The sequence below is a fragment of the Haliotis rufescens genome, unplaced genomic scaffold (genome assembly GCF_023055435.1).
Source record: "Haliotis rufescens isolate VD_foot unplaced genomic scaffold, xgHalRufe1.0.p SCAF_1, whole genome shotgun sequence".
NCBI classification, from domain to species: Eukaryota; Metazoa; Mollusca; class Gastropoda; order Lepetellida; family Haliotidae; genus Haliotis; species Haliotis rufescens.
The window spans coordinates 6912355-7489070 of record NW_025963779.1 but is presented as its reverse complement, the minus strand read 5'-3'; the positions used below and the strand labels follow the sequence as shown (position 1 = coordinate 7489070).

The following is a 576716-nucleotide window of genomic DNA, read 5'->3' as shown; positions in this document are numbered from 1 at the left end:
TTGTTGATAATTATACATATTTAGGTATAAATCTTCACGTAAATAGAACATTTATGTTTTGTATGAAATCACTAACAGCAAACGCGACAAAAGCAATGTACTTCCTTATAAAAAGAGCACGAAATGTTAACCTACCATTAGATTTTCTATTGAAGGCGTTTGATGTTATGGTAGTGCCAAACCTTCTCTACTGTTCCGAAATATGGGGTTTTGAAAATTTTGAAATAATAGAGAAAATGCAATTGAAAATCTTTTTTAAAGTAACTGGTCTTATTCATTTCAACACCCAATTTTATGGTTTATGGGGAACTTAGCAGGGAACCCCTCAGAATTACAGTATTTAAACGGATGATCTCCTTCTGTCATACATTAACGAATTTTAACGGTCCCACAAAGTAATCTGCTATTTTATATAATCATTTGATACAAAATTATGATGTAAATGCAAAATTGTTTCAATTGATAGCAACAGTAAAAAAAATACTAAATGGTGTTGGACTGTCAATTTATCCCTGATTCCGTTGACACTTTGCGTGAAACGTACTATACAATCTGTTGACCGTACAATAAAAGTAAAGTCGTTATCTAAAAGTTTGTATGTTGTGCTGTAAACAGACATTCCAAATCCATTTCCCCAAAGAGTTTAAAGGCGTTAAGGATTTAAACATGCTCATCTGCGAAAATATTACATTGTCGATAACTATTACGCTTCTTATTGTATGTGTATAATATTCTGAATATAAGGCCGGTAGCATAAGGCGAATTTGGATAATTGGACAAAGTGACTTGGCTAGTCACATGTCATCGTGCTATCTGTACTGATATCTCTCATCCCTTCACTCACTCGCCAAACGTTATTTTTTTCAGATCCCGGCACTGAAGCAGTGCTGCAATATATTAATAAACTTAATCAACTCCTGTATGTAGATGTATAATAGTTAATTAGAATAAACGCACCTATGAACAAGTACTTATATCATGGCGAGTCATGGCGTGTCAGCCAATTACTGGTGGCAATATCTAATTGACAAAGTGACGTGTACCACATCAGTGAAACTCACGAGCAGAGGTATCTAATGGACAGTTAAATGATCGTATTCAGGATGAATATTTGGGATACAAATAAGGTAATGATACCTATTGGGTTGGTGCTACACGAATGAATAGCATTTGAGGCGTCCGTTTATTCAGACATGCTGATCCTCAGAGAATTGTGTGACTTTCATCCACCATAGCATTCACTCCCTTACTACGAACAAATCGACAGACTGGATGTGGACCGCTGACAACATATAAAAGTAAATAATGAAAACGATGAAACATGAAAGTGTTTTAATCCAATTGGGGTCTATTGCTTGGGAGTGCAGGGGGCATCTCCAGTTTGGCATTCTCCACTTTCTGCAATAAATAATGCACAGTTCTCACAGTATATATGACCCAGACGTGGCAGATGTATATCCCCGAAGGCGATGTCGCTGATCGGATACTGATGTCAATTACGTGTATGTACCTTTAGCTCCGGTTGTGTAATGGAATTACGCCAGTCAGGTCAAATGACCTACCAGATTGACTTGGGTAATGGTTTAAGCCAATCAAAGCTCGAAGGATCTGTCAATATGTCGTCTGCTTCTGGACAGTCACGAGAAGCTGTCGTCTGCTTCTGAACACAGTCACGAGAACAAGACTTTGTTGTAGACTCTTCAGCTGCGTAGGGTGTCATTTGTGCCTTATCATAACATTAAGATGTTTACACGATACTTTCATCACCCCACCATCATATTATCTGATGTTTATTTCAATTCTGCATGCATTACTTGCACTAACATTGGTCCAGTATGGGAACTGATATAATGACGGGTCTACTACATTTTCCCCCCGCAGTGGATTTGGACCTACATCTTTCAAGCTGACTCGTCATTGACGATTTATCGCATTTCCTCCATGTTGTAACGATAAATGAAGCGATGTCGATGGTAACCAAAGTCTTCACGTCTAGACTCTTAAACAAATGCACTTCCTAGGACGCACTCATTATAATAAAACATGCCACTGTCGCCGGCGAACCACAAGAGGGAAAGGCTCGGAAGATGACTGGCAATTTGGTTGAAACTGACATATACATTAAAAAGTTACACCATTTTGACGATTTGAAAATAACATTAGTACACAAGGAGTTTGAACAGAGTCTTGATTCGGACTCGATGTCTTTCCCGGTAGCAGTTCACACTAATGTAATCGCGTTTCAGTCGCCAGAGACCTCGCTGTGATGTTCTGGCGATGCAATCTTATAATAGGAAACGGTGGTAGAAATATGTCCTAAAAGCACTTTACGTACCTGATCTTTCAGTTGAGTTCAGTGAGTGACATTCGTTTTTAAACGATAAGCTGAAATGTAGAGGCATAACGTGAAACAGTTTTTGATGAAGAAGTGTTTTACGTAATGAGAAATAATGACATGTGTCCTGAAACACTACTGATTGAAACCTTGAAATCCTTCTATTTGGTCAATAATTTTAATCAGATTTTGACAAAACATTGTCGGTGGGGACTCTAGATGAAATAGGGCCATTGCTTGTTGGAATGTGGATTATGTTGGAACACGTGGTCAGGCTCGGCTGCTTGTTTGTTTTAATTGCTATAACTATATTGCCTCTAAACACTATATTGCCCAAACTCCATTATCTACATGCCGCCGTGATATAGCTTCAGTATTTCAAACTGTGGCCTTAAACAACATTCACTCACTCTCTCGCTTCACTCGCTTCACTTACTCCACACATTGACAGTGATTTTGCGTTAAGATCAAAAATGTATCTTCAGATTACACGAGATCCGAACTTTTATCACTCCAACAGTTAATTCATGTCTCCTAAATACAATTGCTTTAGTATCTGAAATGACAGTGTTTTAGTCACTTTGTCGGTTCCTCTGTGGGAGAGGCGTTACTCTAGCGTAGGTGGCGTAATCGTTACCGTCACAGAGTGATAGGTTTAACTATTCAGAGGATAAACTATACTTAACCTATATGCTACTAATTTATAGCAAGAGCACAAGTAGCCAGGGCAGGTGCACATCACACACAAAACAACCGTGTTTAATAGTTTTCATATGTTTCAAAGATTACCCCAACCATAAAATCAAATTCTGGGTGTCGTCTTGAGCCTGTGTCTACTCTGTTATGTAATTATGCATGTGTGCATATTGAGTCTTCATTTTGTACATAAAAGTCGAATAACAGGCCTATTAGTCGGTTAAAACCAGAGGGCCATGACTCGTTGTTATATCTCCAAAGGAATCCCCTACACAATGCTACACAAAAGAAAATCACTTCCTTGTCTTCTAAAATAGTCCTTCTCAATTTACCGATTTAAAATAAGTATGTAATGCATTTTTTAATTCCCACAACAGGGATTAATGTCCCTGAAGTTCTATCCAATACTGCTATCACAATGCGTTTCGTCCATTTGCCAATTTCTTTAGATCTTTGCTGTGACACGGTGTTTCCTCTTGGGTGTAAATATCTCACAAGAGTGTATATCGTGAGTTCATGTTAAAGTTCGTCTTCTCAACTATTGGGGTAAAAGTGTCCACACCACTCCCGGGTTGTCAAGGCTACACTGGGAACTAAGCACATGCCGAGTGTCCGACATATTAGGCAGGTTAAAACCATGTTGCCATTATCAAATTTTTCAATTCTTCTTGTTCCTTTGACCTAAACATTGTATACGTCGTAGAGATTGTATAGAGAACATCTTCTTACGAATTGTAAAGTAACAATGAAAACACATCTGCGTGACAAATGCTCACCTTATTTATGTTCCATTTACAAAATCTAATAAACACTTGGTACATACAAAATGTCAACACCTGAGAATAAGAAGTCTCAACCATTCGCCGAAACGGATTCCTATGAACGTTAACGAAATAAATACAATGAAAACTATATGAATGAATCACTGAAACTCTTTGATACCAAATGTTCGCGATGAGCATGCATGTCCTGCCCTACCGTGTCTTCCTAATCGTGTCCTCCTTGCAATTAAATCATATTCTCAACTCTGTTTTGACAGCACGGTGGGGATTCCTATTCAGAATCCTTGGCATCTCATTCTCATTGTAACAGCCGATTACAATGATGATCAGGTGGGCAGAATCACACACGTGTCTGTTACGGTGCCCCAATAACGTGGGACGTTGCTGATAATATCAATTCCTGGTTTGTCTGGCTCCAACTCGAGTATAGCCGGAATACTGCTCTTGGCCTACATTCAGTCGTTCTGTTGTTGATAAATGGTTAAAAGGCTTGCTGAAACAGATAGAAACATCATGCTACTCCATGTCATGGAGGACTTTAGAATGTAGTCATTTATTATGACAAGGGAAGAAAATCTCAGAAGTTATTATGAAACAATACGAGGGTCATCAATCAGAACCAAGTATTTTGTTTCTATAATGACATCGGTTACAACAACATTATGATTGTGACAAGAAAATAACTGACTATAATAAATTAGACATTGATGGAGGAAGAGATTGATATTTCTCGTAGACGTCTTCCTGGTGATAGGAAATTGAACGAAAAATTAATTATAAGACAATATTGTATTGTTTGAATCGTTTGCAAACACTGGGATAGGGTGGCCAGTATAGGTGACGTGGATGATTATATGTCATCGTGTACAGCCTGTGGCGATTACAGTTCATGCTGCCAAACATTGGTTGGTCTGGTTCAGACGCGACGAAGCACACGCTTGCGCTATCTATCTGTAATATTACGGTGATTACAAAGCCTCACGCACTTACGCAATGGCATATTGGTGCGTTCAGTGTTGAAACTGGCATCAACTCGATACGCAGAGTTACATCCCTTTGCTTACCCATATGTTCAAATTGAAGTAGGACCCAACTTATCCTCATTCAAATCATCCTATTAGATCACACATTCTCACAATGTCAAAACCTATAAACTGATATTTAAAGAAACGGCTTCCACAGAGATCATGACCAATTGGACAAGCGTTTCCTGCACAGACATACCTAGGAAGGGCGACACTTTCTTGTCAACGACACTTCAGCGATGCTCTTCCTATAATTGTCACATTTAGTACTACGTGCTGAGATATTAAATAACGCTGTCACCATCTGCATAAGATTGATTGATAGTAACCCAATGTTCACCTACATCACAATTCACAAACAGATGCCTAAACAATTTGACTTGTGCAGTACATCATACTTTGTTAATTTCAGCATTTACACAGTGCCGTTATTCCAAAATGTGTCAAAAAGGCATTATTTAGAAGATTTTTGTGACTTTTTTGTACTATTTTCATTTGCGAAATTCTTTGACCGATGATGATTTTTCAAGATGCTGGAAAAAACAAAAACATGTGGAGAAAATGCCTTCGTTCCTGAAGTAAAAGAAATAATCTTATAAGTCAAATAATAAATGCCTAAAAAAGCTAGATGTCATATTCACTAATTTTTAGAAAAATATTTGAATGTTTTGGCACAATTCGCTTCAAACTGCTGACTTGTAATTTTATCCTAGATTCCGTTGACACTTTGCGTGAAACGTACTATACAATTTGTTGATCGTACACTAATAGTAAAGTCGTTATCTAAATGTGTGCCTGTTGTGCTGTAAACAGACATTCCAAATTCATTTTCCCAAAGAGTTTTAAGGCGTTAAGGATTTAAACATGCTCATCTGCAAAAATTGTTACATTGTCGATAACTATTACGCTTCACATACCGCTATTTTCGGACATAACTTTAAACTTTGAATTTGATTTTTAACTATCATTTTTTAAATGCTTGTTTGAAATAACATCGGAAGTGTTATGTCCATTGTATGATGTTTGAACCAAAATTGGAAATCCCCGATAACAACTAAACTAAGTAATGTCTGTCGGTAATAGGCAAATGAAACTATAGCATCTCACTGAGAGGCTATTAGGACACACTTTGATTTTCTAGGAAGAAGAAATCTCGAATTTGATGACTGTGACAGTTTTAATCAGTGCGGATGCTACGAAGGAAATGTACAAAATAAATGAATTTCGATTTTTTTTCCTCAAGACTTGTCAGAAATGTTGAAAACTTCATCCCTCTCCAGCTGTAATTGGATTCCTTACTAAAACGGTTCAGAGCTTAAACATTAGAAGTGGCATTTTCAAATTTTCACCTCGTTGCAGACCTAATTTGGATCATTAAACACAATCACATCCCGTTGGTTGGAATGCTAGACTCTGAATAGAAAAATAGGGCCCGCTTGAAGGGTACATGTAGGTGTTGGGATTGTTTCCATGTTGAAAGGGGCTCGTCGTCATTGATTTCCGGAAGGTGGTTTTAAACAACTCCATCAGCTCCTTCTAACTTTCTGGTTTTCAGCTGGGTTTATTTCAATGAAATCTTCATATAGTGTGATGTTTAGTTAATTTCGTGTTATATTTGTGATACAAATTAACATGAATATTCAATTCAATTCATTTTTTATTGTATGAAAGGGGGCCTTAGCACATATACAACGGAGTTAAATAGGTAACAATTCACTTCGTAACAAAAACGCATGATGTATGTACAAAGCCAGTTGATTTTGTGTTAGAAGATCCTTGCAGGACAGTAATGAAAACAATTTTATGGCATTAAAATGAGATAAAGACCACTGCGGTAAGTACTTGTTTCTTAGATTGTCGGATATAGGGCAAATAAACATAAAATAGTATTCATCTTCGACAACAATGTCACAGAATAGGCAAAACCTTAGGGATTTCTCAATAGATAAAAATCTCCCTGTGTTAAGTTTTAGATCATTAAGGCCAAGTCTAAAACGAATAATGATGCTACGAAAATTCCTGTACCGAAAGTTTGATAAATGAGATTCTGGTTCAAGCAATGACTTGAACCGGCGATAAGTGTCATATCTTGAACTTTCATAAATATCTGAATGCCATTTCTGATGAAACATATCAATGGCACGCATGCGAAAGTACTTAATGAAAACATTTGCGTTACCAGTTGTCTGGGACAGCCAAATGAAACCAAAGCCATACGTAAAAAGCAATGTACGTATACAAGAAGCCCATGTGTTCTTTCCAAGACTATCGAGGTGTACAATCATGTTGTAGGCTTTCTTAGGTTAGCGGTGTTCAGGCATTATCATTATTTTACACCAATACTTCAAGCAACGAGTGTAAGATATAAGTACAATGGGAATCTCCCGCATTCTCCATAAACCATATTACTTAGTGTTGACATACCAACATTCAAAAACCTTTCGCAAGCGATGTGATGAACTTTTTCAATTGCGTAGAACTCTTTACAACCCCATATCTCAGACCTATATAGTAAAATAGGTTGAATTTGAGAATCAAATAATTTAAAATACATTTTCGGTGAAATAACTCCAAGCTTAGAGATAACAGAGTGGACTTGTAACAGAGCTTTCTTTGCTCTGTTTGTGAGATTAAGTTCAGACTTGTACCACTTCAGTGAAACTCACGAGCACAGGTATACAACGGACAGTTAAATGATCGTATTCAGCATGAATACTTGGGATACAAAGAAGGTAATGTTACCTATTGGGTTGGTGCTACACGTATGAATAACATTTGAGGCGTCCGTTTATTCTGACAAGCTGATCCTCAGAGAATTGTGTGACTTTCATCCACCATAGCATTCACTCCCTTACTACGAACAAATCGACAGACTGGTGACAACATATAAAAGTAAATAAGGAAAACGATGAAACATGAAAGTGTTTTAATCCAATTGGGGTCTATTGCTTGGGAGTGCAGGGGGCATCTCCAGTTTGGCATTCTCCACTTTCTGCAATAAATAATGCACAGTTCTCACAGTATATATGACCCAGACGTGGCAGATGTATATCCCCGAAGGCGATGTCGCTGATCGGATACTGATGTCAATGACGTGTATGTACCTGTAGCTCAGGTTGTGTAATGGAATTGCGCCAGTCAGGTAAGACGACCTACCGGATTGACTTTGGTAATGGTTTAAGCCAGTCAAAGCCTCGAAGGATCTGTCAAGATGTCGTCTGCTTCTGGACAGTCACGTGAAACTGTCGTCTGCTTCTGAACACAGTCACGAGAACAAGACTTTGTTGTAGACTCTTCAGCTGTGCGGGGTGTCAGTTGTGCCTTATCATATCTTTAAGATGTTCACACGATACCTTCATCACCCCACCATCATATTATCTGATGTTTATTTCAATTCTGCATGCATTACTTGCACTAACATTGGTCCAATATGGGGACTGATATAATGACGGGTCTACTACATTTTTCCTCCACAGTGGATTTGGCCCTACATCTTTCAAGATGACGCGTCATTGACGATTTATCACATTTCCTCCATGTTGTAACGATAAATGAAGCGAAGGCGATGGTAACTAAAGTCTTCATGTCTAGACTCTTAAACAAATGCACTTCCTAGGACGCACTCATTATAATCAAACAGGCCACTGTCGACGGTGAACCACAAGAGGGAAAGGCTCGGAAGATGACAGGCAGCCTGGTTGAAACTGACACATACATTAAAGTAACACCATTTGGACGACTTAAAAATAACAAATACATGGACATTGGTACACAAGGAGTTTGAACAGAGTCTTGATTCGGACGTGATGTCTTTCCGGTAACAGTTCACACTAATGTAATCAAGTTTCAGTCGCCAGAGACATCGCTGTGTTGTTCTGAGGATGCAATCTTATAATAGGAAACGGTGGTAGAAATATGTCCTAAAAGCACTTTCCCCCAGTTTTAGTTACCAGATCTTTCAGTTGATTTAAATGAGTGACATTCGGTTTTAAACGATACGATGAAATGTTGAGGCTTAACGCGAACTATAACAGTTTGGGATGAAGTAGCGTTTTACGATGTTAGAAATATTGACGGAAGACATGTGTCCCGAAACACTACAAATATACCGATTGAAACCTTGAATTCCTTCTATTGGGTCAATTATTTTAATCTGATTTTGACAAAACGTGTCGGTGGGGTCTCTAGATCAAATAAGGCCACTGCTTGTCGGAATGTCGATTATGTAGGATCCGGTGGTCAAACTCCGCTGCTTGTTTGTTATAATTACTTCTTGCCTCTAAACACTCTATTGCCTAGCCCAGCTTCCATTATCTACTTGCCGCCGTGATATAGCTTCAGTATTTCTGACTGTGGCCTTAAACAACATTCACTCACTCTCCCACTTCACTCAAAACACTGACTGGGATTTTGTGTTAAGGTCAATATGTATCTTCAGATTACACGAGATCCAAACTTTATCACTCCATTAGTTAATTCATGTTTCCAAGCATACAATTTATTCATTTCTTGACAACTACATGTCGGTTCCTCTGTTTGAGAGACCTGACTCTAGCGTAGGTGGCGTAATCATTAGTTCAGCACCTTGACAGACTGATAGATTTAATATTAATCAGAGGATAAACTATATACTCAACCTATATGCTTCTTATTTATAGCAATACCACAAGTATCCTGGGTAGATCCACATCACCATAAAAACAACCGCGTTTCTTAGTTTTCATTTGTTTCAAAACGAATCAGTACCATAAAATCTCGGGTGTCTTTTGAGCCTCTGTCTACTCTGTTATGTAATCACGCCTGTGTGCACATTGAGTCTTCATTTTGTACATAAAATCATTGCATCTAAATTCGGTTTGCCATTACATAAGACTGCTTCTAGACGTCAAAGATCCCACAACGCCAGGAGAAACATTGAATAAATCAATTCATGTCGATATTTATGACTTGGGTTAGCCCCATGGAGTCGGGCAGACAAGAGGATAGGTTCTTAATGACTAATGAACTGGTCACATCAGCAAAACTGACTCTGGACAGTGTAAGGACGGATTAGAAGGGACATGCTTGATGCAAGATGACCGACCATAATCATGTACTGACTCTTTTCAACATCAAAGGCAAAAAGATAAGCCTACTTTGGGACTTCAGTTCTAGTCGAATGTCAGGCCTATTAGTCGGTTAAAACCAGAGGGTCATGAATCGTTGTTAAATCTACAAAGGAATCCCTTCCTTATGCAAGACAAAAGAAAATCGCTTCCTTGTCTTCTTATATATTCCTTCTCAATTTACTGATTTAAAAGAGTAAGTAATGCATTTTCCTTTATCCCCACAACAGTGATTAAAGTCCCTGAAGTTCTTTCCAATGTAGCTATCACTACGGGTTTTGTCTGCCAATTTCTTTTGTTCTTTACAGTGACACGGTGTTTGCTGTTGGGTGTAAATATTTCACAAGAGTGTATATCGTGAGTTCATGGTTAAAGTTCGTCTTCTCAACTATTGGGGTATATGAGTCCACACCACTCCCGGGTTCTCAAGGCTACACTAGGAACTAAGCACATGCCGAGTGTCAGACTTATTAGGCAGGTTAAAACTATGTTGCCATTATCCGTTTGTTCAATTCTTCTTGTTCCTTTGAACTAAACATTGTATACGTCGTGGAGATTGTATAGAGAACATCTTCTTACGAATTGTAAAGTAACAATGAAAAGACAACTGCATGACAAATGTTCACCTTGTTTATGTTCCATTTACAAAATCTCATAAACACTTGGTACATACAAAATGTCAAAATGATATTGCCGTGATATTGCTGGAATATTGCTAACAGCGGCGTAAAACCATACTCAGTCAGTCCTTGCAATTAAACCACATTCTCAACTCTGTTTTGAGAACCCTGTTGTCCTGTTCAGAATCCTTGGCATTTCATTCTCATTGTAACAGCCGATTTCAAAGATGATCGTGTGGGCAGAATCACACACGTGTCTGTTACAGTGCCCCGATAACTTTGGGCGTTGCTCATAATATCAATCACTGGTTTGTCTGGCTCCGACTCGTTTATAGCCGGAATACTGCTGTCGTTCAGTTGCTGATATTAAGGTTAAAAGGCTCACTGAAACAGACAGAAACGTCATGCTACTCCATGTCAGGAATGACTTCAGAATGTGGTCAATTATTTTGAGAAAGGAAGAAAATCTCAGAAGTTATTATAAAACAATATGAGGGTCATCAATCAGAACCAAGTATTTTGTTTCTATAATAACACTGGTTACAACAACATTATGATTGTGACAAGAAACTAACTGACTATGGTAAATTAGACATTGATGGAGGAAAGATTGATATTTCTTGTAGACGTCTCCTGAGGATAGGAAGTTGAACGAAAAATTATAAGTGCAGCCGAGAGAATATTGCATTGATTGAATTGTTGATTTAATCGTTGGCAGTTCATGCTGCCAATCATTGGTTGGTCTGGTCAAGACACGATGAAGCACACGCTGTCGTTATCTATCCGTAATACTACGGTGCAAACAAAACCTCACGCACTTACGCAATGGCATATTGGTGGGTTCAGTGTTGAAACTGGCAGAGTTGCATCCCTTTGCTTAAACGATCCACTGGTGCGAGTTCGTAACCCATATGTTCAAATTTATATATATTCAAACTTATCCTCATTCAAATCATCCTATTAGATCACACATTCTCAAATGTCAAATTGTCAAAACCAATAAACTGATATTTAAAGAAACGTCTCTCACAGAGATCATGACCAATTGGACAAGCGTTTCCTGCACAGACATACCTAGGAAGGGTGACACTTTCTTGTCAACGACACTTCATCGATGATCTTCATATAATTGTCACATTTAGTACTACGTGCTGAGATAATAAATAACGTTGTCATCATCTGCATTAGATTGATTGATAGTAACCCGATGTTCACCTACATGTACATCTCAATTAACAAACAGATGCCTAAACAATTTGACTTTGAAATCTCAGACAAGCAGATAGTACAGATTATATGTGTATCAGAAGATATTCATGGTATACGAGTGTCATGCTCCTAATGTGTTAACACTTTATCTTTATAATCAGCGTGTAAATAAAGTGAACGGCACCTGAACGTTTATAATCAATAGTTACTATTCGGAACTATTTACATTAAGTCTAACAATTGGAATACTATCACACTGGAGTAAATTGTGCAGTGCATCATACTAAGACTTTGTTCTCTTCAGCATTTGCACAGCGCCGTAATTCCAAAATAAGTCAAAAAGGCATTTTTTAGAAGATTTGTGTAACGTTTTGGGGTACTATTCTGATTTGAGAAATTCATTGACGAAGATGATTTGGAGAAAATGCCTTCGTTCCTGAAGTAAAAAATCGCATTTGTCCCTCATTTAGCCATACATATGTACGAAATCTGATAAGTCAAATAATAAATGCCTTACGGTGGAAAAAAAGCTAGTTGTCATATTTACTAATTTTCGGAACAATATTTGAATGTTTTGGCACAATATTCAATTTTGATATTTACATACGACAACAAATAGACACAATGACTGATACTATAGGTTTCATGTTTAATTTGAGTTCTTGTATAAAGTATAAAATTAAAGCGTTACCAAATTTAGATGAATGCATCAGGAATGTATGCGAATGACGCTGACAATGTTTCCTAAAACCAACGCGTTTATGGTGTTCAAGTACCATGCATTTACTTTTCTGGCTGACAAGATCCTCTTGATACCTTTTTCGCGATTTTGAAATTCATGTCATGGGCTGCAGCTGACTATTGTGCATTTATCATCAACTATTTTATTTACTCATGAGATCGGATCTGGAACAAGCCTTCCAACGGCTTGGATAACAGTGTCATGATTAATGAATTGTCACCAGGTTTCGAGTTTACATTAAATTAGCAAGGAAAGTGTAGCATTGGGTTTCCCATGTAATGAAGCTCGGTCGGTTCCTTTTTCATTGAGTTGCCTAATTCGTTTCAAACTGCTTTCTGGCAACCAATTTTATCCCTGATTCCGTTGACACTTTGCGTGAAACGTACTATACAATTTGTTGATCGTACAATAATAGTAAAGTCGTTATCTAAATGTGTGTCTGTTGTGCTGTCAACAGACATTCCAAATTCATTTTCCCAAAGAGTTTAAAGGTGTTAAAGATTTAAACATGCTCATCTGCAAAAATTGTTACATTGTCGATAACTATTACGCTTCACATACCGCTATTTTCGGACATAACTTTAAACTTTGAATTTGATTTTAACTATCATCTTTTTAAATGTTTGTTTGAAATAACGTCGGAAGTGTTATGTCCATTGTATGATGTTTGAACCAAAATTGGAAATCCCCGATAACAACTAAACTAAGTAATGTCTGTCGGTAATAGGCAAATGCAACTATAGCATCTCACTGAGAGGCTATTAGGACACACTTTGATTTTCTAGGAAATAGAGATCTCGAATTTGATGACTGTGACAGTTTTAATCAGTGCGGATGCCACGAAGGAAATGTACAAAAAATTGAAATTCGATTTCTACTCAAGACTTGTCAGATATGTTGAAAACTTCACCCCTCTCCAGCTGTAATTGAATTCCTTGCTAAAACAGTTCAGTGCTTAAACATTACAAGTGGCATTTTCAAATTTTCACCTCGTTGCAGACCTAATTTGGATCATTACACACATTCACATCCCGTTGGTTGGAATGCTAGACTCGGGATGGAAAAATAGGGCCCGCTTGAAGGAGAGGTGTCAAGGTGAAAGGGGCTCGTCGTCATTGATTTCCGGAAGGTGGTTTTAAACAACTCCATCAGCTCCTTCTAACTTTCTGGTTTTCAGCAGTGTTTATATCAATAAAATCTTCATACACTGTGATGTTTACCAAATTAATTCTGATTGGACTGAAATGTTATATTTGCGACACAAATTAACATGAATATTCAACACCGCTACAAACTCGGATTCAGAACTTATTGTCCACAAAGTGGGCCCGGTCTCTAGCGCCCAATTGCCGGTCCTGTCCAACTTTACAAAATCATCTTGTGTATATTTCATTAAAAGTGTGTATTATTTTATGTTGATACTATATGATGTATTTCTCTGTATCACCCTTCTTATTGTATGTGAATATTCTGAATCTGAGCCGGTAGCATGAGGCGATTAAATTGGATAAGGTGATAAGACAGAGTGACTTGGCTAATCACATGTCATAGTGCGATCTGTACTGATATCTCTCATTCCTTCACCCACTCGCCAGTTGAATAGCAAAGATTTGTTTTACATCCCAGCACTGAAGTAGGGCATACTGTAAAACCTGGGGTGTTGTAATCTTGATCAAACATTTTTTGAGCAAGAGTTGTATGACGTTCTTTGAAATCTTCGTGGAAACAGCATGCTCAAATGTACTTCAAACACTGTGAAATGTGGACACCGAAGGCTGGAACTGCTAGAATATTGCTCAACATAAAGGGAAACGAAAGGAATATCACTGTTATCTAGCTACAGCCTTCTAGTCAGTATAAACACATGTGCTAATTTGCTATGGTCCAAAATGGAGTTCATGCATTAAACACTACAATAATCCAAACGTCATCAACACATCAGTAAAATATTAACTATGAACTTTTGAAGGGCACATTAAACTTTGCGAGTAAATAAAGGTTTGCTTCACGATTCCGACATTCAAGTAAGAAAATGATATATAGTTGCCGTCAATTGACATACAATTCAACAATCATCATTACTTGTGATCACAACTGCAACGACACAATGAAATGTCGCAAACACATGAACATGAATGGGACTCCCGTCAACCCAATCACTTAATCAGTATGATTTATTATGAATACAACAAATCAGAACCATAACATTATCACTTGCAGGCTAGCATAATAATTTTGTTCAAAACTTTCATTGTATGTGAATGTTATTATCGATCCCTCATCAATGACATATTAAATCTAAATCCAGAAGCAGACCATGCCAAAGTCATAGAAACAATTATACATGACATGTTTAATACAAGAGCAGACTACATGTACATAGATGAATAGTTCCTCTACCTATTCGGTTTGGTATCTACTGAATTATGTGCCTCCTTCTGTAGTGTCTTTGTTTTATCAGTAGTGCTATTAGTTGTAACTTATATATCATCATCAGTATGTGTGTGAACCATTTGTAAGTCAATGTGCATACTAGTTTCTATAAACTTTATTACCATTTTGTTTTTGATTGATATTGTACTCTTGGTACTCTGGGTGCTTTTGTATAATAAATTCTTATTCTGATTAATCTATATTTAAATCATAAAGAATCAGTTAGTTTTCATACATATAAAGCTGAAACTGTTATACGGGTTTTTGTTTTTAAATTCATTCCACTATTTCATTTAGCCATTGAACATTTATTATACATTATATTTCATTTATCAGTAAAAAACCTAGTATTCAACACTTGGCGTATGGTGACAGCTCTGGCAGCATGTGGTAAATATCTAGCTGTATCCTACACAGCCATGTTTATATTTGCGTCACTAAGTCACGACTTCATTCTCAGCTTCAGTAAACATATGGTGTGAACCCAAACAAGTTCAAGACCCCAGCCCATCACCCAAGCCCAAGACCCCAACCCAAGACCCCAGGTTTTACAGTATACCCTGAAGTAGTGTTCAATAGTTTAATAAACTTAATCGACTCCTGTATGTAGATGTATAATAGTTAATTAGAATAAACGCACCTATGAACAAGTACTTATATCACGGCGTGTCAGCCAATTACTGGTGGCAATATCTAATTGACAAAGTGACGTGTACCACATCAGTGAAACTCACGAGCAGAGGTATACAACGGACAGTTAAATGATCGTATTCAGGATGAATACTTTGGATACAAAGAAGGTTCGACAGACTGGCTGTGGACTGCTGACAACATATAAAGGTAAAAAATGAAAACGATGAAACATGAAAGTGTTTTAATCCAATCGGGGTCTGTTGCTTGGGAGTGCAGGGGGCATCTTCAGTTTGGCATTCTCCACTTTCTGCAATAAATAATGCACACTTCTCACAGTATAAATGACCCAGACGTGGCAGATGTATATCCCCGAAGGCGATGTCGCTGATCGGATACTGATGTCAATTACGTGTATGTATCTGTAGCACCGGTTGTGTAATGGAATTATGCAATTCAGGTAAGACGACCTACCGGATTGACTTGGGTAATGGCTTAAGCCTATCAAAGCCTCGAAGGATCTGTCAAGATGTCGTCTGCTTCTGGACAGTCACGAGAAACTGTCGTCTGCTTCTGAACACAATCACGAGAACAAGACCTTGTTGTAGACTCTTCAGCTGCGAGGCGTGTCAGTTGTGTCTTATCATATCATTAAGATTTCTACACGATACTTTCATCACCCCTCCATCATATTATCTGATGTTTATTTCAATTCTGCATGCATTACTTGCAAAAACATCGGTCCATCATGGGGACTGATATAATGACGGGTCTACTAGTTTCTTCCTCCGCAGTGGATTTGGACCTAGATATTTATCATTGACGATTTATCGCATTTCCACCATGTTGTTACGAAGGCAATGGTAACCAAAGTATTCATGTCTAGACTCTTAAACAAATGCACTTCATAGGACGCACTTAACAAACAGGTCACTGTCGAAGGTCCACCAATGGCTCGGAAGATGACAGTCAATCTGGTTTGAACTGACACTTACATTAAGGTTACACCATTTGGACGATTTAAAAATAACAAATATTAGGACATTAGTACACAAGGAGTTTGAAAAGAGTCTTGATTCGGACGTGATGTCTTTCCGGTAACAGTTCACACTAATGTAATCACGTTTCAGTCGCTAGAGACATCGCTGTGATGTTCTGGGGATGCAATCTTATAATAGAAAACGGTGGTAGAAATATGTCCTAAAAGCACTTACCCCTAGTTTTAGGTACCAGATCTTTCAGTTGAGTTTAATGAAAGCATTCGGTTTTAAACGATACATTGAAATGTAGAGGCTTGACGTGAAATATAACAGTTCTGGTTGAAGAAGTGTTTTACGTAATGAGAAATAATGACGGTAGACATTTGTCCCGAAACACTTCAAATATACTGATTGAAACCTTGAATTCCTTCTATTGGGTCAATTATTTCAATCTGATTTTGACAACACATTGTCGGCATTGAAATAGGGCCATTGCTTGTCGGAAGGGCGATTATGTTGGAACACGTGGTCAGGCTCCGCTGTTTGTTTGTTATAATTACCTCTTGCCTGTATTGCCCAGACTCCATTATCTACATGCCGCCGTGATATAGCTTCAGTATGGCCTTAAACAACATTCACTCACTCTCTCTCTCTTCACTCAAACCATTGACAGTGATTTTGCGTTAAAATCAAATATGTATCTTCCGATTACACAAGATCAAAACCTTTATCACTCCAACAGATAACTCATGTACCCTAGCATCCAATTGCATCAGTATCGAAACTGACAGTGTTTTATACACTTTGTATTCATTTTTTGACAGTTACATGTCGGTTCCTCTGTCTGAGAGGCGTAGGTGGCGTAATCGTTAGTTCAGCACCGTGACAGAGAGATAGATTTAACGATACAGAGGAAAAACAATAGTTAACAATAGCAATACCACACGTAGCCAGGGCAGATGCACATCATCCACAAAACAACCGCGTTTCTTAGTTTTCATATGTTTCAAAACGAATCTTGGGTGTCGTTTTGAGCCTGTGTCTACTCTGTTATGTAATCACGCCTGTGTGCACATTGAGTCTTCATTTTGTGCATAAAATCATTGCATCTAAATACGGTTTGCCATCAAATAAGACTGCTTCTAGACGTCAAAGATCCCAGAACGCCAGGAATCACGTTGAACAAATCAATCCATGTCGATATTTATGACTAGGGTTACCCCTATGGAGTCGGGCAGACAAGAGGTTAGGTTCTAAATGGCTAATGAACTGGTCACATCAGCAAAACTGACTCTTGACAGTGTAACGACGGATTACAAGGGGCATGCTTGATGCAAGATTATTGCGGGTCACTGACCGACCGTTAGCATGAACTGACTCTTTTCAACATCAAGGGCAAAAAGATAAGCCTTCCTTAGGACTTCAGTTCTAGTCGAATGCCAAGCCTATTAGTCGGTTAAAACCAGAGGGTCATGAATCGTTCTTATATCTCCAAAGGAATCCCCTACACAATGCTATACAAAAGAAAATAGCTTCCTTATCTTCTTATATATTCCTTCTCAATTTACTGATTTAAAAACTATGTAATGCGTTTTCTTTTATTCCCACAACAGTGATTAAAGCCCCTGAAGTTCTTTCCAATGTAGCTATCACTACGGGTTTTGTCCATTTGCGAATTTATTTAGTTCTTTACAGTGGCACGGTGTTTGCTGTTGGGTGTAAATATCTCACAAGAGTGTATATCGTGAGTTCATGTTAAATTTCGTTTTCTCAAATATTGGAGTCCACACCACTCCCAGGTTGTCAGGGCTACACTGGGAACTAAGCACATACATATTGTATAGGTTTATACGTCGTAGAGATTGTACAGAGAACATTGATATATTTTTTTAATCTTATTACGAATTGTAAAGTAACAATGGAAAGACAACTGCGTGAGAAATGTTCACCTTATTTATGTTCCATTTACAAAATCTAATAATATCTTGGTACATACAAAACTCCTCTCGGTCATCCGCCGAAATGGATTCCAGTGAACGTGAGCTATAAAAATACAAGGAACATTATATAAATGGATCGCTGAAACTCTTTGATGACACCAGGTGTTCGCGAAAAGAGCAAGCATATCCAAACCTGATATTTCCACAAGACTAGTATATTGGTAATACTTGGTTATACCATATTCTAATATTTTGGGGGATGTTATAATTTTACTAGTCGTGTCTTCGTTGCAATTAAACTTAATTCTCAACGTGTCTGTTACCGTGCCCCGATAACGTGGGACGTTGCTCATAATATCAATCCCTGGTTTTTCTGGCGCCGACTCGATTATAGCCGGAATACTGCGGTTAGTCAGTCGTTCAGTTGCTGATATAAAGGTTAAAAGGCTTACTGAAACAGACAGAAATGACATGCTACTCCATGCTACGAAAAGACTTCAGAATGTGGTCATTTATTTTGCGAAAGGAAAAAATCTCAGAAGTTATCATAAAACAATATGAGGGTCATTAATCACAACCACGTTTTTTGTTTCTATGATGACATCGGTTACAACAACATTATGATTGTGACAAGAACACGAACAAGCTATGATAAATTAGTCATGTTTGGAGGAAGAGATTGGTGTTTCTCGTTGTTGTCTTTCTGATGATAGGAATTTGGAATTTGAGCTGCTTGTGAGGCTTTAACGAATCATTAATCATAAGTGCAGCTGAGAGAAAATTGCATTGTTTGAAGCGTTGGCAAACATGGGGATAGTTTTGCCTGTTTGTGTGACCTGGATGATTATGTGTCATCGTATACAGGCTGTGATGATAACAGTTCATACTGCCAATCATTGGTTGGTCTGGTCCAGACGCGATTAATTTCACGCTGGTTTTATCCGTTATATTGCGGTGCAAACAAAACCTCACGCATTTACACAATGGCATATTGGTGCGTTCAGTGTTGAAACTGGCATCTCGATACGCAGAGTTGCATCCCTTTGCTTACGGGATCCACTGGTGTGAGTTCGTAACCAGTCTGTTCAAATTGAAGTTGTACCTAACTTATCCTCATTCAAATCATCCCATTAGATCACACATTCTCACAATGTCAAAACCCATAAACTAATATTTAAAGAAACGGCTCCCACAGATAATGACCAATTGGACAAGAGTTCTCTGTACAGACATACGAGGAAGGGCGACACTTTCTTGTCAACGACACTTCAGCGATGATTTTCCTCCAGTTGTCACAGTCAATACGACGTGCTGAGATATTAAATAACGCTGTCATTAGATTGATTGATAGTAACCCGAATTTCTCCAAATCTCATTTAACAAACAGATGCCTAAACAATTTGACGTTGAACTCTGAGACAAACACATAGTGAGATGCAGACCCGAGACAACACCATCCTTCATGCGGTTGCAGGGTCGCATAAGACGCAATTGAATGATGATTATATGATAGGTGGTCCAACATATTTAATTCCGTCTTGGAGAAGATTAGTTATTCAATAGCCAATCCAACGTCAACGAAATGAAATTCTTTTCCGTTGACTGTCAGGAATATGACAGAAGGAACTACTGGATATCTGATATACGAGGATATCAATGAACACTGCGGATTATATGTTAATCAGAAGATATTCAAGCTATACGAGTGTCATGTTCCTAATGTATTTACACTTTATCCTTATATTCAGCGTGTACCTTAAGTGAACGACACCTGAACGTGTATTATCAATAGTTACTTTTCGGAACTATTTACATTAAGTCTAACAGTTGGAATACTATCACACTGGAGTAAATTGTGCAGTGCATCTTCTGGGAACATATTGTATCTTCATTACACTATCTCGTATTATTTAATGCCGTATATAACCCCCCCGACGCGACTTACACGTTATGGTCATTCGATCAGATTTCAATTTACGTCCCACTTTACGAATAGCTGTGAGTATTGATGGCCTCTACCACCCCACATGGGGATGGAATTTGTCCGCAGATTGGGTCAATACGTTTTTGCAAAACACCATTTATCTAAAGAAACCTCCTCAGACTATTTTCTTATTGGGCAACTGGGTACACAATTCGATTTAAAATGTGTTCCCCACACTGTGTAAAAGGCGACCATCATTTCTCACTGTCAGTAAACAGCAGGTCTGGTAACATGTATTTCTTCATTTAAAAGCACATAACCATACCGGAAACCTCCCGTGTCAACTGTAATTCATGAATAACAGCACATCTACTTCCGTCTTACATTAGGCGAATTCGGGATTCGAAAAACAACCAGCGGATCCTGGCATGACCAAGTGGTACATATCTAGACTCTAGACTAGAGTGAAATCATAATGAAATGTGTGTGTCATTGACTGAGTGTATACGTAGTGACGTATTGGAGAACACAATCCAACGCAACACGACACAACCCTTACCCAACACGACACAACCCTTACCCAACACGACACAACCATAACCCAACACGATGCAACCCTTACCCAACACGACACAACCCTTACCCAACACGACACAACCATAACCCAACACGATGCAACCCTTACCCAACACGACACAACCCTTACCCAACACAACACAACCCTTACCCAACAAGACACAACCCTTACCCAACACGATGCAACCCAACGTAACACGACACAAGCCTTACACAACACGACACAACCCTTATCTATCACAGCACAACCCTTACCCAACACGACACAACCCTTACCCAACACGACACAACCCAACGCAACACGGCACAAGCCTTACCTGACACAACATGACAAAAACCCTTACCCAACACCACAAACCTTACCCAACACGACACAAACTTAACATAACACGACACAGCCATTACAGATCACGAGACAACCCTTACCCATTACGACACAATCCTTACCCAACACCACACAACCTTACACAACACGGCATAAACTTATCCCAATACGACACAATCCTTACCTTACACGGCACAACCCTTACCTAACACGGTATTTTTGTCACACTACGCAACACCATGCCATTTTGTACAGTAACATAAAAGCAGACTAAACTGAAATGGCCTAAAAGATTATGACTTTCTGAAGGGACAGGTATTTCGCTCGCAATCTTAATGATTTTAGATAATTTATTTTGGTTTTTTTGAGAGAAAGATCCTAATCAACTAGGCATACAGACACACAGAATAGTTAGAATCTCTGTCTTTGGGTGGATCGCTGACTTGGCTATATGCATGCCACCGTATCCAAATTGCGTATGTAGATGCTCATTATGTCAATCTCAGGATTGTCAGGGTCAGACTCGATTATTTACAGACCGGCGTCATATAACTGGAATATTGCCGAGTGTGGAGTTTAACAACATACCAACCAACAACATTATCACAACTCAACACGTTCTGAAACTACCGTCTTACAGAACATTGCCTGACACGTACCCCCATACTATTTCATTTTAGAACAAGAAAGAGAAAGAAAAGTGAGACAGGCATCAAGACACATTAACATGGGTAGACAGAGTGTGAGACAACGAGAGACATAAGAAGAAATCCAAAACATGTACAGGGATAAAAGGAAATCTGAGAAGAAAGGAAAAACGTTTAAATTCTTTTATTCCCATTTAATCGTATTATCAAGTAATCACCTTCACCGATCTAAATGTGGCACAAAAAAACAACCAGTATGTAACTCCTAATTTCAGCGCGAGACGCTTAAGATGGACCCTTACAGTGAGAAGAGGAAAGTTGATCTTCCGGTTCTCTGGAACACGGCATTGTGGGGAAATTCCAATTTCGAAGCAAACCCTGCAATGTATCGGTGGTCCTATAACCTTAAAAAGACATATCTAGCGTGTGTCATCGATTTGGTCAAGGGACTTGAATGTTTAATCTACTTTTACGCTGATCTGTCCCCTTTGACGAACCGTTTCCTATTTTCCTTCACCCATAGCAATTAAGAATCTGTGCGCGAGGTTCCTTATCGAGAAAAAAGCTCTTTCATCCGGTATTGATGTAGGTAAATGGGGCCTCAAAGTGCAACATAATCATTGTCGAAAATTGAAAGTGTCAGTTTTGAGGATTTGATCATAAATGGGGTTCTTTTTGTTAAAGATCTCATTAGATCTTTGAGGATGTCGACTCAAACACTCATTTCTGTTTTTCATCACAAACAGAACCCGATAAGAACTTTTTTAAACTTGGAAGGTTCGCTTAAGTATATGTGACCGATTAGCAACGATTATCATGAAAGAAACAGCAGTTATGAGTGCAATGTACTTTACAACTGCTGAAGAGACTAATTTTGGTGGTAAGACGTGATATACTGATGGAAAGAAAAAAGGGAACGTCCCAAATTAAGCATATAAATTAAACGTTGCAATTGACGCAACTCAGCACAGCGAATCGCGACGCCTTAGACGACTGGGCCACCTGTGCCACCTTGATAAGTCACAATCTAGACCTTGAAGTTGTGATAGCTTGCTTTTCGATCCAATCAGCAGGTGTTAAGACTTATCAGCGTTAAGTTTGAGAAGGTTTTGTTGTCATCCAATTCTGGTTGTCTGTACAGCATCGTTGTGTTTTCACCGTGCTAAATTGACTTTGGAACCGGACGCGCACAGCGAGGTTTCAAATGTTAATTTAGCTCGGAAAAATATACAGGTAACCTAGCGCCGTTCTGAAAACACAGAAGGTGAAATTATCTCGTTATCACAAGACAAAATTTAACACGATTTATTTGGCGTCAAAGGTTGAGTAAAATTACTGAGTGCGCTGTCGAGCTGCATTAAGGTAAGGCCGATACTAACCTCGCAAGATTTAGTTTTACACCGCAGATGAAAGACTCCTGTAAGTGTTCAAATGATTTAATTTGCCATACTGACTTCAGAAAATGCGTGATTTCCTAAAGAAACATGAACATGCCAAAATGTCAATTTACAAATTAATAGCGTGTGTGTACACCTCTGGTTGCGAGCAAGCAAGCAATACATCTTCGTATCATGGAATGGACCAGGCGTCGCACAAAGTCCTGTGGGATATCTGTCCATATCTGCTGGAGCATGTTTCGAAGTTCCTGGAGTGTCTGTGGAACACGTGGTTGACGTTGAAGGCGCCGATCCATCTCATCCCACATGGGCTCGATTGGTGAGAGATCAGGGGAGCGAGCCGGCCAGGGGATGACGTTCACGTTGTTTTGTTGAAGAGTATCCTGAACAAGACGAGCAATATGAGGCCGGGCGTTGTCATGTTGAACGGTAATGCCTGGGCCATGACGACGCAAAAACGGTAGAACAACAGGGCCGATGATCTCGTCACGGTAGCGCTGTCCATTGAGATTTCCCGCTACCACTATCAAACGGGTCGTCTGTCTTGCTGTAATCCCACCCCATACCATAACGCTGCCGCCCCCGAACCGATCTTCTTCCATGACACAATGATTGACGTAACGTTCACCTCGACGTCGGTACACTCGAATCCGTCCATCGCGTTGTTAAATATAATGTGTTAAGGTATCTTCTGTAATAATTTTTCTCAGTGGTGAATAAATAACCGGATCCGTACAACAGTGTTGCCAGCTGGAACATCAAACGAGAATACTAGGTCCACCATGCTTGTAATTAAAGCCGAGCGCCAGGTGGTCCAGATGGCAAGAATGTCGTTCTTGCTACTGACCACTGCATGGAGTGTTTGACCCAGACTCGATTTTTCACAGATCGTTTGATATAGCTGGAATAGTGTGACTGCAGCTAAAATTCTTTTCTTTTCTATCAGTTTGTATTGCTGTATAAGCTGGTACACAGTATCACAGTGTGTCGGTATGCCTGAGCACTTTGAAGCTTCGGGTTCTAATGGCCAGTGTTTGCTGTTGTTCTGAAATCAAAAGATTTTGCATCAGTCAAGGCTGAAGCAGTTTTATGTATACACGGAGTTTCTTGCTGATCCAGTACGTAGTGTAACGCCCCCCCCCCCCCCCCCCCCCCCCCCCCCCCACACACACACAGAGAGTGTGTATAGTTCGTGACAGCGCTTAACTTTTCCAAGAACACCAGAAAGTGGTGCCAATTTTGTCTGTATGTGGAAAGTCTATATCATTGGAGAGAGGACAAACGAGGCACGTGCAGCACTAAACGAATATTGACCAAGTTGACATGGTACTGCCTCAAGTCCACCAGTAAAGTTGACTTTGGTTCAAGCACTCATGCTCTCAATCTGATGTCTGAAAAGGTTGGTGTTAAACTTTGCACACTCCCACATTCAGTTTTCCAGAATGCAAAACATGTATGCACAGTTATATTTTGTTGGTTTTATTTCCCTTTTGCTGATATCCATACTGTCTTTATTTCACCACTTACAGATAACTGTTTAAGCAATGAAAACATCGTATGAAATGTTAGCGGAGGGTTCGCATATCTGATCCATCACATCTTTATCTTTACCATCAGCAATGCCAAACGGTTTTGTGGATGCTACAGGCGACCGGCCTAAAATCTATTTACTTTATCTACCTTAATCCCTTATCTCCCCAATATATTTTATTTCAAAAGTGCACTTTGAATACAGTTTCCAGACAGTGAAAGGAAAGATGGCCCTTCAATGCCAAGGCTTACGGTTTCCGTTTCTGAACTTGAGAACTCAATTCAAAGTTAGAAGTAAGGAATTACATTGAAAAGAGGAACCATCGAATATGTATTTTCTGTCACCAATATCCATATACCTTTTGAACTAGGTGAAATACAGTGTCAACGTTCTTTACCCCAATAACCATGATATCAATCTGCAAGTATTTATATTGCTTAATGAGAAAACTCTTTAAGTTTAAATACAGGTAAACAACACTGTTTATGTTATTTAGTCAGCCTATTTTGGTGACAGGTAAAATTCTATCTCCGTCATGCGGTTCGCTAACAGAGAAACCTACGTACATTGAATGTAGGTGGCACTGTATCGCCTGTTTTCTAGCTTTATATCATTATCGTAATGATCAAGTCTGCCTTTGCATTTCAAAACGAGTACCAAATCTGTTACTAATTTACAATAAAGCAAATGCATTACAAAGGTATATATTAGGACAATACTGAAAAAGCCATTCGTAGTGTTTTAATCTCTTGACCCTGTATGTTTAGAAGCTCGTGTGTTCTCCCTGCCTCATAGCATTCATTCACCCGATGAAGGAGTAAGCATATACTCCGAAACGTTATGTTTCCTCATTCGAAAGCAGTTGATATCAATAAATTCTCTTCCTTATGTGTATCACTTCTAAATGCCAGACTCGTCTGTTCTGTCGACATGCGGGGCGGTCGGGTAGCCTAGTCGTTAAAGCGTTCGCTCGTCACACCGAAGACCAGGGTTCGATTCCCGACATGGGTACTATGTGTGAAGCCCATTTCTGGTGTCACCAGCCGTGATATTGCTGGAATATTGCTAAAAGCGGCGTAAAACCAAACTCACTCACTGTCGACATGCTGATTTTTGTACAGTAATGGCGACATGTATTGTCTTGACGTCATTCTAAGTCATTGGAAATTGTGCATTCTAACCTCGAGAAAAAAATAACAAACCAAAGTGACCAAGAAAGAGAGACGTTTGAGCCAATCTGTAACCAGGTGACAATACAAGAATCATGACGAGTGTCCATGGAAGCCAGTATACAACCGAAACAGGTATATGGCATTGCTCACACAATACTTTTCCAGACACACGAATACGTTGTATCAAGTACAGCAAATTCCTCTCTGCACCAGTATGAACAGGCAATGTAATTTTCTAGTCTGGACATCGTTTTTCTTTTTTAGCCACAAAATTAATCTTCAGGATCCTTAAGGTTTTCCAGTGCGTCAAAGAGACTACTGGCGCTTCGGCGATAAAGGGCAACATCCCACGACGATGATTGAGTTATACCATGAAAGATGTATATACTGGCTATTCGCTCAGTGGTCTTAGGTCTTTGACTAACCCAATAACGTTGCCGCCATTCGAATCTCCGATTGACTGCAAAAGGTAATTTATTAAACGTTAACCAACTGATGGCTGAAACTACGTGGTAAAAAAAGAGAAGTAAACTGGTAAGTAATTGTCGCCTTGTGATGTGTCAAATCGGTTTAAGAACTTCATTCGATAAAGAATTTACGATTATTAAATTCTGCATGACCTGGATATCCAAAAGGCTGACAAGGCAATTGGAAACTCATTTGTGTGCTCGGTAATCTGATAATACCAAATGGACTTCACTGCACTGAAGTTGCGCTGTGTAATCTCGAATTACTGGACGTAAACGTACAACTGGTAACCCTCTAGGATGAGGACATCACCTCTACGTCCGAGTTAAGTCGCGTGGGATCCCTATCGTTTTTGTAATAAACTAAATTAATTTCCAAATTCCAACAATTTACGAATGTCACCAAGAACTGTTCAGCAGGAATTGAAAAATTGCAATTATCGAAGAAATACAAAATGATTTCTTTTTGTAACTTCAAGATCAGAAATATTGATTTCTAATTTCCAACAATTCCTAGGATTAGTTATTTCATCAATTAAAGACCAAACAACCTGCCGACTGTGGATTTTCAGTGTGTGCACATTTTATGACACATTTCGCCTCCTATGTGTAGTTAAATTCGTTATCATTACTCGTAAATGCGAAACGTGTTGTTAATCGGTTCGGCTGATTGACTTAATATTGTGTAGATAAGGAGAGCTTCTTAATGGTATCCTCGACGTATTTTGACAATTTCGTGCATGTTCAATAACGACAACTAAATGTGTTGAAAGGTTTCTGATCGGTCGGGGAACCTGGTGGTTAAAGCGTTAGCCCGATAGGCCAAAGCCTCGGATTCAATATCTGAAGCCTATTTCAGGTGTATTATTGTTATATACATATTTCAATAAAAAAGAGGGTTTGGGTGATCCTGGCACAGCCAGGCTCATCATTAGCTCAGGGCCCTTGCCCCCTCTACACACAGCCCAGAGAGCGAATGGGACCTAATGAAAGGATCGGGCCACGCAATCATGTGTTGTGCCACAGATGGGATCCACTGACAATGTGTTGGACAACCTCATTAAATTCATTGCATAATCTTCATTTCCGGTGGGACGTCACTGAGCAGCAAACAAAAAAACCTTCTGTTTCACTTTTCAGGCCAGCCGACCTCACTCAAGGTCTGCAAATGGCTCTGCAAAGCTGCTGATCTTCTCAACACACTGCAGATGAACCCGATGCGGTGGTCGTTCAGATTGCCTCTCCCTGAAAAACTGGTTGACACTCATTTCTGTACCGTCCAGCTGTACAGACTCTTCTACCTTGCCACGTTTCAGATGAAGAGTCATTTGTCGAGTTCAAAGGACATGCCAATATCAATATCAGTGATGACACCATGTGTTCGCCAAAAGGATAAGCATGTCCGTCCTACCGGTTGCCCCGCCATTGACACAGTTTGCGTAAGAAAGTTTATGTGTTTGTTGCCTGGCGCCACACAGCAGTACTCCTGCCATGCGACAGCTGCCTGTAAACAAATCAGACAATCAAGCGACGGAACAGAAATCCAGCCAAACAACAGTGCACTCACCATGTCATGGTTGATCTATAATTGTGAATGATGACCTATAGTTGCGTCAGTTTTACTCAGTTTTACGTTCAACATGGCCAGTGAATTCCTAGCTCAGAATCACGCTGCATCAACAATTGCATGACGTCAACATAATGGTTGAAAGGAAGCGGAATTTGCCAACACTGGTGTTAGTTCTGTTGTATTTTTATTTTTCTGACTTTATTGGTTTTTCTTCTTTTTACCACCTTGTCGCACATGTTTTGTTTTAAAATCGCCAAACATGATAACCCTGTTTTTGTGTGGTATGAAGTCTCTCCTGGGGTTCAGTAACCGGTTGTTTGTGCCTTGACAAAAAAATCAAATTAGCCACCATGTCACGATTTGACGTTTTCACTTAAACCCCGCCCTCAAATTCTTTCAAATTTCTGCCTGAAAATACATGAAGTTTTTTGCAGCTTTGAAGCTGAAGGTGATTGATTTTTAGATGGAACTAGTTTGTTTTGACAACTCCATTGTCTGTTTTGTTGATTTTGATGTTTTATTTTTCTGTAAAGAGAGAGGACAAGGGCGAGAGCTCTTTGATGTGTGGCAAGCATGCAGATCTAACGCAATTATCCATGAGGGAATGAACTTGGTCTTTGGCATGGCACCGTAGGGACAAATTAGGTCCCTTGCATTCTATAACTAGTATGTTGTCGTGCGAGCTGAATAATGAGTAGTGGGTGGTTACGACGTGTCACTTACCTGAAAGTCTGTCATCATGTCTCAATAGCTTGGTTAGCTTCTCATGCAGTCAACCACTGATTTACCTGGTCCAGATTCAGTTATTTAAATGCCTCTGTGATACTTTATCCCGAGGTAAGGGACTTAACTGACAATAGAAGTCCAGTTTCCGCTTTTGTCGAATTAGGTTGGAATTTCGTAGCTCAACGTAGCGCCACGAGTGGCTATTGTGATTAATGTCCAATTTATGTCCGTCCTACTGACTAATTAAATTCCACCTCTCATATCACTTGCATTTGCTGCAAACAAAATGGCGGTGCCCAGTCAAGACGATCAGATCGATAATCAAGATATATATCATGATAAAACGGGTCTTACCTCGCGAAGTGATTCAAATCACTTGAGCAGGTTGGTTATAAACATGAACAGATTTGGAGAATATCTGTCGACGCCAAATTGATGGCGCGCATGTTTTGCAAATCCTGCAATCGAACGAAATCTGCACGGCAGTCGCCATGTTGTTTTCGAAGCGGATGTCGATTTCGTTACGCGATTTTGATTGGACTGTGCAAAGACTCGTTTGTCCAGCCAAAATATTACTCCGAAATTGTAGCCTAGTTCGGCCAGGGTGGAAATTGGACTTCTATGTTCTTTATTCTTGGGCGTTAAACACAAAACTGGCAAAACAAACATTTCAGATACATCGAGTGCACGGCTGAGATCTTCAAATACTGTACACTGACCCGTCAACCTAAAGGAAAAACGAAGTCATATCATCCGCCGAAACTGATTCCTATGGGCCCTATCCCTGTCCTGCCCTATCACTAGCACCCGTCGCTCACACAATTTGCATAAAGTCATGCAATACTTGATTGATGATATTGTCTGGTTTTAATGTATAACGTATTTATCAATTATTTTCCGATACCTCATACATTGATATACATGTATTGACACCTAAAGTGGCTTTTACTTACATATGAATATGTCCTAATCATTATTAATTCAATATGTAATAATTCCGTTGCTGTGACACCATAGTCAAATTGCAGTTTACATGTAAAGCTTTTGCAGTTATTATATTGTTCGCTATCGTCACGTTAGGCGTTTTTTGTTGTGTATGTAGATCTGGAATGGTGTTCAGGTATCGCAGCTGTGAAGCTTGCTGGTGAGCCATAGAAGATTACTTACTTCACTTAACTCACTGAAAACTTTCCCCAAAAGGAAACGAACAGATGATTTTCTTAATGAAACTTCCAATGTTTGATAATTTGTTTTCACAAATGTTACTTTACATTGTTTTCTGATTGGATTACATCGCCTAAACGCACCGTTTGGTAATTTATTGACATTTAGAACGGGTGTTTCGAAATTGTCAAGAAAAATGCGTAGACTTCGTAAAACTACTTATTTGTAACTCTTTTGTATATAAGCCGGAGGCCTTACATGCAATGAACCACGTGTCACTGTGTTTCAATGGCCATTAAGGTCGCCCGATTTATAACCAATGGAACAACTATGGGATGAACTCGATTGCCGTGTCCGACAACATCAACCAGCGCCTCAAACACTTCCGCAACTTCGCCAGGCATTGCAGGATGAATGGGCACGAATACCCAAGGGTCGACTTCAGCGACTCATTCAGTCAATGGGTACGCTTTGCAGAACTGTGAGTCAGGCCAATGGTGGTCATAACAGGTACATATGTTAACGCTGCCATTATCACGCTGTAGTTGGTTTGGTTTGTTGTTTAACGCCGCACTCAGCAATATTCCAGCTATATGACGGTGGTCTGTAAATAATCGAGTGTGGACCAGACAATCCAGTGATTAATATCATGACCATCGATCCACGCAATTGGGATCGATGACATGCATCAACCAAGTCAGCGAGCCTGACCACCCGATCCCGTTAGTCGCCTTTTACGACAAGCATAGTCGCCTTTTACGGCAAGCATGGGTTGCTGAAGATCTATTCTACCCCGGTTATCACGCTGTGTCAACGTCTGTGTGATATTAATGACAGTCAGATTTGACAACTGACACTTTTGCTTTCATCAAGTTAAGAATGACATTTAAAGATATTTGCTTCGGTTCATTTCATTTGAAATACAGACAACGTATGTACATATTGCGTTTTTTTGGTAGAGCATAGTAGAATTGATAAGGCATATGTAGTATTACACATAGTATTAGCCCGCAGTGGACTGTAGTAGTAGTGGTAGTGGTAGTAGTAGTAGTAGTAGTAGTAGTAGTAGTAGTAGTAGTAGTAGCAGCACATTGTTGCAGTCATGGAAGAGCTGCTGAAGCTGAGATTACGAATAAACAAGATATTACGCATATCAGATCCCCGGTATGTGATTAATGATCTGTCAATAATATTGCATGTAAAATGACATGATTCTTCTCACATGTTCATCATAAATAAAATGTCTAATCTATTTCTAAGATTCTCTCCAGATGCCAAGTTTAAGATGTGTTAAAAACTTTTCTGGCTTTTTAATACAACTCCCAATTCCGCTGTGCCCGGAAGTAAGTTAATTTCTCTTGTAGCATGTCTGTAATGAAGGATGAGCGTTGACAACACACTGCATGTATGCAGTAACTGATCGTCCTGTCACCGGATTGGTGTTCGCGTGTCTGTCTCTGTCACACGCTTGTCAAAAATGGATGGAAACGGCTTTGTGAGACCAGGCGACACGTGAATGTTTTGTGAAAATTATCCCCTACAGTCCCCAAGAATCTCTCCTCCTCTCTTATCACTGGGCCTCTTAAGACGTTTCACCAGTTTAAAAACTTGGCTTCCTTAACGCAGTTTGTCCATTAAGGTCCCATTTGTCTCGCTGGTGTATGATAAGTGATCATGCCGTTGTCAAACATTGACGTATGCAACTCCCTCTGGTCACGTGAGCTCATGACTACACTGATGTCACGACTTCAGGCTGGCCAAGTTTGTGTTTGTTATTTTATGATTATCAATGTTCCTTGGTGTTCTTGGTTTTTGTGAGCAAGCATTAGATCAGATGAAGTTTTTAATAATATGCGTTATTCGTTTTCAGTTCTCCTTTCAATGTGAAAATAATAATACAAAAAAAACGGTTCCAAATTAAATGAAACAAGGAAAGACATATCCTGGATAGAACTTTATTTACTTTCCTCAGGACAATCAATTTGGAAAACTTTAAAATCAAAATACAAGACGACAAAAGAGAAAATTCGTAATCAAATTCTTGATTCTCTGAAAGCAAGGTTAAAGGTTTGGACAGAAAGAAAAAGAAAGTGGGACAAGAAAAATAATTTCATAAAACAAAATAAATTGTTCAAAGCTAATGAAAAACAATTTTACAGGCAAGAACATGCAACCAATGGCAGTGATGAGAAAATACCCACCATGGATTCCAGTGAAAGGTTTTTGAAACAGTTGTGGTTTATACCCGGCAACTGTAACCTCGAGGAATATAATGAATTTGTACACGAAATAATTAGATTACCATTGTTGTGTTTCATTACACCTGATTGCCTGAAAAATGTAATTAAAAAATCCAAATCTAACACAGCGCCAGGGCCTGATGGTATTTCAAACTGGTTTTGTAAACAGTTCCCTTGTGTCCAAACACCATTACTTCACAGTTTTAATTCTCTTGTGGATACAGGGGATGGGCTGCCTTGGTTGTGCAAAGGGCGAACAATACTTCTTTTAAAGAAAGGTGACTTGACTGACCCCAAAAACTGCCACCCTACTACTTGTCTGAACACACAATACAAAATATTTACAGGGTGTCTTACAGATCTTGTGTCATCATACTGCGCTTCCAATGACATTAATTACATGGATCATCATTTGCTTGATAACGGTGTTAGAACCTACACCGAAAGGTCGCTCTTAATTGTAATAAAGAAGTTGTTCATCCATAAATTCGTATCCTTACAGATCAGAAAGGAGCCAGAAAAGGATGTTGGGGTTGTAAGGATCAACTGCTAGTTCAGACAATGATCCTTGAAGAGGCTAAACCTTACCACAACAACCTCTCAATGTTTTGGATAGACTACAGAAAAGCTTATGATTCTGTACCTCACTAATGGATTTTATGATCATTGGATTGTATTAACCTCCGCGGGCGACTACTTACTTTACTCAAGTCTTTAATAAATTGCTGGTCAACTCAACTTGAGATGTATTCGCAGGGGCAGGCGGTGACTTCGGAACCCATTTCTATTAGAAGAGGAATATGTCAGGGCGATTCTCTTAGCCCTTCGCTTTTCTGTTTGTCTTTCAATCCTCTAAGCCTTTTGCTCAGCAAAGAGGAAGGGTATCATCCGGGACCTCCTTAGCACAGATCCTCAGCACCTCCTTTACATGGATGACCTTGAACTTACTGCCAATGGAGGATACACACTAAAAAATCTCCTTTTGTAGTCCTTTTCTCATGACATCAGCATCTCATGGAAAGTCAGGCCTATACGTACTTAGGGATGCAGGTAAGGGACAAACTCCAGAAAGCCCATATCAAGGACAAACTTCGTGTAGAGTACACACGTAGACTCCAGAAAATCTGGAGTGCAGAGCTGTACGCTCGCAATAAAGTTGAAGCCACAAATACTTATGCTGTACCCGTCCTTTCGTCACCTTTAAGTGTTGTTGATTTGACGAAACAAGAAACCCTCACACGAAGAATCATGTCAGACAATAGATCCCACCACCCTCGCTCTTCCCTCAATCGCTTATATTTACCAATCATAATGGGAGGAAGTAGTTTGCTAACGCCGAGGCGCTTAATGATAGATTTGTGTTGCTATTTTTGCACACATTCATTTGTCTGATGATCCTCTTTAAACGCATGCCAAGACTCATGATGAAAACAAGGCATTCCATAGTTTTCTGAAACGAGCCAAGAATATGGGACATAATACCAATGTCAATGTTGATTGTCAATCAAAAGAAGTCGCTCGGATGAAGTCGGCTGGCCTGAAAAGTGAAACAGAAGGCTTTCTGTTTGCTGCTCAGGACCAGTCACTTCCCAGTCGAAACCGTCAATGTGTGATTTTGCATCAAATGTAAATATGGAATGTAGATAATGTAACGAATTTAATGAGACTATCCAACACATTTTCATTGGATGACCTGCTTTGGCACAAACACAGTATCTTAAGCAACATGAAAGTGTGGCTCGATCATTTTATTACCGACTTCGCCATGCTTTTGGTTTTGACACAGAAATCCATACATGGTACCACCCATAATATACTGAACCGCAAAAGAAACGTCACACCAAGTCACATTGCATAAAAAATTGTCATTTAAATATCTGGGGAATTTTGGTCAAAGTTTCTAATATTTAACATTACCTTGTCCGGAAAAATTATATTTGATGCTAAAAAATCCAAAGCAGATGACAATAAAACCGATCGCCCAAACGCATCACGGCAACGGCCATGGTAACCCGATGCACGTGTGTTTCGTGCGAATTCAAATGCACATGCGCTCCCCCATTTCTTGCCCAATAAAAATCATCCCAGATCGGATAACATTCATTCGTTATTGAATTGCTACCACATGCCAAGATTGCCAAGAAATCAGCGACACCAAGCCCTTGGACGATTGTAAGCTGGACAAACCGCCCGGCAAGAAGCCAATGCATTTCAAGTCCATGTAAGGACCATATACAGTCTCAAGCAACGGTACCAGACCACCAACACTACAGATGACCGACCACGTAGTGGAAGACCAAGGGTTACCACCTGACGTCAGGAAGTTCAGATTGTGCGCCAGGATCTTCAAGATCGCTGTGTTACCGCTGCGGAAACGTCTTGACAGACCATGGGGACACCAGTTGTTGTGCGTGTTGACGGAACTTGATGAAAGTCCTGATCACTGGACTTCAGAAATCGAGATGGTTTGTGCTGATAAAGTAGACAGGTAAGTTACCCAGGAGCTTTCCATTTCCACATTTGAGGACAAGGACCAATACCCTGTACTGTTTCCGGTATTGCAAAGGCAGCCAGTGAAATTGTTGAAGAACTGAAGTGATGTGGTCATGTGTTCTCGTCCTACGTACAACTCTGTTGGGCTTGTACCCTCTGCAATTTGATCAGCAAATTATTCCGGTTGCTGAAAAGAAGTGAATTGCTATTTTCTATCCGCGATGGAATATAGGCTTGTATCAGCGAGGAAGCTGCATGCATGCTTATCTGAATATAAGTACCTCCTAATATGATAGTATGATCGTCTGCAGATGTCAAGATTCAGACAAGAGTAAAAATGACACCAAGTTTGTAAGCCTGTGAGTTTGTGGGAATGTTGCCAATATAGGACTGTTGCAGTGAACGCGTGGTTCTTGATACGTTTTGGACAAAATGTCGAAAGCTCTGTTCTGTCGACGTATAATTTCAGGTTGTGAGACGTCATTCATCTCAGATTCATCTAAACTGCAGATTCCTCAAATGGTTTGAAGGCAGATAAATCTGAGTGCCATCTGCAAAGAGGTGGAATCCACAGTTAAAATCCGGGGTTAAAATATGTCCCCATGGCCAGCACTCTATTGCTTGTCGTAGCTGGCGAATAAAAGGGATCGGGTAGTCAGACTCGGTTAGTTGGTTGATTGCGTGCCATCGTACCCCAACGGCATAGATCATTGCTCATAATATTAACCACTGGTTTGTCTGGATATTTACAGCTCATCGTGTTATAACTGGAAAATTATTGACTGCGGCGTTAAACAAACAAAATAACTTTTTTCTACAACCTCACAGTTGTGTCTTCAATTATTGTACACTGGCTTTATGTCGTCAGTACGAGTTACGTGACATACACTTAGGAAATACTGTGTAGTCATCAGGATAGATGAGGATAATAGCGATGTGATAGTGACGAAGACTATTTCTGGACTACAGAATAAGTAGGTAATATACCACAATAGTGTTTACGTTTCAGAGTGTTTCGTGTCCTCATCCCAAGTTAATGTATGGGAGTTACAGTAGTTTCAGTGCTGCGATCTCTTTGTGCAATTGAATTCTGGTCCAGTAGTTTGCCAGAAACGAATGCATTCAAACTAAACGATGGAACCTTAAACCACTCGACGGACTGACGTAACCATGTCTCTCGGTTGGGTTCTCTCTATTTTAGCCATCAACAATTATAGCTGAAAAGGCCAGGTCAGTTTATCGCCGTTGTCGGTAGACCTCGCAATGTCAGCACGGGTCACAGTAGCCATTACTAAAAAGCTAACGTGGAGGTATGTGACTGGTGTGTGTCTTGTATATCACTAATTTAAAAGTAAGCTGTCATCCAAAGCCTGGCTGCCCATCATGAAACGTTTGTAGTTTGAGAAGGCCTCAAATAGCATAACTATCATATGTAAGCATCACTACATTAATTGTTTGATCAAAGAACTTTTTATAAATGGCATGTCAAATCAGGCAAATGTGTTAACTGAGGAAGAAAACTGCAAAGATCATGCATCAGTTCAATGAACTTTTGACTTGACTGTAAAACCTGAGACATGTCCCTTGCTCTTTTGTACTGGACTCCAAATCTATTTATATCAAAAGAAACCAGGGTGAGATTTTATTTATCATCCAGCGTCATTCTTCCAACTTTTTCGGTTTGCAGACAGTATTAAGCAGTGTCGTAGGTGTAAAAAAAAGTACTGCTAACAACTTCAGTAGCAGAGCTATTAGTGATGTCTTTTGGTTGTGACGTCATGGTGACAATGCTAAGGCATTTTATGAGTTTTGGCAACTTTGGAGATATAAATTTCGAAACCATTTTGCGAGGGCACTAGGCCTAGACAAGCGGGATCAGTAGCCATATCTCTGCTTGTTGACCTCTGCAGCTTTAAACCTTCTCCACTAATTAAAATAGTTGGATTTGGCCTAAATATGTTTGAATTGTTACCTTGTTTCGTTTTGACGCTGTGTCTACATCTGACTGCACTTCTTAACGTTATAATAGGACAGGCTGACTGTCAACAACGTCAGAACGTCGCCGTGACGTCTCATAGACTGGGGTTAGAGTAGCTTCCCTTTGACAAAGGGCAGTTACTCCAGCGGACAGACCGATGGACTGCCGCGAAAGGCAAGTAAAAACACTTGTTGTTTTGCGTATATGTTGCTTCGCCACTGTATAAGAAACAGATTTCAGTTGGAACTATATTGGCTACTGTCACTGTCCGACTGACACATCACTTACCCTCTGACGTAATAAATATTAATGCGCGCATTCCAGGAAAACTCGAAATGTTTGTGAGAGAGGGAAAGCGATTTTCAAGCACAGAATTAAAGAATGACATTATAAAGTGGTTATCGCGCTTGTGTGTTTGTGGATGGTAAATATCCTGTATAAGGAATAAACATAGCTGACTGCGGCGTTCAACAACATTCAGTCTTGCTATAAGCTCTCTGTATCCTCTCGTTATAGAAGAGTTGATGATCACGGACTCGCCACATCGTGCCTGCCAGTTAAGTCAAAAGTGGTCGATCTACTTGATGGCGCCTCTGCGAAAATTCAGTCTTTTATTGAGGTCTTCTTAGTGAGAGGGAGAAGTGGAAACAAAGTCGACAGAATCCCTTCATTCCATAATTTCGATTTTAGTCTCATGAATGGCAACATTTTCTGAATGCGTTTTCAAATGCTTTCATCTGATTACATGAATGCCTATGAACATTGATATTGACAGATTAATGTCAGCCACCTTTCAATCAATATTATAATCAATCAAATAATACTTTCGGTTTCTCTTTTATATCCTGCTTCTTGGAGTGTGAAAGGTATGATGAGATATTGCCACTTGCGATTGCCGGTGAAGGACGTACTAATAGCAGTTGTCGTAATCAGTGTCAGTGGTATCGCAAGCATCTATGTAATACAAGACATCTACCACTGACATTAGAGAGATAATTCAATGTTCATAAACCAAATATCAAGACAGCTTCACCCCATAGGGTGTGGTACAAACAGACAAGCGTTATACTCAGTATGTCATAAATGTTTCACTCTCACGCAATAAGGCAAGACCCGTGCAATCCTGCCTGAACTGACTCATATATCATACGCACGAATCACTTTCGGTGTCAGAGAATAAGTTAAGTCTTCATAAACACGGTTAATACCGTAAAGGATTCATAAGGAGACGAAACCGTAAATTGTCATACTCGTATCAACATTTGTGATGTGAAATTATCATTCGGCAATCCTTTCTCTAAAAATGTGTGGACGTTTTATATAATATGTGATATATCAACTAGAAAGCATTTAGAATTGTTTTGTGCGTGAGGATATAGTGAAATCATTTTCTTTAAATTCTATATTGAACTCAAGTATCAGCATGCAGCTGGTACTTGAAAATATATAATCTCAGCGCCAGAGAATAACCACTCTCGATAATCTGCCGAAACAGATTCAATTGGGCATGCTAGGCAAAATAGTGGTGAATAATATATGAACGGGTCACTTAAAATTAGTGATGACACAAGGTGTTCGCGAAAGGGTAAGCATGATAGGGTAAGCATGATACCACTGCAGGGACCACAGCATCCCGGACATGATATAGTCTATCTACAGCTGAAGTATATTAAAATGCACGTGGGTAGCAAGCTAGGCTTGTTATTGGTAGTACCCACTGGGTAAGGCGATCACTTTTCTCATAGGTATGAATCCATTAGTTTAATAGTATACGACGTCGCTGTTGGTCTCAAGCTGAAATCACACGATCACTCCTGTCTCTATCTTTCCTTGGAGCATAGAGCAAGAGCCATTGTGTTATGCGGGCTTTGGACTATGACGAATAAGTTGTGTAACTTGGTGCCTGAAACATGGAATATACAGGGTTGGCAAAGTACATCTGAACGTCATGTCGGAAACATTTGCGATTATTCATTTGTGTATTGTTGTAACAAGACAATTAAGGTTCCAATCATGAGGTGAAGTGCTGGCAAGGACAGTCATATATCTTCGTCACTGATTAGGACAGATTCCAGTCCCCAACACTTGTCAAAGTCAAAGTCAAAGTCAAAGATGTTTATTGTATCAAAGGCCATCGGCCCATATACAAGTTCAGATAAATACAGTGGGTGAGAATTTACAGATTGGGAGATACAACAAAAATTATATAAATATAACATTCATTTAACAATCGGTGATAATCATGAGGACTTTCTAGGGTGAGGTAATTAAAATTATGAATTTCCACTCAACATGTTATTTCGTAGTTCCATCCCATGTTTTACAAATAAAGACAGTTTAAACATTACATCGGCATCATTCGATGACAAAATAGAAACAAAAGCTATTCTACTTGTCTTAGATAAGAAACATTCTGGTATATATTTAGTACGTAATTCTGCATAATAAGGACATTCAAAGGTAAAATGTATTTCGTCTTCTATTGCAGAGTTACAGAATGGACAAATTCTTTGTATTCTTTCAAGTGATATATTCCGTCCATAGTTAATCATAAGTTTTGACAAGCCAAGTCTGTATTTAATATATCCATTTCTTAGGTGACTATTTGTTAAAACTGATAGATATTTTTCTGGCTCTAATAGAGTCTTAAATGTTCTGTACAAATCATAACGTGAACTATTTTCCAAGTTGCATTGCCACCCTTGATAGAACATATTTATTGCTATTTTACGAAAATCATTTAGAAATAAATGTTGATCACCAACAGATTGGTTAAGCCATATATACCCATATCCATGTGAGAATAATAGTGTCCTAATATGCGATACCCATGTAACCTTACCGATACTATCTAAATGAAAGAGCATGTTATAAGCTTTTTTCGGAAGCCGATGTTCTGGCATACGGATGATATTAAACCAATATTTTAAACACTTTATTTGTGAATTAATGTAAAGTGGGTATCTTCCACATTCTCCATATATCATATTATTTGGTGTTGCTATTCCAACGCGAAGAAACTTTTTACATGCCAGTAGGTGAATTCTTTCTAAACATTCATATCTTCGGTAACCCCACACTTCAGATCCATACAATAAAATTGGCTGTATTTGAGTATCAAATAATTATTGCTAATATCAGGGTTATTTCTCTCACCTGTTCTAGCGTTCATATCTCCACAGATTAAATTGTATGAATTTGAAAACATTTCATCATTATCTATTAAGAATTCTTCTACTTTTACAATGTTACTATTGGTGTTTACATGATTATAATAAGGAGACCCCATTGGAGGGATATAGGTACATAACAAATTCACATTTTTGTCAATTCTAAATAAATCTTTAGATAACGAGAGACCAATTATGTTGTCTCTATCTGCTTGTATAACATTACAGAAACTACTCAGTGATTGACGTACACACAGACAAATACCACCTGATAAACGTCCATAGTTGGATAACTTAACTGCAGGACAGTAAAAAGTATCATATCCATGTAGCCAATGTTTTCCTGGAATATTTACAACAAATGTCTCAACAAGGCACACAATATCAAATTTACTGATGTAAGTTAAAAAGTCAACATCATTTATTTTGCTGAGAAGACCACCAATATTCCAACATACAAAGGAGAACGCGTCTCTGTTGACATCAGTAACACTGTGAGCGCGAGTATCACCGGTGTGCACATCGGAGGTTCCTTGTGGGAGATGATCCGGGCCATGGCCATTGTGCTATTTCCCAGGGCGCGACTTACTTCTGTTTGGTCGAAGTCTGTCCGACATTCGGTTTTCTGAGTCTTGATTTGTAGATCCACGTTGGTCAGCCGACGTACGAGGCATCGTAACAAGCTTGCCATTCTTGAAGAAGCCGAAATTTCCCGTTCCTTTTAGGGCTTGCAATTGTTCGCGTTGACGCGTGGTTAAATCACTTCCAATTCCAAGTCCATTCGATTTAAATGTCGCTCTGGCTTTCAATGTTCGTACCTTGTCGTCGGAGAGTACCAGTTTTGCAATTATTGGTCGTGGTCTTTCACTACCAGGCTTCTTCACACCGAGGCGATGGGCGCGTGCAACGTCAGTCGGTTGCCAAGTTTTGAATGTTGCGTTTTCATTAAGTACGGCGATCGCTTTTTCTTTACAGGCTATAGATTTTTCGCCTTCATCTTGTCGTGAGAGACGACTAACATGAGGACTGGGTGGATGTGTGACTGAGGTCACTGTGACATTGTGAGATCGTTGCTCTTGCTGTCAACATCCGGATTGCCCGGCATCGCCTCGATTATCCAGAGGGCTATATAACTGAAATATTCCTGACTCCAAAGTAAAACCTCATTCTATCGTTCGTCATTTCACTATCCTTTCGTGGTAATGTGACATGTTTCACCTACATGAATATCTTCATGTGACGCATGTTATTGCGGAAGTAGATTATATTATCAACACTCGTTGTCAACACGGATCGTGTGTTAACATGAATGGAAAGGATATATAGTACCTCTCAAGTTGGTTGGTTGGTTTGTTGTTTAACGCCGCACTCAGCAATAGTCCAGCTATATGACGGCGGTCAGTAAATAATCGAGTCTGGACCAGACAAAACACTGATTAATATCATGAGCATCGATCCACGCAATTGGGATCGATGACATGCATCAACCAAGTCAGCGAGCCTGACCACCCGATCCCGTTAGTCGCCTCTTACGACACAAGTTAGTCGCATAGTCAACGTTATCCCAAGTAATCTCCATTCTAAAATGACGTTTTAAAATATATGTGAAAACGGGCGTGACCTTGGTCAAACTACTTTAACAAAAATCTTTGTGTAATTGGAAAGTCCTTGTGACACATCTCACCCTTGACATTTTCTAAAGCCTGTCATTTCATTGTCAATATCGATGGTTATCCTTCCCCCATATCTGTTATTTACGGTTATAATACAAGTCAGTATCAGTGAAAAAGCAAGTAAGATAATTGGTCACGGTGATCCAGTAATTGCTACTAAGAACTACAAAGGACTTTCAAGACATATTACTTTCTTACTCACAGAAAAGACATTGTGAGTTGAATTCAAGTAGAAAGAACGCCCCTGTAAGAACGTTTAGGAGGAAATCATTGATTGCTCCAAAGTGCTCGTGTTCTTTGAAGTCGCTTGTTCTTATGTCATTGCCGTAACCGTCCCGCGCTTGCAAAAAGTCACCCAGTAATACGGACACTTTAGTGCACGTGTTTTTTTCTTACTTAAACACACTGCGCGCCCTAAACTTTTAAGTGCTGACAATTACTAGTATTAGGGAACTACTATGTCAAAATGTTCATGGTATTAAAAGACTTGTTGTGATGGAATGAAGTTAAGCCCACCCCCGCAGAGTGACCCCGGACCTGCATACACGGACGTTCCGCAGTGAGGGGAAAGGAAGGTGAGTCCAAGAAGATAAGTTCTGGGTATGCCTGGATGGGCTTACATGTGTGAACCTGGGAGCCGACAGACCATACACTTGCAGCCACTTGTAGACACCCGATGAACATAGTCCCTGTTGAATTATCCATGCTTCTCGATGTTGACAGCTTTCTGAACAGGCAGCTTATACTTGATATTGATCCTTAGAGGGCCCTCATGCGATATTGTTAGAAAGGGGGCAAAATTGAAAATGATGGGAAAACAATTTAAATTGATTAATGTTTTTCATTCCTTTTATCGGTTGGTCATAGTGGTGACTTGGTTGACAGCATGACGTGGTATTCCGATGGCGTGGATCAGTGTCTGGTCAAGACTCGAGAATTCATAGGCCGCCCGTTGTATGGCAGAGGTATTGCTGTGTGACGTTCGGCAACAAACATTGATATGAACATCTTGTGAGTGGTGGATGCTTGCTTACCCTTTTCGCGAACACCTGGTGCCATCGTTGATTTTCAGTGATCTCTTCATATGATTATGTCTCCACAAAAAGGGAGTGGAGACATATTGTCTTTGGCTCGATTCCTGCTGGTGTTGGCGTCCCTGCTCCCCCATCCTATTCCGGGCCATAACTTTATAACCGTTCAGCATATTTCAACGACACTTGGCATATGCATTGTTCATCAGCTTAACCAATGCATTTTGCTATGAGATTTTTTTTATTTTCTTATGTTTCCGTGAAAACAATTTGGACATAGTCTCAATCACTTCTAGGCTTCGTTACGAAGCCATAACTCTCAAACTAATGAATATGTTTGCATGAAACTGAACATGTGCAATGGCAATATGCTCACCTATTGCTTTTTCATACTTTTCAGTATTTAACATTGGAAACAGTTTGGACTTCGTCTCAAACAAGTAACGTTTGTTTCCCACCCATATTCTACAGCTAATGAATATTTCTGCATTAACCATGATCTTTCTTGACAATGATTTGCTCTTATGGATTTTCGGATTTGCAAACACAATTATAGTAACAATTTGAACTCATGTATCACAACAAGGAGCGAGGACACATATGTTTTTATGAGTAAAAACACATTCTAGATGTCATCGCTCCTTAGCATCTTACGCTCATCGGAATCTGTTTCGGAAGATAATCTGGACTGATTATTCTATGGCGTTGATGTTTTGAATTTGTATTCAAATTTGCGTGAAAGAAAATCAAATTACATAAGTTTGTATTAACAATGGATCCTGTAGAGTCCTATTGGTTAAATCTCTGTTCTGTAGACAAGATATCAGAGGACAGTAAATTGTCATTTCATTCCATCGACATTTCATGAATGCCACAAGAAGAGTATGGATTGGCGAAGTGCGTTTCGTGGTCCCATTTTGAAGAATGTAAAAGCTGAACATTTTGGACTCTTTGTACTTTCCATTGACTAGTTCATCTCAACAATGTCCAAACGCCAATGATCTAAACTGACCATATCCCTTAGTCAACCATCTCAACAACGCCCCAAAGTAAATCATCAGCCCTACTGAAAGTTTATTCTAAATTGACGATGTCATGCAACATACGACGTTCAGTCATCAAAACACATGTTTGTAACAAAGTTACTGATCCCAAAGAATGAACAAAGTATTTGGTCATTGAATTACCTCAACACTGGTATTACCTAAAACATAAATCTTGTCCCTTACTAGCATTAACACTATGTCGAGCAAAGAATTCCATCTCGACCGGACACGGGTGACCCAGTTATCTAGGCCGGTCTTAATTTCCTGCGCAGAGTTGCATCCCCTTAGGCGTACCCGGATCCTATAATCCTCTTTTGGAATCGATAATTCACTCTGATTATGATTCGTTATTGAGCACCCACTATGCATGTACCTGTAAGTTTGAACGAAGTGCCCTGGACCTGCACCACTTACGCTGACAACCCGTGATAAAATTAAGATACAGTGCAAAGCGGCTTTTAATAAAAGCCACAAACCCACTCAAGTTCTTGACTAACACTCCTCGGTTTGTCAGCATGACCAGACTGCGGACGCCGAGAACGACTAAAAGGATACTGACATGATGTTTGGCGTGAAATTCTACAAACGCAGAATTCTTCTTTCGAATACCATGCTGTGATTACGGCCGCGTATTTCCCCGGACGTTAAAAGGTTAATTATCACGTAAGGCTTTCTCTCAGCATGAATAGTAACAAATGATGCGTTTGCAAATTACATATGTACTTAGGCAATGTTATGACCTCGAAAAACGTGTTTTCTATCAAGAAACCCTATTGCTGCTCATTCGCAAACGTGATATATGGCGTAATTATTTGAACAAGGGATAAATCAGCAGAGCCAGAAGTTCCATTAACACATTCATTCACAATAAGACAACACACTCACCGTGTAATAGGCAAGCCATATGCTTTCTACTGATCGTCGGGTTCCACTTTTGTCGGCAAGCCACTATCACCGACCGTGAAATACAGTAGTCAAAAGTATTAATGTCTTCCCTTTAATTCATCGGTACTGTGCTATTTCAGCGTCGTCAAATAGGTATCCAACGTCTAAGCAAAGGGATGTCCAATCTTGAGGAAATCATAATTTAACCCAGTCGATTTTTCAGTTCATAGGCGCTTGGTTTGATACATTTAAGACTTTTGAACATTTTTTAATAGACAAATGATTTGCATCGGCTCCACGCCTGCATCTTATCATGCGTTTTAAAGTAGCTTTGATGTTTAAAGTCTCTTCAAGGCACTTCTGTAATGAAAAATATAATATACTTTGGGTGTCTGGGTACTCATCGTCTTGGACAGAACAATATCTATCAAGAGTGGCGTCCACAAGAAACTCCTTTAGTATGGTTAATAACAGTATGCTGTCTTCACTAAGACATGTGCTTTTCGATACACGAGCGCTTTGCGTAACGTTAGGTAAGCCTGCCTATTGCCTAAGCTGCTATTTTTCTTGGATATTGTCATTTTTTTAATAGCTACATAAAACTGTACAGAGCCACTAGTGTGACAAGAGCCAATATGTTCATGGTATTTATTGTTGAGACGTCGAGGTATCTGAGTCATTTCATTCTTCTTTTGTCTCCAGAACGTTACGCTCAAGGTTTAAAGTATAGGATATCAAACATGCAATTAGCATTGAAACATTAAAGTAACTGAATATCAACAATATTTCTTAGTCTGCACCAATGAATATACCGTGATAAGTGCATGACATTGTTGCAAGACACAACAGTAACCGTCACTGCATTCGTTTTCATTACTTTAATAAACGATGGTTTGAAAATTGAATTAATTAATGTGCATTCCTTTCACAAAGCTAACCTCATAATTGCGGCAACCATCACACTCTAGTGACCTTATTTTATCCTGTGACCTTGACGTTTGACATTCTTATGACATGTAGCGTGAATCTACTTATCTACTCTTTTTGCTACATGCTTCGTAAATAGAAGTTATACTTTTCATGAATACAAATAGCAAAGTATTATTAACAAATAACTAAGCATACACTTACAACGATCTGAATATATTATTACGTTACGTCATCAGAAGAAAACGTGTGCAAAGGCTAGTAATTCAGAGGAGAGAATGTTCGCAAATTACAGAATGAAGTTTGAGATAATTTAAGGTCGTGGTCAAAGTGAAAAGGTCGCAGCAGTGTAAACGAGTCCGACTGCAAACAATGTAATGATCACAGATGGATGTATTTAGTTTTTCCTCATATTACATAAACCAAGAGACAACATATTTTGTTCGGCATTTCTCATTGTCAGGCAGCACGAAAGCGGGAGTTCCGCACGCAAAGCACAACCTTGTAGTGATGCTATTTTCTACTGTGTACCCTGCAGAGAAACAGGATTCTGGTGGCATTAAACAATTAACATGAACCTAATATATTAATCTTTTCCCCTATTGGAATAAATAAGAAGTAATATAAGCATTGACAGTGCACATCTATCAAAACATCACGTTCGTGGGAAATGTAAGCATAGAATTGACACATTTATTTATACACCTTAAAATTAATCAGAATATAGACTCCAATACTCCAATCTATCTTGACTGAATTGAAAAAACCCAGCAATGAATATCTCAATCATGTCACTCTGTGCAACAGAAAAACAGGTCGAGGTCAATGATATTAATGATGATGCTTGTACTGAATTACGTAAGGGATGGTTATTCGATGGTGATGCTGTTGATGTGGATATCATAGTTGTGTTTTGGACCTCTAGTTTAAGCCTCAAGTGTTTCGGCAACTGTTTTAGCCTAATAACGTTTTGCTAAAGTTTGTCACTTTGACTTGAAAGATCGGTCAGGTCCGCTCATGCAGTTAAGTATTTCAGGAAAGCCATAAGATGAAAACAGTTGCTTAAGAACATATATTCTACTTGGTGTTGTGGTAGGTGTGTTTTGTACACTTCAGGTCATTTCGATCTGGCATCAAAAGCAATCACAACAGATCCAACAAAATAAACAGGAATTCACTGAGCGTGGAGGCCAATTCAAAGGATTTGTGTCTAGTGGTAGCCGGCTTAGGTTGTAACTCGTGCAACATATTCATAATTGACCACAAAACAAGCATCCTTGACACTGGCTCATCCTGGCAATTCCTGGACTAGTTCCATGCATGTTGTCAAGAATTGCCACTCCTTAAGTAAACTGGGCATTTTTCCTTCTGTAGTACCGATGTTCTTCTGATGGCATGTCCCTCTGAAGATAAATGTTTCTCACCAGATACATACTTTGTTGGTTGGTGTAACAGCTGCAATAGCTTGGGCACTTATAATCAGTTTATCAACCCGAATCGTGTGAAGTAAAGTAGCCCCTCCAGTCCAGAAAGAGTCGGAACGAATCTGGAAAGATAGTCAGTGTTCTGTGTTGTGGTCCTATATTTTATAGACAGATACAACGTAGTAGTAATGTCATTTCTGCAGTCGCGAAACTGAAAGAACAGGAATACCCGTCCTCGATCCTAGGATCAATGGCAGATGATCAATAAAGAGGGTAATTCTTCTACCATGTGCATACTTATGTAATTTCAGTAAACCAAACACGATATCAAGAGCCGCTTTCTCAGTCTGAATTCTTCTCAGCAGTTGATAGCGTCCCTGAAGCATACGCTTTAGGTCCATCGCCCTCACTTGTCTCATGAGATGTCACCACACCTAGTCCACAGTTAGATGCATCTGCAGCCAAAATCAATTACTTTCCCGGTTCATAATGCTCAGAGCATCTGAAGTTGTGAACTTTTTACATAACGTCTGGCACGCTTTCGCACATCTATTGTCCCAATGAAGCTTAGGCTCTTATGTGTGAGTTTGTTCAAAGGAGAACACACACTGAATATCGTTCCTGTTACACAGAGCTTATCTGTTAAATCAGATTCGAGCTCTGGTACGACTGACCCATGACATTTTTGGGGTTGCGGGATAGGTCAATGTGTGTGTATGTGCGTGCGTGCGTGCGCGGGTGTGTGTGTTTGAATGTGTGTGGTGCGTGTGTGTGTGTGTGTGTGTGGGGGGGGGGGGGGGGGGGGGGGGAGGGTAATTACATTTTGAGGGGGGATTCATGTTCAAGAAGCAACAGCTGATAAGAATTGATAAATCAATTTATATATTGTGAATTAATGTGAATTAGCTTTGCCAGTCAATACATAGAATTTACATATCCTCACAGCTCCTGTAGTTCGGTAGCTGATAGTTGGGACTGCTAGTCATGCCCATTCACAATATATCAGGGTTGCAACCGTGGTCAGACCGTCTGCCTGTAAAGCGTCAGTCGGTTCGAATCCCTGGTCGCGTCATAAAAAAAGCGTTAACATGGTAATTTTAACCTTGCTTGACGCTCGTCTTTAAGAGGATAATAAAAAGACAGGTCGGGACGGAGTCAGTATAATTTGTGTGCGTGCGTGCGTGCGTGCGTGCGTGCGTGCGTGCGTGCGTGCGTGCGTGCGTGCGTGCGTGCGTGTGTGTTAGGGTTGGTGTCTGTGTGTGGGGGGTAAGGGGTATTTGCTAAAACTGGGGCAAGGTATAACAGTAGGCGAGCACAAACCGGATACGTCAAGCAGCCACACACGTGCAGGCTCATCGCTATTTGAGAAAAATAATCTTGAACGCGATGTTAAATTTCACCACACCTTACCTCAAGGAATGAAACCTTTATATGTCTGTATTTTGGGCCACTGGCCCCTATACTGAATAAATTGTCTTGTCATGTCTTGTCTTGTCCATGTGAACTGTCTTGATACTGCCGATAGAATACCAACACATTAGACGATGTTTACATAATACAACGACGAGGGTGGACGCCCGAACAAGCATTCCCATTATATAAGTGCACTTGAAAAGTGAGCAAACAACGGAAGGATACCTCAGATGTTTAATTCAGCATTTACATTGTCATGTCTTATTGTTAACGGTTATACTCTGCGACTTTAGCTTTCGTAAGATTCACTTTTTGATGACATAAATCCGGATACCTGACCTCGATCAAACCTAGAAACATTGTCATGGCGAGTCTGGGAATCACATCCACGATCATAGAGTTCATGTACGCCTAAGGGACAAAATTCTGCACAGCGAATTCCGGCGCTCAAGACGACCAGGACATCTGTGCCCCCTGACGGATAGTATAACCTGGCATTAGCTTCCTACCAGTACATGATACAAAATGAATGATTAACTTTGTAGAAGTGTTTTTGTGACAATTTCTTCAGGAACAGACTTTACGTATCTGAAGTCACACGTATGACCTTGTTTTGTTCGTTTAGATATAATGCTGTCGCATCTATTCTTATAAATGTCGAGAATTATCGTGACGCCGACTATACAAAATTCTTTATCTAAATAAATTATTAAGTTCTTAATGTCAATTAGGTCCGCGTGAGACTAATGCTTGCACTGTCCTTGTCGAGTGCCCCAATGTAAAGTCATGGCACTCTGTTTCCATTAAGCACAATACATATCAGCTATAACGTTAAACTCTCCTCAAAGGTGGCCCATAATAACGTCATCTTATCTTAGCTTATGGACCTTGGTCTACTGTTGAGTTCACACTAACATAAACAACGTCACATTGTTGAGTGTTGACCACTTTGATATCACTATTATGTTGAAAGTGGCGTTCAACCAGAGGCACTCACTCTCTTAGTCATGTCGTAATGTCTCCTCCCTTCATGCACCATGATGTGATTACAGGCCCATATTTAACCGAAGATTGTAATGTTGATACTCACGTGGGCTTCCTCTCAGCATGAACAGTGCCAAATGATGCCTTTACACATTACTGATATACGTAATTGATCTTGCAATCATGAAAAACGTGCTGCCTGCATACAACATGCAGTGATTACGTTCCGTAAAAGGTTGATTATCACGCGAGGATTCCACTAAGCCTGAATAGTGTAAAATGATCCATTCCACTATCACGTTATATCCAAGCCTTTTCATGATAACTGGGAATTGGTAAAAATCTTTAAAACGACACTAATGGATAGTTTAGAAAAGATCAATCTCAACAAATTAAGATTATGTAATTTGTGACATTATAGCCCACAACGCAACCTTGATTCCAGCTGGAACACACCGCCTTCATATTTTACAACACTGGTAACAACGGCTGGGGGTTGACTCGCGTGGTTGTTGGGTAGATGGGGTGAAATCGGGAATTACTGAACTACGTCGGATCATGTCAGACGTTGACATTTTTTACACTATTTGAATAATCTACACTGACCCATTGTCCAGACAAACTAACCCTTTAGCTGCTACAGAAAGCTGGCCTTTGTCACATGACGCTACAATAACTGCAAACAACAGAAAACTCAATCACCCAATCTGTCATGACCTTCCCTCCAATATCTGATCAAGCCACGAAGAAAGGATTGAAATAATTGGATACGTAACCTTGTACAAGTGTTTACAAGTGACTGACTTTCCTATCAAGGAAGAGACTCTACGTCTCTGACGACACACGTCTGACCTTGTCTGAATTCGGTAATATATGGCATTGTCCTAGCGGTATAAAAATAGGGGAATTACGTGAGGCCGGCAATACACCGTTCCTCGTCTAACTAGCTTATTACGCTCTTATGGCTAGAAAATAAACAGCAAATAACTGTGTCCGCGAAGGTCGTCCCAGTGACACATCCATCGTCGATTTAATTACATTTCATTTGCAACCTGTCACCAGGTATAAATACTTCAAATAGGTAAGCCATTTTCTGATGAGTAGAGCAATTAATCTATTGGCGCCTCGTGACCTACAGACAGGTTTAGTATACAGATGAGTGTGACATCCGAGCGATCCATTTAACCTTGGTTCTAATAATATCGGTAGGGACTGATGAAAAGGGAGGCGGGATTAGGCCTAACTGGATGTCTGCATTGGGCAATGAGGTCCGCGTGTTACTGATGTTTGCACAGATAAACGGCGTTTTATCCTTGAAGACATACCTTTTGTAGCTGGAACAGACTCGATGTATGTAACTTATTTTAGAGCCTATAGTGCTGCAGTAGGTTACGTTATTGGATGTCTGCACAAACCCGACGAGTAGAGACGCAAACGTGAGCATATGATATTCTTTTCGCCCACGCACGAGTAAGGTACACGGAGAAAACATTGATTTTGAGTCTGGAGAGTCTGTTGGATTTCTTTTCTTCGTTACGTATAGACTATAAACAAATGTAGAATCTTAACATATTTCTAAACATGTTTTGACCTCTACGCGGGATTAAATTATGGGACAGGGAAGAATTTTGTTGATGATTTCCACACATCTTTTCAGAGTTTCCCTTCGTCCTTATGTTTAGAGACAAGAGTCCAAGGTGCTGCATGCCGCTATCCTTAAATCACTTATATAGCTGCAGGTTGTGGTTTCTAATCCCACATTCGCCTCCGAGTTCAATTCAAATCAATTCTTTATTCAATTGAATTGAAACATTCGCCTCCTAGTTACGATCCGATCATGATCCTTGCTGTTGACATGGAAGTCGGTCACGTCAATCGTCTTCATGTAGTGTGAAGATTTCTATACACGCAACAGACGTTATCCCATTGTTAATCATCTCAACAGACAAGGACCAAACATCGAACATTTCAATTTGCCCAGAGCGGACGGGATACAAACCTGAAAGTGCCGACTTTTCTGCCTGCTTCCAACTGAGCACTTTCCTCACTCAAGACATTCAACTGTGACAACTTATGGACATCTGTGAGTGCACTGACTGTTGTAATAGGGCCTGTTATTTATTGCTGTTGGTACTTATCTGACCAAGTGTATTGCCATTAATAATCATAAACCTAGTCATGTGTGTTTCAATATAATGTGGTAGTTATGCATTGGTCTTGTGTGGTTATTTAATAATTTCACAGTTTAAGTCTGTACATACGGGGTTAAACTTTGCGTTTCAACATGTAAATCACCTCGTAACAAAAGCGAGTCTCAAGGTGAAATATCCTAGGCCAAATACGATCAACAAATACACGTCAGAAAGCGACCTATTCGAATGTCGTAAATGCGAATTTAGGTCCGTGTCATAATTGTCCCCTAAAACGTCTTCCAAATACCAGCATTCATGTCATGTCAACATGTTTTCACTACATATAAACCCCAATATCAAGGCGGACACAAGAGATGGGCTTCACACATTGTACCCATGATGGGAATCGAACCCGGGTCTTCGGCGTGATGAGCGAACACTTTAACCATTAGGCTACCCCACCGCCTTGCAGGTTACTACAGGTCCCTTAAAACCTATTTTGATCGTAAAAGACGACCTAAAGAATCGGGTGGTCAGACTTGATGACTTGGGTGATAGGGTGTCATCGTACCCCGGTGTTGTTCACCATATCAATCACTTGATTGTTTGATCCAGACATGATTATTCACAGGCCTACATCATATACAATAGCTATAATATTGCTGAGTGCTTCGTTAAACAACAAACGAACAAACAAACATCAGCAACGTGTTCCAAGATGTAATTATTTCAATAAATCAGAAGAAACGGGCGTTCTTTTAACACATTCAGGCACAATAAGACAACACACGACACCTGTAATTGGCAAGCCATATGCTATGCTGCTCTACGAGTTTCACTATTTCATCCGTCTACTGTCACCTGTGAAATACAATAATCAAAAGTAATAATGTCTGTACTGTACAAAATCTGTTTCTAACGCATCGTCAAATAGACGCTGTATGCAAATGCCAAATATAGTACACACCACGTCGCAATGACCTGTCCAGTCTTGAGAACAATTACCAACAATCGATGTGTCAGCTCAAAGGCGCGTCGCTTGAAACAGTTTCGTAATAACCGAATGATTTGCACGTATCTTTTCTTGTGTTTTCAAGCAGCTTTGATGTTTAAAGCCTCTTCAGTACTATTCTGTAACGTAGAACTTAATATACTGTTGTTTCCTCGGTATTTATCATTTTGGAAAGTTAGAGAGAGCAATATCTATCAAGAGTGGCGTCCAAAACACTCCCTCAGCATGGTTTATCATAGCATGATGTCTTCTCAAGGACACGTGCTTTATTATTGATACATGAGTGGTTTGTAAAACGTTGTTGCAATGTTAAATTGTATTGTAAACATAGGCTGTGGTAAGCTTTTCGATTAATTTAAATAACCACTTTTGATTGAAATATTGTTTGTTTTCTTTTTATTCCTATGTCAAAACGTTTCAGTGTCCTTCATCAGGATTGCAAGGGTCCTAATACGTGTGACATTATTGTAAAAACGTCGAGGCATCAGTGCCCTTTGCTTCATGCTTTTGTTTTTATGCCTCTTTTGTCTGCAGATGCATACGCTCAGCTCTTTGATCATTATTTCCCAACAGTTTTAGTGGTAATGTCAATATATTTCATTACGAGCATATCAAAGTCTCATCGCTTTTAATATTTACACTCTGGTGGATCAGTTAAGTCCATTGTTTGTTTCAAAATAGAAATGTGCTGTGATATTTGAAAAAAGACATAAGGAAATGGTTAAAAGCTTTAGTCTGTACATGAGGACACAGTTATTTGAAGAATTTGTTCCTGTTGTCATAAACGAACATGTTTCATTCCATGTTTTTTATTGACCCACTCAAGCTACAACAAATGTAAATATAGGAAGAACGCATTGGTTTTCCATATTTCAATGCTAACCCGCATTTTCAAGAACCAAGAATTAATGCTACAATTTTCACCGTTATACCTTACGCTTTTCCTCATATTTTTGTGATAACGGGGAATTGGTAAAAACCTATAAAACGACACCAATGGATAATCTAGAAAAGATCAATCGTTTCTTTTGCGGTTCAGTATAGTCGAGTGTGTCGTGTGTCAAATTCTTTTTGAATGGGCCCGTTTACAGCATCAGACTTACCCATGTCAACACACCTGTTCTTGTCCCTTTGATAAATCCAATGCAATCGTTTATATCATGGAATTTTCTGTCCCTTTTGACACTAATGTGATTGACAAGATTCAGGAAAACATGGCAAATAAATACATAAATAAATACAGCCCTTCTGACAATCTGGTAATGCAGATGGCTTCAGTTTAAGGGAGTCCTCACATTCAAACATTTATATAGCGCTAAACTTCCAGCAAACACTGCTCAATAGCGCTTTTTGTGTTCGATCTTTCAAAAGTGAGTATTCAAATGAAATTTTCAAGTACGTAATTGTTGCTGTGATGTGATGTGAAGAGGGGGCTTGTTGAATAGGTACATGTAGGGTCCTCCTCATTCGAAAGCGCGATCGACACCAGTTGTGCGTGTTGACGGAACTTGATGAAAGTCCTGATCATGGGACTTCAGCAATCGAGATGGTTGGTGCTGATAAAGTAGACAGGTAAGATACCCGGGAGCTTTCCATTTCCACATTTGAAAACAAGGACCAATACCCTGTACTGTTTCCGGTATTGCAGAGGCAGCCAGTGAAATTGTTGAAGATGTGGTCATGTGTTCTCGTCCTACGTACAACTCTGTTGGGCTTCTACCCTCTGCAATTTCATCAGCAAATTATTACGGTTGCTGAAAAGAAGCGATTGCTATTTTCTATCCGCGATGTAATATAGGCTTGCATCAGCGAGGAAGCTAAATGCATGCTTATCTGAATATAAGTACCTCCTAATATGATAGTATGATCGTCTGCAGATGTCAAGATTCAGACAAGAGTAAAAAATGACACCAAGTTTGTAAGCCTGTGAGTTTGTGGGAATGTTGCCAATATGGGACTGTCGCAGTGAACGCTTGGTTCTCGATACGTTTTGGACAGAATGTCGAAAGCTCTGTTCTGTCGACGTATAGTTTCAGGTTGTGAGACGTCATTCATCTCAGATTCATCTCAACTTCATCTCAACTTCAGATTCCTTAAATGGTTTGAAGGCAGATAAATCTGAGTGCCATCTGCAAAGAGGTTGATGCCACAGTTAAAATCCGGGGTTAAAATATGTCCCCATGGCAAGCACTCTATTGCTTGTCGTACCTGGCGAGTAAATTGGATCGGGTAGTCAGACTCGGTTAGTTGGTTGAATGCGTGCCATCGTACCCCAACGGCGCTCATGATATTAACCAATGGTTTGTCTGGATATTTGCAGCTCATCGTGTTATAGCTGGAAAATTATTGACTGCGGCGAAAATAACAAAATAACTTTTTTCTACAACCTCACAGTTGTGTCTTCAATTATTGTACACTGGCTTTATGCCGTCAGTACGAGTTACGTGACATGCACTTAGGTAATACTGTGTAGTCATCAGGATAGATGAGGATAATAGCGATGTTTTAGTGACGAAGACTATTTCTGGACTACAGAATAAGTAGGTAATATACCACAATAGTGTTTACGTTTCAGAGTGTTTCGTGTCCTGATCCCAAGTTAATGTATGGGAGTTACAGTAGTTTCAGTGCTGCGATCTCTTTGTGCAATTAGGCCCTGATTCTGTGCACCGGAATTGAATTCTGGTCCAGCAGTTTGCCAGAAACGAATGCATTCAAACTAAACGATGGAACCTTAAACCACTCGACGGACTGACGTAACCATGTCTCTCGGTTGGGTTCTCTCTATTTTAGCCGTCAACAATTATAGCTGAAAAGGCCAGGTCAGTTTATCGCCGTTGTCGGTAGACCTCGCAATGTCAGCACGGGTCACAGTAGCCATTACTGAAAAGCTAACGTGGAGGTATGTGACTGGTGTGTGTCTTGTATATCACTAATTTAAAAGTAAGCTGTCATCCAAAGTCTGGCTGCCCTTCATGAAACGTTTGTAGTTTGAGAAGGCCTCAAATAGCATAACCATCATATGTAAGCATCACTACATTAATTGTTTGATCAAAGAACTTTGTATAAATGGCATGTCAAATCAGGCAAATGTGTTAACTGAGGAAGAAAACTGTGAAGATCATGCATCAGTACAATCAACTTTTGACTTGACTTTAAAACCTGGGATATGTCCCTTGCTCTTTTGTACTGGACTCCAAATCTCCATAAAAATCCGTAAAAACTCCCTTTTTTCCATTTTTATCAACGAGTTTTAATATTATTTATATCAAAAGACACCAGGGTGAGATTTTATTTATCATCCAGCGTCATTCTTCCAACTCTTTCGGTTTGCAGACAGTATTAAGCAGTGTCGTAGGTGTAAAAAAAAGTACTGCTAACAACTTCAGTAGCAGTGATGACTTTTGGTTGTGACGTCATGGTGACAATGACGTCACAATCGTCTGCAAAGCATTGTGATGCGATTTCATTGCAGCGACATCTACATTTATCTTATAATTGGTAGGTTTCTCGGCAGGATAAAGTCAACGGGTAAAAACGATATCCGTTGGGGTCATATGCGGACAGAGATGCAAATTTTAAAGGTCAAGTAGGGACTACTTTCAGTGTTTATAAACAAACATGGCGTCGCCTTTGTCATTCGGCGGTCGAGTCAGCATTAACCATCAGGAATCTGGATGAACTACAGGGATAATTGCTATCATTATCAAAAGAACAGTCTAATATACTGAAAATCAGTGTCTAGCTCTGACGGAGCTAAGGCATTTTATGAGTTTTGGCAACTTTGGAGATATAAATTTCGAAACCATTTTGCGAGGGCACTAGGCCTAGACAAGTGGGATCAGTAGCCATATCTCTGCTTGTTGACGTCTGCAGCTTGAAACCTTCTCCACTAATTAAAATAGTTGGATTTGGCCTAAATATGTTTGAATTGTTACCTTGTTTCGTTTTGACGCTGTGTGTACATCTGACTGCACTTCTTAACGTTATGATAGGACAGGCCGACTGTCAACAACGTCAGAACGTCGCCTTGACGTCTCATAGACTAGGGTTAGAGTAGCTTCCCTTTGACAAAGGGCAGTTACTCCATCGGACGGACCGATGGATTGCCGCGAAAGGCAAGTAAAAACACTTGTTGTTTTGCGTATATGTTGCTTCGCCACTGTATAAGAAACAGATTTCAGTTGGAACTATATTGGCTACTGTCACTGTCCGACTGACACATCACTTACCCTCGGACGTAATAAATATTAATGCGCGCATTCCAGCAAAACTCGAAATGTTTGTGAGAGAGGGAAAGCGATTTTCAAGAACAGAATTAAAGAATGACATTATAACGTGGTTATCACGCTTGTGTGTTTGTGGATGGTAAATATCCTGTATAAGGAATAAACAGGATGCAGGATATTTACCAACCCCAGTCACACTCGCGTGATAACCTCTATTGATCTCACCCAAGCGATATCTCCTGTGGGAGCCAGATTTGAAAGCTATAGATGCTTATACGGTTGTCAAGCAAGACTGACACGCTATAAGGATCTACAAGGAAGCGTCGATATGATAGTATATTCAAGAAGTTATTTTCTATAAATTGTGTCCCATTGAGATTGTTCATCCGACCCTACTTCAGTCAAACTGTATGAACAATTCCGTTTCTCTAAAGGTAGTAAAGATCAAAATAATATTTTCACATCATGTTATTGCGATTTATCCTATTATAGATATCATCGATGTAATAAACCGATAACCTCTGTATCACGATTTGATAAATGTGCAAATGAGGTCATACATCGATGCGATGCCTGCTTGCTCGACAAACTATTACCCAGTGTTCCCAAAATGTTCAGATATCCCGATGTTTGAGTGTTTAGGTAAATAAACACTGTCATTATATATGGCATCATATACTAGATGGGACAGTTCACGCAGGATTAGACTCGTATTCTTTCCCGATGTTTCATTCTATTTTAATGGATGACAATAAGTTTGCAGACAGTATTAAGCAGTGTCGTAGGTGTAAAAAAAAGTACTGCTAACAACTTCAGGTTGGATTTGGCCTAAATATGTTTGAATTGTTACCTTGTTTCGTTTTGACGCTGTGTGTACATCTGACTGCACTTCTTAACGTTATGATAGAACAGGCCGACTTTCAACAACGTCAGAACGTCGCAGTGACGTCTCATAGACTAGGGTCAGAGTAGTTTCTCTTTGACAAAGGGCAGTTACTCCATCGGAAAGGCCGATGGATTGCCGCGAAAGGCAAGTAAAAACACTTGTTGTTTTGCGTATATGTTGCTTCGCCACTGTATAAGAAACAGATTTCAGTTGGAACTATATTGGCTACTGTCACTGTCCGACTGACACATCACTTACCCTGTGACGTAATAAATATTAATGCGCGCATTCCAGGAAAACTCGAAATGTTTGTGAGAGAGGGAAAGCGATTTTCAAGCACAGAATTAAAGAATGACATTATAAAGTGGTTATCACGCTTGTGTGTTTGTGGATGGTAAATATCCTGTATTAGGAATAAACACTATGTATTCCTAATGCAGGATATTTACCATCCCCAGTCACACTCGCGTGATAACCCAAGCGATATCTCCTGTGGGAGCCAGTTTTGAAAGATACAGATGCTTATACGGTTGTCAAGCAAGACTGACACGCTTTAAGGATCTACAAGGAAGCGTCGATATGATAGAATATTCAAAAAGTTGTTTCCATAAATTTTGTCCCATTGAGAATGTTCATCCGACCCTACTTCAGTCAAACTGTATGAACAATTCCGTTTCTGTAACAGTAGTAAAGATCAGAATAATAATTTCACATCATGTTATTGCGATTTATCCTATTATAGATATCATCGATGTTATAAACCGATAAACTCTGTATCACGATTTGATAAATGTGCAAATGAGGTCACATTGCAGGAACTAGTTTAAACAAGCTCATACATCGATGCGATGCCTGCTTGCTCGACAAACTATTACCCAGTGTTCCCAAAATGTTCAGATATCCCGATGTTTGAGTGTTTAGGTTAATAAACAGTCATTATATATGGCATCATATACTAGATGGGACAGTTCACGCAGGATAACACTCGTATTCTTTCACGATTTTTAATGCTATTTTAGTGGATGACAATAAGCCTTGAACTTCGATCATTTTCAAAACAACATCATATGATAAAGATGTGATTACCCTCGTTTTTTTTCTAGTATCGCAAATATCATATAATATGAACAGAAAATATGTATTATGATCTCAAATACTTATTCTTAATATATATTTTAATATTTATGATACAATAATGCGCGAGACATAAATACTTGCATTATCGTGCTCTAAAATCCCTTCTTTTGTCATGTTATTTACCCAGAATACAATATCATTCAGTCAGAATTGCTCCAGAGACCCACATGCTTGTCGTGAGAGTCAATGGTGGTCGAGTGGCCAGGCCACCGTGATATACCTGGAACATAGCTGACTGCGGCGTTCAACAACATTCAGTCTTGCTATAAGCTATCTGTATCCTCTCGTTACAGAAGAGTTGATGATCACGGACTCACAACATCGTGCCTGCCAGTTAAGTCAAAAGTGGTCGATCTACTTGATGGCGCCTCTGCGAACTCGTGGGAAAAAAATTCAGTCTTTTATTGAGGTCTTCTAATTGAGAGGGAGAAGTGGAAACAAAGTCGACAGAATCTCTTCATTCCATAATTTCGATTTTAGTCTCATGAATGGCAACATTTTCTGAATGCGTTTTCAAATGCTTTCATCTGATTACATGAATGCCTATGAACATTGATATTGACAGATTAATAATTATTATAATCAATCAAATAATACTTTCGGTTTCTCTTCAATATCCTGCTTCTTGGAGTGGGAAAGGTATGATGAGATATTGCCACTTGCGATTGCCGGTGAAGGACGTACTAATAGCAGTCGTCGTAATCAGTGTCAGTGGTATCGCAAGCATCTATGTAATACAAGACATCTACCACTGTCATTAGAGAGATAATTCAATGTTCATAAACCAAACATCAAGACAGCTTCACGCCATAGGGTGTGGTACAAATAGACAAGCGTTATACTCAGTATGTCATAAATGTTTCACTCTCACGCAATAAGGCAAGACCCGTGCAATCCTGCCTGAACTGACTCATATATCATACGCACGAATCACTTTCGGTGTCAGAGAATAAGTTAAGTCTTCATAAACACGGTTAATACCGTAACGGATTCATAAGGAGACGAAACCGTAAATTGTCATACTCGTATCAACATTTGTGATGTGAAATTATCATTCGGCAATCCTTTCTCTAAAAATGTGTGGACGTTTTATATAATATGTGATATATCAACTAGAAAGCATTTAGAATTGTTTTGTGCGTGAGGATATAGTGAAATCATTTTCTTTAAATTCTATATTTAACTCAAGTTTCAGCATGCAGCTGGTACTTGAACATATATAATCTCAGCGCCAGAGAATAACCACTCTCGATAATCTGCCGAAACAGATTCAATTGGGCATGCTAGGCAAAATAGTGGTGAATAATATATGAACGGGTCACTTAAAATTAGTGATGACACAAGGTGTTCGCGAAAGGGTAAGCATGATAGGGTAAGCATGATACCACTGCAGGGACCACAGCATCCCGGACATGATATAGTCTATCTACAGCTGAAGTATATTAAAATGCACGTGGGTAGCAAGCTAGGCTTGTTATTGGTAGTTTTCCTAAGTACCCACTGGGTAAGGCGATCACTTTTCTCATAGGTGTGAATCCATTAGTTTAATAGTATAGGACGTCGCTGTTGGTCTCAAGCTGAAATCACACGATCACTCCTGTCTCTATCTTTCCTTGGAGCATAGAGCAAGAGCCATTGTGTTATGCGGGCTTTGGACTATGACGAATAAGTTGTGTAACTTGGTGCCTGAAACATGGAATATACAGGGTTGGCAAAGTACATCTGAACGTCATGTCGGAAACATTTGCGATTATTCATTTGTGTATTGTTGTAACAAGACAATTAAGGTTCCAATCATGAGGTGAAGTGCTGGTAAGGACAGTCATATTTCTTCGTCACTGATTAGGACAGATTCCAGTCCCCAACACTTGTCGTCAGAGACGACTGACATGAGGACTGGGTGGATGTGTTACTGAGGTCACTGTGACATTGTGAGATCGTTGCTCTTGCTGTCAACATCCGGATTGCCCGGCATCGCCTCGATTATCCAGATGGCTATATAACTGAAATATTCCTGACTCCAAAGTAAAACCTCATTCTATCGTTCGTCATTTCACTATCCTTTCGTGGTAATGTGACATGTTTCACCCAAATGAATATCTTCATGTGACGCATGTTATTGCGGAAGTAGATTATATTATCAACACTCGTTGTCAACATGGATCGTGTGTTAACATGAATGGAAAGGATATATAGTACCTCTCAAGTTGGTTGGTTGGTTTGTTGTTTAACGCCGCACTCAGCAATAGTCCAGCTATATGACGGCGGTCAGTAAATAATCGAGTCTGGACCAGACAAAACACTGATTAATATCATGAGCATCGATCCACGCAATTGGGATCGATGACATGCATCAACCAAGTCAGCGAGCCTGACCATCCGATCCCGTTAGTCGCCTCTTACGACACAAGTTAGTCGCATAGTCAACGTTATCCCAAGTAATCTCCATTCTAAAATGACGTTTTAAAATATATGTGAAAACGGGCGTGACCTTGGTCAAACTACTTTAACAAAAATCTTTGTGTAATTGGAAAGTCCTTGTGACACATCTCACCCTTGACATTTTCTAAAGCCTGTCATTTCATTGTCAATATCGATGGTTATCCTTCCCCCATATCTGTTATTTACGGTTATAAGACAAGTCAGTATCAGTGAAAAAGCAAGTAAGATAATTGGTCACGGTGATCCAGTAATTGCCACTAAGAACTACAAAGGACTTTCAAGACATATTACTTTCTTACTCACAGAAAAGACCTTATGAGTTGAATTCAAGTAGAAAGAACGCCCCAGTAAGAACGTTTAGGAGGAAACCATTGATTGCTCCAAAGTGCTCGTGTTCTTTGAAGTCGCTTGTTCTTATGTCATTGCCGTAACCGTCCCGCGCTTGCAAAAAGTCATCCAGTAATACGGACACTTTAGTGCACGTGTATTTTTCTTACTTAAACACACTGTGCGCCCTAAACTTTTATGTGCTGACAATTACTAGTATTAGGGAACTACTATGTCAAAATGTTCATGGTATTAAAAGACTTGTTGTGATGGAATGATTTTCGGATTTGCAAACACAATTATAGTAACATTTTGAACTCATGTATCACAACAAGGAGCAAGGACACATATGTTTTTATGAGTAAAAACACATTCTAGTTGTCATCGATCCTCAGCATCTTACGCTCGACGGAATCTGTTTCGGAAGATAATCGGGACTGATTATTCTATGGCGTTGATGTTTTGAATTTGTATTCAAATTTGCGTGAAAGAAAATCAAATTACATAAGTTTGTATTAACAATGGATCCTGTAGAGTCCTATTGGTTAAATCTCTGTTCTGTTGACAGTAAATCAGAGGACAGTAGATTGTCATTTCATTCCATCGACATTTCATGAATGCCACAAGAAGAGCATGGATTAACGAAGTGCGTTTCGTGGTCCCATTTTGAAGAATGTAAAAGCTGAATTTTTTGGACTCTTTGTACTTTCCATTGACTAATTCATCTCAACAATGTCCAAACGCCAATGATCTAAACTGACCATATCCCTTAGCCAACCATCTCAACAACGTCCCAAAGTAAATCATCAGCCCTACTGAAAGTTTATTCTCAATTGACGATGTCATGCAACATACGACGTTCAGTCATCAAAACACATGTTTGTAACAAAGATACTGATCCCAAAGAATGAACAAAGTCATTGAATTACCTCAACACTGGTATTACCTAAAACATAAATTTTTTCACCTACTAGCATTAACACTATGACGAGCAAAGAATTCCATCTCGACGGGCCACGGGTGACCCAGTTATCTAGGGCGTCTTAATTTCCTGCGCAGAGTTGCATCCCCTAAGGCGTACCCGGATCCTATAATCCTCTTTTGGAATCGATAATTCACTCTGATTATGATTCGTTATTGAGCACCCACTATGCATGTACCTGTAGGTTTGAACGAAGTGCCCTAGACCTGCACCACTTACGCTGTCAACCCGTGATAAAATTAAGATACAGTGCAAGCGGCTTTTAATAAAAGCCACAAACCCACTCAAAGTCTTTACTAACACTCCTCGGTTTGTCAGCATGACCAGACTGCGGACGCCGAGAACGACTAAAAAGATACTGACATGATGTTTGGCGTGAAATTCTAAAAACGCAGAATTCTTCTTTCAAATACCATGCTGTGATTACGGCCGCGTAATTCCCCGGAGGTTAAAAGGTTAATTATCACGTAAGGCTTTCTCTCAGCATGAATAGTAACAAATGATGCGTTTGCAAATTACATATGTACTTAGGCAATGTTATGACCGCGAAAAACGTGTTTTCTATCAAGAAACCCTATTGCTGCTCATTCGCAAACGTGATATATGGCGTAATTATTTGAACAAGGGATAAATCAGCAGAGCCAGAAGTTCCATTAACACATCCATTCACAATAAGACAACACACTCACCGTGTAATAGGCAAGCCATATGCTATCTACTGATCGTCGGGTTCCACTTTTGTCGGCAAGCCACTATCACCGACCGTGAAATACAGTAGTCAAAAGTATTAATGTCTTCCCTTTAATTCATCAGTACTGTGCTATTTCAGCATCGTCAAATAGGTATGCAACGTCTAAGCAATAAGATGTCCAATCTTGAGGAAAACATAATTTAACCCAGTCGAGTTTTCAGTTCATAGGCGCTTGGTTATTAATTTAAGACTTTTGAACATTTTTTACTAGACAAATGATTTGCATCGGCTCCACGCCTGCATCTTATCATGCGTTTTAAAGTAGCTTTGATGTTTAAAGTCTCTTCAAGGCACTTCTGTAATGAAAAATAGAAAATACTTTGGGTGTCTGGGTACTCATCGTCTGGGAAACGTAGACAGGTAAACCTGCCTATTGCCTAAGCTGCTATTTTTCTTGGATATTGTCATTTTTTGAAAAGCTACGTAAAACTGTACAGAGCCACAAGTGTGACAAGAGCCATTATGTTCATGGTATTTATTGTGGAGACGTCGAGATATCTGAGTCATTTCATTCTTCTTTTGTCTCCAGAACGTTACGCTCAAGTTTTAAAGTATAGGATATCAAACATGCAATTAGCATTGAAATATTAAAGTAACTGAATATCAACAATATATTTCTTAGTCTGCACCAATGAATATACCGTGATAAGTGCATGACATTGTTGCAAGACACAACGGTAACCGTCACTGCATTCGTTTTCATTACTTAATAAACGATGGATTAAAAATTGAATTAATTAATGTGCATTCCTTTCAAAAAGCTAACCTCATAATTGCGGCAACCATCACACTCTAGTGACCTTATTTTATCCTGTGACCTTGACGTTTGACATTCTTATGACATGTAGCGTGAATCTACTTATCTACTCTTTTTGCTACATGCTTCGTAAATAGAAGTTATACTTTTCATGAAAACAAATAGCAAAGTATTATCAACAAATAACTAAGCATACACTTACAACGATCTGAATATATTATTACGTTACGTCATCAGAAGAAAACATGGGTGCAAAGGCTAGTAATTCAGAGGAGAGAATGTTCGCAAATTACGGAATGAAGTTTGAGATAATTTAAGGTCGTGGTCAAAGTGAAAAGGTCGCAGCAGTGTAAACGAGTCCGAATGCAAACAATGTAATGATCACAGATGGATGTATTTAGTTTTTCCTCATATTACATAAACCAAGAGACAACATATTTTGTTCAGCATTTCTCATTGTCAGGCAGCACGAAAGCGGGAGTTCCGCACGCAAAGCACAACCTTGTAGTGATGCTATTTACTACTGTGTACCCTGTAGAGAAACAGGATTCTGGTGGCATTAAACAATTAACATGAACCTAATATATTAATCTTGTCCCCTATTGGAACAAATAAGAAGTAATATAAGCATTGACAGTGCACATCTATCAAAACATCATGTTCTTGGGAAATGTAAGCATAGAATTGACACATTTATTTATACACATTAAAATTAATCAGAATATAGACTCCAATACTCCAATCTATCTTGACTGAAGTGAAAAAAACCCAGCAATGAATATCTCAATCATGTCACTCTGTGCAACAGAAAAACAGGTCGAGGTCAATGCTATTAATGATGATGCTTGGACTGAATTAGGTAAGAGATGGTTATTCGATGGTGATGCTTTTGATGCGGATATCATTGTTGTGTTTTGGACCTAAAGTTTAAGCCTAAAGTGTTTCGGCAACTGTTCATAACGTTTTGCTAAAGTTTGTCACTTTGACTTGAAAGATCGGCCAGGTCCGCTCATGCAGTTAAGTATTTCAGGAAAGCCATAAGATAAAAAAACAACAGTTGCTTGAGAACATATATTCTACTTGGTGTTGTGGTAGGTGTGTTTTGTACACTTCAGGTCATTTCGATCTGGCATCAAAAGCAATCACAACAGATCCAACAAAATAAACAGGAATTCACTGAGCGTGGAGGCCAATTCAAAGGATTTGTGTCTAGTGGTAGCCGGCTTAGGTTGTAACTCGTGCAACATGTTCATAATTGACCACAAAACAAGCATCCTTGACACTGGCTCATCCTAGCAATTCCTGGACTAGTTCCATGCATGTTGTCAAGAATTGCCACTCCTTAAGTAAACTTGGCTTCTCACATGTCGACGCATCTTTCCTTCTGTAGTACCGATGTTCTTCTGATGGCATGTCCCTCTGAAGATAAATGTTTCACAAACGATACATGTTGTGTTGGTTGGTGTAACAGCTGCAATAGCTTGGGCACTTATAATCAGTTTATCAAGTCGAATCGTGTGAAGTAAAGTAGCCCCTCGAGTCCAGAAAGAGTCGGAACGAATCTGGAAAGATAGTCAGTGTTCTGTGTTGTAGTCCTATATTTTATAGACAGATACAACGTAGTAATGTCATTTCTGCAGTCGCAAAACTGAAAGAACAGGAATACCCGTCCTCGATCCTAGGATCAATGGCAGATGATCAATATAGAGGGTAATTCTTCTACCATGTGCATACTTATGTAATTTCAGTAAACCAAACACAAGATATCAAGAGCCGCTTTCTCAGTCTGAATTCTTTTCAGCAGTTGATAGCGTCCTTGAAGCCAACGCTTTAGGGCCATCGCCCTCACTTGTCTCATGAGATGTCACCACACCTAGTCCACAGTTAGATGCATCTGCAGCAAAAATCAATTACTTTCCCGGTTCATAATGCTCAGAGCATCTGAAGTTGTGAACTTTTTACATAACGTCTGGCACGCTTTCTCACATCTATTGTCCCAATGAAGCTTAGGCTCTTATGTGTGAGTTTGTTCAAAGGAGAACACACACTGAATATCGTTCCTGTTACACAGAGCTTATCTGTTAAATCAGATTCGAGCTCTGGTACGACTGATCCATGACATTTTGGGGTTGCGGGATGGGTCAATGTGTGTGTGTGTGCGTGCGTGCGTGTGTGCGTGCGTGCGCGTGCGGGGGGTTGTGTGTGTTTGAATGTGTGTGGTGCGTGTGTGTGTGTGGGGAAGGGGGGAATTACATTTGGGGGGGATTCATGGTCAAGAAGCAACAGCTGATAAGAATTGATAAATCAATTTATATATTGTGAATTAATGTGAATTAGCTTTGCCAGTCAATACATAGAATTTACATATCCTCACAGCTCCTGTAGTTTGATAGCTGATAGTTGGGACTGCTAGTCATGCCCATTCAGAATATACCAGGGGTGCAACCGTGGTCAGACTGTCTGCCTGTAAAGCGTCAGTCGGTTCGAATCCCTGGTCGCGTCATAAAAAAAGCGTTAAAATGGTACTTTGAACCTTGCTTGGCGCTCGTCTTTAAGAGGATAATAAAAAGACAGGTCGGGACGGAGTCAGTATAATTTGTGTGCGTGTGTGCGTGCGTGCGTGCGTGCGTGCGTGTGTATTAGGGTTGGGGTCTGTGTGTGGGGGGTAAGGGGTATTTGCTAAAACTGGGGCAAGGTATAACAGTAGGCGAGCACAAACCGGATACGTCAAGCAGCCACACACGTGCAGGCTCATCGCTATTTGAGAAAAATAATCTTGAACGCGATGTTAAATTTCACCACACCTTACCTCAAGGAATGAAACCTTTATATGTCTGTATTTTGGGCCACTGGCCTCTATACTGAATAAATTGTCTTGTCATGTCTTGTCTTGTCCATGTGAACTGTCTTGATACTGCCGATAGAATACCAACACATTAGACGATGTTTACATAATACAACGACGAGGGTGGACGCCCGAACAAGCATTCCCATTATATAAGTGCACTTGAAAAGTGAGCAAACAACGGAAGGATACCTCAGATGTTTAATTCAGCATTGACATTGTCATGTCTTATTGTTAACGGTTATACTCTGCGACTTAAGCTTTCGTAAGATTCACTTTTTGATGACATAAATCCGGATACCTGACCTCGATCATTCGCACTGAAAGGAGACTCCCATGGTGAGATTGGTTTAATGTTGGTTTAAGAGTACTTCATGTACATTACGACGTGTCTGCTTGATTAATAAGAAGAGCCCGAAGTGATGCGGGTTCATAATGTTTACCTCTTTGGTGAAGTCCACACAAGCAGGCATGGTCCTGACAAACCTAGAAACATTGTCATGGCGAGTCTGGGAATCACATCCACGATCATAGAGTTCATGTACGACGCCTAAGGGACAAAATTCTGCACAGCAAATTCCGGCGCTCAAGACGACCAGGACATCTGTGCCCCCTGACGGATAGTATAACCTAGCATTAGCTTCCTACCAGTACATGATACAAAATGAATGATTAACTTTGTAGAAGTGTTTTTGTGACAATTTCTTCAGGAACAGACTTTACGTATCTGAAGTCACACGTATGACCTTGTTTTGTTCGTTTAGATATAATGCTGTCGCATCTATTCTTATAAATGTCGAGAATTATCGTGACGCCGACTATACAAAATTCTTTATCTAAATAAATTATTAAGTTCTTAATGTCAATTAGGTCCGCGTGAGACTAATGCTTGCACTGTCCTTGTCGAGTGCCCCAATGTAAAGTCATGGCACTCTGTTTCCATTAAGCACAATACATATCAGCTATAACGTTAAACTCTCCTCAAAGGTGGCCCATAATAACGTCATCTTATCTTAGCTTATGGACCTTGGTCTACTGTTGAGTTCACACTAACATAAACAACGTCACATTGTTGAGTGTTGACCACTTTGATATCACTATTATGTTGAAAGTGGCGTTCAACCAGAGGCACTCACTCTCTTAGTCATGTCGTAATGTCTCCTCCCTTCATGCACCATGATGTGATTACAGGCCCATATTTAACCGAAGATTGTAATGTTGATACTCACGTGGGCTTCCTCTCAGCATGAACAGTGCCAAATGATGCCTTTACACATTACTGATATACGTAATTGATCTTGCAATCATGAAAAACGTGCTGCCTGCATACAACATGCAGTGATTACGTTCCGTAAAAGGTTGATTATCACGCGAGGATTCCACTAAGCCTGAATAGTGTAAAATGATCCATTCCACTATCACGTTATATCCAAGCCTTTTCATGATAACTGGGAATTGGTAAAAATCTTTAAAACGACACTAATGGATAGTTTAGAAAAGATCAATCTCAACAAATTAAGTTTATGTAATTTGTGACATTATAGCCCACAACGCAACCTTGATTCCAGCTGGAACACACCGCCTTCATATTTTACAACACTGGTAACAACGGCTGGGGGTTGACTCGCGTGGTTGTTGGGTAGATGGGGTGAAATCGGGAATTACTGAACTACGTCGGATCATGTCAGACGTTGACATTGTTTACACTATTTGAATAATCTACACTGACCCATTGTCCAGACAAACTAACCCTTTAGCTGCTACAGAAAGCTGGCCTTTGTCACATGACGCTACAATAACTGCAAACAACAGAAAACTCAATCACCCAATCTGTCATGACCTTCCCTCCAATATCTGATCAAGCCACGAAGAAAGGATTGAAATAATTGGATACGTAACCTTGTACAAGTGTTTACAAGTGACTGACTTTCCTATCAAGGAAGAGACTCTACGTCTCTGACGACACACGTCTGACCTTGTCTGAATTCAGTAATATATGGCATTGTCCTAGCGGTATAAACATAGGGGAATTACGTGAGGCCGGCAATACACCGTTCCTCGTCTAACTAGCTTATTACGCTCTTATGGCTAGAAAATAAACAGCAAATAACTGTGTCCGCGAAGGTCGTCCCAGTGACACATCCATCGTCGATTTAATTACATTTCATTTGCAACCTGTCACCAGGTATAAATACTTCAAATAGGTAAGCCATTTTCTGATGAGTAGAGCATTTAATCTATTGGCGCCTCGTGACCTACAGACAGGTTTAGTATACAGATGAGTGTGACATCCGAGCGATCCATTTAACCTTGGTTCTAATAATATCGGTAGGGACTGATGAAAAGGGAGGCGGGATTAGGCCTAACTGGATGTCTGCATTGGGCAATGAGGTCCGCGTGTTACTGATGTTTGCACAGATAAACGGCGTTTTATCCTTGAAGACATACCTTTTGTAGCTGGAACAGACTCGATGTATGTAACTTATTTTAGAGCCTATAGTGCTGCAGTAGGTTACGTTATTGGATGTCTGCACAAACCCGACGAGTAGAGACGCAAACGTGAGCATATGATATTCTTTTCGCCCACGCACGAGTAAGGTACACGGAGAAAACACTGATTTTGAGTCTTTGGAGAGTCTGTTGGATTTCTTTTCTTCGTTACGTATAGACTATAAACAAATGTAGAATCTTAACATATTTCTAAACATGTTTTGACCTCTACGCGGGATTAAATTATGGGACAGGGAAGAATTTTGTTGATGATTTCCACACATCTTTTCAGAGTTTCCCTTCGTCCTTATGTTTAGAGACAAGAGTCCAAGGTGCTGCATGCCGCTATCCTTAAATCACTTATATAGCTGCAGGTTGTGGTTTCTAATCCCACATTCGCCTCCGAGTTCAATTCAAATCAATTCTTTATTCAATTGAATTGAAACATTCGCCTCCTAGTTACGATCCGATCATGATCCTTGCTGTTGACATGGAAGTCGGTCACGTCAATCGTCTTCATGTAGTGTGAAGATTTCTATACACGCAACAGACGTTATCCCATTGTTAATCATCTCAACAGACAAGGACCAAACATCGAACATTTCAATTTGCCCAGAGCGGACGGAATACAAACCTGAAAGTGCCGACTTTTCTGCCTGCTTCCAACTGAGCACTTTCCTCACTCAAGACATTCAACTGTGACAACTTATGGACATCTGTGAGTGCACTGACTGTTGTAATAGGGCCTGTTATTTATTGCTGTTGGTACTTATCTGACCAAGTGTATTGCCATTAATAATCATAAACCTAGTCATGTGTGTTTCAATATAATGTGGTAGTTATGCATTGGTCTCGTGTGGTTATTTAATAATTTCACAGTTTAAGTCTGTACATACGGGGTTAAACTTTGCGTTTCAACATGTAAATCACCTCGTAACAAAAACGAGTCTCAAGGTGAAATATCCTAGGCCAAATACGATCAACAAATACACGTCAGAAAGCGACCTATTCGAATGTCGTAAATGCAAATTTAGGTCCGTGTCATAATTGTCCCCTAAAACGTCTTCCAAATACCAGCATTCATGTCATGTCAACATGTTTTCACTACATATAAACCCCAATATCAAGGCGGACACAAGAGATGGGCTTCACACATTGTACCCATGTTGGGAATCGAACCCGGGTCTTCGGCGTGATGAGCGAACACTTTAACCATTAGGCTACCCCACCGCCTTGCAGGTTACTACAGGTCCCTTAAAACCTATTTTGATCGTAAAAGACGACCTAAAGAATCGGGTGGTCAGACTTGATGACTTGGGTGATAGGGTGTCATCGTACCCCGGTGTTGTTCACCATATCAATCACTTGATTGTTTGATCCAGACATGATTATTCACAGGCCTACATCATATACAATAGCTATAATATTGCTGAGTGCTTCGTTAAACAACAAACGAACAAACAAACATCAGCAACGTGTTCCAAGATGTAATTATTTCAATAAATCAGAAGAAACGGGCGTTCTTTTAACACATTCAGGCACAATAAGACAACACACGACACGTGTAATTGGCAAGCCATATGCCATGCTGCTCTACGAGTTTCACTATTTCATCCGTCTACTGTCACCTGTGAAATACAATAATCAAAAGTAATAATGTCTGTACTGTACAAAATCTGTTTCTAACGCATCGTCAAATAGACGCTGTATGCAAATGCCAAATATAGTACACACCACGTCGCAATGACCTGTCCAGTCTTGAGAACAATTACCAACAATCGATGTGTCAGCTCAAAGGCGCGTCGCTTGAAACAGTTTCGTAATAACCGAATGATTTGCACGTATCTTTTCATGTGTTTTCAAGCAGCTTTGATGTTTAAAGCCTCTTCAGTACTATTCTGTAACGTAGAACTTAATATACTGTTGTTTCCTCGGTATTTATCATTTTGGAAAGTTAGAGAGAGCAATATCTATCAAGAGTGGCGTCCAAAACACTCCCTCAGCATGGTTTATCATAGCATGATGTCTTCTCAAGGACACGTGCTTTATTATTGATACATGAGTGGTTTGTAAAACGTTGTTGCAATGTTAAATTGTATTGTAAACATAGGCTGTGGTAAGCTTTTCGATTAATTTAAATAACCACTTTTGATTGAAATATTGTTTCAGGATTGCAAGGGTCCTAATACGTGTGACATTATTGTAAAAACGTCGAGGCATCAGTGCCCTTTGCTTCATGCTTTTGTTTTTATGCCTCTTTTGTCTGCAGATGCATACGCTCAGCTCTTTGATCATTATTTCCCAACAGTTTTAGTGGTAATGTCAATATATTTCATTACGAGCATATCAAAGTCTCATCGCTTTTAATATTTACACTCTGGTGGATCAGTTAAGTCCATTGTTTGTTTCAAAATAGAAATGTGCTGTGATATTTGAAAAAAGACATAAGGAAATGGTTAAAAGCTTTAGTCTGTACATGAGGACACAGTTATTTGAAGCATTTGTTCCTGTTGTCATAAACGAACAAGTTTCATTCCATGTTTTTTATTGACCCACTCAAGCTACAACAAATGTAAATATGGGAAGAACGCATTGGTTTTCCATATTGCAATGCTAACCCGCATTTTCAAGAACCAAGAATTAATGCTACAATTTTCACCGTTATACCTTACGCTTTTCCTCATATTTTTGTGATAACGGGGAATTGGTAAAAACCTATAAAACGACACCAATGGATAATCTAGAAAAGATCAATCGTTTCTTTTGCGGTTCAGTATAGTCGAGTGTGTCGTGTGTCAAATTCTTTTTGAATGGGCCCGTTTACAGCATCAGACTTACCCATGTCAACACACCTGTTCTTGTCCCTTTGATAAATCCAATGCAATCGTTTATATCATGGAATTTTCTGTCCCTTTTGACACTAATGTGATTGACAAGATTCAGGAAAACATGGCAAATAAATACATAAATAAATACAGCCCTTCTGACAATCTGGTAATGCAGATGGCTTCAGTTTAAGGGAGTCCTCACATTCAAACATTTATATAGCGCTAAACTTCCAGCAAACACTGCTCAATAGCGCTTTTTGTGTTCGATCTTTCAAAAGTGAGTATTCAAATGAAATTTTCAAGTACGTAATTGTTGCTGTGATGTGATGTGAAGAGGGGGCTTGTTGAATAGGTACATGTAGGGTCCTCCTCATTCGAAAGCGCGATCGACACCAGTTGTGCGTGTTGACGGAACTTGATGAAAGTCCTGATCATGGGACTTCAGCAATCGAGATGGTTGGTGCTGATAAAGTAGACAGGTAAGATACCCGGGAGCTTTCCATTTCCACATTTGAAAACAAGGACCAATACCCTGTACTGTTTCCGGTATTGCAGAGGCAGCCAGTGAAATTGTTGAAGATGTGGTCATGTGTTCTCGTCCTACGTACAACTCTGTTGGGCTTCTACCCTCTGCAATTTCATCAGCAAATTATTACGGTTGCTGAAAAGAAGCGATTGCTATTTTCTATCCGCGATGTAATATAGGCTTGCATCAGCGAGGAAGCTAAATGCATGCTTATCTGAATATAAGTACCTCCTAATATGATAGTATGATCGTCTGCAGATGTCAAGATTCAGACAAGAGTAAAAAATGACACCAAGTTTGTAAGCCTGTGAGTTTGTGGGAATGTTGCCAATATGGGACTGTTGCAGTGAACGCTTGGTTCTCGATACGTTTTGGACAGAATGTGGAAAGCTCTGTTCTGTCGACGTATAGTTTCAGGTTGTGAGACGTCATTCATCTCAGATTCATCTCAACTTCATCTCAACTTCAGATTCCTTAAATGGTTTGAAGGCAGATAAATCTGAGTGCCATCTGCAAAGAGGTTGATGCCACAGTTAAAATCCGGGGTTAAAATATGTCCCCATGGCAAGCACTCTATTGCTTGTCGTACCTGGCGAGTAAATTGGATCGGGTAGTCAGACTCGGTTAGTTGGTTGATTGCGTGCCATCGTACCCCAACGGCGCTCATGATATTAACCAATGGTTTGTCTGGATATTTGCAGCTCATCGTGTTATAGCTGGAAAATTATTGACTGCGGCGAAAATAACAAAATAACTTTTTTCTACAACCTCACAGTTGTGTCTTCAATTATTGTACACTGGCTTTATGCCGTCAGTACGAGTTACGTGACATGCACTTAGGTAATACTGTGTAGTCATCAGGATAGATGAGGATAATAGCGATGTTTTAGTGACGAAGACTATTTCTGGACTACAGAATAAGTAGGTAATATACCACAATAGTGTTTACGTTTCAGAGTGTTTCGTGTCCTGATCCCAAGTTAATGTATGGGAGTTACAGTAGTTTCAGTGCTGCGATCTCTTTGTGGAATTAGGCCCTGATTCTGTGCACCGGAATTGAATTCTGGTCCAGTAGTTTGCCAGAAACGAATGCATTCAAACTAAACGATGGAACCTTAAACCACTCGACGGACTGACGTAACCATGTCTCTCGGTTGGGTTCTCTCTATTTTAGCCGTCAACAATTATAGCTGAAAAGGCCAGGTCAGTTTATCGCCGTTGTCGGTAGACCTCGCAATGTCAGCACGGGTTACAGTAGCCATTAATGAAAAGCTAACGTGGAGGTATGTGACTGGTGTATGTCTTGTATATCACTAATTTAAAAGTAAGCTGTCATCCAAAGTCTGGCTCCCCTTCATGAAACGTTTGTAGTTTGAGAAGGCCTCAAATAGCATAACCATCATATGTAAGCATCACTACATTAATTGTTTGATCAAAGAACTTTGTATAAATGGCATGTCAAATCAGGCAAATGTGTTAACTGAGGAAGAAAACTGCGAAGATCATGCATCAGTACAATCAACTTTTGACTTGACTTTAAAACCTGGGACATGTCCCTTGCTCTTTTGTACTGGACTCCAAATCTCCATAAAAATCCGTAAAAACTCCCTTTTTTCCATTTTTATCAACGAGTTTTAATATTATTTATATCAAAAGACACCAGGGTGAGATTTTATTTATCATCCAGCGTCATTCTTCCAACTCTTTCGGTTTGCAGACAGTATTAAGCAGTGTCGTAGGTGTAAAAAAAAGTACTGCTAACAACTTCAGTAGCAGTGATGACTTTTGGTTGTGACGTCATGGTGACAATGACGTCACAATCGTCTGCAAAGCATTGTGATGCGATTTCATTGCAGCGACATCTACATTTATCTTATAATTGGTAGGTTTCTCGGCAGGATAAAGTCAACGGGTAAAAACGATATCCGTTGGGGTCATATGCGGACAGAGATGCAAATTTTAAAGGTCAAGTAGGGACTACTTTCAGTGTTTATAAACAAACATGGCGTCGCCTTTGTCATTCGGCGGTCGAGTCAGCATTAACCATCAGGAATCTGGATAAACTACAGGGATAATTGCTATCATTATCAAAAGAACAGTCTAATATACTGAAAATCAGTGTCTAGCTCTGACGGAGCTAAGGCATTTTATGAGTTTTGGCAACTTTGGAGATATAAATTTCGAAACCATTTTGCGAGGGCACTAGGCCTAGACAAGTGGGATCAGTAGCCATATCTCTGCTTGTTGACGTCTGCAGCTTGAAACCTTCTCCACTAATTAAAATAGTTGGATTTGGCCTAAATATGTTTGAATTGTTACCTTGTTTCGTTTTGACGCTGTGTGTACATCTGACTGCACTTCTTAACGTTATGATAGGACAGGCCGACTGTCAACAACGTCAGAACGTCGCCTTGACGTCTCATAGACTAGGGTTAGAGTAGCTTCCCTTTGACAAAGGGCAGTTACTCCAGCGGACGGACCGATGGATTGCCGCGAAAGGCAAGTAAAAACACTTGTTGTTTTGCGTATATGTTGCTTCGCCACTGTATAAGAAACAGATTTCAGTTGGAACTATATTGGCTACTGTCACTGTCCGACTGACACATCACTTACCCTGTGACGTAATAAATATTAATGCGCGCATTCCAGGAAAACTCGAAATATTTGTGAGAGAGGGAAAGCGATTTTCAAGCACAGAATTAAAGAATGACATTATAAAGTGGTTATCACGCTTGTGTGTCTGTGGATGGTAAATATCCTGTATTAGGAATAAACACTATGTATTCCTAATGCAGGATATTTACCATCCCCAGTCACACTCGCGTGATAACCCAAGCGATATCTCCTGTGGGAGCCAGTTTTGAAAGATACAGATGCTTATACGGTTGTCAAGCAAGACTGACACGCTTTAAGGATCTACAAGGAAGCGTCGATATGATAGAATATTCAAAAAGTTGTTTCCATAAATTTTGTCCCATTGAGAATGTTCATCCGACCCTACTTCAGTCAAACTGTATGAACAATTCCGTTTCTCTAACAGTAGTAAAGATCAGAATAATAATTTCACATCATGTTATTGCGATTTATCCTATTATAGATATCATCGATGTTATAAACTGATAAACTCTGTATCACGATTTGATAAATGTGCAAATGAGGTCACATTGCAGGAACTAGTTTAAACAAGCTCATACATCGATGCGATGCCTGCTTGCTCGACAAACTATTACCCAGTGTTCCCAAAATGTTCAGATATCCCGATGTTTGAGTGTTTAGGTTAATAAACAGTCATTATATATGGCATCATATACTAGATGGGACAGTTCATGCAGGATAACACTCGTATTCTTTAACGATTTTTAATGCTATTTTAGTGGATGACAATAAGCCTTGAACTTCGATCATTTTCAAAACAACATCATATGATAAAGATGTGATTACCCTCGTTTTTTTTCTAGTATCGCAAATATCATATAATATGAACAGAAAATATGTATTATGATCTCAAATACTTATTCTTAATATATATTTTAATATTTATGATACAATAATGCGCGAGACATAAATACTTGCATTATCGTGCTCTAAAATCCCTTCTTTTGTCATGTTATTTACCCAGAATACAATATCATTCAGTCAGAATTGCTCCAGAGACCCACATGCTTGTCGTGAGAGTCAATGGTGGTCGAGTGGCCAGGCCACCGTGATATACCTGGAACATAGCTGACTGCGGCGTTCAACAACATTCAGTCTTGCTATAAGCTATCTGTATCCTCTCGTTACAGAAGAGTTGATGATCACGGACTCGCCACATCGTGCCTGCCAGTTAAGTCAAAAGTGGTCGATCTACTTGATGGCGCCTCTGCGAACTCGTGGGAAAAAAATTCAGTCTTTTATTGAGGTCTTCTAATTGAGAGGGAGAAGTGGAAACAAAGTCGACAGAATCTCTTCATTCCATAATTTCGATTTTAGTCTCATGAATGGCAACATTTTCTGAATGCGTTTTCAAATGCTTTCATCTGATTACATGAATGCCTATGAACATTGATATTGACAGATTAATGTCAGCCACCTTTCAATCAATATTATAATCAATCAAATAATACTTTCGGTTTCTCTTCAATATCCTGCTTCTTGGAGTGGGAAAGGTATGATGAGATATTGCCACTTGCGATTGCCGGTGAAGGACGTACTAATAGCAGTTGTCGTAATCAGTGTCAGTGGTATCGCAAGCATCTATGTAATACAAGACATCTACCACTGTCATTAGAGAGATAATTCAATGTTCATAAACCAAACATCAAGACAGCTTCACGCCATAGGGTGTGGTACAAATAGACAAGCGTTATACTCAGTATGTCATAAATGTTTCACTCTCACGCAATAAGGCAAGACCCGTGCAATCCTGCCTGAACTGACTCATATATCATACGCACGAATCACTTTCGGTGTCAGAGAATAAGTTAAGTCTTCATAAACACGGTTAATACCGTGACGGATTCATAAGGAGACGAAACCGTAAACTGTCATACTCGTATCAACATTTGTGATGTGAAATTATCATTCGGCAATCCTTTCTCTAAAAATGTGTGGACGTTTTATATAATATGTGATATATCAACTAGAAAGCATTTAGAATTGTTTTGTGCGTGAGGATATAGTGAAATCATTTTCTTTAAATTCTATATTTAACTCAAGTATCAGCATGCAGCTGGTACTTGAACATATATAATCTCAGCGCCAGAGAATAACCACTCTCGATAATCTGCCGAAACAGATTCAATTGGGCATGCTAGGCAAAATAGTGGTGAATAATATATGAACGGGTCACTTAAGATTAGTGATGACACAAGGTGTTCGCGAAAGGGTAAGCATGATAGGGTAAGCATGATACCACTGCAGGGACCACAGCATCCCGGACATGATATAGTCTATCTACAGCTGAAGTATATTAAAATGCACGTGGGTAGCAAGCTAGGCTTGTTATTGGTAGTTTTCCTAAGTACCCACTGGGTAAGGCGATCACTTTTCTGATAGGTATGAATCCATTAGTTTAATAGTATACGACGTCGCTGTTGGTCTCAAGCTGAAATCACACGATCACTCCTGTCTCTATCTTTCCTTGGAGCATAGAGCAAGAGCTTTTGTGTTATGCGGGCTTTGGACTATGACGAATAAGTTGTGTAACTTGGTGCCTGAAACATGGAATATACAGGGTTAACAAAGTACATCTGAACGTCATGTCGGAAACATTTGCGATTATTCATGTGTGTATTGTTGTAACAAGACAATTAAGGTTCCAATCATGAGGTGAAGTGCTGGTTAGGAGAGTCATATTTCTTCGTCACTGATTAGGACAGATTCCAGTCCCCAACACTTGTCGTGAGAGACGACTGACATGAGGACTGGGTGGATGTGTTACTGAGGTCACTGTGACATTGTGAGATCGTTGCTCTTGCTGTCAACATCCGGATTGCCCGGCGTTGCCTCGATTATATAACTGAAATATTCCTGACTCCAAAGTAAAACCTCATTCTATCGTTCGTCATTTCACTATCCTTTCGTGGTAATGTGACATGTTTCACCCACATGAATATCTTCATGTGACGCATGTTATTGCGGAAGTAGATTATATTATCAACACTCGTTGTCAACATGGATCGTGTGTTAACATGAATGGAAAGGATATATAGTACCTCTCAGGTTGGTTGGTTGGTTTGTTGTTTTACGCCGCACTCAGCAATAGTCCAGCTATATGACGGCGGTCAGTAAATAATCGAGTCTGGACCAGACAAAACACTGATTAATATCATGAGCATCGATCCACGCAATTGGGATCGATGACATGCATCAACCAAGTAAGCGAGCCTGACCATCCGATCCCGTTAGTCGCCTCTTACGACACAAGTTAGTCGCATAGTCAACGTTATCCCAAGTAATCTCCATTCTAAAATGACGTTTAAAATATATGTGAAAACGGGCGTGACCTTGGTCAAACTACTTTAACAACAATCTTTGTGTTATTGGAAAGTCCTTGTGACACATCTCACACTTGACATTTTCTAAAGCCTGTCGTTTCATTGTCAATATCGATGGTTATCCTTCCCCCATAACTGTTATTTACGGTTATAAGACAAGTCAGTATCAGTGGAAAAAGCAAGTAAGATAATTGGTCACGGTGATCCAGTAATTGCCACTAAGAACTACAAAGGACTTTCAAGACATATTACTTTCTTACTCACAGAAAAGACATTGTGAGTTGAATTCAAGTAGAAAGAACGCCCCAGTAAGAACGTTTAGGAGGAAACCATTGATTGCTCCAAAGTGCTTGTGTTCTTTGAAGTCGCTTGTTCTTATGTCATTGCCGTAACCGTCCTGCGCTTGCAAAAAGTCACCCAGTAATACGGACACTTTAGTGCACGTGTTTTTTTCTTACTTAAACACACTGCGCGCCCTAAACTTTTAAGTGCTGACAATTACTAGTATTAGGGAACTACTATGTCAAAATGTTCATGGTATTAAAAGACTTGTTGTGATGGAATGAAGTTAAGCCCACCCCCGCAGAGTGACCCCGGACCTGCATACACGGACAGGTTCCGCAGTGAGGGGAAAGGAAGGTGAGTCCAAGAAGATAAGTTCTGGGTATGCCTGGATGGGCTTACATGTGTGAACCTGGGAGCCGACAGACCATACACTTGCAGCCACTTGTAGACACCCGATGAACATAGTCCCTGTTTAATTATCCATGCTTCTCTGTGTTGACAGCTTTCTGAACAGGCAGCTTATACTTGATATCGATCCTTAGAGACCCTCATGTGATATTGTTAGGAAGGGGGCAAAATTGAAAATGATGGGAAAACAATTTTAATTGATTTATGTTTTTCATTCCTTTTATCGGGTGGTCATAGTGGTGACTTGGTTGACAGCATGACGTGGAACCCGACGACATGGATCAATGTCTGGTCAAGACTCGATCATTCATATGTCGCCCGTCGTATGGCAGAGGTATTGCTGTGTGACGTTCGGCAACAAACATTGATATGAACATCTTGTGAGTGGTGGATGCTTGCTTACCCTTTTCGCGAACACCTGGTGCCATCGTTGATTTTCAGTGATCTCTTCATATGATTATGTCTCCACAAAAAGGGAGTGAAGTCATATTGTCTTTGGCTCGATTCCTGCTGGTGTTGGCGTCGGTGCTCCCCCATCCTATTCCGGGCCATAACTTTATAACCGTTCAGCATATTTCAACGACACTTGGCATATGCATTGTTCATCAGCTTAACCAATGCATTTTGCTATTTGATTTTTTTTATTTTCTTATGTTTCCATGAAACAATTTGGACTTAGTCTCAATCGCTTCTAGGCTTCGTTACGAAGACATAACTCTCAAACTAATGAATATGTTTGCATGAAACTAAACATGTACAATGGCCATATGCTCACCTATTGCCTTTTCATACTTTTCAGTATTTAATTTTGGAAACAGTTTGGACTTCGTCTCAAACAAGTAACGTTTGTTTCCCACCCAAATTCTACAGCTAATAAATATTCCTGCATTAACCATTATCTTTCTTGACAATGATTTGCTGTTATGGGTTTTCGGATTTGCAAACACAATCATAGTAACAATTTGAACTCATGTATCACAACAAGGAGCGAGGACACATATGTTTTTATGAGTAAAAACCCATTCTAGTTTCATCGATCCTCAGCATCTTACGCTCGACGGAATCTGTTTCGGAAGATAATCGGGACTGATTATTCTATGGCGTTGATGTTTTGAATTTGTATTCAAATTTGCGTGAAAGAAAATCAAATTACATAAGTTTGTATTAACAATGGATCCTGTAGAGTCCTATTGGTTAAATCTCTGTTCTGTTGACAGTAAATCAGAGGACAGTAGATTGTCATTTCATTCCATCGACATTTCATCAATGCCACAAGAAGAGCATGGATTGGCGAAGTGCGTTTCGTGGTCCCATTTTGAAGAATGTAAAAGCTGAACTTTTTGGACTCTTTGTACTTTCCATTTACTAATTCATCTTAACAATGTCCAAACGCCAATGATATAAACTGACCATATCCCTTAGTCAACCATCTCAACAACGTCCCAAAGTAAATCATCAGCCCTACTTAAAGTTTATTCTCAATTGACGATGTCATGCAACATACGACGTTCAGTCATCAAAACACATGTTTGTAACAAAGATACTGATCCCAAAGAATGAACAAAGTATTTGGTCATTGAATTACCTCAACACTGGTATTACCTAAAACATAATTTTTTTCCCCTACTAGCATTAACACTATGTCGAGCCAAGAATTCCATCTCGACGGGCCACGGGTGACCCAGTTATCTAGGGCGTCTTAATTTCCTGCGCAGAGTTGCATCCCCTAAGGCGTACCCGGATCCTTTAATCCTCTTTTGGAATCGATAATTCACTCTGATTATGATTCGTTATTGAGCACCCACTATGCATGTACCTGTAGGTTTGAACGAAGTGCCCTAGACCTGCACCACTTACGCTGACAACCCGTGATAAAATTAAGATACAGTGCAAAGCAGCTTTTAATAAAAGCCACAAACCCACTCAAAGTCTTTACTAACACTCCTCGGTTTGTCAGCATGACCAGACTGCGGACACCGAGAACGACTAAAAAGATACTGACATGATGTTTGGCGTGAAATTCTAAAAACGCAGAATTCTTCTTTCGAATACCATGCTGTGATAACGGCCGCGTATTTCCCCGGAGGTTAAAAGGTTAATTATCACGTAAGGCTTTCTCTCAGCATGAATAGTAACAAATGATGCGTTTGCAAATTACATATGTACTTAGGCAATGTTATGACCTCGAAAAAGGTGTTTTCTATCAAGAAACCCTATTGCTGCTCATTCGCAAACGTGATATATGGCGTAATTATTTGAACAAGGGATAAATCAGCAGAGCCAGAAGTTCCATTAACACATTCATTCACAATAAGACAACACACTCACCGTGTAATAGGCAAGCCATATGCTATCTACTGATCGTCGGGTTCCACTTTTGTCGGCAAGCCACTATCACCGACCGTGAAATACAGTAGTCAAAAGTATTAATGTCTTCCCTTTAATTCATCAGTACTGTGCTATTCAGCTTCGACAAATAGGTATCCAACGTCAAAGCAATAAGATGTCCAATCTTGAGGAAAACATAATTTAACCCAGTCGATTTTTCAGTTCATAGGCGCTTGGTTTGATACATTTAAGACTTTTGAACATTTTTTAATAGACAAATGATTTGCATCGGCTCCACGCCTGCATCTTATCATGCGTTTTAAAGTAGCTTTGATGTTTAAAGTCTCTTCAAGGCACTTCTGTAATGAAAAATATAAAATACTTTGGGTGTCTGGGTACCAATCGTCTGGGAAACTTAGACAGAACAATATCTATCAAGAGTGGCGTCCACAAGAAACTCCTTTAGTATGGTTAGTAGCAGTATGCTGTCTTCACTAAGACATGTGCTTTTCTATACACGAGCGCTTTGCGTAACGTTAGGTAAACCTGCCTATTGCCTAAGCTGCTATTTTTCTTGGATATTGTCATTTTTGAATAGCTACATAAAACTGTACAGAGCCACTAGTGTGACAAGAGCCAAAATGTTCATAGTATTTATTGTTGAGACGTCGAGGTATCTGAGTCATTTCATTCTTCTTTTGTCTCCAGAACGTTACGCTCAAGGTTTAAAATATAGGATATCATACATGCAATCAGCATTGACATATTAAAGTAACTGAATATCAACAATATTTCTTAGTCTGCACCAATGAATATACCGTGATAAGTGCATGACATTGTTGCGAGACACAACGGTAACCGTCACCGCATTCGTTTTCATTACTTTAATAAACGATGGATTGAAAATTGAATTAATTAATGTGCATTCCTTTCACAAAGCTAACCTCATAATTGCGGCAACCATCATACTCCAGTGACCTTATTTTATCCTGTGACCTTGACGTTTGACATTCTTATGACATGTAGCGTGAATCTACTTATCTACTCTTTTTGCTACATGCTTCGTAAATAGAAGTTATACTTTTCATGAATACAAATAGCAAAGTATTATTAACAAATAACTAAGCATACACTTACAACGATCTGGATATATTATTACGTTACGTCATCAGAAGAAAACATGTGTGCAAAGGCTAGTAATTCAGAGGAGAGAATGTTCGCAAATTACAGAATGAAGTTTGAGATAATTGAAGGTCGTGGTCAAAGTGAAAAGGTCGCAGCAGTGTAAACGAGTCCGACTGCAAACAATGTCATGATCACAGATGGATGTATTTAGTTTTTCCTCATATTACATAAACCAAGAGACAACATATTTTGTTCAGCATTTCTCATTGTCAGGCAGAACGAAAGCAGGAGTTCCGCACGCAAAGCACAACCTTGTAGTGATGCTATTTTCTACTGTGTACCCTGTAGAGAAACAGGCTTCTGGTGGCATTAAACAATTAACATGAACCTAATATATTAATCTTTTCCCCTACTGGAATAAATAAGAAGTAATATAAGCATTGACAGTGCACATCTATCAAAACATCACGTTCTTGGGAAATGTAAGCATAGAATTGACACATTTATTTATACACCTTAAAATTAATCAGAATATAGACTCCATTACTCCAATCTATCTTGACTGAATTGAAAAAAAACCAGCAATGGATATCTCAATCATGTCACTCTGTGCAACAGAAAAACAGGTCGAGGTCAATGATATTAATGATGATGCTTGGACTGAATTACGTAAGAGATGGTTATTCGGAGGTGATGCTGTTGATGCGATTATCATAGTTGTGTTTTGGACCTCAAGTTTAAGCTTAAAGTGTTTCGGCAACTGTTTTAGCCTAATAACGTTTTGCTAAAGTTTGTCACTTTGACTTGAAAGATCGGTCAGGTCCGCTCATGCAGTTAAGTATTTCAGGAAAGCCATAAGATGAAAACAGTTGCTTGAGAACATATATTCTACTTTGTGTTGTGGTAGGTGTGTTTTGTACACTTCAGGTCATTTCGATCTGGCATCAAAAGCAATCACAACAGATCCAACAAAATAAACAGGAATTCACTGAGCGGAGGCCAATTCAAAGGATTTGTGTCTAGTGGTAGTCGGCATAGGTTGTACCTCGTGCAACATATTCATAATTGACCACAAAACATGCACCCTTGACACTGGCTTCATCCTAGCAATTCCTGGACTAGTTCCAAGCATGTTGTCAAGAATTGCCACTCCTTGATAAACTGCTTCTCACATGTCGATGCATCTTTCCTTCTGTAGTACCGATGTTCTTCTGATGGCATGTCCCTCTGAAGATAAGTGTTTCACACCAGATACATACTGTGTTGGTTGGTGTAACAGCTGCAATAGCTTGGGCACTTATAATCAGTTTATCAAGCCGAGCCATGTGAAGAAAAGTAGCCCCTCCAGTCCAGAAAGAGTCGGAACGAATCTGGAAAGATAGTCAGTGTTCTGTGTTGTAGTCCAATATTTTATAGACAGATACAACGTAGTATGTCATTTCTGAAGTCGCGAAACTGAAAGAACAGGAATACCCGTCCTCGATCCTAGGATCAATGGCAGATGATCAATAAAGAGGGTAATTCTTCTACCATGTGCATACTTATGTAATTTCAGTAAACCAAACACGATATCAAGAGCCGCTTTCTGAGTCTGAATTCTTCTCAGCCGTTGATAGCGTCCTTGAAGCATACGCTTTAGGGCCATCGCCCTCACTTGTCTCATGAGATGACACCACACCTAGTCCACAGTTAGATGCATCTGCAGCAAAAATCAATTACTTTCCCGGTTCATAATGCTCAGAGCATCTGAAGTTGTGAACTTTTTACATAACGTCTGGCACGCTTTCTCACATCTATTGTCCAAATGAAGCTTAGGCTCTTATGTGTGAGTTTGTTCAAAGGAGAACACACACTGAATATCGTTCCTGTTACACAGAGCTTATCTGTTAAATCAGATTCGAGCTCTGGTACGACTGATCCATGACATTTTTGGTAAAATGGTACTTTTAACCTTGCTTGGCGCTCGTCTTCAAGAGGATAATAAAGAGACAGGTCGGGACGGAGTCAGTATAATTTGTGTGCGTGTGTGCGTGCGTGCGTGCGTGTGTGTTAGGGTAGTGGTCTATGTGTGGGGGGTAAGGGGTATTTGCTAAAACTTGGGCAAGGTATAACAGTAGGCGAGCACAAACCGGATACGTCAAGCAGCCACACACGTGCAGGCTCATCGCTATTTGAGAAAAATAATCTTGAACGCGATGTTAAATTTCACCACACCTTACCTCAAGGAATGAAACCTTTATATGTCTGTATTTTGGGCCACTGGCCTCTATACTGAATAAATTGTCTTGTCATGTCTTGTCTTGTCCATGTGAACTGTCTTGATACTGCCGATAGAATACCAACACATTAGACGATGTTTACATAATACAACGACGAGGGTGGACGCCCGAACAAGCCCAGGATAACGTCATCTTATCTTAGCTTATGGACCTTGGTCTATTGTTGAGTTCCCACCAACATAAACAACGTCACATTGTTGAGTGTTGACCACTTTGATATCACTATTACGTTGAAAGTGGCGTTCAACCAGAGGCACTTACTCTCTTATTCATGTCGTAATGTCTTCTTCCTTCATGCACCGTGATGTGATTACAGGCCCATATTTAGTCGAAGGTTGTAATGTTGATACTCACGTGGGCTTCCTCTCAGCATGAACAGTGCCAAATGATGCCTTTACACATTACTGATATACGTAATTGATCTTGCAATCATGAAAAACGTGCTGCCTGCATACAACATGCAGTGATTACGTTCCGTAAAAGGTTGATTATCACGCGAGGATTCCACTAAGCCTGAATAGTGTAAAATGATCCATTCCATTATCACGTTATATCCAAGCCTTTTCATGATAACGGGGAATTGGTAAAAACCTTTAAAACGACACTAATGGATAGTTTAGAAAAGATCAATCTCAACAAATTAAGTTTATGTAATTTGTGACATTATAGCCCACAACGCAACCTTGATTCCAGCTGGAACACACCGCCTTCATATTTTACAACACTGGTAACAACGGCTGGGGTTGACTCACGTGGTTTTTTGGTAGATGGGGGTGAAATCGGGGGAACTACGTCGATATCATCTCAGACGTTGACATTGTTTACACTATTTGAATAATCTACACTGACCTATTGTCCAGACAAACTAACCCTTTAGCTGCTACAGAAAGCTGGCCTTTGTCACATGACGCTACAATAACTGCAAACAACAGAAAACTCAATCACCCAATCTGTCATGACCTTCCCTCCAATATCTGATCAAGCCATGAAGAAAGGATTGAAATAATTGGATACGTAACCTTGTACAAGTGTTTACAAGTGACTGACTTTCCTATCAAGGAAGAGACTCTACGTCTCTGACGACACACGTCTGACCTTGTCTGAATTCGGTAATATATGGCATTGTCCTAGCGGTATAAACATAGGGGAATTACGTGAGGCTGGCAATGCGCCGTTCCTCGTCTAACTAGCTTATTACGCTCTTATGGCTAGAAAATAAACAGCAAATAACTGTGTCCGCGAAGGCCGTCCCACTGACACATCCATCGTCGATTTAATTACATTTCATTTGCAACCTGTCACCAGGTATAAATACTTCAAATAGGTAAGCCATTTTCTGATGAGTAGAGCGATTAATCTATTGGCGCCTCGTGACCTACAGACAGATTTAGTATACAGATGAGTGTGACATCCGAGCGATCCATTTAACCTTGGTTCTAATAATATCGGTAGGGACTGATGAAAAGGGAGGCGGGATTAGGCCTAACTGGATGTCTGCATTGGGCAATGAGGTCCGCGTGTTACTGATGTTTGCACAGATAAACGGCGTTTTATCCTTGAAGACATACCTTTTGTAGCTGGAACAGACTCGATGTATGTAACTTATCTTAGCGCCTATAGAGCTGCAGTAGGTTACGTTATTGGATGTCTGCACAAACCCGACGAGTAGAGACGCAAACGTGAGCATATGATATTCTTTTCGCCCACGCACGAGTAAGGTACAAGGAGAAAACACTGATTTTGAGTCTTTGGAGAGTCTGTTGGATTTCTCTTCTTCGTTACGCATAGACTATAAACAAACATATTTCTAAACATGTTTTGACCTCTATGCGGGATTAAATTATGGGAAAGGGAAGAATTTTGTTGAGGATTTCCACACATCTTTTCAGTGTTTCTCTTCGTCCTTATTTTTAGAGACGAGAGCGGCCCTGTAGTCCAAGGTGCTGCATGTCGCCATTCACAAATCACTTATATAGCTGCAGGTAGTGGTTTCTAATCCCACATTCGCCTCCGAGTTCAATTCAAATCAATTCTTTATTCAATTGAATTGAAACATTCGCCTCCTAGTAACGATCCGATCATGATCCTTGCTGTTGACATGGAAGTCGGTCACGTCAATCGTCTTCATGTAGTGTGAAGATTTCAATACACGCAACAGACGTTATCCCATTGTTAATCATCTCAACAGACAAGGACCAAACATCGAACATTTCAATTTGCCCAGAGCGGACGGGATACAAACCTGAAAGTGCCGACTTTTCTGCCTGCTTCCAACACTGTTATTTATTGCTGTTGCTACTTATCTGACCAAGTGTATTGCCATTAATTTTCATAAAGCTGGTCATGTGTGTTTCAATATAATGTGGTAATTATGCATTGGTCCTGTGTGGTTATTTAATGATTTCACACTTTAAGTCTGTACACACGGGGTTTACAATTGCGTTTCAACATGTGAATCACCTCGTAACAAAAGCGAGTCTCAAGGTGAAATGTCCTAAGCCAAATAAGGTCAACAAACACACGTTGTCAGAAGGTGACCTCCTGGAATGTCGTAACTTCCAATTTAGGTCCGGGTCATAATTGTCCCCTAAAACGTCTTCCTAATACCAGCATTCATGTCATGTCAACGTGTTTCCACTACATATAATTACCAACTGTAAGGTCACCCACTTCTCAACGATAGTCCCAAATAAAGTCATCTTGACGTCGGCCCTTGAAGATCCGGCATGGAATAGTTCTACAGCAAACCATGCTTTCCGTAAAAGGCGACTATGCTTGTCGTAAGAGGTGACCAACGGGATCGGGTGGTCAGGCTCGCTGACTTGGTTGATGCATGCCGTCGATCCCAATTGCGTGGATCAATGCTCATGTTGTCAATCACTGGATTGTCTGGTCCAGACAAGATTATTTACAGTCGCCGTCATAAAGCTGGAATATTGCTGAGTGCGGCGTTTAACAACAAACAAACAAACTTTTTTGAGTGGCATTTAGAAGTTGGGATGGTAACTAAGACAAAATTGTTATGGATGACCAACTTCTTCATTACAATTAGCTCATCTATAACAATTTTGTCTTAGTAAACAAACAAACATCTTGATGACAAACACAAAACGTCAGCTTATTTCCTCCCTATCCGAGCTTATGAACTTTATTCCACATTTAACTTCCACAACGCTATAAACTACGTCATATCGGCCAGGCTTGACCGCCTTTGATGTCATTTTTATGTTCGAAGTGGCATTGGTTAAGTGGTAAAAATGTCCATTTTCAAGAAAGGCTTTCCTCTCAGCACGAATAGGAACTAAAGAAGCACTTACATATTACTAATATTCGCAATTGACCTTGTAACAGTGATCAGCGTGTTATCTGAAAAGAAACACTTTCGCCGCTCTTTAGCAAGCGTTCCCCGTGAGGATTCAAGGTTACAATAGTGAGTGAGTGAGTATTGTGTTACGCCGCTTTTAGTAATATTCCAGCAATATCACGGCGGACACCAGAGATTGGCTTCACACATTGTACCCATGTCGGGAATCGAAACCGGGTCTTCGGCGTGACGAGAGAACACTTTTACCATTAGGCTACCCCACCGCCCTGCAGGTTAATACAGGTCCCTGCAACCTATGTTGATCGTAAAAGACGACCAAAGGAATCAGGTGGTCAGACTTGATGACTTGGGTGATAGGGTGACATCGTACCCCGGTGTTCTTCACAATATCAATCACTTGATTGTTTGATCCAGACAGGATTATTCACAGGCCTACATCATATACAATAGCTGTAATATTGCTGAGTGCTTCGTTAAACAACAAACGAACAAACAAACATCAGGAACGTGTTCCAAGATGTAATTATTTGAATAAATCAGAAGAAGCGGACGTTCCATTAACACATTCAGGCACAATAAGACAACACACGACACGTGTAATGGGCAAGCCATACGCTATCTGCTGTTCTACGAGTTTCACTATTTCATCCGTCTACTGTCACCAACCGTGAAATTCAACAATCAAAAGTAATTATGTCTGTACTGTACAAAATCTGTTTCTAACGCATCGTCAAATAGACGCTGTATGCAAATGCCAAATATAGTACACACCGCGTCGCAATGACCTGTCCAGTCTTGAGAACAATTACCAACAATCGATGTGTCAGCTCAAAGGCGCGTCGCTTGAAACAGTTTCGTAATAACCGAATGATTTGCCCGTATCTTTTCATGTGTTTTCAAGCAGCTTTGAGGTTTAAAGCCTCTTCAGTACTATTCTGTAATATAGAATTTAATATACTGTTGTTTCCTCGGTATTTATCATTTTGGAAAGTTAGAGAGAGCAATATCTATCAAGAGTGGCGTCCACAACACTCCCTCAGCATGGTTTATCATAGCATGCTGTCTTCTCAAGGACATGTGCTTTATTATCGATACATGAGTGGTTTGTAAAACGTTGTTGCAATGTTAAATTGTATTGTAAACATAGGCTGTGGTAAGCTTTTCGATTAATTTAAATAACCACTTTTGATTGAAATATTGTTTGTTTTCTTTTTATTCCTATGTCAAAACGTTTCAGTGTCCTTCATCAGGATTGCAAGGGTCCTAATACGTGTGACATTATTGTAAAAACGTCGAGGCATCAGTGCCCTTTGCTTCATGCTTTTGTTTTTATGCCTCTTTTGTCTGCAGATGCATACGCTCAGCTCTTTGATCATTATTTCCCAACAGTTTTAGTTGTAATGTCAATATATTTCATTATGAGCATATCAAAGTCTCATCGCTTTTAATATTTACACTCTGGTGGATCAGTTAAGTCCATTGTTTGTTTCAAAATAGAAATGTGCTGTGATATTTGAAAAAAGACATAAGGAAATGGTTAAAAGCTTTAGTCTGTACATGAGGACACAGTTATTTGAAGCATTTGTTCCTGTTGTCATAAACGAACAAGTTTCATTCCATGTTTTTTATTCACCCACTCAAGCTACAACAAATGTAAATATAGGAAGAACGCATTGGTTTTCCATATTGCAATGCTAACCCGCATTTTCAAGAACCAAGAATTAATGCTACAATTTTCACCGTTATACCTTACGCTTTTCCTCATATTTTTGTGATAACGGGGAATTGGTAAAAACCTATAAAACGACACTAATGGATAATCTAGAAAAGATCAATCGTCTCTTTTGCGGTTCAGTATAGTCGAGTATGTCGTGTGTCAAATTCTTTTTGAATGGGCCCGTTTACAGCATCAGACTTACCCATGTCAACACACCTGTTCTTGTCCCTTTGATAAATCCAATGCAATCGTTTATATCATGGAATTTTCTGTCCCTTTTGACACTAATGTGATTGACAAGATTTAGGAAAACATGGCAAATATGCAGACCTCGCTCTCGAAATGTCACGCTTGCATCCCAAGTACCAAGTTGTCCGACTCACCATTGTTCTCAGTGCCTTAGATTTGGTACCTCCCAATCTGTTGACTGGCATTGGGAGGGTACCCGGGTTTGCTGCCAGAAATACAGCCCTTCTGACAATCTGGTAATGCAGATGGCTTCAGTTTAAGGGAGTCCTCACATTCAAACATTTATATAGCGCTAAACTTCCAGCAAACACTGCTCAATAGCGCTTTTTGTGTTCGATCTTTCAAAAGTGAGTATTCAAATGAAATTTTCAAGTACTTAATTGTTGCTGTGATGTGATGTGAAGAGGGGGCTTGTTGAATAGGTACATGTAGGGTCCTCCTCATTCGAAAGCGCGATCGACAACAGTTGTGCGTGTTGACGGAACTTGATGAAAGTCCTGATCATGGGACTTCAGCAATCGAGATGGTTGGTGCTGATAAAGTAGACAGGTAAGATACCCGGGAGCTTTCCATTTCCACATTTGAAAACAAGGACCAATACCCTGTACTGTATCCGGTATTGCAGAGGCAGCCAGTGAAATTGTTGAAGAACTGAAGTGATGTGGTCATGTGTTCTCGTCCTACGTACAACTCTGTTGGGCTTCTACCCTCTGCAATCTCATCAGCAAATTATTCCGGTTGCTGAAAAGAAGTGATTGCTATTTTCTATCCGCGATGTAATATAGGCTTGCATCAGCGAGGAATCGGGTAGTCAGACTCGGTTAGTTGGTTGATTGCGTGCCATCGTACCCCAACGGCATAGATCATTGCTCATGATATTAACCACTGGTTTGTCACTGCAATTAGGCCCTGATTCTGTGCACCGGAATTGAATTCTGGTCCAGCAGTTTGCCAGAAACGAATGCATTCAAACTAAACGATGGAACCTTAAACCACTCGACGGACTGACGTAACAATTTAGCCGTCAACAATTATAGCTGAAAAGGCCAGGTCAGTTTATCGCCGTTGTCGGTAGACCTCGCAATGTCAGTAGCCATTAATGAAAAGCTAACGTGGAGGTATGTGACTGGTGTGTGTCTTGTATATCACCAGCTTAAAAGTAAGCTGTCATCCAAAGTCTGGCTGCCCTTCATGAAACGTTTGTAGTTTGAGAACGCCTCAAATAGCATAACTATCATATTTAAGCATCACTACATTAATTGTTCGATCAAAGAACTTTGTATAAATGGCATGTCAAATCAGGCCAGTGTGTTAACTGAGGAAGAAAACTGCGAAGATCATGCATCAGTACAATCAACTTTTGACTTGACTTTAAAACCTGAAACATGTCCCTTGCTCTTTTGTACTGGACTCCAAATCTCCATAAAAATCCGTACAAACTCCCTTTTTTCCATTTTTATCAACGGTTGTTGATATTATTTATATCAAAAGCCACCCGGGTGAGATTTTATTTATCATCAAGCCTCATTCTTCCAACTTTTTCGGTTTGCAGACAGTATTAAGCAGTGTCGTAGGTGTAAAAAAAAGTACTGCTAACAACTTCAGGTTGGATTTGGCCTAAATATGTTTGAATTGTTACCTTGTTTCGTTTTGACGCTGTGTGTACATCTGACTGCACTTCTTAACGTTATGATAGAACAGGCCGACTTTCAACAACGTCAGAACGTCGCAGTGACGTCTCATAGACTAGGGTCAGAGTAGTTTCTCTTTGACAAAGGGCAGTTACTCCATCGGAAAGGCCGATGGATTGCCGCGAAAGGCAAGTAAAAACACTTGTTGGTTTGCGTATATGTTGCTTCGCCACTGTATAAGAAACAGATTTCAGTTGGAACTATATTGGCTACTGTCACTGTCCGACTGACACATCACTTACCCTCTGACGTAATAAATATTAATGCGCGCATTCCAGCAAAACTCGAAATGTTTGTGAGAGAGGGAAAGCGATTTTCAAGAACAGAATTAAAGAATGACATTATAAAGTGGTTATCACGCTTGTGTGTTTGTGGATGGTAAATATCCTGTATTAGGAATAAACAGGATGCAGGATATTTACCAACCCCAGTCACACTCGCGTGATAACCTCTATTGATCTCACCCAAGCGATATCTCCTGTGGGAGCCAGATTTGAAAGCTAACGATGCTTATACGGTTGTCAAGCAAGACTGACACGCTATAAGGATCTACAAGGAAGCGTCGATATGATAGTATATTCAAGAAGTTATTTTCTATAAATTGTGTCCCATTGAGATTGTTCATCCGACCCTACTTCAGTCAAACTGTATGAAAAATTCCGTTTCTCTAAAGGTAGTAAAGATCAAAATAATATTTTCACATCATGTTATTGCGATTTATCCTATTATAGATATCATCGATGTAATAAACCGATAACCTCTGTATCACGATTTGATAAATGTGCAAATGAGGTCATACATCGATGCGATGCCTGCTTGCTCGACAAACTATAACCCAGTGTTCCCAAAATGTTCAGATATCCCGATGTTTGAGTGTTTAGGTAAATAAACACTGTCATTATATATGGCATCATATACTAGATGGGACAGTTCACGCAGGATTAGACTCGTATTCTTTCCCGATGTTTCATGCTATTTTAATGGATGACAATAAGCCTTGAACTTCGATCAAATTACAATATGATAAAGATGTGATTACCCTCGTTTTTTTCTAGTATCGCAAATATCATATATTATGAAAATATGTATAATGATCTCAAATACTTATTCTTAATATATATTTTAATATTTATGATACAATAATGCGCGAGACATAAATACTTGCATTATCGTGCGTTGAAATGTTTCCTTCTGTTGTCATGTTATTTACCCAGAATACAATATCATTCAGTCAGAATTGCTCCAGAGACCCACATGCTTGTCGTGAGAGTCAATGGTGGTCGAGTGGCCAGGCCACCGTGATATACCTGGAACATAGCTGACTGCGGCGTTCAACAACATTCAGTCTTGCTATAAGCTCTCTGTATTCTCTCGTTATAGAAGAGTTGATAGTCACGGACTCACAACATCGTGCCTGCCAGTTAATTCAAAAGTGGTCGATCTACTTGATGGCGCCTCTGCGAACTCGTGGGAAAAAAATTCAGTCTTTTATTGAGGTCTTCTAATTGAGAGGGAGAAGTGGAAACAAAGTCGACAGAATCCCTCCATTCCATAATTTCGATTTTAGTCTCATGAATGGCAATATTTTCTGAATGCGTTTTCAAATGCTTTCATCTGATTACATGAATGCCTATGAACATTGATATTGACAGATTAATGTCAGCCACCTTTCAATCAATATTATAATCAATCAAATAATACTTTTGGTTTCTCTTCAATATCCTGCTTTTTGGAGTGTGAAAGGTATGATGAGATATTGCCACTTGCGATTGCCGGTGAAGGACGTACTAATAGCAGTTGTCGTAATCATTGTTAGTGGTATCGCAAGCATCTATGTAATACAAGACATCTACCACTGACATTAGAGAGATAATTCAATGTTCATAAACCAAATATCAAGACAGCTTCACGCCATAGGGTGTGGTACAAAACAGACAAGCGTTATACTCAGTATGTCATAAACGTTTCACTCTCACGCAATAAGGCAAGACCCGTGCAATCCTGCCTGAACTGACTCATATATCATACGCACGAATCACTTTCGGTGTCAGAGAATAAGTTAAGTCTTCATAAACACGGTTAATACCGTAACGGATTCATAAGGAGACGAAACCGTAAATTGTCATACTCGTATCAACATTTGTGATGTGAAATTATCATTCGGCAATCCTTTCTCTAAAAATGTGTGGACGTTTTATATAATATGTGATATATCAACTAGAAAGCATTTAGAATTGTTTTGTGCGTGAGGATATAGTGAAATCATTTTCTTTAAATTCTATATTTAACTCAAGTATCAACTGGTACTTGAAAATATATAATCTCAGCGCCAGAGAATAACCACTCTCGATAATCTGCCGAAACAGATTCAATTGGGCATGCTAGGCAAAATAGTGGTGAATAATATATGAACGGGTCACTTGAAATTAGTGATGACACAAGGTGTTCGCGAAAGGGTAAGCATGATAGGGTAAGCATGATACCACTGCAGGGACCACAGCATCCCGGATATAATATAGTCTATCTACAGCTGAAGTATATTAAAATGCACGTGGGTAGCAAGCTAGGCTTGTTATTGGTAGTTTTTCTAAGTACCCACTGGGTAAGGCGATCACTTTTCTGATAGGTATGAATCCATTAGTTTAATAGTATACGACGTCGCTGTTGGTCTCAAGCTGAAATCACACGATCACTCCTGTCTCTATCTTTCCTTGGAGCATAGAGCAAGAGCTATTGTGTTATGCGGGCTTTGGACTATGACGAATAAGTTGTGTAACTTGGTGCCTGAAACATGGAATATACAGGGTTAGCAAAGTACATATGAACGTCATGTCGGAAACATTTGAGATTATTCATTTGTGTATTGTTGTAACAAGACAATTAAGGTTGCCTCGATTATATAACTGAAATATTCCTGACTCCAAAGTAAAACCTCATTCTATCGTTCGTCATTTCACTATCCTTTCGTGGTAATGTGACGTGTTTCACCCACATGAATATCTTCATGTGACGCATGTTATTGCGGAAGTAGATTATATTATCAACACTCGTTATCAACATGGATCGTGTGTTAACATGAATGGAAAGGATATATAGTACCTCTCAGGTTGGTTGGTTGGTTTGTTGTTTAACGCCGCACTCAGCAATAGTCCAGCTATATGACGGCGGTCAGTAAATAATCGAGTCTGGACCAGACAAAACACTGATTAATATCATGAGCATCGATCCACGCAATTGGGATCGATGACATGCATCAACCAAGTCAGCGAGCCTGACCATCCGATCCCGTTAGTCGCCTCTTACGACACAAGTTAGTCGCATAGTCAACGTTATCCCAAGTAATCTCCATTCTAAAATGACGTTTTAAAATATATGTGAAAACGGGCGTGACCTTGGTCAAACTACTTTAACAACAATCTTTGTGTGATTGGAAAGTCCTTGTGACACATCTCACCCTTGACATTTTCTAAAGCCTGTCATTTCATTGTCAATATCGATGGTTATCTTTCCCCCATAACTGTTATTTACGGTTATAAGACAAGTCAGTATCAGTGAAAAAGCAAGTAAGGTAATTGGTCACGGTGATCCAGTAATTGCCACTAAGAACTACAAAGGACTTTCAAGACATCTTACTTTCTTACTCACAGAAAAGACATTGTGAGTTGAATTCAAGTAGAAAGAACGCCCCTGTAAGAACGTTTAGGAGGAAACCATTGATTGCTCCAAAGTGCTCGTGTTCTTTGAAGTCGCTTGTTCTTATGTCATTGCCGTAACCGTCCTGCGCTTGCAAAAAGTCACCCAGTAATACGGACACTTTAGTGCATGTGTTTTTTTCTTACTTAAACACACTGTGCGCCCTAAACTTTTAAGTGCTGACAATTACTAGTATTAGGGAACTACTATGTCAAAATGTTCACGGTATTAAAAGACTTGTTGTGATGGAATGAAGTTAAGCCCACCCCCGCAGAGTGACCCCGGACCTGCATACACGGACGTTCCGCAGTGAGGGGAAAGGAAGGTGAGTCCAAGAAGATAAGTTCTGGGTATGCCTGGATTGTCTTACATGTGTGAACCTGGGAGCCGACAGACCATACACTTGCAGCCACTTGTAGACACCCGATGAACATAGTCCCTGTTGAATTATCCATGCTTCTCGATGTTGACAGCTTTCTGAACAGGCAGCTTATACTTGATATCGATCCTTAGAGGGCCCTCATGTGATATTGTTAGAAAGGGGGCAAATTGAAAATGATGGGAAAACAATTTAAATTGATTAATGTTTTTCATTCCTTTTATCGGGTGGTCATAGTGGTGACTTGGTTGACAGCATGACGTGGAACCCGATGGCGTGGATCAGTGTCTGGTCAAGACTCGAGAATTCATAGGCCGCCCGTCGTATGGCAGAGGTATTGCTGTGTGACGTCCGGCAACAAACATTGATATGAACATCTTGTGAGTGGTGGATGCTTGCTTACCCTTTTCGCGAACACCTGGTGCCATCGTTGCTTTTCAGTGATCTCTTCATATGATTAAGTCTCCACAAAAAGGGAGTGGAGACATATTGTCTTTGGCTCGATTCCTGCTGGTGTTGGCGTCGGTGCTCCCCCATCCTATTCCGGGCCATAACTTTATAACCGTTCAGCATATTTCAACGACACTTGGCATATGCATTGTTCATCAGCTTAACCAATGCATTTTGCTATGAGATTTTTTTTGTTTTCTTATGTTTCCATGAAAACAATTTGGACATAGTCTCAATCACTTCTAGGCTTCGTTACGAAGCCATAACTCTCAAACTAATGAATATGTTTGCATGAAACTAAACATGTGCAATGGCCATATGCTCACCTATTGCTTTTTCATACTTTTCAGTATTTAATATTTGAAACAGTTTGGACTTCGTCTCAAACAATTAACGTTTGTTTCCCACCCAAATTCTACAGCTAATGAATATTCCTGCATTAACCATTATCTTTCTTGACAATTATTTGCTATTATAGATTTTCGGATTTATAAACACAATTATAGTAACAATTGAACTCATGTATCACAACAAAAAGCGAGGACACATATGTTTTTATGAGTAAAAACACATTCTAATTGTCATCGCTCCTCAGCATCTTACGCTCGACGGAATCTGTTTCGGAAGATAATCTGGACTGATTATTCTATGGCGTTGATGTTTTGAATTTGTATTCAAATTTGCGTGAAAGAAAATCAAATTACATAAGTTTGTATTAACAATGGATCCTGTAGAGTCCTATTGGTTAAATCTCTGTTCTGTTGACAGTAAATCAGAGGACAGTAGATTGTCATTTCATTCCATCGACATTTCATGAATGCCACCAAGAAGAGCATGGATTGGCGAAGTGCGTTTCGTGGTCCCATTTTGAAGAATGTAAAAACTGAACATTTTGGACTCTTTGTACTTTCCATTGACTAGTTAATCTCAACAATGTCCAAACGCCAATGATCTAAACTGACCATATCCCTTAGTCAACCATCTCAACAACGTCCCAAAGTAAATCATCAGCCCTACTGAAAGTTTATTCTCCATTGACGATGTCATGCAACATACGACGTTCAGTCATCAAAACACATGTTTGTAACAAAGTTACTGATCCCAAAGAATGAACAAAGTAGTTGGTCATTGAATTACCTCAACACTGGTATTACCTAAAACATAAATCTTGTCCCCTTCTAGCATTAACACTATGTCGAGCCAAAAATTCCATCTCGACGGGACACGGGTGGCCCAGTTATCTAGGGCGTCTTAATTTCCTGCGCAGAGTTGCATCCCCTAAGGCGTACCCGGATCCTTTAATCCTCTTTTGGAATCGATCATTCACTCTGATTATGATTCGTTATTGAGCACCCACTATGCATGTACCTGTAGGTTTGAACGAAGTGCCCTGGACCTGCACCACTTACGCTGACAACCCGTGATAAAATTCAGATGCAGTGCAAAGCGGCTTTTAATAAAAGCCACAAACCCACTCAAGTTCTTGACTAACACTCCTCGGTTTGTCAGCATGACCAGACTGCGGACGCCAAGAACGACTAAAAAGATACTGACATGATGTTTGGCGTGAAATTCTACAAACGCAGAATTCTTCTTTCGAATACCATGCTGTGATTACGGCCGCGTATTTCCCCGGAGGTTAAAAGGTTAATTTTCACGTAAGGCTTTCTCTCAGCATGAATAGTAACAAATGATGCGTTTGCAAATTACATATGTACTTAGGCAATGTTATGACCGCGAAAAACGTGTTTTCTATCAAGAAACCCTATTGCTGCTCATTCGCAAACGTGATATATGGCGTAGTTATTTGAACAAGGGATAAATCAGCAGAGCCAGAAGTTCCATTAACACATTCATTCACAATAAGACAACACACTCACCGTGTAATAGGCAAGCCATATGCTCTCTACTGATCGTCGGGTTCCACTTTTGTCGGCAAGCCACTATCACCGACCGTGAAATACAGTAGTCAAAAGTATTAATGTCTTCCCTTTAATTCATCAGTACTGTGCTATTTCAGCATCGTCAAATAGGTATCCAACGTCTAAGCAATGAGATGTCCAATCTTGAGGAAAACATAATTTAACCCAGTCGATTTTTCAGTTCATAGGCGCTTGGTTTGATACATTTAAGACTTTTGAACATTTTTTAATAGACAAATGATTTGCATCGGCTCCACGCCTGCATCTTATCATGCGTTTTAAAGTAGCTTTGATGTTTAAAGTCTCTTCAAGGCACTTCTGTAATGAAAAATATAATATACTTTGGGTGTCTGGGTACTCGTCGTCTGGGAAACTTAGACAGAACAATATCTATCAAGAGTGGCGTCCACAAGAAACTCCTTTAGTATGGTTAATAACAGTATGCTGTCTTCACTAAGACATGTGCTTTTCGATACACGAGCGCTTTGCGTAACGTTAGGTAAGCCTGCCTATTGCCTAAGCTGCTATTTTTCTTGGATATTGTCATTTTTTTAATAGCTACATAAAACTGTACAGAGCCACTAGTGTGACAAGAGCCATTATGTTCATGGTATTTATTGTTGAGAAGTCGAGGTATCTGAGTCCTTTCATTCTACTTTTGTCTCCAGAACGTTACGCTCAAGGTTTAAAGTATAGGATATCAAACATGCAATTAGCATTGAAACATTAAAGTAACTGAATATCAACAATATTTCTTAGTCTGCACCAATGAATATACCGTGATAAGTGCATGACATTGTTGCAAGACACAACGGTAACCGTCACTGCATTCGTTTTCATTACTTAATAAACGATGGATTAAAAATTGAATTAATTAATGTGCATTCCTTTCACAAAGCTAACCTCATAATGGCGGCAACCATCACACTCTAGTGACCTTATTTTATCCTGTGACCTTGACGTTTGACATTCTTATGACATGTAGCGTGAATCTACTTATCTACTCTTTTTGCTACATGCTTCGTAAATAGAAGTTATACTTTTCATGAAAACAAATAGCAAAGTATTATTAACAAATAACTAAGCATACACTTACAACGATCTAAATATATTATTACGTTACGTCATCAGAAGAAAACGTGTGCAAAGGCTAGTAATTCAGAGGAGAGAATGTTCGCAAATTACAGAATGAAGTTTGAGATAATTTAAGGTCGTGGTCAAAGTGAAAAGGTCGCAGCAGTGTAAACGAGTCCGACTGCAAACAATGTAATGATCACAGATGGATGTATTTAGTTTTTCCTCATATTACATAAACCAAGAGACAACATATTTTGTTCAGCATTTCTCATTGTCAGGCAGCACGAAAGCGGGAGTTCCGCACGCAAAGCACAACCTTGTAGTGATGCTATTTTCTACTGTGTACCCTGCAGAGAAACAGGATTCTGGTGGCATTAAACAATTAACATGAACCTAATATATTAATCTTTTCCCCTATTGGAATAAATAAGAAGTAATATAAGCATTGACAGTGCACATCTATCAAAACATCACGTTCTTGGGAAATGTAAGCATAGAATTGACACATTTATTTATACACCTTAAAATTAAGCAGAATATAGACTCCAATACTCCAATCTATCTTGACTGAATTGAAAAAACCCAGCAATGAATATCTCAATCATGTCACTCTGTGCAACAGAAAAACAGGTCGAGGTCAATGATATTAATGATGATGCTTGTACTGAATTACGTAAGGGATGGTTATTCGATGGTGATGCTGTTGATGTGGATATCATAGTTGTGTTTTGGACCTCTAGTTTAAGCCTAAAGTGTTTCGGCAACTGTTTTAGCCTAATAACGTTTTGCTAAAGTTTGTCACTTTGACTTGAAAGATCGGTCAGGTCCGCTCATGCAGTTAAGTATTTCAGGAAAGCCATAAGATGAAAACAGTTGCTTAAGAACATATATTCTACTTGGTGTTGTGGTAGGTGTGTTTTGTACACTTCAGGTCATTTCGATCTGGCATCAAAAGCAATCACAACAGATCCAACAAAATAAACAGGAATTCACTGAGCGTGGAGGCCAATTCAAAGGATTTGTGTCTAGTGGTAGCCGGCTTAGGTTGTAACTCGTGCAACATATTCATAATTGACCACAAAACAAGCATCCTTGACACTGGCTCATCCTGGCAATTCCTGGACTAGTTCCATGCATGTTGTCAAGAATTGCCACTCCTTAAGTAAACTGGGCATTTTTCCTTCTGTAGTACCGATGTTCTTCTGATGGCATGTCCCTCTGAAGATAAATGTTTCTCACCAGATACATACTTTGTTGGTTGGTGTAACAGCTGCAATAGCTTGGGCACTTATAATCAGTTTATCAAGCCGAATCGTGTGAAGTAAAGTAGCCCCTCGAGTCCAGAAAGAGTCGGAACGAATCTGGAAAGATAGTCAGTGTTCTGTGTTGTAGTCCTATATTTTATAGACAGATACAACGTAGTAATGTCATTTCTGCAGTCGCGAAACTGAAAGAACAGGAATACCCGTTCTCGATCCTAGGATCAATGGCAGATGATCAATAAAGAGGGTAATTCTTCTACCATGTGCATACTTATGTAATTTCAGTAAACCAAACACGATATCAAGAGCCGCTTTCTCAGTCTGAATTCTTCTCAGCAGTTGATAGCGTCCCTGAAGCATACGCTTTAGGTCCATCGCCCTCACTTGTCTCATGAGATGTCACCACACCTAGTCCACAGTTAGATGCATCTGCAGCCAAAATCAATTACTTTCCCGGTTCATAATGCTCAGAGCATCTGAAGTTGTGAACTTTTTACATAACGTCTGGCACGCTTTCGCACATCTATTGTCCCAATGAAGCTTAAGCTCTTATGTGTGAGTTTGTTCAAAGGAGAACACACACTGAATATCGTTCCTGTTACACAGAGCTTATCTGTTAAATCAGATTCGAGCTCTGGCACGACTGACCCATGACATTTTTGGGGTTGCGGGATAGGTCAATGTGTGTGTATGTGCGTGCGTGCGTGCGTGCGCGGGTGTGTGTGTTTGAATGTGTGTGGTGCGTGTGTGTGTGTGTGTGTGGGGGGGGGGGGGGGGGGGGGAAGGGTCATTACATTTTGAGGGGGGATTCATGTTCAAGAAGCAACAGCTGATAAGAATTGATAAATCAATTTATATATTGTGAATTAATGTGAATTAGCTTTGCCAGTCAATACATAGAATTTACATATCCTCACAGCTCCTGTAGTTTGATAGCTGATAGCTGGGACTGCTAGTCATGCCCATTCAGAATATACCAGGGGTGCAACCGTGGTCAGACTGTCTGCCTGTAAAGCGTCAGTCGGTTCGAATCCCTGGTCGCGTCATAAAAAAAGCGTTAAAATGGTACTTTGAACCTTGCTTGGCGCTCGTCTTTAAGAGGATAATAAAAAGACAGGTCGGGACGGAGTCAGTATAATTTGTGTTTGTGTGTGCGTGCGTGCGTGCGTGCGTGTGTGCGTGCGTGCGTGTGTATTAGGGTTGGGGTCTGTGTGTGGGGGGTAAGGGGTATTTGCTAAAACTGGGGCAAGGTATAACAGTAGGCGAGCACAAACCGGATACGTCAAGCAGCCACACACGTGCAGGCTCATCGCTATTTGAGAAAAATAATCTTGAACGCGATGTTAAATTTCACCACACCTTACCTCAAGGAATGAAACCTTTATATGTCTGTATTTTGGGCCACTGGCCTCTATACTGAATAAATTGTCTTGTCATGTCTTGTCTTGTCCATGTGAACTGTCTTGATACTGCCGATAGAATACCAACACATTAGACGATGTTTACATAATACAACGACGAGGGTGGACGCCCGAACAAGCATTCCCATTATATAAGTGCACTTGAAAAGTGAGCAAACAACGGAAGGATACCTCAGATGTTTAATTCAGCATTGACATTGTCATGTCTTATTGTTAACGGTTATACTCTGCGACTTAAGCTTTCGTAAGATTCACTTTTTGATGACATAAATCCGGATACCTGACCTCGATCATTCGCACTGAAAGGAGACTCCCATGGTGAGATTGGTTTAATGTTGGTTTAAGAGTACTTCATGTACATTACGACGTGTCTGCTTGATTAATAAGAAGAGCCCGAAGTGATGCGGGTTTATAATGTTTACCTCTTTGGTGAAGTCCACACAAGCAGGCATGGTCCTGACAAACCTAGAAACATTGTCATGGCGAGTCTGGGAATCACATCCACGATCATAGAGTTCATGTACGCCTAAGGGACAAAATTCTGCACAGCAAATTCCGGCGCTCAAGACGACCAGGACATCTGTGCCCCCTGACGGATAGTATAACCTGGCATTAGCTTCCTACCAATACAATATACAAAATGAATGATTAACTTTGTAGAAGTGTTTTTGTGACAATTTCTTCAGGAACAGACTTTACGTATCTGAAGTCACACGTCTGACCTTGTTTTGTTCGTTTAGATATAATGCTGTCGCATCTATTCTTATAAATGTCGAGAATTATCGTGACGCCGACTATACAAAATTCTTTATCTAAATAAATTATTAAGTTCTTAATGTCAATTAGGTCCGCGTGAGACTAATGCTTGCACTGTCCTTGTCGAGTGCCCCAATGTAAAGTCATGGCACTCTGTTTCCATTAAGCACAATACATATCAGCTATAACGTTAAACTCTCCTCAAAGGTGGCCCATAATAACGTCATCTTATCTTAGCTTATGGACCTTGGTCTACTGTTGAGTTCACACTAACATAAACAACGTCACATTGTTGAGTGTTGACCACTTTGATATCACTATTATGTTGAAAGTGGCGTTCAACCAGAGGCACTGACTCTCTTAGTCATGTCGTAATGTCTCCTCCCTTCATGCACCATGATGTGATTACAGGCCCATATTTAACCGAAGATTGTAATGTTGATACTCACGTGGGCTTCCTCTCAGCATGAACAGTGCCAAATGATGCCTTTACACATTACTGATATACGCAATTGATCTTGCAATCATGAAAAACGTGCTGCCTGCATACAACATGCAGTGATTACGTTCCGTAAAAGGTTGATTATCACGCGAGGATTCCACTAAGCCTGAATAGTGTAAAATGATCCATTCCACTATCACGTTATATCCAAGCCTTTTCATGATAACTGGGAATTGGTAAAAATCTTTAAAACGACACTAATGGATAGTTTAGAAAAGATCAATCTCAACAAATTAAGTTTATGTAATTTGTGACATTATAGCCCACAACGCAACCTTGATTCCAGCTGGAACACACCGCCTTCATATTTTACAACACTGGTAACAACGGCTGGGGTTGACTCGCGTGGTTGTTGGGTAGATGGGGTGAAATCGGGAATTATTGAACTACGTCGGATCATGTCAGACGTTGACATTGTTTACACTATTTGAATAATCTACACTGACCCATTGTCCAGACAAACTAACCCTTTAGCTGCTACAGAAAGCTGGCCTTTGTCACATGACGCTACAATAACTGCAAACAACAGAAAACTCAATCACCCAATCTGTCATGACCTTCCCTCCAATATCTGATCAAGCCACGAAGAAAGGATTGAAATAATTGGATACGTAACCTTGTACAAGTGTTTACAAGTGACTGACTTTCCTATCAAGGAAGAGACTCTACGTCTCTGACGACACACGTCTGACCTTGTCTGAATTCAGTAATATATGGCATTGTCCTAGCGGTATAAACATAGGGGAATTACGTGAGGCCGGCAATACACCGTTCCTCGTCTAACTAGCTTATTACGCTCTTATGGCTAGAAAATAAACAGCAAATAACTGTGTCCGCGAAGGTCGTCCCACTGACATATCCATCGTCGATTTAATTACATTTCATTTGCAACCTGTCACCAGGTATAAATACTTCAAATAGGTAAGCCATTTTCTGATGAGTAGAGCGATTAATCTATTGGCGCTTCGTGACCTACAGACAGGTTTAGTATACAGATGAGTGTGACATCCGAGCGATCCATTTAACCTTGGTTCTAATAATATCGGTAGGGACTGATGAAAAGGGAGGCGGGATAAGGCCTAACTGGATGTCTGCATTGGGCAATGAGGTCCGCGTTTACTGATGTTTGCACAGATAAACGGCGTTTTAACCTTGAAGACATACCTTTTGTAGCTGGAACAGACTCGATGTATGTAACTTATTTTAGAGCCTATAGTTCTGCAGTAGGTTACGTTATTGGATGTCTGCACGGACCCGACGAGTAGAGACGCAAACGTGAGCATATGATATTCTTTTCGCCCACGCACGAGTAAGGTACAAGGAGAAAACACTGATTTTGAGTCTTTGGAGAGTTTGTTGGATTTCTCTTCTTCGTTACGCATAGACTATAAACAAACATATTTCTGTTTTGACCTCTATGCGGGATTAAATTATGGGAAAGGGAAGAATTTTGTTGAGGATTTCCACACATCTTTTCAGTGTTTCTCTTCGTCCTTATGTTTAGAGACAAGAGCGGCCCTGTAGTCCAAGGTGCTGCATGTCGCTATTCTTAAATCACTTATATAGCTGCAGGTAGTGGTTTCTAATCCCACATTCGCCTCCGAGTTCAATTCAAATCAATTCTTTATTCAATTGAATTGAAACATTCGCCTCCTAGTTACGATCCGATCATGATCCTTGCTGTTGACATGGAAGTCGGTTCATGTCAATCGTCTTCATGTAGTGTGAAGATTTCAATACACGCAATAGACGTTATCCCATTGTTAATCATCTCAACAGACAAGGACCAAACATCGAACATTTCAATTTGCCCAGAGCGGACGGGATACAAACCTGAAAGTGCCGACTTTTCAGCCTGCTTCCAACACTGTTTCCTGGATTCAAGAACTGAGCACTTACCTCACTCAAGACATTCAACTGTGACAACTTATGGACATACGTGAGTGCACTGACTATTGTAATAGGGCCTGTTATTTATTGCTGTTGCTACTTATCTGACCAAGTGTATTGCCATTAATTTTCATAAAGCTAGTCATGTGTGTTTCAATATAATGTGGTAATTATGCATTGGTCTTGTGTGGTTAATTATTGATTTCACACTTTAGGTCTGTACATACGGGGTTTACCTTTGCGTTTCAACATGTAAATCACCTCGTAACAAAAGCGAGTCTCAAGGTGAAATGTCCTAAGCCAAATAAGGTCAACAAACACACGTTGTCAGAAAGCGACCTCCTGGAATGTCGTAAATGCCAATTTAGGTCCGGGTCATAATTGACCTCTAAAACTTCTTCCTAATACCAGCATTCATGTCATGTCAACATGTTTCCACTACATATAGTTATCAACTGTAAGGTCACCCTCTTCTCAACGATAGCCCCTAATAAAGACATCTTGACGTCGGCCCGTGAAGATCAGGGATAGAATAGTTCTTCAGCAACCCATGCTTTCCGTAAAAGGCGACTATGCTTGTCGTAAAAGGCGACTAACGGGATCGGGTGGTCAGACTCGCTGACTTGGTTGATCATGCCATCGATCCCAATTGCGTGGATCAATGCTCATGTTGTCAATCACTGGATCGTCTGGTCCAGACCAGATTATTTACAGACCGCCGTCATAAAGCTGGAATATTGCTGATTGCGGCGTTAAACAATAAACAAACAAACAAACAAACATCTTGATGACAAACACAAAACGTCAGCTTATTTCCTCCCTATCTGAGCTTATGAACCTTATTCCACAAAGTTCCACAACGCTATAAACTACGTCATATCGGCCAGTCTTGACGGCCTTTCATGTCATTTTTATGTTGGAAGTGGCATTCAACCCGGTGTCACTCACTCTCTTTAGTCATACTCAATCACGATCCCATATTTAACAGGTTAAAAAGTTCCTTTTCAAGAAAGGCTTTCCTCTCAGCACGAATAGGAACTAAAGAAGCACTTGCATATTACTAATATTCGCAATTGACCTTGTAACAGTGATCAGCGTGTTATCTGCCAAGAAACACTTTCGCCGCTCTTTAGCAAGCGTTCCCCGTGAGGATTCAAGGTTACAATAGTGAGTGAGTGAGTATTGTGTTACGCCGCTTTTAGCAATATTCCAGCAATAGCACGGCGGTCACCAGAGATGGGCTTCACACATTGTACCCATGTCGGGAATCGAACCCGGGTCTTCGGCGTGACGAGAAACACTTCAACCATTAGGCTACCCGACCGCCCTGCAGGTTACTATAGGTCCCTGCAACCTATGTTGATCGTAAAAGACGACCAAAGGAATCGGGTGGTCAGACTCGATGACTTGGGTGATAGGGTGTCATCATACCCCGGTGTTGTTCACAATATCAATCACTTGATTGTTTGATCCAGACAGGATTATTCACAGGCCTACATCATATACAATAGCTGTAATATTGCTGAGTGCTTCGTTAAACAACAAACGAACAAACAAACATCAGCAACGTGTTCCAAGATGTAATTATTTCAATAAATCAGAAGAAGCGGACGTTCCATTAACACATTCAGGCACAATAAGACAACACACGACACGTGTAATGGGAAGCCATATGCTATCTGCTGTTCTACGAGTTTCACTATTTCATCCGTCTACTGTCACCAACCGTGAAATACAACAATCAAAAGTAATAATGTCTGTACTGTACAAAATCTGTTTCTAACGCATCGTCAAATAGACGCTGTATGCAAATGCCAAATATAGTACACACCGCGTCGCAATGACCTGTCCAGTCTTGAGAACAATTACCAACAATCGATGTGTCAGCTCAAAGGCACATCGCTTGAAACAGTTTCGTAATACCCGAATGATTTGCCTGTATCTGTTCATGTGTTTTCAAGCAGCTTTGATGTTTAAAGCCTCTTCAGTACTATTCTGTAACGTAGAACTTAATATACTGTTGTTTCCTCGGTATTTATCATTTTGGAAAGTTAGATAGAGCAATATCTATCAAGAGTGGCGTCCACAACATTCCCTCTCAAGGACACGTGCTTTATTATCGATACATGAGTGGTTTGTAAAACGTTGTTGCAATGTTAAATTGTATTGTATTGTAAACATAGGCTGTGGTAAGCTTATCGATTAATTTAAATAACCACTTTTCATTGAAATATTGTTTGTTTTCTTTTAATTCCTAAGTCAAAACGTTTTAGTGTCCTTATCATCAGGATTGCAAGGATCCTAATGCTTATGACACTATTGTAAAAACGTCGAGGCATCAGTTCCCTTTGTTTCATGCTTTTGTTTTTATGCCTCTTTTGTCTGCAGATGCATACGCTCAGCTCTTGGATCATTATTTCCCAACAGTTTTAGTGATGATGTCAATATATTTCATTACGAGCATATCAAAGTCTCATCGCTTGAAATATTTACACCGTGGTGGATCATTCCAGTTCATTGTTTGTTTCAAAATGAAATGTGCTATGATATTTGACAAAAGACATAAGGAAATGGTTTAAAGCTTTAGTCGGTACACGAGGACACATTTATTTGAAGCATTTGTTCCAGTAGTCATATCTTCATAAACGAACATGTTTCAATCCATGTTTTTTATTCACCCACTCCTGATACAACAAATGTAAATATAGGAAGAACGCATTGGTTTTCCGTATTGCAATGCTAACTTAAATTTTCAAGAACCAAGAATTAATGCTACAATTTTCACAGTTATATCATAAGTTTTTCCTCATCCTTTTGTGATAACGGGGAATTGATAAAAACCTTTAAAACGACACTAATGGGTAATCTAGAAAAGATCAATCTTCGCAAATTAAGATTATGCAATTTGTGACATTATAGCCGACAAAGTAACCTTGATTCCAGTTGGAACACACCGCCTTCATATTTTACTGGTAACAACGGCTGGTGGTCATTCACATGGTGGTTGTTGGGTGGATGGGGAGAAATCGGGAATTATTGACGTTTGACGGATCATGTCAGACGTTGACAAAATAATTTCAAGAATTTCACTCATCATGATTCTTCGTTGACTCATTATCAAGTCAAACTAACCCCTTAACTGCTAAAGAAAGCTGACCTTCGTCACATGACGTTAAAATCACCGAAAACTCAATCACCCAATCTGTCATGACCTTCCCTCCAATATCTGATCAAGCCATGAAGAAAGGATTGAACTAATTGGATACGTAACCTTGTACAAGTGTTTACAAGTGACTGAATTTCCTATCAAGGACGGCAAACGACTGACCTTGTCCGTAGACAGTAATATATAACATTCTCCAAGCGGTATAAACATGGGGGAATTACGTGATGCCGGCAAAACGTCTAATAGGTTATTACGCTCTTGTGGCTAGAAAATAAACGGCAAATAACTGGTCCGCGAAGGTCGTCCCAGTGACACATCCATCGTCGATTTAATTACATTTCATTTGCAACCTGTCACCAGGTATAAATACTTTAAATAGGTAAGCCATTTTCTGATGAGTAGAGCGATTAATCTATTGGCGCCTCGTGACCTACTGACAGGTTTAGTATACAGATGAGTGTGACATCCGAGCGATCCATTTAACCTTGGTTCTAATAATATCGGTAGGGACTGATGAGAAAGGAGGCGGGATTAGGCCTAACTGGATGTCTGCATTGGGCAATGAGGTCCGCGTGTGACTGTTGTTTGTATAGATAAACGGCGTTTTATCATTGCAGACATGTAGCTTGAACAGACTCATCCTCATGTATGTAACTTATTTTAGAGCCTATACTTCTGCAGGAGGTTATGCTGTGTGGATGTCTGCACAAACCCGACGAGTAGAGACGCTAACGTGATATTCCTTCATACACAAGAGTAAACTATATATATTGAAAGTAACGTCATATATGGCCATGTGGACTGTTCGACTCTAAATATTTCTGAGACCTCTTCAAAACAAACTGATTGCAGCTTGATGCAGAGTAAAAGCTCAACTCGGGTCAGAAGAAGCCATCCTTCAAACTTTCTGTACTTCTCTAACCGAGAAGGCAAAAAAACAGACATTGTAAAGAAAGACGAATTCAGTTCCAATGTTCATTTTCCTTTTTTTAAATAGATAAAAAGCCCATACAGTCCTTTATCATTCCAATGAAACATTTTTTACTTTGTCTTGTTGAAGAAAAAGAGGGGGTTTGTGTAATGTGTTACGAAAACATTTTATTAGACGAGAAATCATGATTACTGATTCCTTTCAGATGTACTTTATCATCCCCATTCGGCCAGTGCATGACCCCACCAGGATAATCACACTTCTGTACACAATCGGAACTTCTCAGGGCAAGTCACCCTGGCAAGTCACCAACAAGATCACGATAGTTCCAGCTTGTCCGAGGATCAGTCATCATATCTTGCAGCAAGTCGCCTTCAGTCACATTATACTACCTGTATAACCGATACGTGCCAAGGTAATGTGTGGCAGCGCCTCGCCTTCAATCAAAATATACCACAGAGGCTGGTGTATGGATCAAATGTTCCAGCGAGTCGTCTACATGGACGGTATACTACCCGTACAACAAGCACTTCTCAGGGCCATATATCCCAGCGAGTCGCCTGCATGGGCGGTATACTAGCCGTACAACAGGCACGTCTCAGGGCCATATATCCCAGCGAGTCGCCTGTATGGGCGGTATACTAGCCGTACAACAGGCACGTCTCAGGGCCATATATCCCAGCGAGTCGCTGATGAGGACTGTACATCGCTTACATGCTACACGTACAATCGGATCATTTCTGGGTCATATTCCAACGATTCTTCATGCTCACAATACTACCCATATAACTGATTCGTGCAAGGGTCGTATATGGCAGCGAATCACATTCAAGCACACAATACCACCCATATAACTGATTCGCGCAAGGGTCGTATGTGGCAGCGAATCACATTCAAGCACATAATACCACCCATATAACTGATTCGCGCAAGGGTCGTATGTGGCAGCGAATCACATTCAAGCACACAATACTACCCATATAACTGATTCGTGCAAGGGTAGTATGCGGCAGCGATTCACATTCAAGCACACAATACTACCCATATAACTGATTCGTACAAGGTTCGTATATGGCAGAGAGTCGCCTTCAGTCACGGAAAACTACAGATATTACAGGCTCGTCTCAGGGTCATATGTCACAGCGAGTCAGCCAGTCGCCTTCAAGCACACTATGTCACCCGTATATCTGATTCGTGCCAGGGTCAAATGTTGCAGCGAGTCGCCTTCAAGCACACTATACTACTCGCACAACTAAATCGTCCAAGGGTCGTCTGTGGCAGCCAGTCGCCTTCAAGCACACTAACTACTCGCACAACTGATTCGTCCAAGGGTCGTCTATGGCAGCCAGTCGCTCCAAGCACACTAACTACTCGCACATCTGATTCGTGACAGCGAGTCGCCATCAAGCACACTCTGCTACCCGTATACCCGAACTGTGCCAGGGTCATATTTTGAAGCGAGTCGCCTACAAGCACAGTATACCACCAATTCATAATCGACTCGACTCAGGAACAGTCCTATGTGCTCTGACTACAGGTCTAATATACTTAAGAAAGTAAGTCGCCCATCACAACAGTGAGTACCGCAGTCACGGAAAGCAGATTACCTCTCCTCCATTTACTTGAGGAGGCATGACATTAACTCTGTGCGTGGCGTGCCCATCTCCTTTTATTCTCAATGGCTTCGTTTGATCTGAGGTGTTGTTTGGGAAAGTGTGAGTGCAATATTCCAGCAATATCACGGCGGGGGACACTGGGTTCGATTCCCAAATTGGCACAATGTGTGAATCACATTTCAATGTGCAAAAGCTATTAATTGTGTCCATATTATGAAACAACCAAAGTTCAGAGCTCAAGAACTAATCCAAATTAATGATGCAACACCATCTACCACTATATCATCACTATATGTATCTGGAGTAAGAATTATTATTTTTACTCTCTCTCTCTCTCTCTCAGAAGGATTTCTGATAGTTCAAGCGCCACATTTGTAACTACGTTGCGTGAAGATCGAAACATGCGTCTGTTGCAGGTAATCGGTTCCTGACTGCTTTCATCAGATGTCCTGACTGTTGCAGCCATGGAAAGGACCCAAAGTGCACACGTTACTGAGTGGAGTCGGCACCGTCTGGGTTGAAGGCATGTCATCGTACCCCGCCGGATGTTTACTCGTAACACAATCACTATTTTGTCTGGTCCAGACTCCATAATATACAGTTTGAGTATTGCTGACTGTAGCGTTGAACAACAGACGGCCTCAGTGATGCTAGTGACCCCGAATTCCACGACTGCAACACAGCACATTATATTCCTCAAAGTACTTTCTGGACTGCCATATATTTAAAGTGTGCTGCAATAATGCAACTTGATCTGAACTTCAGGATGCGAGTATATATGGCCAGACTAAACCTGTCACTGCCTTGTTAATATCTTGCCGTGTGTTGTCACAGTTGAAATTACAGCGTGACTGTGGAACCATTGCTTTCTCAAACAATTAATTACAGAGTTAAGGGGTCGATTTCGTTTCGATTGAATCATCACCATGTGCCGTGTAAGCTTCAGTAAATTGGATGTCCAATTCAGTAAGTAATTTGTTTGAAACAAAGAGGCAAAAATGCCATAGTGTTGCAGTATGTATAGTCTGCAAAGGAAGAAACGCAAAAATAGTAAAATCGTAAATATCTGACAAAGTGCTGCCGACATCCATACAAAATTAATACCAAAAATGAAATGGTCATTTCTGCTTGGATTGGGATTGATTTCTGTGGAAAGATTGAAGTACTGGAGAAATATGGTGAAAAGATGGAAAAATCGCAAAAACACAACCACGTAAGAGCCTAGCGCCGAAACACACCAACATGACATGCATGTGCAACATCACTTGTTGGGCTATAAAAACGTTGGGTTTTCATTTGCACCCCGTCACAATCTTACAGGAAGTGAACAGCGAAATCATGCTACGACCGACGGAAGCCCAACGCAACAACGCCTTCGGCCCAGTGCAAACAGGAGATTCATCTTCAGCTGTAGCCAGGTTTTTTTCCAGTAGCACCAAGCGCCATTACAAGACTATTATCAGACACACGAAACAACACGGGACCTTCACAGATCTGGCCGACCACGCATTACTAGTAGAGCATAGGACAGATTCATGTGGCTACGTCACTTATGTGAAAGAACCACCACGGCCACCCAACTCTACAACTACGGCAATACCAGGGGTGCGTAGGACATCAGCCCAGCCAGTGAGGAACCTTTTACGCGCTAAAGGTATTTGCTCCAGACGACTAGTTCGAGATGTCATTTTGACGGACTTGCATCGTCGGCTGCGACGTGAATGGTGTCAAGATCACAGAGTATGACCACAATTGCGATGGAGGCAAGTTTGGTTTAGTGACGAGTCACGTTTTATGCTTCGCCGTGCGGATGATAGACATCGTATTTACAGGCATCGGTGGGAACGTTATGCACGAAACTGCTTAAGGAAAGTGGACAGATATAGTGGTGGCAGTATTTTGATGTGGGCAGCCATCTCCTACACAGGTAGAACAGATTCTTCGGCACACGTCCTTCCCATAATGCAACAAACGAACGTCAATTTCCAACAAGACACCACCTGACCTCACACGGCAAGACTGACGACAGCCTTTTTCAGGAATCACAACATCCAGGTCCTGCCATGGCCTCCAGATTTAAACCCAATCGAACCTATAATGGATACCCTGGATCAACGACTGCGCGCACGTCAGCAACAACCACAGAACCCACGACAGCTGGCACAAGCACTGCAGGCAGAGTTGATGAACATTTGATTGCTTCCATGGGACGATGGTGCCAGTCAGTTTTGGACTCTAATGGTGGCCATACAAGATAACAGATGTCCTTCACCTTAAACATCTACTGTTCCATGTGTGCCATGTGGAACCTGGATCAATGACAATGACGTGTGCCAATTTTGTACAATCGATTATCATCTGTTGATTATTTATAAGATATGTAATATACATCTAAAATCACTTTTGCGTTGTTGTTGGTTTTTTGCAGAGTACACATGATCCAGGGATCGACTTTTTCTGTAGAGTTGCGGCCCTTCTTTTCGTCTGACATCAAGCTGAAATACTGTTCACCCCATCAATGTATATTTGGTTTGTAGACTTTGGTTTGTCAATATCCAACGAAGAATGTTAAAGTGTGTTTGTGTTTCTCTCTCTCTCTCTCTCTCTCTCTCTCTCTCTCTCTCTCTCTCTCTCTCTCTCTCTCTCTGTGCGTGTGCGTGTGCGTGTGCGTGTGCGTGTGTATGTCTGTGCGCTCGCGTGTATGTGTTCAACGATTAATGTGTGCCAGTGACATCAATTGAAAATGAAAATAAAAAATAAATATAAATGGTAAGTAAATGTTAAAACGCCTATAAAATACAATTTCAATGATGGATGTCAGTAGGACTCTTATTCAAAGACATCTGGCTAAATTAATAGTACAGATGACCAGAGTTAATATATTCTTCATATTTCTTGAATTATTACATATAGTATTTTCCAAACTAGTTATGAATAATAAATCTGTAGAGTGCCATTTTGCAAGTCGCAGTGAGAGGTCGAACTCAAGAGTGGTTATCTTACACCATGTCTGATTTCAGTTCGAAGACCGCTTTGATCTGCGATCGAATAATGTCACCGAAGTTGCTGTAAAATATAATCCTAAAAATCGTGCACGTTAATTGAAGGGAAATAACTCATTATAATACGTTTTCTGAATGGCAATGCTTATCAGCTTTGCCTGAAAAAGAACGATCAAGTCCCACTAAACTCATGTTCGACTCGACTATACTGTGAACATAATACTAATTTATTTTTCGTATAATTTGTCATGATACAAGAGCTCACTGAGAGCAAGCGATGCAAGCATTATAATTGAAGAATGAAGAAGTTGAAATTCACGTCAACCCTGTCTTCACTGATACTACAGCTCCTAAGATGTTATGATGTACTTTGTACTCTAATATAAGGGTAACGCTATTTTCAGGGCATTATCATTAGCAGAAGCCCCAGGTCTTCCATTAACTTCCCGACGAAAGAAGTTAAAAATACCGAGGGCTTCTGCAAATTATAATGCCCTGAAAAATAGCGTTACCGTTATTATAGCTAAATTGGATAGAATTTATCAAATAAAAAAACAACATAATATCGGTTTTGAAACATTTACTGCAATCAACACGAATTTCACTCACCCACTTTTACAAATCTGGAAACTTAATTGAACAAACCAGATGACGTTACCTTTACCTATCCCTATGACGTCACCTAACAACGGGCGTGATAATGGCCCGTTGTCAAGCAATATGAGGGCATTTTCAAGTTACAGTGGCCCGCTCATTTCTGATAACATGCGGGCAGTTAATGATAATTCTATCCATTTTAGCTATAATACTTTGTATTTCTATTAAAAGACTGTAAGGAAAGAGTACATGAATGCGTTCCATATTTAGATTCGAGACTACCAGACAAACAGGATGTAGTCTTTGATTGGCACTTAGAAGTTGAGAGAACAGGAATACATGACACTTTATTATGGATATCAACTTCTTTCAGGAGCTACTTCTTGCTCCCTTATCAGGTGAATTCACTTCTTGCATTCTTTGTACGACATTTTAGAGCTACTTTTTGCTCCTTCATCAAGTGAATGCAACGCTCTGAAACTTCGTACAAAGAATATAAGAAGTTGCTATTCCTAAAAAAAGTGTCATGTATTTAAACAGGGTGCAATTTGGATAAAATAGTCATTTTGGCTTTGTTGTTGGAACCGAGAGCCTGACCATGTCATCACTGCTTCTTGTCAAGGTACATGGTTGCTGTATCCATGGCGCGTATAGCCTTTACATAATTACTGCGAGATAGTGATTCGGGTAACGCTGGCTTATTCTCGTCCAAGTAAAATGTCTTTATTTTTCACCAGCCAGACGTCGAGCGCTTGACCGTCAAGGGGCGGTCGGGTAGCCTAGTGGTTAAAGCGTTCGCTCATCACGCCGAAGACCCGGGTTCGATTCCCGACATGGGTACAATGTGTGAAGCCCATTTCTGGTGTCCCCCGCCGTGATATTGCTGGAATATTGCTAAAAGCGGCGTAAAACCATACTCACTCACTCACTCACTCACGACCGTCAAATCTTTGATGCTGAGCGTGGATGAGACGAGTTGCGAGATCTTGCTGCAGCTTTGCTTCCATCACCCATGACACGCACTGGAAAGTGGAGAAAACCTCTTCAAAGACAAACAACAGATCAGTATCCCCGTCGGTGCTGTCGTATCCAATGTCAAAATCAATGAGGCGGAGGTTGGCGAGGTTCGATCCCGTGACAATGGCGTTACCAGGCCACCTGTCGGAAATACTGATACCGTCATCATGGGCTTGCTCAACGTAGCGTTGGTGCAGACAGACAAGACTGTTGATCAGGTCTGGCCGCTTCAGACCGTGTTCAACCATGAACACAACCATGGACTGTCCAGGAGTGAAAGCATACACTTCTTGGTTGTCCTCAGCAAATACTTCCACAGCTGACACTCCAGCTTTACAGAGATCAGAGGATACTTTCTCCTGCTGCTCCGGGGTGAGGATTTTGACCTTCAGTGTTGGTGAAACGAAGGAAAGAAGAGAACCTACATAATCCATCTGATCAGTTACAGGTGCCCGTTTGATAATCTTCCGAATGCCCGGACTCAGTTCATTGTCATTTAAGCTGATATCTTTGAAGTATATCCCTGATTTCTGTATATCAGCCTCTGTTTCGAGCAATATGTGTTCCAGTTTTTTTTCATGTATCTCAATTAGTTCAATGATTAAAGGGGGTTTCAGCATTATATTGTGGTTCTCCTGGTTGTTTCGAAACAAAAGACCCTCTTTAAGACACAGTTCCTGAACCCTGGACACCCACATATTGTTGAATGCCTGCATCTGGCGAGACACGCGAAGAAAGAATCCGATCTGTCGGAAATCCAGGTTTTCAGACTTTGGTGAGATCCTGCTAACTGACCCTGTAAGTACCTGGAGGCTTCGTTCAATAACTCCCTCACGCTCAAGTTCAGCAAACGCTTTGAGCATCCCCATACCAGCAACACAAGCCAGAGGCTGTCCACCATACGTGAACTCGGCCTCGCCTATGGAGGTTATCGCCGGCAGGTGACCTCGACACAGGACGGCAGTAAGAGGCAAACCACAGCCCACAGCCTTCCCCAAACAGATGATGTCCGGAGCGATGTCATAGAAAGATACAGCATATAGGTGTCCTGACACGAACCCTCCAAACGTCTGAATCTCGTCAAAAATGAGCAAAATTCCATGCTCAGTGCATAAGTCCCTAAGTTTCTGTCAATTGCTGTGTACCGTTTCGGGCTGAAATATTCCACATGAAACACCTATTGGGTCCACAAGTACAGCTGCTGCATCCGGATGAGCCTCGACCAGGATGACCATTGACTTCAGGGTAGGGTTCTCGGTGAACACTATCCACGACCCAGCCTCCGTGATTCGAGGATATCTTTTGGTGGAGGACATGGCTAATGTCAGGTAAGTTTCTCCGTGCCACGCATTGCGCATGCATAAGATCTTCCCACGGCGAGTGTGAAGTCGTGCCATTTTTACAGCTGTTTCGACTGCATCGCTTCCGTGACACAATCGGATGTTTGCTGATGTCATACCAAAGGGAGCTAATTCTGTCAAGTGTTTGGCAAAAGCTAACTGCGTTGGATTCATGAAGTGGGAAGCTACAACCCTGAAAAAAGGGAAAACATTGATTATATTGACTGTAACGAAAATATAGCGGCTCCGAGGTCAACAGTTAAATCGTTATAGGAAATGTCCTACCATTTTATTTGTTGATATGAGTGAGTGAGTTGGGTTTTAATACAGCTTTGGTATGGTGCTGACAAACCTAGAAACTTAATCGAGGCGATCCGAACCCCGAACCCAAGGTTCCTGACCTGCCCAAGGGACACAACGACTGGGCCACCCGTGTCTCCGTTTCTTGATATGAAAACAGCAATAAAGTTAGTGAGACGTACTATCAATGAACATATCTGATAGAAAACTCGATGGTTTGAGGAAGTTCGTTGTTTGTATCAACGGATCCTTGAACCCAGTCTGCTACATTGTCCTGTATGAGAGAAATACTAACTGTCTACAGCAACAACGCATTTATGAACCCAAAACATTTAAAATCTCTGCGGGATACGAACTGGGTTGTTTATTAAATAAACCATAACCCCTTAATTGGTGTTATGACTGAGAAAACACACCATCTCCCAAGACAAGGGGATGCTTTGCCCGAGGGATACAGTTAGACGTCGGGTCATCATGTTCCATTGTCTGCAAGTAAAGAGAATGAACAAAACGGTACAGTGAAATTACTTTACCTCGTGAAGTCCAGCTTTACACTTATTGTACACGGATTGAAGAATATGTCCCAATCATTTGTCCTTAAATCCAACAATAATCGTCCACAAAGTAGGTGCATCGGTTTAGCGAGGTTTTGCGGTTTTTTAATATGTTTACTTAAGAAATTAAATATGTCTACGAGACACGAATAAGCCCATTTCCAGGCGTTTCGAATAGTGTTGGTATTAATACACACATTTCCAATTATTCCAAATCATTTGTTATATTCACACGTACACCCAGCTCGTATGCACACTTTTACATCCTTGTTCATACCCGTCCATTATCCTGTCAGGTGTGTTTTGTCATGTTTGCCAGGGGGTAGCACAATACCACATTAATGCATTAACATGCGTGTGCATACCATTTGGAATAATTTGGACCGTTTACAATTTCCAACCATATTTCATGGTTGAAACATTCCCTTTAAATGTCCAAGTACATATATAAATAGGAAAATCACGGTAAAATTTAAGCAGGTTTGACATATTTGAGATAGATTGACACTTATACTTTTGAAATACAGAGAGAAATACAAAGCGAAGCTATGAGTTGTGTGTTATTGTATTTCCTTTCAACACCATCCATACACAGGCATCAGTGCTCAAGCAAACCTTATGAAATACATTGGAAGTATAAGGACAAATAATTAATTTGATCTCTGAGTGCGTTCAGTGTCCCTGCAACCAAAGTCACAGCTCGTTCAGTTGGAAAAAGGATGCTCACTACATTAGCGGTGGTATTTAGTTGCAAGTAGTCATACAGACTACCGGCCTATAAGCCTAAGCTTGATGTAACATTATCACAGTGGACTGTTGGATGAAATGTTTCGAAAGAATTGTTGTGCGTGAAATGCAAGAACATTTTAAGTGCTTACTTTAATTATTGCAACTCAAATATATTCCTAGATAACATTGATGTATACTTTTCGCTTGTACTATCAAGTTAAAAAAAATTAGGCCTCAATTTTAGCTAACCACCATAAATATATATTTAGAGTTCAATTTGTCATTTTGCAATATACAGAAGAGTTACGGAATATAAATATACTATTTTGTATACTGAACTCTTCTGTACAGAAGGTACATTACCCACAACACCCTACACGAATGTACATGCCAGCTTACATTGTACACATCTTGTGTCTATTTTTATAAAAACTTGTTCCTTATGCATCGTGTACTTTGTGCTTATAGTATACAGTAAGGATATGCAGTCTTGTCATATTTTGTCACAAAATATTTGCAAAGCTGCGGTAAAGATTAGTGAACATATAACACAGTCAGTTTCATGATAAAGAAGCCCGCGTATGATCGTATGCAGTTCCGAATGCTGAAATTCATTATAGAAAACAATAGCAGTGTATATCGTCAGTACTAACTGGACAAGGCCAGTTCGCTTACTGGGATAGGTTACAGCATCTGGTGCAACAAACTGTTCTAATCTGTAGTTCTTAGTGTTTATAGCCTCAAAACAGAATCGTGAGGTAAATCGATGTATGTAATGAAAGAAAAGTATCATTAATACTGTTTTGGAGTCAGATATCGATCTATGGTGCAATTTTATTATCTTATTGTAATATGAGTCACCATCGTTTTTCATAACGAAACCATGTTGTCTTGTCGCTATATAAAAAATATCGTTTGAATTTTTAACCCTTTTTTCTTTTTCAAAAATATTTTGTGAACGTAACAATCTTACATCCCTAGGTTGGAACGGTGAGAATAAATAATTGAGGACAGAACTAGCCAAGGAAAACATCTTATAAACAGATAATTATTAAATAGAAAATATCTATTTAGCTTTTTTGCATATTGCCGTAGTATTTGCGCATTACCGTAACACGAGTGGTCTTCTTAATATATAATTTCTATTGTGTGTTTTTACCTTAAAGTTTTTGTGTCTACACAAATGTAATTATGTAACAGGGAGAGGGCCAGTGAGGCCTGTTTTCCCATCCCTTTCAAGTTAAACTATAACTTGGCATTTGCCACATTAACAGCTTTTGGAAGCCCAAATGAATTCTCCTAGATACAGGCTGTAGAATCAAGAATGAAGTCGAAAACAGAGATCGCTCGAAACATTGTCTGACCTAGTTTCATCCACAGAAGTCATGGGCATTAAGTGGAAATAAACATCTGTCACTGACTCTTTTCGTAAAACAACAAATTCAAGTCTCTCAGCTGTTGAAAGTCCTACACGCAATACATGTACATTTGTCACAATTGTTATTCAATTTCCTGCGAAATACATTTAGAAAAGTCATCGTATACACCCCTTGTGTTCTTAATGTACCGCATATGCAATCGTATTGATATGGATTAATAATTCTCAGTGCGTTACTCAGTCTGTATTTTACTTATTGACCTTCTACTTTGGTGAAAAATACCTTATATTTACCATTTAAACAAAACAAATTTATTCGGATAAAAATAATTACATGAAAGGGTTTGTAACCACACAATTAATTATCTATATTAACACCCTTCCTTTGAAATAACGCATATTATAACATACACACATTTTTGTGTCTGTGATAGTCTTTAAAGTCAAAAGAAGGCAATTTGGCCAATATGTTTGATTTATGCTTCAGATATATCGATAATCTGATATCGTTAAATAATTATCACATGGCGAATCCTCTTCCACTGATTTACCCACCTGAACTAGAAATAAAGGAGACCAATGGGATTGCTTCATCTGTTTCATATTTAGATTACGCATAAAGATTCGGAGTGACAAAACACTCACCACAAGACTGTATGACAAGAGGGATGACTTCAACTTTCCAATAGTCAACTAACCCTTTATGTCGAGCAATATTCCTGCAGCTCTAGCCTTTGGTTTTTTTCATTTCACAACTTTTGAGGTATAATCGAGCATGCCCTTTCTACCAAAAAAGGAGCGTCAGGACTCTTCCTCAGAATTTTGATCAAGGCCTTAGTAGTAGAGCTTCAAAAGGTTTTATGGTAGGCATATGGAGGACATTTCCAAATTTGACGCATCAATGACAAAAAGCTATGTCCGATGCAATTCCCTGTTTTGACTTGTACCATATGTTCCCGTGTTTTTTCAAGGCGACTTTACTTGTAAGAGGCGACTAACGGGATCGGAAGGTCAGGCTCGCTGACTTGGTTGATGCATGCCAACGATCCCAATTGCATGGATCAATGGTCATGTTGTCAATCACTGGATTGCTGGTCCAGACCAGATTATTTACCGACCGCCGTCATATAGCTGGAATATTGCTGAGTGCGGCGTTAAACAACAAACAAACAAATCAGGTGAACAATTGACTTGCCTTTACATGTGTTTGTGACGTGTGCCACCGGTGGGGCAGGATACGCTAACCTTTTCGAGAACACCTGGTATCATCACTATTCAAAAGTGATTTTTAACACATGTCTATAATATAGTCGGAATCGTACAATCGACTCTGGTTTTAGCAGAGATTTCTTATAAAAAGAATTTCGTAGCTTTTATTATTATTCAATCATATATCTGTTTGTGTATTATATATATGACATGCGAACTGATAATTTCAATTGATCTCCACGTGAACGTTGACCAACTTAATTGTCCACAAATCCCCTACTGGGACGCCGTGCGAATAGTTATAGTAGTTGTAGCAGATATGGTCGTAGTTCTTGACATTAACTAGTAGCAATTTTGTAGTAGTAGTAGTAGTAGTAGTAGTAGTAGTAGTAGTAGTAGTAGTAGTAGTTCTTGAAGTAGTAGTAGTAGTAGTAGTAGTAGTTCTTGAAGTAGTAGTAGTAGTAGTAGTAGTAGTAGTAGTAGTAGTAGTAGTAGTAGTAGTAGTAGTAGTAGTAGTAGAAAGGCATCATGGTGAAATCTTTAACGTTTTATGGGACATGTTTTCTGAGGTAAAATCTGCTGTACAACTCTCACATCATTCTATTTCTCATGACTTTTACACGGTTGGTGGTGTAAAATATGGTTGTTTTGGCCTAAAGGAATTTATATTCTTGTTCATAAAGCCAAGTTATTCTTTCAATTGTGATAAATAACCTTCAAAATTAAGAAAATAATGTTTATACCGTTACAGGTGACACCTTTAGAAGAACATTTATGTTACAAAACCACTTCTGTGTATTTGTTCCTGACCATTCCCTCGTTACAGGGGGATCTCTTTACTGTCCGACCGATTAAACGTTTTTTGACATATATTAAATGTACGGCTCAATAAATGGCTAGAACACAATAATATATTAAATGAAGTACAGAATGACTTTCGTTCAAAACGAAGTACACATGAACATATTTACAGTTTTTTCGGTAAGTAATAACAGAAAGTATCAAGACTGTCTACTTATGTTTGGTTTACAGATGCTTTGAAACTCATCGCCAATACCTATGGTATAAATTGCTGAAGATTGATATTGGCGGTAAATGTCTTCAAGCAGTCCAGTCTGTATGAGTGCACGTGCAAGGTCTTGTACACCTACGTATGACAGCTGTAGTGATTTATTTGGCGTCAACTCTGGTGTCAAACAGGGTGTATTTGTCACCGAAACTTTTTTCAATTTATGTTAATGACTAACGAAAGGCAATAGACAACTTACAATGTGGTATTCACGTTATATTTTTATACTTTATGCGGGCGATATTGCCCTTGTATCGTCCGACGAACACTCTTTACAGCGTATGCTAGTTTGTGTTAACAGTTTGATTAATATTAAGAGGTGAGGTGAGGTGAAATTGGGTTTAACGTCGCGTCCAAGATTATTGCACTTATATAGCGACGTGCATGCACGTGTATGTGTGTGTGTGGCTGCTTGTACTAGTCCGGACTGATGCCGATTTATAGTGCTAGCTCACTGAGATACCATGCCGCAGTTTAACATGAATACCCCACTCAGACACAGTATACTGACTCCGAGCCGACCAGTCCTTGTTTTAGCCCCTTAATGCCGAGCGCCAGACAGGTTAACAACAAGTACAATCTTTTAACGTCTTTTTGTATGACGCGGCCCGGGGTCGAACCCTGGACCTTCCGCTCTCCGGGCGGACGCTCTACCACAAGACCACGGAGGCGGTCATTAATATTAAGAAGACGAAAGTTGTACGTTACCGCCGTTGTTCTGTAGATCAGATTTTGTATTTACATTTGGCAATAATCATATTGGGTATATTCATGCCTCTAAGTATTTAGGAATATGGATGCATAAAAATCTTGATTTAAACTTTACTGTTAAAATCTTCTAATCGTGCACTGTTTTTTTTCTATTTTGCAAATCTAAGTCATATGTGTGTAAGACGCGCAATACTTCTAGGTCTTGTTACGGGTTAGATAAACATGCATATAGTCATATTTGTTCAGTCCTAGTCAATCCTTACGGTACATACAACATGTCCACTCCGAACAGCGGTACGACGTATGAAATTATATATCGTCTCAACGAGTGAGACCCCAGACCAAACAGAATGTCTGTTACGTATACAAACACACACTACTATTGCAGTGATTGGTGGTACGTGTTGTGGAAAAACCTACCTCACTGTAAAAATATTGCAAAAATACGTATGTGATGTTTTCAAGCGACCTAATCTGATGGTGCATTGTTATACAATATGGCAAAACATGTATACAGACATGGAAGTGGTTCTGCCTCATATTCATGTTGGCCTAAAGGCGAATGTAACATAAGTGAGTCAGTATAGTTTTACACCGCCTTTAGCAACATTCCAGCAATATTACGGCGGGGGACACCAGAAATGTGCTTCACACATAGACTCAATATGGCGAGACGAGCGAAGGCTTTAACCAATAGGCTACCCCACCGCCCCTGTAACAGAATTGTATCTCTGAACACCCATCTGTAAATCTCATTGTCGAAACCTCGTCCAGTGCACGAATATAAAATTCTGGCTTCTCAAATGTTCCCCGGATAAGCTAAATACTTCTCAGAGTCCTTACGAGGTGCAATCGAAAGTAGACGGTACTGTCCTATGATCATAGACGCCAGTCTCCACGGGCGACTACCAACGGGTATGGTGGCCGAGAGGGGACATCGCTTTCTCGCTTTATCGCTTTCTCGCTCTATCGCTTTCTCGCTTTATCGCTCTATCGCTTTCTCGCTTTCTCGCTTTATCGCTCTATCGCTTTCTCGCTTTATCGCTCTATCGCTTTCTCGCTCTATCGCTTTCTCGCTTTATCGCTCTATCGCTTTCTCGCCCTATTGCTTCTTCTAATGACTAACCATAGTCATATGAAGGAATCGGGTGTTCTTTAACTTCTTTTGAATAGTATGTGCTGTAAATCTTGAAATTAACGTTAATTATAAATGCAAAAAAATTAGCGTAGACATAATTACCGTATTCGATGTAATAAGTGCCCAGGGCGCTCTCAAGAATAATATTTTGGCGGGGAAAAAAAGTTGAGTTGAAAGATAAATTTCGTGGTTTATGCTGACAGCCTGAAATGTTTATGTACGACAGATATATTTTTCCCGAATTTAATTGCGCATAATTAAATGTGCATATAACGCACGAGTGCGTATTATACGCGAATAAATAAGTCTGGTGTACATTAATCAATCGCAAGGGGTGCTAATTGGGATTGTTCACTAGCCAATATTTTAGCAAATATCGCCGTGGGCGTTGATTAGAGCGGGGCGCTTATTACTTTCGAATAAGGTAATTATACTTTGCATTTATGTCTCAGAAATGACTGTTGATAAGACGGCCTCACTGAAAACTTTGAATAGCGGAAATACCAACTTGAATATAAAACCAATCAACTATCAATTTCCACATTACGGTTACTGAGAACAATATGTCATCCAAAAACTAGAAATTACATAAAGGACATCCGGTAGTATTAACCATTGCTTGGGTGAGGACTTCCACTTTGATGACATCTACTCCGCAAACAGAATAAACGTTGATATAAGCGTTGTTTTTAGGAAAACACTATTGCTTTTTAGGAAGTACGTACTACTCAGCGCTATTGAGCGGTGTTATTTGCTATTTGTTTTGATAACTTGGCCTGGGGGCGGGGGATCAAATAGCTAAATAGGGTCATAAATCAATCAAATTCTTTTTTACGCAGAAATACGTGGATTGTTATAAAAGCACATATGTCTGTACTGTTAAATTATATTTCAGTAGATAGTGAGAAAATTTCAATATTCCGTCCATATGTATAATTTGAAATGCGACTAGAAAAATTTCAGCTCTCTTTTATGTTTAAAACCCAAAGAGGGAATATTGCTATACCGCGAGAAAGCGATAGAGCGAGAAAGCGAGATAGCGAGAAAGCGATAGAGCGAGAAAGCGAGAAAGCGATAGAGCGAGAAAGCGATAAAGCGATAGAGCGATAAAGCGATAGAGCGAGAAAGCGATAAAGCGAGAAAGCGATAGAGCGAGAAAGCGAGAAAGCGATAGAGCGAGAAAGCGATAGAGCGAGAAAGCGATAGAGCGATAAAGCGAGAAAGCGAGAAAGCGATAGAGCGAGAAAGCGATATTTCCCATAATGCCGTACATTAAAACGGTTTTTGCTGATATTTAGTGATCCTGTAATTCTCACCGCTATTTTGCCTCTTATGATTAGATTTTTTAAACATCTTGTAGTAGATAAATATGTTACAAAATACACACGTAATTTTTTCTCGTTTAGCTTGCATATTTTCTTGTAGTGTAATAAATAAGCAAGATTCAAAGAATACAGATAGTCACTGTTTTCATTTTTCATTTTGTTCATAGTATCCCCCCCCCCCCCCCCCCCCCGATAGATATCCAATTATAGTATAGGCTCAGGCAGGAATATACATATTCATGTAGCAATTCTCTATCAATTTAAACTGTATGGTTAACAATTGTGCGTTCTGATATGAGTTATGTTGTTATCTACTACCTTTTTACACAGACAATGAGTCGGACACACACACACACACACACACACACACACACACACACACACACACACACACACACACACACACACACACACACACACACACACATACATACATACATAATTTTGACAAAACTATACTTAAGATATACATAACATATCACAATGATAGCTGATTTAATATATGTTAAATATATGATAATCATAGTAATGCATTTCATATTGTTATCAACCTTAACTATGTGGCCATACTACTTATGTCTCTCCATATGTGTAGTTTACACAAGTACACATATCAACTGTGGTAACGCCACAGCGATGGGGGCAGTGGGATAGCCTAGTGGTTACAGCGTTCGATCGTCAAGCCGAAGACCCAGTTCGATTCCCTACATGGGTACAATGTGTGAAGCCCATTTCTCGTGTTACCCGTGATATAACTGGATTATTGTTAAAAGCGACGTGAAACCATTCTCACTCACTCACAGCGGTGTTTATCAAATTACTATATGCAAGTACATATATTTGTAGATTTGCACAAGACAAGAAACACAATTCAAGTTAAACATACATCAAATGTCAAAAAGAACATTTACGGACAACCTTATGACACACTGTAAATCATATACTGCCGAAAACAAGTTATAGAACACCCACAATTATAAGATTGTATTTTTGCAAAACAATCAGCCATGACTAATTAACCATAGTCTTCTTAACTTCTTTTGAACAGTATATATTTAGATTTTAACCTGATGTATTTAGAGCGTATTGCCATGATCTGCCACGCGCTTTCGGCGAGATGGTCACATACAACTGAATAGGGCCATAAATAAATCAATTACATTTTACGCAAAAATCGGTGGATTGTTTTAAAATCACCTACGTCTGTACAGTTAAAATATGTTTTAAGTAAATAGTGAGAAAAGTTCAACATTACCTCCCAATTGCAGCAGATATCACATGCGGCCCCTGTAGTGGTCAAGAGGGGATACTGCTTAACCGCGAGAAAGCGATAAAGCGATAGAGCGATAAAGCGATAGAGCGATAAAGCGATAAAGCGATAGAGCGAGAAAGCGATAGAGCGAGAAAGCGATGTCCCCTCTCGGCCACCATAAACGGGCGACTACCAACGGGCGACTGCCAACCGGAACATTTCCAGGCGACATATGTAGTGTATATTTACCAAAAGTGTGAGAGCAGTACAAATAAGCCCCTGTCCACATTGATCTGGTATCCCTTTGTTCACGACTGCGAGGTGAATAAAGTCTATTCCTCATTCAATCCCAATCCGAGGTGAGTTCTACCCATCTGAACAACTAGCAGCAAAACTTTACATACACAACACTAATATCTTCGTTTTAAGGCGTTTAACATTGAAACTAGTATTTTTATCATCGCTTAGACTGAAAGTTGAAAGTGCGTGCGCTAGTCCGGGCTACTAACGTGGTGAGGTGAAATGGGGTAAGCGTCGCGTCACTCCTGACACCTACACGATCCACGGCTTAGTCCAACTGAGTTTAACAGAATAAAACTTCAAACACGTCAAAAGTTGAAACGTATGTATTTAATACCATACAACGGTCCACCTTTAGAATTCACAAAATTATCGTAGGGCTAAGACAACTCACATACTTTAACTTAGACTAACGACTGTCGTTGCGCTACAATACGATCGCCTTGTGGAACGGGCCTCGCACCTCAAAGTTTACAATAACGTCACAATACCCAATGACGTAATTTGTGGAATTTTGTTGCAAGATCCATCGGCGAAACAATGCCATGTGGCGTCAGTCAGCCTAGCAACAAGATTGCTGGGGTCATCGAGTGTGCATAGCCTCCTCTCAGTGATCTATCAACTCCACACGCAATGTCGTTGAATAAGCCAAGGGATGTTGAGAGCTTTCAATATTTGTTCGTGAAACGTGTTCCGAGAGTACATAAGCACGCGTTTTGGTATTACACAGTGTGTAATACAGCTGTATGTTTATTAAACAGGTGATCTCTTCACGGGCAAGTAACAAACCAGTATTGTTAATAACGGGTGGGTAATATGATATGATAATATATACCAATGACATCATCCATCGTTCATGACGTCACACGCTTTTATATGACGTCGTTCAAACAATATTGACTGAACTGATGGGAAACAAACATTTTTCCACACCTAATTAAATGCTGAGGCTCGCTCGGCGGACGGGGCTTAAAAGCAATAATTCACTCATACAGATAATTGGCTTAAATGTAGTTGTTTTTTTCTAAAGGTGTTTATATAATTTTATTAAACGAGCGACGAGTGATGATATTGCGTAAAATCTTAAAGAATGTATCATATTTATAATTATCCAGTGAAACGCACAAGTAATCAAAGGGAAGTAATGCTGAATTCCCACCAAGCTCCTCACAGCGATAGCCCGTTCGCGGAGCTCTCTATACTACCGAGAGTGTAACGAAGGTGTCACGCGCTGGGAAGGAGCTTGAAATCCCACCCATCAAGGGAGACAATCAGCTACTACTGTTTGTAAACACTAGGTCGACATATGATATTGGGCTGGAGAAAAACTGACCTTGATGTCTCAGATAAAACGAGACGCTGAGGAAACATTGGCACAGATAATGTCCAGTTAAATCTTAGCGTGACACTTATCAACGTTTGCACACGAGGCAGCTTTAGTGAAATATAGGTCATCACTCGTTCACGTCGTGTCGTACTCACATCTTACTACCTGTTTCAATTCTGCCAGTTCCAAGCGTATTCGTTCAACCATCTCTACACCCGTCAGTTACTGAAGTGGACACCATGACAGACGTGAATCTTACCGCTATATTGTACAAGAAAGACGACATGAGGCTTGTGGGTATTGAATTGTATTTGTTATGTATAGACCATACAGACCAAGGACATCTATATAAATCTCTTATAATATGTCTTATCAGCCACTTTTGTCATATAACTGGCTATATAGGCATAGAAGAATGCATACATATCTCGAAGTCGTTCAGTGATCAATAGCATATGTCCTACTTTGGTTGTCATATTTTTTATGCATGGATGTCCAGTCAAATTCGATGGACAATTTATATGTGCCTTTTGGAGATTGGGTAGATTTAACCCCACTAAATTTAACATTTGAAACCACACGCTGAGCGTTCGGTTCCAAATTCAATTTAGCATGGTTAAATCTAGCGGTAACCTTGCTCTACATTTAAAACACAGTATGTTTATCTTCTAGCTGTGTGATGAAATGATATTAATGTGAAGTGCATTTGAACATTTTCATTTGGATTGGTATTTTCATTTTGTTTTATCATGCTTTCATATCATTTAAAAAAATATCATAGCCATAATTATTACAGTGACTGACAAATACATGTTCAACCGTTAGTATTATTTTTATGAAATTATTAGCTGACATGAAGCATGACATTGAAGGACAAATCAAGCTTGAGTGACCTAGGGCAGGATGTTAACAAGGGACTAGTCTCTGATATTTCCTGGGACAGCCACTTTGAGTCCATGTGCTCCAACAGCTCATACTAGCAACTATGCACGGGATCAGCTGGGCCCACTTACACAAAGCAATCTTAGCTCTAAGATTACTGTAACTCCCATACTGTAACATAGGCTTGCGATAGTCTTAGCAATAACATTGCTTTGTGAAAGTGGGCCCAGCTGATCCCGTGCATAGTTGCTAGAATGAGCTGTTGGAGCACATGGACTCAAAGTGGCTGTCCCAGGAAATATCAGAGACTAACGTAAGAATGTGGTTCATGCTATCAACCACTGGTTTACATGTGCTAAACGTGATTTATGTAAAGGCTGTTGTGATATAACTGAAATATTTCAGATTGTGTCATTAAACAACATCACTCATCCTGGGGTGAAAACTGTACAAAAAAGTTTATGATACGCTGTATGAGTATAAATGAAATAATTTATTGTTCTGTTACAGGAGGACCTACCAGTCCCAGAGCCCAAACAAGGAGGTATTAGAACTTTCTGCTATTTTACAAATATTTCATCATCTTGAGAACTGAGTAAACAAATGATCTAATTGTCATTTCTCATGCACACAATTATCCCCCATTTATGAAGCCAGAGACCCGTGAAGATCCGGGGTAGAATAGGTCTTCAGCACCCCATGCTTTCCGTAAAAGGCAACTATGCTTGTCGTAAAAGGCGACTAACGGGATCGGGTGGTCAGGCTCGCTGACTTGGTTGATGCATGTCATCGATCCCAATTGCGTGGATCGATGCTCATGATACTAATCACTGGTCTGGTCCAGACTCGATTATTTACAGACCGCCGTCATATAGCTGGAATATTGCTGAGTGCAGCGTTAAACAACAAATCAATCAATTATGAAGCCAGCATAATGCAGAGGAGGCCTACTGTAGGCCTGATTTTACTGTTTTATAGTTTCTTAATGCACTACGGTACCATAACATGTGAATTACTGGACATCTAATAATTTCTTTAAATTGTTCTGACAGAGGTGCAGATATCAATGGCGAATGTTGGTATTTGTGGGTCGGATGTACATTACTGGACACACGGAGAGATTGGGGACTTCATTGTTAAGGCTCCCATGATTCTGGGGCATGAGGCCAGTGGGGTCGTATCCAAGGTTGGACAAGGGGTCACCTCACTCAAAGTCGGTAAGCCAATCTACAGCATGTTCTGAGATACATTTATACGTAGCCTATTTATGTACAGGTAACAGGGACCAAATAGTTGTTTTGTGTAAATGAATTATTAAATAACATCCCTTTGGCTGCATGGCAGGCCCAACAAACAGACGTACTGGTTTTATGTTAGTGTATTCACAGGACATGTTTTATCTCTTTTAGTTGTGTATTGGTAGGCATGCTTGTGTTGATAGCTGTTTGATGTTTATTTAATTTCACACAACAAGAAAATAATTGCAGGTGATCGTGTTGCCATTGAGCCAGGGGTGCCATGTAGAATCTGCAACTACTGCAAGTCTGGACGCTACAACCTGTGCCTTGACATGGCATTTTGTGCCACGCCCCCTTACCACGGAAACCTGGCAAGATTCTACACCCATGCTGCTGATTTCTGCTACAAGTGAGTCACTCCATTTCATTCTTCTGTCAAGGGTTATGTCAGAAGAAGTTTTTCTTCTAGAAGCCTAATCATTTATTGTGCACATTGAGTCATCCTTAAAAACATTCTGAACCAGAACCAAACGTTTAGACCAGGATAAAAGTATTTACTAAGAAGTCTATCAATTGATGAAAGGTGAAGCTGTATATCTGTGTGACCTGCACATCCGTGGACTGATGCTAGGAATACCTGATTTGACCCACCAGGAGGAAAGGGACCTTATGGGTGCGAGGAAACAATTGTGCTGTCACGTCATAGGGAGGGACGTTTGACATCAGCTTACTTCTGCTTGTCGTAAAAGGCGACTAACGGGATCGGGTGGTCAGGCTCGCTGACTTGGTTGATGCATGTCATCGATCCCAATTGCGTGGATCGATGCTCATGATATTAATCACTGGATTGTGTGGTCCAGACTCGATTATTTACAGACCGCTGTCATATAGCTGGAATATTGCTGAGTGTGGCTTTAAACAACAAACCAACCAACCACCCATAAGGTCCCTTATTTCATGGTTGGTCACATATGTAGAAGATATCTGTTGTCAGGTTGCCCGACCATGTGAGCACAGAGGAAGGCGCTCTTCTGGAGCCACTGTCTGTAGGTGTTCATGCCTGCAACAGAGCCAATATTGGCCTCGGGGACAAGGTGTTGATCTGTGGTGCAGGTAGGTGGTCCAGATGGCATGATTAATTTTTCATGCTGTAAGTCAGTGGTTTGCCTGATCGGGACTGAATTATTCACAGGCTGCCATGACATATTGTTGAATACAGCACCAAAGCACCAATCAATCACTCGCTGAAATACTTTATAAAACTCTTGTCAAAACAGTCAGCAGTTTAAAGTTTCACTCCCGTTATCTACTGTCTCCAGGTCCCATTGGCCTTGTCAACCTGCTGACAGCCAAGTCCAGAGGTGCAGCTGACGTCATCATCACAGGTGAGCCACTCATGAAGACTAACTGAAAAATAGTCTCAAACATTAAAGCCAGACACTCCCCCACAGAATAGGAGTTAGCAGTATGTATCGATATCGGCAGTACCTGGCTTGTCTTTTCCAGGCTTGATGTTACTTTGTAGACTGCCATGGTGTAGCTTAAAAAACACTCACATTCTCCATACTTGCCCACAGTCTGAGTGATGCTATCCACAGGCATGTTTCAGCATCCCTTCATTATGAATAAGGGGACACCGGTGGCCCTGTCATCTGAGGCGCTGCCATTCGCTGTGCGGAGTTGCGTCCCTTGGGCACGCCAGACACCTATGATTATGAGTTTGAATCCCGGGGCGCCCTGATATGTTTCTAGGTTTGCCAGCACCATACCTGTGCTTGTGGGTCTCACCAAAGTGGTAAACGTCTGAAACCTGCATCACTTCGGGCTTTCCTCCCATATTAAACTGACATGCCTTGGTATAACTGGAATAATGTTCAAAGCAATGTTAAACCCAAATCGCTCTCTCTTTCATTGTGAATAAGACCAATATTTTCTTTTGCATTTTCAAAGCTTGAAGGACACAGGAATTGGCTTCCTACATTTTAACTTCATGTGTGTATAAGCTCTCAAACATGTTCAACATTTTACAGATATTGACGAAAAGCGACTGGAGTTTGCACGTAAGCTTGGAGCCAATTTCACACTTAAAGTAACAAGCAGGGATCCTCGTGTAACAGCTCAACAGATCGAGGAGACCCTTGGTCAACCTGCAGACAAGACTATTGAGTGTAGTGGAGCACCACCCAGCATCAGGACCGCCATATATGTGAGTAACTATTGTAACAGACAGGTCATACAATATACATGGAGAGAATACCCTTATAAGGGCAATCATGTATGTGATTTACCATGACAACATTTAGTGTGTACATGATAAGAGCTGCCTCATATCTCGGTAACCATGCCACTTTATTCTCCTTGTTGCCAGGCAACAGCATCAGGCGGATGTGTCGTGTTGGTTGGACTGGGTGCAGCTGATGTTGAGTTGCCGATCGTGAACGCGGCTGTGAGAGAGGTGGACATTAGGGGGATCTTCAGATACGTCAACTGGTGAGTCAAGGTTTCGCAGCAATTTCCAGGTGTCCTGATTCGAGAACATGCAAATCAAGGTACCATGTCCCAGAATAGAGGGGCGTTGGGGTATTCTAGTGGTTAAAGCCTACAATATCAAGCTGAATACCACTCACTCACTCACTCACTCACTCACTCACTCACTCACTCACTCACTCACTCACTCACTCACTCACTCACTCACTCACTCACTCACTCACTCACTCACTCACTCACTCACTCACTCACTCACTCACTCACTCACTCACTCACTCACTCACTCACTCACTCACTCACTCACTCACTCACTCACTCACTCACTCACTCACTCACTCACTCACTCACTCACTCACTCACTCACTCACTCACTCACTCACTCACTCACTCACTCACTCACTCACTCACTCACTCACTCACTCACTCACTCACTCACTCACTCACTCACTCACTCACTCACTCACTCACTCACTCACTCACTCACTCACTCACTCACTCACTCACTCACTCACTCACTCACTCACTCACTCACTCACTCACTCACTCACTCACTCACTCACTCACTCACTCACTCACTCACTCACTCACTCACTCACTCACTCACTCACTCACTCACTCACTCACTCACTCACTCACTCACTCACTCACTCACTCCAAGAGTAGCATCATCACATTATTGAAATATTTAACATCTAAGGTTCTACAATGTGACTCTTCTGGTCCACCATATGCAGATGAAGTAGGAACAATAAAGGGCTGATGAAGGCAAACTTGAGGAACAAGTATATCATGGTATATATACATGCCCAGCTGTTGCCAAAATGGTAGGCTTGTAGAGTTACCCCCCTTTGATAACCTGACCCACCACTGGCCACAATGTAGCTACAAAATTAACTAAACATGTGGACTTGCATAAGTCTTTAAGGCAATACTTATTAGTTTAAATCATAGTTTCTAGATTATGTAAATAATAACAACAATTTGTTCCCATAAGAGACTGGAGTCACTGTCCACATATCAAGAGGATAGAATTACTACACATCCGTGGATTTATCTTTCAGTACAGCCTTGGAGCAAGGCTATTAAACATGCAGAATTAAACGTTTTAAGATACAGTCCAGCATCATGCATTAGGCTTCTCAGCGTAATTCCAGGGCAGATGTAATCCACAGTGCTCCATGCCCGTTGTAAGAACAAAATTATTAGCATATGCTCGTTGTGTCATCATGCCAACATGAATGAGTGCTTATATGCTATCAGCCATTGTCATATGTCTCAGAAATAATGTGATGCCGCTCATCGCGCACTCACTCTGTTTTGAATTAACCCACTGCTCTCTCTATGGTGGCATCTGGCCAGGTTGATGTGAAGCCACTCACTCACTCACTCACGCACGCTCACTCACTCACTCACTCACTCACTTACCCCACTGATCTGTCTATGGTGGCATCTGGCCAGGTGGATGTCAAGTCACTCAATCACTCACTCACTCACTCACTCACTCACTCACTCACTCACTCACTCACTCACTCTGTTTCAGTTACCCCACTGCTCTGACTATGACGGCATCTGGCCAGGTGGATGTCAAGTCACTCACTCACTCACTCACTCACTCACTCACTCTGTTTCAGTTACCCCACTGCTCTGTCTATGGTGGCATCTGGCCAGGTTGATGTCAAGCCACTCATCACTCACTCACTCACCTACCCCACTGCTCTGTCTATGGTGGCGTCTGGCCAGGTGGATGTCAAGCCACTCACTCACTCACTCACTCTGTTTCAGTTACCCCTGCTCTGTCTGTGGTGGCGTCTGGCCAGGTGGATGTCAAGCCACTCACTCACTCACTCTGTTTCAGCTACACCACTGCTCTGTCTATCGTGGCGTCTGGCCAGGTGGATGTCAAGCCACTCACTCACTCACTCTGTTTCAGTTACCCCACTGCTCTGTCTATGGTGGCGTCTGGCCAGGTTGATGTCAAGCCACTCGCTCACTCACTTACACCACTGCTCTGTCTGTGGTGGCGTCTGGCCAGGTTGATGTCAAGCCACTCACTCACTCACTCACTCACTCTGTTTCAGTTACACCACTGCTCTGTCTATGGTGCCGTCTAGCCAGGTTGATGTCAAGCCACTCACTCATTCTGTTTCAGTTACCCCACTGCTCTGCCTATGGTGGCGTCTGGACAGGTTGATGTCAAGCCACTCACTCATTCTGTTTCAGTTACCCCACTGCTCTGTCTATGGTGGTGTCTGGCCAGGTGGATGTCAAGCCACTCATCACTCACTCACCCTGTTTCAGTTACCCCACTGCTCTGTCTATGGTGGCGTCTGGCCAGGTTGATGTCAAGCCACTCATCACTCACTCTGTTTCAGTTACCCCACTGCTCTGTCTATGGTGGCATCTGGCCAGGTTGATGTCAAGCCACTCATCACTCACTCACTCACTCTGTTTCAGTTACCCCACTGCTCTGTCTATGGTGGCATCTGGCCAGGTTGATGTCAAGCCACTCATCACTCACCGATACAAGCTGGAACAGAGCCTGGATGCCTTCGAGGCAGCGAAGAGAGGGGAGGGGGTTAAGATTATGATCAACTGTGAGAGGAAGTAGAATCTTGACATGGACAACATGATCTGCCCTCGGTCTTCTCCACCTTCATGTATTGTAATGGATTCAGCAATATATGACAAGACATTAGTTCAGAATATTCAGGAAGCAAATGGAGAGCCAATGCTGGTTATGTACTTCGGAAATTCAGTACAGACCCAACAGCCTGATAGTTCTCCATGACTCCACTGAATATTGATGACAAGGGGTGGGGAGGGTATATATTTTATTAACTCTTTATGAAACTCTTTATGCAATAAGTTCAGAATAAATATGTCCAAAACAATGTAGTACATTGTATTTGTTACATTTGTGAATTATTCTGATTTCTTTCTTTAAAAAAACCCCATTTAATTCTCAAAAAATGGGTTTGAAAGATTGTTTGAATTGTTTTAGTTAAAAAGTGTGATCTCAATCTTGGCGTTAGACTGAAATCTGTCTGACATTAATGGCATCTTGTTCATCAGTACAGCTGTCTAAATGGCAAGCAATTGTTACGGAGGTAACAAGGGACTGCATTCTGTTGATGTAGACATCTGCAGAAGGCTTTTTCATTTTCCAAATGCTCACCCGGGTCCAACACCAATGACAGTTTCTATACATACAGGGGCGGTCGGGTAGCCTAGTGGTTAAAGCGTTCGCTCATCACGCCGAAGACCCGGGTTCGATTCCCGACATGGGTACATTGTGTGAAGCCCATTTCTGGTGTCCCCCGCCGTGATATTGCTGGAATATTGCTAAAAGCGGCGTAAAACCATACTCACTCACTCACTATACATACAGTGTCTCTTTGGGCTTCCACTTTCTCTGTATTAATAAACTCAAAACCACAGGAACACTTCAGTCATCATTACACGAACTGTGCAGCTGTAGTGCAGTGTCAAAATTGCAAGTGTGTTAAAAAAAGGTCCTGGTCATTGAAATTGTATGTACAAGTTTTCAGTATTTAATATTTCCGTGTGAGCTACACAACATGATGACGTATATGTACAGGAACTGTTAGTACATCTATCACAGTATTAGAAATGCTTGCTGAAATATATCAAGAAATGTATCGGCCAAATATTATATGAACAAGAAAATCCAAAAATTTCAAGTTTTATTAACCACATTCCTTGTTTATGGCTATGTTTATATCATCCTGAAATGTTCACCGGAATTTGCATTCATACAAAGATCATCCAACAACTGACTGAATATTGCATTTAATGTCTTATGTTGTATGTTTTAATCCTCTGAGGTTCATGTTGTGCTGGCTACCCTTGATGGGTTTGATCTGGTCACACAGACCAGTGAGCATTGAGCCATGGACTCAGGGGAGGAACACACCCTCCTGGGTGGGACGGTCACAGCTGGGTGACCTTCTAGGGGATTCCCCGTCTGGACATACAATCCTCGCTTGTGTTCTGGTTAGGCAAGCATGCGGCGTGGTGCCCCGGGGGATGGCTGTGAGTGCATGTGGGAGATTTGTGTATCTTGTGCTGACACGGCTGATACCACCTGTTTCTTGTGGATGGTTTGAAGGTAGCACAGGACTGACATCAATGGCAGCTCACAACTACGGGTGTATTTTACAATAGTATTTGCATTTTTCTCGGTAAAATCAATGAATATATTTTGTGGGAATGAATTGATTGGTACCACTGATGGAGCAAGAATTTTGATTGGTTGTTGGAATGTTGAATTTGTGTCACACACGTCTTATATACATCATTTTCATAGCAAGTAGTCAGTATTTTCCAATATATACATGCACGAAATATATATTGTGCACTTGATCACTCTTTCCATGTGATAACTTTGTAAAGATTATCAGTCAACACTAGTTTCAATCTCATTAGAATTAGATCTTAGTTCTCGCTACTGCTAAAGCTTTTTTTAGTGGTAGCGAGAACTAAGATCTGATTTTAATGAGATTGCACTAGTTTATGAATGTGCTGATTGATCATATGTTCTGACTGAAGTGTATATGATTAATAATGCTTGTTGCATATGCCATGATTTATCATAAATTGTAGGATATTAAACAGTGTTATCCACTTGCGTGTGGATAAGCTAATGAAATAGCATGTAGTGGCTATTAAGAATGTTGTTAACAAAGTAGTTAGAGACAAGACAGTATATCTATGATCACTAACAACAGGGTTTGTCGAAAGGGATTGGTGTGATTGGTATGTTGCTGTTTGTATGTGGACATGTATATTTGTTCAGGGTAATGTAACATGATGTGATCATGTTTGTGTTGTTTTGTTATTTTCGGTACCTTTTCATTACCCAGACTCATTTAATAAAAATAACGTCTTAAAAGAATTTTGTGTTGTTTGTTCTGTAGTCAGTATACAGATGGATATATTCTCCTCATGTCATTTAGCATTCTTGTTGCTTCTGATGTAGACAAGCCAGTTGAGGCAGGCGGGTAAATTTGCTGATCGGCCGTCGGCAGATTTGTATATTTATATTCTTAATTATAACATGGGAATTCAGGTCACTATATAAGCCTTTAAGGGTAACATTGTCCTGATAGACGACTTAATGGATCGGGTGGTCAGACTCGGTGACTTTGTTAATTGCGTTTCTTCGTACCTCACGTCGTGGATCGTTGCTTATGATATCAATCACTGGATTGTGTGGTCCAGACGCCGTTGTGTAGCTGGAGTACTACTGCTGTGTGCGCTAGAGTATTCGCGTACTTGCGAATGGAGTCTGTTACATCACTTTGTCGACATTGATTGACTCGCCTTCCCCTTTCTTATAACTTCAATGTTTTAATGATCTTGAACTGTTGTCTAATGACAATCCTGTGATTGGCACCATGAGCATCGATCTACGCAACTGGGATGCGATGACATGCATCAACCAAGTCCGTGAGCTTGACCACCCGAACCCCTTAGTCGCCTTTATGGCAAGCATTGGTTGCTGAAGCCCTTTTCTAACCCGGATCTTCACGGGACGATCTTGAACTGCTCCTAGTACTATCGGGGCGGTCGGGTAGCCTGGTGGTTAAAGCGTTCGCTCGACACGCCGAAGACCAGGGTTCGATTCCCGACATGGGTACAATGTGTGAAGCCCATTTCTGGTGTCCCCCGCCGTGATATTGCTGGAATATTGCTTAAAGCGGCGTAAAACCATACTCACTCACTCACTCCTAGTACTATCAAGGACGTCAGGATGGAGGACGAAGTAGGCGTCCTTGTTGATAACCCCGTACACAAGGCACGCTGAATTGATGGCAGAAACACCCAAGGAGCTGTAGTTCATGAGGATATGTTTGGTGACTATCGCGATAGGTGGCACCTTAAAGTAGAGAACATGTTTCTAAAAAGGAAGTGCCCAGATATCTGAAAACACACTTTTCGGTTTCAAATACAAAATTAACTTCATGTTGTTGGGAAATACGATTACCTTGGATTTTAAAGCACTTGTAAGTTCTGTAAAGGCATAAACACCTGAATGTGAGTGTGGTTTTTCGCAATATTCCAGCAATCCCACGGCGGGGGACACCAGAAATGTACTCATGTCGGGAATCGAACCCGTGTCTTCGGCGTGACGAACGAACGCTTTAACCACTAGGCTACCCGACCGCCCCCATAATATCCTGAATTATCATTGAGAGCAAATGTTGAATTCTTTCAAAAACCTTTCGACAGGCTTTAAAGCTTCTACTCATGAATTTAATTAAGGCATGGGGTATCAAAATGCATATCTGCCAGAGCAGCTGCATCTAATGTTTTGCAAGTGGCAGTGGAAATAATTTCTTTAAAACATCCTTCATCCAAAATTGTTTCAATATGTTTCCAAATTCCAACGAAATTAAATCTTCTTTGTCTATATAATATATACAACATTCAGCATATCCCCTCTTATCTGGACAGCGTTATCTATCAATGTTCTGTCATGTGATTATCAACCCGTAAGTTTTCGACCTCTATGCAACCTTCAACAATAAAACAAGGCGGGTGTCGTCTACCTTCACCCCAGTTCTGTCTTTTTTCCGACTGAGTTACCTCGTGAAAGCAAATCTGTGCTCTGAACCATAGATATAAACTACTCAAAAGAAGTTAAGGATCAGCAGATTCGTTCAAATTACTATTGTTAATCTGTAATGGTATGAAAGATAAACTACACATGTGTAGTAATAGAAAATAATTGGGTGATCCTTAACTTCTTTTGAGTAGTATACTACCTGAGTAATTGTTTTAATGCTGCCCTTAACGCCGAGACAGTACCGCGTCCATTAGGCTAACCTTTAGTCTGTGAAATCTTATATTACAAAATACTCTTCTCGACTCTAAAAATAATGGGAAAAAAATTCCCTATGCTGATTTCATGTGGAATAGAGCTAGCTAGAGCAGGCTAAACTTGCTTTAGCATAGGTTTCTTGATTGTTGTTTTTTCTCCATAAAATAAATATATTCCACAGTGATGGTGCAGGAGTACCCTTGCCTGGCTGTTTAACAACCCTTATGGGTTAGTCCGTTCCAACATGGATACCACCGAAAGAACAGCCATCAAAGGCTTATATTATGATCAGTATGAAACAACACTCTCTTTAGAACCTATTTGGGTCGTAACTAAACTACGTATGTGGCTCACTATAAAATGACAGCAACTCACAGGCTATCTATAGAAACTGGGAGATGGCAAACAATATGAACATGCAACGGGGCTGTCTAAAAGTCGGACTGGCCGGGTCAGCGGGAAATACTAATAATGGATTGCTTCATATTAAAACGAAAAGTGCTTATAGGGGCAAATACTAGTATATATGCAACGCCTCAATTGGCGTGGAGCAATGTCACTAACAGGCAAAAAGAGAAGTGTCTACCACAGCACTTTTGAAATAATCAGCATAGAGATAAGTCCAAATCTTTTAGGTCTTCTATATATAAACGTTCTATATGCTCCACTCTTTGTTTTGTCAATGTAAACAGTATGTATGCTTCTCAATGTCTCTACAGTGATAAACGACAATAAAAATACATCCTCTTGTTCTCCCTGCTGTCATTCAGCCTTCACCTTCACGGCGCCGTACCCCGACTGCAGCGAATGACACACCGAATTATATCATGACGAAGACATTCTCCATTATCAGTTTCATTGTGCTGATAAGAAACAATACCTCGTGTAATGACACCTCTAAAAAAGAACCGTCGATAATACTCTTGGTTACTAGGTCAAGATGCAGATACGCACGGTTTCATTAAAACAGAGAGAAGGTGGAAAGGCATGGCGGATACAAAAAACCACTTTATTTCTGTATAAATTATAAATCTTAATTGTGCACACACACCCCCCCCCCCCCCCCCCCCCCCCCTTTTAAAAAAGCTGTATCCGCCCATGATAGGGGTGGGTGGGGGGGCAACGAGAGGGAGAGGGACGGTGAGGAAGGGAGGGGGGAGAAACGAGGGTGATTACTATAGCTGTTCTACCAATGGCTTTGATATCTTAGATAAAACGATACCCCTAGAACACGTGACACACATTATATCCAGTTAGATGTTACATAACACGTATAAACGTGTGCACACAAGCTGATACTCCAGAGTTAATTTAGGTCGTCCTTCATTCAAATGTAAAGAAGTTGTGTGCTCGTACAACCCGCTCTACACCTGTCAGTGAAACCTGAAGACGTGGACACAATGGCAGACGTGAATCTTTCCGCCATCATGTACAAGAAGGGCGACTTGAGGCTTGTCAGTATTGAATTGTATATTATGTACCTGATGCATTATAATTTGATAATATAGGCCCATAAGCACTGATCAGCTGGGTAAAGCAGTTTACATTTCTAATTTATCAATTCATTGTTCAATAAAACACTTCATGAGTTACTTGAGGAGACTTGAACTAAATGTTATATGAGTTTGGGTGTTCAGTTAGTCCTATACGAGGTGTGGCCAGGTATGAGCCTAAGTATGCAGGATGAATAGTACACCCTTAACAGTTTGTATGTATTAAGTACAATACTTTCCTTGCTTACAGACTGCATTGAAACCAAATACACAACCAGGCAGCATATCTAAAATCCAGGAATCATTCTCTGTTGATAACAATACGTAGTGTTGGCTATCGCGCTGTCGTCCGATAACTCCATCTGAACTGTAATAACCATCCGTGCGCGCGCGCGTGTGTGTGTATGTGTGTGTGTGTGTATGTGTATGTGTGTGCGTGCGTGCTTGTGCTTGTGTGTGTGTGCTTGTGTGTGTGCTGTTGTGTGTGTGTGTGCTTTTGTGTGTGTGTGTGCTTTTGTGTGTGTGTGTGTGTGTGTGTTTTCCACGAGTCACATGGTCACCATCTTTGTCATAAGGTGTTGTCTTGAAGCAGACCCGGCTTAGTTTATGGAGCGATTGGTGACCATGGATCAGTCTCGGGATCACCACTATCAGCCTGAGACTAAACAACAGTGTAGCGTTTTAGTATCATATAACCAGTCACTCGCTTTATCCATACGATGTCTCTTTATAAATGAGTGCGCACGTGTAACAGCGCCGGAAGTGTGTGTGTTGTGCGCTAGCAGACCACATGGCTGCCGACTACACTTGACTGAGTGTATTGACATGTAATGAGAGAATACAACCTTTCCCCGGAAAGCCAAGTGTTTGTTGTAGCTGCCAAAGTCATCACATAAATTGGCGACGAGGTAAAACTGGATGTCTTAGCGTTTTTGTGGACATTTTGTGTGATTAACGTCCGTCGTGTTTCACTCGCTCCATAAACATTGCGTCGTCTACCTCCGGGAAGATCGACGAATTTAATACAGAGACTGACAGCTGGGACATTTATTGTGAGAGGTTAGACTTGTACTTTACGGCTAGAGGTGTTGATGACGAGGATGATGTGATGAAACGGGCTATTCTGCTTAGTGAAATGGGTAAGACAGCCTACACACTTCTCCGGAATTTGTGCGCTCCTACGAAACCTAAGGAAATGAGGTTTGCTGAGATAGTGAAAGTCATGCGCGATCATCAACACCCAACACCGTCAGTGATAGTTGAAAGACTTAAATTTCACAAGAGGGATAGAAAGTCTCAAGAGAGTGTTGCAGCGTATGCTTCCGAGTTGCGCAAACTGGCAAGTACATGTGACTTTGGTACTACTCTTGATGATTCACTTAGAGACAGACTAGTTTGTGGCATTAATAATGATGCAATACAGAGGAGATTATTAGCAGAGAAAGCTCTGGATTACAATAAGGCTTTTACACTAGCACTGTCAATGGAATTGGCAGCAAAGAATGTAGAAGATATTAAAGTTGGTGCTTCAAGTGTTTCAGCAGCTACAGGGGGTAACATGCACAAGATGTCATCATCTCAACATGCTCCTGTCTACCCGCCATGTGACAGATGTGGTTTACGAAATCACAAATCTCCGGACTGTCATTTTCGTACCTCAAAGTGTTACAATTGTGGTAAGATTGGCCACATTGGGAAGGTATGTCGTCAGTCACAGAATAGTAAAGGTTCTCGTTGTGGACGTGGCTCGTATCGATCTAGAGGTCAAGGTCGAAGTCGGGGTCAGCACAAGCGTTCAGCGACAAATCAGGTCACTCCTGATAACTATGATGATGTTGAAAGTGAAATATATGACATTTACAAGATGGAGACTAGCTCTACACCTTTTGTTGGGAGGAGAGAGAAGGAACCACCAATGTTTATTGATTTAGCACTTAATGGTCAGCCATTAAGCATGGAGCTGGATACAGGTGCAACATTTTCAGTGATTAATGAGGACACTTACAGATCGTTAGGGAAAGATCCACCCAAACTAGGACCTCCTCATACCTTGTTACGTACTTACCTAGGTGAGAAGATACCTCTGCTTGGTTCATGCTCAGTGAAAGTGAACTACGGCAAACAGTCAGCAGAACTGCCAGTGATTGTAGTGAAAGGGAGAAGAGTTAATCTCTTTGGTCGCGACTGGCTGCGACATGTTCGTCTAGACTGGGGAACAATCCTCAGAGTAGATTGTGATGATGTGCAAAGTATCCTTAACTCACATTCCGATGTCTTCAAGGAGGAACTTGGTGAGTTGAAAGATACAAAAGTGAAGATTAACATATCTATTCCTTCACAACCACGCTTCTACAAGCACAGGAACATGGCCTATGCCTTGAGGGACAAGGTTGAGAATGAACTTGAACGGTTAGAGCAGCAGGGTGTCATAAAACCAGTGCAGTACTCAGAGTGGGCAGCACCCATCGTACCAGTGTTGAAGTCGGATCAGTCTTCAGTGCGCATATGTGGAGATTACAAACTAACAGTCAACCAGGTTGCTAAACCAGATTGTTACCCAATACCCAGGATTGAGGATTTATTTGCATCACTCTCAGGTGGTCGCAAGTTTACGAAATTGGACATGAGTAATGCCTACCAGCAGATAGTGTTGGACGATGATTCCAAGAAACTCACCACAATTAACACCCATAAAGGTCTATACGAGTACCAACGATTACCTTTTGGGGTGTCGGCAGCTCCTGCTATCTTCCAGCGGACAATTGAATGTCTTCTCAGCGACTTGCCACATGTGTGCGTCTACCTCGATGATATTCTCGTCACAGGTGTTGATGATGCAGAACACAACAAGAATCTGAATGAAGTCCTTGACAGATTGCAGAAAGCAGGTTTGCGTCTAAACGCTTCAAAGTGTCACGTCAAGAAAGACTCAGTCACTTACCTGGGACACCGGATTGACGCACAGGGACTGCATCCATTAGAGGAGAAGGTAAACGCTATTGTGTCTGCACCAGCTCCTCAGAATGTGACAGAGTTAAAGTCATTCCTTGGGATGGTACAATACTACCAGAGATTCCTGCCAAATCTCTCCACGACGTTAGTGCCACTACATGGGTTACTACAAAAGGACGCTCCATGGTCATGGACCAAGAAGCATGATACAGTATTTCTAAAGGTGAAATCTCACTTGTCTTCATGTAAGGTCTTGACTCACTACAATCCAGACCTTCCTCTCAACTTAGCAGCTGATGCTTCTCCATATGGAGTAGGTGCCATCCTGTCACACATCATGCCAGATGGTACTGAGAAGCCTGTGGCGTTTGCGTCACGTTCCTTGTCACCTGCAGAAAAGAACTATTCACAGCTTGATAAAGAAGCACTGGCAATAGTGTTTGGCATAAAGAAATTCCACCAGTATTTGTTCGGACGAAAATTTCAGCTGTTATCAGATCACAAACCCCTCATGGGTCTACTTGATGCAGAGAAAGGCATTCCAGTGATGGCGTCAGCCAGACTCCAGAGATGGGCCTTGATGCTGGCAGCGTATGATTACAGTATTTTGTATAAACCAGGCTCAAAGTTAGCAAACGCAGATTGTTTGAGCAGATTGCCTCTGCAAACCTCTGTGTCTGTGCCGCCTGTTCCAGGAGACACAATAATGCTCCTCGAGAACATGGCAGAATTCCCAGTGAATGTGCGACAAATTCAGTTTTGGACAAGGAAGGATCCCTTGTTAGCTAGAGTGAAGAAGTTAGTGGAATGTGGTTTTCCAGAAAACCTGAAGCCAGATACAGAGCTAAAGCCATATATTCAGAAGAAAACTGAGCTAAGTGTTCAGGATGGTGTGATTCTGTGGGGTAACAGAGTAGTGGTTCCACCTCAGGGTAGGAAACAGTGTGTAGATGTGTTGCATGAAGCTCACCCTGGAATAGCGAGGATGAAAGCTATTGCCAGAGGTCTTGTATGGTGGCCGTGCATTGATTCAGAGCTGGAGAACAAGGTCAGGACTTGTTCCATATGTCAGGAGAGTCGTTCTTCACCCTGCGAAGCAAAGTTACATCCGTGGGACTGGCCGTCCAAACCATGGTCACGTCTGCACATTGATTATGCAGGTCCCTTACAAGGTCAAATGTTCCTCATCATCGTAGACTCTCACTCTAAGTGGATGGATGTTTTCCCTGTCAACAGTGCAACTACGAGTGCCACTCTTGAGTGTCTTCGGAGAACATTTTCCATTCATGGTCTACCTGAGACAATAGTGTCTGATAATGGGACATGTTTCACAAGTGATGAATTTGCTATATTCATCAAGAGAAATGGTATTCAACACATCTGTACATCCCCTTACCATCCAGCGTCCAATGGACTGGCAGAGAGGAGTGTCCAGACGTTCAAACAGGGATTTAAGAAGCTCAGCGGCGGTTCCATCAACACCAGGGTGTCAAGATTCCTGTTCAGGTATCATAACACTCCGCAGACTACGACAGGGTCATCTCCAGCGCAGTTACTATTGGGAAGACGTCCACGTTCCCATCTTGACTTGCTTCACCCTGACATCGGTGTTAAAGTTCAACATAAACAAGAGAAGCAGGCACACTACCACAATAGACATACAAAGTCACGGGAGTTCGCTGTCGGTGATCTTGTTTACGTCAGGAACTTTCTTGGTAAGCCTAAATGGTTACCAGGGGAGATAATCCAGTGTACAGGTCCTATCTCCTTCAAAGTCAGCTTGGAAAATAACAAAATTGCGAGGCGACATGTAGATCACCTCATCAAGCATTATGTGGACCCCGATGCTGTGAAACCAGAATCCCCAGAATTGTTGGAAGAAAGTGAAGTGTCGAAGTCTGTCATCACTTTCTCACCAGAGCTCCCAGAGCCTAGTTCTGTACCAGTATCACCCGCAGACACGCCATTTCCGCGTACCAGGTTACCTACATGTGACACTAGTCCAGAACTGTCCTCATCTGTTGAGTTGAGAAGATCGACTCGTGAGCGTCGAGCTCCAGATAGACTAAATCTGTAAACTACTGTATTTCATTGTTAAGTGTTTTGGGTTTTTTTTCAGATTGAACTTTAAGGTGCTTGCTCAATTCATTTATTTCAGAAACCAAGTGAATGAACATTAAGTTTGTGAATTTCAGTGTTCAAGAATACTTCAGTGAACTTTATGGGAAAATTTCCTTTGAACCTCTGGAGTTGATCACTATTTCTTTCTCAGTGACTGATGAGTTAGTAACATTGTTCACTAATTGCTTAAACAACAAGTTGTTAACTAAAGGGGGAGGAATGTAGCGTTTTAGTATCATATAACCAGTCACTCGCTTTATCCATACGATGTCTCTATATAAATGAGTGCGCACGTGTAACAGCGCCGGAAGTGTGTGTGTTGTGCGCTAGCAGACCACATGGCTGCCGACTACACTTGACTGAGTGTATTGACATGTACTGAGAGAATACAACCTTTCCCCGGAAAGCCAAGTGTTTGTTGTAGCTGCCAAAGTCATCACAAACAGTCAAAACAGTACAGACATCTAACGTCTCCTCGGATGAAGACGGCAAAGTTTGTTCCATCAACTGACAAGATGATGACTTAGGTATTCTGGGATTCCAGCGAAATGCTACTGGTGGACTACCGGCCGAAAGGTCGGACCATTGATGACCAATATTTTGCTGATGTGCTTTTGCAATAGAGTCAGAATATCAAGGCTTAATGTCGTGGAAAATCAGCGTGCCTGATCAATGGTCAATACTCTTACGCTGTGGTGATATATAAGAGTGTGGCATCAAACAACATTCACTTACCCACCGGTTGTACAGGAACACCCTTTTCGCGAACACCTGGTGTCATCACTGATCTTCAATTATCCATTCCCATAATTTTCACCTCTATTTTGCCCAATGGAATCGTCGGATAATCGAAGTACTGAATGAAATAAATTTATGTTCCAGGAGGATCTACCTATGCCAGAGCCCAAACAAGGAGGTATTAGATTTTTTTGATATTCTAAAACATTTCATCATCTTAAATACTGAGAAAAGGAATTATTTGTTTCTAATGCACACATAGGAGTAAGCATGGTGGTTAGCCTCCAATATATGAAGCCTCCAACTTGCAGAGGAGATTCCAATAAGCCTTTTTTTGTTTCATGGTTTTGCTAATGCTCTGTGGAACCTTTTAACTCGCAGAGGTGCAGATATCGATGGCCAATGTTGGTATCTGTGGATCGGATGTACATTTCTGGACGAATGGAGAGATTGGGGACTTCGTTGTTAAGGCTCCCATGGTTCTGGGGCATGAGGCCAGTGGTGTCGTATCCAAGGTTGGACAAGGGGTCACCTCACTCAAAGTCGGTAAGCCAATCGACAGCCTCTGAGGCACTGTTTGTAACGCATGTTTATATTACTACTGTTTGTTTGGTTTACGCCACACTCCAACATTCCAGCTGTATGAATTATAACATACACTGTATATGTATCAACATCAATGATGCTTGTACGAATATGCTGTACATACCTTACCTGCCGAAAACATTATTACAAAGGGCTTTGCGACAAAGATATATCTGTTGTAATAATGTGATAAAGCTATTTCACTCAATATCATCAATATCAAAGCAGAAATGTCTTACAAGGTATTATATGACTGTGAAACTGTCAGTCCTTTACTGAAATGTCTCATACATATACTCTTAGATTTTATGTGATTTTTGGTTGTTCAATGTAAACATCCGTTGGTAAAAATGTGTCAAAGTTGATAAGTAATATAGAAAAGCAACAATCTGTCATGAAGGGATGGTTCAGAATGTTTATCATGCAAGGATTTGTGACAGAGATGGCATTCCGGTCGGCGAAACAATCAGCAGCGTTTCACCAGATAACGCAAGATATTAACCACTGGTGAACACAGAAACGAACAACCTTGACCTGAATACTGACCCTGATGAATATGCATGAATGGCATAGTCCATTACGTTCCAGGGTAGAGGGGTATATATTCGTACATGGTATCTCATGTTATCTGTACGTGTAACGCGCTTTTGTATCACATCAACCAACATGCAAGGCATTCAATACCGTTCTATGTTCAGATTTTGTCGCCCATTCGTATTGATGCACAGGCGCAGATCTGGGTTGTCACGTGATCAAGTAACGTGAATATTCCACCAATCCCGCATTCTTCTGTGAATTCGGCAATGACAGGCCTTACCTCTATGGGTTTAAAACTCGATTCAAGGACGAGTTAAAATCGTCCGTGTTTGTCAGTATATACTGTCATAACACCATTTCTTTAATTCAGTTGGTCCTGAGAAAATGTGATAGACTAGACCAGTCTTAGTGTCAAACACCTTTATTATCATGATTAAATGTTGTCTGAAGTACTATCACAAACCTATATCTAAATAGCTCAGTTTAAAATGAACCCGTGCTTGGTTTTAACACCATCTAGCATTTTGCTTCATTTTACTGTGACGCACACAAACTATACATGAGTACTTAGGCACTAATCATCATATTAACCCGTGTTTATTTTATATTTTCAATTCTATTTATTTAAAGATGTAAACATGTATGTTGTGTTGAGGCCACAACATGCTCATACCAAAACCGTTGTGCCCCTGAACATCCGGGTATAATAGGTCTTCACCAACCCATGATTGTCGTAAGAGTCGACTATGATTGTCGTAAGAGGCGACTATGATTGTCGTAAGAGGCGACCATGATTGTCGTAAGAGTCGACTATGTTTGTCGTAAGAGGCGACTATGATTGTCGTAAGAGGCGACTATGATTGTCGTAAGAGGCGACTATGACTGTCGTAAGAGGCGACTATGATTGTCGTAAGAGGCGACTATGATTGTCGTAAGAGGCGACTATGATTGTCGTAAGAGTCGACTATGATTGTCGTAAGAGGCGACTATGATTGTCGTAAGAGGCTACTATGATTGTCGTAAGAGGCGACTATGAGTGTTGTAAGAGGCGACTATGATTGTCGTAAGAGGCGACTATGACTGTCGTAAGAGGCGACTATGATTGTCGTAAGAGGCGAGTATGATTGTCGTAAGAGGCGACTATGAGTGTCGTAAGAGGCGACTATGAGTGTCGTAAGAGGCGACTATGACTGTCGTAAGAGGCGACTATGATTGTCGTAAGTGGTGACTATGACTGTCGTAAGAGGCGACTATGAGTGTCGTAAGAGGTGACTATGATTGTCGTAAGAGGCGACTATGATTGTCGTAAGAGGCGACTATGATTGTCGTAAGAGGTGACTATGACTGTCGTAAGAGGCGACTATGATTGTCGTAAGAGGCGACTATGATTGTCGTAAGAGGTGACTATGACTGTCGTAAGAGGCGACTATGATTGTCGTAAGAGTCGACTATGATTGTCGTAAGAGGCGACTATGAGTGTCGTAAGAGGCGACTATGACTGTCGTAAGAGGCGACTATGATTGTCGTAAGAGGCGACTATGATTGTCGTAAGAGGTGACTATGACTGTCGTAAGAGGCGACTATGATTGTCGTAAGAGGCGACTATGATTGTCGTAAGAGGCGACTATGATTGTCGTAAGAGTCGACTATGACTGTCGTAAGAGGCGACTATGATTGTCGTAAGAGGCGACTATGATTGTCGTAAGAGGCGACTATGATTGTCGTAAGAGGCGACTATGATTGTCTTAAGAGGTGACTATGAGTGTTGTAAGAGGCGACTATGATTGTCGTAAGAGGCGACTATGATCTCGACTATGATGTCAACCACTGCATTGTCTGGTTCAGACTCGATTATTTACAGAAAGCTCTCATATAACTTGGATATTGCAGAGCGCGGCGTTAAGCAACAAACAAACAGACAAACAAACAATACGGTTGCATGCCAAGCCAATTTATTAACATTTCACAGACATATATCACCTCCGAACTTTGAGTTTGCTAAATCTTGATCTTCTGATAAATAAAAGGAGTGAATTTCATTTCAAATACTAAACAACTTGTAGGTGATCGTGTTGCCGTCGAGCCAGGGGAGCCATGTAGAATCTGCAAGTACTGCAAGTCTGGACGTTACAACCTGTGCCCGGAGATGGTATTTTGTGCAACGCCCCCTACCCACGGAAACCTGTCAAGATTCTACACCCATGCTGCTGATTTCTGCTACAAGTGAGTCACCCTATTTCATTCCCCTATTAACAACGTCAGTCAGTTTTACTGTATGTGATATGTAGGAAAGTAAAACAAAGACTTGATTGATTGATGTTGGCTCTTGTGGCACTTATTTAAGTATTTGACTGCACACATTTCTACATGTGGAATATTAGGCCTGAACCCTTAGCGTCATGAGCCAACTTTTTCAATTAAGCTTGGAAAAGAGCTAGATTACCAAAATGATTAATCAGAATACCATGTTTCAATTGTCCAGGGCACGGTGGCCGGGTAGTCTAAGGCGCCGCAATTTGGTGCTGCATTCCTTGGGCACACCAGAAACCTATGATCATGGGTTCGAATCCCGGTTCGCCACTGTTATGTTTCTAGGTTTGTCAGCACGATACCAGTGCTCGTGGGTTTCACCGAAGTGGTAAACGTCTGATACATGCATCAATTTGGGCTTTCCTCCCACATTAAGCTGACACGTCGTGATATGACTGGAATAATGTTCAAAACGGCGTTAAACCAAACTCACTCACTCACTCACTCAAATTGTCAACGGATACCCTCACTCACTCATCTCCAATAATTGTCTTACCTTAACTGTCTAATACTGTCTACTATCAATTTGGATTGGTGAGAGGTGTGGCTTTCTATTTGTTATTCACATCAAGATAACTGTACTAAATGTCAGGTTACCCGACCATGTGAGCACAGAGGAGGGCGCTCTTCTGGAGCCACTATCTGTCGCTGTGCATGCCTGCAACAGAGCCAATATCGGACTCGGGGACAAGGTGTTGATCTGTGGTGCAGGTAGGTGTATATGCCGATATCAGAGACAAGGTGTTGATCTGTGGTGCAGGTAGATGTACATGCCGATATCAGAGACAAGGTGTGGTGCAGGTGGGTGTACATGCCGATATCAGAGACAAGGTGTGGTGCAGGTAGGTGTATATGCCGATATCAGAGACAAAGTGTTGATCTGTGGTGCAGGTAGGTGTATATGCCGATATCAGAGACAAGGTGTGGTGCAGGTGGGTGTACATGCCGATATCAGAGACAAGGTGTGGTGCAGGTGGGTGTACATGCCGATATCAGAGACAAGGTGTGGTGCAGGTGGGTGTACATGCCGATATCAGAGACAAGGTGTGGTGCAGGTTGGTGTACATGCCGATATCAGAGACAAGGTGTGGTGCAGGTGGGTGTACATGCCGATATCAGAGACAAGGTGTGGTGCAGGTGGGTGTATATGCCCATATCAGAGACAAGGTGTGGTGCAGGTAGGTGTATATGCCGATATCAGAGACAAGGTGTGGTGCAGGTGGGTGTACATGCCGATATCAGAGACAAGGTGTGGTGCAGGTGGGTGTACATGCCGATATCAGAGACAAGGTGTGGTGCAGGTGGGTGTACATGCCGATATCAGAGACAAGGTGTGGTGCAGGTGGGTGTACATGCCGATATCAGAGACAAGGTGTGGTGCCGGTAGGTGTACATGCCGATATCAGAGACAAGGTGTGGTGCAGGTAGGTGTACATGCCGATATCAGAGACAAGGTGTGGTGCAGGTGGGTGTACATGCCGATATCAGAGACAAGGTGTGGTGCAGGTAGGTGTACATGCCGATATCAGAGACAAGGTGTGGTGCAGGTAGGTGTACATGCCGATATCAGAGACAAGGTGTGGTGCAGGTAGGTGTACATGCCGATATCAGAGACAAGGTGTGGTGCAGGTAGGTGTACATGTTGACAAGGGACTGGGGGACGTCTGTGGTGTAGGTGTACGTAGGACGGAATAGGTCACCTGTTCATGCTTGTCGTAAAAAGCCCTCATGTGGTTGTCAGTGTTTGTGATTTGTCAGATTGCATCTCATCAATGACTTCCTGGCTTCCGTGACATATATGGTGAGTGAGTGAGTGAGTTTGGTTTTACGCCGCTTTTAGCAATATTCCAGCAATTTCACGGCGGGGGAGACCAGAAATGGGCTTCACACATTGTACCCATGTCGGGGGGAATCGAACCCGGGTCTTCGGCGTGACGAGCAAACGCTTTAACCACTAGTCTACCCGACCGCCCCTGGTTTTTTTTCTGAATTCAGCATTAAACACCAATTAGTCTCTGAAATAGAGAATGATGTAATGTCAAAACATCCACCAGTTTAACGGTACAGTCTTGATTCCTGCTATGAACTGTTGTCTCCAGGTCCTATTGGTCTCGTCAACATGATGACAGCCCGGTCCAGGGGTGCAGCGGACATCATCTTGACAGGTGAGCCGCTGGATGAACCATCGTCCTATGCCTCAATATACAGATGGAAACAACAACCCGACTAAAAGAGATTAAAGGACGGTACAACTTTGGGCATCACTGGCGGATCCAAAAGAGGGTGGTGTGCGTGCGTGCGTGCGTGCGTGCGTGCGTGCGTGCGTGTGTGTGTTGTTGGGAGAAGGATGGTGGATTGCTCGGCCAAGTCTCTTCGGGGTACTTGGGCATAATTAGCCTCTTTTTTCAAAATCATTGATATCGGGTTCACTGAAGTAATGACCGTTCATGCTTGAATAGTATAACCACCAGGTGAGACTGGAATCAAGTCTAACCTGTTCCCATGTTCAAAGTATCCACAACTGGGTCCGTACACTTCCTAGTGGAACACTGACATGGTGTAGCTTTACCTTTCCTCCCTCACTGCAGTACACTGACATGGTATAGCTTTACCATTCCTCACTCACTGCAGTACACTGACATGGTGTAGCTTTACCATTCCTCACTCACTGCAGTACACTGACATGGTATAGCTTTACCATTCCTCACTCACTGCAGTACACTGACATGGTGTAGCTTTACCATTCCTCACTCACTGCAGTACACTGACATGGTATAGCTTTACCATTCCTCACTCACTGCAGTACACTGACATGGTATAGCTTTACCATTCCTCACTCACTGCAGTACACTGACATGGTGTAGCTTTACCATTCCTCACTCACTGCAGTACACTGACATGGTATAGCTTTACCATTCCTCACTCACTGGAGTACACTGACATGGTGTAGCTTTACCATTCCTCACTCACTGCAGTACACTGACATGGTATAGCTTTACCATTCCTCACTCACTGCAGTACAATGACATGGTGTAGCTTTACCATTCCTCACTCACTGCAGTACACTGACATGGTGTAGCTTTACCATTCCTCACTCACTGCAGGCCTCCTCACAGATTTCATGGGGACATCCACATGTTCGGACTCATTTGTTCACTGTGAATAGGGCCAATATTTCCTTTTGTGTCTTCAAAGCCCAAGGGACACAGGGATTTATTTGATTACTGTTGACCTAATGTTTCAGTTAACAACCAAATCACAAATCAAAACTCAAAACTGTGGAGTTGTTTCCAGGATCGACATCACCCGATGATCGCCGTCGAGAAGTGCTGGAAACTCCTAAATGGCAACTGTGCGAACAATTTTGATTCTCAACGGTTTCGTGTGTGAGGTCACGACGTTTTCGATTTACGTTCGTACATATATTGCAGATATTGACGAGAAGCGACTGGAGTTTGCACGTAAGCTTGGAGCCAAGTTCACACTTAAAGTAACAAGCAGCGATCCTCGTGTAACAGCTCAACAGATCGAGGAGATCCTGGGTGAACCTGCAGACAAGACTATTGAATGTAGCGGAGCAGCACCAAGCATCAGGACCGCCATATACGTGAGTAACTATGGTAACAGAAAGGATCATACAACATGCATACCGGTATTAGGACTGCCTCTGTGGTCTAGTGGATAGATCGTCTGCTCGGAGCGCAGAAGGTTGTGGGTTCGATCCCGGCAGCGATATACCAAATGTCGTTAAAATATGGACTTGTTTGTACCCTTCCTGACTACGGGCCGACAAGTCCTTGATTTAGCCCCTTGATACGGGGGCCATGCAGGGTAAGCTTACACTATAAAATCGGCATTAATTTGGACTAGTACAAGCAGCCGCACAGTTAGATGTTCAGGTATTATTTTTGATGAATAATTCCAATAGGATCATTTATATAAACTGGTATATTATATAACAAATGTTATATAGCAAAGTATATTATAAATATCTATAGGCGATATTATGTTGACATTAATATTGTTTTTGACGACTGATCTGTTTCGTGTTGCCAGGCAACAGCTCCAGGCGGGTGTGTCGTTTTGGTTGGCCTGGGTGCCTACAGTGTTGAGTTGCCGATACTGAACGCGGCCCTGAGGGAGGTGGACATCAGGGGCAACTTGCGATATCTCAACTGGTGAGTCAAGGCAGGATTGTGTAGGTTCTACTGCGTGATTCGTTATTGATGGGTAGAAACTTGGTTAGTTGATTATACATGAGTGACATGTAGTGAAGTGTACGAAGTGAAGTGACTGTTGTTAACTATTTGTTTGTTTGTTTGTTTTTTTGTTGTTTAACGCCGCACTCTAGCTATATGGTAGCGGTCTGTATCGAGTCATGAGCATCAATCCACTCACTCACTCACTCTGCTGTGTCTATGGTGGCGTCTGGCCAGGTGGATGTCAAGCCACTCACTCACTCTGTCTATGGTGGCGTCTGGCCAGGTTGATGTCAAGCCACTCACTCACTCACTCACTCACTCACTCTGTTTCAGTTACCCCACTGCTCTGTCTATGACGTCCTCTGGACAGGTTGATGTCAAGCCACTCACTCACTCACGGTTTCAGTTACACCACTGCTCTGTCTATGGTGCCGTCTGGCCAGCTGGATGTCAGGCCACTCACTCATTCTTTTTCAGTTACCCCACTGCTCTGTCTATGGTGGCGTCTGGCCAGGTTGGTGTCAAGCCACTCACTCACTCTGTTTCAGTTACCCCACTGCTCTGTCTATGGTGGCGTCTGGCCAGCTGGATGTCAAGCCACTCACTCACTCACTCTGTCTATGGTGCCGTCTGGCCAGGTGGATGTCAAGCCACTCATCACTCTGTTTCAGTTACCCCACTGCTCTGTCTATGGTGGCGTCTGGCCAGGTTGATGTCAAGCCACTCATCACTCACTCACTCACTCTGTTTCAGTTACCCCACTGCTCTGTCTATGGTGGCATCTGGCCAGGTGGATGTCAAGCCACTCATCACTCACCGATACAAGCTGGAACAGAGCCTGGAGGCCTTCGAGGCAGCGAGGAGAGGGGAGGGGGTTAAGATTATGATCAACTGTGAGAGGAAGTAGACATGGTTGATATGGATCACATGACTAGCTCTCTAGCTAAGATCCTTTGCCACTTTTCAACCGCAAAGAATGTGGAGTTATCAGTTTGCTCTCGCACCTGCAAGTATGGTTAAGCAGCATCTGCCAATATTGCATGTTATGCAGAAGGAAATCTAAAGTCTAAAGCTGTATTATTGGAATATGTAATAAATGAATGAATAAAAATCAAATTGTTTAAATATTCTTTTAGTGAGTGAGTGAATATGGTTTTATGCCGCTTTTAGCAATATTCCAGCAATATCACGGCGGGGGACACCAGAAATGGGCTTCACACATTGTACCCATGTCGGGAATCGAACGTGACGAGCGAACGCCTTAACCACTAGGCTACCCGACCGCCCCAAATCTTATTTTAAGAATCTGAAACATATGTAGCAACACAATGGGACTCGGATTTGTTCGTGTCAGTAAAATATACTTAATAAATACTCTCTACGAATCCAACCTTTTCCTCCTCCCTCGTCAATGTGTTGGTTCTACATAAACAAGCACAAACAGATGCCATGGTAACATATGTCACTATTAGCCATTAGCATTATGAGAGAAGTGACTGAGATAGGGAGTTCAAGTTTCCATTTTTTTCTATCACTTTGCGGAGCTTTTAACGAACCGTAGGATCAATGTTTAAAATGAAATGAAACCCTAAAAACTTATTTTTGAGTGATTACTTTAAAGAATCGTTGATCGACTGAAATGAAAAAAATGACAATTTACTTGTACTTAGCTCTCTATGTTTACGCAATGAGGGCTGATAACTAAGTTACACCTCTGCAGCACGACTAGCGACCTTTGGGGCGTTCATGGATGTAACAATGTTTTACATACATAAATCTTCAACCTGAATTCAAAGTGTGAATTCTACTTTAACAATGCCACAATAGTATGCAAATTTTGTAAAATCCTTGGAATGAAACTTAATATGTCTGTCTGGAAATGTTGATGATGGTAACAATTTCACTAAAGTACTCACGGAAATGAAAAAGCAACTGTTTTTTCGACCTCAGATCTTAAATAAATGCAGTTAATATACAAAATATGTAAATATTCAAACAACTAAATTAGTACTTATTGGGCCGTGGCACAAATACAGCGTATCAAATGTTTTTATGCCTTTTTACACGTAAAAGTGTGTAAAAATGTGAATAAAACAGACTATTGTGAAACAGGGCATAACCAGGTGTAAGCAGATCAAGGTGATCTATGACACCTTGACGACAGGTGAGAACAGGTGCATAATGCCTATAGTCTGTTTCTGCTATGTCAATTTTGACTTAGTTTTATTTTTGAATGTTGAAAGTGCCGACAAATTACATCCTGTAAAGTACATTTTGTATTGTTCACCGAGATCAAACTAGCAAATCCAGACTAGTACTTTTCGAGTTGTTTTGTTATTTCGTATTTACAGCTACGTAACACTTTGTGTCGATTTTTAAATTGAGAAAAACAGGGTTTTTTTCATTTCCGTGAGTACTTTAGTCACCACTGAATACATCAGATGGACATCTCTGATAGCATTACTGCAAATTGCCTTTCTTTGAGTTTGTGGGGTTAGGCCACATGGAATAGCATTTCAGTAATATAACGGTTTGTCAGCATAAGATCATGATCATGTTATGATGCTAACAAACTGCCATAATCAGGAAGAATATGAGGTGCGAACAGTCAACTAGCACATCCTGGTACAACTACTGGAGGCAACTGTGCACATCACTTAACTGACTGGATCAGCCGTGCCTTCAACTCGCATAACAAAATTCTACTTCCTTACAGGATGCTATATGTTATCCGGATATATTGACTCATATATACTGATGACGTGCTGGAAGGCGACGTCACTGCTGGAAATGGTATGTTTGTAAGAAACGCGTGTCCATTAAGCAAAGTGAAGAAATCTATGTTTGACATTTTACATTTTTCGACTTCAGCATAGTTGGTATGCTGAATAGAGCCAATCATTCAACACTGTGTATGTGACTATGCTTGTGTCCCTCTGACAGAACCAATATACTTGTGACAGGTAACACGATCGGCCATTTGCTGATCTGACATATGCGATAAAGGTCTACGACCAAAATGCAATACACGCCACGCCACGCCACACTGTGTGGAGACGATAGACTCGGACTTACTGCATACATTGCATCCTCACGGATCAGAGACAGGTAAGTGTAGACAACACCATAAGAGTTCATACACGTATGTAGTTTTCGACACATCTTGCCTCACAGGTAGTTTTGGGGAAGAAATGTTTAATGAACATTTACTGAATTAACCAATGAAGCCGGGTTCCCAATGTATTGCGATTGGGAACAAACTGTTCTGTTACTAATAATGGACTTTGTATGATTGATCAGTTTGACAGAGACTGTCCTGGGCCCTGTTCCACAAAGCGATCTTAGCGATACGATTATCGTAATCCTATGTTAAAGTGTTGGGAGTTGCAATCACCGTAGCGCTAAGATCGCTTTGAGGAACGGGCCCCAGATGTACGTCAGGATTGTATGAATGGAATAGGAATTCAAAAAAGGTCGATAATCCGAACTCCGTAAACTCACTAGTCGCTTAAGTAATATGTATGATATATGACCCATGATGTATTTATCCCCTCTCTATCCTCAGTTTTCATCCAAGATGGCGTCCTACAGACTGGTGTATGTCCTGCTAACGATGGCTCTTCTTGGCAGTGCTCTGTGCCGTATGATGAAACTCACAAGGGGCAAGGTCGTGGATGACAAAGACTGCGCGGCCACAGGCAACAGCTACAGCAGCATCGACTGTGCACGTCGGTGCATGTTTCAGAAAACATGTAAGGCTTTTGTACGGTTGTGCAAGAATGACCACATGGTGTGCCCGTGTAAGCTCTGCTACAAAGACGTTACGCTGAAGACTGGGGATGGGTTGTATGGTGTCATGTCACGCCGGTAAGCGCTCATGACTAAACCGGACCCTGAGATTGTATAGGACCTCCCAGGGAGGCTACACTGTAACATTCTCGTCGCCGTGTACGTTCAGCTGGGCATGGCATCCGGGTATCTAAATAAATGGTCACAGCATATCTTTGTTTTCTTTACGTTACACAATTTGCATGGTAATTATCATCCTGTTGGGTTAACGCCTTATCAAAAGGCGGGTCTTCTCTAACGTTTTGTTCAAATCCAATGGTAATCTTGCAGTTGATTTGCTGTTTTGAATGAATACTATTCAAGGCGAGTCATTGCAAATGCTACCGGTCGGGCAGCATGCTTGCCCATTTCGCACCTGTTGTCATTACTCATTTTTAGTGAACCGTTCACATAAACTGCCTGAAAAATTAGTAAAAACTTGGATTTGACCAAAATGTTACAGACGTTGTCAAAGCGTTTCTAGGTTGAAAACAGTCACCGATACACTGCAAACTTGAGGTAAAACACAACCCGTCGGTTTGAGTGAGTGAGTACGGTTTTACGCCGATTTTAGCAATATTACGGCGGGGTTTTAAATATTTGCGTGCACCAGTGGAAAAAAGGCTAAATTCCATATTTCGGATATGGTATAAAATGCAATGGATCACTTCCCAGACATCACATGTAATGAGAAAGCACAAATATATAAAACGTTTTATTGCACAACAGAGACAGGTGAGGTGAGACTATTGCACTTATATAGCGAAGTGCATGCACGTGTGTATGTGTGTGGCTGCTTGGACTAGTCCGGACTAATGTCAAGTTCATAGTCCTTGCCCTCTGAGATATCATGCCACAGTTTAACATGAATCCCCAGACACAGTATACTCTGACTCCGAGCCGATCAGTCCTTGTTTAGCCCCTTAATCTCGAGCGCCAGGCATGGTAACAACAAGAACCATCTTTAAACGTCTTTGGGTATGACGCGGCCGGAGACTGAAGTCCGGATGTTAGCTCTACGGACGGATGCTCTACCACTAGAGGCGATCACAACACAGAGAGAGATGGGGGTGGGGGGGGGGAGGGAGAGAGGATGCCAACCACACCCATGTTCTTACTGTACACTTTCAACCAAACTGTTTGCCGTTACAGACAGACTGGCAGTATATACAGGCAGGACAGGGTACGAGTAGGCAGACCACGCGTGACGACGACAGTGGATGTCCGCTACTTGCGCTGTTTGCATTTGCAGATTCGTCACAGCGACGGAAACGGTAGTAACAGTGGTAGGACGCTACGTGCTACGTCGTTACGTGGTATGGCCTTGATCCATGAACTTCAACGTCGAAGACGGCACTGGTCAAGGACTGTCACTGTGGAGAAGAGTGCATTTTACTGACGAAAGATTCAGCATATTCAGCAACCCACCTTTTTACATTTTGTTTGCACAATGCCTACTATGATAACGTGATGATTTGGTTATTGAAGCAAAATTCATAATGGTTTACATATCGTGTTTGTGATTTTGGGGTAGGCCTTTTAGTGGAATTTTGTAAAAATTATACAATCCACTTTAAATCGGGGTGACTTGACATACCTCCGCTAGCCATACTCTCGACATACACGGAATCCATACCGGGATTATATATACAACACAGGTCTCCCTACAACTGGTGAAACGATCGCGTATATTCTGTACCCGGCTGGTGGTAATACCCAATCAGCTTGCAGGCCTGCCGGTCGTGCCGATTAAGCTACCTCCTCATTACCGCTTTTAAGATTCGTTTGGGTTGAGACAAATGCAGACCTAAGAATACGTACTTTCAATTAAACGCAACATATCTTAGTATACGTTTTCACACGTTTTCTCGGCCATCGTATTGTACATCATACTAGCTGTATAGAAAAACAGTCAAAACATGGACTTTTATCCGAAATAGGCCCTAGTAGAAGCGCGCGTAAAATATTCAAGATCATTACGCTCGGAACTGATTCAGGCGTGTGATGAATGGGGCATCGTAAAAGTATTTTGCAGACTTTGGTTACGTAGTGATAACATCTCGTGCCTGAAATGGTGTTTAACGTCGCGTCCAAGATTATTGCACTTATATAGCGAGATACACGCATGCACGTGTGTGTGTGTGTGTGTGTGTGCGTGCGTGCGTGCGTGCGTGCGTGTGAGTGTGTGTACGCGCTTGTACTAGTCCGGACTTATGCCGATTCATTGTGCTAGCACAGTCACTGAGTTACCATGCCGCAGTTTTACATGAATACCACACTCAGACACAGTATACTGACTCCGAGCCGACCAGTCCTTGTTTTAGCCCCTTAATGAGAAGCGCCAGACAGGGTAACAAGTGCCATCTTTTAACGTCTTTTGGTATGACGCGGCAGGGGATCGAACCCCGGACCTCTCTACCACTAGACCACGGAGGTGATTCGTGCATATCACGTACACATGGGTATAATGTGTTGAAAGAATATACATACTTACATAGGCCCCCTGTACTTTATGTTCCGAAGAGTCGAAAGGCAAGGATAAAGAGAGGTTTGGTGGTTAACATATATATGTCATAAGGATGATCGTCATGTGTTTTACTCCGAGTGGTTTGATCGTGCCTCATGCTATCAACCACTGTTCTGCCTGGCTCTAACTCGGTTAGTTGCAGTGCACAACTGTGTAGCTGGAATTGTGCCGATTGGATGTGAAACAACATTCACATTTTGAATGTATTTATGCATAGGAAGCAAGTCGAAAGGACCACGACGAATGGTCAGCTTTTCAACAGGGTCATACGTCATGTAAACGTGTGAAAGTGAATTCCTTATTATTCCCACGTTTTGGGATAGCATTGATTAATTCTACAATGTCACTGAAAAACGTCGTCCTTGTGAATGGGTTTGGTTTTGGTTTGTTGTTTTACGCCGCACTCAGCACTCTTCCGGCTATAAGACGGCGGTCTGTAAACAATCGAGTCTGGACCAGACAATCCAGTGATCTACATCATGAACATCGATCCACGCAATTGGAATCGATGACATGCATCAACCAAGTCAGCGAGCCTGACCACCCGATCCCGTTAGTCGCCTCTTACGACAAGCATAGTCGCCTTTTACGGCAAGCATGGGTTGCTGAAGACCCCGGATCTTCACGGGTCTCCTTGTGAACGAAACAAGTTCATTAACCATAGGGATACATGTGGCCCAGGACGATATTAAAGGCGTCGTGTTTTGCTCTGCAGATGGTCGTGGGTTTAAATTCCAGATTTGCACCAATAATTATCCTTGGTGAGTCAGCATATTACCGGTGCTTGTGAGTTTCACCGTGTGCTGAACACTTTGTTTTGTTTTTTGTTGTTGTTTGTTATAGCCGCACCCAGCAAAATTCCATCTATATGACGACGGTCTGTAAATAATCGAGTCTGGACCAGACAATCCTGTGATTGACAGCATGAGCATCGATGCACGCAACTGGGATACGATGCCATGCATTAACCAAATCAGCGAGTCTGACCACCCGATCCCTTTTGTCGCCTCTTACGACAAGCTTAGTCGCCTTTTACAGCAAGCATGGGTTGCTGAAGATGCATATATTTTTACCCGGATCTTCACTGGTAGGGTAGATTATCTGAAAACGCAATCATACGAATGGTGTTAACTTTACTCACTCAACCACATCTCGATGCACCCTTACTCATCATATTATTGTGTAAACACCATTTACGTAATTCCAGTGTCTCATTTCGTGCATACACCGGCTCCCATTTGGCCAGAAAAATAAGGCGTTTTGACCAAAATCTCACCTGCATGAGTATCCTTTAGTCATGTGATAACACAAGCCGGCAATCACACGTGCGCGCGCGCGCACGCACGCACTCACACAGACACACACTTTACAAAGCTTTGAGATTGTTCTGTTTAAATTCATTGCATAGAACATGATAGTATTTCTCCATGAATGTGTTTGTGGGCAAATGGCTTCACTCCAGGACAATGTTATAGCAGTGTACGGTGCCCTTAACACATAACGTATGGTACTTTTAAGAGGTCCCAAAAATCAACTTCTGTTATAACAGCTTAAAAACCAAAAGTAGTTTTACATTTGACAGACAATATTATCAACTTGAATTAATACAACACGTTAGAACTATACTGTAACAATACAAAACGCAGTTTTAATCTTCTAATTTATGTAGTATTCCACGACTAATTGAAAGTTGAAAAACGATCGCAACAAGACAATAAATAATATTTTCTTAAAATGTCTAAAAAAATTATTTCATCGACATCGCATTTTCATCGTGTTCCGATAAGGATCGATAATGTTTTCACATTTATTTAAAATATTAGACATTCGCCAACCATAAGATAATATCCGTGGTAAACTTTTGCCCGAATTGTATGAAGACAGTATAGCAACCATATTACAACAGATCCACGAATGTATGATGAAGATGCCTTCTACTACGTGAGTAAATCATGTTAAATTTCAATTCCACACTGCATAATGACATATCATGACGATCCTAAACATAAACTCGAAAAACTGCTTCCCTGATGACTATGTATAGTTATATTTCATGTCACTTTACAGAAATATTCATATAACGCATATTATTGTCACGTCCATATATACGTCACGAGGATGAGATACATTTCACCAATAAAAGGCGCAATATCAAAACCAGTTTGTCATTGAGTCATAAGCAGGGTCGATTTACCTTACAATCAAAATATCGTAAATAACAATCGAACTGTTAAAACCGTTGTCCGCAGCTGTGCACAGATGTTAGTCGGGAAGGCGGCAAACTACATTAAAATCGAACACTTATTTATGCATAGCGGCCGGGATAAGGTTGAAAGCAAGTTAGTTCAGTTGGTTTTCGGGACATACAAGTTACTGTTACCAACAGAAAAGCGCCGTGAGAGAAACTAACCAAATGTGGACCTGGCAGCAATGGTGGACGCACGTGGAATAGTTTGATTGTCACACATTTTCGTGTTACGTGGATATATTCCCATTCTCATTTGGATAGTGTCATGACATGAGTTCGTAGGATTGTGTCTTCCACTTTAGAAGGATTATACTCAGAGAATTGACTAACTGGAGTTGGTCGGATATTCATTGCGCCATTGTGACGTTGCGTAACAGGATTAAGACCTTTTTATACGTGTAATTCCGATGTATCTTTCGGATGTGACTTCGTGTGCAGTTGGAATTCAGTAGAAAGGAGGATAAATTCCATCTGTGTACATTTGTTTTAAGGAATTTAAAGTATCAGGATCCATTATCGACCGTGCGGATATACATAAATTACGTCAGCATTGCCAACGAGACCAACCCATCGTCCAATCATAATCAGCAGGTCATCCCGCTTCGGTAAGCGATATTGGGACACCTGAGTCAACAGGTAACGCCCAGGTATATACTGTACGTGCTACAGTATATTGATTAGTATTGTCATTCAGTAATCGATCTCCACCAACTGGCGGTTTAACTTCACATCTGTTGCGCTTCTTTGCACGATAAGGGAGGGGCGGCGTGCTAGTCATGTGGCTCAGTTCAATAGAAGTTTTATCTTGCATGGGCTTCTCCAGAAATCGGAAGCAGTTTAATCAGCTGATGATATATAACCAATTGTTGACGCGAATGATAACACACTTATTAATGTGTTGGTTTCCCAAATACCTGTTTATTAGCTCAGTACGAAATACACTATAAAAAATATATTGAGGATGGCGAATTGTATTTGTAAATAATACTATCTCTCTATGGATTATATTTCCTTTTATATAATAGTAAAAAAGAGAGTAAAGTGACTCTCTCTGTGTGTGTGTGTGTGTATGTGTGTGTGTGTGTGTGCCTTTAAGAGTAGGTTACATACATTCAGTTTATTTATTCGTGAATTCATCAAGATATTAAAGCGATATTTATTTAATTCATGGAGTGATGCCCGAAATCTACAATCAGATATTAAAATAAAATTGGTTTAAATGTTGTTTTATACACAGATCTATTTTTTATGAATTAGAAAAAAAAACATAATTTAAACAAATACAAGGATCTAGCAAAGAGGAAAGTGTAAATAATATTTAATCAAAGAAATCTGACCTCTGCAAACACACAAAGAAAACAGAGCTTCTCTGACAAGTAAATACATGTAAATGCATTGCTGTATAAATAGTAAACATTGACATCATAAATATGTTAATCTTATCCTCATATACAATGATAGAACATGACTGGTAGAGGTATTTTTTGCAGAGTCAGGATTAATATATTGGGTACATATATATAAACACATTGTTTGTATTTCAATGATATAACAGGTCTTATGTTTTCATATGTGTAAAATAAATTATATATTGATGCAGTATTTGTAAATAATTATTTATGGTATTTACATGATGGGTATCGAAGCATTATTGCATGAAATCTGAATTTACATGATTTTAACATGAAGTTATCTGCCTACACAGAAATATGGCCAGAAAATAATGTCTGTGCCTTTGATCAATAGAATACATCAACCTCACACAGTCGACAATGACCCACTCGGGAGCCAATATGGTTACCATTGTGAAACAGGGCCAACTGTTGCAGCTCCACTGAGTGTGAGGTGGAGTTATTGTATCATTGGGGTTCTTGTCTCTTGGTGAAGCAGTAATGTGCCACTGGACACAATGGTGTCAGATCTAGTACGGTAGTGTCGGTACAGGGGTCACTGTAATCAATTTGTTTATGCAAAGCAGCTGTCTCAATGTTCAGCCTGGTCAGAGTTTAGAGATATGGGTTGGTGTGGAGAAATAGTAAATATCTTTATTACATCTTTTGAAGTGATGAGGTTTGTGTATTTCTCCTTGACAACTGGGTGGTACAACCTAACCTTCCATTGTGTGAGTGCTTGCCTTGCAGTTGCCTCATGGTAGACACTCCATTCCATCCTCTGTCAAGTCTGTTGTGTCCATGTCGACCAGCATCATCCTTAGCTATGTATACATAGTTCATCCACCACACTAGACATAGGAATTGTCTTTTTTAAGACTAGTACAGAGGACAGGTGTAAACCTTGTTCCACTGGTCCCAAGAGTTTCTAACTAGTCCCGCTTGAACAAGACAAAAATGTTTACTATGTTTATACTTTCTGGCAGTTTTAGTCATTTCCAATTTGTAGCTAAATAGAAGCATTGAGAACTGGTTCAGAGTTATAGCCCTCAAAAGTTACTACTAACTAGTCAATGAAGACTACCATTATTCAATGTCCGAAATAATTGCCTGCCCGTCTGCTGCCTGCCCGTGGCTGGTAACTTTTCTGACGGGCTGCATGACATTTTCCTCCACCTGCCCAACTATCTGGCAGATAGTTTACTACTTACGTTTTATTATGACTCCTTGAAGATTCTCCAGTAAATGCTTGCATTATTTCAGCTGAATCAAGACATGATTTGTCTCCTAGATTTTGCAATTTTTTTCAGTATTCATAATGCCCCAAAGCAGGCAGGTAACTTTAAAGGTGGGCAAACAAAACTTATGGATCACTTGCCTGATAGTCTTGTTAGGTTTTAAAATTATTTTGAACACTGCCATCATTTAATTTCACTTGTCCTCATCACAATTTAGTTGTCTCAAACTAGCAGACTAGTGTGAATTTCGAAAGCTGCACACATACATATGCCAAATAATAGGGCATGTTACAAGTGCCATAATGTGCATATGTCTGATTTTCTTAGTCATAATGGCAAAATGTCATTTGGATTTACCATGTAAACTCCAAGTTGATAAATTTTGACTGTTTATAAACTGTTTTTAATTTATATGGTTTACAAATATTTTCCTAAACATTTTAGCTTGAATATTTCGAAATGAGATTAAACATGAACTAGTGCAGTTAAAATTGTAATCTTTTAATTTACAAAATGTTATTTGATTTGGTTGGTTTTGTGGGAAAAAATATGTTATAGCTGTGTAAAGTGCAGAATTTCACAGCACTGTTTATAGATTCATGTATTTACTTCTGTGAGAGGCAGCGTTGGATTATTTGTCATTTGTTTGCAATAGACAGACTATACATAAAATGCAAATGCTGAAAGGTTATTAAAACACTGTAATTACATTTTTCTAGAATAACAAAAAGTAGAACTTTCCATCAAACAACTACATTTTTTTCATTTTGTGGATTGTGGCTTTTGACACCATAAACGAAAAACTTAGGAATGTGTTTACTGAGAACATACAGTGTGCTTTAAGGGTGGTGGGGTAGCCTAGTGGTTAAAGCGTTCGTTCGTCAAGGCCAGGTTCGATTCCCCACATTGGCATAATGTGTGAAGCCCATTTCTGTTGTCCCCCACCGTGATATTGCTGGAATATTGCTAAAAGAGGCATAAAACCATAATCACTAACACAGTCAGTGTGCTTTAGGCAGGTGAGCTACAGTCTATGGTTTTACTTTGTGGAGTGTATGCTTGACATACGGCTTAATGGATGAAGATATTATCTGCTCAATTGTCACACCCGGTGAAGCAATTCCCTTTATCACTGCCCAGTAACCACTGTTGTCCTTACAACCTTTGAGTCACAGTGAATAACTTTAGCTAAATACTACGTACTGGACACACCGAGTATCACAATTAAATATATACCAGATACACCCAGTGTAACACTTACCTGTATACTGGACACAGTGTAACACTTACCTGTATACTGGACACAGTGTAACACTTACCTGTATATTGGACACAGTGTAACAATTACCTGTAAACTGGACACAGTGTAACAATTACCTGTAAACTGGACACAGTGTAACACTTATCTGTATACTGGACACAGTGTAACACTTACCTGTATACTGGACACAGTGTAACACTTACCTGTATACTGGACACAGTGTAACACTTACCTTTATACTGGACACACCCAGTGTAACACTTACCTGTATACTGGACACAGTGTAACACTTACCTGTATACTGGACACAGTGTAACAATTACCTGTATACTGGACCCAGTGTAACACTTACCTATATACTAGACACAGTTTAACACTTACCTGTATACTGGACACAGTATAACACTTACCTGTATACTGGACACAGTGCAACATTTACCTGTATACTGGACACAGTGCAACACTTACCTGTATACTGGACACAGTGCAACACTTACCTGTATACTGGACACAGTGTAACACTTACCTGTATACTGGACACAGTGCAACATTTACCTGTATACTGGACACAGTGCAACATTTATCTGTATACTGGACACAGTGCAACACTTACCTGTATACTGGACACAGTGTAACACTTACCTGTATACTGGACACAGTGCAACACTTACCTGTATACTGGACACAGTGCAACACTTACCTGTATACTGGACACAGTGCAACATTTACCTGTATACTTGACACAGTGCAACACTTACCTGTATACTGGACACAGTGCAACACTTACCTGTATACTGGACACAGTGCAACACTTACCTGTATACTGGACACAGTGCAACACTTACCTGTATACTGGACACAGTGCAACACTTACCTGTATACTGGACACAGTGCAACACTTACCTGTATACTGGACACAGTGCAACACTTACCTGTATACTGGACACAGTGCAACACTTACCTGTATACTGGACACAGTGGAACACTTACCTGTATACTGGACACAGTGCAACACTTACCTGTATACTGGACACAGTGGAACACTTACCTGTATACTGGACACAGTGTAACAATTACCTGTGTACTAGACACAGTGTAACACTTACCTGTATACTGGACACAGTGCAACACTTACCTGTATACTGGACACAGTGCAACACTTACCTGTATACTGGACACAGTGCAACACTTACCTGTATACTGGACACAGTGCAACACTTACCTGTATACTGGACACAGTGCAACACTTACCTGTATACTGGACACAGTGCAACACTTACCTGTATACTGGACACAGTGCAACACTTACCTGTATACTGGACACAGTGCAACACTTACCTGTATACTGGACACAGTGCAACACTTACCTGTATACTGGACACAGTGTAACACTTACCTGTATACTGGACACAGTGTAACAATTACCTGTGTACTAGACACAGTGTAACACTTACCTGTATACTGGACACAGTGCAACACTTACCTGTATACTGGACACAGTGCAACACTTACCTGTATACTGGACACAGTGCAACACTTACCTGTATACTGGACACAGTGCAACACTTACCTGTATACTGGACACAGTGCAACACTTACCTGTATACTGGACACAGTGTAACACTTACCTGTATACTGGACACAGTGTAACAATTACCTGTGTACTAGACACAGTGTAACACTTACCTGTATACTGGACACAGTGTAACACTTACCTGTATACTGGACACATTGTAACACTTACCTGTATACTGAACATAGTGTAACACTTACCTGTATACTGGACACAGTGTAACAATTACCTGTGTATTGGACACAGTGTAACAATTACCTGTAATTAGACACACCCTGTGTCACAATTACATGTATACTGGACACACCCAGTGTAACAATTACCTGTATACTGGACACACCCAGTGTAACAATTACCTGTGTACTGGACACAGTGTAACAAGTACCTGTAATTAGACACACTCTGTGTCACAATTAACTTTATGCTGGACACACCCAGTGTAACATTTACCTGTAATTAGACACACACAGTGTAACAATTTACCTCTAATTACACACACAGTGTAACAATTACCTGTATTTAGACACAGTTACAAATACCTGTGTACTACATACATAAAATGAAACTGTCTGAGACCCATGACACTAACTGAAATTAGACGAAATCACCGAGATTGTTCAAACAATATTGAATATTGAAGGTAATTCTGTGGAAGATCTACCGAGATGCTCTCTACCGCAGTAATCAGCTTGGGTCCTATCAGAGGGTGTCACACTGCTTTATACATTAATGATGCAGCTGCTGCATGCTCGCTAATTACATTCACTCTCAGCCATCACCCCATTACCATTATTGTGAAGTGCTGAGTTTCTGATCAAACATCTGAACTAAATATGTCAGTGCTCGATTATTATGAACTGTTCTCTAGTTCACCTATGATGTCATTGTCTTGGAATTTGGTGTTGTGAATGATGCTTAGCTTAGATATTAAGTCAAACCTTTTTAAGGTGCCTTTCAGTTTGACACAACATTGTCCATACATATATAATATTTGTTTGTTTATTTGTTTGTTGTTTCACTCTGCATAAGTCCAGTTTTATTATGGCAGTCTGCAAATAAAAGTCTGGACCAGATTATCCAGTGAGTGACGTAATGAGCATCGATCCATGCAATTTGGATCGATGACATGCATCAACCAAGTCAGCGAGCCTGACCACCCGATCCCGTTAGTCACCTCTTACGACAAGCATAGTCCACTCTTACAAGCATAGTCACCTTTTATGACAAGCATAGTCGCCTCTTACAACAAGCATAGTCACCTCTTACGACAAGCATGCATAGTCGCCCTTTACGGGAAGCATGGGTTGCTGAAGACCTGCTGTACCAGGTCAGGCTGCATCCTTGATATGAAGGGACTGGTTCACCGGCAGTGATTGATCCTCTATAACGTGTCCAGAATGGACTGTGGATAAAACTAACGAATGTTTCTTTTTAATGTTTAATCATTAAACTATTCATAATCGATCTGTGAAATAGTTATACAACAGTACTAGCCAGCCAAGCTATCTAGATCATTTCAGAAGCTAATTTTAGATCTGAGTAGCCAGATTTACTTTACACTAACAGACAAAAAGATAAATGTTCCATATAGTTCCATATAGTTCCATCTTCACCAAGGTTACAACGTCAATAGTGAATACCTCGCAAGTTTGCAAAGTGATAAGGGCTCATAATAAGCATGACAAACATTATAGTACATAGAAATTAGCCATTTAACATCTAGCTACTGACCATTTCTACTGAAAATTCCTGTTTTGGACAATTCTTTTTGACAGCTGCATAACTATTTTGTAGCTTACTAGGTAGAAAGTTCAGTTACCAGTAGCCCGTCAAGGTTCCTTGATACTATTTTCACTAGCCTGATAGAAAATGAAGCAGCCACAGGCTTCTGGGCCGGTGTATATTTTGAAAACTGTTTCATCGAAGTACAAGTGTCTGGGCAGGCCGAGATAAACCCCCTGCACAATGTAGCTGCAATTAGAGTTGTGCTCTGTCATTATAATGTAAAGGAGGAGGAGACACTTGAAGCTCCAACATTACTCTATTAAATGTGCCCTGGAGTTTTATTACTTTGTCCATCTGACTTAGATTTTAATCAGTGACTAGACCAACTAAAAGACTGAAGCCAGTCATGTTTGTAACAGTCTGTACTTTAGGCCTTTAATCAGTGTCTAGGCCAACTGCAAATGACTGAAGCCGGTCATGTTTGTAACAGTCTGTACTTTAGGCCTTTAATCAGGGATGAACATTTTGAACATTTCAATCATGAGAAAATATCTAATTTCTAAAAAAATATTAAAAAATTAATTACTGATTAATATTGATTCTTTAAATGTTGGAACAAAATCATTTAAACGCCAATGATTGATGCTGAAGTCCTATCACTATCATGGTTGCATGCAAGTAGTAGTAAAATCAGAAGATTTGCCAATATCAAAATAGTACAAATTTGAATTCTGACATTTTTGCATATATTTGTTAAATTATAGTGCAGGCTATGATTGACCTGATCATGTATATTGGTGATGTCTGTTTCAAATGGCGAGACTCATCTATGAACTAGACTGACGGGCAAAAGAAAGCATACACAACATATTACAAGCATTTTGAGAACATTACTAGGCTGAAAACAGACCTAAAAACATTGCAAACTGAAGGTCCGAAACACATCTATGATACCTGTATCAAATACATTACCATCAAATGACCATTCTTGTTTGTGTCATTTTTAGCCACCATCAAACATGGGGGGAATACTTTCTTTTGCCAGGCAGTTTATTTCCTGATCAACCTTCAAAAGTCTGCGTCATGTCTATTGCTAATGACTTGTTTCCAACAGAGACTCATCTATGAGTGAGTGAGTACGGTTTTACGCCGCTTTTAGCAATATTCCAGCAATATCACGGCTGGGGGACACCAGAAATGGGCTTCACACATTGTACCCATGTCGGGATTCGAACCCGGGTCTTCGGCGTGACGAGCGAACGCTTTAACCACTAGGCTACCCGACCGCCCCGACTCATCTATGAACTACACTATGTCAACACTGTGCACCTTGCTCTGTTTTCTCCTGCACAGTAAGTCAGGAATCAACAATGTATGCCGACAAGATCTCCCTGACGCAGACTTTAATCAAGGGATGTCTTCTTTCTCATCTATAATGAAACAGGCAGGGAATCTAATTGCTTGCCTTCTGCTGGCTGGTGTGCAATGCAACTCACCTGTCTAAATAATGTATTGCACCAACTTTTAATTAACACAGGTAGATCAGGGCAGTGGATGCAGCCCTGCCCTTGTGTAGTTGCTATAGTACCTCTGATGGGGAAGCTGCATCAGGTATAGTGATATTTAGTTTTCATCTTTATAAAACCTTGCTTCTGTATCGTAATATTTATCATCATTTAGAAATCCTAGGTTTGCTAAGGTGTTTCATATTTGTAAATCTTGTATTTGGCTGTCCATTATTTACTAATTCTATGTCTAAGTGGTGCAGTGTCTTGAAGAAAATGGTTTTGATTAATTCCCTGCGTCCATTACCTGGATGTGCAATTTTTAAGAAATACTCCTATCTCTGTTTTTATAAGTAGGACTTGAGCAATGCTAACTCATTTTTTATGATTTTTTTCAAAATAACTTAAAGGAATCATGATAAATGTAAGTTTGAAAAAGTGCTTTGTCATTGTTGAATGGCCTAATATGGATGTTGACTTTGAGATTTAGTTGCTCTGTTATTGTCTGTGGTTTTCATTCATTATTGACATGAATACCATTTCTTAGATTACCGTTGACAAACTTTAAAACATCATGTCAGCAATGGTTTTAAGGCCATTTTAAGTAAACTTATTGTTTCTCAGAATATGTTTTAAAGATGTGTAGACATGGTAGAACGGTTCTGATTTCATCATTTCTTTTAATGAACTATTTACTGTAAGATTATTTTATACCAGTAACTTACAAATTGTAAGTCACTGAAATAATACTGTGATATAGAGATTGCTTGTTATTGATCTCCATTTGTAGCCAAGCATACGATGATACAAGATTATAGTTTGACCAGTCAAACAGAATGTGCAGAAAACAAGTATCTGAAGTGATGTAACATTCAGGGCAAGAAGTAAGAGTATCTTTCAGCAGCAGTCAGAATACCTGACCAAGTGCTAGATTCACATGATACAGACTTGCCTTGGTCAAGGGACATTATGCCATGTTCTCCATCATCGTAAGGGATGTAAATATAACCCCTGCAACCACTGCACCATGAATCAAGCTGAACTTCATTTGTTTCATAATGTCCTGTATCAGGCGTGGATATTACTGCTACAATTTATAAATATGAAACGTCAATGCCAGAGAATTGATTATCTGACAAAACAGATACCACTGGGCATTAGAAGCCAAATAATGAAAAGTATGTGAATCGGTGATGACACCAGGTGTTCGTGAAGAGAATAAGTCCTGCTCTACCAGTTGTACCTGCCACTCACACAAGATGTATCATGAAAAAGTAACTGTTTGTTTGTTGTCTAATGTTGAACCCTGCAATGTATTCCCGCCACACGATGGCAGCTCATCATTGAATCTGAATTGCAGGGGAAGATGCCTTGAGTTAGATACTAATCCAGGGCCCACTTGCACAAAGCGATCTTAGCGATCTAAGCCTATGTTAAAGTATGGGTGTTACAATCATCTTAGCGCTATGACTATTGTAAGCCTATGTTAGAGTATGGGTGTTACAATCATCTTAGCGCTATGACTATTGTAAGCCTATGTTAAAGTATGGGTGTTACAATCATCTTAGCACTATGACTATTGTAAGCCCATGTTAAAGTATGGGTGTTGCAATCATCTTAGCGCTATGACTATTGTAAGCCTATGTTAGAGTATGGGTGTTACAATCATCTTAGCGCTATGACTATTGTAAGCCTATGTTAGAGTATGGGTGTTACAATCATCTTAGCCCTATGACTATTGTAAGCCTATGTTAGAGTATGGGTGTTACAATCATCTTAGCCCTATGACTATTGTAAGCCTATGTTAGAGTATGGGTGTTACAATCATCTTAGCGCTATGACTATTGTAAGCCTATGTTAGAGTATGGGTGTTACAATCATCTTAGCCCTATGACTATTGTAAGCCCATGTTAAAGTATGGGTGTTGCAATCATCTTAGCGCTATGACTATTGTAAGCCTATGTTAAAGTATGAGTGTTACAATCATCTTAGCGCTATGACTATTGTAAGCCTATGTTAAAGTATGGGTGTTACAATCATCTTAGCCCTATGACTATTGTAAGCCTATGTTAGAGTATGGGTGTTACAATCATCTTAGCGCTATGACTATTGTAAGCCTATGTTAGAGTATGGGTGTTAAGCGCTAAGATTACTTTGTGCAAGTGGGCCAAGAACTCATTTCTGGCTATTTACTGATGTAGAGTAACTAGATTTCGGAGACAAGAAGTCCCATATGCTTGTGTCATGGCTATACTTGCCCAAACCTGAATTAATGCCCATGTTTATATTCTCAAGGTTTTCCTTGGGAATCAACACGTTGAAATTGGTGAAATGTTGAAAATGTATATACAGACTAAGGTGAAAATGAGTGAGTGAGTGAGTGAGTTGGGTTTAACGCCGCTTTTAAAAGTATTCCAGTAATATCACGGCGTGTCAGCTTAATGTGGGAGGAAAGCCCGAAGTGATGCAGGTCACAGACGTTTACCACTTCGGTGAAACCCACGAGCACGGGTATGGTGCTGACAAACCTAGAAACATAATCGGGGCGAACCGGGATTCGAACCCACAATCATAGGTTTCTGGCATGCCCAAGGGATGCAATTCTGCACAGCGAATCGTGGCGCCATCGACGACTGGGCCATCCGTGCCCCCGTGAAAATGAGTGAAAGTTTTCCAGTGTTTCACTGATATCACAGCATGCCAGCTATGGTAGGAAAGACCGAGGTGATGCAGGTCTTGGATGAACACCTGGTGTCATCACTCTTTGATAGTGATTAATGAACACCTGCTTGTGATAAAATCAACATCGTACAATGGACACTTCTTTTAGTAGTGATATATGGAAAGGGTTTTGTCGCTTTTATTCAGTGATTCCCACAAGTGAGTGAGTTGAGTTTGACATCATTTGAATCATATTTTAGTCATCTCACAGAGCGTGGGCTTAATATTGAAGGAAATTCGAGGTTTGTTGAAAATAGTTGTCACTTTTGTGACACCAAACAATATATGGTTCCAACAAACCAAGACTATTCAACATATTCATACCCAGGACTCCGCTTGTTGACAGTTTGGTTTTCTTCTCAAATGTTTCCATATATCAGTTTCAAAACAGCAGCATGTTTTCGCTGTGACCTATCGGACTGCGCAATACAATGTTTTGTGTGATTTTGGAAAGCTGTCATATATGATGTACACCATAGAACACATCTGTTGATTTACACAGTGTCATGTTTCATGGTATGAAACTGCATATGCCTGCATTAGTGCCGTCCAGGTTCTAAAGCAGTCTAACAAATGGTTGAAGTATATTCACATAGTCAAACATTGTTCCGGTAATCTTTCTAAACTAAAAACAACATCTTAAAGAAAACTACTTCACAACTTTGAAGAAATTGTTTCACAACATGAAAGGAAATATTTCGCAAACATAAAGAATATATTAAACAACATTATCGAGATGTTCTGAGTGAGTGAGTGATTTGTGTTTAATGCCTCTTTGAACCGTTATATCATGGTGTGTCAGCTTGATGTGGGAGGAAAGCCTGAAGAGATGTAGGTCTTAGATATTTACCACTTTGTTGAAACCCACAAGCACAAGAATGATGCTGACAAACATAGAAACATAACCCACAATCACAGGGTTCTGGCGTGCCCAAGGGACACAACTCTGCACAGTAACCTGAGGCGCCTAAGACAACTTTGTCACCCATGACCCTGTAATGTTCTGGAAAATTGATAGAAGAATACTTTTATATAACAGAAGTACACCTGTCTCTATCATTTAATTCTATAAAAATGGCATTTGCAAGTATCTTTTTTACAATTTGAGGCCTCATGAAATAGATATATATTCCGTATATTTAATTTTTAGCCACCTTCAAACATGAGTGTACATTTTCTTTTTCACAGCAGTTTACATATGTTACTTTTTTGTGTAAAATAAGGTGTAGATTCTATGTAGAGTATGAAAACAATGTTTACCCAATGAATACTTTATAATAAGGACCTTACATTTAGAGACATGGGTTTTTCGTAAACCTTCAGGGCCGTCGGGCAAAATATTGTTGTTTATATATTTACCCCATAAGAGACTTGTTGGTCAATGAAATATATAAAAGTATTTGGGGCAACACGTAAATCGGTCGCATTCATTTCCACATTTACTTACCGTATTCGACTTAATAAGCGCCCAGGATGTTCTCAAAATTAGAAATAGGGGGCTCTTATTAGAATATTATGTTGGTGAAAAAAACAGAGTTGAAAGATAAATTTTGTTGTTTATAGTGACAGCCTGAAATGTTTATGTTCGACAGATATATTTTTCCAGAATTTAATTGCCCATAATTGAGGGTGCATATTACATACGAGTGCGTATTATACACGAATAAATAGGTCTTGTGTACATTGATCAATTGGAAGGGGTGCTAATTGGGATTGTTCACTAGCCAATATATCAGCAAATATCGCCGTGGGCGCTTCTTAGAGCGGGACGCTTTTTACATCGAATACGATAGTTTGAGTATTATAACATTCACTGGGCAGGAAGAAAAAAGGTCATGTGCCATTTCTTCAATTCGATCTTTTCAAGGAGGAGAAAAACAAGTTGGGGGTGGGGGTGGGGGGCTTCTAAACAGTTTTATGGGAACCTACAAGACATTTTCCTTTTACCTACGTCACAATTTTTTTGGCCCTACCAGACAATTTTGCAATGTTTTTGAAGAGTGGGGAGGTAAATCTGGGGGTCAAATTATCAAAATATCAAATGGTCAGCCACTAAATATTAAGTCTATTGTGGGTTGTTAAGAAACACCATATAAAGTATTCTGACAGTTCCAAATCTAAATGAAACATACAACACCAGGATGATTTCATTCCTATTCTAACAGAAACTAGTCTTTTGGATTATTTGTTCATATGAAAGATAGATGACGTCTTTATGTAAATTTAAGGCTTCTATACCTTGAATATTGGCAGGGCTGAGTGATAAAGCTTAATACTGAAATGAGCAATGCATGACTTGAATAATTTGAATGATGAATAATCAATATTCAATAATGGTATCACTTTTTCCAGTGAGGAAGGCCAGAAGTCCTGAAGAGTCGTCCATCCAGCTACAGTTTAGGACCAGATGGATTCCCGCAGCTGATACAAGAGCTGAGAGTAAACACAACATGGCATCTAGGTAGGCATCTTTGGGAATTGTGTCCTAGTGTTAAATGTGTCTCTGTCTCTAATCAATTAATATTATGATCAAGCATTTAGAAATAGTTTACACTCATTACCTAAGACAGTGTACATCCACTGTCAATTTTGCTGATATAAGACATTCTAAAAGATTTTTGTTTTCATAATTTGGCCAACAATTTAATGATTCCTTGATAAAGGACTCATTCGTTTTTTCGGTCTGTATGTTTCATTTTAGCTTTTGCATCCTGGATTATCATGTGTGTTATATCGCCATTCTATTTTTATGAAATGGAAAATAACTACCATAGCTTCGTTTCAGAAAAGATTTCACAACCTCCATTGCTCATATAAGTTTGAACTTAGCAGAGACTTTATTTTGCTTATGAGAATATTTTGATTGGATGGCTATTTTTAACATTGTGCCCTCTGACAAGGCTCAAAACAAAACTATAGCAGTGAATGGGTGTAGGGTATTTAATAGAATAGAAATATAACACTCTGGATGATCGAGGTGTTAATAGTGGAACTTAGATATAACAAAGGGCTGATTATTTTTCATCGCACACCAACATAAATTTTATTTTAGGACAATTTGATCTGCTAGATGGCATAGCTGGAATGATACAGCTAATTCAAAGATAGTTAAATATAATGTGCATGCATCTCATTTTTGCATAAAAGATAAAAATCTTATTATTATGTTTTTTTGGACAGTTAGATTAAAACAAAACCTTGACATGACAATTGGCACACTATGAGTATACAGGTGGAAAATTTGTACATTCATAAGGAATACTAATAATGATGAATAATAGCGGTACTCATTATCAATTGTTAATCTTACAGTAACACCTTGTGCCATTCAATTAGACTGGGAGAGGGCATCTACTGATGGCCGACTCCTAAATAGGGCTGCACATGGTAATTTCTCCCATACAAATTGTAATCAATATATATGTCCCATCTGGTAAATTATTCAATTGATTATATTTCAAGGTGCATTATTGTTCAGCTTGTCACGTAGATATTGAATATGACAATGCATGCTCATAACTCACTCCACCCTAGTCTGGCTTGTATGGAATGACTGTCTTTTCAGCAACAGTTTTGGGTTACCTTTTGCATTTCGATGCAGCTTTGAGTGATATTCATAGTTTAGCTACAGTTTTAGGTTATATTCAGCATTAAGCTATAGTTTTAGGTTATATTCATAGTTTAGCTACAGTTTTAGGTTATATTCAGCGTTTAGCTATAGTTTTAGGTTATATTCAGCATTTAGCTACAGTTTTGGTGATATAAATCATTTAGCTACAGTTTTGGTGATATAAATCATTTAGCCACAGTTTTGGTGATATAAATCATTTAGCCACAGTTTTGGTGATATAAATCATTTAGCCACAGTTTTGGGTTATAGTCAGCATTTAGCTACAGTTTTAGATTACATTGAACAATATAGCTACAGTTTTAGGTTATATTCACCATGTAGCTACAGTTTTAGATTATATTCAGCATTTAGCTACAGTTTAGGTTATATTCAATATTTAGCTAAAGTTTGGGTTATATTTAGCATTTAGCTACAGTTTGGGTTATATTCAACATTTGGCTAACTTTTTAGGTTATATTCAGCATTTAGCTACAGTTTGGATTGTATTCAGTATAATATGTGGGTAAATTATGTATTTGTCTTGCTAGGTTTCTGGGTTTGATCCCACACTGGTACATTGTGGTTTAGTGAGACACTTTGTGACAAAACAATACATCTTTAAGTATCAAACTGTCTCACTAAATATATAAACATATGTACATAGTTTGTCGGTTTCAGAATTCATTGGGAACAAATGATTGCATAGTCAACTATTGAGAGTCGTTATAGGCATTGGGAAGCTGCATGTAGTCACGAGATGGAGTATTTTTGGAAAACATCTTCTGTAGGATGTACATACACAAAGTTTCAGGGCCCCAATCCACAAGCCTATCTTAGCGCTACGATAATCGTAAGCCTATGTTAAAGTATGGGAGTTACGATCATCTTAGCGCTAATATCGCTTTGTGGAACGGGGCCCAGGTCTTCTTCCAAGCAAGCACACGATATTGTTCCAGAGTTGAAATTCGGTTGATCTGAGACTTTTAAATTGAAAAACATTGTATCAACATTGTTTCAACATTCAAGCCCTTTCAATATTTGAAGATAATAACATGTTGAAATGTGAGATTTTTCTAATATTGATTCAACATTGTTGTGCCTACTGTGTTCTTGGCCATTCATTCAGATGGCGCTGCAATTTGTGACAACATTCCAATTGCAAGTCTTTGAGAGGCATTTAGAAGTGATACCAGTACACATAAAGAATAGAATCTATGGATGTCAACTTCTTTATTATGAGAAACACAATGTTTTGGAGTACAGTAGAACACGGATATAACGAACTACTAGGGACCAGAGAAATCAGTTCGTTATATCCGTTGTTCGTTATACACGTTTTCGCTCGGAAACGTCCGCCATCTTGGATAAGACAAAACAAAATACACACGTAACTGCAGGATTGATTTGTATTAGCAGTGATCATTCAACTGAATTCAATTTACAACATTCATTTAATAACATTAAATTCATAACATTTTCTGAAGATTGTTATCAAATACATGTACAAAATTTAAACATATTTATCATTTTTCGATTTACATACGAAATGTGTAGTCTGTGATTTTACTTTGGCCTCGTTTCGCTGACTGCATTCTTGAAACGGCATCGTTCAGATCCGCCAAACTGTCAAAAACTGTTTGTTTTACAGACAAGATTACATGTACAGGTAAGATTAACACAATGCAAATTTAACAAGGTTGATCAGTCACCACTGATTGTATTGATTCGCCGCCATTGTTTTGATTCGCCGCTGATTGAGTACAGCCAATTGTCAGTGACACTTGACACTGAGTGAGATTTCTCAGTTCGCTATACACGTCGCTAATAAGTGATAAATGGGCTTGTCGGTGATCAGGTATCAGTTCGCTGTATCCGTTAGTTCGCTATAGAGAGTTCGTTATATACGTAAATTTTATATGATATTATATAGGAGATAAATCGGGGATTTTTTAACAGTTCGTTGTATCCGTTTGTTCGCTATATCCGTGTTCGTTATATCCGTGTTCTACTGTATGTGCATACACCTTCATCAGGTGAATGAATGAGGCAGTCGGCTTCTTCTGCTGTGTTTATGATAAATGTTGACAATGAGCAACTTTGTCCTTTCGCATTTGGCGTCCTTTTGTGTGCGTAGAATTGTACATTATTCTCTCTTATATATGGCATCTACAGAGCTCCAGATAAGCTTTTGGTGTTGTGGGTATTTTACCCATGCATTTTAAAATCATTGGGTATCAGTAATTCTATCTGGGTATTCAAATTTCTGTTACCCACAAGTTTTTACACATGTGGGTATTTAAGTCAAATATTTAAAAACACTATTCATCTAGTCCCTGCATACTGGTGTCGTGTGGGTTCAAGAGCTTTATAGGACTCAAAAATACCACGATACTTCCACAAGAAAGTGTGATGGCAAATGATCATGATGTAACTGTCATTGTGGAGTTTGGCAAGGTTGACGGAATGTCCGTTTATAATTTCAAAATAAGTTGCTGATTTGCTAATCGAATACGCAGGGTTACTTCACAATATTTTGATGATACGCACAAGTTTTATTTTTGTAGCGAATCTGTAATGTTCGTTGCGTATTTGATACGCTTGGATTTTATTTTACTGCATATTTCTGCATTTTTTATGCTTATTTTACGCAGATACGCAGCTTATCTGGAGCTCTGCATCTATTTGATTTGTATTTTGACCTTTACTAGTAACATTTAATACTTTATTTGTAACATTTGACAATTAATGCATACTTTATTTCAACTGATGGGTTTTTTTTACCGAATGGCCTCCCATAGAAGTAGCAAGAAGTCGCCATGAAACATTGAGTATGATGAAGAAGTTGTGTCCATAATATTCTCCTTGTCATGGTCAACTTGTGTGTTATACCTTATTCGACGTAATAAGCGCCCAGGGCACTCTCAAAATTAGTAATAGGGGGCTCTTATTAGAATATTATTTTGGTGAAAAAAACAGAGTTGAAAGATAAATTTTGTGGTTTATGCTGACAGCCTGAAATGTTTATATACGACAGATATATTTTTCCAGAATTTAATTGCCCATAATTGAGGGTGCATATTACACACAAGTGCATATTATACGCAAATAAATAGGTCTTGTGTACATTGATTAATCGAAAGGGGTGCTAATTGGGATTGTTCACTAGCCAATATATCAGCAAATATCGCCATGGGCGCTTATTAGAGCGGGGCGTTTATTACGTCGAATACGGTATGTGTGAAGTGACTCAGCAGAAAGTGTCAACTTATCCAGCCTGAGTGATTGTAATGTTTTCCTTACAAATGCTGTGTCATATGATTGCATAAATACACAGGCGTGAAGTGGACTAAAAGCAACAGGAGTTACTGTGGTTAATTGGACATGCATAATTAACATGTTATTAACACGTTCAATGTTGGTTGATATGATCACTACCAATTAATCACCAAGGTTCCATTCCACAGAGCGATCGTAGCACTACGGCACTGTCGTAAGTGTATGTTAAAGTATGGGAGTTGTGATTGTCTTTGCACTACTGAAAGAAATCTGAAGGAGACAAGAAAATATCTACCGGTAGTTATCTGGGCTTGTGTCATAAGCAGAGTCTAGTTCCCAAGAGTCGAGTGACTTCATGAAAGTCTACATTTGTTTTTACAAGCACTGGCCGCATCAATGTTTCATTATAAGAAAGTTGATGTTCCTTTTTACAGGATGATGTCTTTCATTCGTCAACTGGTCATATTCATGGCCCTGTTTGTGTTCACGGTGACGGGGCAAGCAACAGTCCGGTTCTTGGATACAAACCTCATTGTGAAGGAGGGTGATCAGTTTGACCTGCGGGTGCAAAGAACTGGATCCATAACTTCTGAGTTGGTTGTTATTGTTGCAGTAAGTATCCTTTCATTTTGATCTCATCATCATCATAATGTTAACATCATCATCATCATCATCATCATCATCATCATCATCATCACTATTATCAATAACATTTCGAACAATGAGTTAACAGAGAGTTTGCTCATGATGGAATATTAACAAAAATATCTTAAGCTATTTGCTATTGTGTTTGTTAAAAGAATAATGAAATTGCTTGTTCCTGAAATAATGATACCTTAATTATCATGTTGATCATTGCAAAGAGATATATTAGAAACCAGTTGTTTGTAGAGGGAGACATGGAACTTTATGGATGACAATTTGATTTTATATAGAGCAGATCATACCATACATGCATGTTGATATTTCATACAATCAATTTCCAGATGAAAAATGAAATAAAAAAAAATTAAATTTAGTCTGATTCTGACAGAAATGACAAAAATGGACATTTCCCTTAAAAGACCAGAACTTTAAATGTCAAGGAAGTTTAAGTGTACATATACAATGCAGTTAAAGCATATGCAACATTAGAGAAGTCACAGTTTCAAGATAATAGCCATATAACACAATCCCTTTATCATGTAAATAGCAAACACAGTTTTATGACAAAAGTGTACCGTCAATAATACATTTGATGCTACTAACACAATGTTAATTAGATTCTCCTTTGGTTAAATGAACATACCATGGATGTTTGAAAATAATGCAGGACCTGAAACTTTCATGCCTGCTTTATGATTTCATAGATATGTTCTATTGCTGGGCAGCAGTAATGGAAGAATAATGTTTGATATTAGAAGGTAATGATATTTCAATCTTGAGCTTAACTGTATCGTTAAAATACAGCGACAAAAATAGCCAAAGTTTCCATGCCTCATCGATGATTTCTGCATCATTTTCAGATAATGATAATGTCTGCAAATGGTACTCCAGAAAGACAGCCATTTTGTACAAAGTACCAACTAATGTATATATTAATGGAAAAATCTTGTCGTGATCCTTTGAACAACAATAATTTTCAAACACTGTAGCTCAGTTCATGTCACACATACATGTATGTTATGGTATTTTAATGTGCTTTGTACTATATGCCATTATGGCACAGCAACAGCAAACCGACTGGAGTAATGGACTGTCTTTGACAAAGTTGAATGTATTGTTCTTGTATACAGGAAGGGCGGGAAACTGTGGCATTGCAATATTCATTTCTAGGAACAAGTCAAGGTCGATTCACCGCTTTTCATTTAATGTACAATTCTAAATGATAATGAATAATAAAGTCTCATCAATATGATGATTTTTTTAAACCCCAAAGCATAAAAAGAAACATTATAAAGGGGAGCTCTTCAAATAATATGAATAAATATACTCAGTGTTTGAAAGTAAGCATGCAAGTCCAGGGTTCTGGTCATATGCTATTGTTGAAAGTTAATGGTTCAGATGATCCCATATTATATACTATCAGAGCAAACCTCAAGGACAAAACGTTTCCACTTAATTTTGAACACTGTGTATCTATTCTCATTTCTATTTCAATGTAGCAAATTAATTGTTTTATATTCATTACTTTATATTGCAAGCAAACATTATTCTGAAATATATTGAAGAACTACTCATTGAAACAACCACTTTATTAAGCAAGCTTCCATGTATGTAACTATATATCATTCATAAGTGACATTAGTTTCAGTAACACAAAACCTAGAAATCATCATCTTTAGATGACTTTAGACTTTAGATTCTACTATACAAGTATGAAGTGTTAGATTTTAAGAAAACACTTAGCAAAACAGTTTCATATGTTACATTCTGCCATCACCGTGGTTACTGAATAATTTCTGTACTATACCAGGAAAACCTCTAAGATTGGGTATATTTCATTAAAGATAATTTATATCTTTGATAGACATGTGAAAAACAGTAGGAGAGGAAATGAAATTGAAAAAAAATAAATAAACATGATAAAATATGTCTGGCAAAACAAAGTTGTCATCCAGTAAGGTTTATGTGTTCCTGGAGTGTACCTCGGTTTTAAAACAAGAACCATTGAATACATAATGATATGTGAAATGTTTGTATTTAGTGGTAGGAGTTTTTACTGATGAGTTTAGAATTCTGAGTAATTTTCTTATTCACCTTTCATATTTTAGATTAAGAAACCAGTAAGTTTGTATCTGATATTTGTTTACTCACCAAAGTCCCTTTAAGATTATTTTATCCTATGAATAGTTCGTTTACCCATTTGTTTGCACCAAACCATCCATAATTCATGAAATCTTGACAGAAATGTTGAAACCAATCCAGTGTCAAAGACAAACATTATGGTAACTTGCCATTTATCTATCTGTATCAGCATCTGTTATCAGAATCAGAAACAAGATATGAGCAGTGAATATTTTTATCCGATGTCAAAAGTTGTTTTTTGTAAAAGTCTTCAAGACTGTTAATAAACATGGTTTAAGTTGTCTCCCAGAATTACAAGGCACTGTCTTTCAGGCCATGATGATCTGATTACAATGGATTAGTTGGTTGGAACGGCAAACAAACTAGATCATCTTTGTACGATTTCACAGACTTAAGGTCCATGTGAAGAAATGTTTTGGCATGTTGCCCAGAAGCATCTGGGTAAATAATTACATTTATGAAAACAACTGAAAGTTTTAAATGGATTTGACAACTGTGCAAATATCATATTTACATTGAATTTTGGTGTTTTTCTCCAGTTCAATGCTTCCATATTTGCTTCACGTCCAATAAAACATTCACCCTTACAGTGATGCAGTATGTGAAGTTAACAAGAATATCTATCAGTAGCATTATAGTCAAAACGAAGTTGTAACTAATTTATATAATTAATGGACAAACCCTGTTGTGTAGTTTTTGACAATTTTAAAAATCTCGAACAATGTTTTGTGAACATCCTAAAACCATATGTATTGTTAGCAGGTGAGCTACAGAGCCTTATGGTTCTCACTTCAGCCAGTTGTTGTCATGTGTGTATGTTGCTATGCTGTGTATAATGCCTTGCCCAAATTGTTAAAGTAGTGTGCACCTTATAGCAGTAACATTTTTGTCTGTAATGGATTTCACACCAGTGAATGTTGTTTGCGATTGTTTTAATTTACTGATTTCTGTATGTCTTACTCCAGTGCTTGTAGGATCCGTATTTGATTAGATGTCCAATGAAACATACATTTTTACAGTGATGCTGTACTGGAAATTAACAAGTATCTCTATCTCAAATAAAAGCAATGAAACCATTTCAATAATTATAAGAAATCTCTGCTCAAAGCAGAGTTCATTGTATATCATAAGCATGCTGAAGACACTCTATCAAATAGTGATGACACCAGGTGTTAGTGAAAAGGTGAACATATCCTGACCCCCAGGTGTCACCCATCACAAACACATTCAAAGGCAAGTCAGTTGTTCTCCTAAATAAACATGGGAACATATGGTACACGTCAAAATAGGAATTGCATCTGACATTTTCTTTATCACTGATGCATCAAATTTGGAAATGCCCCCAACATGTCTACCATACAATCTTTTGAAAGCTCTTCTAGGACTCCGATCAACCTTGATCAAACATTTTTTGGGCGAGAGTAATATGATTTCATCTGAAGAGCGTACTCGATTGTTAACCTCAAAAGTTGTGAAATAAGACACCATAGGCTGGAGTTGCTGGAATATTGCTCGACATGAAGGGAAAATTGATTTTTGGAAAGTTGAGGTCATCCCGCTTGTCGTACATAGTTTTTTGTCACGCTGAATTTTAAGCAAAGATCTCAATGTGAAACAGATGAGGCTGTTTCACTGGTGTCTTTTGTTTCTAATTCAATCAGGAAATCAATGGAAGGGAATTAGCTGTTTGACCATTATTAAATGCTATCAGATCATTACTATACCTGAAGTTGAAGTAAAACTTCTTGGCCAAATTCCTTGCTTGTAATGGATGGATAGATGGATGGTTGGATGGATGGATGGTTGGATGGATGGATGGATTGATGGATGGGTGGTTGGATGGATGGTTGGTTGGTTGGTTGGTTGGTTGGTTGGTTGGTTGGATGGATGGATGTTGGATTGATGGATAGATAGATGGTTGGATAGATGGATGGATAGATAGATAGATGGTTTGATGGTTGGATGGATAGATGGATGGATGGATAGATAGATGGTTGGCTGGATAGATGGATGGATGGTTGGATGGATGGATAGATAGATAGATAGTTGGATGGATGGATGGACAAGTTTCTTTGTTCAATTATATTGCTTCCTGATTCTTCACCAACTGACCAAGAAATCCATCAAACAGGAAGTTATACTAAGTTTTATGAATAAAAATTTTCAATTTAATTTATCTTCACTGTTAGAGAACCTCAGTCTTTTTTAATCAGATGTTTTATGATAAGGACATATCCCAGCCCTATGAAACTATTCAACACCTGGCATTGATTCAGAGTGACATGACGTAATCCACTCTTTGTGTATTTGCACTCGCATGATCAACTGTGTTCATGCACCGAACCTTGTGTCACTGTCACTGTGTCCTCATCGCACACTGGCGATATAGATTTATTAAACATAAATCATATAGCTGTGCATAACAATAAAGATTCTGATACATGTATGTTTTTTTAGAGACTAATTCTTTAGCCATAGTTTTCCTTCCCATTTTACCCTTTTCATCATTTTCCTTCACTAGAGATAGTTTTTGCCATTATCGGCTCATTTCATTAATGCAAGTGATGGCACATTGTACATTTGTAGGTTATTGCTAACTTACAATTTGTCCTGGTACATCTCTGTGTATCTTCAAACTTCAATGGCTTAACCTTCATTGTTAGTGGATGTCGGTACCTCCAAGTGGTCATATTTATTTTGTTGTTTCAATATTGTGTGATTGAATTTGTCATGAATTTTGACACATTTACAAGGTGTTAAACAAATAATAAAGTCAATGACACAGAATAGCATTTATCATTCAATCAAAGATGTGTCAGCAATTGTACATTAGCTCTGTCTGTGAAAGTTGTTTTCTATTAATTGTCATTTAATCTGTTGTATTATTTATTTTTGATGGTTTCAACTATAAACACAACAGATGTTATAGAACAAACAAGTATCATAATCTTCACTCTTGATTTAATGTTTCTGAGCTGGAAGAGCTGTTGTTGGATATACATGATTTCAGTTTACTTAAGAACCTATTTACTTAAAATCATTTTGAAAAAAATGTTTATGAATATAGAGAATGTGATAGGCATGTATTACTTAGTTATGAATGAGAAGTGATGTATCTCTGCAAGGTATTAACAATTCCTCATTTGTGTAGATTGAAAGTGATCTCAGCGATGATTTTATCGGAGACACTCAAGTTGCACGGTTCACGCCAACTGGTTCCGACACAGTGGCCGTGACCTTCACAGTTAGAGATGACGATGAGGCAGAGGCTGATGAAGTTAGCATCCTGCAAATCACCATAGTGGGCAGAGCAGCCATTGCTGTCGATCCTTCACAGACGCGGGTCACCATTCTGGCCAATGATGATGCTTATGGTGTCTTTGGCTTCACTGAGGTAATACACTTGTTATTCAAATTCCGTGAAAAGATATGAATTTGATTTTGTAAAATTTTGGCCACTTTCTAAATGGTATTGTGTGTTCATAGCTTTCGGCCATGGTAGCCATGCCAATTTCTACTTGTCAGAGGGGTACACAAAGTACATGAACTATGTCGGACTTTCATTTTGTGGAAGCCTCGGTGGCTGAGTGGGTTAGATCGCTGACTTTGTGTGCTGGCAATTAGGTGCCTCACTCTGACAGTTTGGGTTCGAATCCTGGATGGGACTCAACCAAAAAAGTACAAGAATCTGTACTTTACTAAGAAAGTGGTATCCCAAATATAACATTTTTTACATTTGACCACTTTCTTAATGGCATTGTGTGTTCATAGTTTTAGGCCATTGGAGCCATACCAATTTCTACATGTCAGAGTGGTACACAAAGTGATCTAGACTACCAGTTGTCAAACTTCCATTTTGTGGAAGCCTCGGTGGCTGAGTTGGTTAGATCACCGACTTTGTGTGCTGGCAATTAGGTGTCTCACTCTGAAAGTAGTAGAATCTATACTTTACTAAGAAAGTGGTATCCTAAATAAAAGATTGGTAACATTCTTCAAGAGAGGTGTTTATTTTTGATAGCTGCCTCATAACTCATTCATTAACCTTAAGAAGTATTGATAGTCATGCAAGCGCTCGTTCATGCAGATCTTTAAGTAGTGTTTTATAGGTATGGAGCATATTCCTTGTGTAGGATTTTTTTGAGACATACAGTAATACCCTGTAGTTCCAGGTAGTGTTGTTCACAATGATTTTGTTTTAGTTAGTAAATTTCCTGATTAACAAGAGATAATGCTGTTATCAAATGTTCCCAATTGTAAATTAAAGGGACAAAACCCTTTCCAAGCCAAAATTGGAGTCCATTGTATGATTCCTTCCATTCTATGAGCATGTATTTATGAATCACTATCAAATAGTGATGACACCAGGTGTTTGTGAAAACATGAAAATATTCTGCCCCACCTGTGGCATCTGTCACAAACACATGGAAAGGCAAGTCAATAGTTCTCCTGAAAAGAACACGGGAACATTTGCTACAAGCCAAGATAGGGAATTGCATCACACATTTTTAAAACTGATGCATCCTATTTGGAAATGTCCTCCACATGCCTATCACCATGAATGTTCAGAGATAAAGTTAGAAGTTGGCAAAGAAAGCATAGTAGCACTGTTCAGCAACATAATCCTGGAGAGATTAATATATCACCATTATTTGCATTCACCGATCTCTCAGGCATCACCTCGTCAGGTGATTGAGAAGACATTCACGGAGGTGATCAACATAAAGATTGGCCGACAGAGAGGATCGTTTGGGAGTATCATGGTCAGCTACATGGTGAGTAGAGATACTGACTACACACACTGTAGTACAGGTCAAGGCTTTATTACTTGTTTTATGAATTAATTTTATCAAAAACATGTACTTTGTGAAATAAAATGTTCATTTTTCAACTCATAATTTCTTTACCGCTTTGGTTTGACTTCTAAAATAATATCATTTTGTTAGAAAATAATACACAGATTAAAGCTTTTGATTAACCAAATATTTTTGTTTCTTGAATCATATTAGAGAAGAAAATCTATAAATTCAAAATGTAAATGTCAGAGAATAATCGGTCTTGATTACGGTATCTGCTGAAACAGATTTCATAGGGCATAAAAGGTAAATAGTGATGAAAGCTGGTGATGACATGAGGTGTTTATATACGAAAGGGTAGACATGTCCTGCTCAACTGGTAGCACCAGCCACTCACACATTTAAAAAAAAAAAAGTAAGTGCCATTGGGTAGGGAGATATGAAAACTCCAACATGTTCTATTTTGTAAACTTCCTCTGAATGTCTACTATAAAATGTTTGGAATGACTTTACCATGCTTTTGATGGTGAAACATTGATTGAAAAGCTTTCCTGTTTGCAAAATGTGTCTTTCCATGAAATTTGAATAAATTGTACTTGCTCTATAGCATTAAATCTTGAGAATGTAGACTCCATAGAATGGACCTGAAAGTATATTGAAGAGGAAATTCACAATTTGAAAATCTAAATCATCCCCTTGTCATGAAATATGTTTGGCATAAGGAAGGGGCTTGGTCATTGACAGTTTGTTGTGCAAACCATTAAGATTCGGTTGAATGGTCCAGACTTGGAACAGCCTCCAGAAACTGATGGATGAATGGATGGGGTGTGTGTAGATATGGATAACTACTTAACTCCCTTACAGATCAACGGAAGCAGTTTGGAGGCTGACGTGGAGAGAGACATCGCACCAAGAAGCGGATTTGTTAGGTTTCAGCCAAACGAAAGAGAAAACAACCTTCAGCTTCAGATCAGGGCAGATGATGTGAGTTCCTTAAACCTGAAGAGGGAGAGACATTATTTGATTTAGCAATGAATGAATTGAGATTGCTATGTGTAAGGTTATTCTATTAAGTTTCAGGTGAATTTAGGGCAATTAATCTACTTTTTGTTACCTGAACATACAAGCATGGATTAACAAATTGCATGATGTTCAACAATTGAAGTTGTCGGAAAGTGGTCTCTGAGATCAGATGAAGCTGTATGATCACAAAGATTACCTATTCATGAATGTAAGTCTAGCGACTTTGATCAATTTGCATTGGTTACATATTTACAGTGAATAGCCTCAGATAAAGAAATCTTCCTTTATCCTGCAGATACCTGAAAATGCTGAAACATTTACAGTTTATTTGGTGGATACCTCTCCCATGGCCAGGATTGACCAAACAAGATCCTCATTTACCTTCATCATACAGGCTAATGATGCCCCTCTTGGCTTCCGCAGTGTAAGTACCAAGTTGATACAGGCTGATGTGATATGGTGCAATATTGCTTAGTCACTCACTGACTCACTTGCTGTTATCCGGTTGCTATCACTTTGTTAACAATGAATCATCCATCCTTCTGTTATCCATCCATCAATCCATCTGTTATCATCCATCAATCAATCTGTTATCCATCCATCAATCAGTGCTATCAATCAATTCATATGTTATCAATCCATCAATCTGTTATTAATCCCTCAATCTGCTATTTATCCTCAATCCATCTGTTATCCATCAATCCATCTGTTATCATCCATCAATCCATATGTTATCCATCCATCAATTCATCTGTTATCCATCCATCAATCGATCTGTTACCATCCATCAATCGATCTGTTATCATCCATCAAACCATCTGTTATCATCCACCAATCCATCTGTTATCCATCAATCCATCTCTTATCATCCACCAATCCATCTGTAACCCATCCATCAATCCATCTGTTATCATCCATCAATCAGTGCTATCAATCAATTCATATGTTATCAATCCATCAATCTGTTATTAATCCCTCAATCTGCTATTTATCCTCAATCCATCTGTTATCCATCAATCCATCTGTTATCATCCATCAATCCATCTGTTATCATCCAGCAATTCATCTGTTATCCATCCATCAATCGATCTGTTACCATCCATCAATCGATCTGTTATCATCCATCAAACCATCTGTTATCATCCACCAATCCATCTGTTATCCATCAATCCATCTGTTATCATCCATCAATCCATCTGTTGACATCCATCAATTCATCTGTTATCCATCCATCAATCCACCTGTTATCATCCATCAATTCATCTGTTATCATGCACCAATCCATCTGTTATCAATCCGTCTGTTATCCATCCATCAATCCATCTGTTATCATCCATTTATCCATCCATCAATCCATCTCTATTGGTCCATCAATCCTGTAATCTATCCACCAATCCATTTGTACCCATCCATCAATCCATCTGTTATCATCCATCAATCCATCTGTTATCATCCGCCAATCCATCTGTTATCATCCATCAATCCATCGGTTATCCATCAATCCATTTATTATTAGGTACCGGCAGCCAAATTTTAACTACTTTTTTTTACACAACACACTGACTTTCCTTAAACTGGAAAGCAATACAAGCAAAACAAAAAAAGAATTATGAAGATAGGACATGGGAAAATTTAATTACATTTGGACAAGTTCAGCATTAATTCATAACAAAACAAAGACTAACAAAAGCAAACAAAAAGCATTTCAACATAAAATAGATCACTCTTAACCATTTGTAGAATTACTGTCCACATATGACAACATATAATTAGACACATTGAGCTCTGACAATTGAAAAATGGTGGAAATTAAACTTGAAAAGTTAGTCATGGCTCATATTAGTAGTAATACAAAATATTAATAATACTATTGTCCTTTAAGACTGAAGAACATGATCTTTGCTGAGACGGACGTCTTGTTTTTCTTCGATTGCTTCATTGTCTTGTAGCAAGGACCATGACCAAGTCTGGAAGTCGGGAAAGTTCTTTCTTTGCAAGTTCCAGAGACGATCGGTCGGCTTCCTCTTGCAACTTTGAATAATCAATGTCCTAATTAATAATTGAAATAAAAGTTCAATTAAAATCCAAATCTTCCCTTTGTTTCTCAGAATTAGATATCTTCTCTGTAATAAGGTCATTGAGAGTCTTTGTTTCTTTGTTTTTGGACCCGTTCCTCAAAGTGATCTTAGTCCTAAGGTGATCGTGAATTTCCTTCAAAACTTTTCTGAAGGATTGTTCATTCAACCCAACACCAGATAGATAGCTGGCTGCTTGACATATCCATGACGGAGGAAAATCTTCTTTCTTCTGAAATGACACCAAGTGACTTGTGGCACTTGTTTCATTCAAGCAATTCATTCTGTGACACATTTGCTTGGCGAAGATAATTCCCAACAAATTCTGCTTGCCAGAAAAATTCATGCTAGTGAGTTTTTAGAATTTCTTAAAGCTCAGTGTTATGGAGGCTGAAGTTCAGAAATGTTTGAGGCAAAATCTGTAACATTGTCCTATGTCAATCAGGTAATAAAGTCAGATCAGGTTTGTTTGTACTGATAGTCGTCTGACTCTTCCAGGTGAACTGAAAATAGATTTCCATTTGTTGAAGTTTTCATCATCCGCCAAAAAATATAAACATTCATATTTAAAATAAATAGCTAAAATCATGAGAATAGCATGTAGACAAATGTATTTCAGTTACATAATTAAATAAATAATAAACACTTATTGGATATAAAATTCAAATCATGAGAAAAATATGTAAATACATGTCATTCAGTTCCATTATGAAATAAATAACAAACTCTTATTGGATATTGGATGGGAATTTAACTTACTTGGAAAAAATGACATTGTAAAATGTTTAGTTGAAGCCATGTAATCGCCAAACTATGTGTAAATCTAGGCTTTATCATACAAACATTTGCAAACATCCATTAATAATAATTTACTTTCATCGGATGTAAGCAGATTGACTATTAAATATGAGCATTAAATTAGATTTCATCCTTTTATTATCGATATGTGAATATGTTATTTGGATATTCCAAAAACGGAAGTGGCTTAATTTCGATAAAAATATCATGACAGTAGAGGTAAATCGTCAACAGAAATTACTTTATTGACAATCAAATACATGTTTGTTCTATAACTAAGCTTTACACATAGTGCTTCAACATATGTATGCACATTCAGTGACAAAGCATTTGCATGAAAGCGGACCCTTTACATCCGCCATCTTGTATTTTCACGAGAATTTTCGTGTCTCCATCCTCAAAAAGATCATCGAAGTGGTACGTACCACAAAAATAGCCACTTTTATGTTTGACATCGGCAGCTATAACCATTCCAAAATGTTCACAAAGGTTAAAAGGATTTATAGATGCAAAAACAAAGGGTTCAATATTACCTACTTGAACATGGTCGTGTTGTGAAAGCCTAGTGATATGGAAAAGGTGCTTACCTTACAGCGTAAGCGTGATGATGGGGAGATCGAGATCGTGTTAGCTTCGATGGGTTTCGTCACCAAAACTGCCAACACAAACTACTCTATCTTCTTCATTTTGAACTTTGATCAGCTCTGCTCCTATGGCTTCATCCAAAGCATCTGTATCCAGGATGAAGGGGTCCTCCTTGGTAGGTAATGCCAACACAGGTGTATTGGTTAGAGCTCGTGCTCATCATTCCATTGGAATGCCTTCTTACCCGTAATTTGATACAACGGGACTGCCATAGAAGCATAGTCCCTGATAAACATCCTGTGGTAGTTGGCAAAGCCAAGAAACCTTTCAACATCCTTGGTACAGGTGGGGCGGGGCCAGGTTACTACCACTTTGAGGCCATCGTTGTTGGCATCAAGGCTATCTTGGCTAACTACGCGACCGAGAAACTCAACCCTCTGCTGAAACAGTTCACACTTGCGAGGTTTCAATATGAGTTGATAACTTCTGAATCTCTCGAAGATGGATCGGAGATTAGTCAGATGGTCTTCAACATTGGTACCCATCACCAAAATATCGTCCAAGAATGCCAGTGCAATATCCGAGGTCAATCCTCGCAACAAGAAGTTCATTACCCGTGAATGTGTTGCTGGAGCATTACATGGGTGCCTTGGCGAGATGGCCGGATCCAGGATCCTTAGGGCTACTGGCTTCCAAGTTGGCAAGAACCTCAGAGAAAACCTCCATCTCCCTGCTGAGATCGTGAGTGGCCGCCTGCCACCGGTCATAAAGAGCACTCTGACTTGGTGGAGTAAGTCCTCTACGCCTGGCCTGCAAGTTGGTCTCCGCTTGTTCCAGTTGTTTTAGGTTTGAGTTGATAGCATCCATATCAGAGCTAGGAACGGCTTGATGGAACATTTTAGCTTGCGACAACCTACTCGAGGTACTTTCCGTAGCTGGAGTAAATTGTCCAAATGCTGATTTAGGTGTTTTGGTTTTGGATGGTGCAGCTTGCCTAGAAGCGGGTTGCCCCACCATGCCGGGAGACCAAGAGCCTGCAGTTTGAGTACCAGTGGCAAAGGAGATGGTGCTTAGAGTCTGTTCAGGGTTTCTGATAGAGGGGAGATTACGAAAATCCTCCTCCATAAGTACGCCTAAGGTTTCTCACAGCTGAACAATCTTCCTGGCTAGTTTCATCCCTATTCCCAGAATAAGCCTGAGTTCTTCCTCAGAGCACAGATTAATGTTAACTGGTGCCATGATTGGATTATCTGAAATAATCCAAAAACCCGTCTTAAATAATTAATTAGAAAGAACAAGTCATAAAAACCCCATGTTTGGAACGAATACAATTGGGAAAGGAACAAAAGTGTCTGAGCCTACCCTAAAGTATTCTTGCTCTTGTACTACAACCTAAGGCAAGACGAAGCTGACCTTTCGGTACCTACATGGTAGCTGTATAACATTAAACTAACCTAAGTAAAGAGATGTCAATATTATGGATATGACAAATCATGTACATGTCAAAGGATAGATGAATGGAAGCTGCAACCTGCATGGGGGATTACACCTGGACTAGAGAGACCATGGCGGCAGAGAAAACCCAAGATATATCAACCATACCCCCCACTAGCAGAGAACTGATACCAACCCAAACAACATTAGCTACATGTTGCTAATAGGGTGAGGCAGTGGCAGCCGACTGCGAGGCCTATCGTCTGAAGAAGGATAGAGGGCCAGTTGATTGTGAAGAATGCTCCACGTTGCCGACTGACTGCGGACCAGTAGAATGATGCCGTTCGTATGAAGGACAGAGCATTAAAGTGGACGTATATTGTCATCAACCGGTCTTACGGGCTTCACAAACCAGAACCAAGTGAACCATATCGTCCCCCGGAGGACCGACTACTCAGCTGCTAAGCATTAGCTACCCTTACCTAACACTACCAGACTTACAGATGAACACATAACACTGCAGGCAAGATAACTGAACTGTACCAGCAGTGAACAAAGCAGATGGCATACCCCAAAATAATCTGTACGGTCAGCAGGTGTCGCAAACTGAAATGAAACCCGGCCATACTAGGGTGAAATACTTGCACCATCTAACGTTTGACCTATGCTAATATAACACAATCACATTTCATGCATGGCATAAACATGACCATAAAAATGACAAATAAATAAATATTCTCAACAACTGCAAAGCTACCACACTTATCAAGTGGATATAAATAATAAACAAATGCGATAAACACACCAGGTCTAGGTGACAGTTGACCGCTGTCAGTCAGTCATATCAAGAGTGAGTGAGCGCAGTAGTGTCAACCTAACACCTTGTATAAATAATTGAAAAACCTAATACATGTATACATAAATATAACCCCAGGCTTAGTTGACAGTTGACTGCTGTCAGTCATGCGAATGACTGAGTGCAAAAGTGTCAACCTAAAACCTTATATAAACAATAATGCACAGTGAATACGTACCTGCAAACCCCTGCATTAATGAAAAGACCTGCAGAATACTTACCCACTATTTAATGTGAATACATAATATATATATATACATATAATAATAGTATAAATGGATAAATGAGTGAGTGAGTATGGTTTTCCGGCGTACATATCAAGTAACGTATTCATACGCAATGAAAACTCAAGAAATATTTCCGGGCTTCGAATTCCATTTAACCACATTCTTCAACCAATCAGATTGCAGAATTCTCTCCCATTCATTTTACAAGTATTACTAACAAGCGTGTAATTACAGAAAATATTGTATTGTATCTTGCTGCGAATGTATTCCCTGTAATGTGTGAACATTAATTTGACGCGAGTGAGTGAGTGAGGTTTTACTTTAGCAATATTCCAGCAATATCACGGCGGGGGACACCTGAAATGGGCTTCACACATTGTACCCATGTCGGGAATCGAACCCGGGTCTTCGGCGTTACGAGCGAACGCTTGAACCACTAGGCTACCCAACTGCGCCCAATGGATAAATGATGGTAACACTACACATATATAAATATGCTGACAGCCATGGGAGTTGTTACAGCGTTACCATGCACCCAGTGACAGTGATTGACAGCTAGGTGCATGCAACACTGCAATCAACACCATGAAATTTACACGTAATACGCCATGTGAAAAGCATGCAGCTTCCAGCGGTTGACATGATCAAAACACATGTTTAGTGGATACATCAACACCCTTTGATATTACTGTGCATTTAACATTATGAGTATGTTTTTACGGCCGAAAAGTGATAAAAATATAAACTAAAGAGCATTGGGGTATTACTCTAATAGCCAATGAAAAAGCTCAAACCGCTCCATATTAGGAGTTTTGCTCTATATAAGGACATCAAGTGACCCATTCATCAGTTCTTTCCCATTGTCGTGTGACATATTTACTTTTGTCACAAATATCACAAATAGGCTTAATCATGTTCACAGCGCCATTGTTGTGAAAGCCTAGTGATATGGAATAGGTGCTTACCTGACAGCGTAAGCGTGATGAGGGGGAGATCGAGATCGTGTTAGCTTCGGTGGGTTTCGTCCGTTCGGTTTGCAGTCCAGTCTCAATCTGTCGATTGTCACCTGTCAGATTTGGCGGGTAAGTTGATCACATGCCTTGATCACACCCGGAAACATACGAGTAACATCGGGTGGCCAATCCAATGTAACCCAATGTACCGGTGTGGAAGCACCAATCACTACATTTTGCTTGGCGCACATGCAACAGACAAGCTAGCTTTAGTTTCGTACACTTGTTAGAAAGGAAATTGAATAAAGAATCGATTGATGTCAGAACTTACAATGTTTAAATGAATACTTTTGATACTGTGATGATTTAAAGTCGAGTAATTATTTTAAATATGATTTACTGTTACAAAGTAATACGTTTTAAAAAAAACCTCTGGTGATTATGCTTCTATTTTTAGTTTATTTTTGCGTTGCCTGTGTGAAATGCGCGAGAGCAAGAAAAAGACTGTGTATTTTCCTTTGGTGTAAATGTCTTGAGGCGAGCGTCCCGCGGCACTAATTAATAAGGTTCATTAGTGCAATGCCACTTAATATTATATATACAATTGTTTCTTAATGAACAAATAACACACAACTCATGAAAGGAAAAAGGACAATCTTTATTGTATTATTATTTTTTTTATTAATCCATAAATAAGAAAGTAATGAGCAAGTGAAAACAGACTATATTTGACAATCTCTATAGATTCCACTGAGTTTGCAGGTCTGCTGCCGGTACCTACTATTATAGACCATCAATTCATCGTTATCATCAATCAATCCTGTAATCTATCCTTCAATCCATCTGTTATCATCCATCAATCCTGTAATCTATCCTTCAATCCATCTGTTATCCATCCATCAATCCATCTCTATTGATCCATCAATCCTGTAATTTATCCATCAATCCATCTATTATCATCCATCAATTCATCTGTTATCATCCATCAATCCATCTACTACCATCAATCAATTTATCTGTTATCCCTCTATCAATCCATCTCTATTGATCCATCAATCCTGTAATCTATCCACCAATCCATCTGTTATCATCCATCAATCCATCTATTATCATCCATCAATTTATCAGTTATCATCCATCAATCCATCTGTTATCACCCATCAGTCCATCTGTAGTCCATCCATCCATCCATCTCTATTGATCCATCAATCCTGTAATCTATCCATCAATCCATCTGTGATCATCCATCAATCCATCTATTATCATCCATCAATTTATCAGTTATCATCCATCAATCCATCTGTTATCACCCATCAGTCCATCTGTAGTCCATCCATCCATCCATCTCTATTGATCCATCAATCCTGTAATCTATCCATCAATCCATCTGTGATCATCCATCAATCCATCTATTATTATCCATCAATTTATCAGTTATCATCCATAAATCCATCTATTATCCATCCATCAATCCATCTGTGATCATCCATCAATCCATCTGTTATCCATCCATCAATCCATCTGTGATCATCCATCAATCCATCTGTTATCCATCCATCAATCCATCTGTGATCATCCATCAATCCATCTATTATCACCCACCAATCCATCAGTACATGACGGTTGATAGTTTCATTGTTTGACTTCCAGCCTGTGTACAGATTTGCAGAGGGACCAGGCAGTCAGACATATTCTGTACAAGTAAATCGTGGCCTGACAACAGATGGCTTCACCAAGATCGGCTCACTTTCTGAACAGGCAACAGTTCAATACTCAGTTAGCCCAGGAACTGCACAACAAAATGTTGACTTTACAGCAAGCAATGGCCAGCTTGTATTCGGACCAGAAGAAACTGTCAAGTCCATTTCATTTGTCGTCCTTGATGATAATCAGCCAGAGATGAATGAAACATTTCAGTTCCGTCTTTCAACATTTTCGGGCGATGTTGTGTGGGCCCCTAATGCAGAGACAACCACAGTAGTAATTAGTGCTAATGATAATCAAAATGGAGTCATCAGCTTCAGAACAGAAAACAGCACAACATTAAACCCAGAGGTGAGGGTCAACGAGGATACATACTCTGTGGCCGTATTCCAAGTTGTTCGAAATGCTGGGACTTTTGGTCGTGTGACAGCCACATGGGAAATTAGCCATTATAATGAAACAACCGACCAAGTAACATCCGATGTGGGGCCTCTCTTTGGAGTGGTAGAATTTCAAAATGGTGCCAACACGGCTGAAATCAGGATCACGATTGTGCAGGACACATTCCCCGAGCCAGCTGAGAAGTTTGTGGTGACTCTGCAGGAAGCGACCGGGGGTGCAACCATTGAGGGAGTAACACAAGCCTTTCTGCTCATAGAAGACAGTGATGATATGTACGGCAGAATCGAGTTTGACTCACCCTTCCAGCAACAGATCAAAAACGTAAGTAGTAAAGATGGTGAGGCTCAGTAACTATGATGATGGCATGTCATCATATCCCATGGCTTTGATCATTGCTCATAATATCTTTTACTTGATTGTTAGGTCCAGACTTGATTATTTACAGGCTGCCATCAGATATATATGGAATATCACTGAACAACAAACACCCACTTGCCAAATAACAACTGATGATTAATAAATTACTTTGTACAATCACAGACCATCACTTCACGGTCCCTGAAACTTCAGCTGAAGCGTGAAGGAGGACGCTTCAAAGACCTCACCGCCAACATCTCACTGACCTACTATGACAACGCCAACAGAGACCGCACAGGTAGAGCTCTACATTAACACAGCCAGATTGCTATTCAGTGAAATTAATGTAATGTTGTCACAGATACTTGCAGTATTCCGGTCCAACATTGCAGCACCTCAACTTCCAGTGCCCAGACAGTACTGTCAACTTGTGGACAAAGCACTGAAGTGTGAAGATTGATTTAGACTGGTTTTCCTCTTTTATTCTTACAGATAATATAGTTATCTAGAATTCCAAACAAGAAGCCCTTGGTAGTCAATTTGGAGAAAATGATTGTTATGTTCAAAATAGGGATTTTGAAAAGTTCAAAGGAGTGTAATGTATTCAAGGAAAACTCTTCTACTTCTTCTCCTTCTTCGCATTTCTACTCTCCTTTACTCCTTTTCTACTTCTGTCCTCCTTTTCTTTCCTTCTCGCCTCATTTTCCTCCTCCTGTGTGTGTGTGCCCATATAATTACCCCCGAACAACATACCTACCTCCTCCTCCTTCCCACATATCTACCTACCTGGCCTCCTTCCTGTCAGTGTCTACAGATGTCATCCTATACTTGTATATACCCACTGCTCCCCGTGTCTTTGTGTAGATGAGGTGCTGATGTCATCCTATACTTGTATACACCCACTGCTCCCCGTGTCTTTGTGTAGATGAGGTGCTGATGTCATCCTATAGTTGTATACACCCACTGCTCCCCGTGTCTTTGTGTAGATGAGGTGCTGATGTCATCCTATACTTGTATATACCCACTGCTCCCCATGTCTTTGTGTAGATGAGGTGCTGATGTCATCCTATACTTGTATACACCCACTACTCCCCGTGTCTTTGTGTAGATGAGGTGCTGATGTCATCCTATACTTGTATATACCCACTGCTCCCCGTGTCTTTGTGTAGATGAGGTGCTGATGTCATCCTATACTTGTATACACCCACTACTCCCCGTGTCTTTGTGTAGATGAGGTGCTGATGTCATCCTATACTTGTATATACCCACTGCTCCCTGTGTCTTTGTGTAGATGAGGTGCTGATGTCATCCTATACTTGTATATACCCACTACTCCCCATGTCTTTGTGTAGATGAGGTGCTGATGTCATCCTATACTTGTATACACCCACTGCTCCCCATGTCTTTGTGTAGATGAGGTGCTGATGTCATCCTATACTTGTATATACCCACTGCTCCCCGTGTCTTTGTGTAGATGAGGTACTGATGTCATCCTATACTTGTATATACCCACTGCTCCCCGTGTCTTTGTGTAGATGAGGTGCTGATGTCATCCTATACTTGTATATACCCACTACTCCCCATGTCTTTGTGTAGATGAGGTGCTGATGTCATCCTATACTTGTATATACCCACTGCTCCCCATGTCTTTGTGTAGATGAGGTGCTGATGTCATCCTATACTTGTATATACCCACTGCTCCCCGTGTCTTTGTGTAGATGAGGTACTGATGTCATCCTATACTTGTATATACCCACTGCTCCCCGTGTCTTTGTGTAGATGAGGTGCTGATGTCATCCTATACTTGTATATACCCACTGCTCCCCATGTCTTTGTGTAGATGAGGTGCTGATGTCATCCTATAGTTGTATACACCCACTGCTCCCCGTGTCTTTGTGTAGATGAGGTGCTGATGTCATCCTATACTTGTATATACCCACTGCTCCCCGTGTCTTTGTGTAGATGAGGTGCTGATGTCATCCTATACTTGTATATACCCACTGCTCCCCGTGTCTTTGTGTAGATGAGGTGCTGATGTCATCCTATAGTTGTATATACCCACTACTCCCCGTGTCTTTGTGTAGATGAGGTGCTGATGTCATCCTATACTTGTATATACCCACTGCTCCCCGTGTCTTTGTGTAGATGAGGTGCTGATGTCATCCTATACTTGTATATACCCACTGCTCCCCGTGTCTTTGTGTAGATGAGGTGCTGATATCATCCTATACTTGTATATACCCACTGCTCCCCGTGTCTTTGTGTAGATGAGGTGCTGATGTCATCCTATAGTTGTATACACCCACTACTCCCAATGTCTTTGTGTAGATGAGGTGCTGGCACAGAGGTACTTCGAGATGCCGCTGCTGCAAGGGTTGGATATCATCATGGGGGAAGTGCCTCTGCTACCCAAAGCCTTCCTGCAGACGGGAGGAAGATTTGATGCCTACATTACGGACGTCATTATTGATATAAGTTAGTACCGACACCTATTGACCTTCAAAGCGAAGTGTTAAGGTTAAACATACAACCAGTTTGTGTGTCACTAAACTGTAGCTTACATTACAAAGATTCCATGTGAGCTACATGCAGCTTTTGAATACTTCTCATGGAGCATCTGGTGTTTGCTGTGCTTCTGCAATTGTTTTCAGCTTAGTGACATTTTTATGTTTGTAATTCTATGTCTAATCCAATTTTCAGTGTGTGTGTGAGTGAGTGAGTGAGTGCAGCATCTTGTACTTCTTCAATCTCAGTAAAATCAGATCTTATCAACTTAGTTCTGACAGAGATCAGAGGACATCCTGTTACAGGACATGTCAGAAAGATTTCATTTCACCAATCAGAGTGTTGCTCACCAGATCAGGAAAGTGACAGTGGGAATGTGTTTTCTTATCACGCAAACTTGAAAAGGTTAACACAGGTTATTCCAAACAACGGTTACGAGCTGTACAACTGATTCCATCAAAATCATTGTCTTTCGCTCACTTCAGTTGGATAAACATTTGAACAGAAGAGACTGCAAGAACTGCCATACAATGTAGGCCACTTTTCAAATTTTGAATCAAGAACTTGAATATTTTTCCAAGTGCAGTCTTGAATAAAAGTTCACAGTTTGAAGCTTAAGTGTTGTATAGCTTGAAAAAGGTGCTTTGTAATTTGTTAATGTCAGCTTCTTGTAAGTCAGTTCATTGGTCAGTTAAAGCTCACAAAAGGTCATTCCGACGTGACCTGTAATGAGATGTCTTCAGATATTTGTTAAGCGGTAGTGAGATATGATTTGAATGAGATTGGTAGAGTCTGGACTAAGTGCTTACCCACTGAGATACCATGCCGTCTTTTAACTTGGGTACCCTACTTCGACACAGTATACTGACTCAAGTCCTTGTTTTATCCCCATAATGTTGAGCTGCAGGCAGGGTAACAACAAGTACCATATTTTAATGTCTTTTGGTAGAACGCATCTGGGGATAGGCCCACTGACCATTCACTTATGAACACGGTCTATCCTCTGGACCACAGAGCTGTTTTTGATTAAAGTCAATCAGATATGTAAATGAATGAGTCATAACAATTCCATGTTGCAGCTCCTGAGTTTGGGAACTACAACAGCCCTGTCCTACAGTCCCGGAGGCAGGTCAGTATCCCTGTCACCGCCACCAACGCCAATGGGGAGATAGGATTTGCTGACATCTCGGATGTCCTGGTTGAAGAGCCCACGTCAGGCAGCAGAGTGGTAAGTTAGGACACAAAACTTAAGTTAGGACACAATGTCATCTTCCCAAGGCAAGGGAGTTAACGGACTTTAAAGTTTAGTTTCCATCTTGTATTATGGAGTTATATTTTAGCTGGACTATCACAATATAGATCTTATTTATCGATCAGATCATCTTGACTGGGTGCCGCCATTTTGTTGGAAGCAAAAGCAAGTGATATGAGAGATGAATCTGATTGGTGAATAGGAGGGACATAGAAGGGACATAACTCATGATAGCCACAGGTGGCGCTAGGATCAAGCCAAGGGTGAAAACTTGACTTTTATAGTCAGTTAACTCCCTTGCCTTGAGAAGATGCAACAATGTGGACTGTCATCCAAACTCACTCACTCACCCTACTTGCAGGTTCAACTGAAGGTCAACCGGGAGGGAAGCAGTGGACCTGTCAACATCAGGTGGATTGTGACAGGAGTGGGAGAGTCAGCATCTTCCGTTACATCGGCTGACTTTGACAGCATGACAGGCGTGGTTCTCATGGCATCAGGTACTTTTCGGTCACCCGGATACAGTCAGGATTATAGTCAGTCTCACTGTACCTGATTCATATTACGTTCCCTTCCACCCAGTGTTTACTGTAATGCCATATCACTAAATGAAGCAAGTCTAGAATCTTCCCCTCCCCTCACTGGGGCTCCTTTTCAATTTAAATGGAGTTGTTTGTTTCTATCCAAACTGTTTATTTATATAGTTTTAGAGACTAAGCATTAGTCTATCATGATTATGGTTGTCAAACATTTGAAATAGAGGCTGACATCAAATCTACTGATCTGTTTCAATAAAGATTGATATTTGTATTAGATCTTTGTGTTATGTTAGTAATATATGTATATATTTGGGTAGGCTCTGTTTATTAATATTATGGTTGTCAGGAAAACGAATAGTATCAAATTTAATGTTAAATTAATATATTTGAAAAGCTATTTGTTAATCTGAAAAGGGTTTGTCAAAACATATAGAATGTAGGATGTAAAGTTGAAAGTCCTGTCTCTATGTTATGCAGATTTCAGGATGCACTTAAAGGGGCACTGATCTAACGCAATTCCCCGGGACCGGTTGTTGCCTTTGTTATTGTTTTTTCCCATTGAGTACCCGGATGTATAACAGAAATCTAGACTAGTTCGCGACCTCTGCTGCGCCATTCGTAAGCGCATTAGTCACTTTTATGGGTAGTAATAAGGGCGTATGGTCACATTGATCAACAAAATGAAATACAGTTTTCGAGATAATAAGGAAATGTAGGTATCTCTGTGAGTAGCATCGGTAATGGTGACGAAGTTTTGATAAGTCACTTGCTTGGTAATTTTCGTTTACACTATTTTGACTTGCAACACAAAGTAAATATTTCACCTGAGCATATGCTTTTTTTATAGTGTGTATATCTTTTTACTGTCAAATGTGTAACGAATTTATTAAACGTCTAAATATTCAGTTATTTTACAAAGTGACTAAAAAACATTTCCATCTGTATTATTATGACAACGAATTCCAAACATTTTGATGTTTAATGTCATCACCAAGAGACTGAAAATGTTGCGTTGAAAAGTATATTTCTAAGTTGTTTGGCTTTTAATCCTACATAATAATCTGTTGTGATGTTTGTAGGCCCTTTTGATCGTCTTGATCAATCTGGACAGATTTTTTAGTCAAAATGACTGAAATATTTACACATTTTATAAATTGCCTGAGAGAATCACATTTTACAAATTGACGGTAATATATACACGCTTACAAAGGAAAAGACCTGTGACAACGACGTCTATCGCGCATTGAAGAATTTCCCAAGCAAGACTTAGAGAAACAAGAACGAATCGGTTCAAATGGAGGAAAACAAAATGCAAATATCATAATTACAACCTACCAAATTTATGTGTATAAGTTTTAGGCAGCTTCCTTGTTCGAGGAATGTATCCGTGAATATCCACACAAAGGAACAATATCCCACTCGTGTGCAGCTGTACAAAGAAACTTATTCGATGTCACGTGTCTCAGTAACAATCAAATATTTTAAAAGATATATATCGTTTCGGGATATTATAACCCGTGTTCGTTTCTCAACTGATCGCTTGGATTGTTTCAGGTGTTTTACATAGGTGTCAAGTCTCAATGGTCAGCTGAGAAAGCCCACGTGACAACTATTTTCTTAACGTCCACGGTTTCTAAAAATTCCATTGAGTGATAGATAACAATGATCAATCAATCAACGTATTATCAGTTAACCCTTTGAACAAAGTATGTTGTTTTTACATCGGCACTTCGCGCCATGATATGAGTGTATTCCCTTTGTTTTAGTAAACCTAGACATGTAGACACTCACTCTTGACATATCCACTGTGCAAGATAACAGTGATTAATCAATCAACGTATTTTCTGTTAATCCTTTGATGACTAGGAACGATCCATTGATTTACAAAAAAAAGTAAATCAACTGATCATTCATCTCTTGCTGGGCTGCCACGTGCATATTACATAACACACATTTCACCTCACTTCAAACCTGGATTTAGATTGAATAATTACCCCAGACACAATAAATGCCAAATGGGAACCTTTGTCAGGTAATCTAAGTGGTGCTACCACTAATTGTACCTGTAATAAATTCATTAACTGAGCATCAAGTGAATGACGTCAAATACACAAGTGTAGGGTTATACGAGAAAACGTGGATGAAAACAAGGGAGTAGTAATCGTATTATCGACGCAAGCCGAAATCCAAAAAATGCTTTCACTGCATGGATACTTTTTTTAGTATTAAACTATAACCATCTGGGGTATTTCCAAATGACGACATCCGATGAGCTCCCTTGTTCTTTATGTCTGTTTGTTTAGGCTGAAGAAATTAATTAACAAGCGCCCTTTGTCGAAATCTTTATAGATCACAGTTAACCAATCAGTGTTCAAAAATGCGTAAAACAAATATTGCCTCCAGCCTCCAAGTTTATTTAGCTGTCCTTGCAGACGGTACCCCAGTCTCTGGTCACGCTCAGTTGCGTTGCGTATCATCCGGGTACTCACGGGGGAAAAACAATAACAAAGGCAACAACCTGTCCGTTAGATCAGTGCCCCTTTAAACATTTAGTGTATTATACAATGCTTCATCACAGGCTTTGGTTTGACCTACAGGTGTGTCTGAGATCGACATAACACTCAGTGTCCGGGCAGATGAAACTCCAGAGATCAATGAAACTGTAACCGTGGAGCTGAGGATTGAAGGGTCTTCAGTAGAAAGGTTACGACCTGGGTCAGCAGAGGTCAATGTCACTATATTGGCCAATGATAATCCAGCTGGAGTGTTTGAATTCTCAACATTGATGCAGAACAGTTATAGAATTCAGGTGCGTGTTTTCTGGTTAAAGGACCTGTGAAGATTCAGGTTAGAATCATCTTCCTGAGGCAAGGGAGTTAACTGGTTATAAAAGTCCAATTTACACCCTTGTTGAACTAGGCTGTAATTATAGAGTTACATTTTGGCTGGACTAACGAGTCTATGCATAGTCCAATCAAAATCGCGTAACAAACTAGACATCTCATGTTCTCTCATGTTTTAAATCAAAGTGCTCACATGATTTGATGCACTTCGCGGGGTAAGAACGGTTTTATTACAATATAGGTTATAGACAATATGATTATGGAACAGATGGTCTTGACTGGGCGCTGCCATTTTGTTTGAAGCAAATACAAGTGATATGAGAGATGGAATCTGATTGGTCAATAGGAGGAACATTGAATGGACATAACTCGTAATAACCACTGGTGGAGCTACAATCAAGCCTTGAAATTCCAGCCTAGTCCGGCAAGGGTGGAAACTTTTATAGTCAGTTAACGCCCTTGCCTCAGGAAGATGGGTTAAAATTGATCTTCAGCAACCTGAGAGGCAACTAACAGAATCGAATTGTCAGACTCTCTTACTTCGCTCAGTGCAGAATCAGACAACGAACAAACAAACAATGATAAAAAAGAGGCAGCAGCATGCAGACAGTGGCACCACAGTCTGCTTTCATGAGTTGCCTCCCTTACCCCAATGTCAGGATCCACTGGTCTTGCATTCAAATCCTAGCTGTGTCCCAGTTATGACATAGCTCATGTGGCAACTCCAGACTCAATTATTTACAGACAACAAACAAACTAGATTATGTATTACTGAACATTTTGACAAATGGCACATGTTATGGAAATGTGAATCGTCACATTTGGCCAAAATATCATTCTTGATTATCCAGCGTACCTCCATCTTATTCTGAAGACAACTCTGGACACAGTGTTTTACCATAGCTCTCTAGGGGAAGTGGTGTCACATCTCCTTCTCACTTAGCAGTAATGATAACTTCCCACAGAATTTCTCTCACATGAGTTAAGCATAGTAAGCTTGTGTGGGACAATTTCGTTATGGTGTGGACCAGTGTTCACACTATTGACCTATATTGACTATTGATAATGCTGACTATAACAGTTACTCACTTTGGAGATTCAGAATACATCCTCAGTACTCCATTCTTGTTGTAGAAGCTGACTAAAATGAGCAGGGGTGGTGACCATATGTCACCTGGCTGGTAATACACCATCAGGTGGTCTGGGTTGTTGCTCATGACATTAACCACTGGATTGCTCACTCTGATGTGTGAGGCACTCACTCACTCACTCACTCACTCACTATATGTTCCACAGGAGGGGTCTGAAGCAGTGACAGTGATTGTAGAGCGCAGCGGTGGAGCTCTCACGATGAAGGAAGTAGAGTACCGAGTATCTCCACGAGGAACTGAGGAGTTCTATGGAGGAACTAGTGTCCTGAGGTTTGCTCCTGGTGAGACCAGAGCAACAGGGACTCTAGTAGCGAAGTCAGATGGCATACCAGAGGTAAGGACCCATTCACAGTGTCACACTTGTAGCTAAGACAGATGGCATACCAGAGGTAAGGACTCTTTCACAGTGTCACACTTGTAGCAAAGTCAGATGGCATACCAGAGGTAAGGACTCTTTCATAGTGTCACACTTGTAGCAAAGTCAGATGGCATACCAGAGATAAGGACTCTTTCATATTGTCACACTTATAGCAAAGTCAGATGGCATACCAGAGGTAAGGACTTTTTCATAGTGTCACACTTGTAGCAAAGTCAGATGGCATACCAGAGGTAAGGACTCTTTCATAGTGTCACACTTGTAGCAAAGTCAGATGGCATACCAGAGGTAAGGACTCTTTCACAGTGTCACACTTGTAGCAAAGTCAGATGGCATACCAGAGGTAAGGACCCATTCACAGTGTCAAACTTGTAGCGAAGTCAGATGGCATACCAGAGGTAAGGACCCATTCACAGTGTCACACTTGACAAATTTTAGTCCCTAATTCTTGAGACATCGCATACTCTATAGCCTTTGTTATTCTTATTTTCACATGCACACTTGAAAGTGAACAGCTTTGTTGATGTATTCCAGTTGGACGAGTTGTTCAGCCTCCAGCTCCTGACCTACGGTACACCTGCCGCCCAACTGGGTGCCCGAGTGAGCATCCCCATCACTGTCGCAGCTAATGATGCACCTGGAGGAATCATCCAGTTCTCCATGGATCCCACTATTGTCTACATGGGTAGGTCACTCATGCAGTGAAGTGCAATCGACTCATCATGGATCTGGGCTCTGTTTCACAAGCGATCGTAGTGCTGCCACTATCTTAAATCTAAGTTACAGTATAGGAGTTACGATAGTTATAGCGTGACAGTTGCTGGAGATCTGCTTCCTGTTCTGAATTGACTGTTCTTCCTGTGACAGACAGTTACATTTTGTGTAATTGCAATCAACCCCAACTATGTGTCAGTGTCCTTTCCTTTCCTGGAATGAACATGTTTCTTTGTACTATTTTTTCTGTGGAAATTATTTCCATGCAACACTTTATACTGGGAACGTTTTTCCACAACTGGGGATTTTGTTCCCTCACATTTCTCTTTATGTTTTAGGTCCAGTTTTAATTAACTTGTGAAAACTAACTGTTGCCAGAATGCTAACCCTGACCCTCTAAACACTGACCCTGACCCTCTAAACACTGACCCTGACTCTCTAAACACTGACCCTGACCCTCTAAACACTGACCCTGACCCTCTACTCTGACCCTGACCCTCTAAACACGGACCCTGACCCTCTAAACACTGACCCTGACCCTCTAAACACTGACCCTGACCCTCTAAACATGGACCCTGACCCTCTACTCTGACCCTGACCATGACCCTCTAAACACTGACCCTGACCGTCTAAACATGGACCCTGACCCTCTACTCTGACCCTGACCATGACCCTCTAAACACTGACCCTGAGCCTCTAAACACTGACCCTGTAAACACTGACCCTGAGCCTCTAAACACTGACCCTGACCCTCTAAACACTGACCCTGAGCCTCTAAACACTGACCCTGAGCCTCTAAACACTGACCCTGACCCTCTAAACACTGACCCTGACCCTCTAAACACTGACCCTGACCCTCTAAACATGGACCCTGACCCTCTACTCTGACCCTGACCACGACCCTCTAAACACTGACCCTGAGCCTCTAAACACTGACCCTGTAAACACTGACCCTGAGCCTCTAAACACTGACCCTGACCCTCTAAACACTGACCCTGAGCCTCTAAACACTGACCATGACCCTCTAAACACTGACCATGACCCTCTAAACACTGACCCTCTAAACACTGACCCTGAGCCTCTAAACACTGACCCTGACCCTCTAAACACTGACCCTGACCCTCTAAACATGGACCCTGACCCTCTACTCTGACCCTGACCACGACCCTCTAAACACTGACCCTGAGCCTCTAAACACTGACCCTGTAAACACTGACCCTGAGCCTCTAAACACTGACCCTGACCCTCTAAACACTGACCCTGAGCCTCTAAACACTGACCATGACCCTCTAAACACTGACCATGACCCTCTAATCACTGACCCTCTAAACACTGACCCTGAGCCTCTAAACACTGACCCTGACCCTCTAAACACTGACCCTGACCCTCTAAACACTGACCCTGACCCTGTAAACACTGACCCTGAGCCTCTAAACACTGACCCTGACCCTCTAAACACTGACCCTGACCCTCTAAACACTGACCCTGACCCTCTAAACACTGACCCTGACCCTCTAAACACTGACCCTCTACTCTGACCCTGACCTTGACCCTCTAAACACTGACCCTGAGCCTCTAAACACCGACCCTGTAAACACTGACCCTGACCCTCTAAACACTGACCCTGACCCTCTACTATGACCCTGACCTTGACCCTCTAAACACTGACTCTGACCCAGCTTTAGAAATGTAATCATCTGGATCATAAATATCCAAGCTGATTTCTTCCAATTACTGAAAATTTGTTTCACATGCATGAGCTCAATGTCAATGGGCGAGGTGCATTCGAACTGGCAATATTTGTTCCAATTAAACTAATTTGATGTGGAACTGATCATCAATGACATCTATACAATAGATTTGAATAATGAATCAGAGATACTACAAGCCTGACTGTGTTGCAGGGGAGAGCACCTCCATCAACACTGTGTTCCGGGATCTGAATGTACAGCGGAGCCGGGGGACGTTTGGACAGGTGTCTGTAGCATGGGAGTTACCATCGAGTGCTCAGGCGGACCTCACACCCACCTCCGGAACCATCACCTTCACGGAGGGACAAGCCCAGCAAACAATACGAATATCTTCTGTTGCTGATGATGTAAGATGTACACTGTTCTATCCACCTGGTTTAATGTGATTAGCATTGTTTCGGATTAAAATCTAACAGGCACAAAATTACAACTTACAAATTATAAATTACGACCGATATTTACATATCCTGAACAAAAAAGTTAAGAATCATGAATATTTTGGGGGGATATTTTTTTAAGTGAAGACTGAGCACACGACTTCATAAAAAGTATCCCTACAAATATTCAGGATCCCTAACTTTTTGTGTTCAGTATATTGATCTGTAGTCGTCAGATTCCTTGTCTGACATATTGTCCAGCAGAAAATGTACTGCAGCCAGTGCCTTTATGCTTTCATCATAATTAGAACAGAGCATGATTATGTCTTATAGAATTAACATTTGATAGATAACATATAGACAAAAGGAATACCACAAAACAGTAAAAAGAAATTAATACACTATCAACAGAAATAACCTGCTCAATCGTTACAACAGTCAGAATTCTGTACACATTTTCATGAATATGTTTAGTATGACCATTCATCCAAGCAGAAATTGAATAATTGCTTTTTGGTGTTATTTGTCTATGTTAACAACAGTCCAGTCAATGTAATGTAGGTTTGGTCTTATAATTTATATTTCTCCATCCAGATACCAGAGAGCGATGAGACCTACATTCTGCAGTTATCTCCCCCAACGGGCAATGCCCAACCAGGTGTTCCGATGAGAGCGACCATTGTCATCAGACAAAATGACCACCCATTAGAATTTACAGGTACAAAAAGTTATCCATTGAGTATTATATTGGTCAGGTTTTGACAATTAGCTTCCAGGGTAATTTTGTTTGGTTATTTCATTACCTTTCCTGGATGATAACATAAACATATTTTCATGCACTTCTTATCATCTTCAGCAACCCATGCTTTATTGGTTGGTCAGACTTGCAGACTTGGTCGATACATACAATCATGTCCCATTTGCATGGATCGATGCTCATGCTATCAATCACTGGTCCAGACTTGATTATCTACAGTTCGCTGTCATATAGCTGGAATGCAGCATTAGACAACAAACAGATCAGAGACTTTACTTTCACATGTGTTACCTGAACCTATGTTTTGTGATTATAGCACTAAAGATGTAGGGGCATAGGCATAGTTTGCTTACATGAGTTGCCTCCCTTACTCAAATGTCAGGATCCACTGGTCGGCATTCAAATCCTGGCTATGTCCCAGTTATGATCCTTCATGTGGCAACTCCAGACTCAATTGTTCACAGACAACAAACAAACTTGATTATGTATTGCCCTTCACCATTAACACTGAACATTTTGACAAATGGCACATGTTATGGAAATATGGGCTTTCCTTCGACATAAAACAGATGGGAAGACTGTTCAGTTATGCATTGAGCCCAATTCACTCACACACTCACTCACTCAGTCACTCACAGTGATGAAGATCCCCGGAGTGCTATGAGATTTATTTTCTTCTGCAGAGGTCTGGAAGGATGTAATAGAGCCGTCTCAGGTTCAGTTCACCATTCAGAGAACAGGTCGACTGACAGATACGACAAAAGTACGATACCGAACACTGGACGGGTCGGCATCGAGTGTTTCCAACGACTACACCAGTGTTGACTCGGAGGTTACCTTCAACCCTGGAGAGACTGAGAAGAGCTTCTTCCTGGAAATCTTGGATGACAACTTGCCTGAGGGGAACGAGACATTCCAGGTGCAGCTGTATAACCTGGGAGGTGAGAGCGCTTTGTCTGGTGTCACAAACTGGCAAGGGTCCAGTTATATCTACAGCAATGATGACCCCACTCCAGTGAGGTCATCCTGTTGTTCTCCAGTGGGGTTAAATCTCATAAACAGGGATGTTGTAATGTCTATTAAGAGGTGCATACGAGGATAAGGATCTCGATACGAGCTGTGCGAGTTTGGTACAACTTTGGCTACGAGCTGCTAAATAATTCAGTGGGAATTTGTCACATGATTTAACATGGAGGCTCGTATAGTTTGTATTAGACTCGGTCAACTCAGCAATAAATTTAGAAGACGATCCTCATACGAGTTCTGTACGAGCACCATGAGGTCGCCACGAGGGTACTACAAGTACTACTCCATGGGGCCCTACTAATGTATGTTGTGTACATTAAATTGTGTTGAGAATCTTGTACTCTATCCCTCTGAGAGCACTTCACAAAAAGCTACTTTAAAATACAGTTCCAAGGGATAACATGCATGATCTGTTTGTGAATGAGTGATAGTGTTTCTTTTCAATTGGGGAACGTGATATTACCATAGTAGAAAATAATGTTGATTCAATTATGATAATTATCTATTGACAGGATGGTTAATGAAAGATAGTTAATATGGGTACAGTGAATAAAGATTTCTCCTTGATTTCAGGTGATTTCATCCTGACAAACAGATCCACGGCCACGGTGATGATCCTGGCCAATGATGATGCCTATGGAGTGTTCCGCTTCAAGGAGCCGCTGGCAAAGGAGGCTAGCGAGGGAGAGACCATTTACTTTGAGTATGCTATCCTATAATACCACGCTTGTATAGTGGTTTGATATTGAAAGTACTTATATATGACAGAAGCAGATGAAAACAGATTGAAAAGTGACCATTCCATACCTGAAGAAAAGAAAATGTCCTTCCTCCTCAACAGCAGCACATGAAGTGAGGAGGAAGTCAGGTATGGAAGGTAGCTACCTGTAGAGGACCAGGGTGGCCATTTAGGGGATATATTGCATTAAGCATCAAAGGAAGTGCTGATGCAAGATATAAATAGACTGAGGGAAACTCACAGGTGTGAAAAAAATGTCTAAAGATAGACAGAAGGTTGAAGGGGAAGATCTGGTGAGAGATTCTCAGAGACTGAAAATAAGGGTGTTAAGTACTTTAAAGAGTTATTGACTGACATTCAACTGTAGACAAGACAAACAATGAACATATAGATGATGATGATGTATGAATAATGATGTAAATAGCAATAGTACCCTGCTACATAATGTATGACTCAAAACTTTAATAATCACAAGAAATTAGGAATTTATTTACTTCATTCACATTGAAGTAGTATGCATAGTGTAGATTCCAGTCACTTGTTTGTTTGTTGTTTAACGCCACACTCAGCAACATTACGGGTACCTTATAACGGGCTGTAAATAATCATGTCTGGACCAAATAATCCAGTGATCAATATTGTGAGCAACGATATACGTCATCGGGGTATGCTGACATGCAAACAAACTAGTCTCTGAAGCTGACCACCGGATCCATAGGCTTGTCTCTTACGACCAGCAGAAGTTGCTGGGGACTTATTCTAAACCTGACTCCCCATGGGGAGATCAGAATAGGTTTCAGATAACCCAGCCTAAGGCGGAATCTCTTGCTTGTAGTAAACAGTGAGTAAACGGATAGGGTGGCCAGGCTCAGGGACATGGTTGATTCCATGTCATCGTTCCCAACACTGTGAGATGTTGCCACTGGCTTGGCATTTAATAGTAAGACCAACTGTTTTGTAATAGGCGATGTCCCAGGAATGTATTGGCATATGTAATTTATAGCATTTTGGAAAAAAATGAAAAAACATATACAAACTGTGATGTTCTTGACTTTCAATCCAATTATCTGTAGGTGTGTGCAAAGATGACATAATCTGTTGACTACAAGTCCCGTTTCCACCATTGCCAAACTAGGCTAGAGAGTAGTGCTACTAGTGCGAGTTATGTCCCCTCTATGACAATCCTATTGACCAATCAGATTCTACCTCTCATATCACTTGCATTTGCTTTAAAGTAAATGGTGGCACCCGGTCAAGATAATCAGATCGATAATCAAGATATATATTTTGTAATAAAACGGTACTTACCTTGCATCAAATTATGTGAGCACCTTAATTAAAAACATGAAAAGATTTAGAAAATACCTGTGAACACCTAGTTGACAGTACACATCTTTTGCAAATCCAGCAGTTGACCGAAATATGCAGGTTGAAATCCATGTTCTTTATAAACCAGATGTCAATTTCATTACACAATTTTGATTGGACTGTGCAAAGATTTGTTAGTCCAGCTAAAATATAACTCCATAATTGCAGCCGACTTTCGCAAGGGTGGAAACTGGACTATTATAGTTGGTTAACTCCCTTGCCTCAGGAAGATGTCGACAGTATGTTAATTTGGAAGTTGTGTATTCCAACAATCAAGATTGAATTTTGGGCCAAACATTTTGTTCCCCAACTAATAACAAACAAAATGTGTTAGGGTAAACATGCTGTTCCCTCCTTCAGCATCATGCGAGACCAGGGTTCGTTCGGTGAGGTGGATGTGTCCTGGCAGATCCGCGACATGCTCACCAATCAAGTGGTGACAGACACAAGAGAATTTGAAACAACCAGCGGGGTCATTCAGTTCAAAGAAAGTCAAGGTCAGCTGCCCATTATCATCAAGCCGCTTCCGGATGACATCCCTGAGAACGAGAAGACCTACAATGTCGTCCTCACGGGAGTTAGCGGTCAGTGAACAATTGTTTCATGTTGCCTGGGTATATGTCTGTGTCATTACCTGCTGTTGCTTTTAATGTGGTTGGTGAACAATTGTTTCATGTTGCTTGGGTATATGTCTGTTGTCATTACCTGGTCTGTTGCTTTTTTGTTTGATAATGGTAGGAGTGGTTTCATATCAAGGTTTGCAAAGCTAATATAGTGTAAGTCTTCCACAAAGATCTGGGTAAGAATTGGTCTTGAGCAACCCATGCTTGTCGTAGAGGTATGGGCGAGTGTGCTGACTTGGTTTAATGTCACCGTATCCTAATTGCATAGCTTGAAGGTGGTGTTAAACCCCATTTCACCTCACTTCAACTAATTGCATAGATTGATGCACATGATGTCAATCACTTGATTGTCCTGAATTGATTATTTACAGATTTCCGTCATAAATGAGTTTGGCTTTAAACAAACGTACAATAATAGTGATAGCTGTCATTGTCCCTGAATTAGGGTATTGCCACAGCATCAGTAGAATCCACTATAAGGGCATATTTGATCTGGGAGGTGTTCATTGCTCTGATCATATTACATCCACATCTACAGGGTCAGTTGGGTAGTCTAGTGGTTAAAGCCTTCGCTCGTCATGCCAAAGACCCGGGTTTGATTCTCCGCATGGGTACAATGTGTGAAGCCAATTTGTGGTGTCCCCCCACCGTGATATTGCTGGAATATTACTAAAAGCGACGTTAAACCATACTCACTCACTCCTCATCTACAGGAGTGTGAAATCATCTAACATACCACAATTCCCTGAGCAAAGTTTCCCGAAATCTCTTGTTATGGGCTGAATCCCCGAGTTACACTGATTATGTTTCTAGGTTTGTCAGCACCATACACATGCTTGTGGGTTTCATCAAGCAGGTCTCAGACCCTGCATCACCTTGAGCTATCCCCCAACATCAAACAGACAAGCCATGTTGTAACTGAACCACTGTTACAAGTGGTGTTAAACCAAACTCTGTAGCTCTTAGAGGGCTTAAGGTGTGTTCATGAAAGAGGAATGCCAGATTGTCAATCCTGTTTCTATATGATGCATTGTGTTTCCAGTTGTCTCTGGGAGGACAAACACTGTTTTGGCCAAACTGGACTCTGCAAGGACAGTGGGGACTCTCAAGGTCAGGCAGAGTGATGAGCCATTTGGCAAGTTTGCTTTTCCGGCCATGTCTGATGAGAAGAACATCGATGAGGATGTCACGCCGGGCCAGGGCGGGCAGACTTCAGCTACCTTTACTGTGGAAAGGCAACAGGGTAGCCTTGGAAACACACAGGTAGGTCAAGGCATGGGAAATGTGTGGGTTGGTTTAACCATGGGACACTTCAGTATGACGATGTTTGACAAACATGCATGTGTACAGCCATAGCTAGACACTCATTTGGATACGATGAGATGGAGATATAATTAAAACTACTTTCTTTGCAACTACTAAAAATTAACCTTGGAACTACCACATTACTTGCTAGGGCTGGGACAAGTCCAATTTTACTACCTGGGTACCCACACCCCTATTACCCGACCCTACCCGGGTACCTGCTGTTGGGTGTCAAGAGATAGGTACAAAATGTCCAATTGGGAATAATTTGACAGTAGCCCTGGCAGAATGTATTCAGATACACGTATAAAACGATGTGGTCATGCATACACTAAAGTTGACTGCAGTTTTATTTAGCTTTGTTCAAACATGTATAAGACAGAAGGAACTTGTTCATAGTCATGAAGAAATGCGAACATTAGAGACTTAAAATGGAGACTGTATGGTAGTTATACAGTGAAATTTTGTCATGAAACAATATGTCACGTGACTAACCACGGTTCCGGGCAGTCCTGTGGGTACCCAAGTTACCCGTCCAAGCCCTATTACTTGCACCTTTAAAAATGTACTAACCTGCATGCAACCTGCCTTATGTCTATGTCTAATAACTAATGATTTCTACAAGAGTTTGCAGATGGACAAGTGGCCTAAGGTGTATATATAACTGTTATAAAGTTCCAGGCAACAATGGGCCTGAACTCAATGACTACAGTTAGTAGTTCATCCACCTGCATAGCCTCGCTCCTGCGAGCTCCCTTACTTGGCACGGTTAGACAAAGCGATCTTAGCGCTAAGATGATCATAACTCCTATACTTTAACATAGGTTTACGGCAATCATAGCACTAAGATCGTTTTGTCGAATGGTGCAAAGGTAGTTCTCCATCGTGAGAGCTGTTGCTGATGTTCTTCCTGTGACACTGTTCCCAGGTCCTGTGGGAGGTTTTCTCAGAAAGAATGGGAGGCAATCCTCCTAAACTAGTGGACTTGATCTTTGTCGGTAACCGTCCCTCGACTGTAACTACAGACAACAGCAAGCGGAGACGGGGCACAGGGACGGATGTGTTGCTCTTCTCGGGCGGTACAGGTAAGTGCCATTTTCTCCAATGGTGATTATGCCATTTAGGTAATGTTGGAAAAAATTGTTTGATAGGCATTACTTAGAAGTTGACGGATGACAAAGTGGCCCTGCTTCACAACGGTATAAGGATCTATACCGAAACGCTGCCTATAGAGTATATATAGAAGTTGTTATTCTTAAATTATCTCTACAATGTTGGAATAATTTTTCTGAAAATTTAACAAATTCAAACTTACATTGTAGTATTGATCAAGAATGTTTAATATCGGGTAAATAAGATGGTGTTTTTTATTGAGATATTGATAATACTATTGTAAACTTTAATTTCTGGTTCAATTGCGAATTGACTTGTGCACACTGTGTAAATCAGTTTTAACATTTACACTTCCATAAATGCAGAAATATATTGAAGTCATTTCTTTGAAATACATAAGGCAACAATGGTAACTTCACAGATTGCTGTTTCCAACAAGACACTGTAGACAATGCTAGGAAATCAGTTACATCGTTCAGCACAATATTGTATCACAAGAACCCCCAACTCTATTATAAACCAATCAGGAAACACTTATAAGTCCTCTAGTGGGGGATGACTAATTTTTTGTAGGTTTATGGAACCATAAATGCGAAAAGATTGCTTTGTTAGCCAATGAAAAGCCATGGAATCATGTCTAGCAATGCGGGAGTTTAAATGATCCTCACTTGGCCTGGTTCACATGTGTTTACAGGGAGTTACGTCACAGTCCCTGCGGCGGCCCAACCTCTGCCTGCAGACATCATGAACGGCTTCAGTCTTAGTGCTTGGGTCCAGCCTCAACCTAACACAAATGGTTACATCTTGGCCAAGACATCCGCCGACGGTCTGAAGCACTTCTACAGCCTCAAACTGCTAACATCAACATCATCGTCAACCATCGAGCTGGCACTGGCCAGATCAAACACGGTATGGCTGTCTGCACTTTCATTAGGGGCAAGATATAAAGGATACAAATTTGAGCTGAAATTTGTGATGATCACAATGCATCCATGGCACAGGTCCATCATTATGTAGAATGGAGTTGCTGGTGATGTAGTCAGATAGATAGTGTAGGGAAGTGTTATTATAATTTTAAAATTGGTCATGATTTGAAAAAAACCATTGGTGATCCTTTAATAATCAATCATGAATGAGAAGAGAATTTTCATAAATTTGTAACTTTCTTTCTCGGAAAAACTTCATTTTATTCTTTTTTCATAATTTTGCTATGCTATTCAACACAAACAAATCTACTTGAAAACACTGCAAAAGCCCTTTTAACAGACTAATTGTATGCATAATGTAACCAATGTTATTCAATACAATGATGTTGTATAACTGGAAAATAATCAGTTGCAGATTTCATGATCATCTATGATCATATTTGTTACAACGCTGCTGTAGGATGTAGATATGTTGTGGTTGAACCACAATCCAGGAATAATGGATCATGAGTGAGTGAGTGAGTGATTGAGACTGCTCTGTACAGTATTTCAAGTATCTCACAGTCCAGCGGCCCAAGGTAAGGACTTGGACATTTGCCAGTATGTTGAAACCCACAATAATGGGTAGGGTGCTGACAAACCTACAAACCCAATCAGGATGAATCTGGGACTAGGATCTATGATCACAGGCTTCTGGCACACCTAAGGGATGCAACTCTGTGCAGTAAATTAGATGACTGGGCCAACCGTGACCCTACAATCTCAATATCTTCCTGGTCACTGTTTGATATTCCCCTGTACATGTGATTGTTTCAGGGGGGTAGCCATGTGTACCAGGGTGTGACCAGCGTCAACCTCATGGACGGCAACTGGCATCACATCCTGGCATCTGTTGCTAATGGAAGCGCCAAGATATATATGGATGGGATGCTTATTTCAACAAGGCAAGTTAATGTGAATTCTATTAAACCTAATGTATATTACAATATATATTGAAAAAGAAACACCAAAAGACATGGAAGATTGACACGTAAGAAACTTTCATTACCATCTCATCTTTCAGTTTAAAGATGGGCAAAAATGATATGCTTGTATCCATGGGATTGTCAGATGTTTCATATCATCCAGTTATTTTACTATGTGACCTGACCCGTGACGATCTGGGGTAGAAAAGGTCTTCAGCAACCCATGCTTGCCGTAAAAGGCGACTATGCTTATCGTAAGAGGCGACTAACGGGATTGGGTGGTCAGGCTCGCTGACTTGGTTGATGCATTTCATAGATTCCAATTGCGTGGATCGATGCTCATGATATCAATCACTGGATTGTCTGGTCCAGACTCGATTATTTACAGACCACCGTCATATCGCTTGAATATTGCTGAGTGCGGCGTTAAACGACAAACCAACCAACCAACCATGTGACCTGCACATTGGCAATGTATGATCTAATTCCTTGAAAGCAGTGTTGGAAGTTTGCCCCCTGCCATTAGCCCTGGCAGGTAGGTCTCGTGTCGGACCCGTTTTTTCCAACTTGTATGGGTCCTGCAGTAAGTTTACATGTCAATATGTTTATCAGAATAAGTGCAGTTTCTTAATGAGGGCCTGAAGAGTTTAGTCAGGGCCTGCAGCTTCTAAAGTCTGTGGGTTCTGATGGCCGCCTGGCATTTTTCTTATTTCAAACACTGCTTGAAAAACAGGCATGGATATTTATATGTAGCCTGTTTTCACTGATTACTAAACAGCGAGCAAATGCTCATTTATCCTAGAGTCTGTGTTGTAATTGTGTTCATATGGTAGAGCCTGTATTATGATTGTGTTCATATGGTAGAGCCTGTATTATGTTTGTGTTCATATGGTAGAGCCTGTATTGTGATTGTGTTCATATGGTAGAGCCTGTATTATGTTTGTGTTCATATGGTAGAGCCTGTATTGTTAATGTGTTCATATGGTAGAGCCTGTATTGTGATTGTGTTCATAAGTTCAAGCCTGTATTCAACTTCACAGTGATTGTGTCTCTCTATTGATTTGTAGAGCTCTGCTACAACCCAACATCATTGACGAGGCAGGTGCACTGTTCGTGGGAGCACGTTCCCCAGGAGCTGAATTCTACCTCGGACACATGCAGGATGTCCGAGTCTTCCTCCGGAGCCTGGTTGAGGAGTGAGTGCAATCATTACACACATAGAAGATTCTTACGCCTGAGTCTTCACCTCAGATTAGACCCGTGAAGATCCGGGGAAGAACAGGTCTTCAACAACCCATGCTGACCCATGAAGATCCTGGGTAGAATAGGTCTTCACCAACCCATGCTTGACGTAACATACAACTATGCTTGTCATAAAAGGCGGATAATGGGATCCGGTGGCCAGGCTCACTGACCTGGTTGATGCATGTCATCGTTTCCAAATTACGAAGATCGATGCTAAGGACATCAATCACTGGATTGTTTGATCCAGACTCAATTATTTACAGACTGCCGTCATTTTGCTGGAATATTGCTGAACAAACCTCAGGTTAGGAGTCATATAGGTTTGCAGAAATCTATGTTGGATACATGCAGGTTGTCCAAGTCTTACCTTGTTCAGGAGTGCCTCTGAGGGCTTGAGTTGTCAGCTCATATGGTTTGCCCAGTAAATGTTGCAGTGCATGGTAGATGTTGATATCACAAAGCAAAATAAGTCTCAGTACCCTTCAATGGGGCCCCTGGGATGCCTCCTGCTGATAGGACAGTATACATGACAAGTTAGCCTCTTGGAAATGTGGACAAGGTGTCTGACCTTGGATCAGAAGATCCACAGTAAAGATCCCAGGACAAGACTTTGAATTTTTATTGCTGCTACATTTGGGCCCAACGTGGAGATGAGCATTGTGGCCGACTGTGTGGCCTGACTGTATTTTCGGCTGACAGTAGAGTTTGTACCTTAGCCAGGGTCATCCGACAGATGACATCCTCACCTTGTCACCTTGCTGACTGGTCTTTGGTCATGTAGACATGATATCCAACCTTTATCTGTATTCCCTTGATTTAAATACGAACCTGGAACAGGCAATGTTCTCGCCGGAACATATGAATGAAAGAATCAATTTCTGTACTTTTCACAGAGAGATCCTCGAGATCTATGAGACACCGGCCATTAAGGACATCATGCCGATCTCTGGGACCTTGACCTACACCCCAGGGGTGAGGACGAGTACATTCAACATCCAATCTCTGCAGGACATTGAGGAGGAGAGCAATGAAGTCTTCTCTGTCACCCTGGTGTCTGTGAATGGTGGAGCGGCCATCTCCGACTCCGGCTTCATTGCCACACTTACTGGTACGTCTGCTTATGTGTATTGGGTTGATGGTGTCTTGTTAAGACCATGGGAAATAATCTGGTTGTACCTGTGTACCGATACAGCCAGTATTGATAAAAAGTGTTGATGATTATAGGCTGTGATGAATTAATTTTTAGTTGATCATCGGCAAATGCCTTGCTTCCAAACAACTAGCCTCACATCAGTTTTTTAGCTTCAAGTAATTATGTTGAGTGAGTGAGTGAGTGAGTTGGGTTTAACGCCGCTTTTAACAATATTCCAGTTATATCGCGTCGTGTCAGCTTAATGTGGGAGGAAAGCCCGAAGTGATTACCACTTCGGTGAAACCCAAACCCGAGCACGGGTATGGTGCTGAAAAACCTAGAAACATAATCAGGGTGAACCGGAATTCAAACCAACAATCATAGGTTTCTGCAACTCTGCACAGCGAATCGTGGCGCCTTAGACGACTGGGCCACCCGTGCCCCCTGTTATTATGTTGAAGAAAATTGTGTGTGTGTTCTTCGTTTTTGAATACTTAATGAAGTACACAGTATATAGAGTGCTACCAAACATTCCTGCTTCATGTGAATCCCTTCATTACATGTTGTTGTACATGGATACCTGAATATTTTGGTTTTTAGGTAGAATATTTAAATAAGATGGCTCCTTTTTATAATGTGGATAAAGATTGGGACTGCACAGTACCGGTGATATACCGGTTTACTGCAACATGCTTATCAAACAATACACATTGCAATGGGGTTTTCTGTGTTCTAGTATATTGGGTAAAATATAAATTACAATAAATTTCATTATGATTTGCATCAATGACTACAAAATGGCAGCATTGAAAATGTTGAAAATAGGATCTCCATGTACAATCAATGTCAATCACTGTCAAACACTATAGTCCCACTATACAGAAATACCACTTTTTGCCAATACACAGCCCTACTTGAGATGATATTTTTTACATTTAAAGGTGGGAATATGAAAATTGCTAAATCAAAGTTATATTTTGTCTTCTGAGAGATCTGAAGTGGAACAAAATTCTTTGCATAGTTGCATCCCTTGTACATACAAAGGCAACTGTTGCTTCAAGTCCTGGGTCCTGTTCCTCAAAGCAGTTGTAGCGCTGAGATGTTTGTAACTCCCATTCTTATACATAGGCAGTCATGGCGCTATGATCACTTTGTTGAATGTGGCCATCCTTGGTTGGCTCTATACCGGCTATTGGTTTTCTCCAACAGCTGAATGGTGGACTTTCCTCACGCATAAGCCGACCTACCATGCTGTAACTAAAATAATATTCAAAACTGATTAAATCCCATACACTCACGCTTTTCCAGTTCTGAAGAGTGACAACTCAAATGGCCTGTACGGCTTCACCCAGTCATGTCAGCCATCACGGACAGGCAACGAGAGCGCACTCATCACGTGTGTCATTGGGCGGAGCAGGGGAGATGATGGCGTTGTGACCATCACCTGGGTCGTCCAGCAGGACGTCAACTCTGTGTACATTCCCGCTGTGGACGACTTCGTCCAGGCCAGAGGAGCAGTGACATTCAGCCCCGGAGAGAGGGAGAAGGTGAGAGAGTCAGTCAGTCAGTCAGTCAGTCAGTCAGTCAGTCAGTCAGTCAGTCAGTCAGTCAGTCAGTCAGTCAGTCAGTCAGTCAGTCAGTCAGTCAGTCAGTCAAGTCAGTCAAGTCAGTCAGTCAGTCAGTCAAGTCAGTCAAGTCAGTCAGTCAGTCAAGTCAGTCAAGTCAGTCAGTCAGTCAGTCAAGTCAAGTCAGTCAAGTCAGTCAGTCAGTCAGTCAGTCAGTCAGTCAGTCAAGTCAGTCAGTCAGTCAGTCAGTCAGTCAGTCAGTCAGTCAGACAGTCAGTCAGTCAGTCAGTCAGTCAGTATTGTTTTACCCTGCTTTTAGCAATATTCCAGCAATATCACATGAAACGGGCTTCACACATTGTACCCATGTTGGGAAACAAACCTGTGTCTTCGGCGTGGTCACAAGCGAACATTATAACCACTAGGCTACTCGAATGTCCCCATTTTGAGTTAACTGCATGACCAAGTGTTGGCAACACATATACCATCTTCATAATGAGGGAGTGAGTATGGTTTTTATGTCACTTCCGGCAATATTCCAGCAATATCATGGCCGTGACACCAGAAACAGGCTTCACACATTGTACCCATGTAAGGAATCGAACCTGGGTCTTCTGCATGAATGCGAATGCTTTAACCACTCGGCTACCAATAAGGAATCTGAGAGTTCAATAGATATATAACATAACATCTTTAATATCACTTTTGTCAGGTGTTTAGTTTTGACTGATGTATGAACATTGCTGACCTATGTAACCATGATGGAACCATGAATAAGAGTTACAGTCGCTGGTGGGTTTTTATTCTTTTCAGAGATTACAATTCCAGATCAAAGAAGACAATTTGCCAGAAAAAGCAGAAATATTTCGAGTGTACTTAGAATCTGCCATCTCGGGTGATGGACAAACAGGATCGACCAATCAGAGTGGGGCTAGCATAGACCCTTCAACTCGATCGTCCAACCTCATCATAGATGACACTGACTACCCTCACGGCATGCTCCAGTTCTCAGCCTTGACATCTCCCCCGCAACAAAATGATCCAATGATTATTCCAGCCACTCAGCCGGTTACTGTGAGTATACTGTGTTGATGATGATGATGATGATGATGATGATGATGATGATGATGATGATTAAAAATAAGCTGAAGAGTACTGATAAGCATGAAGGGCATAGTTTCCTCAGCACTTAAATTCTATGGAAACAATTATATAAACAGTGGAACGATTACTGTTACAAGCATCTTCACAAAGGACAATATCAACAATGATTTACTTCACTCAGGGAACGACCCAGATGAATTTTACTGTAGTTACAGACTACATATACTTGTAGTTGGGGCTTCATTTCTTGACCACAGGTAAAAATTATAACCTTTTTCAAGTATCTTCATGAAACTTTGGAGAGAAAACTCTGTGTCTTACACTCCCAGAGTTTAGAACGATACTATTTTGTCCATTTGTTTAATGGCGTTTGTCTGTCAATAAGACCATGCCAAATATACCTAGTACAAGACAGTGGATGGTGTAATGGTTAATCCTAATTGTGCAGGTAATAACATAACTTATATGCTTCCAGAATGCTCCTATATATAAAGCGGGGGAATGACCTCCTATTGAGTTCATTGTATTACATAGTGTTGTGTGCTGCCAGGTTATGGCGAGGGAGGAAGATCGGGTGGCCTCCTTGTTGGTGGTTCGAGCTCAAGGACTGATCGGGGAGGTCTCCGTGGAATGGAGGACCATCGACGGCACTGCCAGGAGTTCAGGGAAGTCCCCGCCAGACTACATTGTGAGTACAAGCTGTAGCCCTCCTTCTGTGTACTACATTGTAAGTACAAGCTGTAGCCATCCTTCTGTGTGCTACATTGTAAGTACAAGTTGTAGCCCTCCTTCTGTGTGCTACATTGTGAGTACAAGCTGTAGCCCTCCTTCTGTGTGCTACATTGTGAGTACAAGCTGTAGCCCTCCTTCTGTGTGCTACATTGTGAGTACAAGCTGTAGCCCTCCTTCTGTGTGCTACATTGTAAGTACAAGCTGTAGCCCGCCTTCTGTGTGCTACATTGTAAGTACAAGCTGTAGCCCGCCTTCTGTGTGCTACATTGTGAGTACAAGCTGTAGCCCTCCTTCTGTGTGCTACATTGTAAGTACAAGCTGTAGCCCGCCTTCTGTGTGCTACATTGTGAGTACAAGCTGTAGCCCTCCTTCTGTGTGCTAACATTGTAAGTACAAGCTGTAGCCCTCCTTCTGTGTGCTACATTGTAAGTACAAGCTGTAGCCCTCCTTCTGTGTGCTACATTGTAAGTACAAGCTGTAGCCCTCCTTCTGTGTGCTAACATCATCCCCATCATTTCCAATACTAAGTCTCCATTCTGTAATGATATATATTCTCTACATTTCAGTGATAGAATTGTTATTGTCCTATAGTCCTTGCCAAGCTGCCCAATAGTTAAGGTATCATACTGACTGGTAGAAATTGGCAATTATTATGGGATTTGCTATATGTCATTATAAGTACTGGTGGACTAAAAGTGTTAGTTTCTACTGCTGTCATTTCTCCATTTTGAGTCAGATTCTAACGATGTGATGTAAGAAATAACTGTCCAATCACATTGCACGAGACAAGTCCTGTGGGGAGATGATGATAAGAGACAATGAAGGGATGATACTGTATTTGAAATGAAGCTCTAATAGCGAACTGCTCCAGTTTTCATCACAATAGAACGGAGATCAAATACCCATGATAACCGGGGATGGCTGACCAATGAATGACAGTATCATGCAAACCATGTATTATCTGTGTGGTTGCATTTTGAAGTTTAGGTTATATGCTTTTGCTAAGAGTGGATAGTTATTCTCCACTACCATATGCACTACCCCTTTTATATACCACTAAGTGATCGTCAACCTTTTTTAGTAGTACATACAGTGCCAGTATTATACTGCATTTATATGTGTAAATCTCATAAAAACCTGAGGGTAAGTGTTTTATCTAACTTATAAACCACCCAAAAAGAAACTTAAAACAACATTTATCAACATGTTTATGTTTCAAACATACTTTCCATGAACCTCAGTTAGTCGGTGTAAAATGTCTGTTGCTAGCTTTTGGGTATTACAAAAAGACATTCTTAAAAGCATTATGATTTATCAGCACTTCTGTAGCCTAGTGGTGCCCTCACTGGTCTACAGATACAAAGGTTGCATTTTCGATGTGCAGGAATATAAATAAAACATTTGTCATTTGATTTTACATTTCATTACATTGTGTTCAAATGCAAAATAAATTTCTAGCGAGAAATATTCATATGTTAAAATAAGAACGGAAGTTGTATTAATAAAATCCCAGGGATTTTATAACATCCCTGTTTATGAGATTTAACCCAACTGGAAACCAATAGCATGATGTCACTGGAGGGTTGTAAGTCTTGATAAATGTGTACCCAGTGTTTGCATCAGGCTGAGTATGCATGGGAAGAAGGATGTACCTGCTGACACGCTACTATGCTGCCAATACAGTTTACGTGCAAGAATTACCTGTTAAGAATCTAGCTGTCTCATTGGCCAGTCAAAGTCTTGTCGCCACCTAATCAAGTTGACTGGTTGGCCAGTTAGGAGTGAAACGATACAGCAAGGTCACGATATGATATATATCATGATACACAGGTCATGATACCATACGATACGTATCCTGATATGCATATTTATGTCAAATCGTGTGGAAGCTTCTTTCTGTAAATATTTCAGAGCAGGTTCAAAATGAAAAGCTAGCTGTAGACACATGTTCGTAGTGGCTATATTTATTAGTGAACTTGAAATGCTAATTACAACACATTTGTGATATTTGACTGACAAAAATGCTGAGGTCATTAAACATGTAGTAATTTATTTCAGCGAGTGTATCGTCTTGTATCCATACAGAAAAAAATCCATATCGTGCATTGTATCGTGTATCGTAAACTTACGATGCAATGGTGCACCGATGTGTCATTTCATCCTTAAGGCCAGTACAGACAGACTGCCACCATGTTTAAGGTGGCATCACCTGTTAGTCATTTCTTTCAGTGGCATTTAGAAGTTGGTGTATACTTCAATTGTTAGTCACTTCACAACTGACTCACTACATAGTTCCAGGTACTATTTTGAAAATGTTGTGGTGGTCACAGGATAGATCGGATTGTCAAACAGAAATATTTCACTCCGATTAGCTCTTTGTAATATGTGGACTTGCCATGTTACCTTTGTTAACAATGAGTGTTGATCAAATGATGTGTCAAAGGCCAATCAGCTTGTAAGGTGTTGTGTAGTTTTATGAAACTCTTTACACTTGTAACGTATGAAGTGAAGACCCAGTGTTGACAGGGGACATTGTCTCACGCTAGCATGATAATGTAAATTGAACAACTGAAAGCCGTCATTACCTATCTAGATTTATTTACAAAACTACATACAATTATATGTACTATTTGGGTCAGATATGACATACAGCAGAATGAACTTAGTGGAATAATAATTGTGGGCAAACATTTTTAAACAGCAAAATACATTTTTCTATTTTTTCTCCCTAAGTTCTTTAAGGTGAATCAGCTCGCCAATACAGCTGATATTGGTACTGAGACTACAGAGAAAACAGGATGGACTGGTAGCAGGGAAATACACACTTTTAATAGGGGTGCCAAAAGTCATGTGACGTCTCTCGTATCCCCAAACCCAGTTATATTGCATACTGTCTATCTCAAAGTTAACCGACTACCGTTAATTACATATTCATATCTGCCGGTATGTCTTGATTGATAATCCATGTTCCAGAGGATCCCCTTGATACCTTCTCTTAACACTAGTCATTGCCAACTCTATGTTGAAAATTGTGTTCTGGTTTTGTATATATTAAAGGTAGTTCTAAATATTCAAAAAGAGTTAGGTGACACTTTTTCTTTCGTTTTTCGGTTGATGGATCAACTAACTGAAGTGTAAGAGGGTAACTTTCAATTAACATGGAAGATTACGAACTAAGAAACTAAGAACTTCTGGCATAAACAGAATCATTTGGGTGGAATTTCTCAAACGTTGACCTGCTTGTGCTAAGATTTTACTCCATCATATCTTAAGATATTTGCCCTGAATTTGTTGATACATGGTTCTCAAGTCTGAGTCAAGTGACACACCACAAGTATGCAAGGCCAATATGTATGGCTCATGGAAGTCCCAATATAAAGACTATGCACTTAGGAAAGGCATATGACCTTGGAGCCACCTTCTCCTCGATATGGAGCCATTGTTTAGTCAGTGTCTGTAGCAACAGTACCAGACAACTGAGTACTCCACCCAGTCTAAAATATGTCAGTCAGGATGCATTATTTACAGTAATGCTGACTGTATGCACACTTTGCTCCATTCAGCATGATGTGATTGGTCATGGCTTTCTGGGAGGTACCACACCGCGGTGCCATGCTCCTTATGTCCCACCATGCATGACCTTGTTAGAGAGGCAGACCTTGAACTTCGCAGATGAAGTTGAAGTGCTCTGTGCAGATGGCGTCGTTCCACTGATGGTTCTCATCCCGGCTCAGCAGCATGCACTGTGACCCGTCTTCGTTGGGTTCCCCATCGGCCCACTTGATGAATGTGAAGGGTTTGGTAAAGAACTGCGACGTCCACATCCACTGCCGCGTGCTGCCAAGGAAGCTGCCACTAGTCCACCAACCCTCAGCCTCACTGATAGCTGCACACAGATTACACAGATTATCACTGATAACTACAGATGATACAGATTATCACTGACAGCTGCACACAGATTACACAGATTATCACTGATAACTACAGATGATACAGATTATCACTGACAGCTGCAAACAGATTATACAGATTATCACTGATAACTACAGGTTATACAGATTATCACTGATAGCTGCAAACAGATTATACAGATTATCACTGATAACTACACAGAATATTCAGATAATCACGGATAACTACACAGATTATACAGATTATCACTGATAACTACAGATTATACAGATTATCACTGACAGCTACAAACAGATTATACAGGTTATCACTGACAGCTGCAAACAGATTATACAGATTTTCACTTATAGCTACACAGATTATACAGATTATCACTGACAGCTACACATAGATTATCACTGATAGCTACATGCAGATTATCACTGACAGCTGCACACAGATTATACAGATTATCACTGATAGCTACACAGATTATTCTGATTATCACTGCAAGCTACACACAGATTATACTGATAGCTATAAAAGATTATAAAGATTATCACTGACAGCTACACACGGACTATACAGATTATCACTGACAGCTGCAAACAGATTATACAGATTATCACATTGCTAAACAAATTATACAGATTATCACTGATAGCTACACAGATTATACAGATTATCACTGATAGCTACACAGATTATCACTGATAGCTACACAGATTATATACAGATTATCATTGACAGCTGCAAACAGATTATACAGATTATCACTGATAACTACAGATTATCACTGATATCTACACACAGATTATACAGATTATCACTGACAGCTGCACAGATTATACAGATTGTCACTTATAGCTGCAAACAGATTATACAGATTATCACTGATAACTACAGATTATCACTGATATCTACACGCAGATTATACAGATTATTACTGATAGCTGCAAAATAGATTATACAGATTATCACTTATAGCTACACAAATTATACAGATTATCACTGATAGGTACACAGATTATACAGATTATCACTGACAGCTACACACATAAACAGTTTATCACTGACAGCTACACACAGATTATACAGATTATCACTAATAGCTACACAAATTATACAGATTATCACTGACAGCTACACACAGATTATACAGATTATCGCTGATAGCTACACATATTATACAGATTATCACTGATAGCTACACAGATTATCACTGATAGCTACACAGATTATTCAGATTATCACTGAAAGCTGCACACAGATTATACAGGTTATCACTGATAGCTACACACAGATTATACAGATTATCACTGACAGCTACACACAGATTTTTCAGATTATCACTAATTCTGACGTGACATTTTGATGGTATTGCCAAGATATGGGATAAAATGCCAGCAGGAAGATATGGATTCTGAGTGTGAAATCTGCTCTATCGATCAGAAGCACTTGTAAAATCACCAACATCATCATCAATATGGATTGACAGATTGGTGTCACTGGGGAAGAAAGTATGTATCTACTGTTTGACAAAGTATTACATAAGTGAACAAGTGGCATAAACTGAACTCCAATAGGCCCACTTTTAGATGGCACCAAGAAGAATGTTATCGATTATAATGATTCAGATGTGCATAGTTAAACTGTAATTAATTAAGGTAGGCAGTGCATCATTAAAATCAAATATGGCATGTGCTTATATATAGGCTGGCTGGTGATTTAACAAGGCAGTTATTTTAACTTTTTCCAAGACGAAGGCCACTATCATAATCATACATTAGCATTTGGAAAAGTGACACATGTAGAGAGAGGATTTAATATCTCTGAATTTACCATAATACATCATTAAATATGAAATATGGATGATAAGAATCGTGTCACTGCAGTGTAATTGATAAAAGTTTCATATCTACAGCATGGTTAATATAAACCATATCATTTCACATTGTTTGATAAAAGTCCTATTAGTAGACCATGGTTGATAACAGCCACATCACCTCATTAAGATATCACATTGTGATAGAATAATGTCATCATAATTATTATTATTGATATGAGGTCACATAAAATTCATTTTGTTTTGACAAGAGTCATATTACTCCAATGATTTTGATCATTCAGTCATTTTACAAGAATGAGGTTCATGAGAGAATTGATTGGTCCATGTGATCTTGATAAAATAGTATGTATCCCGCCTTGGAGGGAAATAAATTTCTCAGCAGGAGACTAAATCCCTTATACCACGCCACAAGCAAGACAGTCTGCACATGGGTTTCTGAGAGGAAAAATAAATCCCTTATACCCTGTTTCTATGCAAAAAGTCGCACACTTTTTCCGAGTTAGTGAAAAGCATGTGACATGGCACATCTGTTTTCTATCAAGTTTTATTTTGTTTTAATTCTTTTACAATATTATCATATTAAGATATGTTGGTAGGATAAGTCATGATAAACCAGTATCACAAGTGGTACATGTGGTTTTATGCTTCCCTCATAAGGTTATATATCACTCGCCACAGCGAATGGGTCAGAATGATATAAGTCATACGGTGTACTTTATGAATTGACACAAACCTTAACCCAATCAGCATAACTATGAGTCATGTATACATGTAGGTATGAATGTGGTGTGGCACTGTGTGGCTTGGCTTGTACCAGTGAAATACCTAGGTTATAAATAGAAAGAACTGCATGCATTCAGTGTTGGTTGTTATTCATACGCTCTATATTATCTGGGGTTGCTACTGAGTTTTAAATGAACTCCTCAGAAGCATTCAGTGATTCAGTGCTCTAACTTCCATCAACACATCCTTGTTTATATTCAGATAATTAAACTAAAACATATGCCACAACAGATATTTAATTTTAAGTTTGATCTCACATACATAAATACATTATTAGACATAATTCTTTATATGTTTCAGTGTATAAAGTTTTTTATACACTTATACATGTAGTATTACTTTATATCACTAGAATGGGGTTGATATGTGTCATATCACAATGATGGGGTTGTTATCACTAGATTGATCAGTCAGATCACTAGAATATTTCCTGCTTTGGTATTGAAAATAGATCTTTGATCCATAATTTCAAAGATACAAGATTATGCCCTATATGATAATTAAGACAGAAAATAATACAAATTACCTGGATTATTCTTTATGACGAAAGACAGTATATAGTGCTCTCGCACTGTTCCCATGGCAACAAGATCACTTTCGAAAGCACCACAATAATCCTTTGCCTCATACCACGAGGTGTTGAAGTGAGATAGGAGGTAGCAGGAAGGCCAATTTTCAATTCCAATGAATCCATCCGGACATCGATTACTGAGATGAACAGACTGGGATCTCAATCTGCCGTTTCTTTTAACTGAAAGTTCATCAACTTTCTGATCCAATTTTCTCCACCATCTGAGGACTCGTGTAGATAATTTATCCAACATACGTGTAACTTTCTTGGAAAGCTGTTTGAGATCCTCTCTGGTAATGGGAGTTACCTGTTGATCTGTTTCAGCCGTTTCCGAGACAGATCGTTTCTGTCGGTAATATGTGACAAAAGGGTTTATGTTAGCGCATGTTTTGCTTTTTGCGGAAATCTTGAGTTCGTATTCACATCCATCAATAGTGACATCACAAGAATGTCCATCAACACTTCGAAGCAATCCCACAACTACCGTCAGTACAAAAGCAATGTACACAGTTTGTAAACATCCGTGAAAAGACATTTTAAGAAATTACTTGAAAAACTTGAATAATCACTCTTTGATGTTTAGCTGACCAAAAGCGACGTTTGTAAATCCTTGCAAAAATGTCCTTCATATGCAAGCACAGGGAAGAATCTCCTTCAAGATTATTCCTTAGCAGTCATGTCGGTGAGCGGCATTTTGAGTGACAGAATATGTTGCCTAGATGTTAACTGGTAGAACTGCCATGAAATCTCCATACAGTAATACTCAAGTCATCATATGAACATGGTCCAAGTTTGAAATAATACAAAATGGAGTCCCCTGTCAACAGCAGTATAGTTTGTCTGGTGTAACGTCAATGAAAGGTAGGTTTGAGTATGGGGCTTATCCCGCCTATTGTCCAACGACTGACTCTGTGCAATTGATACTCCCAGTCTGGTAGATCATTCTATTGAACACATTTCCTATGGATGAAAAGAAAAGTGTTGCGATTTATACCACTCCTATTTTGAGATATAATCCAAATGGGGTTATTGCCAGCTAGCACAGGCCAGGTTATAGGGAGGTGTTTGTGGCATGGGAGGGCCTTTCATAGCAACTGCACCAAACGTTGTTGTTGCATACACGTACAGGATTGAAAAAGGAATTATGCATATCTCATGAGGATAAGGCATTTCAAATGTTCTGAATCAGTCTGAACTTTGATTTCCTAATCCTATGCACGTCCATGTGCTCTGTATTGAAAAAACATTGATCCAGATTACAAGATTACTCCTTTCATATTGTAGCTCAGCACTCTCTGTTGAATGGACAAGATTTAGAAGTTCACAGGACTCGATTTTGAGTTTCTGCCAATAAATGAAGGATAAAAGTTGAAATATTCATTGATGAAGCAGGAATAAAGCTTTTATTTCTCCCTTTCTCGATTCAATGGAGAAATTATTGACTGAATTTGAACCGAGTCAGTTTGATGTGTTTTTGGTAACCTTAGCATTAGGAATCTTGAAAAATCTCTCAAATGCAAGATTAATTTTTATTTTGATGTTTTTTCTTAAATTGAGAGATTAAATCATTTATTCTGGACTTGTTTAAACAGGGTTCTTTGGTAAGTAAACTTTGAGTTTGTTTTTTAACATACCGTATTCAACCTATTAAGGGACTTGTCATTTAGGGGTATAGCCCTGAAAAATGTGACATAAAATGGGTAGGGGTGGGGTTGAGGAGGATCAACAAAATATGATACGACCCTGAGTTAAAGACCGCTGTGTTTGGTGTTTGATATGTTGAATACGGTATATATGGTTATAGAAAGCTTGTGTTTATGGTGAAGGAGTGTTAGGTTTGGTTGGCTTTAAACTTTCTTGGATTAGGTACATTGTTTATTGGAATACATGTATGTTTCTGATAGGAGGACATACAAATTGGTTCTTCTATATTTGGTGATGGTAAATAATTTCAATGAAAGAATTAGAAAACCCCTTGCAATACTGAAGTATAATACGACTTCCGTGTTTATGAATATTTTTGACCTGGGTACCTTACTTTGGCTTAAAAATGTTTAAAAATGTGTTCCATAGTTTGTATATCAGATTTCATCATCTAAAAATATATATCACATGCTTAAGCTTTTTTTAAATTTAAAGAAAATGGATAGGTACAGGTGGCCAAATGGTCTAGGGTGCTGTAACTTGCTGGGTGAGAGGATCAGCTGGTCAGGGTTTGAATCCCAGATTGACCCTCATTATATTCCTTGGTCTGTCAGCGCCATACACCTGGTGATTGGTTTCACTGAAGGGTAAACGTCAGAAACATTAAATTGACATGAAAAAGCTGAGGCATGATTATGAGTTATAGAAAAAGAAAAAAACAGAAGCTTAAATTATAAGTTTTGGGTATGATTAGAATATTGTGTTAATAATGTTCATTTTGAATATTTCCTGATCTATAGTTAAGAATCTTCATACCTCACCAATTACATACCTTAAAATGAAACAGAATTTGGGAAAGAAACTTTTATCACTTAATATAACTCTTCATAGTAGTGATATGTTTTATAAGTATAAAGACTTAAAATCTTTAAAATGCTTTCATTTTAATCCACAAAACGCAAGCATTCCATGTAGTTATAATTGTGGTTCCAGGGTGCAGCCTCTCGGTTTGTCCTGGGCAGTCAACAGAGATATGGATATCTGAACATCACACTGCTGGACAACTCGATTCCAGAGCCGTCCAAGACATTCAGGGTGGAGCTGGTGAACCCAGGGGGTGGCGCCAGTGTGGGACCCGGGTCAACAGTCAATGTCATCATCGGAGCATCCGATGGTGCATTTGGCATCTACCAGTTTGCCAATGACTCTCTTGCTGTACAAGCCCAGGAAACGGGGGACATTGGATTCAACAGCATCAGCCTCAATGTGAGTGTGTCTTGTGTGTAGACAGGTTCTCTGTGTGCTGGCACACATGGCTGTGAAAGGAATAGAGTTTGTGGGGAGAGGGAAACAGGAGGCGCAGGGATGGGTGTGACGTGGGTTGGGGTGCTGGGATGGGGCGAGGTGGGTTGGGGTGCTGGGATGGGGCGAGGTGGGTTGGGGTGCTGGGATGGGGCAAGGTGGGTTGGGGTGCTGGGATGGGGCAAGGTGGGTTGGGGTGGTGGGAAGGGGCAGGGGGTTGAGGTGGTGGGATGGGGCGAGGTGGGTTGGGGTGCTGGGATGGGGCGAGGTGGGTTGGGGTGCTGGGATGGGGCAAGGTGGGTTGGGGTGGCGGGATGGGGCGAGGTGGGTTGGGGTGCTGGGATGGGGCGAGGTGGGTTGGGGTGCTGGGATGGGGCAAGGTGGGTTGGGGTGCTGGGATGGGGCGAGGTGGGTTGGGGTGCTGGGATGGGGCGAGGTGGGTTGGGGTGGCGGGATGGGGCAAGGTGGGTTGGGGTGCTGGGATGGGGCGAGGTGGGTTGGGGTGCTGGGATGGGGCAAGGTGGGTTGGGGTGGCGGGATGGGGCGAGGTGGGTTGGGGTGCTGGGATGGGGCGAGGTGGGTTGGGGTGCTGGGATGGGGCGAGGTGGGTTGGGGTGCTGGGATGGGGCGAGGTGGATTGAGGTGCTGGGATGGGGCGAGGTGTATTGGGGTGCTGGGATGGGGCAAGGTGGGTTGAGGTGCTGGGATGGGGCAAGGTGGGTTGAGGTGGCGGGATGGGGCAAGGTGGGTTGGGGTGGTGGGAAGGGGTGAGGTGGGTTGGGGTGGTGGGATGGGGCAAGGTGGGTTGAGGTGGTGGGATGGGGTGAGGTGGGTTGAGGTGGTGGGATGGGGCTAGGTGGGTTGGGGTGCTGGGATGGGGCTAGGTGGGTTGAGGTGGCGGGATGGGGCGAGGTGGGTTGAGGTGGTGGGATGGGGTGAGGTGGGTTGAGGTGGTGGGATGGGGTGAGGTGGGTTGAGGTGGTGGGATGGGGTGAGGTGGGTTGAGGTGGCGGGATGGGGCAAGGTGGGTTGAGGTGGTGGGATGGGGTGAGGTGGGTTGAGGTGGTGGGATGGGGCTAGGTGGGTTGGGGTGCTGGGATGGGGCTAGGTGGGTTGAGGTGGCGGGATGGGGCGAGGTGGGTTGAGGTGGTGGGATGGGGCTAGGTGGTTGAGGTGGTATTGGGATGGGGCTAGGTGGTTGAGGTGGTGAAGGGATGGGGCTAGGTGGGTTGAGGTGGTGGGATGGGGCGAGGTGGGTTGGGGTGCTGGGATGGGGCAAGGTGGGTTGGGGTGGCGGGATGGGGCGAGGTGGGTTGGGGTGCTGGGATGGGGCGAGGTGGGTTGGGGTGCTGGGATGGGGCGAGGTGGGTTGGGGTGCTGGGATGGGGCGAGGTGGATTGAGGTGCTGGGATGGGGCGAGGTGTATTGGGGTGCTGGGATGGGGCAAGGTGGGTTGAGGTGCTGGGATGGGGCAAGGTGGGTTGAGGTGGCGGGATGGGGCGAGGTGGGTTGGGGTGCTGGGATGGGGCGAGGTGGGTTGGGGTGCTGGGATGGGGTGAGGTGGGTTGGGGTGGTGGGAAGGGGCAGGGGGTTGAGGTGGTGGGATGGGGCAAGGTGGGTTGGGGTGCTGGGATGGGGCAAGGTGGGTTGAGGTGGCGGGATGGGGTGAGGTGGGTTGGGGTGGTGGGAAGGGGCAGGGGGTTGAGGTGGTGGGATGGGGCGAGGTGGGTTGGGGTGGTGGGAAGGGGCAGGGGGTTGAGGTGGCGGGATGGGGTGAGGTGGGTTGGGGTGGTGGGAAGGGGCAGGGGGTTGAGGTGGTGGGATGGGGCAAGGTGGGTTGGGGTGGTGGGAAGGGGTGAGGTGGGTTGGGGTGGTGGGATGGGGCAAGGTGGGTTGAGGTGGTGGGATGGGGTGAGGTGGGTTGAGGTGGTGGGATGGGGCTAGGTGGGTTGGGGTGCTGGGATGGGGCAAGGTGGGTTGAGGTGGCGGGATGGGGCGAGGTGGGTTGAGGTGGTGGGATGGGGCTAGGTGGTTGAGGTGGTATTGGGATGGGGCTAGGTGGTTGAGGTGGTGAAGGGATGGGGCTAGGTGGGTTGAGGTGGTGGGATGGGGCGAGGTGGGTTGGGGTGCTGGGATGGGGCGAGGTGGGTTGAGGTGGCGGGATGGGGTGAGGTGGGTTGAGGTGGTGGGATGGGGCGAGGTGGGTTGGGGTGCTGAGATGGGCTAGGTGGATTGAGGTGGTGGGATGGGGCGAGGTGGGTTGAGGTGGTGGGATGGGGCGAGGTGGGTTGGGGTGCTGGGATGGGGCGAGGTGGGTTGAGGTGGCGGGATGGGGCGAGGTGGGTTGAGGTGGTGGGATGGGGCTAGGTGGTTGAGGTGGTGGGACGGGGCTAGGTGGTTGAGGTGGTGAAGGGATGGGGCTAGGTGGGTTGAGGTGGTGGGATGGGGCGAGGTGGGTTGGGGTGCTGGGATGGGGTGAGGTGGGTTGAGGTGGTGAAGGGATGGGGCTAGGTGGGTTGAGGTGGTGGGATGGGGTGAGGTGGGTTGAGGTGGTGGGATGGGGCTAGGTGGTTGAGGTGGTGAAGGGATGGGGCTAGGTGGGTTGAGGTGGTGGGATGGGGCGAGGTGGGTTGGGGTGCTGGGATGGGGCGAGGTGGGTTGAGGTGGCGGGATGGGGTGAGGTGGGTTGAGGTGGTGGGATGGGGCGAGGTGGGTTGGGGTGCTGGGATGGGGCGAGGTGGGTTGAGGTGGCGGGATGGGGCGAGGTGGGTTGAGGTGGTGGGATGGGGCTAGGTGGCTTGAGGTGGTGGGATTGGGCAAGGTGGGTTGAGGTGGCGGGATGGGGCGAGGTGGATTGAGGTGCTGGGATGGGGCGAGGTGGGTTGAGGTGCTGGGATGGGGCGAGGTGGGTTGAACTGGTGGGATGGGCCTAGGTGGTTGAGGTTGTGGGATGGGGCTAGTTGGGTTGAGGTGGTGGTAGGGGCTAGGTGGGTTGAGGTGGTGGTAGGGGCTAGGTGGTTGAGGTTGTGGGATGGGGCTAGTTGGGTTGAGGTGGGTTGAGGTGGTGGTAGGGGCTAGGTGGGTTGAGGTGGTGGGATGGGGCTAGGTGGTTGAGGTGTGGGATGGGGCTAGGTGGGTTGAGGTGGTGTTGGGATGGGGCTAGGTGGGTAGTAGTAGTATAGATGATGGGGGTTCTGGCTCACTTCCACTAGAGCCACTCGCTTCTTGGGTTGAGGAGGTGGGATGGGGCTAGGTGGGTTGAGGTGGTGGAATGGGGCTAGGTGGTTGAGGTGGTATTGGGATGGGGCTAGGTGGTTGAGGTGGTGAAGGGATGGGGCTAGGTGGGTTGAGGTGGTGGGATGGGGCTAGGTGGTTGAGGTGGTGGGATGGGGCTAGGTGGGTTGGGGTGCTGGGATGGGGCTAGGTGGGTTGAGGTGGTGGAATGGGGCTAGGTGGTTGAGGTGGTATTGGGATGGGGCTAGGTGGTTGAGGTGGTGAAGGGATGGGGCTAGGTGGTTGAGGTGGTGGGATGGGGCTAGGTGGTTGAGGTGGTGGGATGGGGCTAGGTGGGTTGGGGTGCTGGGATGGGGCTAGGTGGGTTGAGGTGGTGGAATGGGGCTAGGTGGTTGAGGTGGTATTGGGATGGGGCTAGGTGGTTGAGGTGGTGAAGGGATGGGGCTAGGTGGGTTGAGGTGGTGGGATGGGGCTAGGTGGTTGAGGTGGTATTGGGATGGGGCTAGGTGGGTTGAGGTGGTGGAATGGGGCTAGGTGGTTGAGGTGGTATTGGGATGGGGCTAGGTGGGTTGAGGTGGTGGGATGGGGCTAGGTGGTTGAGGTGGTGGGATGGGGCTAGGTGGGTTGAGGTGCTGAGATGGGGCTAGGTGGGTTGAGGTGGTGGGACGGGGCTAGGTGGTTGAGGTGGTGGGATGGGGCTAGGTGGTTGAGGTGGTGGGATGGGGCTAGGTGGGTTGAGGTGCTGAGATGGGCTAGGTGGATTGAGGTGGTGGGACGGGGCTAGGTGGTTGAGGTGGTGGGATGGGGCTAGGTGGTTGAGGTGGTGGGACGGGGCTAGGTGGTTGAGGTGGTGGGACGGGGCTAGGTGGTTGAGGTGGTGGGATGGGGCTAGGTGGTTGAGGTGGTGGGATGGGGCTAGGTGGGTTGAGGTGCTGAGATGGGGCTAGGTGGGTTGAGGTGGTGGGACGGGGCTAGGTGGTTGAGGTGGTGGGATGGGGCTAGGTGGTTGAGGTGGTGGGATGGGGCTAGGTGGGTTGAGGTGCTGAGATGGGCTAGGTGGATTGAGGTGGTGGGACGGGGCTAGGTGGTTGAGGTGGTGGGATGGGGTGAGGTGGGTTGAGGTGCTGAGATGGGCAAGGTGGGTTGAGGTGGTGGGACGGGGCTAGGTGGTTGAGGTGGTGGGATGGGGCTAGGTGGTTGAGGTGGTGGGACGGGGCTAGGTGGATTGAGGTGGTGGGACGGGGCTAGGTGGTTGAGGTGGTGGGACGGGGCTAGGTGGTTGAGGTGGTGGGACGGGGCTAGGTGGTTGAGGTGGTGGGATGGGGCTAGGTGGTTGAGGTGGTGGGATGGGGCTAGGTGGATTGAGGTGGTGGGACGGGGCTAGGTGGGTTGAGGTGGTGGGATGGGGCTAGGTGGTTGAGGTGGTGGGACGGGGCTAGGTGGGTTGAGGTGGTGGGATGTAGCTTGGTGGTTTGGGTTGGTGGCATGGGGCTTGGTGGCTCGGGAGGTTGGGTTGGGGCTATGTGGTTGAGGTGGTGGGATGGGGCTAGGTGGGTTGAGGTGGTGAAGGGATGGGGCTAGGTGGGTTGAGGTGGTGAAGGGATGGGGCTAGGTGGGTTGAGGTGGTGAAGGGATGGGGGAGGTGGCTTGGGGTGCTGGGATGGGGCTCGGTGGGTTGAGGTGGTGAAGGGATGGGGCTAGTTGGGTTGAGGTGGTCCTGGGATGGGGCTAGGTGGGTTGTGGTGGTGGGATGGGGCTAGTTGGGATGAGGTGGTGCTAGGATGGGGCTAGTTGGGTTGAGGTGGTGCTGGGATGGGGCTAGTTGGGTTCAGGTGGTGCTGGGATGGGGCTAGTTGGGTTCAGGTGGTGCTGGGATGGGGCTAGTTGGGTTCAGGTGGTGCTGGGATGGGGCTAGTTGGGTTCAGGTGGTGCTGGGATGGGGCTAGAAGGGTTGCGGTGGTGGGATGGGGCTAGGTACGAGGGGTGTTCATTAAAGATTTCCCCTGACCCACTTCCGATGGACCTAGAATGAAGCTTGGCATAGGTATTAGTCTTTCTCCACATAGGAACCACCAAGAGCTACACACTTCTCCCATCGTTTTATGCAACTATGGAGACCTCGCTTGTAAAAGCCCTCATTTTGCGTCTCAAACCAGGACTTGACTTCAGAAATCAGTGTTTCATCATCTGTGAAACGTTTTACCTTAAAAAATGACTTCATGGTTTGAAAGAGGTGGAAGTCAGATGGTGCAAGGTCAGGAGAGTAAGGAGGATGTGGAAGGATTTCATAGCCACAGGATCACGCTTCTGTCTGGGCAACATGAGAGTTGTGTACTGGAGCATTGTCTTGCAGGAGACAGACACCCTTGGTCAGTATGCCGTGCCTCTTAAGCTTGATAGCGTCCCGCAATTTCCGCAGCAGTGAAGCATAATAAGCTCCTGTAATTGTGGTACCCTTTGCCAAGAAATCCATCATCACTACTCCGTGCTGGTCCCAAAACACAGTGAGCATGACCTTGCCTGCAGAGAGTTGGACACGTGCCTTCTTTGGGGGTGGTGACTCCACATGCTTCCATTGCATCGACTGCACTTTAGTCTCAGGGTCATAGTGATGGACCCATGTTTCATCCTGTGTGATAAGTCTGTCAAAAAAGTTTGCCTGTTTTTTTTGGCACATGTCCAAAAGATCCTTTGAGCAATTGACTCGTTCCTGCTTTTGGAAAGGTGTGAGCAACCTGGGAATCCATCGTGCAGACACCTTATGCATGTTCAAATTGTCATGGATGATTTTTTCCACAGACCCTACACTGATCTTGACATCTTGTGCTAAATGGCAAACAGTTATACGTCGGTCTGCCAAAATGGCGGTCTCCACTTGATGGATAGTGTCCTCATCAATGGCTGAATGGGGGTGACCAGGAATGGCAGCTGTTTCCACAGATGTTCAACCGCACTTGAACTGGCGATGCCAGTGTTTAACAACGTCATATGATGGGGCATCTTCCCCATATGTTGCTTTCATTTCATTGAAAGTTTCTTTTGGTGTGCGACCTTTCAAATATAAAAACCTAATCACTGCTCAGTATTCTACTGGCTCCATTGCCACACCCTACTCAATCATAACACCTGTAAAAGTGGTAAGATTAATAGTTCGGTGCTGCAAATTCAGACATAACCCAAAGATACATGTATCATTACACATGTGAAATTTCAACCAAAAATGATAACCCTAAGTGGTTTAGGGGAAATCTTTAATAAACACCCCTCGTAGGTTGAGGTAGTGGGATTGGGCTAGGTAGGTTGAGGTGCTGGGATAGGGGCTAGGTGGGTTGAGGTGGTACTGATGATGATTATGATGTTGATTTTCTGTTCCAATCAGTGTTGTCTCCATCTCTCCCTGACAGGTTGTTCGTCTAGGGGGATCCTATGGCACAGCTCAGGTCACATGGCAGGCAACAAATGACAACGAAAATGACCTTATGATGAATAGTGGACAGATCAACTTTGCAGAAAGTCAGACATCTGCTGCAACAGAGATACAGATCCGTGGCGACTTGGTTCCAGAACTGGACGAGAACATCAATATAGTTCTCACTGCAACAACTGAGGTAAGATTTAAACGCAGCTCGAGATTATAGCTGATTGATAACAAGGAATTGGTGGCATCCCCCAGACATGAATGAATTCTGAGACACCTTACTGTTATTTCCTTATTCCCTAGTAACAACATCATGTACTTGGGGATTAGAATTTAGTCTATGTGGTGGAGGCTGCATCTCATAATAATGATAATAATAATGTGCACACCAAATCCACCAACATCAGCAATAACATTCTGTATTATAGCCTTAATATGCACGACCTTGAACTTCATGTTTGCAATGAGAGTTTTCTCCCCTTGACAAATATAATCCTTTCTGTCCTTGTGTTAATCCTGCAATCTGGTGACTTGAAGCTTTGGCAGGATTGCTTTAACAGGCTGTAGAAGGTGTTTACCATATTATTCCTGCAACCTGGTGCCTTGAAGCTTTGGCAGATTGCTTTAACAGGCTGTAGAAGGTGTTTACCATATTATTCCTGCAACCTGGTGCCTTGAAGCTTTGGCAGGATTGCTTTAACAGGCTGTAGAAGGTGTTTACCATATTATTCCTGCAATCTGGTGCCTTGAAGCTTTGGCAGGATTGCTTTAACAGGCTGTAGATGGTGTTTACCATATTATTCCTGCAACCTGGTGACTTGAAGCTTTGGCCAGATTTCTTTAACAGGCAGTAGAAGTTGTTTACCATATTATTCCTGCAACCTTGTGACTTGAAGCTTTGGCAGAGAGGTGATTATGATAGGGAATGTAGCTTTGGCTTTGACGAAGTTCATGTTCAAACCGTTTGACGGAACCCATGAAAACAACTGACAGAGACGTGACATCCTTATATCCATCATCCCTGTTTGCCAATATGATGTGTTCTGTCAGCTGACCAGTTTTGAAGTGACAAAGCCATGTAACGTATCACACATTTATAGGAACACTTATTCCTTAGATGGTAAGTGTGAGGAAGAATATTGAATCACTAGGTGTTTGTTTCTGTTCCTGTCACCATGCATGTCTTACTGTTGATGTTTCCTATACAGGGCTACCTGATTGTAAGTAACATTTCAAAACGGATCTAACTTGCTTTTGCTCATTAGATGTGTTTTGAAATACAAGCTTTGTATTACAATTGGTATGTGATGAGTACTTGTGTAGATGTCTCTGTCTATCTTTAAATGACTGTCCTTTCAAGACTTTGTGTGTATTAAGTTGTGAACTGTTGTAGAATTACTGCAACCTCTCTTTAGCTTCTTCTGATCAGCTCAAAGGATTTGAGGTCCAAGTGAGTTTAAGGCATGGTGCATTGTCCAGTATCTCTCAACTGACTTTCAAATTCTTCTCTCAATAAGGCTGGGAGGAGACTAAAACAGCCTGAAATCCCAATGGATTTGTTCATGGTACACAGATAAATATTTCAGTTGTGTCTAACCTTTGTCTTAGAATCTACAGCATCTAGGATTCGGAAAAAATATATATGAATGTTTGCAAAACAAATAGATTAAGATATGATAATTATCTTTATATTATATTTTTTTAATTTCTATGAATTTGAACTTTGAATTTTCTTATACAGAACACCCAGAGAGGGATTTAGGAACTGAAAAAAAAATATGAATTTTTGCAAAACAATTAGATTAAGATATGATAATGCCAGTAAATTTATTTTTATATAAAAAAATTTAACTTTGAATCTTCTTCTCAGAATCAGAAGACCCAGAGAGAGATGAAACTCTATGAGAATGTGTAGGATAGTACTAGCCCTTGCCTTTCTTCATGGCTTGGAACTGAGAAATTTGATTTCTTTAGTAAAATGGAAAATATGTTCAAAAAGTGTGGAATTAGTAGGCATAATATTTTCCCAGAAACCTAAAGTCTCAAAAACATAAATTTAGGTAGGATATGAATGATACAATAGGGTTCAGATGTAATCATTTCTGTCACGCATGGTTATCACTTAAATGCTGATGTTGTGAAATTAAACATCCTACTTCTCAGAACCTGCTTACTACATGTGCTGATACTTGAATGTTTGTCACTGTACAGAGGTTTAAAGAAAAATATATTGCAATCATACTGTCCTCTCATGTCAAGCAGACCACTTTACCCAGCTGATCAACCACACTTTCCTTACATGGCTAAAGTTTCTCAATATATAACAGTGAGCTCATGTGGTGAGCAACATTGCCTTGGCACTATTTTCTTATATACTTAATTCAAAGTTTGAAAACTATTCACTTCTGTTGTTAGACTACCTTTCATATAGAATTACGAACAGGACTATGCATATGCATTTGTACTAATAAACAAACCCTCAAATATTCTAATATTCAGGGACATGTTTACTGTGTGTAACAGGGTGACCTTGGTGACACTTCACGGAGGACGGCGGTGGTTACGATCCTGGCCAATGATGGACCTTACGGCGTGTTCACCATCGCGGACAAACAGAGGCCCGTCATTGTGCAGGAAGGAAATTCAGGTATTGCATGATCAGCTCGCAGCTCTTGTATGCATGGCATTACTTAAACTGAAGACATGAATGGCTTAACAAACGTGGACCAATGTCCAGAAATAGACAAGTGTGGCCGAGAAGAGAGTGTTTTATCATCACACCGTGTTATTTGTACTTAGGTATGTTTGTTTGCTCACAGTTATAGTGAAGGTGTCATGATCGCTTGTCCTATCCTGATGGCTGTTCCCACAATATGATGAGTGGTAGTCTTGTAAATGTGATAAATTGACAGAATTTCAAATTTCATACATACCGGTATGTAAGTCTTGGGGAGTGAGTTTAATTTAATGCCGCTGTGAATGGTATTTCAGTTATTTCACAACCAAGTGGAAGAAAAAGTCTGAAATACAGCAAAACCCACAGTCAAGTATACAATCGCCGGGTTCTGACACACCAAGGAAAGTAACGTAATGATGTTATTATACTGTCTATCATATGAAGAACTTTAACTCTCCTTTCAGATGTCAGTATTACCATTCAAAGACAGAATGGGAAGTTTGGGACGGTGGATGTGAGTTACGCATCGCTACTGGCCAATGAGAGCTACAACTATCTACCGGGGCAGGTGAACAGAGCTGGAAGCAGCGACTTCCTGTCAGCTTCTGGGACAGTGAGGTTTCTGCCAAACCAGGAGTATGCCACCTTCAGTGTGACCGTGCTGGACGATGACCTCCCGGAGCTGGATGAGAGCATCTTTGTGGAGCTGAAACAGGCCATTCTTACACAGGGGGCACAGCAGAGGCCAGGTGAGTGGTTGGGTGAGTGAGTGAGTGAGTGAGTGAGTGGATGAGTGAGTGAGTGAGTGGATGAGTTAGTGGGTGGATTGGTGGGTGGGTGAGTGAGTGAGTTAGTGTGGGTGGGTGGGTAGGTGAGTGAGTGGGTGGGTGGATGGTTTGATGGGTGGGTGAGTGAGTGAGTGGATGGGTTGGTGAGTGAGTGAGTGAGTGTGGGTGGGTCGGTGGGTGAGTGAGTGAGTGGGTGGGTGGATGGTTTGGTGGGTGGGTGGGTGGGTGAGTGAGTGAGTGGATGGGTTGGTGAGTGAGTGTGGGTTGGTGGGTGGTAGAGTGAGTGTGTAAGTGAGCGAGTGTTTTTTTGGTGTATGGACATTGGTGGATGGGTGAGTGAGTGAGTGAGTTTGAGGCAGAGGAACAGTCATTTAGGGATGAAGATGGTGCAAAGGGGTGTGTGTGGGTAAGGGAGGGATAGTTGATGAAGGAGAGAGTGAGTTGTAAGCAGCTGAGTGAGTGACTGAGGCATAGATCATGAGAAAGGGGTCAGTGTGGGGAAGAGGAAGGGAAAGACAATCTGAAATTGAACGTTTGAGGAAGAGAGAGGGAGGGAGCACGAGAGGGAGGGAAAGTGAATGTGTGTCGTGGAGAAAATGTGAGAGAGACACTAACAGACCCTGAGTGAGAGGAGACAATGATATGATGAGGGAGAAAGTCAATAATTTAGTGGGGTCGAGTGTGAGTGCATTTGTGATGATCAACTCTTTGTGCAACAGTGCACTGTAGCAAGACTGTTTCTAGGGTGAGACATGGTCCATCATCATCATCATAACAGCAGCCGCCTCAAAGTACAGCTAACAACAGTTCTTGTCTTTGTCAGTCACTGTGAGTGCAACATGTTGTTTCAGTGCAAGACTCTCCACGTCTAGGGCAGAAGTCTCAGAGCTATGCCCAGATCATTATCAGCAGGAACGACGATGCGAGTGGGAGGGTGGAGCTGTCTGCATCATCCCTGGAGGTGACAGAGGAGTCTGGCCCCCTGCAGCTGTTTGTCAACAGAGTTGGGGGAACGTTTGGGGAGGTGAGTGCTGTCAGGTCTCCGTGAACACCACGCTGGTCTCCTTGTAGGGATTTCAGGGAGGAATGTGTTCTAAGCACCCAATGTTTCTTCCACTGTTTTGGTTTCCAGTCATGCTGGGTCCAGTGAACACCACGCTGGTCTCCTTGTGGGGATTTTAGGGAGGAATGTGTTCTAAGCACCCAATGTTTCTTCCACTGTGTTGGTTTCCAGTCATACTGGGTCCAGTGAACATCATGCTTGTTTCCTTGTGGGGATTACATGGCAGAAGAGGTCTGCTGAACACTGTGCTTGTCTCCCTTTGGAGATTGTGGACAGACCATTACCCAAGTAATGCATGCTGGTTCTCCTATGAGAATTGTAGGTTAGAATAGGCCTCTGGAATACCATGCCTGTCACTGTGTGGGTAGATACAGTCCCTTCATTCCTGTATGATATGGGGACCTTTGTCATATTGCCAGTACTCGACAACAGACAATGAATGCTTTTGGAATGTTTATTTATTTCATTCAAATCATCTGCCTGACCAAATTATCCATCCAAATGTAAAAGAAAACTCTCATAACTCTGATTCATTTTACGACTAACATTTCCTGGAATTTATTGTGGACTTTTTCACTCAGATCACTGTGAGGTTCAGCACAATCGACCTGGAAGCGTCGAAACTCCAGGATTATATCATCACAGGCACAGAGCAGGTCATACTAAGTGACGGAGAAGCACAGAAGAGACTCCCCATCCGTATAGAGAATGATTTCATACCGGAGACATCCGAGAGGTTCAGGATTGAACTACTGGATTCAATCACTGGCGGTGCCTCTCTAGGATCAGCCCGTCAAGCCATTGTCACCATTTTGCCTTCCGATGATCCAAACGGAGCCTTTGGTATGATTCCCCTAATATATATCTTAACCCGTTTCTGCTTGATTAAATTGTGTGAAGTTTAAACTTTACAGTACAGTTACTGCTGAGTGTCATAGATTATTATATTAAAAGAGGTACCTTATCACCGTATTAACCACCATGCTTCAATGATATTCTTGAAGAAGGAACGCAATCTGTTTCAGAGTTTTGCTACCACAGTGTGGAGGTGTTCCTGCTGCAGTGTTCTGTTGTCATATTTGAATGATATTCTTGAAGTAAGGAATGCGATCTGTTTCAGGGTTTGCTACCACAGGGTGGAGGTGTTCCTGCTGCAATGTTCTGTTTTCATGTTTGAATGATATTCTTGAAGTAAGGAACGCGATCTGTTTCAGGGTTTGCTACAAATGGGGTGGAGGTGTTCCTGCTGCATTGTCCTGTTGTCATATTTGAATGATATTCTTGAAGTAAGGAACGCGATCTGTTTCAGGGTTTGCTACCACTGGGGTTGAGATGCAAGAGCTAGCCAATGGCCAGAATCCTGTGAGAGTGACAGTTTCAAGGACTGGCGGAGTGCGGGGAGTCATCACTGTGAACTGGGAGGCCAAATTGAATGGTAACTGTAACTTGTAGGACGTCTCCTGATGCATGTATAATGTGCCCAATGCTCTCTCACAAGTCACCAGTTTACAGTTCTGTTGCTTCAGTTTTTAATTAGCCTATCCAAAATTTTATACATGAGGAATAACATGTTTCTTCTTTTTGGTCCACTTTTTTTTTTTGGTACTTATTATATCTGCCATGAATGCTGCAGTTTGGGGAAAGAGATGTGAACCAAATTTTTTATTAAAGGTGCGGAGAGGCTGTAAAGGATCTGTTGCCATTTGAGACAGAATAATTGTTCAGTCAGCACTTCAAAAACACTTTTTCTCCAAAGCAGCCCAAATGATGTTCTCAAAAATCTTAGGACAAATTTATTTTTTGCAATATTTTTCTGTATTCAGAATTGCAGGCCCGCCTCTCCAAATATGAAATGGTCAGAAGCTCCTTAGTCTGAACACTATGAATTGTATTGAGGAATGGTGCCCAGATCAGTGTTAGCTCAAATCACTCACTCACTCACCATGTCTTCCAGGTGTGCTGGCCACGGCTGACATCACTCCTGCTTCAGGACAGTTGTACTTTGTGTCCAACGAGGGCAGCAAGCAGATTGACATCTTCATCTTACCTGACGATATTCCAGAGGGGGAAGAGGTGAGGAGGGTTGATGCAGCAGGGTATAGTTGTGATGTAACACGCATACCTTAATATGCTAGGTTTGGTTGATCTCTGTGCTGTAAATGATTATAGTATACAATATCTTCACATTTTGGAATATTGCTAAAAGCGGCTTAAAACCATTCTCACTCACTCATAGAAGGAAATGTCTGTGTTCACCTACATGCAGTGACGTGTGAAATGTATCATCTGATTATAATTAATTGTTTTGAATATTTCACAGTTGAAATTTATTCCTCATAATCCTTTGGTCTTTTTTAAAGAGATATCAGTTGGGAACTGATATCCGTATTTATATTGAAATTGAAATCAGTTCTGAATTCTTTCTATTTTCTCAAATAGAGAATCAACATAACCTTGACCTCTGCTAACAATGGTGGACGGATTACAGACCAGAACTCATTTATTCTTTCCATTGCTCCAAATGACAACCCCCATGGTGTTGTCCAGTTTCTACAGCCAAGTTACTCCCTCAATGAAATACCAGGGAGCCAGCCCCAATCCCTGGCTCTTCAGAGATAGTAAGTTCAAAGGATAAGATAATAACAGGATTCTACAGATCTATTTTTTTATCTTATGTTCTTATTTTGTATGAACATGGAAGAGAACCAATGTTATATCTGCAGATACATGCATGTAGTTTGGACTGAAGATATCAGTTGTTCTGTGATTGTAGCATGTCATTGATCAAAGAGAAGTTTTCATAAGATTGTACTGCAGCATTTCACACAACAATATCTTATTAATTCATGCTGAGCAGGGGGCACGGGTGGCCCAGTCTAAGGTGCCGCGATTCGCTGTGCAGAGTTTCGGTCCTTAGGCACGCCAGAAACCTATGATTGTGGGTTCGAATCCCTGTTCAACCCAATTATGTTTCTAGGTTTGTCAGCACCATACCCGTGCTCGTGGGTTTCACCGAAGTGGTAAACGTCTAAAACCTGCATCACTTCGGGCTTTCCTCCCACATTAAGCTGACACGCCGTGATATAACTGGAATACTGTTAAAAGCAGCGTTAAACCCAACTCACTCACTCACTCACTCATGCTGAGCAAATGCAATTATTACCTCCACCATGAAATTGAAGGGGGAGATAGGATTTGGTGGTGTCTATCCATCTGTCTGTCCATCACATTTTGTTTCCAGAGCAGAACTAATATCATTAGAGATATCTTAACGGAACTTGGCGCATAGATAGGTCTCGCAGTGAACTGGTGCCTTTTGATAGCTTGGGATTTTAAAAAAAATTATTTTTCGAGTTTTCATAACAACGGCTTTGACTTAAACTGAAAATGGTGGTAGTGCTTGTTTCCGGAGGGCTAATGCCTTGCACACAACCGTACATGTCATATTGGCAGGGGGATACGAGTATTTCATGCTGGTTTTATATCCATGGATATTGTAATATATTGATACATGTATACTATGTGTTGTTATAGAATGGTTATAACATAATTTCACATGAAGTCTTTGTTTTTTCGACTGTAGTGGTGGCGTCTATGGTCGCCTCCGAGTATACTACACAACATCACAGACTCCATTGTCAGATCTGGCAGTTGAGCTTACAAGGCCATTGGTTACTTATTATTACGACCCTCAATCAGGGCGAAGATTTGATGGAATAACTCTTGACGTGTCACAAGAATCAAACCCCTTCATGGTGAGACTACTTACAATGTTCAGTACCTAATTTTGTTATGTGCTACATATAGTAATTAGACTTGTTTATCTTTAATCTCTAATCAAAGTCTCTTTCTCTTGTTTCCTTGTCAAAAGAGGGCTCCGTTTGTTTTTAAATCCTGCATGAAATAGTTTCGGAGTATGATGTCACATACCCAAACCAATTCTTAAACCAAAAGAATAGAGCTCCACACAGTGAAGCCAGCAATGCATGTGCTGTGCAGAGTAAGCTATCTGGCTTCAGTGTTGCTTCTTAATAGAGGTAAATTGAAGATTGTGAGTGAGTGAGTGAGTATGGTTTTACGCCGCTTTTAGCAATATTCCAGCAATATCACGGCGGGGGACACCAGAAATGGGCTTCACACATTGTACCCATGTCGGGAATCGAACCCGGGTCTTCGGCGTGACAAGCTAACTCTTTAACCACTAGGCTACCCAACCGCCCCTGAAGATTGTGTGTTTTTCTTATGGCTGAATGTCCAGTCACAGTCACTGGAGCAAAAACAAAATAAGGTGAGCCGAGCTGAGTAAGCTCGGGGTTATCAGCTATTGTTTACAAACAAACGGTCGACATCCTGTACCTTTAAAACACTGACAGAAAATTGGTATTTGGGATAAAAAGTGGAAACATAGAGGTATGAATTTCAGATTGAATCACACCAGGCTCCTATTTGACAAAGTGATCTTAGTACTTCATCCATCATGTTAACACAGTGACCATCATAACTTTCTCAGAAACTGGCGAGATAACAAAGGTGCTGTGTACATCGTACTCTACACTGTGAGCATGGGTGGGCATGTTAAGTGTCTTAAAGTATAAGAACAGGGGTTCACAGAGCTAAGATGGCCTATGAAATGGAACTTCTGATCTTTTACATTTGAGAAATAAGTGGCTCCAGTTTGAGCTTTAAAGGAGAAGTTCTGGGCAGAAGTTCTGCATGAGACGTTCTCATCACTTTTAGAGGAATTTCCTCATTTCCAAACCACCTTTACAATCAATGTAACCTGGTGTTCATGAATTGTTCAAGTCAGTATATCAGCTATGCTATTCATTAATTGTTCAAGTTGGTACATCAACTGTCTGTTGATCATTAATCGTTCAAGTCAGTACATTAACTATCTGTTGATCATTAATCGTTCAAGTCAGTACATTAACTATCTGTTGATCATTAATCGTTCAAGTCAGTACATTAACTATCTGTTGATCATTAATCGTTCAAGTCGGTACATCAACTATCTGTTGATCATTAATCGTTCAAGTCGGTACATCAACTGTCTGTTGATCACTAATCGTTCAAGTTGGTACATCAACTGTCTGTTGATCATTAATCGTTCAAGTCGGTACATCAGCTGTCTGTTGATTATTAATCGTTCAAGTCGGTACATCAACTGTCTGTTGATCATTAATCATTCAAGTTGGTACATCAACTGTCTGTTGATCATTAATCGTTCAAGTCGGTACATCAACTGTCTGTTGATCATTAATCGTTCAAGTCAGTACATCAATCGTTCAAGTCGGTACATCAACTGTCTGTTGATTATTAATCGTTCAAGTCAGTACCACAACTGTCTGTTGATTATTAATCGTTCAAGTCGGTACCACAACTGTCTGTTGATCATTAATCGTCCAAGGTAGTACATCAGCTGTCTGTTGATCATTAATCATTTGTCTGTTGTTCATGAATTGTTGAAGTTGGTACATCATCTGTGTGTTTGTTTTTAACCTAGGCATGTAGTTCCTTTTGTCTCAACCGTGAAGACTGCCGAGCATATACATATCGCCTTGACAACGTAACCACAGAGTGTTTCTGGCACAATACAGACTTCTCTGGACCTCTATCACCCGATGTCAATGCTCAGTACTATGTGAAGAATGCCACCACGGTCAGTATATATAATTTGTTTGTTTATTTGTTTGTTTGTTGTTTAACGCCGCACTCAGCAATGTGCCACCTAATGTGACGGTGGTCTGTAAATAAACGAGTCTGGACCAGGCAATCCAGTGATTGACATCATGAGCATCGAACCATGCAAATGGGATTCAATGACATGCATCAACCAGATCAGGGAGCCCGACCCACCCGATCCTGTTAGTCGCCTCTTATGACAAGCATAGTTGCCTTTTATGGCAAGCACAGGTTGCTGAAGACCTATTCTAACCTGAATCTTCACCGGTCTAGTATAAACAAATGCAGTCTAACACATCACAAGGCTATAACAAACGTGGTGGTCAGGCTTTTATATATCAGTAACACTCTCACATTAGCAAGAAATTTTTACTGTAGTGAGGATATTGTTGTTTCTTGTTTTATGAGTTTCGTAAAGATTACTATAACAAATATAGTTTTAGGAAATTAACCCTGAGAACAATATATTGTGTGCCCATGCCTCCTTCAACATCTTGACAAATAATGGCAAAGAAAATCCATTTAAAGAATAAAATCAAGTCAAAGTAGAAATTCACTAGTGGTTAGGGTGTATACCTACAGGACCCTCGTGAGGGTTCCAGTTAACACTGTTGGTCCACAGTAACCTGATTGTTGAGCTATTGTATGCTGCATTCCAGCTATTTGTCGACAGTCTGTAAATAATTGAGTCTGGAACAGACAATGCTGTGATTGACATCATGAGCATCGATCTATGCAATTAGGGTAAAATGTCATGCATGAACCAAGTCTTTGAGCCTGACCACCCAATCCTGTTATGACGTTTATGGGGTGTTGAAGACCAATCTTCAAGGGGTTTCTCGAACTGATTGATGTTGTGTACCTTCATGCTAAGTTATGTTCATGATGATGTTTGTTGTGTACCTTCATGCTAAGTTATGTTCATGATGATGTGTTGTTGAGTACCTTCATGCTAAGTTATGTTCATGATGATGTGTTGTTGAGTACCTTCCTGCTAAGTTATGTTCATGATGATGTGTTGTTGAGTACCTTCATGCTAAGTTATGTTCATGATGATGTGTTGTTGTGTACCTTCATGCTAAGTTATGTTCATGATGATGTGTTGTTGAGTACCTTCATGCTAAGTTATGTTCATGATGATGTGTTGTTGAGTACCTTCCTGCTAAGTTATGTTCATGATGATGTGTTGTTGAGTACCTTCCTGCTAAGTTATGTTCATGATGATGTGTTGTTGAGTACCTTCCTGCTAAGTTATGTTCATGATGATGTGTTGTTGTGTACCTTCATGCTAAGTTATGTTCATGATGATGTTTGTTGTGTACCTTCATGCTAAGTTATGTTCATGATGATGTGTTGTTGTGTACCTTCATGCTAAGTTATGTTCATGATGATGTGTTGTTGTGTACCTTCATGCTAAGTTATGTTCATGATGATGTGTTGTTGTGTACCTTCATGCTAAGTTATGTTCATGATGATGTGTTGTTGTGTACCTTCATGCTAAGTTATGTTCATGATGATGTGTTGTTGAGTACCTTCATGCTAAGTTATGTTCATGATGATGTGTTGTTGTGTACCTTCATGCTAAGTTATGTTCATGATGATGTGTTGTTGTGTACCTTCATGCTAAGTTATGTTCATGATGATGTGTTGTTGAGTACCTTCCTGCTAAGTTATGTTCATGATGATGTGTTGTTGAGTACCTTCCTGCTAAGTTATGTTCATGATGATGTGTTGTTGTGTACCTTCATGCTAAGTTATGTTCATGATGATGTTTGTTGTGTACCTTCATGCTAAGTTATGTTCATGATGATGTGTTGTTGTGTACCTTCATGCTAAGTTATGTTCATGATGATGTGTTGTTGTGTACCTTCATGCTAAGTTATGTTCATGATGATGTGTTGTTGTGTACCTTCATGCTAAGTTATGTTCATGATGATGTGTTGTTGTGTACCTTCATGCTAAGTTATGTTCATGATGATGTGTTGTTGAGTACCTTCATGCTAAGTTATGTTCATGATGATGTGTTGTTGTGTACCTTCATGCTAAGTTATGTTCATGATGATGTGTTGTTGTGTACCTTCATGCTAAGTTATGTTCATGATGATGTGTTGTTGTGTACCTTCACGCTAAGTTATGTTCATGATGATGTGTTGTTGTGTACCTTCATGCTAAGTTATGTTCATGATGATGTGTTGTTGTGTACCTTCATGCTAAGTTATGTTCATGATGATGTGTTGTTGTGTACCTTCATGCTAAGTTATGTTCATGATGATGTGTTGTTGTGTACCTTCATGCTAAGTTATGTTCATGATGATGTGTTGTTGTGTACCTTCATGCTAAGTTATGTTCATGATGATGTGTTGTTGTGTACCTTCATGCTAAGTTATGTTCATGATGATGTGTTGTTGTGTACCTTCATGCTAAGTTATGTTCATGATGATGTGTTGTTGTGTACCTTCATGCTAAGTTATGTTCATGATGATGTGTTGTTGTGTACCTTCATGCTAAGTTATGTTCATGATGATGTGTTGTTGTGTACCTTCATGCTAAGTTATGTTCATGATGATGTGTTGTTGTGTACCTTCATGCTAAGTTATGTTCATGATGATGTGTTGTTGAGTACCTTCATGCTAAGTTATGTTCATGATGATGTGTTGTTGTGTACCTTCATGCTAAGTTATGTTCATGATGATGTGTTGTTGTGTACCTTCATGCTAAGTTATGTTCATGATGATGTGTTGTTGTGTACCTTCACGCTAAGTTATGTTCATGATGATGTGTTGTTGTGTACCTTCATGCTAAGTTATGTTCATGATGATGTGTTGTTGTGTACCTTCATGCTAAGTTATGTTCATGATGATGTGTTGTTGTGTACCTTCATGCTAAGTTATGTTCATGATGATGTGTTGTTGTGTACCTTCATGCTAAGTTATGTTCATGATGATGTGTTGTTGTGTACCTTCATGCTAAGTTATGTTCATGATGATGTGTTGTTGTGTACCTTCATGCTAAGTTATGTTCATGATGATGTGTTGTTGTGTACCTTCATGCTAAGTTATGTTCATGATGATGTGTTGTTGTGTACCTTCATGCTAAGTTATGTTCATGATGATGTGTTGTTGAGTACCTTCATGCTAAGTTATGTTCATAATGATGTGTTGTTGAGTACCTTCATGCTAAGTTATGTTCATGATGATGTGTTGTTGAGTACCTTCATGCTAAGTTATGTTCATCATGATGTGTTGTTGTGTAGGTGGCCATGTTGAAGGAGTCCCAGTCCAGACCAGGGGCAGATTATGTAGCTGTCACTGAGGCCTCTGTCATCGTGGACGACCAGGCGTCATCGGCTCAGCTTCCAGTGACCATCATAGATGACAGCCTGCCAGAGCTAGCCGAGAAGTTCCAGGTGACGCTGTTGCGAGTCGTTGTAGATGACCCTGCAGCCAGCACATCACAAAATCCCACTCTTGGGAACATCAAAACAGCAACTGTTATCATCCCTGCCAACGATGAGGCAAATGGCTTGTTCAGCATCTACAGCAGTCAGTCTGCGACGCAGAGTGAGGTGCTTGTACAGGAGAGAGACCGACAGGCAGTCAACCTCATTGTTGAGAGAACAGGTCAGTGACAGTGCTTCGTTATAACTGCCTAGGATTTGTTTTTATGTATCACAATATATATTTTTTGCAAAAAAAGAAACACAAAAATGATTTTAGATGTTCTATATCATCAACAGATAGAAACCGATTGATCAAGATTGGCACACACCATTGTCATTAATCCAGGTTCCATGTGGCAGACATGGAACAGTAGATTTTCAAGGTGAAGGTCATCTGTTCTCTAGATATTGTATAGCCACCACTAGATTCGAGAACCAACTGGCATCGTCATCCCAGGAAGAAATCAGATCCCGAATTGCCTGTGCCAACTGTCGGAGGTTCTGTGATTGTTGCTGACGTGCTCGTAGTCCTTGATCCATTGCATCCCAATGAGGTCGGGCATTGTCTTGTTGGGAAATGACATTCGCTTGTTGCATTATGGGAAGGATGTGTGGCTAAAGAATCTCATCCATGTACTGTTGTGCCGTTAAACTCCCCAGAACTTGTACCAAGTCTGTTCTACCAGTGTAGGAGATGGCTGCCCACATCATCACACTACCACCACCAAATCTGTCCACTTCCTGTATGCAGTTTCGTGCATAAGGTTACCCGCGACGCCTGTAAACAAGACGCCTACCATCCGCACGACGAAGCATTAAACACGACTTGTCACTAAACCAAACTTGTCTCCATTGCAGTTGTGGTCAAACTCTGTGACCTTAACACCATTGACATCACAGTCGATGATGCAGGTCCCTCAAATTACACCTCAAACTGGTTGTCTAGCACGAATACATCCAGCGCGTAAACGGTTCCTCACTGTCTGAGCTGATATCCAGGAACCAATGATTGTGGTTTCAAATCATGGTTCAACATGATTATGTTTCTAGGTTTGTCAGCACCATACCCGTGCTTGTGGATTTAACTAATCCTGGTACTGCTGTAGTTGTAGAGCTGGGCCTTGGTGGTTCTTTCACATAAGTGACATAGCCATATGAATCTGTCCTGCTCTCCAGTAGTGATACATGGTCGACCGGAGTTGAAGATGATTCTCCTGTTTGCAGTCGGCCAATGTCAGTCCTGGCAACTTTTCACTGCTCACTTACTGTATGATTGTGATGGCATACAACTGAAAACCAAACATTTCTATACCCCAACAAGTGATGTTGCATGTGGATATCATGTTGGTGTGTTTCGTCACCAGGCTCTCAGGATTTTTCCATTTTTAGACAATTTTCATGATTTTACTGCTTTTGTGTTTCTTTCTTTGCAGAGTATATGCATATATATATATAATGTGTGTGTGTGTTTTATTTTTTTTGTGGTATAATCATGAAATATACAAGGAAACAACAGATATTTGGGCTTTACGCATACAAGATCTTTTGCTGCTGAATAGAACGAAACCTCTGCAATATTGTCACTAACTGTTATGTCATAGGCATTAAGACTACAGAAATACTGCTGTTGTGCTTCGCCTATGAACCTGAAGAGCCGTTGACCCTTTCTGAGAGAGGTAACCGTATGATTAAGCATGATTGTCTGATTTCAGGAGGAACTATCGGTGAGGTGTCTGTGGAATGGTCAGTGGCACCGGGGGCTTCCGCTACATACCAGGTGGACTTCATTGCTGATGGTGCCACCCTTGTGTTTCAAGAAGGAGTTTCACGTACTGGTGAGCTACTGAACATCACCATCTGACAAACTTGACTATTCTTGCTTAAACCACACCAATTTCATTAAGGGTGAAAATTTAAAATTATTGAAAATTTTGCCACTGTTTTTTTTAGGTTAATTCCTTGAAAGAACCCTCTTGAAATAAATGTTATAAAATAACAAACAGTTGTTCAACAATACATAGTTTCAAAAACTATAGATGAAACTGTCTGAACTCAAGAACTCAAGAACTTCCCACCATTATATGTTTCTGGGGGGCACAGGTGGCCCAGTCCTCTAAGGCACCGCTGTGCATAGTTCGTCCCTTGGGCACGCCAGAAACCTATGGTCGTGGGTTCGAATCCCGGTTCACCCTGATAATGTTTCTAGGTTTGTCAGCACCATACCCGTGCTCGTGGGTTTCACCGAAGTGGTAAACGTCTAAGATCTGCATCACTTCAGGCTTTCCTCCCACATTAAGCTGACATGCGGCGATATAACTGGAATACTGTTAAAAGCGGCAAATCACTGACAAATATGAAATTGAAGGTGTTAAAGCCCCTTCAGTAATACTATTGCTTGTCCTCTGGTTGGTGTTGTTCAACTCCTGTACTATTTCCTCATGTAAACCTGACTCCCTTCAGTTGTGACGGTGACCATCTTGGATGACACGATCCCCGAGGACAGGGAGAACTTCACTATACAGCTGAGTAACCCACGTGGGGGCGCTCAGATTGGTCCAAGATCTAATATGACCGTTGTCATCCTGGAGAATGACAATGTCGCAGGTGTGGTCAGTCTGGACGACACGGCCAAAATAGCCACTGAAGGTAAGCAGCTAGTTACAATGAACTAATTTGAAAAAGATTTTTTTTTTCCGTTTTGCTATGGAAAATATATCATGGTAGCATATATTTTTTTTATGGGAAAGGTTGTGTGAAAAAATCATCTAAACTATATAATTAAGAGTGGCAACTTTCAACTATGTTATGGGGCAGTCGGTTAGCCTAGTGGTTAAAGCGTTCCCTCGTCACGCCTAAGACCCAGATTTGATTCCCAACATGGGTACAATGTGTGAAGCCCTTTTCTGGTGTCCCCCATGATATTGCTGGAATATTGCTAAAAGCGGTGTAAAACCATACTCACTCACTCACTCAAGTATGATAAAGATATAGATGATAAATATGATGATGAAGGTAATCGGTGGAAGAGTTACATCCCTTGTGGTACCAGGAACCAATGATTGTGGCTTCAAAATCATGGATCAACATGATTATGTTTCTAGGTTTGTCAGAACCATACCCGTGCTTGTGGATTTAACCAACATGAAAAATATCTAAGACCTGCATCACTTCAGGCTTTCCTGCCACATCAAGTTAACACGCTGTGACAATAATGAAATACTGATCACTGTGACATCAAACCCAACTCACTCACTCACTGTCCACATAAGTATCACCTGCTTTGGCTCGGCATACCAATGGTTGATAAATGAGCAACAATCAGTGCCATTAGGGTGTCACATGATCACCAACCAATCACCATACTGTAAGTTCTTACAACAAGAATCAGGGGCGGGGACCTATTCATCCTCCAAATACTCACCCCAGAGTGGGTCGGTCGGGTAGCCTAGTGGTTAAAGCATTCGCTCGTCACGCGGAAGACCCAGGTTCGATTCCGAACATGAGTACAATGTGTGAAGCCCATTTCTGGTGTGCCCTGCTGTGATATTGCTGGAATATTGCTAAAAAAGCGGCGTAAAACCATACTCACTCACTCACTCACTCACTCTCTCACTCACTCACTCACTCACTCACTCACTCACTCACTCACTCACTCACTCACACCAGAGTGAGTATGATTTTACGACACTTTTTTCACACATTGCACCCATGTGGGGAATCAAACTTAGGTCAGCGATGTGATGAGAAAACACTTTAACCACTAGGCTACCCCACAACGCCCTTACTCGCACCAGAAAACAAATTATTGTTGGTAGGAAACCCTGGAACTGGACATGTCAATGTCGATAACTTATCATCAGATCGTAGTTGTTTGGAATCATATTTTGTGTCCTCGTCAATTATCAGGTGAAAGTTTCACATGTCGGGTATCGAGGACCTCCCCAGCTTATGGCACGGTGGTTGTCAGCTGGACCATAGATGGCATCAACGGCCTGCTACCACAGAATGGCTTCCGACAGCCCAGTGGGACACTGACATTTGCTCCTGTGAGTAGATCTTGATGCTGTTTAGGAGTGCATGTTATTCACATTATAGAGAGAATCTCGGCCTCATGTCAAATATTTCAACACGAGTCAATAAAAGTTGAAAAACTCGAGGCTTTCTGAATTAGATAGATCAGCATGATAAAATGACAACTTTGTTTACTTTCAGGGAGAGCTGTTCAAGGTGATATCCTTGACAGTGTTGACTGATGACACACCTGAAGTTAACGAGGAGTATCGCCTAAGATTGTATAACCCAATCACACAAGGTAGGTTTGGCTTTTTATTGTTTCTTACACTCTAAAAGACCGACCATTTGATATTCGGGGGTGGGGTATTGTCCCCCAAAATTCTTGAAAAATATAATTGTGATTCAGACTGGGGAAAAAAGTACATTGTTGCGTGGCGTTATTCTTTAAAACAACCATACAGGCTCATAATTTTTAAATAAAAAAATATATCTGGTTATATAGTTGTTGCTGAAAAAATATCAAATCTTGATAGAAATTCCCTGGCCCCAAATGGTTGGTCCCTCAATAACTTAGGCATAAGAGAATTATTTAAGAAGCAAAATTCACCAGAACTGGATTAATGCTCATTCACTTTATATATTATTACAAGGAACCACCAAATGAAAAATTGTTTTTCTTGGTTGGTAAACTAACAAAATCTACAATTGAAATAAATGTTCGGAGAGTTGATTTGTAAGTTAAATTCTTGATAATTCTCCTGAAACTGAAAGGACAAGGACCCTTTTTGGCCCACAGGATCTGTATTAATAACTGAGCAATACTTTAGGAAATTGTTTTAAAAATTATCAGATATGTTTATGTGAATGAGAACTAGACTTTGTTCATTTCAACAAATGCTTTTGACTTATGACAACAGTAAATAAATATATGAGGATTACATGTGTTAAAAAGGCTGACTTTTGAGGTTTCGTGAAGGGATTTTCCAATATTTGAACATGAGCAAGTCTTTGACACAAGCTGCTTTTCATTGGAGACGTACATGTAAAAACATTACAAACATATTCCTCTTGGGTAATGGACTTGCTCATTCTTAGATTTTTAACTTTTTATGCCATAAAGTTGTGGACAAAACAAGAAAGTTATTTAAACATGTCTGATAATTGTTACACAAATATTTTAAAGTCTTTGGCAACTGTAAAGTGTGATATTTCCAGTGGGCCAAACAGAGCACTTATCCTACCTCCTCCTCCTTTCTTGATAAAAAACAAAACAAACAATTTCTAAAAAATAATTTAATCAAAATTAGATATGAGTCTCTTCCATAAAACAAGTAAATAAATGAGACTGGCCTAAGTACATCATTATAGGGTGCTTTAATGTTGTAAATATAAGCTAAAAGTTTCTACTCGTCAGTAACTCTGATTTAATATCTCCCTCCAGGTGTGGGGGTAACCGGGGCTGCTACAATTAACCCTCTCCGAAGTAGTGCCCTCATCACCATCAGAGGCAGTGACAACCCTCATGGCCTCTTCCAGTTCGCGCTGACGTCACAAGCTGTACGTGTCGAAGAAGACGTTGGAAGAGTCAACCTGCAAGTTGACCGAAAGTTTGGAACCATCGGCGCTGTCCAAGTGTCGTATAACATCAGTGCAGGTTCTGTTACACCAACTTCCACGGTTCTAATTTTGGCAACAGCCAATGAGGACTTTGGTGCCATGAATAATGGACAGATCACAATTCCTGATGGCGCAGCCTCTGGCACCATTGTGGTGGACATCAGAAACGATGACACTCCTGAAATTGATGAGGTGTTTATTGTCAGTCTGACAGGTGTGGCGTTGACAGGATCTGATGTTGTGCCGTTTCCCCCTCAGCTTGCTTCTAATGTCACATCGGAAGTGATAATCAGTGCTAATGATGGAACAAAAGGCCTCATCATGTTCGGTGAATCTTCAAGAAGGTAACAATTGGATTCCAACTTTTAAACAATTTTATGCTGTTGTGCCCTATACATTTTAGATAAGCACATCTCCAGTTTCATGATGTTATGACTGCTGGATGTTGCACTTCCTTTCCCTACAGATGTCACTTCATAACTAGTATTAATTTATTAATCTCTGATAACCTTTTAAAATTTGTGAGACTGGAAATTGTTGGAATTTTCTACTGAATTCAAATCCAATGGTAGTTGGTGTGGTCCTACCAATACTTTTTAAAGTTTTTTATGTAATTTCAAAGCTTTCTGCATAAAAATGATCTAAACTTTCTATTTCAACATGTTTCAGTTTCTCTGTTCAAGAGAACAACATGAATGTATCTCTGGCTGTGGTGCGAGATCGAGGCACTTTCGGCCAGGTCTCAGTTTACTTCTACAGCCAGGCCATTACGCCGGGGATCCAGACCGGTGTAGACTACAAGCTCACTCCACAGGTTTGGACAGATCAAATAGGCCATTAACACAAAATGGTGTTTGTCATTGATTTCAAAAACAGAAATTGTTAAGCATCCAGATTTGGCGTGCATTCTTATGTTTGTCAATAACATGAAATGTATTAGCCAGATACTTGTATCATCCAAACAAATTTGAGAAGTGGAGTTGAAGGTTTTGCTTAGGATCCCAGGGGTTCAAAAACTTATATCTACATTTTAAAATCATTTGTTGTTTTTTCAACATATTCTGATATATTGTTAAGTGTATTTCACATGTTTGAAATATCTATCTCTCTTTTGTTAGCAATATTTTTCTTACAACTAATTATTCATTGAAACTCAATATTCCCTGTACTAGATGCCAAGTTATGAATACTCATTACACTCAATTGATACATATTTTTGTCTAGGAAATAACTTTTGCTGCTGGAGAAAACTCAAAGAATATGCTGATTGAAATCATGGATGATAATGCACCTGAGCCCAATGAGGTCTTTGAGGTCATCTTGGCAAACCCACAAGGAGCTGCCCTTGGAAGTTTTGCAACAGGTGAGCTATGTTTCAAAATATAGTCCTCAACACCTAGATCCATGAAGTGATCTTAGTGCCTAGCCTGTCATACCTCCCTACTTAAACATTGCTTATTGCTACACCTGTCATACCACCCTACTAAAACACTGCTTATTGCTACACCTGTCATACCTCCCTACTTAAACTAGAGTATCACAGTTCCATACTAAAACATTGCTTAATGCTAGGCCTGTCATAACTCCCTACTAAAACATGGCTTAATGCTACACCTGTCATACCACCCTACATAAACATTGCTTAATGCTACACCTATCATACCTCCCTACTTAAACATAGCTTATTGCTACACCTGTCATACCACCCTACTTAAACGTTGCTTAATGCTACACCTGTCATACCTCCCTACTTAAACTAGAGTATCACAGTTCCCTACTAAAACATTGCTTAATGCTAGGCCTGTCATAACTCCCTATTTAAACAAAGCTTATTGCTACACCTGTCATACCACCCTACTTAAACATTGCTTAATGCTACACCTATCATACCTCCCTACTTAAACTAGAGTATCACAGTTCCCTACCAAAACATTGTTTAATGCTAGGCCTGTCATAACTCCCTACTTAAACAAAGCTTATTGCTACACCTGTCATACCACCCTACTTAAACATTGCTTAATGCTACACCTGTCATACCTCCCAACTTAAACTAGAGTATCACAGTTCCCTACTAAAACATTGCTTAATGCTAGGCCTGTCATAACTCCCTACTAAAACATTGCTTAATGCTACACCTGTCATACCACCCTACTTAAACAAAGCTTATTGCTACACCTGTCATACCACCCTACTAAAACATTGCTTAATGCTACACCTGTCATACCTCCCTACTTGAACTAGAGTATCACAGTTCCCTACTAAAACATTGCTTAATGCTAGGCCTGTCATAACTCCCTACTTAGACAAAGCTTATTGCTACACCTGTCATACCACCTTACTAAAACATTGCTTAATGCTACACCTGTCATACCACCCTACTAAAACATGGCTTAGTGCTACGCCTGTCATACCACCCTACTTAAACATAGCTTTATGCTATGTCTGTCATAACTCCCTACTTAAACTAGAGTATCACAGTTCCATACTAAAACATTGCTTAATGCTAGGCCTGTCATAACTCCCTACTTAAACAAAGCTTATTGCTACACCTGTCATACCACCCTAATTAAACTAGAGTATCACAGTTCCATACTAAAACATTGCTTAATGCTAGGCCTGTCATAACTCCCTACTTAAACAAAGCTTATTGCTACACCTGTCATACCACCCTACTTAAACATTGCTTAATGCTACACCTGTCATACCTCCCTACTTAAACTAGAGTATCACAGTTCCATACTAAAACATTGCTTAATGCTAGGCCTGTCATAACTCCCTACTTAAACAAAGCTTATTGCTACACCTGTCATACCACCCTACTTAAACATAGCTTATTGCTACACCTGTCATACCACCCTAATTAAAAATTGCTTAATGCTACACCTGTCATACCACCCTACTTAAACATAGCTTAATGCTATGTCTGTCATAACTCCCTACTTAAACTAGAGTATCACAGTTCCATACTAAAACATTGCTTAATGCTAGGCCTGTCATAACTCCCTACTTAAACAAAGCTTATTGCTACACCTGTCATACCACCCTAATTAAACTAGAGTATCACAGTTCCCTACTAAAACATTGCTTATAATGCTAGGCCTGTCATAACTCCCTACTTAAACAAAGCTTATGGCTACACCTGTCATACCACCCTACTTAAACATAGCTTAATGCTACACCTGTCATACCTCCCTACTTAGCTGGAATACTGCTGAGGGCAGCATTAAACAACAAACAAAGAACCAAACTAAAAAATCCTATTGCCCCAGTCCCATGCATCATTTATCATTGTGTTTCATTGTCTTTTATTATTCTTGTTCAACTGAAGGAAACATTTTTCAAGTTAAAACAAAATAGGTATATGAATCAAAGCCACTCTCTGTTTCCAGCTACTGTGACTATCCTTGCTAATGATGACGCCAGTGGCATCATCGACTTAGCAGACAACAGCACAGTGGTGTTACGAGAACCAACAGGAGACAACCTGGTACAGAGCAAGGCGGAATTGCGCTTGTACCGCGGTCCGGGTAACTACGGTATGGTCCGAGTACCATTCACCATCACATCAGCGGACAACACCCCTGTCACAGACATTGTGCCTGCGTCCGGATTCATCATATTTGAGGATTTATCTGTGAGAATTTTATAGTGTGATGATAGTCTTGACTTTTATGCTAAATTTGAATTAATTCAGTTTTAAAGTGTGTGATTCTCAGTTTGATGAACATGACAAGATTGTAAACTTGTTTGACATGGAAGCCACAATTCTTTAAATACTTTTTTAAGGAAATTAGATATATATTACCAAGTGTAGTTTTAATTCTACCTGTGGTCATGTTAATGAAGACAATATGTACTCCAAGGATGTGAGCTGGCGTGGCCTTGAGCTGTAATAACATACAAACTGTCCTTCAGATTCGCAGTGTGTTGGAGATTCGGGCTGTGGATGACAACATCCCAGAGGATCTGGAAAGGTTCACCCTCACACTTCAGTCTCCAGACAACAACGCCAAGCTGGGGTCCATGATACAGAAGGACATCACCATTGAACCTAATGACTCACCTCAGGGACTCTTTGAAATATTTGTGTCCAACACAAGGTGAGCAGAGAACATTCCCCAGGAATGTTGATGTAATATCAAGCGCTATCAAGATTAATTAGGACATTGAATACAGTAAACTACAGTTATAACGAACTCTAAGGGACCACTTATTTTAGTTCGTCATAATCGTAGTTCGTTATAAGCATATATATAGCATATATACAACAATGGCCGAGACTAAAAAATAAGTTCATTATATCAGTCAGTTCGTTATAAGCGTGTTCGTTATAACCTTAGTTTACTGTACTTTTAAATGGAATTTTGATATGTGAGTTCCTTGCAAGTGTTTTTTATTTTGTTTTAGAATATCAATAATCACATGAAACAACTTGATGAACAGATTTATGACTGTTCATTAATAGTTTGATATACCAATGCCAAAGTCTTTTCTATCAGATGTATATATGAGAAATCTTCTTTGTTATAACATGTCTTAGGTATCTACCATGAACGCCCTCTTATCACCTCCAAAAGTCTAATCTATTTATTTTGGGGTTTGGCCTAAAATGACACTGCATCATTTGTGTATTTCTTTTTGGGGGGTGAAGTATATCAATAGAGGTTTACATCATGGCTAATGCACCTAAGGGCACTGTACAAAAACTCCTAAGAACACTATACAAAACCTCCAATGGATGCTATGCAAAAGCTCCTTAGGACACTATGCAAAAGCTCTTTAGGACAGTATGCAAACTATCCTAAGGACACTATACAAGAGCTCCTAAGAACACTATACAAAAGCTCCTTAGGACACTTTGCAAAAGCTCTTTAGGACACTATGCAAACTATCCTAAGGACACTATACCAGAGCTCCTAATGACACTATACAAAAGCTCCTGAGAACACCATGCAAAAGCTCCTAAGAATACTATACAAAAGCTCCTAAGAACACTATACAAAAGCTCCTAAGGACACTATGCAAACTATCCCATGAACACTATACAAAAGCTCCTAAGGACACTATGCAAACTATCCCATGAACACTATACAAAAGCTCCTAAGGACACTGTGCAAAAGCTCCTAAGGACACTATGCAAACTATCCCATGAACACTATACAAAAGCTCCTAAGGACACTATGCAAAAGCTCCTAAGGACACTATGCAAACTATCCTAAGAACACTATACAAAAGCTCCTAAGGACACTGTGCAAAAGCTCCTAAGGACACTATGCAAACTATCCTAAGAACACTATACAAAAGCTCCTAAGGACACTGTGCAAAAGCTCCTAAGGACACTATGCAAACTATCCCATGAACACAATACAAAAGCTCCTAAGGACACTATGCAAACTATCCTAAGGATACTATACAAGACTCCTAATGACAGCTTCTATAGACACTATGAAAAAGCTTCTATGGACACTATGCAAAGTTTACATAAATAAGGACACTATGAAGGTTAAACGGACACACATCTCCCAATTTTGCCAGCCGTGGTCCTTAGCTAAGGCCGATCTCTTGATATTTTGTCTAAATGCTTCAGTGTCATGTGGTTATCAAAGAAGTCTAACATTTGTTACTGACTGTTCATGTTTATCTGCAAATAGAAACAGCCTCTTCAGATTATTTTCCTCATTTTCAGGAACACATCAACTTCTCTCGAAGAAAGCCCTGGACTAGTTAATCTAGACATTATCAGATCAAGAGGATCAGATGGAACCATCACTGTGAATGTCAACACAGTTGCTGAAACAGCCTTGACTGTTTCTTCACAAGGGGAGATAACTGTAGCTCTGTTGCAGAACATACCCAGTGTGCGAGTTAGTGGCTGGCATAGTTTCAGTGTGGGAGGCACCACCTACATCCTGATGCTGACATCTCTGCCAACTGGGACTACTCTGAGATCCCAGGTTCCTGCAGGTCCATACCAAGGTGACGGCCAGTCAGCTCTCTTCAGGTGGCAGGGAGAGGCGGTGTACGTCAGTGTGAGTGCTATAGCTGTACTTTGGAATACAGTGAAACCAAAACTCAACATTACCGTATTTTCTTGAGTATAAAGCGCACTTTTTTTCGAAAAAACACAGCTGTGTAGAAGGGGGTGCGCATTATACACGAATTATGAGTTTGGATGTTTTTTTCCCCCATGGAAAGACATTACCGTGGGCACGAAACACCGGAAATACCATATATCAATAGACATCAGCCAAGAACGTTTCAGTATCGTAAATATATTTTCAGAAATAAGATTATAATCATGATACTCTTTTTGTTCCTAATATATGATAGTTATGATACAGAAACACTCATGAGTAATTATGTCTTTATCATATAACATCATTCTTAAAATATTAGATGTTTAAGATATAATTTCGCTCAGTGTAGTACCGTTAGAAGCAGTGTATGGATACAATGTTTGAGTGAACAGCCCAATAGATCAAATAGTGCCAAATGACTTGTGGACATGTTTGTCTCCATGGTGACACATTGAGAAACCCCTGTATCAAAGCATATTGGGAACTTTACTCAATACAGAAAACAATGTTATAACGAACACACTTTTAAGAAACTGATGGATTTAAAAAACTGGTTTTGGGGTCTTGTCTATTGATGTATCTATGCTGCTAATAACAAAATACGGTTATGACGAACCACAATAAGTGGTCCCTTTGAGTTCATTATGACCGTAGTTTACTGTAGTATATTGAGAAAGAAGGCATTGCATTGATGTATGAAGATTGAAAGTAGTTGTTTATCTGATTGTGAAACCATGTTTATCAGATTGATTTGTAACTTCGATTAATAATCCATTATGTAATAAATTACTTCATCCATGTTAAGTAGTGTTAATTTCAAATTACTGGATGCATGGACATTGAGTGGACAGGGTTTTGCACCATATACTGCAACAGGGTATGAAAGAAGATTTATGTATTGTGTTGATGATACAAGTTTTAATGGAGGAGCAAAGACTATCCTGAAGTAGAAGCTATTCTGTGAAAGAACTTACATGTGTTAGCATGCGAATGTCATGTGATAAAATGTGTCAATATTTTTATCAACAATTACCCAACAGTACTTATCATCTCCCTGTGTAAGGGCAGACATCAGCATGTCGGTTTGTTCATCGGCAATTCTGTAATGTGAGGCAAGAATTAATAAACTTTAAACTGTATATCCTGCTGAAACTTAAAAGGCTTTTTGAAATTTGTAGTTTTTGGGCCATCACAGTAGGAGAGAGAAGTAAAGGGAATTGTTAATGACATGTCTGGTCTTTATGGATAATATATATTGTAATTGTTGTATATGACTTATTGTAAGTGACTTATTACTTCTCCCTGCAGACTGTGGCAAGCGATGGGGCGACGGCCGCTACATCCTTTGTGTTGGATGGAGTGACATATCTGATGCTGGCTAACGGTGGGAGGGAAGGGAGGCGTGAAGTGGACTCGGTCCTCTACACTGTCACAGAGCAGGGAATACTGGCCCCGGTCAGTACATGTGTACCCACTCTAGCCTCCCTGTCCAATGTGCTCTCTCTCAGTCAACCCTTCTAGGAACTCAGTGTCACAGTAGGAGTCATGCCCAGCTCCAAGATACGCAACATGCAACAACTGTAATCTGTGTATGAAACATTGTCCGGCATACAGTACACAAATACCATTAAATTTGTAAATCTTCATGTCCAGTGATGTTTAATCGTAATTGTTTTCACTGACCAAATTTGCAAACGGCAAAACAAGCACTCAAACTCTATTGCTGCCATGACCATAACATGAGATGCACAGTAAAGCAATGCGAATTTAAATCACTTCTGAGATTGTGTGTTCGAGACGAGGAATATTTAAGGATTATTTAAAAAAAAATTGAAATGGAAGTAAAAAAGAAATTTGAGGTGAACTTTATGATCATGTGGGCAGTGCCTGAGAACAAAGACTTTATTTTTTTTACCTTACTTACAAAATACACACAATTTGGTCCTGATATCTGAAAAGCTGAACTTTTGAAAACTAAGAAAACATATTTTACATTACATTTGGCTAAGTTGAGTAAATGTCTAGGTGAAAGCTTGAATTAGTTAAGTATTATGAAGGATATAAACCCATTATATTATTTATTGTTGGTAGGGAAAATGTAAAAGAATTACTTTTTTTTTCCAAAAAACCCATCCCCACCCACAGTGAATATGTCCAGAAATGCATTTTTCATTTTAGAAGGATGCCACAATTTGCTGTGCAGAGTTGCATCACTTAGTTATTCCAGTATCCACAGATCTTCCCTGATTATGATCCTTGGTTTGTCAGCACCATATCCCTGTTTCACCAAAGTGGTAATCATCAATGTCCTGCTTCTCTTAAACATTGCGCTGTGACATCGTAATATAACTTTTATACTGTTTGAAGCAGTGTTAAACATAATCCCCATGTAAAAGTACCATGTTCTTATTCCTGTGGGTGTTTTATAGAGCCAAGTATTCCGAACCTTTGGCGCCAGTGATGTGAAGTTCGTCAGTCACCAGGATCAACACTTCTTGGTGATATCCCACGCCCTTAACAACGCCAGCCAGTCCAACCAGAAGGTCAGCCTCCACATCTACAACACCGTCACCAAACAGTTCGGAGTGTCGCCATGGCAGGAGATCTCCACCCTGTACGCCCATGCCATCTCTCTCTTCAATCTCGATGGCGTCCTCTTCATGGCTGTAGCAAGTTACTACGACTCGACAAAGAGCTCATATGAGACAAAGTAGGTTGACTTTGTACATTAAACCCTATGTTTTAGTGGTTTTACAGATAAAGATGCCCGCTCAGTGAGATGATGTGAATTAGAGGTGCAAGGATGCAAACATCACACTTTTGAAATTAATGCGAGCGTGAATTAAATGCGAAAAATGTGAGTGGTCTTTGCTCGCATTATTAAACATCACAGTTATAGCAACAATAAGACGTTTTGGATATCTGTTGATAACTGCTTCAGACATTATTGCAAACGTGTGTACACAAAATTATATGTATGTTAGGCCTTATTGTTTTATTTTGTTGATGCTCCAGCCCCAAAAAACTCTAAAAATGTCTGGCTTTACCATAAGTGATTTAATTGAACACGAATAATAAACAGCGGAATAGCGCTATTCTGTATTCAGTTAAACATTTCTCCTGAAATACTCCCAGTAGCTCAAATCAGTTCAAAAGTTAATGTTTGTATCTAGATCTTTCTTGAAAACAACTAAGTTATATGTACAGACTAGAAATAAAAATGGCCGCCGCCATGTTGAACCTTTAGAATATATCCTTCAGGGTAAACTAAACTATTTTCTGTTCATCCTGTTCTTGAACACCAATAAATGTTATCAGTAATATGTAAATGTAGGTTGATATGATTTGTGTCTTCCATTGCATTTAGACTTTATTTTCATCTGGCGGTGGTCAAGTGTAAATACCACTATACCTTCGACATTTTGATTCACCTACAGCTCGGCAGTCTACAAGATGGGAGACAGTTTTCGATTTTCTCAGCACCAGACTCTGGCCACGCAAGGTGCCATGGATGTGGAATATGTGAACACAAGCACCATGCAACTCCTAGTATTCGCCAATAACCGCCAGAACGTGGTCCGTAGTCCTCAGCAGTCTGGTGTCTATAGATACGACAGCGCCACAAAGCGCTTCCTCAACCATCAGTTCCTGGAGACAACCAGAACGGAGTCGGTCGCCTCGGTCACGGATGGGGAGAACCGTGAGTTGATAACCATAGAGAACATACCAGACGTAATTATGTTACTAATGTTACTTGTGAAATTGTAAGTAGTCATATGCAGTTCATATGTTTAAGAACTTTTGTGAGTGAGTGACTGAGTATAGTTTTATGCCACTTTTAGCAATATTACAGCAACATTATGGAATCGAACCTGGGTCTTCAGCGTGATGAGCGAATGCTTTAACCACTAGGCTACCCGACTGCCCCTTTGGAGTTGTAACAATAATTTATACAAAGGATGCCCAAAGAAAGTGTTTTAAATCAATCACACCCTAAATTTTATATAATTCAAAATTGAGGTATTGACATATTATAAGCAAAATAACCTGTTCTGGTTTAGTGAGTTTAGTAGGGACCCTTTTCTCAAACAACTATCCTAATTGATTTTCAGTGATCCGTTCATTTAGTTTTCTATATATGTCACTGACTTTATTCCCTTGATCTTGCAGTCTACCTCGCGTTTGCCAATACTCTGAGTTCCTCCATAGTGTATAAGTGGAACAGGTCGAGAAGTGTCTTTGAGTCAGCTTGGATTGGTGCCACACAACGTCGACTAGAACCGGTCGTCATCCAGCAATCCAATGGCCTTCTGCTCTTACTGGCTGGAGCCCCTGTGGATGATGGGCCAGATGGGGCCACCATTTTCCAGATTGCTCAAGTTAACCTGCTTAGTGATTTTGTACCAAGGTACGTCAATGAAAGTTTAGATGGTTGACACAATACAGAGATCCAGAAACCCCATTTTATGGATGATTTCTGCTGTATAACTTAGGTCTATGCACTTAGGACATGTACTTCATAACAATGATTTGTTATCCAAAAATATGTTAATCTGGACAATTCAAGTGAGAACACCACCAATATTGCCGCACTCAGCAATATTCCAGTATATGACGGCGGTCTGTAAATAATCAAGTCTGGACCAGACAATGCAGTGATTAACATCATGAGCATCGATCCACTCAATTAGGATACGATGACATGCAGCAACCAAGTCAGCAAGCCGATCCCGTTAGTCACCTCTTATGACAAGCACAATCGCTTTTTACAGCAAGAATGGGTTGCTGAAGACCTATTCTACCCTGGATCTTCACAGGTCTTACATAGGAAGTACAGCGGGTTGAGCTATACTTCTGGTGGTCATGGTATACTGTGTATATACTACTCAAAAGAAGTTGAGGAACTATCATGACAAATTAACTATCATAATATGAAAAAAAATGTTCTTCAACTTCTTTGAGTAGTATAGATGAGTTCATCAGAGTTTTATCTGGCCTAGCGTATTTGATATAATTAATGCACTTTTTGTTGGATGTAAAATTCTGACGATTTGACTTTCATATGGTATTAATCATTTATTCTTCACTCCAGACTCATTACAATGACCTTCTACCCTGGTGAGACTGTTCGCCACACAACTGCTGTTGTGTTACAAGACAATATTCCTGAGGACACTGAAACATTCCGGGTTTCCCTCATAGACCCTACAGCCGGCGCCGAAATTGGTCAGCCTGGATCCGTCATTGTCAGCATTCTCTCCAATGATAATGCACATGGCATTATTGAATTCTCGGATGTAAGATCAGTCAGGCAACATTGAGCTAGCTATACATTTATGTATTCTTTAATTGAATCCATGAAGATATAAGAGTGATGTTCATGGAGATATTGGTGCAGGATTTGGGGCGGTTTTATATTTGAATATATCGTATACGACGTAATAAGCACCCAGAGCACTCTCAAAATTAGAAAAAGGGGGCTCTTATTAGAATATTATTTTGGTGGAAAAACAGTTGAAAGATATATTTCGTGGTTTATGCTGACAGCCTGAAATGTTATATACGACAAATATATTTTTCCAGAATTAAATTGCCCATAATTAAGGGTGCATATAACACATGAGTGTGTATTATACGTGAATAAATAAGTCTTGTAAACATTGATCAATCGGAAGGGGTGCTAATTTGTGCTTGATCAATAGCCAATATATTAGCAATTATCGCCGTGGGCGCTTATTGCTGCAGGACGCTTATTACATCTAATACCGTATATTAACTTTCCATAAAGTATCTAGGCCAGACAATTCTTGTTTATTGTTATATGGATTAATTAGACTGAAAGTGAAAACAAATTTGATAAATTTACTCTATTTTATTGAAAATTTGCATTTTTTAAGACATCTATTGTTTCTTTATTTTAACACAACTTTGGTTTCAAGAATTATCAAGGAAACAAATCTATAACCAACCTTTACTTTTGCTCTCGCGTCTTTGTATGGACATCTGACAGACAATAGATATAGTTGTCTGGCCTTACTTATGAATGATATTATGAATGAAGATTCTTGAGATGAAGAAATATATTCCTGGTTCTCAGACACTGAATCAAATTGTCACACATGGAATCATTATACAGTGGTCCCTCGCTACAAAGCTACCAATGGGGTCCAAATTATTGGTGGGCGTTATAGACGATGAGCCGTTTAACCGAGGCCGAGGCGGGGGAGCGCGCTCGGCAAATCTCAAATCATCAATATGTGTTTATCTCACGTCACATCAAAATAGTATATATCTTTATGGACCTAGATCTACCTGTAATATCATTCATTTATTAAATGTGTCACATTTCACAATGTCTGAAATACGTATTCCATTTAAATTTATCCTTTTTTATCGATAAATTAAAAAATTATTCACTATTTCCCGCGATGTTATTGAAAATAAAATTCTCAGACACACATTTCGACAACGGGTCCACATCAAAGAGCAAAATAAAGACGTTTTAAACAAATCTTTAAATCAAATATATTATACAAAGTGATAAATAAAATTAACAAAAATATATCTAAAAGTAATCAAACTTACATCTAAGTTATTATTTCCATCGTTTCGTGCAATCGCGTGTAATGTAAGTCAAATGACATCTCTGCTTTCGTCGCCTTGAATTCTCGGCTCGGACAGAACATTTAATGCAAAAATATATGCATGAAAAATCTTTGTCACAGCTCGTAACCTAGCACGATACATTCGCGAAGTTCCATATTTTTAATATATATCGTGATTTCCTGCTTAAAACGTTCAGAATAACACGATTTAACAAAAAATCTTTCGCCAACTTCTGAAATTCATCAAACACGAGCTTGGTATGTGTGACAGTGTCGCCTCAATTTGATTGCCCACTAATTAAGAATATAAACTTCGCTTGTGGTTCTCTTTTATTGCATGCATGCGCTTCTAAGATCAAAGGATGTATAGTGTGAAAAGTTAACTAGTTGAACAATCGTATTTCCGGGACTTGCCGCGGATGTTTTCAAACAGATTATTAGAACTCCATTCAGCAATCAACGGTTGATTATGCAATGAGAAGCGTTATGTGCAAATGAACAACGAACAACAATACAATTATGTCTGTGTAAAACTCTCAGTAATAAAAGTGTACATAAATTTTGGGAGCCATGCGATACCGCGCGTAGTAACCGAGGTAGCGCTTTATCGAAGAGCGCAATAGCGAGGGATCACTGTATACCTGCTTTTAGACCCAATTTGTGAATACCCACATACACCTGACTAGCTTCAAAACCCCACTTGTTTTTGTGTGGCTGAGATCCCGTTGTATTATTTAGTTAAATATTTATTGTATTATTTAGTTATTTCAGTTAAAACATTGTTTTGCTCATGTCCTGGTTGAGGGTTTGGTTTAACAAGATTTCATGAATCGTTTGCATCCTTGATTTGAGGTAGCGTTGGTTTAATTTTGCTTCTATTTTATTTCTATTATAGCAGGAATACAATTCAGACATTTGGGTTTGAATGGTATGTGTTTTCAACATATATGATTTTGTTTTATTTTGATTATTGCATGTAAAAGTATTATCAATTTCAGTTTTATTCATCATTGAATTAATGTTAATTCTGTTTAGTTCAATATGTAATGATATTTTTAATATAATCTTGGTACATAGGCAATTTGCAATTAGTCTTAAAAACTTTTAACTTTTAACATATAGTTGCAGCCTGTCTGTGATTTCATAGAATGACATAGTAATGTATTCGAGTGAGTGTGAGTGAGTGTATGGTTTTACACTGCTTTTAGCAATATTCCAGCAATATCACGGCGGGGGACACCAGAAATGGGCTTCACACATTGTACTCATGTCGGGAATAGAACCCAGGTCTTCGGCGTGACGAGTGAACGCTTTAACCACTAGGCTACCCGACCACCCCAGTAATGTATTCGAAGTCCAGTAGAGGAGACATTATTCGCTGGCTGGTTCAGTACCCCAGAAAACTGTAACTTACTCTTACTGAGTAACTGCTGTTTTTGTACCGATTATCTTCGGGTATTCCATGTTGCTTGTGATGCTAGAGTGGTTGTGATGTCTGCGCAGGACTCCCTCTCTGTGTTGGTGGAGGAGGAGAATGGCAGGGACACCACCATACAGCTGAATGTCAACAGGAAGGCTGGTCACTTCGGCCGGGTGGTCATCAGATGGGCGGCAACGGGGGACCACACTGGGACGTCTGACATCACACCACTGTCCGGGCAGGTAGGCATGGAACTTCATCAACTTTCCCAGGCACCTTTTTGTAAGATATAATTGTCAGGACAAAATAAATAATTTCGGACATGTTGGATGTCTACAAAACAAAATGTCTTTTGAAAAAGAATCAAATTGTTTGTCTCTTTTTCACAGACAAATTGCATCTTTGAAGCAGGGGATGTTGGCTTTAACACAGATCCCAGTCCCTTGAATATTAATTAGTGGGTCCCTCATAATCAATCTCTTTTATTTGATGGTCTGGGAATTGTTACCCCATTTTGGCACTGTACTCCATGTTTATTGTGAGAGCCAACTACACTCAGTGATATCAATGTATCGCCAGGATCATTGATTAAGTCAGTGCTCCTGTGTACGGCTTTAACCACTAGATGCCCATGCCCGAAGCCCAGCTTTTGTTTGGTGTAAACTTAGCCCATATCTTTGCTCTTTTATCAACATTTGGATCTGAAAAAGGTAATAGACTGTGTGTCACGTCAGAACATCTCTTGTAACACAATGATTGCTCCCTTGCTTACGAATGCATGCCAGGAGAAGCGCCGTGCAACAATTCCGCCTTAGTCTGAAACCATGCTGAAACAACTTTCAGTAAACAGGCAGTATAAGGGCTATTCCACCCTCACAATACCACAGAAATAATGCCAAGAGAATGGTGGTTGGCCTGATCAGACACAAGGGAGAGATTGATCTACATCATACAATTTGACTTAGCAAAAAAAAAAAAGGATTTTTACAAACTTGAATCCAACTTACTAGAACACAGATTAGCCTGGGCATATAAAGTTTACCTTTGATGACTGTAGATTATATACAGGCATAGCTATCAAGGACCTGGCTGTATGTCTGCCTTGTGATTTCTTCTTCCCAGGTTGAGTTTGCCAATGGCCAGGTGCTGTCAACAATCACCATGACAGTGCGGGACGACGTGGAGGCGGAGTTTGCTGAGGACACTTATGTCCAGTTGGTGGAGATTCTGGAGAGAGGTACAACCCTGCCCAACAAAGGGGCAATATTAGGTACGTTCACTTCCTAACACTGAGTGAGTGAGTGAGTGAGTTTGTGGGGGAGTGAGTAGGTTTGAGTAAGTGAGTTAGTGAATGAGTGAATGGGTAGGGTTGAATGAGCGAGTTAGTGGGTGGGAGGGGTTGGTTGGGTGGGTGAGTGAGTGGGTTCACCCTTATTCAGGTGCAGGAACACTAAAATGGCCATTGCTTCAGTGTGGAGAACTGGTCCTAAATATCCAGCATGACAAGCTACTGCCATAATCATTCACCATGTCCAGTATACAGTCAAGTCCCGTTAATCCGACATCGATGGTTGCATATGATTATGTTGGACTAACGAGTATGTCGGATACTTATTCATAATACTTTAAAAAGCATAGTCTGGAATAGTTTCAAGAAATTAATTCCCCTGTGTTCAACGGGTTCTCAAGATAAAGTTATTACCTGGTTTTCTCAGGCCAGAAGATTACAAGTAAGGTGACGGTTCAGGCCAACGACTCCCCGCATGGCGTTGTATCATGGGAGACATCATTGACAACAACAATCGAGCCCCAGGGAACAGACTCAACTCTTCAGCTGAAGATCATCCGTGAACAGGGCACTGAAGGATCCATCAGAGTCTTCTTTGTGTGAGTAACATTTCCTGCCAAGTTCCACCCGTGAAGATCCGGGGTAGAATAGGTCTTCAGCAACCCATGCTTGCCGTAAAAGGCGACTATGCTAGTCGCAAGAGGCTACTAACGGGATTGGGTGGTCAGGCTCACTGACTTGGTTGATGCATGTCATCGATCCTAATTGTGTGGATCGCATCTTCCCAAGGCAAGAGAGTTAACTGACTATAAAAGTCCAGTTTCCACCCTTGCCGAACTAGGCTGGTATTATGGAGTTACATTTTGGTTGGACTAACGAGTCCAATCAAAACCGCGCACCGAAATCGAAATCCGGTTCGTAAACTGTCGTGCAGATTTCAGTCGATTGCTGGATTTGCAAAGCATGTGCACCACCAACTCGTTGTCAGCAGAATATTTTCCAAATCTTTTCATGTTTTTAATCAAGGTGCCCGCGTGATTTGATGCATTTCACGATGTAAGACCCGTTTTATCACAATATAGATCTTGATTATCGATCAGATCGTCCTGACTGTGCGCCACCATTTTGTGTGAAGCAAATGCAAGTGATACGAGAGGTGGAATCTGATTAGTCCATAGGAGAGGTTTAGAAGGGACATAGCTGGTAATAGCGCTACGATCGAGCCCAGTAATTCCAGCCTAGTTCCAGCCCAGCAAGTGTGGAAACTGGACTTTTAAAGACAGTTAACTCTCTTGCCTTGGGAAGATGTGTGGATCAATGCTCATGATGTCAATCACTGGATTATCTTGTCCAGACTCGATTATTTACAGACTGCCGTCATATAGCTTGAATATTGCTGAGTGAGGCGTTAAAAAACAAACAAACAAACAAACCAACAAACGAAACCTGCCAAGTTCCCATGGCTAGTTGTAAGAAGCAACTAATTAGGAGCAAGGGGTTATGATGTGTCAGCTGATTGTGTGTCATCATGGAGGCACAGGATCGCTCTAGTGGTTAGAGCGTCCGCCCGGAGAGTGGAAGGTCCGGGGTTCGATCCCCGGCCACGTCATGCCAAAAGATGTTAAAAGATGGTACTTGTTGTTACCCTGTCTGGCGCTCAGCATTAAGGGGCTAAAACAAGGACTGGTCGGCTCGGAGTCAGTATACTGTGTCTGAGTCGGGTATTCATGTTAAACTGCGGCATGGTATCTCAGTGAGCTAGCACTATAAATCGGCATCAGTCCGGACTAGTACAAGCAGCCTCACAAACACACACACGTACATGCACGTGGCTATATAAGTGCAATAATCTTGGATGTGACGTTAAACCCCATTTCACCTCACCTCACCTCATGGAGGGACATGGTCGTCTGTGCAGCGTACAGGCCACAAATCAGCTGAAGTTAAGCAGCGCCGGTTGTGGAGAGTGTCCATGTTTGGTAGCTTGACATCTGAAGATTCCAGGCCTTCCGTCCTGCCCCATACTGAAGCACATATTGACCTTGATGTGTCTCCTTGGGCTTTATTTGAAATAAGCTTCAGTACACCGAGCTGTGAATGGGTACCAGGTAGGATGAGATGGTAATGTAACCGTTAACCTTCTTGCGCCTCACAGGCAGCTTGGGTTGTATACTCCTCAGGGAGCTGGGAATGAAAATTGAACGCAAACTAGTCCTTCGGTGAGGTCATAATAATGTAGTGCTCTGAGTATGACCGTTGGTGTGGAAATGTAGCACAGTATAACTGGTCTTGCTTTTAACATGTGTAGCGGCCATAAAATTTCCTAGTCCCGTGATGGGATTCTAACCACGGACCTTCTGATCAGGTCGGACGCCTTGTCCACATGACCAAAGAGGTTAACCCCGTCAGCAAGCTGACAAGGTAAGGATGTCATCTGTAGGATGACTCCACGCCATGCTACATACTCCCCCGTCAACAAAAGGCACGCCCCGGGACGCATAGTAGGGTACTGAGGCTTATTTTGCTCAAATTTAATATGAACGTGCTCAGCCCCACGTTGGGTGCCAATGTAGTGGCCATCAAATTTCCGAGTCATGTGATGGGATTCGAACTTGGACCTTCTGATCCGAGGTCGGACGCCTTGTCCACATGACCAAAGAGGTTAACCCCGTCAGCAAGCTGACAAGGTAAGGATGTCATCTGTAGGATGACTCCACGCCCTGCTACTCATGCATAGATCGCATGATTCATTGGTCATAACGTCAATCCAGGACACTTGATTATTATCTTACAGACCACCATAAGTATATCTAGAATATTACGAACAGTATTGTAAAATAACTGATTTTCACTCACTCCAGTTCCAGTTGCAAATATGATTACCATTCTTGAGTTGAACATTGATGAAAATAAGGAGACATTTTATCTTTGATCAAACATATAAAAGTCAGAAAGAATGTGTGCATAGTCAGAAAGAAATGCAAACATTGGTGACTTGTAGTGTAACCATGGAGTTATAGATAACTTTTGTCATGAAACAATATATCACGTGACTAACCAGGTAGTCCTGTGGGTACCCGGGTACCCGGGTCCTACTCAGAGTTACCCATCCTAACCCTAATGTTGTGCCTGTATTATTGCTCTGGATCATGTTGAATGTTCATCTCCAGGACGTCTGCTCTATTCCAGGACGTCCACTGCAACTGGACTGGCTCCTGACAACCGGGCAGTCGCCGGTGTAGATTACGTTTCGAGACAGGGCTCTGTTACCATGGCAGGAGGGATCAGAGAAGCTGAGGTCGCAATCACAGTAAAACAGGTGGCCTGCCATTTCAAACAATCTTCCATCTTAAATTAATAAGGATATGATATCAATTGCTTCTGAAATACATGTATGTGCATGCCATTGAAAAAATAAATTCTATTAGACTTCTGAAATTTCAATGTAATTTATATCCGTTGATGCTGATTATATGTAATAATATAACAGAATTATTTCAAGAAATAAATTCATTATCAGGACATGTGTTGATTTTGATTGTATCACTGTGAAAATTTTGAAGTGATCCTGGCATTTATTCATGATTGTCTTCATCTAGGATAACCTCCCTGAGCCAGATGAGAGTTTCTATGTGAACATCACAAGCGTAGAGCTGGTTGGCAGCACAAGCACATCCAGTGCCCAGCCCAGCATCCGTACCCAAGGTGGATACACGCAAGTCAGAATCACACAGAATGACGACCCTGGTGGCATCGTGCAGTTCAACGTCACACTGGTGAGTCATTGCTCGTGAGACTGTGTGGTTCCAGTTCTTTAATGGTTGAGAAGGTGGCTCATATCTGAGTGTTACAGTCAGATTTATTTGCAAACATTTATGTTTTCAGAATGTTGAAGGAAGAGTGGACACATATGAAGAATATGGCAGCCCCAACAAAGTCCTCCTGCCTCTCAGTCGGGTCAGCGGGCTGTTTGGGGAAGTATTGGTCACATGGCAGGCCCAGCCAATCGAGGCCAACACAGATGACTTTTCTCCAGCGGATGGAACTGTCAGGTTTCAGAATGGCCAGAGCAGTGCCCAGATTGAGATTTCCATCATTGATGACACAAGTCAAGAACCCATGGAGGTAGGGACATGAACATGGGAATGGCACTGTCAGGGTACAGAGGGGCCCAGCACCTCATTCTTGTTGCAAAACCAGACTAAAGTGAGGATTGGGTGGTCACAATGAACGGTTGGTTGATCCTATGTAAGCATTTCCTGATGGCATGGATCACTGCTGGTGCTGTCAACCACTAGTTTGAGAAGTCTTTTATTATGCTATTATTATCCCCCTCCACAAAGAGGAAGGGGGATATAGGAATGGATGTTGTCCTTCCCTCTGTCATGTTTTGTTTCCGGAGCAGAACTCAAAACTATGAGAGATGGTTTAACCAAACTTGACACATTGATAGGTCCAGTTGTGAACTTATGCCTTTTGATAGTTTGGGATTGTTTAAAACAAAAAAAATCAAGTATCCATGGCAACGACTTTGACTGAAAATGGCAGTAGTGCTCCACACAACCGGACATGTGATATTAGAGGGGGATATGAGTATTTCATCTGTGTTGGATTTGTTATGATAACATGTTTGTTTTTAATAGCCGATGAACCGATAACAAAGGATAAAAAGCTCATCTGTCATTTTTATTACATTTCAATCATACTGTTGTATGTTTCAGATGTTTGATGTCAGGCTTATCAGCGCCACTGGTGGAGCCAGAATTTCAACTTTCCGTACGGTCCGGGTTGCCATTTTGAAAAATGATTCTCCAACTGGACTCTTCAGATTTCAAACCAGTGAGGTAAGACTGTATAGACTATGTTACTCTTCTATTTTTGCAGTCATTATGTTCACAGCATGATGAAGATAAGCCACATCAATCTTTTACTTTCAGGTGTCCACGAAAGAATCAAGTTCTAGTGTTGACCCGGAAGGTCAAGCCACATTGGTTGTTGAGAGAGTGCAAGGAGCGCAGGGATTAGTGCTTGTGGAATGGAGACTTGCAGCTAATGCAGAAGATGACTTCCTCCCTCCGTTACAGGGAACTCTCACTTTTAATCAGGTCAGAATATAGCATTAGCATACAGCGCTAGTCCTGTAGTCCTTACCAAACTGCCCAATAGTTAAGGTATCCTTAGGACTAGTAGAAATTTTCAAGCCTTTTACTATATGTTATCACAATAAGAACTAGTGGACTAAAACTGTTTGTTCCTATCGCTGGAATATATGCATTCAATTACCTTAATGAGAAACAGTTTGTCTTATTTTGCATATTTTTGTGATTTTGATGTGAACACAACCAGGATAGTTTCTTTGATCTCTATTGCTGGAACATTGCTAAAGCAGCATAAAACCCACTCACTCATTGATATGTTATAGGGTGAAGCTCGGAAGTCCATTGTCCTTCAGACCAAACCGGACACCATTTTGGAAGGAGAGGAGAGATTTGTGGTGTCCTTGACATCGGCAAGTAATAACGCTAACATTGCTGTTAAACAAGCAGATGCCACTGTCATCATTGCAGCAAATGGAGGTTCCAGTGGAACAGTTTCGATAGAAGCCACATCCCGGACAGTGTACATCGGCGAACCCAATGTTGCTCAGGGGTACAATGGGCAGACAGAGATAGTTCTGACTCGAGGAAATGGTATATATGGCGCTATCAGTGTCACATGGTCACTGAGTCCACGGGAGTCGCAACAGTTCCAACAAGTGGAAGGGACGATCAACTTTGTCGACCAGCAGCAGACGGCAACAGTAGTCCTAGAGGTGTGTATGCTGACACACTTACTTAGTCAATGTGTCTGACAGTTGTCTCATAGACATGTAGATCAGGGAAACTAGGTTTCTTAGAGGTGTGTATGCTGAAACACTTTCCTACTCAATGTGTCTGACAGTTGTCTCATAGACATGTAGATCAGGGAAACTAGGTTTCTTAGAGGTGTGTACATCGAAACACTTTCCTAATCAATGTGTCTGACAGTTGTCTCATAGACATGTAGATCAGGGAAACTGGGTTTCTTAGAGGTGTGTACATTGAAACACTTTCCTAATCAATGTGTCTGACAGTTGTCTCATAGACATGTAGATCAGGGCAACTGGGTTTCTTAGAGGTGTGTACATTGAAACACTTTCCTAATCAATGTGTCTGACAGTTGTCTCATAGACATGTAGATCAGGGAAACTGGGTTTCTTAGAGGTGTGTACATTGAAACACTTTCCTAATCAATGTGTCTGACAGTTGTCTCATAGACATGTAGATCAGGGAAACTGGGTTTCTTAGAGGTGTGTACATTGAAACACTTTCCTAATCAATGTGTCTGACAGTTGTCTCATAGACATGTAGATCAGGGAAACTGGGTTTCTTAGAGGTGTGTACATTGAAACACTTTCCTAATCAATGTGTCTGACAGTTGTCTCATAGACATGTAGATCAGGGCAACTGGGTTTCTTAGAGGTGTGTACATCGAAACACTTTCCTAATCAATGTGTCTGACAGTTGTCTCTTAGACATGTAGATCAGGGAAACTAGGTTTCTTAGAGGTGTGTACATCGAAACACTTTCCTAATCAATGTGTCTGACAGTTGTCTCATAGACATGTAGATCAGGGAAACTAGGTTTCTTAGAGGTGTGTACATCGAAACACTTTCCTAATCAATGTGTCTGACAGTTGTCTCATAGACGTGTAGATCAAGGAAACTAGGTTTCTTAGAGGTGTGTACATCGAAACACTTTCCTAATCAATGTGTCTGACAGTTGTCTCATAGACATGTAGATCAGGGCAACTGGGTTTCTTAGAGGTGTGTACATCGAAACACTTTCCTAATCAATGTGTCTGACAGTTGTCTCATAGACATGTAGATCAGGGAAACTAGGTTTCTTAGAGGTGTGTACATCGAAACACTTTCCTAATCAATGTGTCTGACAGTTGTCTCATAGACATGTAGATCAGGGAAACTGGGTTTCTTAGAGGTGTGTACATCGAAACACTTTCCTAATCAATGTGTCTGACAGTTGTCTCATAGACATGTAGATCAGGGCAACTGGGTTTCTTAGAGGTGTGTACATCGAAACACTTTCCTAATCAATGTGTCTGACAGTTGTCTCATAGACATGTAGATTAGGGCAACTGGGTTTCTTAGAGGTGTGTACATCGAAACACTTTCCTAATCAATGTGTCTGACAGTTGTCTCATAGACATGTAGATCAGGGCAACTGGGTTTCTTAGAGGTGTGTACATCGAAACACTTTTTCTAACTAGATGTGATTATCAGGGTGTCTAAAGGTTGAGGTGTCTGATAATGTGTCTAACAGTTGCTCCAGAAGTATATACACATACTGAAACACCTTTTTGATCAGCTAGTTTATCATTACCCCGGTACTTACATATATTACAAATATTTCCTTTTTAGGCGAAGGACGATACAGTGCCAGAGTTGAGGAAAGCATACACATTTGTCATCAGTGCTGCCACAGGGGGCGCCACCGTAACAGCAGATGATAGTGGCAAGTTGGCGCGGGTTGTGTTTGTGGCAAGCGACTACCCTCATGGACGGTTCGAGTTCTCACAGCCTCAGCTCGTCTCAGTGGGAGAAGACGTGGGAACAGTAAGAATTGAGTTTACTAGAAAAGTACTTTATGAATGTAAATTTGTAAGAATTGAGTTTACTTGGAAAATAAATTTATAAATGTAAATTTTTATGACATTTTTTAGAATTAGAAATCAGTGCCACAGCACAGGATTATTTGCGGAAGACTAAAAAAAGAATATTTATACAGACTGACACAGCAGGACCTGATGAAGCATACCATGTTTAAAGGTCACCACTTGGTTCTGAGGTGATCCACCTGTTAACCTCTTAGATGGCGTAGTGATGTTGTGAAACATTTACTCATCACGATAATGAATGTTAAACGACCAGCCATGGGGTCCCCTGCTGCAATATGGTTGGAATAGTGTTAAGAGCTCCATAACCATAGCTCCAGTCACTCACTCACTCACTCACTCCAGGTGCAGATAGAGGTGCGTCGCCAAGACGGGAACGTTGGCCAGGTGCAAGTGTCCTACACATCCACGCCGGACACAGCGGTCAGTGACCAGGATTACTTCCCGGTGGCGGGGACCCTGCGGTTTGAGAGTGGCGTCCAGACAATGCCCATCCAGGTCACCATCAAGCCTGACGACCTCCCCGAGGGTCCCGAACAGTTCTACCTCAACCTGACCTCCGCACAGCTGCTCAGCCCAACGTAAGTTCAACTATTAGCAAGTTTTGGACAACCAATTAATTCCCAAACTGTTTGGATGCATATCTTGATAACAATGATTTAGTGATCTGCTGTTTTGATTTTAGCTCACCTGAAGTGTATATATATTGTCGGACATTTTTAAATGTCTATTCCCGAAGAGTCCAGTAGTTTGTTCCTGTAATTTGCAGACCATTGTGATGTCATTGGTTACCATGATGTCAAAATCAAATGACATCACTAATGGCTCTGCTACTGAAGTTGTTAGCAGTACTTTTTACACTTAGGACACTGCTTATTACTGTCTACAAACTAAAAAAGTTGGAAGATTGACGTTGGATGAAAAATAAAATCTTACCTTTGTGTCTTTTGATATCAAATATGTTTTTCCACTAGTTTCAACTCATGTTGATATATTTGATATCAAAAGACACTCGGGTGAGATTCTCTATATAGCACACATATTGACACTTTGTGACCTTTATCATCCTAATCTTTAGGAAATAGAATGTTACAAATATAAAAAGATAATGTGACTGTTTAAGCAGCTTTAGGATAAAAACTTCTGTCTCATGCTTATACACAGACTATGATACAAGGTGAGGTGAGGTGAAATTGGGTTTAAAGTCGCGTCCAAGATTATTGCACTTATATAGCGACGTGCATGCACCTGTTTGCGTTGCTACTTGTACTAGTCCGGACTGATGCCAAGTTATAGTGCTAGCTGAGATACCATGTCGCAGTTTAACATGAATACTCCACTCAGACACAGTATACTGACTCCGAGCCGACCAGTACTTGTTTTAGCCCCTTTATGCCAAGCGCCAGACAGAGTAACAACAAGTACCATCTTTTAACATCTTTTGGTATGATGCGGCCGGGGATCGAACCCCGGACCTTCCTCTCTCCGGGCGGATGCTTTAACACAAGACCACGGAGGCGGCCCTATGACACAAGGATCTAAGCTTATATTCAGATTGCACTCTCAGCTTCCTGTGGAGTATACATGCAAAGTTATGTTACCTTACATTTATTATACTAGCTTCTGATTATGGAGCAGGCAATTATTTTCCATGTCTGCACACAGGAGGATACAAATTTCATGTAGACCACTGAGGTCACACCATAGGTAATTTGCTTATCTCACAAGAGTTGCTGAAATGCTTATCCAAATGAATTGGGTAAAGGGAAGTAACTCTGTGTCTGCTACCACTTTTACTAACTCAGCGAAACTGCGGACATATATTCCGGCCCTGTTTGAAGGAATGTCGGTGTACTATATACCCCTTGAGATTGGTTGATGACTAATATTTTCTCTACAGTGACAATGACTACAGCAAACAAGGGAACATGCAGCTGGACATGCGTCCTGGTATTGGAGGCGTTGACGTCAAGACGATCCTCATACAGAAAAATGACAATGCAGAGGGAACCATCCAGTTCACTCCGGAGGCTGCCAGTTTAACTGGTAAATCAGAATAGATCTAGATCTATGATACGCATGCATTATATGTATATTGTGGGTCATTTTGTGCGGGATTAATTTTTTCATGGGTCTGGGGTGACATGATGGTTAAAGAAAAGGGATTCAGCTGTTTTTCACAAAATATTTATCAATCGGTGAATAATTAATGGCTAAAGTTGACATATACATACATAGTACCAGTAGCTAGTTTTTCACATTGTACTCCTGATTTAAAATCATGTCATATGGATGACAAAATATATCGTCCACTCTGAGATCAACATAATGAAGAGTTGCTTGTCTTTATTAACAACCGTATATCACTCTTGTATAAGGCACGTTTTTGCTTACCTAGAATTATGGACTCCACAATATTAACAAACTAAAAAGGAAATTCCTTCACTTAAAGATACGGGGTAGAATAGGTCTTCAGCAACCCATGCTTGCCATGACAGACGGCCATGCTTGTTGTAAGAGGCGACTAATGGGATCGGGTGGTCAGGCTCGCTGACTTGGTTGATGCATGTCATCGATCCCAATGGATCGCTGCTCAAGATGTCAATCACTGGATTGTCTGGTCAAGATTGGATTATTAACAGACCGCTGTCATATAGCTGGAATATTGCTGAGTATGGCATAACACAAAACCCTCACTTAAAGATCACTTATAGTCTTTCTTTATTCACACTCAATGATTCCCTACAATCCTAGTTTAACCTTACAGATTCAGCTTTGCATCCTCTCATATTAATGCTTCATGTACAGGTGGATTGGTCATTTCAGTCATGTGATTTGCCATACAGAGTTGCACCCCTTTGCTGTGTCAACATCCCAAGGTCATTGGTTCGAATCATCTGTATTTGCAAAGATTATGATCCTTGATGTGTCCCTCATTGACACTCAATGATATGACTGAGATACTGTTTCATCTCAGTCATATTGATACCCTGGTTGTCCCTGAGTCGAAGCCCATTTCTGGTGTTCCCCGCAGTGATATTGCTGGAATATTGCTAAAAACGACGTAAAACCATACTCACTCACTCACTCACTTATGTCGTTTCACAGTAAAGGAAGAAGATGGAGTGGCCCGGGTACCACTGACCCGACTCGGTGGTAGCTATGGCGACGTCAGTGTTCGGTACGACATACAGTCTGTGAGCGCTATAGAGGGTCAGGACTTCGTTGGAACTGGAGGCGTTGTGCAGTTCAACAGTGGAGTTGATGCTGCCACTGTCAATGTCACTTTGAATGACGACACCGAGATGGAGTTTGAGGAGACATTTACGTTGCGGTTAACTATTACAACAGGTGAAGTCTTAGTGCAAAGTCTAATGTATTATAATAATATATGGTTAATGTCATTAGACCCATGAAGATCCGGGGTAGAATAGGTCTTCAGCAACCCATGTTTGTCGTAAGAAGTGACTTTGCTTGTCGTAAGAGGCAAATAACGGAATCGGGTGGTCGGGCTTGCTGACTTGGTAGATGCATGTCACCGTATCCTAAATGTGTGGATCGATGCTCATGATGTTAATCACAGAATTGTCTTGTCCAGACCCGATTATTTACAGACCGCCATCATATACTGGAATATTGCTGAGTGCAGCAATATTGGTGGTGTTCCCGCTTGAATTGTCCAGATTAACAAATTTTTGGATTGACAAATCATGGTTATGAAGTACATGTCACTTTGCATAGACCTAAGTTATACAGCAGTAATCCTCCCTAAGATGGGGTTTCTGGATCTCTGTATTGTCTCAACCATCTAAACTTTCATTCTAAGTGTAACACAATGTACCATTACAGCGGTAGAAACTAACAGTTTTAGTCCACTAGTCCTTATAATAATAACATATAGCAACACCCTTCAAAATAGCAAATTTCTATTAGTCCTCATGATACCTTAACTATTGGGCAGTTTCGCAAGGACCACAGGACTAGTGACAATTTCTAACACTGCCATTAGTGTTGTATCAACTAGCTTGTGTAAATCACCTCACAGGGATTGCTTTGTGGAATGATTTGTTTGGACGTCTGAACATTTTTTTTTGTTTCCTCGTCCAGGTGGTGCTCAACTGGGTTCACGTACCACATCTACTGTAACTATTGCGAAGTCAGACTTCCCAAATGGAGAGTTCCGCTTCAACGGACAGCTAGACATTACGATGCAAAACCCTTCCACGGAGGCAACTATACCAGTTGAGATTGAAAGGACGGGCGGAATGCTTGGCGGGCAGACTGTAAGTAAATGTCTTGAATCTCCAATCATTACTATAGCTTTAACACAGACCATATTAGATCGGAAATTAAATTTCTGTGATGAAAACTTATAAGTTTAAACAGACTGGCTAAAGACTGTAAGTGATTTCAGTTTGAGTTTAATTGAATCTGAATTCATAGTTGTTTGTCTACTGACTAGGGCTCGGAAATTACAAATTTACTACCCGGGTACCCAGTCCCTAACACCCGACCCTACCCAGGTACCCGCTGTAAGAGACAGGTACAAACTGTTCGATTGGGAGAAGTTTGGCAGAATGTATTTACATACAAATGTAAAACGTTCTGGTCTTGCATGCAATGAAGTTTCCTGAAGTTTTATCTTTATTCAAACATATAAATGTCAGAAAGAATGGATGCACAGTCAAAACGAAATGTGAACATAAGTGACATGTAGTGTAACCACAGAGTTTTAAATAACTTTTGTCATTAAATCACGTGACTAACCATGGGTCCGGGTAGTACATCTTCCTGAGGCAAGGGAGTTAACTGACTATAAAAGTCCAGTTTCCACCCTTGCTGAATTAGGCAGGAATTATGGATTTACATTTGGGCTGGACTAACGAATGCATAGTCCAATCAAAATTGCACAGTGAAATCAAAATCCGTTAAGTAAACCGTTGTGCAGATTTCTTTCGGTTGCAGGATTTGCAAAGCATGTGCACTGCCAATTTATGGACGATCATTTTACAGCTGGAATACTGCTCACTGCAGTGTAATTTAGTTGCGCTCACAGGTATGCCAGAAAACTATGATCGTGGGTTTGAATCTTGGTTTGCCTCGATTATGTTTATGGTTAATCAGCACCATACCGGTGCTCATGGGTTTCACTGTGGTTACCGTCTATGACCTGCATCACTTCGGGCTTTCCTCCCACATCAACCTGACACGGCATGATGTAACTGGAATACTGTTACAAGCGGTGTTAAACCCAACTCACTCACTCACTTTCTACATGTCATCGTCACAGGTATCATGGAGAATCATGGGACCAAATAACCCTGACACCGTCCTTGATGACACCAGTGACATCAGTTACACCAACAACGGACAAGAGGTGACTTCAGGAACGCTAGTGTGGGCCGATGCAGAGGTAGGACCCAAGGGCTTCACACTCAAGGTCAAGCCCTACTCCAGCTGGGAGGTGGAGGAAGTCTTCATTGTCAAGATATTCAGCATCGTTGGGTCTTCTGGAAATGGAAATGGAGAACCCAGCCCAACTGCTGGACAGATCAAGATTACTGTAAGTTGGCCATGTCGTGCAACATGCAATAAGGGATCCACAAAATAACTTCTTTTACTTTGCTTGTTGAGACAACACTTTTATGGGTCTTCAGGGGGCAGTTCAACTGCTGGACAGATCAAGATTACTGTAAGTTGGCCATGTCGTGCAACATGCAATAAGGGATCCACAAAATAACTTCTTTTACTTTGCTTGTTGAGACAACACTTTTATGGGTCTTCAGGGGGCAGTTCAACTGCTGGACAGATCAAGATTACTGTAAGTTGGCCATGTCGTGCAACATGCAATAAGGGATCCACAAAATAACTTCTTTTACTTTGCTTGTTGAGACAACACTTTTATGGGTCTTCAGGGGGCAGTTCAACTGCTGGACAGATCAAGATTACTGTAAGTTGGCCATGTCGTGCAACATGCAATAAGGGATCCACAAAATAACTTCTTTTACTTTGCTTGTTGAGACAACACTTTTATGGGTCTTCAGGGGGCAGCTCAACTGCTGGACAGATCAAGATTACTGTAAGTTTTCCATGTTGTGCAACATGCAATAAAGGATCCACAAAATAACTTCTTTTACTTTGCTTGTTGAGACAACACTTTTATGGGTCTTCAGGGGGCAGTTCAACTGCTGGACAGATCAAGATTACTGTAAGTTGGCCATGTCGTGCAACATGCAATAAGGGATCCACAAAATAACTTCTTTTACTTTGCTTGTTGAGACAACACTTTTATGGGTCTTCAGGGGGCAGTTCAACTGCTGGACAGATCAAGATTACTGTAAGTTGGCCATGTCGTGCAACATGCAATAAGGGATCCACAAAATAACTTCTTTTACTTTGCTTGTTGAGACAACACTTTTATGGGTCTTCAGGGGGCAGTTCAACTGCTGGACAGATCAAGATTACTGTAAGTTGGCCATGTCGTGCAACATGCAATAAGGGATCCACAAAATAACTTCTTTTACTTTGCTTGTTGAGACAACACTTTTATGGGTCTTCAGGGGGCAGTTCAACTGCTGGACAGATCAAGATTACTGTAAGTTGGCCATGTCGTGCAACATGCAATAAGGGATCCACAAAATAACTTCTTTTACTTTGCTTGTTGAGACAACACTTTTATGGGTCTTCAGGGGGCAGTTCAACTGCTGGACAGATCAAGATTACTGTAAGTTGGCCATGTCGTGCAACATGCAATAAGGGATCCACAAAATAACTTCTTTTACTTTGCTTGTTGAGACAACACTTTTATGGGTCTTCAGGGGGCAGCTCAACTGCTGGACAGATCAAGATTACTGTAAGTTTTCCATGTTGTGCAACATGCAATAAAGGATCCACAAAATAACTTCTTTTACTTTGCTTGTTGAGACAACACTTTTATGGGTCTTCAGGGGGCAGTTCAACTGCTGGACAGATCAAGATTACTGTAAGTTGGCCATGTCGTGCAACATGCAATAAGGGATCCACAAAATAACTTCTTTTACTTTGCTTGTTGAGACAACACTTTTATGGGTCTTCAGGGGGCAGCTCAACTGCTGGACAGATCAAGATTACTGTAAGTTTTCCATGTTGTGCAACATGCAATAAAGGATCCACAAAATAACTTCTTTTACTTTGCTTGTTGAGACAACACTTTTATGGGTCTTCAGGGGGCAGTTCAACTGCTGGACAGATCAAGATTACTGGAAGATGGCCATGTTATGCAACATGCAATAAGGGATCCACAAAATAACTTCATTTACTTTGCTTGTTGAGACAACACTTTTATTGTGTGAAGTTGACTCATTTCCTCAATGGAGTTTTATGTTGTCCACATAGTTATGGAGACAAGTGTTGCCAAGAGGTGTAAGGCACTGCAATTCACAGTGCTGAGTTAGGTCCCTTGGCTGTGCCAGGATCTGCTGGTCATAGGGTTCAAGTCCCAGATTTCTCATGACTCTTAGTCTGACAGCCCTATACCCATGCTCTGAGGTTACGAAGTGGAACATATTTAATCCCTTGGTCACTTTAGGCATTTTTCTGACATCATGCTGACATGCTAGATAATTTGTAATGATGTATGGACAGCCTTCGACGTTATAAGTACCTGTTTTCTGTTAATAAATAAACAGATGTTTTGTTTTACTTTATTTTATCAGGTTCAGAAGTTTGGCAGCCCAAATGGTGTCATTGGTTTCGATGGTGCTGCTCGGTCAGAGCGAGAAGTTGACGAGCCTACCGGAAGCGGAACTCTCACCCTCAACTTCCCGCTGAGCCGCAGAGCTGACACAGGCGTTGTGGGAACTCTACAGGTATGCCATGGGTATTGTTAGTACTGAACAGGAAGACCACAGTTATTGTCACAACGCTACAGGTTGATCGCAGGTCAGGTGTTGTGGGAACTCTACAGGTAGGCCATGGGTATTGTTCGTACTGAACAGGTAGACCAAAGTTATTGTCATAACTCTACAGGCTGATCGCAAATCGTGTAGTTCTTAGGGCTGGCTATTGATATAGATCATAGAGATCGACAATTGTTAACAAGATATTGATCAGTTATCGATAAATATTGGAGAAGTAACTTTGAGCATATATACAAAAAAGTTCGAAAGAAATCAACATACTTCACATCACTTGTGAGTGGTGACACATTCATGCATGGACTACTTTATGGACATGTGAGATATATCAAAACAATTGCTCTCCATCTTCGGTAGTTGACATCATTCACAATAACAAGTCTATTTCTGTAAATTTCAACATTGAGTAACAACACTGATATTTAATCCACGTGCTATCCACAGGTGTTTTATCAGTAGCATATTTCAGTCTTACAATGCCCTCTGACCATGTATCAGGTCTCCTAATGCAGCTTTCCTTCCAGATATTCTGGGAAGTCGAAGGCCCTCCAGGAATGGTGACAGACATACAGCCCGTCAACGGCAGCATATATCTGGCTGCAGAAGAACGGGCGAGTGTGATCAGCATTCGTGTTTTGCCGGATGAGGAACCAGAAATGACAGAGACCTTCAAGCTTGTGTTGAAGAGGATAGAAGGAGGCGCAGACATTGACACAAGCTACGGACAGTCCACCTTCAAAATAAAGTACATACGGTTCCACTGACTTAGCATTCTAGAATTCCTTTAAGCATGGAATATTGAATAGAAATAATGCAGTTTGCAGTCATATGTCCAATCTTCTATTTCAGATATAATGACAATCCTCATGGACAGTATGGAATTCTACCTGGAAATCAGAGAATCTCTGTGGATCCATCTGACCTGAAGAGAAGACTACACCTCAACTTCACTCGCCATGATGGCAGCTTCGGACGCACCTCTCTGGAATATAGAGCTACCTATGATGAGGTCAGGAAAAGCAACCACAATGATCTTGGACTTCACTATCACCTTTGGATTCTCAATGGCCATTTACTTCACAAAGACTTTTTACTTCACAATGACCTTTAACTTCACATCGACCTAAATGCTTGAATTCACAATGACCTTAATGCTTGACTTCACAATGACCTTTTACTTCACAATGACCCTTAACTTCACATCGACCTAAATGTTTGAATACACAATGACCTTAATGCTTGACTTCACAATAATCTTTCACTTCACAATGATCTACTTCACTATGACTTTTCACAACTTCACAACGACCTTTAACTTCACAGTGACCTTTAACTTCACATTGACCTTAACACTTGATTTCACATTGACCTTAGTGCTTGACTTCACAATGACCTTAATGTTATGACTTAATTGCCTCATCACTTTTCTTCACAATATCCTTTGACTTTACAATGGCCTCAACACTTCGCAATGGCCTTAACCCCTTGATGCCCCAGGGACATGTATGTCCTTGCTATTCAAAGCCCTAAAGTAATTGAAAGTTGAATAAAGCTGAAACTAGCTCAAACACATAGAAACACTTTCCAGTTTGGAATTCTACTGGCAGTGATCTGTTCTGTGATGTCATCCACAAGTATTTCAGGCAACAAAAATTACTCTAAATGACCTCTGAAAATAAGGTGCATCATAAATATCACTGTTATCACTATATACTGAATCACTATTCACAGCATTATTGTTTTGTATGTTTGAAATCTAACAATCAGATATTTACTCGGTTACAAAATTAGCACATTTCTGATCACAGGTATCATTTAAGAATCAAATTGTCTTTGTCATTATGCTGATGGTTGAGATGAAATCAAGGAAATAAATCAGGTGTGAAAACGAATGCTGAGCTCTGAAAACTGTACATGTTTGACAATGTCTAGTGACAGTGTTTTTTTTATTCCAGCCTCAGATTGGCATCACGGTCAGCGCCAGCACTGATTCTGTGACATTTGAAGAAGGCCAGTCATCAGCAACCAAAGTGTTGGACATTGGCGGCAACGGTTTCCTGGAGATTGGTACCACCTTCACTATTACACTGGACAGTGTCCAGTTTCTGGGACCTGGAGGTCAGTCACATGTGCACATATCCCAATTGAAATTGTGTTTAAAATGGTTGAATTAATTCTTTTTTAGATGTGGTTGTCACACCAATTAGGAATTGCCTACAGACTATATAACAAACGTTATATTTGGGATAACACTTTCTCAGTAAGTACAGATTCTAGTACTTTTTGGAGTTGAGTCCCATTAGTGAGGCACCTTATACCAGATCACAAATTCAGCGATCTGACCCACTAGTCCGCCGAGGCTTCCACAATAATGAAAGTCTGACAACGGGTAGTCTAGATCACATACTTTGTGTTCCCCTTTGACAAGTGTAGATTGGACGGGTCTCAACCAAAAAAAGTTCCAGAATCTTTACTTTACTTAGAAAATGTTATTCTGAATGTAGCATTTCTTACGTTTGACCACTTTCTAAATGGCATTGTGTGTTTATAATTGTATGACATTTTCCTCATCTGCAATTTCGCTCTAACAAGATCTAGCTCCCTCATTGAGGTTCTACTATTTGGATTGCAGACAGAACAGCTGATGTTTTTTATCATATTATGGATAGTGCCATCGATACGATAAGCCAATCCAAGCCTTATATCACGAACCAATAAATATGCAAATGAGGGCGCCTAGCAGGAACTACTTTTAAGCTCCATACATCAATGCAATGTCTGCTTGTTCAAAACACTAATATTCCCAGGAGTTTAGATAGGGTCTTCCCAATTTGTGGATGTATCTGTAGAGAAACATGGCGGAGAAGTGTTTAGCACTGTACAATAAGTAGGGTGGTTCATCGAACATTGTATTCTTGCACTGTTTCTACAGTTACCTCATTGAATGAAAACATGACTTAGACATTGAGAGGTTGAGGTACAATTATACTTGGTATTACATTGGGATTTTATTTATATTTTTTCTTCAATAAAACATGTTCAGCTGAAACTTGTGTAGAGGACAGTAATTCTAAGCTGCTTTGATGCAGCACTATCTACAATCACTGGCCAATGTTGATGATGTTCCAGAAATGTGAATATCTGAAACTGCGTTACAAAATGTGGGGAACTTTATATGAATGTATGTTATCAGATACCTTGCTTTGTTTGTCTTGGGACTACTTTTTTAAATTTTAGTTAAATAGAGGGGATAGATCAGACCAGTTTTTGCTAATGACAATGACAGTCATGAGTGTAGATGGACAATTCATTGTTCATGACATTTAGTGACTGACGCACCGCGACTGAAGGGAGGTCAGACGGAGGCTAAGATTCCAGTCCCGGCCCCAGCTGCCAACAGTAAAGTGAGCTTCAAGGAGACTATCGTCAATGTGAATGAGGGTACGTAGCTGTCTTGGTTTGAGGTTTGTTTGTTTGTTTGTTTGTTTGTTTGTTTGTTTGTTTGTTTGTTGTTTAACGCCGCACACAGCAATATTCCAGCTATATGATGGCAGTCTGTAAATAATCGAGTCTGGACCAGACAATCCAGTGATTGACATCATGAGCATCGATCCACCCAAATGGGATAAGATGACATGCATCAAATAAGTCAGCGAGTCTGACCACCCGATCCCGTTGGTCGCCTCTTACGATAAGCATAGTCGCCTTTTATAGCCAGCATGGGTTTGCTGAAGACCTATACTACCCCGGATCTTCATGGGTCCTTGGTTTGAGGTAAACAGGATGGCAATCTTTCATATATCAAACCATTTGTACCAGTTTAAATTCCCTCATAATCACATGAAGTGATATAACTTTTAGCTCTCCTTTTAGATCAATGTTCTGCATTGTCTGTTGCCTCTCTGGTAATTTGTCCATCTGTTTTTAGTAAACTTTGAAATCTCTTTTGTTGTCTTGTTTTAGATTTTTTGTATGTTTACCGACATGATGCCTATTTTGAGATCACTGAAACCATTAGGAGGTGAGGTTAAAATGCTGTTTAACGTCGCGTCCAAGATTATTGCACTTATATATATAGTGATGTGCATGCACATGTGTGTGTGTGTGGCTGCTTGTACTAGTCCGGACTGATGCCGATTTATAGTGCTAGCTCACTGAGATACCATGCCGCAGTTTAACATGAATACCCCACTCAGACACAGGATACTGACTCCGAGCCCACCAGTCCTTGTTTTAGCCCCTTCATGCCGAGCGCTAGACAGGGTAACAACAAGTACCATCTTTTAAAGTCTTTTGGTATGACACAGCCGGGAATCGCACCCCGGACCTTTCGCTCTCTGGGCGGACACTCTACCACTAGACCACGGAGGCGGTGAAACCATTAGGACAATGTATGAAGTGGGAAATCTGTATGGATGTTTTGAAATTTGGCCTATATCTGTCTACATTTGTGTTTGTCCATTCCAGACACCAAGACAGTTCTGTTGACAGTCAAGCGTGATGGAACATATGGTGTCATCAATGTGGATTGGGTGTCTGGCCTACCCACCGACCAGCTGCCGGCCAATACCCTCAGTGGGGAGGTGACAAGTGCTGCTGGAACTGTCCCAATGACACATGGCATGGAGGCAGCCAACTTCACTGTGCAGGTTGGTGTCACCAGATTTAAAGTAACCCCCCCCCCCCGTGTTTGGGGTTTTCAGACGCTTAAGAAACGATCATAGTTTTCTTTCTAATCACATGTACAACTGTAAAACATCTCATTCGCTCATAAAAGACAACTTTCTCTTAAAAACAAGTCATCATCTGCGTATTTACAATGCCTGTGTGATGCTCCAGACCTGTTATGGAGTGAGCAATTGCGATAAATATGTCCGTCCAAAACGTATGACGTCAGAAAACGTATGATCCCCCGATATATATGATACAGTTAGACTGTGAAATCAGTGACTGTGTCATTTCATGACATGAGTATTTTTTCTAGTGATGAAATGACTGAAGTAAATTATCTGTCACTGATACAACATTGCTGATTTACTTCAAAAAGGTGTTAACTGTAATAAGTCTGACTCATTTACTTTGCCCAATGTACTGCATGGAGAGTGCTGTGCCCCTAATGGTATGTTCTCCCTGCAGTATTTTATTTCATGACAAACAACGACCACGAGTTGTTTATTTCTTATGATATATCAACATTATGTACAGCCTCTTTAGGATGTTGATACAATGTACAAGCTTTAAAAATATTTTCGCAAATATTAATAATGATGACTCCCTACATAGAATACGACCTCGGAAATGTCAAACATGTCCATTTTACGACATTTTCCGCATATTCTCATAATCCTCATGTCGATCATCTGTTCCTTTTCTCCTAATACTGATTGTCATATCTCCCCCACTTTGGATGCAATGGTTTGGCCACTGCCTGTATCTGCGTAATCCAGCAACATCTGTGGGCAACAACTTACTAGACACCTCCCTCTCAAACATAATGATGTCTAATATATGATGTCATCAAGTTGCAAGCGAATATTCGAATCTCCAGAAATGATGTCATGTTAGGACAGTGTTTTATCGTGAAATGAAACAAGCTTTTTGAGTCTAAGTAGAAGTCGTTGCTATGGAAGCTCAAAAATTCATTTTTCTGAAAACTCCAATTTTTTTCAAAAATTCAAAACTATCAAAAGGCACCAGTTTACCACTAGACCTATCTATGTGCCAAGTTTGGTGAAGACATATTGTACGGTTTTGAAGATCCGCTCTGGAAAGTAGCACTACCACCATTTACAGTCAAAGTCATTGCCATGGAAACTTAAAAAAAATTGTTACAAAAATTCCAAACTATCAAAAGGCACCAGTTCACCACTAGACCTATCTATGCACCAATTCCTATATCCCCTTCCACTCTGTGTACTCTGTTGGATCTTGGTATATACATTTATGAACATACTTGACTTGACTGAGGTCATATCACACCAATCATGGTGGCCTCTGAATTGTCATTACAGAATACATGTCATCACATCCTTTTTCTCCAGGTGAATCTCCGTCAAAACCAAGCTGAATTATTTGCAGTCCGTCTTCCGGGCCCACCCAAGACAACTGTGGACGGTGGAGCTAGAATTGTGCTGGACCAATCAGTGGCCAGGATAGAACCATATGGACTCATTCAGTTTGATGTCAACTCGCGTTCACCTCAGGTTACCGAGAGTATGCGACAGGTGTGTTAATCTCCGAAAAATATAAATATCCTAATAAGATCATGAATATCCCTATTCTTTAATATATATCCTCCTTGATTTCTTTCCAATGAAATTGATAAACTTACTAAAATGGTCATCTATTCTTTGTTGTTTAGATTTATGCCCATGGAGAGAAAGGAAATATGAGAAAATGTGAATGTATTTCGTTGTCCAATGGTTTTCTATGCTATACAGGTGACCTTGACTGTTAATCGCTTGTACGGCTCTGTCGGCCGAGTGGAGGTCAGGTACTCTACCCAGAGTGCATCAGCACAAGGCAACATTGACTACCGTTCGATACGGGGTGGTGTCGCAGAGATGAATGAAGGCGTAGTATCTGCAACCTTCAACATTGAAGTGAGTGAAACTTTGAAATTCTTTCATAGGCCACAGAAGAACCAATCCAGTCTTGCCATGTTGTTGAATCTGTATGTTTGAGTTAGATGTTGTCTTGCACTCTTTGTCCTAAATGAATAATTTACAGTAAGTGACACTTCATATATTTATACAGGTTTATCTTCCATCATTTTTAGCTCACCTGGTCCTTATGGACTCGTGAAGATCCGGGGTACAATCGGTCTTCAGCAACCCATGCTTGCCATAAAAGGCGACTATGCTTGTCATAAGAGGCGACTATGCTTGTCATAAGAGGCGACTATGCTTGTCATAAGAGGCGACTAATGGGATCGGGTGGTCTGGCACGCTGACTTGGTTGATGCATGTCAAGGATGCTCATGATGTCAATCACTGGATTGTCTTGTCCAGACTCGATTATTTACAAACTGCTGTCATATAGCTTGAATATTGCTTTGTGCGGTGTTAAACAACAAACAAACAAAACAAAACTTATGATGACGCCATATGTTGTTCAAATCATTGGGATTTTGTATTGTATGGAAATAGAACAGTTCTGGATTTTCATGGAAGGTTTATGAGGTTAATAGAGTTGAACTTTGAAGTGATATTAACTGTTGAATGAAGCAGCAAGAGTACATTAATTCTTGCAGATTTATTAACATTGTGAATAGTTGGTTTTATATTTCCGACTGTCGTCTGCAGTCAGTGTTTATATAATTATAGTTTAACAGTAATGCTGACAGCAACTGTTTTTAAGTGTATGTCTTTGTTGACGTTTGAAACGGTTGTCTACCTATCCAGGTGAGCTACAGTGCCATGGCACTACTCACCAATCTCTTCTGCTGGTTTGTTTCGTGAATAACCTCATGACTTAAGTAAGACGAGTTCTATGGATGAACAACTTCTTTAGTTCTTGAGTCCATAGAACTCGTCTTACTTCACCACTCCAACTTCTAAATGCCACTCAAAGAACTCATGACTTAAGTCTTATTTGCCTACTGTGATAAACAGACGATCTGAACATTAATTGAGAATTTTATTTTTTATGATACTCTTGTGTTGCCAGATTTATACAGACACTCTTCCAGAGGAAACAGAAACATTCCATGTGAACCTAACTGATGTCGTCATGTTTCCCACCCCTCAGAACCCTGGTGAGTAGTCCTTTTTCCACCCCTCAGAACCCTGGTGAGTAGTCATGTGCCCCACCCCTCAGTACCCTGGTGAGTAGTCATGTGCCCCACCCCTCAGAACCCTGGTGAGTAGTCATGTTTCCCTACCCTAAGAACCCTGGTGAAACATCCCTGTTGACATGCAGATTACAATACCACAACATAAATCTTATATCTTGACAAGTTTTCTTGGAAGTAAGAGTCACCAATATATTTTCATTAAACATGTAGATGACTGGCAGATTTAACAGTTGTTAAATTGACATAATATTTTGATAATATCTGAAGTCTGTCTAGTAAAATCAATTATGGTCTTCTAATCATAGCTAATATTAGTCCATATGGTTACACCAATATCTGCTGAAAATAGTATCAGAAGTTTGGGCTAGTAGACGCCAAACTGTTTTTTTTCTCCCTGTAAATGTTGAGATACCTGCTTCTCTGCCGCAGTGCCCTCTCCAAGGCTGAGTGAGCTGTACTCCACGGCCACTGTCTCCATCACGGAGAGCAACGACCCCTACGGGGTCCTGTGTCTGGAGCCCTGGACCTTCACCACACAGGAGAAATTCACGGCCATCGTCCTCACAGTCGTGCGGACAGGTAGGTCATGTTGGAGAAGTCAGTGAGTGAGTTGGGTGCAGTTTATGCAGCTTTGAACAGTATTTCAGTTCTATCACGGCATGTCAGCAGAAGTTCACGGCCATCGTCCTCACAGTCATGAGGACAGGTAGGTCATGTTGGAGAAGTGAGTGAGTGAGTTGGATGCAGCTAATGCAGCTTTGAACAGTATTTCAGTTCTATCACGGCATGTCAGCTTAATGTTGTCTGAAAGTCTGAAGTGATGCAGGTCTCAGACATTTACCACTTCGGTGAAACCCACGAGCATGGGTACGGTGCTAACCGACCTAGAAACATAATCAGGGCGAACCCATGATCCCAGGTTTCTGGTGTGCCCAAGAAAGGTAGCGAGAATTGAGTGAGTGAGTATTGTTTTTTTATGCCGCTTTTAGCAATATTCTGGCAATAACACGGATGGGGGCACCAGAAATCAGCTTCACACATTGTACCCATGTGGGGAATCGAACCCATGTCTTTGGCGTGACGGTTTAAGTATTGGAGAAAACACGCTCACAGGTTTTGGTAGACTGAGCATGCCCTGGGGAGAGGGAAAAACCAAGGGGGCGAAGCCCCCACAGTTTTTCCCAGCCCCCAGCGAATGCTCTGTCTACCAAAACCGAGAGAAAATGTTTTTTCCATACTTATAAACCGAAAAAAGAAACTTAAAACAACATTTATCAACAATTTTATGTTTCGAACATATTTTCCATGAACCTTAGGAAACGCGCATAAAATATCTGTTGCTGGCGTACGGATCTTTTAATGGACATTCTAAAAACAAGTGTGGCTTATCAACACCTTTGTAGCCTTGTGGTACACTCACTGGGCTACAGATATGAAGGTTGCGAGTTCGATCCTCGGGAATAAAAAGAAAACATTTGTCATTTGATTTTACATTTCATTACATGTTACAATCTGAACGGAAGTTACATTAATAAAATCCCTGGGATATTATAGCAAATATGACTTGAATATCCTATAAAATCCAAGGAATATTATATAAAATCCCAGGGACATTACAACGTCCCTGTTTATGAGATTTAACCCGACTGGAAAGTAAAACCTCACAATAGGTTTTAATGCCTATAGAAAGAAGCCTCTTACTTAATAGCAATCCCAATGAATAGGTTTATAATGCTAAATAATAACCTATCTTTATTGGTGTTTCGGAACATTTACACATTGTAATAAGTTTACAATGTTTAGGTTTATTGAGAAAATGAAGGGGGAAAAAAAATCATATTTTTGTATTTAACTTGCAAATTCACAACAATTACGAAATATTTAGGACTGTGGGCAGGTTTGAATAGTGCTTACAGCTAACCTTTTACAGTCATTTGTAATGTGCAAAAGTATCAAGCATCGACCTTCAATTTCTCGCCCCTTGCCAGAGGTAGGTCTTGAGAGAGAGGACATTGTCTTGTTATTCATTATTCTTAACAGTATTCCAGTAACATATTGGCAGAAGGGGCTTGAAACATGGTACCCATGTGGGGAAATGAACCCATGTCTTCAGTATGACGACTGAATGCTTTAAGCTCCAGACTACCCCACCACTCCCAGTCCTACAATACTGAACCTTCAAAAGCTTTTAGTAGTGTCACACTGTAGTAAATAAACAACAATCTGTTTACCAAGGTGGAGTGTTTGGACAAGTATCTGTGAGGGTTAGGACAGTTGGAGGAGATGAATCGTGGACATCGGAAATTTCCACCAACACTGGCAGCACTGGCAACAACACCATCAGCGAGGTACTCCAAAGCAGGGACCCCGCCTCCAAAGCCATTGGAGGCACAGACTATTCAGTGCTGGACACTACAGTGGTCCTACAGGTTGGTTGATGATCATCATGAAGCATGGTGGGGAATCCCACTACATTCGTTGTTAGCTCACCTTGCCTGACAGCCCATGTGGCAGCAAGTTGTCCGTTGTCATCATCATCATCATCATCATCATCATCATCATCATCATCATCATTACCTTTTCACTATGTTTTTTTGTGTAACAAGTGGAAAAACATTATGACATTAGAAAGAATGATTTTATTAAAGGTTTCATTCGTGCCCCTCTTGTGTTGTTCCGGGACAAGCCGAATAGTGACTCCATTTGCGCCCCTCTTGTGTTGTTCCGGGACAAGCTGAACAGCGACTCCATTCGTGCCCTTCTTGTGTTGTTCCGGGACAAGCTGAACAGCGACTCCATTTGTGCCCCTCTTGTGTTGTTCCGGGACAAGCTGAACAGCGACTCCATTCGTGCCCCTCTTGTGTTGTTCCAGGACAAGCTGAACAGCGACTCCATTCGTGCCCCTCTTGTGTTGTTCCGGGACAAGCTGAACAGCGACTCCATTCGTGCCCCTCTTGTGTTATTCCGTGACAAACTGAACAGCGACTCCATTCGTGCCCCTCTTGTGTTATTCCAGGACAAGCTGAATAGCGACTTGTACCCCTCTCGTGGCCATTTTTGCAATTGGGTTCTGTCTAAGCGCAAATGGGCATAGTTAAGAGAATTGTCAACTTGTTGCATAATGATTCACGTATATTTCCCCCATTTCATATATATTCCAGATGCTATTTAAAACACATCGGGTTTTTATACAGCATTATTGAATACATTTAACTGTATCTAGGGTATATGTTTAGTCTATTTTTTAGACATGTGTAAAATCAAAAAATTTTCCCGAGGGATTCTTTGACAGAGGTACTTGAAGTCATACACACATTCTGATTGGTTTGTCGTATTTTCACACACAACATTCATCGATAGGGGGACAAGTCTGCTTGCAGGTTACAGAAAGGGGAGAGTGGTGATGAATGTATAGGTTGGTGAGGCTCAGAGATGAAACTATGTGTAAAGTAACTTTAACTGTATTGTGTTGCAACACTTCTCTACAACTGTACATTAATTAATGCAGATTTCGAAACATCCTGGATAGTTACTTTTGTTCTCGATTTCGATAGTTAGTTACTTTTGGTCTCTATGCAGAAAATGTTTGAATAGAAATGCTGACAGCAACTGTTTTGTAGTGTCTGTCTTTGTTGACATGTGAAACTGTTGCCAACATATCCAGGTGAGCTACAGTACTGTAGCACTACTTTTTTGTTAGCTCAACTGGTCACCCTTCTGTATTAACAAAGCATGATTGATTTTGACTACCTTTGATCAAAGTACACCACCTCATGACACATTGGTCAACTTTAATAAGCAATTCCATGGTAACAAGCATTCATGTGACCTTTATTGGCTTCTAATATGATTCAAATCTTCATTCCTGTCTGTCGGTAATACATGATTTTTCCTTACTGCCATTTGTATGTTTCTTGGCTAGTAGCCTTTGTTGAAGAGCTTGTGCTCGGCCTAGAGATATGTTTGAGTTGTGTCATGCACTGACGGTAACACGCATTGCTCCACCAGGCAGGGGAGGTCAGCAAGCAAGTTAACGTGACGATCCTTGATGACGACACCGCGGAGCCGAAAGAGGTGGTGCTTGTATACCTGACGGATCCTGTAGGTGGCGCCAGGGTAGGCCGCGGAGATCCCGATGGCGGGAAGAGGGTAAGATGCTGCTGGTCAAAAAGTCTCACATACTTGTTCAGACATGAAAGCTGCATTGTTGCCAATAGAAATGTATCATATAGCCCTATTAATGTGTATTTGGTCAGGTGTTTTAAGTCCTATGATTTCTTTCTGTTGAAATGTTTTGATTGTTTACTACTGAAACACTAGATATGACTTTTTGCAGTTGAAGTGCCGTTATTGCATGCCATTGATAATACGTACTGCTCTTGATGGTGCAAGTCCTGATTATAAAAGAACTCATGTCTCTCCTGGTTTATCTGGTAGGACCAATGCAACCAGCTGGTAACTCAATATTTTGATATACCGTATTCGGCGCAATAAGCGCCCAGGGCGCTCTCAAAATTAGAAATAGGGGGCTCTTATTAGAATATAATTTTGGTGAGAAAAAAACAGATCGTAAATTTCGTTGTTTATGCTAACTGCCTGAAATGATACAAAACAAAAGTCTGTGCGTATTATGCACAACAGATATATTTTCCAGAATTTAATTGCCCATAATTAAGGGTGCATATAATGCACGAGTGCGTATTATACATGAATAAATAAGTCTTGTGTACATTGATCAATCGGAAGGGGTGCTAATTGGGATTGTTCTCTAGCCAATATATTAGCAAATATCGCCGTGGGCGCTTATTAGAGCGGGGCACTTATTACGTCGAGTACAGTATATATAAACTATGAGAAATGAACTTACTGTATCTAGTAAATACATAACTTACTTCTGCAGGGCTTTGCAATGATAACAATCCAGGCCAGTGACACATCCAATGGACGGATTGGGTTTGCACAAGCATCCAAGAATGTGAGAGTGAACGAAGACACAGCCAATCCCAACGCAACCCTCACTCTGATTCGGCAGCTGGCGTTCTTCGGGGAAGTCAGGGTGAGATTAAATCTAATGTTCAAACTACTTGTCTTGTAATGATATCTGGGAACAACTGAAATGTTATCTGCACATCAACACTTGTTGATTGCTTTTTTCGTAAAAATAGCCCATAAATGTTTGGGTTGCAATTTCATATAGGACTTGTTACAATGTTTAACTACTTAATTATGGCAACAGCTCACAAATGTTACATACTTCACATACAAATCACATACTTACAGATGCATTAGTGTCTGATAAGTTCAAGGACAATGTTTTGGTTGTTAATGAAGTAAATGCATCTAACCTTTAGACAAATATCTTGATAAGGAAACAATTGTTTTCAAGTATGCTAGATTATTATCTCACAAACAATAAACTTCTACATGAAACCTTGCTATCTCAAAAGCCTGGAAATCTGAAATCATGCTGTGTTGATAAAATTGAATGGACCATAAGTGTAAATTGTCCTAAACAACATATAAAACTGATGTCACGTTAAAATAAATCACTGTACTGGTACGATGAATAACGACCCAGCAGCTGTTGATGCATGTCAGGGCGGTCGGTTAGCCTAGTGGTTAAAGTGTAATCAAGGATTACATCCTACCTAAATATTATCCTGGGGAAAGTTTTACTCAAGAGTATAGTATAGGATAGGATTAAACACACTTAATTTCAACTTAATATCTTGAAATTTCAACTTCTGTATCTTGAAATTTCAACTAAGTACTTGAAATTTCAACTTAATATCTTGAAATTTAAACTTAGTATCTTGAAATTTCAACTTAATATCTTGAAATTTCAACTTCTGTATCTTGAAATTTCAACTTAGTACTTGAAATTTCAACTTATTATCTTGAAATTTCAACTTAGTTTCTTGAAATTTCAACTTAATATCTTGAAATTTCAACTTAATATCTTGAAATTTCAATTTAGTTTCTTGACATTTCAACTTAGGATCTTGAAATTTCAAGATAATATCCAAAAGAAATTAAAAAAACAAATGGCCCTAAAAGGCCGTACATTGGATTATATCTCTGTATTTGTTTCTATACTATCTTGAAATTTCAAATTATTATCTTGAAATTTCAACTTAGTATCTTGAAATTTCAACTTAATATCTTGAAATTTCAACTTCTGTATCTTGAAATTTCAACTAAGTACTTGAAATTTCAACTTAATATCTTGAAATTTAAACTTAGTATCTTGAAATTTCAACTTAATATCTTGAAATTTCAACTTCTGTATCTTGAAATTTCAACTTAGTACTTGAAATTTCAACTTATTATCTTGAAATTTCAACTTAGTTTCTTGAAATTTCAACTTAATATCTTGAAATTTCAACTTAATATCTTGAAATTTCAACTTAATATCTTGAAATTTCAATTTAGTTTCTTGACATTTCAACTTAGGATCTTGAAATTTCAAGATAATTTCAAAAAAATTTTTTAAAAACAAATGGCCCTAAAAGGCATTACATTGGATTATATCTCTCTATTTGTTTCTAAACTATCTTGAAATTTCAACTTAGTATCTTGAAATTTCAAGTTAATATCTTGAAATTTCAACTTCTGTATCTTGAAATTTCAACTTAGTACTTGAAATTTCAACTTAATATCTTGAAATTTCAAGATAGTATCTTGAAATTTCAAGATAGTATCTTGAAATTTCAATTTAGTTTCTTGAAATTTCAACTTAGGATCTTGAAATCTCAAGATAATATCAAAAATAAATTAAAAAAACAAATGGCCCTAAAAGGCCGTACATTGGATCACATCTCTGTATTTGTGTAGGTGTCGTGGAAAGCCAAGAAATCCCAGAGTTCCTCGGACACAGAGGATGCTGCTTTGTCCTCCCAGCTGACAGCTGTCTCAGGGGTCACTGTTTGTCCAGCAGGGCAACAGACATGCTCTCTGGTTGTGGGCCTTATTGATGATAAGGTAAGCACTAGAAGTTACCATATCTGTGCATAGATACAGGCCCAGTACTTCTTCCCTTCTAAATTAATTCAGAGAGGGGCCAATGATCTAAAGTGCTGCAGACTCCAATGTGTTCCCCAGCGTGTGTAGTCCCACAGGAGATATCGCTTGGGTGAGATCAAACAATATCTACACTGTAGATATCGGTGCAATGAAATTGCATCACAATGCTTTGCAGACCATTGTGACATCATTGGTTACCATGACGTCACAATCAAATGACATCACTAATGGCTCTGCTACTGAAGCTGTTTGCAGTACTTTTTACACTTAAGACACTGCTAATTACTGTCTACAAACCAAAAAAGTTGGAAGAATGATGTTGAATGATAAATAAAATCTCACCCAAGTGTCTTTTGATATCAAATATATCAACACTCGTTGATAAAAGTGGAAAAAATCCTCGGTGAGCCTCAGAGTTTTCCCACTTTTATCAACTCGTGTTGATATATTTGATATCAAAAGACAGGAGGGTGAGATTCTCTATATGTATCCAACGTTCTGACAGGACCCTGAGGAGGAGTTCCAGTTCGTGGTCCAGCTCCTGGCAGCAGTGGAGGATGCTGAGCTGGAGGAGGGAAGTCTGTTTGCTACCGTGGTCATCGCCACAAGTGACTTTGTAAGAGGACTGATCGGTTTCAACCAGGCTTCACTGTGAGTACTCGCTGGTTGTCATGTTTTAAAAGACTGCATGCAATGTTGTTGCAGTTATATTTTCTCGCCACTGTAATGCTTTAAAGAGATATTCTGACTCTAGGTCACAGCATGGGATCATTCATGGTTTTCTGCAGTTCATCTTTTAGCTATTTAAAAGTTTTTCAGAAGCTCATCTTTGATATGATAAGCCATCTGTGTGAATGAGTTGGGTTTAATGCCGCTTTTCACAGTATTCCAGTTATATCATGGGGTGTCAGCTTAACCCGAAGTGATTCAGGCCTCAGACATTTACCACTTCGGTGAAACCCACGAGTATGGGTATGGTGCTGACAAACCTAGAAACATGATTGGGGCGAACCGGGATTCGAACCCACATGCCCAAGGGACGCAACTCTGCACAGCGAGTACATCAGAAGTAAAACTCCACTCACTCATTGTGTAGGTTGGCGATTGTTGGCGATGAGGACAAGACCGTGCGTTTGACAGTTGCACGCACCATGGGACAGACCTACGACGTGGAAGTTTCCTATGAGACATTTGAGACTCTGAAGATTGAAGAGTCAGGGGTTGACATCTATCCTGCAGTTGCGTCTCAAGACTTCAAGTCCCAGTCTGGAACTCTGACGTTTGCAGCTGGGTCACAGGTTTGTTATTCACAAACTAACTGCTCATATCTACTCAAGTTGGGATATATTTCTGATATATTACATACTTCTCAGGTATACTTAAAACTGGTTACTTTCACATATCACTATGAAAAAGTGAACTCATCAAATGTTATAAGGGACTTGTCATTTTATTATGGGGGACGGAATGGAAGGGCACAGGAGATTGGTCTTAGGACTGTATATAATTGTTGCCAACCAACTATACGTAAGTATTCAGATTCTGCCACCTCTAAAAAAAGTGGAAAGAGTCTACAAAACAGGTTAAACAAGCCACTGGGTGAAACTGAAAAACACTGGGTGAAACTGAAAGACATGGGTGAAACTGAAAGACAATGGGTGAAACTGAAAGACACTGGTTGAAACTGAAAGACAATGGGTGAAACTGAAAGACAATGGTTGAAACTGAAAGACAATGGGTGAAACTGAAAGACACTGGGTGAAACTAAAAGACTATGAGTGAAACTGAAAGACAATGACAATGGGTGAAACTGAAAGACAATGGGTGAAACTGAAAGACACTGACACTGGGTGAAACTGAAAGACAATGGGTGAAACTGAAAGACAATGGGTGAAACTGAAAGACAATGGGTGAAACTGAAAGACAATGGGTGAAACTGAAAGACACTGACAATGGGTGAAACTGAAAGACAGTGGGTGAAACTGAAAGACACTGGGTGAAACTGAAAGACAATGGGTGAAACTAAAAGACTATGAGTGAAACTGAAAGACAATGACAATGGGTGAAACTAAAAGACAATGGGTGAAACTAAAAGACGATGGGTGAAACTGAAAGACAATGACAATGGGTGAAACTGAAAGACAATGGGTGAAACTGAAAGACAATGGGTGAAACTGAAAGACAATGGGTGAAACTGAAAGACAATGGGTGAAACTGAAAGACAATGGTTGAAACTGAAAGACAATGGGTGAAACTGAAAGACAATGGGTGAAACTAAAAGACAATGAGTGAAACTGAAAGACAATGACAATGGGTGAAACTAAAAGACAATGGGTGAAACTAAAAGACAATGGGTGAAACTGAAAGACAATGACAATTGGTGAAACTTAAAGACAATAGGTTAAGTGCATCACAAAAGGGTAAGTGAAAGACAATAGGATAAGCTGGAAGACAGTAGGTCAAACTGCAAGACAAGCTTGACCAAGTCTGCACAAGCACATTAAAAATCAGAAAGCGTTTTGAAGAACAATAATATGAAATATCTTTCCTTTTAGTTTTGTCACACCTATCAATTACTCCTTTTTCACACAAAAAATCGGTTCACAAACAAAAACTAATGTCGGGCCTTACCAAGTCTTGCAAATGTTTCCTTATTCATTCCAGAACTCCCTGAAGACTATTGATGTCGAACTCTCACCAATCACAAGCTCCAACAACCCTCTACCCAAACAGTTCCGTCTCAGACTCAAACTCCCAACAAACGAAGCTAGGTAGGGCATGCAGTTGTCTATCTAAGGAATCAGCTAACGTTAGTAACTCTTAGTGAGTGAGTCTACACAGAGTTAAAAACATGAAATAATGTTTGTTTTTTATACACAAACAATTGGACGAGGGTAAGTCTTGGGGTCCCAGAAGACCATTCTATAATTTCCCTGCATGATGATAATCCTGGAACTACTAAAAGCTGTTGGTTGGTTTGTTGTTTAACGACGCACTCAGCAATATTCCAGCTATGACGGCGGTCTGTAAATAATCAAGCCTGGACCACACAATCCAGTGATTGACATCATGAGCATCGATCCACGCAATTGAGATCGATGACATGCATCAACCAAGTCAGCGAGCCTGACCACCCAATCCCGTTAGTCGCCTTATACGACAAGCATAGTCACCTTTTACGGCAAGCATGGGTTGCTGAAGACCTATTCGACCCCGGATCTTCATGGGTCCTGAAGGCTGTTAATGCCGTTGTTTTACATTTCTACAGCCTTCATGCCAGCAATGCAGAAGCCACAGTTCGCATCGTGAAACAGAAAGATGTCGGCATCTGGATGACAATTGCTGAAAGACTTAACACACCCCTTACAGATCCAAACATACAGAAGTAAGTACTAATCCACAATGGTTGTACATAATTATTTTTTGAAATTCGACATGTTTGTTCATCATTACATGGTTGAATTTGATGACATGTTTGAACTTTTTGACATGTCTATTCATTGTTACATGTTTGAACATTTTTCATGTTTGTTTATTTTGATTTGTTTGTTCATTGTTATATACCTGTTTATTATTTATGTTTGAACATTATGACATTCTTATGCATGATGACATGTTTTTTAATGATGTTTGTTCATCATTACATTTTTGTTCCTCACTACCTGTCTGTTCATGATGTTTGTTCATCATTACAATTTTGTTCCTCGCTACCTGTCTGTTCATGATGTTTGTTCATCATTACATTTTTGTTCCTCACCACCTGTCTGTTCATGATGTTTGTTCATCATTACATTTTTGTTCATCACTTCCTTTTTGTTCATGATGATGTTTGTTCATCATCACATTTTTGTTCATCACTACCTGTTTGTTCATGATGATGTTTGTTCATCATTACATGTTCCTTCATTATGGCATTATGTTCATTGTTACACGTTTATTATTAATGTTGAACATTATGACCTGTTTGTTCATGATTGCGTTTATTCGTGATGACAGGATTCTGGCTCAACTGGACACTATAGTGAGAGATGACCTGGATGATAATAACATGAAGCTGTTGGAAGACACCCTGGTCAGCATCACAAAGGAAGGGGAAAAGAGGAAGTGAGTCACAATGTATTGAGGGAGTGATTATGGTCTATAGGCAGGGACCATGCATACTGTAGACCTCGGGGAACTGGGTTAGTTGGGGACCATGCATACCGTAGACCTCGGGGAACTGGGTTACTTGGAAATTATGCATGTCATAGACGTCGGGGAACTTGGTTACTTGGAGATCATGCATGTCATAGACCTCGGGGAACTGGGTTAGTTGGGGACCATGCATACCGTAGACCTCGGGGAACTGGATTACTTGGAGATCATGCATACCGTAGACCTCGGGGAACTGGGTTAGTTGAGGGCTGTGCATGTCGTAGACCTCGGGGAACTGGGTTAGTTGGGGACCATGATTGTCGTAGACCTCGGGGGACTGGGTTAGTTGGGGACCATGATTGTCGTAGACCTCGGGGAACTGGGTTAGTTGGGGACCATGATTGTCGTAGACCTCGGGGGACTGGGTTAGTTGAGGGCTGTGCATGTCGTAGACCTTGGGGAACTGGGTTAGTTGGGGACCATGATTGTCGTAGACCTCGGGGGACTGGGTTAGTTGAGGGCTGTGCATGTCGTAGACCTCGGGGAACTGGGTTAGTTGGGGACCATGATTGTCGTAGACCTCGGGGGACTGGGTTAGTTGAGGGCTGTGCATGTCGTAGACCTTGGGGAACTGGGTTAGTTGGGGACCATGATTGTCGTAGACCTCGGGGAACTGGGTTAGTTGGGGACCATGATTGTCGTAGACCTCGGGGGACTGGGTTAGTTGAGGGCTGTGCATGTCGTAGACCTTGGGGAACTGGGTTAGTTGGGGACCATGATTGTCGTAGACCTCGGGGGACTGGGTTAGTTGGGGACCATGCATGTCGTAGACCTCGGGGAACTGGGTTAGTTGAGGGCTGTGCATGTCGTAGACCTTGGGGGACTGGGTTAGTTGGGGACCATGATTGTCGTAGACCTTGGGGGACTGGGTTAGTTGGGGACCATGATTGTCGTAGACCTCGGGGGACTGGGTTAGTTGAGGGCTGTGCATGTCGTAGACCTTGGGGGACTGGGTTAGTTGGGGACCATGATTGTCGTAGACCTTGGGGAACTGGGTTAGTTGGGGACCATGATTGTCGTAGACCTCGGGGGACTGGGTTAGTTGAGGGCTGTGCATGTCGTAGACCTTGGGGGACTGGGTTAGATGGGGACCATGCATGTCGTAGACCTTGGGGGACTGGGTTAGTTGGGGACCATGCATGTCGTAGACCTCAGGGGACAGGGTTAGTTGGGAACCATTATGTGACATTCTGGAATACTTTTTTAAAAAGTATTTAGCCTCAGGAGTTACACAAACAAAAATCTGTAAAATGGTGGTCATGAGAGCTACTCCTGACAAGATGTGTGAAAATGCTTGTATTTCCTGTCCTGATACGACTTCCTCACTCATTCACTCTAAATAGATGCATTGTCACGTTTTGATGGGTCAGCTTATGACAATGGCAATAGCCTGTGTACGGCATAGAGGTGTCACTTCTTGGACAGTCACCTTCCATGTCTGTACTTTGCTAATATCTTTTCAATTTTGATAATGAAAATTATCATAAAACAGTTCTGAAGATTATATTGATACACGTTATCATATTTGACAAATGTGTTGCAATAACGTGGTTGAACAATACATAGAGGCTATTTGGTTTTCCTGTTGAGAACATATTTATCTCATCGTATGACCGGACAGTATTTGATATTTTTATGAAAAAAACTGTTCAGTTTATTTTGTATTTTCTTACATCGTCTTCATGATATTACTCTGAAAACCATAGTGTCATAGAGGGAGACTGAAAGTAGTTCCGGCACAAAGTGCACAAGTTGGGGGCACGGGTGGCCCAGTCGTCTAAGGCGCCGCGATTCGCTGTGCAGAGTTGCGTCCCTTGGGCATGCCAGAAACCTATTATTGTGGGTTCGAATCCCGGTTCGCCCCAGTTATGATTTTGGGTTTGTCAGCACCATACCCATGCTTGTGGGTTTCACCGAAGTGGTAAACGTCTGAGACCTGCATCACTTCGGGCTTTCCTCCCACATTAAGCTGACACACCGCGATATAACTGGAATACTGTTAAAAGCGGCGTTAAACCCAACTCAATCACTCATTAAAGCAGTGTTAAACCCAACTCACTCACTCACTCACTGCTGTCCAGGCTCTCCCCGGAGGTGGTCACAAGCACGCTGAATCTGTACTGTAAGCTGATGGAGCCAGGAGCCACTGATGCCAGGAAGGGGAAATACTCCATGGCCAAGTCCCTGGAGGCGTTTGCGTACACTCTCCTGAAGGATGCACCTTGCCTTGAAGCATCTCATCCCGATGCTGGAAAACTGTGAGTCACATCATCAAACACTGTCTGGAGCTCTGTCATTGCTTCGTGTACCTTTAAGGTTTTCAGGAGGGAATATTTTGGCATGGACTGGTAGGGGTGAAACGATACAGCAAAGTCGCGATACATAGGTCACGACATGATGCGTATCGCGATATGCATATTATGTCAAATCGCATGAAACATCTTGACGATAAATATTTCAGAGCAGGTTCCATAGGAAAAGCTAATTAAAATACATTTTGAAATATTTGAATGGCAAAAACACTGGGGGTTCATTAAAGAAGTTGTAAGTAATATATTTTGGAAAGTGTGTTTTCTTGTATCGATACATAAAAAAACGTATTGTGTATCGTATCGTCTCATGAAAACTCACAATTCACAGGTGCACCGATGAAAGTACAGTGCTACACTCACTCATTCATGAGATATCTTCTATTAATGTTTGGTTGGCGTTAAAAAAGTGGTTAGTTATATGAATATGTAACAGACTCGGAACTGACTTGGTATAAGAGTCCAGTAATTAGTAGTACCAAGGAATTCTGTCCATCTGTTCCTTCATCCATCTGTCCGTTTTCCGAGGACATTTTTTTGTGTGACCCATGACTTGATAATTACTACATAGATTCTTTTCAAACTTGGTGATCACTTTTAATACCTATTGGAGAGGTACACTGCAAAGTTTGATTTCAATATTTGGATTTTCGTGACCTATAACTTAAAAACTACTTCATGGAGTCTTTTAAAATTTAGGGAACAGTTTCCATACTTATAGAAGAGGTGAAAAGTATTTCTGAAAACAATTTTTATCATTTATTGAACTTTTTTTTCTTCAACATTTGTGCGACCAATAACTTAGAAACTACTTCATGGATTCTTTTCCAATTGGGGGTAGGGTTTCTTTACCATTAAGGGAGGAGCGCTGCAAAGTTTGATTTCGATAAGTGGATTTTCTGAGAATATATTGCCTTTTTCATGTTTTGAAATATGTTAGAGTCTAAGTTGGGAGTATTAGTGAGCCCTGCTCACTTCCTGTCTTGTTCATCTAGACCTGCTTAGAGGCCGATATATAAGCCCGTGTCTGCAGCAAATGTCATTTAAAATTCCCAAATTGGACTTATATTTTTGCCAAATCTTATAATTACTAATTCTGTGGCTTTGTAGAAAGGTAACTTGTATTTAAAAAAAGAACTACTGTAAACAGGGAATTTTTTGCAACCGTTTTATTATTGCGAGTTTTGCGAACGAGACTCAATCGCAAAAATTAAAAACGCAAAGATAAGAATAAATTATACATACACACTTTATTCATTGCAACACATCATCAAATGTTGAAATCATCAACCAGAACCACAAGTTACTCAATAAGTTAAAAACACAAATGAATGCAGAATGGTCACACAATACATCACAAATGACAGTGTAAACAGACCAATTAGTGTCTTCTTATATAGTTTGCATTCAAACTCACAGTCATGAAACTGAGTTGAGTCAATTGTCGTATTTGATAATTGGTCGCAATCCCCTCCGGTTTGGAGAGAAGCTGTCTATTGTTTGGTAATCTAGGGGTCATCTCAACGGCAACTCAAAAAAATATCTCGTCTCAGTATTGTCTTTCGTGTGGTATTCGCAATATTTTAACAGCGCAGAAATAAAGCTGTTTACGGTATTTGAAAAATCCAAATATTGAACAAATTGATATTTTCCCAAATTGCATGCCAGGGGCACTTTGTTTAGGATCCTAGATAAAAACTAAAGTCATGCAGAATAATGATGAAGTGAGAACTCCATTTAAACATCAATGATTTTATGAAGTATTGACAAAGCATGTGACAGGATCTCAAGGCCAAGTGCGGCAGCAGGTTGCGGTGATTGATGAATGTGTTGGCTGGTCTCTTCTCTCTTGTACTTTTGAGGTACCATAATCAGTGTGTTTGTGTCTGGCTGCTTATATGTAGAAGGGTACAGATCTGTTCGGGGGACAGCATACATTTGGCATTGCACAGCGGTTGTGACCCGCAGTGGTTGTGACCCGCAGTGGTTGTGACCCACAGCAGTTGTGACCCACAGCGGTTGTGACCCACAGCGGTTGTGAACCACTAAGTATTGTGTATGAAATGGTGCTGTTTAGGCTTAATGTACATCAAGTTCACTGTTGTGTGAGTATGTCCTGTTTTTCCAGCACATAGTTGAAAATATCATGTATATGGAACTTGGTTATGTCATTTAATAATAATATCCTTAAAAACAAATGTGATCACCAGGAGAAAAGGGACGTTACGGGTGCTAGGATACAATTGTGCTCTGACATTTCCTGGTCTGTTTGTTACAGAGTGTCTCATGAGTGCAACAACGTCAAAATATCGGCCGGGAGAATCCCAATAGAGACGCTGAAAGGATTCAGCTTTACAGGGCAGTAAGTAGTGTAGTATTGTCCATGCATAAACCAATGAGAAATACCGATTCTCAAGTAACTGTACCATGTTTCATAATGTATGTTATATGGTGCATGGTACAAAGAAATTTTGAAATTAAGATTTACATTTACAGATATGGTGAACTTTGCCTCGCCATTTATTTGGTCTAAAATTCATTAACAGATGCTGATGACTTATCTTGTATTGGACATGCATAAATATCATTCTGTCATGACATGGAAGAATGCTTCATTCTGATTGGTCAAAAAAGGATTAAAATCAGGTATCAATTCCATTTGATACCTCTAAATTAACCTTTTCACAAAATACATTGTGCATATGATTTCATACTTCTTCAGTAACAGATGGCCTCAGCTTTTGTTATCATAATTATGACATTGTATTTATTTTTTTAGGCGCAGAGATGAATTTAAGTTTCCAAACAAGATACCAAGTGTCCCAACCACAGGAACAGAGGTACATCTTAGAAGCATCTATTGTTTCCAATGTCTGGGGATGAGGAAGCAAAATATAAACTAAAAACTTCCAACCACATTTCCAATGGAACAAAACACAGTTTGTCACGCTGACTGCAACTAAGTCGGTGCGCATGTACTCAGTTTGTTGATTTGTGCATTGGAACTGTGCAGTGTTCTTATCAGTAGGATGCCAACTAATGGGCATATTGTCTTGTGTGTAATTTGTGTGGCTATTGTCCCTTAATGTTGTTGCTATCTGCTGGTTTTCATTGGGGGGGCCTGCATTCTATATTATTAGGGGCAGTCGGGGAGCCAAGCGGTTAAAGCGTTTGCTTGTCACACCGAAGATCCGGGTTCGATTCCCGACATGGGTACAATGTGTGAAGCCCATTTCCGGTGTCCCCCGCCGTGATATTGCTGGAATATTGCTAAAAGCGGCGTTAAACCATACTTACTCACTCACTCACTCACTCACTCACTCACTCACTCACTCACTACTATATTATTATGTTGAATACATATTGATGTTTAACTTCTGGCTGGTTTCATATATGTTTGTTTGTTTATTAACTCAGTAATATTAATGAACATGGCAGAAGAAAATCACTTCTTTGCATAAAAATATAACAATGAAAAAACTAACAAACCCAAGGCATTACCTGTATGTGTCTATTTCCAGTGTAAGGATGTTCACTTCATAGAATATAACAGCGACCTTTGGTACCAAACAGAAAACCCTCAAGCATTACTGAACGGCAAGGTAAGCTGACATAATTTGTCATAATTGTCATAATTGTCATAATTTGTCATACAGTTGAGATCTCCAGAAAACCCTCCACCATCAACCACTGAACAGCAACGTAAGCTGTCACAATTTGTCATACAGTTGAGATCCCTAACTTTATGGAAAAGAGAAGGATTCATCCGGGCATTGCAGTATACTGCAGTAATCATTTTGGGCCACAGGGTCTGCACCATTTAAGAAATTACAAAACTTGGGAAGTTGTTGGAACAGACATGTTCACATGAGTCGACAAGACCTAGTTCAGTTCAACACATGCATGTTTGGGACAAATAACAAATATACTTGTAAGGCTAAAATATGATCAAAAGGTTGATTTTAGAGGTTTTCAGAAAGCATTTCTTGTATATTTGAACATGAGAAAGTCTTTGATACAAGCTGATTTAGTTATGGGGCTGATTATGTAGATAAGAACAGTACAAACATGGCGAAGCAATCATCTTGGATATTGGACTTGCTCATTCTTTGATTTTCTCTCCCCTTTTGCACCTTTTCCCCATTCTTGGGTACTTGAACATGCCAGAAGTACAAAACTTGCAAGTGTAGGAAGGATACTGGCTAGATGTCATTAGAACACGTCTGACCAACTTTATGCCACTATTGCAGAGTTTTCCAAACTGTAAAATTATACATTTCCAGTGGGTTCAAAAAGGGCTGTTATCCTCCCTTCCCCCCCCCCCGAATCTCACAGGGCTTGCCCCTCCCCTATAATAAATGACCACTCCCTTAAAACAAGACCTGGGACTAGATATCAACTATCAGGCACTCAACTTGAGGCAGATCCACAATCTGGCTCATAAAATTAATTTGCTCATTCTTCACAGATCATATCAATTGGCATCAAGGGTCAGTCATCAGGATATTCAGAAGATCCGGTCACATTCAAGATCCACAGTCCCGACCGGCGAGTGTCCACGTCCACAGCAGAGTAAGTCAGTCACAGATCAGTCCACGTACTCTTTTGTTGGACTCTTTTGTTGCACTATTGCTGCAGAATGATCTGGTAGAGTTGCACTATTGCTGCAGAATGATCTGGTAGAGTTGCACTATTGGTGCAGAATTATCTGGTAGAGTTGCACTATTGCTGCAGAATTATCTGGTAGAGTTGCACTATTGCTGCAGAATTATCTGGTAGAGTTGCACTATTGTTGCAGAATTATCTGGTAGAGTTGGGTTATTGCTGCAGAATGATCTGTTAGAGTTGCACTATTGCAGCAGACTGATCTGGTAGAGTTGCACTATTGCTGCAGAATGATCTGGGAGTAACATATAACCGTCACATTGACTTACTGCAGGTGTGTGTATTTTGATGAGAGTGCAACCAAGTGGACAAATCCCACAGATGTATGCAAGGTGACCAATGCTGTCACTCTGGGAGACGAAGACTTTGTGGGGTGTTCGTGTAATCACATGACCAGCTACTCTGTGATCGCCAAGACGATGGACCCTGGACTGGTGTACTATGAGCTGTGGTTCTACATCTGCTGTGCAGTCTGTATGGTAGGTACACCTCCTTCAGGCGGCCGTTAGGTACAGAAATAATCCTGTAACACACTGAAAACAAATCAAGGGACATCCATTAGTTATTATGTGTTTAAAGTCTTGAATTGGCTGTTACAATCATCTTAGCGTTAAGATCACTTTGTGCAAGTGAACCCTGGACTGGCTGAGATACAGTGTACTGTGTAAGACAGTCATATAGGCCTGTCTGGCCTCTCAGTAAGGTGACTCTCGATTTCTGTGTATGTGACTGAATGTCTCTGTCTATCTGTCAATGTCTTCCTTTATGTGACCGCCTCCATAGTCTAGTGGTAGAGCATCCACCCAGAGAGTGGAAGGTCTGGGGTTCGATCCCCTGCCACGTCATACCAAAAGATGTTAAAAGATGGTACTTGTTGTTACCCTGTCTGGCGCTCGGCATTAAGGGGCTAAAACTAGGACTGGTCTGTTCGGAGTCAGTATACTGTGTCTGAGTGGTGTATTAATGTTAAACTCTGGCATGGTATCTCAGTGGGCTAGAACTATAAAATCGGCATCAGTCCGGACTAGTACAAGCAGCCACACACACTCGTGCATGCTTATCGCTAAATAAGTGCAATAATCTTGGACAGAACGTTAACCTCACTTCACCTGACGTCTTCCTTCATGTTGCAGGCTTGTCTTCTGATTGTGATCATCCTCCATCACGTCTGCTTCACACAACCCATGATATCCGCCAGTCTCTTCATGCATCTTCTGTTTGCTGCCTTTGCAACTCAGGTAAGGATGGAAGACAGTATTCCATCAGATAGAACATTCATGATGATGTTCCAGTCCTGGGTTGGATTCCGCACAAAATACCTTTCCCTGTTGTCAAATCCTTGAAATTGGAAACCATATTCCTGTGAGTGGCACAAAGCTCAACTTACTTGTTAAGATTTGTCTGTAACACATCATGGCCCCAGGACTCAGTAGTCTATGGCATCACAGTTCACTGTGCAGAGTTGCATCCCTTGGCCATGTCAGGATATGCTGACTATGGGTTCATATCCCCGTTTGCCCTGATCATGATCATTCAAGACCTGTGCTTGTGGGTTTCACCAGGGTGGTAACGTCCATGATTAGTGTTGCATTGGGCTAACCTGCAATGTAACTGAAGTGCTGTTCAAAACAGCATTGAACCAACTCATTGTATCATTTTCTATTTGGCAAGATTTTAGGGATAATTGTTGAACTAATAGTAAACTGTATAGTAAAATAAATAATAGTAAAACAATCACAAATTGATATACCTGGCATTTTCAAATTGTGCTAGGTGTAAGGTTACACAGGTATAACTGAGGATACAATACTTGCATCCTGTGTTTGGGGAATGTGGGACCCCGAAAAATGAACACCAAAACTGATCAGCCTCCCTAGAGGTCATCACATTGACAAGATGTCAAGACAGGAATGACATCATGAGTATGGTACTTATATCAGACAAGATGTCATGGCAGGAATGACATCATGAGTATGGTACTTATATCAGACAAGATGTCATGGCAGGAATGACATCATGAGTATGGTACTTATATCAGACAAGATGTCATGGCAGGAATGACATCATGAGTATGGTACTTATATCAGACAAGATGTCATGGCAGGAATGACATCATGAGTATGGTACTTATATCAGACAAGATGTCATGGCAGGAATGACATCATGAGTATGGTACTTATATCAGACAAGATGTCATGGCAGGAATGACATCATGAGTATGGTACTTATATCAGACAAGATGTCATGGCAGGAATGACATCATGAGTATGGTACTTATCGTATTCAACGTAATAAGCGCCCAGGGTGCTCTCAAAATTAGAAATAGGGGGAGCTTATTAGAATATTATTTTGAGTTGAAAGATCGTAAATTTCGTGGTTTATGCTAACAGCCTGAAATGTTTACATACAACAAATATATTTTTCAAGAATTTAATTGCCCATAATTAAGGGTGATATAACACACGAGTGCGTATTATACACGAATAAATAAGTCTTGTGTACATTGATCAATCGGAAGGAGTGGTGACTGGGATTGTTCACTAGCCAATATATTAGCAAATATCGCCTTGGGCGCTTATTACGTCGAATACAGTATATCAGACAAGATGTCATGGGACTATAGAATTGTAAATTTCTGTCACAAATTAGAGAACCCACCACAGATTGGAGACCATGGTGCCATTGTACAAAGGGATCTTAGCGCTAAGGTGATCGCAACTCCCCTACTTTAACTGGCCTTACGATCATGGTAGCCTTAAGGTTGTTTTGTACAACGGCACCCTGCTGTGTATGTGAGTCTATTCCATGCCCAGCTTGTGATCCTATTTGTTGTAAAGTCCTGTGTGTACTTTAGCATGTCCTGTTTCCTCCACAGCTGTGCATGGTGCTGTCGGCCTACCTGAGTAAAAGTCAGCTCATCCTTGTGACCTCGACCACGGACAACAACTACAGGTGTATCATCATGGGGCTGTTCTTGCATTACTTCTTTGTGGCACAGTTCACCTGGATCATGACGCTGGTAAGAATCTCGTTAGCTACAGGTGGGGTGTTCTTGCATACTTTCTCAGTTCCCCTGGATCATGACACTGGTAAGAATCTCGTTAGCCACAGGTGGGGTGTTCTTGCATACTTTCTCAGTTCCCCTGGATCATGACACTGGTAAGAATCTTGTTAGCTACAGGTGGGGTGTTCTTGCATACTTTCTCAGTTCACCCGGATCATGTCGCTGGTAAGAATCTTGTTAGCTACAGGTGGGGTGTTCTTGCATACTTTCTCAGTTCCCCTGGATCATGACACTGGTAAGAATCTCGTTAGCTACAGGTGGGGTGTTCTTGCATACTTTCTCAGTTCCCCTGGATCATGATGCTGGTAAGAATCTCGTTAGCTACAGGTGGGGTGTTCTTGCATACTTTCTCAGTTCCCCTGGATCATGACGCTGGTAAGAATCTCGTTAGCTACAGGTGGGGTGTTCTTGCATACTTTCTCAGTTCACCTGGATCATGTTGCTGGTAAGAATCTCGTTAGCTACAGGTGGGGTGTTCTTGCATACTTTCTCAGTTCACCCGGATCATGACACTGGTAAGAATCTCAATAGCTACAGGTGGGGTGTTCTTGCATACTTTCTCAGTTCCCCTGGCTCATGACACTGGTAAGATTCTCAATAGCTACAGGTGGGGTGTTCTTGCATACTTTCTCAGTTCCCCAGATCATGACACTGGTAAGAATCTCGTTAGCTACAGGTGTATCATGATCTGATTAACTGCAATGTCAGAATACACTATAGTGAGTGTATTTGTTTTTGTAGTAAACATCATTTGCCAACTGATTTTATTTCAGGCTGTGAACCTGTGGAAACTTCTTGTAATGAATGACGAGCATACAGAGAGGAAGTATGTGCTCTTCTTCTTCCTCGGATGGGGTAAGTTGTAGACTCCATCAGTGGCTGCACTATCAATAAACAAGAGCTGAAACAGTTTAAACTCTCAGAAAGTGAGCATCATGACAGTTTGTCACCCTGAAGTTAATCTGCTCCAGGACCCATGATTGTCTTAAGATCCAACAAATAGTTGGTATTAAGTGGTGACAGTGTGAGACTGGCTGATAGTGAGTTATCAACAGGATCCTTGCCCCTCTAAAGTGAGTCATCAACGGGGTGGATCCTTGCCCCTCTAGTGATTCATCAACGGGGTGGATCCTTGCCCCTCTATAGTGATTCATCAACGGGGTGGATCCTTGCCCCTCTATAGTGAGTCATCAACGGGGTGGATCCTTGCCCCTCTATAGTGAGTCATCAATGGTGTGGATCCTTGCCCCTCTATAGTGAGTCATCAACAGGGTGGATCCTTGCCCCTCTATAGTGAGTCATCAATGGGGTGGATCCTTGCCCCTCTGTAGTGAGTCATCAACGGGATGGATCCTTGCCCCTCTATAGTGATTCATCAACGGGGTGGATCCTTGCCCCTCTATAGTGAGTCATCAACGGAGTGGATCCTTGCCCCTCTATAGTGATTCATCAACGGGGTGGATCCTTGCCCCTCTATAGTGAGCCATCAATGGGGTGGATCCTTGCCCCTCTAGTGAGTCATCAACGGGGTGGATCCTTGCCCCTCTAGTGAGTCATCAACGGGATGGATCCTTGCCCCTCTATAGTGAGCCTTCACGGGGGTGGATCCTTGCCCCTCTATAGTGAGTCATCAATGGGGTGGATCCTTGCCCCTCTATAGTGAGTCATCAATGGGGTGGATCCTTGCCCCTCTGTAGTGAGTCATCAACGGGATGGATCCTTGCCCCTCTATAGTGAGCCTTCACGGGGGTGGATCCTTGCCCCTCTATAGTGATTCATCAACGGGGTGGATCCTTGCCCCTCTATAGTGAGCCATCAATGGGGTGGATCCTTGCCCCTCTAGTGAGCCATCATTGGGGTGGATCCTTGCCCCTCTAGTGAGTCATCAACGGGATGGATCCTTGCCCCTCTATAGTGAGCCTTCACGGGGGTGGATCCTTGCCCCTCTATAGTGATTCATCAACAGGGTGGATCCTTGCCCCTCTATAGTGAGCCATCAACGGGGTGGATCCTTACCCCTCTGTAGTGAGCCATCAATGGGGTGGATCCTTACCCCTCTATAGTGAGTCATCAGTGGAGTGGATCCTTGCCCCTCTATAGTGATTCATCAACAGGGTGGATCCTTGCCCCTCTATAGTGAGTCATCAATGGGATGGATCCTTGCCCCTCTATAGTGAGTCATCAACAGGGTGGATCCTTGCCCCTCTATAGTGAGTCATCAACAGGGTGGATCCTTGCCCCTCTATAGTGAGTCATCAACGGGATGGATCCTTGCCCCTCTATAGTGAGTCATCAACGGGGTGGATCCTTGCCCCTCTATAGTGAGTCATCAACAGGATGGATCCTTGCCCCTCTATAGTGAGTCATCAATGGGGTGGATCCTTGCCCCTCTGTAATGAGTCATCAACGGGATGGATCCTTGCCCCTCTATAGTGAGTCATCAATGGTGTGGATCCTTGCCCCTCTATAGTGAGTCATCAACAGGGTGGATCCTTGCCCCTCTATAGTGATTCATCAATGGGGTGGATCCTTGCCCCTCTGTAGTGAGTCATCAACGGGATGGATCCTTGCCCCTCTATAGTGAGCCATCAACGGGGTGGATCCTTGCCCCTCTATAGTGAGTCATCAACGGGATGGATCCTTGCCCCTCTATAGTGAGTCATCAATGGTGTGGATCCTTGCCCCTCTATAGTGAGTCATCAACAGGGTGGATCCTTGCCCCTCTAGTGAGTCATCAATGGTGTGGATCCTTGCCCCTCTGTAGTGAGTCATCAACGGGATGGATCCTTGCCCCTCTATAGTGAGCCATCAACGGGGTGGATCCTTGCCCCTCTATAGTGAGTCATCAACGGGATGGATCCTTGCCCCTCTGTAGTGAGCCTTCACGGGGATGGATCCTTGCCCCTCTATAGTGATTCATCAACGGGGTGGATCCTTGCCCCTCTATAGTGAGCCATCAACGGGGTGGATCCTTGCCCCTCTATAGTGATTCATCAACAGGGTGGATCCTTGCCCCTCTATAGTGATTCATCAACGGGGTGGATCCTTGCCCCTCTATAGTGATTCATCAACAGGGTGGATCCTTGCCCCTCTATAGTGAGTCATCAATGGGATGGATCCTTGCCCCTCTGTAGTGAGCCATCAATGGGGTGGATCCTTGCCCCTCTATAGTGAGTCATCAACGGGGGTGGATCCTTGCCCCTCTATAGTGAGTCATCAACGGGGTGGATCCTTGCCCCTCTATAGTGAGTCATCAATGGGATGGATCCTTGCCCCTCTGTAGTGAGTCATCAACAGGGTGGATCCTTGCCCCTCTATAGTGAGTCATCAACGGGGTGGATCCTTGCCCCTCTAAAGTGAGTCATCAACGGGGTGGATCCTTGCCCCTCTAAAGTGAGTCATCAACGGGGTGGATCCTTGCCCCTCTATAGTGAGCCATCAACAGGGTGGATCCTTGCCCCTCTATAGTGAGCCATCAACAGGGTGGATCCTTGCCCCTCTGTAGTGAGTCATCAATGGGGTGGATCCTTGCCCCTCTATAGTGAGTCATCAACGGAGTGGATCCTTGCCCCTCTATAGTGAGTCATCAACGGGGTGGATCCTTGCCCCTCTATAGTGAGTCATCAACGGGGCGGATCCTTACCCCTCTATAGCGAGTCATTGACGGAGTGGATCCTTGCCCCTGTTATCAACCACTTCCCTAGACTTGGATATTAACAGGATAATATGAAATGGTTGGAATATTGCCAATGGCAGCAAAAGCAAACATGAACTCATTCAATCATACTCTTGTAAAGGAAGCCAGTCATTTATTATCAGTACTGAGTCATTCTGACCTGTGAAGATCCAGGTAGAGAATAGGTCTTCAGTAACCCATGCTTTTCATAACTGGCCACTATGCTTGTTGTAAGAAGCGACTAACAGGATTGGGTGGTCAGGCTTGCTGACTTGGTTGATTCATGTAATCTAATTGTGTAGAGTGATGCTCATGATATCAATCACTGGATTATGTGGTCCAGATTCGATTATTTACAGACCGCTGCCATATAGCTAGAATATTGCTAAGTGTGGTGTCAAACAACAAACAACAAACTGGTCATACTGGGATATGTTACAAGACATAATTAACATATGCTGATGATGTGATGGTGGACATATTGAACCTTTGTGACTCATTTTTAAGAACAGTTTGTGCATAAACTCAAAATTTGAAGTCAATCTGAGTTATTGATGACTTGGAGGTGTCATTAATCCAGATTGTTATTATTGATACTTGAACACAGCGTTGATTCAGGCTGTTTTTGTTTCAGGGCTGCCCTTGTTGGTAGTAGGAATTTTCTATGCAGTGGTGTTCAACCTGTATAAGTATGTGTACACATTGCCTGTGGACTTCATATACGGAGATGTTAACAATAACAGTGAAATGTGAGTAACAGTTTGTGTAATACTTTATGGTTCCGTTATTTAATAGTGAGGCTATGTTGAAGTGTATATTAACTAAATAGTGTAGCTCTTTCTGAAGTAAAGTGTTGTATAGTCATGTGTTTTCACAGTAAAGGGCAATATAGGCATAATCGGATGGAATGACTCAACTGTATTGGTGATTTTACAGGTGCTTCATCACCAATCCGTATGCTGCGCTGGGTGGAGTCATTGTGCCAGTACTGATCATCCTTCTCGTGGTGTGCGTGGTCTTCATCAAGGCCTACCAGATGTCTGGGCAGTGGGAGTCCTATGATGACATCTACAGGGGCAGATACAACAGGATGGGTGAGTCCTTGAGGGCGTTACAACAGGCTGGGTCCTGGAGGGCGTTACAACAGGCTGGGTCCTAGAGGGTGTTACAACAGGCTGGGTCCTAGAGGGGTACAGATAAGTGAGTCCTAGAGGGCGTTACAACAGACTGGGTCCTAGAGGGCGTTACAACAGGCTGGGTCCTAGAGGGGTAGGGATGGGTGAGTCCTGGAAGGCGTTACAACAGGCTGGGTCCTAGAGGGTGTTACAACAGGCTGGGTCCTGGAGGGTGTTACAACAGGCTGGGTCCAAGAGGGGTACAGATAGGTGAGTCCTAGAGGGCGTTACAACAGACCGGGTCCTAGAGGGCGTTACAACAGACTGGGTCCTAGAAGGGTACAGATGGGTGAGTCCTGGAAGGCGTTACAACAGGCTGGGTCCTAGAGGGGTACAGATAGGTGAGTCCTAGAGGGCGTTACAACAGGCAGGGTCCTAGAGGGCGTTACAACAGACTGGGTCCTAGAGGGGTACAGATAGGTGAGTCCTGGAGGGCGTTACAACAGACTGGGTCCTAGAGGGTGTTACAACAGACTGGGTCCTATAGGGCGTTACATCAGGCTGGGTGTTGGAGGAGATTACAGAAAGTGATTCTTTAGAAGGGGGTACAGTTGGGTGGGCCCAAGATGGGATTACATACATGCACTAGTGTGTGTGACTAACATTCCTGTGTTTGCTTGCAGAGATCAAGCTGATGCTGCTGGTGTGGGGCTTGCTGGCGTTTGCCTGGTTGTGGGCTGGGCTACACATGGTGTACGGCCAGCTGTGGCTCATTGTCCTGTTCTGTGTGTTTATTGTCATATTGGTGAGGCAATATTTTTTAAATTTCATTTAAAAAAAATAAAACTGAAAAGCAATTGCTTTATCCAGCCAAATACAAACCTAATGTGCATGTAACGTAATCAACGAGATGTGCTTTAAAAACATGGCACTTGTATGACACATGGTTCTTGTAGAAATAGCAAAAGAGTCTAAAATATCTGGCTTATTTCAAGATCAAATAAACTGGATGTATGTTAAAGGAAGTAAATATGAACTAATATTTACGTTAAACTGAAACTAATTTCTGGATTTTCAAGAAACATTTAAATGGGTCAACTTTCATTATTTACTAGAATATTACCTTGTTGTGCTATGACTACAGTCTGTGATTCGGGGACCCATGTGGCCAAGTCATCTAAGGCGCTGCAATGCATCCCTTGGGGATGCTGGAAACCTATGATTGTGTTCGACTCTAGGTTCACCGCAATTATGTTTCTAGGTCTCTCAGCACCAAACCTGTGCTCATGGTTTTCGCCGAAGTGGTAAACTCTGAGACCTACATCACTTTCTTTCTACATTAAATTGACTTGAATACAACTGGAATACTGTTCATGCAGCGTTAAACCCAACTCACTCACTCACTCACTTACTCACTATGATTCATCTGCCTCTAGGGTTTGTTCGCCTTCATCGTCTATGGAATCCTCCGCAACCCCTGCATGCCCTACTACAGCACACACAAGGCCAGCTATGCCGTCAGCATCAATGACTTCGACTCCATCCATCCATCAGCTGTACCACACTACCACTATCAGCCTTCACCAGGGCCAGCCAGCTTCAAGGGCTCAAGGGCCTCCCTTCTACATGAGGTAGGTTGTGTTTGGGTTATCTCCCTTCTACATGAGGTAGGTTGTGGTAGGGTTATCTCCCTTCTACATGAGGTAGGCAAGCTCCTTCCCAGCGCGTGACCCATTCATTTCACTCTCGGTAACATCGCTGCCACCAGTGTGGGCGCGGCCATTACAAGAATCTTGAAATTTGCCCTCTAACCCCAAATGTAGTAACGTTTATACTTTTGCTTATGTCTTTGGGAATGCCATCATATTTCAATTTGAAAAGGTTTACGACTGACCATGTTTTCCAGATGAATTTACTTTGTTGTTTAAATAATCAGATTGGTTCGAGATTGCAGACTAACGGAAAACCAACCAACTTCTCCCTTACATTCTTACTATATCAATAACACGATAGTTTTAATGAAACAGAAATTCAAATTAACAAACGAAGAAAGTAATTTAGCAGCTATAAGTGTATTCGGCGTCACGACAGTCGTCACTTGTTTGTAAACAAAACGGTCATTCGGTTGCGAGTTCAACTCCAAGCATGGTTGTGGCCACCTATTCACAGTGGGGAGTTTTGACTGGTGGCAACGATAGTATAGAGAGCTCCGGGAACGTACTATCGCTGTGAGGAGCTTGTGAGGTAGGTTGTGGTAGGGTTATCTCCCTTCTACATGAGGTAGGTTGTGGTAGGGTTATCTCCCTTCTACATGAGGTAGGTTGTGGTAGGGTTATCTCCCTTCTACATGAGGTAGGTTGTGGTAGGGTTATCTCCCTTCTACATGAGGTAGGTTGTGGTAGGGTTATCTCCCTTCTACATGAGGTAGGTTGTAGTAGGGTTACATGAGGTAGGTTGTGGTAGGGTTATCTCTCTTCTACAGGAGGTAGGTGGCAGTCGGGTTATCTCCCTTTTAAATGTGGTAGGCAAGCTCCTTCCCAGCGCGTGACACCTTCGTTACACTCTCGGTAACATCGCTGCCACCAGTGTGGGCGCGGCCATTACAAGAATCTTGAAATTTGCCCTCTAACCCCATTTTAGTAACGTTTATACTTTTGTTTATGTCTTTGAGAATGCCATCATATTTCATTTTGAAAAGGTTTAAGACTGACCATGTTTTCCAGATGAATTTACTTTGTTGTTTTAATCAGATTGGTTCGAGATTGCAGACTAACAGAAAATCAACCAATTTCTCCCTTACATTCTTACTATATCAATTAAAGATGATAGTTTTAATGAAATAGAAATTCAAATTCACAAACAAAGAAAGTAATTTATCAGCGGTAAGTGTATTAGGTGTCACGACAGTCGTCACTTGTTTGTAAACATAACGGTCATTCGGTTGCAAGTTCAACTCCAAGCATGGTTGTGGCCACCTATTCACAGTGGGGAGTTTTGACTGGTGGCAGCGATAGTATAGAAGGCTCCGCGAACGGGCTATCGCTGTGAGGAGCTTGTGAGGTAGGTGGTGGTAGGGTTATCTCCCTTCTACATGAGGTAGGCAAACTCCCCACAGTGATATCCTGTTCGCGGTGCTCTCTGTACTATCGCTGCCACTATCAAAGCTCCACAATGTGATAGGTGGCTACAGCAATGCTTGGAGTTGAACTCGCAGCTGACTGACTATTATGTTAAGTGATGACTGCCATGACTCTTAATACATGTACTCTTACCCCTGCTTAATTATTTTCTTTCTTTGTCACTTTGAATTTCTGTTTTATTACAACTATAATGTAATTGATATAGTAAGAATGTAAGGGGGAAGTTGGTTGATTTTCCGTTCGTCTACAATCTCGAACCAATTTGATCAAACAAACAAAACGGTAAATTCATCTGGGAAATATGGGCAGTCGTACACCTTTTCAAAATTCACTATGATTGCATTCACATAAACAAAAACATAAACATTACTACAGTTGTCACTTGTTTGTAAACATAATGGTCATTTGGTTGCAAGTTCAACTCCAAGCATGGCTGTGGTCATCTATCACTGTAAGGGAGTTTTGACTGGTGGCAGCGATAATTTCGATAATTGTGTGAGGTAGGTGGGAGTAGGGTCACCTCCCTTCTACATGAGGTAAGCAAGCTCCTCACAGTGATAGCCCATTCATGGGGCCCTCTATACTATCGCTGCCACCAGCCAAAACTCCTCACTGTGATTGGAGGCCACAACCATGCTTGAATTTGCAACCAACTGACCATTATGTTTACAAACAAGTGACAGTGAATACTCTTCCTCCTGCTAAATCATTTTCTGGGATACCTAATAACATGTGGATACAAACTTCCTCTGAATAAGAAACTCCCCTCAGATACAAAACATGTTTTGGGAATGACTTTACAGCAGCCATTTTGGATCCCTTCAGACTGGCAGTTAGTAACGACATGTACAAGTGCATGATGTTTATTATGGGTTTGCTGGTAAATACAAGTGTGTATCAAGAATCTGTCTCTGTCTATTTTAACAACACCAATGCCAGTTTAACATGGATAGGCCACTCAGACAGAGTACACTGACTCCGAGCTGACCAGTTCTTGTTTTGTCCCCCTAATGCTGAGCGCCAGGCAGGGAAACAACAAGTATCACCCCATGCCGTCTTGGTTCTCTGTTTTCCAAACAGTATAAACATAAGACAGCATGTGATTGAATGATGGAGACTACATGTACTTGTAAAACTCAAAATGATTTAGCTGAACTAAGCTCACTTTATACATATTCCATCATGTACCAAACACTATTTCAGGCATGGGAGCGTGATTCCATTGGTCCACGAAGTCAGATGACTGTGAAGAGAGCTCTTCCATCTCAAGTTTACATCAACCCTCCTGTGTCCATCATCAGCGGCCCATCTCACAGCGACATGGAAGATCGCGACTTTGACGAGTTGTTATATGCTTTGAAAGCAGGGGGGAGTTTTGCCCCTAGTGAGGTGTCACATGGTGCAGACAATTTGTCTATTCAATCAGACAGACTTGAGCGGTATGAAACAAAAAGAATAGATATTGCAGACACCCATTTATAAATGTTGTTATTATGCATTTTGTACTTATTCACAAATTAGCATTAACAGAGCTTCATGTTGTGCTTAAAACATGTCCCGGTTTGTATGAACAAGGAACATATCTTGTCACAAGGCATTGATTTTCTTAAATACATAGTTTACAGACGTGCTGAAGAAAAATAATAAAATGAACATTTTGAAAAAATATAACAACTTTCCTGCTGAGAAAAGGGACCTTATGGGTGCTAGGATACAATTGTGCTGTGATGTCATAGAGAGTGAGTGAGTATGGTTTTTACGCCGCTTTTAGCAATATTCCAGCAATATCACGATGGGGGACACCAGAAATGGGCTTCACACATTGTACCCATGTCAGGAATCGAACCAGGGTCTTCGGCGTGACGAGAGAATGCTTTAACCACTAGGTTACCCGACCCCCCGATGTCATAAAGAGGGACGTTTGACTTCAACTTAATTTCGTAAAGAATTGCTATGTGTGCAGACTTACAAAAGCATCTTATTTTTCTCTCATTAGTTTGTAACGTAATAAAAAACATTATTTCAAAACAATGTCAGCATACATGTCTACATTCAATTAATCATAAATAAACTTGCAGTTATTGCATAAACAGTTATAAGTATGATAAGTCTGAAAATGGGATAAAATATTTGATGCCATGTATCTCTGTAATAAATATTAATTAAAGCTTATGAATTGTATTTTTATGGGCCTAAGATGCTGTAGTTTTTAAATATGTTAAGAAGTCAAAATGTGATTTTTTACCAATAAGGTCCCTCAGCTCATGGTTGGTCACTGACTGTTAACTTGATCAAAACATAGTCGGCACAAAACATCCTTTTCCAATTTGCTTTTTCTTCATTCTTATTTTGACGGCTCTATGTTGTTTTTGAATCTGTAAACCAAATTGTCAAGAAAGGCCTCAATATTAAATGTTTGCACATCATGTATATTGTTATTTGGTACATATATTTTTGAAATGTCAGAAGTGTTATTTTTCCAGACTGTAGAAATATTCCCTGTAGTACACGTTTCTTGCACATAAGGGGAGATAAGTCATTTCAGGCCACATTCATGTTGAATTATGTCTCCAAATATTTACTTTGAAATTCCTTAAATTGGTGAAAAGTTAACTTGTAACCTGGTGTCATTGTGAGGTGATGTGAACGAGGGGTTTAATGTCGTGTCCAAGATTATAGCACCAACAGTGACGTGTGTGTGTGGCTGTGTGTGTGGCTGTGTGTGTGGCTACGGATGCTTGTACTAGTCTGGACTAATGCCGATTTTATAGTGCTGGCCCTCTGAGATACCATGCCTTAGTCTGACATGAACACCCCACTGAGACACAGAATACTGACTCATGGTTTTAGCCCCCTAATGCCACACAGGGTAACAAGGAGAAAATCTTTTTTACATCTTTTGGTATGACTAGGCAGGGGATCGGACCCCTGACTTTCCACTCTCCAGGCAGACACTTTACCACAAGAACACTGGTGTAATTGTGATACTTCCTGATTTACTGTTAGGTCATGCTAACCAGTTTATTAATGTATTGTCTTATGTTACCTGGTTTAATCATGTACCGTGTTACCTGGTTTAATGATGTTCCATGTTACCTGGTTAAATGAGTGTGGCGTTATAACAAACAAAATAATGTTACCTAGTTTAATAATGTAACCTCGTTTAATGTTACCCTGTTCAATGATGATTCATGTTACCTGGTTTAATGTTCCATGTTTTAATGTTGTACCATGTTACCTGACTTAACGATGTACCATGTTACCTGGTTTAATGTTACCTGTTTTAATGATGTTCCATGTTACCTGGTTTAATGATGAAAGGTGTCATGTTATCCTTTTTTATGTATTGTCATGTTACTTTGCGTCACTGAAGAGATTGTATCTCACTTCAACATGCATTATATGGTGATGTTTCCTTGTTGCTATAGTTATGGATGTAGCCATCATTTATACTGTACATTAACATTGCATTTGTCACTGCACTGAGGCTACCAAGTCCCTTCATGTCTAGATTCTGTAGTTACAGGACCCAAACTACATGTTGATGGTGTTTCAACTGTGAATTGGTCAGTCAACCTGGCATGGGGGACCATCAGAGAAAACCATCTCTCCGACATATGCTTGCTGTGGGGATACTTCGATAGAGCAGGTCCCCAGTACCCAATGCTTGTCAGAAGAGACAACAAAAACTTGCTGTGGGGATACTTCGATAGAGCAGGTCCCCAGTACCCAATGCTTGTCAGAAGAGACAACAAAAACTTGCTGTGGGGATACTTCGATAGAGAAGGTCCCCAGTACCCAATGCTTGTCAGAAGAGACAACAAAAACTTGCTGTGGGGATACTTCGATAGAGAAGGTCCCCAGTACCCAATGCTTGTCAGAAGAGACAACAAAAGTGTATAATGTGGGCAGTAGCTGATTATGTCTCATCATTCCTCATGCAACCACTGGTCAGTCAGGACTAGACTTCACAGCTCATTGTTGTGTGAAAAAACAACCTTGTTTAATTATTTAACTGTATGTATTGCATTATCATATCTCCATAGAGAGTACTTATTCTTACACATGATCAGCCATTAAGATATAAGCTATAAGATAGCTCACCCATGTAAACTTTGTATATGTTGGCTTGGAGCCGGGGTTGACTTTTCTGGAGTCAGAATGTTTGATTTGGGAGCTCAGCTCAGTTGTACATAGCCATTAACATTGCAAGTCAACTCATGAAATCACTATTGTTCAAGACATCACATGGATTTCACATTTGGAAAACAAATTCATTCCAGTAGCACTGACATTCTCTATTGCATGTCCGTCATTGAAAGACATCAAAGAAAGATATCATGAGATTCTAATTATCACCACTGTCATAGCAATGCAGATACATTGTTTTTATATGGAATCGAAGTCAAAGGCATATCTCTAATAGTCTTTTTCCTTAGTTTAGTCCCTTAACACGCATTACCACACAAATACCTTCAAACATAAATACTTCACCATTAGTCGTACAATTAGTCATGTAAAAAGAACTTGCAGTTTTTGTTTACTTTGCCTGAAAACTTTAGAAGCAAGGTTGACAAAATATATGCTACTCACTGAATAATTTCTTGTACATTAGAATAAGGGACCCTTAAAGGTACCAATGAAACAGACCGTTCACTATGACTATGCAAAATATGTGTACATACTTGTTTCCTTTGAATATTTCATACCTCATTCAAATCACTTCTGCATTTTTCGCAAAAAATAAAGCAGGTTATCTGTACATTGTGAGACTTTCTTCATATGCTGTAGGTGGAAAATCACTGATCTTGGCGCAGGAGTCAAGTAAAATGAGTGGAAATAACGTGTACAATTTGTCCAAACTGCAGCATTGTTCAGGCTATTGACCATGAGTGTGCCGCCCAAGACTGGACTATATGACAAGGCTGGAGACTAAAACAAAGCATAAATCAGCATCCATTCGCTCTTCATCAGCTGCCACCAACATGTACTTGAGACTGACAACAAAACACTGTCTATTTTACCTATGGTTTTATTAACATCTGGTGTAGTTGCACTCCACTTTGAATCATGATGGTTCTATATAGGACTCTAGTATGAAAAGAGGAGAAAGTAAATGCAAATGGTTTGATATGACCTTGATAAATGACAACAGGTGTGCACAGAAGACTGAAATCACGGACGATCATAGAGGATCAACTAAAGACACAAATAATGTCATCTTTACAAGAGTATCACATGTGATGCGCTTTGTTCATTTGCTTCATGCGCTTTTCATTCTAAAAATAAGATTTCATGGATAATTGTATGTGCCTTTGCTAGAACAAAACTGAAAGCATTTGGCAAAAATAAATGGTTTAGCTGCTTCTGAACACAATTTGGTAAAAGTTTAAAATGATAATTGTATGTATATAATGTACAATACATATATATCTACAAAATGTAATGTACAATACATATTTATCTACAAAACAACCAATGGTATGACAGGATGTGAATGTGAAATATACACACATCCTCCAGGGATGAATAGGTTATGTAAGTACAGGTCAAGTAGAAAGTCAAACTGGCTGACCCACCATCCGATAAGTCAGGTCCCCTCCTTGTCAGGAAAATACTGCAGGGATAGTTTTATATATACACAAAATATAGCTACACATATACAGCTGAGTATTTGATACTCTATCATGACACAAATGATTTTATCCATTTTGAATTTGATTCTTTACCCTCCAAGAACTTAAATAAGCTGCAGCATATTTTCCTGCGGCGGCATATGTACAAAGCTTGCACAAGCGTCATCAGTATGTTCTCAGCACAACTGCTTTCTTCAGCAAGTGAAGTCACAACTATATTAGAATAAATCCATATATATACAACAAAGAGGGATGCATGTTTTCGAACACTTCCCATTGCATAGAATAAGATTATTGCTCTCACTCTCGCATACAACCATTACACTTGTACTCACTCACTCTTCTGTACAATAACTTTGTCACATTATCACACTGAACACAACAAACAAGTTTAAGACCATGTAACCAATTGAAATTGATGCCATTAAAAATCTATCATAAATTACAGAATGTGACCATAATTCATAAGGAATCCAAGAAAAGCTAAAGGCAAAATCTGGTATCATTTACACATTAAAATGGTATGCTTTTCAAAAGGACATTAGCTCTTAACTCATTTGATTTCATGGTCTTTAAATACTGCAGGACATGATTGTTTGGGCCAATTGTCGGCTGGGGATGTGCCTTCCCGGGCGTCCCAGCAGTGCATGCAGTAAATACATGACAGACATCTACTACAGAGAAATGGACTTCATAGGCAGCACAGATCTCTTCTACACAGAAACAAGATGCTGCCCCTCCCTTGCATGTGAACACTACTGCTGTCTCTCAAACTTAATACACAGGTGCTGTGACAGGAAATATACAAAATGCTCAATTAGGTTTTGACAGTTCCAACATGAAAATATATGTGATTGCAGCGTGAATTGAGAATGAATGCCTAGCAGGAAGGGGCATGATCGGTACATCAGATAACTGCAGATTTCATCTGTTTCTGTTATCAATGTCTAACTAATAAAAATGTCACATGCAAAATATTCTTGCTGCCCTATTTGTTTCATTTTTGACGAGAAAACTTGCTTGACTAGCTTTTATGCAGCCATATTGCAAGAGTGGCTATTTCATATGTGAAACAGCCACCATATTATGTCTGAAAGGAGCCCATGAATAGCCCAAGATTGCCAGCACCATATCATTAAGAGAATCATATTCCTACATTGTCCCTTCTCTCAGCCTAGACTTCCTTCTAAATACTGTAGATGGGTAGTTCATAACTGGAAGCACCAACCTATTTGATTACTTTAGGGAAGTTTGTTTCTGGATTTCCATGTTATCACACTACAGTAATGTTAAGTATAAGTGCATCTGAACAGATTGAACACATTAGCCACTTTCCACGGTAACAATAAATAAAGGTGGGAATTGTTCAATTTACTAACTAATAAGAAAAGCCATCACAATTTATCTTTGTTACATATATTAATGTTTTAAAAGGCTGTTGTGAAGTCGGCAAAATTGGCACCAAAATGCCTGTGAGAATTATCTTAACACAGAATACCTTACATTCACAGAATAACAAAGGACTGATACATAATATCAAACGAATATGCAATATAGTCAGTTTTTTTGCTCCATTAAAGTACATCTATCAGTTAGGTAAGGCAAAAGTAACAGTATCAGATTTTATCCTCACAAAACAAACATGACTGCATCAAAAGTTGCATCTTAAACATAACAACTGTTCCACCTTGATAGTTCCTTGAACAAAAATAAACAAAGTCAACTTGTATTTGTTTCATATTTCTGAAGATTTCATAGCAATTTCATTGAACGTCCTCTACAACAATTCCTCTAAACATTAACAACTTGTTCACAACTAGCTAGAGCCTGAGGGCTCATCAAGTTAAAATCATGGCACTTAAGTAGGGCTTCATGTCCACAGAATATAACACGTAACAAATCTCAATTTGTTCATCAACAAATAAATAGCTACATCCTCACCAGAACTGAAATGCCCACATTCAGTTTCAAATCAAATGAGGCACAATAACTACCACGTGTGATCACACTAACCATAGCCAGACACCTGTTCCTGAATCAAGTTTGATGAGTGGGACTGAGAATGCGCAGAGAGTCTGAATGAACGAGTGGGGGCGCAAACATGAAAGCAATTTCTAGAACTTTAATGCTATTTCATGATGTAATCGTATCATTCAAAAGCTACCCTTTCATATCCAAAGAAACATACACAAAACCAATTGTTTTGTTCTTAAAATAAGTTTATTATGCATTCCTTGAGGACCTTCCATTGAAAATAGTTCTTGTTGCTTTGAAATGTATTTTATGAACAAACCAGCTTTCCGAACCACATCAAAGCAATGAGCCGTGTACTTCCCTGGACAGATAAAAAATTCACTTTCTCTATAACAGCACGCCATGCAATGAAACTAAAAACTGAATGAAAATGGTTGTGTGTGGGTGAATTTCTTCAACCAGGTTTTGTCTAACTTCATAGCTGCCACATTTTAACTTGAAATATTGTTAGTGATGTTCAATCTCAACAAACATGATCAAACCTCTACTTCTAGGTGGGTGTCTGGCCTTACAAGCATGTTCACACTTGAAAAGGATCTCCATATCCTGCTTGTCTGATTACAAAGACTTTGGTAAAAGTTGCAAATGGCAAACACTTGCGTCTGTTTGGTATACACGCTAGCCCTATTGACAAGGATTTGTCTTCACAAACATTCTGAACACAGTGAACTCTTGTTGCATTTGATGCACAAGTTGCATGAACACTGAAACTATCACTGTCAATAAATAAGAACACATACTGAAATTGTAGAAATCAGTTACAAAGTCTCTAGAAGCCTCGATTTCAAATGTAAGAGTATGAAAAACACAAGAAGTCATTTTTTCATATAGGTACACTTCAAACCTGGCATATGCCACTCCTTCAATCTCTTATCAGAAGTGTGTCTGTGTTTTTTTCCTTGGTCTCTTCCCAGATCCTTCCTCCAACAGGTATGTCACGTCAATCTTTTGTTTACCAGGAATGTTGCCCAGCATTTTCATCAAGATTTTGTTCAGGCGTTCCTTTTTCTCCTTTTTCTGAAAACAAATGAACATGTTATCTCAAAGACAGCAGACATATTCTGTATCATTACAACAAGCTATGAATTAAATTGTCTGATAGGCATATCTTAGAAGCTGACAGGTGACAAGCAATGCTTGACAACGGTATAAGCATCTATACTGAAATGTCACCTATACAGTAAATAAAGAAGTTGTTATCCATAAATTGTGTGTACTTTATAGAAAATAAATTACCACATATATTGTAGTTTAAAGAGTGAGGGAATACGAATGGGGAATAATGACAAAACATGAAAACAAAGTTATACATGTTGGGCATTAAATATTATTAGCTGTTAACTTTCCCAAATTACAAACAGTAATCGTGGTGGGGACAATCCAGCCATGTGATTTAAAAAATCAGCTGATAATATTATCATGTAAGTTCTATTTGACTACAGCAACTTCTGATAATGTGAGTGGAGCGTCTCAACTGGAAAGAAGCAACAAAATATATGCACTTCATACCAGTCGTTAAACAAGACACATAGCAGAAGGTTTAATGCTAAATAACAACCTCTTTTTATTGGCGTCTCGCAAAATTTAGACCTTGTAATTTTAGTTTATTAAGGAAATTAAGGGAATTAAAAAACACTATTGTTGTATTTTACTTGCAAATTCACAACAATTACGAAATGTTTAGGACAGCGGGCAGGTATGAATATTGCTTACAGCTGAACTTTTACAGTCTTTTGTAATATGCAAAAGTATCAAGCATCTACCTTTAATTCCTTGACCCTTGCCAGAGGTAGGTCTTCCTCGGATTCAGCATCAGAATCGCGATCCTTTTGCTTGTGCTTCTTCTCCTGATTGTCTCCCTTGTCAACGCCATCATTCTTGCTGGGACGTCCCCTCTCTCCTTCGCCTTTCCGCCCTTGCCCTGATCCTGAGTCTGACTTGACGGAGCTTGTCCCACTCCCATGTTGCCTCTCACCAGGCCCACGGCGCTTATACTGTTCTGGTACTTCATGCGGCTGTAATAACATGGTTATGTTTTGTATATATGGGTACGATCAGGATTATATGACATACTGGTATATAGAGTGATCCCTCGCTACAACACTACCTTAGGGGGTCCAAATAATTTATGAGTGTTATAGACGATCAGCGGTACAGTCAAGGCAGGAGTCGTATGGGGTAGATGACCAACACAACAGTGTATGCTTGCTCTGCCTATCTGACATGGTCTACGATGCATGTTTCAGAGTTTGAAAAAAGATTAGAATATAGTAGCTGTTAATGTTTCATAGTGTAAAAAAAGATTTATCATGTTATGCTCAGAATAACAAACAGTATCCCTTCAGGGAATTCAGGCGAACGAACAAGTACAACAAACCTGGTCAATAAAATTTTAACAAAATTGAGATAGGCATCTGTAGGCTTGATGATTTACCATAAATTGTATTTCTTGCTCTGATAGGCATTGTTTTATATGCAGAGATGAAGACTACGGTGTGTATTGTGTTGTAAACTAAGCTATTATTTTATCAGGAGTAATAGATTCTAATAGTGTTTTATTTTATTTGCATCTCTACAATATATTAAAGATAATAATATCCATAAGTGTAGCACTTTGGTACAGCTGATCGCTATTGCCAGACATATTTGCGTATGGAACAATTTGACCAGTCACCTTCGAGGCTCACGCACTCTCAGTCGCGAGTAGCTTTGTTGGCATATGACAGTAAAACTACAACAAATATGACTTCTAACGAGTCACAGTATGGCATTTATGATGTATGTATCCATTCTGTCAACTCAAGTTCCATTCAAGGCATCAATAGCTGTATATAATGATCCCTTCACACACAATATTGAATGAAATTTTGAAAATATATATGATAAAATATGTTAGAAACCTAAGTCCAGATATACAATGAACATGTTTTTATAACCAGATAGTGTAATAATAGGATTTGTTGATTGGTATTTCTGGTGTTGTGTGCTCACAGTGATCTGCTGGTAATGTTTTTTGCAAAAAGGGCAAAAAGGTCAGTGTAAAACTTGAGCTTAATAAAAATGTTCATAAATTTTTGGAACCAAACGTTACCGTTCGTTATAACAGAGATAGCGCTATAATGAAGGGCTTTATAGTGAGGGAACACTGTATATCAGACATCTGTAGTGACTCGGTAAACCTTGGGAAAATTGAAAATAATTTCACTCAGCACACAAACTTGATATAAATAGAATCTCATGTAATATCCTGTTAGTACTGGTGAATTCTTCTGGGTTATCATCAATAAAGATGAAAACTAGCTCTCCTAAATTGCTAAATCTACATTCAGGGACAGTTGTATGTAGTGATATTGTCAACCATAAATTATTTCCTCGAAAGACAACAAATTTGAACAAATTTCACCCAGCTAACTTATATTCCAAAGGGAAGGGTCAATTTGACAGCATGGTCGAAGATTTTAAAGGTCAAAATTCAAAAAGAGGCAAAAAAAGATAGATAGATAGAATCTCCAGGAGAAATGAATGTGTCATTGTTGGGGCATACTCTTATAGTTATGTGTAGATCCCATACAATATATTTCAGAGACACACAATGAAATCATATCCAACTTACTGAATAGGTTCTCTTTGGCACCAACTTCTGCGGGTATCTGTCAAAGCAGTAGGATTTGGTGTTGATACCAAACCTGAAAACAAACATTTTTTTCTATCAGCACGAGGTAAACAACTTGCACTTCTTTCAGAAATAATCATACACCTGACAGACATGTAAACTTAGTTTCACTGAAGTTATTTGCACTAGAGTCTAATCATAGTACCCTGCATGTCTCAACTACAGATGACTCAATATGTGTATAGTGGTCCAGAATGTGTGTCTGCTTGTACTAGTCCAGGCTTATGCTGGTTTTATAGTGCTAGCCTACTTGGATACCCTGCTGCAGTTTAACATGGATACCCCACTCAGACAGAGTATACTGTCTCCGAGCTGAGAGTTTTTGTTTAATCCCTCAATGCTGAGTGACAGACACGGCAAAACCAAGTACCATCTTTTACTACATCCGTGAATCAAACCCATGACCTTTCGCTCTCTGGGCAGACACTCTATCCACTAGACCACACAGGCATTTAGAAAATAGTCAACAAGGTTTCATTGGATACATTGACTAAACACGATCAATATGTGCTACATTTCATGATTCTTTATAGAGTGATATGTCTAAAGACCCATCAAAGCATGACTAGACTGTTATACCTTGGTTTAGACAGCTTGTGGAAGAGATGAGCTGTCTTGTCTACTCTGTATTCACAAACATAGATGTCCTGTGAGCGGTATCCCTTGGGGCGACCTTTACAGTAGGTATTCAGGTCCATCACACAGCACAGTCCTGCTATAGCCTCCAAAGGCACTATTTCAAGGGTGGGGTACTTGAACACCTGCAAAACACACAAGAACATTAAACTACTGACATTTGATGGTAAGTCTCACATTCCACCTATTCATTACTGTGTTGGTATTGTACACATATTTACCAATAGAATTAACTTTGGTACCCACCTCATTGTGGAAGAATTTCCTTGTTGGTTCGTGATAGGTCTCATTAGGTCTCAGATAAGCATGGCCAAGGATGTATCTCTCTTCACTACAATGAAAACAGGTAAATAACATTATCTGTCATCAGAGAAACTCCTACTAATCACTTACTACTACATGCTGGATAAGACTTAAGGTAAATACAGAAAATACCAAGTGAGAATCATCTTGCAACAATACATCTTAATACTTGAGGTCATTCATATAAGAATGCTAAACAAAAACAAAATGATTGTGATGAGAGCTGCAAATTCTTAAGTCTTACTTTTCATCAATCCATAATTGTTCTATTCTGAAGATCTCCAGCTTGTCAGGACTTATGTTTGACAGTAGTCTTGAGGATGATCTGACTGGTGCTCCCTCTCCTCGCTTGTAGTCCCTGTTGAGGTACACACACTCCCCAATAGCGATCTGCATGTCATCCTTCATCAGGGTCATGTAGTACATGCAGCCAGGGGTGGCATCTGGGGGCTGAGGCACAAGCTTGATCTCCTACAACATGAGGGCATTCAAATGTCAACACTTTTTATCACAATGCAAATTGACTATTAGTCCTGTGTGGTCTCTAGAAATTGTAACCATCAACTTCAATACTATGACACATCATCTAGCAGTAAGATTATAACAAGCAAACCTTCAACAAATAGCCTTTGCACTGCACCTCTCCTGTTGGTATAAACCCAAATGGAAAAGAATCCATGAAGTAGTTTTCAAGTCATAGGTCCCACAAATGTTGAAGAAAAACAAAAACATTCTGATTTCAAAATGTAAAAATTAATATTTTCTCAGAAAATCCACATATCAAAATCAAACTTTGCACTGCACCTCCCCTATCAGTTTAGAAACTGTTCCCTAAATTTGAAAAGAATCCATAACAGTAGTTTTCCAGATACAGGTTGCACACGTTTCACTTTCATTGAAAAACATTCTTAGCTAAAATAATCAAACTTCGCCCAGCACCTCTCCTATTGGCATAGAAAGTGTTCACCAAGTTTGAAAAGAATCCATGCAGTAGTTTTCAAGTAATAGGTCGCACATAAAAAAATGTCCTCGGAAGGACGGATGGAATTCCTTACGAGAACTAGATACCCCCAACGTTTCAGATTTCTATCGATGTTCAAGCCCTGTATTCTATCTAAATTCCAACTTCCATCATATGATGTGGAAAAAAAGCTGACCATTGAACCAAACTGAAATAATAACCAACTTATTCAACTTGTTTGATGCTGGGGACCCTAATCCCCACAGGGCAGACAACCTTTTAGGACAGATGAGAAAACAATAATATTTGAACACATTAACTTCTCATAATCATACCTTATCATATGGCCTGGGATCACAAATCTCACAGGTGTAGCGCTCCACATCTCCTGATATTCCCACACAGTCACAGTGCTGCCATATCTGCAATGTCAAGAGTTACCTCCCTTCAACAACATGCTTTCAACTATCTTATTTAGGAAAACATCATGTGATGTTATCATGGAAGATATATACATGTCTTCTGTTCATGGAGAGTCCAGGATATACTATGAGTCAGAAAATAGACAACGCTTCATATTATAGAAAATTCACTGAAGCAGAATATTGCGATGCACTGATAACACTTACGTTACATGTTTCGCACATGATCATGAGGCCTTCGTCTCTGAAGATGCCACAGATACATCTGATCACCTCTTCCTCTTCTTCATCCTCTGGTGGTTCTATAACAGAGACATTGAAAGTGTCACCACAATCAGAAATACTTTGAATTGAGTTGTAGGTATAACCATATGAAACGCCTGAATAATGATATACCTCTCTTCAAATCGAAATTGTCACAATCTGTTATCAATGAATACTTCAAAGTAATTTAAGCTTCACGTGACTTCATGTCTTTTTACAGAATCATCTGGTTATAAATTATCTGTGAAGTATATCTGAAGTCACTACTAATTGAACCTAGGTCACATACGGCCACTCTTGTAGATGTTATCTGTCCCCCGACATCTTGATGATAATCGTGACTCATTGACTCATGCCTAATGTATTGAATGATGTAGTTACTTGTCTTGAAAGGTCCATACATAGAACCTGTCAATAAGTTAAATATGACTGAACTGCTACACTTTTTGGACATTGACATGGTTGATATTGGTTCATTTGTCTGATTATCAAGCCTTAACATGGTCTACTCACATAAAACATTGAATAACCTGAAATTATATTCTCAGCCAATCACTACACAGGCACACTTACTTGCTGTTGTTGCAGGTGTAGCAGTGGTCTTGTCACCGAGTGTTTCCACAACTTCAGCCTCAAGCACTGGTGGTGTGACACTGCCTTCACCTAAGATGATCTCCAATTGGGAAGTTTCCTCAGCCTTAGCTTGTGAAAATACTTTCCTTAGCTTCACAACAATTTTACCCATTTCTGACTTGCGACCACAGTAGTTCTGTTGAATAAGGTGTAAAAGTTCTGTTTAGTATTCTTGATTCTACAATACACCATCAGACATCATGAATAGAGCACTAAACCATATCAGTACATCTCAAACCCTCACTTGGTCTAGCTGGTAACAAATTTGTAAATTTTACAATAAATTGTGTATTCATATACTTATCCAATCTATGCATTTCTAATTCTTCTTTTGATACTAAGTGGAAACAAAGGTTTCCAGCTTCTAATTAAAACAAGTATTTGTCACAGAGTGACGAAATATCCCCCGCCTGTACACCATAGTACCAAATATGAAGACAATCCAGCGATTAGTTCTTGAGATATTGTGGCAACACCGTTTTCCAACTCCAAAAACAGATTTGCCTGCTGTGACCTTGAAAATGGGGTCAAGGTCACCAAATCTGACAGGTGTATGCGGTGTCTGTATATACACTATAGTTCCAAATATGAAGACAATCCAGCGATTAGTTCTTGAGATATCGGGGCAACACCGTTTTCTAACTCCAAAAGCAGATTTGCCTGCTGTGACCTTGACAATGGGGTCAAGGTCACCAAAACCGACTGGTGTCTGCGGAGTCTGTATATACACCATAGTTCCAAATATGAAGACAATCCAGTGTTTAGTTCTTGAGATATCGCGGCTACACCGTTTTCCAACTCCAAAAGCAGATTTGCCTGCTGTGACCTTTAAAATGGGATCAAGGTCACCAAAACCGACTGGTGTCTGCGGAGTCTGTATATACACCATAGTTCCAAATATGAAGACAATCCAGTGTTTAGTTCTTGAGATATCGCGGCAACACCGTTTTCCAACTCTAAAAGCAGATTTGTCTGCTGTGACCTTGAAAATGGGATCAAGGTCACCAAAACCGACTGGTGTCTGCGGAGTCTGTATATACACCATAGTTCCAAATATGAAGACAATCCGGTGTTTAGTTCTTGAGATATCGCGGCAACAAACAGGTGGGACGTACGGACGGACGGACGGTCGTGAATACTATATCCCCCACTTCGCGCTTTCGCGCGGCGGGGGATAACAATTCACCAGAACACACTTAGCATCACCATGGTCACCATCCAACAATCTGGGTCATGCAAACTTTTCATGCCAGTTGACCAACATGTGCTGAAAACATTTCCCCAGCAAACTCATTCCCTTTCTAGAGCTAAATAGGTTGAAGGAATTGTGATGCCGGGATAGATGTGTGGGGACATAATGTGTGCGATAGAATCAGTATATAAATATGCAATTTATTTTAAAATTAACAAATTTTAAAACTTATCCTATCTCACACTATGCATTTATCTCCCAGTTGGATGGTAGGGCGCAAAGTAATAGCCTATAAAGGCAACAACCGTAGGATATACACGAGAAAGCTGGAGCAGAACAGTGATACAGAACTTGTAAGGCCGAATTAAGGACTGCAGTTCTGCAACCAAGAGACCTATGGCTCAGAAATATCATGTGGGCGACAGAAGGCCTCAAAAGCCTGCCACTTATGGCAGTTCAGGGACTTGGTTGTCAATCTATGAGCATCAGAAATGGTCTTGGTTACCTTTCTGTGACCATTTGCAACAAGGGATTTCTGTAAATGTGCCAAACGAACAGATTGAGGGTTTTGGGCGACGAATGGAGCAGCTGGGAGTGAGGTTGAAGAAAATACCACTGACAGAACTTTCCGTAGGTTGAGTCACCATGGACGTCGACAGTAGATTCTCTTAAAGGGGCTGAGCAGTCAAGACAGGAACAACAGATACTCCATCGTTATCGATAGACAAAATAGGAAGTGAGGGGATAGACGATTCCCTAATCATCAAAGATGTACCGTATATCGCTGTGTATAAGGCGAGTTTTTCGTACCTAAAAAGAGGGGGTTAAGTAGGGGGGTCGTCCTATACACGGAGTCGAAGATCTCACAATTTTTTCCACTGGCGATGTCAACCAGCGTCCGATAGCCAGCCCAGCATTTGACAATAAAACTTCGCATTTCGTCCTAAATAACTGTTCCAATAACTATTTCCATACATAAACATGATTTGTATCTCTTTACCTTGAATAAAGTTTAATAATTTCTGCAAATAAAGTTGAAATGACCGTCGCCTCGAAACAGATTGTCAAACCACCTGACATGGTAAAACAATCAACATCCGTGAGTAGAGAGCCGGAAGTACCGGTAAGCATTTGCATATTGCACATGTGACCTAACATGTGATAACCGGTGAAGCTGAAATCAATTCCCGCTGTTTTTACAGTTGTATTAACACAGAGTATAGGATTTTGAAGGCGTGTACAGGGGGGTCGTCTTATACGTGGGGTCGCCTTATACACAGCGATATACGGTAGGTAGTTATGCCAATTTCGCAATCCTGCTTTGCAGAAGAGTTCTTGTTGATTCTGCAGCAGACTTAGAAAGCCAGTCTTGTGAAGATAATGCTGAAAGATTTGTTGGGCAAGTCAACACACAGAGAACAGCGCACAGGTGAGCTGCAGTGACAGCAGCAATCTTAGCAGACATTATGTGGGTCGAAAGGAGAAAAACCCATCCACTCGCGGCCAGTTCGTCCAACCAAAGAAGTCTTGAAGTCTTCAAAATGGGAAAATTAGAAAGGATAAAGCCAAATGGATTATCTTGCGAGAGCATTTCACCACACAGTGGCGATAAGAGTGAGTGAGTGAGGAAGGTTTTACGCCGCTTTTAGCAATATTCCCGCAATATCACAGCAGGGGACAACAGAAATGGGCATCACACATTGTACCCATGTCGGGAATCAAAATAATAAGAAAGAGAATGAATTGGCTGAGGAAATTATGTGTGCAGCACGTGTGTGTCAACCAGTATGAAAAGTGTGCACGCATAACTCTGATTGTTGGGAGGTGCATGACCATGGTGATGCTAGGTGTGTCTGGGTGGATTGGGTTTTTTTAGAAGCTGGAAACCTTTGTTTAAGCATGTTTTTACTTAGGATCTAAAGAAGTATGAGAAATGCATAGTGTGAGATAGATAAGTCTAAACTTAAATGTCTTGTTCTGACCAACATTGCAATCATCTATATCTTCTAAAAGTTGTCACTGTAGTCAGTTCACGTAGTCTCGAACATATTAATCCACAATGAATCGATATCTCAACCTTTACAACATACTGGCTATACTACAATATGGTATATTTAGATGTGACATATCAAATGTGAGTTGGTCACAAAGACATATTGCATCAAATTTCTTAACTGACAGGTGCTCACAGGTTACTATCTAGAGCTACACCACTCTCTTAGAAACATATGGTAACATGTTTACGGTTTTCATATGCTTTAAACAAAATTCATTAGACATGGTACACATATTACACAGTCATTCTTTCTTACCTCAACATTCTTGAAAAGCTTGTTCATGTCATTGTCTAATAATTCCATGTCAGAGTAGTGCCCCTTGCTGATGTTCTTCCCAATCAACTGCAGGTCTATAGGGTCATCTATAAGTTTGTAGTAGTCGGGGCTTTTCTTCCGAGAAGGCAAGGTCATTAGAGGGGTTGCAATCAGGTTACCATCTTCATCTGCAATACAGAAATAAACCATAAATACATGTTTTGATTAACAGGTAAGAAGAACATAAAGCCATACAATAGATTTATCCCCTAGTCAAGTAAGCAACATCCATACATCCACAACTTATATATACAGCTGAAATGCTGGGATACTAAAAATGAAAATGATTTTGTTTGTTGTTTATCACCAGCATAAGTTGCAGGGGTCCAATTCTAACCTGAAATCCCAAAGGAGTACACCAAAATTAAATACCTTTAAATGATGCAATGACATCAAAAATCCTTGTGAAGACTTTGACTAGTTTGTATCTCTTCTGCAGCTCAGGATTCTCCTCCGCCATTGCCACTAGTCTGAAAAACAAGAACATACAATTGTAATATTATTAAAGCTTAGTGTCAGAACTATAAGAACATCAGTCTCAGAACTTACTTTCCTTGAAAGTTAGAACATAAAGTATTTAACATGAAATATATATTTTTATGTCCAATGAAGCAAAGCATTGAGTCTGTACATCCTCAGACATAAATAAAGAAACTCACCTGGTTTTGACCGACCTGTCATTAAGCTGGGTAAGGAAGAGATCTGTAAAAAAAAAGAAAATATAACATGAACTTTATTTTGGAGGAATAACTTCAACGATAAGGCTATTCTCAGGAATCAAAAAACCTTTTTACCAGACCAGAATTATTAGGAACATTATTATTAAAGATGCAAGAAGTCAGACATTACAAATATTTCATGTTTATCCTCTAGGAACAGTAATTATGAGTACTGTTAAATAGTGAATCTTCTAGGAAACAAATATTTATGTGGTCCTAACCTGCATTCATGACTCCTGAGTCCCTTGTTCCTTCCCTCTCTGAATCTTTCTCTCTCTCTGGCTGCTGCATTTTCTGTTTGATTTGTCGAACTTTGTCAATGTTCCTCACCAAGAATATACTTTTCTTTCGAGCAAAGCACCTTTCTCGGTTGGACATTGGTTTTATCACAGTCTGGCTTATGATTCTATTAGCACTACTTGGATCCGGATGCTGCTTCAGCTACAAGAGAAAACATGGCATGGTCACACTACCTCCTTTAAATGGTTTGATGAATGAATGAAGTACGAGTAATCACATTATTGTTATTGTAACATTTTTACCAGTATTTGCAGGAGCAAGACATTCTAGATCAAATTAAAAGTAAGCTCTAAAATAAACAAGAAAACAGCTTTATCATGGGGCACATTAGAATTTGGTTTGTTCATATAGTAGTGAGTATACATGGAGAAAGGGAGGATAACACCAAAAGAATCAAACGAAATAACGGCATCAGGATTTAAGTCAGTCTTGACAAGTTTATTTCATGTAAGTAGTTTCTGGAAAAACATGTCCCCATTGCTGCCACTATACACTAAGTAAAACAGGGAAAAACACACAAAAAATTTGTTTGGAAATACCAAAACATCAAAAGGTTCATCACAAAATATTAAACGGTTCTGAGTTATACTCTGCATGTGAAATATGACACACGGACAGACATCGGCAAGCTTTGCCCTTTCAGGTCGGGGGTATAAAAATATTTCTAAGTTAAAAACATACATGAAAAAAGCAATATTTTCTCAGAAAAATCAAAGTTTCTCTGCAACTCTTCTATTAGTATGGAAACGGTACTCCAAATTAGAAAAGAATCCATGCAGTAGTTGTCAAGTTCCAGTTGCACAAATTTTTAAGTATAAAACTCCTACAGTAAAAAAAAATATTTTCTAAAAAAACGAACAAAAACACTTCCCCATGAGAAAATCCCAATATTGAAATGAAACTTCAAACAGAATGGAAGGAATTCCTTGGTACAACTAGCCCTTTTATGTCTGGGTATAATAAAGTACATACCTTATCTTTTAACTTCTTTAGCCTATTTTTCGATTTTCTCTTGTCTTTTGGTGGTCTACCAACTGGCCTGGACGGGGTGGGTTTGTCCTTGCACTGCCCATTTCGTTGAGTTTTTCCTCCAATGACACCCCGACAAGTTTTTGCACCACATTTGCAAGTTTGCTGAAAAGTTTAATATATAATACATATTTAAAATTAGATATAATGTTTAAATAAATGCAGGCCATAGTAGATCTAATCATCAGGTCCAACAATCTTGCAGAAACAATGCCAAAGGCTGCACGATTGCTGATATGGAAATAATCAGCAATAATCACTCTAATGAAGGATGACTTGACCAAAGACAGAAGTGAGCTCAAATCAAACTGACCGGACACCATACACGAAAAGATCATGTACAACAAGTTTCAGATTAATTATTATCATAAAGGTCATCATGATCCATTTCTTTATCAATACTTTCTTCATACCCAATGACCTGACTATCAGCCAATCAGATACAAGTTTTCCCAAGTTAATGATTGAATTAGAGTGAATGTTTCGTTCAATGCCACTTGGAAGAGTACTACAGTTCTATCACAGCATGTCCAAATAATGGGAGAGGAAATCACAAAATGATCAAGGAGAGTTGGATTGAAACTCAAGATCAGCAGATCCTACCGTGCACATCTAAGTGGTTATGAAGTTCATCTGACATGAAGCTAAACTCGTGTTGATATTGTTACAGAGAAGGAAACATTGCATTGTGTTTGGAAAAATAATGCTGCACAGATTCAGCAGTACATATAACAGATGGATGTTTCAACAAAATGCATGCTATAAAACCCGTGTCTATTCATCACCTACCTGAGTTTCAGCATTGAAGGAGTGGAAGTTGTAGTCATAGCCCAGTTCCTCTCCATCCTCAATATCACGAAGAGCAAACAAAGCCATTCTGTACAGGCCATTCACATTCCTGCCACATGGAGAAAGGTATTGTTAACTGTCGTCTACTTTAGTTTTTCAACATCACCATATACACTTTGTTAAGAAAATACATCTGCATGTTCAGTTTGGTATGTCTATCTATCTAATATTTCTAAAACATTAACTTGACAAACTATCTTAACAAATCAAAACCTACCACTTCTGCATTTCACAGTTGGGTTCACAACTATGGTTGACATATCTTCCAACGTTGCCCATCCTGTAGCCATCAATGACTGCACCACTATCAAGGTTGAGACAGTAGTGATGCCGCTCCTGAGAGTACTCTGTCATCATCCGGCGACGGAACTCCTGCTCACTGACCACCTCTCCCAGATATTCCAAAATGAAGCTTCCTGAAGGGCAAACATGAAAAATTCACATCCTTTCTTGTTTCTTGTCCACGCAAATGTTAAGTCCAGCTCAATCAGGTTAATAGAACACTGAAACTGTCATTATAAAATAATATCCCTTGAGGTTTGACAAGACAACTTATTTTCTGTATTTTAACATGTTGTCCTGACGATCTAATCTTCATACTTTCATCCACAATCATTCATCATTACATTCTTATCCATCCAAACAGTCTCTTCTACATAAGCACTGATTTTGGTTCTTGCCTTCTTCCAATCATCAAAACAGCCCAATAAACACATATAATTTCTATCTTAAGACAATATACTTCTGTTCTTAACCAAAAGGTGATACAACATTGATATGCAGTTAACACACATTTCACACAGGGAAAAAGGGCTCTGCTTGTATCAAGTTTTCAAGTTCCTGAGCCCAAATGGTTCTCTCTTTTCGTCATCCGAACCCACCTGCTGGTATTTGTTGTGTTGTGCAGACACCATATCCCCTCTCCTCAGTAACAAACTTCTCCAAGCCTGGTGCCCACTCATGTCTCTGGAGCCTCTGGTTTGAACAGTTCTCCCCACCAGGGCAGCTGTTTGGACTACACTCCGTAAACACCATTCTGTCAAACAGGTAACACCAACTCATTAGACCAATCATAGGGCAATACAGAAATGATCCCAACACTGTCATAAAGTTGAAGTCATGTTTATTAGCATTGATTAAACTGTAAGAAATGACATAAAGAAGCCCCTAGATTTGGCCATTTTACCTTGCAAACAATTATTTGGCCATCAACAGCTCAAGGAACACATTCCTTTCTCTGTTGTCAACATTGGTAATGTTACCACATAGTTCATGGTATGGTCTGAAATGTACCTATTCAAGCAATCTTCTCCACATCCCTTTTCGTTTGGGTCAGCTGGTTTCTTGCACTGGCAATAATGTGGCTCTGGTTTCTTTCCTGCATTTGGTTTGAGATCAACATACACATCTGAAACAGAGATGAAGATGCTCATGTTTGCAAACTATTAAACTAATCATCCCTTTCATAGTTAAATCATATTTTAAAACTGTTGACAATATGTCCTCAATAGAATGGCAACATTGCTTCTCCTTTACACTTTCTTTCTTTCCCTAACGAAATTAGTCTTGAATATTCCACTTCCAGGATACACCTGTAAACTACACTGACAATGTTACAATACTTACTGTTCCGTATCTTCTTATACTTTGGCGTTGGCTCTTCTCTCTTTGGCAACTGAAATTGTAATAAAGGCAAACAAGTGACAATAGTTTTCCACAATAATAATGAATTGCATACTCCCCAAATTCTGATTTAGCTTATGGTGGCACATCGTTTAGATGTCTGATACACACAGATGCTATCTACTTGAAATTCTTACTGCCTCTTTCAGGAAAAGGATATTTCAGAAATACAGGTTGAATTATAGCACAGGCAAACATTCAAAGTATAGTTCAATCATGGTTAGATCGAGCTATGTCAAAGTCAGGATGCATCATTCAATGTAATGCTTTTCCCTTCAGCTTTCATAAGTTAGTCTTTAATTTCACAAGACCAAACTACTTACCATATTATGAAGATACATCCACCATACATCATAGGGAAGCGTAAAATCAGTTTGCCTTTCTCGGAGATATTTCCCTACGTGAAGAGGGGGAGGCAGTAAACCATGGCTATGCTCTTCTCGAACATAAACTAGTTTATCTTTGGACTTCAGCATATTGTCAGATCTTTTCTTTGGTCTGCAAAACAAACATCATAAACAGCAATTAATGCCAATCTCAGCAATAAGGATCTAACTCATGTCTAAAGTACGAGGGGCATTCAATAAGTTTTGCAACTTCAATATAAGACCAAGTCGCAGAATATCTTTTGCACTTTTATTTTTCAATATAATCTCCATTCACCTCAATACACTTATTCCATTTGTCCTTCAAGCTTTTAATGCCACTTTTATAGAAATCTGCAGATTGGCCCTCTAACCACGCCTCTGTGGCAGCCTTTATGTCCTTGTCATCCTGGAAACGTCTTCCACATAGGGCAGATTTCATTTGCCGGAACAGGAAATAGTCACTGGGGGCTAAGTCTGGGTTCGAACAGTTAAATCACCCACCCTACAGCCCAGACTTAGCCCCCAGTGACTATTTCCTGTTCCGGCAAATGAAATCTGCCATACGTGGAAGACGCTTCCAGGATGACAAGGACATAAAGGCTGCCACAGAGGTGTGGTTAGAGGGCCAATCTGCAGATTTCTATAAAAGTGGCATTAAAAGCTTGAAGGACAAATGGAAAAAGTATATTGAGGTGAATGGAGATTATATTGACAAATATAAGTGCAAAAGATATTCTGCGACTTGGTCTTATATTGAAGTTGCAAAACTTATTGAACGTCCCTCGTATCCCTGCAAGTACAAACTTGGTTTGACTTCGCATAAAGATGCTTTGACTGTTTGAATGAAAGTCCCAGCTGTTAAATGATAAACTGGTGATCATTTTAGTGGCACATCAGACAATCATGCCAGTAATTAACATATTGGTGAGATTAAGTGAGTCATTAATTTAACAATTCAGAATACAGGGTAACAAATTTTGCAATTGTTAAAAGACGGCATCTTTTCTGCTCACAATTTGATTACTTCAATGATTCAGTGCACATTTTTTATGAACTCAAATGAGTGCAAAATGATGATTCGTCAAATTTCAAACAGTAAAAAACCTGACATCAACATATGACTCATGGCCAAAAGACTGGATGTGAATCATAGACAGCTTGTTCCATCTAAGATTTGAGAAGGCTTTGTTCAAGTTGTTAAATGTCTTAGTGATCCTTTTGACATAGCAAATGAGTATTTCAAAAAGGGTTATTATATGTTAACTTTCATGCAGTGCATTAAATCGGTCAATATTTCATCACTGATCATTGGTAATAAACCTTTGCTCATACAAACTGATTCTAATCAGTAACTAATGTCAATATTGCCTTACAAGTTGTGTTCGGAATAGGTTAAAATTTGACCACTGATCATTGCTTATAATTGGCTTAACTCTTTCAACACCAGTCAACCAGAAGCGTTTACTGCTGTGACACTGAGGTCCCAGAGACTCTTGTGTGATAGATGAAGCCAACATTTATCAAAGAAAATATCTGACTGTAAAACATCTTTGCTACTACACGTTATACATTTATAACCATTAAACACCATTTGAAAGGTCCAATCCTATTGTTCATAAATATGAAAGTTATGTTTATCACATTATTTAAATAATGCATTTATAACTTAATTAAGTTTGTTGTAAATAAAAAAAGTAAGCTAACGCATTCATAACGTCCAGTTTAAGGACCAAGGAAGCTAAAATTTGACGATTTTCGGCAAATATAAGAATTTCATAAAATCCAGTTACCTATTTATTTTTAATTTTTTATTGTTTACGTAATTGGAAATTATTTTGAAAAGAATTATAAACAGTATCTGTCATCACCCATTTCTCGATAACAGCGGCTGTCCGCTCAGTAACATGCAGAAATACCTCGGTTTTCGAGGCTTTCTGTGAACAACACGTTCGCCGAAGACTGCCATATCACACATCGCTAGAAAGTTGGTTTTTTTTATCTACACAGTCGTAACATTGCCTGGTGTCTTGGTGTAGCTATATCGTGTGATTTTATTGGATAAAAATTGGTTTCTAATGACGCTTTCTTGACGAAATCTGCTACAAGTTTCGTGATTGGTCAAATTTGAGCATGTGAGCTAAGGAAGCCAATCAAATTACAGCTATGGTACCGTCCTCGTATATGACGAATTTCACACTTTGACGAGAGATTTTTGTTAAGTCGTGTTATTCTGAACATTTTTAGCAGGGAATCACCACCTGTAAAAAATTATGGAAGTTCGTAGACGTATCGTGCTAGGTTACGAGCTGTGACAAAGATTTTTCATGCATATATTTTGGCATTAAACATCGTGTCCGAGCCGAGATACCATTTGACTTACATTACACGCGAATGCACGAAAAGATGGAAATGATAACTTAGACGTAAGTCTTTATTTTGCTCTTTGACATGTTCAATGTGGAACCGTTGTCGAAGTGTGTGTCTGAGAATTTTATTTTCAATGACATTGAGGGAAATAGTGAATAATTTTTTAATCTATCGATAAAAAATGATAAATTGAAACGGAATACATTGTGAAATGTAACAGATGTAATAAATGAATGATATGACTTGTGGGTAGGTTAATAAAATTACATACTATTTTGACGTGACTACGGCTTGGTTGGTGTTCTGGCCTACGTTGTTATAAGAGTTAAGTAAGGATAAGATTTATGGATGAACAACTTCTTTATTACAATTAGGAGCAACGTTTTGGTGGAGGTTCTAACACCGTTATCAAGCAAGAGATGTGCAGCGTATGGTTGACAAGTACATGTACAAGTAGGAGGCAGTGTTTATACAGTACAGTAGATATCAGACGTAGTTACACTGGAGAGGAGAAGCCTGTTATGTACACAATAAGGGTAGTAAACATATTGACTGGTGAAGTCAGTCATATAAACAAAAGGGTGAAGCCAGTAATATAAACAAAACGATTATAACTGATTTGGCACTTTGATGAGATGATGGTACACCAACTTCTAAACTTCTAAATGCCTCTTAAAGAAGTTATGATTGGCTTGTTCTTCACAATCAATCACAATCGATAAATAATATCTTGTGTAACTTTAAGAAATAAGACATGAAAGTACCTGCTATAGGGCTTCAAACTGGTCTATTTTCCAGTATGGGGACTGATTTAAGTTTTTCTTCAATGGAAATGCTTAATTTTATAAAGATCCTAAACATCAATTGAATATCGAGAATAACTGGGGGCCCAACAAATTGTTGAATTATTCATGCATTGCAATTGACCATGGCCCAGTCACACAAGATCTTTAGAAAAATAACATTCCAATACCAACGGAAGACTTAACAGTTCAATTAGCCAGTTTAGCTATTTGGAGATTTTATCATGCTTTCATTTGTTTTGGGAAAATAATAGTTTACATGAAAATGCTTGGTGGTTGCCTCAGAATGATGTATGCCTACATTTGCGTAATTATGTGTAAATGTAACTGTTCAAAATAACCAGAGAATCAAATAATAGTCTTCGAATGTTGTTAGAGTAAAAATACTATGGCAGAAAACCTCTAGAACTTAACTTCCAGGAAGGTTTATGAATATTTGACACTTAAACAAAATTTAATATCCAAAATTAAATGACAAAATTAGAATGCATTTTCGCTGTTTATTTACAACCAAATAGTGCTTAACATTTTAGCACCTGCAACAATAACTGTCAGGTATGAGGCTATATGTTCCTTTCAGCTACACTTGCATTGCTGAATGCAATCTTTACTTGCTATGTTGATTTTCTAAAAACAAAACAATCGAATTCAAAGAACTTCAAATTACAATAGAGAGTAACCTTTCCGCTATAATGATTAATTCAAGTTTATTTACTAAAATTACTCTCACAGAGTTCACAGCAGGATCAATATTTTCAGCTTAACAAAGTTAACATCTGTACATTTCTATGTCACAGGCGCTGTTGAAATAAATTTCCACACTACAATAACATGCCAAGTATCATTAGTGTAATTGTCTAATTTCATTGACAATGAAGGAGCTACAAGCCAGAGATCAAGATTGATCCTTTCAAAAGACACGCTGAAGCAATGTAATTATGCGAACACGATTGCCATACGCTCAACCGAACGCCCTTGTCAATTACTGAGAAAAAGCACCAACAATCTGCAGTTCACAAGGCTCAATAAGGAGCTGTACAGCCCATCTCACCAGTGGGGAATCTAGCACAATGCTACTGTTTGCTGGTGAAAGACATGACAGGGGTCTCTAGTCAATTAAGCGTCTCAATAGCCATTGGCACAAAGCAGTCTTACAGCAACAGTGGCTAAACCAAATACAAGTACTGTCACAGCCTCTTTTCAAATCAACTGATTTATCACTGAATTCAAATACGACTAACAAAACAAAAAGAAGACCTTCTGAGAAGTTGGGATCCAGGCTTTCTTTCAACCTACTTCCATTTTATTTCTTTTGTCAGTGAATTTGTTTTATATTTGTTATCCTCAGTTACACATTACCCCCACCTGTTCTTTGTGCTCTTTTATGTATTTTCAAATCACAACATAACAATATGTAAGGTAACTATCAGGCACAGTATATATAAGACCATTGACAAACACACAAGCTCCTATTTATTATTTCATGTGACTATCAAATTACAATGTTTGAATATCCCTCATATAATCTTTTCCACCACATAATACAATACATGACATGTCCGATAATTGAATACTTCCACAAGAATTTACTGACGAATCCATTTAATGTACTGTGTGTATAAAAGGCACTTAACTTGTGATAATACAGCGTGGTTTACAGCACACTAAGTGGTTGAATATTATCCCCACACATATCATGTCCCCTGTGGAGCTCTGACAATGGCCTTCCCCCGAGAGATTGTCATGCCCCACAGGACACAAATAAAACACACATGACAGGTTGTGAACAATAAGCACATCTCTGAAACCAACTGCTCAACAAAAGACTTCCCAAGCTTGTAGCTCTGCCTGGGACTATTTATTGCCTTTTCCTATTAAAGTTGCTCCAGCAGTACAAGGTTTTGCAATTTGTTCTGAACGCGAGTAACTTACTCATCATCTTTGTAGAAGTCAGAGAAGAGTCCCACACGTTGATATCTTTTTCTGGGTGGCTGAGATGGGTCAGTACGTCTTATCACAGGAGTTGAAGCTGGTTCACTTTCTTCTTCTGTTGAATGTCTAAGAAAGATAAAAAGATCTTTCAGCAAGTGATTTTACTCACAACATTATTCTTTTATCATCACACTACCATTACATCAACTACTAAATGATGAAAAGGCTTTGGTTTCAACAGGCGCGCTCCTTGACACGAACTAAAGCCATCACATTAACAAATGCGTAAATTCAAAAGTGCGAAAGAAACACGACCTGAAATTGTAAATGCCATCAGGTCATGAAGATGTGTGGCATAGGGCATTCATCAAACTTGACAGACCATAAACTTTACTCAAGCATTTAATTACACAGCAAAATGAATTGATGTCTCATCGTGAAGCAATGACTTCAGTTATCAAATATATCAAACATCCCTTCTGCTTTACCATAATCAAATCCCCTACACTACACTCTGTCCAGCTTGATTTCATTAGGTATGATGGCAATCTGTCACCTTGTCCTCTTTGGTAACCTAAAGGATGGCTTGTCCAAGATTATCAAGTCTATTAAAAATAGGAAACCCTTTTCTTGACTGAAACAACATCATATCTAAGCTAATACAAAGAGCTAGTTTGCAAACAAAGTCTAATTTTGCTACAAATGACTGCTTTTAAACACTAAAAAATAATTCAATAATTATATTATTCATGTAGTATAAGTATCTGTTTCCCAATGATAATGCTACAATAGCTGATGCTGCATAATGATATGATAAAACAACAAAGGGCTTTCAGGAAACTGGAAATTAGCTGAAATTCAGGGTCTAAAGGATTGTGAAGATTGTCGAGATTTGAACCCTGATAGCCCATACATTGAGCTGGTGAATAAAGGAGATTTTTGTGTTTCGACATCCGTGATGAGTAACCTTAGTGTTATATTTGACTGTCGACATGTTCACATAGTTCAAATTTGTCATAAGGGTCACCACCATGCCTTTTTTATGCCTTTAAAAGAAATACACATTCTCAGACAAGACATCAGAGAAATCATATCTTATATCATAAGTATATTGTCATAAACACATGCAGCATGTTAATACTTATTACAATGTATTACCCTTCAAAGCATTTGCTATCCATTATAGCATATATGAACCTTGGAAGTCACTGACCTTACCTTTATTATCCTAAGAAAAGAATTCCTACAGCAGAGATTGCGAAGCCATCTTGTGGAACAATAAAATGCAGCTACTGCACCGTTTGCAACAGTTGCTAACGTCATACAATTCCCACTTAAATTAACCTGAAGACTTACCCACATCAAATGCTACTAAAACACATAATCACCTACTTCAAGCTCTAACTACAACAGCTGGTAATTTCTCTCCCTCAAAATCACCAGATAAGCTAAGTTACTTTATTGTGAGAGAGTGCCAGTATTACAATGTTACTGTGTGGTATTCTTCCACACTTTTGTGATACGTTTTGTGAGCTTTCAACTGGTAATAAACATGCATATCATTATGTCACTGAAGTACTGCTACCCAATCTAACTTGGCCATGAAATAGAATCTCGCAAAGAACAGATCTACAGGGTGGAAACATGCTGAAACCAAATAATCAGTTCCATCTTGGTACCCATGGTTAACTTTTATAAGCATCAAGTTGCTGAAGCATATACGGTGCCACCTTGTAAGCTGGAATCTCAAATTCAAAAGAAGAGAGATATATAAGCTCAATCTTTGAAAATGCTGAACATGTCTTCTTGAATTATATATAATATATAATATAATAATTCTAGATATGGGTATATAACTTTTCTTAATTTAAGAAACAGAATTATAAGACACACATTGAAACTGAAGAAAAACATACCTCCAATAATATATGGCAACAGGAAATCAATTCAAGATTTTATACTTGTCGAAGTGGGAAATGTTTCAAGTTGAAGCTGACTTAATGCATTAACTTTAATGTAGCTCACCTGTCGTCCATGTCAAGCTGACGTCGTACTTTCTTCCTCTTTCCTGTCCCATCTTTATCCAAAGATAACTTTTTCCTCTTATGGCGTGGAGTAGGCAAAGGCTCATATTCCGAACACACAGTTCGTATCACAGACTCTATAGTATCATCAACACTATCCGCAGAGGTATTGCACAATTCATCACTATCAGAAATCACAGCACTAACAGGTTGACTGTCACACACATTCTCAGAAGAAACACTTTCGGACACTTTCTGAGATTTTGACTTTGAAGATTTATCTTCATTTGTACTACTCAAAGACTTCTTAGTTGATTTCCCTAAGCTGAGTTTTTCTTTTTTCACAAATTGTTTTTTCACTTTTTCGGGTGTGATGGACTGAGATCTTGAGCTACAGTCAGACAAAGAGTTGTGTTTTGCTGCCTTTGTACTTGTCGGTGACTGTAGGGACGAAGTATCTGAAGCACCACCATCACCACCCATGAAAGAGGAGATGTCGAGGATTGGGGGTGACTTGGAGGTGTTGCTCACGCTACCCAGCACTGAAGGCTGAGTCTGGATGGACAGTTCAGGAGGTTGGGAACATGCTGAGATTGCATCTCCAAGCAGAGTCTTTGAGAACACTTGTGTGAACACATTTCTATCAGCACCTATGGTAACAAATTTACAAATATATCTTTAATTTTTGCATCAAATTTCAGGTAGCACATTATCAGAAACATTGATATAAGGTACATAAGTATAGATCAAAATAATAAATGTATACATGTCTATTTGTTGATAAAATTTGAAGAAATACCAAAGTAATGATGTTTATGGCTCAAATGCCATACACACCAGATTACCAGTGGTACAGAAGCCCACCTATCTTAAATGACACAAAACATTTCCATGACATGGTAGCTCACCTGGATATGTAGTCATCAGTTTAAAATGTCAACAAAGATATACACTTAAAAAAGAAGTTATCAACATAAATATGGGAACTAAATCTAATGGTTCGGACAAAGTATATATCATTTTTATCATAAGGGCTAAGGAGAAAGTTTGTTGTTTAACACCACACTCAGCAATATTCCATCTGTATGACGGCGGTCTTTAAATAATCGAGTCTGAACCAGACAATCCAATGATTGACATCATGAGCATCGATCTACGCAACTGTGATACGATGACATGCATTAACCAAGTCAGCAAGGCTGACCACCCGATCCCGTTAGTCGCCTCTTACGACAAGCATAGTTGCTTTTTCCGGCAAGCATGAGCTGCTGAAGACCTATTCTACCGCGGATCTTCATGGGTCCATAAGGAGAAAGAGCTATACAGTATATTTTAAGAAACAATAGTTGAGCAGTGGCCAAATAAAGGTTATTAAAGATATCAGGTTCAAAAGTTTTGAACAAAATTGATATCATCATTTTTGGGAACAAGCTTTTGAGATTTCAGGTTCACTGCCATTGGTACAGTTATTTCTGAGGAGATGATGTTTATAGTGCAAGATAAGGGTAAAGGTCAAATAAAGGTCAATATTTAGAATATTATGAACCCCACTACTGACTACATTCATCGCATATTTCATTACATTCTTTACAAAAATGACTGTGTAATGGCCATTAGAAGTTCCAAATTGCAGTATGGGCAAGTGCAAAAGTCAAATCAAGATCAAAGTTTAAAATATTGTAAAAAACAAAACAACACTGAACAAAAATGTTGATCCCCACTACACAAGTACCAAATATTCCATTTTGAACCAAAATAGCTGTGTAATGGCCACAAATAGGTCTTCCTGTATAGTTGCTGTGGCAGCCAGCTTGAATTCAGATTCAACCTCTTGAACAAACTAAGATGTCATTGTTGGTATGAACATGCATGTGAAGTTTCACATTATGGATCTTGTGGTATCTCAGAAGATGTTTATGATGCACTACGGACAAACAGGCCACGACAAAAGCTCACTTGACAGGGTGATGAACAGTCAGGATGTCCCAAAATAAATATTATATCCTTAAATCATAATATGCAACCCTTGGACACAATGAATTTTCAGTTTGTTTTGAGTTTTGAGTTTTGAGGTGATCCACACCAATCCATTATCGTTACTAGCCCATGAAACACGATCAGAGAACACATCAAGAGCCAGTTCATGATCTAACCTTATCTACAGCTGCCTACTGCCTGAAAGAATCAACAGGCAGTTATTAGTTGAATTTGATACTGCATAGTATCAAAGAACCCATCACCACTCACTAAGCAGAGACAACATAACGGTAACATCTGGCTGAAATTGACTAATGCTCTAGGCACTGGTCATTACAAATGCATCAGATCACAGGCACATGAATTTGCATAAATTTTTACATGACCTCATCAGGACCTTAAAGAAGTAAATCAGTCAGCCAGATAATATTCAAAATAGCTACAAAATAAGTAATGAAGATCTTCTGAATATGAAATTATCATCTAAATACAACTTCTGAACTTAATACATACATACTGGTGACCAAAAAAAAGGGGAACTAATGATTTTGAATGTACATTTGCAAAACCATGGCGTTACATCTGAACACATCTAATCACAATGAAATTTCATGTCATGCATGAAGAGCATGTATGCACGTGCACACCAAAGCCTAAATTTTGTGCGCCCATAGGGGAAGTCACAATCACAAATGCAAATGAGCCAATGCTCAAAATGTTCAAAGACAGTATCTCAATGAACAGACAAAATGGCAAATTGTCGGTAGAGGAAGGGAATATCCCAAGTTGCCTCAATGATTGGCAATGAAAAAGTGTAATTTCTTAACGTTGGCAATGCAGCGGCGAGAGGTATGCCAGGGCAACATGTCTTCATCATGATGAGTATGGGGCTGGTAGTGTCATGGTATGGGGCATTATCACACATGACAGATGAATTGACTTGGTAATTCAGAATGGACATTTGACTGGCCAGTGATATGATGACGAAATTATCAGCAGAAATTTCTAACTGCAAGATGACTAGATGAAGATGAAGATGAAGATGAGGAGAAGGTATACGGACATTGGACTGGCCTGCTGAGTCCTCTGACATGTCACCAACAGCATCAGTGGGATGTTCTCTGGCAGAGAATGTACACCACAGACCAAGCATCTGCCAACGTGGCCCAGCTTAGGGTAGCTCTTCAGGCGGAATTGCGGGCAATACCAAGGGCAACCACACACAAGCAAATCAACAGTATGCCATCATGGTGTCGTGCATGTATCATCCAATATGATGGACACACCAGATATTGATCTACACGCCCGAAATTAAGTTTACATACATTTATCGTAATTACACCTTAACTATCATTTCATTAGTTCTTTTATTCTTCCGTCAGATATATACAATACTAAATTCCCACAATGATCAGTTGAATTCAAAATTGGCAAATGAAATATGCTTAGATCTTAACTATCTCACAAACTGTCTGCATTTGCAATATTAAACAAGCACCTGGGGAGTGTGATGGCTACTTATTTTGGCAATGTTGATTGAGATTAAACATATTACTTGTGGGAGAACAAAAGTGTATTGATCCTTGGTATTCAACAGAAATTGGTACCTCTGACCTGATGAAATATCTAATCAATTCTTTTACATATAGTTATAGCAGTTTTACATGTGTCAAACTCAAACCTTTAAATAAATAAAACTTGTATCACATCTCACAAAGAAGAAAATGGAAACAAGTACTTAAGTAATTGTTTCTGCACCAATCGTTTGTCACACAGGACAAAGGGTACAGTTTTTCTAGAGTAAAAAATCAACTGTATCGAAGAATATAAACTAACCTATTACAAGAATTCTTTTAACATTTAACAAATATATTATCCATATAAAGCAGAGGAAACAGCTTGAAAGAACTCAATAGTTTAACAACTCAACATCAATGCATGAACATGCATCAACATTATAAGGTTAAACTTGATTCTGCACTGCTGGGGTATCATTAAATGGATCAAATTTCATACAAATTATCCCTCAATTATAATTGGGGCCATGTGACAAGCGAAGAATGCCAACATTGAATGGGTCAAAAGAATCAACTTGCTGTGTTGAGGCTGTTAAAAGCATGATCAATCAATACACACATATCAAACACACTTGTCCTGAGACCATTTCTCTCTATATTCGCCATTTTATTGATCGGTTTTGTGACGAGTGGAGTCATTATCCACACAAGAATCAATATCAAAATGCCAGCATGGCTTCCTGGGTCTTCACTATTCCTAGACTCATGTGATATTCTTATCTAAATCACCATCAGTCACTGAACAGCACTGCCAGCTAACAAGCAAAGGGCAGGATTGTCCTTCAGGAAAACTGGGTCAGCAGCAGCATCACAACAAAATGCATTAAATACTGATGCACAGGGAAATATCTTCAGTGGATTTAGCTTCAATGACAGCATTAGGATTATTGCATTAATGATGTTTTGTTGAGGTAATCATAACTTGTATGTGACTGAAAATAATTAAGGTTTACATCACAACCTTTTGATGATATTAATACACTGAGAAAAATAGTAAGAATGTGACTTGGCTTGGATGGCAGCATAAGTATTGATACTAGATATATTTCACAAGAAAATAAGGAAATATTTCTGGTTTACAGTAACTAAATTGAACCATACGACTGCACGGTATTACCAGTATACCAGCATACCTTCAACAATAAGTACTGCAATACGATTTAAATGGGTTTGTATATTGAGAAAATATGTAAGCAAATGTATATCTTGGAGTTTTATCAATAAAAAAATAAATTAAAATGTACCTGGTACTTATAGTATGCATGGATTTCCTTTTGTCACTGTGTCACCTTCCTTGAAGCATTAAAGTTACAAATGGCAGTCAAATCTCTTGATGACAAGGTACTGCTCAATGACTGATTGATTGTTTGTTGTTTAACACCTCACTCAATATTCCAGCCATATGACGGCGGTCTGTAAATGATCAAGTGTGGACCAGACAATCCAGTGACTGATATCATGAGCATCTACCCACGGAATTGGGATCGATGACATGCATAAACCAAGTCAGCGAGCCTGACCACCCGATCCCGTTAGTCGCCTCTTTTGACAAGCATGGGTTGCTCAACAAAAAGGGATAAGCTGACATCTGGTGGTATTTGGACTTTTACAAAATGAAGGGAAGGTCAAAAGTGGAAGAAAACAGTACTTTTTCGCTGTAATGTTATGGTGAATTATGCAGGATGAACTAGAAATCTCATACTGTCCTCAATATTGGTGTATTTTTTCCTAAATTAAGATGGAAGCAGCTATCAGCTATAGACATGTTTTCTTCCAATCTACTGGTGATTCCATTAATAATTACCCAATAATGTAACTTCATAAAGAATTTTGATGCAATGAACAGAAGAATTGTATCTGAAACCATTACTTTATCAGGTATAATATATTCCATCATAATACCTCAAAGTGAGATTGACCAATTGGAGAACAGAACTACTAACCCCCATATGAGCCTGTATACAGTCAGTAAAAATCCAAGATGGTTGTTACTGACCTAATATGAGACCATATACCGTCAGTAGCAGCCACTTTGGATTTTCCAACACCCGCCTCACATATTTCACAGGAAAGTTATGGTACAGAAAATCGTCATTCGACACTGTTTTGTGTTTTAATATCATTAATTGTGATGCGCAAATACATTAATTTTTATACAAACCACCTCGGTGACTTAAATAACTTAAATTATAGAGAGAGAAAAAAAATATTACAACGGAGGTCACTGAGTTACAAATAGCAATGTCATAGAACATGATATAGGATGACGTCACAAACAAGAAACGTGACGGTGGGCATTTGTATTTGTATGATAATTCTATCCATTTTAGCTATAATACTTCAAACGTTCACATTTAGTGCATTATATATTCCATTGTTGACGTTTATATTTACATAAAACCGTTGTTTCGGAAACATGTACTGATCCTGTCGTTTATACGTAAGTATCTAGTTTTCATTTTAACATGACATGTGAGACAAAGATACCAAATAGTGTAAACTTTCGGCATAATAAATTCGTTATGGTGTCTTTAGATGCCGTATACGGTGTCATATAAGGTTAGCAGAAAAATATTGGGTTTGGCTCACGCCTCGCACAATATTTTTCTGCTTACCTAATATGACACCGTATCGTATACGGCAACTAAAGACACCATAACTAATAATATGGTGTTATTTTAGTTGCAGCTTTACCATATATACTAAGCGTAACACTTTGTTTGGAACAGCTGATCGCTATTGACCGATATTTTTTACGCATGTACCACTCACCGTCAAGGCTCGCGAAAACTTTATGTTGACATATAATCGTCAAACTACAACAAATATGACTTTTAATTAGTCAAAGTATGGCATTTATGATCAATGTATCCATTATCTGTCAATTAAGGTTTGTTTCAAGGCGTCAATAGCGGTAATCTGACCACGTTTTCTGTAAATAACGGTGAGCTGTGCGATCTGATCACCATGGCATCTTCCCGAGGCAAAGGAGTTAACTGACTATAAAAGTCCAGTTTGCACACTTGACGAACGAGGCTGGAATTTCTGGGTTCGATCATAGTGCCACAGTGACTATTACGAGTTATGTCCCTTCTATGTTCCTACCACTGACCAATCAGATTTCATCCCTCATATCACTTGCATTTGCTTCAAACAAAATGGCGGCACCCAGTCAAAACAATCTGATCAATGATCAAGATCTAAATTGTAATAAAACGGGTCTTACTTCGCATAAGTGCATCAAATCACGTGAGCACTTTGATTAAAAACATTAACAGATTTGGAAATATCTGTCGACGCCCATTTCAAGGTACACATGCTTTGCAAATCCTGCACGACAGTTTACAAACAGGATGCTGATTTCATTATGCAATTTTGATTGGACTATGCATATATAGTATAGTCAGTTATAGTATTTTATAGTCAGTTAACTCCCTTGCCTCGAGAAGATGCTGTCATGGTGGCCATATTGAATTTTGATTGGAAAAACTTGACCTAAATTGAAAATAACTTCTAGTGATGTATTCTGTCCTCTGAATATGTTATTAATTTAATAAAAATAGGGACCACTGAATAATTGAGTACCGTATTCGACGCAATAAGCGCCCCGATTCTAATAAGCGCCCAGGCGATATTTGCTAATATATTGGCTAGTGACCAATACCAATTAGAACCCCTTCCGATTGATCAATGTACACAACACTTATTTATTCGCGTATAATACGTACTCGTGTGTTATATGCACCCTTAATATGGGCATTTAAATTCTGGAAAAATGTATTTCGTATATAAACATTTGAGGCTGTCAGCATAAACCACTTACTGGAAACGAATAGTATTTGTAAAGGTACATGACTGTAGCTGTAGCCTTGTCTCCAAAATGCAAATACAATACAAAATGCAGGGGCCTAGCCTATAGAAACATTTGAGTGAGATTTTTCTTGTGACCTTGACATTTGGAAAATGTCAATGGAAGAACTATCTCTGACATCAGTAAATGCTGTGTAGTAATTCATTTGAAAAATCTCTGCCGCTGGCGGTCAAATTTAAACAAAACCTTAAATCAGATCTAAATACATGTATTACACTTTTTAGTATCAGTAGATGCCCCTAGTCAATATTTTATGTCCAAGTTGCCATTTCAGGTTGAATTATCTTAACATTCTTTCTGTAACCATGAAAACCTTCGATAAATGAATACAATTTTATCATTAAAGTATTTACTTTACCAAATGTTTTTGAGGTGCATGTAAATTTGGGATCCAAGCATCGTGGAGTAAAAAGTTCCCTGAATTATGTATGTTTATCAAAATATCAACAGATTCTGTTGCTTGTGCCGTAAAGACGTATAAATAAACAGAGAAGGTGACACATGTTGGACAGATTGGTAGTTGTTCCCAGGTTGCCCACAGCCAGCTGTCGTCAGTTGTTAACATATACAATAGTTATTGTAGCATGAATTGTTACTTTAAGGAAGAAAAATCACTGTACACGTTTGTGGGTCAGTATCTAAATATTGGTTTTCTGATTATGTGAATTTTATCACATAGTTTTGCACACAACTGGTGCACGACTAACATCATCTACGTAAAAATTGTGTCACAGGCACTGTAGTATAAAATGTCAAAGACAGACACTTTTACACAATGAATTGCAGTAAGCATTGAAATAATCAAATATCTATTGCATAATTACTGAGGACCAAAAACTAACACTAATGATCTGATTGTCATATCAAGAGAAGAAACATGCTTCAGCTTGTAATAGATTGCTGCCTGCAGGCAGTTCAGTTTCCTCAGGCCATTTTAGGTAAGGTAACAATCTATTATGCATTTTGAGAAAATGTAAGAGCATGGTCAACAAAGGTCAATGTCAAAATATAATCTATGGTTAAAAAACAGAAGATATGTGTTCAGTCCCACTACTAACTAAACATGTACCAAATTACATTATAGTATGAACAAAGGCCATAGGCCATAAATAGTGGGGTTTTACTTGTAATATAACATGTCTACTGAGGCTAGAAATTTGCAAAGCACCCTCATGAACAACTTAGGGTGTCATCATTTGTGTGAATGTGAAGTTTCAGTTTTATTGGTCCAGTGCTCTCTGAGCTGTTTACAAAGGCAGACCATGACATAAGCTGACTTTCAGTCAGGTGAGCTAAAAATGTTTACAGTAAATGGATGGAATGACACACACAAGCCATTACAGTAATAAATTTAATAAAAACTTAAGTGAAGAGCAAAAAAGGTGAAAATATTTTCAATATAGCTATTATGGCAATCATGTAATAAAACAAACAGAAATTGGTAAGCTCTTTTCCAGGGCGTCATTGCTTGGATCATCCATGCAGTTTAAGCTGTCGGTAGTTATCCGGTAAATGTTTTCCTCTTATTGAGCTTAATTTGGTTAGATTCCAGTCATTATCCTTGATGTTGTAATAATGCTGTTTCATAACCCAATTGTCATCTTGTGTTTTGCATCAGTTCACATATGGTAACTGTTGTCAATTAATGCTGGATCACAGTGTTTAACTTCCCTACACATCCCATCCAATGGTAGTAATTCTGGGTCGAAATATCAGGGTCCCCAGCTACACTATTCTGTTAGCTCGGTATAGACTAGTAAAAGCAAATGAAATGTTAGCCCGGATGTGGCAGCTGCTGGCTTGTGGAATCTTTCATGTTTCTGTGATTATAATCAGAAACAAAACAAAGAATGAACAGAATTCAGAACTAAACCTCTTAGCTTTGGGTGTGCATGTGTGCAACAATCAAAATCTCCTATTCATTGATGCATGGAGCTTTGATGAATTTCAAGGTGATCACGAAAAAAAACCTGAGGAAGTTACTTTTATTGTCCAGTTTTTAATCACCAAAAACTGGATGTGACATTGTTTTGATATATTAGTTCACATAGATTGATGGTTAAATTACCAGAGATTATTGGTTTAATATTTAGTACCTCACTGTTGAACATGTTGAAGGGAGTTATCATCAAGAATTTGACATCAGGTAAATTCTACGAAATGGTCATGAAATATTTTGCTGTCAAAAAGTATTTTCTTGAACTGTTTCAATGAAATGACCCAACAAAGCATCGACTTTGCATCTTGTCAAATAATTATTGCCCATTGTTTTTAAAATTTGTAAGCATAAACAAACATTGAAAAAAACCAAAACAATTGTAATGATCTATTACAAATATTTTTATTAAATGAATTAAACACCATTGCATTTGATAATTGCTGCAATATAAGAAGCTCTCAAGATTGGTACCCAACGCCCCAATTGTAATTCTCATGAAATTTCATCTGAAAATAATTTTTTATTTGTGTCACTTGATCCCACCTAACCATACCATCAAAAATGTTTTATGTGAAACATCATTATATTTACGAGTTCTCGGGGCCACTGAATTGTCTTCAGCAGTAGTTAATCATAAGGGATCACTAGTCCTTGAGTCGAGCACAAGATATATCCAGTTGACTAGGTCCCTTGTACCCAATCAGTGTTCATTCTATTATTACGAGAGTGGCATTGCAGCACTGCTGCATCAATTTCAATTTTGATGCAGAAATTCTCACCTACACTGGAATTATCCTGTAAATTTTTACCTTTGAAAGAAAATCTTCATGCTCCAAAAGCAATGAGATTTTTATGCGTGTAATGAGATTTTGATAAATTGCAGAGATATTTCATCTTCACACAGTGGAAACTGTATGTTATTTTCAGTATTTGTGACTTGATTAATGTTGCAATTAATGTTACTAGATCATATAGATATTAGGGCTGCAACGAATACACTATTAGGCGAATATGATATGTATATATGCAAATATGTATTCACGAATGCAATAACAAGTCAGCAGTTGATGTAGTATTTCTTACATTCAGTGAAACAATAACAACATATTATTTGACATGGTTTGACCATGTTGTCAGTGTTAATGATTATTATTAAATTATACATTAATATATTGCACTTATCCAAGTATCTACCCATATGTGACAATGACCAGTGACCACATTACTGTCAAATGAAATATATAAGAGTATTGTCTTTGAAGAAATCTATGTAAGCATATAAGTTCTTATGACTAGTACTTCCAATGTTACATTCTCACGGTAATCAGCTGGTAAGGTCTTTATGTTGGGGGAAAAACATTGTGTCAGTGTAGAACTTGAAATTATTAAAAATGTACGTAAATGTACATGATATAATTGCTAAGGTGAAATATTTCAGTGATATTCTCTTGTGCAGCAATTCAAGAAAAGAAGTAATACATTGCAACAATGCAGCTTATATCCCAATGTTTTGGTTGACAGTACCATAAGGGGTCTTGGCAAACTGACAGAAGTTACACGACTGTATGGTGCCGATTGTATATATTCCATTGTGCATATCTCGTTTTCATAAATAACACACGTGTTTAAGTAAAACCACCCTTTTTAATTTTTTTCGTAAATAACTGATTCTTGTAACCACGAATAACGAATTCAATTCATGAAGGGAGCCTGTCTGATTCATCAATTACATAATTGAATCTTATAATGCTAATAGATATACAGGGATGTGAGCAGGTTTTTCCGAAAAAAGAGGAAAAGTCTAGGGGGGTCTGGGGGCATGCCCCCCCAGGAATTTTTTAAACATTTGATTGCATTTTAAGCAATTTCGTGCAGTTTTGACAACATTTACACCAAGAAATGTAATAAGTCAATGGCAAAAGTCAATTAAGGCAGATGCAGTAAAATTTCGAAGTTAAATCAGTACTTTTAAAAAATCAGGCATAGCTTCCGCGCACCTGGCTACCCGCCAGGTCTGGGAGCAATACTGTCATAAACTTCAACCCCAATCCCCCAGACACAAGGACAACTGTCACAAGCGTGCAATGTCTGACCCTTTCCCCATGTTGAAGCATATTGAAAAAAAATTACCTTGTACTTACCTTTTGATGAAAAAAACAAAACTCTATTGCAAACATAAGACATCAATACAACATATATCCCCATGTTATGGGGTTTTGGACGCTGAAGAAACATTCATAGTTTTCTCGCTAATCACATGAACAACTGTAAAACATCTCATACAGGCTAAAAGACAACTTTATCTTAAAAACAAACCATCAGCTGACTCTGATTATTTACAATTTCTGTGTGACGCCACACCCAACGTTATAGTGCAAGTATTCGTGATAGAAAAGGTATAATGTCCGAAAATCTATGCTGGTGAAAGCTCTGATCGAAAACAGGATAATCCGCGATGGTTGTCCGGTTTTCGATCATATTTTTCGGAGTGTTCTTTTTTTAATTTTTGATTAAATTTTTACGCGGAAGATGATTTTTCCCCGAGGACAACTGTTTAAAAAAACGTGATTTTCCGCGGAAACGCGGAGATTTCACATCCCTGGATATATCCTCGGATATCCTATCATCCAACATTAATTATTCCACTGCGAATATCTAAAAGTATTACTTTAGTATCTAAAAAGATTACTATGGTATTAATATTTCTGTTCATTGTCTACTTTACTAGGAATTACTTTATAGTTTCTGTATTTCTGTTCATTGTTCATTTGAGTATGAATTATTCGCAAGTACAATCATAGATCGTTCACCAGGTTCAGTTGTTCATTTTGTTTACATATGGGAGACAATGATCTGCTGTTATCAAATTTTGACAAATATCACTTTGACAATGTGTGTTTAGATCGAAATGGAATATATTCAAAGTGATAAAACATGAAATAGTGACCATTGTAAATGGTGTTACAGTTTGCAAAAAATATATTATCTATATTCCAGAATGAGATGAAACACACTGTTTCGATTGACATTTTTTGACGATTAAATATACTATCGTGTCAGTCTCTTAGTGACATTTTTTCGGTATGGTAGATAATTATATACAAGCAACACAACATTTTCGATTTTTGTAGGAGAAAATGAAAGTGTCAATGCAAATAAAACTATTGAAAGATCTACGTCAATTCCAGCCTACACACATCAGTTGGACACATGGTTTCAGATACAAATGAATTTCATACCATAAACAAAACCAAAAAAAACAAACCCCAAAAACATCTGTACATTACATGGAAAAGAAAGCTCCAACCCATTGTGAGTGAGTATGGTTTTACACCGTTTTTAGCAATATTCCAGCAATATCACGGGGGGGAGACACTAGAAATAGGCTTCATACATTATACCAATGGCGGGAATCGAACCCGGGTCGTTGGCTTGACGAGCAAATGCTTTAACCACTAGGCTACCCCACCACCCCCATCTTATTGTGTGCACCCTCATCAGAGCCCAAAGAAGGAGGTATCACTGTGCTGATTGCGTTACGGTTACCTGGCGTGTGAAATAGATGGGTTGATTGACTTACACTAGTATGGAAAGTATCAGATAATTGAATAAAGGGTGGCAAGCATACAGCCCTTTCTATATTGGGGTCTTTTTATTAAAGTAAATGAAAAAAAAAGACCAAAAAAAGGTTTGCAATTAGTGCAAACGAAACTACAGTTTTGTTCAGAGGAGCTCAACAATAAGTCAAAGAGCATGCCGTCAACCAACATCTATGCTGTCATTTGTCCCAAGAAAAGCTACGATCTGTGATGGGACCATAGAGCCCTACATTTTCTGCAACTCGAATAATTACTGCCCCTTATCAGGCCTCAAAGTTTAAATTTTTGTTTGTTGTTGTTTTGTTTGTTTGTTGTTGTTGTTGTTTTTTTTGGGGGGGGGCAAAAATCAAGAAGTCAAGCCAATATTTTAGGGAGCCAAAAAATTTGAAATTATCTTTAATCAAATAACTATTGTAATATGTACAAGTCACAGCATTAATCGTGGAATTATATATTTGTGGGAACATTACTTGATTTTTGTTATTTGTGACTCGTACAATGATGCAATTTATGTTACTAGATTATATAGGTATATCCTTGGTTATCCAGTGATCACTGGCAACTGAAATAAAATACTAACATTAATATTTATGTATTTCTGTTCCTTGTTGACTTTAAGATGAATTATTCGCGAGTACTATTATTAGCAGACATGGTTTTACAATCAGCTGTTCATTTTGTAAGCATGTAGGAGACAACAATCTGCAGCTAACCGATTTCCATGGGTCCTCGACAATGTGTGGTTAGATCGTAATTGCATATATTCAAAGTGATAAGACATAATAAGGAACTACCAGTATTGTAAATGGTATTATAGTTTCATTATGCAATGAATATTGTTCCAGGAAAATACTAACGAGTAACCGGAAGTTGAAAACACTGTTGACATTCATGATGTTTCTTGCAGAAGGGTACCGTATTCAACGTAATAAGCGCCCCGCTCTAATAAGCGCCCATGGCAATATTTGCTTATATATTGGCTGGTGAACAATCCCAATTAGCGTCCTTTCGGATTGATCAATGTACACAATACTTATTTATTCGCGTATAATATGCACTCATGTGTTATATGCACATCCCTTAATTATGGGCAATTAAATTCTGGAAAAATATATCTCTCGTATATAAACATGTCAGGCTGTCAGCATAAACCACAGAATTTATCTTTCAACTCTTAATTTTGAGAGTGCCCCGGGCGCTTATTACGTCGAACATGGTACGTTCATTAAAACTCTTCCACCAGTGCTGTCTGACCTAAAGGCTAGGCTAATATCATCTAAAATAAGTTTGTTAGTGATCTGAATTTTGTATATTATTTTAAAGAAAGAGTTGTAGTTATATCCATTTAGTTTTTGTTTTGTTGTCATTCCAAAACCGAAAATTATCTGCGTTTTGAAACTTAAGCCGTTATTGTTTAGTTTTCTTGATTTCTGGTATGATCTTTGTGACCAAAAAATATGTTCTTTTAGTGTTGAACATATAACTTTAGAGTTGTAGATGATTGTTTTAAAGGGAATAAGGTTCTTGTGCGCTAACAAAGTGTTTATGTTGTGAAAACAAACACCTGTTTTGCCAATCAGGGCACTCCGTCGATGCAATGCTCCATGCAGTGACATAGGAATTGGTTATGCACAGTGAAAGATCGCTCACAGTGTTGCAAGTATGCAACTCACTGTTTCCACTGACAGCCTTGATAAATGAATTTTATTGACATTTAAAGGTATGGTAGATTATTTTATCCAAGCAATACAACATTTTATGCTTTTGTAGGAGAAAAAGGGGTGGTTGGGTAGCCTAGTGGTTAAAGCGTTTGCTTGTCAAGCCGAGGACCCGGGTTTGATTCCCGCCATGGGTACAATGTGTGAAGCCCGTTTCTGGTGTCCCCCGTGATGATATTGCTGGAATATTGCTAAAAGCAGCGTCTAACCAAACTTACTCACTTTGTAGGAGAAAATAAGAGTGTCAATGCAGATGAAACCATTGAAAGTGAAACAATTTGAATGAATGTGGATGTGATATCTACAACAACTATGCACGAGAATATTGCAGAATTTGGCCTAGGTCAATCCCTGTCTTTATTTCCGACCATCGGCATGGAATCACATCAAAGATCACTATTAATAGTTCCATAGTTACCGTCATACACGTGTTAACATTTAGTATTATGATCGTTTTTTTGCACAAAATGGCAAAGTACTTTTGCCATGATGTTGTCAAGTGAAATGAACAGTCTAAGCATGTGAGAAGTTCGAAACTCGATGCACTGCACACAGGAAAATTATTTAGCATAACTGAAACCTCGTAATGCTGCATGGAGCTAGCGAAATGTTAATTGACACGGACGATGAGTACAGTTATAGGAGTTCTATTGCAATTGTGAAAAAACTGGCGATCGAGAAAACAGAGTCACAAATGTCAAGGTATTTATTTTTGTGTCTAGAAAGGTGAAGCAAAAGAAATTAGTTGCCACAAGATATTTTTCAAGGTAGTCATTTGGCAACAAACAGAAATTTAGGTCACATTGGCAACCATTTTAGTCACAACTTTGAGGCCTGAATATTTTTTGTAACAGACTAATTGAAGACTGGGTGGTTACAATGTGTGTCACTGTATCCTGTAAATTGGTGCTCATAGTATCAACAGGTTGCTGGGGACTTTTTTAAGGTTGCCATGGTCACTAATCCTCAACAGAAAAAACATGTACAGTGATCCCTCGCTACAACGCTGTATTTGGGGTCCAAATGAGCGTTATAGATGATCAGCGTTATAACCGAGGTGGAGTCGTAGGGCGTAGATGACCAACAACAGAACATGCTCTGCCTACCTTACACAGTCTAAGCCACAATTTTCAGAGTTTGAATTTTTTTAAAAATAGTAGTTGTCTATGTTTTCGCGGTGTAAAAACATTTATCGAGTCTAGTGCGCAGGAAAAAAACAAATCGTACCCCTTCAGCAAATTCAGGTGAAACAACAGGTTTAACAAACCTGGTCCATAAGAATATGAAATTTGATATAAATCATCACTAGACACGATGATTTACCATGTGAATTGTATTTCCAGCTCCCCAAGGCATTGTTTCATGTGCAGAGATTAAGATAACTGTCTGCATTTTCTTGTAAACAAAGCCGGAACTAGCAATCAGCTGTACACACATTTTCTCCTCATCTACCAGTGATAAAGTTAAAAAGTACCCAATGATACAACTTCAAAAAAAATTTATGCAATGGTCAGAAGAAATTGTATCTGAAATCATTATTTTATCAGGAATAATTTATTCCAATATTGTGTTAGTCTAGTTGCAGCTTTTAATATATTTTTTGTTAAATTATAAGAACCATAAGCATAGCACTTTGGTACAGCTGATTGCTATTGCAGGATATTTCTTTACGTATGGAATAATCTGACCAGTCACTGTAGGGACTTTCAGCACTACATGTATTTCGATTGCGAAAACATCATGTTGACATATAATAGTTAAATTGCCACAAATATGACTTTTAAGGAGTCAAAGTATGGCATTTATGATATATGTATCCATTCTGTCAAATAAAGTTCCTTTCAAAACGTCAATAGTGGTAATCTGACCGTGGTTGCTGTAAATAACAGTGAGTTGTGCAACATGATCACTTCACACACGATATCACGGGAATTAATGTTAAGAATACTGAATGACATTTTGAAAAAAATTAATAAAATATATTACAAACATAAGTCCAGATATACAATAAACACGTTTTTATAACCAAATAGTATAATAATGGGATTAAATTGCGTACTTCAGTTTGGATTTGTTGACTGGTATTTCCGGTGTTACGTTTTTGTAGCGAACTTTAAAGAACCAACATACATTCCAAATCAAGAAATTAAAAAATTACAATAGTTTAGACCCAACTTACTTAAGTCATTGAGAAGACAGACAACATTTCTTACCAGTGTTAGATACAGATGGCTTGGGCGTTGGAGGAGGATGTTTCCGTGGTCGTCCAACCTTTCTCTTTTCAGGCACTGGTAATGGTGGACTCTGTTCACCACTGCCAATGGGTTCTAATGTGGGTGCAGTCTGACTTGAAAACAAGTTCATCAACTTGTGCCTTTTCTTTGGAGGCAAACACTGTTGGCTTGGAACTTGGCACTCCAACACAGGCGGACCAGAATCTTCTGATATACTCCTTTTTCGAGACATTTTCATTTTTTCCTTTAAGATAGGAATACTATGTTCTTTCAATGTTTGATCTTTCTTAGACTTGAGTTTTTTGACAGTTTTCTCCAGAATTAACTTGTCTTTCTTCTTCTTTTTCACATTTATCTTAGTTAATCTAAATATGCTTGGTAACAAAACCTCTCCAGGTCTTACTCGAATAAATGTATCACCTCTTTGTTCCGAAATAGCCATGTTTTCCAATTCATTTATCAAGCAATCCATATTTGCAAGAAAAACAGGATCAACAATATTTCTATGCTTTGACTTAAAATATAACAACTTCTTTTTCTTTTTTCTGTTTTTATCACCAGACCTGCCCAATTCATCATTTTCATCTGGTGTCCTGAATGAACTCACAGACAAAAGTCCAATGCCTGATGTTGCCTTTGGTATTTTTGTGTGAAATCCCCTGAAAAGGTACTCCCCTTTGAAAGATGAACTGTTTGATGATGAAATACTAGATGAAACACTAGCCTGCTGAAACTTGGACACAAATGTACTACTTGAACTTCTCAAGAAAGGTGTAAATGGTTTCTTAACAATATTGGCTTTCACTTTTTTACGTCTACCCCTTGTGTTTTTTCTCATCATGACATGAAGTTTAGGCTTTCTGATTTTGGGGACTACTTTTTGTGGTTTAGGCTCTTGAAAGTCACTGTTGGTGGTAAGTGTGGGTTCAATGTCATTGAGATTGTCTTCAACATTGAAGTCATGTATCTCTTCATGATCACTTTCAACTCCAGGAAACTGTGAGTTAATAGAATCCTGAACACTTTGTATGAGTGAAGTAAATTCATTTTCAACTGGTGATCGTTGATCATGAGCCTTGTCTTTTGTTAATTGGCTTGTCAGCGCAGCCAATGCTTTTTCAATAGATGCAGCACTGGGTCCACTTTGAATTGGTAGGGGATACTTCCGGGGCCTGCCCCTCTTACGCTTAGGCTGACCATCCTTGCCAAGTAATGGTTTACTGAAAACGTTCGAACTTTGAAGAAGTGACTTCTTCGGGCCAGGCCGTCTCCCCCTCTTACCAGGAACACCTAGCTTTTTCACAACCTGTTTATTTGGTTTCAGAGCAGAAGATTTTTTGCCAGAACCTTTCGGCCTACCAGGTCCTCTTTTCACTGGCACTTGGACCTGGGATTCCTGCAAACTTGATGGCAGTGTGTGGTTCATAAAGAGTGGAGCACCCATGCTTTCAAATGACTGCTCAAACAGTGATTGTTTTCCACTTGCCTTAGCAAGTTTCTGAAGAGCCTTTTTCTTCTTCAAAGCAGAACCTTCATCATCTCTAATTTTCTTTTTCCTCCCAACCTTTTTCTGCCCTTTAATTTCAAGGGGAATTTCACTTTTAGGTACCTTATATTTCCTCTTTGTGTAAGGTCTCTTTCCTCTTACCTCATGAACTGGTTGCACTGGCATTTTGTCAAATATATTCCTGTCCAGAGATTCATTCTTCTTACCAAATTTGCTCACTGATTGCGATATTTCTAACTCATCCAGAGTCATAGACTGATTCTGGTTTTGTTCAATGGCTGTACTGCTATCAGGGATATTGTCATAAAGTTTACTCTTTCTGTGAAGCATATTGGCATATTTCTTTTTGGGTGGCCTGCCTCGTTTCTTTTTCCCTGTAGAAAATGAAGGCATGAAGAACATATCCGCATAGCTTTTCTTTTGGTGTACACTCAAACTCTCTTCTTCCTTACTGTCATGCTGTTTGCTTGTTTCAGTCATGGGTGACTCTCTTGCAGTGCTAGGTTGTGGTGGAGGTGGGGGAGGGGGTGGTGGTGGCAAAAGTTCCTGGGAATTATCCACCTTGTGTTGCTCCTGCACATGTGAATCAATAGCATGGGTTTCCCCAAGAATAACAGAATTGGGGGAATCATTTCCCGATGGAGAACCAGCAATAGACTGAATACCACTATCTGGTGACACATTAGACATGGTGTCTAACTTAAGCAGTTGTTCGTGGTGTTCAGCTACAGTTCTCACCCGTTTTGCTTTCTTTTGATGTTTGTCATCAGCATCTTCATCAGTTGATATGTAGCTGGGGTGAGAGCTGCTTTGAATGCTGGCTGAATCATTATGTCTTGACTCAGTGTCTGTGGTATCACCAGAAAATTCCTTCTCAGAATCAGAATAAAACTTACTGGGATCAGTGGCTGGTTCAACAGTGTTTTGTGGTTTTGAGCCTGTGGAAGCAAGCTGTGTAGTCTTTGGTTTATCAGCTTTCTTAACAGGTGATTTACATACTGCACTGCTGACACACTTTGATTGAACAGTTCTGCTCTTTTCTGATGAGGTATAGTTCTCCAATGATGTAGTGGGACTCTCGTCTGAAGTGGATTTCATCAAGGATGTATCTGTGGATGCCTTTGCTGTTGGTTGTGATGTGGCTATGCTTGAACTCTGCAGAAAAGGGGAACAGACATATATTACCAAGATTTAAATTTGTATCTGTCAATAAACAAACCCATTCCACCAAAAGGTATGACTCAAATATTAGGACATCAAATGAGACAACTTTCACATTTTTGTTTTACAGTGATACACTAGTGATATATTCAGATATCCATTCCTTAATACTAAATTTGATAAAATTACCTGAGTCGGTTCTTGTCTGTCACTTTTCTCTGTCAAAAAAGCTGACTCGTTATCTGGGTTTCTAGCAGTTTGGTGTGATTCTTCTTCATCATCTTCTTCATCATCATCTATGTCCAAGGGAGACGATGGGGTGGAGCTTTTCTTGCGTCCGGTACAGGTTATTTTTAACTTTAGTTGGCCTGGATCACAGTTAGTCGCTTGAATGGAGAACTGTTTGTCATGGCTTTCACTGGCATCAGTGTCAGATCCTGATTCGCCGCTGGAGGAGCTATCAGTACTGTCTTCTTCTGCATACCCTTCCTTATCAACTTCACTCATTCTCCCCCAGCTCTAGCCCCGTGCCCCGTGGCTTCCCGTCCAGGATTACAGTCACTGTTCACTGGCCAATCAAACTGAAACAAGAAGAAGCATGCAATAACAACATGTCTTAATCTGTTCTTTCAACACAACTGATTACATTACTAGATTACAAATTCAAATAATTAACCCCATGGCTATCGATTTGTATCATCTTCAATATGCACCAATAACATCTTGAAAGTTTAATAACTACCATGAAATTGCAGGTGTGGTATTCAAAAACTAAAGATACATATCTTATATTAATAAAAGGGCCTCTAAAGGAAACTTATTCATAAATTCAAACTTGTTCCATTCATGAGATCTGCAAGCAGTCAATATGGTGGTCATATCTAAAACATATTTGTTTAAACTGTCATACTGATATCTAGTTAAGAACAAATAGACACATACCTATTCCATGCAAAAGTGATCAAGCTACATTGTATTAATCCTCTCAAACTTCTACTTTAACTCACAGCTATTGCTGTGAGTTGATTGACAGGGAATTGACAAGTCAAAAGTAAATTTCAATGTGGCTGTGGAAAATAACCTTGATAATAGCTTAGCCTCTAAAGGATTAATTGTTTTGATATGTGTAACAAATACTACTACAACATTATTCTGCACCTGCTATATTATACTTTGAGATGCACTCATGTTTCGAATACCAGAACTGGCACTGGTACTGTGCTGACATGCTTTCTTGTTAATGTATTTATCTCTTCTTCTAAACAAATGGATTATGGCAAGACCACCTTGGATGGTCAAAGGTATTTTTATAACACTGTTCGTTGATTAGTGTACAGTCTACATAGAATGATGCATCTTATCATGGTAATATGAACAGCTCTGATACATACATGATATATATGTGTTAAGCAAAGACTGGAAATGTATTGGTAAATTCAGCAGGGTTAGAAATTAACACTAGCCTGCGATTTGTACAAATTTCTGCAGGCCAGTACATATTCCCCCATTGTTTAAACATTACAAGGGCATCTTATCTTTACCCAGGCTAGAAAGCTTTTCAGTTTAGTACAGCCCTTTCTGATACTAAAGTTCTGAAAAAAATGCTCCCTGAGTTTGATTGTCTGTGCCTGACTGCACTAACATTCAAGATATGAATCTCCTCATTTGCAAGATGATCAAAATGTCTGTTCAAACATAGCTGTCACCAAAGTCAGCATGGTACCAAGCCAGCACATGTTTACCGAATAAGTCATTTCCGTAGACAAACATTCACCGATGTATACAAACACAACCAATTAACTAATACTTAGTTTCCAAACAAAAAACCTCAACGCAACAGAGGTACACATTTAATCCACAAGTAACTTAAAATTAAGAAAACAATTTTATCAATTTAGTCATTTGTAGAAAGCACCTGCATGCACAAAAATGCTTTGGGTTGCTGACTGGTGCTGGCACTTGTGGCAGTGAAGTCAACAGAAAGGTTAGGTATCGTTCTGACATGTGTTCTGTGTTTCTGTGCAGGTAAGTTCACTGTCACTTTGGTAACTGACTTGCCATAGTCATAATTTTGTACTGTCATGAGTTACATCTTTGGAAATGTTTTACTGACCACAAGTTTGTTAACAGACTGAACTATAGGCAAAGTATGTAGAGGTTATAATTTCAAAATCGTATGTTTGTCAATCCAGTAACAATTAATGTCAAAATATGTATTAACAACGATTGGTATATATTGCGACGTATAAAAATCGATACAATCACAGATACATCACACGAAACAAGCAACAGTGTTGAGTACAAACGGTGCACACGCTCTTCTAAACCGAGTCACAACAAACGAAAAAAAAGAAGAGTTCTTCCGCTTTCTGAGGCATGGTTCGCGCGAGAGTGAGATGGAAGTAGTGATGTCTGCAACACCACCCTGTTTTCTAAGTTCAGTATAAGGTCATAAGACATGTGCGTGGGATAGATGCACTGACTAATATCGCACTCGGCAGCTAGAACATGTCTTTTTAAAAGCTGAGACATCGCTACTTCTCCAGTTGTAATTTGCAACAAGGTACGCGCCAAAATCACACATAAATAATGCGATTATCCATGCAATATGTGATGTACTAACTAGATAATATGGTCAAAACAATCAAATGCATAGCTTACCTGTAGAATTTATCAAAGCATGTATCATCGATAACAAAATATTCAGATAATCGTATTTCTAATACACATCTCTTCTACGCCATAGTTCACACAGAAAATATGGCGTCTGAGGTTTCGAGGTTCGAAGGGAGAACAACAAGTGTTGAAAATAAAACTTAGAAGTTGACTAAAATAAAATGTCATACCCTTTTATTAACTATTTTTTAATCTTTGCTGTACGGCTTGCGTTCTTGAGTTAAGTGTAGCTCTATCCTACAATTCTGTTATTTTTTAGGCGGCTTTGATTGTAGACCCATATCCGAATTTCCTGTCGGGTCTCTTAAAGGTTGTTTTGGTGTTCATATGCAAATCTTGCGATATTAACGAATAACAAAAAATCATGTTTTTGTAAACACCATATTCACTAGTAAAAAAAGAAATGATGTTAAAATGTAGTTATGTGACATGAACAAAAGCAATAAAATCAGTCGGGGAAACTCCCACAATGCACTTTTAAACATGGATGCCTCCAGGCAGGTGCTTGCTAAAATGTGGAAAGGTATAACACCACTAATTGTTGTTATCATGTGATGTTTTCACGTGAAGAACAAGCGTGCCTTTTACACGAACCCCAAGCTTCAATTTATTGGAACCCAACAACCCATTTAAGCCATTAGACGCTGAAAAACACGTATAATCATATCACTGCTTGTTCGTTCAGTTTTCGATCATCATGACATCTGCATTGGGAATTTGAATCATAGATCTTATGTAAGAAAATCTGCGCAAACATGAGCGGTAGAAACTGGCACTATTCATGTAGTCCTTGCCATATGCCAAATAGTTACGGTATCATAAGGACGAGTAGAAATTTGCCATTTTTAAGGGTTTTGCTAAATGATTATATGATTATAAGGAGTGGATTATTATTGTTAGCTTCTATCGTTGCACATTGTACCAATGACAAAAGTTTTGGAACAATAACATGTTAACACTGGACTACATATGTCTTGTTACTTTCATAGTGACATTCCTCAGTGAGTGAAACATGTTGATTCATCGCCATCTTGTTACCGTCACATGGATTCGCCCCCTTCCATTCCATTTAAGTTAAAACTAGTCATATGACATGACTGACAGTGGGCTTTGAAGCGTATTCCTAGAATACATAATTAAGCGTTACATATTGTTTAGGGGCTTGAAAAGAGGTGAGGCTCGAAACATGTCATGTGAGGATATTATTAGTTATCATATTCAGTGTCATATTTTTTTGCTTCCCAAATATGACACCATATATGACAACTGAAGACACCGAAAAGTTTACACTATTTGGTATCTTTATCGCACATGTCATGTCAAAATGAAAACTTAACACTTACAACTGGTATAAATGACAGGACCAGTTCATATGTTTCCGATACAAAGCTTGATGTAAACTTCATCTTTAACAATGGAAAGCACTAAATGTGAACTTTTAAACAAGTATGACAGCTGAAATGGATACAATTATCATAAAAATGCCCACACATGATCAGAAATCTGAAAGCCACTGTAACTTTATGGTAGTCAGCCTTTTCCTAACGAGGGCTTTGTATCTATTCTATTGCTATGTGACGTCATTGGCGTCATGTTTCTTGTTTGTGATGTTATCCTGTGTTATGTTCTATGGCGTTGCTATTTCTAAATCAGTGACCTCCGTTGTAAGCTTTTAGTCTCTTTAAATTTTATTACTTAAGTCATGAACGTGGTTTCTTTAAAACTTAATGTCTTTGCACATCACAATTAATTATATGAAAACACAAAAGAATATTGTATAACAAATTTCTGTACCAGAATTGTCATGTGAGATGTGTGAAATGAGTGTTGGAAAATAAAAAAAATGGCTGTTACTGACGGTATACGGTCTCATTTTAGGCCAGTAACAACCATCCTGGATTTTTACTGACAGTATACAGGCTCATATGGGGTTAGTAGTTCTGCTCCCTGATTGGTCAATCTCAATTTGAGGCACAATAAGACGGGGTATGCGTACTCACAGACACATGTGTACACAATAACCCAATAAATTATGTATTTTTGGCACTATCTGTCAGCAACAGAAATTTAGGTTTCTCTGTCAATATTTATTCAGACATTCAAGTCTGCTGTAACTAATGATGCTGATCAAGTTTCAAAGTTGCCTGTTACCATGGTTACAGGTGTTGGGGATCCACCTCTGAACATGTAACGGATAATAAACAACATCAGTCAATCAATAGTTTACTGACAATGAATGTTGACATGCTCCTGAAAGTTCATGCTTCAACTATGCGTTTGAGTGATACCGCGTCAGGTTGATTATGTTATCACGCTGCGTGTACCCTTTGTGAATGAATAAACGATCCTTTATTTACAGGAATCCTCCCTAGGCTTCACCCCTATCATCACTTTGTTACCCATGTGTGTTGATGATTGTTTTTGTTAATATCTGTATTTAAGAAATAAACGACGAGTGGGAGTTGTTTATTGTACAATAAAGAGAATAAACCATGAGGGATGCAGCCACGAGTGGTTTATTATCCTTGAAGTGTTTTATTGAAGGATAAACAGCGACCATGAGTCGTTTATTTCTTATGTGATATCAACAGTTTGTACAGCCTTTTAATGGATGTCAATAAATTGTACAAGCTTTCAAAACATTTACCCATATTTAAATAATGATGACTGCCCAAAAACAATCTGACCTCGGCAGTGGTGGACAACTCCATTTTATGTACAGGGGGGTATTCTCACAATTTTCACATAGATTATCTGCCCCTTTCTCCCAATACTGATTGTCAAATCTCTCCCACGTTTTGGTGCGATCATTCGGCCATTGCGTTCATCTACGTTGTCCAGCTACATCTATGGGGAACAACTCCACTCCACTCTCAAAAATAACATCATCCTATTTACGACGTCATAAGTTGCAAGCGCCTGTTCGAATCTCAAGAAATGATGTCATGATAGAACAATGTTTTATAGTGAAATAAACCACGCTTCGTTCTTCATTGTTCTTTGTGATTTATTGCGTAGCTATCTTATATATCTAATTATTAGCTTTATGACTATTATCCATCTCCGTGGTTGATCACTTGCTTGGTCTCGGATTCAGTGTCCTGTGTCTGAGTGGGCTATTCATGTTTAACTGCGGAATGGTATCTCAGTGTGTAGCACTATAAATTGGCATCTCCGGACTAGTACAAGCAGACACACACACACACACACACACACACACACACACACACACACACACACACACACTTGCATGCACATCACTAATTAAGGGCAATAATCTTGGACGCAGCATTAAACCTCCTTCACCTCACCTTGTTTATTACGGCTCTTCTATTCAGTTCCTCTTTGTGGCAAAATTGAAGCTTTGAGAACTTTCAGAATTATAGTTCTCAAGAGCTTCTAGTCAATGGGGACTACCATCATTGGATTCTTGTTTGTCCTCAGCACAATTTTGTTGTCACGACTAACGTGAATTTCGAAGGCTGTATCGTTCTGTTTTGTTCCAGGGGCTCTGACAGGTACAAGATGCGTGTGTCGTCCAGCATCCAGAAAGACATTGCAGTCAGCAGTGAGACAACTATCTTCAAGGTGTACAGACAAGAGCCAGACACGACTATCTTCAAGCCTTGCTGATCAAGCTGATGTGCCACTCAACGAAAACCAGACAAGAATCAAGCCAGTGTGTCGAACCTCAGAAAACAACCCTGTATGTAGTTCTGTGAATTGTCTCTTATCCAATTTAGTTTCTTCTTACAGCATGCAACCATGAGATAATACCACCTAGAAACTGCTCTGGCAAACCCCCAATCGATCATATTTGACTGATGGGAATTAATACTGACCAATCAAAAACTCTTGACTTGCATGATATTGCAACAGTGTCCCCAACAATGAACATGTCAAAACAAGGTATTTCTTTGTCAATCGTTAGCATTGTCTTCAGTTCTTTCAAATTCTTATGTGTATATCATTTTTTAATTTGAAGTTTACACGAAATACAGCTTTCCATTGGACAAGAGGTCTTTCACATGTCTGTGTAACTGCAAAAGTGTATGAACGACACATTTTGATGTTCATACATTTTTCACGAGACTGTATTCTTGAAATGGCGTAAACATTAACAGACTACTTCCACATTCCTGTAGAAACCCCTGGGAATTTCCTAGCATGATTAAATTCAGAAGCATTGTTTCTGATCACTTACACCCTTTAATCTTGAACTTAGCGTTTTAGCATACATTGGGAAATGTCAGAGAGTTTGACCGAGTTTGTCTGTTCAGTGATATCCTCGCTACGATCCATCCTAGAGAACAAAGCGAAGAAAACACATACAACTTGACAGTGACAGTCTACCTTATGATCTATGTGATACATCTATATAATAATCTTTCAATGATTGTCCAATTTTTCAATGTTGACTTACACTTTTAATAGCCACGGGACCCATGAAGATCCGGGTTAGAATAGGTCTTCAGCAACCCATACTGGCGGTAAAAGGTGACTATGCTTGTCGTAAGAGGCGACTAACAGGATCGGGTGGTAATGCTTGCTGACTAAGTTGATGCATGTCATCGTATCCCAGTTGATGCTCATGATAACAATCACTGGATTGTCTGGTCCAGACTCGATTATTTACAGACCGACGTCATATAGCTGGAATATTGCTGACTGCGGCGTTAAACAACAAACCACCCACATAGCCACAGGTTCATTAACAACTTCGGAAACATCTGCCATCACGTTTATCGTGCCGGCCATTTTGACATCATGTACATGTATTATGACACGCGGTCATTGTGAATGACTTATTATATATCTTTTTACTTCTATATTTGTTGTAAACAAACTACAAAAGATGTCTCTGTGAGCATACATATGCTCTCCTGTTAAGGAACTACTTCTTTCCACGAAACAGGTGGTTGTTTGGCTGTCAGTGTAAACAAGAAGTCACATGTTCTAAATGAATTGTGTATATGTTACAGGAAACAAGTATAATCAGTGATTAAGTCTAATGACTGAAAATTTCAGTGATTATGTCTAATAACTGATTCACTCGGTGGTTATGTCTAATTACTGAAATCTTCAGTAATTAGACATAATCACTGAAATGAACCAAGGGATTTTATACTTGTTTACTGAAAGCATATCCCTGCCTTGTTTTTATAATGTGTGCTAGTTTTGAAATTAGATTAGCTATCAAAGTAAATACAACCTCCTGTAACCAGATACCTTACACAAAAATCACAGAAATAAGCTTAAACAGTTCAATCTTTTATTTCATAAAATGGTATGACGTGAATGGTATGACATGAATGGTATGACAAATAGCAGTCAGATGGACACTCAGGAATGTTTGTTTGCACATGAAAGACTTGAATGACATCTAGAATTACATTGCATCTTGGCCTTAAAACATTTGCAGCGATTGGTCTGACACCGTTTAGTTCCAACACAATTACACCTTACAAAGCCTTGACCACCTCAGACTGAGTCAAGTTGAACCGCTTGACGCAAAGAGAGTGTTCGATCGGTATTGAAATCGTCAGCATTATACAGGGTTGAAGATGCAAGGCCAGTCCGAGCATCAGATCCGAAGAGAGCTGCAAATGGTGAGGTTTTGATACCACTGTGGAGACTTGAATTCTTCTGAAACTGGACGAACTTAAGTCCTACAGTCCATTCACTGGTGTCATTGTCTCCAAGCCAAGCAACTAGAATGTCTTTAATGTCACAGTTCGCCCTCTCTACAGAACCTTGGCTTTGGGGATATCGAGGCTTTCCGTGCACGGTCACCAATGAGGGCCACATAAGTTTCAATTCAGTTACAACCTGTGCTGTAAATTCAGATCCATTGTCACTTTGGAGCACACAAGGAGCGCCAAGTAGGAGAAATATGTTGATAGGCGACTTCAGAAGCACGTTTAGACGTTAGGGGACGCAACACAACAAACTTGGTAAGATGATCTTGGTAAACCATGATCCACTTATACTGGCCTTGGCTCATTGACTGCATGTCTATGAGGTCCACTTGAGCCCTTGAATTAAAGTCCTTGGAAAGAATGGGCTTGACAACGGTGCCCTTGTTGGTTGGTTGCTTACTCTTCCGCTGGCACTCCGTACACATGGATTTGAAGAGGGACATTGAATCAATGGTGATGTTGGCATACTTCTTATTTATTTCATGAATCATCTTATCTCTTCCGCCATGACCAGTTGCCAGGTGAGCGCGCTCGATAGTGTGAGATTGGCTTAGGACAGGATTATGAAGCCTTATCACAAGTTATTATAAAAAGGCAGGGATATGCTTTCATTAAACAAGTATAAAATCCCTTGGTTCCTTTGAGTGATTATTGAAGTGATTGAGTGAAGATTTCAGTAATTAGACATAACCACCGAGTGAATCAGTTATTAGACATAATCACTGAAATTTCCAGTTATTAGACTTAATCACTGATTATACTTCTTTCCTGTAACATATATAGATCTACACCCTTCAAGGTGAAAAATAGTGATATCAAATTATAATTACATGTGACAGGCACTTAGTTTGGTTGTTTAGTTTACATAGATGTTCCCTGATCATGTTGAACGGGTGGGCACACTATTTGCTGTGCAGAGTTGTGTCCCTTTGGTGCAGCAGAAAGGAATGTGGGGGTGGGGGTGGGGGTGAGATATAAGTTGTGTCAAGATTGTTAACTGTACCTTTATATGTACATTACTATATAATTGTTCAGTAGTGTGTTATCAGCTGGGGTATAATTGCTAACTAGACACATGGGGATGTGAGACAAAAATGAATACTAGTCTGCCATACATTTGGTAGACAGGGTATTTTATCAATGTTTGGATCAATCATTACAGCCTTACTCCTGCATTCATTCACCAGTTCACTTACTCATTCATGCAATCACCCATCCACTTATCCATTCACTAATCCACTCACTCACGCATGCACATACCCCATACACTCCACAATTCACTCACTCACTCACTCACTCACTCACGCATGCACATACCCCATACACTCCACAATTCACTCACTCACTCACTCACTCTCACTCACTCACTCACTCACGCCTGCACATACCCCATACACTCTACAAGTCACTCATCCACTCACTTGCCCAGTACTTCAACTATTCAACCATTCTCTCACATACTCTCTCACTCATCTGCCCATTCATTCTCTGAATCACTCATCTGAACACTCACCTTATCATGCACTCTCTCATTCAATTACTCATTCATTCGATCATTCACTGTCTAATCCACTCATTCATTCACCTACTAACTCTACCTTCAATTCATTCACCCAATCACTCTCTTGCTCAACTGTCTATTCACTCAGTCATGCGCTTCCTTACTCACTCACTCACTCACTCACTCATCCATACAATCCCGCATTCTTTCACTCTTACTTTATCACTCACTCACCAACTCACTCACTCACTCACTCACTCACTCACTCACTCACTCACTCCCTCACTCATCCACCACTCATCCACCACTCACTCCACCACTCACTTACCCACTCGTTACGCGGAGTAAGTAAGTATGGTTTTAAGCCACTTTTAGCAATATTCCAGCAATATCACGGCGGGGGGACACCAGATATGGGCTTCACACATTGTACCGATGTCAGGAATCAAACACAGGTCTTCAGCATGACAAGTGAACACTTTAACCACAAGGTTACCTGACCACCCTTCGTCGCACGGAAGACCCGGGTCAATTCCCCACATGCGTACAATATGTGACCATACTCACTCACCATACATACTCACTCACTCTGTTCCCTACTCACTCACTCACTCACTCACTCACTCACTCACTCACTCACTCACTCACTCACTCACTCTGTTCCCCAGCTACACCACAGTGGCAGACAACAGGGCCAGCACTACACAGTGCCACCAGGGATGTACAAGGATGTCCTACAGAGGGCGCTGCCATTAGAGTTCAAGAAACAGGTATGTGCGACATCATCACTAAACCTTTCCGCAAATGAAATTAATCACAAAATATTTTTTCTCCCAATATTCAATCTTTGATTGGTATTTGATAAAGATAATCACAAAGACCCATTTCAGGTGAAGACATTTGGAGAGGCATGTGTGATGATTCGAGAGCCTGCGTTGGAGGTGATGAACTACATCCGCAATCTCAACCTTGACCTCCCAGCATCCAGAATTGTTCTCTGTATCCTTGCTGATGAGTGAATAGCTGCTACATTATCTCCACAGTCTTGGAACAGGGGGCACGGGTGGCCCAGTCGTCTAAGGCGCCGCGATTCGCTGTGCAGAGTTGCGTCCCTTGGGCACGCCAGAAACCTATGATTGTGGGTTCGAATCCCGGTTCGCCCCGATTATGTTTCTAGGTTTGTCAGCACCATACCCGTGCTCGTGGGTTTCACCGAGGTGGTAAATGTCTGAGACCTGCATCACTCCGGGCTTTCCTCCCACATTAAGCTGACACGCCGTGATATAACTGGAATACTGTTAAAAGCGGCGTTAAACCCAACTCACTCACTCACTCACTCACAGTCTTGGAACATTTACAGCCAAGCTTGGACTCAGCCTATAGTGCATGTGTGAAAGTGAGACGATCCACATCAGTGTTTTATTTACCTTGACTTACAAAAGGTATTGTACATTGTATACAGATGTATCACACCTCACACGTATTATACAGTGTTTAAAGGTACAATGTATTCAGATGTATCACACTTCACACATGTTATACAGTGTTAAAGGTGCATGAACACTCCATAGAACTATTAAGCCCCCAGCTTGTTTTATGGATTTGGATTTTACAGTCGCATGTGAGTATGATATTCAGTTTGTGTCCTGGCTTGCTGGTGGAGATGTATTCCTTATCATGATGCAGATGGGCGTCGTGGGAGTGGCCGAAGCATGTCCTTGGCACACATTATGCACTACTGTGCGGAGGACCAGTGGATTATCCTACATGCACCATGGCGTGAGTGCTCCGACTTAAACATCATCACGTATATGTACATGATATTTATGGCTTAAGCCACTCTATGTTCTATGTTCTTGTTTCATAATGTTTTTGCTGACAGAAAATATCCATAAATTTTGCCGCGGGAGATTTCAGGTTAGATTCCTGAAAATTCTTGAAGTAACAGTTTTTTCAGTTCACTTGACCGAATAGTTAAGGAGCTCATGTCATGGCCTGTTTGTCTGATGTCATTTGTTCCCCGTGCAGCATTAATGTATTCTCAGAAAGCACTGGACCAATGAAGCTGAAACTTCACATGTTTCTCCCTACCAATGGTGAAGACCCGGGTTCGATTCCCGACATGGTACAATATGTAAAACCCATTTCTGGTGTCCCAGAAATTGCTGGAATAGTGCTAACAGCTGCGTAAAACCATACTCACTCACTCCCTTACCAATGGTGAACCCTAACTTGTTAGGGACGTTCAAACCCGATTTTCAATATGGCCACTTAGGCAGCCATATTAAAAATGCTATTTTGAAAAAACATTCTGACACTGTTTTAAAGATGCTCTCGAATTCTCTTGAAATGCATATTTGACTCTGAAAACTTCTCTGAAACTGAGAGACTGACTGAGCTGAACTGTGGCATGTATGTTTCTCCTTAGGTTGACATGTTTGGTTCAAATAATTAAATGTATTGTAAGTGTTTCCTCAGTACTATATAGAATATCTGAATATGAACGCTGAACATCTAAAGGGTATACAGAGCACTTCACCAGGACCATTCCCGCTCCTACTAATCAAACCCGCAATGACAAGATTTTCAACCTTCATCTCTGACGGTTACTACAGCGATCAACATCGCAGTTGGGATCGATACCCCCTGTATATGGAGCCGTTTCATCACATGAGGGTCTACCCATGTGCATTACCATATCGTGATTACAACCACCGCGATACACCTTGGAGATTGGTCCTTAGATCGTTGTTGGATCGCCGTGCCTTCCCTGTTGCCATTGTTCCTCTTCGTGATGGTTCGACTTCTGCGCCAATTCCTGCACAAGTCATTCATCCTGGATCAGCAGCTCCTGATCCCACAGATGTTACCATTGCATCAGCTGTTATCAACTTGGGTCCTAAGCCTTCCCCCACCTAATCTACAATGTCGACCCTGTGGCCATCCTTCCTTGGATTGCAGACAGAGTTCAGCTCAAGCGCAGTTATTCTGCGTGTGATCATGTTTAGCGTTCCCTCGCCCGCGTCCTCAACCATCACGCTGCCTCCAAGGCCTATCCTGTCTGGTGTCATGGTGGGGTAGCCTAGTGGTGAATGTGTTCGCTTATTTGACTCCCAGGCTCGATTCCTGTACCCTGCTGTAATATTGCTTGAATATTGCTAAAAGCGACGTAAAACCTAACTCACTCACTGATGTCGCTACTAACCTTGACAAGGCCTTTTGTACCTTCCACCAATTATATTGTTGACTACAGACTTCTCATTTCAACTTCAGCGACACCAACACGCATGGATTGACTTTTACAACCGTGGCTCCTGAACTAGATTGTGATCTTGAGACTCTCTTACCTAAGTGGTTTTCGGTTGCCTCTCCAGTGGAGGATCGTGATCTCTCTCATTTGGATAGCACCGCTCATCGAGCACTCACACTGAATTCCACCATACTGTCGGCAATGGAAGCCATAACTACCTCTGTATCCCATGTCAAAACTTCTGAAGAAGCTTTTATTGGACGGATGTTTGTACTGATTCAGGAGACGTTTTTACCCCCTTGGATCTCATCTTGCACCCTGCTCAGACAGTTACAGCTCTCTGCTGTCGGGGTGTTCTACACTCACAGTGGGGCAATCAATTCAACGTGCTTCCTTTGTCTACTCAGTATATATTTGCTAAAAGGATTCAGGAGGTCGTTCAGGATGTTACACACGACACCCATCTCCAGGTATCATTGGACCTCCTCCAACTTCAAAAGCAGCATCTGGAGGAGCATCGGAAGAGATCGATGTCAACTTCAATTCGTTCCTTCACAGCAAGACCTCCTTGAAGTTCTGGGAGCAAAGACTAGTTCCTTTTGTGGCCTAGGGTGAGGCCATCAAGGACAGCAATGTTATTGGCTCCAAGTCCTCTGGCTGCTCTGTGTCATTCCAGGGATGTCGGCGAGACCTCCAAGTAACTCACATCAGCCATGGGATGACTGGGAACTTCTGCCCCCAGCCGTACCCATTGTAGAGACTCTCGTAGGTGGATGACTCAGTCATCCTGGCCGATCCTGTCATCACGCTCCTCCTGCAGATTGGTTACAGGCTGCCACAACGGTTCGGCGAGTGTATCCAGCCAGCCAGCGCCCGGTGCTAAAAAAAAACCATGCTATACTATAGAACGACTAGGTCCAGAATCCCGTTCTCAAGGGATTTTACTTGCCAGTCTTCCTGGTCCCGAGGAAAAATGGTTACGAATGAACTCGTATCCAGAAGATCCTCTGCAATTTTGCATGACATGTCTCGCGCTCCTTCGAACATTCATCCAAACTGGTGACCACATGGTCAGTCTCGATTTCCAGGACATGTATCTACACTTACCCATCCATCGGGAGTGTCGCCATTTCCTTTTGGTTCATTTTCCAAGGCCGTCACAACCAATGGAAGGTGCCTCTGCCTCTATGCCAATGGCAACAGCTGCTCGGTCTTCTGACTTCAGCCAAAACCATCACTCAGAGAAGTCAACTTTAACTTCGAATGATCTAGTGCTTCCTGAAGCTTACATTTGCCATGTCTCAATCTCCCTGTCGATCTCTCTGGGTCCACATCTCCACTGGTGGCTGGTGATATCGAATGTTTGCTCAGGAGTCTCTTTGCGGCCGTTCATCCCATTACAACACCCCTTTGTCGCTGCACTGGCCGTGGACTGAGGCGCACACTTCCATTATCTACAGGTGGCAGGACACTGGTCCATCAAGAGAAGCGACTCCATATAAACAATCTCAAATTCAAGGCGGTCATTCTGGTCGTGTCCCACTTGGAAGAGCTCTATCGTGTGTCACACCTCATGATGGACAGTCTGTCAGTCTCACTCCCTCCATCAAACCCCTCATCTTTGCATCTGGCTCATCTCCAGAAGTTGCTTGTTGCCAAAGGGTTTTGAAGAGTGTAGACAAGACCATCCCTGATGCTCACCATACCTCTACTAAGACCCTATGTGACCACAAATGGAAAGGGTTCTAAGCCTACTGTCGAGGTCGTAACATCACCCAGCCGACCACTGCTTCTTCTCAATAGGTTGCCGAATATATCCAACATTTGCGATGTACTTGGAAGCTTTGAGGGTCCACTTTGGCTACCTACCTCACTATGATCAACTTCATCATTGCCATAACAACCGGATCCAAGATCTCTTTGGTTGCTGAGCTACAGTCCCTCATTCAGTCCTACAAGTTGGCTGATCAGTCGTCTCTCTTCTGGTCAACAAACACATCATTTTAATTAATTGTTTTTGTCAGCTGAGCTTATGATGGGACCTGTTTGTCGTCCATCATAAAGATATTATTCTAAGAAACCAACAGACCAAATGATGCTGAAACATGACCTTTGTCCCGACCAATGATGACACCCCACTTCTGATTCTCAATATGGCCGCCATGGTAGCCATATTGAAACATCTATTTATGACCATTACTCTGCCTTTTACTTTCCAAATGTTATGAAATTTTGTGCATGCATAGTTAGTAGTTGGGCTTGACAATCTTTTAAATTTTGAACCTGTTGCCTTTAAATTGTGTCAAAATGCATATTTGGCTCTGTAAACATCTTCATGTCCTGACGATTTATTGTAAAAATATTTGAATATCAATGATGCAACAACTTTTGTTATGTGTCTCTTTCATTTGGCATATTAAACAGTTGACGACATATCCAGGTGAGCTACAATGCTGTGGCACTTTTCTTTTTGGATTTTGAAAAATGTGGGGCAGGCTCACTGGCCTTATTCTTTCCTGTGAAAAAAATTGAAGCAGAATGTGAGTATGTCTTTTCACATTTTGTCCTCTGAAATAATAACGAAATGTTGGTTTGAATGCTTCAGCCATTACTTGGAACCGAGAATACAAGGAAATCTCTCAGTCATCCCACAAGCCTAATCGCATTGATCACCCTGCCCATGCTGGGGAATGGCTACTCAATTTCCAGGCACAGAACAAGCATCTCCTGAAGGACATCAAGGTGAGGGACCATGTTCATGTTGTCTGTCTATCGTAATAATGTCAACATCACAGCTCCGTTGAATCTAGTTTGTACACCATACTACTTTATGTCTGAATGGTTTGAAATAATATTTCATTTTGACCTAATTAGACTTTGTTACGATTGAAGTTTGGGTCATATGATAATGACATGAGGCCCTCTTTGAGTGGGTGTTGAAGCTGTGTCATATTTGTGGAATTTTTAGAGACAATATGTATATGTGTATCCCAATTTTAAACAAAATGACCATTGTTTCCCAATTTGATTGTCAAAGGCACTTAGTTTGGATAAGCCCCTGCAGTGGGAATCATGTCCTCATTACGGTTTGCTTGTCATAACACCTCAGAAAAGAGGGGTCTGCTGGTCTCAGGTCCTCAGTACCCTTTGCTTGTCATAACACCTCACAAAAGAGGGGTCAGGTTGTCAGGTCCTCAGTACCCTTTGCTTGTCATAACACCTCACTAAAGAGGGGTCTGCTGGTCTCAGGTCTTCAGTACCCTTTGCTTGTCATAACACCTCACTAAAGAGGGGTCAGGTTGTCATGCTTTGTAATGGTTCTGAAGTTTTCCTACTTTCACTCACTTGTGTGCCTGGCCTAAACTTGGTATTTACAGAACTAATATTGCTGTATCCTGGATGAAACAGTATTCACTCTCATTCACTGACCTCTTACATCCTCTGAAACAACACTATTTATACTACCAAGTTAATTGTTTCCAACAGATTCAGTCTTCCTATTACTGGACAAAACGTGAATCAGCAGAAAAGGGAACGCCACTCCTAGACATTGTTGAATTTGTAAGTACCCATCTATGCAAGGGCCACGATATTACTACAGAAGAAAGGTATCCATGCATTTCTGTGTTTTGGTGTCACTATAAGTTTTTTGTAAACCTCCAGTGACATCATCCTGTTGTTGTCCAGTGTGAGTGTACCACTAGGCTACAGAGGTGCTGACAAATCACGATGCTTTTAACAATGTCTTTTTAAGTACCGTATGCCAGCAACAGATATTTTACAATTGCTTCATAGGCTTCATGGAAAGTAAGTTTGAAACATGAAAAGTTTCTTATTTTGGTATAGGTATAAGTTAGATAAAACACTTAGCCTCAGGTTTTTATGAGATTGAAAACCCTCATCCTCGGGATAAAACCTTGGGATAAAACCTCGGGACTAATGCCCCTCAGTTTTCCCCGTGGTTTCAGACATTAAAACTCTCTCTTCATCCTACTCTTAAAACATGCATAATAAATTAGTCATGTTTGGTTCAGTTTTCTTTGCATAACAGTGTGTTATTGTGTGAAGCGTCACCAGTGCTGATTCCTGTTTGAACAGGGTATGAACCGCATCAAGTTTGCCGCTGACTGTGTGGGAGTCATTCTCAAGGAGCTGAAGCAGCACGCCAATCAGAAACAGTAGGCAGTCGTTTCAACGTATTTCTCTAAACATACCAAGGAAATCTGGCATTTGTTTCTGAAGTTTGAGTCTTGTGTAGTTATTCCAAATAAGCCCTCAGTACCCTATGCTTGTTGTAAGAGCTGACCCCCGTGAAGATCTGGGTTAGAATTAATCTTCGGCAACCCATGCTTGTTGTAAGAGGCGACTAACAGGATTGGGTGGTCAGGCTCACTGTCTTGGTAGTTGGTCTAGACACGATTGTTTACAGACAACCATCATATAGCTGGAGTATTGCTGAGTTTGGTGTTTAATAACAAACAAACTTGTCAAGATATGGTAACAATGTGTGACTTAGCTGATGGTGGTGTAACTTGGCTCATATATGATCCTTTACAGAAGCATAAATGAATATTCACTCACTCAAATATATGAAAGTTGGTTTATCATATAATGAATAGTGTTTTAATCACCTCATACCAATCTGATAAACATTGTATCAGGATCTGATAAATATGCAAATATCAGGAACTGCTTTTAATCTCCATAGATTGATTCAATGTCTGCTTCCTCAATAAATTATTGACAACTGTTCTGAGATATCAGAGATATATGCTGTATGTAACGTTACTTCTATGAAATTATGACTTAAACAATGATTATTGTGAAAATGACATTATATGATAATGAGATCCACACTCAGCTAAAAATCTCTATGACTTTGTTTACCATTGTGTTTCAGGATTAAAGTAATGGTTGCTGTTGATGGAGTGAATTCATTATGGGCTCCAACTAAAATAAGAACAGATGAAAAGGAAATAGTAAGAGACCAACATATGTTGAAGATTGGATGAATGGATTTATATGTCAATACAGACCTAATTAAAAAGATGGCTTTGTGGCAATGGTGACATGATTTGGTCCAAACCAAATTCACTCACTCAATAACGTGAAGGTGACTTCTTTAATGATTACTATCCTGCCATGATTCTATGCAGTTTGTTTCTTCTCTTTGATACCCATACAACATTGAAAACAGCTCATCTGAACGCACGCCGAAAGTCGGCCATGCATGGAGTTTGCTGACCTTGTTGATCTCCTGCTTTGTATCGCCATGCAGGATGGAAGTGGGTTTTTTTCTTGAGCAAAGACATAATCATTACTTCTGTTCTTCATATTGCTGTTGCTATTTTAGGCCTATATTGTGTACAACAGATTTGTCGGTTTCGTTATTCGCATCACATTAACTCGCATTTGGGTGTTGAACATTGGTCTTTCATACTTGTGTAGTGTGTCCAGTGTTTGTGCACTTTCATGGGTCTAATGGTGTCATCATTTTACTTCCTTCCTTTTACAATGGGTGTGCCTGCTTGTCTACGCTTGCATTGTCACCCGTTACGTGGCCTCTTCGGCGACATTATCCGGGGCTGTTCCTGTCCCCTCAACCTCTATGTCTCCAGCACTAGCAGTTACTCTGGATGTCACAGAACCTCCTGCAGGAGATTCCTGCAATCGACGGGGGGCACGGGTAGCCCAGTCGTCTTAGGCGCCGCGATTTGTTGTGCAGAGTTGCGTCCCTTGGGCATGCCAGAAACCTATGATTGTGGGTTCGAATCCCGGTTCGCCCCGATTATGTTTCTAGGTTTGTCAGCACCAAACCCGTGCTCATGGGTTTCACCGAAGTGGTAAACGTCTGAGACCTGCATCACCTCAGGCTTTCCTCCCACGTTAAGCTGACACGCTGCGATATAACTGGAATACTGTTAAAAGCGGCGTTAAACCCAACTCACTCCTGCAATCGACTGAGTTGGGATACCCATTTCTGCACCTGCTGAGGTGCCTGCAGCTGCTCCAGTTGCTTCTGCGTCTGACGTGGACCTGGTCAAGAAGTCAGGGGCAGTACGATTGCCATGTTGTAGCAGCCATGAACACTGTATTAGCATCTTCCCCAAATTGCAAATTAAGCAAGGATCTGGAAGTCTCTGCTATTATCAAGAGTTTCCAACACAAGTCACCTTTGAGTGGGGTGAGCTTGCCCTGGTGCCTTAAAAACTCATGTTGGATGACCATAGGTTTACGATTTCTCCTTAGCCTCCATGCAGGTTCCAACTTTTCCTTTAGGTCAAGATTAGTTTTTCTCCTAGGTTAACTGCTTGGGTGCAGTCAGAAACGCTTGCTTCATCATGTGAAGTTCTATCGATGGTATCTCATGTCTTTAGTACCACCCTTGCGGGGACTGGTGGACCCACCCTGCATTAATTTATCATGTGTAAAACAGTGACATTGTTCTATTTGTACAAAGACAAAAAATATAAATTTGTACATTATTTAGGGACTGCTCGTTAATTATTGGTGCGTGTGTGTGTGTGAGTGGGGGGGGGGGGAGGTGTGTGTGATGGAAAAATGTTACATGAATTTGGTGGCGCTGTAAAAAATTGTTACATAAAATGGGTGGGGGTAGGGGATATAGTATTTTTGTATTTAAGGTGGAGTCATCATTGAGAATGTTTACAAGACCCTATTGTTTCATTATGTCTCTTTCCCTTATATGTTATAGAGCTCTTATGGCTAATGGTTCTTATTGCATGTTTGTAGTGATTATGCCACGAGGTTTTTCATTCTTGTTCAAATGTGATCGTCTCTTTTCAGGTGCCAGCTTCAAATATATCATTAGTGCATAATTTCAAGAAGATTTTAAAAAGTGATTGGGTGAGTAACACAGTTGAGAGCAACATTTCAAGTCAGTTTTATGTCACTTTGGAATTACTTTCGAAAGATTAAGTTTTCAGGTTTTAATGAACAAGTATCTTAGAAGAAAAAATTTTCATTCCCTGTACCGGTACTTCTTTTGGTATATTATTGAATCCACTGATCAACATTAACCTATGAGAAGCAATGATTCTATTGTTGATATAATTTCACACATGACAAAGTTTCTGTTTTCAACTTGTATACTTAGTTTGACGAAATTCATCTTCCCGAGGCAAGTGAGTTAACTGACTATAAAAGTCCAGTTTCCACCCTTGCCAAACTAGGCTGAAATATGGAGTTACATTTTGGCTGGACTAACAACTCTATGCATAGTCCGAACAAAATCATGCAACAAAATCAAAATCTGGGTCGTAAACTGTAATGCAGATTTTGGTCGATTGCAGGATTTACAATGCATGTGCCCCGCCAACTCGTCAATAGATATTTCCTAAATCTTTTCATGTTTTTAATCAAGGTGTTCACATGATTTGATGCATTTCGCAATGTAAGACTTGTTTTATCACAATTATAGATTTTTTTTATCCATATGATCGTCTTGACCAGGCTGCCATTTTGTTTGAAACAAATGCAAGTGATACAGGAGGTGGAGTATGATTGGTCTTAGGAGAGGCATAGAAGGGACATAACTCATTATAGCCACTAGTGGCGCTTCGGTCAAGGTGGAATTCTAGCCTAGTTTGGCAAGGATGGAAACTTGACTTTTAAAGTCAGTTAATTCTTGCCTCAGGAAGATGGACATTTTGATGAACATAAACATCTGAAACATTTTTTTCCAACTTTCTCACTATTTCTGTCCCTGATAAAATATCAACCAAAATAATAAAATACTTGTCCAAGTAATATCACTGTTGGAGCCAATATTGGATAAGAAAACCAAATTCATTCACTCACTCAATCTTACTTACATATTGATTTGTTGTAGACAAACGGGGTCATTGTATGTACGGTAGATCCCATGGCCAATACTGATGATCAGAGAGAACACGATACACCACAGTACCTACTGGGAAAGGAGGTGAGTCTTGACATGGACACGATCCAAACATTCTGTTTGACCTGCCTGAAAGCAGAGCCTGTCTCAGGTTGTGGGTTTGAAGTGATGATCGGGTTTCTCAGTGACCTACCTCGCTGATGGTGTCACTGTCATCATGCCCTAATAAGAGTGGATCACTGCTCATACGATCAGCCAGATTTGTCTGGCCACGAATGGATCATTGAGTTGTGACATGGCTGGAATATTGCTGTCACATAAAACAATTACTCCCTCACTTATGCTTTTGACTAGCTGGCATGTATGAATATGATTCCATAAACACAAGAACTAAATTTAGATTGAAACAAAGCTTATTATTTGTCTGTCATGGATTTGTGCATGTCATTGTAGGGTTTTGAGTGCATGGATCCATTTATCCCAGTGCTAGTGCCATATTACACCGAGAAGGAAGCTTACAGCTGTATTCAGTACTTCATTGACATGAACTGGATCCAAACACCCGAAGGTGAGATTCCCATCAATACTTCTCATACATGATTAAACTAAAGACAGCCTTTTATAGGCATGTTATAGCCACTTGCTAAATCTCTAATGGCTCTCTGTCAGTTAGGGGTAGAATAGGTCTTCAGCAACCCATGCTTGTCGTAAGAGGCAACTAACGGGATCGGGTGGTCAGGCTCGCTGGCTTGGTTGATGCATGTCATCAATCCCAATTGCATGGATCAATGCTCATTATATCAATCACTGGATTGTTTGGTCCAGACTCAATTATTTACAGACCACCGTCATGTAGCTGGAATATTGCTGAGTGCGGAGTTAAACAACGAACCAACCAACACTGTCAGTTATCATAGTTAAACTTGTACCAATTTTAAATGATGAAGTCATTCATTGGAGCACTTCCAGTTAGTTACATTCATATATTCTTTTAAAGATTGTTTTTGAAAACATTTATGTATTTTTTGTTCCATCATGTCTGACTACCAATTTCATTAATTCTATATTTTGTGAAACTTAAAATGCTTTAATATGTCAAATGAACAGAATGATTGAAATTGTATATTGTAGTATTTTATTGATTTACCGTTGTCTTGTCAGTTGTCATGCCTGCTTCTGAAGTAACAGCCATATTTAATATTGTATTGAATGCTGAGGTTAAGTACGGTGTAATACAGTGTCTGTTTCTAACCTCATTTGAAATGAAATAACTATTCAAATATTTGAGTAAAGACAAAACATTACAAAGTTACAACACTCAATGGCTCAGAAATAATTCTTAATACAATTGTTGACATTTGCAGTCTGGGCTTACTCAGACTGATTTGCTTACTGTCTGTCATGTTTTTCCTGTATCAAAGATTCAAACCCAAGATTTTGCTGACAATGGCGTCAAACTCTGAATGCTTGCTCACTCATTTCAATGATAACTTTGAAGCGCACAGAACCCAGAGTGAACATTCCAGTTTGGATCAGTTGTCCAGTATGCCATGCTTGTCAAAAGAACAGACTGAAATGGTGCAAGGTGGTGCAATGGCTCCTGTGTTTGAATACTTCTGTGTTTGGTAGTTAAAGGCAGGCTATCTCATTAAAATCAGACCTATTATTGACATAATACCTCTCTGTTTGAATATCTGACAACACCGCCATGATCGATCATGTCAGGTGAACCCTGAGCGAATTAAAAAGAGTGAAAAATACCACTCTTTCACTATGTTGTCTACAAGCAAGTGTTATGCAATTCTTAATGTGACTTGTGTCACATGACATGAAATGTTGTTAATATTCTCCTATTTATTTTACAGGAAAAACAGAAGATGGCAAGAAAGAGTTAATTTTCCTGAGCAATCAAAATCCGTACTTATTAACACGAATTTGTGCAAGTAGATAAGTGTTTGTGTGTGGTACAGTTGCTCTAGTTTCTTAAAAGCAACAGTGGCATCAATCCAGGTGTCAGAAGGTCACCTGTATCAGAGATGGCCACTGAAGAAGTGTTTATGGAAAGCAAAGAGTGGACAGAGTGACCACTCATACTGACCAATCATCGGTGTAACAAGTTTTTTCAAAGAGACAGTTAAAGATGTCAAGTGAACTTTCAATCTTAATAATGAGCTTGTCAAAGGAATTTGGTGTGAAGTAAATTTGCTGAACTTTCTTTGAAGTTGAACTGAACTAAAATAACTGCTAGTACAAAAAATGGACCCACTGTGTCAATGATGAGATGACTAATGGACAGCTAGTTTGATGGTAATAATATTGAATATTATTGACCACAGCAGTTTGTGTGTGTGTGTATGTCACATGGTTCATAAAGAAATGTGACCAAAACAGTGCATCACCAAATCAATTGGTGTTTTCTGTTTGGTCAGACAAGATTTAGGCAACAACAAAAATGATAGATGTAATAGAGTCTCTACCTGTAACCAATTATCAATGGTTTACCAAAGGCAGTCAGTCAGTCAGTTCCAGTCTATTTGATGAAACAATCCCAGCTTATAGGCCGATGTGTGTAAGACAATATTTATATCAGTATTGTCTTCCCATTGAGCAAGTAGTGAACATATTTCATTATCACATTATCAGTGTCTCATGGCATAGTGCTAACATAAACAACCCTGTAAATAAAGAAAATATAAATAAATAGCCATTGCAATATGTTTTTATTCATCACAACAAATAATAATGCTTCCTATCTTTCGTTACAGCTGTTCAATTTGCTATGAAAGCTACATAATCTTGAGAAAACAGATCGTGGATATCCTCTTCAGTCAAGTTTTGGGGGTCCATTGAAAATATATGTAGTTATATCATTTCTTAAGCTGAATGCTGATATTAGATGATGGTGCTGATGCTACCAGTACCAGAAGTCCATCATCATAGTGATGTGTCAAGCTCAAGAAAACCGTTTCTCCATCTACAGGGACCCGTTTCTGACATATACTGGAGTCTTATGCTCAAAATGAAGAAGTCTTTGAAGTCATTCTTCAGTAGGTTTTGAAGTGTTTTTTGGTTTCCAGAGTTTGCGAAACCATCTCTCCTCCTCTTGCAACTGTTCCACAGATGCTGATCCCAGCAAGACCCTGCCAGTAGGGTAGAGTTGCTGGAACTGAGGCATTATCAAGGACAAATATAGGCAACCTCCCTCTTTCCTTGACAAAGGCATTCAGACTGATTGACATACTCCTGAAACAAGTAACCTTTACCTAGTCAAAGAATTTGTTTGTTGTTTAACTCCACACTCAGCAATATTCCAGCTATATGATGATTGTCTGTAAATAATCACGTCTAGACCAGACAATCCAGTTACTGACATCATGAGGATTGATCTAATTGGGATACGATGACATGCATCAACCAAGTGAGCGAGCCTCACCACCCAATCCCTTTAGTCACCTCGTACGACAAGCACAGTCGCCTCTAACGGCAAGCATGGGCTGCTGAAGACCTATTCTCTACCCGGACCTCCACGAGGCTGGGTATCGGAAACACAATGAAACCTCACCGCCTAAAGAAACGTGAACCCTAGAAACATATAGAAGTATGCATGTTAAGGAGAGATGTTTCTAATGTGTACCAATTAATGACAAGACTAACAATCAGGCAAGTGTTACCTCAAAGTGACTTTATTCTTATCACAATATGCTCCACTTGATTTCCAAACTTTAAACGCTAATCCTGCACAAGACAAATAGTGCATCTCGAATCATGGATCTATGACGCCACACGTGATGCGTTCATGAGCATCGGTTCAACGTACTAGTATGTTCGTTTTTGCATCCACGCAATCTAATATCTCTTGAATATGAGTAAGTCTCCATATATTAACCAACATGTATGGCATTCACATTTCTTCAGGCAGTCATTATATAACAGAACTGGTAATATATATCTGCTGTAAAAGACAAGCAGAGTGCTCACACCAGGCTATAGTGCCAGTAAGCATTTTGCTGGGTCTGAGTAATAGGTAATGACAAATGAGTACTCAAGGCGATTTTTTTTTTCCTTCCAGACAGTCCTAATGAGATATCGCATTTCAAACAGTAAACATAATGTCCAAGACATGCAACTGTTCGCATATCACCTAGTTGCAAAGAACAATGAACTTAAGTTTACTGTGCTAAATGACCTATGCATCTATGTATATGCTCTAACAAGTCCACCTGTTGCCGATGATGTGATGTAAAGAATTTTGCTGCATGTATTTCTGATTTGAATCAAAGAATAGGGATACAAAAATTGTCCTGACAACAACAGCGCGTATGAACACAAGTTCTAGGAAGGATACAGATGTGCTTTGTTTTCTGTGGAAGTTTGGTAGATTGAGATGTGGAAGATTCTCAGACACTGAAAAAGGTGTCCAGCATGGTATGTTATGTGTGGAGTGTCTCTGAAATGGAAAAGCATCAAGTTAGTATCTACAATGCATCTACTTATAGCAATGACCAAACTACATATGGCCATTATTTAACAAACAGTTTTGGGTTTCTGGTATGTGTGAATATTCATATTTTATTAAATTTGACTGTTTGCTTATATAAATAAAAGTCAGACTGAAGTGATGATGTCCTGTTACAGTGGCGCAATAAAATCTGGTAAATATTCCAGCTACTGTAAATCATGAAACGACGTAATCGAGCCCTAGATGTAATGCTTCTCATCAAGTACCGTGTCAAGTGTGGTCAGTTTGTTTACACAAGATGGTGGAACAGTTATGACAGTCACCAAGGATTGGATATAAAGGTATCTTTGTTCTTGTCAACCTTGTAAGAAATAATCTCATAATTACAAATAAAACACGACTACCCACTAGGGCTGTAACGCTTCACCGATACCTAAGATATCATCGATAATACACTGTTGGTGTTGTCACTTGCTGATTAGTCTCTAAATTTTAAAGTAAGGGATACTCGCATTAATTTCATTTTGCATATTAGGCTTGACGTCGACAGTTTAGATCATCCAAGAAGACTAAACATAGAGCATTACTCAGACAATACACACGTTGTCAAACACAGCACCAGATGAGGTGTAACATGCGGGTGAAACTTTAGCATACAAACATTTTCAACTTCAACATTCAGATCCACATCTGGCTCCTGGACCTGAGTTTCATCTGTGTTTTTCATGGGAGAGGATGTCTGTTCTCTGAAATGATTAGAAGAAATGCTGCAAAACCAGAAATACTTTCAGATTTGTGCTAAACTGGAGAACTGTTGTTGCCGTCATCTTGTGGCCTATGACTCCCTTAAAGGGCAAGTTCACACGGAAATTAACCTATTTTTCTTGTACTTTTTCCACATTAAAAGTGTTAACCTAGAAGTGTCATAGACAAAAATATAAAAATATCACAATTAATTAACATATTTTTCGCATTAAAACGATTTATATTTTTCACATTTACCAAGTGTTCTATTTCCACAACAAAAACACCATGGCTTATGCCCCTTGCAATATGACGTCATTGGTGCCAATTGATAAACATTATGACGTCATCATGCTTTGTTAGAGCCCTTTTACGTGGTGTAGGTCTAGATGTGTGATTCTAGCGTCTCAGATGCCAGCCAGCATAGTGTTATGCTGAGTCACCACTGGGCGGAGTGTGTCGTAGACCATGTTGTTTTACCGCAAACTGGTACTTGATATCTTTTGCGTTGAGAATAGACAGGGACCCAGTTGAATTGGCACCAATTACGTCATAATCTAAGGGGGATAACTCAGGCCTGTTTAGCTCGATAAACGAAGGCCTCATAACGGCATATCATTTTCACACTATTGTGAGCTTCCTACTTTCACTGTGAAAAAAATGAGTGTATATTTTCAAACACAGATACTAATTACCGTATTCGACGTAATAAGCGCCCCGCTCTAATAAACGCCCACGGCGATATTTGCTAATATATTGGCTAGTAAACAATCCCAATTAGCACCCCTTCCGATTGATTAATGTACACAAGACTTATTTATTCGCGTATAATACGCACTCGTTATATGCACACTTAATTATTATCAGGCTGTCAGTATAAACCACGAAATTTATCTTTCAACTCAACTTTTTTTTCACCAAAATAATATTCTAATTTTGAGAGCGCCCTGGGCGCTTATTACGTCGAATACGGTAATTCTAAAATTGCGTTTTGTTTAGAAAAAGAAAGAAAGTGATTTTTGCGTGTACACTTCCCCTTTAACATTGATAGATTTGTCTGGCTTTCAAAGTTAACCTTTGTATATTTTATCTGCCCACAAATTGAATTTGGTTGAAAAATAATCATTTGGAAACTGAGGCATGTTTGTTTATTACCTTTCATATACTCAATATTGACATATTTCTCGGTTACTCAGCTTGACCTTCCTTTCATAAAGGACCTTCCATAAACCAGTAAGAATTCATCAATATTTGTTTAAGATACCATCCACAACCAAAAAGTGGGACAGTAGGAGACGTATGCCTTGTATGAGTTCTACTGGATTACAAACATCTTCAACCACCATATAAACATATCCTTGACATTGATATCAAGTAAATTGGAAAAGTATGTGTTGTCATATGTAAAAGAAAATACAGGAATGACCAGTCTACTGAGCATTTCTACACTATTGTTTGGAGTCATAGTTGGTGACCGTTTGCTTCATTGCATAAACACACTATTTTACAGTGTTGAAATTAAGCAAGAAAATCATTGATTCCTTGCTCTAACTCTAGTGTTGAATACTTGAGATTGATGGGATGCTACTAGACTGAAATAATACAAGAGTAAATCTCACAATTCTCCAGGATTGCCCATAATTTCCAAAACTGATTTCGTATATTGTTGATATGCAATGCATCATTACTAAAAGATATTGACTTGACTTGAACCAATTTGAAACTTCAAAATTGTAAAAACAATATTGCAAATTGATTTTGGATTGATTTAGTACTTATTGAATGAAAGATAACATTGAAGAAAATTTAAAATGATCTCTGATAAAATGGACAAAATATTTCTGTGTGTCATACTTGCAAAGTTGGTATTTCTTGGTCCTTTGTCTTAGTTGACGCAGATGATAGTCAATACACATGTGTTTCTCTTCAATGTGACTCTTCTTTACAGTTTTCTTATGCTGGACCTTTCTGGAAATATAGATGCTTAATAATATCAACTAAATTACAATAGCTTGCTGTCCTTTCAAGAAGGCCCACAGGGGATTCAGGGGAAATAGTGATCACCAGCACCTCATCCTTGAGGGTATGTTGTTTTACATTGTAGCCTTTGGGGCTCTGACTGGTTCTCAAGTATTCAAGCACAAGTTGGGTTTAGATGAACTGGAGCCTGATGTAAGGGACTCAAGTATCGATCCTGGGATGAAAACTCCCCTCACCAACACACATGCTACAGACATGGAAGATAAAGTGTAGTGTCTGGACACATTTTGACTCAGATAATGGTCAGAAAAGAAGACAAAATGTCTTTATATATGGTCAAGTTAGTCCTATGTGAATCGCAACCCGTGAAGATCCGGGTTAGAATAGGTCTTCAGCAACCCATGCTGGCCATAAAAGGTGACTATGCTTGTCGTAAGAGGCGACTAACAGGATCGTTTGGTCAGGCTGGCTGACTTGGTTGATGCATGCCTTTGTATCCCAATTGCGTGGATTGATGCTCATGATATCAATCACTGGATTGTCTGGTCCAGACTCAATTATTTACGGACCGCCGTCATATAGCTGGAATATTGCTGTGTGTGGCGTTAAACAACAAGCAAGCTATATGAATTGCATAATTGCATCTTCACATGCATGCACTTAATAACCCAAATCGCCAAAAAGCAAAAAACAATTATGAGGGAAAAGTTCTGGGAACACATTTCACATGTTTGTGTTGAAAAACCAAAATTTTTTCAAGGAAGATGATGACATTTCACTGGAACAACACACAATCACCATTTAACAATGATAAAAACTGTTTTTACATCATTAACATGTGTATAGAACCATGAAAAACAGAAGTTTAAACATACTCTGTAGTGAAATAGGTGGTTATGCCTAGATCAAAGTATTGTTAGTTTCAAATTGGGATTTTTATTAAATACTCAGGAACTCCTCATTTGCAGACACTCGATTTTATGTAACATTTTTTTAACCCCACCCGCCAAATACATGTCACATTTTTATGAGCACACACCTACCTCATCCTTTGACCCACCCTATAAAATAACAAATGACTGGCTCTTTATAATTTTTAATTTTTTTATTTAAAAAGATAGATCTGTGTCCTTTTTTCATGGCCACCCTCAAATGGTTGTGAACGTTCTTTGCGATGACACCCCCACCCCACCCAAATCCCCCAGCCAATAAATGACCAGTCCCTTATTATGTTTAACACTGCACTAATTGCAATAATGTAAACTTCCCCGTAAGCATCAAAGCCTTTCCTCCTTGGTTCTGTTATCCGCTAAGTAATTATAATAATTATACTAAATATTACTGGGAATTTTTAAATTCAAATTGGGGAATATTAACAAATATTTTATGAAGATTTGGAGCGGAATATTGGCCTCTGAGAATGCCTAAATAAATGACAATGGATGATTGCGATGCAATATTTAGTCTGTGAGTGTGTAACAGTTTAGGAACTCACACATCATCTTATGGACGAGAGGTCTTGCATAACTTTCTTTCTTCAATGACAAGATGACTCTACCTCAGCTTACTTGGATGCGGCAGATGATCACATGATAGAGGAGGATAAATATTTTCAAAGTCAAAACTGTCTCCCTTTCTCCTTTTCATTCCATGGATGACGTCCTGCTGGAAAAACAGATCAACCAGCGATATCAGTCTCCCGACTGAAAACAAAAAAGCCACTTATCACCTGCTCAAATTCATTCCAAATGGAAAAGAAAAATCTGTGTTAACACCAGCTTGCTAGACGAAGGAAGTTGGATTATGTTCAAAGTTCTCAAAAGAAATGAAAGATAATTGATATTTAGATATGTTTAATTTGTCAACACTAACCCAACGTGACGTCAGTGAATTTACAGACATATCATGTAGCTTTGGTAGTCCTTATACATTTTCATAACAACACTGCAAGTTTGATTGTCACTTTGAATGTAATATATTGTAATTTTCCTTTGATTAAAGTTATTAAAAGCCCAAATATACTGACTGTAAAAATTATATAATGAAAACCTTCCAAGCCTTGTAACTTGACCTCCATATAAAAGGACCAACTAAAGCTGCATGAAAGTTATAACTTAGCACTCCCGATTGGTGAACTGATAGCCATACACTTAAGGGGATGTATCAAAATTTCAAGTCTAAACACAATTTTTTTCTTTACGTGGTGGGTGGCCCTTGGAAGCATTTGTTTGCATAAAGACAAAATTCACTCTTATACTTTATGCACTCTCTGAGAGGGTTTCACTTCAAATAATTGCCCATCAGTATGTCTGATAAAATAGAGCAATACTTTTTTTTATCTTTGTTGTACTGATAAATGCTGGTCAGCTGGAGAAAAGAAGTCAGACAATAATAAATTTGTTACTCTTCAAAATGTTAACTGAATATTTTGCCATGTTCTTAATGTTGGTTTTACAGCTGAACTTTTTGTACACATGTTTTAGTGATAAACACTTCAGTTCGAAGCTGACTCAATAAAAAAAAAATATATATATATATATTATTTCCACTCAGATCTGTACACCAATTTACAAGATATCACTGCTTGAAGCAAATTATCCACAAATCTATCAGTTGGTTAATTCTTTTTATCTTTGATTATCATATCCCTCATTCCATGTGAACAGCACTCTTTATCACATTTTTCTTTTTTTACTCTCTGCTTAGGAGAGGTTCACGTTTATTGTCTTTCACACATTGTTTGTGAGTGAAGGCAGGTGAACAGGGATCCAGACATGGGGAATTGACCTGCACACTTTTGACACAGCCCCACCCTACAAGTGAAGTGTTTTCCAATTAAAGCTCTCAAACACTAAAAAATATTCAGTGTACAAAGTAATGCACACAGGCTACACATGTGACATTGGTGCAATTAAAAAAAATAATGTATTTACCTAAAAGATCAAGTACATACACATTTAACGAGTGCAGTGATTTAAAAAATGCCCTGACAGCTAAACAATCTGATTGTATAGTGTCATGGGAAAGCTTACACATATTATATTTCAATGTTCACTGTTAGAGATGAAATAAATATGTAATGAATATAGATATCAAAGGCTCAAAATGTTTGTTCTCAACAAGAATGAAAGAAATTCCTGTAAAGACCCAAGATCAGAATTTCACGGAAAAGAGTTTCCATAACCTTTCACAAATAAAGAAATAATATATTTGCACACACAATTGATTCAGACCCTCTCTACAGCTGCCAAATACATGTCTGTTGAAAACAACCAATTCACCTCACACATTCACCTGTGCTGAGTACTGCTGACAATCATGGATGTCACAATATTGTGTATCTGGGTAGATTTCCTAAGCTCCACAGAGATATCAAGGCCCCTACCATGAGTACTATCACGGACCTGAATAATGTTGTCCGTGGTACAGGGGAGTGAGTGAGTATGGTTTTACGCCACTTTTAGCAATATTCCAGCAATATCACGGTGGGGGACACCAGAAAAATGGGCATCACACATTGTGCCCATGTCGGGAATCGAACCCGGGTCTTCGGCGTGACGAGGGAACGCTTTAACCACTAGGCTACCCGACTGCGGTACAATGAATTAGTCATATGCTGCAATGAACCCTCCCACAAAGTCTGCTTCTTGGCACTCCTTGTGCTGTAACATTTACAAATCCACTGAATCATGCCATTCTGTTCAACACAGAATATAGCATTTTCACAGAGTGCAGGGTCCCAGTATCAGCATATCGGAGTCAATATTCCTCTGACATGATGAATTAAACAGGAATGAAACGCATGTGAAAAATTGCAATTCTGATCTTGCATGTAATTACATGTTTCAATCATCAGAAATTGAGGAAACTGTTCAACTTACCACAGGTTCCTCTTCGACATTCGGGCCTTGTCTTTTGGCAAGACCAACCATGAAAGCGGGATAGCTAAAGAGAAAATATGAACACTATATTTGGCCTATATAAATTAATTGATTCTGAATACATAGTTTAATAATTACATCAGTATGGCCTGTTCATGGGTAATTATTGTCTTCTTACAAAAGGATGGAGATGAATTATTGGAAAAAGAATTCGACTAATATTTTTACAATTATATAAATAAATATATTTGGATAAGCACCCAACATTAAGTCCTTATTTGTGTAATTATGAGCATATTGGTACCACTATTCTGCCATGCAAAGTACTAAAAATATCAATACCATATTGATTTGAGAAGAAAATTAATGACTGTACATCATGAATTTAAGTTTTAAAAATATTTCATTCAGATGTGATCTTTGAGTGACAATTTCAATTAATAATCGAGAAGCAAGAATTCAAAATGAGTTTCTTTATTATATCAATATATATCTGTACTGAAATGCTATATAGACAGAAATTTAATGTTTACTTATTAATTTATTTAGTATTCAATACTATTCATCAATTGTTTCAGCAAATATAATATGATATGATATGAATAGGATAACTGTGGCTGCCACTCGCACCTCTGCTGTGCTGGTTGGGGTGTGGCTACAGGCATGGCTTCGGGCGGTGCCCCCATCAGCACCTCCTGCTCTTCAGCTGAAGAGTCTCCAGGTCTCTTCACAGTCTCAGACCTCCTGGAACAGGCACAAGGAGAGACTCAACTCTTCAGGCTACAGATTCCTTGGTCTCAGTGACACATAGGGACTGTCAGGATAGGTCAATAGCCTCAAGGAGGACATCACATTTTCACAATGTGCATGCTTTCAGGGAATAAACATTCACCACCAAAAATAAATCACTGGCAACCTATTTCTCAATTTGATCTGCTACAAATGTCATAGTTTGATATAAACACTCTTCTAGAAAAAAAAATAATACAATATTTCCAATTATTAATATTGTCATTTAGCCTCTTTTATGTAAAAAACAATTTTTAACCTGTATAAAATTACATTATGTATTAAGATGAAAGTGTATAAGAATGACAGCAGCAACAATTGTTAGTAACAGTAACAGTTGTATTTATATTAGTTTATGTCAAATGATACTTCAAATTTGATATATTTTGATTTGTGTTATTGGCTGCCATAATAATATTTCTATTGGGGTATGTTGTTTTGGAATCTTTCACTGTATTCCATGTGAATAAATTATGAGTATATTTTTACAATTGATATTATCCCTGGCCAATTGTTTTCTAATTTAAAAAAAAACTACATTAACTTTGCAAAAGAAAAACAAAAGAAATACTGTGGTTGGTTGAAAGAATGCTTATATTCAAATGTCTAATTGTCCTTGTTTTACATTTCACGAAATGTTTTAAATACTTTTTAAAAAAAGGGCCTTTTAATCAACATACATTTCAAATGCAAATAATATTCTTAATTCCTAGCTTGACTTTTGTCTTAAAAGAGTCCCATTCCTCAGGCATACTGGCCGAAATTATATTACCAGGAGTTTTTTTTTTTTAAATGTTCACCCTCTTGGGCTTAGGCACACAGAATAGTTCATAAAGGCAGACTGTATATGATCCAGTGATATATAAAATTCCTTACCACAGAGAAATACAGCAAATGAATATCATTGTTTTAACCATGTAATATTTTTACTAGAATCTAGTTACCTAGTTACTTGCCTAATTTTGTCATAAGTATTTATTCTTTAGTAATTAAGTTTGCATGAACTGAAAACATATTAAACATATACATGTACTGCTCTGGAACAAAGGGAAACATATATATTGTATACTGCTCTGAGCCACTGTGACATTTGCAATCTAATAACATCTTGTCATCATTATTAGTTTTAGACCATGACAAGTATTGCTTACAAAGTTCAAAGTTGAAATAGTAGACTTTAGCTTCAGACTTAGCAAAAGAAGCAGGCTGACATGTTTTCAGACTGTCAGGAATTTGTTCTTGCAAACATGTCCAATGATATGTATAAATGAAGTTACGAGTGGTCATCATGGATGAATTATTATTCAGTTCAGTTATCATTGGTGTGCATACTTTCCAAACGGGATACCATAGGAGAGGTCCATTTCTGCCTTATCTCACTCCATCTGGCATTGGTCCTCTGCAGTTCACAAAAGAGCAAAATAATACAATGAATATAAAATGGGAAAGTCTTAAACATAATTAGTAACATGATTTTCCGGTTGTGGTTTTTTCTTCAACGAGTTACATTTCGACAGGTTAATTTGATGGGTAACATCCTGAAGTTTACACCCCATGAATATTGTATTTGAATCATTTAGTTTCATTTTTAAATACATTATCCTACATTTCTCAGCATATTGATCATATTTTTGTCGTCCCTGACCTATTTGTGTCAAAACCACTTGGACAATAACTATGATTGCTCAAGTTACATAATGACACCCTTACACGTGAGATAGAAACTCGATAGATCACCGGTTACAAATTCGTCTGCTCGCGAAATGCGAGCACATGTTTTGATGACGTTTCTGCTGTGACGTCATCATCTCCATAGTTTTCGAGGAAGCTTCAAAATGGCTGCCGAATGTTGACGTAAGGAAAAAGTGTACGTATATTATTCCTTATGTCACATATCAACAAATAACACAAGTAATATAATCTTTCTCGAAGATTTTAATAAGGTAGTTGAAACATATATTCCTTTGTAGGTAATATTCGGTGAAGGAAATTTGTCGAGTTGAGAATCGTGATCACCGCGCACCTGCCAAGATACTCGATCAATCTTCGTGTTGGGCCTATTTTCCTTTGCATTGGCATTACATGTCACGTAGATATTTGAACAGTGTTTGTTTTTGTGCAGTATGTGTCCTTGTCAATTCATACGAATGTGACAAATTGACCCTTAGGAAACCTACGTTTTTCACAGTTTGGGTTTGATATCTATTAGCAAAAGTCCTCTGTTTGGGGAACTGAAGTTTGGGCTGTATTCAGATAGGCTAACTCTAAATGTGTCAAAATTCACCAGACATTACTATTTAATTATCTTCTCAAACATACTTTTTATGTATTGTTCATTCTTACATATTAATTTGCAATTAAACAAAAGAAATCTTAATTACATTTATGGCAAACAACAGCAGGCTTCCATCAGGTTCTATGTAACATCGAAGCACATGGAACATCTTACAATATATGCATTTTTGGGGAATCCTGACTGATTATGAATATGGGCTGGGACGGGTAACTCAGGTATACGGGTCGGGTGGGTCCTGAGTAGGACTCGGGTACCCACGGGTAGCTATAGCTTAGTGGTTACACTACAAGTCGCTAATGTTCGCATTTCTGTCTGACGATGCACACATTCCTTTTGACTTGTATATGTTTGAGTAAAGATGAAGCTTTAGTAAATTCAGTGTACCCGTGATCTGATCGTTTGATACATGTATCTAAATAGTTTTTGCCAGGGCTGCGGTAAAACAATTTACAATCCGACATTTTGTTCCCAACTCTTGAGACCTACAGTGACTACCCGGGTAGGGTCGGGTAATAGGAGGTTGGGTACCTGAGTAGTAAGTTTTGGACTCGTCCCAACCCTAATCTGAATACCACTTACTGTACGTGAGATAAAATGTGTAATGCTGTGTCATTGGCACATAGTCATTTCTCTACATTGAGATTGCAAATGCTATTCTTACTAAGAAATCTCTGTAGGAACATTTTGCTTCTTTGAAAAAAATGGTCAGGATTACTTGAATGACCTGTTTTGGTTTAATTAGAATTCCTAACTGGTTCAGCACTCACTGATAATGTTCTAATTTATACCCGAAATGCCAAATGTCTAGCAGGGTAACAACAAGTACCATCTTCTAATGTCTTTTGGTATGAAGCGGCCAGGGGATCGAACCACTGACCTGCCGACCCCCAGGCACTTTCTGTCCACTAGACCATGGATGTGGTTACCTTGCACTCTTGATGTTTGGAATGTATTTATTTCATGAAAACATTTTACTAGTTCCATCATTTTTAAACTTCGTCATCCCTAAAATGTACAATATAGTTTAATGATGATTTCTTGATAACAGCCTTATGGTCATGTGTACCAAGCAATCATATTAGCCTTAGGGCTGATTTTGCATATATATAATAATTATACTATTATAATGATATATATGCAAAATCGTCCCTATCAGAAGTGCTTGTAAAATCTGCATAATCATCGTCATCAAAATAATTAACATTATCTGATTATGAATGACGTTTTTGCATGTTTTTAGTTTGTTTTTATTCAAGGTTGATGCCAGTAGATTAGCAGAATGGCAACAAAGTTAAAGATAAAGAAGAAAAAGCCCTCAAGAAGTGCAGCACAAGTTATTCCTTTGGAAGGTAAATCATGTATTTGTTTCAGTCGCAAGTTTCTTGGTCCAGACTTTATTATTTAAGCAGCTGTGATGGAACTGCAATATTGCTGACTGAGATGTTTAACACTATTCGCTCACTCACTCACTTACTGTACTGTATTATTTCTGATAAACACATAAAACATTTCTCTCTCTCTCTCTCCCAAATCATGAGCATCGATCCATGCAATTGGGATACGATGACATGTATCGCTAAGTCAGCGAGCCTGACCACCCGATCACATTATTTGCCTCTTACGACAAGCGTAATCACCTTCAGGGCATGCATGGGTTGCTCAAGACCTATCCTAACCCAGATCTTCATGTGTTCCCTGGGGATGTGTTTGTATTCGTGGACATGCCCCACTATTAGATTTAGTAACCAATCCTTCATTTATGATAAATGTTTTGTTCTTTTTTGTTTTTATGTTAAAGTTATTGAGGTCATGATAATAAATTTATGTAGCATAATTCCTCACAATCAGTTGTGGTGTATTGTGATACCAGTGGTATCACATCACAAGATTTCAGATGACACTCTGTTCCTTCGGCATGGTTAGATGCTTGATTTCATCCCTTCAGATGGAGACTTTAGTTTTCTTCCGGTGACAAACTTCACAGATGTCGATCGTTATGGGGAAACGCAGGGGGAATGTTTAAGAGATGTTTCAAGTAGTTCTAACACAAATGCATTTATACACTTTGTCCATTTTACAGACAAAAATCCACCTGTGGTTGTGTCTGGAGCCGAGGATGAAAATATCTTAGATACAACATTACAGGTTTGTGATATGGACCTTGTTTTACCTCTACCGTATCGGAAGAATGGAAGAAAATATGTTGTGTTATCATTATTTCTGTTAAATGTTCTTTTATCTTTATATAAGTTATCCTAGTTAAGTTGTATCTTCGAATGTATGGAGGATGTGGTAATGTTTGGACAATATTGACCAAAGGGAAGATGCAATCAGTTTCTTGTTTGGACATTATTGACTCAAGGGGACCGATGCAATCAGTTTCTTATATCCCAAAATACAAAATAATGCTGTAGCTCCTGGGAGGTTTGAGTTTGCCAGGGTCGTCTTTCTAAATATATATCTGATTGTTATTCACTGTTACGTTAACAGTTTAGTTGGGAATGTCATTTTTTGACTTATCCTATCTCACACTAGGCATTTCTTCTTTCTTCTTTTGATTCACACTACACAAATACACTTGAACACTTGAACAAAGTTTCCAGCTTCTAAAAACAATTCACCTGAACACAGCCAGTATCACCATGGTCACTACCCAAATAAATGGGTTTTAGCATCATTAAATTTGGGATGTGTCTTTTGTCGGTCCTTTTGAATAATACTCTTTTTCTTTGTCATTATATATTACATTAGCAATTTTTATGGTAACACCTAATAAAAGATTGCAAGAATTAGTTGTTTTTGTGAGTTTGATGAGAATTATTATTGTACACCCTAGGATGAACCTAGCAAGCCTGCACCGCCAAGTCCAGTCAAATACAGGAAGAAGAAGAGGGATAAAAGCATAGAGAAGAAAAAGAAATTGGAAGGAAAGCAAGACGATAAAGATGATAAAGTTAAAACAGAACCTCCCAAAGAAAAGGGTTCACAGGTAATAGGAATTCTCTGGTCTGAATGTTTCAGTTATTACCATGCATTTAAATCTAAGGGTGATATGATGAGGTCAGTATGCTGTCCTGTGTCTACCACACAACGTTTTGTCTGATGCCCTAACACTAGTTTGGAAGTGGGGCAGGAGATATAGGTGTGGGCTTGTCCATCAATCAGTCCTCCGTCCCTCCATCCGACTTCAAGGGGGACAAGGTTTTTCGGAAACTGTTGTAGATACAAGGACACCATTTTTCAGTGTTTGTTTGATTTCACTATTTCTTAACCATTACATTTCCCAAGGTTTCCTTGTTGAAAGCATGTACCGTATTCGACGTAATAAGCGCCAAGGGCGCTCTCAAAATTAGAAATAGGGGTCTCTTATTAGAATATTATTTTGGTGAAAAAAACAGAGTTGAAAGATAAATTTCGTGGTTTATGCTGACAGCCTGAAATGTTTATATACGACAGATATATTTTTCCAGAATTTAATTGCCCATGATTGAGGGTGCATATTACACACGAGTGCGTATTATACACAAATTAATAGGTCTTGTGTACATTGATCAATCGGAAGGGGTGCTAATTGGGATTGTTCACTAGCCAATATATCAGCAAATATCGCCTATTATGGCAATTATTAGAGCGGGGCGCTTATTACGTCGAATACGGTATTTGCACATGCCCAGCATCTGATTAGCAGTCGGTCAGTTCATTCTGTGTTCAAGGATTATGGGTGGTATGTGTGGCACAGTTGTCTCAATCATTCAAATTCATTGTGCAGAGTTGCATAGCTTAGTTAGGCTAGAATCCCATGATTGTGGGTTTGAATGCCGGTTCACCTGATTATCTTTCTAGGTTTGTCATCACCACGCTTGTGGGTTTCACCAAAACTGTAAACATCCTGCATCACTTCAGGTTGTCCTCCCACGTCACCCTGACAGGGTTATGTCACTAAAGTACTGTTGTCGGATCCCAGGTTTGACATCATTATGATTCATGGTTTGTCTGTGACATACCTGTGCTCGTGAGTTGGACCAAAGTGGTTTGGACCTGCATCAGGTCAGGCTTTCCTCTCACATTAGGCTGACAGTGCCATGCCATGATATAACTAAGATACAAGATGGATACTGTTCAAAGTGGCATTCAACCCAACTCACTCACTCGCTATGTTCTTGGGATTCATCATGTTGTAAATACGGGAAAATCCTCTGAAAGATAAATGTCGCAGATTACTGTATTCGACGTAATAAGCACCCAGGGCACTCTCAAAATTAGAAATAGGGGGCTCTTATTACAATATTATGTAATATTATTTTGGTGAAAACTACAGAGTTAAAGGATAAATTACATGGTTTATGCTGAAAGCCTGAAATGTTTATATACGACAGATATATTTTTCCAGAATTTATTTGCCCATAATTTAGGGTGCATATAACACACGAGTGCATACTTTACATAAATAAATAAGTCTTGTGTACATTGATCAATCTCAAGGGGTGCTAATTGGGATTGTTCACTAGCCAATATATTGGCAAATATCGCCGTGGGCGCTTATTAGAGCGGGGCGCTTATTACGTCGAATACGGTATGTCATGTTGCAGCATGTTAATGCCAAACTCTTGCATCCTTTATTTATACAGGAAGTCGACAATGACTCAGTCACTGAGAAGAACCGATCACGACCTGGCACTCCATCCTCCAGACCTGGTACTCCGTCCTCCAGACCTGGAACACCCACATCTCTCACATCCCCGAGAGTTCGCAGGAGTCCTTCCCCATTCAACAAGAATGTTGTGGAGCCGCTGCCCCAGGGTGGCACCTCCAACATGGGTAGCGCAGTCTCCATCAGGTCAACCTTGTCCGCCAGAGGTAGGCATTATACTGCTATGTTAACATGATTTAATTAAGAAATAAATGACGAGTGGGAGTTGTTTATCTTACAATAAAACATGCCGGGAGAGTATACCATAAGGGGCGCAGCGTTTATTTCTTATTTTAAAAATATCAACATTATGTACAGCTTCTTTAAAGATGATGATAAAATGTACAAGCTGCGTTGCCTAGCTATATCTATGGGGAACAACTTTCTATACATTCCCCTTTTAAAAATAATGTCATCCAATATACAGCATCATCAAGTTGCAAGTGCATGTTCAATCTCCAGAAATAACGTCATGATAGAACAATGTTTTATCGTAAAATAAACCATGCTTTCTTCTCAGATGTTCTTTGCAATTTATCGCGTTGCTGTCTTATTTAAGGGAATAATGACAAATATTCCAACAGCGCCATGACCGTTGTCGCAACACTTTGTCTGTAAAGGTGTTTGAGGCTGTGGGGTAGCCTAGTGGTTAAAGCCTTCGTTTGTGACGCCGAAGACCTGGGTTCGATTCCTGACATGGGTACAATGTGTGAAGCCCATTTCAGGTGTCCCCCGCCATGATATTGCTAAAAGCGGCGTAAAACCATATTCACTCACTGTAAAGGTGTTATTGAGGCATGCTGTAGGTTATCAAATCCAGTGGTTTAGAATTTTCATTTTTGAATGTAGATATGAAGTGTAATAATCATGGCTGTAGTTGTAGTCAAGAAGGTTAGCATCATTACCAGCACTTATTCCTCATAATTATGAATTTCAAAGAATTTAATATTTGATGTGTTCAGTATTACAAAGTTTTTGAAACTTGACTCATGCTTGATATTCCCAGAGGCCTGGACTGATAGAAGTGAAACTCCAACAGGATCAAAACAGAGTGAGTTGATGAGATATTCCACCATGATTTGGAAATTACTTGATTCTGATTGGTCTATCAGAGGTTCCAAAGCACGTTACAATCAACTCTGTTTGAAACCTTGAATTTAAGGTCCACATCACTGTGGAAGGTAACAGTGAGTTAATCATGTTCACGAGTTAGTGAAGCATTTTTGCTCTAGTTAGTCTTATTGTGTGCCGTGTAAAAGGTTGTTTTTTTATCAATGCTTAATTATTTGTTCACATTTTGTCCTTGTGTTTGACATGATGTTTCGAAGTGTCTATTGGAAAAACTGTTTGCAGTAAAATAGATGTTGGCTTTCAAAATGTTTCAATGTTTGAACAGGACCTGCTAGTGCCAAGTCCACATCAACCATTGTCAGTCGCATTGACAAGAATGGAAAGGAAAAGGAGGAAGGTAGTTGGATAGAAATGCAGAGTTTCCTCACACACCTTAACCATGATGCAGAGTGTGCTATAACAGCATACTGTGAATCCATCAATCGAAAGATTGACAGAAAGCAGGGATTTATCTAGACCCACTCAGAGGCCAATATTAGGCCCCTAGTCTGTAGCAAGTGACAGTAAAAAATCCCAATTTGAATTAAACATTTCCCCAAACCTCAGAATTTATAAAAATAAGGACATTTAGAAGATCCAATTCTGAAAACTATCATGATTTCCTACCCCACCCCACCCCAACCCCCAACCCCACATCAATTATCCTGCCATTCACACTTCGTTTGGAACCTTTAAAGCTGATAAATGTTGTTAACACTGTACAGTGTCAATAAACATTTTATTTTGACTATTGCTTGTTTTATCACTATCCATAATGATGATCACACTCTCCACTGATGATATGCTGTAGGTTCTCAGGCACAATCTGTACCGGTGTAACCAGCGTTAGAAATTGGCACTAGTCCTGTAGTCCTTACCAAACTGCCCAAAAGTAAAGGTATCCTAAGTACTAGTAGAAATTGGCCAATTTTAAGGGTTTTGCTATATGTTATCATTATAAGGACTAGTGGGCAAAAGCTGTTAGTTTCTAACCCTGGTGTAACACCCAGACATGACCCTATGTGCCTTCTACTTATCAGCTTATTGTGAAGTACAATATGGAGTTCCGACATACCAGTTGTGCAATTATTTCAGTCACATAAATGAAGAAACAGCTTTCAAAATGTTTCCAAACTTGATCTACAGTTAAACGCTGTGAACTTGAGCTCAACAAATTCAAACTCATTTGAGTGAGACAATGTCTTGAGAAAATCCTTGTCTGCACAGTGATATAATATCAACAGTCCAGTCTCTTACTCTATTTGTTTCCAATGCTCACCAGGACTGCAAGTTATGTTTTTTAGCTTATGTCCCGGTAATTATTTGTCTGGATACCCTCCCAGATGCACTGAGCCTGAGGTCGAGGTCTGGTTTAGAGATTGAAGGCCCAGAGCAGAATGCATACATTCCCTACCTGTATGCCCGGAACACCATATCTCGCATCATGGACGACATGACGAACATGAAGACAAACCACGTCAGAATCGTTCATGACATTGACAAGCACTACAGAGCTATTGAGGATGAAACACAGGTAAAACTAACGAGATTCTGTTTGTGAAAAAGAGATAGAAGTTGACTTGTGGAGTTTATTTTTTCTATGCAACGTTTTCATATTGTTCTAGTGCTAGTTGAGAAAGCACAAGCAAGCACTAGCGCAAAATGTCACATTAACCAACATTTGAGCCAAATCTGTCTTCATTGATACTTGTGCAGGTGTTGGTTACTACTGAACAAGTGGCTATTTCTGAACAAAATGTCCGTATTTCTTTCTAACATTGCTGATTGTAAAAACTGTTGGTGTTGGCATACTTTGATATTTAAACCAAACCTCAGGAAGTTCTATTTCCCCTGATACACGGAAAGTCAATAAAAATAATGAGACTGAAATATAACCCAAGGCATAACTGGGCATCAAATTCCTGCACGTGATTCATATATTAACTTTTAGTACTTTGCCAGAGTGAGGCACCTCTGACAAGTGTAAATTAGGTACTCAATCTGGCAGTGTGGGTTCGATTCCCAGATGGACAATCAACCCAAAATAGTACTAGAATCCATACTTTATTAAGAAAATGTTATCCCAAATATAACTTTTTTACATCTGACCACTTTCTAAATGGCACTGCGTGTTCATAGCTTTCGTGGGAGCCATGCGAATTTACACTTGTCAGAGGGGTACACAAAGTACATGATCTAGACTACCAGTTGTAGGACTTTCATTTTTGTGGAAGCCTCAGTTGCTGATTGGGTTAGATATTAGATCGCTGACTTTGTGTGCTGGCGATTAACGATGCATTTTCAATAACTCTTTTTGGCTATTTCCGAACAAATCCACATAAGTGTACTTTACAGGCTTCAAACGCATGTCAAGATGACCAGCTGTGTGGTTGATGGAGTGCAAACACCTTCACGGTTATTGTGGTGCACCTGTTTACTGACAAACTGTTCAAACCAAACACCTTATTGTGCAAATCAATCATGACACAAAATCCCAGGCCCCTAGCTCCAAATATATTTCCATGTAGCTATCACAGAGCCTACATCTATAAAATATACAGTAACCTCGCAATAACCTAATACCACATTCGTGATTGTATTGCACAATGAGGTGCAATAAGAAGAAAGAAGAAATGACAGATATAATAATATACAATTCATAGGAAACTTTCCAATATTTTTTAAATTAAAATTATGGCAGACAATTTGTTATTTTTTCAACAATATGAAGCATAATTATTTTTTTCAAGAATTGTTGGGGTCAATTAAATCTTTTCAATAAAATTATTGGTTACTTCTACTAAAGTCGGAGTGTTTGATATAAATACTGACAGTCAAGGAGTCTTGTCCCGAAGTTATTAGTGACAGTTTTAATGGCTCCTAGATCCAGATACTATAGCCTAAGTCCTTAGGCATCCCCAACCCCCCTTGATTTCTAACACTCCCCTTGGTTTTGTCTGGGCAGACCCAGTTCAACACGTTCGTCCTGTGTCTGCGGGAGCAGTACTCGGGCAAGGTGACAACGTTCCGCCAGGTCATCGACATCCACAGGACGGAACTCTCCAAGAAGGAGGTCTACTGGAATGAAGTCCTTGCGGTAAGATCATTCCTAGATGAGAGCATGTTCCCTCACTCACTCTAAGATGGTATTAACTCAGGGGGCCTTGGTCAGTGGTCCGCCTGTGAGGGTCTCCTGATCCTGTACTTCCACAGGTAGTGGATCACCTGATCCATAAGTTGGATCACTTGATCCATATGTTGGATCACTTGATCCATAAGCTGGATCACCTGATCCATAAGCTGGATGACCTGATCCATAAGCTGGATCACCTGATCCATAAGTTGGATCACTTGAACCATAAGTTGGATCACCTGATCCATAAGTTGGATCACTTGATCCATAAGTTGGATCACTTGATCCATAAGGATTCATGTCAGTCTGAATGAACACAATAGTATTATGCATATGTATGACTCACGTTGGGATTTTGAGTTAGAAATGGCCCCCATGACCTATGCATGTTGTACAAGGCGACTTATGGAGGCAAGTTATCATACTCCGACTGTATGGATCGCTGCTCATAATATCAACTACTGGGTTGTCCCTTCCAGACTCCTTTCTTTACACTAATTACAAGCTATGGTCACACACCTGGAATATCGCTGTGTATGGTGTTAGACAAACCAACTGCATTTGAATGAAGTGATAAAAGTCAAGTGTTCAAGTAATAAATTTTCATCAGACAATTATTCCTCAAGCTACTTGAATGTGTTGTATGTGTAACTTATTCTGCTGTATACACTTTCAATGATTCCACCAGTACATTGCATCACACACTGATTTTTATAGAGTCTGACAGAAAGGAACAACAGATTGCTTAAAGACAAGAAGGTTCTCCTGATCAAAAACAAAGTGGAAATTGATCGACTGGAAAAGGAAAAGGTTTGTTCATATGACACTCACACCCTCAAATGTGCTTTTCCATCATGAATATTTTCAAATGACTACAATAAAATAATATATATAATAATAATGATCTCACTGTGTCAGACAAGAATTCTGTAGGATCACATCTAAAGAAGTACAGTTAACTTTGACTATAACAAAATCAAAGGGGCCACTAATTGTTCGTTATAACCCTAGTTCATTATAAGCATATATACTAGGGCTGCAATGAAAACACTGTGAGGCGAATACGATTCATATCACGAGTATTAGGTAACGAATACGAATATTAATTCACAATTACAATAACAAGTCAGCAGTTTATGTATTATTTATTATATTCAGTGAAACAATAACATCATAAATTACTTGACATGGTTTGTTAATTATTAATAAATTATACATTTATATACTGCACTTATCCAGGTACTAGTACCTGCTCAAATGCGACCATGATCAGTGACAACAATACTGTCAAATTAAATATTATTAGAGTGTTGTCATTGAAATAAATCTATGCATATAATACGTTGTTATGGATATTTTGAGGTACAGGGTATGTAAATATACATGATAGCATATTCATAAATATTCGATTCTAGTGGCCATGAATAAGGAATTCAATTCATGAATGGTTATGGTTCAATTCACCGAATACGCGAGTGAATCGTAACAGCCCTACTATATACAGCAAAGGGACGGGACCCAAAAACAGTTTGTTATATCTGTTAGTTCGTTATAAGCGTGTTTGTTAAAACGTAGTTTACTGTATATGATCCAACTTATACAATGTGTTGGCCTGAATGATTGATCAAAAGTAAGGTTAATAAATAAGATTTTGCCAGCAGCAAGGTCTGTCTTTGCAATTGTTTTCATTTGTTTGATTTCAGTCTGAGGTGACAACTCATTTCACACAGCTGGTGGACAAAGCCAGTGCGTCAGCCGTCATAGGTGAGTGATTCACGATACAGTCATTACACTCTCCTGTAGTTCAAGTACAGGGTAGCTTCCTGCTACCAATAGCCCATCTTCCCATGGCAAGCGTGTCCACTAGCCTATAATACTTTCCACCCTTGCCATTTCAAGCCTACTTGCCTCTGCTAAAATATGAGAGGGCATTCAGAGCATGTTTAATTTAACAAAATCAACATCCAGGTTCCGAAAATGTGGTTGGTTATTTCCACAGTCACCAGCTGTCAAAATTATTCCAGAATTAACCAAAGACAAATATTTTGAAGTGAAGTGAAGTTATTTTGAAGTTTTTGTCACAAAGGACACAGCTCGTGTTCTAGTATTCTTCATAAGGTGGCCTGGTAATCAGCCAAGAAAAGTAGGCTTGAATGGCAAGGGTGGAAACTAGGCTTTGATAGGTGTCCTCTCTGCTTACAATATGGTGATTTTGAGAGCCCCAGGAGGAATGCTGCTGTTACACATGTTGTGTGTGGCTCAGCGTTGTTGTGTTGACCGAGGGCATTAACAAAGTTCATAATGGCAACAATGTGTGTTGGGCCGTTATGTTACCTTACACTTGCACCATGTTCATTCTGCCAGTGTGGGAGATTACCACCCACAACTTTATGCTGCCACTGGCTGTCCCATCAGTTTGATGTAGCATAATTCTCCGTACTGAACCAACAGATTAAGCCATATTATATGTGCTTAGCACCTTTGATGTCACATTTGACAATGTCTGTTCAGATATCCTTGCAACCCTAGTATAGCTACTGTCATAGAGGATGCTGTTCTATAGCTTTGCCTCAAATAACGTAGCCGTATAAAGTGGTCCTGGGCAGCCGTTGTGGCCTTGGGGCTGGTCTGATGTACCATGCTTGTGGTACCGATACGAGATAGTACAGTCATGCCCCGCTTATACAGACTTCAGATATCCGGAAACCTTGGTTCCCGGACGATTTTCATTCAAAACGAAATAATTACTATATAAATTTACCCGTATATACGGAAATTCAGTTTCCGGAACCGGATGGTCATTTTCATACACAAAACACTGAAATGCACACAAAATTGTCTCACTTACCCCGACAATACACTTCCGCTGGTGGTAATCCTTCCGCTGGTGGTAATCCTTTGATTCGTGAGAAGTCAATTAACCAAGTGACACTGAGTTACGTTTGAGACGAGCTTGTTTATTGTCCATATAATCCCATTCGATAAATATGGCATCTGGTGAGGAAGGAAGCTTGTGCTTGTATAGAGACCTTGATTACATATTACGAGAACACAGGCGATCTGGACAATTTGGAATTATTGTTTAAAATTCAAACCACAAAATGTGGTAAAGTTCAAACTTCCATGTCAGATTTTTTTAAAAGTGTATGTCTTGAATAAAGATTGAGTGGATGAATCTGTTTGCTCTGTCATCTGTCATGAGTTGCATAATTGAAGGGAAGTAACTCTTCCAGTAAGAAGCTGGTTTCAGTTACAGTGTATACGGAAATTCGTTTATACGGACGAATTGTGAAATGACGCAAGTGTCCGTATGAACAAGGCACGACTGTACTCTGTTTTGCTTTACTTTAATTTAAATGTTGCTCACAGACAGAGTTTTGCACCCGAATGCCCCTTACTTTTGTGGACCTATTCATGATTTTTCACATGCAGAACATGCTTGTGCATCGACCCCCTGGTTCTCGTGTGGTGTTACTTGTCTATAGTGTTATGTTAGGGTGATGCATTTGGTCGTTGCTACATGTGGATTATTCCATCAATGACATTAATTTGGTACCTTTGTGATTCTTCCTTTGAGTACAGATGAAACAACTGATTTCTTAGGTTTACACAACAGTTATTGTGATAATATATTGTGCCAATAGGAATTCAGGAGTTTTAAGATGTTATGTCTTACAAGATAATGGTAATATATTTCAGCTGGTAAAGAACATGAAGAACAGATATCCCAGATGAAAACTGACAATGCTGTAAGTACACAGAAACACCTTCACCAACTAATTGGAGATGATGCATGAGTATTACACTCACTGCCAAAAAAAATGTGAAACATAGAAACATATATGGGTGTCTTCTATCTCTCATTTGAACAGTGATATAGACGGTGTTTATTGTTTCACACTGTTTTCAGCATGAGTGCTGATAAAAAGGATGTCTGTTTGTATATGGGTACACTTGCACTGTCCCGGATAGCGGCCATATTTGTTTGATGCTTCTAATACGGGGGCTTGCATCATATTGTTTAATTTCATTGAACCACAAAATTGAATATCAAAGCAAATCATAATGCAGACATCAGCATAAAAAAATTAATAGATGTATCATAATCATGTGTAGCAACCTCATCAGTTACATGCATTGGGGACCTGTGAAGATCTGGGGTAGAATAGCTCTTCAGCAACCCATGCTTGCCGTAAAAAGTGACTGTGCTTGTCGTAAGAGACGACTAACGGGATCAGGTTTTTCAGGCTCGCTGACTTGGTTGATGCATGTCATTGTATCTCCAATTACATGGATCAATGCTCATGATGTCAATCACTGGATTGTCTGGTCCAGACTGGATTATTTACAGACGGCCATCATATAGCTGGAATATTGCTGAGTGCAGTGTTAAACAACAACAAAAAAATGCACTAAAAATGCATTGGGGTCACATTCATCGAACATGTTTTATTTTTCATTAACTTTGGTAACTAAAACATACACATACTTAGGAAAGCTTTCATCACCCCCAAAACCCCCTGTTAATTTAGCGAGATAGCTATAAATGGCGGCTGAACAACTTAGAAACCATTACTTAAGAAGGAGCTTATGCTCACCCCTCACCAAAATGGCGGAAGGTATCCAGTACACTATCTTCTAGCCTGCTAATGTTTTACGATAGAAATCGTTACAAGCTTATGAAGCTGCGTATCGTTCTGGGCTGCAGCGGTTCATGTCAGCTGACAAAATTCACAGATTGAGTTGCACATGAAACACAAAATCATTCCAGACAAACTAAACGGAGGATGTGTATGCTTTTCCACTCAAATTACTTCTTTCTTTTGGCATTGCTGTTAGGCCTTGTTGGCAGAGATGGAAAGTTTGAAAATCCAACTGTCTGAACAAGACTCCAAGATGTCGATAATTGTCCCTGTGGGAGCTGCAGTAGTTGCAGCTGCCCCACCATCAAGTGCACAGACGTCCGAGGCCCAAACCCAGACTGATGGTGAGAGCAGGCCAGCAGCTATTGTGGGCACAGCAGTAGTAAGAGACGCAGAGCAGCAAGAGAGAGAAAAGGAGCACATCGATGGCGAGAGACAGGAGATGACGGACGAGAGACAGAGCATGGAGGAAGAGCGTGAAAGGCTGGCGGAAGAGAGGAAGTCCTGGGTCGCTGAAATAAACAAACTGCAGGCCGAGTTGGCTCTTGTCTCTAAGGTTAGTTGTTGTCATCAAGGATTGACTGTCAGGGTCTTGTGTTATGATGTTCAGTTGGTCTTGAGAAGAACTTTGAGAATGTATTTCATTTGAAAGTATTGTAATTTATCTTATCCTGACTCATACTTATTGTTTATCTCTCTCTATTCTGAATAGGACATGAAGCCCCTTACTGGTGTCCCCCGCCGTGGTATTGCTGGAATATTGCTAAAAGCGGCATAAAACCATACTCACTCACTCACTCACTCTGAATAGGACCCGTGAAGATCCGGGGTAGAATTGATGTTGGATCAACCCATGTTTGCGGTAAAAGGCAACTATGTTTGTTGTAAGAGGCGACTAACAAGATCGGGTGGTCAGGGCCGCTGACTTGGTTGATGCATGTCATCATATCCCAATTGCGTGGGTCAATGCTGATGATGTCAATCACTGAATTGTCTGGTCCAGACTTGATTATTTACAGACCGCCTTCATATGGCTGTAATTTTGCTGAGTGCGGCGTTAAACAACAAACAAACAACCAATCTTCCGAAAAGTAGGTGAAATGACCTGCTCTGTGTTCCCCAAGAACAGAGAACAGACAATGCAAGGTTAATTATTAATGGATGGCTTGGATAAAATAGAACAGAATTTTTCCCAACTACACAGTGGATGAAAAAAGAGAGAGAGGGAGTGACTGGTTACATGGTTCCAGTGTGCCTCAAGGACACGGGTGTGTTGGGGTGAGGTGTTTTTTTCTGTTTTCCGGGAACACAGAACAGGAGGAAGTTTCTACTACTATTTGGAAGAGAGAGAGAGATTAGCAATAAGTATGGGTCAGTTTAAGTGTAAGTAATATTTTTACTCCAAAAAATATATTTTTGTGTAGGATCGAGCGGAGTGGCAGGTGAAGTACGAGGTGATGAAGAGCCAGGCAGGGGATGCAGCTACGCTCCACACCAAGTACATGATGCTGGAGAACCAGTACGCTGCCCTCTCCGCTGTTGTTGCAGCATCAGAGACGTCTAAAACTGCAGCAGAGGTATAGCTTACACATACGACAGTCTCAGTAAACGGAGTCAGAAGCTGAGCACTGGATGTTTTCATAATGAGTAAATGTGCAGGGAAATCTTGTTGAGGACCCATCAAACATGTTGAGTTATTCATAGTTTGAGTGTCCATGTTAGTAATGAAAAGGGGTCTATCTAGATCAAATGTTTCGTAATCTTATACAATATAAAAAAGTAAAGTAGTTAACAAGGCATTACTGCAGGTCAGTTGGTTCCTACTTGAAAGTATTTGATTATTTTTGCAACTTCAAAGTGATTTTTCAAGTTTTCTTTATCAAGTATGAAGATATAATTCATGCCCAAGTGAACTAGCGCATAGATAAAAGTCTTAATTGATAACAAATTTGGATTTTAAGAAAAATCAGATAACAATCAATATAAATTGTTCTGTGGTTGACAGTGAGCCCCACATTTGTACGCTGTGTGAAGTTTCATTCTTGGTGTACCCGCCATGATTTATTACTGGAATATTGCAAACAGCAGACCTAAAAACTCTCACTCACTCACTTACTCTGTTTCACAGGAAAGCTCAAAAAAGACTGCTGAAGAGAAGGCCATGATGGCGACAGAGCAGGCAAGGCTGGAGGCGGAGATCAAGAAGTATGAAGCTGACTTCAAAAAGAAAAATGGACATCCACCTACAGAGAAAGACAAGTAAGGGCCTCACTTAAGTTGCTGGAAGCAGCTGTATTATATCTGTCTTCATCGTTACCTCCCTTCTCTTGATATTTATATGATGGTAATGCTTGACTTATCTCTAGAAGGTCATAGTTGTAGTACAAGGTGGCTCACAGATGAGCTTTATGTGTTTACATTGCAAACATGACGGTAAATGAGTAGTTACCTCCCCTTGAACTTGGTCCTCTCTGTACAGCTTACACTTTAATGTGGCTAAGAAACGTAGTAGTTACACATATCTTCTACCTATATTCAGCAGGCTTTGGTGACCTCGTTGTCTAAGGTCCTGCAATCCACTGTTCTGAGTTACATCCCTTAGGTGGCCCAGAAGGCTATGCTTTTGGGTTCGAATCCCAACCTGCCCTGATTATGTTTCTGGGTTTGTCACCACCCTACCTGTGCTCATGGGTTTCTCAAATGTGGTAAATGTCCTGCTTCATTTCAGGCTTTTCCCCCACATTAAGCTGACACGCTGTGATATATAACTGAAATTCTGTTCAAAGTGGCGTTAAACCAAACCTACTCACTCACTCACTCACTGCAGATCCGACTCGGCCAAGGAGATGTACACCCAGTTGGAGGAGGTGAACACAGTAGTGACCTCGCTGGACAAGAAGATAGAGACCCTGGACCATGTGAAGGCAGGAAACGTTCCTCCGCCACCCGAGGTGGACCCAACTCCTGTTGTCATCAAAGACCCGGAGGTGAAGACAGTGGAGGTGGGTGTTTACAGTAGAGACAGCTTCAAGATGAAACCTGTTGCTATGATACATGCTGGGCACACACGTTTCCATGCTGCTCTATGGACATATACTGACTGCCAAGAGAAACCCGAATTCCATACCTGTTGGTCAATATATGAAGACTTACTCATATTTAAGAGATATTAGAATGGTTCAATGCACCAATGAACATGCTGGTATGTTGTGTGAACCGATGCTTATGATGCATCACATGTGACATCATAGATCCATGATGCACCATTTGCCTCGTGGATTAGTGTGTAAAGTTTGTACGTCTGTACTCATTCATTGAAATAGTCTCTTTAGGGTTACTCGGAATTATGAAAATAAATTATCAAAATGTGTGTGTTTTCCCATATAATAAATACAAAAGTATACATTATGACAAGCCTATAACGTATGATATCAACATTGCATTTTATTCATGTGAAATATATCAGGTGATGGTACTAGACCCATCAATTGTTGCTGCCCTGGAAAAGGCCCAGCAAGAGTTATCTGCCCTCCAGACCCAACTCTCAGATCTACAGCAAGAGAAGTCATTGCTTCATACACAGATCAGTTCTTTGAACACTGACCTGTCCGAAAGCAGGGGCAAGATCGTGGAGCTAGAGCGGCTCCTGGCCGAGGGTGATGCACCTGACGGAGTTGCTGTAGCTGCAGCTGCTACTGTTGCTGCCAGTGCTGAGGTAAATACAGACTCATTAGATGCAATAACAACTCTTACTTCTCAATTATGTTGAACTATCTTATGGGGGCACGGGTGGCCCAGTTGTCTTAGACATGCAGTTCACTGTTCAGAGTTACGTCCCATGGGCATGTCAGAAACCTAGGATCGTGGTTTTGAATCCAAGTTGGCCCCGATTATGTTTCTAGGTTTGTCAGCACCATTCCTGTGCTTGTGTGTTTCAGTGGTAAATGTCTGAGACCTGCATCACTTTGGGCTTTCCTCCAGCATTAAGCTGACACACTGTTATATAACTGGAATACTGTTCAAAGTGGCATTATGCTCAAATCACTCAATCACCAGATTATCTTATGAGCCTTGTATTAATAGTTTCATTATCACTGCACGCTTTGTTTTTTTCTAATTTTGTTTCGTTTTCGTACTCTTGTTACGCTTTTATCAGAATTTTGTTCAGACTTTTTATTTATGTACAATTAATTGTACCGGCACTAATATTCATGACTATTTTCATTTTCTCTGTTTTGTTCTTGTTTTGCACCCTTGGTTTTGTTTCAGTCTGAAGAGAAGGTATCTGAGCTAACAAGTCAGCTTGCAGAGAGAGATGATGTGAGACTTCAATTGTGGCAACATATTTCAATAAACGTCTTTATGTTGATGGTTAAAAAGTTGATAATGATTATAGGCAATATTCAGTGCGACATAGAATCTGCCATGTTTTATACATACAAAATGTGATTGATGTAAAAATGGATGTTATGGTACATATATATATATATATAGAGAGAGAGAGAGAGAGAGAGAGAGAGAGAGAGAGAGAGAGAGAGAGAGAGAGAGAGAGAGAAAAACATCCTACTGTGATATTGTTATGAGCACTACAGTATGCTGAGTTTATACGAGATGGCTTCATTGTCAATGTATTCATTATTGTAGGAGTTGGAACGTCTTCGCCGCGAGAACCGTGAAATGCAGAAAGACATGAAGAAGATGATCAAGCGATATGAGAAGCTCCAGACCAAGCTCAAGAAGATGGAGGTGAATGAGGGAGCCAGCGCCCTGTTGCAGGTGGTCGTAGCCATGGTGAGTCCTGTAAGTGTCAGTCTATTGACCTGAAGAAGATGGAGGTGAACGAGGGAGCCAGCGCCCTGTTGCAGGTGGTCGTAGCCATGGTGAGTCCTGTAAGTGTCAGTCTATTGACCTGAAGGAGATGGAGGTGAATGAGGGAGCCAGCGCCCTGTTGCAGGTGGTCGTAGCCATGGTGTGTCCTGTAAGTGTCAGTCTATTGACCTGAAGGAGATGGAGGTAAACGAGGAGCCAGCGCCCTGTTGCAGGTGGTCGTAGCCATGGTGAGTCCTGTAAGTGTCAGTCTATTGACCTGAAGGAGATGGAGGTGAACGAGGGAGCCAGCGCCCTGTTGCAGGTGGTCGTAGCCATGGTGAGTCCTGTAAGTGTCAGTCTATTGACCTGAAGGAGATGGAGGTGAACGAGGGAGCCAGTGCCCTGTTGCAGGTGGTCGTAGCCATGGTGAGTCCTGTAAGTGTCAGTCTATTGACCTGAAGGAGATGGAGGTGAACGAGGGAGCCAGTGCCCTGTTGCAGGTGGTCGTAGCCATGGTGAGTCCTGTAAGTGTCAGTCTATTGACCTGAAGGAGATGGAGGTGAATGAGGGAGCCAGCGCCCTGTTGCAGGTGGTCGTAGCCATGGTGAGTCCTATAAGTGTCAGTCTATTGACCTGAAGGAGATGGAGGTGAACGAGGAGCCAGTGCCCTGTTGCAGGTGGTCGTAGCCATGGTGAGTCCTATAAGTGTCAGTCTATTGACCTGAAGGAGATGGAGGTGAACGAGGAGCCAGTGCCCTGTTGCAGGTGGTCGTAGCCATGGTGAGTCCTATAAGTGTCAGTCTATTGACCTGAAGGAGATGGAGGTGAACGAGGAGCCAGTGCCCTGTTGCAGGTGGTCGTAGCCATGGTGAGTCCTGTAAGTGTCAGTCTATTGACCTGAAGGAGAGAGGTGAACTAGGGAGCCAGTGCCCTGTTGCAGGTTGTCGTAGCCATGGTGAGTCCTGTAAGTGTCAGTCTATTGACCTGAAGAAGATGGAGGTGAACGAGGGAGCCAGTGCCCTGTTGCAGGTGGTCGTAGCCATGGTGAGTCCTGTAAGTGTCAGTCTATTGACCTGAAGGAGAGAGGTGAACTAGGGAGCCAGTGCCCTGTTGCAGGTTGTCGTAGCCATGGTGAGTCCTGTAAGTGTCAGTCTATTGACCTGAAGGAGATGGAGGTGAACGAGGAGCCAGTGCCCTGTTGCAGGTGGTCGTAGCCATGGTGAGTCCTGTAAGTGTCAGTCTATTGACCTGAAGGAGAGAGGTGAACGAGGGAGCCAGTGCCCTGTTGCAGGTTGTCGTAGCCATGGTGAGTCCTGTAAGTGTCAGTCTATTGACCTGAAGGAGATGGAGGTGAACGAGGGAGCCAGTGCCCTGTTGCAGGTGGTCGTAGCCATGGTGAGTCCTATAAGTGTCAGTCTATTGACCTGAAAGAGATGGAGGTGAACGAGGGAGCCATTGCCCTGTTTCAGGTGGTCGTAGCCATGGTGAGTCCTATAAGTGTCAGTCTATTGACCTGAAGGAGATGGAGGTGAACGAGGAGCCAGTGCCCTGTTGCAGGTGGTCGTAGCCATGGTGAGTCCTGTAAGTGTCAGTCTATTGACCTGAAGGAGATGGAGGTGAACGAGGGAGCCAGTGCCCTGTTGCAGGTGGTCGTAGCCATGGTGAGTCCTGTAAGTGTCAGTCTATTGACCTGAAGGAGATGGAGGTGAACGAGGGAGCCAGTGCCCTGTTGCAGGTGGTCGTAGCCATGGTGAGTCCTGTAAGTGTCAGTCTATTGACCTGAAGGAGATGGAGGTGAACGAGGGAGCCAGTGCCCTGTTGCAGGTGGTCGTAGCCATGGTGAGTCCTGTAAGTGTCAGTCTATTGACCTGAAGGAGAGAGGTGAACTAGGGAGCCAGTGCCCTGTTGCAGGTGGTCGTAGCCATGGTGAGTCCTGTAAGTGTCAGTCTATTGACCTGAAGGAGATGGAGGTGAACGAGGGAGCCATTGCCCTGTTGCAGGTGGTCGTAGCCATGGTGAGTCCTGTAAGTGTCAGTCTATTGACCTGAAGGAGAGAGGTGAACTAGGGAGCCAGTGCCCTGTTGCAGGTGGTCGTAGCCATGGTGAGTCCTGTAAGTGTCAGTCTATTGACCTGAAGGAGATGGAGGTGAACGAGGGAGCCATTGCCCTGTTGCAGGTGGTCGTAGCCATGGTGAGTCCTGTAAGTGTCAGTCTATTGACCTGAAGGAGATGGAGGTGAACGAGGGAGTCAGTGCCCTGTTGCAGGTGGTCGTAGCCATGGTGAGTCCTGTAAGTGTCAGTCTATTGACCTGAAGGAGATGGAGGTGAACGAGGGAGTCAGTGCCCTGTTGCAGGTGGTCGTAGCCATGGTGAGTCCTGTAAGTGTCAGTCTATTGACCTGAAGGAGATGGAGGTGAACGAGGCGGTCAGTTTCTAAGGTGATGAAATTGGTGTTGCAGGGTTGCCTCCTTTGGCATTCCAGAAAACTATGACCCAACCCAAACTTCACTTACTCCACAATACAAGCTGAATGGGTGTCATATGTATAGGCGAAAACACACCTCCAAGCTTTTGGTTGAAAATGTAAGACCTGAGAGAGAGAGAGAAGAGAGACACAAGTAAAACTTCATACCAGGTCTTACTAGGAAAAGTAAAACCTCATACAAGGTCTTACTAGGAAAAGTAAAGCCTCATACCCGGTCTTTCTAGGAAAAGTAAAACCTCATACCCGGTCTTTCTAGGAAAAGTAAAACCTCATACCCGGTCTTTCTAGGAAAAGTAAAACCTCATACCTGGTCTTACTAGGAAAAGTAAACTTCACACCTGGTCTTACTAGGAAAAGTAAAACCTCATACCTAGTCTTACTAGGAAAAGTAAAACCTCATACCTGGTCTTACTAGGAAAAGTAAACCTCATACCTGGTCTTACTAGGAAAAGTGAACCTCATACCTGGTCTTACTAGGAAAAGTAAACCTCATGCCTTGTCTTACTAGGAAAAGTAAACCTCATACCTGGTCTTACTAGGAAAAGTAAACCTCACGCCTGGTCTTACTAGGAAAAGTAAAACCTCATATCTGGTCTTACTAGGAAAGTAAAACCTCATACCTGGTCTTACTAGGAAAAGTAAAACCTCATGCCTGGTCTTACTAGGAAAAGTAAAACCTCATACCTCGTCTTACTAGGAAAAGTAAAACCTCATACCAGGTCTTACTAGGAAAAGTAAACCTCATACCAGGTGTTACTAGGAAAAGGAAAACCTCATGCCTGGTCTTACTAGGAAAAGTAAAACCTCATACCAGGTCTTACTAGGAAAAGGAAAACCTCATACCAGGTCTTACTAGGGAAAGGAAAACCTCATACCTGGTCTTACTAGGAAAAGGAAAACCTCATGCCTGGTCTTACTAGGAAAAGTAAAACCTCATACCAGGTCTTACTAGGAAAAGTAAACCTCATACCAGGTGTTACTAGGAAAAGGAAAACCTCATGCCTGGTCTTACTAGGAAAAGTAAAACCTCATACCAGGTGTTACTAGGAAAAGTAAAACCTCATACCTCGTCTTACTAGGAAAAGTAAAACCTCATACCAGGTCTTACTAGGAAAAGTAAACCTCATACCAGGTGTTACTAGGAAAAGGAAAACCTCATACCCGGCCTTAGTAGGAAAAGTAAACCCTCATACCTGGTCTTACTAGGAAAAGTAAACCTCATACCTGGTCTTACTAGGAAAAGGAAACCCTCATACCAGGTCTTACTAGGAAAAGTAAACCTCATGCCTGCTGTTACTATAAAATGAATAGTTTGGTTAAATGGCGGGTACCAGCATAGAGGTTTATAAATTGATTAGTCCTTCTTTCCCTGTTTTCCTGTTGATCTCAGTCTCAAGTAGTTCTGCTTGTCGTAATAGTCAAACTAAATTGTTGTTGGATGGTCAGGCTGTGTGTGTTTTGATTGGTGCTCACACTTTCAGCCACTGGTTTCCCCTTTTCCTGATTTGATTGTCTATGATATAGCTGGAATATAGCTGACTGAGGCATTAATCACCATTCGTCCAATCATTCTTTCCATATTGACAACCTGACATGTATGTTTTTAATGATGACCTGATGTGAAACTGTATGAAGGCCAAATTAATTATGTCCATATTTTAAAAATATTCCTGCCATGATTTTTTAAAATATAGAAACATGAAGCCCAGCTCTTCAATTGAAAATGTGCTCATTCTTTTATTTTACTTGTCAGAAGTATCCGGTATCTTTAGCTATTGGCCAAGACGATCCATGAAAGGAATATGATCTTATCATATCAAATGTATCACCTAGGCACACGAGGTCCATGGCAAGGTTCCAACTGCAGCTGAAGAGGTGGACACACGTCTCAAGTCTGAAGAAGAGGATGTGAAGAAACTGAAGGAGTCGCAGAACGAGAATCAGAAGGCCCTGGATACATGGGCCCAGAAGTACAAGAAGAAACACAAGAAGGAAGCGACTCCCGAGGACAGGTGAGGCTGTGGTCACGATTCACAGACTGCCCTCATACCGCTTGAATTGTTATACCTTTATTAGGAATGATGCAATTCCATTGGTTAATCCGTATCATGTGATGAAACAATACATTTCAATGTAGAAATCATGTGACTGACACTGACCTTGAATATTGACTCATCACATAATCAGTATTGACCTGTCACGTAATGAATATTGATTCGTCTGCTGGAAAACAAGATGGCGTCTGGTTCAAATATTTCATGGTTGGCAGCTAAGTTACTGTAATGAAACAGAGGACTGTTTAAACACTTAATAAACATTAAAGTGAAATTTGGTATAACAAAACGAATGATTGCTCTTGATGAGGTAAATATGCGGAAACAAAGCGGACCCGACTCCTATGGCTGTCTGACGGGACCGCCTCAGGGGCCGGGTCCTCGGGCCCTTGTTTTCACACATTTACCTCGTCAAGAGTAATTATGTGTATAGTGTGGCATTAAAAACAAAGTGCAGAACAATACATAAATAAATAAATATGTAGTTAAGAACCAAAATAAAAAAATATAAATGAAAAAAATAAACTAAAAACATATTGAAAAGGTAAATAATATTAATCAACATGTTGTAAAACATTACAATAATCTGATAACTAACCAAGTACTGCTTTGTCTCAGGGATGAGGAGTGTGTGAGGCTGCAGGAGGCAGTAGATGTCGCAGTGAAGGAGGTTGACGACAGCGGCCGGAGACAGCAGGCTCTCACCATGCTGCAGACCGGGGTTGTCAAGGTGAAGGAGCTCCAGCAGCAGAGGCCCGCATCAGCCGCCAGGGTTGCCAAGGAGACGGGTGGGACATCTCTACTTCCACCATGTCTACTTATGTTTGTTATTTCTCACCCCTGTGAAGATCTGGGAGCCAGCAACCCATGCTAGTTGTCAAAGGTCACTATGCTTGTTGTAAGAGGCGACTAACAGGATCGGGTGGTCAGGCTTGTTGACTTGGATGATGCATGCCATTGTATCCCAATTGCATCGATCGATGCTCATGATGTCAATCACTGGATTGTCTGCAGACTGCAATTATATAAATGGAATATTGCTGAGTGTGGTGTACACAACAAACGAACAAAATTAGATTTGAATCTGTTGTTGAACCAATGGCCTCAGATCTTTAATACAAACTGGCAGATAGTAATATTCTTCAAATAATTTTCATACAAATTTACCTGTCACTGTCAAATAGTTTTTCGTGTTGATGCAAAACTTGACAGTATGCTGGCACAGTGTATCGTGATGCACCAAATGTTTTAAGCCCCTATCTCACATTCATGAATCTGAACACGAATGAACACGATTTAACGTTTTTCCTTAAATCGTGTTAGAACGTATGATGGTCGCGCACTCATTCGTGTTCATTCGTGTTAAGTCGTGGTCGGTCGCGCGGGGTCGTATGGACGTCACAGCACGGCTTAAATCGTGTTATAAATTTTTGCAATTGTGACCCACGTGACCAAAATAAACAAAAATATGTCGTATGAAGGTCTTGCTCAGTCGTATGGAGATCGTGTTTATTTTTGTAGTCGTATGGACATCGTAATGATTCGGGTTTAATCGTATGGCGGTCGTGTAAATTCGTGTTAAGTCATATGGGCGTCGTATGACAGTCGTGTTTGGTCGTATGACAGTCGTATTGGGGTTGTGTTAAATGAGGTTAAATCGTGTTGTATCATATGAATAGCTTATGACGGTCGTATGAGTGTCATGTTCAGTCGTATGAGGGTCGTATGAGGGTCGTGTTTGGTTAAGAAATTTGCATAAACCACAAGATTGAGCACGAATCAACACGATTTTTCAACTTTTCATAAATAGTGTTCGCAATTTCTTAAATCGTGTATGTGAGATAGGGGCTTTACCCTGTACACTAAACACTTAGCTTTCATTTGAGGTATTAAAATTACATGAGTGAATTGGCTAGTTCCCAGCTATGTTTTTATTAATTTTCCTTAAAACATTCCTTAGGGACATCCCACAATATATTCAAAAACATATTGCTATACACAGTATAAAAGCATACTGAGTCACTCATACCTGTTAGATTATTATCCGCTGCCACAATTTGGGGTGGTTGTATAGGAACAGAGTCCATCCCTCCTTCCTTCCGCTTCTCAAAGGGGACAAATTTTCTAAAAACCTATTTCAGTGTGATTGCCTGTATTCTTCATGTGATGGTTATAGCCTGGTATGTTTCACAGGTATGCTAAGCATTGATAGAGTATGTATATGTGCCTAAATTTTAATCATTATTGATTCTCGTTGCTATGAGACTAAAAATAATGCCGATGGGACGTTAAATTTTAACTCACTCACCAAATTTTCTCCTGACATTAAGCCACCCCAGTCTATATTTATAGGTATCTTCTACTATACGAATAGCCAAAAACTCTAATGTGCCCCATGCTGGGATAGCAGCCTATGTAAATGGCAGGAGATACAGACCTCTTTGCCCTTGGTTGACTGTATTCTTCATGTGATGGAATGTTTCACAGGTGTGCTAAGCATTGATAGAGTATATAGAGGATTCATCACGAGTGTTTTTTAATATGGGAAATATCAACCGAGTCTTAGATAATCGGTATTTGCCGAGCCTTTGGCGAGGCAAATACCGATTAACGGGACGAGGTTGATATTTCCCATATTAAAAAACACGAGTGATGAATTCTATTTATCATTTTCACATTTTTGCTTCCAAATTAAGGAATAATTGCATTAAACATTAACCTCAGCAACTTGTCGAAATCTTACGTATAGATCGTGCCTAGTGATACATGTTTTCCATAGCCATGTAAACCAAAATAAACAATTCGCTGAGAAAAAAAGTTCCTCGGATTATTTTAAACAAAATACTTGAACAGACTTTTGCAGAATAATTGAAACTTTAATAAGGGTAACAACAACGATTCTGTGTAATCTGATTATATCTCTGGTGTAACTTCACTTATAATATATAGTTTCAAATCAAACCGTTCCCTCCGGTTATCTAATTTGCATATCTAATTTGCATACTTATGTCATTGGGGTATGACATACATGTTTTTATGTTATAAGCTTATGTCATGGATAAATGCTTAAGTTAAATGATAAATGTATATATGTGCTTCAATTTTAATCATTAATGATGCAGAACAAGATATGTCTACACTTGATGAAAAAGTGATTGACCTTGAGTCTGAGAATGAGGCTCTGAAGGATGACAAGACGCGTCTGGAGGATATCAGAAAGGTACATGTTTCTGTCAAAATGTACTTGTTATCGTCAACAACATGCCTGGTTAGTAGGTCCCCAACAACCTGTGCTGGTCACAAGAGGCGCCAAAATGGATTAGGTGGTGACTTGCTTGATAATGAGTCATCATAAACTGACAATGTGGATCATTGCTCACAATATTGATCACTGGATTATCTCGTCCAGATTTGATTATTTACAGGCCACCGTCATGCATCTGCTTCGTGCAGTGTTAAACAACAAACAAACAAGCTTGTTTCAGTAGCATGGCACTGTATAACATTGATGAGAGTTGTTTAAATACCTGTATCGACACGAAGTGTAAAGGTCATTCCTGGTGTCCTCGACCATTATATTGGAGGAATATTAATAAACACATTTACTCTCAATGAGGCCTGGGGCGGTCGGGTAGCCTAGTGGTTAAAGCGTTCGCTCGTCACGCCGAAGACCCGGGTTCGATTCCCGACATGGGTACAATGTGTGAAGCCCATTTCTGGTGTCCCCCCGCCGTGATATTGCTGGAATATTGCTAAAAGTGGCGTAAAACCATACTCACTCACTCACTCAATGAGGCCTGTGCTGCTTAAGCTCCATGGTCATTTTCACAACTATGTAAAACATCATTAATATTGTCTTTTGTGTTAATGATGAAACAAGCAATCTGTGATGTTATTTTTGTTGAATTATTTATTTATAAGAGTCTACTTAAGTATTTATCCCGGTTCGCCCCAATTATATTTCTAACTTTGTCAGCACCATACCCGTGCTCGTGGGTTTTACCGAAGTGGTAAACGTCATAGACCTGCATCACTTCGGCTTTGCTCCAACATTAAGCTGACACGCCGTGATATAACTGAAATAATGTTAAAAGCGGCGTTAAACCCAACTCACTCACTCACTTAAGTATTTAATAATGTAAAGATAAAACCGATGTGCACAAGTGTAAATCCATGTATCGTAAGTAAATTCTTAAATAATGAATTGAAGCCAAGTACATGATTAAACATTTCATTCAACAGGAACTGGAGAGTCAGTTGCAACTTCTCCAAGACCAGGTTGCACTGCAAGGATCTCTGCCTGATGCTGGCCAACCCTCAGAGGTGAGTTTGGCTGACAGCTGGGTTTCAGGTTCAGAACTTGACAGGAACCTGAAATCGTTCACAGGACGCTGAAATCTGTTAAGCGTTGCATCCCTTAGCTTTGTTAGGATCCTTGGTCAGCATCAGCATTATATCTTGGGGGTTTAACTGAAATGCATAACTTTGGACTTCTCTCCCATGTTAAGCTGACACTCTGCTGAACACTGAATACAGTTCGAAGTGGCATTAACCCCAACTCACTCACTCACCTCACCCTTCATCCTTCTTAGGATCTGTCTGATGAGCTGTCTAGCCTGCAGCAGGAGATTGATGCCCTGAACACCAGCCTCCGTGGGGAGAAGGCCGCCCACGACAAGACTCGCGATGAGTTGGAGGAGGCCAAGAGTCAGGCCGCAGGAAAGAACGAGGAGTTGGCTGGGGAGCGGGCAGACCTGGACGCCAAGATTGACCAGTACAAGAAGATCATGGAGGCCAAACTCAAGGGAAGGGAGGAGGTGAGATGATTTGCTCTTTATATGGGATCTCAGTTACCTAGTGTCAGCATGTTGTAAGACAGTCTTGAATACTTATATTGCCAACACAAGCCTCTACCAGTGGAAGGTGTCATCAGGACATATACAGGCTTCCAGGCCTAATTAGAGTTCTTTTGGTAAATATGGCAAACTAATCTATGCCTGTCAAATCAAAGGGTCACCATCTGTTGGTAACACTATGTTTGCATGCTTGTCAATCACATTCTAGTTGTGTATAATTGACGTCATAGACCAGGTCATTCACAAGGCAAGACCTGTCTCTTACAATTTTAGCAATATTCCAGCAATATCAAGGCAGGGCACACCAGAAATGGGTTTTTTGACACATTGTACCCATGTGCGGAATCGAACATGGCATGACATGGCATGGCATGTGTACGCTTTATCCACTAAGCTATCCCTATTCTTTTAGAAGGTCAGAGATGTTTTTATTTTCATTGACTAATAACGTACACGTGTTTAACTCCTGGAGTCTGTGCTTATCTGAACCCATGCTTTGGTATGATGAGTGAACACATTAACCATTTGAGGAAACCATGAATCATTGGCCCCATGTACAGAGTTGTATTGTATGAGGTGGTAACCTGGGTAAGATGTGTGTGGTAACCTTGGTAAGATGTGTTTTATGTTTCAGGAACTGGCCAATGTGAAGCAAAGGACTGAGGAACTGGAGGCGGAGCGATTGGCTAATGTCCCAGTTGACACTGCGAAGGAAATGAAAAATCTTCAGAATAAAATTGTGAGGATTTACTGTATGTGTCACACACACACACAGACACACACACACACACACACACACACACACACACACACACACACACACACACACACACACACACACACACACACACACACACACACACACACACACACACACACACACAGAATCACACACACAAACACAGAATCACACACACACACACACACACACACACACACACACACACACACACACACACACAGTCACAAACTCACTCACTGGTTGTCTGTCTTCAGTCCCTGCTGGAGAAGGACAAGACTGGGTCCAGTGCGGCGGTGGCAGGTCTCGAGGCGCAGCTGACGGAGTCCCAGAACAAAGTGAAACTCTCCACCAAGAACTTGGAGACACAGAGGGCTACCAACAGGGAGCTGGAGGTGGGTCACCGGCACCAACCCAAGTCTTATGTTCTGGATTCAGTTTGAAAAACTAACTCTCCTCACAATTCAGATACAAGATTCTGCTTGTTTGTGTTGGTCCTAGGTGTATCATGGTATATGGGGACTTGTGGCATGGCTCTGTAGAGTGGTTAGAAACAACATGACCTCTTGACGAAACTGATGAACCATTTGTAAAAAACATGGTCATTCTACCAAAATGATTGGTCACTACAGACTATAATAATTGGATAAAGTACTCATATCATGTATGTAGGCGGCCAATCAGAACATGATGTGATATTCTGTCTGACCCTCTTTTGTGTGCAAACTGACACAATTGTTATCTCTGCCTTTCTATACATATGCATTGTCAAGGGTGAGATCTCAGTGGCCATCTAGGTGTCCAGATACCCATGACCAGTGTGGGGAACCCTTACAGGGAGGCATTATGACTGTCTGTGCTCGGGGGGGGGTCACCAAGAAGAAAACATCTACTTCAGCACTAAGGGCTTTTCTCCCACATTAGTGAGTAAGGTTTTTAGCAATATTCCATCCACATCAAGGGGAGGGGGGTTTGGATGGCACCAGAAATAGAACCTGGGTCTTTGCCATGCTTTGACGACTTCGCTATGCCATCTGTCCCCCAATTCAAATTGAAATGACATCGACATCCTTACACAACTGAAATTCTGTTCCCTCTCTCTCGCACGATCGCTTGCTCTCACTCACTCACTTACTGAATATACTAAAATGAAAGGTGCCATTTGAAATTGAGACATTGTTTCCTGTCATTTGGGTAATCAATCGCTGTCTGATTGAATTCTCTCTTAAAACTTGAGTTACAGACAAGTACAATGTTGTTTGAATGACCTGATTAAAGCCAGGATTTTAGTTAGCTCCAGGCCTACTTTTAGTTAATTAAACAGTCCCTTCTGAAATGTACAGAGATGAAACTCTCTTATATTTTTTTTTCTTCATCTAAATGTGTAATTTCTTTGTGCTTGCTTTACAGAGCAAGGTGAAGGCTGCACGGTCCGAGAAGGAACAGGCTGTCCGGGAACTGACCAATCAGCTGGAGAAGAAGGAACTCCAGAGATCAACACTGGAGAAGAAGGTAGGGGAGACAACTCATTGACCAAGAGTGCTGCTCGGCTCACCTTGACCTACAAAAGTAGGAGTCCTGTAAAGTAACGAAATGGTATATTTTACTGTAAGATTTATTAAGTACTTAGTCAATTTTTGAAATCATGCTGACCTGTAAATATGTTTTCATGATGAAACTATGTGTTATAGACGTTAATGTTCTTTATTAGGTGAAACAACTACAGACTCAGGTTCCAGTCAAACCAGTGAGTACTCCCATGTTTCTATACCCGCACTTAAAAAGAACTGATTGTAAAACAAATGCAGGGAAAGTATTGGGCACTTACCTACACACCTGAAGCAATCTGCTCCAAGTGAAGGATGTCTGCTGGTTTGTTCGTGTTTCCAACTCTTAATCCATTGCCAATATTAGCAGTGCAACCATCATAAACTGGAGGTCCAGTCGCTCTGCATCATATATCAGACAATAAGTTAATTAATTCCCATTTTAGGATATACCTTATTCGACGTATAAGCACCGAGGGCGCTCTCAAAATTAGAAATAGGGGGCTCTTATTAGAATATTATTTTGGTGGAAAAAACAGAGTTGAAAGATAAATTTCGTGGTTTATGCTGACAGTTTGAACTGTTTATATACGACAGATATATTTTTCAAGAATTTAATTGCCCATAATTAAGGGTGCATATAACACATGAGTGCGTATTATACGCGAATAAATAAGTCCTGTGTACATTGATCAATCGGAAGGGGTGCTAATTGGGATTGTTAACTTGCCAATATATTAGCAAATATCGCCGTGGGCGCTTATTACATCGAATACGGTAGTTTGTATTGCTTATGGCAAAAAGGAATGGGAGTAGCTCCACCAAATTCTTTAGACACTGACGTCAATGCATTGTAACCCTGTAACGTGACATCGAAGCACTGTAGGATCGTCATTGGCATGTTGCTTCACGTTAGACATCAGGGGAAACATGTAAATCCTCATAATCGATTTCCTCCAAAAATATAAGAATTATCAATTTTTTTCTGAAGATGAACATAGGTGGTTAAAACACAGACAGTTAAATACTCTCTACATGTTGGTTATATATGTTGTATATCCAATTTATTTTCCTAGAGAAAAATATATAAAAAAATGGATAAGATCTTGGTAAGTGTTATGCTTGTAGGAAAACAACTCAAATCACAAATAGCAACCAGTAGCATGATGTTATTGTACATTGTTTTCTAGCTTGCTACCACTGTGTAGAGTGGAATGTCACAGTAGCCTGGTCATGTAGCAACATGCATGTCACTTAACACTGAGTGAAGGACTTGCCTGTACCTAGTGGTACTTTTACTCACTTGTCTTTTAAGGTAGATTTTAAGAATATATAACATTTATGGTGTAGACGTAGTAGTTATTCCAGGAATTGTTTCACTTTTAGAGAACCAGGTAGTTTGTCTCATGTCTTAGTTCATGTGTACCCATTTGTGACATATGGGGATGTTAGTGTTTTTTGTAGATAGATTTTAAGGAATGATTAGTAACATTTTTGCATTTGAAAATGTACAACTTTCTATGTGAATTCTTACAAGCTGGATAACAGTGTAAGAATCTACATCGATACATCGCTAATTGCAATAAACCTTGCAATTTTCTTACTTACTAACCAATTTCTAGAATGCGAATCAAACAGTTAACAGTTTTGCAGTAGACGTAAAAATTCTAGCATAATTTTACACTTTTACAAAATCAAGTAGTTTGTTTCTTGTCTTAGCAGTTCACGTGTATGTACTTGTCACATGATGGGATGCTGCATTGTTTAGTCTTATCCTCTTGCAATCTGTTCACATTGGGGAAATTTGTTCATGGAAGGATTTGCCCACTGAATCGGCATGTTTCAATATTTAAGGGAGCAACCACTTGATTGTCAAGGGTAGGGCAGTAGTATTTGGGGTGGAGATCAGCACTTGTTTTAATGTTTATGAGCTCAATTATTTGTCCAACATAAACAGGGCTCAATTATTTATTTTTGTAAATAAATACAAATAACCAATTGTAATTTTTGGACACTTTAATATAGTCTGCAAGAAAAGGCACATTATTATTTTTCCTACCATTTGAGGGAAATGTATTTTTTTCACAGTAAAACAAGGACTTGATAACTTTTTCAGAAACAATCCCACCCACTCACCCCTGAAAATCAAATGGTTGCTCCCTAAACCCAGAATCAGTTTGTGTATCGGATGTTGTATTTTCTAAACCAAGATGATAGTGATGGTCTTAATGGCCCAGAGCACACAGAGAAGCAACACTTATGGAACGTACATTAAACTTTAAGTTATTCATTTGTTTCTGTGAGTGGAAATGTAATTCGTCAAATTTTCAAGTACTTTTGTCTAAGTTTAATTCATTAGTACTATCAGTTTATTACAAATTTGGAATCGGGCCGAATGTATTCTCTTATGTATCACTCAAATGCATTGTGCGAATATTGAATTACGAAATAATATTTGCTCTACCCCCATGTGTAGTGTAATAAAGTATAGGTTTTGCCTATACTATTATAGTTAAAGCACAAGGATGCACTTTTGTAGTGATATGACTAGTATCGATCAACTATTTTTGAGTGTTATTGTATTGTTACCTAACTATGGGATATATGTCTTATCATAAGTGACTATATTGTTGGCACCCTATACTAAGGAAATATGTCTGTACTTTGTACTATGTACTATGTCCCTATACTATATGTCTGTACTATGTCCCTATACTATATGTCTGTACTATGTCCCTATACTATGTCTGTATTGCAAGTGGATTGTTACTGGTGAGTGTTAGTGTGCTTGTGTCTGTGCTATGTTGGATGTATATGGATGGGTCACTAACACATTCCATGCTCTGCTTTCACTATAGGCAGGAGCAGTGATACAGGCAGCAGGAGTAAGTACTGTCACTCAGACATCCCAACAATCCCTGTCTTTATACATGACTGTCCTATGATTCCTGTCAATTGTATTATTTTAGGTATATTGTTTGTTTTTTGTTGTTTAACACCGCACTCAGCAATATTCCAGCTATATGACGGCGGTCTGTAAATAATCAAGTCTGGACCAGACAATCCTGTGATTGACATCATGAGCATTGATCCATGCAATTGGGATACAATGACATGCAACAACCAAGTCAGTAAGCCTGACCACCTAATCCCGTTAGTCATCTCTTACGACAAGCATAGTGGCCTTTAACAGCAAGAATGGGTTGCTGAAGACCTATTCCATCCTGGATCTTCACAGGTCTACTTTAGTTTATGGGAGTTTCATGACAATCTGACTCCTGTTTTTCAATATGCCAAAAAAATATGTCTGCCTGGCTGTTACCAAGTCTGTTTGATGTGCAATCTTGGGTCCTTAAGTGGTTTAAGGTGCTATCATTTGCAATGCTGGGTTATGCCCCTTAGTTGTGCCAAGATCTGCTAATTATATGTTCGAATCCGATAATTGCCATAATCCTTGGTTGGTCGGCACCCAACTAATGCTTCAGGGACTTCACTGAAGAGGTAGACATCAAAGATCTACCTCACTTTCCCACAATTGCATGTGTATGTAGAATACATCAATGTTAATCATAATGTATTATTTAATGAAAGTGTTTCTTATTACACATACTATCACTTACCTAATATATATTTATGCATGTATATATCATTATGGCCAAGCATGATTAGTAAATGAAACTTGTTAAAAAAGTATGATGGTTAGATATAATACCAAGTTTTGCTTCTAAATATTTTTATGTATTATATTCAGATATACATGTTGAGAAATAACCTATTTCATTGATGACATATTTAAATTTTAAGCATGACATGCCACTTTTAGCAATTTGTCGAACTAAGGATTTCATCAGAAAAACAAGGATTCTGATTATTAACAATACAATTAGAACAGCCATTTTGTCACACTGTCTGATTTTATCATTCCAAGTGAATGCAGCAAGTTTCACAGCCCCTCCCATCAGATATACACTGTTATATCAGGGCAGCCCACCAATCAGATACCTTCTGTTTTCACTGACCCCTGTATGTAGGGTAGGGCAGCCCCACCCATCAGAGACCCTCTGTTTTCACTGACCCCTGTATGTACCAGGGTAGGGCAGCCCACCCATCAGAGACCCTCTGTTTTCACAGACCCCTGTGTGTACTAGGGCAGCCCCACCCATCAGAGACCCTCTGTTTTCTCTGACCACTGTGTGACGGGTAGGGCAGCCCACCCATCAGAGACCCTCTGTTTTCACTGACCCCTGTATGTACTAGGGTAGGGCAGCTCCATCCATCAGAGACCGTCTGATTTCACTGACCCCTGTATGTAGGGTAGGGCAGCTCCATCCATCAGAGACCCTCTGATTTCACTGACCCCTGTATGTAGGGTAGGGCAGCCCCATCCATCAGAGACCCTCTGTTTTCACTGACCCCTGTGTGTACTAGGGCAGCCCCACCCATCAGAGACCCTCTGTTTTCACTGACCCCTGTGTGTAGGGTAGGGCAGCCCACCCATCAGAGACCCTCTGTTTTCACTGACCCCTGTGTGTAGGGTAGGGCAGCCCACCCATCAGAGACCCTCTGATTTCACTGACCCCTGTATGTAGGGTAGGGCAGCCCATCCATCAGAGACCCTCTGTTTTCACTGACCCCTGTGTGTACTAGGGTAGGGCAGCCCACCCATCAGAGACCCTCTGTTTTCACTGACACCTGTGTGTAGGGTAGGGCAGCCCCATCCATCAGAGACCCTCTGTTTTCACTGACCCCTGTGTGTAGGGTAGGGCATCCCACCCATCAGAGACCCTCTTGTTTTCCCCGACCCCTGTGTGTAGGGTAGGGCAGCCCACCCATCAGAGACCCTCTGTTTTCACTGACCCCTGTGTGTAGGGTAGGGCAGCCCCACCCACCAGAGACCCTCTGTTTTCACTGACCCCTGTATGTAGGGTAGGGCAGCCCACCCATCAGAGACCCTGTTTTCACTGACCCCTGTATGTACTAGGGTAGGGCAGCCCATCCATCAGAGACCCTCTGTTTTCAGTGACCCCTGTATGTAGGGTAGGGCAGCCCCACCCACCAGAGACCCTCTGTTTTCACTGACCCCTGTATGTAGGGTAGGGCAGCCCACCCATCAGAGACCCTCTGTTTTCACTGACCCCTGTATGTATGGTAGGGCAGCCCATCCATCAGAGACCCTCTGTTTTCACTGACCCCTGTATGTAGGGTAGGGCAGCCCACCCATCAGAGACCCTCTGTTTTCACTGACCCCTGTATGTATGGTAGGGCAGCCCATCCATCAGAGACCATCTGTTTTCACTGACCCCTGTATGTAGGGTAGGGCAGCCCACCCATCAGAGACCCTCTGTTTTCACTGACCCCTGTATGTAGGTTAGGGCAGCCCACCCATCAGAGACCCTCTGTTTTCACTGTACCCTGTATGTACTAGGCAGCCCACCCATCAGAGACCCTTTGTTTTCACTGTCCCCTGTATGTACTAGGGTAGGGCAGCCCATCCATCAGAGACCCTCTGTTTTCACTGACCCCTGTATGTACTAGGCAGCCCCACCCATCAGAGACCCTCTGTTTTCACTGACCCTTGTGTGTACTAGGGTAGGGCAGCCCACCCATCAGAGACCCTCTGTTTTCACTGACCCCTGTATGTACTAGGGCAGCCCACCCATCAGAGACCCTCTGTTTTCACTGACCCCTGTATGTACTAGGGTAGGGCAGCCCACCCATCAGAGACCCTCTGTTTTCACTGACCCCTGTGTGTACTAGGGTAGGGCAGCCCCACCCATCAGAGACCCTCTGTTTTCACTGACCCCTGTATGTACTAGGCAGCCCAACCCATCAGAGACCCTCTGTTTTCACTGACCCCTGTGTGTACTAGGGTAGGGAAGCCCACCCATCAGAGACCCTCTGTTTTCACTGACCCCTGTATGTACTAGGCAGCTTCACCCATCAGAGACCCTCTGTTTTCACTGACCCCTGTATGTAGGGTAGGGCAGCTCCACCCATCAGAGACCATCTGTTTTCACTGACTGCTGTATGTACTAGGGCAGCCCACCCATCAGAGACCCTCTGTTTTCACTGACCTCTGTATGTACTAGGGTAGGGCAGCTCCACCCATCAGTGACCCTCTGTTTTCACTGACCCCTGTATGTACTAGGCAGCTTCACCTATCAGAGACCCTCTGTTTTCACTGACCCCTGTATGTACTAGGGAAGCCCACCCATCAGAGACCCTCTGTTTTCACTGACCCCTGTATGTACTAGGCAGCTTCACCCATCAGAGACCCTCTGTTTTCACTGACCCCTGTATGTAGGGTAGGGCAGCTCCACCATCAGAGACCATCTGTTTTCACTGACTGCTGTATGTACTAGGGCAGCCCACCCATCAGAGACCCTCTGTTTTCACTGACCTCTGTATGTACTAGGGTAGGGCAGCTCCACCATCAGAGACCCTCTTGTTTTCACTGACCCCTGTGTGTACTAGGGCAGCCCACCCATCAGAGACCCTCTGTTTTCACTGACCTCTGTATGTACTAGGGTAGGGCAGCCCCACCCATCAGTGACCCTCTGTTTTCACTGACCCCTGTGTGTACTAGGGTAGGGCAGCCCCACCCATCAGTGACCCTCTGTTTTCACTGACCCCTGTGTGTACTAGGGTAGGGCAGCTCCAGCGGACAAGGGTCTGAAGGATCAGCTGCTGCTGATGAAGCGAGAGAACACCTCCCTCAACACCCGCATCAAGCAGATGGAGGTGGACTCCAAGAAGCAGGGCAAGTCTGATGGAGACTCGGCAGCTGATGTGAGTCACAACTGAACCATCTCTGGTTTATCAGGTTATGCAGAATAGCTATAATTCTGCATTCATCCAATAATAGTGTCCACAGCTTTTCTTTTTTGATGAAGTCATCTGATATAGGAACAGTGAATAGTGTCTCAATCAATATGTGTTTTGCCAAAGAGTCCTGACACTGACGTCAGTCTCATGTAATGCTAGTTTATAAACAAGTTGTCATGTGTCATAATCTTCAATTTCCATCCTCCATTAGAAGAACATGATGAAACGGCATGAGAAGATCCTCAAGGAACTGGAGAAGAAGTTGGAATGGGAGAAGAATCGTACTGAGAAGCTGACAGAGAGTCTGAGGAACAAAGAGGAAGAGGCTAAGGATCTAGGGAAGGTGAGCTTCAGTAGGATATACTTGGTTTCAGGGGAGAATAACAACATTATGCATGTTTATTATAATCTGTTGTTACTATTCCAATCATTACATGTTCTTCCCAATAGAAGAAGGGGAGGAATCAGGGTTGAGAAAACTTGGCAAGATATAAATGTGCATGAGGAATTTACCACAAGGAACATGAATACTAACCATTCCAATTTCTCAATTTCCTTATACGTTCATAAATACAAAAATTGAAACACTCCCAAATATAAATTTCTGTTTACAATATCTTTTAAGATTAATTTCAAACATCAGAATTTCTAAACATCTCAAAAGTAATCAGTGATGGAAAGATTGTTTTGGGTGTGTATGTATAGGGTGAAATTTAGGGCTGGCATTCTTAATGCTATTATTGGTGCAACAGACCAATTACAAATTTCATATTTTGATCTGTTGTGGTTAAGCTAAGAGAATAAATCCTGTACATAAATCAAGAAAGTTTCTTGAATTCTGTCAGACATGCGGCAAGCAGGAGACTGAGTTAAAGAAGCTACGGGACGAACTGGCAGCTCTTGGAATTGCTGCTAAGGAAGGTGTGGAGGCAGCAACCAAGGTCAAGGACATGGAGAAGGACTTCAAGAGACTCGCAGAGGAAAACAAAACATTGTCAGAGAACTTCAACAGTGAAAGGGTCAGTTCATTATTATGGTAAAGTGGGCGCTGTAGTGAAGGGGCACTTGGGGCTTTGCCACAGTTTCTTGCTGATGAGATTCTGTTCATAAAATACTTCATGTCAGCAGAGTATGTTCACAGCACTGACGGGATATGTATACAGCTATATTTACTATTATTGTAGCGATATAGACATTTCAACTTCTGTGTCCTCAATACTGATGATGAAGAAGCATGATGTAGCCTTGAAATGTTGTGTAAATAGAAATTACGAAGTGTAGGTAAAAGAAATAAACACCTTGATTAAGCACCTGCCATTAATGAAACCCTAGTCAAATAATAGATGTAAAATGACGAGAAGAGACATTGGAAATAAAGAAACTGGATAAAAAATGATTCTCCGAATATATAGACACCTGTCTCAACTTTATGCTGAGCTAAGGGGATTAAGTCTGGTGCTTATTCAAGGATTTACCAGATATCTTGAGGCTCTGTGAACTACCAACTTCTAAATGCCTTTCAAGGACCCCATGTAACATTGACCTACAAATATATCTTGGGGCACGGGCGGGCGAGTTGTTTGAGGTGCTGGAATTCACTCTGTGTGCCCCTTAGATGTACCCAAAACCAATAAATGTGGATTCAAACCCTGTTTGATTATGTTTCTATATTTATCAGCGCCATACTCGTTCCCGTGGGTCTCACCAAAGTGGTAAATGTCAAAGGCTTTCATCACTTTGGGCTTTCCTCCTACATAAAGCTGACTCACTGTGATATGACTGAAATACTGTTCAAGGCAGTGTTAAGCCCAACTCAATCATATAACCCTGGTGATTCCACTATCCGCAGGTCCTGAGGAAGAAGTACTACAACATGGTGGAGGACATGAAGGGCAAGATCCGCGTCTATTGCCGCGCTCGACCCCTCAGTGGCTCAGAGAAAGACAGGGTATGTGTCACCTGCTGTATTTGGACAAAGATCTTTCACATAATATGGTCCTTCACTGTGGAACTCTCCCAGTTGAACTCAACAACTCTCCTTCTCTCTCTGTGTTCAAGTCTAACCAAAAACTCATCTCTTTCACAAATTGTCATCATGATGATGATGATGATGATGATGATGATGATGATAAAATAAAGCCCCATTTCACTTTTGAAACATATTTACAGAAAGTGTGAATATTAGCTAATTCTATTATATATATTTTCTACGAGATCTTGACTATCAGTTGTCAGACTTTTATTTTGTGGAAGCGTTGGTGGGCTGAGTGAATTAGGTCGCTGACTTTGGTGCCTTACTCTGAGAGTGTTGGTTCAAATCCCAGACAGCACTGGGCCCCCAAAAGTATTAGAATTTGTTCTATGTTAAGAAACATATGTTACATTTGACCACTTTGTAAAAGGAATTGCCTGTTCATAGCTGAATTCCATGGTAGCCCTGCGTGCCAATTTACACATTTTTCAATCAGTGTCAATCAGTGTCAAACACTTTAGCTCCCAATGTATCACAAGGGTCCAGCTTAACAAGGTCCAGACAACAAGGTCCAAACTGAATTGGGCCCAGACTAACTGGATCCTGACTAATGGGGTCCAGGGTACAGACTAATGAGGTCCAGACAGGTCCAAACTAATAACATGAACCAGAGGGATACCTGAATTGCAATATAATGCAATACAATATCCTTTGCCAATACACAGCCCTAACCATAACAGAACATGTACATTATGCACTTGCTTCACTTTTTGACAGAAATGTGACTGCAAGAGATTATTTTCCCTCTTGGTATTTGCAAGATAATAAAGGGTAATACCTACGACTCCCCTCTGGTGAACTCCATGGGGAGAGTCAAGGCTTCATGTCTATACCTGTGTCTCCAGGGTAACTTCTCCGTGCTGAAGTCGGCCGATGAGTACTCTATAGAGGTGTCGAGTCAGCGCGGCATCAAGGAGTTCCAGTTTGACCAGGTGTTTATGGAAGCCAGCACACAGGAGAAGATATTCGAGGATACCAATGTGAGTACCCGGACACATGAACCTGAATTGTCTACGTGTGTACAATCCCTCAGTGCCAAACACAAAAGCATCTTTGGGTCAACATGTATCCTATAACTTGGGAAAGTATATCCTTATCATGTATATGTCAGAGTTTCAGATGAGTAAAGTTTCTTGAACATTGAGTGATTGTCATCCATGATGTCCTTAAGATATTTTTAAATTTTGGTCATGATAAAGAAAAAAGTCCTATCAAAAATAGCATAGATCATTTGTGAGTGAGTATGGTTTTATGTCGCTCTTAGCAATATTCCAGCAATATGACAGTGTGGGACACCAGAATGAGCTTCACACAATTTACCAAATCAAACCCGGATATTTGGCATGATGAGCAAATGCTTTAATTACTATACTACCCCTCTACAAGTAATTAAAATGTCCTGCTGCCATTTGTCATCAGTAATTACATCATGCATTTTTACCTGCAAACCAGTTCTTTGCTGTTGTTGAAGATAGCTTTGTGTTTCCCCCAGAACCTGATCCAGTCGGCTGTGGATGGGTACAACGTGTGTATCTTCGCCTACGGTCAGACCGGCTCGGGCAAGACGTTCACCATGATCGGGGACAAGGAACAGAACCACCCCGGCATTGCCCCCCGAGCTTTCAACAGGATATTCGAGCTGGCGCAGGAAAACAGGTTGGTTGTGGGGAAAACCAGTGTCAGCACTGTCACTATTCAGAATTAAACAGGAAAGTCAAGGGGTCCTTGTCCAATCTTATCAAATTAGATCTTAGTTCTTGCTACCGCAAAACAAAGATCTGAGGACATCCCATTTTGTGACCAATTAAATTACTAACAAAAGGTTGACATTAGCCAATCCGAAAACAGCTTTCTCGAGCTATACGGCACTAGTTTCAAACTTACAACTACACTTTCAATTTTTTATTAAAAATTTGAAAACTGAACAAAAGAATATTCTGGAATGTCTAATTGATGACCTGGTTTCCAGATTAAAGGAGTCCAGAGTAACAGGGTCCAGTTTAATAGAGTCCAGACTAATAGGGTCCAGACAACAAGGTTCAAACTAATTACAAGGCCCAGACTAACAGGGTCCAAACTAACGAGGTCCAGATTAACAGGATCCACAATTACAGGGTCCAGTTTAATGGAGTCCAGACTACCAAGGTCCAGACTAATAGGGTCCAGACAACAAGGTTCAAACTAATAACAGGGTCCAAACTAACGAGGTCCAGACTAATAAGATCCAGATTAACAGGATCTACAATTATAGGGTCCAGACAAACAAGGTACAAACAATGGTTCAAACTAACTACAGGGTCCAGATGAATGGGGTCAAGACTAACAAGATCCAAACTAATGTCAAGAATAACACTGTCCAGACTATCGAGGTCCTGACAAACTGGGTCCAGGCTAATGGGGTGCAGACAACAAAGTCCAGACTAAAGGGGTCTAGACTAACAAGGTCTAGACTATCAGGGTCCAGATTAACAAGGTCCAGACTAACAGGGTCCAGACTAATAAAGTTTCACTGTATATTATCATACCCTTTTGTGTGAAGCTCTTTCAGAATCCTTAAAGGGATACCAATCTTGCCCTTCTTGTCAGTGATGTAAGATAATAATTGTTTGCAATGCCTGTGACAGGTCGAAGATGTCAATGAAGGTGACGTGCTACATGATGGAGCTGTACAACGAAAAGCTGATCGATCTGTTCGGGAGACCAGGCCAGCAGGATGATGTGGGTGGACACAAGAAACTTTGTTTTGTGTTGGGGATTTAACAAATAAATACAGCATTAGCTCATAAGAGCTATTAATCCGACAAACAGAATAAGAAGAAAACTAGCAAATAATCAGTTAATAAAAAATGCTTGTTGTAAGAGGCGACTACATTTGTCGTAAGAAGTAACTAGGGGGATTGGGTGGTCAGGCTCACTGACTTGGTTATTGCTTGGATCGATGCTCATGATATCAGTCACTGGATTGTCTGGTCCAGATTCGATTATTTACAGACCGCTGTCATATAGCTGGAATATTGTTGAGTGCGGCCTCAACAATCAAACAAACAAATAATAAAACGTATTGATAAATATGCAAACTCACAGGGCAGATAAGTGATCATATTTACATATAGAAGGCTTCAATTGGTGAGACATTACAGAATGACAAGCATTACAGATTATGTTTGACGATATGGACAGGGAATGAGGTCCAATTCATCTGCAACAATGCATTGATATATCAACTCATAAGGTGCTTCCTCAATATTCAAAATGATGAAACAAAAGTACCCTATCTGATTGATTCAAACTGTTTAAGAACGACTCCAAGGTTTTGGTTGAAAATGTCAAACCGCGAACCAAAACCAAGGAGGAGTGTATTATCCAAATTGTGATCCATTTAAATTCAAGAAAAATCAGAAAAAATATGAAAACATTGAGATACCTTTTAGTGAAACAATAAAATGTGTCGCTGTATAAAGGGAATTTGATCAAAATATGCAAGAGAATGACCATGTGCATGATGCAGCATAAACTGAAGTCATGACATGTAAAATTTAATCACTTTTTATCACCTGCCCTGGTGGCTCAGTGGGAAAGCAATGGGTTACAAAACTAAACATGATATGTGAGGTTCCTGTCATTCACAATGAAAACTGTCATTTCTTGTCTTCGATTTGAGAACATTGGACGTTTGAAACACCAAGTACAAATTTGGTGTATCTACTACTCAACTCATCAGGTCTTACCAGGAACACGTAAAACCTCCTATCCAGGATGAGGTCTTAGTAGGAAAAAGTAAAACCTCCCAAGAGGTTATTACAAGATAGGAAGATACCTACAAAACAATAGTCAAAACAGTAGGTTTATAATACTAGCAGGGACAAAATAAAAATATAGAAATTATGTTTAAATTATTTTTTGGGACCAGGTTCTTTTCAGTAGGTGTGGCGGGCCCATGAAACGAAAAATAAAACCTGTGTGGCCTTATATAGCTTAAATACCATTAAATCCAGCCTAACTTCCACCTCACTCACTCACTGTATGCCGGTGTGTTCAGGACAAGCTGGACATCAAGAAGGACAAGAAGGGCATGGTGTTTGTCCAGGGGGCCATGGTCAAGGAGGCTTCCAACACCAAGGAGCTCTTCGCCTTGTTCGAGGAGGGGTCGAAGAACAGACACACAGCTTCCACAAGTGAGTTCATGGTCTGAAGCTGAATATAGACATTGATGTATCAGAAACTTGATCCATTTATTGTGGAGTTTATTCCATTACCTTTGAAACAGACTGTTTTTGTAGTGTTTTAGGAGTATACCACTCCTCACAGTTTTGTCCAGAGAAAAGTCATATACGGTAAACTATGGTTATAACAAAAAGGGACCACTAATTTTAGTTAGTAATAACTGTAGTTTTTATGAGCATATATACAGCATATACAACAAATGGCAGGGAATTTAGTTATATTGGCCAGTTCGTTTTAAGTGTGTTCGTTATAAGCGTTGTTTACTGTAAGTATACGAGTACTTTATTGTTTTCCAGAGATGAATGCTGAAAGCTCCCGATCCCATCTTGTTATTGGTATAGTGTTGGAGAGTACCAACAAGGTCACGGGACATGTGCTCAAGGGAAAGGTAGGGATGATACTGTCGTCTCATCTTGGTCAGTCACTGAAACATGTTGAAGGTGGATACAGCACATTCAAGTATAAAATCTGAAATATTTCCATTCATCTTCACCACATTCCTCCGAGGTGATTCCCAGCACCTAATGCATGTTGGGTGGAAACAGAAATGAGGATTGGGTGTCAAATGAAATTGCTGTTTGGCGGTTTGTATCCCTGTGTGATGCGTTTCCGGACAAAACATTGATAGTTTTCTCATTAATCACAAGAACAACTGTAAGGCATCTCAATCACCACTTATAAAAGACAACTTTATCTGATAAACAGGCCATCATCTGAGTATTTACAGTCTGTGTGATGCCACACCACCTGTTATAGCGCGAGAAATAGCGATTAACATGGCTGCTAAAGGAATAAAAAATGTAAAAAAAACCCCAAAAATCATGGCTGTCCGAAATTATACCATGTCCTAAATCCTATGATCCGACGACATGTCATGGTGCCATTGTTGTTGTTGTTGTTGTTGTTATTATTATATACCACACTTATCAAGGTACTGGTATCTGCTCAAATGTGTTTGTTTTTTCCCCCCGACCAGTTGATCCATGTGCAATTCCAGTTATCTTTCTCAACTCCCTTCTTGGTCACATTGTCTGAAGTTCATTGTTGTATCTTCTTCCTCCTTCAAACGCATGTACACAAACACGAATAGGGTTGGAATATGGAACAGTGATAATCATTCTAAAGCCTGCATGACACCAAACTCCCTCCCTCCCTCCCTGACTCATGACATGTGTTTGTGCTGCAGCTGAGCCTGGTGGACTTGGCAGGCAGTGAGAGAGTGGGCAAGACAGGAGCTGGGGCAGAGCAGCTGAAGGTATAGACGTCGGCTTCATTAATAGAACAACAATTAATAAAAAGTAAAACATGATGGAGAAAATGCCATCTACTTATGTCGTTATCCTCATCTTCTCACACTAAAACAGTATATCTGTTGTCTCATTGTTAGTGTGAATCTGTGCTGATCGTTAAAGGAAGCGTAAAGGTGGTCATTCTCATTAAATTCAGATCTTAGTGCTTGTTACTGCTACACATAGATCCCATTATAGGTCACGTCAGAATGACTTTTCATCCGAAAAGATTAACACAGGATATTCTGAACAACATTTACGGGCTCATTCGTGTCCAAATCGTGTCAGTCCGGGGCTATTTGGCTGTTGTCAACTTCCTGTTAGTCATTTCATTGGTTGGTCAAAGTTCACTCAAATGTCATTCTGATGTGGCCTGTAATGAGATGTCTTCAGATCTTTGTATCGGAGTAGCAAGCACTCAGATCTGCGTTTAATGAGATTGAAAGGTGATTTGATGTTGATTGGACTGTAGGTAATAAAATGGGTGACCATCTAAAAAGAGGAACTGAAACACGTCTTCACTGCATTGGTGACAGAAGCCATGTTGACATCCATCTCTGGTTACAAACAAATATGACATAGTGCACTGTGACTGTGAGATTTGACCCTTGCTCTCTGTGTACAGGAAGCTATGTCCATCAATAAGTCGCTGTCCGCCCTCGGCGACGTCATCTCGGCACTGAGCAGCGAGCAGTCCTTCATCCCCTACAGGAACAACAAGCTGACCATGTTGATGCAGGACTCACTCGGAGGCAACGCAAAGACGCTCATGTTCGTCAACATCTCCCCCGCTGACTACAACACGGATGAGACTGTTATCTCTCTCACGTAAGCTCTCATTGTGTATGCTGTACATGTGTGACAGTTATATGTCTTACGTTAATTCCTTATTGTGTATATTCAATCAGAACCTAATATTTCTCATGTACGTTCTGGGGCCGTGGGGGAGCAGTGGGGTAGTCTAGTGGTTAAAGTGTTTGCTTGTCATGCCGCAGGCCTGGGGTTGATTTCTCACATAGGTATAGTGTGAAGCCTGTTTCTGGTGTACATCGCCATGTTATTGCTGGAAAGTGGCATAAAATTATACTCACTCATTCTGGGGCCATGAGTGGCCCAGTTGTCAAGGCGCTAGAGTTCAGCATACTACAAACCTACAAATGTGGGTACAAATCCTAGATTAAGCCAAGTATGTTTCTAGGTTTGTGAGCACCGTACCCATGCCCACTGGTTTCATGAAAGCATTACTTCAAGCTAAGGCTTAAAAAACAAAAAAAACAATTGGCAATGACTTTGAAAAATATATTGTGAGCGGGAGGTGTTTTGTTTTGTTTTTTTGCTTATTCAAACTAGTATGTAACCAAATAAACAGTTGTGTACCATCAACCTGGGTACTAAACTTCCTACATGGACAAGTATATAAAATTTCTATTGCCACCATGACCATAACGTGAGATGCATAGTAAAGGGAAGTAACTGTGTAAGTTAGGATTTTTTAATTTTTAGGAAAATGGAAATATAAACGAAATATGCAGCTGACTTATGATGATGCGGGCGGTGCCTGAAAACCAAGACTATTATTTTGTTTAGCCTTAGCTCCCATACTGTGATACGACTTAAAGGGGAAGTGTACACGCAAAAATCACTTTCTTTCTTTTTCTAAACAAAACGCAATTTTAGAATTAATTAGTATCTGTGTTTGAAAATATACACTCATTTTTTTCACAGTGAAAGTAGGAAGCTCACAATAGTGTGAAAATGATATGCCGTTATGAGGCCTTCGTTTTCGAGCTAAACAGGCCTGAGTTATCCCCCTTAGATTATGACGTAATTGGTGCCAATTCAACTGGGTCCCTGTCTATTCTCAACGCAAAAGATATCAAGTACCAGTTTGCGGTAAAACAACATGGCCTACGACACACTCCGGGGCAGTGGTGACTCAGCATAACACTATGCTGGCTGGCATCTGAGACGCTAGAATCACACACCAAGACCTACACCACGTGAAGCGGCTCTAACAAAGCATGATGACGTCATAATGTTTATCAATTGGCACCAATGACGTCATATTGCAAGGGGCATAAGCCATGGTGTTTTTGTTGTGGAAATAGAACACTTGGTAAATGTGAAAAATATAAATCGTTTTAATGCGAAAAATATGTTATTTAATTGTGATATTTTTATATTTTTGTCTATGACACTTCTAGGTTAACACTTTTAATGTGGAAAAAGTACAAGAAAAATAGGTTAATTTCCGTGTGAACTTGCCCTTTAAATACTGTTCAATGTTATGATCTCACAGGCCTTCCTCACACCCTATAGTATATGACCAGTCCCTTATAGGAAGGTCACTCACTTGTATGTTATGAACCAAATTAACCTTTTATGTTTCCAGTGTAAGCTGCTGTTGTCCTACAAATCAGTATAATCATGCTATCAACCATTGGTGTGCCTGTCCCGACTTGTCCCGAATATTGCTGACTGTTGTGTTCAGCCAATGTCCACTCACTGACACCAACACCTTTTGTTTGTAGTTATGCCTCCCGTGTGAAACTGATCACCAACGACGCATCTAAGAATGCTGACAACAAGGAGATTTTAAGACTGAAGGCGGTGAGTGTTGTAATCAGATAAAGTGTTTGTGAGAAAGGATTGGGACGGGTCTTCTGCAGTGGAGAAAGATAAGTGCAGTAGACTCCCACTGTGGTGAAGTTGTCCAATTTGAATCAGGTCATTCAAACACCTTATCACTTTTTTGCTGACCTTGAGTTGTTATCGGGAGATATGAAGGCCCTAATTACTAGAGACAGTGTCTCAAGTTCTCTCTAAGCCATAAATAAGCAGCCCTCTTCTACTATCTGTACCTTAATGTGGTTGCTCGAATTCGAGCTCGGCTGCTCTGCATTTGTTTTATCAACCATATGTTTAGGACAGATGTTGGAGACTTGACTAACTTTCTGGTGATATCTCTTTGCGGTCAAAGTCTAATTATGAAACATAGTTAGTTCAAATTTCATGAATGTTTGGATTAAATCATGAAAGGTCTAAGGAATTTAACACTTATCATCGTGCTGTGTTATTATCCCCCACCATGAAGGGGATATAGGAATGGGTGCTGTCCGGCCGTCCACCTCTCCGTCATGTTTCGTTTCTGGAGCAGAACTCAAAAACCATTAGAGATATCATAACCAAACTTGGCACATAGATAGGTCTAGTGGAGAACTAGTGCCTTTTGATAGTTTAGGATTTTAGATAAAAAAAATAATTTTGGAGTTACCATGGCAACAACTTTGACTTAGACTGAAAATGGCAGTAGTGCTCCTTTCTGGAGCAGATCATGAAAACAGTACAATATTTCTTCACCAAACATGGCGCATAGATAGGTCTAGTGGTAAACTGGTGCCATTTGATAGTTTGGGATTTGTTAAAAATTCAATTATTTTAGTTTCTATAGCAACCACTTTTACTTGGACTGAGAATAGCGGTAGTGCTCGTTTCTGGAGGGCTAATGCCTTGCACACAACCGGTCATGTCATATTGGCGGGGATATGAGTATTTCATGCTTGTCTAACATAGTTTGCAGCAGGACTGTTGTAATGAAATAGGTAGTCTTTGCTTTGCTATCATTTTTCCCTTATTTTTCTGTGTCATGTAATATTTGTTCATAAGAGAGTACAATTCGCATTTGTAAATACTCGCGACCATGTGGATCTTTGTAATGTAGGATTTGTTGTGCCACATCCTTTTTGCTGACTGAAGATGCCTATATAAAACCAAATAATTTCTCAGTGATATGAGGGGCGGTCGGGTAGCCTAGTGGTTAAAGCGTTCGCTCGTCACGATGTTGACCCGGGTTCGATTCCTGACATGGGTACATTGTGTGAAGCCCATTTCTGGTGTCCCCTGCCGTGATATTGCCGGAATATTGCTAAAAGTGGCGTAAAACCATACTCACTCACTCACTCACTCACTCACTCACTCAGTGATATGAAATTGCCAATATATTGTTTAGTGTTAATGGCTGATGTTTGGTTGCAGCTGATCCAGAAGATGAAGAAGGGAGAGGCGGTGGAAGAGGAAGAGCAGTAGTCATCTCACGACGCACTGAATCAACTTGAAGACTACAAACATCTGTGATATTCTCAACTGGAGAACAAATCTGTGGACAAAGATCAACATATCAAGACAACCAGCATTACTAAAATAATTTGTCTAAGCTTACAATCAAAATATAACAATGTTTTTCAAATCTTTTAGATTAATCACATTTTTGTTATTTTCCAACTGTGATATAGCAATTGTTAGTTGGTGTATGTGTTGAAAGAGTTTCTTCTCATTCTCTTTTCCTGGGTTTTTTCAGTGTTTATGTGCCAAGTTAAAATAATAATATAATCAGAACATTAATATTCACAAGAAATTAATTAAAAAATGAGTGTTGACATAGATCAACATATCCGAACAATCAGTATTGTCATAATAATTTATTTATGTTTAAATGCTTACAATCAAAATATTACAATGTTATTTCAATCTTGTCGATTTTTTAATGGCATTTGAATTATTTTCTAATTGTGATACAGCAATTGTTAGTTGGAGAATGTGTTGAAAGAGTTCATTCTCATTCACTTTTCATGGTTTCAAAGTATTTTTGTGCCAAGTTAAAGTAATGATATGAGCAGAAATTATTAACGAAAAATTAATTTAACAAATGAGTAAATGAGATAATAATTTAATGTCACGTCAGAAATATTTTGGCCACATAGCAACGTGATAAGGTTAATTTGAGTCAGTGTTTGAAACGTGAGTATGGATGCTGAAAACTTCCAGATCACGGTTGTTAATTTTACCCAATTTCTTCACTAATATATACACGATGCTCGCACAATCCTATGTAGACAAACTATTTATTTTTTACCAATGTTACACCCTTTATAACATGTATTTTATGTTTCAACATTTGTGACCCTAGGTTGTGGAGGGGTTATTTTGGTTATGGTATAATCCTATATTTATCATAGTATGTGCAATTTACTTCTTTGATCACTTCTTAATAATTTGTATACATGACTTCAGAGATACAACCAGTAGGTATGCATGCATTTGTTATCAGTGCAACAGAAACGAGTACTACATCATACAAGTACATTTTGGACAGTACATTCTTTTTAATTATACTATGCTACTCCACGTTTGATAGGGATATTTGTATCTTTCCATGATACACAAAAATTAATCTATTTCAAGTGTGTATTTAAACAGAATGACTATCTGATTATCCCTATCACAAGTTGAGTAGTATTGTTCCTCGGTAAAGGCCAGATCTTGAGCCTCTCTTGGTTGTGCTGGGGTGGTCGGGTAGCCCAGTGGTTAAAGCGTTCATTCGTCACACCGAAGACCCGGGTTCGATTCCCGACGTTGGTACAATGTGTGAAGCCCATTTCTGGTGTCCCCTGCCGTGATATTGCTGGAATACTGCTAAAAGCGGCGGAAAACCATACTCACTCACTCACTCACTTGGTTGTGCTGATGGCATAGATTATGTCAATGTACAACTTGCATGGTACAGTATTCAGTGTAATAAGCATCCCTCCCCTCGTCACTTTTCCAGGAAAGTCAAAATTATTAGTATCCTTTCGCTTTAATTCAGGAATCGAGAATATTTGTTGTCCTCACACATGAACTCTTTTTTTTTTAAAACAAAAGTTTGGGCAATAGATTAAACAAGGTAAAGAAGACCAGTATATGGCGATAATACGAGTGTCCAAATGGGCTTTGTGATGATTACATTGATTATTGAGCTCGTGGTTGTCAGTACCGGTATATGTACCACATGTAGAGTCATGAAGGCTGGTGTATCTCTGCAATGTAACAACAATTGATTACTTAATTCTCAAATCCATGTTTTATACTTTTATATCAGCATTTTTAATGTGCATTATGTATGAGATTGACATTAATTCCGTCCATTTGTTTGTCTTAAAGAGTTTTATAATTGTTACAACATTTACAAGTTTTTGTGATCAGCATTTATGAACCTGACACCCCTTGAAGTCCGATACACTTTATGTAGTTTTTGTGAATTCTTTTTTAGATCATCTTACGTTTTAATAACACCAAGTTCATGAAATCCCATTTTCTCTGAAGTATATGTTGGGAATTGGATGTTCTAGCAACAGTGCAAATATATCCATGTCTGTTTTTATTATATGAAACATATCCCATTTTGTCTGTAGCTTTCTGTGATTCTGCATTGGCCTACAGGGCTGGTCCCTTTTTTTTCGACATCTTGCTGCAGGGGAAGCGAGTTTATACAGGTGACAGCATTAAATTATTTTACATTCCAAGCTGGCTTTTGTTGTCACTGTCCTGGAGTAAGCGAGAATTAACATCTCTATTTTATGGCCGCTGCTAGATTGGTGATTGTTGTGGATGTTACCACACTGTCTTGTTTGTTTGTTTGTTTGTTAGATGAACACTGTACTTAGCAATGTTCCAGCTACAGTCAATCCGACATGGTTAGTTGCATACGATTATGACAGATTAACCAGTATGACAGATTAACGAAATAACATAGTATCAACGTTCATGGTTGAAAATCGGACAACTACACGATAGATAACGATACAAACTTAATAAAAAAGGGGATAAAAGGAAATATTCATATTATTATGTTATATTGTTAGCGGAATATGTTTTCTAAGCATGCAACCTCCAAAGCTTAACACAAAACTACTGTTACTGATCATTGTTGGATTAACGAGACTGATTAATGAGTGATTTTGGCAATTCTTTGTAAATTAGGTGTGTTGGAGTCAGAGTGTGAGACTGTCAGATTAACGGGTGTAAATCGCACTGATTTAATCTGTTCCCATCATTAGTGTCCGACAAACAAGTATCGGATTATCCAGACTTGACTGTACACAGCAACAGGGTTATGATGACATGCATCAACAAGTTAGTGAGACTGACTACCCGATCCTGTTTGCGCCTCTTGTGATGAGCATGGTTGCTGAAGGTCGATTCTAACCAAGATCTTCACGGGGGTATCACAATGTGTTATGGCTGTGTGTTGTTGAAAGCAGCACTCAGCCATTTATTGTTGACTGCAAAGTGTTCCAGTATGATGCACTTCATGTGTGGTCAATAAAAATCATGACTCATGGACTTCTCAGGGATGACCTACTAGCTTACTTTGGATCATACATTTGTTAAAGGCTAAAAGCACATCAAAGCATCTCAATTGTCACTATTCATCACCAACGGCCCACAACCACTCACGATATTATCATGCACCAATAAATCACAGTAGCAGTGGGACATCATGCTCCAATTCATACTTCTTTGTAAATGTTGGTCCTCAGTGCAGTAGGATGGAGATCTCTGAAGCTCACCTGGTACAAAGTTGCATCACATACTCACTACCCCACACATACCCGGCTGTAATGTTTTCATGGGCTGCATTACCTTCTTGACGTCTTGTATGTTGCTCCTTACCCTCCAGTTGTTATTCCGTCCCTGAGCTGTTTCCCCCTCTGCTTACGTATATACAGTCAAGTCTCGTTAATCCGACATCGTTGGTTGCACATGATTGTGTCGGATTAACGAGTATGTCGGATTAACGAAATTAAGTGATTTGTGATAAAAAATCGGACATCTTCACGATAGATAATAACCGTGTGTTTCCTCGTGTAAATGCAAGTGCTACTGTCTTAACAACTAGCTTCATCTACTTAAAATAGTCTGTCAGTGTTTTCTGTTTCTCACATTTTGAAGGCACATTTCTCAAAGTCCCCTGTTCGCTTGACGTCTTGGGCTGGTGGTTCTTCAGCATCAACATTGTCGAGGTGTAATTTCATTTGTTTCTTATAATAAAGCTTGAAATTCTTTATGATCCCGGCATCTAGTGTTAATTGTTAAAGTTAATCTCTGCAGCCAGTGCGTGTCAAAACACGGGGTTGTGTACTCGCGGGCAGATGACCACAGAGTACGCTGACCACTGTGTCGGATTAACGAGACTGATTAATGAGTGATTTCGGTAATTCGTTGCAAATTAGGTGTGTCGGAGTCGGAGTGCGAGAATGTCGGATTAACGGGACTAAATAGCACTGAATCAATCGGTTCCCATCATTTGTGTCGGATAAAGCCGAGTGTCGGATTAACGAGATTTGACGGTACGTCACCAACTTACCGCCATGTTAATCTACAATCAGACCAATGAAGATTCCGGGGTAGAATAGGTCTTCAGCAACCCATACTTGCTGTAAAAGGTGACTATGCTTGTCGTAAAAGGCGACTAATGGGGTCGGGTGGTCAGGCTCGCTGACTTGGTTGATGTATGTCATCGATCCCAATTGCGTGGATCGATACTCATGATGTCAATCACTGGATTGTCTGGTCCAGACTCAATTATTTTACAGACCGCCATCATATAGCTGGAATATTGCTGAGTGCGGCGTTAAACAACAAACAAACAAATCTACAATCATGCTCACTCAACTTCTGCCAAGGCTTACATCACTGCTGCTTTTATCCCTGTACATGGTGTTCACCTTTCTCCATCACAAAAGTTCGCTTTTGCGGTCGCTCTCGCTTTCACTTCCGCATTGTCATTCGAGTCTTCGCTACGTTTTACTTTCCATCTGTATAGGCTCACATCATGCCACCAAAGCACAAGGCAGCACTCAATCATGGTTTGGTGCCTGGCAGAGTTAATTCAAGCGTGCCCCGGGCAAGCCAACCCATTGTTCCAACAATTTATATATTAAGATTACCGTAGGTCAATGTCGCCCACTATAATGAGACAGACAAGATCACCTCAATATATACTTCTCAAAACAAGCTTACGAACACCCATATTTAGAAGGCCATGTGTCACAGTACCCACCAGCCAGGCAAATTAAATATAGTATGAAAAGAAATCGGGTGTTCTTTCACTTCTTTTGAGAAGTATACATTTATGTAGACCATAATACATGGTGCCAGGATAAATGAAACTTTGCCTCACAAATGGCATCTGTGAGGGGGGTTGAAACTCCAAATATGACAGTCGTGATTCAAAGGTTGACTGTCATTGTTTTTCATTGCATAATGTGACAGTCCAATTCATAGTGTGGGTTGGGTGCCGACACTTTTCAGCATTGTTGAAATGATGTTGTTTGTCTGTTTACTACTCTTTTGTAGCATCTCCAACAATGAATCAAACCATTATTTTTTTAATATCCCAATACGTGGGTGGTGCTTAATTCATACTTAAGTGTATATCTTCCTAAAGTATCAGCTATCTTGGCCTTGTGTCAGAAATTCTAATTAAACTTAAATTTCAATCTAATGCCACGAAAGTAAATCCTAGTCCCAAGGTAGTGTCACACATCCCATGAATCTTATATTCCTGGGCTTATGGCATTTGACTGTTTTAGCTCCCCCATCACATCTTACTTCAATACCATGAATAAATCGGATTCCTACTAGTTTCATCCCCCGTGTGCCATTGCAGAAACAAACAATGAAGGGCTGGACACTTTTAGCAAACAACACAGGTCATAATCTCACATGGACCTGGTGAGCTAACAGTTCCGTTCCATCCAGTTCCAGCACTTTATTATTCTACATGTTGTTAATGTACCAGTATCTACTATCAGGATGCACGGACCAACCTGGACACGACAATGGGTAGAACCAGTCTGCCACCATGTCATTAAATAACATCTCCTATTTAGCTGGGTGGTATAAATGACATTGTCATACCTCCATCTCGTGATCTTGATAAAATACTCTGTAACCCACCTTGCAGTGTAATAAATTTCTCAGCAGGGGAATGAATCCCTCATAAACCACTTCAAAGCAAAAAGTTGCAGGCTTTTTCTGAGTCAATAGAAATCACGTGACATAGCACAAGTTAAACTCAGCTCAATCAAACAGCGGTCTTCTATCAAATTTGAATTTGTGTTAGTTCTTTTACAAGGTCACATTAAAACATGTTGGTAAGATAAATTTGTTGTGGGAGGATCACTCCGGGTTCATGGGGTTTCATGCGTCCCGTGTTAGGCTTCATACCCATCGTGATCCGGCTACAACTCGTATTGATAGGGCCTAAGGGTTGAACAGTATTTCAGTCAGATCATGGCATGTCAGCTTGATGTGACAGGTCCAAAGAGATTCAGATCTTGGACTAAGTTGGTGAAACCCATGAGGACAGGCCTGGTATGGTGCTGACAAATGAAGAAACATTAGCAGTTTGATGCCTCAGATGACCGGGACACACCCACAACGGGACACACCCACACAGGGACACACCCACACCAGGCAATGCCCACACCGGGACACACCCACACAGGGACACACCCACACCAAGCCACACACACCCACACCAAGCCACACACACCCACACCAAGCCACACACAACCACACCAAGCCACACACAACCACACCAGGCCCTTTAATGTTTTTACTTTCATTAAACTTGCTCTGGCTGTTTCAGGCTGAATTAAACTAAATATGATTTTTGCTGGTATGATGTTAATCATCATAACATCCTCTCCCTTATTGAATATACATGATGTAGACACAAGAAAATATAAGCAATATATATGTTTATTTAAACAATGTATTTAAACCATAAGAAAATTAACCATAAGGTTGCCCTCATATTTTTATTATCCCACACATTATCACCATCACTGAACCCTCCGTGATACATAGTGAAATAATTGCAGTAAACAAGTCAACGGACTGGAAACATCAAAGCACGGCCATTTGACCTTGATCTTATCTTGATATTGGCAATTTCACCTTTATCGGTATTTATCTCTAAATCAGATCTTTGAAATTCAATGATGTCTTTTTTTGATCACATGATAAGGAAAAAATATAGTGTCTGCTTTTGATTCATGAGGGTCCACAGGGTGTACACACTGACACTCAATTGAATATTTCAGATAGCCCCCATGATTGATGAAATAATTTCCAACCAACCTTTTTGACAGACCAGTGAACACTCAGAGTAATGAACAAACTTTCTGAACTATGAAAATGCAATTATTGATGAAGCAAACAAGTCTGATTGTACAACAAAAACAGTCAGCAATGTGAAATAACACGCAAAGGCTTATAATGTTATACAATGAGTGCAGACACTCAAGTCAAAATATACTGAACAAAAAAAGGCTAGGGATCATAAATATTATTTTTGATATTGTACTTTAGTGAAGACTGACACAGTTCCATAAAAATATCATATTCATGAACCCAAACGTTTTTTGTTCAGTATACATGAATAGATGTGAGCGTTTTCATTCTCTGATGTATTAACATGGATGACTAAGCAGTTTGGAAGGATGTCAGCTTACTGAGATGTCAATACTATGTGGCAATGGATTTCTCAAGATACAACACCAACAATCACAGTCAGACATGGACACAACGGACTGATTGGTCAGTTCTTCCCATAGGTATCACAGAAGTCCTTTGGACTGAAATGAGGAAGACTGAATTGTCACCGAAGTATTATCTCTCCCCAGCAATGAACACAGTAATCACTCTAAACAACTTATTATGCAGTCTGAGGTTATCTAGACTCTGTATTATGACCTGATTGCTCATCTTATATGTGCCCAACTGTCCGCATTGAGGCTGCAGTCTGAGCCAAAACATTGTCCACTAGCCCACATGGGTCTCAGCATCATATGTACATTGTAGTTTTATCATATGGACTAGTGGTGAGTTGCAGACTGAGACTGTTTTGGTTAAATCCGCCAAGGGACATGTTCAACAAAGTATCTCTCATTGCCGACTAGCTGTTCATGACAAGGTTCAAAGACTGCTATGTTGAATAAGTCCCTGGTTCACATATGCAGTAACAAGATGATATACATTGTCAGTATTTCCCGGCCTTGTGCAAACATCAGTATTTCGCTGTCCTGCATAGAAAACATTCCTCAATGATGAAGACATTTATTACCTACAAGGGCAAACGTATCGGGGTCATAAAAATCATTTGTGCCCTAGGGTCATATCACGTCACGAGACAACAGTGTATTGTTTCCATCATCCAGACGTCATTGTTGAATTCATTCAAACCTTATTGTGGCGTAAGGTCGGAATAACGTCACACTAGAAAAGACGTCATAGCTGAAGATTATTGGCGTCATAGGTAAACATTCATCTCTGTATTTAGTCATCTTCTTCTGTAATAAATAGAACATTATATTCATGTTCCTGTCATACTATGTTTACAACACAGACTAATTCGGGTATTTAGACACTCGTGTCGTAAACATAGTATGACATGAACACATATATAATATCCTCTATGTATGCAGGACTGCGAGTTCTGACAACTTACGACGCAGCAATGTGCATCCAGGATAAACAAATGTACAGAATGGAGGCAGTGAAGAAAAATATTGGGTCCCAAGAGACACAATAATATGTTTTGTAGCAAATTCTTGACAAAAAACATAAATGTTCAGTTATCATAATAATTATCAAGGACCCTTGAAATTAGTTCTGTGAGTCAAGGTAAAATCCTGAATATATGGACAGCGGATCACTAATTTGGGTTTGCAGTGTTTACAGTCTAGAGGTTAGTGAGGGCAAATGCCTTAACAAATGAACTTGTGAAATTCCCGAAATATATGTGCATATATATAATGAGTGTAGTGAAGAACACAAAAGAATATGTAACTGTTCCAAAGCAAACTTTTGACATCTTGAATACTCTGATACCCTTCACCTTTCATTCAATATGGTGTGTCGGTATCGGTCGTACATGGGGATGACAATGAATATATAACTGATTATTTGGCGTGCTTCTTAAACAAGTTGATGACGTCTTGTACATCTTCCTTGGACCCCAGGTAGATGGGACTACGCTCATGGATTTCCTTGGGCTGGATCTCGAGAATTCTTTGTCTCCCGTCTGTAGCCATTCCACCAGCTTGCTCCATGATGAAGGCCATTGGGTTACACTCGTACAGCAGACGTAACTGAAACAGCCAATCACATGCTAGCATCCTGGCAGAGTGAGTGAGTGAGTGAGTATGGTTTTACGCCGCTTTTAGCAATTTTCCAGCAATATCATGGCGGGGGACACCAGAAATGGGCTTCACACATTGTACTCATGTCGGGAATCGAACCCGGGTCTTAGGCATGCATCCTGGCAGAGAAATCATTAGCTCCATAGTATAAAGTGAGACAGTCGGGTGCAACACTGCTTTGAACAGTGTTTCAGTATGTCACTGCATGGCATGTCAACTTAATGTGGGAGGGAAGCACAAAGTGATGAAGGTCTTACGACGTTTTCCATTTTGGTGAAACCCACAAGCCCAAGTCTGACTGACAAGCCCAGAAATATAATCAGGCCGAAACTTTGATTCAAACCACGGTTATAGGTTCATGGCAAGGCGAGAATAGTCAGTGAGTGAGTATGGTTTTAGCAATACTCAAGTAATATCATGGCAGGGACACCTGAAATGGGCTTCACACATTGTACCCATCTTGGGCTGTGCTGGGATTTCATAGTGAAGAATCAACTCCCAGGACAGCCAGACAGGTTTCCTACTCTCCCTCCTCTCTCATCGATCGTTGGTGCAGACGATGAAGAGGAACTTTTGTTGAGCCCAGTGCTTGCACTGCAGTGTTTCCTGAGATGATCCAAGGCACAACGTAGGTCTAGGAAACATCTTTTTATCTCCTACTTATATCCTACTTCACAGACGGAGGTTACCTGGAATGCCATCTCCTTATGGTTTATGGGGACACCTGAAATGGGCTTCACACATTGTACCCATGCAGGGAATCGAATCCAGGCCTTTGGCATGGCTAACGACCACTTTAACCCCACTGCCACCCCACAGTATACATAACATATCTATAGCATAACTATCATTGAATGATCACTCCAAACAGCAGTTAATGATTTCACATTCTCTTCAAGTTGAAACGCTCAGAAAATAATTATTTATGACCCATCTTATGGTTGAGAATATGTGCTTTTCTTTGTTTGTTGTTTAACGCCGCACTCAGCAATATTCCAGCTATATCATGGCGGTCTGTGAATAATCGAGTCTGGACCAGACAATCCACGCAATTGGGGTAAGATGACATGCATCAACCAAGTCAGCGAGCCTGACCATCCAATCCTGTTAGTTGCCTCTTACGACAAGCATAGTTGCCTGTTACAGCAAGCATGAGTTGCTGAAGACCTATTCTACCCCAAATCTTCATAGGTCTGAGAATATGTGAGTTCATCAAAATATAGCATATGTAACAATGACTAAACAAACCTACAGTATTGCTGCTGTTATGCAGGACGAGTCTTACAAAACCTGTGATAGACTTTGTACTGCCTTCTCACTGTCACACAGGAAATTCAAAAATCATGAAACTTTTTTGTAAAGGCAATATAACAAAGATACTCATGATACTTGTGTCATTATCTCTCAGTATAGTATAAATCTGCAGTTTAGGAGCATTCAGATCACATCTGGATAATTTCATGTTATCCGAAATAACCTGATGTTCATCAGCCTCCATTTCTATCTTACATGCATGATATGGATTCTGAGGAATCTGCAAGGTTGTTGGTTGGTTGGTTTGTTGTTTAACGCCGCACTCAGCAATATTCCAGCTAATTGACGGCGGTCTGTAAATAATCGAGTCTGGACCAGACAATCCAGTGATTAATATCATGAGCATCGATCCACGCAATTGGGACCGATGACATGCATCAACCAAGTCAGTGAGCCTGACCACCCGATCCCATTAGTCGCCTCATTCGTGACCAACTCGTGTTATTCCGGGACAAGCCGAATAGCGACTCGTGCCCCTGTCGTGGCCATTTTTGTGACTGGGTTCCGTCTTAGCGTAAACGGGCATACCTAAAACAATTGTCAACTAGTTGCGTAATGGTTCACATATATTTCCCCATATATTATATATATTTCAGATGCAATTCAAAGCACATCAGGACATGCGGAATTATACAGTATGATTGGACACATTTAACTGTGTATTGGGTATATTTTTTAGATGCAAGACATAAGTAAAATCAAAAATTATTTCTGAGGGATTCTTTGACGAAGAACTTGAAACCATACGCGCATTCTGATTGGTTTGTCGTATTTTCGCACATAAAATTCATCGATAGGGGGACGAGCCTTCTTGCAGGTTACGGAAAGGGGCGAGTGGTGACGAATGTAGTCGCCTTTGAATCTGCAAGGGAAGAAAACTCACTTTTCCTCTCGGTGCCTCTGTGGTAGATGGGTACATGAATATTCCTCCATACACAAGGGTTCTGTGAACGTCCGCTACCATAGACCCGATGTATCTGCCACCGTAAGGTTTGCCAGACTGTAAACACAGAGACCACCATCCAGTGAAATAACAACATGATAGACTCAACATGCTTTATTTATTTCTTCATCAGCATTTATCAATTACCCTATTCACCATATTAAGCACCTGCTCAAATAAGCATCCTTCTGACCAACTTCTAAACCAATCTGCAAGTAACCTATATAAGCACCCTGTATAAAATAGAAAATGACTTGCCATTCCATTTCTTTCTAATGCATATTACAAGTTTATTAGCAGAACAGGAGGGGTGTATTATTGTCAAACTATAATAGAAATAGTTTTATTTTCATCCACATTTTGAAGTAAGCTTGTTCACAAACACTCAATCGCTGAAAACAAATTTATCTTGTGTATGGTTTTAATAAGCACCTCCTTTTGTCAAGTTTCTAAAAACTAAATAAATTAATAAAAAAAAGTAAACACTAACATTATTCTGTGTTTTAGCAAATGATAAGAAAACATAAAAATCAAATTTGCATTTTGGTGGGGGGATGGGTGAGAGTGAATGTGGTGATATTTATGCATCTTTCAGCAATATTCCAGCCATATCATAACAGTGACACTGCTTACTGTAAGCAAGTACAGGCACGCATCGATAACTCAAACATTAATTTGTTACAATGTTGGAATGCAATAAAACTAAAGTTTCACCACCTATCAGTACATGGCCTACTTCATGAACACATATTGTTTCACCACCTATCAGTACATGGTCTATTTCATCATATTGTTTCACCACCTATCAGTACATGGCCTACTTCATGAACACATATTGTTTCACCACCTATCAGTACATGGCCTACTTCATGAACACATATTGTTTCACCACCTATCAGTACATGGTCTATTTCATCATATTGTTTCACCACATATCAGTACATGGTCTATTTCATGAACACATATTGTTTCGACACCTATCAGTACATGGCCTACTTCATGGACACATATTGTTTCACCACCTATCAGTACATGGCCTACTTCATGGACACATATTGTTTCACCACCTATCAGTACATGGCCTACTTCATGAACACATATTGTTTCACCACCTATCAGTACATGGTCTATTTCATCATATTGTTTCACCACCTATCAGTACATGGCCTACTTCATGGACACATATTGTTTCACCACCTATCAGTACATGGTCTATTTCATCATATTGTGTCACCACCTATCAGTACATGGTCTATTTCATTAACACATATTGTTTCACCACCTATCAGTACATGGCCTACTTCATGGACACATATTGTTTCACCACCTATCAGTACATGGTCTATTTCATCATATTGTTTAACCCACCTCCGGGAACTTCTTGCTCTTCACGTACTCCCTTGTTGGTTCGTCCCAAAACTTCTCATAACCCTCATTGAGGGAGTAAATCTTGCCACGGGGTTTACACTTGATGTTCTTCTCTGTCAACAGGAACTCTCCAATTGCCTGAAATACAGTTCCAGTAAAGCCATGAACCTAGATATGATGTACAGATAATATTACTTTGAAACGAGATATAGTTTGTACATGGTCATCTTCCCAATTAAGGCAAGGGAGTTAACTGACCATATAAGTCCAGTTCCCAACCTTGGCTACATTTTGGTTGGAATAACAAGTCTATGCATAGTCCAATCAAAATCGCATAATGAAATTGACATCCAGTTCGTAAACAACATGAATTTCAACGTGCAAATTTCGGTCAACTGAAGGATTGCAAAGCATGTGTACCACCCACTAGGCGTCGACATATATTTTGCAAATCTTTTCATGTTTATAATCAAGATGCTCAAGTGATTTGATGCACTTCACGGGGAAAGACTTGTTTTATTACAATGTAGATCTTGATTATCGATCAGAACGTTTTGACTGTGCGGCGCCATTCTGTTTGAAGCAAATGAAAGGGATATGAGTGATGGAATCCGAATGCACAATTGGAGAGACATAGAAGGGACATAACTTGTAATCGCCACTGGTGGTGCTACGATCAAGCCTGGAAATTCCAGCCTAGTTCAGCAAGGATGGGAACTGGACTTTCATAGTCAGTTAACTCCCTTGCCTTGGGAAGATGGTACATTGTACATGTTGACATCAAAACCTTGTTGCACCAGACTAAACCAGGTTGCACTCATGATGCTACCTATTAACTACAGATGTACATCATTAAGAAAAAAATCCCAGAACATTGTCATTGATATTCTGAAATGTCCAGTACACGGACATGATCTCTTTGAATGGAATCACTTATATATCCCACACATTCTCTTGCTTTCTTGTCATTATCATGAGATTGACCTGATAAGATTCATTTGATGACGTCAAGCCCAAAGGACAATGTCAAATTACACATAACAGGGGAATAGTGATGTAGTATGGTAAATAATGTGTACTGATTTCAAAGATTGAAGTGTGGAATACTTTCTTAGTAAGTCAGTCAGTCACAAATTTGTAAAATTTTGATATGCACATTTTTCAATATCAGGTTGCACTAGTGCATGTTATATATTGTTAAATCAAGCCCTGCTTTGTTTCTACTAGAACAATGGATACATAACTATTAATTGAGCTGTGTCTTTTAACACAGCTTTCAGCGGAATGATACTACTGTGGTAGTAGCAGTTAACTGGATATGCAGTGTTCTAACTCACGGGATCATACATGAAGCCATTGACCCCATCTCCTGTAGACAAGACCACCATGGTGGCGCTGCCGTACAAGGCGTATCCTGCCGCCACGACCTCCGTCCCTGGCTTCAAGGCATCTTTCACTGTTGCCGGTCCATCTCCATTCTGAAACAACATGACCCAGCAATCTGAATCACACGTTCCAGAAACAACATGACCCAGCAATCTGAATCACACGTTCCAGAAACAACATGACCCAGCAATCTGAATCGCACGTTCCAGAAACAACACGACCCAGCAATCTGAATCGCATGTTCCAGAAACAACACGACCCAGCAATCTGAATCACACGTTCCAGAAACAACATGACCCAGCAATCTGAATCACACGTTCCAGAAACAACATGACCCAGCAATCTGAATCACACGTTCCAGAAACAACATGACCCAGCAATCTGAATCACACGTTCCAGAAACAAATGACCCAGCAATCTGAATCACACGTTCCAGAAACAACATGATCGACCCAGCAATCTGAATCACACGTTCCAGAAACAACACGACCCAGCAATCTGAATCACACGTTCCAGAAACAACATGATCGACCCAGCAATCTGAATCACACGTTCCAGAAACAACACGACCCAGCAATCTGAATCACACGTTCCAGAAACAACATGACCCAGCAAACTGAATCACACGTTCCAGAAACAACATGATCGACCCAGCAATCTGAATCACACGTTCCAGAAACAACATGACCAAGCAATCAGAATCACACGTTCCAGAAACAAAGGACCCAGCAATCAGAATCACACGTTCCAGAAACAACATGACCCAGCAATCAGAATCACACGTTCCAGAAACAACATGACCCAGCAATCTGAATCGCACGTTCCAGAAACAACACGACCCAGCAATCTGAATCGCACGTTCCAGAAACAACACGACCCAGCAATCTGAATCACACGTTCCAGAAACAACATGACCCAGCAATCTGAATCACACGTTCCAGAAACAACACGACCCAGCAATCTGAATCACACGTTCCAGAAACAACATGACCCAGCAATCTGAATCGCACGTTCCAGAAACAACACGACCCAGCAATCTGAATCGCACGTTCCAGAAACAACACGACCCAGCAATCTGAATCACACGTTCCAGAAACAACATGACCCAGCAATCTGAATCGCACGTTCCAGAAACAACACGACCCAGCAATCTGAATCGCACGTTCCAGAAACAACACGACCCAGCAATCTGAATCACACGTTCCAGAAACAACATGACCCAGCAATCAGAATCAAACGTTCCAGAAACAACATGACCCAGCAATCTGAATCGCACATTCCAGAAACAACATGACCCAGCAATCTGAATCGCACGTTCCAGAAACAACACGACCGAGCAATCTGAATCACACGTTCCAGAAACAACATGACCCAGCAATCTGAATCACACATTCAAGGGACGTTCAATGTATGAAATGAGTAACCACTACTCATGTTTACTATTTTTTAACATATTTTCTGCTATTCAAAATAAGTACAAAAAGTAACAATTCATAATCTTATCTTCCATGACTATTGGGAGTAACTAAAAAAGTGAAATTTCTATGAACTGTGAAATAAATGATGGCGGTACATGCTGTGAGAGCACATTTGGTTTAATGGTGTTTAAAAGATATGTCAACGAAGTGTATCACTGCATGTCAGCTTGATCTGAGAAGAAAGCCTAGAGTGGTGCACGTACAATATGTTAACCACTTTGTGAAAGCAACAAGCGTGCATTTGGCGAGTACTGACAGGCCAAGGATCATAATCAGGGGTAGTCTGCGCTGAGAACCCACCTTCCTGTATATACCGAAGATGGAACCGATGGAGACGAGGCAGTCAATGTTGGAGGAACCATCCAGAGGGTCAAAGCACACGATGTACTTTCCCTGGAATAAAAATAATGAACTACACAGATTCACGAATGCCAAGTAGATATTGACATGTCCTAAGTCTGCATAATAACATTTAGTATAACAAGGATTAATACCAATTGCCTGACATTCATCATTAAAACATGTCTCATCACTTACTTATTATGCGACACTGTTATCATGTTAACAGACTTCTCTAGGTTACTGCCTATAGCAAAATGTGTCAGATAATCTCCTTACAGACCCCACAAAATATATTAATAAAACATTCTCCCGTATTCCATCTTCTTCCCAGCTCTATCAGCCTATACTCACCCCCTTCCCAGCTCTACCATCCTATACTCACCCCCTTCCCAGCTCTACCATCCTATACTCACCCCCTTCCCAGCTCTACCATCTTATACTCAACCCCTTCCCAGCTCTACCATCCTATACTCATCACCTTCCCAACTCTACCATCCTATACTCAACCCCTTCCCAGCTCTACCATCTTATACTCAACCCCTTCCCAGCTCTACCATCCTATACTCAACCCCTTCCTAGCTCTACCATCCTATACTCATCACCTTCCCAGCTCTACCATCCTATACTCAACCCCTTCCCAGCTCTACCCTCTTACTCAACCCCTTCCCAGCTCTACCATCTTATACTCACCCCCTTCCCAGCTCTACCATCCTATACTATCACCTTCCTAGCTCTACCATCCTATACTCATCCCCTTCCCAGCTCTCCAGCCTATACTCACCCCCTTCCCAGCTCTACCATCCTATACTCAACCCCTTCCCAGCTCTACCATCCTATACTCATCCCCTTCCCAGCTCTACCATCCTATACTCATCCCCTTCCTAGCTCTACCATCTTATACTCATCCCCTTCCCAGCTCTACCATCCTATACTCAACCCCTTCCCAGCTCTACCATCCTATACTCATCACCTTCCCAGCTCTACCATCCTATACTCATCACCTTCCCAGCTCTACCATCCTATACGATCACCTTCCTAGCTCTACCATCCTATACTCACCCCCTTCCCAGCTCTCCAGCCTATACTCATCCCCTTCCCAGCTCTACCATCTTATACTCATCCCCTTCCCAGCTCTACCATCCTATACTCAACCCCTTCCCAGCTCTACCATCCTATACTCATCCCCTTCCCAGCTCTACCATCCTATACTCATCACCTTCCCAGCTCTACCATCCTATACTCATCATCTTCCCAGCTCTACCATCCTAAACTGATCCCCTTCCCAGAATTGCAGGGAACCTATCCGAATTTGGAATCTTCCTGGGGTGTTTCATCAGAGCAATTGGATTGATATTTTATTAGTTTTTCTTTATTATCGTTTTAACAATATGACAATTGGTAATATTATGAATATTCTACTCGACAGCTCACAATGACATGTTTGTGTAACTGCAAAACACACACAGGCTTTGGACATTTGGGACAGTAAGTGGTGCTACACAATGTTTCCAGATGTTTAATATAGGAGATTCAAAAGAATCATGGTCATGACTACAATTATTTACCTACAGCATTATTCCAGTGCAAAGGATAGGTAGTACTGGCAACAGTGATGACATGCAAATCCTATTAAAATTCGCAATGAGACACCAAGTGCATGCATTGCTTATACCGACAGTCTGAATACTGATCACTTATTTCTGCATGACCTGAAAAGCTCCAAGTCAAATGTTGACAGGAAGACCAGCAAGAGTACCAGTAGACAAACTCTGTCCGGGGGACAATTACAACATTTATCAGGGTGTGTATTCTAAAAATAGTACCAAACTGACTTGTGGAAACATCGACAGTTTCCTCTTCACCTTCAGTAGCATGGAAGAGTGAACATTTTTTGAACACTTGGAATATAAAGACCGTCTCCGTGGTCTAGTGGGAGAGCATCCGCCTAGAGCGTGGAAGGTCCGGGGTTTGATCCCAGGCCACATCATACCAAAAGACGTTAAAAGATGGTTACCCTGCCTGGCGCTCAGGATTAAGGGGCTAAAACAAGGATTCAGTCACCATGGTTTCCAGGTGTATGCATTGATTTCTCCCAAAATCTTGATTTGATGCTGGCACCAGATCGTGATTTGTTAAATGATTAAAATGATTATGGACCTGGAAAACAATGCATTTTGTAGTGTGTGCCAGTACTAACTAAATGCTTCCATGAGAAGTTTCATTCATTAGCAAATCCCCACCAGAAACATGTCAAAATAGTCACCCAAATACTGCCTGCCAAATATCACTGAGAAAGGCAGAACCTAGTAGTAGTATCTGCCACACAGGTCTACCTGTTTTTCAGTTTCCACTTCAACAACTGTTTCATTTTCCTCGGAGACGAGGAGGCAGGTCGTGTAGGATGACTTGAGCATGTTGATGAACAAATCATTGGACAACACGTCCAACTTCTTCACCTGGTCCCCCGTGGCATTGGCTGTCCCCGAGATGCCATACCTGGAAACAATGTTATACATCAGCGGCTTTGCTTCGAGTACCCTCCCTAAACACACTGACCGTTCCCATGATACCATACCTGGAAACAATGTTACATATCAGTTGCTTTGCTTCGAGTACCCTCCCTAAACACACTGACCGTTCCCATGATGCCATACCTGGAAACAATGTCATACATCAGTTGCTTTGCTTCGAGTACCCTCTCTCAACACACTGACCGTTCCCATGATGCCATACCTGGAAACAATGTCATACATCAGTTGCTTTGCTTCGAGTACCCTCTCTAAACACACTGACCGTTCCCAAGATGCCATACCTGGAAACAATGTCATACATCAGTTGCTTTGCTTCGAGTAGCCTCCCTAAACACACTGACCGTTCCCATGATGCCATACCTGGAAACAATGTCATACATCAGTTGCTTTGCTTCGAGTACCCTCCCTAAACACACTGACCGTTCCCATGATGCCATACCTGGAAACAATGTCATACATCAGCTGCTTTGCTTCGAGTACCCTCCCTAAACACACTGACCGTTCCCATGATGCCATACCTGGAAACAATGTCATACATCAGTTGCTTTCCTTCGAGTACCCTCCCTAAACACACTGACCGTTCCCATGATGCCATACCTGGAAACAATGTCATACATCAGCTGCTTTGCTTCGAGTACCCTCCCTAAACACACTGACCGTTCCCATGATACCATACCTGGAAACAATGTTATACATCAGTTGCTTTGCTTCGAGTACCCTCCCTAAACACACTGACCGTTCCCATGATGCCATACCTGGAAACAATGTCATACATCAGTTGCTTTGCTTCGAGTACCCTCTCTAAACACACTGACCGTTCCCATGTTGCCATACCTGGAAACAATGTCATACATCAGTTGCTTTGCTTCGAGTACCCTCCTTAAACACACTGACCGTTCCCATGATGCCATACCTGGAAACAATGTCATACATCAGTTGCTTTGCTTCGAGTACCCTCTCTAAACACACTGACCGTTCCCATGATGCCATACCTGGAAACAATGTTATACATCAGTTGCTTTGCTTCGAGTACCCTCCCTAAACACACTGACCGTTCCCATGATGCCATACCTGGAAACAATGTCATACATCAGTTGCTTTGCTTCGAGTACCCTCCCTAAACACACTGACCGTTCCCATGATGCCATACCTGGAAACAATGTCATACATCAGTTGCTTTGCTTCAAGTACCCTCCCTAAACACACTGACCGTTCCCATGATGCCATACCTGGAAACAATGTCTAACATCAGTTGCTTTGCTTCGAGTACCCTCTCTCAACACACTGACCGTTCCCATGATGCCATACCTGGAAACAATGTTATACATCAGTTGCTTTGCTTCGAGTACCCTCTCTAAACACACTGACCGTTCCCATGATGCCATACCTGGAAACAATGTCATACATCAGTTGCTTTGCTTCGAGTACCCTCTCTAAACACACTGACCGTTCCCATGATGCCATACCTGGAAACAATGTCATACATCAGTTGCTTTGCTTCGAGTACCCTCCCTAAACACACTGACCGTTCCCATGATGCCATACCTGGAAACAATGTCATACATCAGTTGCTTTGCTTCGAGTACCCTCTCTAAACACACTGACCGTTCCCATGATGCCATACCTGGAAACAATGTCATACATCAGTTGCTTTGCTTCGAGTACCCTCCCTAAACACACTGACCGTTCCCAAGATGCCATACCTGGAAACAATGTTACATATCAGTTGCTTTGCTTCGAGTACCCTCTCTAAACACACTGACCGTTCCCATGATGCCATACCTGGAAACAATGTCTAACATCAGTTGCTTTGCTTCGAGTACCCTCTCTCAACACACTGACCGTTCCCAAGATGCTATTCCTGGATGATTTGCAGTGCAAATTTGCCTCCCTTAGACCTACCAGTATCTGGTGATGTTTCATTCAAATCACAGATTCGTCCTGACATATGTTGGTGTACCTGCATTATTCCCATGCAGTGTTTGCTCTTGGGCATATCTAGAGATATTAGGCTGCAGGGAATGAGGGGTTCCTCTAGTAGGAGCTTTTTTGCAAAGGCCTAACTGTTCAGGAAATATAATTAACAGTTTTTCATTAAAAGTACTTAACTGCAAAGTAAGGATAAGACATATGGATGAACAACTTCCTTATTACAGTAGGAGAGATGTTTCGGTATAGGTTCTAACACTGTTATCAAGCACTTATCCTTACTTTGTACTCCAAATTCTAAGTGCTTTTTAAAGAAACTTATTACAAAATCAGCTCAATACAGTCAACTCTTGAAGTCCCAAATCAAGTGATTGATCCAATAGTATCTATGATCCAGTTTGTCACTAAATAAAGCACATCAATACACATGCTACACAGCCACAGTGTGAAACTACAACAACTATATGCTTTGAAACAAGTGCAATAATTAATAATCCAAATTTAAACAGACAAACATTTAAAATAAACATGTAAATGTCTCTCCTTTGTGTCAGCCATGGGCTCCTGTAATTCTACATGTACAATAGTACTCAAGCAAACACTCCTTTGTGTCAGCCATGGGCTCCTGTAATTCTACAACATGTACAATAGTCACTTTGAACAATTAAAATTAGTTGGATTTCTAACTGTTTGATTGACATTTTAGAAGTTGGTGAGTAAGTAAGAAAACGTAAAACTTTTTGAATAACAACTTCTGGTTTATTGCATATAGCGTCATTTCCATGTCGATTCTTTCACCGTTATCAAGCTGGAGTGACAACAACCAAGTGATGAGAGGTATTACATGACATGTTGTGATAATTAAGCAGCAGATTAACATTGACATCAACAGGTAATAAAACTGACTAATTTTTCCTGGATACATTAAGTCAATTCCTGGAAGAAAAAAGTCATAACATTTGTAGAATGTATTTAGATGTCCAAGTGAGAGTGCTGAAACACATACTCCATAAATGGATTCTAAAACAAACTGTTTCAGGGCGTGGCCAAAGCTACCTCAATGGTGCAGCTGTGCATGACAAATTATTGGCCAATACGTAGGCTTGATTGTGTCTATCAACTATGTCATCTGTTGTGATGCTTAGCACCCATACCATGTATACAGATATGTCAGGAAGTGTTTCTGTTTCTGTAAATCCAGCAAAAATAACATTGCATACATTGTTGAGCATGTTGAAACTACCTTTGATCGTGACATTGTGAATAATTACAATGAAAACTATTGTCTGTAATTAGCTTTCCATGACGGACATCCTTTTGGGGTCCCATCAATCACCAGATGCCATTTCAAAACATGACACTTTTCTATAGAGAGCAACTTCTTTTATTCTTTGTATGCAGGTTCAGAGCTACTATCAGGCGAAGGAGTAAAGAGTGGCTCTGAAACATCGTAACAAACAATAAAAGAAGATGCTATCCATAAAAAGGCGTCATGTAGTCATGTTCTCAACTTCTAAAAGCCTATCAAAGACTGTCATATTTTTATTGTCTATTTTACGCTATTTCCATTTCTGCAAATTTAAATTTGGTGAAGTAACTGTGATAAAGAATGCCCTAAAGTATTAAAACCTGTAAAGATGCTGTGTTGAGTTTACTTGCCACGAAACGTACGCAAGCGACTATGTCTGTGAACGGAGGTAGAGCTTAGTGCAATCAAGCGTGCAATTTTAAAGGAATTCACCTCCAACAGAGACCATATATGGAACGATTCAATACACAACATGGTTTTTTTCAATCCATTGTTTTCTCACACTGAAACCATAAGAGATATACACACCTAGATTCCATGGTTAGTTATTGCAAGTTTTCATAATATTGATAACATTAAAATGTTCTTTCACAACACTGAGTTAGAGACTCCTCAAATTTTGACACTAAGGACAGATCAACAGAATATATTCTTCATCTTCAGTAACTTTCTTTAAACATATATTTTTACAATACAAACAATCTTTCTGCAGACAAAATATTTTCTAGACTTAAAAAGGAATTTAAAATAAATGACACTTAATATTTACTAGAATAATATACCATCTGTTGTAACACAACTTACACTGTTCATAAAATCTTAATATTACATTCCCATGTACGTTACAAAGACAATTTTGACGTGATTCATCTTTCTATTATTGTGCAAAAGAAACTAAAATTATTGGCAGGTTTCCAATACTTTGATTTAATCATTCAAATCCATACCCATATCAAAAAAAATATTTCTAACAAATCCGACCCATGGGATTATCAAGTAAAAGCAACATATTATAACACATTCTGGGGTAGCTATGACATGGCACCGACAACACGATCATCTAGTTGGCTATACATTTCATAACAATAACGGGGCAGTCGGGTAGCCTAGTGGTTAAAGCGTTCACTCGACATGACAAAGACCGGGGTACAATGTGTAAGGCATCTCAACTCATCAAGAACAGCAGCATTTCCTGCATTACTAGAAATGCTTAAAATTATAGTTGTGCCCTTTCAATATACGTGGGGTTTGATCCACGGCCGCATCATACCGAAAGACGTTAAAAGATGGTACTTGTTGTTACCCTGCCTGACACTCGGCATTAAGGGCTAAAACAAGGAGTGGTTGGCTTGGAGTCAGTACACTGTGAGTGGGGTATTCATGTTAAACTGCAGCATGGTATCTCAGTGGGCTAGCACTATGAAATTGCCGCGCTCGCACCGCTGTAGTCCTAGCTTATAATGCTTAATAAATCTTAAGAGACAAAATGTGGCCTTTTAAGATTGGTATGTTTGTTTGTTGTTTAACGCCGCACTCAGCAATATTCCAGCTACATGATGGAGGTCTGTAAATAATTGAATCTGGACCAGACAATCCAGTGATTGCGTCATGAGCATCGCTCCACGCAATCTAAGATTGGCATGATAAGTGTAGAGAGGTTTCCACCCCCAACTCAGTGTATGTGTGAAATACATAGGATATTAATATTCAGATACAGTTTCTAAAATATGTCCATCACAATTCCATTTTTCAGTTGTTTTAAGTTGCCCGCCTCTTCTGTATAATTATTATCATATGAATCAAAGCAATCTTCCAGGCCTGACCACCCAATCCATTTAGTTGCCTCTTACGACAATAATAGGTTGCTGGGAACCTATATCCTTATCCCAAATCTACACAGCTTTAGGATAATCAGTTACATTGTTGTGAGCTGACATCCACCAGAGTCTTTCCATAATAATTTCCTATCTAGACATCATACATGACCCTGGGGACCAGAGACTGCTCTACTATCACTATCAGTAACACAATTATTTTACGTCACTTAAAGGATGCAGTCAGGACCCAACAAAACCATCCACTTATATACACACTCTGGTTATCCGGTTTCAGGTCAACAAGATTTGACTGTAGCAGCCTGCAACAATCTTAGTCATCAACGACCATGGTGAATCAGCAATGTTTCATGACTTCGACCCAGAAATACAGTACACTTATCATTACTGGTAAATACATTATGTAAAACAAGTCTTCATCTTGGTTTGGGCATCTTGGGTAATAATCGGTGCAAGTACCCATACAATATATTGGAAAAGATATCCCAGGCCTAACATGACCATTCTTTCCCCTTCGTCTCTTGATACGGACACAAACCTTTCAGGGGATTATGTAATACAAGTTAATTACATTCCAACTTCAATATGACTTGTTTCTCTCCTTTATGTACCAACTTCAAAATATGTCTTGGGTCACAACTAATTAAATAGTTTCATAACAAAAAAATATGTGAAATGGGATCCATAATTGTTTTTACAAATTGTTTGTAGCATCTGTGTACGCAAACTGTCAACTGAAGCATGCATTTGGCTTGGCCATACCTATATAATGTATTTTACAGTGTAGACACGTATTTGAGGACAATAAAATGATGTAAGGCAGGGATGAAATTTCATAATCAATTTATCATGTTCTAACCAAGTCCTTTTATTTCACTATATTAATTTTTAGGAACCATTCCTTTCGAAATAGGTGATGAGCACACTGCGATCAAGATTAATTCACTTAAATAGTGACATGCATGCATGCATGCCTGCGTGCAAGCGTGTGCGTGTGTCTGCTTGTACTAGTTTAAACTAATGCCATAGTGCTAGCCAAATGAGACCATGCCCCAGTTTAAGACACATTAAACTGAACAAGCCGAGCAGTCCTTGTTTTATCCCCCTTAAATTGGATGACACCAGAAATGGGCTTCACACATTGTACTCATGTCGGGAATCGAACCTGGGTCTTCGGTGCGATGAGCGAACGCTTAAACCACTAGGCTACCCGACGGACCCTAGGTAGGGTAATAGGTGAGGTGAAATTGGGTTTAACGTCGCGTCCAAGATTATTGCACTTATATAGCGACATGCATGCACGTGTATGTGTGTGTGTGGCTGCTTGTACTAGTCCGGACTGATGCCGATTTATAGTGCTAGCTCACTGAGATACCATGCCGCAGTTGAACATGAATACCCCACTCAGACACAGTATACTGACTCCGAGCCGACCAGTCCTTGTTTTAGCCCCTTAATGCCGAGCGCCAGACAGGGTAACAACAAGTACAATCTTTTAACGTCTTATTGTATGACGCGGCCCGGGATCGAACCCTGGACCTTCCGCTCCCCGGGCGGACGCTCTACCACTAGACCACGGAGGTGGTCAGGTAGGGTAATAAGAAGTACCATCTTTAACATCTGTTGATATGACCCACCACCGACCTTCCTCCCCGCCCAGACACCTATTCACTACGCCATGGAGACGGTTCTTCAAAAATATTTGTTGTCGGTTTGTTTTTTAATGCCGCACTCAGTAATACTCCAGCTTTATGGCAGCTGTCTGTAAATAATCGAGTCTGGACCAGAAATGCAGTGACTGACATCATGAGCATCGATCCACGCAATTGGGAATCGATGACATGCATCTACCAAGGCAGTGAGCCTGACCACCCGATCCCATTAGTCGCCTCTTACGACAAGCATAGTCGCCTTTTACGTCAAGCATGGGTTGCTGAAGACCTATTCTACCCCGGAATCTTCACGTGTCTCTTCACAAATACAAAAATATAATGCTGGATATCAGTGTACATTATCTTAGCTTCTACTTTTAGTTCCATTCTTCAAAACAATGCAAGTTCCCTTCTTAAAGGGGCCTAGATGTCTAAGGTGCTGTAATTCACTGTGCCAAGTTGCATCATTTCAATCCTACTTCACCCCAATTATGTTTCTAGGTTTGTCAAAACCATACCCGTGCTCTTTGGTTTCACCAAAGTGGTAAAGGTCTGAAAGCTTGACAGAACACAAGGACATGGTAGCTGAGGACAATCTCTTCATTTAAAACTGACTGGTTCTTGTGGTTTTCTTTGTTAAAGTTTTTGAGATAACAATAAATAAATGTATGAAGAAAGAGGTTTTAGAGCTTATTTCAACATTTCTTCCTATTTGGTATGGTGTATCGTGATACCAGTAGTATTGTCAGTCCGTATCATGATACGACTTGTATCGCGAGATACCAGGCAATACTCAGCTTTTCAGCAAGGTATTCTGAGGACTTTTCCTAACATGATAGCTTCAGTAAACAAAATCACTGCACAGGTCAGATCACATTATCACTGCCTGGGTCAACACAAGGGAAACACACCAACTGAGAGTCACCCGATTCCCACACAAGTAGGACATTTTGACATCTACTGCATACAAGCCACAAGCAATGATTCATAAAAAATCTGCATAAATGGGAGACAAATGGTTCAACAGCTTTATAAAAAGGACTACCTTGGAATTTCAGCATTATGTGCATTGCGGTTTCTGTGAAGATTCAGATGAATCTATAATGAACTTAACAGCAGGCAGAGCTCCAGATAAGCTGCGAATCTGCGTAAAATACGCATCAGAAATGCAGAAATATGCAGTAAAATAAAATCCAAGCGTATCAAATACGCAACAAACATTACAGATACGCTACAAAAATAAATCTTGTGCATTTCATCAAAATATTGTGAAGTAACCCTGCATATTCAATTAGAAAATCAGCAACTTATTTTGAAATTATAAACAGGCATTCCGTCAACCTTGCCAAACTCCACGATGACAGTTGCATCATGATCATTTGCCATCCCACTTTCTTGTGGAAGTATCGTGGTATTTTTGAGTCCTATAAAGCTCTCGAACCCACACAACAATATTGCAGGGACTACATGAATAGTGTTTTTAAATATTTAACTTAAATACCCACATGTGTAAAAACTAGTGGGTAACAGAAATTTGAATACCCAGATAGAATTACTGATACCCAATGATTTTAAAATGCATGGGTAAAATACCCACAACACTAAAAGCTTATCTGGAGCTTTGAGCAGGCCTAAAGTGAAGAGATCAAAGTTCATGGACAAATTCATAGAATATTAGTGCATTGCTTCTGTGAACAATATATACTCCTGTGCAGAACTATCTAATTTGTATTCTAACTTATATTATGATAATAAACAAACGCCCTTTGAATGCACAAGCACCTGGAACCTCGTTTGTTGTCATCAGTAATTTATCCTATCGTGCAAAATATTGGAATTTGTTTATGTTATTGTGTTATTGTCTCTGAGGTAATAAATAATTACCGGTAGTATCTGCACTGACTGCTTGAAATAAAAGTGAAAAAAACCCAGAATCATGAGAATTTTTTGTCCGTTGTAACATTCTGCTCACTGTTATAATATCATAAGCATGTGTCAATGAAGCACTGGCGATGGAGAGCATATCCTGCCCCACCGGTAGCACCCATCACAAACACATACAAAGGCAAGTCAAATGTTCACCTTAACAACCAGTGTACAATTAAAAACAGAAAATTGTGTCAGACATTTCGGTTACTGATGCATCCAATTACACTCTTTCAGTCACATCATTGAGGTCTATAAATAAACAAGTCCGGTTCGTCTGGTAAGCCAGGATAAGTTGAGTTGTGACCTGACAATTAACCCCTCATGACTATGTACGGAGTTCCTCCACTGGCACGTACCATATTGTGAAGAAAGGGGTAGTGGGTAGTCCACGACAAGTAGTACAGTGGATATGTGTGTGTCCTTTCTCAGCTGACAACGACTTCTAGTGGCAAGTTCATTAGTACATAATAATACGTGCTGATGACGGTGAAAACAGTGACAGTAAAATTACGAAATCAACAATCAACGAATTTGTTCAAATGCATGATTTACAGAGTATATGTACCGTCAACTGGGCATCGGCAGGTATTTTGCAAATCTTTTCATGTTTTTAATCAAGGTGCTCACGTGATTTGGTGCACTTCGCGAGGTATTTATCACAATAATGATATTTATTCTTGATAAAAGGGCGCCGCCATGTCGTTTGAAACAAGTGCAAGAGATATGAGAGGTGGAATCTGATTGGTCATATAAGGGACATAATAGCCACCGGTGGTGCTACGATCGAGCCCAGAAATTCCAGGCTAGTTCGGCAAGCTTGAAAACTGGACTTTCAAAGTCAATTAACTCCCTTGCCTCGGAAGATGATTTGCGGCCTGGACACTGTTGTGATTTAGTATGTGCCAGGTGTAATACCTGGATGTTGTAATAAGCATGTGAATCATTAACTGCTTGACTGATATACATTAACTTGTACAGGGTTGGTACAGAGTTGTCTTCAACAAATACAAGGCTTTTTCAGTCAAATACGAGGCAAATAAATAACACAAACAAGATGCAAACTCATCCCAGATCGCAATCACATTCATTCCGTTGAACTCATGCAAACAAGGTATGCAAAATCACCTATGAGGTATAAATAACTTGTTATCATGCATCATTATTACATCCGTTATCAGACATTCACCAGCACATTTGTTAGCTTGAAATGGCCTTTTAATCAAGTCATGTTTATTTTCAAGGCCTTTTGACGACAAATGGCAATTTAAGGCCTTTTTGAAGACAAACTCTATTATTCAAGCCCTGTGCGCACCCTGTAATAAATTTGAACAATCAGACAAAGGTATTGAGGGAATTGAATCAAATGTGCTGGGACTGACTCATGCCTAGACTAACATTTAGTCTCTGAAATCTTATATTACACAATATCCTTCTTGACTCTAAAAATATATAAAAATTCCCTATGCTGATTTCAGAATAGAGCTAGCTTGAGCTGGCTAGACTTGCTTTTGTATGCATTTCTAGATTATTATTTTTAATAAAATAAATATATTCCACGGTCATGGTGCAGGACTGCCTCATGCCCTTTAACAATCACAGTCCCATATGTCATTCACCTGGCTCCAGTGTCATTGACCGTGCCTATCCTTATCAATACCCGTGTAGTATGCTTAGATCACTGCATCAAACACCACCTGACCGCGTGGGGATACCAGGTCAATAGGTCCCCAGCAACCTCTGATGGTCGCTAGTGGAGACGAAATGGATCGGAAGATCAGTCTCTGTGACCCGACTGCATGGATCGTCGCTCACAATATCGATCACTGGATTGTCTTGTCCAGACTGGATTTCAGTTTACACACCGTCAAATAGAGGGTATATTGCTGAGAGCGGCGTTTACAAAAAACAAACAAACGAACACCACATGCCTACACACACTAGTAACGTGTTATCACTATCAGGCAAGGCAGTAGCGAGTTTGCAAACCAGTGGTTCAAAAGCCAAGGTGAAGGACGTACAAGACACCATTTTGAGTTTACTTTTACTCATAGAATAACTTCATATCAATTAAACTACAAACGGAATTACTAAATAATTCATTCTGTATTGCTAAACGTAAGCACTGTCACACACTTACAGGTGATGAATCCCTGCTTTCCTCACAGCTGACGAAATGGCCTTGATAGCTGTGAGAATGGCATTGATAAGTTGGGTCAGGTCGCCTGTCGCTTTAGGAAACTGTCTCTGCGATTCCAGCACAAAACGCGTCAGCGTTATGCAGTCAGTATCAATTGCACTACCTGTGGAAGACATGTTGAATTCAACCAAACTACAAGAGGTCTACCAAACTCTACTCTCCCCAGCTCCGTAATGTGCGCTGTGTCACTCCGATTAGTCTGCTCGTGAACCGGTCATGTGACATGGGGACGACAATTTTATTGGATTAGAGGGACACACCTCCATGATGTGGCCTTCACGTGCCACGTGCAGTTGTAAGATTGTAAACAAGTGCTCGGATGATGAAATGAAAGATGTTTTCTGTTGCCCTTTTACTTTTAATGTTTCAAGATGGTAAAAGCCTCATGGGTAATTGAGAGAGATCAAACGAGCTTCACGCCATTGACATATTACTGCTATAGTAAATTATTTGAAAGTTAGCGTCAACAATATAACAGCTATATCACGATGATACAACATTTTTGAAAGGGAGGGACCCTGATCACCCTACGTGGGTGTTTGAGTGTTGTGTGGTTGGGGGGGGGGTGGGGTGGGGGGGGTTTGTAGTTGTATATGTCTCCCTTTAAATGTAAAACCAACAATTCAATCGATAAGATCACCTTTTAGGATACAAACATCCATTCAACGCATATATATTAGGAAACACAAACCAAAAAAACAAATAATGTAAGCTATTGGCATATTTTGGCAAAGAAATCATCAATATACAACACACCTGAACTTATTATTATTTTAAGTAGGAATATTCACTCATTCCCAGAGCAAATTAAATATTCATATTGTAAAAAAAACTCGTCTCCATGTGAATGATACATAACTGTTAGATTTCAAATCAATCCTTAATTTGTGACGCAAACAAAAATAAAAACAAAAATAGCTAATGTCAGTGAGGAGAGGTGTGGTGAAAAGGAGTTAAACGTCGAATTCCAGAGTATGCACTAATGTAGCGACGTACAAACCATCCTGCAGTTTAACATAATACCCCACTCAGACTCAGGGGTTTGGTACCATACAGATCCTCGTTTTAGCCATGTAATTACTAATAATTGTAGGTAACAGAAGTCACAATTTCTTTCCTTACGCAAACAATATTTTGATGTAACTTTATTTATTATTAATTATTTTGGATTAACATTGGACATTCCGGTTTGGTATTGATCTTGAGATGTTGGGAACGCCCGTGGTATTTTTATCAATATTGCTGAAATCTCACACACTATTACTCACATTCTGCAGCTGAATAGGCATGACGTAATCCGTGGGAATTCCGGGGAGAATCAGTCAACAGCACCATACGGAGACTAACATTTACTCCAAGAAATGGAAACAAAATTAATGTCTTAAAAATACAAAATATAATCCAAATGGAGCCAAAAACAATGCTTAATTTAGAGATGAGGCAATCTAAGACTTGCCAAATTATTTAAGACTTGAGTTGGATTCCTTTCTCAATTAATTCACCAGGGCCTGGGGGGACAGACTATACCAAAGAGGCGAGTAAAGTTCGAGCGGTAAATAGTGTGTGGTTTGGTTGAGGGATGGGCGTGGGCTGTTGCTAATGCTATACATATTATTGGTCTGCACGACAGTTGTCAGATTATCTAATATCACTGACTTCAGTGGTACACAACACTGACTTCCATACCAGTAAGTGGTCAGGCTCGCTGACCTAGTTGATGCATGTCATCGATCCCAATTGCGTGGATCGATGCTCATGATATTAATCACTGGATTGTCTGGTCCAGACTCGAATATTTACAGACCGCCGTCATATAGCTGGAATATTGCTGAGTGCGGCGTTAAACAACAAACCAACCAACCAACCAAACCAAAGGCAGCCATGTAGTCAGCAGTATACGGTGATGGTATGAAAGCAAATAAAGTTGTCATGAACTGTCGTTTGGTATAATCAATATAACACGTTTATGTTATATTCTCTATGTATATTAGAACCAACTGACATAATGGCATGAGTCGACCGACTGACGATGAATGCTGGATGATCTGTCGTGTGAACCTGCTTGTACTGCCCACTCATAGCCAGCATAATGTTTATCACTATGTGTTAAACAATACACAATTTCACCTTCACAATCCTCGTGTAAGAAAATACACATCTACTGTACCCCAGTGGTTTTGTTTTTAAGATATATATACATGGTTAACTCTTGAGATTTGGGTTCCAATTATGCTGGACAGTAGGACCACTGTAAACAACCAACCCTTACAATAACTCTAGATCTGAGTGGGTAAACAGGTGTTTATTACACGGGTAGGTATACAGATGCACGACGGACAGACGATCAACGTGGTATAAAATGTCTGATTTGGACACATCACGGTCATAATCTGAATACACTTTTTTGTTTTGTTTGTTGTTTAACGCCGAACTCAGCAATATTCCAGCTATATGACGGCGGTCTGTAAATAATCGAGTCAGGACCAGACAATCCGGTGATTGATATCATGAGCATCGATCCACGCAATTGACATGCATCTACCAAGTCAGTGAGCCTGACCACCCGATCCCGTTAGTCGCCTTTTACGACAAGCAAAGTCGCCTTTTACGGCAAGCATGGGTTGCTGAAGATCTATTCAACCCCGGAACTTCACGGGTCCTGAATACAAGAATTTACCCATGACTGAATAGTATTCTCATACTATACATCCGATACATTCTGTCTAGTAATGTTCACCTTAATATTCCAACGTAAATCAACATCTACATGTATTCTAATCGCTCAATGGGGCTCTAGCGATGCACTGAAACCGAGATGAAGCGTCCCATAAATCATATATACACATGCCCATGATTTCGGGCTTATATTTTAAAAAATGACGATTTGATTTAATGATTAAATTTGTTGTTTGAATAATATAATTCTAAATGTAAATATACAAGTTCCTGAGGCATCATTACATCCAGCGTTGCCTGGGTTACACCAGAGTCCTCCTGATAGTAGATTCTCTAAACAGACGAGTACCCGAACATTTGCTTTTATCCGTTGTGTTTTAATCCACGTTGATTTTTAAAAAAATGCAATAAAGGTCAACAGGCAAATGATTTATAGGTTGGGCAACTTTCAAGAAGTTATAATGTTATCGTTACTGATCATGGGTAAAGTTATTGACGCTGGTTTGACGTCTATTCTTCTGCTACTGTAGCACCAGTAAGCATGGACGCTCTGTAAAGCGAACTTCATGATCTCCACTGCAGTAACAACGCTGGCATCCCCTGTGTCACAGATAAGTTCAAGGACCGAATACCCGTATCGCTTCTCAATTCTCTGTTATGTCATCAACGTCAAGTAGACGTCTACAGCCACGTAGTTACTTCTCCAGTAATCCGGTGTCTTGTTGGTGGCGCTTGCTAGCGTGGAGAGATATTCTTGTGTCATCCTCAGGCTGGATGATGAGCGGACATTGAACGTGGTGTAGGAGCAGGTTTGTGGACAAAAGGACTTACATTCTCCACGTGTTGATTGTACCGAATTATTTCTAGGACCATACACTGAAGGGCTTGCAGAGGTGAAAACAGTGTTCACATTCTCCACGAGTTTATTGATATTGAGATATTGCTGGAATCAAACACTGATTTGCAATGGCGAGCATATCGTGGATTTCCAGGCATATAAATGTCACGGTATGAGCACTTCTCTAGAATATAGTGGATGAGACTTTCAATGCGACAAGCCTCACGGGAGTTGGGTTTGTTGTTGTACTTTCGCTCCAGCACTGATCTAGACTTGTTGGTGACGTTAACGTCTAATATATTGGAGACGAGGATGAAGCACCATGGCATGCTCAAACAGTAGCTGAGATAGATTGCAAGATCATACTTGTTAATCATATATCTTCTGTATTGGGGATAGACTTCAAAAAGCTTAGTCCCCATATCGCAAAGTGATTGTAGCTCTATAACAGTCGTAGCTATCTCTAAGATAGACCTACGACAACCAGAGGGACAAGATGTCTTTGTTGAACGAGGCCCTGAATGTCAGCAATTTCATCCTACCAATGTGATGTCGCAAAATCTGTCGGGATGAAACTGCTTATGGTTGGATTAAAGTTATGTAAAAACAGTAAGCTTACACCAAATTGTTTAACTTTTATTTTGATGATGATCATTTTGAGGACAAACGATCTCTGGGAGAGCGTACACCTAGAAAACTGATGTAACATTAATAAGGATAGTTAACAGTATAGTTGGCCAACTTTTCTTCATCGATGAAAGAAAAAATATATATACAAACATTTATTTTCAATAACCGCTGCTGAAATGTGCAGACAGCTGACCTTGACCAGCACAAACTACACCTTTTGCAGAATGTACATACTTGATCGCCAAAGACGTAACGATATTGACATTGATGGGTTTTTTATCCAGGGAACGCAGGGAAGCTTTACGATATTGATGCTTAAACATTATAAGTTAATAAGCTTCATAAGTGTATGTTTTGCTCTTGGGACATCCTGTGATAGTGCATCCTGTGCAGTTGCTGAAACCCAAGACACTAGCTTACTCTCTTGGTTGCTCATTAGTATAATTTCACCGTTAGATCCACCCCATAGAAGTACGGTGAGCCTGGAGTTTGCGTAATCCCTATGTCATTCATCATCAGTGGGGTGTCCGGGGAATGCACAGCAATCTGGCAACTGTAATTACCAATTCAAGCTGCAACGCGCCACTTTTCATTTCTTGTTCAATTGATGTTTCGTTGATATTTAACAATATAATTACATGCGTTGATAGCAATGTGGATTCGAATCCATGAACCACCACGCCATGTATCGACAATGGGATCCAACTCGACATTGCTGTGTAGACGATTATTTTGGGTGAAGAGGAAGTGTTGAAATGCGTATGGCTAGAAAGAAAAGGGATTCCTCCTGCGAATAATCACCTGCTCACCCACAACATAATACCCTGTGCAGTTTACAGCTTATAATTATATTACCATATATTGTACATCGAGAAACATGCACATGGGGGGTTAATAGTTGACAACTCAATAGATACGTTCCTCCATTTAATCCAGAAACGAAACATTTTCTTTCCTCTTTGGATATCTATATGGATTATAAACATATCTACTTGTTCCATCCAGGCGGGTCTGAAATCCAGGTTATGGACAACGAGAATGCCTTAATCCCCGGAATATGTTAAACTGTGTTGAGACTGTCCAGTTATTCCAGAGAATAGCCTGTGCGCAGAGAATCATAATTTTGTTAATTATGTGGCAAAATATGCATTTTTAATAGCTCCTTTCCAACAATATATTATAAAATGATGGTTGTTTGACAAAGCTACGGATTGTGCATTTGGGAGAAGTGTAAAACAGTGTACATTGGCCAAAAGCATTATGATCCGATCGTGATGCAGTCGATGTTTCGTGTGTCTCTCTCCTGTAGGTATTATACGAGAGTTGATTGATTCTGAGCCTCACATAGAAAGACTTGATCTAAATACATTCAAATAATCTCTGTTTCAATATAATTCCCGTCCACTTTGATACAATTTTACCAACGATGTTTAGGGCGAGTAATCCTTCTCTTGGCTGTCTAAAACATTCTCCACAGCAGCTATGACGTCATCTTTCGAGTCGAAATGGGTTCTGGACAAAGCTTACTGCATGTTGGGGAACAGATGGCAGTCTGACTGAGCCAGATTAAGAGAATAAGTTGGATGCTGCACAATAGGCTTGTAGCTACGACAAAGGGTGGTTTGTGCATCTGCGTAATGTCCTGATGGAAGAGCACACCTTTCTCAGCTTCCCAGATCTCGTAGTCGTCTTAATTTCGCCACGTAATTACCCCCAAACCGCAGCAAAATATAGTTTGTTTATTGTGTGGACTTTGGGAACATCATGACACCCTCGACATCACAGAACAGGTAGGCCATAACCTTTCAGCTGATGGGACAGTCTTTGCCTTCTTCGGTGGTAATGGTGATGTCAAATGCTTCCACCGAGTTGATTGTTGTTAATACTCGGACTGGAAGTGGTTAACTCAGGTTTTTATACATAGTCACAAATCGTCGAAAGAACCTTTCTGGATCAGCTTCAAACAGATTATCACGAGGTATGTTGTGCCTATTGCGTTTTTAATCAGATGTCAGACGCTTTGGACCCCAATGAGATGATACTTTCTTCATTGCCAAAGATTCTGATACTGGAATGTACACCTTAGAAATGAAAACTGAACTGGCAATTCGCCGGATTAGTGCCGCTGTTGGTGACATCACATGTCTTCCAGGGCCCACTTGCACAAAGCGATCTTAGCGCTAAGATGATCGTAACTCCCATACATTAGCATAGGCTTACAATAGTCTTAGCGCCCTGAGTGGGCCCTGGACGAGGGTCGTCTTTAAGGCTACCCCTGCCACACTTAAACTCTGGCATAGGAAGGCAAATCCTTCCCTAGTGTTGTACTCCTATCTTTATGGATGGCTTTTGGTGTCAAGCCCTTTTTCTGCAAGTGCTTGATCACTGCATGTTCCTCAAGTGTGTCCATTTTCCAAAGATCCCAGACCGATGCATATTGTATATTTCACAGTGGAACAAGTTGCTGAACTGACTTAATTTATTGTGAATTTACCTCTATGACATCCTGTATTGTCCACAACAAAATATTTCACCATTACGAAATTCCTTCTATATTAGGCTCAGTACTTGACAATCAGCACTGCGTATATACAAGTGGGTGGAATAGGTCTTTAGCAACCCATGCTTGCCGTACAAGGCGACTATGCTTGTCGTAAGAGGTGACTAATGGGATGGGGTGGTCAGGCTCGATGACTTGCTTGATGCATGTCATCGTATCCCAATTGCGTGGATCGATGCTCATGCTATTATTCGCTTTATTGTCTGGTCAAGACTTGATTATTTACAGACCGCCGTCATATAGCTGGAATATTGCTGGGTGGCGTAAAGCAAACAAACATGCAAACAAAGCCTAGCACAATTGCCGGAGACGAAAAACACAATACCTTTTGGAGAGGCTGGATATATTTTATGACAGCTCCGAAATCATATTTATGAACATAGGGATCGGTTTAGTTAATTGATCAAAAAGAACATTGAGAAATCAGGTAAGTTGATTTTATCGGATAGAAAACTTGCAGGGCCTGCTTGGATCCGCTGTGTGGCATTGTTCTATGACTGATCGGACCAAACCCCTTCTGTCATCTACCAGACTGTGTGACACTGTACCCGGCCTGCTTGGATCCGCTGTGTGGCATTGTTCTATGACTGATCGGACCAAACCCCTTCTGTCATCTACCAGACTGTGTGACACTGTACCCGGCCTGCTTGGATCCGCTGTGTGGCATTGTTCTATGACTGATCGGACCAAACCCCTTCTGTCATCTACCAGACTGTGTGACACTGTACCCGGCCTGCTTGGACGTGTGGCCATTGCGTCGATCAGTTGTGAACTTGATGGCACAGCGACGGAAACGTTAACAACGCAATATAGTGGTAACCCGTTAAAGACACAAATTGGGAGCAAATAGTCATCTCGAAACGAAAGTGATTAGTTCTTATTTATTTTTATTTCCGTATGATGTAAAGATGTAACGAGTACACTACCTTGGGGTTTCCAATGAAGTATTAAAAGTGGTCTGCTGTATTTCCGGGCATAAGCACCATCGGTCAGTGTTTGCAATGAGTATTTGGTCATTCGCTGAAAACAGAGTGCTGATCGAGTGTGGTCACTTATTGTAGGGGGCACAGGTCGCCCAGTCGTCTTAGGTGCTACGATTCGCTGTGCAGAGTTGCGTCCGTTGGGCACGCCAGAAACCTATGGTTGTGGGTTCGAATTCCGGTTCGCCCCGATTATGTTTCTAAGTTTGTTAGCACCATACCCGTTCTTGTGTGTTTCACCGAAGTGGTAAACGTCTGAGACCTGCATCACTCCTCCCACATTAAGCTGACACGCCGTGATATAACTTGAAAACTGTTAAAAGCGGCGTTAAACCCAACTCACTCACTCACACACTTATTGTAATTACGTGTATACGCTTTTTGCGCTTGTTCATTGTTACACTGTTTTGGGGAAACTCCTAGGTGTGGCAAAATGATGAAGGGATATCAAATTATCTATAGTGGCGCTATAGGCCAACGGTTTTATTTACCGACTTTAAAAAGCATTATTGTTTAATGCACGAACATCCCACGAGCCACATTCAATGGCCCACATCAAGCAATAAAACTCTTTTTGTGTCTATCATTATCGTTTTCGAGGTGCAGGCATGATTCAATAGATTAGTTGTATTGCAGTTTGTGCGAATGCTTTTCCATTCGTTGATAGTAAACGATTAAATCAATCGATGACAATGCAGAAGTACAGATGGATACGGTCTGTTTAACACAACTGGTTGTATGTATCAGAACAACTTGTATCAATGTGAGCATGAGGTCAATGATGAGTAAGTGTCTCCAGTTGCATGCTTAGGACGAGTTATTGATGTGACATTCTCTGATCGGAACTCCCTGAGTTTGTGGAGGACACGAATGGGACTGGCGCACTATATAGTTTTGCAAACAAGTCATATGTATACTCAACAACAAAAGTTCCTGTGACGCCAATATTTTAGTGTATTTTTCAAACAAGTGTAGTTTGGTTTTTCAATATTGTAGTACATGTATGGAATCAAGTCTCAAAAACGTAACTGCTACAGAAAAGCATGCATTCCATGCAAAAGTTGACTTTTGTGCAAGCCCAATGCATTTCACTACCCAAGAGTATAAAAACCTGTGCGTTAACGGGATTCCATATGCATTGTTTAGCATCGTGCTGACAACCACTCAGAATAACAACAAAATTACGCAATTATTCAACATTACGAAATGCCACGCCTGTCCGAAAATGAGCGTCTGCGAGCTGTTGGTATGCTTGAGTGAGTGAGTGAGTTTGGTTTAACGCCGCTTTTAACAGTATTCCAGTTATATCGCGGCGTGTCAGCTTAATGTGGGAGGAAAGCCCGAAGTGATGCAGGTCTTAGACGTTTACCACTTCGGTGAAACCCACGAGCACGGGTATGGTGCTGACAAACCTAGAAACATAATCGGGGCGAACCGGGATTCGAACCCACAATCATAGGTTTCTGGCGTGCCCAACGGACGCAACTCTGCACAGCCACCCGTGCCCCCCTGGTATGCTTGAAGCAGGATCGAGTCAATGTGATGTTGCAAGACAATTTAATGTCCACAGAAACACCATTTGGTGTTTATGGCAACGTTGGCAACAGACGAATGCTGTCAGAGACCATCCTCGGGGTGGCAGGCCACGCGGAACCAATAATCGACAAGACAACTGGATTCGAGAAACACACCAACGAAATCAATTCCAGCCAGCAACAGCGACTACAAGAAGCATCCCTGGCCTTCGACGAATATCTTCACAAACCGTACGTCGCCGCCTCAGATGTGCAGGGATTGTCGCCAGAAGACCCGCCAGACGTCCCATTTTGAAAGGAAACCACCGTCAAGCACGTCTACAATGGTGCAGACAGCGTCTACGCTGGACGGCCATGCAGTGGGGACAAGTTCTATTCACTGAAGAGTCTCGTTTTCACCTCAGCCACAGCGATGGACGGATTCGAGTGTACCGACGTCGAGGGGAACGTTACGTCAATCATTGTGTCATGGAAGAAGATCGGTTTGTGGGCGGCAGCGTTATGGTATGGGGTGGGATTACAGCAAGAGAGAGGACCCGTTTGATAGTGGTAGAGGGAAATCTCAATGGACACAAAAGTTAAAAGCGACGAGATCATTGGCCCTGTTGTTCTACCCTTTTTGCTTCGTCATAGCCCAGGCATAACCTTTAAACATGACAACGCCCGGCCTTATATTGCTCGACTTGTTCAGGATTTTTTTCAACAAAACAACGTGAATGTCATCCCCTGGCCGGCTCGCTCCCCTGATCTCTCACCAATCGAGCACATGTGGGATGAGATTGATCGGCGCCTTCGACGTCAACCACGTGTTCCACAGACACTCCAGGAATTTCGAAACATGCTCCAGTAGATATGGACAGATATCCCACAGGACTTTGTGCGACGCCTTGTCCATTCCATGAGATGAAGATGTGTTGCTTGCATCGCAACCAGAGGTGGACACACACGCTATTGATTTGTAAATTGACATTTTGGCATGTTTATGGTTTTTTTTAAAATGAAATCACGCATTTTCTGAAGTCAGTATAGCAAATTAAACCATTTGAACGCTTACAGGAGTCTTTTATCTGTTGCAAAACGAAATTGTTTCAGATTTGGTAAAACACATAACTTTGCATTAAATCTTATTCAATGTCACAGGAACTTTTGTTGTCCAGTATATGTCTTTGTCCACTTTTGGTACGTCGTCCATCAAGTTATGAACACTGAGGTCCCATACAGGAATACTGGTTCTCCTACTCCAGTATATGACAGCATGTTTGTTGTTGGGGTCCTAACTGGGACATAGATGTGTATATTCCCAAGGCTTCATTGGCCACATATGTTCTCACACCCGCTGACATGCCTATACCAAACCCCGCCATTATCCTAATATTGCAATTAAACTATTCATACAAACAAATCATTAGTCACAGAAAAACGTAGAAATAACAGATTACATTTCCAATTACCTCTCACATATTGATAACGACAATATATTTAATAAATGACATGGGTGTGCTCAGTACGCCATGGCTGTTTGGATATCACAAATCACAACAAAGTTCTGCCAATTAAACGAATGAAGCAAACTATTTTGAATTTTGTGTGAATTTTGAATAGTGTCTGAGGCGTGCACATTTGCAGCATCAAAATGTCACCGTCACCATTTGCAGGCATCTTTACATACCCTCCACTCTATGTTTTTTCATATCTGAAGATGTACTGCCAAGAAATTTACCCTGGTTCAAATATACACCAACATTATCACAGTGGGGAATACGTACATGCTTCATATATTTTATATATTTTTACTTTAACTATACCTCGTTCCTCCGTGGCCTCCACTGTGTTTGTCCGACCAAACCAGCAAAACCCAAAACCCTGCTATTCTCCAGCTCAAATCCGTCTTTATTTAAGAGTGTTGGTAAATATACTTTATGAGTACTAAGGAATAGCGTAAGCTCTGTGAGGCACTATTACGGAATAAACAACAACTTGGTAGCTGGCATGTAAACACCTCCAACAACAGGTCCGCTAAACAGCAGGCGATATATGTTATTGTTAAAGTCATGGTTAATCCCTGTTCTATCCCTATGATTTGTTAATTTATAACGTGGAAATATCTTTCTTGGCTACTATGTTCTCGCAAACTTGGACCATAATTATTAATAGATTCAGAATTTCTTTCTGACTCTTTTGTCTTTTTCATTTTAAATGCTTGCGAATGCGTAAACAATGGCAATATTCTCAACTATTGAGGGAATGTCACCAAAAGCTTAATATATACGCCTACATTAAGGATTCATAAATTGTATTTCTGATGCAATAGAACATAAGAGAGCTCTAGTATTCATTACAAAATGCATATCGATACATCTCTGACATCCATGTCACAAACAAGGACGCGTTCAGTGCAAGATTTACAGTCGGAAATGTGGATGAAGTGAAAGTTAATGTGAATTACGGAAAGAAATAACAATATGAAGCTCATGCAGGAAGAAAAGGATTTGTTGGACGTCATTGAAATTGTAAGAAACATTGAGCTACAGATATGGTTCTGACAGAGAAGATCGGACCGACATTGAACAGTTGCCAGTGGTGGAATGACAGCCGCTTCCAGTTTAGAGATGACCACTGAGTCATTTGAACGGAACTCGCAAATGTTCGAAAACTTCATGATTTCTATGGCTAATGACGGACATTATGCCTAATGTGTCGATAAATCCGGCACTTTGTTGTGCACGGTTGAGATAACTTTATACAGTTTACATAATGGAGTTTACTCTGGCGCTTCTTCTGATATGTCAACCAGGTGATGTAAAAAAACCCATGGATGTATGGGGCTGGGTCGGAGTTTAACTACTATCCGCCGTAGAAAATGTATGTTGTTCTAGGGGATACTTCTTCAATATACAACACAACTCCGTCTGCGGGTCCACAACGTTTTATTGTGCATGGGAGCTTCACTAGCTGTTTCGTGTTCAGCTCCCAGATCTCAACTGCCAGCTCGCGCCGGTCTTGATGGATATATCTCTTTCTAACATTCATTACTATTCTTTATAAGGTAATACAGCTATGCTATGTAGTATCTCGTCCACAACCCACATGCCTCACGTGCAGTGGTCGTCCTGGTGATCTTACTCTTGGCCTTATAAGACAACAGCATGAAGTTGCAGTCCCACAACTCCAAGAGTATGTATGGCCGGCCTCCCGCATCCCTCACTAGCCCCCGGTGAAACAGCTGTCCAGTGCACGCCTGACCTGTGACCTGGTCACTCCCCCACGAGGGGTTTGCTTGAGGGAGAGGGGGAGGAAATGTGCGCTACTGCCCAGCGCACACTGCTCGCGGTACATTGTATATTACCGCATGTGGTATACTGTATATATCTCTTGAAATACTGTATACTGCATGTGATACTACTTCTCCATATAAACACTGAACGTGTTGAAGAATATACGTGACGTGTAAATACATGGCTAGACACGCTTGTATACAAAACAAAGCAAAAGTAGACGTGTGTTCAAGACATTTCTGAAATTGTTCAATGCTTGAGAAAATACTGTGGACTGTTCAGATTATAAAGAAAATGTAGAAACTAATATCATGTCACGCAGCCATGAGAGGAGATAACATTATGAGGCAGGTACATTGGAGTATTGGGATCCAAAGAAGAAGTGTTTGTTTGTAATTGATAAATCAACTTTGGAATAGCTAAATACACATTTAATGCCAAACACAAGGCCCCCGCCATAGCCATTGACGTCTCTATAGCAACGAAGGGGTAGATTGTTAGGGAAGTATTTTTCACAAATATTTATTCATTTATTCAATAATACAAACATTTCATCATTTTCCGTACTGTGTTTGTTTTCACTGGTTTGTCATTATATCTTAATTCGGGAGACGGTTTAAACACTCACTACTTTTAAACCCTGTGTCAACAGAGGAGGGGGCACGGGTGGCCCAGTCGTCTAAGGCGCCGCGATTCGCAGTGCAGAGTTGCGTTCCTTGGGCACGCCAGCAACCTATGATTGTGGGTTCGAATCCCGGTTCGCCCCGATTATGTTTCTAGGTTTGTCAGCACCATACCCGTGCTCGTGGGTTTCAACGAAGCGGTAAACGTCTGAGACCTGCATCACTTCGGACTTTCCTTCCACATTTAGCTGACACGCCGTGATATAACTTGAATACTGTTAAAAGCGGCGTTAACCCCAACTCACTCTTGATTCAACAGAGGAAATAGTAAGTGCGAAATTAGTAGTGACTATGAGATATGCAAATACTGATAATATAATTCCTTAAGAGCACTATTTCTTAATGACCTAACATCAAATTATTGACGTCAATAATTATCAAGCAAATAAAAACTGTGACAATCATTAGTAGTGTATTTATGTTACACAGCGTCTGTTCAGATTGTTGTTTATAATCATTTAGTCGTGCCATTAGTGATCGTGAAGAATGAAATCAATGGATGTATAGATTAGCTGAACTAGGCTTCGAAACGCCCATAAACGCTTCTTGATTCAGTTAAACAAGTCACCCAAACATACATTGAGTACTGAATACGCTATGACCTGTAGTACATTTGTGTGATCTTCAATTGTAATTCAGTATTGCACCCTTCGTCTCGCACAGATCAATTTGATTCACAGCGGTAATGGGAAATATAATTGGAGCTGTTGTTTATACTTCTGTCTGTAAATAAAAGCGATAAAGGTCTTTCCATAATAAAACTAATGCCTTTTGAATATGTTCACACTTAATCAATTACTAGTAACTTCCGTGGGTGTATGGCATTACACTGTATACGGCACACAAGGACAGGCATCTCACTGTAAGCTGGACGGACGTCATGGCTGAAACAGTCGACATTGGTATGGCGTTCTTCTTACAGAAATAGTTCTTCTAGTATACCAGATTCAAATATCTTACTCAAACAGTCGGCACTGTAGACGTTGATGTGTAATTTGTGATCAGCGACACACCAACACCTGTTCGATACAGGTTATTCTGCTTGCCAGGTGAGAGCCATGGATATGTGACATTTAAGACTTTTGATTTTATAGATTGGCCATCGTTGGCAATCTGTGACACTCTCTAAAACCGAAAATGATTGTAAACAAGGACGGGAATCGTGTTCATCCTCCGCCAAGATTAGCAGACCAGCTGACCATGCAGGGAGTCAAACAGATCGCTGACGTCACATCCGGTAGATTGCGGCGTTCCTTCTGGTTCCTGGTTGTGTGTGGCGGGCTCACCTTCAGCGCCTTCAACATCGCCAAACAGGTCCAGCTTTATCTGTCCGTGCCTGTCAACGTCGATATCGACGTCAAGTTGGCGCAGACACTGCAGTTCCCTACGGTGACTGTGTGCAACACCAACATGTTTAAGAAATCAGAAATTGATAAACTCAATCTAACGGGGGCGCTTAAAGAAGCATTTATATATGATTTCCAAGAAAGAGTAAAATTTGATGACACCAATTACGACTTTTCTGCTGTGGATGATTATTCTATTGAAACCGCCATGTTTAAGTATGGTCTTGACGTCAATGATTCTGTTATACAGGTAAGCAATCCTTTTGTTATCGGTCCACATGAGTTTCGGTATATATAAGAACTTAGAAACTTTGCCCCCGAAAGCCCCTAGGGACTTAATAATGCAGAATGTCTTTCAGTCAGCCGTTCAAGGCCTGAAGACATACACTCTTCATAAAAAGAAACGCACAGGTAGATTTTTAGTAATGTTTTGGTACATAATAAAGTCGATATATTTAATTTAATATTATAGATACAAATATGAAATTTTGGAGCTCGATAGTCACATGTTGTCGTTGTACAGCGAATTGAAAACTGTTCATTGTCATGTCACATAAGGCCACAAGGTAGCGCTGACATACACTCTTCATAAAAAGAAACGCACAGGTAGATTTTTAGTAATTTTTTGGTACCTAATAAAGCCGATATATTTAATTTAAAATCATAGACACAAATATGAAATTTCGGAGCTCGATGGTCACATGCTGTCGTACAGTGAATTGAAAACTGTTAATTGCCATGTCACATAAGGCACAAGGTAGCGCCCTGGGCAGCAATTACGGCTCTGCATCTCCTCGGCACTGACTGGATATGTGTACGAATAGTGTCCTGCGGAATTCTGCGCCATTCTGCTTGTAATGCGTTGGCCAGTTGTGGGAGTGTCTGCGGCGTGTCGGACGTTTTTTCGTACACGTCGATCGAGTTCATCCTAGAGGTGTTCGATTGCGTTGAGATCTGGAGATCTCGACGGCCAGGGTAAATCGTTGATGTAGGCATTATGAAGGTAGTCTACCCAGGCACGAGCTGTGGGCGGTGGAGCATTGTCCTGTTGAAACAGCTCCCTATGGTGGTCAATGATTGGAAGAAGGTGATGTTGAAGATTTTGATTCATGTAGCGATTTGCTGTCAAATATCCCTGAACCACGACCAAGTTGAATGACAAATTATTGGCCTATGCATGCCTTTTAATAGCCACTACCACGAGATACGATTGCGATAACTTGCGCGTGCATTTTGCTTTACTGTTGTCCTCCATGACATATTTGAAAACAAGTGTGAAAACAATGCCAAATCGACAATGGCTGCGTTTTCCATTTTCCAATAACATATATCCAATTTATATACCGATCTGTTGATCTTTTTCTTCAATGAACAACATACTATCTGTGCGTGTCTTTTTTCAAGAGTGTACATTCTTTTTCTCTGAAAATAAATCCGTTAAAACTATGATCATAAGAAATGTTTGCCAAAAGCAGAGCCTATTGCAGGATTCCGACTTTATCATGAACATGTGTTTATGAATCACTATCAAATAGTGTTAACGAAAATTTGAGCGTATCCTGCCCCCGATGGCACCCGTCACAAACACATGCAAAGGCAGGTCATTTGAAAATAAAACACGGGAAGATACGGTTCAAGTCGAAGATGTTTCGGGAAGAAAGTTAATGAAATAGTTTGATCAGATATATGCCCAAATAGTTTATTAGCAGTGGTGACAGAAATAAATAGTTTGTAACCAAACGTCATAATGCTTTCCTTGTGGTTACACGTCTTGATTTCTCGAGGATTTCTGTATGAAATGTTTTTCAGTGTGACTGGATGCAGCAAGAATGTGATGCAACCCACTTGACCGAGACGAAAACGGAGATCGGAGTGTGTTTCTCTTTCAATGGTATACACTGTTTTCACATAAAAAAAAAATCCATTATGAAAATATGTAGCAATTGTCTTATTACCAGAAATGCATCCGAGTCCCATGGCAACAACCCAAACTGTCGACCTATAGTTATATAGGTCTATATACGCAGACCTATAATTAAGGTTCGCACAACCTTACCATGAGGCTGATGTTAAAGCTTCTATCACTTAGTTTTGACTGCAACGTTTGAATAAGGAACGATATTTGCCATGAATAGTACTTCACTAATATCCAGACGTCGGGGGCTTGATGTCGCAGGAAAGTCCCAAGTGATGCAGGTTTTAGATGTTTGGTGAAATCCGTGAGTACAGGTGTGTTGTTGTCAAATCTAGAAACATGATAAGGGAGAGCCATACACTTTTTTGTAGCATGGAAGTCACTGTTTGTTTCTGTTTTGTAAAAATAATAGGAAATGCAACAAATAACAAAACATTTAAAATTGAGGGAGAGCCAAATACAACACATGATTATGGGGATGTAACTATTAAAAAACAATTGCTGTGCCTTTGACGACTGGGCAATCCATACCCCTGTATCCTTGACAGTTTATAAAATAAGTCTATGGAAATGTTCGGCGGATAATCGATTTTGTTTTCTGGCGTTGACGGGGTATAATTATCCAGCCACAAATCACATCAGTAAGATGTCTCTGCCATGCTTCCGTTTAGCATCTTTAAGGGAAATAACATTATCTGTTTGAGAGTTCAGATTTTAGAATGAGATCGTATTTATTTCGATAGATTTATGTAGACCACCTCTTAATCGATAAGGATGAATACGATCCCAAGTGTCAAAATATTCCTTTGTGATCTGTTTTTAGTCAATGGCAGTACACCCACCGTCGGTTCCGGTCGACATTATGGTTTACACCTACTTCTGGATGCGCAATCAGAAGAATTCACAAGGAGTCGCGAGAATACTGAGGGTCCTGGGTTTATGGTACGTGTGTGCCATTATGTAAATTGAAGACAATATGACCCAGGAGAGAGTATACCCCTGTAATTTATATAATCAAGATTGGTTACCCTTGATTGTAAGCGCTGGCATTAATCCTGCTCGACTTTATTACCGTATCACCAAGCCATCAGGCAACAGAAAGCAAGCCTACATTATGGTGCATGTTGGGTAAATAACATAAATATAAAAATAAAGAAATAAGAAATATTTGTCATATCAACATTTATGTTTCTAAAGGCATTTGACTAAACTTATTCTAAGGGGAAATTTGTGCTTTTCTAAGAATTCGAGTTTGACCTATTTGTAAGTTGTATTTAACTCTAGTTGTAATTATCAGTTGAGTTCCAGACAGCCGCGAATTCGACACATCCAGTTAGACGTATGTAGGTTGAAATAGTCCCTGTGGTAAATATAGTAAGAGTTACCTGAACCGGACTGGGAGTTCGACACAACCGTAGATTTGGCACATACGATACATTGGGATTCGGGTGGACAAAAGATACGGTCATGTTTCATAAGATCTTCGTCCAGAGGAGGGTAATCAACAAATGGGAGGGACGTCATTTTGTACATGCGTGGATGACGAATCCCAGCAACCTCCAATAATGACTCCTTTGTGATTCTGTAACAAGGCTTGACAACAGTCAGTCTAGAAAAGTCATTATAAGTAAAATATCGTTATACAAATACAATAACTTTTTTAAAACCAAATATGCAAAAATGCAATCATTTGGAAAATGATATAAAAGGGATTTTATGTCCTCTATCTGGCCACACAGTGGTCCCGGGTCCCGTTCCACAAACCGATCTTAGCGCTAAGGTGATCTTAACTCCAATACTTTAACATGGGCTTGCGGTCATCGTAGCGCTACGATCGTTTTGTGGTGTCATTACAAATTTATACCTTTAAGCTGACTACAGGGGCGCGCTGGTCGGGGTTCAAATCTCAGATTCGCGCCGATCATGAGATTTGCTAAGGCAACGCCATGCACATGCTCGTGGGTTCAGCAAGGTATTCAATGTCTAAGATCTGCATCACTTTTCCTTTGCATGACAAAAATTAGCGCAGTGGCGTCCTGGCCAGGTAGCAACGTCAGTTAATTATTGTATTTATCTTCATTCACCATGCGAAAAGGTACAATTTTGAAAGTATCAGAAAACTAAATGATGTAACATTTCTGCCTACATTTGCAACAAAAGTCTTCTCTTTTTTTAAAAAACCTGTTAATTTTTCACCCCGTATTTGTCAGATTGCCGTGCATTCCCCTGACGTCCCACTGCTGATGAATGACATAGGGATGGCGCTCTCTCCAGGCTCACAGTACTTCTATGGCGTGGAGCTAGCGGTAAGATTATGTGTGAGTTATTCGAATGACTAAGTGATATGGTGTTGCAAGCATTGAGTTATTGCTTCATCAATCCAGCCAGCATTTCTCCAGGGAATGCCAAGAGACAATTGCATAGTGAATCCATATTTAGAAACAGGGTGATGGGTAAAGACATTAATCACAAGGTTACGATACATGTATTATTTGTACATCAGGCTGACTCACACTCGTACATGTCAAGTCACGGGGTACCCATATAGCCATATTTAGAAACAGTGGCATGGGTATATAAAAGGGTACACTCGTACCCAAATATTGTCCTGGGTGTTACCTTCAGGTTTTTAAGTTCCTTCTGAACAGTTCACGCATCCACGTTCTCATTCCATTAACTAACTGATTTCATGTTTCAAGACGACAACGTCACCAAAAGGAATGGATCAGTGTGGGAGCAAGAGACTCAAGTACTACAACAAACCCTACTCCCGCGAGGCTTGCCGCATTGAATGCCTCACCGAGTATGCTCTGGAGCAGTGCTCATGCCGTGACATATATATGCCTGGAAATGGAAAACAATGTTCAGCGCTGAAAGGCCTTCAGTGTTTGGTCCCAGCAATGTATCGGTATCCATCAACTCTTAGAGAATGTGAGTCGTCCTGTCCACAAACCTGCTCCTACACCACGTTCAATGTCCGCTCATCATCCAGTCTAAGGATGACACAAGAATACCTCTCCACGCTTGCAAGCGCCACCAACAAGACACCGGATTACTGGAGAAGTAACTACGTGGCTGTAGACGTCTACTTGTCGTCAATGACGTATCAGAGCATTGAGAAGCGATATGGGTATTCCGTCCTTGAACTGTTCTGTGACATAGGGGGCGCTTTGAGTCTAGTTTTGGGAGCAAGTGTTGTTACTGGTGTGGAATTAATAGACTTCGCAGTACATAGACTCTGTGCTTATTGGTGTTATAAAAGCAATACCAAACGAATAAATGTGAAACCATCGCAATGAAGCTGGCATTTTAGCAAACTATCTCTCTTTGAATAATACAACACAGATTGTGTGCGTGCGTGCGTGCGTGCGTGCGTGCGTCTGTGTGTGTGCGTGCGTGCGTGCGTGCGTGCGTGCGTGCGTGCGTGCGTGCGTGCGTGCGTGCGTGTGTGTGTTATCGAGCATGGACCAGACAATCAAAGAAAATGTGTGACACTGATCAAATGGTTTTATCCAGAAACGACCGGTTTAGCTTCATGCACTCAATAGTTCTGCACAACAAGGTTTGGGTACTGGAATAGTGATTCCGTCCCACGTGCAATTTACCCGTGCACAACCAGTCTTTATTGTTTCTATAGTTATTCCTTCACACTATTTCAATAAAGTTATTTATTCATTATTTTGTTTCTTTGTCAATCCTTTGCAGAGACAATGTTGGATAATAAACACTCTGTCGAACATGTATACATACATCCCACTGGGTGTGTTCCCTCTCTCTGTGGTGACGTCGACAACACTGACAGCCGTTGTCAGAAATGTTCATGTAAAGTTAAGAAAATGGCATTATGATGTATGAATACCATTTGGTGATAGTAAATGGGCATGACTGACTAAACATATAACGTAACTGTATACTAGTAGTCGGTTGCGCTACCGTTTATTTTTTCTAAACCGCTATAAACACTTGGGATTGGGCAAAATTGATCCAACTTAGAAACATTGCCGAACTTTGGAGCAGTGTAAAGAGCAGATGGCCTCAGGCCACACTTATTTTCCTTCTTTGTTATCCACGGTGACATGACAGCCCACAACCTGACACGTAAACAGCAACATGGGTCCATCTAGAATCCGCAGTAACCATTGTCAACAGTGGCCATCAGAGGTATGGAGCCGAAAGACACCAATCGGTTTCAACTTGGGGACAAACCAGCAACCTGGACTGAATTTCATGAACAAATTGTTGGGAGGAGGATTCTCAACAAAATAAATTATGTAATCTTTCGTTTCAGCTGTCACAAATCACTCAAAACAATCTGGACAGATCAAACAACCCCATTTACATATAATCTATAATCCTCTATTTACTTTCTTGGTCATGGAGGGGGCGGTCGGGTAGCCCAGTCGGTAAAGCGTTCGCTCGTCACGCCGAGGACCCGGGTTCGATTCCCGACATGGGTAGAATGTGTGAAGCCCATTTCTGGTGTCCCCCGCCGTGATATTGCTGGAATATTGCTATAGCGGCGTAAAACCATACTCACTCACTCTTGGTCATGGAAACACTATGGGCAGGTATCTGTGGTCTGAGACCAGATACCACAAAGCTATGGCACATAGTGTAAAGGATGGTCTGGTAGAGTCAGTGAGTTTGGTTTAACCCCGCTTTTAACGTGGGAGGAATGCCCCAAGTGATGCAGGTCTCAGACGTTTACCGCTTTGGTGAAACCCACGAGCACGGGTATGATGCTGATAAACCAAGGCACATAATCGGGGCAACCCGGGAATGGAACCCACAATCATAGGTTTCTGTCGTGCCCAAGAGACGCAGCTCGGCACAGCAAATCTCAACCCCTCAGAGGACTAGGGAATCCGTGCCCCCATGTCTGGTGACGACTAAGCGGATGTATGTATTCACGGTAATGGAGGAACATGTGTGTACATAAAAATATATCGATGATGAACCAGAAGGAACAGCTAATTATTATATAACATTATTAATCTCAGAGAGTATCCCACTTTGCAAACCACGGCAGCTTTTACTGACACAAAAAAGTGACGTTTACATTTATACGTCTCCAAGAAGAACAATTTCGTCAGTGGCTACACCATTCGTGACCAACTCGTGTTATTCCGGGTCAAGCCGAATAGCGACTCGTGCCCCTCCCATGGCCATTTTTGCGACCGGGTTCCGTCTTAGCGCAAACGGGCATACCTAAAACAATTGTCAATTCGTTGCGAAATGGCTCACATATATTTCCCCATATATTACATATATTTCAGATGCAATTTAAAGCACATCGGGACGTGCGGAATTATACAGTATGATTGAACACATTTAACTGTATCTTGGGTATATTTTTAGATGTAAAATCAAAAATTATTTCTGAGGGATTCTTTGACGAAGAACTTGAAATCATACGCGCATTCTGATTGGTTTGTCGTATATTCGCACATAACATTCATCGACAGGGGGACGAGTCTTCTTTCAGGTTACGGAAAGAGGCGAGTGGTTAGGAATGTGACTGCACATTACAATTGAATGATGTGTCATGAAGACGAATGATATGTATCCATGTCCAACCTATCACCTGAGATGAACAATTGTAATCCATTCAAATGTTTTTTTGTATTTCTGGAAGAACTATTTTCATACGATTATTCCATATCAGTGTCCACTTGTGACGTGCACCTTATGTTCACAGTCTGACGTCTGTCAAACTGAAGAACACTATGCTGGAAAGACGACTATCCAACCGCGGTATGTGGGGGCGTGCTTGTTGACATGTGTTTACTTGTTACGTGCACCCTAAGTTCACAGTCTGACGCCTGTCAAACTGAAGAACACTATACTGGAAAGACGACTCTCCAACCGCGGTATGTGGGCACATGCTTGTTGACATGTGTTTACCAAGCAAACCTAATAATGTAATCATAGCTATCCATACAAATAAACTCTAAGTCACTGACAATGGAATAAATGCCAGTTCACATTTCCCATTATCCCTCATTTATTGATTAGGACAATATAATTAATAGCATGTACGTGTTCGGCATATATATCCCAGCATTAGCATTATGACAGTGGGGGCCGCTTACATGTAGAATAGATCATCTTTATTTCTTCCAAGTGATGAAGATACATTGATATGAGATATTGCGGTATTCTACTAATGTATATAAACAACGGGTGATATATTGTATGCACAGGCAGTTTCATATCATTATGATATGAAGTTTCTTAGTAGGTTTTTCCACACTTTAACAGTTTTACATACAAGAAGCATTATATTTGTCTATAGATTGTATTCAATAGCCATAGTACTTTCTGTTGGCAAGCCGCCACGTAAACAGGATCGAAAGGTATCGTCATCATCGTTCCAGATACTAGAAAAAGTTGTCACATCTAGTAAATCAATGAGAGACTCAACCAGAATACTTCGTTGTTGTTGGGTCTTTTTACAATACATAAATACATGTTTGATAATATCAAAAGCAAATGTGCCGCATAAACATTCATCAGATTGTATACTGTAGGTGCTAAGACATAATAAATATGCTAAATCATAGAAGTGTTCCGGCCTTTCAGTTGTTAGTAACCATAGTCTGTCTTCCCCAGGTGAACGTATAAGAGAGTATCGTTTTAGGTTTTCTCTTGAATGAAGCTCTTCATAAATTACGTACGGTCACATACACTTATTTGTTCTTTAACTCGACTCGGAATTGAGAAGAGGTGATATGGGTGTTTATATCATTATTGAGTTCATACCTGTTTACTAGTGAAAGCATGTGGTATACGGGTGACATTTTACATTTATCATCTTTTTCTTTAGTTGTATCGAGTTGATACTGAACAAGTCTGTGCTGTATTAGTCTTTTAAATGCAAATTTAATGTCACCATTACATAGTCTTCCAAGTAATAAGAGAGCTCGTTGATCAAGACACTCTCTGGTGACGACGGAAGGAGTGCGTCTAGACAATCTACAAGCAAATAATCCACATGGTAATATTACCCCTTCCCATATACGAACAGTTGGGATAGGATTTAAACCACCACAATATAGCCCATGATCATAATTGATATTGTGTAACATTCTGAGTTTTTCACATATTAAATGGGTACGTTCTAAGGTTTTCTTTGATGTACTTAAAAGCAATCCAGCATAAGTTCCATTCTCCGTTTTAGGAAGTAGTTGTGAACCAAAGTAGACACATTGACAGACAGATTTGCGAATATTCCCGAACAGTAGAAATGCTCTATTACTGGCATTATATTTCAAATGCCATCTATTAGGAATATGCGTGTGTGTATATATACACACACACTGTCTCATTCAGTAGACATTGCAGTCCGTCAGGGGAGCTGCTCAACAACGTAGTATCGTCTGCTAAAAGGATGCCGGATGTATTACCCAATGGAAGACACAAGCCACGCCCTGAATCATCAAGTGATTACAACAAGTCATTTATATACAGAGTAAAAGGCCATGCCGATAAAACGCGACCTTGACCAACACCTTGCTTAACATGAAACACATTTGAGGTGAAACCTCCAATGCTTACACATGACTGCATTGAGGTATATATTGTGCGTAAAAGTCGCCATAATTTACCATTAATACCAAAGTAATACAATTTGAAAAAAATACCATTAAGCCAGACTCTGTCAAAAGCTTTCCCGTTGTCGAGAAAAGCACAATAAACTGGAGACTGTCTTTCGTTATAATAACCTATGCTTTCCATTAATGTAAACAGGGCAGTTTCTGCCCTAGCCCCACCCCTAAATACAAATTGAAAGTTTTAGTCATTTTTGATCGATTGGCCGATCATTGAAAGGTGATTAAAGATGTGTCGAATAGACACTAAGGTTAAGTCATAGATTGCTGTAGACAGTCACTGCCAGCCAAGACACGGATCGAGCCGATACTACTATAGTTTAGATGTGCATTTCTTCGTTTTGTTCACTAGGATGGGTCGTAGCGAGTATAGTCGTGAACGACCGTGCAGTCAAACTCTGTCGTTTTTCAATGTATACTGAAGCGCTGAGACCAAGATTAAAGGGTCTTAAAGATCAGAAAGAACGCTTCTGTACGTGTTCGTGCTAGGGAATTCCAAGGGGTTTCCCGAGGAATGTGGAAGTAGTCCGTCAGTGTTTACGTCATTTCAAGACTACGGTCTCGTGAAAAACGTATGAACGTCAAATTTTGTCGTTCATACACTTATGAACGTCAATTTCGCGGTCAGGTGATCGACCGCTCGTCCGATCGAAAAGCCGTATATCGTGTTAACTTCAAATTAAAAAATTATTGATAGTGTTTGAACACAGAAGTGAAAATTGTTTTATGACATCCCAAGAGAATAGCACATTTCATGGTATATGACAATAGGGGTAAAACCAAGGTATTGGAATCCAACAACTAATTGTCTATTTGTAAATGATCAATTAGCTTTGAAAATCGCTTAGTACACATTTATTGCTAAACATAATTGGTTCTGGGCCGGAAGAGCGAAACCTAGCCATAATCAACTCTAAAATCTCTTCGCTTTCGTGAAGCTACAGTAAGACTGGTCACGCTACAGTAAACACGGGATATTGCTATACCGGGACTCTCAAATTACAAGAAAAACACAGAAATGCGTATACCGTAATCACAGTAGTAATTTATTAGATGCTGAAGTATAGTATAGTTGCACAAAAGTACTTTACATTTAACAAATTTAATAACTCTAATACTTTAATATTTCATAGATGTACATTATTATTTCTACAAAAACAACAATAACTTAAATCTTAACATATAATGGTAAATACATAAATACATTCTATAATAAATTTGCGGTTGCACTGGCATACACGTTATGTTCAAGTCACGACACCGGCCACGCGCCAAAGCCAATTACGTCTAGTAACGAAGGAATAGGTTATAAAGAGTATTTATTCACAAAATAGTTATTCATCTATTAAATAATATAAACATTTCAACATTTTCCTAACTATGTTTGTTTCCACTGATTTGTCATTAAATACACATTTATTGCTGAACGCAAGGCCAAGCGCCATAGCAAAGAAGGGACAGGTTATAAAGAGTATTTATTCATATCACATTTATTCAGTAATACAAACATTTCGTCAGTTTCCATACTACTCATTTACTGGTTTATTTAGAAAAAAGTTTAAGCGCTCACTACCTTTTACCCCTGCATCCACAGACGAAATACTAGTAGTAAGTGCGAAATCAGTAGTGCCTGTGAGATATACAAACACTGATACCATAAAACCTAGGGCACTATTGCTTAATGAACCAACATCACATTATTGGCATCAATAATTAACACACAAATCTGTACTATGACCACCACTATTAGTTGTGTCTTTTATGCTAAACAACGTTTGCTCTGACTGCTACTTAATCATTTAGCCGTGCCATTAGTGATCGTGAACATCAAATGAACGGATTACGCTTCTGTTTGATGTGGGCCTCCATTTCGTGATTGGCCTGACAAAGCTGGGAGTGAGTTGTGTAGGACACATTTGTAAAACTACCGTTTATTCTTGGGTTTCTTCTCAGATGCTTATTGAATAAGCTGTATCAATTTGTTTAACATGAACTTTGCCAAGATATCTGATTTCCAGATGTTTAATCTGTCGGGAACAATAGAGCATAACTATCTAGATATGGCTTTCAAACTACCGATCCAAACAGTTACTTTACTAAGTTTGGATACAAAACCTACCACCACAAAACACACAACATTCACAATCAGTGAATCAAAACGCTCTCATCCCAAACGCAAATGGTTATACAATAATTAGCGGTTCCTTCTGGTTCATCATCAATACATTTTTATGTACACACACGTTCCTCCATTACCGTGAATACATACATCCGCTGAGTCGTCACCAGACATGGGGGCACGGATGGCCTAGTCCCCTGAGGGGTTGAGATTTGCTGTGCCGAGCTGCGTCTCTTGGGCACGAGAGAAACCTATTATTCTGGGTTCCATTCCCGGGTGGCCACGATTATGTTTCTAGGTTTATCAGCATCATACCCGTGCCCGTGGGTTTCACCAAAGTGGTAAACGTCTGAGACCTGCATCACTTGGGGCTTTCCTCACACGTTAAAAGCAGCGTTAAACCAAACTCACTCACGCTACCAGACCATCGTTTACACTATGTGCCATAGCCTTGTGATATCTGGTCTCAGTCCTGTTTCCATGACCAAGAAAGTAAAGAGAAGATTAAAGCGCCTTGTTTGAATGGGATTGTTTGATCTGTCAAGATCGTTTTGAGTGACTTGTGACAGCTGAAATGAGAGATTACGCCTTTTTATTTTGTTGAGAATCCTTCTCCCAACAATTTGTTCATGGTGTTGAGTCCAGGTTTTCGGTTTGACTGGTGGATGTCTTTAGGCTCAAAACTTCCGGCAGCCATTGATGGACCCATGTTGCTGTTTACGTGACAGGTTAGTCAGCATGGGCGATATTAATTAGTGTGGGCCGTCATGTCACCGTGGATAACAAAGAAGGAAAATAAGTGTGGCCTGATGCAATTGTTAGACAATGTTAGGTTTCTAAGTTGGATCAATTTTGCCAAATCCCATTGTCACTTATGTCCATAAAATATGTTTAAAACTAATGGTAGGTAGGTAAACAATTGAACGGTATTACGACATTGCGATTTACCTGATGTATTAATATCGGTTTGGCAAAAATAAAGAGTGCAGACCAACAAACTCATTAGAATACAGTGACGTTATATGTTTAGTCAATCATGCCCACTTACTATCCCCAAATGGTATTCATACATCATAACGCCATTTTCTAAACTTAACATGTGCATTTCTGACAACGGCTGTCAGTGTTATCGACGTCACGAGAGAGGGAATACACCCAGTGGGATGTATGTATACTTGTCCGACATAATTTATTATTCAACATTGTCTCTGCAAAGGATTGACAAAGAAACACAAATACTATTTGTAACTTTATTGAAATTGTGTGACGAAATAACTATTCAAATAACAAAGTCTGGTTTTGCAGAACTGCATGTATGGTGCAAATGACCCATTTAGAGTGACGAAATAACTATTCGAGTACCAAAGCCTGGTCGTGCAGTAGTAAATTGCCAGTAAAGTTGCCAACCACCCCAAGCATCTGGCAAAACTATGCAGTGCATAAAGCTTGTTTCTGGATAAAAAGCATATGAAATATACAAATAGAGATCAGTGTCACAAATTATCCTTGTATATATGTATCACTGGATTGTCTGGTCCATACTATCTAATATGTATAAGCCCCCGTCATACGACTGGAATATTCTACCTCAGTCAAACACACACACACACACACGCATGCACGCACGCACGCACGCGCGCGCGCACACGCACACGCACACGCACACACTCACGCACACACACTCACGCACGCACACTCACGCACACACACTGTGTTGTATTATTCAGGGAGCGATAGCTGACTAAAATGTTAGCTTCATTGCAAAGATTTCACATTTATTCGTTTGGTATTGCTTTTATAACACCAATAAGCACAGAGTCTTTGTACTGCGAAGTCTATTAATTCCACACCAGTAACAACACTTGCTCCCAAAACTAGACTCAAAGCGCCCCCTATGTCACAGAACAGTTCAAGGACGGAATACCCATATCGCTTCTCAATGCTCTGATACGTCATTGACGACAAGTAGACGTCTACAGCCACGTAGTTACTTCTCCAGTAATCCGGTGTCTTGTTGGTGGCGCTTGCTAGCGTGGAGAGGTATTCTTGTGTCATCCTCAGACTGGATGATGAGCGGACATTGAACGTGGTGTAGGAGCAGGTTTGTGGACAGGACGACTCACATTCTCTAAGAGTTGATGGATACCGATACATTGCTGGGACCAAACACTGAAGGCCTTTCACCGCTGAACATTGTTTTCCATTCCCAGGCATATATATGTCACGGCATGAGCACTGCTCCAGAGCATACTCGGTGAGGCATTCAATGCGGCAAGCCTCGCGGGAGTAGGGTTTGTTGTAGTACTTGAGTCTCTTGCTCCCACACTGATCCATTCCTTTTGGTGACGTTGTCGTCTTGAAACATGAAAAATCAGTTAGTTAATGGAATGAGAACGTGGATGCGTGAACTGTTGACAAGGAACTTGAAAACCAAACCTGAAGCTAACACCCAGGACAACATTAGGGTGGATATATGGGTACTCCCTGACTTGACATGTACAGTGTGAGTAAGCCTGATGTACAAATATTACATGTGGGGTAAACTTGTGATTAAAGCCTTTAACCATCACCCTGTTTCCAATCTCATTAAAATCAGATCTTAGTTCTGGCTATCGCTAAACAAAGATCTGAGGACATCCCATTACGGGTATCGTCAGAACGACCTTTCATCCAACCAGTCAAAGTGTCGCTTACCAGATCATGAAAGTGACAGCCGGAATGTGTTTTCTAATCACGCAACCTCGAAAACGTTAACACAGGGTATTCCGAGTGACACTTGTGGCCTGTACTACTGATTCCGTCAAAATCATCGTCTATCTCTCGCCTCCGTGGGATATACTTTTGAACGTAAGTGGGAAGCACTACCATACAATCTCAACCATATAATAGACATTACAGAATGATTGTTTGTTCAGTTTTCAAAATTTTAATCGAGAACTGTGTCAACATATTTTCAAAGCGTAGTCTGAAATGGAAGTCGCCAGGTTAAAACGAGTCTCGCAAAGCTCGAGAAAGCTGCTTTCTAATTGGCTGATGTCATTTCAGTGGTCGGTCAAAGTTCGCGAAAAGTCGTTCTGGCGTGACCCGTAATGGGGTGTCCTCAGATCTTTGTTTAGCGGCAGCGAGAACATAGATCTGATTTTTAGGAGATTGCCCTGTTTCTAAATATGGATTCACTATGCAATTGTGTCTTGGTATTCCCTGGACAAACATGGCAGTAATGCTGGCTGGATTGATGAAGCACTCAGTAACTCAATGCTCGCAACACCAAATCACTAAGTCATTCGTATAGCTCACACATTATCTTACCGCTAGCTCCACGCCATAGAAGTACTGTGAGCCTGGAGTGAGCGCCATCCCTATGTCATTCATCAGCAGTGGGACGTCAGGGGAATGCACGGCAATCTGACAAACACGCAGCGAATAATCAACAAAACGGTTTTTGTTGTTGTTTTTTAAAGACCTTTGTTGCAAATGTAGGGAGAAATGTTATATCGTTTAGTTTTCTGATACTTTCAAAATTGTACCTTTTTCGCATGGTAGCAAATGAAGATAACTACAAGAATTAACTAATCCTACCATGTTGCTATCAGGCCAGGATGCAACTTGATGCAGATCTTAGACATTGAATACCTTGCTCGAACCCACGAGCACGTGCATGGCGCTGACAAAGCAAATCTCATGATCGGCGCGAATCTGAGATTCGAACCCCGACCAGCGCGCCCCTATAGTCAGCTTAAAGGTATAAACTTGTAATGACATAAGCACCTTGGCCTCGTTCCACAAAACGATCGTAGCGCTACGATGACCGCAAGCCTATGTTTAAGTATTGGAGTTAAGATCACCTTAGCGCTAAGATCGGTTTGTTGAACGGGACCCTGGACCACCGGAAGGACAGACACTTAAGATGAGATGGATGACATAAAAATCCCGTAAAGAGTGAGTGAGTGAGTATGGTTTTACGCCGCTTTTAGCAATATTCCAGCAATATCACGGCGGGGGACACCAGAAATGGGCTTCACATATTGTACCCATGTCGGGAATCGAACCCGTGTCTTCGGCGTGACGAGCGAACGCTTTAACCACTAGGCTACCCGACCACCCCTCCCGTAAAGAAGTTACTATACTTGTGTAATGATATTTTACTTTAAATGACTTTTCTAGACTGACTGTTGTCATTTTTTGTTCCTGAATCACAAAGTTGTCGTCCGTTATGGTTGGAGGTTGCTGGGTTGAGATTCGTCATCAACGCCTGTACAAAATGACGACTTTCCCATTTGTTGTTTACCCTCCTCTGGACGAAAATCTTATGATCCATCCGAATCCAGGTGTCTCGAATGTGTCAAATCTACGGTTGTGTCGAACTCCCAGTCCGGTTTAGGTAACTCTCACTATATTTAACACAGGGACTATTTCAACCTACATATCTCTAACTGGATGTGTCAAATTCACGGCTGTCTGAGTTAACTTGAGTTAAAAATGGATCAAACTCAAATTGATAGAAAAGCACAACTTTGCATTCGAAATTGTATAAGTTTAGTAACATGCACATAGATACATTAATGTTGATGTTTTTAAAAAAGTCCTTTTGTATTTGTGTTATTTACCCAATATGCACCATATTGTAGGCTTGCTGTCTGTTGCCTGATGGCTTGGTCATACGGTAATAAAGTCGAGCACGATGTATGCCAGCGCTTACAATAAAGGGTAACCAAGCTTGATTATATATATTACAAGGAAATACTCTCTCCTGAGTCATATTGTCTTCAGTTTACATAATGGCACACACGTACCATAAACCCAGGACCCTCAGTATTCTCGCGACTCCTTGTGAATTCTTCTGACTGCGCATCCAGAAGTAGGTGTAAACCGTAATGTCGGCCCGAACCGACGGTGGATGTACTGCCATTGACTGAAAACAATACAAACCAAGATGAAAAAATACTGTCAACGCTTGAGAATAACCAAGCTCGATTACGAAAAATTCAATTCGGCGTTAAAGGCTAAATGGCGGGGAGAAGAATGTGAATGGATAACTGAAAATAAGTGAAGACACCGGGTGTTTCGAAAAGGGTAAACATGTCCTGCCCTCCCGGTAGCACCCGCCACTCACACTGTTTTTATAAAAAGAAAATGTCTGTTGCCTTCAGGGTACAGAGGAATATTTTGACACAGTCGTTATCGATTCAGAGGTGGTCTACATATATCTATCGAAATAAATACGATCTCATTCTAAAATCTGAACTCTCAAACAAATAATGTTATTTCCCTTAAAGATGCTAAACGGAAACATGGCAGAGACATCTTACTGATGTGATTTGTGGCTGGATAATTATACCCCGTCAACGCCAGAAAACAAAATCGATTATCCGCCATAGACATATTTTATAACCTGTCAATGGTACAGGGGCACAGATTGCCCAGGCGTCAAAGGCGCTGCAATTGTTTTTTCATAGTTTTTTTCATAGCAATCGCAGAAAAGAACCAAGTTCCATTCTGTCAAAACATTTGATTTTTCAACTTTGTACACCACTAGCCCACATGACAAACTTAAGGAAAACCTTCATTCCTTGATCCATGGGGCTTTTTATTACAAAACGTGATGAACACAGATACAGTTACCTATCCATATTCAGACGTTTAGGACAATTTGGGAAAACTAAAGCAAATGCCATTTGAAGTTTACTGAGAAAACAATGTGTGAAATGGTGGACTTCCTTATTGATAACATCTACGTAAAATTTGGGGGTAAAGCATTTAGGCAAGAGGTAGGCATCCCCATGGGCACCAATTGTGTGTCCCTTCTAAGCCTCTCCTGTGGACCAATCAGACTCCACCTCTCGTATCACTTGCATTTGTTTCAAACAATATGGCGGCGCACAGTCAAGACGATCGGATCGATAATCAAGATCTATATTGTGATAAAACGGGTCTAACATCACGACGTGCATCAAATCACTTGAGTACATTGATTAAAAACATGAAAAGAATTGGAAAATATATATATCTGTTGACAACCAGTTGGCGGTGCACATGTTTTGCAAATCCTGCAATCGACCGAAATCTGCATTTCATTTTACTAAAGGGATTTCGATTTCATTGCGCCAATTTGATTGGACTATGCATAGACTCGTTAGTCCAGCCAAAATGTAACTCCATAACACCAGCCTAGTTCGGGAAGGGTGGAAACTGGACTTTTTTAGTCAGTTAACTCTCTTGCCTCGGGAAGATTGGTATATCGATGATCTGATATCGTTCAATAACAATCAAATAAATAGCCAGTTCCCTTCCAATGATATACCCACCTGAACTAGACAAAGAGAGGACAACTTTTGAGATACAATCGAGCATGCGCCTTCTACCAAGATTTCAAATACCTCATACGACTCTTGCTTAGAAGTTGTTTGATCAAGGTTACAACATTCAAGGCCTCAGTAAAGCTTTCAACAGGTTTGTGGTAGACATGTGGAGGACATTTCCAAATTTGAACAATTGACTTGCCTTTTCATGTGTTTGTGTTGGGTGCCACCGGTGGGGCAGGACACGTTCTACTTTTCGCGAACACCTGGTATCATTACTATTTGACAGTGATTCATAAACACATGCTCATGATATAGTCGGAATTGTAAATCGGCTCTGCTAATATCAGACATTTCTATTTGATATGAAAAGGGTTTTGTCGCTTTATCTTAAACCTTTATCCCGACGTCGGAGGCTTTCCTGCGATATCAAGCCTCCAACATCGGGATATTACTGATATACTGTTGATGGCAAGTATCCTTCCTTATTAAAACGTTGCAGTCAAAACTAAGTGATCGAAGCTTTAACCTCAGCGTCGTGGTAAGATTGGCAACCGATTGCACGAAGCATCTTTGTACGAAAGAAACCTTAATAATAGGTCAGAACTGTTTAGTTTGTCGACGCTTGGGAACTCTGAAAATGTTTTTTTTGTGATGGAAAAAATGCTACATATTTTCATTATGAAAATAGTTTTGTGTGGAAATAATTGATACCATTGAAAGAGAAACACACTCCGATCTCCGTTTTCATCTCGGTCAAGTGGGTTGCATCACATTCTTGCTGCATCCAGTCACACTGAAAAACATTTCGTACCACAAGAAAAACAGAAAGTACTGAGAATTTGATATACAGTTTGGGGAGCCATGTATATCCATGGGAGCATCCATTTGATTTGTATTGGTGTGAGAATAATCTATTATTTTCCAGCTGTAACCAACACAATTTGTATTTACTGAGCACAATCAAATAATCTATTCATTGTCATTAATAACACAAACATTTTGAGGTTTGGCTATTTTCCATAAAACCAACTATTCATTTTTGTCACCACTGCTAACAAACTATTCATTTTGGGCCTATATCTATCTGAACAAGTATTTCATTAAAAAAACTAATATCTGATCAGGATTCAACTTTCTTCCAGAAACATCTTCGACTTCAACCATATCTTCCCGTGCTTTTTTTCAGGTGGACAAGTGATCTGCCTTTGCATGTGTTTGTGACGGGTGCCATCGAGGGCAGGATACGCTCACCTTTTCGCTAACACTATTTGATAATGATTCATAAAGACATATTCATGATATAGTCGGAATCCTGCAATAGGTTCTGCTTTTGGCAAACATCTCTTATTATCATAGACAGGGTTTTGTCGCATTTATTTTGAAACAGAATTTAATAAATAAATAAAATAAATTCTGTTTCAAACAGAATTTCCAGGCTCCCCAGGCAGAAAATATATTGTCAGTCCCTAAGGGCTTTCGGGGACACAAAAAGCTTGTTTCTTAGGTCTTATATATACCGAAACACATGTGGACCGATAATAAAAGGATTGCTTACCTTTATAACAGAATCATTGACGTCAAAACCATACTTAAACATAGCGGTTTCAATAGAATCTACATCCACAACAGAAAAGTCGTAGTTGGTGTCATCAAATTTTACACTTTCTTGGAAATCATATATAAATGCTTCTTTAAGCGCCCCCGTTAGATTGAGTTGATCCATTTCTGATTTCTTAAACATGTTGGTGTTGCACACAGTCACCGTAGGGAACTGCAGTGTCTGCGCCAACCTGACGTCGATATCGACGTTGACAGGCACGGACAGATAAAGCTGGACCTGTTTGGCGATGTTGAAGGCGCTGAAGGTGAGCCCGCTACACACAACCAGGAACCAGAAGGAACGCCGCAATCTACCGGATGTGACGTCAGCGATCTGTTTGACTCCCTGCATGGTCAGCTGGTCTGCTAATCTTGGCGGAGGATGAACACGATTCTCGTCCTTGTTTACAATCATTTTCGGCTTTAGAGAGTATCACAGATTGCCAACGATGGCCAATCTATAAAATCAAAAGTCTTAAATGTCACATATCAATGGCTCTCACCTGGCAAACAGAAAAACCTGTATCGAACAGGTGTTGGTGTGTCGCTGATCACAAATTACACATCAACGTCTACAGTGCCGACTGTTTGAGTAAGATATTTGAATCTGGTATACTAGAAGAACTATTTCTGTAAGAAGAACTCCATACCAATGTCGACTGTTTCAGCCATGACGCCCGTCCAGCTCACAGTGAGATGCCTGTCCTTGTGCGTCACATACAGTGTAATGCCATACACCCACGGAAGTTTATTGATTAAATGTGGACATATCCAAAAGGCATTAGTTTTATTATGGAAAGACCTTTATCGCTTTAATTTGCAGACAGAAGTATAAACAACAGCTCCAATTACATTTCCCATTACCTCTGTGAATCAAATTGATCTGTTTGTACGAGATGATGGGTGCAATGATGAATTACAATTGAGGATCACAGAAATGCATTACAGGACATAGCGTATTCAGTACTCAGTAAATGTTTGGGTGACTTGTTTAATTGAATGAATAACAGCACAGTCGTGCATTATCCATGATCATTTGCCTATCGTTGTCACGTTCCATCAGCTTTTGTATGTGGGCAAGACTTGTGTCTTTAGAATAAAGGCGACAAAACCCTTTCTATATTCATTAGAAATCTCTGCCAAAAGCAGTGTCGATTGTATGAATTAATATCAAACAATGATCATACCAGGAGTTCGCGAAAAGCTGAGACTCGGGGAGAGAGAGAGTGAGAGAGATAGAGAGAGAGAGAGAGAGAGAGAGAGAGAGAGAGAGGGGGGGGGGGGGGATATATATATATATATATATATATATATATATATATATATATATATATACACACACAAAAATGAGGTAAATGATTTAAGAATTGACCTTCACTTTGTGTGAGTTCATTGGAGTATGAACCTTCATAGAGTGAGGGCCAAACTGTATGAACGTCGGAGCTTGCGGCGACGTCCATACACTGTTTGGCCCTCACTCTATGAGGTTCATACTCCAATGAACTCACACAAAGTGAAGGTCAATTCTTATATAATTTTTTAATTTGAAGTTCACACGATATACGGCTTTTCCATTGGACGAGAGGTCGGTCACATGACCGCGAAATTGACGTTCATAAGTGTATGAACGACACAATTAGACGTTCATACGTTTTTCACGAGACCGTGTTCTTGAAATGACGTAACGCTAACGGACTACTTCCACATTCCTGGGGAAACCCCTGGGAATTCCCTAGCACGAAAACATACATAAACATTATTTCTGATCATTTAGAACCTTTAATCTTGGTCTCAGAATTTTAGTATACATTGAGAAACGCAAGAGAGATTGACTGCATGATTGTTCACGAATTTCCTCGCTACGGCCCATCCTAATGAACAAACGAAAAAATGCACATCCAAACTATCGTCAGTATCGACTCGATCTGTGTCTAGGCTGACAGTGATTGTCTCCAGCAATCTACGAATTTACCTTGGTGTCTGTTTGACGCATCTTTAATCACCTTTCAATAATTGGTCAGTTGATCAATGATGACTAACACATGTAACCGCCACAGATTCATTAACAACTTCGGAAATCCTCCCGGCACGTTTATCGTGTCGGTCATTTTGACGTCTTGTACTTGATGTAAATGTATTACGACGCGCTGTCATTGTGACTGACTTACTGAGGTAGTTCATTACAGACCATTCTCATAAAATGGGGATATTATATGAACACATGTGTTGCGTAAGATGTTTCTGAAGAGCAAGTTCTGCATCCATACGCTCATGTCACCTCTCTTTTTGGGGAACTATTTTTATTCCACGATGTAGCTGGTTGTTGTTTGTCTGTCAGTGTAAACATGAAGTCACACGTACTAAATAATAAAATTGTGTTAAGATCATGGCCTACATCCTTTGAGGTAAGAAATTGTGATACAAAATTATAAGAATTGACCTTCAGTTCATTGGAGTATGAACCCTCTTTGTCCATCCAAATATTCTTGTACAGAGAGTGTACCATGTGTAAGTAGATGTAACACACCAAGATGCGGCACGTGTAACATCATAAGTGAAGGTACTACTTTCCTTTTTGCAAATGGCAAGGGTTTCAGTGTGAAAGCCGACATGAACTGCCGCAGCAAAGATGTGGTGTATGTTATGAGATGTTCGGGATGCGGCGAAAACTACATGGGTGAAACCGGCATGGAATTAAAAGATAGAGTCACTGTACACAAACAGCAGATTAGAGACCCTAATGTTCGATGCTTAGGTATCAGCAAACACATTGATGATTGCGGAAACGGGAAATTTACTATTTTTCCGTTTTATAAATTGTATACAAGTAACAAGCAGCTGAGACTGGAAAAAGAACAAATGTTTATCCAATTGATGAAACCAGAATTGAACTCGAGAATGTATTAATAGATTTGTCATTTCAATCGTAAATGTTGCACTGTTACTTTACAAATACTGTATATTTAATTCAAAAGTCTCCCTACAATTGTTAAATTACTTGGTGTCGTCGCTGGAGTGTGTAAATACATAATGACGTCACAGTTGTCATAAGTATGACGTCATTATATGTCATTGTCAGTTACACAGTTACACTGAAGAGCTGTCATGAGACAGCGAAAGTACTTTTTATTACTTGCCCGTGAAGAGATCACCCGTTTAATAAACATATAGCTTTATTACACATTGTGTAATACCAAAACGTGTGCTTATGTACTCTCGGAACACGTTTCACGAACAAATATTGAAAGCTCTCAACATCTCTTGGCTTATTCAACGACATTGCGTGTGGAGTTGATAGATGGATCTTGCATCAAAATTCCACAAATTACGTCATCGGGTATTGTGACGTTATTGGAAACTTTGAGGTGCAAGGCCCGTTCCACAAGGCGATCGTATTGTAGCGCAACGACAGTCGTTGGTCTAAGTTAAAGTATGTGAGATGCGAAAGTCTTAGCCCTACGATAATTTTGTGAATTCTAAAGGTAGACCCGTTGCATGGTATGAAATTCATACGTTTCAACTTTTGACGTGTTTGAAGTATTATTCTGTTAAACTCAATTTGACTATGTCGTGGATCATGTAGGTGTCAGTCTATTCATACTCAACAGTATAATTAAAAAAACGTTATAAATTGCAAGTAATAAATAAAATACTAAACTCGCTCCCGTGTAAAACCAATTTTATGAAACTCGTGAATAGTTGTGGTATCTGACTCGCTTTCGCTCGTCAGATACCACAACTATTCACTCGTTTCATAAAATTGGTATTACACATGAGCTCGTTTAGTATTCTATATGTATGAAACTGATATAATGAAGATGATGGACTTACGTGGACTTTATTATTTAAGGATTGACAGTGTATTTTTTTCGGTTTCATTGAGGTATGAATCGAAAAACCGTTGTGCAATCTGTATGAATCCGCATAGCGGATTCTTACAAAAGTTTGCACATCGGTTTTTCGATTAAGACAAGAGGCGAACAGAACTGCAACACTCAGACTGTAACGAACTGGAAGAAATATGTCCGGGAGAAGGCGGCTGTTTCAAATTACATTGTCAGTTACCGACAGATTCAAACATTACTCCCCTGATTACGGTAAAACACAGTTGGAAAAATGCTAGTTAGAAAGGAAACCCGAAGACATGAAAGTTGAACCGAGGCGAGCAGAAAAAAAAACAGACGAGCGAGCCTGTACGTTTGCTGTTTCATTCAATCTCGGCCATCGGTTTCAAAGGGTAGTTTGGACAATGCATATGCACGAAAGTCGCTAAATGTCCTGTGCATGACGATACACGTGAGCAGAAAGGGAATTCCCTCGGCTGTAATATTGGGATTCCCCGACATTCCGAAGTAATAAAAGTAGTGCGCCGCGGTGGGCGTGGCTTAATTTTTTACATTTATTGGCGAACTCCGGCGCAGTGGTGACTAAGCATAACACCACTGCCACAGGCTAATTTGCATATCACGTGATCGGACTTTTCTCTTGTTTGTAAACAAACGCGCTTTTTCAGAAATTAATGTAGAACGGACTAATGCAAGTATTTGGGGTCGCTTAACATATTGTTTTGCATAATTATATAGATATGCTACTACAACTGCGACAGTGAGTTGCATGACAATATATATTTATGCATCAAAAAGACCGTATCGCCAGCTCTCCGCTGGGCTTCGATGACAGCACGTGGAGCCTTACAACCAATGTAAACAAAGAATAACTACGCAAAAACAAATAGATTTTCACGTATTATGATACTTTCTTAATGAACCGTAACCATTCTTTGACGTTTGTTTATGAAAATGTGTTGACTTGTCATACATGAAACGGATGAAAAGCATATTCAATATCTTGAATGGACTGTGAAAGATGTGACGAATCGTCACATGGCGCTGGCCTGTGGCAGAGGTACTAGGCTGGCTGGCTGCCGGCCGCATGGAACTCTGGGTAGGAGAGTGATTCATTGGGAAATGAATGCAATAACACGTGACCAATTCAGCTAATAAGAATACAGGAATTTCAATGAACACAATGAAAATTTAATTTAATTATTTTATGATATATATACAGTAGAACACGGATATAACGAACTACTAGGGACCAGAGAAATCAGTTCGTTATATCCGTTGTTCGATATACACGTTTTCGCTCGGAATATATATATATATTGTGTGTGTGTGTGTGTGTGTGTGTGTGTGTGTGTGTGTGCGTGTGTGTGTGTGTGTGTGCGCGTGCGTGCGTGTGCCAGAGTCTTGACGTCCCGAATTCGAAAACTGTCGTTTTCGACATGGCGACATGAATATATAATGTAGTACGTTGGACCAATATTCATCAGAATACGAAAGTCAATTAAGTCGAATATTTCTCAAACTTGCAAACCTGGGGGATTCAGTTGTCATGGAAACATGAGACATCATTCGTTGTCAGTCATAGCATTACCGAAAACATTTCACATTTACAATGCACGGGAATTTAATCATTTGAAATCTGAACCCACTTCTCATGAATAACATATATCATTGTTTAGTCATGCATAACACCGCTCGGACTGCCATCACTCTCCGAGTCCTGCCATTAGTCATCATGAGCAATCACATCAATGGATGACAAATTGGCTGAAATAGTCCTCTGGATACCCGTAAACGGCTGTTTGATGTGTGACTGAATGAGTTGATTGGACTCGAATGGCGGAATCAGATGGAGTGAATTGTGTGTGGACCACTTGCAAAACTGCTATAAACATCACTTGACACACTGTATACATGCCGTGCCATCTGCATGAAGTGCCCATTGTAAGGATTATTGTGACTAGTCCGGAAAACTACACTCCTTTACCTTTCAGTCAGTAGTCTTGATTTCGTATGAAGGGAGTCACTGAACACTATTTTACGGACAATTGTGTTAACAACGTTTTTGTAGAAACGCTGGAGATGAATTCGGAAAACAAGCATCGTCTTTATGTCAAACCAAAACTTGCGGACCACGTAAGCATGCAAGGCGTAACGCAGGTCACTGACGTCACTTCCGGTACACTGCGGCGTTCTCTCTGGTTCCTTGTCATATGTGGAGGAGTTATGTTCACCGCCTTCAACATCGCCAAACAAATTCAGTTGTTTGTGTCAAGCCCTGTCAGCGTTGACGTCGACGTCAAGTTAGCGCAGACGCTGCCGTTTCCAGCTGTGACCGTGTGTAACACTAACATAGCGAAGAGATCGTTTATAGAGATGTATGGCATCACTGAAGATTTAACAAATGAATTGAGATATGACTTTCAAGATGTCGGCTTAAACATAACCCGTCACTTTGGATCCGAGAAGATTGATCATTATTACACAGAGTTTAGTCACACCATCTACGACTCGCTACTGTGGGTGAGATATAACCATTTTCTTCTTTATTTAATTAATATCAATGTTCAATGACGCGTATCTCTATTTTATCATATAATGGGTAGGTTTCTCGGCAGGATAAAGCCAACGGATAAAAACGATATCCGTTGGGGTCATATGCGGATAAAGATGCAAATATCAAAGGTCAAGTAGGGACTACTTTTACTGTTTATTAACAAACATGGCGTCGTCCTTGTCATTCGGCGATCGAGTCAGAATTAACCATCGGGAATATGGATAAACTACAGGGATAATTGCTATCATTATCAAAAGAGAAGTCATATAAACTGAAAATCAGTGTCTAACTGTGACGTAGCTAAGGCATTTTATAAGTTTTGGCAACTTTGGCGATATAAATTTCGAAACAATTTTGCGAGGGCACGAGGCCTAGCCAAGCGGGATCAGTAACCATATCTGCAACTTGAAACCTTCTCCACAAATTAAAATAGTTGGATTTGGCCGAAATATGTTTGAATTGTTACCTTGTTTCGTTTTGTCGCTGTGTGTACATCTGACTACACTTCTTAACGTTATGACAGGACCGACCGACTGTCAACAACGTCTGACCGTGGCCGTGACGTCTCATTGACTAGGGTTAGAGTAGCTTCCCTTTGACAAAGGGCAGTTACTCTAGCGGACAGACCGATGGATTGCCGCGAAAGGCAAGTAAAACAATTGTTGTTTAGCGTATATGTTGCTTCGCCACTGTATAAGAAACATATTTCAGTTGGAACTATATTGGTTTCTGTCACTGTCCGACTGACACATCACTTACCCCGAGACGTAATAAATATTAATGCGCGCATTCCAGGAAAACTCGCAATGTTTCGGTAATGTTTGTGAGAGAGGGAAAGCGATTTTGAAGCAAAGAATTAAAGAATGACATTATATGATAAAGAGGTTATCACGCTTGTGTGTTTGGGGATGGTAAATATCCTGTATTAGGAATAAACACTATGTATTTAGCTCGCCAAGGCTCGCTAAATACAATGTTTATTCCTAATGCAGGATATTTACCATCCCCAAACACACTCGCGTGATCACCTCTATGTCTATTGCCAATTGAATAGTTATGTACCTTGGTATGTGTGCTAGTGGGCTTGAAGACAATAACCAAAATTTAAAATTTAATTTAAAAGGAATAACGCTTTCCAGTCTAGATGTTTCAGGCACATTTATCAATTCTGCGAGTTTTCCCAATTGGCCCCTATAACGCGGGCGCATATTACAAATACAAATACGAAAATATGTAAGTTTCTCCCTGCCGACATCGGTGAGTGAGTGAGTATGGTTTTACGCCACTTTTAGCAATTTCTAACAATATCATTGCGGGGGACACCAGAAATGGGCTTCACACATTGTAGCCATGTGGGGATTCGAAGCCGATTCTTCTCCATGACGAGCCGACATCAAGCAGTGTTCCTCCCTGGCCTCTTTCAAATCAGTCATGAAAACCATCTCTTCAGACGTCACTACTTCTTTCTTTTTTATCAAAAAAAGAGACAAGATCAGGTTAGTTGACTTTGATACGTCTCAGGCTGTATTTGGGTCTGTTCCAAAGAATTTTATAATAATCATTTTCCATGACGCCCTCTACATATCCAGGGTCGGACCATGCACCACAAGCATGGCGAAGACGGTAATATAAAAGGATCGAGCCATGCCAACATGTCGCTTCAGAAACTGTGTTTGTGCCAAAGGTGGGCATCCACTGACAAGGTGTTGGACAGTCTCATCAGATTCATTATATAATGTGCATTTCATATTTACATTTTGATGTAAAATCACACATTGGAGGTTTCAAGAAGGAAGTGACTGGATCTGAGCAGCAAACAAAACGCTTTCTGTTTCACATCTCAAGCCAGCCGACTTCCAACCAGCGAAGGACTGCAGAGTTGCTGTTCTGTTCAACACGCTGCACATAAACTCGATACTGAAAGCCCCCCTTTCATTATTATTATTATATTATTTACAGATTCAAAATAAAAAATGCAGCAAAGAGGGTTTGGGTGATCCTGGCACAGTCAGGCTGGTTAGGCTCATCATCATCTCAGGGCCCGTGCTCCCTCTACACGCAGCCCAGACAGCGAAAGGGACTTCTCCCAGGAAGCACCGCCTAGTCAAACCCATCCAGAACTTTTCGGAGAATGTGAAGACTCCCTAACACTGCAGCCTTCTGCATTACCCAGATTGTCAGAAGAGCTGTATTCCTGGTAGCAAACCCGGGTACTCCCCAAATGTCAGTCAACAGATTGGGAGGTACCAAACATAAGGCACCGAGAACAATGGGGAGACAATTTAGTACTTGGGATGCAAGCGTGACATTTCGAAAGCGAGGTCCGCATATTTGCCATGTTCTTCCTGTACCTTGTGAATCGGATAAGTGTCAAAGGGGACAGAACATTCAATGATATAAATGATTTCATTGGATTTATCAAAAAGGACAAGATCAGGTTTGCAGTCCTGGATACGTCTGAGGCTGTAAATGGGCCTATTCCAAAGAACTTTTTATTTATCATTTTCCATGACGCCCTCTACATATTCCTGGTCGTACCATGGGTGGACCTCTGTGTCAAGACCACAAGCATGGCGAAGATGGTAATAAATGATCGAGCTGCACCATCATGTCGTTTAAGATACTGTGTTTGTGCCAAAGATGGGCATCCACTGACAATGTGTTGGACAGTCTCATTAAATTCATTACATAATCTACATTTCATATTTACATTTTGATGCAAATTCACACATTAACGGTTTCGAGTGGGAAGTTTCACTTTTCAGGCCAGGCGACTTCATCCAAGCGGGGGCGGTCGGGTAGCCTAGTGGTTAAAGCGTTCGCTCGTCACGCCGAAGACCCGGGTTCGATTCCCGACATGGGTACAATTAGTGAAGCCCATTTCTGGTGTCCCCGCCATGATATTGCTGGAATATTGCTAAAAGCGGCGTAAAACCAAACTCACTCACTCACTCACTCATCCAAACGAAGGACTCTGCAGGATTGCTGATCTTCTCAACACACTGCACATAACTCGATGCAGTGGTCGTTCAGAAAGCCTCTCATTGAAAAACTGTCTGGGCCGACTTGATATGGCACTTCGCTTGGTTAACATTCATTTCTGTACCGTCAAGCAGTACAGAACCATCAACAAAATCAACACCGACATTGAGATTATGTCCGACATCCTTGGCTCTCTCTTATTATTATTATTATGATGATGATGATGATGATTATTATTATCATTATTAATATTATTATCATTATTTAAAACACATTTCACTGTCCATATTAGTCGTAAGAATCAGTTCTTAAACACAGCTGTTTGCTAATTATACGTGGATAATGGTTATAGTCAGTTCTCCTATGCTAATAGTCAACGTAACTTACAGATGCACGGATATTAGTGGAACTGTCATCAGTAAGTCTCACTGAACTTATTGCAAAAGCTTGGTTCTTACAAGAGTAATTCACACGGGAGGATTAATCCGTGATTATTTGTTGCTCGTATATTTTTCTCTAACTAAATTGAATTTTTCTTCAATCTTTGAAATCAGTGCACTTGGGGAGATGCAACGTGTGGGTTCGACAACTTCACACAAACGGTGACAGAGAGTGGGCTATGCTTCACATTCAATGGTGAGTCAAGATTGCAGCTTCGTTACGTGTTAAGTCGGAGAGAGCAGTTCGTAATTATATAATGTGCACCTCATGGCTATTTATTGAAGGATAGCATTATAGATCTCAGTACCTTAATATGTACACACATGGGGCGACTTCTCATATACGGAATGGGAAAAATGGAAGTTAGAATCGTAAATGTTGTGACTGAAGAATATTTCAATGAAATGTAATCGCCCTGAAGCAGAGACTGTTGGGGATCTAAGCACTAACTAAAACCAATCAACGTCATCTCAGTGTGGCATTTCTTTAAGCACAAGGGACGGCCTTCGTGCGGAACTCGGGCAGACATTACGGGTTGAAAATGGCTTTGGACGTGAAGTCGGAGGAGTTTACCCGCAGCCGCCAGAACACAGAAGGAGAGGGGTTCATGGTATTTACTCAGAGATTGCATGGCAAAGGAAAGTGTACACACATATTTGATGGTGGCCTAAACATGAAACAAACATGAGTGAGTGAGTGAGTTTGGTTTAACGCCGCTTTTAACAGTATTCCAGTTATATCGCGGCGTGTCAGCTTAATGTGGGAGGAAAGTCCGAAGTGATGCAGGTCTCAGACGTTTACCACTTCGGTGAAACCCACGAGCACGGGTATGGTGCTGACAAACCTAGAAACATAATTGGGGCGAACAGGGATTCGAACCCACAATCATAGGTTTTTGGCGTGCCCAAGGGACGCAACTCTGCACGACTGGGCCACCCGTGCCATCACAAGGAACATGGGGTCGCGATTTCGCTACACACAGTGATGAACAGTGAAGTGTGAATGTTCAAGTGTATACTTTCTTTTTCCCCGCAGTTTAGTTTGAACGACACATGCCTCATGACATCAGAGCGGGTAGAGCAAACCTCGGACAATTACCATGATCACATAAGTTACATTAGTCTTTTTGTTGTTGCTGCCCTTGTATATGTGAGTGTTTACATGTATCCAATTCACCTTTATCAAATGCAAACTGAATCCCCTCACAGTCAATAACGTATTATCTTACATCTATCTTATCTTTCAAGCTAGCTTGATGCTGCGGTGAAGATTGCAAATGTACTGTGAGATTTTCAATGACTGACAGTATATTGTTGACGATGCTTCTATGTAAATATAACACGTCCACGTCAGAGTAGTTAGTGTCGATCGTCTGCCGAAACAGATTCCATTGGCCTAGAAAATAAAATATTGGTGAAAATAGTATCAATGGATTACTGAAAATCAGTGACGGCACGTGTTAGCGAAAAAGGTTAGCATGTCCTGCTTAACCGGTAGAACACGACACTCAAACATTTGCATAAAAACTATAAGTGTTTGTTGTCTAACGCCTCACAGCAATACTCCCGCCATACCACTGCGGCCAGTAAACAATCCCGACCAAACAATCAAGTGATAAAGAGTCTGGACCACATAATATTGTTGAAACTAGAAGCGATGAGTTAACTTTGAATAACCACTGCTGCGCACAAGTGCAGTTATTCAAAAATGTTTTAGATTGAGTTTGAAGATGAACTCTTAACATTCCTGGTATCTAGTTGAGAATCCATGCACGTGATTTAAATCTTTTTGAAATTAATGTTTACAATTAACGGATTAATATCAAAGCCGGATACAGTTCACCCCCAAATCATGCTTACCGTTTTTGCGAACACCTGGTGTCTGTATAATTTTCGCCGCTGTTGTGCCGAATGGAATCTGTTTCGGCGGATAGAGGCTGGTTATTCTCTGGTCTTGATGATTAATGTTTATTTTGTAGATCGATGTTTCACACAAAGGCATGTCGTTGTGATAAACTAACTTTGTTCCTTTATTCAGATTACCATCCATTCTCCCGACACCCCTCCGGTGATAACGGACACAGGAATGGCGGTGTCGCCTGGTTCACAGTACTTCTTTGGGCTTGGAATGCAGGTAGAGGTCAAAAGAGAGTAAAGGAGTGTGTATGGTCTAGTGCCGTTGTCATCAGTATTTTCATGGCGTGTCAGTTTAATGTGGGAGGAGGTGAGGTGAAATGGGGTTTAACGTCGCGTCCAAGATTATTGCACTTATATAGCGACGTGCATGCACGTGTGTGTGTGTGTGTGTAGCTGCTTGTACTAGACCGGACTGATGCCGATTTATAGTGCTAGCTCACCGAGATACCATGCCGCAGTTTAACATGAACACCCCACTCAGACACAGTATACTGACTCCGAGCCGACCAGTCCTTGTTTTAGCCCCTTAATGCCGAGCGCCAGACAGTGTAACAACAAGTACCATCTTTTAACGTCTTTTGGTATGACGCGGGCCGGGGATCTAATGTGGGAGGATAACCAGGAGCGATGCAGTCGTTAACGTTTATCACTTTGGTGATGCCCACGAGAAGGTATGACACTGACAAACCTAGAAACATTATCAGGGCGAACCGGGATTCGAACCCTAGATCTGACACGCCAAAGGTACGCAAGTCTGAACAGCGATTTGCAGAACCACTGACGACCGAGTCACCCGTACCTAAGACTGCATTCGACCAACCCTACGTGGCGGTATGTAACCATTATTTTCTCTTTGTCAGGAGATGGATGCTTCAGAAGGACTGGACAACTGTGGCAGACGGAAACTGAAGTATTTCGAAGGAAAATACTCGCGTGAAGCTTGCCGTAAAGAATGTTTTACCGACTACCTCTTAAAGGCGTGCTCCTGCCGTGAAGCCTACATGCCTGGTAACGCCAAATTGTGCGAATCGGAGGTCGTTATCGACTGTATCAATCCAAGTACGGAGCAGTACCTCCTTTCTAGACCTGACTGCGAATCTACCTGCCCGGACACCTGCTCGTACAACACCTTTACTTTGAAGACTGCGTCTAGTCTGAGAGTGACAGATGAGTATCTGTCAACGTTGGCTAACGAAACTGGCGATTAGCTGGAATACTGGAGACGTAATTTTGTGGCAATTGAGGTGTATCACTCATCCATGTCCTATCCGTACATCAGGAAGCGATACAGCTACTTATTCTTTGATCTGTTCTGTGATATTGGTGGCGCCTTAGGGCTTGTTCTTGGCGCGAGTATTGCCACTGCTGTGGAGCTGTGTGACTTCACTGTGAAGAGGGCGTCGGCCTTCTGCTCTTACAAGAGGAGGGTGAGGGACGGTGTCACTATGCCCAAACTGACGCAATCAAGATTTTAATAAATACTGGAAATGGATGTTGATGAAGGGGAAGTTGATGAAGAACATGCGCCACAATGCACAGCTGCTTGTGTCAGGTATATAGTTCCAAGTTGGGAACATCGACGCCAACCGCCGGTCTTATTGTAATGGACGATTTCTCGAAGTTCGAAATCTTCCTACCAGCCATTTAACTAAAGGAACTTGGCAATTACAAGCATGGATACCTACATTTACATTTTCTTCAATCAGCTACTCACCTTTTTCTTGGGGCGGTCGGGTAGCCTTGTGGTTAAAGCGTTTGCTCGTCACGCTGAAGACCCGGGTTCGATTCCCGACATGGTTGCAATGTGTGAAGCCCATTTCTGGTGTCCCCCGCCGTGATATTGCTGGAATATTGATAAAAGCGGCGTAAAACCAAACTCACTCACTCACCTTTTTCTTATCATTTAAAATGTCCAGCTTGAAGTTTGAAGTTCAGATTGGTTTATTTCGCCAGTCAGAATACATAGTGATCAGAATACATTACTCGTGGGACAAACCTATACCCCGGGGGAACGGAAACAATACAGCTGTCACGTTTTTCAAAGTTCCTATTCAAGTGTCAACACATATGAACATTTTATCTTTTTGACTTTCTCAAAGAAATGAATTATCATTATTTACATTTATTATGAAATAAAGTTTGCCCTACCCTCGTGTGTTGTGTGATTAAGTATAGGTGTGTTCTGTACTGTAATAGTTAAAGCAAGGGGACGCTTGTCGGATGTAAGAATCTCCAGAGAAATACACATTTCAATGACTGGAAAGGGAATAACATTGATGACTACAAGGATATTTTGTGTATATTGTGTATTCGACAATTGTTGACCATCTTTTGCGAAATCAGTTTAGCGTCATTGTGACGCATGTAAGCATAAGGGAATATAAGCAGTATTGTCTGTTTAACCCTTTCAATTTCGTTTCTCTATGTCGTAAAAAAACTGCAAATCATTGACGTAATAACAAGGGTTACAGCAACATTTGTTCCATTCACATAACATGTTCGTCACGTCACTGTGACCCTCTGTTTAAAAAATATAATTATTTATGAGAACCTGAAACTATCCTGATCTGTCTTGACAGTTGGTTGTTGCCTGTTCAGTAACAAGAATGATAATGTCTTGTGAGAAATTATACTCGATAACATCACCACTATATCAGTGGTCACTGATCAACAGATTGAGATGAGGGGGCGGTCGGGTAACCTAGTGGTTAAAGCGTTCGCTCGTCACGCTGAAGACCCGGGTTCGATTCCCGACATGGGTACAATGTATGAAGCCCATTTCTGGTTTACCCCGCCGTGATATTGCTGGAATATTGCTAAAAGCGGCGTTAAACCCAACTCACTCACTCACAGATGATGACATTTTTACAAATGGATGCAACCCATTCAACATCTCTGGTTTGATGATCGTGAGAACTAAACTGCTTACAAATATCTTTTAAGGAAAAGATATATTTTTAACTCGATCTTCGATCTCTGGATGTGCAGGCCCGCCTCTGAGGTGTAGTGGACAGAGCGTCTGCCCGGAGAGAGGAAGGCAGCTCGATCATAGTAAAAGACGTTAAAAGATGGTACTTGTTGTTGACCTGCCTGACTCGGTATTATGGGGATACAACATAGACTGGTCACGGTATTCATGTTAAAGTGTGGCATGATTTCTTAGTGAGCTAGCACTATAAATCGGCAAGTACAAGTACAAGCAACCATTAACCCTTCTTGGTTTTCAGTGATCTATCATATAAAGTTCACCGCTATTTTGCCTTTTATGCCCAAACGAATTTATTTAGTCAGATAATCGAGACAGGTTATTCCCTGGCGTTGACGTTTCATATAGTGTATATATATATATACACAGTATACACCAATAAGATATCATAGATCACAATTGCAGGCATTGTATTCGAAACTTGTGTTGACAGAGAATCTCACAATACAGGGCGCGTCATGTAATATCAGTAATATATACAGTAAACTACGGTTATAACGAACACGCTTATAACAAACTGACGGATATAACGAATTAATTGTTTGGTCCCGACCATTTTCTGTATATATGCTTGTGACGAACTACGGTTATAACGAATTATAATTGGCTGTCTCTTTGAATTCGTTTTAACCGTAGTTACTGTATTATCATAAACCAAATCGAAATAAACTAAGGCATGCCAGCATATCCCATTCTGAAAATAATAGGAGGGACACTTCGTGGGTATGTATATTGTATTTTGCCATATTTAGATAATTTTATATGAACAACTAAATAATATATTTGTACACAGACATACATTGATAAGGACATCATTATGTGACATGGTATACAAAGTACATGAACAGGTTCTATGCATTCCTATTCGTATAAAAGGTGATAGTTCGTTTGCTTCATCATACATCATCATACCCATTCGTCATTCGTTGTCTGTCTATGATTGTTCACAACCTAAAGCGGTATCTGAAACATCCACTTCTGCCATGGCTGGTGGGTATTGCAACACCCAACCTCCCAATGGTGGGTGTGTTTTAACTTGGTTTGAGTTACATATATAAAGAAATAAACATCTTCTATCTGCTGAGTTAACCAGTACTGTCTGCATCTTACAGTCAGCGTTTCTCATAGCAACGTCAGAGCGTTTGAGAACGTCATGAGGTCCTTGAGAGTCTTCAGTTTCATGTTTCTCTCTAAGTAGCTGTAGTAGAACTCAGGGGCCTGAAACATATCAGATTGACTTTTCACCTGCAACAGCTCACCAAAATTGGAAATTTGTAAAAGCTTATAATTTTTAATGTTACCTTGTAAATGATCCGGTCTGCCATTCATTTAGACTGTTATTCGTAGCCTGTATTGTTTGGCCATGACCTTTGTAATCACCTTGTCAATCTACCCTACACTCGTATATACCCACCTTGTCAATCTACTCTACACTCGTATATACCCACCTTGTCAATCTACACTACACTCGTATATACCCACCTTGTCAGTCTTACCTACGCCCGTATATACCCACCTTGTCAATCTACCCTACACCCGTATATACTCACCTTCTCAATCTATCCCACACTCGTATATACCTACCTGTCAATCTACCCTACACATGAATATACCCACCTTCTAAATCTACCCTACATACGTACATACCCACCTGTCAATCTTCCCTACACTCGTATATACCAACCTGTCAATCTACCCAACACCCGTATAAACCCACCTTCTGAATCTACCCTACACTCGTATATACCAACCTGTCAATATACCCTACGGACGTAAATACCCACCTATCAATCTACCCTACACTTGTATATACCTACATGTAAATCTACCCTACAAATGTATATACCCACCTTCTGAATCTACCCCACACCCGTATATACTCACCTTCTTAATCTACCCAACACCCGTATATACCAACCTGTCAATCTACCCTACACCAGTATTAACCCACCTTCTAATCTACCCAACATCCGTATATACCAACCTGTCAATCTACCCTACACCAGTATAAACCCACCCTCTAATCTACCCTACACCTGTATATACCCACCTGTCAATCTACCCTACACTAGTATAAACCCACCTTCTAATCTACCCAACACCCGTATATACCAACCTGTCAATCTACCCTACACCCATATATACCCACCTGTTAATCTACCCTACACATGTATTTACGACCTCCTCAATCTACGCTGCACCCATATATACCCACCTGTCAATCTACCCTACACTCGTATGTACCCACCTGTCAATCTACCCTACACATGTATATACGACCTCCTCAATCTACGCTGCACCCATATATACCCACCTGTCAATCTACCCTACACTCGTATGTACACACCTGCCAATCTACCCTACACATGTATATACGACTTCCTCAATCTACCCTGCATACGTATATATACCCACCTTGTTTAAGAGATGTTGTAGGAACATCAGCTCCTGCCCTGTCAGCGACCTCAAGGGAGAAGAGCTGTGGTAATGAAACAGATGATCACCTTTAGATTCTGTATTACACAAGCAGATTTTACGTATATTATCTTGAAGCAGACTCCCTTGTAAAGTGGCGAGTGTTGTAGCAACTGGAGATATACAGGTAGAACAATGCCAAGATGAACATAATGTCCAGTTGACTGCCGCCATATATAACTTTTAAAAAGTGCCCATACTTGAACAAAGCAATAGCTAAAACCATTTCTACACTTTTCTGTTACAAGACATATTAGGTGTAATAGGTAAAACTTGACAATTGATCTTTCAAACTTAATTTCTGAAAGACGGAAACCTTGAAAGCTCAACACCGCTTCCTACACCGCTTTTCACTTCCGAAAATATTCTTTTTTTTGAAACTTGAAAACTCAACACGAGAAGCAGGAAGCGTTGTCGAGCCTTCAAGCTTTCCATCTTTCAAAACTAAGTTTGATTAATGAATTGTCAAGTGTTGCCCGGCCCGTAGTAGGTGTTACTAATTTCTTTTGTAAATGGTGTTTATATATTAGTTCCTTTAAAATACAAAAACAGGTCAGGGCAGATTGATCTGTCTGAAGGGATATAATCCTGTTCTTCATTACTTTGGAAGAATGTCATTTCCTGATATCCCCACTTTCAGTGGTGAAGTATCCGTGCATGGTCTGTCTATTGATTAGGAGTCTGGGAAGTCCACAGTATGGCAGCTAGGCACATACTACTCACACGAAGCTCCTCCACATGTAGCACGAGTCTCGTATATATCCCAAAACGTTATGTTAATGTTTAGTATGGTTATATTCAGGACTACATTCCTACTCATATGCAGCTCCTCCACATGTAGCACGAGTCTCGTATATATCCCAAAACGTTATGTTAATGTTTAGTATGTTTATATTCAGGACTACATTTCAACTCACGTGAAGGGGGGAATGGGTGGCCCAGTCGTCTAAAGCAAGGATTCGCTGTGCAGAGTTGCGTCCCTTGGGAATGCCAGAAACCTATGATTTGTTGATTGTGGGTTCGAATCCCGGTTCGCCCCGATTATGTTTCTAGGTTTGTCAGCACCATACCCGTGCTCGTGGGTTTCAACGAAGTTGTGAACGTCTGAGACCTGATCACTTTGGGCTTTCCTCCCACATCAAGCTGTCACGCCGCGATATAACTGGAATACTATTAAAAGCGGCGTTAAAACCCAACTCACTCACTCACTACTCACATGAATCACCTCTACATGTAGCACGAGTCTCGTATATATCCCAAAACGTAATGTTAATGTTTAGAATGGTTATATTCAGGACATTTCTACTCACTACCTTTCAGCTGTCTTTGATCGTCAAGAACATCTAACTGACCACCCACCACAATATCTGGTCTGTCTGATGAAGTGCCGTATAATCACGGGATGGTCGTCTCAAAGGGACGAAGTCTGTTGAAACGTAATGCAGACAGTATGACTGTTATCTCTGTCCGCCCACCCAGGACCTACCTGTACATGCCGATGTTTTTCAACCACTCAGTGACATCTTTGTTGGTCCACCCGGCCACCCTTTCTCCTCCTCCTCCACGCGCGACGACCGCCATTGACGGTTTTGAGGCGGCGTCAGTAACATCCTGCAGCTGAAACAAAACGGTGGAAACAGTCAAGCAGTAACACGTCAAAGCTGGTGTAGTTACTCTCAGGAGTCAAGCAGTAACACGTCAGAGCTGGTGTAGTTACTCTCAGGAGTAGTCAGTCTCGGGATTCGAGCAGTAACACGTCAGAGCTGCTGTAGTCACTCTCAGGAGTCAAGCAGTAACACGTCAGAGCTGGTGTAGTTACTCTCAGGAGTAGTCAGTCTCGGAATTCGAGCAGTAACATGACAGAGCTGTTGTAGTCACTCTCAGGAGTAGTCAGTCTCGGGATTCGAGCAGTAACACGTCAGAGCTGCTGTAGTCACTCTCAGGAGTCAAGCAGTAACACGTCAGAGCTGGTGTAGTTACTCTCAGGAGTCAAGCAGTAACACGTCAGAGCTGGTGTAGTTACTCTAAGTAGTCGTGCAGTAACACGTCAGAGCTGGTGTAGTCACTCTCAGGAGTCAAGCAGTAACACGTCAGAGCTGGTGTAGTTACTCTAAGTAGTCGTGCAGTAACACATCAGAGCTGGTGTAGTTTCTCTAAGTAGTCGTGCAGTAACACGTCAGAGCTGGTGTAGTTACTCTCAGGAGTAGTCAGTCTCGGGATTCGAGCAGTAACACGTCAGAGCTGCTGTAGTCACTCTCAGGAGTCAAGCAGTAACACGTCAGAGCTGGTGTAGTTACTCTAAGTAGTCGTGCAGTAACACGTCAGAGCTGGTGTAGTTACTCTCAGGAGTAGTCAGTCTCGGGATTCGAGCAGTAACATGACAGAGCTGCTGTGGTCACTCTCAGGAGTCAAGCAGTAACACGTCAGAGCTGGTGTAGTTACTCTCAGGAGTAGTCAGTCTCGGGATTCGAGCAGTAACATGACAGAGCTGCTGTAGTCACTCTCAGGAGTAGTCAGTCTCGGGATTCGAGCAGTAACATGACAGAGCTGCTGTAGTCACTCTCAGGAGTCAAGCAGTAACACGTCAGAGCTGGTGTAGTTACTCTCAGGAGTAGTCAGTCTCGGGATTCGAGCAGTAACATGACAGAGCTGCTGTAGTCACTCTCAGGAGTCAAGCAGTAACACGTCAGAGCTGGTGTAGTTACTCTCAGGAGTAGTCAGTCTCGGGATTCAAGCAGTAACATGACAAAGCTGCTGTAGTCACTCTCAGGAGTCAAGCAGTAACACGTCATAGCTGGTGTAGTTACTCTAAGTAGTCGTGCAGTAACACGTCAGAGCTGGTGTAGTTACTCTCAGGAGTAGTCAGTCTCGGGATTCGAGCAGTAACATGACAGAGCTGCTGTAGTCACTCTCAGGAGTCAAGCAGTAACACGTCAGAGCTGGTGTAGTTACTCTCAGGAGTAGTCAGTCTCGGGATTCGAGCAGTAACATGACAAAGCTGCTGTAGTCACTCTCAGGAGTCAAGCAGTAACACGTCAGAGCTGGTGTAGTCACTCTAAGTAGTCGTGCAGTAACACGGTAGAGCTGCTGTAGTCACTCTCAGGAGTCAAGCAGTAACACGTCAGAGCTGGTGTAGTTACTCTAAGTAGTCGTGCAGTAACACATCAGAGCTGGTGTAGTTACTCTAAGTAGTCGTGCAGTAACACGTCAGAGCTGGTGTAGTTACGCTCAGGAGTAGTCAGTCTTGGGATTCGAGCAGTAACACGTCAGAGCTGTTGTAGTTACTCTAAGTAGTCGTGCAGTAACACGTCAGAGCTGGTGTAGTTACTCTCAGGAGTAGTCAGTCTCGGGATTCGAGCAGTAACATGACAGAGCTGCTGTAGTCACTCTCAGGAGTCAAGCAGTAACACGTCAGAGCTGGTGTAGTTACTCTCAGGAGTAGTCAGTCTCGGGATTCGAGCAGTAACATGACAAAGCTGCTGTAGTCACTCTCAGGAGTCAAGCAGTAACACGTCAGAGCTGGTGTAGTTACTCTAAGTAGTCGTGCAGTAACACGTCAGAGCTGGTGTAGTTACTCTCAGGAGTAGTCAGTCTCGGGATTCGAGCAGTAACATGACAGAGCTGCTGTAGTCACTCTCAGGAGTCAAGCAGTAACACGTCAGAGCTGGTGTAGTTACTCTCAGGAGTAGTCAGTCTCGGGATTCGAGCAGTAACATGACAGAGCTGCTGTAGTCACTCTCAGGAGTCAAGCAGTAACACGTCAGAGCTGGTGTAGTCACTCAAAGTAGTCGTGCAGTAACACGGTAGAGCTGCTGTAGTCACTCTCAGGAGTCAAGCAGTAACACGTCAGAGCTGGTGTAGTTACTCTAAGTAGTCGTGCAGTAACACATCAGAGCTGGTGTAGTTACTCTAAGTAGTCGTGCAGTAACACGTCAGAGCTGGTGTAGTTACGCTCAGGAGTAGTCAGTCTTGGGATTCGAGCAGTAACACGTCAGAGCTGTTGTAGTTACTCTAAGTAGTCGTGCAGTAACACGTCAGAGCTGGTGTAGTTACGCTCAGGAGTAGTCAGTCTTGGGATTCGAGCAGTAACACGTCAGAGCTGTTGTAGTTACTCTAAGTAGTCGTGCAGTAACACGTCAGAGCTGGTGTAGTTACTCTCAGGAGTAGTCAGTCTCGAGATTCGACCAGTAACATGACAGAGCTGCTGTAGTCACTCTCAGGAGTCAAGCAGTAACACATCAGAGCTGGTGTAGTTACTCTAAGTAGTCGTGCAGTAACACGTCAGAGCTGGTGTAGTTACGCCCAGGAGTAGTCAGTCTTGGGATTCGAGCAGTAACACGTCAGAGCTGTTGTAGTTACTCTAAGTAGTCGTGCAGTAACACGTCAGAGCTGGTGTAGTTACTCTCAGGAGTAGTCAGTCTCGGGATTCGAGCAGTAACATGACAGAGCTGCTGTAGTCACTCTCAGGAGTCAAGCAGTAACACGTCAGAGCTGGTGTAGTTACTCTCAGGAGTAGTCAGTCTCGGGATTCGAGCAGTAACATGACAAAGCTGCTGTAGTCACTCTCAGGAGTCAAGCAGTAACACGTCAGAGCTGGTGTAGTCACTCTAAGTAGTCGTGCAGTAACACGGTAGAGCTGCTGTAGTCACTCTCAGGAGTCAAGCAGTAACACGTCAGAGCTGGTGTAGTTACTCTAAGTAGTCGTGCAGTAACACATCAGAGCTGGTGTAGTTACTCTAAGTAGTCGTGCAGTAACACGTCAGAGCTGGTGTAGTTACGCTCAGGAGTAGTCAGTCTTGGGATTCGAGCAGTAACACGTCAGAGCTGTTGTAGTTACTCTAAGTAGTCGTGCAGTAACACGTCAGAGCTGGTGTAGTTACTCTCAGGAGTAGTCAGTCTCGGGATTCGAGCAGTAACATGACAGAGCTGCTGTAGTCACTCTCAGGAGTCAAGCAGTAACACGTCAGAGCTGGTGTAGTTACTCTCAGGAGTAGTCAGTCTCGGGATTCGAGCAGTAACATGACAAAGCTGCTGTAGTCACTCTCAGGAGTCAAGCAGTAACACGTCAGAGCTGGTGTAGTTACTCTAAGTAGTCGTGCAGTAACACGTCAGAGCTGGTGTAGTTACTCTCAGGAGTAGTCAGTCTCGGGATTCGAGCAGTAACATGACAGAGCTGCTGTAGTCACTCTCAGGAGTCAAGCAGTAACACGTCAGAGCTGGTGTAGTTACTCTCAGGAGTAGTCAGTCTCGGGATTCGAGCAATAACATGACAGAGCTGCTGTAGTCACTCTCAGGAGTCAAGCAGTAACACGTCAGAGCTGGTGTAGTCACTCAAAGTAGTCGTGCAGTAACACGGTAGAGCTGCTGTAGTCACTCTCAGGAGTCAAGCAGTAACACGTCAGAGCTGGTGTAGTTACTCTAAGTAGTCGTGCAGTAACACATCAGAGCTGGTGTAGTTACTCTAAGTAGTCGTGCAGTAACACGTCAGAGCTGGTGTAGTTACGCTCAGGAGTAGTCAGTCTTGGGATTCGAGCAGTAACACGTCAGAGCTGTTGTAGTTACTCTAAGTAGTCGTGCAGTAACACGTCAGAGCTGGTGTAGTTACTCTCAGGAGTAGTCAGTCTCGAGATTCGACCAGTAACATGACAGAGCTGCTGTAGTCACTCTCAGGAGTCAAGCAGTAACACATCAGAGCTGGTGTAGTTACTCTAAGTAGTCGTGCAGTAACACGTCAGAGCTGGTGTAGTTACGCCCAGGAGTAGTCAGTCTTGGGATTCGAGCAGTAACACGTCAGAGCTGTTGTAGTTACTCTAAGTAGTCGTGCAGTAACACGTCAGAGCTGGTGTAGTTACTCTCAGGAGTAGTCAGTCTCGAGATTCGACCAGTAACATGACAGAGCTGCTGTAGTCACTCTCAGGAGTCAAGCAGTAACACGTCAGAGCTGGTGTAGTTACTCTAAGTAGTCGTGCAGTAACACATCAGAGCTGGTGTAGTCACTCTCAGGAGTAGTCAGTCTCGAGATTCGACCAGTAACATGACAGAGCTGCTGTAGTCACTCTCAGGAGTCAAGCAGTAACACGTCAGAGCTGGTGTAGTTACTCTAAGTAGTCGTGCAGTAACACATCAGAGCTGGTGTAGTCACTCTCAGGAGTCAAGCAGTAACACGTCAGAGCTGGTGTAGTTACTCTAAGTAGTCGTGCAGTAACACATCAGAGCTGGTGTAGTTACTCTAATTAGTCGTGAAGTAACACGTCAGAGCTGGTGTAGTTACTCTAAGTAGTCGTGCAGTAACACGTCAGAGCTGGTGTAGTTACTCTCAGGAGTAGTCAGTCTCGAGATTCGACCAGTAACATGACAGAGCTGCTGTAGTCACTCTCAGGAGTCAAGCAGTAACACGTCAGAGCTGGTGTAGTTACTCTAAGTAGTCGTGCAGTAACACATCAGAGCTGGTGTAGTCACTCTCAGGAGTCAAGCAGTAACACGTCAGAGCTGGTGTAGTTACTCTAAGTAGTCGTGCAGTAACACATCAGAGCTGGTGTAGTTACTCTAAGTAGTCGTGCAGTAACACGTCAGAGCTGGTGTAGTTACTCTAAGTAGTCGTGCAGTAAAATGACAGATATTCTGTAGTCAATCTCAGGATTCGAGCAGTAACATAACAGAGCTGGTGTAGTCAGTCTCAGTAGTCGAGCAGTAACACGTCAGAGCTGGTGTAGTCACTCTCAGGAGTCACCACTCAACTCTAGCGTGAATCAATATGCACTATCTATTCTAACATGGACCCATGTATTCTAACACGAACCCATCTATTCTAACATGAACACATCTTTTCTAACACGAACCCATCTATTCTAACATGAACCCATCTATTCTAACATGAAGACATCTATTCTAGCACGAACCCATCTATTCTAACATGAACCCATCTATTCTAATATGAACCCATCTATTCTAACATGAACACATCTATTCTAACACGAACCCATCTATTCTAACACGAACCCATCTATTCTAGCACGAACCCATCTATTCTAACATGAACCAATCTATTCTAACATGGACCCATGTATTCTAACATGAACCCATCTTTTCTAACATGAACCCATCTATTCTAATATGAACCCATCTATTCTAACATAAACCCATCTATTCTAACATGAACCCATCTATTCTAACACGAACCCATCTATTCTAGCACGAACCGATCTATTCTAACATGAACCCATCTATTCTAACATGGACCCATGTATTCTAACACGAACCCAACTATTCTAACATGAACACATCTATTCTAACACGAACCCATCTATTCTAACATGAACCCATCTATTCTAACATGGACCCATGTATTCTAACACGAACCCATCTATTCTAACATGAACACATCTATTCTAACACGAACCCATCTATTCTAGCACGAACCCATCTATTCTAACATGAACCCATCTATTCTAACATGGACCCATGTATTCTAACACGAACCCATCTATTCTAACATGAACCCATCTATTCTAACATGGACCCATCTATTCTAACATGCTTGAATCAGTCTACCCTAGCATGAACCTCCCTCCTCTGGTATAAACCTCTCCGCTCAAGCATGAACCTATACGTATGAATTCATGGGATACTGGAATAACAAATCGGCATAGCATATAACTGCACCTTCTCTTCCTCCTCTGTAATTCGTCCATTATCCCCGAGCTCTCTCACGAGTTCTTTCAACTTGGCGCCAAAGTCTTTCCCAGGACTCATGTCAAAGTACAACTTCGTCCCCAGAATGATCCCCAGCCAGCTTGTAGGTTGGTACCCCCCCTGCAGCAGCACCGGCACCATCGTCTTCTTCAGCTTGTACGTGTACTCCGCCTCTGCAACAAGCACCAGTGTAGAATCCTAGCGTGGTAGTCTCAATACTAAGAGTACGCTAATTGTTTGTTCCTATGTTTAAATTATGCATTTGTCATTGCAAATATAAACTTACGTTTTTGTGTCTATTTGTATAAGTATAATCTCCACAGCGTCCACAGTCGAGTCTGGATCAGACAATTCAGTGATTACATATACTGATACTATTGATACGAGTAGTGAATGCTTGTTAAAGCCCCCATAAGACCCTCGTGAAAAATGGCCTTCAGCATCCCCTGCTTGCCGTGAGGGTCGACGAACGGGATCGGGCGGTCAGGCCATATATAACAATATCTATCTTAGGCCCGCCAGAAACCTATATTTGTAGGTTCGAATCCGGGTTCGTCCCGAATGTATTTCTAGGTATGTCAGGTAAGACCTGCATTACTTCGGACTTTTTTCCCACATTAAGCTGTCACACCATGATATAACTGGAAATCCGTCAAAAGAGCGTTACGCCAAACTCATTCAGTCACTCACTCACATAACCATATCTAGTGTCACCAACCTTGCCTACAATTCTGCGATTCAAAGTATGACTCCGACACAAACAAAATAACAGCACTGGCCTTCTCCACGGCGTTCGCCATCGCCCCCAGCGTGCTGCCGGCCATGTCATCAATGTCAATCCAGAGCCGAAATCCCTCACTCTTCAGTCGATCATAGACCTGGCGTTCAGTTGACAAAACATTCTGTACCGGATGTGATTCCAAAGTATTTCATGCCGTTGTTTGTACAGACTTAGTAATGAACTGTATCGGACAGATACATGCTCCTGGCAACTATCCTTTTAAGTTTGCTTAAGGTTTGAATTGATAACAATGGAGTACAGACCTATGGCTAAAGTATAAAAAGGCCACTATTTCTGGAGACAATATACCTATGAGCATATGCTGAACCAAAATAATGTTTCGCCACAAGTTTGTACTTCTAGCTACCTTCTGGCGTGGACTGAACTGTCTTCTGGGGTATTATGCAGAGCTACATCCCTTAGTAGTGCCAGGATCCGAAAATTGTTGGTTGAGGATATATGACACATGTCAAATATACGAGTTAGCTCTATTGAATAACTTTGGAGCCATTTGGGGACAAAGCAATCAACAACAAAACAGTACAGAATCACTGCGTCTGGTACTTCGGTTTGGTCATGTTTTGGTAACAGAATGGAGCTATTTTCTTGACTGGGAATTTCTTGGGGGTAGTGATCCGACACGATCATCTTGTCAGTAACTGAGAACAGATTGGAGGCATTAGTATTCATGTTTGTTGCTTCACTCATTGGGTCTCCTCTTTAAAATTGGTTTCGGATGGTATCATACGAAGCGTATCAGAAAGTTTTGAGCCTGTCATATCCAGGTTGTTGTTCTGCTCACGTGTGAGATATATTAGTATTCATAGAGTCAAAATTCACAATTGGGTGTGATTGAGTCCAGCCAATTGTTTATGGTTGACTTCGAGGTATCATACTCCTTGGCATGAACAAACCTGTATGTAACCTAAGAAGGTCAATCGCCCAAAGAATATAAATGAAAGGTTGCATGGCGTTCATGGGCGGCAGACCCATCATAGGCCAAAATCAAATGTTGAGGGACGGAAGTTCAGTGTGAGTGTGGGGAGACTTGGTAAGATGGACCCGGCTCTGGCAACAGCAGCAGAAGAAGACAGGGATGCCATCGACAACCTGGTCCTGAACAATACGCGAATTATACCCCATGAGTTAGAGGAGACCACTTCTCGAATAGGTCAATAGAAGCAATCCTTCATAAACATCTACATATGTCAAAGGTTTGTTCCCAATGTATTCCTAGAATGCTATCTGATGAAGGCGATGCGGTTCACTACCTCTAATGTCCTGTAAAACAGATATAGTTGCAAACCCGGTTTTCATTTGGAGGCTAGTCACAGGTGATGAGACCTGGGCCCACTTGCACAAAGTGATCTTTGTGCTAAGATGATCTTAACTCCCATACTTTAACATAGGCGTACGATAGTCTTAGCGCTAAGATCGCTTTGTGCAAGTGGGCCCTGGATCCAGCACGAAGATAGCGAGAGTAAAGAAGAACCCATGGAGTGGAACCACTTCGGGTCTCACAATGAGCAAGACGTTGAAAGCGACCAGATCCACTAAAACAGTTAGGGCCACCTTCTTTTTGGCACCGCTTTCTCGAAGGCATTATACACACCGATCATGTACCATGTGGAACAATGATGAATAGTGAATATTATCGAAGACTTATTGAAAGGATCGCGCAAATCATCAAAGGCGCGCGTCTCGGCAAACGTGGACATGGTGTTCTCCTCCATCAGGACAATGTACCTGTTCACACCAGTCTATAGTTGAAGTAAGGAAATGAGAGTCTACCCTATCTCGATCTGGGCCCCAGTCCCTCTCACCTGTTTTCAAATTGACAAAACACGTTCATGGCCAGATATTTAACAAGGACCTAGGATTAGTTGCTCCGGTCGAGGGCTGTTTTAAAGAACACGATTTGACCTTCTACAAAACAGGGATGAACTGCTAGGGAATGTTGATAAATAATTGAAGCTTATGATAATATTTCAGTTCTACATATGTCAGGCTCAAAATGTTTTGACTTAATTGACTTCTTTGTTCTTTGTTACTGATACATAATGTCCTGTCTGAGAGAAATATAATATTCAATAATTCACACATCTTGGATTGTCCGGTGTACTTAATATTCGTTTTATTGTGATAAATACCCATGGACCTGTTCGCCATCTTACCATATATAAATGGGATAGTCCAAGCGACCAGGAGTTCCCACTAGAATCGAGTACTGGTGAGATCCCCTTTTGTCTCGGTCATGAGGCAACATATAATTTGGACGGCTAGTTTCAGGACTATGTCATTTGCACCAGCCAGTGGGTTCAGGGCATTTGGTATGGAATTGGGAACTGAGATATACTACACTGGATATCGAGGATGTGTTTCACGGTAGAAGTGGAGAATAAGGTCGTTTGAAATTATCGAAATTCCAATGTAATAATAACATACTTCTAGTACGGTTTTCTGATTGTACCAGGAGTAACTCAACATCACGTGACCAGATTTGGGTGGTATCGCGGTCATCGACATCGATGATTGTCTGCGTCGAATATCTGAAATTCAACATCAACATCATGAACTAATGTAGTAACTTCGAAAACATTATTGATTCAAAACTTGAAGACAAGCTTTGTTTTGATGGATAACGTGAATGTAAGTCTTGAAGAACCAGGTGTCTTTACAATGACTTTCAAATCACATCTTGTCATAGGAAGGTTCACGTTATATGGAAGGAGTTTAATCAGGGTTACAACGTTCAATGCTTCTGTAAAGTTTTCAAAAGGTGTTATGGTAGACATGTTGAGAAATTTCCAAATTTGACGCAATCTTGACTTGTAATACATGTTCCCGTGTTTGTTCAGGTAAACAGTTGACTTGCCTTTGCATGTGTTTGTGATGGGCACCACCGGTGGGGCAGGATATATGCTCACCTTTTCGCAAACACCTTGTATCTTTACCATTTGATAGTGATTTATAAATACATGGTTATAATAGTCGAAATGGTATAATGGACTCTTCTTATGACTGAGGAAAGGGTTTAGTCCTCGTCGTGATACCGATGCTTCGGTATTAAGTGAATGTGTTAGTGTGCATATTAGGGCTGGGACGATTCAAACTTCACTACCCGGGTACCCACCCCGCTATTATCCGACCCTACCCGGGTACCCGCTGTAGGTCTCAAGAGATAGGTATAAACTGTCCGATTGGGAAAAGTTTGACCGTAGCCATAGCAAAATGTATTTAGATACACGTATAAAACGATCTGGTCATGCATACACTGATGTTTACTGCATGAATTTTTATCTTTTTTTTCAAACATATAAAAGTCAGAAGGAATGCGTGCACAGTCGGAAAGAAAGCGGAACATTAGTGGCTTGTAGTGTGACCATAGAGTTTTAGATAAGTTTTGTCTTTAAACAATATATCACGTGACTAAGCACGGGTCCAGGTTGTCCTGCTCAGTACCCACCCGACCCGAGAACCCGAGTTACCCGTCTCAGCCCTAGTGCATGTTTGCAAACGCGTGTACGTGGTCATGAGCGAAAGTATGGAGTTATTCAATGACGATTTTGAATAAAGACGCCATTGGACTAAGATGTGAGAAATTATTTTTTAAAACAAAACGCCAGAAAATCCAATTTCGTTGTTCAAGTTACGGTGGCAAGCGTATATTAGGGGATCAACGTTGTTTCGTACAATCTTTGGATGAACGAAATCTTGATAAATTTGAAAGATGTTCCGTATTAGAGACTCTATGAAATTTGTTTTCATCTCAATATAGACTATGTAACTGCCTGTTCTCTCAAGATGCGCATGTATCTGGATATTATATATACCCTAAGGGTCGTATGTCCAGCTGGCATTCAATGCATAGTATGATAAGAGAGAAAGGGGCGGTCATGTCTTAATATAGCTACATTTCGAACGATAAACATTCTGGAACCTACTGGATTCTTGGATTTTCTTGGTGGCAAGGCCCCATCGAGTGAACTGGGCAGCCTTGGCGATGTGTGCGTTACCAGACGCTTCCTTCTCCTTCAGTACGTCCATCACACCTTCGTCAGCCTAGGGGAAGATAACTCAATTTGTATTATCCTATGAAAGAGAACGTGGACATTCAGCAACATGTAAATAGTCGTATTTCATGAATTCTGGGTTAACTGCATATCCCTCAGCATAGTATTCATGTAGGTTTTTTTGTAGTAAATAGAAATTAGGTATACAATTTGATACGGTGTATGTGCCACGACAGCCGCCAATTGTGTCGTGTAATGTGAAGTCACATGAACTAGTGAAACTAGTGAGTCCAGTTCCGGATTGAGGTTAACCATCAAGGAGACAAAGAAGCCAAAGTTTGATTAAAGTAATATAGTCTGTAGATATTACTGTTTTTATATTTTATGTATCGGGTAAGAATTGCCCCAATTATACAGAGACACTTTTCATACATCGAATTAATTACAGCCTTTGGACACCATCTTCCCGCGGCAAGAGAGTTAACTGACTTTAAAAGTCCAGTTTCCACCCTTGCCGAACTTGGCTGGAATTCCTTGACTCGATCGTAGCGCCACCAGTGGCTATTACGAGTTATGTCCTTTCTAGGCCTCTCCTATTGACCAATCAGATTCAACCTCTCGTATCACTTGCATTTGCTTCAAACAAAACGGTGGCGCCCAGTCAAAACGATCTGATTGATAATCAAGATCTATATTGTGATAAAACGAGTCTTACATCGCGAAGTGCATCAAATCACGTGAGCACCTTGATTAAAAGCATGAAAAGATTTAGAAAATATCTGTTGACAACGAGTTAGCGGTGCACATGCTTTGCAAATCCTGCAATCGACCGAAATCTGCATGACACTTTACGAACCGGATTTCGATTTCAGTGCGCGATTTTGATTGGCCTATGCATAGACTCGTTAGTCCAGCCAAAATGTAACTCCATAATACCAGCCTAGTTCGGCAAGGGTGGAAACTGGACTTTTATAGTCAGTTAACTCACTTGCCTCGGGAAGATGTTTGACACTGACTGGTAATGTGGTTGAATCATGGTTCGTTTTAGTGTGCTGATACAAACTTGCAGCTATTACCATTGACTTCGGGTTTTGAAAACTATTCAGCTATGTGAACAATAACATACAAAGTGGCATAAGACAGACACGGCTGTTCATTTTCTAAGGAAAAGATTAATTGTGTCATTTTGATTGGATTATTTTTTGTTCGAAAGCTCCATAATCAACCTCCACCAGGCGTACCACCCGTATATATATACTAAGCATACTTACGTTGAGAATACTTTTGTTTTGGTCATTAAAGGAGAGTTCCCTGATACATCCTATAGCCTCCTCCTGCTCCACCTCTGATCCCCCTTTAAGGATTGTTTTTAGGGTTTTCAAAACCCCCTTCTCCATCAGCAGGCGTTTGTTGTCGTCATTCTTGGCCAAGGCTGTCAGTCCGTTCAGCAGTTCCCGGGCGCTGAAGAAAGTGGTCCCCTGGATACAGCGATGATGGGGATCCTCCCAAGCCTTCTTGATCATGTCGATGAGGAAATCGAACACACTAACGTCTGCTGAAAGGACTTTGTTTTTCGCCTCGTCCACGATGTGGGTTAACACCAACAGAGTCGTGAGTTTCACTTCTGCCAAAGAGATAAACTACATGTAAAGATCCGGGTAAGAATAGGTCTTCAGCAACCCATGCTTGCCGTAAAAGGCGACTATGCTTGTCGTAAGAGGCGACAAACGGGATCGGCAGGCTCACTAACTTGGTTGATGCATGTCATCGTATCCAAATTGTGTAGATCGATGCTCGCGATATCAATCACTGGATTGTCTGTTCTAGACTCGATTATTACAAACCGACGTCATATGCCTGGAAAATTGTCCAGTACGGCGTTAAACAACAAACAAACAAACCTGCATAAAAACTTTGAAGGTAGTTATATTGTGTGTAATTACCAGCTGATTTCACTCTTGGTTCATTGATGATATGAAACAAATTAGCATATTTGTCAAAGTGGCTGAAATAAATAGGATGTAATATCACTCCATTTAATCAACAGAAAGGCAAAAGAAACTATACCTCTCAGTTGATTTTATCATATGTTTGATTTACAACTGGAAATATCTTAAGTTAGCGCTATGATATCCAAAACGTGAACTGCATAGGGGCTTAGTTAGCACCTTAAAGAATAGTTCTACATGGTTTTAATTTTTAAAATATAATAAACAATTCGCACAATACACAAGTGCTTATCTTGGAAAATCAATATATTTGGGAAATTTTTGGCACATATTTACATTTCAAACATAGTAGGGGACATTTGGTTGCAAATTCATTTCTTACCCCAGTCTTCATTGAACCAATTTTTTTTTACACAAAATCACCCAGACACGGATTACTTTTAATAAACTTGCAGGAGTGAGTGTTTGTTATATAGACAAAGTCAAATTTAACAACAGTTCTTTCAATTTTCAGTTACATAAAAGACTCAGTATATTTTCTTTTGCCCCTCAGTTTACATAGAAAAATCAGAGACTCAGATTCAGAATTATTTCTCCCTTGATCTCAAATGACGAGATAATCGGCAATGTTTCGTAGTTCCAGTACTGTGCAGAAACACGGGAGTGTAGACAGACTTACTTGTTGACTTAGCTTTAAGGAAGGGGAGGAGGATGTCAACTGCATCCAGCTCTCTGTACTTTTGTCTGGTCGCATGGTTCTGGGCACAGTTGTACATGATGCCAACAGCGGTGTCAAAGGGAAGATCGTCATCCTACAACATACAGACTACACAGTTGTACATGATGCCAACAGCGGTGTCAAAGGGAAGATCGTCATCCTAAAACATACACACTACACAGTTGTACATAATGCCAACAGCGGTGTCAAAGGGGAGATCGTCATCCTACAACATACACACTACACAGTTGTACATGATGCCAACAGCGGTGTCAAAGGGAAGATCGTCATCCTACAACATACACACTACACAGTTGTACATGATGCCAACAGCGGTGTCAAAGGGAAGATCGTCATCCTAAAACATACACACTACACAGTTGTACATGATGCCAACATCGGTGTCAAAGGGGAGATCGTCATCATACAACACACAGACTACACAGTTGTACGTGATGCCAACATCGGTGTCAAAGGGAAGATCGCCATCCTACAACATACAGACTACACAGTTGTACATGATGCCAACAGCGGTGTCAAAGGGAAGATCGCCATCCTACAACATACAGACTACACAGTTGTACGTGATGCCAACAGCGGTGTCAAAGGGAAGATCGCCATCCTACAACATACAGACTACACAGTTGTACGTGATGCTAACAGCGGTGTCAATGGGGAGATCGTCATCCTACAACATACACACTACACAGTTTTACATGATGCCAACAGCGGTGTCAATGGGGAGATCGTCATCCTACAACACACAGACTACACAGTTGTACATGATGCCAACAGCAGTGTCAAAGGGAAGATCGTCATCCTACAACATACACACTACACAGTTGTACATGATGCCAACATCGGTGTCAATGGGGAGATCGTCATCATACAACATACACACTACACAGTTGTACGTGATGCCAACATCGGTGTCAATGGGGAGATCGTCATCCTACAACATACATACTACATTCAAAACGACATTCTACTAAATGGTGTTTGTGAAACCATCTATAGAGTGAGTGAGTTGGACTTAACGCCGCTTTATGACGGTGTGTCAATTTGATGTGGGAGGAAAGCCCGAAGTGATGGAGGTGTTAGACGTTTACTGCATCTATGAAGGACACACTTGACTGTTAAAGGTGACTAATGACAGGTTTCTTGACCTAGATGCTTTAGAAACAACAAAACAAGGATGCAAAAATATATCATGGAACATTCCATCAACAAGTCGACTAAACTATTTTCATCAATGAATATCGTGATCCACTATTGTATTGTACCAACATGTTTATATATAGGTAGTTCGTAAAGTTCGGAATCATCCCAAAATCGAAATCTGATCATTTGGCTGTGACAGTGAATCCTACCAACCACATGACATACCACGTGATTACTGTCTACCCGTACATGCTTGTGTCTGGGATTTTATCGAAATAAATAAATTGTTCCATTAGAATAAAAAATGATACTACATTGTTGCAAGATGTTTTTAAAAGAGAATAATTAGGTTAATAGTCTTAATTAAATACATATCTGGTTTTGCAGCGGTAACTGAAAACAAATATCTGGACTTAATGGAAATCTCCGTGTTGGTTGAAGCCTTGTCACAACTGAATTTTGTTTAAATGAGATACGTTTTATGGTTTGAAATGTTTGAAATTGATAAATAATGTTGCTTTTAGCTGTATTAGTACATTCAGTTAAACATTATTTTAATAGGAATAAAATGTGTTTAGTTCACCGACATCTTGCGTTATAGTCACTGCCACGACCTTTTGTTTGTATGTATTCAGTTTGGCAATGTAGACCGCTCGGCCCAGTATGCACAAACATTTCACAAACAATATATTGATGAAAGGTGCATCCAATGCGTCACTATGACCTCACATGACCCTGCATGCTCTAAACGACCAACTATGAAAACCCGACTCTCGTGTCACAGCTACTATCTACAGCTCCAGATAAAGGGAGGACGCGTCTATTTTATTAATCCCATCCCAACCTTTATTTCTATTTTGGAGACAACGAAGATGCCACCTTATCTTAGTAGAAATATCTTATCGCGATTGTCGAAACGGCTTCTAGGGTCAAAGTTCAAACTGTTCCGCCACAAGTATGAATCTTCACGCGGTCATCCGTACCATGTTGTCTAGACTTGCACAAGTCTCTAGGGCAATAATTATTAGTTTAAGTAATAATTTCTAGATTATGTTAATAGTAAGAACTAGTTGTCCCTTTAAGAGACTGGAGTCTGTCCATATGTCTAGACTTGCCTATTAGGAGGATAGAATTACAACACATCCATTGACGTATCTTTCAGTACAGACTTGGAGCAAGGCTACATGTGTCCTAAATGACACTGCACATGAAAGGTTAAAAGTATGTCGCCTGGTTTTGTTTGTTTTACGGATCCGTCTATCTTAAAAATCGAAAATTTCAAAAACAACTCTGAAAGACAAAGGCCTTGTTACACCGACGGTAAAGATCGCTTCGACAATAAATGAGGTTTTAGATATATAATATTTATAAGCACCTCAACCAGGCCAAGATTGTTGTATCACTTGCCGATCCAAATCAATTTTAGGATGATTACAAAACTCCTGTAGAATGCATTTAATCATTTTCGACCTACAGACCAAATATTTGACTATCAAAATCCATAAACCCAAACAAAAAGTCTGGCGTTTTAAATCCTGGTTTGTACCCATGCTGTTATGTTGTTGAAGACATGAAGTATACACCAGAACGAGTAACTAAAATGTCACCAACCCAATTTTTGTATGAGTTATTTTCGGTTGTAAGTCATATTTACATGTTGAATCTTTAAAGCCTGGTGTCTGTTGCGGATGGCGCCTCGTACATAACTCAGACGGCAAAGTGGCAGGGGAAGATTTCAGTTATATTGTTCTTATAATGAACCTGTCAACTAACTTGATTATTAGCTCACCTTACGTCAACCTGAAAGTTGTATAATACTATAAAATATGTACATAATTTTGAATTTCTTTATAAACTTTTAACAACAAGATACCAGTGGGAGCATGTCCATGTTTTGTATGTACCATGCCACTCCAGCATAATCACAACAATAAATCACACACGTGACTCGAGCCTGTCTTGGATGATTGACAGGTGCCCAATATAGCCCAGAAATATGCCGGAACAGTCAGTGAAAGTCACGCGTGTGAGTCAAGGCATACAAGACGAGGTTAGTGCAACTGTACAAGTCTTTACGCGAGGAACCGCAATAATGACAAAACTCGTGCCGTTCACCTCTAACACAGACATGTTTAATCTCAAAACAATGTTATTATTATGTTTATGTGTCACATCTATGTTATTATTATGTTTATGTGTCACATCTAAACACCGTTAACACGAAATCCCCGAGGGGGTGTGGTGGGCGTTAAGCATTGTCATTTGTCAGGTTTTTGTTTTTGCAAACATCATTGTTTATTTACATGAGCATCTGGATGCCGGCACATTCTGCTTCTGACATATAATATAAAGCCATTTGACCTCCACTGACATTTTTTTTTAAAGAATTGTGCAAGAAAGTAAGAAATTTGCAACAAATTCATTCACGGTATATAATTGGGTATTTCTTAAATGAATCACTGGTTTATCTGGGAGAAAATGTGTGTGCAGCTGATTGCGATGTCCGGCTTGGTTTGACCCATGTGTTATCGCCTGTTCGTTGATCTGAAGAAATACGAGGCGAGGTCCTCTTGTCAACAGTCAAAAAATGCGAAATGTAATTAATGCGAGCAAGGACCATTCGCATTTTCGCAATTGACTTTCCTCTCGCATTTATTTCAAGGATTTACAGTATATAAAGAACCGATAAACCAGGTCATATTTAAACACCGAAGCAGGACTATACTCAAACAGATAAACATATCTTGGAAAGTACATACTCGTCTACAGAGTTTATGTGGCTTCAGTTGGCGACCATTTTGGAATAATTATTGATATAATTATTGATTAATGTTACTAAAAGCAGAATGAAGATGTCATCACTATGATCTTATCGTGATTTATAAGTACCCATATAAGAAGTGATATGTCACTATGCTGAGCTGGGTCAACTACAAAAGAAATGTTTAGGCCGAGACATTAAAACTGCCCCCGTCACTGTGTTCAAAAACAAATATTTTTCTCAAACCTTTTTTCTTTAATTTAAAGCAGGAGAATCTCTGCACTTGCACACAGCAGACGTAATTCAAAATTGACATATCATTTTATTAGTTTAAATAAAATCAGTAAATGCACTAACGTGTTACTAGATTTTCTGGTTCATCGATCACTTGATTGTTTTGTTTGTGAACACACCGCCGTCGCATGGCAGGACCACTACTGTGCGACGTTAGGCAATAAATGCTTACTTTTTTTATGCGAATTGTGTTAGTGACGGCGGCTACCGGGAGAGCAGGACATGCTTACCCTTTTCGCGAACAACTGGTGTCATCACTCATTCTCAGTGTTCCATTCATATATTTTCAAAGTTTTTTTGGCCTTTTGGCCAAATGGAATCAGCGGATAAACTAGATTGGTTATTCTCTTGCATTGACAATTTATATTTATATGATAAGAGTATATAAACACAGGTTACCGATATGACTGGTAAGGTCTTCCCGATGGCTTTCACGTCCGCTAGGAGGTACTTGAACAACCCTGTCTGGGAAATCTTCTCCCCAAGAGACCAACTGTTGTCACTGGCCGTCCACAGACTCTTCCGCATCTCCATCACCAGCTTCACCTCGATAGCATCCTGGTGCTTGTGGATGAAATCACACGTCAGAATGTCCATCGTACCAATGGCAAACTCATACAGATCATACATGCGTTTTGCGAACCCTTTAACTGCCAGATAATTCCCCATGATTCCACGTATGCTGTCTGATGAATACGTTCCAAAGGCTTTACTTATGTTTGTTGACAGGGCTTCAAAAATCTGTCCCTTATCTCTCTTCTTAGCTTGAAGGAGATTTAGAAAGTCGTCGAATCCTTGAAGAGTTGACTGGAGTTCCGGGTGAATCTTGATGTCGTGTTGTAGCTGTTCCTCCTCAGTGAGAATCTTACGGCCTGTTCTTGTGTGGGCGACTGACCCTCCAGGTCCACCACCATGGCCGGTGCGGTTAGCAGGGACGACATCTACCTTGGACGACCTCCTCATCGACATGGACATGTCTTACTATTAAGGGTACCTGAAGTAAGTAACAGTTACAGAAAGAGTTAGAGTGAGTGAGTGAGTGAGTTTGGTTTTACGCCGCTTGTAGCAATATTCCAGCAATATCACGGCGGGGGACACCAGAAATGGGTTTCCCAAATTGTACCCATGTGGGGATTCTAACCCAGGTCTTTGACGTGACGAGCGAACTCTTTAGTTGCTGTGCAGAGTTGCGCCATTTAGTCGTGCCACAATCCTAAGGTCGTGGGTTCGAATCCCAGACTCGCTGAATCTGTTTGGGTTTCGCCAAAGTGTTTAACGTCCAAGACCTGCATCACCCTGACCTAACTGAAATACTGTTCAATGCGGAACTAAACCGACCTCACTCGCAACCCTACCGTCATGTGTATGTAGTTTACATAACAGCATAGGGGTTATACCGCATCTACCTCGATTAGGTATTTGACACGACAACGGACTTCGTCGAGGGGACATTAGAATCAGTTCTCGGTACAAGCGTAAGTACAACTTACCTGACTAGACACGGGTCGAAAACACAGGGTCCAGAATGAACATGTATTTCGGCCAACACGATCAGCGTTGCAGTGATTATATCATTAACAAGTCTATAGTTTAAAGTATTGATCTCACACAAATCGTGTATTCTGTATAACTGTCTTATCCCAGAGTGCGCACGTCGGTGGGGTATTAGCACCAGCTAGCAAGCAGGAAGTAAATAAGACCGAACCATAAATTCTACTGGGCTGAGGTGTACGATTACCCATGCCTTTCGGCGAGTAAACCCATGTTAGCTACACTTGGTTACAATCTAGTTCTGCGTGGTTTGTTCGAGAGGTTGTTGTGTCTTTGTTCGTCTTATCACGCAACGCCAGATCGATTTCAAGTGTTTTTTTCTAGCGTTGATTTTCAAATCAGGTTATACGTATTCTATATTTGAGCATTGTTTATTGCTGCAAATATCATACATATATCAGCACTCATCTTCCCCATGAATATATTTAACACATTTTTGTCCTGTATTTATTATAAACTCATTATGGAACGTACATACAACTGTTTACCGTTGTTCACCTTTCACAACCTCGACATTGTTCTGATTGCTCATGTACATGGACGTTCTCGGTTAGATGAACTTGTATAGTGTTGCCAGGGTGTTATCGGTTAGATGAACTGTCTTGGTGGTGGCAAGAAAACCGGTGCGTGTGCAAAAATAATTGTGTTTTAAGGTCTGCTAGTTTAGTCTATTCTAAAATATATTTTGAATACTTTTGAAATGATTGAGAAGCACATAGAGCGTAAATAAATATAAGTAAATATATATCAGTAAGTACAAGAAAGTAGATATGGGTAAGTCAGTCAGTCAGTCAAAAAATCAAGCAATCAAGAATATGTTGACGAGACTGTTGATCGCCGTGGATCATCGGCCTTACCTGACAATGCCCCTTCCCTGTATACGGCTTGTGTCTTTGAACATGTGCCAACGGTAATTTATCACCACGAATCGTCATAGCGTGAACGTGGCAGTTACCCTGCGATAAATCACTTAAATCAAACGTTATTGACTTTGGTACGTACCTTTGTTTCTATTGACTTATGTTTATCATAAGGAGGGCTTGACTGCTTCCGCAATGTAGGGGCGCCTCCGTGGTCTAGTGGTATAACGTCCGCCCGGAAAGCGGAAGGTCCGGGGTTCGATCCCCGGCCGCGTCATACCAAAATACGTTAAAAAATGGTCGAGCCGAAGACCCGGGTTCGATTCCCGACATGGGTACAATGTGTGAAGCCCATTTCTGGTGTCCCCCGCCGTGATATTGCTGGAATATTGCTAAAAGCGGCGTAAAACCATACTCAGTCACTCCTAAAAATCACGTATTTCTTAAAGGGGCAGGTTGTGTCAGACGCCTTGGGCATGCTTGGATTTAAAGGGGGACTGTGCACATACGTTTGGTTCCCATGTCTACCTAGTTCGAGATGGGGGTAATTAACGTGTGTGAAGCTGACATTGTCTCTGTGTGATTCGGGTTAACATTAACTGACAAATTATCATACGTCATGAAATTGGAAGCAACACACACTAATATTTGAATGACTTGAATTAAATTTACTGGAACCGCCAATTTGCCTGAGCTCAGTCCCGCTTTAAATGTGACTTCCTTCTTTGGTTTTGTGGTCTGTCAACTTGAACAGGGCAATAAATGACAGTATGTATTGAGAGGGCAATATACTGTCAGTATATACAGAGCAGGGTAATACTACTTCTATAGCACACCGATCCTAGGTGAGAGACGTGTTATGTATACTTCCATCACACCAGGAAAGATGGCATACGGATCGTGTTAATTCGTCTATTGTTTGTTTGTTATTTAACGCCGTACTCAGCTATATTCGAGCAATATGACGGCGGTCTGTAAATAATCGAGCCTAGGTCACTCAATCCAGTGATTGATAGCATGAGCATCGATCCACAAAATTAGGATACGATCAACCAAGTCAGCGAGCCTGACCACCCGATCCATTAATGTGCCATATTGGTTGCTGGGGGACCTATATTCTTATCCGGAATCCCCGCGGTCCTTTCGTCATAAGAGTCGATAATTAAATTATGATATTGATCAGCAATCCTTTGAAAGAAAGAGTTCAAGAACAATGATTGGGATTTACTGTTTAATAAAACATACAAGGATACACGATGTGAATAATGAATGTAGTACCGTGTTAGCTGTTAGTTCTGTGGATGTTGGGTTTGTGATAGTCATAACGTAATTGACTGTCTTTGCCGTTCCTTGTCGGGACATGGGTGGCACAGCGGTATAAGGCTGCGCAATTCGCTGTGTAGAGTTGCGTCCCCTAGGCGAACCAGAAACCTATGATCCTGGGTTCGAATCCCATATTCACCTATGTCCATACTCGTGGGTTTCACTAAGGTGGTAAGCATCTAAGACCTGCATTTCTTTGGTATTCATACCTCTTAAGGGGACACGCCGTGATATAACTGGAATACTTTTCAGATCGGCGTTAAACCCAACTCACTCACTCACTCACTGCCCGCACTAAAGTACGTAGGAAACATATTGTACTGATGAAGAACACGTTAACGCCACGGGTAGATGGCTGACCACTCGACACCCTGAGCTGCAGTGCAGTGCCTTTGCTCACAGGACTGGCCTTGTTGGATCAGTGCTGAGCCACACTTCATGGTAGAAGAACTTGTTCAAGCCATTGTAGCGTTGTAAGTAGTCGATGAAGTAGTAGCTGCTGAATTCCACGTTGGCAGCGGAGGAGACGTTCAGGGCCATGTCGTAGGAGGAGGCTGCATTCATGTCCATGTAGCCTCTGAAAATGTGATTCATCATATGAAAACTTATGTGAATGAATGAATGAATGAATGAATGAATGAATGAATGGTTTCAATACTGAATGGCAACAGGCGCACAGTACAACAAAGAAGTTTTTCGAAGAGGGGTTAAGAGTAAAAATGCACAATGTGCATACGATAAAATATCAAGTGACTGTAAATTGTTTATTTGCATTCATGCATATTTTTACCTTTTAATGAGAATGTATTTATAAATGTTCGCCAGGAGGTAGAGAACAGAATAAATATAACACCCATATGTAAGAAATCACTTACGGATTTCAAAGCGGTCATCCGGATATGTAAATAATTTATTTTTTGTTTGACGCGGGTATAAACAGAATATAAACAATATAAAGGTGGCTTGTACATGATCGAACTACCTCGGGGTAGAACAGGTATCAACAACCCCCGCTTGCCGTAAAAGGTGGCTGTGCTTGTCGTAAAAGGCGACTAACGGGATCGGGTGGTCGGGCTCAGGCCCGATGCTCATGATATCAATCACTGGATTGTCTGGTCCAGAATCGATTATTTACAGACCGCCGTCATATAGCTGAAATATTGCTGAGGGAGGTGTTAAAGAACAAACAAACAAACAAACAAACAAACAAAACAGGATCGAACCTGACAAGACAAGGCAGAGGTTGATACTTTTAGGAACACCCAGAGCAGTCGGGGTGAGATGACACGCAATCAACACATAGAGGATGGCCTTTCGTCACCTCTTGCGACCAACAGAGGTTGCTGGGATTTTATTAGGGTGCTGATTATTTTGTAAACAGATTATCATCATTACGTGAGTTTACAGATCAGTCTTGCTGTCAAATGATATACATGTGCACGTAGGAAGATAGAGAATAATTAGCTAAGTCATTGTGTGTTGTGAAATAGTCTAATCTTCAACAGGTATAATGTATAATGTATAACACACTGAACAGTCTGTGAGACAATATGCTGCTAGTCTCGTAGCCATTTTAAATCCAGGACTTGGAGGTGTTAGTAATGTATGTGAAACTCAGACAATATTTCTGTGATGTATTTAATATAATTATGCTTTTGAAATACTTGGATCAAATTTGCTGGTTCCTATTGGCCCAGGGAGCACCTGTGGGCCAGTCGTCTAAGGCGCCGCAATTCGCTGTGCAGAGTTGCGTCCCTTTAGGCACGCCAGAAACCTATGATCCTGGGTTCGAATCCCTGTGAATCCCTGTGAATCCAGTTGCTGAAGACCTATTCTACCCCGGAATCTTCACGGGTCCTTTTACAATAGGAGCTGGTTTGGGAACAAATAAAGCCCAGAAGGGACACACTTTGCTCTTTAGACCTCATCGTTTCATTAAAGGGGTTCCAGGCTCGATATAATTGGCAGTCCTAGTAGATTTGATTCAAGTCTCCAACCGCTACTTTCTTTGTCAGCTGTGTAAAATTCTAAGATGTGCCTCAATTTTGCTGTCAATGATGACCCTGATCACTAACAGACAATGTCCGAGATCCACCCACATCTCATTAGACCTATACTGGCAATGGGCATAGTCCTTTTGTAATACCTACTTGGCATAGACGGAGAATCCAGGTGAGTCCACGATGGTGACATTAGGGTTGGTGGGTGTTGGGGTGTTCTGATGGTAGTCTGGGTGCAAGTACAGGTACAGCGTCATGTTGTAGTTGTGGGAGAAGGTGGAGAACTCACTGTAGATGCCGGCGGTCAGGGTCCGGTACTGCTGCTTCATCGGCTGCATCCTCTTCTGCAGCTCCACCATCAGCTGGTGGGGTTGCAGATGCTGATGCTGTTGTTGCAGCTCTGTCAGCTGTTTAATAATCTCGTTCCGCTTTTGTTGCATTATGACCCCAACAGAGGACATTTGGGCCATCAACCTCTTGTAGACGGCAGCGTGGCCGAGAGGGACGTCCACCTTAACCACCACGGGCACGGCGTACTGCAGGGTTTTGTCTTTTAATAGAAACAAAATGGAGGCCACTGTATGTGACTCTATGCACAGGACATGTCATCTTTTGTGGAAGGGAAGCAATAAAAAAGTTGAAACATTAAACCTAAATGGGCATAGGTAGTGACCAGTACGTTTGTGGTAAGGTAAAAATTAACAATGGGAAAACATTAACCTGAAAGGGCTTAGGTAGGGATGTTATGATTGGTGGTTGAAATGATGGATTCTGATTGGTTCTGCTAACATTACTGGAAGTACTTCGAAGCTGATAATCTAACAACGTTATTATTTTGAATGTTCAGGAGAATATAAAATCTTTTTTTTGTTCTGAGCTTGTGGCGGTGTTTTCATGTTTGTTCAGATGTATACTTTACTGCCTTTGCATGTGTTTGTGACGGGTGCCTTCGGTGAAGCAGGATACGCTAACCGTTTCGCAAACACCAGCTAACATCACTATTTGATAGAAATTCATCAAGGTTCAAGGTTCAAGTGTATACTTTTTATTGCCCGGAAGTTGAGAATTCATTTATGGATATCCTTGGTGTACACTCGCCAAAGCGCAGTTATTTGGGTATAGCTGTTAATAAAACACTTGTGCCCCTCCCCCCTCCCATCATTGTATATATTGTGGAAACTGGACCAAAATATATTTTCACTCCCTTCTGCCACTGAATAAAACTAACGTGCTTGTTGGTATTGACCGCTACACTGATACTTCAAGTTTCATTGGTAATGAAGTCAGTTCACATAATTTGTTCATATATTTAGTTCCACCAAGAGTTCGGAGCTTATGCTACTTCCGAAGACATTTTAAGCACATGTACTTCCTCGTGACCCGTATGGTTCCCTAGTAGTGCACTATAACATAAAACGTCAACGCCAGTGAATAATCAGTTTTGAGAATCTGCCGAAAATATTCCATCTGGCGTAAAAGACAAATCAGCGGTGAAAGTTATATGAATTGATCACTGAAGATCAGTGATGACACCAGGTGTTCGCGAAAAGGGTAAGCATAAGATTTACCTATTTAATAAGACTAACATCTAGTCTATGAAATCAACACATTTTACAGAAAAAACAGTTGTTAAATTATCGTAATAAAATATCATAAAAAGGAGCCCAGAGACTCTTCATTTTCAGATAGTGCAGTAATCTAGACTTGACAAATATTATAGACTTGCATGGGCTGTGTTGGATATATTTGTTTCAGTGTCTGACAGACTACCCATGTCATGTTAATATCAGAATTCAACATTGTCATATTGTAAACTATATACAGTGGCCATCGAACGTATGTCCATCATTGTGTAACTCACTCAGTGAATTCGCGCTGATGATGTAGTCGATGATGTCTTTGGACTCGATGTGTCGCACATCGTATGGTTGTGTTGTGGCTTTCAGCCACTTACCAGCCGGGTACTGTCTCGTCTCGTATTTCTGAAACAGAAAATGTAAAAAAAGAGACTCATTCAGTCCTTGCCAAATACCATGTTTATCTCATGAAGTGAGCCGATTTTCTGTCACAGTGGACTGGGATATGCCAGATGTTCTAGCACATACTCATAAAAAGGATGAGGTGTGATAAGTGCTTTAAATGTCATTTGTTTTCGTTAGGGAAATCTTTCAAATATTGGTATGAAGAGTTTTTCAGATATACATGTATTCTAATGGTTGACACTTGTCTGTTTCATCTTTCCTGCACTTGCAAGTTTTAAACTTCTGTCATGATTTAGTTCTGTCATCTTCCCGAGGCAAGGGAGTTAACTGACGATAAAAGTCCAGTTTCCACCTTTGTCGACCTCGGCTGGAATTATGGGGGCATATTTTGGCTGGACTAACGAGTTTATACATAGTCCAATTGAAATCGCGTAACGAAATCGACATCCGGTTCGTAAACTGCCGTGCAGATTTCGGCCAATTGCAGGATTTGCAAAGCAAAGCAAAGCAAAGCAAAGCAAAGCAAAGCAAAGCAAAGCAAAGCACAAAAAGCAAAGCAAAGCAAAGCAAATCATATTTTTAATCAAGGTGCTCATGTAAGTTGATACACTTCGCGAAGTAAGACCCGTTATAGATTTTGATTATCGATCAGATCGTTTTGGCTGGACGCTGCAAGTGTTATTAGAGGTGGTATCTGACTGGTCAATGGGAGAGACATAGAAGGGACATAACTCGTAATAGCCACTGGTGGCGCTACGATCGATCCCTGAAATTCCAGCCTCGTTCGGCAAGGGTGGAAAATGGATTTTTACAGTCAGTTAATTCCCTTGTCCCGGGAAGATGTAGTTCTGTATGATTACACAGCAAAGAACTTCGATAGAACTTACAGAAAGTCGATGATATGCAGCCCGGTAGCAATTAATCTTATTGCTAACACATTTATTTATATGGACTTAAGTTGACAGGGTAGTCAAGTGGTGCAAGCGTTCGTTCGTCACGCGAAAGACTCAGATTGAACCCATTTAGTGAGTCCTATGCCGTGATGTTCCATGAATATTGTTAAAAGCGGCGTAAAACTATACACCCTCTCTCATCCACTCACAGGGACGTGACTATACAAAAGACAAATTAATAGCTCTTTGTTCTATTAATAAAAAAAGGCTAAAATAATAACGTTAATTGCGAATAAGCTGGAGGTCATCAGTTTTACCTCAGAAGCAGTAGCAGTGATGGTATAGATTGGGCAAGTGTTGGGGAAGCAGGCCGGGGGATACGGGTATTCCTGCAGGGGAGCACCTCCGGTCAATCCGGAAGCTACGGCGCCCATGTGACCGTTTCTTGATGTTCCCGAGTTTAAAGCAGCATCCTGAGCCAGTCTCGGTGCGGATAGAACACGACCGTCGCACACTGCAAACGCAGCGACGGCGAACACGATGAGTACTTCCTTCATATCAAGTGAATTATCTGGAAATTAATAATAGCATACGTGTTCATGATATATGTCGCTGCATGTTCAGTGCTCATCAGTATACACTGTCAGTATTTGTAAGTTAATAACAATAATTATGGTGATGAAATCGCTTTATGTGACAGTTTGAAATGTTAAACAAGAAACAAAACGATGTAAAACATCATTGTACCGGGGCGGTCGGGTAGCCTTGTGGTTAAAGCGTTCGCTCGTCACGCCGAACACCCGGTTCGATTCCCGACATGAGTACAATGTGTGAAGACCATTTCTGGTGTCCCCCGCCGTGATATTGCTGGAATAATACTAAAAGCGGCGTAAAGCCATACTCACACACTCATCATTGTACCGTAAATGTTCAAACTAGGTTCCTCGACTTGGTCAGGGCCATTGGGGAATGCCATGGTCAAAGAAAATGAAGGACATGCGAAAATTCTCGATGCCGTCATGACTGTTATCACAATACTACGGAAAGCCGTTAAGAGCAAGAACAAACATGTTTTTTTATCTTGTGCGCACTGAGTAGTATATACGTATTAAGACACAGTAAGTCGTGCACACTGAGTAGTTACATACAATGAATGTATGGATACGTGTATTTACAATGACTATATTTACGTCATGATAGGAATACAAATATCCAACATAATTTCTGAGTGTCATTCTCTTCTGATTGTATCACTGGAAATATGAAAAGAATAATGGGCGACTTTTAAATCCAGAGAAAAGAAATTGCATGGTTTGAAGTGATTTTTTTTCTGTCTTAATCACCAATGTGAATTGTAAATGCTAAAGTGTATACTGAACAGTCAAAACCTACTGAATTGTACACGTTTTCTCGAGATAAAGGTGGTATAACAATCGTGACCTCAACGCGGGTATTTCCAAATGTTTTAAACTTCAAACTGTACACATTCTCATCAGTTAGTTGGAATTTTATACAGGTTTTCTTGAGATGAAGATGGTATAACAATCGTGACCTCAACGTGGGTATTTCCAAATGTATCAAACTTCAAACTGTACACATTCTCATCAGTTAGTTGGAATTTTATAAAGTTTTCTCGAGATAAAGGTGGTATAACAATCGTGACCTCAACGTGGGTATTTCCAAATGTTTTAAACTTCAAACTGTACACATTCTCATCAGTTAGTTGGAATTTTATACAGGTTTTCTTGAGATGAAGATGGTATAACAATCGTGACCTCAACGTGGGTATTTCCAAATGTATCAAACTTCAAACTGTACACATTCTCATCAGTTAGTTGGAATTTTATAAAGTTTTCTCGAGATAAAGGTGGTATAACAATCGTGACCTCAACGTGGGTATTTCCAAATGTTTTGAACTTCAAACTGTACACATTCTCATCAGTTAGTTGGAATTTTATACAAGTTTTCTCGAGATAAAGATGGTATAACAATCGTGACCTCAACACGGGTTTTCCATATGTTTCAGACTGCACATTTTCTCTTCAGTTAGTTGGAATTTCAGTGTAACTTCGGACGTAACCATCTTCTACTAAAGAAGTGTTTAATGTTGATGAACATCTACCTGTTCCCAACGCCCCTCACACTGTCAACGTACGGTTCCCTTTTCTTAATCTTAACGAGACGGAAATGGAAAGTATGAAATTGATGAAGAGGTGAAATATATTATAGATACAAGTACAGTATATACAATAATACACAAGCGCTGTGTACAGAGGTGTAGATTTACTTCCAGGCAAAAGAAAGAATACTCTTGAAAATTGAATTTGACAATAAGATTACCAACGCTATCACTAGGTTGAAAACAGTCGCCGAAGCATTGCAAACTTAGATCCAAAACATACCTATGATACCCGTATCAAATACATCACCATCGAATAACCATGTCTTGTTCGTTTCATGTTTTGCCACCATCAAACATGGGTGTATACTTTCTTTTGCCCGGCAGTTTACTTTTGCTTGTGTCCCCAACAGGGCTCCGTACAATGTCCATTCATTCTCTCTGTACTATATATATACTTGTCGGTGGTTGTGGAATGGGGTCTAATGTCGCGTCCAAGATTATTGCACTTATATAGCGACGTGCATGCACGTGTGTGTGTGTGTGTGTGTGTGTGTGTGTGTGTCTGCTTGTACTAGTCCAGACTGATGCCAATTTATAGTGCTAGCCCATTGAGATACTATGTCGCAGTTTAACATGAATACCCGACTCAGACACAGTATACTGACTCCGAGCCGACCAGTCCTTGTTTTAGCCCCTTAATGCCGAGAGCCAGACAGGGTAACAACAAGTACCATCTTTTAGCATCTTTTGGTATGATGCGGCTGGGATCGAACCCCGCACCTTCCGCTCTCCGGGTGGACGCTCTACCACTAGACCACGGAGGCAGTCAGATACACTAGTAAAAGGAACCAAATATAACATCACTTACATGGACCAGCCAGATATTACTTGGGTGTCGGAGATACAGTGGTGCCTGCCCACGTCTCCTCAGTTCTTGAAGGTTTGCTGAACGTAGGTCTTGCCCCTCACCAACAGTGGTTCGTAGAAGAGAGTGGTTTGATCCCCTTGAGAACAATAGACGTCACTCTGCGTCATGTGCCCGTAAATAAGCTCTGGGCTATACGAGTGACGAAGACGGAGGGGAGTGACAGGGATTTTGCACATTAAGCCAGGTGTGCTTTCCTTGCCCCGTTTATATCTCTACACCTTGTGACCTAGATGACATGAAATTATGTATGAGTGAAAATACTCTTGTGAATAACGTATTACATGTGTTAAAGAAAGCTGTGATACTCGATATGTACGGAGCGGATACACACATGGTATCTTTGCCTTACAATTGTTGCATTTGTTCAGTGGATAGTTTAGTGCTCTGAGACGAGAGGTTGTTTTAATACACGCTGTTTTAATAAACCTGCATGTATGGTTGACTTAAGAACTTAAACCTCTCTACGACGTTTCACTACAGATGCTTGTACCTTCATCAAGCATGTGTTACTTGCAAAGCGGCATTAGCACCTGTTCTGTACTTGCAAAGCGGCATTAGCACCTGTTCTGTAACTTCTCATTCGAAGAATAATGTTATAGAAACAAAAATAACAAAGTCAATGTCTTCATAGATTATTTGGCTTCCAAACATGTGTCTTAACGACCAACACGAGCGTCCTGGGGACCTAGTCATTCATCTTCATTAGAAACCTCTTACGACGTCATCTAGTGTTTTCGGAGCTTTCTGATGTTCGTATAATGACCTCTGGTGATCTTTATTGCCGGGCCAGCTACGCATAATGACGGAATGGACTAAACGTCACCTCTTTTGAACCAGCCTTTATAACCTGTACCTCAGCAGCTTGGCCTGTTTCTTACGTGGTACGTCTTTACAAAGATCTACCTACAAAACAGTAACATGTCGCACCTGAATTATCTTTATTAAATAGCTATCGTTACTGGGATTCGAACCCGCATACCTCATGACATTTTGTTATTGATGCCAGGCTCGCTACTAACGTGCCATTGAGGCCCTACGTGTAGGAGGAAAAGTTTTTCAATCGCGCTTTGGAATTTATTCATTATATTATAAAATATTATAAAATATGTCGTACTTTGTTCTTGTAAATTGACCATAAAATGGTGGATTTGAATGATTTGAATGATTTCACTGTGTCTTTGCGTTCGATGTTTACACCAGAAACATGATGCAGGTGCGAACATATCAGAGGCCTCCATAGTACAGTACTTAGAATTAGGAAATATTCTAATTTGTAACATGGACATATGTCACGTTTGCAGGAAAATACGCGTGGACTTTTCTAAATAACAACTGATCGTTCCCTTAATGTACAAGGGGACAGGTGGCCGAATAGTTCATGGCCCAGGACTGACCTGATCGAAATCCTTGAATGTTCCCCTGGGATGACCACGTGGTACATAGCAGACAATTTGGTACATAGCAGACAATTTGACATCTCGGAACCCAATCCTTGACCATGTGGTACATAACGGACAGTTTGACGTCCCTGAACCCTACGCTTGTCCATGTGTACACAGCAGACAGTTGAATGTTTTAATTGGGTTTTTGGATCCGAATAACTATGATAGCCTCTAAACAAAGTATGGCGTTATATAGCATATGATCAAAAAATGTTCTTATTTTTTTAACATCACTATACATGTGTGACAGACATTGACAGTTTGTAGCACACCTGTCATTAGACTAATGTTGGCGCCCCTAATGAACACTGCTCTTTGTTTATGCAGACAATATGACCTCACAGTCAGCTACATAAAACTGCTAAAAATGTAGCTCTCTGTTGTCCCTAAAACTTAAAATATACTCAATTAGTTAATTTCTATCACAGTTTCTACCTAAATGTATGGTCACACATGCTTTGTAGTTACAGCAACTCTGTAACCTGTAAATTTAGCTATGATGGCGACTTTTCTTTCAACACAATGAGGTCGTTTTGTGTCAGTTCATCCTTGTGAGAAGAATATCACTTGCACTATAATGACAGATGTCCATGCGATGAGTGAAAGTTCTGAGGAACTGGGTAACAGGGAAATCTTTTGTCGCGTGCATTACATGATGGCATAGAGGTATATCCACAAAAACTTGAGACAATTGAGCAAATTGTTTCACTGTTACAAGTCAGTAAGTGTAGCA

General features: G+C 40.5%; 14 protein-coding genes and 2 long non-coding RNA genes across 28 annotated transcripts; 9 read left to right on the top strand and 7 right to left on the bottom strand.

Annotated features, from left to right (window-relative positions):
• Positions 1 to 128211: 128211 nt before the first annotated feature.
• LOC124136677 (sorbitol dehydrogenase-like) lies at positions 128212 to 137824 on the top strand. Of its 2 annotated transcripts, none has more exons than XM_046502659.2 (9): positions 128212 to 128595; positions 129695 to 129728; positions 130237 to 130401; positions 130672 to 130831; positions 131417 to 131535; positions 131742 to 131807; positions 132453 to 132628; positions 132791 to 132912; positions 134840 to 135357. In XM_046502659.2, the coding sequence occupies exons 1-9, from the start codon at positions 128542 to 128544 to the stop codon at positions 135018 to 135020; spliced, it is 1077 nt and encodes a 358-aa protein (XP_046358615.2). In that variant the 5' UTR covers positions 128212 to 128541; the 3' UTR covers positions 135021 to 135357. The 2 variants fall into 2 exon arrangements, with proteins under 2 accessions (XP_046358615.2, XP_046358616.2); XM_046502660.2 differs by lacking the exon at positions 134840 to 135357 and adding an exon at positions 135364 to 137824 and having other exon boundaries at positions 128218 to 128595.
• Positions 137825 to 141003: 3179 nt separating this feature from the next.
• Positions 141004 to 155802, top strand: LOC124136678 (sorbitol dehydrogenase-like). The gene is made up of 9 exons (XM_048401351.1): positions 141004 to 141207; positions 147202 to 147235; positions 147439 to 147603; positions 150243 to 150402; positions 151082 to 151200; positions 152589 to 152654; positions 153921 to 154096; positions 154546 to 154667; positions 155445 to 155802. The coding sequence occupies exons 1-9, from the start codon at positions 141154 to 141156 to the stop codon at positions 155596 to 155598; spliced, it is 1050 nt and encodes a 349-aa protein (XP_048257308.1). The 5' UTR covers positions 141004 to 141153; the 3' UTR covers positions 155599 to 155802.
• A 1733-nt stretch (positions 155803 to 157535) lies between these two features.
• LOC124136706 lies at positions 157536 to 158692 on the top strand. Its single transcript, XR_006861409.2, has 2 exons — positions 157536 to 157799; positions 158257 to 158692. It is a non-coding gene; the product is annotated as an uncharacterized LOC124136706 (long non-coding RNA).
• Positions 158693 to 163342: 4650 nt separating this feature from the next.
• On the top strand, positions 163343 to 331394 carry LOC124136725 (adhesion G-protein coupled receptor V1-like). Of its 4 annotated transcripts, none has more exons than XM_048401180.1 (106): positions 163343 to 163899; positions 177061 to 177169; positions 182029 to 182206; positions 184348 to 184359; positions 187533 to 187775; positions 189052 to 189153; positions 190039 to 190158; positions 190493 to 190621; positions 198776 to 199552; positions 199772 to 199886; positions 201917 to 202063; positions 203173 to 203321; positions 203707 to 203845; positions 206482 to 206693; positions 208024 to 208212; positions 208789 to 208939; positions 210873 to 211066; positions 211691 to 211814; positions 212537 to 212794; positions 213453 to 213582; positions 215347 to 215570; positions 216652 to 216872; positions 217843 to 217999; positions 218722 to 218936; positions 219770 to 219897; positions 220986 to 221114; positions 222057 to 222271; positions 223604 to 223842; positions 224674 to 224934; positions 225515 to 225652; positions 234383 to 234391; positions 235428 to 235700; positions 242375 to 242578; positions 244912 to 245035; positions 245530 to 245814; positions 246705 to 246877; positions 247498 to 247759; positions 248226 to 248351; positions 248871 to 248989; positions 249356 to 249534; positions 250500 to 250671; positions 252420 to 252575; positions 255852 to 256218; positions 257750 to 257872; positions 258498 to 258683; positions 259944 to 260083; positions 260250 to 260349; positions 261493 to 262012; positions 262338 to 262482; positions 262893 to 263031; positions 265058 to 265302; positions 265584 to 265768; positions 267355 to 267697; positions 269054 to 269200; positions 270175 to 270455; positions 271183 to 271445; positions 271916 to 272153; positions 272838 to 273042; positions 275854 to 276012; positions 276893 to 277040; positions 277486 to 277657; positions 280248 to 280377; positions 280658 to 280834; positions 280944 to 281183; positions 281780 to 281902; positions 281996 to 282163; positions 282481 to 282870; positions 284515 to 284709; positions 285114 to 285349; positions 286669 to 286814; positions 287877 to 288119; positions 288876 to 289051; positions 290059 to 290331; positions 292463 to 292615; positions 293188 to 293408; positions 293513 to 293672; positions 294619 to 294781; positions 295991 to 296104; positions 297131 to 297312; positions 298705 to 298887; positions 299104 to 299265; positions 300332 to 300419; positions 300888 to 301037; positions 302694 to 302887; positions 304467 to 304607; positions 305359 to 305514; positions 307293 to 307439; positions 307987 to 308132; positions 308578 to 308779; positions 310146 to 310252; positions 310750 to 310866; positions 311478 to 311585; positions 313757 to 313933; positions 316263 to 316346; positions 316764 to 316824; positions 317506 to 317586; positions 318453 to 318556; positions 318924 to 319128; positions 319783 to 319887; positions 321525 to 321668; positions 322487 to 322568; positions 326024 to 326138; positions 326326 to 326483; positions 327188 to 327309; positions 327941 to 328135; positions 330848 to 331394. In XM_048401180.1, the coding sequence occupies exons 2-106, from the start codon at positions 177159 to 177161 to the stop codon at positions 331124 to 331126; spliced, it is 18798 nt and encodes a 6265-aa protein (XP_048257137.1). In that variant the 5' UTR covers positions 163343 to 163899; positions 177061 to 177158; the 3' UTR covers positions 331127 to 331394. The 4 variants fall into 4 exon arrangements, with proteins under 4 accessions (XP_048257137.1, XP_048257112.1, XP_048257204.1 ...); XM_048401155.1 differs by having other exon boundaries at positions 163343 to 163941; XM_048401216.1 differs by lacking the exon at positions 163343 to 163899 and adding an exon at positions 172079 to 172093.
• LOC124136679 (lectin BRA-2-like) lies at positions 227645 to 233728 on the bottom strand. Its single transcript, XM_046502663.2, has 2 exons — positions 232746 to 233728; positions 227645 to 229582 (listed from the first exon to the last, which is right to left on the bottom strand). Exons 1-2 carry the CDS (start codon positions 233323 to 233325, stop codon positions 229341 to 229343), a joined length of 822 nt encoding a protein of 273 aa, XP_046358619.1. The 5' UTR covers positions 233326 to 233728; the 3' UTR covers positions 227645 to 229340.
• A 39-nt stretch (positions 331395 to 331433) lies between the features above and the next one.
• LOC125382901 lies at positions 331434 to 334979 on the top strand. The gene is made up of 2 exons (XR_007222565.1): positions 331434 to 333293; positions 333363 to 334979. It is a non-coding gene; the product is annotated as an uncharacterized LOC125382901 (long non-coding RNA).
• On the bottom strand, positions 334661 to 382207 carry LOC124136680 (histone-lysine N-methyltransferase ASH1L-like). Its single transcript, XM_046502664.2, has 25 exons — positions 382089 to 382207; positions 379617 to 380008; positions 376739 to 379421; positions 359846 to 360494; positions 357821 to 357946; positions 352674 to 352848; positions 352294 to 352342; positions 351961 to 352075; positions 351549 to 351703; positions 350885 to 351083; positions 350608 to 350716; positions 349762 to 349923; positions 348711 to 348930; positions 348430 to 348472; positions 348143 to 348240; positions 347711 to 347898; positions 344147 to 344342; positions 343517 to 343611; positions 343223 to 343309; positions 342171 to 342397; positions 341870 to 341954; positions 341567 to 341748; positions 340928 to 341000; positions 339078 to 339329; positions 334661 to 338331 (listed from the first exon to the last, which is right to left on the bottom strand). Exons 2-25 carry the CDS (start codon positions 379932 to 379934, stop codon positions 338188 to 338190), a joined length of 6630 nt encoding a protein of 2209 aa, XP_046358620.1. The 5' UTR covers positions 379935 to 380008; positions 382089 to 382207; the 3' UTR covers positions 334661 to 338187.
• On the top strand, positions 381809 to 402655 carry LOC124136681 (28S ribosomal protein S29, mitochondrial-like). Of its 2 annotated transcripts, none has more exons than XM_046502666.2 (13): positions 381809 to 381990; positions 385610 to 385809; positions 389972 to 390073; positions 390194 to 390302; positions 390990 to 391082; positions 395159 to 395295; positions 396040 to 396114; positions 396652 to 396731; positions 397454 to 397532; positions 399361 to 399420; positions 400406 to 400498; positions 400868 to 400982; positions 402280 to 402655. In XM_046502666.2, exons 3-13 carry the CDS (start codon positions 390023 to 390025, stop codon positions 402363 to 402365), a joined length of 978 nt encoding a protein of 325 aa, XP_046358622.1. In that variant the 5' UTR covers positions 381809 to 381990; positions 385610 to 385809; positions 389972 to 390022; the 3' UTR covers positions 402366 to 402655. The 2 variants fall into 2 exon arrangements, with proteins under 2 accessions (XP_046358622.1, XP_046358621.1); XM_046502665.2 differs by lacking the exon at positions 381809 to 381990 and adding an exon at positions 382574 to 382626.
• A 462-nt stretch (positions 402656 to 403117) lies between these two features.
• LOC124136682 lies at positions 403118 to 414048 on the bottom strand. Of its 4 annotated transcripts, none has more exons than XM_046502668.2 (9): positions 413978 to 414048; positions 413600 to 413666; positions 412109 to 412222; positions 411479 to 411542; positions 409156 to 409262; positions 407472 to 407585; positions 405535 to 405619; positions 404760 to 404861; positions 403118 to 403580 (listed from the first exon to the last, which is right to left on the bottom strand). In XM_046502668.2, the coding sequence occupies exons 2-9, from the start codon at positions 413629 to 413631 to the stop codon at positions 403452 to 403454; spliced, it is 747 nt and encodes a 248-aa protein (XP_046358624.2). In that variant the 5' UTR covers positions 413632 to 413666; positions 413978 to 414048; the 3' UTR covers positions 403118 to 403451. The 4 variants fall into 4 exon arrangements, with proteins under 4 accessions (XP_046358624.2, XP_046358625.2, XP_046358623.2 ...); XM_046502669.2 differs by having other exon boundaries at positions 414005 to 414025; XM_046502667.2 differs by having other exon boundaries at positions 413913 to 413987.
• A 21-nt stretch (positions 414049 to 414069) lies between these two features.
• On the top strand, positions 414070 to 465340 carry LOC124136684 (plectin-like). 3 transcript variants are annotated; one of them, XM_046502671.2, is made up of 42 exons: positions 414070 to 414134; positions 415820 to 415912; positions 416644 to 416708; positions 417400 to 417552; positions 419192 to 419420; positions 420260 to 420304; positions 420650 to 420721; positions 421707 to 421897; positions 423329 to 423460; positions 424214 to 424306; positions 425200 to 425260; positions 427196 to 427245; positions 428336 to 428695; positions 429564 to 429716; positions 430268 to 430398; positions 430967 to 431141; positions 431606 to 431854; positions 432409 to 432459; positions 432784 to 432930; positions 437267 to 437445; positions 438106 to 438275; positions 440610 to 440707; positions 441730 to 441810; positions 442080 to 442304; positions 442978 to 443082; positions 443340 to 443477; positions 444493 to 444594; positions 444794 to 444829; positions 447488 to 447514; positions 451275 to 451418; positions 451666 to 451797; positions 452300 to 452473; positions 453304 to 453402; positions 454332 to 454466; positions 454979 to 455142; positions 456111 to 456204; positions 457526 to 457661; positions 458007 to 458098; positions 458897 to 458965; positions 459625 to 459827; positions 461531 to 461609; positions 463035 to 465340. In XM_046502671.2, exons 2-42 carry the CDS (start codon positions 415843 to 415845, stop codon positions 463083 to 463085), a joined length of 5160 nt encoding a protein of 1719 aa, XP_046358627.2. In that variant the 5' UTR covers positions 414070 to 414134; positions 415820 to 415842; the 3' UTR covers positions 463086 to 465340. The 3 variants fall into 3 exon arrangements, with proteins under 3 accessions (XP_046358627.2, XP_046358629.2, XP_046358628.2); XM_046502672.2 differs by having other exon boundaries at positions 414098 to 414134; positions 415804 to 415912; XM_046502673.2 differs by lacking the exon at positions 432409 to 432459.
• A 4230-nt stretch (positions 465341 to 469570) lies between these two features.
• LOC124136685 (fructose-1,6-bisphosphatase 1-like) lies at positions 469571 to 492461 on the bottom strand. The gene is made up of 7 exons (XM_046502674.2): positions 492184 to 492461; positions 481195 to 481357; positions 478820 to 478912; positions 476993 to 477133; positions 475656 to 475793; positions 474228 to 474344; positions 469571 to 471979 (listed from the first exon to the last, which is right to left on the bottom strand). The coding sequence occupies exons 1-7, from the start codon at positions 492357 to 492359 to the stop codon at positions 471791 to 471793; spliced, it is 1017 nt and encodes a 338-aa protein (XP_046358630.2). The 5' UTR covers positions 492360 to 492461; the 3' UTR covers positions 469571 to 471790.
• Positions 492462 to 506277: 13816 nt separating this feature from the next.
• On the top strand, positions 506278 to 512353 carry LOC124136726 (acid-sensing ion channel 2-like). The gene is made up of 5 exons (XM_046502722.2): positions 506278 to 507016; positions 508576 to 508657; positions 509505 to 509623; positions 510892 to 510987; positions 511381 to 512353. Exons 1-5 carry the CDS (start codon positions 506558 to 506560, stop codon positions 511978 to 511980), a joined length of 1356 nt encoding a protein of 451 aa, XP_046358678.2. The 5' UTR covers positions 506278 to 506557; the 3' UTR covers positions 511981 to 512353.
• A 7293-nt stretch (positions 512354 to 519646) lies between these two features.
• LOC124136686 (acid-sensing ion channel 1A-like) lies at positions 519647 to 527482 on the bottom strand. Its single transcript, XM_046502676.2, has 5 exons — positions 526268 to 527482; positions 525424 to 525505; positions 523204 to 523322; positions 521720 to 521815; positions 519647 to 520765 (listed from the first exon to the last, which is right to left on the bottom strand). The coding sequence occupies exons 1-5, from the start codon at positions 526724 to 526726 to the stop codon at positions 520166 to 520168; spliced, it is 1356 nt and encodes a 451-aa protein (XP_046358632.2). The 5' UTR covers positions 526727 to 527482; the 3' UTR covers positions 519647 to 520165.
• A 4500-nt stretch (positions 527483 to 531982) lies between these two features.
• LOC124136688 (acid-sensing ion channel 1-like) lies at positions 531983 to 539340 on the top strand. The gene is made up of 5 exons (XM_046502679.2): positions 531983 to 532679; positions 536250 to 536331; positions 536628 to 536746; positions 538174 to 538269; positions 538913 to 539340. The coding sequence occupies exons 1-5, from the start codon at positions 532170 to 532172 to the stop codon at positions 539258 to 539260; spliced, it is 1155 nt and encodes a 384-aa protein (XP_046358635.2). The 5' UTR covers positions 531983 to 532169; the 3' UTR covers positions 539261 to 539340.
• A 2418-nt stretch (positions 539341 to 541758) lies between these two features.
• LOC124136687 lies at positions 541759 to 565458 on the bottom strand. Of its 3 annotated transcripts, none has more exons than XM_048400704.1 (11): positions 565436 to 565458; positions 563282 to 563876; positions 558628 to 558760; positions 557271 to 557623; positions 555931 to 556048; positions 554432 to 554535; positions 551924 to 552083; positions 551176 to 551378; positions 545000 to 545130; positions 543454 to 543517; positions 541759 to 542256 (listed from the first exon to the last, which is right to left on the bottom strand). In XM_048400704.1, the coding sequence occupies exons 2-11, from the start codon at positions 563855 to 563857 to the stop codon at positions 542161 to 542163; spliced, it is 1938 nt and encodes a 645-aa protein (XP_048256661.1). In that variant the 5' UTR covers positions 563858 to 563876; positions 565436 to 565458; the 3' UTR covers positions 541759 to 542160. The 3 variants fall into 3 exon arrangements, with proteins under 3 accessions (XP_048256661.1, XP_046358634.2, XP_046358633.2); XM_046502678.2 differs by lacking the exon at positions 565436 to 565458 and adding an exon at positions 565291 to 565382; XM_046502677.2 differs by lacking the exon at positions 565436 to 565458 and adding an exon at positions 564373 to 564637.
• Positions 565459 to 566510: 1052 nt separating this feature from the next.
• Positions 566511 to 574645, bottom strand: LOC124136707. The gene is made up of 5 exons (XM_046502703.2): positions 574482 to 574645; positions 571809 to 572062; positions 570478 to 570598; positions 568767 to 569166; positions 566511 to 567193 (listed from the first exon to the last, which is right to left on the bottom strand). The coding sequence occupies exons 2-5, from the start codon at positions 572046 to 572048 to the stop codon at positions 567013 to 567015; spliced, it is 942 nt and encodes a 313-aa protein (XP_046358659.1). The 5' UTR covers positions 572049 to 572062; positions 574482 to 574645; the 3' UTR covers positions 566511 to 567012.
• Between the last annotated feature and the right edge of the window lie 2071 nt (positions 574646 to 576716).

Excerpts from the sequence above, each read along its gene's own strand:
- LOC124136687 (XM_048400704.1), bottom strand. The coding sequence starts at position 563,857 with ATGTCCATGTCGATGAGGAGGTCGTCCAAGGTAGATGTCGTCCCTGCT. Across the intron at positions 556,049-557,270 it reads AAAACAAAAGTATTCTCAAC|GCTGACGAAGGTGTGATGGA; the intron begins GTAAGTATGCTT and ends ATCTTCCCCTAG. Across the intron at positions 551,379-551,923 it reads ATCGCAGAATTGTAGGCAAG|AGGCGGAGTACACGTACAAG; the intron begins GTTGGTGACACT and ends TGCTTGTTGCAG.
- LOC124136680 (XM_046502664.2), bottom strand. The coding sequence starts at position 379,934 with ATGAGTGAAGTTGATAAGGAAGGGTATGCAGAAGAAGACAGTACTGAT. Across the intron at positions 357,947-359,845 it reads CAGCTTGACATGGACGACAG|ACATTCAACAGAAGAAGAAA; the intron begins GTGAGCTACATT and ends TATCTTTCTTAG. Across the intron at positions 341,749-341,869 it reads GGAAATTCTTCCACAATGAG|GTGTTCAAGTACCCCACCCT; the intron begins GTGGGTACCAAA and ends TGTGTTTTGCAG.
- LOC124136684 (XM_046502671.2), top strand. The coding sequence starts at position 415,843 with ATGGCAACAAAGTTAAAGATAAAGAAGAAAAAGCCCTCAAGAAGTGCA. Across the intron at positions 416,709-417,399 it reads TCTTAGATACAACATTACAG|GATGAACCTAGCAAGCCTGC; the intron begins GTTTGTGATATG and ends TGTACACCCTAG. Across the intron at positions 442,305-442,977 it reads AACTCAAGGGAAGGGAGGAG|GAACTGGCCAATGTGAAGCA; the intron begins GTGAGATGATTT and ends TTTATGTTTCAG.
- LOC124136686 (XM_046502676.2), bottom strand. The coding sequence starts at position 526,726 with ATGATTGTAAACAAGGACGAGAATCGTGTTCATCCTCCGCCAAGATTA. Across the intron at positions 523,323-525,423 it reads AGTGTGTTTCTCTTTCAATG|TCAATGGCAGTACATCCACC; the intron begins GTATCAATTATT and ends TATTGTTTTCAG. Across the intron at positions 520,766-521,719 it reads TCTATGGCGTGGAGCTAGCG|ACGACAACGTCACCAAAAGG; the intron begins GTAAGATAATGT and ends TCATGTTTCAAG.
- LOC124136725 (XM_048401180.1), top strand. Across the intron at positions 246,878-247,497 it reads TTGGGGGAACGTTTGGGGAG|ATCACTGTGAGGTTCAGCAC; the intron begins GTGAGTGCTGTC and ends TTTTTCACTCAG. Across the intron at positions 277,041-277,485 it reads CAACAAAGGGGCAATATTAG|GCCAGAAGATTACAAGTAAG; the intron begins GTACGTTCACTT and ends TGGTTTTCTCAG.
- LOC124136681 (XM_046502665.2), top strand. The coding sequence starts at position 382,587 with ATGGATGCCTCCAGGCAGGTGCTTGCTAAAATGTGGAAAG. Across the intron at positions 390,074-390,193 it reads CATTAGAGTTCAAGAAACAG|GTGAAGACATTTGGAGAGGC; the intron begins GTATGTGCGACA and ends GACCCATTTCAG. Across the intron at positions 396,732-397,453 it reads CAGCACGCCAATCAGAAACA|GATTAAAGTAATGGTTGCTG; the intron begins GTAGGCAGTCGT and ends ATTGTGTTTCAG.
- LOC124136688 (XM_046502679.2), top strand. The coding sequence starts at position 532,170 with ATGAAGGGAGTCACTGAACACTATTTTACGGACAATTGTGTTAACAAC. Across the intron at positions 532,680-536,249 it reads TCTACGACTCGCTACTGTGG|TGCACTTGGGGAGATGCAAC; the intron begins GTGAGATATAAC and ends CTTTGAAATCAG. Across the intron at positions 538,270-538,912 it reads TCTTTGGGCTTGGAATGCAG|GAGATGGATGCTTCAGAAGG; the intron begins GTAGAGGTCAAA and ends TCTCTTTGTCAG.
- LOC124136682 (XM_046502668.2), bottom strand. The coding sequence starts at position 413,631 with ATGGACCTCTCCTATGGTATCCCGTTTGGAAA. Across the intron at positions 412,223-413,599 it reads TATGGTATCCCGTTTGGAAA|GAGGTCTGAGACTGTGAAGA; the intron begins GTATGCACACCA and ends TGCCTGTTCCAG. Across the intron at positions 411,543-412,108 it reads CCCCAACCAGCACAGCAGAG|CTATCCCGCTTTCATGGTTG; the intron begins GTGCGAGTGGCA and ends TTTTCTCTTTAG.
- LOC124136677 (XM_046502659.2), top strand. The coding sequence starts at position 128,542 with ATGACAGACGTGAATCTTACCGCTATATTGTACAAGAAAGACGACATG. Across the intron at positions 131,536-131,741 it reads GGTGTTGATCTGTGGTGCAG|GTCCCATTGGCCTTGTCAAC; the intron begins GTAGGTGGTCCA and ends TACTGTCTCCAG. Across the intron at positions 132,913-134,839 it reads ATCTTCAGATACGTCAACTG|TTACCCCACTGCTCTGTCTA; the intron begins GTGAGTCAAGGT and ends ACTCTGTTTCAG.
- LOC124136685 (XM_046502674.2), bottom strand. The coding sequence starts at position 492,359 with ATGTCTTCCACAGGTAGTGCAATTGATACTGACTGCATAACGCTGACG. Across the intron at positions 481,358-492,183 it reads AAAGCAGGGATTCATCACCT|GTATGGCATCTCGGGGACAG; the intron begins GTAAGTGTGTGA and ends CATTGTTTCCAG. Across the intron at positions 471,980-474,227 it reads CAGAGGCACCGAGAGGAAAA|TTACGTCTGCTGTACGAGTG; the intron begins GTGAGTTTTCTT and ends TGGCTGTTTCAG.
- LOC124136707 (XM_046502703.2), bottom strand. The coding sequence starts at position 572,048 with ATGAAGGAAGTACTCATCGTGTTCGCCGTCGCTGCGTTTGCAGTGTGC. Across the intron at positions 570,599-571,808 it reads TCACTGCTACTGCTTCTGAG|AAATACGAGACGAGACAGTA; the intron begins GTAAAACTGATG and ends TTTCTGTTTCAG. Across the intron at positions 567,194-568,766 it reads GGATTCTCCGTCTATGCCAA|AGGCTACATGGACATGAATG; the intron begins GTAGGTATTACA and ends TCACATTTTCAG.
- LOC124136678 (XM_048401351.1), top strand. The coding sequence starts at position 141,154 with ATGGCAGACGTGAATCTTTCCGCCATCATGTACAAGAAGGGCGACTTG. Across the intron at positions 147,604-150,242 it reads GGTCACCTCACTCAAAGTCG|GTGATCGTGTTGCCGTCGAG; the intron begins GTAAGCCAATCG and ends AACAACTTGTAG. Across the intron at positions 151,201-152,588 it reads GGTGTTGATCTGTGGTGCAG|GTCCTATTGGTCTCGTCAAC; the intron begins GTAGGTGTATAT and ends TGTTGTCTCCAG.
- LOC124136679 (XM_046502663.2), bottom strand. The coding sequence starts at position 233,325 with ATGTCTTTTCACGGATGTTTACAAACTGTGTACATTGCTTTTGTACTG. Across the intron at positions 229,583-232,745 it reads CGTCATAAAGAATAATCCAG|CTATCAGTGAGGCTGAGGGT; the intron begins GTAATTTGTATT and ends ATCTGTGTGCAG.
- LOC124136726 (XM_046502722.2), top strand. The coding sequence starts at position 506,558 with ATGATTGTAAACAAGGACGGGAATCGTGTTCATCCTCCGCCAAGATTA. Across the intron at positions 507,017-508,575 it reads TCAATGATTCTGTTATACAG|TGTGACTGGATGCAGCAAGA; the intron begins GTAAGCAATCCT and ends AATGTTTTTCAG. Across the intron at positions 509,624-510,891 it reads CTGAGGGTCCTGGGTTTATG|ATTGCCGTGCATTCCCCTGA; the intron begins GTACGTGTGTGC and ends CGTATTTGTCAG.